The sequence below is a fragment of the Camarhynchus parvulus genome, chromosome 1 (genome assembly GCF_901933205.1).
Source record: "Camarhynchus parvulus chromosome 1, STF_HiC, whole genome shotgun sequence".
Taxonomy (NCBI): Eukaryota; Metazoa; Chordata; class Aves; order Passeriformes; family Thraupidae; genus Camarhynchus; species Camarhynchus parvulus.
This window is the reverse complement of record NC_044571.1, coordinates 39,803,696-40,380,411: the sequence shown is the minus strand read 5'-3', so window position 1 is coordinate 40,380,411 and position 576,716 is coordinate 39,803,696. Positions and strand designations below refer to the sequence as shown.

The window sequence follows — 576,716 nt, the reverse complement described above, 5'->3', positions numbered from 1 at the left end:
TGTAGTGTGGTACATTCAGCTTATCTGCATAGCTCTAGGACTCGTGTGGCAGCATGAATTAATCTGAAATGGAATGGTTTCCAACTTGAAAAGATACCAAAATGCTATTAAGAAGGTTTAGTCAGTTTTAGTCACACAAAAAGAAAAAAAAAAGGAATCAGAATTATTGCATGGGATCTCAGTAGCACATTTCCTCCAAAACAAAGCTGGAGAAAAACATTTTTTTCCCCATCTAGAAAATAAACAGAACAGAAATCCTTAAAAACTGTGTAAACAAGTGTATTACTATATTAGCAATGTTCTTGTAGCAGCAATTGTCTGACAGTATGGGTAAGGCAAGGCTGTTAGGTAGAATGGATACTTATAAAGTATTACTTATTAAGTATACACTGGTATAAAGTATGCCATCTACCTGCAAAAGGTTACCTTGATGTTCTTTCCTGCTTTTCTTCATCACCAACTTTTGCACATACTTATCTCTAGAGTGAAAAGGCACAGGTCTTCTGAAAGGAAATCTTGCCATTTTCTGGTTAAAATGCAATACTGTAATACTATCCTTGTTTTGCAACTAGGTAGGCCTTAGATCTGTCTTCATGCCAAAATAATCCTTAATCAACATATAAAGTGCTGTGAGGGCAGAGTTAGCATTTGGCTGTCTTCACAGTTGGTAGAGAGAAGAAGCCCTTGAACTTTCAGTTACTGAATCCTCTGCATTTACAGCAGTGAGCCAGAACAGATTCGTTTCAGATACAGATAAATCACTCTGGTCTGGCCTCTGGCCAGGTCAAAGCCTGTTCTAAAGCCAAAAAACCCAAAACCACCCTGTATGTCACTATAGATCTATAGAATTTACTATTTTCTCTACATCCCACTATTTCTTCTGTAGTCCCAAAACCCCTCCCAACTGGCTCTTCTGCCTGCAGCCCCAAAAGAGAGGGGCCAATGCAAATACATATCAACACTCCTGCCAGCAGGCTGAGAGAGACCCTGCTTTCCTTGTGAAGGGAGTAGGATGTGCCATCACAGCTTAACACTAGAGTTCTGGTAGAGCAGATCCTCACTCTTTGGACCAGAATACATATTTATCAAATCTTGACAGCTTTTTGGTCAGTAGTGTATCGTTTTACTTCTACAAACCTTGATACTGTTCTGATGTAGCCAAAAGGAACATGCACAGACCTCTGTAGAAATCCAAGACAAAAACAAATCGCCAAAACAAAGGCAACAACAAAACAAAGAAATTAATTTTAAAATGTGGATGAAAAGGAGGCACAGTTAGGTACATTTCAGGACTCCTACTTTGTCATTCTCTTATGCTGTGTGGGTGGGAGATAAAGTGTGTGTGACTCTGAGCATTCCAGTGGTAAAACACACAGGGGTCTGGACAGTTGCTTCCCAGTAAGGGAGCACATAAACCTATTGCAACATAGCTGTGGGGAAGCATCACAAACCATCCACATTCCCTGCAACATCCTGAAAGATCCTGAGGGATCTATTAATCAACAGGAATAGTCTTCAGGGCTTACAATAAACTGTTCATATCATCTGGAAAACAAAGGTAAAAATTTGTTTTACTTGTTAGTGGAAAAATATTTTGCAAATTCTAATAGTTGGATACCTATGCCCTATCTGAACAGAAGTATGGGAGCTTCTGAACAGAGGTATAAACTTGGGGAAAACAAAGCTTATCTGAGAAGAGATGAGGCCCATTAAGAAACCTGCCTAGGGCAATCTGACTGACTCTGTGGAGAAATTTGGCTCTTTATCTGTGGGCTGGGGTATTTCTATCAGAACAACAAACACATCTGACTCAGTGCAAGATTATCAAGATATCCAAAGTATGGAAAAACAGGAGTTAGTGACCTCTCCAGGAAAGTGATGTGGAGGCCCAGGAACCCAAGTCCCACAGAAGGAATTGACTGGGGGGATTCTGATGGTGTCTGTTCAGCTGCAGTGGGAGACAACGAGCCTGAGTCAGTGACACTGTTGTCACCGTGCACAAACTCAGTGAGCCTTCTTAACATACCTTCAATAGGAAGGGCAATTTTAAAAAAAACAGGAGGTAGAGGAGCACTATCCATTAAAGTGAGTGTTGCAACAAGGACAAGGAAAGCAAAATTCAGTGCTCAGGTAAAAAAGGACAGAGCACCTGGGTTAGAACCCATTATCCAGAAAGAATATGGATGTACAACTACAGTAGCAAGGATCTTCAGCACTTTTTCACATCTCAGAGATGGTGTTATTGGAATAGAGAGTGACAAGTGGGGCCTTTCATTAAGTATTTTCCAAGAAAATGGGAGGGTAGTCTGTGCTATAGTGGATCATCATTCTGGTCTCAGTAACTCTAGTGAATAACTAACCTGATGTCTGACAGATAAGGGCTTTAGAATAGACTTTAAAGGTAAGAAATATCAAAAATATGGAAAAGAATGAAAAATATGATTAAAAACCCCACGGGTTTATCAAAGGTGTATTATATGTGGTACCTGTTTTTTTGATGGGATTGATTTTTCAGACAAAGGAGATATATGTATTGATTCTATAAAGCTTATGGTACTTTGTTGCATTGGAAACCATTAGTACAAGCTGGCACTGGGATGGGAAATGCAAGGGAGAAGAGAGCAGATGAACAGAAGAACAGGCTACTGAAAAGAGAGCTCTTGCTTCGAGGGAGGTTATGACCAGAGTTTTTCAAGGTTTCATCTTGGGGCTGATCTTATTAATGTTTGCACCAATAAATTTGATACAAAGTGAGTGTGCTATTGAAATGTGCTAAAGACATTTAGCTACAAGGTTTGAATATCTTGAGTGAAAAAAATAATAATTTTGCAGACTCACATAATTGAAATTAAATTACATGCAAAATCTTGAAAGGCAGGAATAATGTACATCCAGACAATTCACAAGATTTTCTGCTATAAACAAGGGAGACTATGCAAAAGAACAAAGGAAGAAGAGTATTAGTTATCATCTTGATTATGATAGGTTACCAGTCTGATGACGCTGTGAAAAGAGCAAATACAATCCTTAAACATTAGTTTGTCTAGCAGAAATGGAGAAATATTAATACCACTGCATTAGGTAGCAATGAGATATCATCAGTACTGCTGTGTACAGTAGGAGTTACAAGTTCAAGAAAAATAAATGTGAGCTGAAAGAGCGAAAGGCTATTGGGAATGTTATGCCTAAAGAATATATTAAGAATATACAAAAGTGGAGTAAGAATAAGAATATACATAAGAATATACATAAGAATACACATAAGTACATAAGAATATATATAAGTGGAGTAGATAGCACCATGTTTTTCTCTGTCTAAAGAAGACAAAGCTGGGGAATATAATATAATACAGTGTAATACCGTCTGTGCATTAGTAAATAATTGAGTCAGAGAGAGTAGAAAAATAATGTTGCTGCAATAACAGCAACAAATAAAACAACAATAAATGGCCACAATGAAGTGGCAAGGAAAAGCATGAGGATTTTGGAATTCCCTTTGACCTATGCAGTGCAGGTTGTACTAACTTTAGTCTAGTATGCCAGTGGATTGCCTACGTTCTCTGTCATTGTGCTGCTTCTTTTGATTCACAAGCAATCAAATCTGTTCTATCGCACTAGAAAAAGAAAAAAAAGTAGACATCACAAAACCAAGGAAGAACAGCATTAGGGAATGTAGTTCACTAAAATGTCAGTTCTAGGGGATATGAGGACAAATGGATGTGACTGCTGTCTGCTGAGGAGCCAAACAAGTGATGCCTGTGTGTGAGATGGGTGAGTTGACACAGGGTACCAGATCAAGAGATCCTGAGCAGATCTCAGGGGATGTTGAGATTTGATATCACCAGTGATCCAGTACAGCAATAAGCAGACCTCCCCCCCTTAAAAAGCTGTGGACAAGAAACAAATTTCACTGGCTGATGTCACCACAGAGCTTATGAGTGGTCTCTGCTGACAGATGAAAGGCCAGGACAGGCATGGCAAAGCAGGACAAGGAAGGAAAATTCATCTCTCTCATGTTCTCTCATCCATGACAGATGATGCTTTCTGTATATGTGCTGTCTACAGTCTGATAAGTTTAATGCTAAGAAAATATATATATATATATATATATATATATATATATATATATATATAGTTCTTACTTTAAAGCATCAGAAAAAATACTCTTTTATCTTAGCATGTCTGTTGGCTAATCATTATCATCAGATATGAGTAACATTATTCCTGTTAATGTGTTAATAACTAGATACAGGAAGAACTATTTGAATGAATCAAACAAAAGTGGAGGCTGCAGAGGTTTTGTGCAATCACCATGAAAAGGAAGCTGTCTGTCAGCCCTCCTCCTTCCTCATACCGGCATTTCCCTGCATGCCCTCATGAGCACTTTGACATATTGCTTTTTTCCTCTATCCTGTATGTGTAAAGCAGATTCCAAACACTTCCCAGAGGTTTTAACTTCCAGGGCTAAAGAGGGCCGAGAGATATCCAAACTCACTTGGGATCTCACCAGCAGTGACAGCTGCCAGGGAAGGAAACTAAAACTCTGTGACTCCCGGGATCACAGTTTGTTCTGCATCCAAGGCTGTCCTTGAATACCGCTCCTCTTTGGGTCGTATCCCAGGTGTGTTTGCATCTTCCTTTCATTTTTACATGCTACACACAGAATTGGTGCCTAGAGAGGAATCTTTGTGAGCTCTCTAAGAGAGCAAGACCATACTGCTTCCTCCTCTGGAGAGAGGGAAAGTGTGAGTTTGCAGTACAAAGGCAGAGAATAAAAATGGTGGGGGAATTTCTGGATGTTTATAGTGTTTGCCCATCACTAAACAGTTGAAGAAATGGGGAGTTATAAGGTACATGCAGCAGGTGACCTGGGACAAAAGGCAGCCTACAATTTTCACATTTTAGGAAACACACAAAAGGAAAAATATGAAAAGAAGTCAGAATCACAGCAGAAGGAATGATTCCCTGTTGTTTGATAGATTGCATTTGTCAGCTCTTCCCGACACTGGCCTGATTCTGTAGTTTCAGAATTGTTGGGAAAACTCCTACTGACTTCACAAAGCCCAGAGTTTGTGTGGTGCTGAGTACAGTTGAACACTCCCACTCTGATTGCTCATCCCATTTCCATACACTGCAGCTTCCCAGCAGATGATGTTGCTTTTCCCCAGGCTCAATGGGCAGCTTTTGGTGTGCCGAAAACAGCTAATCTGGCAAGTAAGCAAAACACTGAATCCCTGAACATAAACTATGAGAATCAATCAACTGGGGGAAAGTCAAGCTGAGTGGGAGGAAAGGGCAGGAAAAAGCATCTGGAGTGTATTTAAAATGCGAGACACTTTAATGTATATAATCATGGCAAGTTACACACATGGGAAAAATTTTGTGGTGATCTTTGAGGGGATGTTCCCACTTCCATCGCTTGCCCTGTGCCTGTAAGTCATGGAGGCTGCTGCCTTCTCAGAGTTCCCAGGTTTTATATTTCAATTCTATATATACATGTATATGTAGGATGATACTTCCCAGGGGAGAGCATCTAGAGGTGGTGGGAAAGTTTGTGAATTTCGGTGGCCTCAAGAGTTATGCCGGAGTGGGATTGACTCTTGACAGGGTCAACTCAAGCCTCACATAGGCAGCTAAATTATAGAAAGACAGGAAAGAGAGGAAAGCAGGCCCTCCTTGAAACCAGCTGACAAGTAGAGACAGCAGGGAACTCATTCACAGAGCAAGACTCTGGCAATTATACAGGAAAGAACTTCTGTTAGAATTAAAAACACAGAAAAAGAGATAAGATGTCACTTTTGTAGATAATGAACATTAGCACCTGACCATATCCTACTTTTTTCTCCACCCATACTGCACAATGAAGACTCTGGAACATCTCACGGCTTCTTTTTTCTTTCCTTCTGGCAATGCCCAATTTTTTTCTATATACACTAGATTTGAAACCTACACACACACATCCATGTACATTGGCTTTAATTTTGTGTCTGTTCTTCAGTTAATTACATCCAGAGACAAACTGTTATACTGTTTATACACTGTTTCATAGCTCTGGGTTTGTAACTTTTCTGTTTTCAAGCTTACTGCAGCGTGAGCATGTACAAAAATACGGAAGATGGATGGATGTATGTGGGAAGCCACTAGGAAAGCTTGATTGATGTCCCTTGAGGATTTTCATATTCAAAAGTGAACAGATGAGTGCATCCTGCCGTCACGTCGGAGTCATTCAGGATGAATTTGCACCCTAAATTAAACTGCAAAGTGTTAAGACAAGAAAGCAATTTTGGGGTAAAAAGTGTTCTCACTGTATTTTAGAATTCCCTTCATGTTTTCTGTATACCTTGGCTATATAAATACAAAACATATGCACAAAACAATATATATATATATATAAAATATGTGTATATATATGTATGTGTGTAAATATGTATATATGCATATATACAGTGTGAGGTCACGAGCAGCCCAGTGGCAGAGGGGCGTTATCAGACATTCTTTGAACCCTCAGGGCTGACTGTGAAGCCCCTCAGTGTGGCACCTGAGGCCAGGGACATGCTGCTGCATGAGTGACTGCCCAGCATGTGCCTCTGAGACCAGCGGGTGGGAAGGCAGTTAAATAAATTGTGTGGGAGTTTTCCTGGGAGTCTTGCTGGGCAGCTCCGGGGACAAGCCCTGACAAAAAGAACAAAATTGAAAAGTCCGCTGGTGGGGAGAAAAGCTCCCCAGTGTTTTGTATATTTCTGTGGAAGGGTGAGGATGTTGAGACCCAGGAAATCAGGGACAAAATGTGAGCAGGCAGCCAGGCTGAGCCTTTGAAAGGGCTGATCACAGCAGTCACACAGACAATTTCAGCCAAGTGCTGGGTCTGCCATGCCCCACATGGGATGTCCCTCAGGAAGGGTCTCAGGAGCAGGAGATGCCTTCCTCACATTGTTATTACTCTGTCAGCCCAGGGAAACTGGCATCCAGGGCAACTCCTGCAGCCAGTAACAGCCACATCCTTTTGGATCCCAGTCCAAGCCTCTGCTCTCTTCCACCCACAGAAGCAATTTGATACAAATGTGTGTAAATGAAGCATCTATGGATTTGTTTTGGGGATGTGCCAACCTGCTAGGGACTCGGGACTATCATTGTATCTCTCACAGATATCCTCTGGTGGGATGTGGCCAGTAGGGATGTGGGACAGATCGTCTCAGTAGGGTCTGCAGGATGTGGCTTCCTGTCATCATGTCCCTATCAGTATAAATTACTGTCATATCCTCAGGACAGTGTGACAAATCCTTTACACTGGCTGAGTCATCCTGAAGCTCTCCAAGGATTCCAGGTTCATTTTCAGTCTTCAGTATACAACCCGTATTGTAACAGTGTTGTTTAAAAAAAATGTATGGAAGAATTTGCATGTTTGTATAATTAATGACCCACGGGAATTCAACCTTTGAGGGTGCATAATTTTAATATCATTGTGTTTCTGCATTTAGTGAGGTGGCTGTCGCACTGAAGACAATTAAACTGAAGTGTGTGTTCACCCAAGACTGGTAGTCAGCCAGCTGGGCAGGTAATCTCCCGATGCTCCACACTTTCAGGGGAAATCCTTCAGTGCAAAGGGTCTGGCTGCAAAGCCCAGCACTGTCTCAAAATACTTGTGCAACCTCAGCTACTTCAATCAGTCTGGCCCCATTAAAGCATATTTCTACTGCCCAGGCTAATTTAGCTCTCTGTGCACTTCACAATTATATTCCATTCCAAGGTCTAAATCAAGCTTGGGAAATTGGGCCTTGCAGCAAAATGGAAGAAAATTTTGAATCTGAATTTTACATGTGGGAAAATAAAGGTCATCTGTATCAAAAGTCGAGACTGCTGCAGAGTATCCTTATCAAATCACAGGCTATAATTTCTTCTCTGCTTTTAAAAACAGATATGAAATCCTATAGGCAATGAAATATGAGGGGGGACAGTTTAGACAGAGGATAAATAGATATATTTCAGAAGGCAGACTTCTAGGTAAATAGTATGAGATTGCTACTGCCACAATAACAAGAGAAAAGAGATGGAAAAACCAACTTGCCAAACTTTGAGTACCAAAACAAACCAAAAGCAAATTTCTTACTAAAAAGCACAAGATACAATAGTACTTCAGACTAAGACATGCAATGCTTAAGCTTGGGCATGTGACCACATGTTGATGTGTTTGTATATGTAAAGGTCCATGTGGTGTCTTCTCCATCCATAAAACATGAGCCATCTGCTTTATGTCTTGGAAAATAAGAGCAGATTCTCCTCCCCCAATGTCGTGTAGCTGATGGAAGTGGCTTGGGAGGTCTTTTGAATAACAAATAATGTTGATTATGAGCTTGCTGGTTCTAGAATGTGTTAAACACAGGCAATGACAACCTCTGTGATTTCCTGCATGATTTTGCTTGCTTAGCTTCTGCACTCCCTCCATTGTGGATGACTGTGCTACAGTACAAAGCAAGCTCCTGTGGCATACAATAAATGTAGAAAGATGACATCCACTAACAGTCCCCACTCAGACAATGAGATAAAGAAAGAATTAAACCCTGTTTGCAAAAAGAAAGGCACTATTAATAGAAACAGGGTGTATATCAGGACTTGTTTACTTGATGGCTGATAATTTGTGGGGCTCTTGAGTGTGGCAAGCCCCTGCTGGGGCCAAGCAAGCAGCATTCCCAAACCTGAGCACAGTGTGTGCTACTTTCAAAAACAAGCCATGGGTTAAAGTCAGTTCTCCATTCCTAGCAAGCCTAAATCCCCATTCAAACTTCTCTTCCAAGCAAGTCTGGAGCTTCACCATGTTCCTCATACAGAATCTGTGGAGAATTTCCTACTTCCTTTTCCGTTCCTGTGGTAGACAGGAACATCCATCCGTGCAGCTCCTTGGCCATGAGTGTACAGCCAGTAAAACACTCATGCACTTGTCCTGTTTACAAGTATCTTTTTTTTTTTTTTTTTGCCATTCCTTCCTTTTTAATGTTTTCAGCTGCCAGACATTCCTGGTTTTTGGCTACTCATCTGCTTTCCAGGATTACTGCCCGTACTGCTCTACTTCTCAGTGCTGTGGCATCATATCCTGAAGGAAGACTGGTGCAGGCCTGTTTCCCATTTGAGTAATCCTGTTGTTCAAGCAGGAAGGATGATTCCCTTCTGCCATCCCTAAAGGCTCTTTGCTGGTGACAAACCTAGAGTTTTATAGTATTTGTTACAATGATGAATTTTCAAGCAGAGACCATCAACTAATGTAAATCAATATGGCTTTGCTGGCTTCAGAAGAGCAATTCTGATTTACTTCAACCAATGATGCATCTTTTTCTGTCTGCCACCAGAGAACACTTCTCTCAGAAGCAAATTAAATATAGTAGGATTTCAGATGGTTGGGTAGCTCCTTGGACTCCACCTTTTATTTCTCTTCCTATTATTTTTGTCATTATCCTTGCATTCCCCATAAGGTTTTCTGACTGACAATGCAGTTATGATTTAGACTTGGTGAAAACTGTTGTAGCTTTGACACATAACACATACCATATCTTTGACTTCTGCACTTCTATTAGTCAGGCAGAAATATTAGCTTTGGAGCCAGTGTTTTCCAACTGCCTGTCTCTGAGGAGTCTCAAGATAAGACTTCCTCTCCAGTTCCACCCACTGGGAAGTCATTAGCACAGCTCCCTTGCAGACACAAAGTCCCTATAACATGCTGTTCCCAGGCATTCTCTCTCTCTCTCTCTGGCTTGCCTTAGTGTCATAGAAATGTGATTTTTTTTCCATTGGTACTTCATTCTCAACGCGCTTATAGTTTGCTGTGGTTTGCTAGAATAACACATCCTAGTCCTGAACATAATTGGATCCATATCAAGCCTGTGATTTTTTTAGGCTTTCTCAACATTTTACACCATACAGTGCCATCACTTCTCCCATCTGGTGACATGACTCTGAGAAATATCAAAGAGCTGAGAGACCTATTTGTCCTTAAGCTGCTGTTTCCTTTTTTGAACACTGGCAAAAAAAGTCCAGTCAAGTGCCAGGGCTAGTCTATTGTTAATTTTCAATTCAATTAAGCACATAAGAAAAAGGATTTATGCTTGGCAGTTGTTGCCTGAAGGTCCTGGTTAAAATAGCCACCCACAGGAGCCATTCAGGTAAGCAAAGGTCAGAAATTTGGCTGTCTAAAACTTCCCTTGTTTGCCCTCCTCCTCTCTGCCTGCTCTTTATTCCTCCAGCTGTCCCCTGGCTTTTTCTGGTAAATATGTTCCCACAATTCCCATCCTTGGTGGGAGTTTCAGCAGCACCTCCCAGGAAAGTCATCCTCACCCTCTCTGATGTCCTCACTGCAGGGACCAGCTCAGTCTGCATATTTCATCTTAGGTTAAGTATTCAAAAAGGAGCTGGACAGAAAAACTCATCAAGCCTTTGTAAAAGTCTGAGTTGTGTTTACAGCCAGGCTGCAGGCAGTGACCTGCTCCCTGACCCCAAAGGAGCAGGGGACGTGAAGATTTTGGGGGGTTCCAAGTCTGTGTAGACCAGCTTAAAATTAGAGTCCATCCAAATCTCAGCGCTTAAATATGTTATTCACACATACCTACAGCTCTAAATGGATTAATAATTAATTGGCATTAGATAGGCAGTGCCAATCCACAGAAAGCTTTGCAGAGATATTTGTTCTAAAAAAAAATGGTTTTTTAATCCCATAAAAGTTCTCCAGCCTGTAGAAGTGGTTACAAAGAGACTGTCTTTAAGAATGGTGAAGGTCAAGAAAGACCATGAGGCACTGGAGGAATGATTCCCACAGGCAGCCTATACATCTCCTGCAACATCTGACATACACAACTGCCAGCTCAAACCTGGGTCTGCAGGTTAAGGGTTCCTGCTGCATAGCTCATGCTGGCTGCAGGGCACTCTCCCAGTCTCCTCTCTGCAGCAGGACAGGAGTCACTGTGTGCTCTGGGCAAACCCCACTTTTGTGGGAGCTCTGCAGGAATCTCACATCACCATGTGGGAATCCAAGAGGAAAATTTTACCTTGGTAACACTTAAACAGCGAAAAATAACTCTCAAAACAAGCAAACAAACACACCCACAAAAAAACCCAAGAAACTGAGAACAAGAAGGACAAAGGGACTTTAACAAGGAATAAACAATTAATATAACTCTTGATTTAGACAAAGGGGTATAAACTATTTGGAGACCTCTTGTCTCTTCCCTCTGCTGCCAGATGTAAGGCTCACTCAACTACTTTTGTCTCTAACAAGACTTCCCTATCTGGCATGCAGCTGTGGAAATACAGACAATGAATTTACATGAGGAGAGCTCCTAGCAGCAGCTTCCACGCTTCTCTGGCAGACTTGTACAAACTGGATGACATTACCAGCAGCCAGCCACATCCTGCTCCAATAAACACTGTTATTTATTACTGAACTAAAGGGGACCAGCTCAGCAAGGGGTAGGGGACTGAGCACTGCTGGCTAGTGTGTGAAGTCAAATGTGCAGGTTTTACCCAGATCTGAGCAGTGACAATGATAAATTTAAGACAGAAAAAGACATAAAAAAGAGTTCCTCCTTCACTGCAGAAAGCTGCCATTTGGGAAATCCATCTAAAAGCACAGCAACTCTCATCATCCATCTTACACTTGAACTAGCCCTGCAGTTTACTTATGCTCTACGAGCTTTTCCATATTATTCCCCATTTCCTCATAGAGAAACCACCAGGCCTATGCCTGATGTGGAAGTTCAGAAAATGGAGATGGCTGGGAGAAAAGTTTCTCTCATGAGGAAACAGCCTCAGGTTTTGCCAGAGGAGGTTTAGATTGGATATTAAGAAAAACCTTTTCATGGACAGGGTTATAAAGCCCTGAAACTGACTGCCCATGCAAGTGGTGGAGTCATCATCCCTGGAAGTGTTCAAAAAACACTTGTGTGTTGGCCATGGCACTTGAAGCCATGGTTTAATGGTGAACATGGTGCTGGTGTGAGGTTGATGGTCAGACATGAGGAACTTAAGGGTCTTTTCCACCATGACCGATTCTATGACTGCCTGGAACCTGCTAAGGCAGGACAGTCCCCACGTCCTTGCTAATTGGTGTCTGGTGTGAATTTGGAGCAGCCTTTGTCTAGCTGTATGTTATTCACAAGGTTCTTCTTTTTTGCAAGGGAAGGCTTTGAAAATATGCAGTAGCACCATTTTTCCAGTCCTTACCTTCCCTTAGAAATATCATAATCCCTTCCACATTCTCACCCTTGGCTCTACTAGGCCATGTGATATAAGACATTTTTAACTCCATCCCTATGAAATCTCAAGACTGTTGTCCAAAGATTTAGTTCACATCTGCTTTTCTGTGCAGTGGATAGTGATGTGCCTGACAGGCAGTGGTTGCATCACACAAACAAGCTCTCTATAAATATTATATTCAACAGTGGCAGGAGAGAGCATTCAGAGAGGAAGATGTTAGCAAAGAGGTAAGCTGTGACACGTGGCTCTAAACCTTGTCCTGAATTTCAGTTTTCCATGAGTATTAGGAGGGCAAAGTTCAATTCTGAGGCAGGAAAGCAAGTTGAAAATGTAGCTGGCAAAGATGTATTGAGAAACTCATGTGAACCACAGGGCTCCTCAGATCTTGTTTTTAGCTGGGACTCTACTCTCATCACATTCATGCCCCATAGAGCCACATTCCAATAAACCTATCCAACAGAAGCCTTCCCTTCTGACATATCTTTTTTTTTTGCATACCAGCAATATTGCCTAATTATCTCCTGCTCTTTTTCCAAGAAAAAGTCCAAGTGACTTAGCATATATATATGCAGGAACATATATATAAATATATGCAGCCTGAAATGTTCATTTGGAAAGGGAAAGAAAGTCTGCAAAGGGAAGAAGGTTCTGAGGTAGTGCTGTTTGTGTAGGGGAGGTAGTTCAGATGGCCATAAATACCCATGGTCACAGCAAACTATTTGTATCTATTCTTAAAGCAATATATTTTTGTACATTTCTTTGCTACATTTTTTTCCCAGAACTGAGTTTTCTAGCTTCCATATGAGGACGTCAAATGTAATAGTTCCACCAAAGTCAAGAAATGACAGGTACAGATTCTCTCCTATCAGCTAAACCTGTCAGAAGACATTAGATTGTTTTCACATTAATTGTTTGTGACAATTTTGGCCTCATTGTAACTTCCAGGTGTCCAACAACAGCTTTAGTAATTCCTCCAGTAAATTTTAGGAACTGAAGCTAAGCTGACTGGTTCCATCTTTTTCTTTTGAAAATAAGGTACAAAATTTTCCCATTCCTGATTTTCTAGGCCCTCAGTCTTTTTTCAGAAGCTCTTAACTATGCCACCAACAACTCCTGAACTGCTGGTGGTCTGTAAATACAATATGGTGCATTTTATCAGATACCAGCAACTTGACCATCTATCTTATGTGCCCATTCTCTGTCTCCTTGCTGTTATCCCACCTATCTTCAAAAAGGGCAAAAGGAGAACCCAGGAAATTACAGGCAAATGGACCTCATCTCAGTCCCTAGTAAGGTGATAGAACAAGTCATGCTGGAAATCATTTCTAGGCACATGAAGGACAAGGAGGAAATTAGGAGTAGCTAGCATTAATTCATAAAGGCAGGTCACACTTGGAAACTAGACAAACATCTGGAATGAAATGACCATCCTGTAGGTGAGGGAGAATAGCAAATATTTTCTTCCTTGACTTCAGTAAGGCTCTTGGAACTGTCACTGATAACCTCCTCACAGATGAGCTGTTGAAGTGTGGGCTGGGCAATCAACTCTAGGGGGCCCTGCTTGAGCAGCAGCATTGGACCAGATGACCTCAGCCATGCTGTGACTATCTTAATATGTTTTTATTTTAATTCTTGGCAAAGAACTCAAGATTTAAAAATGAGCACCTTGGACTTGGGCTCCTGACAGACAGCACACTTCACAGCACAATCAGCTGGGTCAAAAGATCCTCAAAGTGAGGACACCCAACCATTTTCACCTTTCATATTCTCCTTAGAGTGCTTGTAGTGCTTGATTGCAAGGGAAGAGGACACCCTGCATTGGATGTAGTGGAGCTCATGAAGGAGGTGGCTCTTGTAGGTGAGAGGTTTCTCCTCTACTGCTGATGGTGCTGCAGCCCCTAGAAATTGTTGCCTTTATTTGTCCTTGGATATCTCTACTAACAAAATCTGATGAACCTAAAAGTTCCTCAGCCTAATCTACATCTGGAGGGACGGATGCATTCAGTGCCTTTACTCTTGCACTTTTTTTCCCACCAATTCCATGAGCTCAGGAAGGGAAACTTGCAATAATTGTGTGCCACTAGCTTTATAGGCCTCTTTGCTGCCCTTCTGATTTTCCCCAAGTATTTCCTGCAAAGAATCTGATAAACCATTTATTGCTCATCTCCCAGGAGATTCTCTTAAAATACTCCATCAGTGTTAAGCAGAGTGTCAGATTCTGTTATTGTAACAGTTGTCTCATGACTTGAAAACATTTGCATTATTTAGGAAAGAATCCAGAAATATCAACAAACAAAGCTCATACAGCATATTTTAAAAGCGCGTTAATTGCACAGGCATAAAGCATTCCATTGTACTTGGAAGGCTAAAGGCTAGAGTGCTCCTGGGACTTCTTTCATGCATGCATCTGGACAAGGGTGGGGCATGAATCTGAGGCCGGGCATAAAAATAACCATAACCTACTTCAGCTCTGAAAACCCTAGAAATTTAATGTTTAAACGCAGAAATGCAGGGAGACAGTAATAGTCCAGTCCCGTCCAGTTTGTCTCTTTATCTTCAGGGACACCCAGCAGGTGGAACTGGTGGGTGCAGCTCTCCAGGCTGTGGAGATGCACAGTCTCCTGCTCTCAGATACTCTCATTTGCAGCTGCACGCAGTAGAAACATGGAAACGTTCATCTGTATGCAAAAATGGACCACGATGCAAATACACACAGAAGAGTTCAACACAGACATCTCATTTTAAAAGATGCCTGCTTGGCAACATGGCCATCTTTGAATACAGGCAAGGAGAGGATCCTGATTGGAAGCAGTGCTCAAATGCCCAGCACCAGCCTGTCTCAACCATTTGTTTTATTTCGGTAGCCAGGAGTATAGCCAGGAGCTTCAACAGACAGGAGATCACCAAGTCTTTGCTGAGATATATATTGAAAAGTGATTCTCCAAAAGTAAGAGGATGAGAAATATTATGTGGAGCAGGAGATTCTTGTAAAATTGCAGCCAGCCCCTACCCCTCTAGAAACATTAGAAATTTGCAAGTGCCCTAGTCAGATATTTACTGCAAGAGCTTTTCTCTCTTATTTCTCCTTTCCTGCCTAAATATCCTCAGGCTCTTGAGTGATTGAAACCCACTAAGAAAGACAGATGGCCTTTTGATAATATCTAATGGAATGTGTAATCTGGAATTCCCTCCTATGCTGAACTCTGTGACCCAGAATGAATATGCGCAAATTTCAGAATTCTAGTTGAATAATTAAATGGAAATATAATACAGTAATTGAGCTGTTCCATTGCAAACTTACACTGAGAGAGACTAGTATTGGAGTAAAATTGAGGATTTTACATGGGCAATCAGCTCAGTACAGAATCATACGCAGAGTTACATGAGAAATAGATTCTAATTTTTAAGACAAAACTACATGTAAGGTAGTCTCCTTTCCAAAATAGTTAACTAATTGCATAGATTAGCAGGGTCATTGCTATACTCAAATGCATTATGGTCTATTCTTTCAAATGCAATTAGGAGCATTCAATTTAAGGACCAGTCTAAATGGGCTCATTTTACTCCATTATTTCAATCTAGCTAAGAGTAAATCAGTGAATAAATCAACATTTCACCATTATCTGATTGTTATGGGATTAACAGGAAGCTGATATTACCAAGCAGTTCTTTATAGACTGGCACTCCACTGTAATAAGCCATGTTCTGATTAAGCTCCTGGAGTGCGTCTGCACTATTTCATATTTCTGCATCTTGTTACGTGCTCCTAAAAAGTGACAGTGACTGAAGAGGTTATTGTACATAGCCCAGATAAAGTCTATAATTCTTTGGCTGCTCCACAGAGCATATTTGTTGTTTTCTTCAAGCTCCTCATCAGAGTGTTTCTCCTCGGCATGACAAATCAGGCTTACTGGCTGTGTTTGCAAGCCTTACTAGCCTTTCAGTCCTCAAAATATGGCTAGGAGGAACTAATGACAAGAAAAGCTTATAGCCCCAAACACTGGCTTCCTGAACTAGAAAAATGGTTGCTGTGTCTGCTAGGAATAAAAACGCTTTTCCCTTTAGGTAGATCAGCCCATGGAGGGAGACACGAAACAATTACCAGCAGGTTCCACAGGTGTGAGCATCTGACAGTGTGCTGCAGGCAGGCTCCAACCTGTCACGTACAGTACTGCAAGGATTCAAGTACACTCACCAGAATTTTTATTACCTACTCAGTAATGTCAAAGTGTTTGTCATTTCAGCAAAGAGGCTTCTTGCGCAGGAGTGAATGAAGTTAACAAGATTAGAGGAGCAGAGACTATTATCTGGGTGTCTGTAGAACATTTTGCCCCAGCTTCCTCACAAAAGTTACTGCCCCCCATGAAAGGTGTTTCCATCAGAATGATAGCAAGTTATATAAAAAGGCAAAGGGAAATTTCTAGTGAAACAACACGATGAGCTGCCTAAAATTATTATTATGAGCTGCCTAAAATATCAATAAGACATAATGAACAGCTGTTAACTTGTGCCTGAAGTTTCAGTCAGAGATGGCCACATTTACCCCCGTAAATAGATGAGGAGACCGCTGGAACTTTTTTACAAGATTATTCTGTGCCTGCAATATTAGCAAGGCAAAGGACGAGTGGACTTAAATTTTCTGGATGGAGCAAAATCAGGTGGGTGCAGTAAGTGTAAACCCGTCCAATGTGATGTCAGAAACACCAGTAAATAAAGATCTTTTCATATGTGCATCTCAGAGCAAAAACCTTTGTCACCGAATGTCCCTGAGAACCATGTTAGTGAAAACAACCCCTGCAACCCAGACTGAATTCACATACACAAGAACAGCACTATCTTCAATAGCAGTGCTTCACAAAATAGTCTTCCCATCTTCAACCCCTCCATCTTTACTAGTAAGGACTACCTTCCAAACTAGAAACTACTATTTCTGACTGATATTAAAAGTCATAAATTCAAGTAGAATACTTGTTTTGCAACACATCAGACTCTGTATGATCCACAGAAGTTTGCTGACAGGATTATTCCTAATTTCCACTGAAGTCTTGTTGGATGCAGATGGGCATCACAGCACGGCTCCTGATCCAAACAGAGACCAGTCACCTGGACTGCAGTTTCTGCAGAGCTGGATTCTAGAGTGAGCAGTTGGGCTGGGACCAGGAGACATCTGTGGATTGACAAGGAAAGCTGAATTACGGATCTCTTTCATGTTCAGGAGTGAGACAAGTATCAAGTAGATGAGCTCTCTCTAATGGTGAGCAGATACAGACACAGAGGTAAGATTAGGAGGCCTTGGGAAGTTCAGAAGAAAAAAAACCCAAAGTTCTCATGGGGTTTAGGCATCTTCCAGTCTTACTGATGTCTAGCTCCAGCAGTGTAGGCCAAGTCACAGGCACTCCCAAAGCATGGAGACAATTGTTGGGCTGTGTCCAGAGCTGCCCAGCCTTGCAGATACACTATGTGAAGGCTGATCACAACAGTACCATGAAAGACTTGACAAATAGTGTAGACAGATCCTAGAGGAAGATCTTATCCACATGGGCTGGTCCAAGCCTCAGACAATGTCTGCAAATCCTTCACCTCTGTCTTCCTCAACAAGGTGACTATTTCTTGCAGTTCTTTGCCTCCTGCATTACACTGTGTTGTATCACTTTAGGATGCAGGGACACTGAATTGTCGGCTCTTTATCCAAGTTTCTCTGTTGTACAATGGAGAGAAAATTAAGAGGGCTCTTTCAACAACATAACAAAGTGTTCTAAAAGTGGATACTTTCAGAATAGAAAGTATTTTGAGGAAAAGTTTGCAAATTCTAGTTTAGAAAGCACTTAGAATATTTGTGTTGACAGTAGAAAGATCAATAAGTAGCATTGTATTATAAAATAGAAATTAAATAATAAAAAACCAGCATAAAATCTGAAATAATAGAAATGAGAATATACTGATAGATAAGTATTGCTTTTACAGAGTAGAGTACTAGCTCTCCCAGATCATAACCTAATTCTTGCCTTCTTGAAACAATATAAAGAAATAAATCATAACAGCCTAGAAACAGCTCCTGTCTTTAAAATAGGACAATACTAATTCAGATGTGAAACCTTGCCTATGTTAACAAAAACCAGCAAAAGTAAATGATGCTGTGACTGAAGCATACTGAAGGGGAGATTTGTTGGAGCCAAACTGACCAAGTACACTGCCTTTCCTGCTCTGTTCTGCATAATTAGCCATCTCATTAACTAGACAATTGATTCACTGCTTTATTGATTGATTGTTGCATTCATTCTCTCTTTCTGCTTTTTGTTTTGCTGCCAACTTTATCAGTTTAATTGCACAACTTTCTCCCTAAGTGATTAATTCCCTAAACAACACTCTCATTCAAAGCTGAGCCTGCTTCTCACCCAGTTCCCTGCTCAGCTGAATCCCAAGCCTTCACCTGCCTGATCTTCTTGGTATTTGTGTCAAGTTGTAAAGCCCCTCGGGGTTCAGATGATAGGTTGTGTTTGATGGTTCAGACATTGGGAGATTTGATGTTTATTCTTCATGTGCCTGAAGAAAACTGCCTTGTACATCAACAGTGATCAGTTTTTGGTGTTCTGATAGAGAGCTGGAGCTATGAAAAGTCACTGTAAAGGGTCTGTAAAAAGCCAGTGTTTCTTTGTTTACATGGATGCCTCTTTCAGACAGCACACTTGTCTACATGACAACTGACTGCTATCGTTCTGCCCCAGGTAAAACTGCTTTTCAAATCTCAACTACAGAAGACAGGCAAATCTGCTTATTGCAGGTCTCAGGGAGGATTTGCAACTTTGATCTCCTGACTAGCCTGGCCAGGTGACCTGACTAGCCTGGTCAACTGAAAAGGGCAGCAAAAGCCACTTAAAAGTTAAATCAGGTTCCTTAGAATCATGTCTCTTTCAAGTATTTAACACCTCCATGGAGAGAGGATCCACCACTGCTCTGTGCAGACTGTTTCCATGTTCAACTATCCTTTTTGCAAGATTTTTTCCTCTGTCTCCAGCCAGCATTTCTTCTGGTACAGCTCATTACTGTTTCCTGTTCATGCTTTGCTGGGAAGGTGGGTTTCATCTTCTCCATAGTCCCCCTTCCAGCAGCAGACTGCAGCAATTAGATCCCACTCCTGTACACCACAGGGCCCAGCAATTTGACAACATGACAGAAAAATTAGAAACTGCCAGCTGCTGAAAGCAATGGAAGGAAAAAAATGACTGGATAACTCCAGCCTGGGGCTAAACTAACAAAACAGCCCAAGGTACTGACAGATATCACACATGGGGAAAGGGATGTACTGGGAACTCTTCTTGGATGGATGGATGGATGTCAGGGGATGGCGGGAACAGAGAAGATTCACAGACCTACCAAGGTTACTGGTAAAGACCAGAATTACTAAAATCACCAAACCCAGGGATGGTGGGAAAAGAGCAAACAAGAGTGGGTTGTTTATTTTGGAGGGGGAGAAGGGGAAGGGTAAACCAAATGCTGTGACTGGGACTTTCATAGGCATCCACCAAAGCAGCCTTGTCCAGAGGATGGCAACCACTCTGTTTCTGTGCCTATATCACATCCACAACTTGCCCCTGTCTTCAGGGAGGCCTTGAAGGTTTCTTTGAATTTCAATGAGAGGAAGACGCAGAGGGAAAGGAGCATTGACCAAGCCTCTCCAGCCTACTCCTCTCAAAGTGCAGGACTTTTTCCTTTCCCCTTTGTTATTTGTTACCACCAACACTGAATCCTTTCAGCTGCCCCTAATCCCTTCCACCATCTCTTCAGTCCTTCCGTTTTACTGCAGTGCTTCAATTTTCCACCTATCACCCCACACTTCCCCTCCTCTTTCTAGGTAAATTCAATGACAGCACAAGCTATAACATGTCACCCTTTTCCATTCTCCTGTCTACTACAGTTAATACTCCCTCTTAGCTTCCTTTTTTAAGAAAGTGAGTTTTAGACAGTCACATTATATGTCTACCAGTTTTCTCTAAGACTTCTTGAACCAATTTGGCTTTTCAACTGAATGTGCAGCAGCTGAGTACAACCAAGTTCCTACAGGTTCTGAGAATGCTCACGGCCAGGCAACAAAGGAACCTAACTTAGTGCTCCCACTGGCAGAAAAGCAGACCAAATTCACACATTATTTATCACCTGGCAGCGGCTGGAAACCCAAGCCGCAGGAACACCACTCCTAGCTGGTGACAGCGTTTGCTTGTGCTTACCAAGCAGAAGCACCATAGGAGACATGAGGGACAGCTGGAATATTGCAGAGGGATAGCTTAGACAAAATGGGACACAAATCCATAAGAAGTTCTGCTCAGGGTGATACATGGCTTTTAAATCCATGAGAAGCTGCTCAAAATAAAAATCACATGAAAGATTTCCACTCAGGGTTTGACAAATGACCAACTGTAACCATTTATTTAAAATCAGATTTGTGATTAAAACCAAATTTAAGCTGTTTCAAATTTGTAATAGAGTTTTTTTTAATTGAAAATTAAATCTAAAATAATTTAAACCAGTACCACTTTTAATTAGGTTTTTTGTCTTAATATGAGAAAATAGCTACAGGCAATAGCACATTTTGTAAAATATGCATCCCTTTACCTGGAATACAGGGCCTCTGAGTTTCGTGAAACTGCATTTGGAATTAAACATGTGAATTTATTTATGAAACAGACACTGTTTTACTTTGGAACAACTTTTAGTGGCAAAAACTCATCAAGAATACAGCTTCATTGTAAAGTGCCAAGAAACAAAACCTGCTTACACTGATTTCAACATACCTAATGAATGCAGATCATTTTATTTCAAAAAGGCAGCCAAGATCCAAACCAAGCTGGTGTCCTACACTCACATCTGAACATCCTAAGGAAGGGGTTTCAAAGGTATCTCAGTGATTTCAGGCCCAGCCACAGATACCAGAGTAGCCCCAGCAGTGCTGGCCTTAATTCCTTGGCTTTCTGAAGGGAAGGAGATGCAGCACACTTCTAACTCACCCTTCTTGCAAGCACTTGCCTTGCAGCATTTTGCACAAATGTGCGGCTTTCTAAGGGCAAGAATGTCAGTGAAACCCTGACAGAGGCCCATGCTGTTTCTTTCCTCAGCACAAGTAAACATTGCAAATGGGAGATTTCTGAGAGAAGAGTTATTTCTCTGAAAAATGTGAAATTTTAGGAGGTGTTAGGAAATAAACTGAAAAGGCAGCCACAGGTCTAACACATTCTAAGTTTAAGATGATAGAGTGTGAACATATATAAACATTTCAACTTACAAATGGCTTAATCAGCAGATCACATTTAAACCTTTTACACATCTTTCTTCACCTGTTTCACTTATATTCACACCTTAACCTCTCAGATTCTTCTGAGTTCTCTGCCACCATGTCCCAGCCTACCCTCAGTAAAACACCACACCGTGTCCCTCAGGCTTTCTCTGAGCATGCTGCTTCATCTTTAGCAACCTCAATTTTGGAAATTCAGTAAAATAAACCTTTTGGAAATAAAACATTGAAGATCACATATCTGTAACAGCATCTGTGCAGTGTCTGCGACACTTGCTGTTCATCATCACCTCCTCTGTACACAGGTTTGCCTCTGGATATGTGTTGTGTCCAAAAATATTAACAAAAATATAATTTTCACAAATTGCAAGACACAGGAAGTTCAGCATAAAAATCAATCAGCAAACCCCATGAAAGCCATGATCAAAGCCTGAGATACAACACAACTGATCTTATCTTCTGCGCAGTAATGACTAAGTCTGAGTCTTCCTTTTAGTAGTGCTCGCTGTTATATGAGGAACATTTTCACATCTTAGAGAAGGAACTAAGGTCCAGCCACCTCCGTGTGATTTCCTCCCAGTGGGGATTTGTCAAAATTCCCCCTGTGCAGGAGAAGCACATCCACCCACAGACCTGGCACAGGAGAAAGTTCCCAGCCTAGCAGGTCCCAGCCCTCATGCATCCATGGCCCTCAGCCAGGGCAGTACATAGAAAATAAAAGTGGTTCCCAAGTTTTGGTTGTTAGTAGAAAAAGAAGTAAGTAGCCACTCATTTTAAAGACCTTTCTCTCTTGCTTCTCTATGCCTTTTGTGAAAAACAGATCACCCACTGGACAAGACATTTACAAGCAACCCTTGCTCAGTCTGTGAAACTTTTATAGAAAAACTGAACAAATACATATGTAACTAATCCTTTGTCTTCTATGGGATTTGCTGATTACTGAAACAAGTTGGGGGATAGGGGGTGGGAAGAAAATATAATTTCAGGGCCAAGCAGTTTTATTTGGTACATGTTGTTTTCCAAACAGAGAAAGTATTGTTTCTCTAAAATTAAGGACAGATTGAATGTTGTGTGAGGTCTAAACCAGGATGCATGTTTGATCATTTGAGGTTAGGGAAAAAGAGCAATGGGCTGTCTCTGATTAAGGTGCACCAGGCTTTTTCTTTTTTTCTTTCATTTTTTTATTTTTAATCTCCAGCTCTTCACAAAGCACACTTGTGTTCAAAACGAGATGTTTTCATAAGCAGGCTTTTGTGTACAGCAGAGCTTCAGCTGTATTTCAGAAATTAAGAGTCATCCATCTGAGATTCACTTTAATGACTAATTTCCCTACCATAGAGTTTAAAGTACAAAGAACAGCCACTGACTGGCAGAGCCAAGCTTTCAGTTGCCATGCAACACCCCTGTCGCAGGTTTCCCTTCATCTTCCAGTGCTTTTACTCCGGCTCTGTTCTTCATGGATGAAAGTTACGCAATGCTTTCTAGATACTTAACAGCAGATGTATTAAATTTCTAATCTGATAGAAACCAGACTGCAATTTTCTACTGAAAAAGTCACATCAATGAATTTAATAATGTTTTAAATTATAGTCTTTGATAGCAGAGTATCTAAGTTTTCAAATTTACATTATGTGGATTTTCCTACCATGTGAAACACCGACAACTCCCTTTTGTCTGTGTCTTCTTTTAAGTGCCTGTGGGATTTGGACAATGTTTTGTTGGGAGAAAGGACCCATCCAAAGCTTTGCAAAGCCACACACTAGCTGGTGGCAAACACAGAGCACTTGGGGATGCAGAGATGGCTCCTGTGATGATAACTAGCTGCTAGTCACCCCATCCCCTTTGTGCTGACCAGAGTGGAGACACAGGCTGAAACCTCTCCTTCTGTGTTTCCACTGTAATCAGGGTCAAGGGGTTTTGCCATCAACTTCAATCAGATTTGAAGCAAAGTGGACATAAATGACTAGATATTTTCCAATGAGACTCTGAGTCAGAGTTGTCTATGCTGCTGCCTGTTCAAAGAATATCTTGCTATTTTGCAAAAGAGCAATTTAGTATTATCAGTGGACTGTAACCAAAATTGAGAGCAATCTAGACATATTAATGGAACCATGCATGCATGCAGGGCTCCAGAGTAGCTCTGAATTGGCATAGGCAACCATTTCTAAGCACAACAAGCACCAGCCATCCAGAAAACAGTGCTGTCACATACATAAAGATGATTTTCCTTTCTCTTTCCTACATGGATGAATGCACAAGTTCTCTTGTGGTGTTTCTGAAATCTGCTTTGAAAACGTAAGAGTTTAATTCTATAAATTAGTGGAACAGTTACATAGGCTAAAATCGGTTGTAAATTTTGTCTTTTTGCCATGTTGATGGATATTTATAACTTTTGTTCTGCTGTTTGAGTAATAGAATTATATACTAGTGGGTTTTACAGTAAAATGTATTTTTGAAAATAGACTACTTACAGTATCTAAATTATGTTCAAAAATAGCCTAGAAAGATGCTGCCTGTCTACTTATTTTCTTCAGTTTTTGACTTGAGATTTATAACAAGTATTACCATGTGATGCATTTGTATGGATTCAATGGCTCAATACAAATGTTAGGCTTTGTAAGGCATAAAAAGCTTAATAGGTGAAAGCCTTTTCTAAAGGCAATAGTGCTTTAAAATGGTTGTCATTTTATAAATTGGGCTTTGCTTTTTCTCACTGAAAGCTTCACTCTGCTGCAGAGGAAAGTGCAGATGAGTCAAGAAAACAGGATAATTTTCATTGCATTCAGAGTTTTTGAGTGAAAGAAAATATGTACCCTGGCTCTGAGAAACTTGATGTAAATCTTCTCCTGTGTAGACTTTCATATGAGTCGTTCTGGTTTTCAAGAAGCAGTTTCTCCTCCTTCCCCCTGATGTTTGCTGGTCCAGGCTGGATCAGTCCCACAGGTTTTGATAGGAGCTTCTTGTGCCCATCAGTCTCACATATTTTCCCTGCTTGGCCATAGGTTCCTGCAGAGAAGAAATGCCTGCGGGTCAGAAAAGGGCCCTGTTCATCCCTCACAAGGCTGTACATCCAGCCCTGACTTCACACCTGGCCTTTGCTGGTTAAAAGACAAGGGGACTACTTTCAAAGCAATCCAAATCAAGGTGGCTTTCTTAGCATTTTTTGTCTTCTTTTTTTTTTCCTCACAGCTATTACTGAGGTTTTTTGGTGTCCTTTTTGTCATAGTAAGGATTCTTATCTTAAAAGATAGTGCTCTTTATCCAGGATGCAGGAGAGTTTTTATCTTTGTTGATATGCCATTGATGTCCTGCTTGATTGTTCACTAACTCCATGAATTATGTGACCTTTATGTAAGTTTGGGGAATGGCTTGGTTTGGAAGGCACCTTAGACATCACCTAATTCCAAACCTCCTGCCACGGACAGGGACACCACTTACTAGACCAGGTTGCCCAAAACCCCGTCCAGCCTGGCCTTGAACATTTTCATCAATGGAGCATCCACAATTTCTCTGGGCAATCGGTTCCAGCACCTCACCACGCTCCTAGTAAAGAATTTCTTCTTAATATCTAATTTAAACCTGCCCTCATTCAGTTGAAAGTCAGTCCCTCTTGTTCTGCCACATGCCTTTGTAAAAAGTCCCTCTCCAGCCTTCTCCCAGGTCTCCTTTAGTTACTGAAAAGCTGCTTTAAAGTCTTCTCCAGGATGACAACACAAACTCCCTCAGCCTGTCTGCATAGGAGAGGTGCTCCAGATCCCTGATAGTCTTTGTGACCCTCCTCTTCACTCATTGCAACAGGCCCATTTCTTTCCTGCGTTGGAGACCCCAGTGCTGGATGCAGATGGGGTCTCATGAGAAAGGAGAAGGGAGGCAGAATAGCATCCTCCAACCTGCTGGTCGCACACTGCTTTTCATGCAGCCCAGGAGATGTTTGGCTTTCTGGGCTGCAAGCTCACAATGCCAAGACGTTGAACTTCTCATCAGTCATGAGTTCCAACTCTCTCTCTTCAGAGCTGCTCTTGGTGTGGATTCCCCAGCCTGTGTTTGTGCTTGGGATTGTCCCAGCCCAGGGCCAGGACCTTGCACTTGGCCTTGTGGAACTTCATGAAGTTCCTACAGACCCACCTCCCAATTGTGTAAAGGTCCCTGTGGATGGCATTCCTTACCTCCACTGTGGCAACTGCCCCACACAGCTTGGTGGTGTCAACAAACCTGCACTTGTACAATCAGTGTCCAGCCAATAGAGTCTGTAAGTCTGAACATAAAATTTTCAGAAACCCTGCCTCCAGTTTGGGCTGACAAAACCGAACAGTTAAGTGCATTTGATAAGACAGGCTGATTATTTTACACAGGAGAGACTGTAATACATAGGCTTTTCCTAAGGCTCATTTAATCTGACAAGGATCACTTATCTGCAGATATTTTTTCTTGCTCTGAATAAAACCACTACTTAAAATCTTTGCTTTATATAGTTTCCCAAACTTAGGATTCACTTTTACAACAGCCAGCCTGCTAGGTAGCTCTTATGGCTCTCCATTGCTCTGAGGGTCATACTGGGGATGTTAATCCAACACCTCACAAAACACAGCTTCTCACTTCTGCCATTTCCACCATTTCGTTAGCCTGTGGCCTCCCAGACTTGGGAAACAGAGGGATACCTATGCACAAGCCAAGCCTGCATCCCTCCTTCACAAGAAGAATCAGTGCAGGTGTTTCCATCACAGCATTGACCCCTACCACAGACGTGGTGGATGATCCCCTTCAGGAGCAGGGAGGGGATGCACGCATCACACTCATGTCCTGTTGCAGGTGGGCCCCAGTCTGCCTTGTTCAGGGGTGTCAGCAGAGCCTGAGAGCATTCTGCCAGCCTTGCACAGAGCTACTGGGTTCAGAAGCACGCAGCTGCCAATGTTTGCTGTTTCCAGGATGCTAATCTTGACTTGAGAGCTGGCTGCATTCCAGCAATGCACAACATCTTTCCTTTCTATGTAACAGCAGGATGAACCCTTCAGCTTTTCTGTGTAAAATGTGCCACAGCACACTGTTATGTCTGAGGGAGTTGCCCCACAACACCATGTTCCCCTCAAAGCTGGCAGCAAAACAAAGCAAACCACAGAAGGTCAATATGCCAAAAATAGGTGCACCAACCTGTCAGTCACAGGGTGCTTCCCATTTGTTTGTGATGCCGAAGCTGTGCTACAGCAGGCTGTGTGAGATTTGGGCATCAGCATCTATGTGCCTGCAAACATCCACTGGTTTACATGCCCAAGGACAAATGATTTTGGTGGGCACTGTTGCTCACAGTCATACAACTCCTTCCTCTGTCATACAAATAACACACCATTTTAAAATCCTGTCGTTTAGCCTTCTTTATGCCCCTTCTTTCTCAGGGAACCTTAGCAAGAAATCAAATTTCTTGCTCTCTGCTTAACCTCTACCTAAGACTGGTAAGCAATCATTAAAGTTTATACTGAAAATGCTGAAAAGGAGAATCCTCTAAGTGTCATTTAAAATAATTATGTCAATTTAAACAATTGTAGTAAGAAATCAGTTCACAAATGTCTCTTACAATGGTGAAACAAACATTTAACATTGGTTAATCTCCTATCAATCAGGTGAGAATTGATTCTAAATGGACAGGGAAGTCCATATTTACTGTGAACGAGAAACCAATTACATGAGGAGAATTAAATATGTAGCTCGTGAGACACTAGTGTACGTGATGAAGGACCAAATAGGAAAGATATGAGGGTATAATGAAGAAGAATTTACAATACTTGACAGTACAGAGACATATGCACATTACATGATTTTGTAAAAGAAGATGTATAAACAAGGAAATTATTTTCTTAATTTGCAGTTATGAGAGCAGATGGATAGGTAAAAATATTGTGGACAACTGGTTGGAACACTATCAAAAGTACCCTCAAACCATAGGAGGTTGAAAAATGTATTTCGTTGAAATCTTGTTCAAAGCATCAGTTTTTAATTTTGCTCAAGTTAATAGCAAAAGTTGAGAAGAAACCAAGACTGAAGTGGCTAGAATTCTATTTTTCTAAATATAGAGCAGAGAGATTTCATTTTCTACCTTGGGCACCAAGTTAACACTTCAATTAAGCTGTGGTAATCCTTTTACATAGACTTTTTAAATTTTTGCAGGTGATGCTTTTATATGGACTACCTTAATGATGACACTGTAACCAAGACACAATAAATATTTTAGTAATATATTTAATACAGGCAGTAATAAGCAACAGAATAAAGTTTTACTGTTCTAGAATGGCAAATGGTACAAGAAACCCAGGTCTAAACAGACATTGCTTTTATTTAAGGATAAGCACTTCTCTTTTTCAGTGACTGCCCTTAACTTGTAAACATCAAGTTCGAAAACACCGTACATGTCAGTCAAACTATTGTTTCCATAATTTGCATAAATAAATGTAGCGATCTGGTTTTGAAATTATATATATAGCTTAGCATGAGGGTAACATTTAGAATGATGGCAGCAACCCAACCCACAGCAAAGACAGAAGAGAAACTGGGCATGGGTTGTGGAGTTGCAGCAGAGGGGGTTGGTTTGCATATGCAGTGACATGTCCCTTTTTGCAGAGATGCTACTGTCCACCCTCCCAGCAATGCTGCACTGCACCGTGGAAAACACAGTACCAGGAGTTTCCTGACAAACTGCAGAAATCTCATAAATCCACAAATATGGTTGGGATTTTTTTTCTCCCTAGCATGTGTTTTCTTCTACAGATAAGACATTAAAAATACTCTACATGGAGTATTGCCCCTTAATATTGGGCTAAACTTTCAAAAATTGCTGTACAAGAGATCTTGGCAGCACGTCTTTTGTAGAGAGAGTTTTTGTGGAGATCTTTTGTAGGAGAGCTTTTACCTTGCTCAGTTTAGTCCCTGAAGGTCCTGGTTGCCAGAGACACCTTTAGTAGTGATTTGCCTGTCAAGTTGACTTTATTGCTGTGGGTCCAAATATGAATTGTGCATTGGTGGCCAGACTTTCTCTCTTTACGAATGTTATTTTGAAGAAGGAAGTTACAAAACCTATTTATTATTATTGATTTCTTATTTAAAATGTATCAAAAACAAAGTCTTGGCTATCTCATGTTTTAGACTGGAAAGTCTTTTCCAAAAATAGGATCAGATCCTTCACTGCATTTAATCACAGTGACAGCCAGGCTGTCCTGGTTTGGGTCGTAGATACTGTGTTGGCTTTTTTCACTTGTCTGGTGTCAGAACTGAAAAATTAAAATGCTGCCTGAGGTGTTCAAAATGATGAAGCAGCAAGTGTCTCCTCAGCATCAGCAAGGTCCATTAAAGATTTGCACTGTGAACTTAATGTGAGAAAATGTGCATAGAATCAGAGAATTTTTTAGGTTGAAAAAGACCATAAGATCATAAACCACAAACCCAGCACTGCCAAGTCCACCAATGAAGCATGTCCCTAAGTGACACATCTGCGTGCCATTTAAATACCTTTGGGAACTGGGTCACAACAACTCACTTCCCTGGGCAGCCTATCCCAGTGCTTAACCACCCCTTCCATGAAGGAATTTTTCCTAACAGCCAATCAAAACCTTCCCCGGCACAACTGGAAGCCATTTCTTCTCATCCTATCACTTGTTGCTTATGGGAAGAGGCCAACCCCCACCTCAGCAGAAGCTTGTGCCAGGCAGGAGTGTGAGGGTCTGGGACCCTGCAGGAGCAGCTGCTTGTGGCACTCTTTTCCCATAAATGCACAAAGCCTTGCTGCAGGCGCAGCAGTGGGGACAGCCTTTGGAGGGGCTGAGGCACAGCAAAAAAGCAAAAACACTGCATTGGCACCTTCTGACATAGCAACTGACTCTGCTTATCAGCACAATGTGGGCTTGACTGTTTCTGCCACAGGAGCAGCCAAGGACCCTAATATCCTGGGTATCAAGGCCAGTTTCAGACAAAGACAATTTGAGCCCAACCATTCATCCTGGGCCAGTAATGCATTCTCCATAGGGGTTGTATTCATGCTGACTGTTCCACAAGTGTAACAAAAAGCCAGTGTCTCCTCAGTAAATAGCACAATGGGCAGAAACCACATCAGCCTATTGGTAATGCTGTGTGGTCTAAATGCCAGTAAATTCCTGGATTGTTTTATAGGTGTCAGTCACCTGTAAAAAAGAATTACTCTAAGAGTTTTTAAATGTGCTCAACTTTCTATAACACCACTTGCAAAAAAAAAAAAAGAAACCCAAACTGAATCTCCTAAGGAGGTCAGCTGGTCTAGCCCTCTGCACAGAGATTACTCAGAGGCTTTGCCATCACATTTTGTCTACCTTGGTATCCCCCTGGCCCTTGGTGCATTTGGACCTCCTGGGATTTCTGAGAATTAAATTTGTTTTTATTTGAAAGCATTTCACAAGGATGGGGTGGACATTGGCTTCATAAGAGCTGCTGGTTGGATAATTCTGTGTGCTTATGTCACATCTGCACCAGTATTTATCACTCTCTGAATAGAGGAGGTGAGAAATTGGACAAGGGAGATGGAGTTGTTGGAGTTGTGAGGCCACCTGGATTATTCAAGGACTTGATGGGTAGGGACTGTGAAGTGTGGGTGGTATTTTCCTTGGTAAATAGCTTTTAAGGCCGTAGCAAAGCGCCCATGAATAGAACATTTTTCTAGACTCCCCCGTCCTCCAAGGCCTAGTATATTTAAAAACCCATGTCCCCACTTGCTTAGGGGCTCACAGTGGAAAAATCTTTGAGAATTGCCAGCCCAAACCTAGGGCCAAGAATGCGCCTCTTTACGACTTTGTTTTTTCAGAGGTGTTTTTCCTGTCTGACCGAAAGCAAATTTTTTTCACCCTACTTATAGCCTAAAAATAGCAGACTAAGACATTTAAAAGAAGATGCTCTGATTAGCACTCAGTGGCATGGTCTGATGATAAGCAGCCTCAAGGGTTTCTTTGCAGTGCAATCCAGATTTATCCTTGCTCCCCAAATATGTGTGAAGAATGATAAATTTCCAGCAGCTGCAGGTCTTGTCCACCATGGCCTTACCAGCATGCAAGGAGCAACCAGCCCAGGGCTGCAGCTTCTTTGTGGCCTCCCCATGAGTCACCCTGAGCAGCTCCTGCGTGGCTTCCACTGGCTTTGAGTCGATGCTGTAGGAAGTCAGTCACAGGCTTTTTGGGTTGCAGCAGCGCTCCAAACACTGCCCAGCAGTGATTTAATCTAGCCTTCCAGATGTTTTTGCTGACATCAAATGGGCCAAAATGCCCTCATCTGCAAGTGCACCACTTCAGAAAAATATGGGGGTAAAGGAAGAGAAGAAGAAACAAATGAGTGCACGCTCTTCCAGAATGCCAATCCTCCTTGTCTACACTGCATCCCTGCTAGTCCAGGTGAGCTCAGGAATGTATCTGTCAGGTTTCCAGATGTTTAAGCATGTCTGCTCAGACAAGTTGCTTGATGACAGTGCAAAAACTGTCCCAGTTATCCTATGTCTCCTCTCTGGAAGCAGTTACCCTTGGGCTTTCAGCTTTTGTCACCAGCTGATTGCACTGGGAAAGACATAGGCATTCGCTGACAGAACATTGGCAACAGCTCAAGAAGGGCATGGGCTGAGGTGTTGGTGGGATTTATTAGCACCAATAGGTAATTGGAGTGGGGTCTCACAGGCATTGAAATCAGAACATTAAACTGTTACTGATCCATTCTTGGACTTTGCTCCTCCAAGTCAGAGGCATTGGATCTGCTGATGCACAGCTACTGAGCTGCCATAATTTCAGTCCAGACAAGTTTAGCTGCTTTGATTTTTCCGATTATCTCTCCAGAGTAGTGGTGCTCCCCTACTGGAATTTTCCTTCTTCCTCATACTTCATAATTGGTGATTTCTAAGTTTAAATGCTTTCTTGACAAAATTATTTGGGAAAATCAACCAAAACTGTTGGTTGTCTGTCCTCCGATTCCTAATCTTTTACCAGTTCTTGAGTTATCTAAGTTAAATCAGCTTTAGTACTTCTGCACTTTATGACTATACCAGCCAGATACCCTGACCAACTAGTTCAGGAGCACCCTATCTGAGTAAGAAGCTCAAGACTGAACCGGTTTTTGGAAACAGTGGTTCTCAGAACAAGCTTCTTCCCTTCCCTTTGCAATGAGGTGAAGTAGTGTTTTGCTCCAAATGGCTGAGCAGCCCTCTCAGATTAGGTGCTGTGGTTCATTTATTGCATACTTCTCTTGTGCCTATTTAGTCTTATTTATAACAAATTTAAGAGGCTGCATCACTTTATTTTTAAATTCCCTCCAAAATCTGCAGTACTAATTAGAGGATAGTTATCCCAGCTGGTAACCTTTTATCTTTGCTGGATACTTCCATTTACCAGCAAGGCAAAAAAATAGATTACTGCCGTCACAACCATTACAGCAATCAAATGTTGCAGATTGCCAAACTCAATTCCTCCCCCCTGCCCCCAATAAAAATCTTTTCTTTCAATGGGAGTAAATCTTTCCAAAGCACCTTTTCTTTCTGATGTGAATAAGTGGTTTGAAACAGAAGCATACACATGCCTATGTGACGTCTTTTTTAACATCAGATTTCTGGGCTCCAAGGAAACCAAGCATGCACACAATATGCAGAGTGACAGAGGACAAGAGGGGTGTTTTTATTGCACTATGGTGACACTCTTTTATCTATTCTGGGCTCATGGATACCATTTTGAGATGCCTACTGGTGGCAGTATCTTCACATTGGTCTGGTGTTAGGAAAATCATTAGATTGCTTTCTGAGGTACCTCAGAGGAGGCATCTCCTCCTGTTTGCCACAGGCCATCATAGGAGGAGGTTCAGAGAGGAAAGCAGTGTGGACCTTAGGACTTTAGGAAGAATGGTGAGCACTGCAGCAGTCAGCACCCCCATCTTCAACAAAGAAATTTGTGCTGCTTAAATACTCAGAAAAAAATGAAATTATAAATTCTGTTTCCAAAATACTTCCTGAGCAGGATTTCTGCCATGTCACAGTCCCAGAATCAACAGGCAGAGGGGATCCCAGGGCACAGGGCTCATAGTGCAGATGGTTGGGGGGGGTCCCCTCTTCCCCAGGACCCAGTGGAAGACCCCCCAGAGTCTCATCAGCTGCATTCAGTAAGTGCACTGTGAGTGCATTTTATTTGAGCAAGAACAATACAATGACTGTGTCTGGGCACAGAGTACTACAGTATTCACATCTGAGAAAGCTTTTCTGTTGTTGTGTTGCTCTGTTTTCTGATTAGGGTGGAGAACAATTCTGAGCTCCTTGAAGATGCTTTTGGAGCCAAAGTTGTTTTCCCTGTGGTTCCACCCATATGAAAATGGAGGAGTTTTTAAACCCAGCAATGAACACAGGCAGGTCAGCTGCTCAAAACTCCTCCTGCCAGGAGGCAGCTGCCCAGGCTCCAACAAAAGCCTCCTTGCAACTAACACTTGGAGTGATGGAGAACAGAATGAGAATGTAAAACAGGGGTTTTAAAATGAAGAGCCACACTCGAGCTTGGCCCTACAGTACCCCTGCTAAAGGACAGAAATTCGTTAATGTGCAGTGCATACATCTACCCAGAGGTTACTTTAACCATGAGCTTGAAGGAAAAAGCTGTAGTGGAAATGGAGAGGGAAAAAGGCAACACATCTAGAATATGCAGCATCAGTTTTAAGTACGCCAGGGAAAAGAAAGACAAAAAAGCTCTGTCCAAAAGAGTGAAGGGAAATAAAAAGGGCATTTACAAGTATCAAGCAAAAAATAGACTGCATGAGGATTCTGAAATGCAAATATCAATTTATATATTGGATTTGCTTTCATCCAAAAAAAAAAAGGAGAGAGTCTTAATGTCTTGGCTTAAATTATTTACGATAAGTAAATGAATATAAAAATCATGTACAATCATTCATTCAAAATAATGAATAAAACTATTGATGAAGAGAAGAACAGTCTGATCTAGTCTGATTTCCCATATAACAGTCTGTTTATCCAGGCCATTAGCTTGTGGACTGAGATGTCCAACTCCTAGATGTCTCCCAATGCACATTTGGAAAAAACCCTTTCCCTTTCTTAGGACCTAGTAGCTGGAAGCAGACTAGACAAAGTTTTTTCTACATTTTCTCAAGAAATCCAGTCCAAAGAGTGCTTGCTCTGTGAATCACATTGTTTTCTGAGTCCAAATAACGGTTTGTACAACAGTGCTGGCTCAAAACGTTGGTTCAAAAGCAGGACGGTGTCCCCTAGTCTCAAAAAACTTTCAGAAGCTCCCTGGAACTCTTCCCCATGTTCAAGGAGGATAGCAGGAGCTGGGCGAGAGGACATCTCCCTCTACCACACACTGCTACTTCAGAAATAAACAAACTCATGTAATCCCAAAGAACAACAAATTTCCACAAGGCTCCAGTCCTTTGACACCAATCAATACCAGAATGAACACAGCACTCAGACACTGCTGGTGTGTTGTGCTGTGGTGTTTTTGGCACCTGCATTTCTAACTACCCTTCTCCTTGATTTTAGGTACTTTCACACTAAAAGAGTTTGGAGACTACAATTCTGAAAAGAGGTGCATGCAGATTTACTTCTTTAACATGGTGAGGTACAAAGGACAAACAGTAATTTCAGTAATTTCTTTAACACAGACAGCAGTGCCAGTCTGAGGCTTATTTTTTTTAATTGCTTATTGTAGGAAAAATGTTACTTAATTAGGTATTTCAAAGAAATAGGCAGGCGTTGAGGAAGCCCTCATACTTGTCTGGCACTAGAAGCCAACATTTGTCATCAGCAGCAACCACAAATACAATTTTATAGTGGAGTTTCTTGTGTGCATTAAGTGGATTGTGTTGAATCCCTTGATGACATGCAAAATGACATTAGTCACTATCACTTATATAATGAATCACAAACACATCACTATAGATTCAGCCTCCATGAACACAGACTGTGGCTGTAAAGAACATGTTCTTTCAAATAATGGGACACTGGCTGCTCTGATGGGTGTGATGGGCAAGATAGAGGAGTTTTGCCCTCTATTTTATTATCCTGCCTGTAGAAGAGTTTTACCAAGACAATTAGCAGTCCCCAAGAGCTTCTGCCCTTAAATCCTACTGGAAAAAGTTTTGTTTAAGAGCAGATTGTGCCTGTAACCTGTTACAGGTATCCCCTCTACCTCACAATTGTTCTACTGGTGGCACATGGCACATAGGAAGAAGAGCTGCAAAGAACTGACTCAGAAATGATAGTAATCAAATCATAGAATGGCTTGCTTTGGAAGGGACCTCCATCATCCTCTAGCTTCAGGCCCCCTGCCTGGGCAGAGACACCTTCCACTAGACCAGGTTGGTCATAGCACCAACCAACCTGCCCTTGAACACTTCCAGGAACAGGGCATCCACCGCTTCTCTGGGTAAACTATTTCAGTGTCTCACCACAACCAAACAAAGCAAGCTCTGTTGGCATTGGCATGGGATTTAAGATGCTGGTTTGGAGGGGCTCAGGAGGGCTCTTTCATATCTCTTACTGGCTCACCTGTGTCAGCAACCCTTCATTTCTCTCTGGAGTCCTGCAGGAGTACAGCTATAACTAACTTCCTCACAGCTCCTCAAAAGTTTGGGGTTTAAGAGCTACAGTTTTCATCTTAAAGAGTTCCTGCCCCAGTGTCCCCCACTGACTTTATCCTTGTCTATGAAAAAATTATATAAAATGAAAGAAAATAAAGTTCAGAGAAAGAGGTACATCCACTGTCTGACTACCAGCAGCACAACAGCCTCTGTTTCACAAATACAGGTGAACATAGACAACTCCCACATTCTTCCCAGTGCTCATTACCTTCCTGACTCACCAGAACAACTCAGAAATAATTTAGGGATTCAATAAACTCATTAAGTACTTCTATTCACAATTTAGGATGCTATAATCTGGTCCTGACTATTTGCACAAATTGAATCCTTCTGACTCATGTCATACCTGTTTCTTTCAATCTGGGTCTTCGCTTAGGGGATTTACATCACATTCTAATTGTACATACTTGAATTTTCTTATTCAAGACCAGTTTTTGTTAAAGTACCACAATAACTTTAAAGGTATGATTAATGGCTTGCCCTTTCACATTATTTGGCCAATGTCTCATTCTTTTCTATTTCTAAGACAATTTTAAAGCAGGATGAAAAGTACTTTCATTGCCTTTAGTAAAGCTTTTGCTGCTGTTGCATTTGCACTGTTGTGAACCTTTAGTAGCTCTGTGCAAGGCACTTCCAAGAGAACATGATCTCTACTTTGAAAGGTTCAAACCTAAGGGCAGACAAAGAAATAAACTGAAGTTTAAATGAGGGAGACAAAAATACAGTCAACACACAAAGCAATTTGTTTCTCTGTAGCTCGAGGCTGTTTCTGAAAAGTGTCAGAAAAATTTTCTAACAAAATTTCTTCATATCCAACAAAATTCTCAAACACAGGATGTAGTGTAGTGTAGAGCAGAACTTCAACTGAATAAGAATGAACTTGAACTCATGAGTGTCCTATTTGCTGAGTTTGTACCACTCAGATTGAAATCAGTGGGAGAACTTAAATGAAATGTGCAGGATGCAGTACCCGGGGACTTTAGATAAAGAATCTTCAAGTAGTGAAACTTGAGATTTGAGGTCTTCATGACACAAGTGAACACTCATTACCTTTAGAAAAATGGACCAATGAACTGTCTTGTGATGATGGATAAAAGTATAAGAATTGTATCTAAGGCAGGCAGGAACATGACACCAGCAGGCTGATATGCCCTGAGCTAACAGTACAGACATTGTCCATAACACTTGAAAACCAAAAAGTAAGCAACCTAAATGCATTCCTTCAAGGTTCTTGGGATTTTTAAGTTGCTCTCAAGATTCTGAAGGTTGGAATCAAGAAGAGGACTTATCTGTGATGGATTGTGCAGAGGATGAAGTAGGCATAGGCATGACAGATGCGCCTTAGAAGAACAAGTCAGTCCTGGGGACAGCCACTGCCAGGCCACAGCACAATGGGCCCTCGCATGCTGCTTTCTCAGTCACATTCCAGGCTGTAAATGCCCAGCAAAGAAATCCCCCCAGGAAAAGCAGGCTGCAGGCCACAGGGGCTTTTTCCTTGTCTCTTTCAGCTCTAGGAGGAGGGTGTGCTCCAAAACTGCCCAGAGCCAGGGACCCCTTCTTCTTTTTGCTGTACCCTTTGAGACAGCTCAAGGGTCCATCACATGTCCCCACAACCTTTCCAGCTCTTGGCTGAATGAGACCATTTCATGTTTCCTGGAATCCTGGCCATGCCTCTGTCTCCTCTTCACTATCTACACCGGATCCTTGTGAGGGATATCCCTCTAGATGTGCAGTTCCCAGGGATCCCATATATCCCATATATCTCTGTGGCCTTTCCAGTCCTGAGGAGAGGATTATTTCACGCATCTTGCAGGCTATGCTCCTTTTTAGATACTTGGGTAGGATATTCACCATTTAGCAGTAGTGCATTGTCACCTGGTGTCCAGCTGTTATCTCCAGCAGACCCAAAGCTTTTCCTCTTGGGCTGTTAACCTCTGTTACCTGCTCACTTGAACCTTCACTGCTGAAATCCTGATGATAAGTTAGGCACAGAGCACCCTGTCTTATCTGATTTTATTTCCTCACTCTATTAAAATATAAGCTTATATAATACTTGAGGCTTCAAGAAATAATTTCATGTTTTATTGTGTAATCTTTCTTTTTACATTCTTTTTCATCCTTCTGAATTTGAATTCAGAAGTATAAACTTGGTCTATAAAAAGCCATTCCTGTCATAAGGAACAAACACAGTCCCCATAAAGGAAATAGAAAGTAGGTACTGGATTTATTATTTACTTTTCAGTTAGAATTATTTTTCCCATGCCAAAGAAACAGCAAATTAGTATAAGGGTGGGCTTGCTGGTACAATGAACCCAGAAAGCAAAACCATGTTTTGCTACCAGAACTACATGATGTGTTTTGTCTTTCATCATTTTTCATGCCGAATTTCTCCACTTGCATTCAGGGTAGAAACAAGTTATTCAATGGAGCCTTACTTACATAAGAAGCACATGACAGAGCATTTTAGCAGCTCCTGTAAGGTCGTTAAAAGGGGTGAGTCTCTATATGAGTAAAACAATCTGACTGGAAGACCAAATAGAAAGACAAAGATGAGATTTCAGATGCCTCCTCCTGTGTGTGCTGATAATGTGTTTATTTTTTGAAATGGGGGTTACCAGCAGTGTCAGCTACACATAGACTGAGGGCAAATCAGTTCCAGTATAAGAGATTAGCATACTTTTTCTGAGGTTGGTGTGTTCAACCAAAAATAAAATGAAAAAAGCAACAAGAATTTGAAGTGTGTCATGAATAAATCTTTTGTACTCTCTAGCCCTTAAGCAAATAATTGAAAAGCAACTCTAGTTATGAGTCATGATATTTCTTTAACAATGAGAAGTTATTTTTGATGCCTGCAATGACATTATTTAGTTAGATACTGCAGACTCCTTATCTACATCCTTTTTGTAAAGTTATAGAAATGCACCAAAGGGTGTTTAAATTCCTTTGCAATCCATCCATAAGCCCTCTTAAGGTACACTGCATTAGGTATTCTAACAAAAGGAGTTTTCAGGTGCTGTATCAAGTTGTCAGAGCAGTGCTGCTTTCTATACAGATTTTTAGCTAAGCTGAGAGACTGAAGCTCAGTAAAGCTGAGTGGCTCACTCTTGATTACATTGCACCTTGAAATCCATGGTTCAGCTGGTTTTAATTTTTTTCCCAGCACCAGTCGCAATAATATGAAGGTGCTTTAAGGCAGAACATGGAAACTCTTGATGGCTCTGCACAATATGACTGAAGAAGGATGAAACAGGACTGTACATCTGACCCATGGACAACCCTTGGCAGTTCTGGGTGAGCTGGGTCACAGCAGATTAATAGAGAGGACTCCAAAAGTCTTCACTGTAAACAAGTAGATATTGGAAGAGCTGAAATGTGTTTGGAAAAAATAAGGAAAATCTTGTTTCTGGTGGAAGGCACTTTAATGTTTGTGACATTTCTTATGTTGATCTAAGGCAGATGCCTCTTGCCTATGCTGCCCAGCATTTGGTAGCTGGATAACTCACCAAGCAGTTCACACTGTTTATCAGAGAAAAGAAAACCCCTTTGGTAGAAAAAGGTCCATGCTGGGTTAGAATAAAATAGAATGGAATGGAGTATTTCAGTTGGAAGGGACCTATGATGACCATCTAGTCCAACTGCCTGACCAGGTAAGGGATGAACAAGAGTTAAAGCATGTTGTCAAGGCCTTGTCCAGATGTTTGTTATGGCTGTACCATAACAATCCCAAATCAGCTGTTTGGTTATCACAGTACCTGTGAGTGCCCAAGTAACAGGGACTTCAGAATACCAGCACTTGGTGAAAGCATTTCTGTTGAGAGTTCACATGTCATTGGAGCTTTCAGGATCTTATGATTTTGCTGCTGACAATGTACCCTACTATACAGTAGTCTATTCAGAAATATCCCCAGGATTACATTTGCCTGCAGCTTTACTAATTTTTCTGTGATTGGGAAAGAAAAAAAACTGCATGGTGGTGGTTTTGATCAAGCTAGGTAATAGCAGACAAGAGCTAAAGGCACACAGGCCTGAAGCTCTTGCAATGTGGTGCAGTAGTTATTGCTCAGACGGTCCTTGTGTGCTCTGCCAGGGCAGGATAAGGTTTCTCTTTTTGACTTGTAGGTACTTGTATGCTGCCATCTGTGGGGATGGTGACTGCCTGCAAGACAGGCTGGCCCTGAGCAGAGGTACACACTCACTTAAGACAGAAGAGTGACATGTATGTAAAACCAGATAGAGCCAAGTGCCTGCACAGTATAAGAAGACTTCTATAGTGTCCTGGAAAGCCAGTCTATCTTGCAGCCTCTTGCAGGGAGGTTGGGATGGGATGAGGACCCCCTTATCCAAACTTGCAGCATCCATCACCTCCATCTCCTCTATGCCATTTCCAGGAGTGACCATGGCAAGTCAGTCTGTCTGTTACAGCTCAACTCATTCCCTCTGTTTTCCAGAAAAAATAAAACTGCAGACTAATGTCAGCTCTTTAATTCAGGGGAAATAAGACTCGCATATTGCTATGCAGCCAATAAACTCTGAGTTGACAGTGCTACAGGTTTAGAATTGGGGAGCCACTTACAGCAGAGTGGTGACCTTTCAATATAAAGCTTCATGCACATACTTGTAGGGTCTTTAAAAGAAGGCTTCTTGGTGTCTCTTGTAACTTCTGTAGATGGTAGATCCTCTTTTGAACAGGGAGCAAACTGGCTGTAAAAGGCCCTATCTACATATGGTTTGGGCCACCTTTATTTCATCTTCTATCACCCAGGAGAATGTGCTGATCTATGCCTATTTTGTGATCCTCAGCTACTCCCCTGTCAGCTGCTCTTATCACTTAACTGTAGTGTAATCAGTTGTCACGTAGTTATGTGTTTATGGCATATACATTATACCTCCTTGGAGATAAGAAATGATTACTGACACACACACCTTCATTAACTCACTGACAGAGGAGTAATAGTGACTACAACTGTCAAGGTAAAATGACAGGATATATCAGCATTAGGGCGATCAAACAATGCAGGCAAATACTCTCTATAAACATAAACCTGTTACAGCAGCAGTACTTTATGACTTTTGGCAGCCACAAAGTCATCAATAAGATCCTAAAAGCTCCAGTGGCATGTGAACTCATTCTCAATAGATACATTGTCAGAGCAATTTAATTTGCTTTGTGGTGGTGTCACTCTTTGTTGGAGAAGGACCTTTCTCATCCTCAGAGTTCATTAATGGCAATGTCAAAAACAGTCTTATTGCCATGACAACATTGAAGAAAGTTGAATGGAGGCTACTGGATAGCAGAAAACAGATATGCACGTGGCTGTACTTGGCAGGCATGTTCATACCAAGCAAAATGCTGTTCTTTCCAAAATGTATTAAGGTGCGTTCAATGTGTGCAAGCAGCTTCTGAATCTTTGGAGTGTGTCTTTCTGGGATTATATTTTAACATACACTAATCTCTTAATCATTTTTTTACCAGAAAAATAAGAAAAACTACTCCATGATTTATGCCTTAAAATCTGCTCAGAGTTACCACTTATAGATGAAAGTACCTCCTGGATCTTTTTCATACATCTCATGCTTTCTTTCACAGCAACGATGACCTTATTTATATCATTGGGCAGTGGTTATGGAGGCTCTTTTACTCTGCAGTTTAGTCACACAATCAACATTTCATAGAGTATTAATGGTAAACACAACTCTGGGTTAATGATTTTTACGGTCTAATTATTTTTTCTGCAGCAATGAGATTCCCTTCTATCACTTTGCAATTTTCTCTCTGTGAGACTCAATGGCTGAAAAAGTGGGTAAGCCCAGACATTTGTTGTTCCAGGTTGGAGCAGTAAAACCCAGATACATAGTGAATTATCCAAATTAGAATTGAAATAATTCCAATTAACTGCATTTCCTTTGTCTAAGCCATCGATTTTCCCTTATTCTTGAGTTCCCAGACTCACTTCCCCAGATCATCTGCTGTTATAAATGCCGCTATCGTACTCTCACTTTTCCTTGTGTCAAAGGCAGACAATCTCAATCTTTTAAAACATGGTTTCTGCTGAATATTTTAACACACTCCCAGTCATTCCCATCACCCTGTGCTGAAGCTGACATAGATCTGCTTCATAGATTGTCTCTTGAGGCTTCGAGCATCCAGTCCTGCACTTTGCTCCCCACAGAGTCACGCTGCTGACCACATAAAAGCGCTGCTTTCTTTTTCCATGCCTTCACTATCTATGAACTTGTTTCATTCTTTGGACTGTGGCTATGCACATCTGTCCACCACCAGATCCAAGTCCCCTTCCTAACCTGACACGGGCAGAATGGTGTAAGGTTAATGACTAAATCGTGTTTCCCTTTTCAGTTAATAGTATTTTGGATTTGTTAGACACTGAGCTCCACCTGTCCTTTTGCTCCCTATTGTTCAGTTCTCTGGAGCTCCAAACAACCTTCCTCCCTCATGACAGGATCCAAAAATATTATTCAAGAGATCAGTATTTGAGTACTCTACTCTAAATTTTTTTGCTTTGTTGGAAACAAAGTCATCTGATTCTTCATTTTCTGCTTCTTGGCTTTTGCTCCCAGTCTCTCTCCAAAGAGAGACAAGACATGTTTTTACACCTTCTAAGGAATCTTTTAACTCACCTTTTGAAAATTAAAATTAATTGATGTTCAATTTTTTTATACCGCTTTGCAGTTTTACATTGCATTACTTACATATTCAAAAATTCTAACAGATTAGTGAGACACAATTTGCCATTGCAGAAATTGGTGAATTGCTTTTTTCCATTAATACCTCCCTTTTTAATAACTTTTTCTTAATGTTTCCCCTTTTAGAGGTGTGAGACATGATTACAAAAGCTACTTTATAATTTTCCACAGCAGAAGCCTGAGAGTATTAGGAAAAGAAGAAGCAATTCCAGGCCTGCCTTTGATATGTCAGTGAGATACTATTCTGGTGCTCTTTGCTGGGTTCATCTAATGACTGCATGTTGATTAATCAAACTCTTGGAATATTAAGCTGCAGTGCAACACAATTCTGCTCATTTATCATCTACTCAAAACACATATATTAATTCCTTACACAGGTACAACATAATTTCAACACAAAATGCAACATGAGAAGCAAGAAGAGAAAAGGGAACTGAAGAGACACATCACCATTGAAAGCAGGGTCATGAGAAAGCTCACAGAACGCAAAGATCAGACTGAACATTGCAGATACATTCACATCCACCATCTTCCTTCCTCTACTCATGTTTCATCATTCTTATTTCATCATTCTCTTTACCAAATGAAAGGGAAATAGGTCTGTAAGACACGGCACCTTGTCTTGTTGGAGGCAGACATCCCATTCACACCACCTGTGCTGTGCCATTGTCCTGCAGCACACCTTGGGTCTTGGTCTCTTCAGACTGGAGACCCATCAAGATGTGCCACAGGGGTCTGAACTTAAAACCTTGTCTTAATATGCCCCACAAGTAACTTCTCATCCATGCAAGTCCCGAGGATGATCATCCTTTTCTTCCTGACCTGTTGTTTAAGCACCTGTAAGAGATGTGTGGACCTTGCCAGCCATGGGCATTCATTCCGTGACAATATTCTGCCTTTCAAACTCAGGCGTATGATTTTCACTAAATATTAATCAGCCTGGCTAGTGAGGTCCTGACAACACAATCAATTATTTACCAAGTTTTCAGCCACATTTACTTACTATGGAGACAATGCCAAGTGAGCTGTGCATCAAGAGCATTAGTTCAAGCAGCTCAGGAATCAAGGGCTTGCTCTGTGTGCCTGCAGAGCAGAGCAGGTGAGGGGGCTGTGGCCAAGGGATGTTTCTGCCTGATGAAAAAACTTATCCTGGGCTGCCTCCAAAGCAGCATGGCCCTCAGGTCTCATGAGAGCATCCAGCTCTGGGGCCCCCAACAGGGGAAGGACGTGGATCTGTCAGAATGAGTCCACAGGAGGATCACAAAGATGATCAGATGCCTGGAGAATATCTCCTCTGAAGGCAGCCTGGGAGAGTTGGGGTTGTTCTACCTGGAGAAAAGAAGGCTTCAAGGAGACCTTATAGCACCTTTCAGTGCCTAAGAGAAGCTAACAAGAGAGCTGGAGAGGGACCTTTGAAAGAGCATTAGTGACAGGACAAGGGGGGATGGCTTCAAGCTGAAAGAGGGCAGATTTAGATTAGATATTGGAAAGAAATTCTTTGCTGCGAGGGTGATGAGTTACTGGAACAGGTTGCTCAGAGAAGCTGTAGATGCCCATGGAAGTGTTCAAGGCCAGGCTGGATGGGGCTGTGCCACTTTTATTGCACAACCTTTTTTTTCCCCTGCAAAAGACTATCTTATTTGATAAAGGTAATGCTGTAGATTGATTTTATTTATATTTAATGCATGTCAGGTGGAGATTGTAGGAGTGAATAGAGGACTTGCAAGGGCTCTAAAAGGAGACTGAATGGATTTTTTTTGACAAAGCAAGTTTGAATGATTTTTACACTGTTTCTAATTAAATCCTTGTTTCAGGTTTTCTACTACTTGCTTGCGGTGGTCAGGAAGGTGATTTTTTTCTCTCTTGTTAATGTATACCTTGACTTCTTAATATTTTTCCTCCTCCCTTGAAAGTATGAGACATGACCTAGCTTCAGAAATAGGGTGACAGGCAGAGTATACTGATAGTACCGAAAATCTCTAGATTTATATGTCTTGATTGGCTCAGGCTTGGACATATATACTGGGTTTGCATGATCAGACTCTGGGAGCATGGTGGAGGGGGTGACAGGGGTAGCTTCTACAGGAAGTTGAAGCCAGAAACTTCCCCCATGTCCAGCAGAGCCAGTCCTTGGCAGCTCCAAAGGCAGGCGTGCCACTGGTCAAAGCTGGGCCAGTTAGGAATGGTGTTAATGCTTCTGTGATAACACTCTCAAGAGGAAGGGGAAAAAAGTCATTGTGCAGATGAAATTGTGGCCAGGGAAGAGCAGGGTGAGAGCATGTGAGAGGAACAGCCCTGCAGACACCAAGGTCAGTGCAGAAGGAGGGGCAGGAGGTGCTGCAGGTGCCAGAGCTGGGATTCCCCCGCAGCCCGTGGTGCAACCAGCCCATGGTGAGGCAGCCGCGTCCCTGCAGCCCATGGAGGTCCCTGGGGACACAGAGATCCACCCCCAGCCCATGGAGGACACCCACACCAGGGCAGGTGGGTGCCTGGGAGGAGGCTGTGACCCCGTGGGAGGCCTGTGCTGGGGCAGGGTCCTGCAGACCTGGGGAGAGAGGAGCCCACTCTGGAGCAGGTTTGCTGGCAGGACTTGTGACCCTGTGAAGGGACCCACATGGAGCAGGCTGTGCCTGAAGGACTGCACCCCATGGAAGAGTGACCCATGCTGCAGCAGTTTGTGGAGAACTGATGCTCCTGGGATAGACTCACCCTGGAGAAGTTCACAGAGGACAGTCTTCCATGGGAGCAACCCCTAACCTGAAGCAGGGGAAGGACTCCTCTTCCTGAGCAGTGGGAGAAACAATGCATGATGAACTGACCACATTCCCTGTCTCCCTGCATTGCTGGGGGAGTAGGTAGATCTGGGGAGGAGGGAGGGGTAGAGGTGAAGGTGTTTTTAAGGTTTTATTTTACTTCTCATTATCCTGCTCTTTGTTTGCAATCAGTTCAATTAATATCTCTAATTTGAGTCTCTTTTGTCCCAGTAGGTTTTGGTGAGTGATCTTTCCCAGTCCGTAGCTCAACTCACAGATCCTTTATTATATTTTCTCTCTCCTCTCCAGCTGTAGAGGTGAGTGATTTGTAGAGGAGAGGCTTTGGTGGGTTCCAGGCACTCAGCCAGCTTCAACCCACTATGACAGGTCACCAAACCCAGGGGTAGAAAGGAATTTCCTTCCAAGTTAAAGTGACAGCACCACTGGGAGAGATGGTCACTGCTTTTCTCTGTAGCGCTGACACAGTTCAACCCCCAGCACCCTCTGGTCTTTTATTCCTTACAAATCAGCTCCTGCTCTAACAGGACAGGTCATTGGCTCTAGCTTTAGATCTTTCCTTGCTCTTTTCTGAGACCTTTCTCGTACTTCCAATTTTGTATTAAAGGTAAGGTTTACTTGCAATGGCAAAGAAGATGTTTTATAGCTTTGTGGTATCTCATCTGTGGGATACAAGGATTCTGCAAATCCTTATGGATTAAACATTGATCAGATGAGGGCTTTTGATGTCAGGGCACTACACTGATGATTTAGGCAGTCCTAGTGGTCTGTGCCTGAGATGTCTTGCAGAACAGTGCAGTCATAATCCCCCTGCTTTTGGATGATGAGAATGAGGGGTTCACCATGATAAACACAGAGCAAAAATCACAAAATAAGCTTAGGGCAGATTTTTCCCAAACTATTCAGTGGAATTCTTTCTAAAAGATACATGCCTGTAGAAACTTGTTAAGGAGAACAGTCAGAGATTTCTCACCCCTGAATTAAGAAAAAACAGCTTTGTCATGGACTAAATTTTCTTCCTACAAGGGTACCATTGCAGAGTTACATTTATGTTCATTCATGTCACTGGCAAATGCAGTGGTGATCACTGACTAGTTCCTCATGGCCTCTTGCTGGAATCCTCAGCCTATACAGAGAACCCATTCCATCTAGGAGCAGTGGCTAGCCTTTATGTGGGATCCTTCATGGCATCCTGAATGACACCAGATGTCTGATGAAGCAGTTACACGTTCACATGTCCATAGTCTCCACATTCACACTGGGGTAAGTTATACCCTGTGGGCCTAAGTCCCACCCCTAGGTGCCTGTATTGTGTCCAGCCTTCCTGAAAATCCTTTCCTTAAAATGCACCATGAAAACAACAATTCCCAGCCTGCTCTTTAACTAAATTGGATGTTTCATTGCCCACCAGCTACAGCACAGATGTGATATAAAAAGAAGAAACAAGGTAGTTAATAGGTACTTTGTCCCCCCCCATTTTTCTGGATGTGGAGCACCAGGATATTTCTGTCTCCTTCATCAGCAAGGATCCATATGGATGCACCAGTTGCTTCAAAAATAATTGTCAGCTTTCCCCAGCATTCAGATGGGCCCTATTTCTGGCCCCATGCACGTAGCAAACAGAAGGTGCCATCTAGTGTCTCTGAGCAGTATCCAAAACTGAAAGGAGAAATTGCTCAAATGTACATTTAATGTCTACTTTCTCACTAATTGACACAAAAGTGGTCTTTAAAATGCACAAATGTTTCATTTCAGGGAGTTTTAAGCAAGACAGCACTTGTGGTTTTTTCTCTCCTTTTGACTCTCCACACTGTTTTCATCCAAGGTCTGAGCCCGAACTCAGTTCAAGACTATGGTGTTGAGAAGTTGGATCCACTGGTTCCATTTTATTAAACAAATTGAAGTCATTCTAAGCAATAATGACTAATTTTTTCAACAAGCCAGGGATTGAAATATAGTTCTGCATAATACTCATAAACTTTTGTCCCACCGGACAAAAAGTCCCATTAAAAATGGAAAGCAATTTAGTCATTTGATGTCCCACAAAGAGAAAAGAGACAGTCTCAAAACTAGTAAAGTAGACAGCAGAACTGCATCTATAAAAATACTTAAATCCAGCTTAACTGCTTCTGCAGGTGCCTTTGACAAAAAATCACAGCTGAAAAATCCACTCTGCATCTGACAGCACCTTGTAGGTGTATTTGCAGCCACGTGCCCACCAACACCTCGATGTCCAAGTGGTGTAGGGGGGCTGTGTGTCCTGCTCAGCCCTCACCCCACACAAGCTGATGGGCTACACCCATCCAGTGCCACTCTTGGCCCCAGGACTCCCCAGAGGGGCACAGCGATGCTTCTGTCATGCCACAAGTAAGAATGGGCTGAGACTGTGTTGCTTTTGTTTCCAAGTATCTCAGATAACAGGAAGACAGGGTGCAACCTCCAGACTGGAATTTTCATGACATGAAATTGAGAAGAAGTGCTGCAGATCCTGGGGTATGGCAGGGAGGCATGTGGGAGAGCTCGGCACTGGTAGCCAAAACTTGAGCATGGTGCTGAAAGATGCCACCCAGCAGAAGTGCCCAGATCTGGAATGGGCATGTCCACACTACCAAAAGGTCAGCCTGAACCAATCCTTCTTGTTTTGGAGAAGACTGGTTTCTTGGGAGTGACCTAGGAAGCTGGTATTTGAGAAAGTAAAACCCTCTATCTGTATCAATAAGTGCCCCAGCTAAATCTACTTATAAGGAGCAACTTGAAGCACCTGGAAATTTACTCACAAAATATAATGAAAATTCTGACAGCTATTACCAGCTTTAACTCTGGTTCCTCTACAAGGGACCCTTCCACTTTTTTCAGCAAAACCAGTAGAAAACATTTTATCGCCTCGGTGAAACTCTTTGAGGGTGCAGCCATACATATTAGCTGTCTCTAACTGGCAAGGATCCTGCTACCTGCAAGGCTGAGATGAGGCCACAGAGGATGGGTCTCCCACCTGAACACTCAGGAGCTCATGTTGCTTCTCACTCTTGCAGAGCTTAAGTAAAACAACAACTGCATGAAACAACAATCAAATGAAAACGAAAGAAATCTTTCACAAATGTATTTCTGCCTTTCCTCCTTTCAGGATTAACTCTATTGTAAAATGACTGCCTGCTTTATAATGTTTTTTGCATAGGCTATATTCTTAAAGTAATAAAGCATTTTTCTGTGAGAACAAATGCCATAAATTATTCTGCTTTCTTTCCCCCACAATTGTTAATCTTTTTATTTAAAAGAAAATCTGAAATACTGAATGAGGTTGCATAATAGTTATAACTCTTCTTCCAAAAGTAAATTGTATATAGGGTACTTTATAACACATTTTACTCTGCAAATCTTTTCCTTGATTACTGGGATATCTGTGTATATAAATAGATCCTGCTTGTTTTGCATGCCTGATTCTTTCTACAATGCCACCATCCAGTGCTCATGATGTTTCACTATCACTGAAAGAATTATAAACCCCTAGATATTCAGCTGGCGTATCAGAGAAGGGGTAAAATAAAATAAAGCTTTGGAAGAGAATGTACCAAGAAGCACATTAAATGGAGAGATGAGTTTGCACACTCCTGTGAGTCAAGTTCACTTGCCTTCTTCACGAACCAGAGCAGGACTCCTGTGGGCTTAAAGCATTCAGTTGTCTTCTTTTGGGAAGCAAAGATCATGCATCTTTAAGGTTACCAGAAGGGTCTTTCTATATCTTTGAGCCAAGTCCCCTGAAATCAAAAGAAAAACATGCGCCATATCCTCTGAAACTGATTGTATTCCTGCTCAGAGCTACTCAGATTTGCATTTCATTTGGAAAACTGTCCCTGAATGGTTACAAGCTTTCTTCTAATTTCCCAAATAATTGATGTATAGCCAGAATTCACAGGCTCTTTTTATCATTAATATTCCTTAATGTAAATTATTCTTCTTTCCTTTGCCTTCACAGAGATCAAACATGGAGTCTTAGAATACTAAAGCTGGAAAAAGTCAAGAAATCATGTAAGCCATTTCCATGCCCTGAGGTGGGATCATCACTATACATTCATATCATCCCTGGAACTTACCAGCAACTGAAGGTCTCCAGCACTGGTGAATAAAATACAGATCTAGGCAACCTGCTCCAGACACTACTGGAGATATTTTTAGTTCATGCCTAATCTGCATCTTCCTTTCTTGAAAAATGAGGTTTGTTTTTCTTTGTCCCTTCCACTACTGACATGGAAATCTGCATGGAAAACTTCCTTTGCTTGCAGCTCTTGAAGACTCCTTTTTAATAGAATGAATAATACAAATTAAGTCTCTATTCTCATAAACCACACTTTTGAGACATGTAGCCATTATGGGCTGTTTCCAGCTGGCCTACATAAATACGAGCTGTGCTGTCCAAGAACAGACACAATACCACAACCAAGACCTTACCATGCTGAGAAGTTTGAAGCATTTCAGTCTTTTTCATATATGTATTGATATAAAGTTTATATTTTTGAATCATGGTTCTGTTAGCTCCTGTATCATTTTCTAAAGAGCTGTTATATGGCAATTATTCCTTATCTCACTTGGAAAGTTACTGCAAATTGAACTGCATCCTATTTTCCACCTGATTTCTGAGAAAACAAAACATATGCATTCAGGCAGCTGCTTTATCTGTTTACCTGATACTTTTTCTTATTTCCTTCAATTTTCTTTGAGCTCATTTACCTCCATATCTGATTTAGTTGAAGAGCTGCAAAGGAATTAAGTTCTTTCAAGTTATGTGAAAATCAATGACCGGATAAAGGGAAAAGATGGAAATTACAACTCCTGCAGAGGTTCAGGCTGCACTGTGTGAGCATATATTTTGCCTGGTCTGCCAGCTGATCCCTCAGCCTTGGCTACTTCAGGGCTAGCCTCGTGTCCTGCTGCTCCTTGCCCAGCTCCGAGACAGAGAACATGGTGAAGAACCAGCACCAGTGCAAAGCAGAGGCGAGAAATAAAATGTGATGGTGGGAAATGGGACCTTACAGGTAGGGCAGAGGGGATGAGGGGAAGGCTATGCTCACATAATGTGCAGAACAGATACAGGGATGCCAAATGAACCCACAGTTCCATAGATTGCCTGCTTTTCAGATGGTTTCTCCAATCACCAGCATAGCAGTTTCTCTCGGGTTTCAGTAACTGACAAATAAGCATACCTCACATCCTCACCCAAGACTTCAGTAAAAGGACAGTCAAAACTCACCAAGGACAGGTGGTGCTGAACCCTCGGCTCTGCCCCTTCCCTGCAGGCACTGCAACAAGGATAATACTCTTCAAATACAATTTTTCAAACCAGTTTTGTTCCTATTCTCTCTCAGGCTGTTTTAGCAGATTAAGCAAGCAAAGCTTACTCAGTTTCTTATTATGAAAGATGAGATACTGGTCTCAGCAGTGGTTTCCATTTACCTTCATGGAGTGTGAGCCAGTCAGCTCCCAAGGCCTGTGATGATGATTCTGTGTCATTCCCTTTCACATGAAAAAATAGCAAGAACATGATTTTTAAAGATCTCAAGACAAAAATTATCACTTTAACAGTCTCTCACAATTGATACCACAAGGACAACTGGCAAAACAAACCATTTAATTTAATTATCAAGACATGAAAATATTTTTTTTCCTCTAGGAAATGCTGATTGACCTCTCAAGCTGTTTTCAAAGCAAGACACATTCCTCTAGTGCATTCACAGAACATATTTCGCACCTGTTTTCATAATTTAATATTCTTTCTTCTCCTTATAAAAGAATTCACTCAATGCATTCACTTAAACTCTAGTTTAAAAACAGCAGTTCTTAAAGCAGATACATGAAACTGGGAAGGGCATGTGCTGCTGCTGGCTTCCACTTTAGGATAGCCTTTAGTACTTCTTCCCTTGTGGATAAATTCTTGCCCTTTTGTTAAAATAGAAGTTCCTCTTCCCAAGACTCTAGGATCAGGTTTGGAGGTTTCCACATGCTCCTGTGCCCAAAGCTGAGGTGTTCTGTTATCACGGTACAGAGGGACAGTGGTGTATTGTGGAGCTCAGACCCAAGAAGATGAGCAGAAGAGCTGAAGACCTCCCAAGATCCACCAGGAAACCTTATGAAGGCACATCTTGAATCTGGAAAACACATTATAGCTCTGAAGTATGATAACCTGTGGCATGGAAAATTTTTCACATAGAACCCGCATGCTAAGTCAGATTCTCAAGCCTAGGAAAGGATGCAGAGAACAAGTTTGTCCCCAGGGTTCTGCTGCATGAAGTGGATTTCTAGAGGAGTACTGGTAGCTTCACATTTCTGGAGTGGATTTTCTCCTGTTTTCATCTTACTAATAATTTCGCTCAATGCACAAGAGGCATCCCTACTGACACAATACAGTCAATATTTGTAAAATATTTTCTGGTTTTCTTTCTTGTCTTGTTTCTTATTTCTCATATTCTTTGCATAATTGGAGAAAATTGTGTATTTGGACTCAGAAATTTATCTGGGTTCTTTGTCCTCACTGAAATAGACTGTAATTCATCATCCATGATGTATCATTACTCACTGTAGATAAACACAAAGTCAAGAACAATAAAACTTCATAGGAGGAATACTCTCTGTGAAGCAAAGGCATTTTAAGCACCAAGTAGCTGGCTTTCATATTTTCAACAATCTAAAAATCAAAAACATCACAACTCATCTGTATGTTGAGAAATATTTGTAAACACCAAAGACTTCTTGAGGGATTATAGAGCTCCCTCCTGTTCAGTGAACAGCTTGCCTACTGATATATTAGACAGCCAATGCCTTCAAGCCAAAACTTAAACGTTCTCCTCAACTGCACTGATGTTCCATCTATCTGCATACTCAAATGAGGATTTGGAAATTCTTTTCATTACCTTTTTTGAAGAGCCTATATCTGATTTGAACTTAATCTTCAAAAATTCAGATTAATATAAAGAAACATATGAGAAAAGAAAATATTTTGATTTCAGGTAAGCTATGAATTATTATCCATCCATCTTACTATCCATCCATCTAACATTATGTTTCCCTCTCACCTCATCAACCAAACGCTTCAAGTTAAATCTTCAGCATAAGGTTTTGGGAAAACTAATGGAACATAATTTTAAAAAGTGAGTGTGTTATCTTCAAAGATGTTGATCCTTTAAATGGTACTATTGGTATTTAGTGCCTTGATGAAGTATACACTGGGAACATAAGCTGCATAAAATAGATTACAATCAATGCCTGTGAACTCTGTGACAAAACCACAGCGAGCTGTATACCAAAGAACCTGGACTCTTCTGAGTTCAATAAAAAGAACAGAGGTTTTTACTGAATACCATGCTTCAGTCAACAATGCCACTACAGCCCTCTTCATTTAATTTAATTTACGCTTGATACTATTTTCAATTAACGAAAGGGCATCTTTAAAATTTCAACCACTGTGTTGCAGAATCCTGAATATAAAACTAAACTGTAGCAAGTGGGAATCGGTTAATGCTTTGAAAACATGTAAAGGATGCATAGGCCTTATAAACACTCCAACTTTCCATACCTTCTGTCACAATCACAAATTTAGAGCCGTTCAGACTCAATAGCATGAAGCAATCACACCACTACAAAATGCTTTCCATGAGGACAGGAAAATAGATCCCATCAGTTAAAGGAATATTTATATCACTGCAAATATCCCTTATTACAGCTCATGCAAATATCCCTTATTATGGGTTTTGCAAATACTATCCATTATTAGATTTATGGAAATAAGTGATTTGTTGAAATGAGTTGTGTAGTTTCTCCAGGAAAGAAGAGATACAGAATTGCTGTGTGCATCAGTGGGGCTCAGAGATCCAAAATGCTGAAGGAGAAAAACTTCTTAAATAAACTTTGGTGGAAACAGAAGGGAGGAAGGATGTGTTTGCTAGTGTGGGGAGTTAGGTGGCTCTTGGTCACCAAGGCAGATGAGACCAACACAAGACAGAATTGCTTGCAACTATCCAAGAGTCAGCACTAGTGAAGGTATTCAACTGAGCCAAAATTGTTGGGGAAAACATAGCCACACATAGCTCTTGAGATGTTTTGGTTTGTTTAAGAGAGTAGAAGCAGCAGTTAGAGAAGGTTTTTGCAAATCTTATCCTTACCAGAAGCAGAAAGTGATTGAGAATGTGAGATCGTGTGTGTAAAGGTTAACATTCAGATTCCCTAAGAAGGGAAGAGGCAGAAAACTGTAATTAAACAGGGATTTCAGGGAGATAGACTTCAATAAGCACAGAGAATTTACAGGTAAAATCTCACAGGTCTCACATACAAAGAGATAAAGGGGTCTTGGAAACTTTATCTGGGTAGACAAGTTTTCCCAATGCAAAGGGAGGACAGGAGCTACAATGAGGAATCAGTGTAGCTATCTTATGGTCTTTCCAATTATATCAAATGAGGGAAATAAGTGCACATCCATAGAAACAAGGTTGGATTGATTGGGGGTACACAAAATAATAGCATGAGCAATTAAGGGAAAAATCAGAAATTCCCAGAGGAATTTTTTTAAAAAAGGAGATGCAGGCAGATAAATCCATCTGTAGAGATATCAAGTACCAAGAAGATGATGAAGAAAAATATGGATCTGTTGTTTTATTGAAAAGACAATCTATTGGCAGATGACACCAGGGAAGACCAAGTACCTTTCTATGTTTGTCCTCACACAAAGCAACAAATCAATTAGCTAATGAACCAAGGGGAGTGACAAATCACTGTTCAGAATAGAGAAAAGATGGATTGGAAAGCATTTAAGTAAGAAAAGTGTTTTTATAAATCAGCCAGGCCTCATGAATATTATCCTAGTGGATTACACAACTTGATGTGAGCAATCTTTGAGCACACTTGGAGAACAGACAAGTTGCTGTAAAACTTGAAAGGGAGACTCATCTTTAAAAGGTGACAAAAGCAAGAGTAAACACAAAAGAATAGCTAGTTGTCTTCAGTTCCCCCAAGTCACTGAAACAAACAACCCAGTATCTTTAAGCATGAATAAAACAAGGAAACAAATAACAGTCAATGTGAATTTGTCAAGGACAAACATTAGGTTAAAATAGTTTCCTTATGTGGGTAGAGGAGAAATAGCAGACATCACATAGCTGAACTTGGAAAATGGAATTCTCATAAATGAACTACAGATTAAATTACTGCAGCAGAAGAGCAAAAGCAATGTTTCTGCAGAGCTATCTTAGAAATAGAACTATCTATTACCAACTGATGAAAAAAAGCAGAATCCTATCAAATCTGCAAATTAAAAATAAATACATAAAAGAAGAAAATAAGCTTTTGAACAGGGTTAGAATTCAAAGTAATTACTAAACTGAAGAAACCTTTTCTAAAAGAGCCTATGATTCAGCAAAGAAAAGTACAGAAGTCTACATTTCAGCAGGAATAATGAGTCGCAAGACTGGATCAGACAGCAGGCCTGCTAAGATCTGGCATTTCAGTGGATCATAAGCAGAATAGAAGTCAATGATGTTATGCTATTGACAAAACTTATATATTCTACTGGGTCATAACATTAGAAGTATAACCCATAAAAAAAAATTAACTATTCATCTGGCCTATCCACACTGGCTAGTTCTAAGAAAGTACAGACGGCAGCACTCAGAATGACCAGAGATCTGGAAAACATCACCTATGAGGTAAGAGGTTGTTCAGTCTGGAAAGAAGACAATCTCAACTCAAGAAAATCCCAAACTGGATACCGGGCTGCCTAAAGGGAATACAGGAATCAGTAGGCTGCATCTGTAACAAAGATACAGATTAGATATTAGAAAAAACCTTCAAGCACTGAGGAAACAGAAGGATGGAAGAAGCTGTAGCAGGAATGTGAAAAATCCAGCTTATGAGATATTAAAGACTAGGTTGCATTGCTGCTTGTCAAGGAACATTGCTGATAGGGCAGTTTCTGCTTTTGGCATGGGAATAGACTATAACTTTTTGGAGCCTTTCCCAACCATGTAATTTTATGATTCCATGCTTTCAAGATGATGAAGCTAATCAAACAAGCTAATTAACATGTCTTTACACATCTCAATTCTAGTCTCAGCATTGCATCAGCCTATCTAGGAAAACAGCTCCAGTAGATTTACTTTGCAGCCACTGTCTTAGGGATGGTCTTTAATGACAGCTGACTCTGCAGAACTAGTCTGTGCCAACTCTGTAGGCAAACGGCAAGATTATAGACTCCTGTGTTGAGCCAGAAACCTGGAGCTAAATCCCATCCAGCACATCTTCAGGGCTGTGCAAGTCCCAGTGGCTGGCTTTGGTCCCATGGGATTTGGTCCCCAGACCTGCTCTCTGAGCTGTACCTGACTGCTCAATGAGGATCCAGGCAGATTCTGGCTGCTCCAGCAGCCTGGAGTTCCACTCGAGGACACTCTCTATCTGGGCTATTTTAAAGCCAAACAAACTGCTAGTCACTTTTTTTTTTAATGTGCATTATCGGACAAGTTAAAGTCTCATCCTATTATTGACTGCACACAGTAAATGTGAAAAATGAAGCTAAATCATAAAACCGTGTCCTAAAAAGTCTTAGTTTTCTTTTATACAAAAGCTGCTGAATTACAGGTACAGAAGCCCATTTTGGGTTTTAATTTTTACTGACTCCAGTAGGTGTGCTTTAATTTAGAAGCTGTTTGTATGTAATTTTTAAGCAAGTCAGAGCTGATTTCTAGGAAGGGCAACACAAATTCCCTTCACCATAAAAAAATGTAATTATACTGTGCATGTTTTATTTGCCACTAGGTGGGAGTGGAACATAATCTTCTAGTTAATCTTGAAGCAGTATCAATAGAGAAAGTGAAAGACAAAGCATATTTTCTTGGCTGGTCACTAAAGATCATTCTGTTGAGAGAATGACTTCAGTGATTAACAGATGTCTACAGCTACAATACGTGGGAACACTGAATTTTTATTTTAAACTTCAATAAAGTACTGATAATTAATAAGAAAACCCTTTGACTCCTACTTAGAATGTAAACTTTAAACTTTTTTTTCAGTCAGCATTAAGAGCTAGATTTACATCTTTTTCTGAAACTTACACACCTATCTGATGCATTTCCAAGGAAGTACCTTGAATAATATACTATTGCTCAGTCCTATCACCTACTGCTACTGCTGCATCTCTTGCTAGTATTGAGACCACTGCACATCTATATAAATAGTCTTCACACACATTTCACAATTTGTATACATAAATAGAAATAAAGCTCTTTTTTATCACATAAGGCCCACTTGTGTTTTTTTCATCACATTTATTTGCAATTATTTTTGAAAGCCTCTTTGTTGTAAAGAAAAAAGATGTTTCTTACAATAAAATATCCTGTCCAATAATTCTTCTGCATGTGTCTGTACCTGACTTGAGACAAGTACCCTTTTCTCAAAGCACAATATCTTAGTATCTTATTAGTAATCAGCAATTACATTATTAAACTACAACTGGATCATCAAAGAAAGAATGAACCACAATCACAGTTACAGTCTTTTCTTACTCCTTCACAAAGCTCAACATTAAAAAAATAATAAATTTAAAGATATTTTTACTATTTCTTGGAAAAGTACAAAGTTGAAGTATATGTTAGGAGGAATACACTAGAGGTTTCCTAAATCATGGTGGTGAGGATGGAAAGATTTTCCATCACCCCTGTTGGTGCAAGAGTTTTCTGTGAAGTTAGCAAGGAGCTGGTTCGAATAAACAAGAGGAAGCAACACAGTGAAACTATAGAACACTGCACTAATGATTGCAGTGAAGTAAAAATAAAATTTGTTAATTAATTGACTGATAAATACTCAAATTATAGAAGGATAAATCGGTCATGTTTTGGCTTTGTTTTGTTGGGGTTTTTTATGTTTATCAGTATTAAAAACTATGTCTAAGATGGAAATACCCCTGTAGCATCTATATATGGAACTAGTACAAGATGAATGAGTGTATTTTCCCCTTTAAGAGGATCTCAGTTCTTGCTTGAGCCTTGAAAGTCCAGCCCTGCTTTGGGAACAGCTCTGCAGTGGGATGAAGGAGTCATGGTGCCACTACAGGAAATGTCATCAGTGCTTCCCTTCCAGACTGAGCAAGGTTGATGGCTGCTGGGCAGGACAGGCTGGTATCTCACCACACTTCAACCCTTAGGGACAGCTGCAGGCAGGCAAAAGCATATCTGCCATTCTTCAGGTACAGCTGGCTCTCTCTGGGTCATCGCGGCCAGCTCCTGCCATGTGTCCAGAAACTGCCAAAAAGGTACACAGGGTTAGCTGGGTTTCCATCAGGCATTTTCTTGGTGAATATGCACAAGAGACAAACAGCTGGGGTGTAAGGAGTTACCAGGCATTAGTATGCTCCCCATGCTGATAAGACCCCTGAGGGAGCCTTTGCCAGCCCAGCAGACATCAGGCAGGTGAGGAAGGGTCAGTCCTGCTGCTCCATGCTGTGACCTACCAACTCCTCACTACAGTTCTCCTTTAGGACTGTATGCCTCTCCATGTTGCCCAGGTTTGCCTCGTGAATTACTCTCAACAGTCCCACCTTGGCCTGCAATTGTGCCTTCCTTACGTTCCATGATTTCACTCTCAGCTTGGCCATCCCAGTGGATGCCTGAGCCAGGGCTGCACAGCTGGAACAAACCCAAGCTGGATTCTGGGCATTGGGGTCCTTGGGGAGGGGGCTCAGCACAAGGTAAAAAACAATGCAGTGGTTCCACTACATGCCATCTCCAGGCAGTCCTAACATAAATTTAGCTTCCCTGGGACACTAGTGGGTACTTCTGTGGTCAAAAATAGCAGGGATGATGCACACCCTGCTGCTTGTCCCCTCCCCAGCTGCACATCCATCACAGCCAACCTGTGACAAGGGGATATAAAGCTGTTCCGCCAGCTCCAAGTAAAAAGTGAAGTGTCTTCGTGAGAAAAAAGTTTTTGTTTGTGATAAGAGAAACTTCTCTTTATGAGAAGGAAATTCTTCTGTGACCTTTTCCTCATGTTTTTGCTTCCATGTGGCTGTACAGTTGCACAAAATTTGGTACCACAGAATTGCCCACAGCACAAAGCAGTTTCTTTTGTGACCAGGAGTCTCTAGCTGGATGTCATGGAAACAGTTTGAGCTCTTAAAATGAAGACTTTATTTACATTAGAAAATTGTTTACACTGAGTCCAGGATAGAGTGAAGTGAAGCTGCTAAAATACCTTCTCAGAGCTTTGAGGACATGCAGTTCCCTACATTATGTCCTGACTATTAATAATTTGGAAATAAAAATACATCTAATTTTGATGAAATCAGAAGAAAGGTTTCAAAGCATACGCTCAAGACACACATTGGGTACCCTTGAGAGCCTGTGCTTCAGCAGTCAGTCGACATGACTTGGACCCTTGACCCACAGGCACACTGGGACCTGGCACCTGCCACACCATTTCTCCCCATCCTCTCAAGTGGTGCAAGATTCCCTGCTCGCTTTTCTTCCCCTCTCCCCTCACATTCTTTTTTTCAAGGAAGAACCCAGCATCCCCTCCCCTGCTTGACATTTTAGCCTAATTTTTGTACTTTCTGCTTGCAGCGGCGAGCTAATGGGGAAAGGGACACTTCCATAATTAGCAATTTTTAAGAGTGGGAGTAGATGCTTCTGGGACATTGTGACTTCTGTGCAGCAGAGTTCAAAATTATAATCAGGGTGACTGACAGAGACACGGTGCGCTTGGGGACTGTGGAGGACAGTTAGTAGGACAGAGAATGCAGCGTATGCTGGCACCATCCCAGAGGAAGCTTCTTAACCAAGGATGTGTTTCATTAGGATGGTATCAAAAAGACAGGGCTTGTCAGTGTGGAACAGGAATATACAGAGCCATGAAGAAAAGACTTTTTTCCCAGAGAAGCTTTAAATGCTCAGTTTATTATTTTTTTCCAAGTACAGACCTGTTTCAACACAGATAAGGCTAATTCTCCCCTGACACATTTATATACATACCTTCAACTATATATCCTGATCTAACTTGGAAATCAGTCTTGGTTTGAGCATGCTGTTAGACTAAATGGTCATTCAGAGACTCTTTTCCAGCTGAAATTATTTTGTGATTTGATATTTTAAATAGCTAGAAAGCCAACCACTTTAGCTTTGTAGCCAAAGCTAGCTTTGTACTCTAGCTATTGTCGCCAACCAGTTGGCTTTTAACATTGGTTTTTCACTCGCAGCGCCTCCATACAAATGACAAATGCAATGCCAAGCAGTCAGAAAGCAGCTTCAGGTGTTTCACCATTGCGTCTGACAGCTCAGAGCACTCCCCAGCAGTTATCCTGGCTGGGTCTGTCTAATAGGGCCAAAGGGCAGGATCAGAGGCTGTCATCTCCAAAGGGGTGATGGCTGCCTCCTGTTTGACCTATCTTCCTTTTATAACAGCTGAGAGTAACCTGAACTGCGTTTCAGCTCAGATACTTTCTCTTAGCTGCTTCAAAAGAACAGCAGGCAAAGAGAAGAATCTTACAAAACAGCTAGAACATCGTATTTACCAGGATGATTTTTATGCAGTGAGACATAATTAACTTTAAATACTATTTACAATTTTTGAAATTTACTCAGTTTGGTCAGTACTTCCATTTTTTGCACTCAGAGGAAGTGCCTCTGGTGATTCAACTACTCTCAAAGGAAGAATGCAAAGTATTTTCAATATCCTAATGCCAGCCAACAAAACACTGATATACATTAGTTTGGAAATTATGGGGTGAGGTGCACAATAATTCCCATGAAGAATAAGCAGGAATTCCAATTAAAAGTAAAGTTGCAAAATACATCCAATCAAATTATGCAAATGACAGGGAAATAGAATCATATATTTTACCTGAGATAGAGACTGCTACAGCTAGAGTGACAGAACAATTTTTCACATTTTGAAATAGCCATGGAGAGAAAAGCTTCACAGCTTTATTTAAAAAGTATTCAGGCCAGAGGTGCTCCAGGTGATTAGCTGCTTTGAGACTCTCACAACAATAAGGAGAGGTACAGTATAAGGAGCACCTTAAATTGTAATTTTACCTGTGAAATAAGTGTACACAAGAACTAAGTTAGAATAAGCAGAGCAAACAGATTCACATGTACTTTGTGGACATGTACATTTAATTTTTATCTTACTGAAGACAATTTTACAACACAGCAAAAGGAAACATTCTTTGCAATGAAGTAGAATAATGCAAAACTGAGGGGAAATGGTTGATCTTGAAGGCTCTTAGAAGGACCTGTTAATTTCAACACAAGTTCATATTACCTTTAAAGCACAGATGAGGGCAATCCAACAGTATTCAATTTCAGAGTGGAAAAAAAAAGTGCAACTAATCCTGCAACGAATTCACCTCTCTTGTGACCTCAGTGGGACTCCTGGCCTACAGGTTTAAAAACAGCAAGGAGCACAACACATTAACAGGGTATCAGTTTAGCTTCAGAAAAAACACTAATCACTGTGGTTAGTTGACCTCGTCTGGACACCAGGTGCCCATGTGCTGCTCCATCACTCTCCTCATCACCTGGACAGAGGAGAGGGAATATAACAAAAGGCTCGTGGGTCAAGATAAGGACAGGGAGAGATCACTCACCAATAACTGTCTTGGGCAAAACAGACTTGAGAAAATTTCTTTCATTTATTACCAGGCAAATCAGAGTGGGTGATGAAAAATAAAACTAAATCTCAAAGGTTCTTTGCCCCATGCCTCCCTTTTTTATGGGCTAAACTTCACTCCAAATTTCCTCTACCTTCTCCATGCAGGAGCTCAGAGGGAATGGGGATTGTGGTCAGTTCATCACATGTTGTCTCTGCTGCTCCTTCCTCCTCAGAGGGAGGACTCCTCACACTCCTCCCCTGCTCCAATGTGGGGTCCCTCCCATGCTCCTTCATGGACTTCTCCAACTGAGTCCTTCCCATGGGCTGCAGTTCTGCACCAATTGCTCCAGCATGGGTCCCTTCCATGGTGTGCAATCCTTCAGGAACAGGCTGTTCCAGCCTGGGTGTCCCACAGGGTCACAAGTCCTGGCAGCAAACTTGCTTCAGAGTGGGCTCATCTTTCCATGGGGCCACAGGACCTGCCAGAAGCCTCCTCCAGTGTGAACTTCCCACATGGTGGTCATTCCATGCTTCCATGTGGTGGTCATTTCCTCCTTTGGGCACACACCTGCTCCAGCATGGGATATTCCACGAGCTGTAGGGGCATGTCTGTTCCACTGTGGACTTCCTTGGCTGCAGGAGCACAGCTGCCTCACCATGGTCTTCACAGCAAGCTGCAGGGCGATCTCTGCTCCACTGCCTGGAGCATCTCCTGGCCCTATTCACTCTCCTGTGGGATCTGCCTGCACAGAACAAATTGCAAAGGTAAAGACAACTGCTCATGAATAAGCCTTACTTGCTGTCAGCAAGATCTTTATTTTGGAGAGGTGTTGTTGACACAAGGAGCAGGTTGGTACCTCAGGAAACATCCTCTCAGTTGCTTCTTCTTTCTCACAGAATTTAAGTGCCTCTGGAGATGGCAGTGTTTTTTCCACTAGACAAAAAACATATTTTCATTGCTTAGATGAAGGAAAATATCTTTGTGACTCAAAGCCTATAATTTCATGCAGATATATAGAAAGGGTAAGGACAGATTTGATTTATTAATGGTCTCTCATCCTCTTGTCCTTTACCCAGACATGCAGTAGGCACCAAATTCATTTGCTTCCATGACATGCTTCTTCCCATGACTGACTTCATGGGAAGAAGGGGGAGGAGACTTGTAAAAGGTTCTTAGCATGCAACCACAACTGCTGCATTTCAGTCCACTGAGAATATAGAAGAGCCTGGTTGGCAAGACATCTTTCTTCCTTTCTAGTAAGTTACATCAAAGCCTATTGTCATGCTGGGAAAGTTCTTTAGCATTTAATCTGGTTATTTCAATAGAGTTAACTTTACCAGACCACAAACTGATGTCCAAACAGGCTTCTCTGCAGCATTTCATGCAGAGACAAGCACCAGACATAGGCTCTCCATGCTCTGCATGGAGTCTATGCATTGATTCCTGCAGCACTCCACTTGCAGGATCCACTGACTCCTGCAATCCCTCTGCCAGATTTCTGAAATTGCTAGCACAGAGGCAAAGCTATGTGGCTTCAGTCAACAACTTCTCCAAGTGCCCAGCCAAAGGTTCTGCCAAATCCCTCACACACAGTTTCCCCATCCACCAACTTTTCAAGACCATTGGTAGAATCAGCAAGCAGGGAGGAAAGCAGTCCTCCTTCTCCCAGCTCTCATGCAATGTGACAGAGGATCTAGACCCATCCTATCTAAATGGCATAATTACACTGGAAATCCCATCATCCTAGGCTTTGACAACAGAAAGAAGAGAGGAACATCCTGGAATAATCCCAGAGCCAAGTGAACTGAATTGCCCTTGGGTGGCAGCTACTGCTCTTCTTTAAATAGATAGGAAGCCTGCAGTAACTAAACACCAAAGAGATGCTTTGTGGGGAGATCTGACATGTACAGAAAAGGATTAAAAAGGGAAGAAAACAACACAGGCACTGCAGGATGCAGATATGTGAGGGTTCTTGAATACATTCAGGACAGGGCAGCAAAGCTGGTGAAAGCGTTGGAAGCCATGTCCTGTGAGTAGCTGAGGAGTTTGGGCTTGTCTAGATTGGAGAAAAGGAGGCTAAGGAGTGCTCTTTTCACCTTCCTTTGGAGGGGGAAGGGAGATGCTGATCTATTCTCCCCGAGATCCAGCAATAGGATGTGTGACAATGGTTCAAACCTGTATCAACAAAAGGTTTAGACTGGATATTAGGAAGCACTTCTCTACAGAGAGTGGTCAAACCCTGAAAGAGGCTTCCTAGAGAGGTGGCTGATGGCCCAAGCCTGGCAGTATTTGCAAGACATTTGGACATTCCCTTAACAACATGCTTTAACTTCTGGTCAGCCCTAAAGTGTCAGGTAGTTGGACTAGACAATCATCATAGGTCCCTTCCAACTAAAACTGTTTATTCTTTTTCTACCATGACACCTGCCTGAATTGGCTTTTACTTTGATTTTTCAGATAGCATTTTGATAGTTAAGACAGCTAATTTTCTTTTTGTAAAGAATTGGCCATCTCCAGTTCATTGATAATAAATTTGTATTAGTATAAATGCATGGGTTTAATTACACTGTTTATCTAACCACTGCTTGTTGTCCATTCAGCTGGGAAGAAATAAGAAGTGGTAGCCATATTCTAAAGGTTTTTCAAGCATAATGAAACAGCAAGCAACCCACACAAGCCAGTAAAACCATGACAAATAAAACTATCACAGAATCACTGAATATCAGGTTTGGAAGAGACCTTCAAGATCATCAAGTCCAATCATCAACCATCACCATTAAGGAATGCTGCTGAATAGAGAGATTTATACATTATATTTGGTAAATAAAATTGATACTTCATTTGGCAAATAAAAAGAAATCTAGCAATGCAAATAAAGCAAATCTGGCAGGTGATGTCCATATCCTCACCCCAGGAAATACTTGCCACACCATCAGTTACCCTCACACATATTTCATGCTGTTTAATCTCAAAGCAGCACATTAAATGGCAATAGCTCAATGCAGTTTGTACACATGGCATGGATATGTGCACAGTGTTTTACTCTAGTGATTTCCAGTAATGTAAATTCATTGTTTGTGGTTCATTCTGTATGAGAGAAAAAAAAAAAAAAAAAAACCATAAAAAAATAAACAAACCTCTGGCATTAGAGAATTTGCCTTAAAAAAACTGTCTAAGCTCAAAAGCAGTCTTTCCTGTAAAGAACTTTTTTCGTCAGGGAATCATTAACAGACAAAATTATTTACCTATGTTTGTTCATAATTTAGAAACCAAATTAAGCAACCCCGTATCTGTCTCACTTCTAAAAGACCCTTTTATTGATTATCCCCAAATCTATTTGTGCTGCTTCTCTCTTCTGGGAGGCTCAGTTAAGTGAGGAAGTGAACCTTGCTTAAGCATCCTGAGTATCCACTCAACCCAGTGCTCCTGGGCAATCTTTCACTTCTCCATGAACAATGTCTCTGCTGCGCTGCCTGGCTGACACTTTCTATGATGTGCCAGTGGTCTGATTCAGATGGGGCCATTTGTCTGGTACAAGGCTGCCTCATGGAAGGCTCCTTTTTCCAGAGTCTTGATGTTGCATCTTTCTCCACCTAGCAGTAAAATTGTTCTTTCCCATCATGAAGCCACCCTAACCTGTGCTGGCAGCTCTACCAGGGCGATGTACAGCATTTCCCACAGGTAATAGAACATGGACCCCCTGAAAGTTGGCAAAGGCACTTTCAGGATGATGCAGGATTTCTCCATGTGAGTTACCAAGCCTGAAGGAGGCCAGTTGTCATCAGACCTGCCATGCACTACAAACAAGTGAGTAGACTGCTGACAATCACAGGCACATGAGGAAACTGGTGACATTGCTGGAGGGAAGAGCAAGCCAGCTGTATGGACCCTGAGTGGCTTTGGCATGGAAATAAGTCTTCCACAGCATAAGATCTCTAAAAACAGAGATGAACCGAGCCATAGCATGATGCCTCTCCTATTGCAAATGCTATGAGAGAGGCAGCCCTCAGAGCCTGATTATTTGAATCCAGATGGTTGCTAGTCCCAGAGGCTGTGCACATTTCTTAAAATCAGCTAGCCCTCAAGATAATCACAGCCAAGCATTTCCTTGCCTAAAACATCAAGATGTGCTCTTAGTCAAAGCAACCACACCTTGACTGTCATGTCTGCAAAGCTGCTTCCTGCTATCACACAAATTAGACTGTGGTTTACCTGAGAAATTGAAGTGCTACCTGCCTTGAGACTCTTCTAGTCCTTGATGTAGCAGGAAAATAAGTACCTCTTCACTGCACCCTCACACTTTCCTAGATCTAACCATTGAAAAAGTTTTTGAAACATACAATTTACAAGCAAATGCTTTCATCAGACAACTCGCTCTGCAGCAGGTAAGTCACTTCTGAGACTTGAGGGAACAGTACTCAATATAACTCAGGCAGATCTACTGGTTGCCTGAACAATACTACCTACTATGTAAGATGCTGTTGCCTCAGCATGCTGGTTTCTTCCCTAGCACTGAGGACAGGCAGAGGTCCATTTCACTTCATAATCTGTTTTGGGGAAGGAGCATTTCCTTCTGAGAAAGAACTTTGGGATACCCTCCAGCTGCTATATTCTTTAATTGATAGACAACCAACTAATCATGTTAATATTTTCCCATTAAGATCAAAATTTGCCATATTAGGTCCAGCTTAAAATCTTTTTAACCCGGCACCCTCTCTGGAAATGAAAACACATCCAGACATTTTATTGGAAATCAGAGGGTTGGATGGAACTCTCAAGCTTATATTTTTAGTGGTCCTAATGCCTCCAGTTTAATGTCTCGGATGTTTTGTCATCTTCCATTCACAGATATTCCAGATGGGAATGTGGCAGATGCTTAATATTAGAGGATGATGTGCCCAGGGATAGGACATGTGTCTTACTGCATTAGGAGCAAAGCATGCAGGCAAGAAGGCAGAAGTGAGGACCTGCATACTCACAGACAGAACCCTAATGTAAGTTTTATCCTGCCACTTCCATCACTGAATATTCCCGGGGGTATTTGATTACTATATTTTTATTCTGGATCTTTGTTCATATTTTCCAAAACAGAATTATATCCTCCCAAGGAAACACATTTATTTATGACTGTGGTGCCAAAGGAGACCAAATATAGCAAGAGTTGTGAAGATGGTTCTCTTCCTGTCCCTATTTCCATACAACCTACTTTCCAAGCTAGGCAAGGCTTGCCTAGGAAGACTTCTACAATTATGACACATCCAGGACCTGGCACTTGGGCTATAGCAGACAAAAACAGTGGCTGGCATATGTCCAGCATCCAAATAACAAGCACATAAAACACAGAGATAAAACATCACACATCCACTTTTCCCATAGATTTTCTCTTTATATTGCACTATATACCTAAGGGAAAAATCTAGGGCAGAGTTTTTTGCTGGTCCAGCATGTCATTGATTTCCTTTGAGAATTTTTAAGAACAACAGAATGTGTCTGTCCCTGTATTTTTGAAGTATTTGTATCAGCAAGTTAAAAAAAAAAGTTTAAAAAGTGATCTGAAGAAAACAGAAAACAAGGAAAAACCCTGCAGGAGATTTTTCTACAAATTTATCATGCTCTCCTGCAGACCTTTTTTAATTCAGTTTTCTTACATTAATCTTTTAAAAACCCAACACACATTCATCAATTTTTTTCCCAACCATTTTATTAGACCATTGCCATGGCTAGACTTTAGGACAATAGAAATGCTGTGAGGAAACAAAAAATCAATTAGACCTTATTTACCAAAAACTATCACAACTTAAATACCCTGTCCCACAAAAAGCTTTCATTAGATAAAGATGATCTTCCCTGAAAGATCTTAATTTATCTATACTGAGATTCTGTCAACATCAAGCAAATACTGCTCTGTTAAGGCTAATCAGAGGCGTAGTAATTTCTAAACCTTCTGTTTAGATGGCTGTTACTGTTTGCCAGTATTTATTACCTACAATAGAGCTCACTCGAAAGAGATAAACCATCCATCAATAGGACATGCCCCTTCAGCAGTTGTTTTATCTACTGCTTCAAGTATCATTCTTTTTCATTAACTGTGCCATCAAACATCTGTCTGTCTTTCATCTTTTTACAAAAAAAAACTGCCACAGCAAGCTACCATTGACACATTATTCCTTGCAATGATGATATTGTGGTTTTTTTGGTTTGCATTACACTTTCCATTCTCCCTCACAGAAAGAAGGCAGTATGTTTTACTGTAGGATAGTATGTTTTACTGAACCATACAGAAAAATCCCAGTCCAGCATGCATTTTCAGATATCCAGCCCTTCAACACATTGGTTAAAAAAGAGTAAAATCTTTTTAATATTTACACTTATTTACATATTATATTAAAATATGCAAATGATAGAACCATAAAATGAGGAATACTACTAGAAGCATACTCCTGTTGCTGTAGAAACTGAGCTTGATTTTTTCCTGCTACACCAGTGAGAAGTAATTGAATGGAAATCAAAATCTTGGCAACTCAACATTTTAGGATAATTAAGGCGTAAGGCACAACAAAGAGATATTTGAAATACTTTTGTTTAAAAAATACATTAGAAAATGTTTTCAGGTAGAGCTGGAGGGAGAGAAGCTGTTATAAAGGACAGAAACAACCATTAGAATCACAGAATCAATAAAGGTTTGAAAAGACCTCCAAGATCATCAAGACCAACTTTTGGTTGAATATGACCTTGTCAAGTAACCCATAGCACCAAGTGCCATGTCCAGTTGTTTCTTGAACACTTCTAGGGATGGTAACTCCACCAGGGATGGTAACTTCCAGGGATGGTAACTGGGCAGGCCATTTCAATGCTTGACCACCTTTTCAGCGAAGAAAATCTACCTTCTGTCCAACCTGAACCTCCCCTGGCACAGGCTGAGGCCATATCCTCTTGTTCTGCTTGGGAGAACAGACTGATCCCCACCTGGCTACTCTCTCCTTTCAGGCAGTGGTAGAAAGGGACCAGGTCTCTCCTGAGCCTCTTTTTCTCCAGGCTAAACACTCTCAGCTCCCTCAGCCACTCCTCATAAGATTTCCTCTCAAAACCCTTCCCCAGCTCCATTCCCTTCTCTGGACTCACTCCTCAATGTCCTTCTTATAGTGAGGGGCCCAGAACTGGACACAGAGCTCGAGTTGTGGCCTCACCAGTGCTGATACAGGGGGACAATCACTGCCCTGGTCCTGCTGGCCACAGGAGTTTTGATACAAGCCAGGATGACATTTGCCTTCTTGAGCACACGCTGGCTTGTGTTCAGTGGCTGTTGATCAGCACACCCAGGTCCTTTTCCACCTGGCAGTTTTCCAGCCACTCTGTCCCAGCCTGTAGCACTGTGTGGGGTGGTTGTGACCCAAGTACAGGACCCAGCACTTCACCCTATTGAACTTCACACCTCTGACCTCAGCCCATCGATTTATTCTGCCCAGATCCTTCTGTAGACTCTTCCTACCCTCCCACACATGGGCATTCCTGCCTGACTTGGTGTCATCTGCAAACTCACTGAGGATACACTCCATCTCCTCATCTAGGCCATCAATAAAAACATTAAGCACCTTTACTGGCCCAATACTGAGCCCCAGGGAACTCCACTGGTGACCACTTGCCAAATGGATCTGACTCCATTCACCACCACTCTCCAGGCCTGGCCATCCAGACAGCTCTTAACCCAGCAAAGTGCTCCTGTCCAAGCTGTGGGCTGCCAGCTTTTCCAGGAAAATGCTGTGGGAGACAGTTCCAAAGGTTTTACTATAGTCCAGGTAGGCATTATCCACAACCTTTCCCTCATCCACTAGGTGGGTCACCTGGTCATAAAAGGAGACCAGGTTGGTCAAGCAGGACCTGCCTTTCCTCAACGCATGCTGGCTGGACCTGATCCCGGGTTGTGCTGTGCATGCCATGGGATCACACTTCAGATGATCTGTTCCATAACCTTCCCAGGCACTGAGGTCAGGATGATTGGCCTATAGTTCCCCAGATCCTCCTTCCGATATCTTTTTTATCCAGGCATCACACTGGCCACCCCCCAGTCACCTGGGACAGCCTCAGTTAACCAGGACTGGTGATCAGTGGTTGAGGGTGGCTTGGTGAGCTCTTCCAGCAGCTCCCTCAGTACCCTGGGATGGATCCCATCAGCCCCACGGAGCTGTGAGTGTCTCAGTGGCACAGCAGGCACTCACCGCCTCCTCCTGGACTGCAGGGGCTCTGCTCTGCTCCCTGTCCCTGACTCCCAGCTCAGGGGCTGCCTGTCCTGAGGAAAACCAGTCCTTCTGTTAAAGACTGAGGCAAAGAAGGTATTAAGTACCTCAGGCTTTTCCTCAGCCTTGGTTACAATGTTCGCCTCAGCATCCAATAAAGGATGGAGATTTTCCTTGGCCCAATTAGAATGCATTTCTTCCCCAATACCATACATGGTCTAAAAACGTATTGTTCTAATTTTGATAAAGAATCATAGAATCATAGAATATTAAGGGGTTGAAATGGACTTTAAAGAGCATCTAGCCCCAGCCTCCCCTGCCATGGGCAGGCACACCTCCCACTGGACCAGGCTGCTCAAGGCCTAATCCTGCCTAATTTTGAATACTGCAAGGGTTGGGGCATTCAAAGCCTCCATGGGCAGCCTGTTCCAGCATCTCACCATCCTCGCAGTAAAAAAATTCTTTCTGATATCTGACCTAAATTGCCTCTCTTTCAATTGGCAGCCATTACTCCTTGTCCTATCAGTACAGTTCCTGACAAAGAGTCCCTCTTGGCTTCCCTGCAGGCCCCATTCAGATACTGGAAGGCTGCTATGAGGTCTCCACACAACCTTCTCTTCTACAGGCTGAACAGCCCTGACTTCCTCAGCCTGTCTTCAACAGGGGAGATGTTCCAGCCCTCTTACCCACTTTGTGGCCCTTCTCTGGACTTGCTCCACCAGTCACACGTCCTTCCTGTGTTGGTGGTACTGGAGCAGGATGCAGTGCTCCAGGGGGAGTCTCACAAGAGCACAGCAGAGGGGGAGAATCACTCCTTTGACCCACTGGCCACATTGGTTTTGATGCAGCCCAGGATTTGTGTCTTTCTGGGCTCACACTGCTGGTTTATGCTGAGTTTTTCATCAACCACCAGCCTCAAATCTTTCTCTGCAGGGCTGCTCTCAATCACCTCTCCACCTTATCTTTGGCGTAGAAAAGAATCACAGGCTCCAAACAAATAAATCTGGTGAGAGCATAAAGAACAGAGATACCTGAATTACAGATAGCTTATGTAAGATTTATTTGATGAAAGACAGCTAGAGAAATGTAATGTTAGAAAGCTGGAAGAGACAAAAAGAAAAACAAAGGACTTCCTAGACTTCTAAGATAAGTTTGGTATTCAGGGCAATTAAAACTAAATTAAACTAGATTAAACTGAAACTCTTTGGAGCTCAATATATCTTGCAGACTGTTCTCAGTCTCCATCCCCATTTAAAAAAAATCAAATCTTCTTTTAATTAAACAATTTGACCTTCATTCTTCTTAGGAAACAACTTTCAGTTTCTACAGGATAATGAAAAACAAGTGAGCAGAATCAATGCCACTTTGTACTCTATGTCTGACAGACCCCAGGAGCTACAGTCAAGAATGCAATTTAATAGCTGGAAGATATCACAACTATTTGAGATGAGAGAACTACATAACTTATAAATAAGAAGGTAATTAAAGCATGAGATAAACTCAGCTGGTACCCCAACTACTGTTTAAATTTTACTGAACTCTAAAACCTGGACTAAAACTTGCCATGTCTGTATCAAACACTTTCAGTTTGATTTCAAGCAGAGCTATTAGGCATTCCCAAGAATGGAACTAGAGGACGGTATTTTCATTTTCTCACGTCAAGAAACTTTTACAAGCTTTTCTTTGAGACATGTCTGGTTGAAAGGCCTTGAAATTTGAACAGAAGAATATTTTGATGACATAAAATGTCCCTGGAAAAAGTAACTTTAAGTTAGCACATTCTCAAAATATTGCTCAACCTTCAAAGAAAAAAAATCACAGTTTATACATGCTGAATAGAGAATTGTTGTAAAATTTTCCAAGAACATTTCAGCAAAATGTTGATTAAAGTGAGAATCCTGTGGGCCACTGTTGAGGTGGATTTTTATTCTGCAGGACCACATATGAGCAGGCTTTGGCCAGATTAACCCCTGGAACCAATCTGTAGTACCTGAGAAGTACAGAAAGACAGGTTCAAATACTCACTCCCTAGAAAGCCAGGCCTGAGGGAATACCATGAATTTGGAATGTTCTGTCTTAATCCTATATGCTAGATGTTTTTATTACCTTTTAAAAATTATATTTAAATTTATAAAATTTAAAATTTTTAAAATATTTAAATTTACAAAGCTAAGCACTTAGAATTTGGAAAATACTTATGTTTCCTGTGCAAAGACATATTTTGGAAATCTTTTTCCATTTCTGCAATTACTTACATGTGACCTCATATGATCAGGGAAGTACAAGGAAAATTTTCCAAAAACATAGCCAAAGGGTTTTTTCCCCCTTAATTTAGCCCATTTGTAAAGACATGTAATAATTCATATCACTCTCAACAGTGTAATTTGTGTTTGCAGAATCTATCGTGGTAATTGCTGATTATCGCTTCTAGCTTTTCCTTTTAAATGCATCCTCCCAGACTCCAAATTCTAGGTTAGAGCCTTTCCTGTGATAAGCACATTCAGTTTTCATCAAAGGGGATGGAAATGCCACATGCACAACTTGTAATCTGCACTTGTGCTTGCTACTTTGCTGTGATCACAAGAGGTGATATTTGCATAGCCAGGAGCATCTCCCCGTGCTTGAACAACCCTAAACTACATTGGCGGTTTTGCCACTCTATTCTTTTACCAGGTCAAACCTAATTTTCTACCTGTCTTGTCTCCATATGTCCTTCCTTTTACTTACCAAAGATTATGACTGACTGAATTTAATGTCTTTTTTTTTTCCTATATGGATTATTTAACAGTTCCTTTACAATGAGTCACATTTTCATGCTTTTCTTAGTCTCTTATTAAAACTATCCCTATTAAATTTGCAATTGACCTTTTCCTTAATCTAAAGATCTGAAAGTGTTCTTTCAGAAGGTGTGTTGAAACAGGTTAACAGCAGGTAAGCTGTTATAAAGGTGTCACAAATGAAGGATATTATATGCAACATTTTAGCAAGTGATTTGTGAGTTAAACCATAGAATAAATGAAATTTGACATTCAATTCATGTTTGGGCACATCAGCCTTTGTAATTTGGAAATGCACTTCATTATAATTATGTGCTCCCAGACTCTGCCTCCTTCCAATGGATTTGCCAATTATAAGCCAACTGATATGCCAAATCAATTGACGCTCTGTCTAACGCACAAACAATTGAAAATTTGATTCCTGCTGAAAGGGCTATTTTTCTACCAATATAGCAAAATGAATTGCTGAATTGTTACTATTTGCCCATCTCTTTTCAGCCATACATATGGAAGGAGAAATGAAGTTATGCAACATTAAGGCAGAAGCAGTTCCAGAGGGAGCAGGAATCTTGAATTCTGACAAGGTGAACTAGATATAGCAGTATGGCATTTCCACAGTGGTTTCCATGATTTTACATTATTTCTGAATAATACCTGATGAAATGTCAAACCAGCTGAGAGCAAAGAGGCTTTTACCATCTTAATACAGCAGACAGCTTTCAATTTTGTCAGTAGGAGCAGCAAAATTTTTTGTGAGAGCTCAGCAGGTATTCCACAGCATCTTGTTCATTGCTTCAGAGAAAATATTACTTTATTATCATTCTGTGTGCTCATAAAACATGCTATATAATAAAAAAATGTTATTGAGTCCCTAACAGAAAGTTCTGAAAATGGCTGAGAATCTGTCTATTTCCTCACAGCTTGGCAACATGCTTGGAGCAGAGGGACTTGCCAAAGAAATAAATGCATAACCAGACCTGCCAACATACTCATTCAAAACTACACTCTTTCATACTGAATTCATTTTAATGTTATCAAGTTTTTCCCTTTAGGGATAAAGAACATTTACCATGAATATTATGAGACATTGACAAAAATGCCACTACTATTTATTCCCTGCAGACACCGAATTTGTGAGTGAGGAAATGGTATTTCACCTAATAGCCCACACAGTGGCAATGTACTCATTCTGGAGTAATTCTGTTCATATCTTGGTTTTAAAGGCAATACTCCCTTTCCATCTCAAGAAAAGCATCCTCCATAGACCTGTATCTGAAGCCCTGACACGACCATTCATGCATTTTCCTGCTCCTCTCCAGGCTAGTACAGGGACAGTCAGAAAACTTCTTTAATCTGTTCAAAGCCTATGTTCAGATCGCCTTGTCAGATGGATGCTTTTGACAAACTGCCTTAATAAAAGCAACAATACCACTAAAGCCATCTACAAATCTTCAGTAGTAATTGAATTCTATAACATTGAATTCCATTCTAAGAAAGAAACACTGTGAGTGGTCAATTTTTGTTTGCTGGATTTTTTTGAGTTTTTTCTTTTGGTTTTTGTTTTTGGTTTTTTTTTTGGGGGGGGTGGTTTATTGGTTTTGGTTTGGTTTTGGTTTTTTTTTTTGGTACAAGCTAATTCCCTGTGTCTTTATATTAGTCTCTCAGAGAGCTGTAACATCTCTCCCTACCACTTCTTGCTGTTAATGACTAAAACTGTATTATTTTTTCATAATTTATCAATTTTCTTCAATGAATTCAAACCCCACAGGTTTTGCACTCTTCTCAGCTTTTGTATTATCAATACATCAAATGCAGTTCTACGAACACTAGGTTTTTAAGTGTCAGAAAGTTGCCTCCTAAATTAACAAAATCAGTAATTGTCTGGAACTCAAAGACCTACATCCATGATGCATGTAAACTACTATTTTTTAAGTGCGTGTGCAGCTTTGTGAAGCTTGGCAGGTTGTAGAACTTCGCATTGCTCAGGCTGCTCAGTAATTTATCTGCCTTGTCTTCTGACACAGCAGGCAGAGCCTCAGTGTAGTATTATCTGTAATCCACACAAAAGCCTTGTCTCCTACTTCTTCCACTGTATCACTCTTTGGTAAAATGACCTGAGACAGAGCCCTGTTCAAGAAGTCGCTTATCTCCACAGGTTATCCCAGCCCTTTACACTTCATTATTCTGCACTGTCTAGGGGTGTCTGGCGAAGTTGGGGTGAACTTTTTAAAAGGTATACTTATTCAGAAAATACTCCTAGACAAATACACAAGACCCTCTGCATTCTGCTTCCTGGGACTAACAAAATTTCATGTCAGTTCCTCAGTCTGATGTCCTCCAAGGGATATCTGACTTCAGTGACAAGACCTGGGAGGAGGGAAGTACGAGATGCCTCTTTGCAGCTCTACAGGATGTTCAAAGCTTCTTCACAACAAAAGCTTTTCAAGCCTGCAGTGTGTAGGACCTACAGAATAACCTGCATGTGGAGCTTTCCTGCCTTGTAATTAAGCTTATTAACCATTTTGATGGCTTCAGAAAGTTCCCACCCAAGAATTCTGGATCTCATTAGTGGTTGATGGCTATTCTCCAGACTCCCAGCATGCTCCCCAGTCTAGTAGACCCCACAGCTTGTAACTAGACACTGTTGTATCACCTCCCAGCTCTGCCTTACCAACACAGAAAACCAGTAAGAAGCCACAGGTCAGGGTTTCTTGGAGCAGAATGGAAAGAGCAGCATCTCTCCCAGCACCCTTTATAGTTACAGGCATCCCCTCCCCATGCTTTAGGCACGGGAACTGACCTATGCCCTTTCTGAGCTCCGAGCACACGAAACGGATGAACAGATGGACAATTTGCGCAAACTATAGTCCACTACTGATAGTCATTGCTGACAGCAATGTAATTCTTTGCCTCACCCCACACATTGTCCAGAGCAATTTTCAGACACTGCTTGCTCTTTGCAGAGAGCTTGCTCTGCCAAGATAACTTCAAACAGCCCCCGCTAGAGCATAGCTTCCCACTGACATCAACTTACTCTGTTCTCTTGACTTTTGCTGGAAATCTGCCCTCATGCACTTTCTGACTCATCTCTGGCCTCTGAGGCTACCATGGTTGCACTTTTTTGTGATATGTAGAGTACATGGAATACACATGGACCATCAACAGTCACTTTAAACTTAGGGTAGATCTCCTCATATGACAGAGCTGACCTGTTATTGTGCTTTGCAAATACGTTTGAATTTATTTTGCTGTATCTTCTTTTCTGTGTCTTTCTTTATCATCATCTCGTTCCTTGCTTCTGAATGTTGAAACACAGACATGTCAAACCCTTCACCTGTAAGTCAGCATCAGAAAGTATTTCACAAGAATCTGAGATGCCCTTCTTATTTTGTTTGTCATTTCACACCCCCTAATACTCTGTAAGAAACATTATAGCATTCCTCAGGTATAATAAACAGTTTTGTAGCTCTCCCACTCTTTACAATCCATTTGTATTCAGAGTTGTGAAGTTTGATAAATACTAAACTAAAGCTTCTGTTCTTCGAAGATTTGAATTTTCAATTTCAGTGTCTGTCCAAGCTTCAAAACATCAATAAAATTTCATTGGATAAACTACAGTTCAACACACGTCTTGGGCCTGAAGTGTTTAGAACAGGTCAAGGTAATTCTTCTGATTTCTGCTGTCATACTTTCTCTTGTCTTTTTTGATGTTGTTTTATAAACAGACTGCTGGAATCAGGCAATATTCAGCAATACCAACATTGCTGCTGGCTGCTTGGTGGCTGTATCTATTTGAGCTCTCCTCAGGTGCTTTTTCAAACCCTCTTTAGTGCTTCTTTGGCATAATTTCTGGCTGTTTCCCAAGCTTCAAACTTGTCCCAAGTGAGAACGAGCACCTGAGGTGGCAGACTCTGATCACATTGCATTAGTGACAACTTTGTTTGCTTGGGACTCTGTCCAATATATTAACTGTTTTTTACCTAGGCGAAGTTTTTAATCTGCCTTCCCCAAACTGTCAGGATTTGAAGTGGAACATCATTAATCTGCTGAGTTTACCAGCAGGTTCTTCTGAACCCAGTATAGACGCTCCTTTCTATGCTTTGAATATCAGGGTGAAATGTATTCAAATGTACTCCTAGAGCATTACACTACTAAATTTATTGATCATTACACACACAGGAACAGAAACAGACAGACATACACACATAGAGATACACTCTCACTTGGCTTGCTCTAATGAACTGTATCAGGTCGTTCCTGCCTTCCCTGCCTTCCCTTTCCAAGGGAGCTCTACTGGAATCTCATGTTCATCACCGGTACTCCAAAGATAATTTGACAACTGTTTTTCAGGTCTTAGGCAAATTTCATACACCTCGCTCTTCCTCAAACACAACTAGACAGTTTTTATATAACAACCCACTCCCTGCATCTACAGATGCAAAAACCAGCAGGAGTAAGAAAACAATTTTCCATATCCTGTGGTTTACATTCTCCTCCCAACCCCCATTAGATACTGTATTCTTTAGCTAACAATCCTACTACACATCTATGGTGAAATCACCATTAAGACAAGTCAAGATGAAAGCACATACATTTATTTGTTTATGCATGGGAAGCAGACAGCAATGTTACTGAAGGTCATACAAACCTGTTTACAGGTGATAAAAAGGCAGGAAAGCCATGTCTATTTCAAGAAGACATCCAAAAGGCCCTCCAGAATGTGTAACAAGCTGTACAAACCTAATCCACGTAGCTGAGCTCTGAGGACATTTACAGGAGTGCATTTAACACTAGAAAGTATGCTTGCTTTTATATTTCATCTTCACTTATGGTCCTTCTGAGTTTTCAGTCAGCTTAAAATCATCCTCCAGCCCTGCCCACAATTCTTTCTTGATGCACTCAAGATGGATCCTTCCTTCCTTCCTTCCTTCCTTCCTTCCTTCCTTCCTTCCTTCCTTCCTTCCGCCACTTCCTTCCTTCCTTCCTTCCTTCCTTCCTTCCTTCCTTCCTTCCTTCCTTCCTTCCTTCCGCCACTTCCTTCCTTCCTTCCTTCCTTCCTTCCTTCCTTCCTTCCGCCACTTCCTTCCTTCCGCCACTTCCTTCCTTCCGCCACTTCCTTCCTTCCGCCACTTCCTTCCGCCACTTCCTTCCTTCCTTCCGCCACTTCCTTCCTTCCGCCACTTCCTTCCTTCCGCCACTTCCTTCCGCCACTTCCTTCCTTCCGCCACTTCCTTCCTTCCGCCACTTCCTTCCGCCACTTCCTTCCTTCCGCCACTTCCTTCCGCCACTTCCTTCCTTCCTTCGCATTCCCTGGGCACAGCCAAGGCACACTAGAAGGAGATACTTGATCTGGCAGCTGCACCCCGAACAGCTGGCTGGTGCACCCCGAACAGCTGGCTGAACAGAGCCCTCCACCAATGACCAAGGTAACGCCCAAAGCCTCTCACCATGCATGTCATGAACCTGTGATATTCCCTAAGATCAAAGGGAATATTAATTAAGTTTTATTCAATCTATTAAAACCTCAGTGGGTTGGAGAGATGGGCAGAGAAGAACCTTCTGAAACTCAACGAGAGCAAATGCAAGGTCCTGTGGGAAGAACAACCCACAGGCTGGGGGCTGCTCTGCTGAGGAACAGCTCTGCAAAGAAGGACCTGGCCATGCTGGTGTACAACGAGCTGTCCATGAGCCACCAGCACCCTTGTGGCCAGGAAGGCCAATGGTATCCTAGGGTGCATTAGGAAGAGCAATCCCAGCAAGTCAGGGGAAGTTGTCCTGCCCCTCTGCTCAGCCCTGGTGAGGCCATATGTGGAGTGCTGTGTCCAGTGCTGGGCTCCTCAGTACAAGAGAAATACGGAACTCCTGGAATGGTCCAGCAGAGCAGGATGAGAGGACTGGAGCAACTCTCCTACAAGGAAAGGCTGAGGGAGCTGGGCCTGCTTGGTCTCGAAAAGAGACGCCTGAGAGGGGACCTCATTAATGTCTATCAGTATCTGAAAGGAGGGTGCCACGATGCTGGAGCCAGGCTCAGCTCGGCGGTGCTGAGCAATGAACAGGAGACAACGGGCAGAGACTGACGCACAGGAAGTTCCACCTGAACGTGAGGATGAACTTCTATACTTTACTGTGCGAGTGACTGAGCACCGGAGCAGACTGCCCAGAGAGGCTGTGGAGTATCCGTTCTGGAAATATTCAAGACTTGCCTCCATGCAATCCTGTGCCATGCGCTCTAGGACGCCCCTGCCTGAGCAGAGAGCTCGGACCCGATATCACGGCGGTCCCTGCCAACGTGACCCGTTCTGTGACTCACTGATTCCCTGTGGCAGGACAGCAGCACGACGTCACCGAGCGCCAGGAGGCGACGCCCCGCGATCTCCAGCGCTTTCCGTCCCTCCCCTGCCCGGCCCGGCCCAGCTCCGCGTCCCGGCGCGACCCCTCCCTGCCCGCGCCGCCCGACCGCGGCTCCGGCCAATCCCGCCGGGGCTGCTACAGCCGCCCGCCAATCAGAGCGCTTCGCCGCCCCTGCCTCCCGCCCCCGGCGCGGCGGCGCACCAATGACACGCGAGGAGACAAACCCCCATTGAGGGTCGGTTGAGCCGCCGCTCCCGGCTGCCCGCCTCGCCCCGAGCCGCCGGGACGTCAAAGGGAGGTAGGGCCAATCGGGGGCGAGGCTCCGTGCGCCGCGGCCAATGGGAGCGCGGCTGGCGTTGCGGCCCCGCCCCTCGCTCCCCCGCCGGCGGCGCGGCCGGCGCTCCCCCTTCCTCCCTCTCCTTCCCTCTCGCAGCAATGGCGGCGACGGAGCAGGAGCAGTTCTACGCCCTCCTCGGCAACCTGCTCAGCCCGGACAATGCGGTCCGCAAGCAGGCCGAGGTAACAGGGCCGCCGCGTCAGCAGCCGCCGAGACGGCCTGTCAGACCCGCCGGGCCTCGTCGGAGGGCGGGAGGGAGGGAGGAAGGGAGGGGGGCAGGGAGGCGGCGGGGCCGGCCGAGCCCCACGTGTGAGCAGCGGCACCAGCTGCTGCCCGGGCGGCTCGGGCCTTGCCCCGGCCGGGGCGGCGGGGCCGGGCGGTGGTGACCGTTTTGCCTGGCGGGCGCCGGGCCCGCGCCGGCCCTTGGCCCGTGAGGGCGCGAAGGGTCCCGTTACTCCCCTCGGCGCCCGCCCCGGCGTGTCCGGCGCCGCTCTCGCCCCTCGCCCGCCTCGAGCCCGCCCCGCCCGCGGCCCGTGTGGGACCGTCGCCAGGGGCTGCTTGTCCCCGTTGCCCATGGCTGGTTCCGCCTGAGCCGCCCGGCGTGACGGAGCGCGGCCCCGGCCCCGCTGCGCAGCGGGGTCCCCGGGCCGGTGGCGGCAGCGGCGTGTGTGGGGGCCGGGAGCGGTGCCTCGGGAGCGGAGGCGGCTCCCGAAGGAGGTCAGAGCGGGTGCCTGGCGCGGTGGAAGTGCTGTTGTGTGCGCGCCCGAAGCGGCCCTCGCTGGGGCTCCGTGCCCCCGCCCCTCTGGGCCGGCAGGAGCGGGACCGAGGTCTTTCTCTCTTGCCACACAGGAGTTTGGTTTTTTAACTTTTCGGAGCGGCCCCGTGTGTGTTCAAGTGTTTCGTCAGCTAAGAAGTATTTCACCCAAAAGAAGTGTTTTCAATATGCTGAGTTGCTCTTGTTATCAGCAAAAAGTTTTCAGACATGTTGTTTCAGCTGAAATTCTTTGTGGCGGCTAAGCCACGTTAATTCTTTCTCTCTGTCATGCTTAAGGCTCCATTGTCAAGCCTGGTGGGGAATCTCTCCCGTTGAATTAAATACCAGCGTCTAGGTTTAGCATGAATTCCCGCTGCATGGCTGCATCGGGTCTTTTATCGCTCTCATCACTCCAGCGGTCAGCAGAGTTCAGCGCATTGTTTGGTGAAGAATAAAAAGCATTATTCCTGATGCTGCAGCGAAAATTCCTCAAATATGAATCCAGAGTGAGAAGGAGGCGAGACATACATTTTTAGAAAGCTAGTGAAGTTCAGTATTGATAACTGCACTTTCTAGAGAGTCAGCAAGAATTATTCCCACATTCCTGAACATAGAGCTGCAATGGAAGCCATTCTCTGGCAGCTGAATTTCTTTCTCTTCTCAACTGCCTACATATAACCTAAAAACATTTCTATAAAAAATTGCACTTTTTTGGAATTGTAACAAAGAAAGTTCGTTGTGCACCTGTGTCACAATGCCTGTGAAATAAAACATTGGGTAAGAACTTTAAAGCTTAGATTCTTAAAACTGGTATATTTTGTCAGAAACTTGCTTGAAACTGAGTTGGAGTTCTTTTTAATCTTCATAAGTATGTATTTATTTATTACATATACACTATGGTCAATCAGAATAAGAAACCCTAATTGGCATGATAGAAACCAAGTTTTTCAAGTCTGTTAGTTTCTTATAAAAATACAAGGAGTAGTATAACTTTTTACTCATTTATCTGCACTGAATTTGTCATTAGTTTCTGAATATTTCCAAGGTGTGCTGCAAACTATTTTATGGTTTAGGATCATTCAGAGTGGAAGGGTCCTTAGGTCTGCCATGCTCAAAGCAGTGTCAGCTATCAGGTCAGATCAGGTCACTGGGGGCTTTGTCCTGCTGACTCTTGAAAACCTCTAAGAATGGAGACTGCACAAGCTCTTTGAGTTACTCACTCCTGCTTGACTTGTCCTCATTAGGACAGAGAGATCTGGGCCTTCCAGCCTGAACCTCTTTTTTTCAATTTATGCCTGTTGTCTCTCATTTTTCCACCATGCATGGCTGTGAAGAACCCCACTTAGTCTTCGTGGTGGGTTAATGAACTTCGACCTAGAAACACAAATCTGTCTCTCTACAGTGTAGCTAGACTGACTTAAGTTGTATATTCCTTTAAGTAATTTTTTTTATAAAAGTATTGCATAACTGTTAAAATATTTGCTTCCTAAAATCATACAGAACTCATACTTGGTTTTAAACATTGGCATAGTCCAGTCAGTTTTTCAAAGTGTACTTACTGTTGGAAGGTAATATTGAATACATAAAGGATTCAAATAACTGCAGATAAATTGAATAGCAGATTTTCATTTGTATCTAGTGAAAACCAGTCAGAATGAGAAATGGATAGACAGGGAACTAAGCAGACTAAGCAGGTTATTTCAAATAGAAATTCATTGAAATGAGAATGAGGGGTGTTCAGCTGAAGACTGAAATTAATAGAGATGTAGTCATATCCTGTTTGGGAGGATTGTAGTGAAAGATGTTAAAAAAAAAAGGGTGAGGAAGAAAGCCTGGTAACTCCTAACTTAATAGATGTGTATGAATTTATATGTGTATAGTCTGCTCTTGTGAGACCCTGCTGGAGTACTGTGTCTACCTCTGTGGTCCCTAACACAAGAAGGATATGGGCCTGTTGGAGTGGGTCCAGAGGAGGGTCATAAAGATGGTCAGAGGATCTGAACAGCTCTCCTGTGAAAGGCAGGCTGAGCCAGTTGGAGGTTGTTGAGCCTGGAGAAGACTGGAGGCACCTTAGAGCAGCCTTCAAGTACCTAAAGGAGGCCTGCAAGAAAGGTGGAGAGGAGCTTTTACAAGGGCATGCAGTGATAGGACAAGGGGCAATGGCTTTAAACTTGAGGAGGGCAGGTTTAGATTAGATAAATGGAATAAATTCTTTACTGTGAGGGTGTTGAGGCACTGGACCAGGCTGCCCAGAAAAGCTGTAATGCCCCATTCTTGGAAGTATTTAAGTCTAAGTTGGCAGGGGCTTTGAGTAACCTGGCCTAGTGGAAGGTATCCCTGCCCATGGCAGAGGGTTTGGAACTAGATGGTCTTTAATGTCCCTTCCAGCCCAAAACAGTTTGTGATTATGCGTATGAGCTAGCATGCTCATAACTTAACCTGACTAGTTGGCTGAAATCTGGTTGGTTTCTTTTACCATCCATCCTGGGGTGTTGTCTGTTGACTATAAAAACCTGTCTTCTTACTTGTGTGTCTGTCTTCTAATAGAGAAACTTTTATTTACTTTGTTTTGGTGATTTTATGCTCTTTTTTAAAATGCATTTCTCAGGTTTGGGAGAACATGAGTAGTAAGTGTAGAGGATAGATACTTTCTTGCACTTGTTCTGAAAGTTGGTCATAGTGTGTGAGAAATTTGTACTTCTGTATAAGATAACTGGGGAACTAATTGTAAACTTAAACAATACAGTGAGATGTAACTGGATCCAGCTACATAGTTAGAGTGTAGGCAAGACTGGTAGTAAGATGGGTAGGGCCAGCAAAGTCTCCCACCAGCCCAGAGGGAAGGTTCTGTGTTTGGCCATGTACTCCTTGTGCCCCTTGGCTTTAGCATCCTCTGAATCCAGTTTACAGAATTGACAGAGTTATACCATTGAGCAACTGCTTAGGTTGCTGCCATTTTTAGTGAGTTAAACAACTCAAAATAGAATTTTATGGTTATCAGAATTGACATGAGAGAAGCCAGCTTTTACTGTGCTTCAGTTGTCTGTGAAAGCATAACAAGTCTGTGCTGGGCCTGGGTTTAGGGAACCTTTGTGTCTCTGTGTTAGTTTTTGGATTTGTAGATAATAGTGCAGTATAAATATATGCATTCATGGAAGAGGTTAACCTGAGAAAGATTTTCTATTCTGACCCTAAACCTCGTTTAATTTTGCAGTCTCCATGAAATGATTAGATTAAGTGCAGGGATTCATTGGGGATTCAGAGTCTCATTGACTGTGAGTGTATGTTGGCAACTAGAGAGAATATGAAATGTGGATTCACTTTGTGAAGAAGGCCTACTAGGAAGCAGGTACAGAAAGGGAGGAAGATGATGTCTAATATTAAATGCAAAACTGCTTAATTGACGATAGCAGGTATCCTGTCAGGGTGTGTAAGAGTTTGTTAAGAGTACTGGAAGGAGCTACTGCAGAGTTGGAAATAGGAAGTAGGCAGGCAGAGAACTGATACAAATAAACCTGAGCTTTGCAGAATTGGCTCATTCCTTGAGTTCAGAATGGGATAATGAATGTTGGAAAGGGTGAAGTAATTAATCATCAAGACTGTCAACAAAAAGTAACTCGTAGTTACTAAGTATAGAACTATTTCCAGGTTTGATATATTTAAAAAAAAACATTGTTTCAAAATGTACTCATATACCATGTTTTGGTTAGCAAAAGTTGTTTTGCTGTATTTTCACTCAAGCTTCTAAGTAACAATATACTTTAAAAAGGAGACTTGTATAAAATGCATGCCAGGAGCATGTAAGACAATGTAACTGAACTTGTTAAACTTCTCATTTTGTTTAGAGAGTTTTCCTAAGGAGACTAAATAGCTTCTCTTTCTGAAATTCAGGCAGGAGTTTGAAAATAAGACATTCTTATTCAGAATGTATGGTTGAGACACGTGGCTGCCACATAACATCGTAAAAGTTTTAAAAAGGTTCAAAACCAGAACCGATTCAATTTTTGGACTATACAGTAGTCTGTGATTATTAGCCTGTTGGTCACAGCTCGGTCTCAGGCTTCCAAAGTTCTTAATTCTTTGATATGATAAAAGCCATGATGGATTCCCAGTAGGAGATGTTTGGTGTATGTTGTATTTCTACGAGTTTATGTTCTATTTGTATTTTGTAATTAATCTCCTATGTGGCCATGCATATGTAGATCATTCCAATATAGTAGATCTTTCCAGATAACTAAGATTTTACTCATAATTTTAAAATAGGTCATACATTTTTATTTTGATATGTTTCGTTTCTTTTTTCTGCTACGTTATTTTTTTTTAATTGGGTGGATACTGATGTTGTTTTAAAAGGAGAGTCAATTCATACTAATGCTTAACACATGCTTTCTAATAAATGTTTACAATAAGCTGCATCTCTTTTTGTGCAGGAGACCTACGAGACTATTCCAGGCCCATCAAAGATCACTTACCTCCTGCAGGCAATCAGGAACAATGCTACTCCCGAGGAGGTATGGCTCAATAACCTTGGATTTGTGCAGATTTTCAAGGGGACTTGGAGAAGAGGGGAAGAAATCAGTGCTGATTTTGGGATAAATGAACAAGTTTGGTGTTAACTGAAGCATCTTAATTTACTGCTCATTTGTAGAGGGATCACTCTTCTTTTTGTCTTGATTGTTGCATGTCCATTTCACTAGCTGACACTTTGTGGTGCAGGATATTTAGTTTCAGGAATAGTTTTTTCATAAGCAACTGCTTGAGTCTACATTGTTTTCTGTTGTGTGCTTTGCTCAATGAGTGTTATTTTCCATTAAATGTATAACTAGTAGGTGACTTACTGTCATGTTTGTTTCTTCAAGTTACAGTTGAGAAGTGATTTCTACTTGGAGTCCCATGCCTAAACATACTAAACTTGTGTGTTGCCTGAAACTTAGAGTGCTTCTTAAGTCATCTGGCAGTATTATGGAACGAGTGGAGAGTAGTCTAAATATTATACATTTTTTTTTAATCTGGGCATAAAGGGTGCCTTTTAGTTACTCCTTAGTTTTGTAAGGTTCACAACTTTAGCAATCAGTTAAAGTACTGACTGGTAAAACTATTATTCACTCGGATATGCAAAGCAAAGAACTACTAAACTTTCAAGATATTGCAAATTTTAGAGTCACCTAAACAATTTCTGAACAATATTATAAGAGCATAAGTGTGCTTTTTCTCTATGAATAACAGTCTCTTCTGGCAGACTGTATTCAATTTAGAGTTAGTTGCCATGTGTGCTTTTTAATGCTAAGAATCAGTTTACCCATATTGATGCTTATCGATCTACAATGTTGTGTTCTTCTGACAGACTCCTTCAATATTATACTAGCGACTGGTATCTAGTTTTCCTTTTTGCTCCTTTGAAATGTTTCAAATGATAAACAACTGTAGAGCAGTGTTACTACAAAGTATAAATAAATACTTGTTTCATGTGTTTGCTGATTTTATTCCCTTTACATCAGCTAAGGAAATAGCCCAGTGTAAAACTTAAAGATCTTGCCAATGACTTGGATTCTGACTTGCAAAGTACAAAAAAACCTTTTCACCTATAGAAGTTACTCTTGCCAAAGACATCAAAGGCTAACATGTGTAGAATATCTTGACATTTAACTTTACCAATGGATTACTCAAAGAAAGATTTAAATGTTACTCTTACCCTAAGTAAGCATTAGGTGCTGGACTCAAAAAATCCTGATTAATAAAACCTACAACCTCTTCCCTGTAAATCCAACTACTTAGTAGCCTAATTAGAGCCTAAGTGAAGTAATCCCCATACTCAATCTAAATGCTGCATATAAACACTACATATGCTGGGAAGCATTCTGTGCATATTTAATTGTGGTGCTGGTATCAGCAGGTAGTTTCTGCATGTGTTTTATCGAGATCCAAATGCTGAGCAGAGTATTGCATGTCACCAGTGGATAGAACTTTGGGCCTGGTATGTGTTCTCTGAGCACATTGAATTGGTGGTACTGGTGCCACCAAACACAGGATGCTGGAAGGAGCTTCAGAACTTTAAACATGCCTTGTCCAGGCTATGTGGAAGCTGGGTTCAGATCCCTCTTCATCTTGAAGCCTTTGTATTGCTTTACCTCTTTGCAGGAAAACTAGGATGAAGCAAATACCCCATCCTGTTTGCATGAGTTGGGTGTCTGTGTTGTAGAGAGTACAAGACTTGTAAGACTGTTCAGACAGCAGTTGGGGAAGTCCTGCCTCTGCAGCCCAGTAGTTTTGGCATTTAAATGGACAAACATGGATGCTGATTGTGCTCCCAAGTGCCTCTTGTATTTAACATAGAAAACACCATTAAGCTAGATTTGGAATAACTCTTTTAACTAACTGTGTAACATGTTTTCTCTTAACCAGATGCCTAAACTATGGAAATATTCACCTCTTTCCTCTGCTCTTATTTCATACTTTCCTAATAGCAAAGTAACGCTGTTCACAGAAGTGAGGGAAGCATCTGAGTTAGCAGTTAGAACACTGCTGTGCCGGGTGATGTGCAAGTTTGTACACCTCAGTCTGAGGAGGGGCTTGTCCTTACTTCCTGCACTTGTAGTCTCACTGTTATGAAATTAAGAGTACTCTCTATGCAACTGCATTTTAAAGGGCTGTGCAGAAAGATTATATATATTCACAGTTGATTTATTTTATTTGTAGGACTTAAATATTTTAGACTGTTACTTTGCAGTTTTGATTTACCACATAGATCTTTGAGAGGAGCAGAAGTTCTGCATTTTCCCCTTAATTTGTTTTTTTCTTGGTTAACTCTGGATTGGCAGGTTTTGATTGTTCCTAGTTTACAGATGACTAGTAATATAACAAATGCTCTGTAAAACTGTTTCTGTTGTACTCACAGCCTTCTTGGAGGGCCCTGACCTCTCCCAAATCTCTGCCGCTATTGTCACATGAAGGGAAGCATTTCTCAGTTTGAAGATCGCTGTTGTGGACAGCTCCCTGTTTAGCCTTTGGGAAGGAAGGCAGCCCAAGGATGTACCACAGTTCTGCCTTTGGGTTGTCTGTGGATCTTGGGCACTCTGTGCTTTGAATTCCACATAGGACTAGATCTCTGAATGACAAGTCCATCTTTGAACTATGTGCTAAATGTTCTTTACTTCCATCCCTGCATGTTTTCCTCCTTGAGAACTTGAACAATAAAACAGAAGTAAAATTCAGTGTGACAGTGCTACACAAGATAGTCAGACTTTTTCTTATAAAATATGTAGGGTTATGTGGATGCTTTGAATATCAGTTGAGAGCATGGCATCCCAGATTGCTGTCATAATTCTGCTGCTGTCCTGCTCAGCAAATTGATTTAATTTTCTTCTTATGCTTTATTTCCCTCACTCCTAAAATACTAAAACATTTTTAACACACTATAAATTCTACTAATCAGAAGCAGTATGTTGAAATTTTAGTATTATGACTACTTTTTAATATGACTACTTATATTAATATAACTTTAACACTTTAGTTGTATGTGAGCATCTCAGTAATTTAGACATGCAGAAGACCCAATGCTGGGAAAAAATGTGCTCTCTTTATGCTTCATTGGTAACTGCAATTCCTTCTTTGGGGATGTATGCTTTATATTGTTCCTCTCCTCATTAAAAGCTATTGCTACTAAATTGCAGAATATTAAAATGCTTTATGTTTAAGTACATATTTTGAAATACTTAAACATAAAAGAACCTTTGTGGTGTGTGAAAAATACATATATTCTTTCTTAGAGTAGGGGAAAGAGCCCTGGAAGTGCCATTAATTCAGCCATGTTTGTAATAATTAAATTGACAGTAATAGTTTTCCTATATTAGTAAGTATCTGCTGAGGAAAATATGCCATTTTTATTATTAGAAGTCAGTAACTCATTTGTCATTCCTTAAAGCACTTGAACTTGCTTTGGGGATTTTGGAGATTGTTTTTTTCTTAAGCTAGTAACTATAACCAGGAGATAATTCGTGTAGTGCTGGTCTTGTGTCTTTCTGCATGCCTTACTACTTGTGTTTTTACTTTGCAATCAGGCTGTTTATCAGTCTTGTAATATTTTAAATTCTTCAGAGTTGGAAATTCTTATCCTTGTTTTCATAAAGCATGTATTCACCTCTGTTCCCTGTCTGTCCACCTGTTAGTACTTCATGAAAGAACATAATATAATGCGAGTTCAGTCATTATCAGGTGTCAGGAAATCCTCACTGAAACATGATGCCTTGAGTAAGGGAAGACAACACCAGAGTTTGTGCCCTGTTTAGTCCCACTGAACGTGCTCCCCACTCAAGGCACTTCTATGTAAGTTTACCATCCTAATGAGGAAAAATTTAATCTTTCCCAGTATTGGTGCTCCACAGGATGGGAGAAAGAAAAATATCATTATATTTTGGTACCATGAAAGTTTTTGGACACATTGTTAGGCAGTGGAGGAAGAACATCCTTCTGAACTCACATTCCCCTATGACAGTATTGCTAGAGAATCTTGGCTTTTGATGGGAACTACAGCACAGGTGGGCACTGTGACTGTTCACCTGCTGCCTTCCTTACATGTGCTAGGGAAGAGCTAATCCTACATATGTGGTGCCCTTAGTCCCCACTGGAGATGGTGAGGAGGAGATATGGAATGATAAAGAACTGGGTCCAGTTCTAGTCCTTTCCTTCTGCTGGTACGGAGACACTTTGTGTGCAGTACTCTTTAGCTGTACAGAAGAGAGCTGGGTGGATTATAAAAAGACACAGTGAGTCTGGAGACTGCAGAACATAAGAGTAGTATCTTGGGTGCTGTTTTAGAAATACCTGATATTTACAGGGTGTGTTAGAAGTTGACACTTTGCCGCAGTTTGTGTTTCCCATCTATAGGTTATGTAATAGTAACATTACTGAGAAATCGGAATTGATTACTTTTGCTGCTCATTGGAGAGTTTTGAATTTCAAAGGCTTATAAATGAAACTGTTTGTCATTCATGTGCACATTAAATAAGAATATCTTAGGAAAAAATTGAGTTTGGATTATTTTTTGTGAGAATTTAGCACACCTAAGGTTTTGTTACGTGTGTTAAACTTTAGAAGTTTGGATGGTGATTTTTAATTACTGTGTGTCCTTACACACCAGTTGGTGAACATTCTAGTAAGTTATTCAGAGAGCTTCATGTGTCTTTTTGCCTTTACTGGATGTGTTGCTCTATTAATTTTGAATTATTGTATTTTTTGCTTCTAGTTCTTGTACAATTGTAAATGAACATGGATATAGTAGTGATACTGTTGTAAAATAGGTGTACGCATACAAGATACAAGATTGTAATATGTGATTTTGAGGTTCCTATGCGTAAGGTCAAGTTTAAAGAAAAAAGTTTCATCATAAGCCTGCAAAACACTGAAAGCTTTGTTTTGACCTGGATTTGGGTTTAGTTGTTTGAGAATGTGAAGGAGGGTTTACAGGTTAATTATCTGACAAAATTGCCCCAATAAGTCACTTTTCACCAGAAGAACCTGTCTGGATGATAATGACTTCATTAGGCCATTTAAAATAGAAAGAATTCATGCTTTAAAGATCTTTCAATAGCACAGCTAAGTTCTTAACTTGCCACTTTCTGAGGTTCAGCTATAGAAAAAACCTGAATACCTCAGTACTGTCATTATTTCTTTGAAGGGCTGTAATTGTCAGAAACATGGTTGTAAGGTGATGATTCTTTACTATGGTTTTTTTCACTATCATAATTGTCATCTGTAGCTTGAGAGGTATTCTATTCACCAAAGAAGTCTACACAAGGGAAGTGTCATGTGGGAGCATGATGTGGATGTTCCCTTGTTAGGAGCATGATGATCATGTCAAACACTTTAACACACACACACACTTCTCCCTAACAGGCTCGGCAAATGGCAGCTGTCCTTCTGCGCCGCCTGTTGTCATCTGCATTTGAAGAAGTTTATCCAGCTCTGTCACCTGAGGATCAGACGTCAGTCAAGAGTGAATTGCTACTCTTTATCCAGTTAGAAGGGCAGTCCACTATGAGGAAGAAAATATGTGACATAGTCGCTGAATTGGCCAGGAATTTAATAGGTACTTTATTTATATAAGTTGATACTGTAGTAAAATGTTTATGTATTGATAGTATTTGTATCTCTGCTTAGACTTTTGCACATGATGTGCTAACTAATTCCATGGCTTATAATAGAACCTAATGTTTGTTTACACTATCCTTGACCAGATGAAAATAAGATTCTTAAACTCTGCTTTTTAAATTGCTCAAGTTTAGGTGAGATTGTATAAATCCAGTTTTGTGTAAATTGTCATGAATTATGCTGAGCATTGCATCAGTTTCTTTTTTTGAGTGTTGCCATATAGCAGTAAACAGAGATCACCTTCTGTTATGGAGTGTTTTTAGATTAAACATTTCACAATATTTTACATTGTGACTTAGGCACGTCTTCAGATCAGGGAGTCAGTGATGACTGGTTTTCCTGCCCCACTGATATCTCACCATTCTGAAGTTTGCTTATCCTAAAACTTTGTTGTGTTTAATGTAGATGAAGATGGCAACAACCAGTGGCCAGAAGTTCTGAAATTCTTATTTGACTCTGTCAGCTCTCAGAATGTGGGACTGCGTGAGGCTGCTCTACATATTTTCTGGTAAGCTACATTTTTGTAGGATAGCTTAATCATGTCTGAAAATGAAAGAAAAACTGTCACAATGTAATTAACTAGCAATCATATTTATTTAATTTATTTTCTTGTATTGTGGCTTACTTAACTCAAATGTATACAGTTACAATCTGTAACTTAAACAATTGATAAGTTTGAAATACTAGTTTAACCTTAACTTTTGTCAATTTTTATTAATGTTTTGGTCTTATCCTTAGGAATTTTCCTGGGATTTTTGGGAATCAACAGCAGCACTATTTGGATGTCATTAAGAGAATGCTGGTTCAGTGTATGCAAGATCAGGAACATCCCTCAGTAAGACCTTTATGTTCTTTGGGGATTTTAGTATATTCTGTGCATAGAAACTCAGTGCAGTAGTCTCAAACATAAAGGTTAAACCATAGATTTCAACCAGAGAATTGCATTACCTGAAAATGATGCACATACAGAGTTTTGACTGTGCCTGCTGCAAACCAAAGGCTCAGACCCTTTTGTGGCCCTAAAGCTGAATGGCTGCTCATATCTGCATTGTTTAGGCCCAGATTCTTCCCTAGTTATGCTTGGAGAAACCCAGTTGCAGTGGCCCCAGGCAGATGGCGTTTTAGCCAGCAGCATTGAGGGATCAGAAGCTCCATGTTAAATTCTCTTTCTGGCCTTTGTGTTTAACAGTGTGAGTCTGTCATCTTTCTACATACAGTATCTGTATATAGATGGTACATGGTATGTCTCAAAATTCTGAATATGCAACAACTCCTTGAACTGTTTGTGCATGTTTTGCTCTAATGGTGTGTAAGCAAGCCTTGCTTTTCTGGAAGGCTTCAGATTAATTGATTTGTGCAGAGAATTGTACTTTGAAAATGTTTCTCTTGTTATGGAAAATGCTGGGCAAGGATAGGAAACCCTGCTGTGCTGTATGGGTTCAGTTTGCTGCTCCCCCAAGGATTACTTTTTCTGACCTTTGAAAGTCGACTGAATAACATTTTCTAAAGTACCACAAGTCATGCCTTTAAAGAGGAATGTCTTAAACTCTTAGCTCACACTTCTTGAAAAATGAGACTGACACTTGCATGCACATTTGAAGTTTTGATAGAAGTTGAAAACAATAGGATTTTTCCCTCTTTTCTTTCATTAAATGAAAACCACCAAAACAAAAAGCAAAACTAGGGACTACTTGCCACCTCATATGATAAACTTCTTGTAGACAATGTAGATGCTGAAGGCCTTCATTATCACTTTACCTTAATTTGAAGTAAAATTTAAAATCCCATGTTAAAACTAACAGAGGCATGTGTCAGTACTAGTTTCCCACATTTATTTCTTCAATCATGTCTTTTAGATCAAGACTTTGTCTGCTAGAGCTGCAGCTGCATTTGTGCTTGCTAATGAGCTCAATGCTCCCCTTCTTAAACATTTTGCAGACTTGCTACCTGGAATCTTGCAGGTAAGAAACCAAACAAGTTACTCTTACTCTGCCATTACTGGTATTGACTATATACAAATGTAAGTTATTGGTCTGCGAATCCATGAATTTTTACTGAGACCTGATTTAACTGACCCTTTAGCCAGACAGCAGTTGCCAGCAAGATGAAGTGGAGACTAATAAGGAATTTTGCAAATAGAGGATATTTGATAGGGTTTTAAGGAAAATAGCTCAGTGCTGATCAACTTACACAGTGTTACAGAGATAAATGAGTTAAAATTCTTTGTAAGGTATATAGGTCAAAATCATACAGCTTTTAAATTAACTATGATATTGAAATACAAATATGGGCTACCCTGAGATTTGAAGTAATCTGTAATTGGGGAATTCATGGACTTGTGATATCCTGTATCTCTTCAGTTTAAAGGAAAGCATCGAATTATTCTGAACATAGATGCTCAGACTGAGAGCAAAAGTCTGTAGAAATGATCTTTATTGTCTGATAAATTAGGAAATTGTAAATAAAATGCCATTTTAAGCTTCATGTAATTTCTGAGGCTGGATTAGATCTCTTGGATGGATGAATTTGAGCAGAAGTTGAAGTTCTAGTGTAAGGTTATCTACATTTGCAGAGAAGCCTATTGTAAACTAAACCAGAGACAGAAATGGCTTGACTGAAGGATGAAAAATTCACAGTACACTTCCCTTTCTATATCAAGAAACAGTGGAAGCACTAAGTACCCATGATAATGCAGGAAGTGAACTTCTGGTGATTTTAAATTAGGCTAAATTTACATTAAAGACAGACTTCTCAGTACAGTCAGAACAGCAGGTTCTTGTTGACAGTGTGAGGTGTAAACTGCGTGTGCTTTGTAGCAAGCTGAAGAAAAATTTTGCCAAATCTACTGGCATCTGCAACTGATGAAATTCTGCTTGATCTTAAATGCCAGCTGAGAGGAATTTATCCAAATCATCTGAACTTGAAAATGGGCTGTAGTGTGTATAAGTTTTTTGATATTGAAGTCTTTATTTGGTAGTTAGTCCCTGTACCTGCCTTTGTCAATAACATTTGTTGTTTAAAAGTTGTAACTGCCTGAGAGGACCTTGGCTACACAGTACTACAGTGTAAGTGGGAGTGAGGCAGGGTTTGGGGTGGTCTTGCCATTTGTCTTGATGTGTGGCTCTTAAATAGCGTGTGGGTTTGAGATTTTGGGCTAATAGCCCACTCTGTGTGCTATAACTTTCAATGCTACTCTTACACTATTTAGACACTGGAACAACACACGCACTTGGCTCACATTTCCAAGCTTTCTTTTTTGCTAATACAAAGTGCAGAGCTGTGCTATGAAATCTGTCTTTTTAAATACTTACTGCAAGAAGAACTAGATTTTCAGGCTGTGGTAACACAAGATGGATATGAAGATCCGAGTTTATAAATAGGAATGTGTTAGAATAGTGGTGAGTGACCTTTGGAGACAGTTGGATGCTTTTTTTGTTGCTGTTGAAATTAATTTTGTTGAAACACTGACGCGGTAAAAAAGCTAAAAATAAAATTCTGACTTGGCATATCAGTTCTTTCAGTACAAGATCTATAATGGTTATGCTGGAAGTTGGACTTTCAAAACTGACAGTTGAAACTTTTACCCAAGGCTTTCTGTTGCAAAGGGAGGTAAAAGCAGATAGAACTTCACTGACTTCTTGGACATTGTTTGATACTATAGAAAAGTATTTTTGCCTTTTAGGCCTCACTTTTCACTTTGAGCTGCTTTCTTCAGAAAACCATTCTTTAAAAAACTGTCACAGTTGAAGTTAATATTAAATACAGTTTTGCAGAAAATTCCAGTAAATATTACATTGTCCTTTGAGAGATTCAGAGGGTGTTGTAGCTATTAGACCAAAAGGCTTTAACCGTGACAGATTTTTTTTTTCCGGATTTTTCCCCAACATTTCTGGTGCTAGAAGATGATGCTTCTGTTTTGAAAGTGTGGGTTATATAAGTGCCATTAACAAAAATGTTGAATTATAGACTTAAATATTAAAAATTATTTAGTTTCTCAGTTCAAAAAATGTTTGAACATTAGGAAGACATAAAATACTTTGCTAATGAAAATTCCTTTCAAAATCTCAGAAATGAGTGTAAAGACTTTTTTCTTTGGAGCTTTGTTTCCTTCTGAATTCTAACACCGTTGAGTAACAGTGCTCTGGTTTGGCACTAAAATATCACCCTGATCAGTTAAAAGTAAGTTTTAAATTACTTTTCAGATTGTGGATATGGGTTAGGAAAGATAGTTGCAAAAAGCTTGATTTCTTTCTCTGTTTTCCATGTCTGTGACTGAAAGCTGAAAGGTCTGCTTTAATTTGGTGGCTCTGGAGGGATGTCTGGAAAAAACCTCTTTAATCTTGTGGTTCCTGGTGTTTATAAGCATAAACTATTCAAAACTTTTCTCACGGAACAGGCAAAAGGGAAGTTAGGCTCATTTTCCTTCTTTCAGGCCAAGTTACTTCCTTTTCAATGGATTTTAAAGTTGTCAGAACCCAGTGTTTTTGCATGTTGGAGCCTCTGATGTGTGACCTTAATTCTTTCTGATTGTCTGCACTGTTAGAACTGAACATTGTGAGGCATAACTTAATAGTAGAAAACTTGTAGTTTTTGGATGCTGCATAGTATCCTGTTATGGGTTTATGCACACAGGTCACCATAGCAGGGTCTGACTCTGGGATCCTGCTGAAAGTTGGAGTGAAGGCTTCTGATTAATTGTATTCTGTTAGTTCTCAGGTTACAGCTTGAGCTGGTGCCTCCAGAGAGGGACCCCTACCCCAATTCATGTCTCTCAATTGTACATGTGTTGCTGATGGCCCAGTCCCCAGCCACTTACTTCTGGTTGGTGGTCTCTTGATTTCTCACTGGTTTTTTCACTGTTGCAGGACTGATCTTCTGATGAAGTTACTTCATTCTCTTGGAATTGTCTGCTTGATTCTTATCTTCTTCATTCAGCTTGTATCTGCTGGAATCAGCTAGTTCATTGTTAGAAGCATTAGTTTTAACAAAAAGTTTACTCTGGTCAGTTCTTGTGGCCTCAGGCTTTGGCTGCTTAGCTACTAATACTAAATGAGACTGTTCAGCGAAACAAAAATACAATTAATGAAATTTCTTCTATAACACTGGTCCTCTTCATAATGTTGTTTGTTTTTGTTTAATCTTATCTTCATCTTATCTTTCTATAGGCTCTAAATGATTCCTGCTACCAAAATGATGATTCTGTTCTGAAATCCCTTGTAGAAATTGCAGATTCTGTCCCCAAGTATTTACGACCACATTTAGAAGCTACTTTGCAGCTAACTCTGAAGGTAAAGCTAGGAATGTTTTTTAAGAATCACTTTTTCCACCCCAAAACCTCTGTTCTAACTATTTGCTCTAATCTTTTGGATTGTAGTTGTGTGCAGATGCCAGTCTCAGTAACATGCAGCGTCAGTTGGCACTTGAAGTAATTGTGGCCTTGTCAGAAACTGCTGCTGCTATGCTGAGGAGGCATACAAATATTATTGCACAAGCCAGTAAGTATTTTCCCCATTTTCTTTGTTGAAACAGTCTTCTTTTACAGTATTAAGTTGACTTTGCTGTTGGTCAGTGGCAAAACCATATCTAACTGAGAGTTTGCTGGTGCTCATAACTTAAGAAAACTCAATTCAGTGTTACCTAACGGAATAACCCCCTTCCTATTATGACTCTTCATAAATTAATTTGTGCCTATGCAGCCCCAAAAATTTTGAATAAAAATACAGTGGGCTCTTATTAGATGTTTCCAAGGAAAACTCTACTTGCATGCTTTTCAGCTGGCTTTGGAAAATTTTACTGTAGCAAAAAACCAGCATTTAGTCGTGAAGTTCTACATTTGGAGTTTGTTATGTAGGCCAGTTACATGTGGGGCTGGCAAGTCAAGACTGAAGGAATTCAGGATGCATGTTGAGCATCAGTGGTGAGTTAAAGCTGTGAATTAAAAAATAAGATGCTGGTATAAATACATAATCTAATTAGTCTATTTAACATGCGGATGGTAAAGTCTTTGAAGAGGCACTTTTAAAATCATGCATTATTATTTGAAATGCTAAAAATAAATGTCTTTTGGGCAGCTCCAGCATCAGTGCTGCTTGCACTGGTGTTTCTTTGCCTTTTAAACCTTTTCTTTGACTAGATTAGGGCCCTGGCACAGCAGTGTAGCCTGCTTTTCCCTCCCTGTCAGACTTGTGTTTGTCTAAATTCTTGTTGTTTTCTTAAACTAGCATAAAAGTAACTTTTGCTGTGTGCTCCACTCAAAAATACTACAAATTTTCTGTGTCCTCAGCATGAGGAAAGTTGTATAGATGTCACTAAAATTATGAAACTTTGTTGGAAGATGTTGCAAACTGGATCTGCTTGGCTTAAGTGTTAAAAACATTGATGAGAAGTTTTGTTTGCTAGTAGAATAGTTTTTTAAAGAAGAGGTTCTTTAGAACATATTTTGGAATCTGTAAATTTTCAGAACACTCTGTTTTTACTCCATCCTCTAGCTTGTTGGAATTATTAACACTTGACACTTGATGACCCCACATCATTACATGCTTCTTATTTGTTCAAGAGAGAAGTACCTCTTACCTCTTTAGGATGTATTCCTGTTATTTTGGGTTGCTAGTTGCTGTTTAGGAATGAAACACTTCTATTAAGATAAAGCACCATATGGGAAAGAAATGCTTCTTATTTGCAATTCATCATAAAAGTAGTCTTATTATTAATATACCATTAAGGAGAAAGACATTTATTTTGCAGAACTGGTAAAGCAGTTGTGTTCAGGGCATGATAAAAAGGTAGCAAAAAAGCACTACTTTTGCCTTGGCTTTGTATCTTAGTTTAAAAGGCTTTCTGTTTTCATTCAACTGAGAAGTTGCTAGATCACTTGATACCCATGACTAGAACTGGGACTTGGGCAAAATTGTCATCTTGTGCTGCTGTTACTGAGCACACTGCTGGTTTAGGAGTGTGTGTCCTGTGTGCCAGTTAGCTGCTCAGGAATCCACTTGGATTAAGAATTTCCTTCCTGAGCTCACAGGATTGCAGAGTTTTATTGCTCTGATAAGAAGCAGGCTTAGTGGGCTCAAGCTTAACTTGTTTGTAAAGTCTATATATTAGCAGTAATTAAATTTTGAGGGCTTGTTGGGACAATGTTGAAATTTCTATGCAAGCTCTACATTTTTTAAAAAACTCTTTGTGGAATTACACTTACTAGCAGCCACATTCACGCAAAACATCAAGAAGAAACAAGAAATTGTAGGTTCTAGATATAATAATGGCCAGAGCACGTTGGATGAGTGTGTTCTCAACCTTGTTTGTTAGTAGCAGCAAACACTGACATGACTTTTTGGAGCCACAGAGCATTATGTTAGATTATGTTTGTCTTCCATATTCCACAATCCATGTTTGTCATCTGTGTACTTATGTGTGTCTGTGTCTGAAAATCTTCTGGACTGCAGTAATTTGGTGGTTTTTGAGGTCTAATCAATGTATATAAAACTGACATGTGGGCATCATGCCAGAGGGACCATAGTGTCTGTTATCTTGATAGTACATAAGAGCCCTCTGGAGGTTTTTGTAGCCATAGGATATTTTCTATCTGAAAATACCTACCCACATCAAGCAAATTAATCCATAATTTGATCTTTTTTGATACTTGCTCTACAATGCTCTCAGTGAGCAATATTTTTTTCTGTCATAAGTTGACCAGAGGTTTCTCATCTGTGGTGGTGAGTTTGCTTAGGGTGTTGTCTGTGTATTAGATTACAATTGTGTAGGTGTATTATGAAATTCAGCAGTTGCAGTATACTTGATCAGTTCCAGTAAATCTCATTAGCAACATGAGCAGTTACTAGATGCCTACTAGTTTTTCAGGTAGGTTGCTGTAAAGGGCAGTTACCTGTGGTAGCTGTCTTCAAGATGTGTGGTAGGCTGTGCTAAAAATATTGTTAAAGGTCAAAGGTTGAGTGTTTGACTGAAACCTTTTGTTTCCAGGTCAAAGTGAGACTTTGTTGCATAAATGATACTTAATTCAAACAACTGCTCTGAATGATTGGTGTGTAGTACAGAGTAGAGAAGTGCTTAAGAGCCCCTTACTTTGCTCTGGAAGTGCAAGGTAGACTTTTCACCCCTTGTGCTTCTGAAGGGGCACAGCAGCTGGTAGACTTAGAGCAGACAAACCACTGTGCTTTTTCCTCCTGTGAGAATTGGTAAGAATAGCTGATGCTTATTGCATAGTAGTTTAATGCTGTGATAGAGATTGTGTAATAGTCTCTATAAAGACTTAGAATGAGAAGAATGGACAGTCTGCAGAGGTAGAAGAAGAAAACTGGGGGATTATAATATGCAAGATATGTTCATTCTACAAAAGAAAAATTTTGCATTAGGTGGGAAAAAGGAAATCTCAAGTTCTAAACCCTGGCTTCATTGTAAGAGAAAAGCTTTATGCTAAGCAGCCGCTGTATAAATAGACAACAAATAACAAAATTTATTATGTTAAAACTAAGGGTTCAGTAGTATTCTTTCTTAGTTAATAGTCTCTTTCATTAATAAATGTTCAAAGGATGATGTCAGAGTTTCAGTAAAATTGAGGAAGTATATCAGAGTTCTTAAGGCATATAATACTGTTTTTAACTCTTTCAAGAATATAGCCTTTATTAAGGAATTTGCTTTTTATAATTGTCATGATCTTTGAAAAAAAATTGAGTCTTGGTAAGTTATACACAAGATTTTTTTACTGTCGGTTTGAATGTTCTGGAAATACTTCTGTGGCAATCAGTTCTGGATTATTGGCTGATGCAGTTTGACAGAACTGACCTTCTGCTACTGGAAGAAAAGCTGGTTTTCTTCAAAAATTTTTGAAACAAGAAAACTTGAAATTGATACTTTTTATTTGAGAATCTATTTTGAGAGATCAGACTGAGGTTAAAACTGTTTATTTTCAGTTCCTCAGATGTTAGCAATGATGGTTGACTTGGAAGAAGATGAAGATTGGGCAAATGCAGATGAGCTTGCAGATGATGATTTTGACAGGTAATTATGAAACCAGTTGTTTCAATGTTTTATCAAGGCTGTGGCCAAAGGCACATGTAAAGTGCAGAATGCAAATGCCTGTAGTGCATTACTTTTTCTTTATTCAAATAACTATTGTAATTTTGTTCTTTCAGTCATGAGCAGTTTATTTGTAGGTTACTTAAGCAGTGTTCAGCAAGGAAGTAAATTATTTCAGTTTTCATGTTTGCTGTAATTAGACAAGTTGCATGTCCCCATGTTTGCTGTTTTGTACTGTTGTAGCTTTTTGAAGCCTTCAGCTTTTTTTTTTTCTGTCATTTATATTACTCAGTTCAGAAGTCAGTGCCTCTTAATCCTCTAAATTGAAGGCTAATCCTGAAGTTAGCTGAAGCCATGTTGAAGCATATTGACCTGTTTAATTACCCACAACCAATGTCTTTGTATTTTGCTGTATCTACGCCCTTGAAAATGTGGTGTTTTCAAAAAAAGATGACTTTGGAATGATGCCATCATGCATGGCAGAATTCCTTGTTGGATTTCACCTAGTCCAAAAATACTACAATTTTGCTATTATTTTACATCCCTTGGTATGGCTAGCAATAGCTTATCTTGTTGTGTGTTAGGCAAGAAAGATCTAAAGATGTCCAGTCATTTGGATTTGCTTATTCCTACATGCTTTGTAGCTTGCTCCAACTTTTTACTAAAATAGTGGTTTGCATACAGCATCCTGTTACGTTCACTCTTGTCCAGCTACTGTTAGAGTGAAGTAAAGAAAGCAGAAATAGGTGTAGGAGGTAACTATCTCCACACTTGTATAAAGACATGGATGTTCATTTACCAGTCTAGACACTTCTTTGACATACCTGGTTCATCCAGACTCAGATGTAATTAGTGTTTTGAGACAATTTATCTCAGGACACTTAGAGATCTTCATAGGACAATAGACAATAGAGGAGATGTTCATTTACCCTGAGCTGTAAAGCAACTTCTAATAGATAGCAGGCATGTAAAGACACCTGTAGAACTGATGCATAGGAATTTATGGAATAATCCATTTAATCTTTGCCTTACTTGAAATAATCTTTTTAGTTCTCTTTGATTATGAAATTGAAAGTGAGCTGTCCTTTCTTCTCTCCCTCACATAGTAGACCATACCCTTTTAACCTGTTTCCTGAGTGCTGAAATTTTGCTATACAGGTGTCAGACACCACCACTACATTCAGGTTTGTTAAGTATTTGAATCTTTTCAGTGAATAAAATTTCAAGGGGGAGTAGAATATTGAAGTTCATATCCTTATCAAGCCTTTCAGGATGTGGAAATTTATTCAGATGGCTTGCTTTAAGCAGTTTAGTGAGTATGCTGAATCATGCACTTCAGGCATGTCATTTTCTTTTTATTGTCAGCTGAGTAACTTTGTTCTTCTAAATACAGCTTAGCTGCCTATGGATTTTGTAATGAAAATTTTCCTTTTCTTAGTTAGAAGTCACAAGTAGAGTGAGCACAGATCAGAAAACAAGCTATGCTCAACAGCCTTAGCCTGAAGGAGCTCCTTTGGCCCTCAAAGTAATAGGAGAGCTTGAGGCTTAGACACAAACTACTGCACATGAGCTGGTCTCTGGTGATCCTGTGTGTGAGGGCAGTTTTTCTTTTAGCAGGGTCACTCCTGGTGCTGCTATGTGCTTCCCACCATTGAAGCTCACCTTTGTGGAGAGCTCAGTGGCTGATGTGCATGCTAATGTCTCCTGGTGTTTGAGTCTTTGTAGCTTCCTAAGAGGACTGAAATTTTGTGCAGACCCGGGAACAGGCTAATGATCATTGGGCTTCGCCCTAGTTAGGGTGTGTTCGGATCTGATGAATGGGGATATGAGTCAGCCCACACAAAAGCAGCAGGGAATACTTTAGCATTTCCGGTTTTTTGTTGCTCCAGCTTCATAAAGGAGTGAAATTCTAAAGGAGGAAAAGATTAATCTGACTTCCTCTTTTCTTGGCAAAAGCCTTGCAAAGATTAGAGGGAGATGTGGGGTCATTTTTCTGAGATAAACTGTCTTTATTTCTTAAAACTGAATGTGTGAATTAATGGTGGGAAGAAGGAGCAAGGAGTGGAATTTCAGATGAAAGCTTCTGTTAACTTCAGTGAGTTTGCTCCAGTTTAACCCTGTGTGCCCATGCTCCATTGTCCTGCTGGTGATGTGTCTGTTTATTTGAACATGACCAGTCTGAAGAAGAAACACAATGCTGTCAGTATCTTTTCACAATCACCTTTGTTCACAACATGTGAGTTTCTAGATTATTTGTGGTTTGTAATGAGACTTGGGGATTCAAGCATAATAATTTGAAGACTGTTTCTGGCCCAACTGATTGAAACCGTAAAGAAGGGGGAGATTGATCCCTTTGTGAACCATTACTCAGCTTTTTCATCATCATGGGTGTCCAGGATGGACTGTAATAACCTTGAGTTACCACACTCCCAGCCATATCCAGACTGTAACAGTAGTTATCTGTGTCCTGGAAACTTTCTTGCTTTTTTGTAGAGAATAATTCCATTGGGTGAAACAAATCACTTTGCATAGATAATGTTGGGCTATTCTAACTTCTGTAACTGGCCAAGAGTCACAAATTCCTCACCTGGACTAGATGTTTTCTCGCCAAGTCATTGACAAGAGACCGTGCTACTGAGTACAGCCATCCAAGAAAGGACTCTTGTGTGCCAAAGTTTGAATTCTGCTGGTTCACCTGATTCATAGCAAGTCTGAACTGGTTTATGTTCTTGTGACAAAAAAACGATGGCCAATATTATTGCTTCATTCATTGCAAATTTAGTTTCAGCTTTCTGGGTGTCTGTAACTGCTGTGAAGTTCAGTCTGTACTTTTGGACCTAGTGCTAGTAAGACTCGAGTTTCTTTGGTAGTAGACTTAATCAGTGGCCTGCAGATAACAAATGTTTCAGTGAATAGTAAATAACTATTTTGTGACTGGTGTGTGTGTTTTTAGATGTGGATATGGTTTGTTTACCTAAAGAGGCCCGTGTTTTCAGATGGCAAATTTTGAAGACTAGAACTGCTGGGAAGAGTTCTCTGTTGGACTGCTTGTTTTATTGTAGATCTCAAACCACTGATATTTGTGTAATCAATATTTAGCAATGCAGTGGCTGGTGAGAGTGCACTGGACAGGATGGCATGTGGCCTTGGAGGGAAACTTGTTTTGCCAATGATTAAAGAACATATTATGCAAATGCTTCAAAATCGTAAGTAACTGCATTTTCTTTTATTGTTTTTTAACAGTTCTGTGCTTTCCAGGAACTTCAATACCTCTTAAGTCTTTTTGTTTAGCTACTTGATATGTTATTATACTTTTCCACTTTTGATGTCAGCAGTAAAAACTGTAAATGCTGTGAACTTGAAAGTTTATACTTTCTCTTAGACCGATTTAATAAACTTACATAGAGTGCATTACAACACTTTTTCTGGTACATGGACAGCTGAACAGAGATGTCATAAAATATTTTTTAAACACTGGGAATTACATAAAAATAAGGGAAGAGTTGGGTTTTTTCTATTTCAGAATATTCTCTTTAAAACTCTAAACAGACCCTCACAGTACTTTAAGTTTGTCTAAAGTGCCACCTGTTTTTCTGTAGCTCAGTGTTTTTGCTTCTTCAGAAGCGCTGCATTTAAGTGAAATTTTAATACATTACAATTTGTAGAGGAAAACTTGTTGGTTTTTTCCCCCTGGAATTTGATGGACTGAGGTCATTGGCAGGCTGTCTATTTGGTATGCTGATTTTAATACTTGTTTCATGAGGTCTTTCTATATATTCTTATTGGTTTTGTATGCTTCTTTTCCTCTTGAAATACCTGTAATGTCTGCTCAGCCAATGTAACAAAAAAATACTTTGCATTGCTTTCATGCACTTTTACTTGACCTGTGATTTGAGCCTTTGGAGTAGAAGATAACACAGAAGTTGTGGGTACTGGCCTTCTTGATTTAAAACCCAGTCCAGAAAAAGTTGTTAGCATTTTGGGTATGGAACAGAGGGCTACTCAAGGTAGCACCTGCTGTGTGTGAACACCTACGAAGTCTGCTTGGAATTAAAGTTTTTTCCTGTAAACAAAGTTTTATTAATGAAATGAGCTAGCCTTGATTCAGTGTTGGTAGCTTCTAGGCTAGCAGCTAGCTAATTTTGTAGTACATTCAGAGAAGTGTGGAGCCTAATAATCACTGAAGACCTGACTCATATTAAGGGGAGGTCATGCAATTCATGCCAGATGCTTGTTTTCTTGTGGGTCAGAGCTGTCCATAACCATTACTACTCTTTGGAAAAGAGAAATGCAGATGTTGTTTGGATTGGAAGCTCTCAGTGGTAAGGACGGAGGAAAGATGAAGACACTTAGATTAAAATACTCTCAGAAGTCAAACTTTTCCTTCTCCTATCCTCTCTTTCTTACAATTTTTTATTGAAATAATAATTTAGTGCTTTGGAGTTTTGATTGGGTGGCCAGATGGTCCAAAGAAGATTGTATTTCATTTTGTAGATTCATTAATTTCAAGTTTGGAATACATGCTAACAGTAATGCAGTGGGAGTCATGAGGTGTAGGCTTAACTAGGAACATCTAATGAACTGAAATAGCACAAAATAATCTGCTGCTTTTCTGTTGTGCCTTCTGTCAAGATGATACTTCATTGCATCCTGGTCAGACAGAAGCTTGAGTGTTAGGATTCTGCTGCTCTGAACTGTGATGTTCTTCATAACAGGAATATAATGTGTTATTAGCAATAATGAAATATTGCACTATTTTGGGAGATAAGTTCTGTAACATGCCTTTCTCACAGGTCATTTGGTAAACCTGTTTATTCCTTTGGTTTTCTCTTCTGTAATCCCAATGATTTTTAGCACAGAGAAAGATTTTTGTAAAAAAGAAATAAAAGAAATTGGAGTTTATCACATGTTGCTTAAAAAAAAAAAAAAAAAAAGAAAGAGGGGCATGAAAGATTAGGTTCAACAGTACCCACTACTCTGAGAATAAGCTAATATGACTTGGAGGTGGGGAAAGTTTACATCGTGGAATATTGCTGTTCCTACAGCCTTGAGAAGACTGCTGGAAAGTTTAACAGAAATAATTTATTTGTTTTAAATTCAGATACTGTTTGAGTCATTAGACCTTTTTCTTGAGGAAGGTATGGGCTCTTCTGATGATACTAAAACAGAAAAAAGATGGGGGAGAGAAATAAAAATACTAAAAATACTGTCCTGATGTTTGCCTGGTCAGCTCATTTAATTAAAAATGCAGTTTCCAGGTATTAGTACTATGTATGTACTTGTATCAGCAGTTAAGAATTCTTTTTTCTAGGTCTGGATTTGGCCTGGATTAGACACTCAATTTTTTGTGCATCTCTGGAAGTATGTATGAGGAAAACAGAAAAGTATTTAACAAATCAAGTAGATGCATTAACTTCCCTTCCATCTCCTATTCTTCACTCTGCCTCCTCCTGTGTCCCCTAGCCCCTGCAAAGATAAGGTGATTCATCTTTGTGGTTCTTGGTAGTTCTCAAAATGAGTAACACTTCATTTTTACTCTTCTATAGCTGACTGGAAGTACAGGCATGCTGGCTTGATGGCACTCTCTGCCATTGGAGAAGGTTGCCACCAACAGATGGAGGGAATTTTAAATGAAATAGTTAATTTCGTTTTGCTATTCCTTCAGGATCCTGTGAGTATTGTTCTAGTAGTTATTTCAAAATGTTTTCGTTTCTGAAAATTAAAGATAACTGCTTGTTATGGCTGCTTGTTAACTGTTTGAGGGAAATACTTTTTCAGCATCCCAGAGTAAGATACGCCGCTTGTAACGCTGTTGGACAAATGGCAACTGACTTTGCACCCGGGTTTCAAAAGAAATTTCATGAAAAGGCAAGTAGTAGAGTAGTAGTAGGGGGGAAAAAGTGGTAAAATTATGTCCCCTTCAGAAACTTTGTCTGAAAAAGGAGTATTTCTTTTCCAGGTGATAGGAGCTCTTCTACAAACCATGGAGGATCAAGGCAGCCAGCGTGTTCAAGCCCATGCAGCTGCAGCACTCATAAACTTCACTGAAGATTGTCCCAAGTCACTGCTTATTCCATATTTGGATAATCTAGTGAAGCATCTTCATTCCATTATGGTGATAAAATTGCAAGAGGTATAATACACTGAACAAATTGTTTGATGGAGGGTAACCTTGTCACATAAGCAGAATAAGTATAGCTGAACTAAGACCTCAGAAATGAGCCAGTACACATATCTGCTGCTGCTGGTCTAAACTGACAAGAATTAGCATATGTGCAAAAGCAGATTTTCACATTTGGCATGCTTCTAAGTAAAATGTGTGCTTTTAAAATATAACACTTTATTCTTCTTCTTTCCAAGTTGATACAGAAAGGCACTAAGCTAGTTCTGGAGCAAGTTGTGACTTCAATTGCATCAGTTGCAGATACAGTGGAGGAGAAGTTTGTTCCTTACTATGATTTATTTATGCCCTCCTTAAAACACATTGTTGAAAATGCTGTTCAGAAGGAATTAAGGCTTTTACGAGGAAAGACCATTGAATGCATAAGTCTAATTGGTCTTGCTGTTGGCAAAGAAAAGGTAAGCTTAGATTTTATATAATGGTCTAAATACACTTTTTAATGCCTTTATTTTTTGTGGTATTAGCACTGAATTAATACAAGCACTTGTTAAATATACAGCTGTATTGTTGCAGATTTCTGTGCTTGTCTTTTTTTCCATTTCTGAGGTGATTGTGTTGCTGCTTAGGTTCACAAATTTGCAATAGAATCTTTTTGTAGCTTAAGTAATTCTTGTCACATTGAAAAATGTTGAAAGCAAGAATTTTTTCTTCCTTTGAGTTGATTTTTTTTTTTTTTTTTTTGCTTTAAGAAAAATGACATGGCATCACATTTAGGCACTGTCAGGGGCAAAATGTATGCAGTTCAAAGGGAGCGTAGTTTTGTATGTGGATGCCTCAAAAAGTTTGTGAGCATTTAAGTCTCTGAGAAGTAGCATCTTAATTTGCCTTTAAAAACATACTTGTTTCCTGTATCTAGTTTATGCAGGATGCATCAGATGTTATGCAGCTATTATTAAAGACACAAACAGACTTCAGTGATCTAGAAGATGATGATCCACAGGTATGTTGAAATTGTGTCTTTACAGCTCGTTGGTATTAAAAACATTCCTTGTATACATGATGTTTCTGCCCCTTCTGTGGCCTTTCAGGCTAGTTGTCCAGCCTGTGTTACAAAACTTGACATTGAGATGGCCCTAGAATCTTTCACAGAAGTGTGGTTAGGAAATGAGACTTCCAGGACCTATATTTGCAGAAGAAATTTGAGCTTGCTGTCACTTTCTTATAAATAGATCAACAAGACTTGTTAAGCAGCTGTTCTAATAAGCAGAGAGCTATTTTAACTTGTATATTTGAAAACAAATACTCCTCTAAAAACATAGTACTGCACCCTTTTTTACTTTTTGCTCTATTTTACCATTTTCAGGAATGTGGCTTGGTAGTATTGTTTAAATCTGGGAAATATTTCAGAAAAATATTATTTTTTAGAACAGGCACTTGCAATGTAATCGTGAATCTTATATTGTCACATTTTTACATGTATAGCACCTTTGATTGGAGGTGCTGTCAAGGTTTTGCTAGACTTGGGATGTCTTTTGATGATGCATTTTTATGTGGATTGCATATTGGATTAGTTCTCTTTGAAATAAGCTTTATGGACTGCTGACAAATTCTTTTCAAAAGTCCTATTGTGTAATGCATTTCCTTTATTCCTTCCTTTTAAGTATGCATTAAAATAAAATGTGGGACATGAAAATTCTGCCTTCTCTTTTCTAGATTTCTTACATGATCTCTGCATGGGCCAGAATGTGTAAAATACTTGGAAAGGAATTTCAGCAGTACCTTCCTGTTGTCATGGGACCTTTAATGAAGACTGCATCCATTAAACCTGAAGTTGCTCTTTTAGACAGTAAGCTTAAGATGTTTTGCTTGAAAAGTATACTGAAATAAATTATTTTGTAGCACTTTTAGATTATTTTTCCTTTCTTCTGTATAACAGCACAAGATATGGAGAACATGAGCGATGATGATGGTTGGGAATTTGTAAGCATAGGTGATCAGCAGAGTTTTGGAATTAAAACTGCAGGCCTTGAAGAAAAAGCAACTGCATGCCAAATGCTGGTGAGTAATAAAATGGTTTTGGTGATCTATGTGTTTCTGATCAGTCAAGTCTGGAGCCAAAATCTGTAACCAAAATACTCTTTTTTGTCTCACGTGAAAGAGTGTTTTGGGTGACACTGCTTAGTTTGACTGCAGACACTTAGTTGCATGTGGGTTACTTGATTAAAAATAGTTTGTTTAGTTAGGAGGTTAAAATTTTTTAAATGAACAGATGGTTTTCCTTTGTTAGCAAAACTTAAGGAATTGGATATGTTAAAAAGTAGTTCCTTTTTGCAAATATTGCTGTTTTGGAATTTGGTTTGAAAAATACTTGCATGCCCTAAGAGTTAGAACTGATGCTGCTATCAGGGTTTCTCAAATTACCACAGTTGAGGGGAAGGGAAATGGATTATTACATGTTTTTAAAATAAACTAAAAAAAACCTTGAACTTTTAACAATCTCCCTCTCACCTTTACATAATTGAAAAATATAAGTATCATCCCTTAAAAGAGGCATATCTGTGCTCTATTTTTCAGGTTTGCTATGCAAAAGAGCTAAAAGAAGGATTTGTGGAATACACGGAGCAAGTTGTAAAGCTGATGGTTCCATTGTTGAAATTCTATTTCCATGATGATATCCTATTAACAAATACCACTGTGAAAATGGAAACTTAGAATCAAGATTGTGCTTGCTGTTTTCCTAAATGAATTGAAAGTGTTAGTGTTAAAATAGTCTGTGACTTTATAGCAGAAATGGTTTCAGGGAATGTTCATTTACACACCCTATTTTAGGTAATGTGTTCCTACTTTTCCCCCTAGTTTCTTTTTAAATAAGCAATCAGTAGAAAAAGCGATGTTTGTGTAACAAAGCAGAAGGCAACTTGAACAGCTTTTCTGTCATGGCCTGAAACAGGCTTGAAACCACTTCTACAGAGCAGGCAGTGTAATTTTCCTGTGATTTAATCTATATATAATTAAGAAATCGAGTACATGGATTGTAATGAAATGAGTTTCAGGTAGAAAACCAAGAACTTCATTATGGTGGTGGGATCTTAAATTCTTAGCACTTTGTTGGTGTTGATTGCTGTATTTCCTTAACAATGGCACGTGTCCGAGTGGCAGCTGCAGAGTCCATGCCCCTCCTGCTTGAATGTGCCAGGGTTCGTGGGCCTGAGTACCTCACACAGATGTGGCACTTCATGTGTGATGCTCTCATCAAAGCCATTGGGACAGAGCCAGAGTCTGATGTCCTCTCAGAAATAATGCATTCTTTTGCAAAGGTAACATTCTTACAAGTTTCATGGTGTTACTGTTTGTAGCTTTTTAAAATAAGAAGGGGCATGTTTGGTGTTCCTTTAAATGGCTCGAATAAATGCAAGGTTTCCTCTACAGGAAATTTGTTGTGACTATAAATGTTGTTACAGCTGATGGAAAAAGTTGTTTGGTTTTTTTTTTTTTTGCAAGAATAAAACAGTTACCAATTTTTTTTCATTGTAACCATGAGCAGCCGAAATTATGGGTATGAAATGTAGTGGTACTGTGCCTTACTTGTATAATTTGAGCGTTGAATACAGTATGACTGTTCTTCTAATATTATTCCTGCTAGTGATCCAGAGCATGTATTAATATTCTTTGTGTGCTTAGATTTTATTAAGACTGCTCATGTTAAATTTTAAAGCTGAAAAACTGGTTGTTTTGTTTCACAAGTGCATTGAGGTAATGGGAGATGGATGCCTTAACAATGAACACTTTGAAGAACTTGGAGGAATACTGAAAGAAAAACTAGAAGAGCACTTTAAAAATCAAGAATTAAGACAGGGTAAGTTAACACAAATCCTGTTAACATGGGATGTGGCTGTTCTTTAAAGCAGAATTTCTAATTATTTCTGAACACAAAAAAAATGTTTTGATTTCATTGATTTGTATATTTACATAAAGTAATTGGACTGTGAACCAACAGAATCCATGAGTTGTGTTTGTAAGCTCTGGGAGGATTAAGATGGCATCATTTTCAGCAATACTGTACTTTAATCAGAAGTTAATGAACAGATTTACTTGAAAGACAGTGCACATCTGTGGTGTTACCATTTCCATGGATTTTTTTCATCTGAAGTCTGCAGTTTTCTCAAAGCAATAGTAGTTTATTGTTTCTAAGCACTTTTCTTGTCTTGTCTTTGTGGACAAGTTGGTGTGTTTGTTTCCATTTTATGTGCATTTTTACACATTCTTAAACTGGACTATCCTGTACTTCTTCCTTTTCTGTGAAAGTTTTTTGAAGCTTCTTGAAGCTTCTTAAAAATGGAGAATTCCTGTTGCATCTTCAGCTACTGTTTCCTGTTTTCTAAATTTGTTTCTGCATAATTTTTCCCTTTCACAGGCTTCTTATGCACTTACAGAAAGGCAGTGGTTTAATTTTTTTCTTTTAATTTAGTGAAAAGACAAGATGAAGACTATGATGAGCAAGTTGAAGAGTCATTACAAGATGAAGTAAGTTAGTTTGAAGAATTTTTCTGCTCTACAAGCACCAGGATGGAAATACTGCAAAAATATGCCTTTGACTCATTTAGGGCATAATGCATCCTTAGAATTATTTCTTCATAGAAGAATCTTGTTACCACAGTCCTTCGAAACAGTAAGAAATGGGTCACACTACATTTGTGTATTAGAAAATATGAAAGGTTTCCTTGTCTGATGTGCTGAAGTAAGTTCAAGATATAACTTTTTATTTTCTTCATCTGCTCAAACAATTCTTGGATGGCATTAACACTGATACAGATTTGACAGCAGACCACTTAATTACAGAATAAGCTGAGTTGGAAGGGACCCTCAATGATCATTGACTCCACTCCTGCCTGTCACAGGGCATCCCAAGAGTCACACCATGTGCCTGAGAGCATTGTCCAAATACTTCTTGTGCTCTGTCAAGCTGGTGCTGTGACCACTTATCCGGGGAGCCTGTTCCAGTGCCCAGCCACCCTCAGGGGGAAGAACCTTTTTCTAATACCCAACCACAACCTTTCCTGACGCAACTTAAGGCCATTCCTTTTGGTCCTGTTGCTGGTCACCAAAGAGAAGAAATCTACGCCTGCCCCTCCTCTTGCCCCAGTGAGGAAGTTGTAGACTGCAGTGAGGTCGTCCCTTAGGTCTAGCCTTGCTGACTTGCTTTTTCTTTGAGCCTTGCAAGCTGGGTGGCTCTTAACCTTGGGCCTCTATACCTCTGATCCTAAGACATCTGGTGTGTCATGACAGGAGCCTGTCTCAAAAAGAATAGCCCAAAACCAGAAAAGGACAGCAGGATGAACAGCTGCCATCATGTGTTTGCTTATGAGAGAATACCGAAGTGACTACTTAACTGCTTACACACTAGGGTACCAAAGTGAGTTAATAGTTTAAAGTGGAGGTGATTGTAGAAGAGATACAATAATTTTATTAAATCATTATTAGTATGGAGAGAGAGTAATAATGAATGACTGCTGCTGCTTATAACATGAGACAAAGGATGCTCAGTAAATTTAAGAACTAAGAATTTTTTTTGCTGCACAATGCAGGTGTGAAGCTTGATCACATGAGTTTAACCTGTATGCAGGCTCCAGAAATCATACCCATATGTAAATACTGTCTTAAATAACAGTGTGGTTCTTGACCCCCTTTTTAGGCTTTTTAGAATTAGGCCAGCATTCAAGAGGATATATTTTTGTTGCCTTCAAGACCCTTTTATTTTCTGGGTGTCACTCTGTACTGAGAAAAAATGCAAGCAGGCAGCAGTTTCGGAAAAGCTAAGTCCCTATTCTGCAACAGAGTTGCAAGGCAATTTTAAAAATGTTCTAATGTTTGCTGATTGTTCTGTAAAGTCTGGAGAAAGACTTGCCTGATTACCCTGTGAAAGGAGGTGTGGGATGAGGACATCACTTGCCATATGGACAGAATTAACAAATTAGTAACTTTTGGATATACACCTTTGGTCTCAGAGTATGTTTTATGTAGCCCTTACCTCAAAGCAGCAGAAATATAAGAAGCACAGAAGTCATGAGAGTTCAAACAGTAGTTTCAGATCCAGCCCTCACTTCAGCAGTAACAAAATGACTGATTTGGTCGAGAGCAGAAGGTGTACACCAAGCAAGTGTTACACTCTCTTCCCCAAGCATCTGTTATCAGCTGTTGGTCAGCAGGCAGTACCAGGCTAGGTGGACCTTGTGGTGTGCTGGAGCAGTTCTCTACCTCTTAATGTCATTGTGTGCATGTTCCAGGGTTCCTGCTTGAGCTGTGCCTTGATGATGCAGAAATTGGCTTGCTAGGAAGGGTTTGAATATCCAGTTGGTGGGAGCTGCCTGTTGCACAAGGAGTAGTTACTAGTTTGTCACCAGAAGGTGAGAAAGGTGAAGATCACTAGGGATCAGAAACTAGCTGTACTGTTTTCCCTGCCTGTTAAAGTATAAACTGGTTAAAGGGACCATACTGTAAAACAGAAGTTGCTGTAAAAGAAAGTTAAGAGTTTTCCCAGCGTAAGTGTGTTCAGGGAATAATCCTCACCTGTAGATATAACTTGAATTGATATCTCTGAGGTAAGGCTCTTTATTTGACCAGTTTGATGTATTAACTGGGCAAGGTGAAAAATTTGAACAAGAGGAGGAAATAATATTTGTTATATTTTTGCCGCAGTCTTTTATCACAAAGGCAGTTATCTATTTCCTTTTCCACAAAAGCTTCTTAGGGTATCTGTAAGGTACAGAAGAGGAAAAAGGCCTTTTGCCTTCTGTAAGGGGAACCCATTGAAGCAGCAAATTTGCACAAGACGGTTTTGTCTTGATCTGATTTTTCTGTCCCTGAAACAAACCTGCAAGTCCTAGGCAACTGAGTTCTAGCAATCAACTTACATTTTTAAGAAGGGTGAAAAGGAGCACTCCTGGAACTAGCAGTCAGTCAGTCTCACTGTATGCCCACTACAATCTGAACACATCTCCCTGGCAGCAGTGGAAGACAGGGAGGTGATTAGAGACAGCTGATACAGCTTCCAAAATGCATACCATGCCTGATTAATTTAGTGGGTTCTGTGATGGAGTGACTGTGTTGATGGACTAAGGAGCAACTGATGTCATCTGTCTTGACTTCTGCGAGGCCTTTAAGAGGGTCCCACACAACATCCTTGTCACTAATTTGAGGGGATCTGTATTTGATTAATTCAGCAGATAAGGAATTGACTGAATGGCCATGTTAAAAAAGTTCAATTCAGTGCCTCAGTATCGACATGACAGTAACAAGTGATGTCCCTCAAGATACTGGAACAGGTTCCCTAGAGAAGGATGTGGATGCCCCATTCCTGGGAACAATCAGGGCCAGGTTGGATGGAGCTCTGAGCAACCTGCTCTAGTGGGAAGTGTCCCTGCCTGGTGGGATGTGTCCCTGCACATGGCAGAGGGTTTGGAACTAGATGATTTTTAAGACTCCTTCCAACCCCAACCATTTTGTTTTTCTATCATTCTGCAATTAGACAAAGAATTGAAAATTAGTGAACTTTTAAAAAAAAGTTTTACCAAAAAAGTCATAAATCAACTTTAGTTTAGACACTTAGCACTTCATGTGACTTCCACTCTGTTAAAGATTGTTAATCTTCATGTGAATTGTATCCTTTTCCTTTCAGGATGACAGTGATGTTTATATTTTGACTAAAGTGTCGGATATTTTGCACTCAATATTCAGTAGTTACAAGGAGAAGGTACTGCCATGGTTTGAAAGGTTACTTCCACTAATTGTCAACCTAATTGTAAGTACCTTGTTTTCCTTTAATTTCAATGTAGTTATTTCTCTGATGCATTACTATGCCTTTCATGCTGAAGTCTTAGAGAGCTTGGTAGAGAGAATGTAGCAATTACTCTTTTACAAAATAGGTTTGTTCTAGATCAAGGATGAAGTTGTTACCCTGTGCTTTCTGAGCAGGGTCGCTGCTGTGCTACTTAAAATCTGTGTTGCAAGACTCCGGATCACTGACACACACAACTGTTTTCAGAAATTTAATTTCCTTGAGACTGTCTAGTGTCTCAAAAATGGATTCCAAGAGGAGGGACAAATAAGTGTTGCAGACTCGTGGGGAAAAATTGAGACTGATACATGTAATGGAGTGTGAAACAGAGGTGCAAAGATGAACACCTGGATTTTGTTTTGTTTATGGTGTTGCTGGAAAGATCACTACTGCAAATTACATGGTTTTAGGATTGAATTTAACCCGTGAAGATTTTAACAAAAGTATTAGACCACCGTTCCTGTGACTGTTTCATTGGCTGTACGAGAATTCAGGGTGTCTGAGCTGTTGGCTGTTTGTGCCGCAGTGCCCGCATCGGCCGTGGCCGGACCGGCAGTGGGGGCTGTGCATTTTTGACGATGTGGTGGAGCACTGCAGCCCCTCCTCCTTCAAGTACGCCGAGTACTTCCTGCGGCCCATGCTGGAGGCGGTGTGTGACAGCAGCCCCGAGGTGCGGCAGGCGGCTGCCTACGGAGTGGGAGTGATAGCGCAGTTCGGCGGGGACAGCTACCGGCCCGTCTGCCCAGGTACTGGGGCTGGGGCTGGGGGGACAAATGGAAATGGCTCACCTTTGGGTGTGCAGGGCAAGAGATTGCCACTACTACCTGTGTCATAGACTGGTGATTGAGTGATAAAGTACCTGAGTTCCTCAGGCTTTTATTGTTGTTCTGCTTAGTAGCATTCCTGTTGCAGCACTAACTGCTTAGCAAACTCGATTTACATATTCTTTTTTAAAATATGATCTGGCATGCAAATGTTAATTTCATAAAAACCATCTTTTTGGTACACAGCTGTCTCATAGATGCTTTCTAGTAATATTGATGTGGTTACATATTAATGCAAAAGCCTTTGGATGTCTGGAAAAACTACACAAGAGACATATATTAAGGAATAGCCTGGAATACGACTTGTGTGGCTCTCTACTTTCTGATTGTATAAAAAGGAGCCTGATTTCTGTGAAGAAGTGAAATGAGTATGACAGTACTTATCAGAAACACTTTGTCTGCTGTCTTTCTGAATGTTTCAAATTTCTCTGAAACTTCAAATTCATCTTAAATGTAAAGAAATTATTGTCTGCTCGCACTCTTCTTGCCAGTCACCAAAGTTAATTTTGCGCACTAAGTAGCACCCCTTATGAAAGGTTTTTTCCTTTTTTTTAAAAGAAAATATATAGTCATCTAAGTATATATTTAAAATATGTATTTTGCATGAATATTAATTGAAAGCTGAATTAAGAAAATAAGAATCATCTGATAGGAATTGACACAAGTCTTGCCTACATCAATCAGGGTTGTAATTTTCATTGTTAATATAACTGTTACATGATAACAATCAGGATAAGGTGTCTTTTTAAAAAGAAAAGGAAAAGCAGTGTGGGATGCCTTGCTATGAATCATTAAGAGCATGAAAATTTAGAATTGTCTAGACAGTTCTGATTTTGAAATTTTTTGAGCTTTTTAGCATCTGTTGAAGTCTAATTTCATTTTTCCCTAATTACACTTTATCTTACGCCACTTAAACTTTGTAAAATCTTTGATCCTTCTCTTTCTACTTGGACAAATAATCCTTGATTATGCCCAGACGCCTGACTTCTCCTTAAGTTGAATTTTGGATAAAATAAACTTTCAGCTTTACAGCATACAGTTTATTAGCAGACACCTCAAAAGTATTCTAAATCCCTTTGTGCATACATGAAAGAACTTTGTGATTTATTTTAATGGATGAAGATATGCTGTGATTAGAAACAAATCCATGTCATGAGACATTATCTACCCCACAGGTTTTGGTATATCTCTGAAAAACATCATGTCTGTGGGCTTTTATTTGTAATTTATTTTCTTTACTGGTTGGTATATAGCACTGGCATATTGTTCTTTTGCAAGTTTAAAGAGTATATAAATACTCTTCAGAAAAAACAGAAGTATTGATATAAGCATTTTTGGCAGTCAGTAAAAAAGTCCAAGAATATAGCAAATGTAATGTAAATGTAAATTGTAAATGTCATGTGAGTTACCTGATGAAACAAACATCACGAAAACCAGATTTTGTAAAGGGCAAAGAAATAGGATGGAAGGGAAAACTACAGCAAAACAAGTAACTTTCTCGACAGGGATACAAGGTTACAATTGATGCAACTGGCAAGGTTGCTTCTGTTATATTGGTGGAATAATATGATTAGGTGTTCTCTGTGAAAATTGTATCAATCAACTGCATGGATTTCTTCCTAAATCAAATTAGTGGCCTCAAAACTGGGTGGTGCCAGATGCCAGAGCAGTCCGTCCTTGGAGAAAAGCTTAACATTGTAGAAGATGGGTCTTCCATTGTCAAAAGGCTTTTTTAAGGTTTATCTAACACAGTATCTATGTGAGAATGCATCTGTTTTATTGACAAGATGTAAACTTGTCTGGTAGGCTGTAGGGAGAAAATTATGTTGATTCATTTTGATGCTCTCCTAATTTTACAGTTGCAAGGACACACATACCTACAGAGTCATTCATTAGTATTAGTGAGTGGGATGCAGATGAGATTTAGCTTCAGCAGCCATGAAAACCTGAGGTATAAAATGCAGGCTCAGTTGTCCTGGACATTATAGACCTCTCTGAAACAAACTCTGCTGTGGAGAATAGTCCAGCATCATTATCCTGCATTCAGTATACATAAGCTAGCAGGTCTGATGTTTCTGTAGTTCTCTAATGTTTAACAGCTTTTCCATAGCTGCTTAATTCTTCAAAAATCTAATGCATATAGAAAATGGATTGTGCATTCTTTAACTGCAAAGCTTCTACTTATTCATCAAAATTCAGAAGTGAGAGATCTTACTCTTCCTCAGTAATTAGAGTTATTTTGAAGTGTACAATTCCATAACCTGCTTACTGTGCTGATAGAGAATTTCACAGTTTTAGTATTCTATTTTTAGCAGAAGAACACAAGGACAATTGTTCCTGCTTGCATGTAGTGTGCTTGGAAGCCTGCATGTACACTAGTAGCTAAAAATGTGACATTATTGTTCTATTAGAAGGGTGTGTGTAGTTACCCACATGACTGTTTAAAAAAATATAATTGCTATTAACCTAGGAAGAAAACTGGCATGTTTCTTCCATTGAAAGACATTTCCTTTCCTTGATTTTTATGATCTAAACTATGCCAAGTTGATTCACCAGGTGAGATTACTCCTATGACCTATTCCTAGGGCACCTTGTAGTGGTGAGAGGTGTGTATGTGTACATCCATACATATTTTTATATACAGATGTGTGATGATAATAATAAAGTATAGCTTGATTGTGCAGTTAAACTTTATTCTTGTGTTTTTAACAATTAGAGGCACTTCCATTGCTGGTGAGAGTCATTCAGTCACCAGATGCCAAAGCCAAAGAGAATGTCAATGCAACAGAAAACTGCATTTCAGCAATAGGAAAGATAATGAAGTTCAAGCCTGACTGTATAAATGTTGAAGAAGTCCTTCCACACTGGTTATCATGGCTTCCACTTCATGAAGACAAAGAAGAAGCTGTTCATACTTTCAATTATCTGTGTGACTTACTTGAGAGGTAAGGCAAAGTCTTCACACTAATGCAGAAAGTAAGCCTGTTTGCATGCTCTTTCCTTGCCCTCTTTTTCCAAAACTGAGAAACTATGAGGTTAATCTACATTTGGTTTAGAAAAGATAATTAGAAATGTCAGAACTGAGCCTTCCCTGATGTTATTTCTGCTTTTTTAAACAGTTACTGTTCTTGTCCTAAATAGTGTCTGTATGGCTGGAAAAAAAGTCCTGGCTGCTTTATATATCCATAATGACAAAGGATCTGCAGAAAACTTTTACAGAAAATTTCAGGAAAACTTTTTGGTACTCTGCTTACATGTCAGAACCAGTAACTGATCAGGTCTTTTCTCTTAGAAGCAGCACACATGTTCTTGCAGCCTTCTTTTAAGTAGTTTTGCACCCTTTTGCTTTCCAACAAAGTCTAAAGCAGAGAAATAATATCGAAAAATTCATTGTACAGTGCTATCTCCCTTAATAATTATTTCAGCTATCATTGAAAGCGTCTTATCTCACACTTTATTCTTTGGGTTTGTGCTCCCTCCTGTAGGTAAAATGAAAGAAAAAAAGTAAACAGTTATTCTAGTGTGATGCACTTCATAAATGAGTGAAAAAACATAGCCTCTGAGGTGTTATGTAGTAAGCACATTCTGGCTGGCACTGTATTACATCTTAGGAGAAAAATATAAGGGAAATAACTTAGATTTCTTACAGTCTTTTCTTTTTGTGAATGCCTTGTATCTCTGGGTGCTTTATTAAGGCAGAGTCTCAAAATATCAACTGAGGTCCCTAGACTGATTATAGAGCAGTGAGATACAGATGAGAGACACCATAATAATGCTGCCAGGTGCATGTGAACAGGAACATAGAAATTGAGAATTGCAGTACCAGCTCACTTCTGTACCCGCATGTGTGCAGGTGGCTCAGCCTGGCTACCTGCTTCTCTGGAGCTCTGCCAGTCCTACATTCACAGCCTCTGCATTCCAGCAATGGTAGGTGGCAGGGCTGGAAGTAGATCATGTGTTCCACATAGATTCCTGATTGCTAATACTCCTCCACTCCAGCATTTGGCTGGGAAAGAGGGAGCAGAACTGCCTGCTTGCTGTGTCATGGAGAGTGCTGGCAGAGAGCTGAAGTTACCGGCATTCCTGACGCCAGTAACACAACGTCCTGGGAGGCACAGAGAGAGGAACAAGTCCTTTTAAGCAGGGTATTTCTGTCACACTATTTACAGTTCCATCTGCATGGAACTCAGCCATTCTGTAAAGTTCAGAACTTCTTCCTGATAAAGCTTAGGCTGAGTAAAGAATCAGCTGGTTAAATATTAACAGAAGGGGGAACATGCTGTCAGCAGGCAACAAAGCTGTGCATACTTATTCAGCTGTGTGAAACTTAAACCTAAATAAGCAGCTTCAGAATAAGATCATTCAAAATCACTTCACTTATGTGTAAAGTGTTTACATTATTTTAGGTAAACATTAATTCCTTTGCAATTTATCTTTTGTAACAGCAATAACCCAATTGTCCTGGGTCCCAATAATTCCAACCTTCCCAGAATACTGGGGATAATTGCGGATGGTGAAATCCACGAAGCTATCAAACACGAAGATCCATGCACCAAGCGGCTGGCTAACGTTGTCCGCCAAGTGCAGGTAAATAAATGCTTGCTTAAATAGAAAAGGAGCATTTAGAGTCTGCTTGCAGAAGGAGCTAAACTGTTAAGCCAGTTTTGAGAACCTTATCTCCTTAATGATTCAACCAGTGATCTTGGAAATCCTTCGATGCCCCTTGAATGATTAATGATAAAACTTTGTGACATTTGCACTTGAATAAAATAACTGTAACTAATTTTCATGCAGCGAGATGGTTAATATGTGAGCCAGTATTAGTTTTTGTGGGGTTTTTTTCTGAGTCAGAAATTAGAATCTGGAGAGAAATCTGCATGTCCTTTTATCAGTGAACTGTACTGCAGGATTTGGTCCAAGATGTGGTTCTTGTAAGCATCCTGTGGTGACTTTCTAGTACGGCAGCAGCTTGGGTTCTTTGTTAGAGAACAAGTGCAAACCACAAGTTATTTTACTACTGCCCTTTTCAATCCTGTGCAAATATAGGTGGCTGTTTGATGTTTTCCCTAGCTTGGGGAACTGCTGTAAGGTTCACATCCTTTATGCCATAATGAGTCACTTAATAATGATGGGAATGTCCAGGTACTTAAACAGTGCTTCTCTACAGTGCTGTAAGTGATAGTGTTCATAGTGCAGATCTGCTCCAGGGCCAAATGTTGTTGGGTGGATGTAGTACCAATGAGAGAAAGGTGCCTGGCAAGCATCTCGCTCATAAAAAAGCACGGAGGATTTTATGCAGCTGATCTTCAATTATTGGCTTTCTACCTGACCTGCTTTGGCAAAATTCAGGTTGAAGAATTTTAGGAACACTTGATATTGGAACCGATTCACCTGTATGAGTATGTCAGCCTGAGAGATCCATTCTGTCTGGTAGGAAAAGTTGTTAAAATTCTGAAGGCATAAAGAGAAGGAAATTGAGCAAGTTTCAAAGTGAAACTAGTGTAAGTCACTGCTCTATATTCTGCCTGACAGATACAAATCCTTCCTGTTAGTTCTCAAAGTCTAGGAATTCACCTTTGTATTAGGGTTTACCTAATGCATTTGTTCACTTTACCTCAAATCATCAAGGCTTGTTTTTTTTTAACACTACAGTGGCGCATACATGTATAGATTAGTTGTTTACAACAATGTTTGAGTCTGTCCAGGATTGATAGAAACTTTAATATGAGGTGGCTATGAGATCAGCATTGGCTAAATGATTTACATTTGGACCGAGGAGAAAAACAAAATCTTAAAAGTCATGTCTTTTAAAAAATACAATTTTAGCACAGTGTTACCAATCCTATTTCTCTTCACACATAGCATTTTGACTTTAGTAAAGCTGTAAGACTTTTATACTCTTACTGACTGTAAGAGTCTTATACTATGATTGGAATTTTCAAGGTTGTGGAGTTGCTAACAAGCTCCTGCTTCCCAGATTCCAGGAGACTTTTTTCTTTAATGATCTTAGTAAGCTGTTTCACTGCCAGTGTCTAACATGATCAACATGGTCATTATTGGAATTGCTGAGGTATTGTCAGGCCAGAAATATTTCAGTGTAAAGTATCAATTTAAATATGCATCAGAAATGCTGGAAGAGTGCATTTAATTCTGCAATATTTCATCATACATTAAGAGTCTAAAATGCCTAATGGTATTTAGAACTAAACCCACAAACTTACATTTGAGAGCATTTATTTTTGAAATTTTTTAATCAATTTTTATATTTTTTAAACTTTTTAAATTTTGAGAAAAGGGCATTATAATAGAACTGAATGTAAAATATAAAAATGCAAATTAAACTTTTTTTTAAAAATTACTTAAATTATACAGTTATTGCAAAAGCCAATCTAAAGACCTAAAATCAGTCACCTAGAATTTTTTTCCCTGTCATTATCCTAAAGAAAGCAGGGTGCCAATTGCTTCCAGTTTCTACTGATAAGTGAATACTTTTTCCTCAATCTTGGTTAATATTCAGCACTTTCTGGTGCTGAATTAGAACAGTCCTTACTGATGGTGACTTTAAAAGCTAATGTTTCAGCTGAGGGCTATGGTAGCACAGATGAAGGGTTTACATTTACCCAGAAAGATGCTGTGCAGTTCTCTCTGGGAAGTAATTGACCTTTCCTTTCACTACAGAGCCACTCCCTATGTTGGCAGCAGAATTTTGCACACCCTCATGTAGCACATCATGCTGTAATCCCAGAGCTCACCTTGAAGCTCTGAGTGTGTTACTGCTGCACCAGTGCCCAAAACACTCATGTCGAAGCGGCATGATTCAGCTGTTTTGCCTGAACATTGGTCTTTTAACTTCAGTGCAGAACAATCAAATGGTTTAGGCTGTGGTTGACATGAGTGCCATTTGTTAACCCACACAGTTAACAACACAGTCGTTACAGAGAGTTCCCAGGAGTCCCAAATCTATTACTCTGCTGCTGTTCAGCCTTTTGGAGCATCTCAAGGTGAACCTGTGTAGCACTGTGTATCACTGAAGATTTCAGTCTCTTTGGCATGTAAATTACAGGAATAAGCTGAGTGAATGTTGAGCTTTGTAAACATAGCAAAGTTTAGGATGTGCCTTGGACACTTTCAGCCTGCATAAAGACCACTTCTCATTTTTTTTCTAGACATCCGGAGGACTGTGGACAGAATGCATATCACAGCTCAATGCAGATCAACAGGCAGCCATACAGGAGCTCCTGAACTCTGCTTGAAGGGCCTTAATTATCATCTGCAAGAAAACTAACTCCAAATAAACGTTTACCCTATTGTTTAGGTTTCTTTTGTTTCTTTTCTGAGTAAAACCAGAACTGTAGTGCGTGTAGGCCATTCTTCTGCAACCTCCAGGCAGTGGCAGCAGGAAGAAGCATTCTTTCAGAACGGCGTTTAAATTGGTTTCTATCCCACAACATGAAAGAAGTTTCCTGTAAACCCTACAATAGCACTGAAGAGTATTTTTCTAACGGTATCAGCCATCCATACGATGGTGAAAGGGAAACAAGTTGAATTTTCTCATTAGACATAAGACCTTCAGCAGTAGATGTACGTTATAACAGATAAACGTTTCTCTACATCTAGTGTTAATTGTATGAATTGGAGTGTGAGTCTTTATAGGGTAGAAAGTGTCCTTCTGCCCCACAAGGTAGTAGATGAAAAGATGAAAAACTGAAGACAAACATCGAGCATGAAGACCTCATTGATCGCACTTTCGATTCCCAAAAACAACTTGTACAGTGACTCAATGAGGAAAGCTGTTCAGCTTCCAGCCCTTGAATGTGAAGTCTCTTTGGCATGTCTGACAGTATCTCATTCACTCCTCAATAAATGACATTGAAACACAAGAAGCTTGTGTAGAAGTTCAGTGATGTGTGGTTCTTTTAATTTTCTCTTGTGAAAAGATGAGAATAACAAACTATACAAGTCACGATTTTATATATGAAACTTTGTATATTGTTGCCTAATACAGATTTTATGCTTTTTTGTTTCTTGACTTTTTAACAAATTTTTCACCTGAGTGTGTAGAATGGAAACTTAATGGCATTCCTTGTGTGACAGTAAATACACATATCTTGACTTTAAAATGTTTTTCATGTTCAGATGCAGTTGCATTTCTTAACTTATAAAATGTAGTGTTGTACCAGCTGCAAATGTGCGACGTGATCTGGTAGGCAGCAAAGCTGTTGTAGTAGCCTGTGTTTCATTTAAAGCAATCATGCAGTTGACAGCCTGACCTGAAAGAATCAAAAAACCCTTCTCAGGTCTTTTCTGGTACTTTGAGAGCAATATATCATCTACCAGCAAACATAGGCATAGATTACCTGATTTCTAACAAAGATGAGTGAGGTTTTCCCACTCTGTTACTTCAAAGCTGTTAATATATGCATTGATCTTTAAAAACTTAAGTTCTTACTGAAGTGTTCTTCGAGTAGATCTCAATTGTCTCTTGAAACAGATCTTTTTGCAAAGAGAGTGTAAGTTTTCTTCCTTTATAATAAGAAAAGGTAGAACTTTACATGTAATAAATGCCTCTCATACTAAAGAATAAACTTAGTTTTGCCTTTGAAAGTGTTTGAGAAAAGAAGATAAAGAATGAGGCGTACCAAAACCAGCCCAGAACTATTATACCCAAAGGTTTGTGAGACAAACTGCCTTAACCATAGAACTTGACAATGTAGTTTGTTTAGAGGCAGCTGAAATAGTGCAACAAAGTGCTGTTCCAGTTTTCATTTTGTTCAATATTGGTAATCTCTTATTTACAGAAATTCAAGCATTCATGCATCTGGAAGATGAATGCTAAGGATTGGATACCAGTGCTGTGAGAGAACTAGTAAGTCATGTCAATTATCTCAAGCACTGGTCCTAACAATAACAATTTTGCTATACTCTATCCATCATCTTTCTTCTTTGTGGGGTTTGTTTTTTAGGTATTTGTTATTTCAATTTCCCCTCAGTCTAAAACATGTAAATTTTGCCCTGCAGCAAACTTTTTGTACTTTTTCTCAGATCTTAAAGCTTAGATTTTTTTCCCCTTTCTTTGGACTGTGTGGTGAGAATCGTAGCACATTTGGCATTTCCCAGAAACAGTGTCAGCTTTGGCTCTCTGTAACATAAGCAGCATTTGAATTGCTCTCCTAATGGACCAGCTGTAATCCTCTTGCTTTCCTTTTAGTCAAAGTAACTGAGAACAAATAGAACCAGGAGATGGGGCTGCTCTGTGTGCTAGAGCCAGCACAGAGCATCTTGTGCAGTTGCTTTTACCCTGTTAATCGTTTGATCAAAGCAAAGGGCACTGAGTGAATCACTGTCAGCCTGACAGGTAGGTTGGTTCTGGGTACTGCCTGGAGATCTCTTCTTGCCTGTCCCCACTGAACTTGTCAGGGTTAATCCAAAAGCTTCTGTGGCATTTTCTCAATTTGCTCAAGCTTTAAAAACTATGCTCCCTTTCCATATTTAAAAGCTGTCTGGATCACTTATATTGGCTTTTCTGGTTCCTTAATACGGAATTTTTAAGCAGTCAACTGTTCCTGTTCCTCATTGCACTTAAGTACTGTTGCCCAAAGAAAGTATAGTAGCAGAACAGTAGCTTTAGCTGCAACTATCTATTTTAAAACTAAAGTGACATCTTTATGAAGGAACCAAAGTAATCTTAAACTGTGGTACTGATATGGGAAAGGTAGTTTTGATTCAACCATTTTTCCTGGATATAACTCCAATCTTGCTTTAACAAGCTGCTCAGCTGTTGCATGGGGTTGAGAGATGTACCTAGTGTGGCGTGAAGAGCACTGCAAACAATAGCAGTGTTTCACTGCCTGAACAAAGAGGTACCAAATCCACACTGGACATCCACACAAAAGTGCTCCAAGTTGCACTCAGTAACAAAAGCACAACTAGAGAACACCATGCAGGTGTTCCAGGCCTGAAGTTCCATTTGCCTGTTTAATAAGCATGTGAGAGTAACTAGCATTCATGAGCACTGCTTTAAAAAGTAGCTCACCTCCCTGAAGTGTTGGGTGAGTTTCCATCTAAACCCTCACCCGTTCTTACTGTTCTGAAGGTGAAGCTACTTGCTTTGTGTTTGCAGCTCTAGGTTGGTCATGACAGATAATAATGCAGATGAATGTCAAGTCTCCTTTACCTGGCTTTGTCTACAAGATCCCCCAGAGAATCTGTGCCAAATCTATGTAAGAAAGTGACTTGTAGCCTTCATGCTTACAACATGGGGTTTGTGTACTGCTGAGGTATTCTGTCATTGCTTTTTTCCCTGCAGAGGTTTCAAAGTGTTGCTGAGTGCAAGGGCTGGTATTCCCCAGCATAGAACAGTTGTTGTTATGCCAAATGTTGTCTGTTCTCTACACATCTAGATCTGTCAGTCTCATGTATGAAGTACATGCATGAGAGTAAGACGTGTTGCACAGTTGGAATTTTTGATTAAATAAAGAACTAAGGAAGGTGAATTTCCTATTGACTCTGTGTATGCTTGTCTGTATTGGCTATGCAGCTGCCTCAGGCTCTTGAACTGGAGCTTTGTTTTCCCTTAGTGGTATCTGTAGGGGTGCACACATACACTGAGTCTTCAAAATACAATGAGGGTGTTATTAAAAATAATACAAAAGTCAAGTACTTGCCATGTGTTTGCACAGCTTTGAAATATGTTGTTGGGCAACTTTGTGGAGGAGCCTTATCCTTTGCTATTCAGTCATTTGGTTTGCTTTTCCTTTGCTAACTTAGAAAATGCTACTTCCTTTTATGGGGCTCGATGGTACCTTAAATTTTAAGAAATGTATTTGTTGTCTTCCAAGAAGCAATAAACAGGATCTAAGTGTCTGTCTAGTACAGGTCCTTTCCCCTGTTGGTTATCAGGAAGATGTTTGTGTTGCTTCAAGGAAGAACATCTCTCAGGACAGCGTAACCTCTGTTGAGACTTGGAGGTATGGGCTCAATATTGAATAGAAGTCATGGGATTTGTTCAGGAAAAGGCTTCTACAGCATCTTCTCTGAAGCAAAAGAGAAGTGAGGAATGGAGGCATACTCAGAACATGAAAGCTGTGTTTCCTATCTTCGAATATTAAATGCTAACCTCAGCCACAGTATAGTTATTCCAGTTGAAATCTGAGTTTGTCTCTGGAGTTTTCAACCACTTTTGTGTATCAGAGTATTTGGTTTTCAAAGGTAATATCTTGTTCCTCACACCCACGAGGCCTGAATGTTTGGTCTTTACATTTCACACAAGTTCACAGATTTTGCTCACTGAATTAAATCTGATCTTTTTAGTTACGTGGCAGAGAAGCCACGTCACCTCTCAGCTCTTCTGAGCCTATTTAGGAAGTCAGCGTGGGAGTGGCAGCCTGGGATATCTCCTCCTGATGAGCAAACAAAGGATGCTCAGTGCAATTGCTCACTACCCACGGGGTGATTCCAGACCCACCTTCCTAAACCCAGATCAGCCACCCTTCCAGGTAACCCCCCAGTTTATACACTGGGCATGGCATTCTGTGGTGTGGAATGTCCCTTTGGTTCATTTGGGTCACCTGTCCCAGATATGGTCCCTCCCAGTTTCTTTTGTGTTCCTCCTCATTGGCAGAGCATGAGACAGAGAGGGGGAAACAAGTCCTTGACTTAGGATAAACAAAACCTGGCAAAAACCAAAACATCAGTGTGTTATCAACAGCATTTGCATTCCAAATCCAAAACACAGCACTGTAACAGCTACTGGAAGATATTTATGCTACCCTAGCTGGAACCAGGGCATCCTGCAAGGCTGCAGTTAGTGTGAAATTCATTTCTTTGCTTAGGAGATAAGGAATTGCAGTTTCTGCTCTGGGGAGACAGTTTCAACAACTTCTGCAACAGATCATTTCCTATCATTCTGGTTCAGAGCAGTGATAAACTTTCTGCACATTTTCAGGAAGGAAAGGTAGGACCTAGGAGGTACAAGCCAGTTTAGACTTTCATGATTTTGCTTTATCGTTCCAAAGGCTGCCCATGACTTGAGTTAAGGTGCAGGGAATTTTTGTAGCTGCTAAACCATGAAATCAGAATGTCTTTTGAGTTTAGTATTGTTACCACTGTAGGCTTAAGAATAACTTGTGCTGATGTAACACTAGATGCAGATAGTTAAGTGTAGTGAAATTTTACTTACTTAAGGAGGTTTGTTGGTTTTGTTCAGGGTTTGTTTTGGGCTTTTCTTTTTTTGTTTTGGTTATTTTTTGTGGGTTTGTTTGTTTGTTTGTTTTGTTGTTTGGCTTTTTGAGGGGTTTTTGTATGTTTTTGCCAGCAGAAGAGGTTCAAAGCTACCCTGAGGCACCAGATGAACTGTACTCATTGATGGAATGGAATTTTCTTCCAGAAGAATGGGGAGGGTACATGTCAGCAGAATTTCCTCAAGGGACCACTATCCAGAAATATATAGTGAAATATTCCCAACTTAATGGTGGCTGATGGGAATTACAAGTTTAACTTCAGTCAGTTTTGCTCTGAAGATTGTTACTTGTCTCTCATTTAGCCAACACTATTACCACTGCTTGCTACCTACTGCAGATGGCCAGTGTCTTCTGATGGTGGGCAAGAAGCAAAAAAGAAGTTATTTCTTCAACTTATCATTTCTCTACTATATGTGTGGCTGCTTTTTTTCCTTTGAGGCATCAGAAAGTTTTATTTGAAATATATCTGAAGTACAATTTTTCATGTAATATGTGCTGTTAACAAAATGCTGTTCCTTAATAACTGCACAGAGATAATAACTATCTTGTGTCTGATGGTGATAAGATTTGCTATAAATTAATTAAAAGATTTAATATTCAATTCATATACTGTCTTAAAAAACAATGCTAATCTTTCAACCAAAAAAAACCTTGGAATAAAATTCACATTTGGATTCAGATCAGTGAGAAATAATGTAACACAGGATATTGAATCAGGAAAGCTAACCTTGCCTATATTAGTCGATCTAAACTATGCAACATCACCATTTTTAAATACCTGAGAATAAAATGCCAAGAGAAATGTTTTACTGTGAAGTTTTGTCTGTTTAGAGAGTTGGTATCCCTGGAAAACAAACCAAAAGAAACACCAACCCCTCCCAAACTGCCAGTTTTTGTCAATAGTTAGTGTGAAGTGTGTGGATGCAGTGGTTGTGTTTCAGCAGTTTTGTGCTCCAGCTAAAGCTGCTTCTGGCCAGTAGGTGGAGATGAAAGAAAACAAAGAGAAAGTGAAGTGTTGAATCAGTACAGGTTTAGCCAGGTCTTCTCCCTATCCCTGTTTCTCCCGTTATTAAAGAGTGTGAGTAAAGTATTTGCCCATGGATAAATGCATTCCTGTAAAATGAGACAGCCATAGCAACCTTCTCCTTGCAGCTACAAAGCCAAACTCTGTTTGAAACCTGCCTCCTGTCCTTGTCCTCAGGATAAGGAGGAAATTAGCTTCATTTGGGATGCCTGTCAGTCTCTGGGAGCAAGGAATGGCAGCTCTGTAGATGAGCTCCTCAGGCTCTGTATTAGCATCAACAATGTAGTCTCCTGTCCTTAAAATTAGTAAAAACTTAAAGACATAGCTGGAAGTGGCAGTGTGGTGAAAAAACACATTTCAAGTGCAAAGCTAAAAATGGTTAACTGGTAAAGAAGTTATATAAGATTTTAAGAGAGGATTTTCATCTGCCCTTTTTGCTATTAAAATACTGTATTTATTATCATTGTGGGAAAACAAAAACAAACAAACAAACAAAAGACTTCCACAACCTCAATCTCCAAGCTGTTGGAATTGGACTCTTCTCATCATTCTTATGCCACTCTTATGAACTCTGAGTGGTTGCAGGACAGACAGAAACAGGGAGTAGGTGAATCAGGAACAATTCACTGTTTCTCATAACACAAGACTGCCCAAATAAAGTATGAAATAGGATGTTGAAAACCAACAATGTTTTTTCATGCTCTGCAAATTCTAATGGATGTGTCTGGAAGTAAAAAATAGATTCTTAAAACCAATTATTCAAGGGTGTGTGAATGGTTAATAAGCAAGGTGCTCCTGTGGAAACTACTTGCTCAAGAAGACCATAAATCATTGGCTGTCAGAAGCTGGGAAAGTAAGCTAGGAAAAGATTACCTTTGTCCCATTTGTTGTTTTCTTTCCCTAAAGCTCCACTACTCCATCTTCTGTTAGACACCCAGTTCTCTGATCAGGCTTCACACAGCCCTTTGTACTCATCCTCCTCTACAGCACTCCTCACTTTCCCCTCACTGGTTTTGTTTATACAGATCAAAACTCACTGTCTTTGCACAGGGCTTTGGGAGATATAAATAATTGTCCACCCACCTCATACAGGATCAACTAGAGCAGGAATCACTTTGTATAAAACACATCTCAGTGCTAATATTCATGGAGACACAAAAGTAAGTACAAACATAGTAAAATCTCTATCCTTTATTCTCTGCACCATTTTGAAGGAGATAATGGATTGGTTTTGTGTATTCAAATATGGCAGATCTGAAATGCTAAATATTTGTAGCTCACACGAAGGATCAAAGTGCAGCAGAAAGTAAGGCGTGTGGTGAGACTCTGGCTTTCCCTAGTAGAAGATTAAACCATTTTAATATTTGGGCAGTTTTATGAGAACTGCAGCTCCTTTGTTACTGATCTGCCTCTTTAGGATGAGAGGTGACAGCAGGAAATAGGGATTAAGATTTCCTCTCCAGTGCCAGAGGGAGATATGGCACAGAACAGATGTGTGATATCCAATGTTGTTATCAACTGCAGAGAAAATATGGAGGGAGCAACTTAAACAGGCAGGGCTGAAGCAGTTGGAAATATCAAAGAAAAGATTGCATTTCAGAATTTAAAATCATAAGATAATAGGGAGCTTCTTTTTTATAAAATTAAATTTAGTATGGACTATTATTACAACTCCTGGTGCTTTAATAGAGTTCCTGGGAACTATTCTGGTTAAGCCTGTCTCATTGCAGCGGAGTGAATTCAGTCCAATTCTATATTAAGCTCATGTCCATTTTGAAATCTAGTATTTTTAAAAACTTTTATATTTGTTTTTTCTTTTGGTTCACTTGGAAATACCAAATGGTCACTAGAGATAACTAAGACATTTTTAAAGGACAATTGTTTCTTAAAGATTATTGATAAACTAAAAACGAATGCTTTCTGTATTTCATTGTCAGAGTAAACCATGAATCTCATGTTTAAAATATTTATAGAGTGGAAAACTGCACAATAAACTGGAATCCTATGGGACACCAAAATGCTGAGGGGAATGAGACATACATGGCAAGCAGACCACTGACTGTGAAAACAAAAAATGACACTAGTACCAATGCACGTAAGGGAATTTTTTTTCTCTTAAGTAGGGTGGGAAAATTATCTAATTGGAAATAGTCATAATGAATTTTGACTGATTGTATTAGTTGGAAAAAAACAGGCATGTGAAAAATTCCTACCCTCTGTGTCTCTGACCTGCATCTCAAAAAATGAAGATGCTGTAAACAAAAGCTTTTCTATGTCTGTTTTTAGCATTAGAATCCAGCAAACAGGACAGCACTCATCACTCACACTTAAAAGCTACAGGCAGAGACACAGAACAGGTTAAAGAACATCTTTGACAGTGAAAGACCAGCACTGGGAGGAACATGACCAAGAGTTCTGGACAGCTTTGTCAGCAAGTTGATGGGAGAAAAAGTGTATGCTCAATATACCTGACCTTTCAGGAAAAATTTCCTTCCTGATTTGAGAAGAATCTGTAGCAGAAAATAGACCATGTCATTGTAGATGATTTTTCTCATCAGTAAAATGGAAATGATGCTTCATATTTTTTCATCTAAGTTCTACTTTCTAGAACAGTTGTTTTGCTTACATTCATTGAAATTTTATTTCTGAGAAAAAAATAATAAGCAGGAAAAAATGTTTTTCAAGTCTCTAATAATTTTATTTTATTAAACACAGATTATGCAGATCTTGCTAAGCTTTCTACAGTGAAATGTTATTTCTGTAAATTATTTAATGCTTTTCGCTTTCAGAACAGTAAGTTTCAGAGATGCCTTTTGAAGAAGGAATTTCACTAATTATGTTAAGCACAGATAGAAAATTGATGATCTTGTTTCTCTTCATTCTGTTATGCTTTTCATCTGGGATGCATAAAAATTACCACCCTGAGAAAACTGGGCTTCTGGTCTGACATTTAGGAATGGGCTGATTTTAGAGGCTGCCTTCTGAAACAGTAAATTAATAGACTGAATTGATGTTTGCTTTGACAGGTTTTACAGTTGCTCCCCACAGCCAGATTCAGAGGTTCTAAACACTAAAGCAGGAGAATATGACAATGGAGAAGACAATAACTGAGCCACCTGTTGTAACTACTCGTTGTAAAAATAAAATGTCTGCAAGCCAGCATGAAATCAGAAAGGACCCATGGGAGATCCTGAATGCAACAGAGCACCAGATAAGGCTCCCCCACCACTACTTTGAAGTGGGGATTATCCCAGAGGGATCTATTCAAACACACTGATGTGTTCCAGATGTATTCCCTTGTAGAAGGTCACAGCAAAAATATTGGCAGGAAGTGTTGAGGAGAGAAGAGATTTATTGTTTTCATGGGAATCTTTAAGTCTGATAATGCTAAAAGCCATGTTTAATGTTCTATATTGTTCTCATTTTCATATTTGCAAGGGGACTCATTTCAGCTGTGTTTAGTCATGGTATAAATTCTAAGGGGCTGCAAAAATGGGGTGTTTTTTGTTTAAAACCATACTTTTATCAGTCCAGGTATTTAAAAGGTTCTTCTTCATCATACAGTTAATTGGTTTCAAAATAATTTAATCAATTTAGTTGCACTTTCCTCCTAGAAAAGTGTCACATTTTTTTGTTTCTCTTTTGTTTGTTTCATTGTTTCTTTAAACAGATAAACAGTTTGCTCTGTCCAAAATTACAAAAACAATGGAAGAGAATGAACTATGGTGCTGGGAGTTATACCCTAGGCTCTGAATTCTAAAGACACCTTCCTATTTAAAACAACATATGTAGTTTTCTTCTCCAGAGTAGTATTGAAAGATTAATGTGGCTGCTTTGTATGAAATCTTTTCAGCTCTGCTAATACTTTCCCTTATCACTTCTCTCTCCTCACCATGACAGAGTTTCTGATGGAAATAGAATAGAACTGGTATAGAATATGCATTTTGTCCTGATATTCAGTGTTTATTTTTGCTTCTTTGGGAGAAAAGGTGAAAGCGGATTGTAGGAGAGGAAGCCTGAATAGGAACAGCAAAATGATTTTTTTTAAATTTAAGAAACATCTGCATTTTTCCTTGGCTTTTTTTTTTCTTCAATGTTAGGGTATTTGTTATTTTATAAATTATTATTTTATCGATAATTACAAAACATTATTATTTTTTCATTTAAACTGCAGTAGTTGACAGTTTTGTCCATTAATGAACACTTTGGAAATGTCAGTGTCATTTGAAAACAAACATTTTTTTCTAACTTGGATTTGCAGATACACCAAAAAAGTATAAGCCAATGCATCTGTGTAGTTTTGAGGAGTATAAATTGTTCACGAATTTCAAATGAACTTTCTAGCTCTGAAGCTTCAGGGATGATTCCTCTATGAACTGTTGCACTGTTTATGATCTGAGCACAGATATGCAGCTAAAGTAACACTCATTATCCTGAAACAGGAAAACTGGACCACACAAGGTAAATATGACAACATGTAACTGAGGGGATGTTTTCTGGTATGCAGAGGCTGGGGAGAGGAGCTTGTTACAGCTACTTGACATGCAAAATTCTCTTTATATAAATTCTTAGGGACTTGGGAAACTTGTAAACACCATTAAAAGGCTCTCTCTTAATTCACGATATTATACCCTTTGAGCAAGCAGCAAACAAAATCTGTTAATTAGCTGGCTCTAAGTGTCTGAATGGTTTCTTTTCAATGTTTGAGTATTTCTTTCACATGGAAATCCTGAAATTTGAGCCTAGAAATTCACTCCTGTGCCAACTGGCTAAATACTTGGATTTGTTCACAAAAGCTAAGACATGGTCTACTGCTAGTACTATACACTATCATGAAAACTGTAAAAGACCACTGCCTCTAGCTGTAAGCTGAACATTGCCTTCCAATGTAGAAGCAAGAAAGACACATTGCTTCAACGTTAGTAATCTTAACAGAATAGGCAGGGGTAATCCTAACAACTGATGACTCTAATAATATTTTGAGAAGACATGGACAAGAATATATTGCAAATAAAAGCCTTTGAAATGTAGAGGGAATCCCAAATGCTACAAAATGTGTAATAAAAATGATGGTGGAAGATGGATAGCTCTGTGACATTCTTGCACTGATATTAGCAAAAACTGATGAGTTACACAAGTTAACATAAAGGCATATGAGAGCCTAAAAGTGACCAATCAAATGCCACAGGTTTCCAAGACTGAGCCCCAAACCACATTTATGCAAGAACACACTGATAAATCTAGCAGGGAAGTATCTGCTGAAAATTTTAAGCTCCAGGGAAAATATCTGTGGAATGTTTTATGAAAAAGAATTACTAGACTTCTGAAATACATGGATTTCACTTTGGGCATCATCTTAGCTTCTCAGCTTAATGAAACATAGCAAAACATGAACTCTACACATATTGTAAAGCAGCTCACAAAAGAGGCGCAGATTTTAAGGTCAGAAGGACCACTGAAGAATTCAGTATGACCTTAGTGTAAACCAGACCAAAGGAATTAAGCCAAATACTCGGTGTTTGAGTGCAGTAATTTAGTTAGAAAAGCACCCAGACAGGCAAACAAGTTCCTACATGGGAGGTGAAATGGGAAATTGCAGGTACTCTGCCTTAACTGCCTGCATACACACACACCTTCTAGAGCTTCACAATATACAGGAGAAAGTGTCAATGAAAAAATAACTGCACATCATCCCAGGATATGAGAGCTGTGAAAAAGTGAAGGCTTTCCAGAGATCTGCATTTGTATTCTGTTGTAGCTGCTGCTATTTCTTTCCTAACAAGAAAAGGCAGAAGATGCAGAGACGCAGTCTCTCAAGATGACAGAACCTTTTGAACATACTTCTCTCCTTCCCTTCCTTTTCCTTGGGTTCTCCTTTGTCTGGTAAAGCAGAAACTAATAATGTGAAATCCAGTTCCAGCTCTTCTCTTCCTTGTCAGTGGATGTAGACAAAGCTTGTCTTGTTTTCTTTCAGAAACATGAACTAATTAGAACCATTTTTGTAATTTCAGTGACTTTTCAAAAACAAAAGGCTTTTCTCTCAAATTCTCCTGTTTATTTGATGTACCAACAAATTCCACATCTTATTCAACAGGGAAGAAATGTAACCTACTGTGCTACAGGAAACTAACAGCAGCAGTGAGTGCTTTTCTCAGCTATCACATCAGAAGAGTGCAAGATGCTGCCACTTGCAATTTACAAGACAGAAATACATTTTAGGGAAAGATTGCTGTCTTCTCAGATGTTGCTCCCTAGTTGTCATTGACAGCCTTCAGAAGACCAAAGAATCGAATGGTTAACTACATAAACACATGCAAACTTGCCCATGGCTCCTAGAGAAATGTCCAACGCCTTACCAGCTTTAAGGTACACCATTCAAGGCAGTATTTCACTGCTGCTTTTTGGAGCTTGGTAAGAGATGGTCAATAGCTGCAAGGCAACCTGTTACTTTTGTTCAGTGCCGAGAAATGCCACTCAGACTTGGAAGGCATTGAAGATGACATCATACATTCGAATTAGATTACAAGTCTTTTGTTAGGTGTGAATGAGGCATTAGTGATCTGGAAGTGTAGATAAAAAGCACCAGGAAATTCTGAATGTTAAGTGCTGCCACTCTTGAATAAGAGTTAAAGCTGCTGATAAAGTAAGTCTTTGGGAAAAGGCAATCTTTTTATTATGTCAGTGGTTTTCAGTGGTTTTGATCACAGTTGCTATGGTCAGGCACTTGGATTAGCTGCTCCTCATAGGTCCCTTCCAACGAAAATACTATCTCTTCTTACTCTATTTCTATTCTATTTGCATTCTACATTTTCAGAATGAGATGCTTTTCTTCTGGATCTTCTACAGACCGTACATTTTGCATGGAAGTTTTGTGGGAAATAACATTTTTTTTCAGGTATTGACAGGTAAAGCCTGTCAAATTCCAGCTTTTAACTCAGTGATGGATGCATTTTTGATTAAGGTTTCAGGGTTGACTAGAGAAATTAAGATCTCTTGATCTCAGGAGGTTTGCTGGCACATGCACTGAGGTATTTGTAGTGGGGTTTGTGCACAGAGAGGTAATGCTGTTGATAGCAGAGGAATTTGTCTTTTGGAATTAAGCAAGGCCAAAGCTTGGACAAAAGAATATAGAGATGCATAGAAGTTTTTTTTTTTCCTCTTGTGATTAAAAACTAGATATAGCAGCAAGGTTCCTCAAATAGCCTTTAAATGCTAGTTGCTTAGAAGATTTACTTTGCAAATACATCCGAGTTTAGTGCTCACTCCTGGGTCACTGAGAGAACTTCAAAGACCTGAAGGGTCTTCCCTGCATCACTCATTGCACCACCCGTCCTCTTCCTGGAAAACCATGGGATGAGAGACCGGAGAAGTCTCGAAGGGATGCACGCTGTAACCCTTCAGGCATGCAAATGCAAGGGGGCGATTTAAGAGTTGTTGCATGCAGCCAACTCTGCTGGCCCTAGGTGTGACAGCCTTTTTGCTGGAACTCCAGATCTTCTCTGAGGGAATGCAGTCTCTGAGGAGGCAGCACCCAGCCCTGCCCTCTGCTCTCGGCTCCTTTCTTCCGATGTGCTGAAAACTCTGGCGAGATACAGGACCTGAAGTCCAGATTGCTGCTACTGTTTAAACTTTACTGATCTGTGTTTGTCTAACGAGGACGAAAACAGTTTATGACAAAGTTGTACCCATAAATGTGAATACAGTTCACACACGCCCCGTCCTTTGGTTTCTCTGGCACCTCAGACAAGCACTTGGGACTGAGTGTGGAGGGACGTCTCCCAGCACATGGAGCACGGCTCTGTTCCCTGCTGGCTCCTGAAGCCTTACTCCTAGAGCAGAGGAGCCGGGGTACCCATTAACGCACACACAGCCCCTGAGGCACTGTCCTGGTTCCTCCTGCAGGACCCGCCTACTTTCACAGCCTCACGCCTGTCTGCGAGCAATTCCCTCTCCGAGGAAGGGCGGCAGGGCACGGCCTTCCTGCGGGGTGTCCCGCTGGCCGCCTACGCCCGATGGTCCCCAAAATCCACGGGATGGGACAGGGACCTTCAGGACCTCCCGCTCTCCCTGCCCCGGGGCTGCAGCCAGGTTTAACCCTTCCCGTACACCGCGGCCACCTGGGCGCTGTCCCTCCTGGTGCCCGGGAGGCGGAGGTAGAGGAGAACGGAGATATCTGGAGCCCCCACGGCCCCGCAGCGGCGCAGGGCGGTGGTCGCCGTGCCTCCGCCTCTCTCCGGCTCGGGCTGCCCGGGTACCACGGCCGGGGCGGGCACCCCGCTCGCCGCGCCGCCGGCAGCGCCGATCCGAGCGGCCGCCGCCGCCCGCGAACGCTGGAGGGGGCTCTCGGCCGCCTCCTCCCGCCGGCGGCTCCCCCTCCGGGAGGGGGCAGGGTTAGGGGAGGGAGGTGCAGCCGCGGCAGAGCGGCGGCGAGCGGCGTCCAGTTCCCGCTCCCTCGGTCCGCGGGCGGCAGCAAGACCGGCCCCTCCGCCGCCGCTTGCCTCCCTTCTCCTCCGCGCCGACCCGGGGGGCTCCCCCCGCTGCCACGCCGGACATGGCGAGCCTGCTCCTGCGAGCCCCTCGCTGTCCTCCTCTCCCTGCCGCCGCCGCTCCTGCCGCCGCCTTCTCCTCCTCCTCCCCGCAGAGCTTTTAATGGCTCGGACCTCCGGCGGCCAAGCGCGACTGCCCCTGCACCAGCCGCAGCGAGGAGAGCCGGCGGGAGCCCGCGCCGCCCCAGCCCCGCGCACGGTAAGGGCGGCACGGCAAACAATGGGGCCGGGCGGGAGCGGCGGCGGGTGGTGCCCGCCCCGCCGGGCACCGCGGCTGGGGCTGCGGGGAGAGCGGCGGGACCCGCCCGCGGGGCGGCCGGGGCGGGCGGCAGCCGGCGGCTCCGAGCGCCGCCCCCGGCACCACCGCCCCCTCCCCGGGCGGTGACAGCCCGGCGGACACCCCGCTCGGCCCCGCGTAATCCCATTACCGCGGGTAATCCGCGGGCAGGCTCCGCGCAGAGCGGCGCCCGGACCGCTCGCCCTTCCTCGCGTCCCCCGGCTACCGCGGCCGGGCGCAGTCCGGGCGGCGGCGAGGGCGGCAGTGCAGCCCCGTGCCTTTTGTTTCGCCCCGGGCTGGGAACCGGCCCCCGGTGCCGGCGGCGGGGCGGGAGCCCTGGAGGGACGTGCGGAGCCGGGCGGAGTTGTAGGGGCGGCCCGGGGAAGGGTTTAACCCGGCCAGCAGCCGGCGGGGAGGTGCCGCTCCGGGGGGCGTGCGAGGGCAGCGCCTCCCTCCCGCCTCGGTTCGGGGCGGCCCGGCGGGGATGGGACGGTACGGGCTGCCGCTCGCTCCTGGCCAGGGACACCACCCCGGGTTTCCTGAGTGGCTGCAGCGGCTGCAGCCGCCCGGTTCTCCCTCCCTCCCTCACACGCAGGGGTGCGCAGAGGTGCCTCCAGCCTGGTGCACTCCGCACCTCTGCCATCACCTTGCCCGTGTCCAGGCTGGCGACTTCGCCGGTTCCAAACCGGACGTTGCTTTCTTTTCGTTATGCCCAGCCTCAGAGAGCCGGGAACCGCTGGGCAAAGTTTAGCGTAAACTGCAGTTTATTTCCAGAGCGGGAGCTCATGTGCAGTAGGCCTACTCAGCTTTTATGATACGGCTGCTTTCTCGCGTAAACTCCGTGGAGTTGATTTAAAGTTGCCGGATTTGCTTGGTTGCCGGCATGAAATTACTGCGTAGCGTATCTTTTTCGGTCACAACCTTCTTACTTGGGTTACCTTCAAAGAGATTTGTCCTTCGAAAGTGGAAAGGTGATTGCTGTAAAAGAACAGCATCGATCAGCTGTTCTGTTATTCATATCTCTCAGGTACCTTGACTCCTGCTCCACATTGCTTCCAGTTCACAGCAAGCAGCTGATGTTGGAATCAAGCCAAGAAAAATAAAATTTTGGAGCAAGTCACTTAAGAAAAGCCCCAAAAATTCTCTTTGAATTAAGATACCTCTTTCCTCTACTTTTGTATGTTTATGCGAAAATTGTGATATCTAGCTGATTGGTGGATCTGAGCCTTTTAGAAATGCTCCTGCTTCCCAGGAAAGTCCCAAATCCTCTTAGCTGTGCCTCACGTGTCCTGCCTGCCGGGGTCTGGAAGCTCGGGGCTGGCAGGACAGGACAGGACGGAGCTGTGAGTGCTTACCCTGCTGTGCATATGAAGCGAGCACCGCGCTCTTGGTGAGAGCTGCTCATTTTCCCCCTTTTGCCCTGGCCTTCTCCAGTGTCAGAAGTGCTCAGCAGAGGATAACAACTCTTGTGGCTCAGGAGTGCCGCCAAATGTTTGTGCTTTCCAGTTGAGAGCTTCATTCTCTTAGATATGGTTTTGCTCCAGGATTTGGCAGAGTCTCCTTTCCTTTGCAAATAACAAAGATGAGGGGTTATATGTAATATATTGAATGACGGTGGCTATTTTTGAAAGCTTAGACGTGGCTGTATCGGCCCAAACATGGCGCAAATTCTTCTATCCCTATGGAATTAAGTTCAAATGTAGAACTGCGGATCCCTGTGGAAGGGGTAGTTGGCAGTAGGGTGAGTTTGTCATCATGAGAAGGGGTAGAAAGCTGTATTTCTCAGCTTGGTTTTTTGCACTATCTTGTACAATCAATTAAATTACTGTTTTTCTGCACTCTGTTTTTTGAACAAACCAAACACACTAGGAAAGTAGACAAAATATTCAACAGCCACGTAAAATTTCAAAAAGTCAAAAGCTGGTATGAGATTGAATATGTAGTATCCAAGCTTGACTTTTATTTAATGGCTGGACTTCAAATTGGATTTTTTCCTTTTTTTCCCCCTCAGGTTGACAGAGTTCATTAGTCATTTTGCAATCAATATCTTTAAGCATGCTACTTGTAACTAAACTTTTTGAAATGAAATTGTGAAAGATAAATGACCTGAGTGGAATCACCACTTAAATGTGATGATTTGAAACAGGAAAAAGAAAAACTTGCCCTATGAGATGTATTTCTGCATTAAAATTCAGATGGAGAATTCTGAATTTGTGGAGTTACTCAGTAAATTTTCCCTGCTGATTTTTAGATTAATTAAACTTAGTAAAAAATCCAAACTTCCACTTAAAAAATTCATGTGTGATGATAATTAGCAGCTCTTCTAAAAAGAAAATATATAAAAATTTTGACATTGATGAATACAAAGCTGCCAGTTCTGGCAGCTTTTTAGATAATGTATGCTTTGTGATGGAGCTATGCAAAAGAAATGTTTCTCTGGTTTGAAATATCCTTACATTAAGTCTTTACTTGCTCTTGGGCATGCTTTTCTTAGAGGGACTGACTGCTGTGGAGGAGCCCAAACTGCGATGTGTTAGGGCTTGGAGCTGGGGAAGGTGGCCCACAGCAGCCTGTGGTTTCCCTAGTGTCTGCAGGGACAAGTAGGTTGTTGGACAGAGAAACCCCAGGGCTAAAGAATCAAATGTTCATCACCAGCTGAGCTCGTCCCCTCAGGTTTTACAAGGTAAAAGAGAAGAGTCTTGGCTGTTCCTTGCTTGTTAGTGGCTGTCCTTCCCTCTTTCCCGAGACTGGAATTTGAAGTGCAGGGCAGTGCTCTGACCTTGGCCTCTCCTCTGCTCCATTTGGGGAAAAGCAAATCTGCATCTTGCTGACTGCAGTGGGGATCTGGATCCAGAACTTCCAGAGGATTGACTCAACTCATCTTTTTAAGCTTACATTCATATTTAGGAAGTTTTTTTTGTAACTGTAGGATTGGGTTACAAACCCTGATTATATACATAAATGAAGCTCTTAGTGGATGTTTTCAGCGCTTAAACCTCTGTGTTATTAATCTTGGTTAAATTCTAGTGCTGAATCAGTGTACTAGCATTGTACTTTTCATGCTGCGCTGTTAGCATTCAGGACTAAACTTACTGAGTTTGGTTTCTGGTTTGATTTTATTCCCCCAACTGTTTTTTCATGGTTCTTGTCTGTGCCAGGGCCCTTATTTTATATTGGCTTTTTTAGAAAAGCATGATAAAAATGCTGTTTATTGAATTTGAGTCCACCAACTAGTTCTGCTTTTTCTGTTTCTTCTTTTAGAAATTGGCATGTTTATCTTAAAAGGCCCTTTCCAGATTCAGTTTCTTGACTTTGAAAGGTTGCAGTTTGTTTATTTTCTTTCTTTATATTTTTCCTTTTTTTGTGTACTTTTTCGACTGGCTGAGTAGATGGTGAAGTTTGTAGTTTACAGATGGACCACTGAACTCAGGCTTAAGGGAACGGCTTGTTTTTCTGGTTGTGAAGGCACAGAAGACTAATTAGAGAGGTATAAAAGGTCATCAGGCTCAAGTCAGCTTTGAATTTGTGCAAAATGTCAGTAAATTTAGCCTGCAGAAATGTAGGCAAATCAGAAGTTAGATTAGTCTTTGTGGGTTGTGGGCACTATCTTCTTTGTCATCAGTTGCAGCATGATGAGCTTTCTGACCTTGTCTGTAATGAAGCAGACTTGATTAAATGTTATGAGAAAGGAAAATATGATATGCCTTTTGGGGGACTTGAGAAGCAGCGATGCTCCTTTGCAACTACATTTCTTTTTCCCTTATTCTGGAAATATAAATGGAGGAAATTGTTCCTCATGCTTGGTTGTCAAAAAGGACTTGAAGGAAAAAAGAGAATGGTGTCTCTGTTAGCTGCTACTCAAATAAAATGAAGCTTTGTTGGTGAAGTTCAGGAAGGTGCTAAAGTTCTGTTTTCTGTTGATCTCGTGTGGGAACTGATTTTTGTAGCGTGCCCTTCAGAGTTACACAGTGAAGTCTGTACAACAAAATCTGGTTTTGTGTTACTGTATAATATGGAGAAAAAAAACTTTCTCGAGCCATGAAATCTTGACACTGAGACTTTCAGGAGATTTTTGTACAATACCAGTTTATTACTAGGCATGAGGAAAACTGGGGGATTGGGTTGTACGTGGGATTTTGGTGTACGGCAGGGATGGTGTTTGCAGACACCATTTTCTTTCCCAGGTTATAAACTGGGTGTAGTGGTAAAAGCCCCCTGGAAAGTGGGAGGCTGTGTCTCTGAGATGCTGTTCCCTTACTGGTGCTGCCTTGCCTGTGCTCTGCTCCGGTGCTTACCATTAAAATCAGGTTTTTGGTGTCAGCACTGGAGCTTGCTGACCCATGGCACAAGACTTATCAAATGTGTAGCAATGTTAACAATGACTTCAATCCCCATTTCCTTCCAAATATGCTGTCCTGGGGTGGGGAGAAATTAATGGTTTGGACCTTGCAGGGTGACTGAATTTGCCATAATGGAGGTATGTTAAGAAGCTTTTACACTGCCATTTGACATGTGATCCTGCTGTCTTGTAAGGCTCTCTAAATTGATGTTTCAAGTTCTCTCCCTTGTTAGGGATAACAAAAGTGAAAAGTTGTGCAACAAAAGGAGATGTTCCCCTCCTCCCCTAGGTATAGGTCTCCCCATAGCATCTATTTCTATAACACCAGGTATTGAGGTGTATAATACACAAAATATTACAGAAATTCAGCAGCAGCAGATGTGTCCCATGGCCAGTTTTATCTAAGGAAAAGCTGCGACTTTCTGAGCAGATATACCAGCATCAAGGCATCCTTGTTTGAATCAACTGTGCTTGAGCTCAGGCACTGTGCTTGGTGCACAGAGGGGATACGGCATCACTGCCTCAGGGACCTGGGCTGTCTCGCACAAAACATTGCTGGGGAAGAGCACTGATTTTTGTTGGTCAAAGGGTGACTTACTGGTAAACTGGAAACCCTAGCAGTAACAGGAGGCAGTTGGTATTGCTGGGTGCTTCCTTTTCTGCTCTGGGGCTGCTGCTTCTGCTGGCCACCACTGGCCTGTCTGCATCTTTCATGCCTGATTATTGCAGGCCCAGTAGTTTGATCGATGGTCACTAATAATACTGATGACTGTGTCTCCTTAATCAAGGGCCTTTATTTGCACCACAGACATGGGTCAAGAAAACATTTGTCAGTGTATTCTGACAGCACGAAGGGTCTGTCTGCTCAGTAACCTGAGTGCATTTAACTGGCTCTTTGTACGCCACATTGGGCATTTTTCTGTTGGTTACACTCTTTCAAATAATTTATTTCTGTGCCTGGATTAAGAACCTGAGCTGCAGATGTTATGTGTTCACTCTTTCAACCTCTGAATGTTATTTTTGGATGTGTCCCAGCCTCTGTCTCTCCACTGAACAATACTAAAGGTGTTCTGCAGGGACCTTTGCTAGCCTAGCAATGGAGCACTGGCAGGCTGCTCATTAGTCTTTTATGTCTCTCCTTATCAGCTTTACTGAGAAACTCCCTATCGCTTTGGTTGCGCATGTTAGAATAATTAGGCTTCCTGTTCAGCACGTTTGTGTGGCATTGATTTTGGCCTGAAAGTTCAGGGGAGGGGAAGGATACCATTAAATTATATGAAATAGGATACCATTAAATTATATCTCTTCCATAGTTGCCTTTTTTCATTATGAGTCGAGTTTAAGACATATTGTTGCACAAAGAGAGGCAGAAATCCCAAGCAGACTTTAATGCTACTTAAAAAGGAGGTGGTTTCCCTTGCATTAATAAATAAATGAACATAAATCTTAGATTTCTTAGAGGAAGAGAGGATGTGATGATTTCACTGTTCAGTTGGAAGAGAGCTTCACATAATTTGGAGGCTCTGGGATCACAGCAGGTATCAGACAGACTTGGAGCATTTCCTTGGCCACCCTGGTCTTCCTATGATTATGGGAAGGGAGGATGGGATGTTGTTTGGGGATTAAGTTTTTTTTTTCCTGTCCATCTCTCTCGTATTTCCAATTATTCTGGAGTTTGCTGTTGCTTGTGGCTTACCATCAAAGTGAACTTAATTTGATTTGGTTGTATTTTGTTAATTCTCTACAGTCTTATGATTGCAGTAACAGTGATTACAGCTGAGGAGTCTCTGGCCAGCTAGTTCTCTGTATAATAGCAGTGTCTTTTTCAGATTAAGGAAAAGTAGGATTTGTTTAGTTTGTCGTGCCTAAAGTTATTTTCTCAAACATTCAGGCTAAAAAGGAAGGTAAAATTCTTGTAAAAGTAAGAATCTACAGAAATTATATTGACTGATTTTTTTTTTTTCTCAGGAGATTCCTGTTTTCCAGGAAATGGTTAGCGTTCAGGCTCTTAAAAATACAGAAAATATTAAAGGGAGAAATGGAAAGAGGGCATTCAGTTGCTGTACCTTTTAGAAAATGAAGTGTTGTTGAACTAAATAGTCCCTGTGCATTTTAGAAGTCAAACTTCGTGTGAATCTCTGAGATTAGCCTCCTTAGCTAATATTCATTCTTTTTCAATTTGAAGACCTCAGCTCCTATTTTATCATGGTGGGAATTCCTCCTGAAAATCTGTTTTACACTGTGTTCGTAAGACCTAAAGCCATTGTGTTTGCCCTTAACATATTAAACATTCAATAGTGCTTTTTAAGCAGAGGCATCAATTAGTGCATGTGGGACGATCAACTCTGCGGTTATGCCATTGTAGCCTGTGTTGTTCATTAGCCATTTTGGCTGAATTGATTGGTGTAATATGGAAAATAACATTGTTTAATGTTTTGGTGCAGAGTGCCATTTTCTCCTCCTGTGTCCTTTGAAATGTTGATCATAATTTTCAGTACTATGAAAGAGAAAATATTAGAAACCATTGAAAAAAAACACAAAATGAGCAAAAAGGAAAGTGTATCTACAATGTGAGGTCAATAAATATTAAACTTGAAGCTAGCAGAAAATACCTTCAAAATGTCTCTATAGCAAATAAATAAAAGAAAGTCAAAGCAGATGGTGTGATAGCATTGCAGTGGGGATAAGGGCAAGTGACTCTACCATTTGAATGCAAAAAATGTTTTAAAAGGCATTCTAATTAAGTGCTGCTCACAGCTCTGCTTTTAATAGTAATATTTGAATACTGAGATAGGTCCCAAATGGTACAATTCCAAGGATGTAGGATCCATTTGCCTAAAACATGTGAGTTGGAAGTGAACCTCTAAGAGAAGCACTTCTAAACAGACCTGTGAGAGAGGAGAAGCTTTTGTGGTAACTTTATGGGGCAGGCTTTCCATCTCAATATTTTTTGTCACACTGTTTACAATTAAGGCTTGAACGGTACTGCTGTGCCTTTGTTTCTGGGTGTTCTCTGTACCTCAGTAAACTGGCAGGCAGCTTCAGCCATGCCAGGCAAACAGTGAAGCTTAATTAAAAAGTGAGTAGTGGGTAGAGGAGAGACTCAGATCCCTGCAGCTGCTGCTGGAGGTCACCTGTGTTGCCCGTCAGCTGTCGCTGTGGCATGGGCATGTGTGTGGCTGGGTGGCCACACAGTCCTGCCCGGAGCTAATGCAGCGTCCTGCCATCTAATTAGCAAATTAGTAAATAGGACAGTGTCAGGAGAGGGTCTGGCAGGACAGGGAATGTGTGGTGGAGCCAGCCATGCTGGCTTTTCACCCCACAGTGGCTGAGGGAAGAGCATCACTTGTGTGGAAAGCAGAGCATCACTTGTGTGGCTGTTATTGGCTCTGTCACCACGCATGAGCACTTCTCCATGGTGGCTCTTGGGGGCAGGAAATAAATGTGGCACTAATGAAACCTGTTCAGAAAGTGACATCTTCATCAAAAACCTTGCCCGTGTTGACACCAAGCGCAGCTTCCCACAGTTATCTGGGAATGCTTCCTGGAGCTGTGAAGTAGTGTGACTTTATCTAATGAAGTACCAAAGTGATGATGCAGGAGCCGGATATCTGCATGATTTTTAACTCTAGCTGTCCAGCTTTTTAAATGCAAATCAAGGACTATTTCACGTTCTGAACCAAAAAATTATCCACTGGGCAATGCCCTGGACTCAAGCATTTGTGCCTTAATTTTGTGTGCAGTGTGTGCACACTGAGGCACCAGAGGAATCGCTGGAGCAGTTTCTAGTTGTAATATTGTTTCAAGGATCATTTGAAGCAATGGACAAGCAAATAACACTTGATGGTAGCTCTCTGCTTGAGAAAACCCAACACAGGGAAGCCATTCCTGTCTTCCTGAATGAAGAGAATGTACATGATGGAGGTGAGCTAGGGACTAATAGCAGCATTCTGCAAGTGTATGACTGAAATATTAGGTCATCGTTGTGATGGAGTAGGGTGTGTGTATATTTTTTTACATCTGATGAGAAGAGGGAACTCAGAAGAATTTCTTTTTCCTGGAACCAGGATATGTAACCTTTTCATTTTCTCTGCTTTAAAAAAACCCTAACAACCCAACAGTCTATATATTCAAGAAAATTCAGACATACATCTGAAAGCATTAGAACTGAAGACACTATTGTTCTTAATTGAGTATTTGCTAGGGTTGCTTTGACTTCCTTAAATCTGTTAGTGGAATTTCTTCAGGCAGTACATAAAACTCTTAAATTTTCTTTCAAAGTTCTTTTCCTCAAAAGTGAGAATAATGTTTCAACATGCATGCATTATGTTATTATTTGAAATATTTAAAGGAGAAAATAGATGATATAACGAGAACAGCCAATACAGAGAGAAAGAATAACCTATTAAAAGCTGGAGTAGTTAGCTGTAGAGTTGGTGAGCTGTTTGAGCATGTACCACAATGGATGGATATAAGTAACAGAAGTACCTTTTTTCCCTTCCTGTGTCATGTAAAGAAAATAACAGAGAGCTAGGTATGCCTCTTCATCCTTGTATTTGGATTTTCTGCATGATCAGTGTGATATGAGGATATTTAGAGCTGCGGGGTGAGATAAGTCTGTCCGTCGAGAAATCTCCAAAAATTTAATTCTGGTGTAAACATAATTCAATAGAAAAAATCCTGAGGAAGGATCTGTATTGTACTTTTCTGCCTACTTTTGTCAAAACAAAATGCCTCTTCTAACCTGAACTAAGTTCTTTCCACTTAAAAGCACACCAGGATTTGAACTCATGCTTGGATGTATGCCATGAAGGGAAAATGGTAGCTGTACATCTAAAAAATGTCTACAGAAAAATGTAAAATGTGCCTAGAAGTTTTAAAGCCTTGTATCTGTGGCAGTTTTTGGGCTAATCTTAGAGAAGAAAGAATTTCAGAAAAAAAGGTGATCTGAGAATGGTTCCATCTTGGCAAGGAAAATGGGATTTGGAGACATGGAAGAGAAAATTAATCAGAATAATAGCTCTAGCTCTTACAAGGAGAATGAGTCTAGTAATGAAATTAATATCGGAGAATTAATTATGAAACCAACCAAATTTTATATATGTATATATGTATCTCAGGACCTAAGAAGAAGTTTTAGAATCAGCAGGTTATTCTAGGACTGTTCTGCAGAGGAGTTTCCAGGAATGGAATAAGAATATCTGGTTTTTGTTTTCTCACGGAATATTTGTATCACAGTAAGCAAACCCACTTCACTAGTGTGCAAATGTGTCCTGTTGCGATCAGGTGACAGTTTGGTTCAACTCAGAAGAGTCTGAAATACCTGAGAGCTGGATTGTATTGGATCAGCTGGGTAGAAGTTCCCTTAAGTCTTTTGGCAGTGTCTAACTTTAGTGAAATAAAATATGCTGCAGCAATTTCTGGTTTGTGTGTATATATGTTCACCAGTGAGTGAGTTTATTTTAAGCATTAACTTGCTTGTTTATGGAAAACCCTGGTGTTTTTCACTAGACTTCCAGGTTAAATTTAATTGCAATTTTGTCAGGAGGACAAGCTAGTCTGGTTGCTTTTGAATGAGTTTAAAGAAAGTTTCATAACTCCTTCTTTGGTATTCCTCCAGTAAGGCCTGATCCTTTTTTTATCTACAAAGTTTAAAGCTTGAGGGAACTATAAAGACTCAAATCAATTGGAAGTAATTGCAACTAGATCATCAGCATAGTTTTGTTTAATTTACAGTGTTTATTTAGTGCTCTCCTGTTGAGGAAGTTTAATCAAATTGCTCATGCACTACAGGACTACGGGGAGCAATAGCAACGGCCCAGGTGCGTGTTTTCAGGGCTGTATCTTACTTATATATAAATATAAATAAAAATATGTATATACACACGTATATATATATTTGTGTTTGAGAAACAAAGATTTTTCATACCTGGTGCAGTGGCTGGAGTGTTTCCTCTGTAGCTAATCATGGGGACAACAGGGGTCCCGCTTGGCTGTGTGCTTTCCCAGTGGTGCCAGTCTTGTATTCCATAGATGCTCTTCAGACATCAAGAGAGAGAAGCTCTGCTTTTAATTTGAAGTCGCACAACAACATAGGCAAAAAGAGTACTTTAAATACAGTGAATAAGACTGTGTTAGTAGCATGTCTCTGCTGCTTTGGAATAGCCTTTGCAATAGCCTTTAGAAGCTCTTGGCTCTGTGTTTATTGTTTGTACTTCTTGTTTAATTGTGCTGTGTGCTCATCTGCCCTCCTTGAGGGCTGCAGTGTGCCTGGTGCAATATTTCACTGTGCAGGGCTAGAATCCTTAACCCTCCTGTTTGAGAGTGTCTGTGCTGTGGGACAGCTTCAGGCTGTTTTCTTCAGGGAATAACATGTGATGGGGACAATTGAAAAGCAAAAGTCTTGACCTTTGAACACATGGAATGTCATGGGGGATTATCCTTACCCAGTATGAAATGAGTTCCTGTTAGAGGGGAAAAACATTAACCCATTTCTTTGTGCCAGTTTCTTTTGTCCACCCTTTAGTTCCCCTTCTTCCCCCTCCACGAAATTCCCATATGCATAGGCTGTTAGTGTTTTAGCAGGATTTGTGGGATTTTTTTCAGATTCATTAATAAGGATGAATTTCTTTCAGGGTAAAAGAAAAACCTGATGTCAGCTGAGGTTCTGCGATTCTATTTCTGTATGTCATGTGTGCTGCTGTTGACACACCAGGAAGAACAATTCCTCCGTGTTAGTTTTAATAACAGTTTATTAAAAAAATGCCAACCAAAACAAACCATACTGTTGCTATTGTAAGGCTGATTAGGGAAATGTATTTGAGCACTTGAAATTAATGAATCTGTGGCTTTTCTACTATAAATAGAGGGAGAGGAGTTTGCCATCTGAATAATTCCACTAATGAGGCTTGGATGTTACTGATGCTACTTTTTTCGGGTGTTAAGGATTATTTGGTTTTCTCCAAACTTGGCTATATTGCTTATTTGTTCAGCATTAACTTGTTTTCCTTCTTGAATTCTGTTCATATTTTAATTTCTCAACTCCTCTTTTTTAATGCAGTTACTATCTGTGACAGCATTCCATATTTATCCTTAATATCCATAGTATTCATCGTTTCCATTGATAAGGTAAATGTAGTGGAAGGGCCCACTGTGTATGTTTTTTAAGTTTCAGTAAGCTTACAGCCAAAACTTCTTCTGACACGGAGTCCTGGAACTAGTAAGCAGTTTGTTTATATCTTCAACAAAAGATTGAAAGTGTAAGTATGTAAGTTTTGAGTAATACTCTTTTTCCATTAGTCCTACAGCTTTCTTAACAATAAGGAAGGAATGCACATCCTTGGAGGCTCATCTGGCATTTTGATGGCCCAATAAAACTTCAGGTTTTTTGGCATGAAGCTTTTAAATGTAACAGATCTTGTAAGTGATTGGTATGATTTAGACTCCAAATGGCAAGCCCAGATTTGGAGAGTTATCTTAATGGATGTTTTAAAGGCTTTTTTCCTCCCGTGTGGCTGAATACAGTCAGTTAAAAATGTTCTTCGTGATCATCACAGGATTCAAACTTAATGGTTTTAAAAAGTTCTGTTCTTTGTTGTGTAAGTTCTGCGTATACTTTGTTCTGTATGTATGATAAAAATGCACTGATTTTGAGACAGTTATCAACTATTAAAAGAATATGACTATTAAGGATCTGATTTATTTAGATATTTATTTTATTCAGTAGTTTTTTTTCCATAAAGAGAAATAATCTTTTTTTTCCCCTATGGACTTACAACTCAGTATCTTTTTCTGTCATTTAACATGAGACACTTTGATCAGTAAACATTTACCTTTTACTCTATAATGGACAGTCCCTTACATTCTGAACGGTAATTACCTTTGATATTACATGCTTAATTTTTTTCAGTGATTTGTAGTATGTAGATTCATGATGATTCCATTGCCTGCAGAGCTGTACTTTCAGTGGTTGACAAAAGGACAAGTTTTAGGTAACTACAGGCTGGAGCCAGTGTTAGTAGAATCTTGGCAATGGGCTTTTCTGTATCCATAATCTAGTTCAAGGGTGCTCCCTATAAGGACTCAAGTTTTTGTTCAGGCATCTTTCAGATGTCTGAAATACCACTACTTCCATTAAAAGGAAAAGAAAATTCTACTTCATAGTTCGTGATCTTACTGTTAGGGATCTTCCCTGCTGGTAAACTGATCTGTTCAAACTGCTCTAGTTTCTTCCCGAATCTTTAATCTTCCCACTCGACTTGCAGACCACATCCCTCACATGCTCCCACACTTCATTACTCTGCAGATAGTTTGCTCTCTTGCTGCTCAGCTGTGTCAGTCTCCTCTGTTCCCTGGGAAGCTTTTTCTCTGCCCTGGGTTATCCATTGCTGGAGCAGGGAATTGTTTCCTTTGGGACAGAGTACTTCAGGAGGACTCACAGTGAAGGGGTTTTTCTTCCTGGCAGCTGGCTTTCCAGAAGGATCATGAGTAACCTACTTACTGGACTACTGGAATTAGATCTGTCTGTCTCTCTTCGGAATTTTAATAATTTTTATCTCACTGCTGTCTTCCATGATACAGGAAATATTAAATGCATTTGTTTTCTTCAAGTGTAATTACTCATTATTTTTATGCTGAGCTGAAGCAGTTTGTGATTAATAACCTCAAGGTTCCCTTTTGTTACCATATGCTTAGTCATTTTATCTGTGTTTGTAAGGCATGATGACCTATTTTGGTTAGTATGTCTGGCTTTTCAGCTGCAGGATGATAGCAGAAGCATATCTTGGAATTTCTGGGGTATGCTAGAGACAAAATAGGGGAGTAAAATACCAGAAATGTTAGTGGAGCCTGGATTCTTTTCTGTAAGATGTTAGAGGCCTGTGAGACTATGAAAACTTTAAAGGGTCACCCTTGTTTTTAAAAACTGTCTTTAATAAAGAGTTCATTTATGGACTTTAGATCATTTTAAGACTCTTCAAGCAAGTCTGACTTTACTGCAGGAATTCAGTAAGGTGTCACTGTGCCTTATATACATTAACAGAGGTTCTCTGCTTCCTGGCAGTACTGAGTTACTGAGAGCCACTCATATTTTTTTTCATTAGATGAATGCAACGTTGAAGGCTCCTTACTGAATGAATCCATTAAGAGAGCTGCCTAAAGGGTATCTAATTTTTGCAGAACATGCAAAAAGTCAGAGTCACTTTGCAAGCTGAGGGCTGTGGTAGCATACTATTTATTTCCCTTAAAGCAATATTGCATTTGGCTGCTTTGCTGTTTCTTCATGCTTAGAATTTACTAACTGGGGGAAGACTTTAAAAGAATTGAATACTCATATGCATACTTTTTTTCCCATTACATTGTCTTCCATTAAAAAAAAATCTTATTTTTTTCCTTAACTTACAAGACCTGATGGCTTCATAGGTAGTTGGTTTTTATCCATCTCACCATCTTATGCACTGCAGAGAGATGAGAACAGAGCCATAAGCCTCTTAAGTTGTACACACAGTATTCCCCAGCTGACTGCTAACTAGTCCTAGTAATTGCAAGACTCACACTTCATTGTCAGAAGGATGAAAATGTCAAGTTCATGACTGTATGCCTGCTTTGTCTAGTAGCAACCTTAGTGCTTTTTCTGGAAGTTTTGTTGAAAATTGACTTGGTGAACAAAGAAGTGTAATTCACTTAGAGGCTGAACTAAACCCATGATCTATCAGAGCAAGCCCAGGAGATTATGTGGGTGGTGAAAGTGCAGGGTTTGGCCTTGAACACAGTTGATAATTGAAGGGAAGGAGCAGTTTATCTGCTGTCCATGGGATGCTCTTGTTGGCCTTGCTACATTCCATGTGCTGAGAAAGAGTGTGGCTTTCCTGAGGAGGCCAGAGGTGATCCAGGGAAACCTTTCTGTGAGAAGGGGAGAATTAAGGCTTGTGAGACACCAGCACATGGTGTTCATGTGGCATTTTTCTTTACATTTTGATTTCTTGCCTATATCCTTCATCCCTTACTGCAAAAATGAAGTGTGTTGGTAGTTTTTGGTTACTGTTGTACAGTTACTGAGCAAAAGGAGTTCTAGTTCTGTAATCTCTTAGCAGCAAGTAGAACTTATCAAAATTATTGCAAGGCTAGACAGCAGTCTGGTTTGTATTTAGTGTCTATTTTCATATAGTGAGGTCTTCAGGTCCTTATTGGTGTGAACCTTTTACTCTACATGTGAGCTGCTGTGTGCAGCTTGGCTGCTTGCACACCTTCCAGGGGTTGCTCTCAGCTCCCCTGAAGAGTCAGGCTCAACTGTTCAGTTCAACTTGCAGCTAGTACCAAGTCACTGTTTCCTCTTTGGTACCATTCCATAAGCACTTTGAAAGTTGACATAAGTTGCCTCTGTACAGTCTTCTCTTGATTTCCCAGAAACATCACTTTTTCCAGGCAGAAATACTCCAGGTGGTGTTTCCATGCCTCTCATTAGGTAAATGGGATCTCTTCCAACACCTGCTACTTCTCTGTTTTATTCCTAGATAATCATCTCCATGTTCCAGCATTCTTACAGGCTATTTTTGCAGAGTTGGCAGAAAATTAGGATTATGTGCAAGAAAGCTTGAAGCACAAAAAGAATTTCAGGTGCCTAACTGAAGACATCACATAAATTAGGTATCTCACAAGCTTAATGTCTTTTAGATAATTAAGGAACTTCTTGATATTTCAGTATATTTGAATATTAGTGAATAAAAAATTAATTATGATCCTAAAATCTTAATATCTCTATGTATCAGCAATCATTCTGTTTTAAATAACAGTCTTGTTTGTGGTAGTGTTTTGTGGTTAGTTTTTTATTTTATTTCCTCTGATGCATTTTTAGAATTGACTTTTAAGGCATCTTAGTGATTTAAGTTTAGTTCCTTCCAAGTGCTGTAGTAAAATTGACATTTTGGTATAAAGAAATAAGTTGTTTGCTAATTTCTAAGACAAAATGTTTCAGAGCAGTTCATGTAAGCAAGATGATATAACGCTGAAAAACTGTGTGAATGTTGTTTAACCTACTGGTTGTGGAAAAAGAGATATCGAAGTAAAGGCGAACATCATTAAATTGCAAATGAATCTTTGAGATTTATCAGCTGATGGAAACGGGCTTCTACAGAAAAATGGCAAGAGCAGTTTTAATGTAAAATTTTGTTCCTAATGTGTTTGGTTTTCAGTAATAACTTAAGTCCTCTGTTTACCTTTCTTTCATTTGAACAAAAAAATTTATTTAAAAATACTTTAAAATATAATCTTGTGCTGTCTTTTGGTTTGTTTGGGGGTTTTTGTTTTGTTTTTTGGTGGATTTTTTGTGTGTGTGTGTGAGGTGGGTTTTGTTTTGTTTTGTTTTGTTTTTCTACTTGACCAAGTTTCTTGTTTTGCTAGTAAAGTATGTATTAAATTGTGGAGAGGAGTGGAACACTGCCAAGGTGCAGACTGCAACCTAAGGTTATCTTTCTTAAATTATATGAAGGACACTTGTATAAAAAGTTTGGCTTTTGTGGGATTTTTTTTGTTTGTTTTGGTGGAGTGTTTTTGTTTGGGTTTGGAGTTTTTTTGGTATTACATGTGTTTTACTGCAGAAAAATAACCACTTCTTGCCAAGCAAAACTCATGATTCTACTGCTACTAGTCCTGGTCTAGAAAGTTCAGCATCTTAGGAGATGTGTGATACCCTTCCAGTGTGCATGTTTCTGAGAGATTGTCACCTTACTTTCCCCTGCAGGCTGCCTTGTGCATGGCTGCTTGTGTTTTCAGAAGATACTTGTCCCCTTCACATGGGAACTTGAATTTCCTCTGATTTCACTTCTTGGGGGGAAAATGAAATAAACTGCAAGCAGATTCCCTTCCTAACCACAATTCCTGGAAACGGTATGCTGTTGTGGGCATGTTTATTTTCTACTTTTCTTTCTTGCTGTGATCATCGCAGCATTTTGAGGAATGGAGCAGACAGTTTATTTAAAAACCTGTTATAGCAAAATGTCATTTACATAAGCAACAGTAGATGCCTTCATGCTTCTGAACTCTCTTTTCCTTTGCAGAGACTTGGAAGTTTTTTTGTGAGTCTAATCAAAGGATACCTTGTAATTTTAGAGATACATCTTCAGAAAGGCAAGACTGAAAATTCAAACATTCTCATATACACTTAAAGAAGGGCTCTGCTTGAGCTTTCCCTTTCAGAGTGATCAGAGCTCAGTCCAGTGCTCAGATGCTACTTTTGTTTGTAGTCAAAGGCTGTTTTTCCTTCAGTTCTTAGTGAAGTTGAAGGATAAAGAAATGTTCTTGGTGATGTGATGGGCTTTTGCAGTATTTTTTCATGCCCTTCTTCTCCCTTCAGCCAGCTGCTTCCCTTGTGGTTACATCCAGGCCTTAACTTTACCTTATTGAGACCTTTTTAGTTTTTGTTTGGATATTACTTAATACTTGTTTCCATTTCTTTGTACTGTTTGTTTGAATAATACAACGATCATAAGCTGCTGAAATTGGAAACATGAAAGAAATTTCAGGTGGTGAAAAAAGCCAAGATGGATGAGTATGTCTTAAGAATAGCTTCAAAGGATTTGTAATACATTGGAAATTGTTAAGGCTGATTTCTGATTGTATGTGTTGTATGGAAAGAGAAGAGTTAATGCTGAAAACATAAGAACATGGAACAAGGTAATAGAGGCCTGAGAGGGAAAAGCTGGCATCTTCCTTTGCTAACATAGTTTTCAAATATCTTCTATTTGGAGCAAACAGTTGACCACACTAATGAGGTCTGGTTTTTCCTGAAAGTGTTATGCTTGCCATCAAAGTCCCAGGTGGTGGTGCATGACTGAATAAACATGATTCTGGGTGTGTATAGGAAAGTACAGGTCACACATTTTAATGGCCTATTTCTGTCCTGTTTGACTGGTTGCCTAAAAGTGGCTCCAGAATAAAATTTACCTGTTACTAAATGATCTGGAGCCGTATATTCTGTATTCTGATCTATATCTAGCACTGGTAATGTACAGAGTAGTACCAGGGAAACATTCATTTATGGAGACATGCCTCATTTTGTTTGTTTGAAAACAAAGCTATGCTGCTTTTATTTAAGAAACAGTCTCAGAATTAGTGGTAGTTCAGAGTTATGCAAAGAGAAATGAGGTACCAAGAGCTAGACTAGAGCTGTAGCCCAAACACTTTTGAGGTTTTGCATGATCTCTAGATAGGGCAGAGCGGTGTGGGAACACAGTATCACCAGAAGAGGTGGGGAAGCAGTTGTGTGATGTTTATGCTCTGGATGGAGCTGCACACTGGTGAGTGGCACTGTTTTGAAATCACAGTGGAGAAGTAGGGGTGAGTCACTGAATCAGTCATTTTAGTGCCAGTATTGAAATTTTTGGGATAGTCACTGAATGGAGACGAGTAAGCCCAAGAAGATGATAAAAGAAGCACTAACAGATTTACTGTCATTTGGGAAGTGGTGCTGGTATCTCAATGAAGAGTTGACCTCTTTGCACAGCAACATGAGGCATGTTGGTGGCTGGGCTTTGTTTTTTGACAAGCAGTTCAGATGTATCCCATCTCATGCCTGAGTTATTGTTGGTGTTCTCTTCTGTGCAGGAGCAGAAGTGTGGGCAGCTGTTCTGTTGCAAGCCTGTCATGGGAGCCAGTAGGAACCAGCTGTGGTTTTATGTGTTTCACGTAACCAGGCTGTACAGCTGAGAGTCTGGGCAGAGGATGAAGGGATCTCCAGTCCCCCTGGCTTCAAATGGTTTGTGCAGAACAGGAGAGCCACTACACACTGTAGAGCTTATGGGGCAGCTGAAGTGGCAACCCAGTACAGTGTTGGAACAGACTGGTTGATTTCTTGGGGTTTGAAATTTTTTTTTGAGTTCTTTGTGTCTGCATGCAGAACATGAAAGTGTAAGAGGCAGTGTGTGAGGCACAGCAAGAATGCACAAAGAAGGAGAGAACTGTTGATTAGCCTGCTATCTGAAAAGAGGTTTCACATTGGGAATTTCTGCATGACTGGTTCCTCCTTCCTGAGGGAAGGATTTTCTCTGGGTTTCAGCTCAATCAGTTTTTCCCAAGAGAAATAACATACATACGGTCTAAATATTTTCTAGTTACTTGAGCTAAAAATGGGTGGTGAGACTGAAAAATGCAAATTTACTTCTCTCTGGAAGCTCACTTTCTGCAAGGGAACCAAAGTTTATATACTTTTTTTGTAAAGCACTTTAAGCGTGCTTTTATCAACAGGTGAGAAATGCAACAGAGTAGCTGCTCTGCATGAACTGTAATTGTATTTATAATGTGGTGGTAAGGCTGTGCAAGTGGGTAAATATCTATGAGTGGGTGCATAAATCTGTTAGTGCTTCATAAATCTCATCAAGAGGTCATTTTCTTGACATCTCCCAGATTCATAGTTTGCCTGACAGCCATTTTAGGGAGGAGAGCTACAGGCATGGCTGGGGATGTGAAGGCAGAACAACCTTTAATGCTGTTTTGTAGTGCCTTGAGTTTCTAAATCCCTGCAGAAGCACAGTGGCCTCTTTCTTCTTCCTCCTTTATCTTCCTCATCCCCTTCTGCTACTGACTTCTGGGAAGTGTGCAACTTCTCAAATTACTTTCAAATTCACCAGCACAGGACTGTAATTGAGCTCAGCCACCTGAAATGGGGGACAGAAGCTCCTCTTGCATAACTCACCTCTAATGAGGTTTTCAGTACCAGGCCACAAAACAGAAGTAGGTAAATCTGATTGTTCAATGTAGGCAAAAATTACAGACTTTCTACACCTAACCCAGTCCAGAAACATGTGGCATAGCTGTGTTCATATAAGAGGAACATGTTAAAAGAAGTGCAGCTCTCCAATAGGAAGCAAACCTTTGTCTGACTTGTGGCTTCAGCAGGTGCTGCTTATGCATGTTCCTTCTCAAAAAGGGGCCAGCCAGCAGTGAAATTATTTAGCCTCAATATTTCCAGGCAGAGGTCTGGCTTAGCCCAGCATTTCATCTCTAATAATAGTCAGTAGTAATACTTATGGGGAGAAGTGTTAGTAAAACAGTGATCCCTCCCAACTTTTGGCAGGCTGTAGTTCAAGGACTTTGAGCAAGAAAGTCATGTCTGCTCCTTTGTTTAACAGTCCTTGACAGGCTTTCTTTTGTGAATACATCTAACTATGTATTAATGTATTTTAAATTCTTGCCATCATAACATCCTATGACAATGCCATTAACTGTGATATGGAAAAAGTCCCTCCTTTTCCTCTTGTTTTTAAACCAGGTGCTTGATAAACTTCATGTTATACCGCTTAATTCATTTATTCCAAGACACGATTTCCTGTTTGGTTTCTCCATAATACCATTCATGGTTTTATGTCTGTCATTTTATCCATCTTTCCTCCTAATCTAAATGCACTTTTTTGCTCAGTTCTCCTTAGGTTGAAGTTGTTTCAGACCTCCCATTGTTGTCACTCTTTAAATCTTTTCTTGATCAGCAGAATGCTTCTCTGAAAATTGCTTGGTGCAGCATCTGTAGCTGCAGAGCTACTGTGGTGTTCCTGTCAGGTATCTCTGAGCTGCTCACTCCTGCTGCTCCCTTTGCTCTCCCAGCCAGCACTGAGCTCTTTATCTGTGAGTGTGTCGTTCCTGACTTCAATTAAATTGTGGTGACTCCAGGGTTCCCATTCCCTATATTGGCTGTGACTTTGTGGTGTGTGTGAATAAATACCTGACAAATCTATCTGCAGCTCAACGTAGTGAGTTGGCTTTATAATTTTGCAGCTTGCTCAGTTTTTCACATAAATAATGACTGTATTGAGTAGCACAAATGCAAAACCAGAGCTCTTGTGAAAACTGGCTGTATATTCCTGTGCTGTTTCTTTCAATCTAACCGATTGTTAATTCACATGAAGACCTTCCATTTTATCCCATGACAATTTAATTTCTTTAAAAGCCTGTGGTGAGAGACATTGTCAAAGGTTTGTTAGAGATCCAAGCGTGTTATACATATCATGCATACCACACTTCCCTATATATGTCACAGCAAGTTTGCAAAAGAAGTCATGCCATGATAACATTCCTCTGTCATGTTTATTTGCATACCTGCTGATCTGTTTTACGATTTCTCTCAACTTTCTCAGTGTAGAAGTGAGCCTGTAGCTACCAGCCTGTTGTTCCCTGGAGTTCTTTTATTGAAATTGGCAGTACATCCTCAGCTTTTTATATCTTGTTTTTTGAGTTTGTCTTAGAAGGAAGCTGGGCAGCATGGTTCATAGTTCTGTGGAGGTATGTTCAAGTGCCTTTAAAATTTCTGGGTAAATAGCATCTAAACCTGGTGACCTGCAGTTGGTCCTAAAGTCTGCTCTGATGTTGGTGTGGTTTTGACAGTCTTGTGCCTGTGCCATCTTCTTGCTCCCATACACACCTTGCATTTTCCTGAGTTTTGGGAGAGTGGTGGTCAGTTTGTCTCCATTGTCCCTTGGCCCTGCTCAGTAGGTGAGCAGGCTTTCCTTCTGTGCCCTGAGTGCTTCCCATGTGTGAAACAGGAGCTGAAAAAGGAGGAGGTTGCTGGAAGGCAGCAATATACAGCCATGGGGGGGAGCACCTCTTTCTGCCTCAGTCCTAGTTTATGTCGGCTTGAGCAGGTCCCAAAACCAAGGCAATGATAATATATAGATTGATATGAATTGGCATTTATTGCATTAATTATTTTCATGGACAATGTAGTTGTATGTAATTGTTCACAGTTCTTATCCCTCAGAAAAATCTCCATTGCAATTAAAAAACTTACACAAGTGGGTTTTTTTCAAATTTTTGGATTGATCATAGATTTATTTAGTATACTAATGCAAACTGTTTTGTTTTGGATTGTATTCATAACAGGATTTAAATGCAACTCTTCAAATGTTTAAGACATGCATAGAATTTTGGATCAGAATGAAGGAGAAGATGTTTATTGTTGCGAAGAGTTAATGCATGTTTTGATTTTTAAGCAGTTTACAATTGAATGTTTCATATTAATTCCTGCCATTTGATTTTCAGTATTTGTAACAAAGATCCTCAGTCATGTGCAAGCTCTATTTTTGATGAGGCTCAGACTTAGCTTGCCATGCCTCTAATGGCTTTCTGGCTGTTTTACTGCTTTCTACTTCCTGTAATGAAAGAGGTAGTTCCTTGTTCTAGTCTTAGGGTACTTGAGGTGAGACAGCAGCACTCTTCTCTTTCTCTTTTACTGACTGCATTTCCCCCTTTCTACTGTCTTTGTGTACGTGGTTATTTTTTGTTCTTCAGTTTGTGTGTGTCCCCATGGTTTTCTTTAATTGCTTTTTGCTCTGACTGCAGGATCCTGGCTTCTGTGTGTGTGAGGTTTGTGCAGCAGTTTTTATCTAGATTCTGCCTTTTTCAGTGGCTCCTGAATCAACTTCCCTCCCCTGAATCAATTGAGGTAATGTGGCGTGGTGTTGCTTAGCAATGCTGGAAGCTGATACCGCCTGGGTGATGTGTGTGCTGTAACAGCACTGAGCAGAAGAGACTACCTGTCCTCTGTGGTCTGTGCAGAGAAGAAATCTTGCATTTTCAAATGTTTTCAGCATGCTTACCTTTATGTGTTTGGGTGGAGTTTTTTTCCTTTATGTTGCCGAGTAACAGTTTTAAAGACTTAGAGATGTTCCGCCCCCCCTTCCTTCTGATACATGCAGAAAATTTAGTAGCATGTAGAATCAAAATATAATTGGGGTGTCAGTCTTTAAAGAACTGGGTAGTTAATTAACTGTCTTGAGATAGGTATGTTTTCTGTCTTCCTCCCCCACGTACCAAGCGAAGCTGTTATGAAGGCAGAGCTGAGCTTTGTAGGATGTTTCAATCCTCCAAAGTGGCATAGATTGGCAGCCAATCTGGTGTGCATGGCAGTGGATTAAAAACCAGGATGAATTTAATACCACCAACCACATAAGAATATAGAATGAGCTATTTTGGCAGTAGATATAAAGGTGTTAATGGAAATTATTAGCTCTGAAATATTTCTTTAAAATTGTTGAAATCTCTAATTTTCAGCTGTGGGATTTTTTACTCTCATTTAAATTGCAAAAGAGCAAAGTATTCTCTCTTCCAGCTTTCTTGTTTTGTTGTCTTGTTTTTTTTACAAAGCCAAGGGAGTATACATTTTTTAAAATTTAAACTATCTGTTTGTTTTCTTTTTGTTCATTCTTTTTATTAAGAAGCACTAGAAAAATGACATATATTGGAATCAAATATCTTTGAGGCACATTTTTACCAGGTGGTTGCTCTCATTTTCACACAACACTGAATAGCATGGGCGATAACCCCATGTTTAAGTTGTAAACTAGGGTAACTGTGAAGGTGTTATTTTCCTCTTTTAAATCAATCAGAATACAAACCAAAGTTTTTACCTGCAGTCATGGTTGGAAGACAGAGGGGGGGTATTCTCCATCAGCCTGGCAGGAGTGTGAACCCTGACATCTTTCCTTTCTTTGATGGCAGTTATATTGATTATATCTGAATATCAGGGATAAATCTTGGTGCTTCAGTAAGCACAAGCCCACCATTCTTTTGCAAGAACTCTTTCTTGAAGTTGGAAGGCTTGCAAACTCCTTACAAAGTTCTTACAAATTTTGTGTGCAGTTAGGCAAAGTGATTGGGTAAGCAATTGCAGCCCTCAGGTGCTTGGTACCTTCTGTCTCAGTGCTGCTGCCAGATCGCCTGTTCCTCTGAGCCTTAGCCCCAGCCCTGGACTGCTGATGGGGTGGAAGAAAGGTAATGGTGGGATGGGGACATGGACCTCCATGGCTGGGTCATGGGAGCCCAGCCTGGAGAATGAATCTGGGCACTGAGGGTGCTCTTGATAAGGTCAAAATACACCCGGAAGTCAAGGATGGTGGAGGTGGAGAGGTGCAGTCTGTTTATTTGGGCTATAAAGGATTGCTTATGAGACATGGGATTGTTCAATGGGGTGGTCTCTCTGATCAGCTACTCTTGCCTCTCTTCACCAGTAGTTTTCATAACCAACAAATGCATTTCCAGTAGCCTGATAGTTTATTCATATCTGGTTTAGACCATTTAATCCATAGTATGTACTCATTTATCCTCTCCTGTAAGGAAACAAAACATCGAGCTGGCAAGGGGATTTTATCGCAGGTTCATTGCCATGGTTTCAGACAGCCTTACATAGCCTAAAAATAGATTCAGGAAAGAATATTCTCTTCCCTTCCCTGCCTCCCCCAGCTCTAACTAATTGGAATTTCCTTTTTTTGTTTGTATATTTTTGTTGTTGTGGGTTTACTGACTGACAGGTCAAGCAGATTTGTTTGATGTTTTGTTTTAAAGAGGAAAGTTCATCGTAGTATCTAATACATTGGGGAGTGAGTTCCCTGGTAGTGTGCCAAGGCTATTACCTCCTGCTCCTGTCTCCCACACTTCAGTAGTGCCACTCTGGCAGACTGCAGCTCGTTACAAACGGGTGTAACAGTCCGAGATGTGTGAGGGACCATCCTGGGCATAGCCTGGATAATTATAACCTTGACATTGCCTTGTGCTGAGCAGGGGAAATGCAGAGAGTACATGATGATGTGCCTTTAGCAGCCTGCTCTGCTGCCTGAACAGCATCCTCTTGCAGAGGCCAGCTGGCAGCTTTACTGTGTCTCCTGCAGCCCCACAGCTAGGATGTTGCAGACAGGTTGAGGATCATGGATGTAACTAGCAGGACAAGTTTTAAAATACTGCTTTGTGTACAGCAATGCCTGGGCAGCAGCTGCAAGGAGCTAGGGGAGCCAAACTGAGCGGCCTCTGCTTCCCCTTCTTGGTGTCCTTGCTGAGACAGCACCAGAGCTACACAGCCTTGGCTGGCGTGCCTAGAGCTGGGCACGGCTTCACTACCTCCGGATTGCAGTGTCATTTGTCTTTGAATGTCAGAAAAATGGAGGTGGAACACAGCTTGGCAATTAATATGGTCTCCTCTGATGTGTACTGGCTAAACTATGTTTAGCTTCGGGTTGGGCAGTTGAATTCCTCCCCGCCCATGCCCTGGCTTTCAACAGAGGTGTTGACTGCTTCTGTTAGCAGGAGTCCTAGATGCTTTTAGATCTCTCTCCTCAGACAGGAAGGGCATGGGTTGGAATCACACTGATGCCTTGGATTTCCTGCATTGCTTCCTGTTGAATTGCTGGGCCAGAAGCTAATGGTAGGAGGGAATCTCTACGCAATGTTCCACTCCTGAGGCTCGCAGTGTGCCTACTTATGTTGGAAAGCAAGTAAATAACCCCACAGCAGCCTTATCAACTCGTGTCTTGTAGTGTCAGGTTTTGGAGCAGAGGGGAAGTGTTCTGGGTTGAATCGCAAAGAGGAGAAAACCCCATGTGGTCTATTTGTAGGTACTTTGGTGAGCAAGGTGTTGGTTCTGCTGATCCATTTCTCATCACCATTTTTCTTTGACTGCCCAAGAGAAACTGCAGTAAGTTTATTTGTTTGTATGTGTTGCTGCTGGTACAGGGCTTTTTCTTTCTTCCTGCTGCTGCTTTTGTGGTCAGGGTGCCCTGACCTTCCTCAGTAGGGACTGAATGGAGAAGGACTGATGTGATGTCAGGTTGCAAGTATGTTAGTGAATGGGCTGCAGTGTATTGCTAATTCCTTCTCTTCTTGGTTTATTTACCTGTTGTAATCACTTTCAGACTTTCCTCTGTTTCTGAATTGATCACAGTAGTGAACTTCAAAGAAGTTATGTCTTCTTTGTCCATATGCTGTGTTGGACAGAATTTGTGTATTTAGGAAGAAGGTGGTACCAGATAGATAGGACTGCTTAAGGTACAACTGCTATTCAGAAGAGATGAAACCTTTTGAAGTATTTTGTGTTGCTTGTATGCTGTGCTGCTTTGCATTTGGCAGCTGCAACATGTGCCTATGCTTCCCTGCTCCTCCCTGTGATACTCTGCAGTATTTATATGTCTGATTTGGCACCTGGAGAGCAGAAGAAGAGCAGCCCCCCAGTACAGATGAGCGAAATGTGCCTTCTCAGCCTTCCACAGAGGCAGGAACGTGCCTTGACTTGTTCATCACCAGTACAGGACAGGTGGGTCAAGTTGGCTGTGACTTTGTTCTAAAGAACATCTCTTCCTCTTGGAGTGGAGGTGTTTGCCATCCTGTTGTGGGATGCACACTGGGATTTTCATAAAATACAGGGGTTCATGGTTCTAAGGGGTAGCAACGCATTGTTTTCACATTTGATAATTTTTCTTTCAATGTCCCAACCCAAACTTGAGCTGAAGGAGTTCTTCCAAGTATGAGAGCATGACTACCATCTTATCTCATCCGTTCAGTGATATGCTCCCTGGGGAAGAGTGCAGACTTTTGCATGCAGGCCAGCCCAGATTGCAGAGCCCAGCTGTGTTAGTGACCCTATGAAAAGATAATCCTGTCTGATGCTAGAGGGCAAAATTTTCCATACCTGGTAGATGTTTAAATATTCTTTAGGTGGACCACCCTTCTGCTGTAGTGATTTAAACCCCTGAAAATATTCTATGCATGAATTTACATAAAATAAAACAACCTGCATAATATTATATCAGTGCATGGTAGATGATCATTTCCTTCCCCTCCCATCTATTCAACACTGATGTCATTTTACATCCATTTTTCTTCCCTCCAACACTTCTAGCACTTCCCTGCTCTGCTCACTGGGCACCAGTGTGCTCCATAGGGGAAAGCTTCTGTGTGTGCATGCTCCTGAAGTGTGCTGAGCTTTGCACAAGTACTCACCTCCTCCACTGAAAGATGAAGAGAGTGGGGTGTATGACTGGATAGCTGGAATCAGAGACAGAGGGTGTATATATTTGGAGGAGTCCTCCAGTTGCTGGTGCCTCTATGGGAGTGGAGAAGTTGAGGGTGAGGTGAAAGGAATGCCAAAAGCAAATCCTACACTGTTTATTTTATGAGGTGTAATTTGAAGGCAGATGCTTCACTTGTAGACCTTGTGGGAATTGAAATATTCATATTCAGGAGTTATGAAAATTAGGGATAGTGTTTTCTGGACTCTCAAGGTAATGCCATTTATGTGATTTGCTTTCTTTAAAGTTCACATGAGAAGTCAACCCATCTTAATACTTGGAATATCATGATAGATTAGATGCTGTTTAAAGAACATGATTAATATTGCAAGGCAGAAGTTCATAATGTAAAGATCTAGTTCTCCCATTTTGTGATTTACAACACGTGTAATTATTTTGTTGCATTTTCCCCACCTAGCAATCTTTATGTTATTTGTTGGGTGTGGAGGTAGTTCTCCTACCCCAGGGCACTGTTGTCTATGGCACTGTCTGTGAGAAAGCTCTCATTCTTTGCCTTTTGCGAATGTTGAAAGGGAAGGGTGTCTCAAGATGGTGATGGCCTCCTGCTTTTAAGGAACATGACTCAGTTCTCAACAGAATTCCTTGCATTGTTAGAAGTTATTTAAACACCCAGAAAATTATTAACTCTTCATAAGCTTGAGAAAATTAGCAAGAGCTAATTTTCAGAAACCTTCATGCTCCTGGATGTAGCCTGCAGTCGTGTCTAAAGCAAGCTGTGGGCTGTGAAATACTTGAAGCATAATTTGGCCCTAAGAACCTTGCTTTGTGCATACAGAAGCAGTGGGTTTTCATGCTGTTTGACCTAGATCAGTAAATGGATTTAGACTCCAAACTCCTAGTGGAGCCAATGTCTCCATGTCTCTTGGACACTTGAGTTTTCTGTCTGTAATTCCCCCTATAGGAAGTAAAGATATTGTCATGCCTTCTCCTCAAACAATTATGAAGTTAGAATAAGTATTTTCAAGAGAATAAATCAGCCTTCTCTACAGAAAGCACAGAAAGATACTTGTTAATTCTGTCTTAACAGTAGAGTTCAAGGAGTTAGTAAGCCTTAAGGATAGATCAGGGTGGAAAAAAGAAATCCTGAGTGCTTTCCTGTAACTGTGCTTCCTTGTACAGTGAAATAGGCAGAGTGGTCTTTGGTGGATCCAGGGAGGGAGATTGGTAAAGGTTATGGTGTGCAAGAACAGGAAATGGGTAAGTTGTAGTTTGATGACATGCTTAAATGCAAACAATTCCTGATTCTCATCTCTTCCTTGTGCAATATTCCTTTATTTAAAGAGGAAAATGAGAATCTGTTCTGTTTGAAAATGAAAGCTGCTATAGCAGCTGTAGGGTTTCCACCCTTCAGCGGGGATTTCTGGCACTGGGGTAAGAGATGAGAGCAGCAGTGGCAGCAGACAGTCATGCTCCTCTATGCTGCTCTCACCCTGAGAGGGGGAGACCTCTGAGTGGTTGTGTACATGCAGAGTAGGGCTGTTGACTTTGGTCCCACCTCTGGAAGGAAATCATAGAATCATAGAATATCCTGAGTTGGAAGGGACCCACAAGGGTTCTGAGTCCAACTCGTGGCCCTGCACAGGCCAGCCCCGAGAATCACACCATGTGCCTCCTGAGGATGTTGTCCAAAAGCTTCTTGACCTCTGACAGGCTTGGAATCAATCCGGAGGAATCTGTCAGGAATAAAACCTGATGTCATTGTCCATGCACAAGGAAATAAGCTATTTTCAATCAGATGTGACATACTTTCCCCCCCCCCTTCCCCCATTTGTCTTGCCCTTCCTGACAATCTTTTTGCACTTTTTGGGACACCTCTTCAATTTTGGCTTCTTATTCTCTTATCTTTCACCTGCAGTTTCACCTCCCTTGCAGAGTCATTGTCAGACACCAGACATCTTGCCTGAATGAGTGCCCCTTCCCCATCCTTGTCCAATTTTTTTTTTTTGCATTTAGTCAACTTCTTCCTTTTTCCTGCCTTGTTTTGTGCACTGCCTGAAGATCCCTGGCTCCCTTCCCTGCCTGTTGCGCTTGCTCTCCCTCCTGTTTTGGGCCCTTGTCCCAGTCTGCTCCCTCAGGCCTGGCATTTGTCCCTGCGGCACTCCAGATGCTCTCCTTTCGCTTCCTTGCTGCCCGGGTGCCGGCAGCCAAGCCACGGCCAGCACAGGAAAGATGGGCTCCTCTGCTCCAGGGCCTGGATCTGCTCCAGAGCCTGGACTTGCTCCAGTTGGGCAGCCATGGAAATGAAAGGAGTCTTGGGCTCCTCTGTTCCCAGGCTGGCGCGTGCTGGCCCGCTCTGCGGGCCGTCCTTGGGTTGCCACTGGGAAAGAGAGCGGTGTTGGAACGTGCTCAGCCAGGAAAGGCTCCTGGGAGATCCTGGCTATTGACTCCTTAAAGGTCTTTGCCTGCTGTGAATGCACTGTGTGCTACCCTTGGATATGGGTACAAAAACTGATTTCCGTGTTCAGCAGAATCTAAAGTTACGTGAGACTCAGGAGCCAAGAGGGGAATATGAGGAGCATAGGATGTTCTCCAAGGGAAGGAAGAGCAATCTAATACCCAGCTTGCCTGCTTTGCCCAGCACAGCAGTGTCCTCTGCCGTGCTGCCTTACTGGGAGCCTTGTATTGAGTGAGAAGACCTGTTAAAATCTTCCAGGCAGTATTCATGTTGAATTATTTGAAATGTATTATTTATTATGTGCCTCTTTCTACTTGATCTTGCACTGTCAGCTTCTGCCTCTTTGATATCTGAATTTTAAAAATGGGTCTGAGTCCTACACCTCTCTGTCTTGCTTGGATTGTAAAGGCTGTTTTGGAGTGTTGCTTCCAATGACATTTCAAGGAGGTCAGTGCAGACTGGTGGGCTGCTTTGGCAGTATTTCTGCTAACTCTTCTTGCCAATGCTGCAAGGAAGAGAACAGAACAAGAGAATCGGTGCTTTCCACTCTCCCCTTTAGTAGTAGAAAGTACAGATTCCACAGATAATACTTTTTCACGCCTCCAAGCAGGTGAGTAATTAGTTTTGAGATGTAACAAGAAACCACAGGGATGTAATCTGTACTGAAAGAGGTTTGTTGATAAAGAGACAATGGTGTGGTTGAACAGGAAAGCCCTTCTCTAGGTGCAGCTTCTAAAGCTAGCTCTAATAGTGCTGTGCTTTGGACTGACTTAGGTCAGTTTTCATTGTGAAGTTAGTTACAGTGGGAAAAGAGGTTTGTTCTGCCAATCTCATACATCTGCCTTATGGGAAAACCCACCCTTGTCTGTCTTCATGCAGCATATATAATACTCACATTTTAGCCAAACATAAAATGAGGCTGTACCTGTAGCAACAGTATATCCATGCATCTCACACAGTATCTCTGACAGCTGTTCACAGAATAAACGCAGTGTTATCAATTATCTAAAAACACAAAAGTACCCTATCGTGAAAGATCAGGAGAGCTATCATAGGACAAGGCAGTGTCTGGACTGTGATGCTTAGCACAGTTAGAGTCTTTCACTGATTGAAATATTTGCACAAAGAGAAATTAGTTAGGAACCCAAGGAAGTTTGAGAGTTTTGCAATAATTTTTAAAAGAATCTTTGAATTCTTTTCAAGAATGATATAATGGCATAATAATGGCATAATTTAAAAACACTCTAGGGTAAGTATTATACAATCACGCATCATGACCCATTTTGTCTCCAGCAGGATGCAAGTGAACATATTAAGTTGTTTTCTAAACAACAGTACATAAAGCAATTTTTTTTCTTCATGCTACAAGTATTTCTTGCTGGTACTGTGTCATTATTAAATGTGGTATTTCCTTGGTCAAGAATAATAAAGGCTCATATAAAAAGACTTAATTTAAAAAAACCCAAACAAAACAATCATTGTATATTCAGTTATAACAAGCAGTTTTACAAACTTATAAAAAGTCTCTTTTAGGAACAGACATTTAAATATTTAAAACATCAGGAACTCTTTTCTGGTTTTATAGTGGGTTATATACTGAGTGTAAGACTTTGGCCATAAATACGTTTTTCCTGGTGCACAAGCTATGTAATAATTTTGTGGGAGTCTGATCACAAGCTTTGGGCATAAAGGAAACTAGTCAAGGCCATTATGGCCTCAGTTTAACATGTTTGGATAGGCATCATCTGTGGCTGCCCAGTGCTGAGCGCTGATGTCATTGCCGCTGTGGTTTGGAGCTGCTGGGCCATGGGGGTGCCCAGCTCTGAGTGAGCACAGTGTGTGCCCTGCAGCTCCTGGGCTCCTGCTCCCTACTCGTGCAGCACACCAGCACCAGTGTGGGGGTACTGAAGGGACACCTCTGATGGCTCTCAGCAGGAGAGAGAGCCGGGGCCAGGCACTCTGACCATGGCATTTTGGTCTTCTGGTACGGATCTGTGTGCTCTGCTCGGGGCAGGGAGAAGCTCCTGTGAAGGGCCGCTGAATGCCTGAATTAGTCTCTGATCTCAGCAGTTCTCTGGAGGATCTGGCTTGTATTTAGGCAGTGTGAATACCTCTACTGTATACTCATACTTGGTTCAGAGAAGTAGCATTTCCACTGAGCTGTTTTATTTCTCAAAACCAGGACTGTATCAGATTTTCCCCCAACTGCTAAACAGTAGTATTAATGTAGTGTGTTATTTATTCTTTTGACATGTTTTTATTTCATGGAAAACGTCTACGCTATGCTTGAAGCTGGGTATGAGTTGCTGGATCCCTTTCAGAATTCTGGTAAATCTGGAAGTAAATCAGATTACTTTGTTCTACTATAAGTACATTCGGCTTGGCTTTCACATGAGGTGTTGTATGGGTGAATGAGCCCAGAGCACTCCAGCTGGTGCAACAGCTTTATTTATGCAGAGTGATGGCATGAAAGGGTTTTGGGAAACGCTTTTAATGGCTTCAGGATTGATTTGTGCCACTATTGAACCACCAAACTGCTTAAAGTTCTTACCCACTTCATTTGTGTTTTATAGTGACAAACTGTGGGCTCAGGTCATGACCGGTTAATCAGGAAACTGTGCTGGTTGGAAACACAAGAAGTAGAGGTTTTCTTAGACTGTCCTTATAAGTTCCTAGCATTTACCATGTGGCAATAAAGCTTCCACAGTCTTTCTGTTCATAATGTGAAATAGTTTTTTGCCCACATGGTGATGCTTTTATATCTCAACTGTAAAATGCCTTACGTCTTCATAAAATGATAACATGTACTTTCTCACTTCTACAACACATTTTATCATCAGTGAAGGATTAGCTGGGTGACTTCAGCATGTATTTCATGTACTCTTTACTCTTAATATTTCTTCTCCCATGGATTTTTTTAAAATCACATATTGTTACTTGTACAACTGTGCTGAATTTCATTTTTTCATAGGTTTTAGTGACAGAATTGACAGGTTATGCAAAATAGAAAGGGATGTCAATAAAATCGAGTATGTAAGTATATGATACGTGCTTGCAGCTTCTTCCTGAGCATAATTTCTTATGCAGGCAGTTTTGTCAATGGGTTGAAAAACATCTTAGAAAGCAGGTTGGGAGTTTTACAGTGAGTAAGAAATATCTTCCCCCTGGCCCGAGAGAAAGCAGAAATTTTGTAGAAGAGGTGTGATCTTGCCCAATTGGGAAAGCAAAGTGTCAGGAAGTATTTTCAATGAAAAACAGCGTTGAACTTCATGTATGAGTATGTTATAAACACATACATAGTAGTTAAATGGTGATGCAGTAAATGCAAAGCAAGTGGGAAATATGTAATTCAAATTTTAACTTATCAAATAACAAATTAAGCATTTGTGTGGAAATACCTCCCTCTGGTCTATTAAGGGATTCACGGCTCCACAAGATCCCTGTTTTGCTCAGACTGTGCCTTTGGATGTGAAGGGAAAACATAGTTGGGTGAGAGTCTCTAATTGAGCAATTGGAGCTAATCATCCCCTTGGCTTAGCAGATGAAACACTAATTTTCCTTCCAGGTGTAGCCAGAATTACCTGTTTGTACAGTGCCTTCAAGTTGGCTGATTTAAAACCTGAAATAAAAACTTTAAAATTGGCAGTGTTGGTTTGAATATGATGTTGGCATTCCTGATTCGAGTAAGTGACGTTGATAATGGTGCAGGGGTGCCAGGTTGGGATAGTGAAGAACAAAGTGCAGACAAGTCTCCAGAGGTTGGGAAACAGTCACAATCACACAAAAGAGTAACTTGTATGAAGAGGTTTCTCAGGAGTTCCTTGAGAGGGTAAGTTAGCTTTTGCTCACTTACATATGTACAATGGCTCTGCTTGCTTGTGTGAGATGCAGGGAAGGAGGAAAGTTTTTTGCCTTCAGTAGTTTCAAATGCAACATTGTCCAGAAACATAACACAAAGTGAATCAATATGTCTACTGACTTGTTCAATATCACTGATGGCCATCAAAAGTAATTGCAATGTTGTGGGTTGAAATAAAGTATTTGTAGACCAGATTGGCTTAATTCACAGAGCAGTCTGTATTTGTGCTTAAGGGATGAGGATTTTCACAGAGGCAATTGGGAAAGCATAGATTTATCTATTGCTGCACTTGTTGATAGATCTACTGACAGGTGTGTGGCTGAGGAAGAAGGATAGCACACATCCAATTTGTGCAGGATGGGACTGTTCCTTGCTGACATCTGGCAGAAGAATTGGAATCTGGGACAGCTGCTAGTGCCACAGAATTGCAGACAGTTTTAGGACCTGAATGCAATGAAGATAAATGAGTTCCAATTGGAAGCTGAATGGCCCTAAAGCCAGAAATGAATGTGGGCACTCTGAATGCTCAACTGATAGGCTTGCAAGAGGTGTTTTTTATCCTGTACAATCATAAATGCTCATTATTTTGGACTTTGGGCCACGTTATTGGCATACCGAACAGTTTGAGTTTTTAAAGCTTTGTGTTACTGCTCAGGTGCCTAAATTTGACATTGGTTTCAGGCTTAAGTTAGTTTGGTGTTCACTGAGTGTACTCTATTGCTTTACAAACCTGAGCGCTTATTCTGTCCAGCTGCATAACCATCCCACAGAAACTGGGTCAAGGGATATGAGAGTGTTATTTAGAGATTTTTCAGAGTCTGACCAAGATGGGCAACTTTGTGGGCTCTATTAATTTTCAGTACAAATGATGAATTTTATTCTTTTAGAGATAGCGTTGCATAGCTGAGGGAATTTCTTACTGCTGCAGATTTTAGGAAGTCTGCAGAATGCTGAAGAATCTGTCTAATTTTTGATAGGCAGCCATGGTGTTTTCTTGAGCAGGAAGGTTTTTCAAGGTTAATATTCTGCATCTTTAGGGACAGGAAAAAGATAAAAAAGATAAATCTGTGTTTAGAAATCAAGCCTGGTTAAGGATTTCACCCTCCATCCCCTTTTCCACTGACAGTACAGGGGACTAGACGTGACCTATCTTCTTGACCATACCTCTCCTTGAGCTTTTCTACTTCTCACTTCATGAAGCAACCATCACTTACAGTGTTAACCTTTTCTGTTTTGAGCTAGAAGACAGTCTAATGGTACAGAAAAACTGAATTTTTATTGCCCTCCTTCTCTGTCTGAGTCTTGTGGATGTGAGCAGAAAGGGCAGACAAGAAAATGAACACAAATCCCTTTAGCTGCAAGGTTTCCTTTAGAGTCTGAGTCAGACTTAGTCTGCTGGGTGCAAGCAGAGAAACAGACACCCAGCACCTGTGTCTGTACTACTGCCCTTCAAGCTTGAGCTGTTTTTCTATTAAGAACTTTTCCCATTTCTGTGCTTCTGCAAATGTGCTGGGTTTTATCAAAGAAATTATAAATTGGACTTCACTGATCCTTTTAGGTCCCTTCCAAGACAGGATATTCTGTGATTTACATGAATAATTTAAATTTTTTTAATCATCATATTTGCTTTGTACAGTTGCACTGGAGACTTGCACAAATTAAGCAGGATAATGCTTCTCAGTATAAAAATCTGAACTGTCTGCTTCCCATCATTTCAGGCTGAATTGTATTTTCAGTTTTCCTGGTCCTGTTGCCTTGTTATGCTATCACAATTTTTTAATATGGGTTCAAGATGCTTGATTTCATTTTTATGGTAATTCTGATGTACTAATGGAAAAGCAGCATCACTGACCATTTATGCTGCATGTATAGAATTTTCTCTTACTGAAGGTGTACAAGTCTGCTCTGTGCTTTTGGTAGGGCAATACTCACACCATCCCACTGTGCCTCAGGCTTCCCCACCTTTAAGAGGAGTGTCCTGAGCACTGTGCTTCCTTCTGTTTCATGCTGTGGAAATGTCATAAAGGAAAGCAAAAGAAGTGGAAAGGGCCTAGGTATATGGTACCACTCTCTCTCATAACAGCAGTCTTCAGGCTTTGGGAACCTCTTGCATCAAATTCTGAGCCCTGGTCTGACCTAAAGAGCAGTGTAGGTGGGAGACAGAGTGGCATCTATTCCAACATACTGCTTCTGTTTTCCTCAGTATTTTGTAATTTTTGTAACCCTTTATTCCTGCCCCTATTTTCCCTGCCCCAACCTCAACAAGTGCTTTTTATACTCCCAGCTCCCTTTAGACTAAGTGAGTTTGATACTTTTTTCATCCTGCCAGAGGAAAATATGTGGAAATTTTAATTGGCCAGAACCTTTTCTGATGCTATAAAATGTGCCTGCTTTGAACATGGAGAACTGGGGTGGCTTTATGCTGAACCACATTGTGGCCTTTGTCCAGCTACTGCATAAGTATCTACAGACCTTACATTTTTAATCCAAGCATTTAGTATCTGTATAAAAGGGTTACTAATGTGTGATTGGAACAAAACAACATCTCCTAATCTATCTAATGGCAGTTGTAGAGTTTTTTTGTGTCTTCCAGGTGCTGTAAGCAGAGAAAGCTTTAGTCAGCCCAGTGGCCTGAGAGCAGCTGGCTGGGCTTAGCTCACCCTGGCCTTGGATTTTCCAGCCTGCTGAGAGCTGATTTAATTTGCCAACCCAGCCAAGAACAAAACACTGAATTGTTTTGAGTTAGAGAAGTGCCGTGGTTCAGCCTGAGGAAGGTGAGAGTCAGTGCCCAGCATCAGGCAGGACTGTATGGGTGGGAGCTGGGAAGGAGCAGAAGGGGACAAGACTCCCCCGTGGGCAGCTCTGCTGTGTCAGTAACTTGTCCCCTCACACAGGTGAGGATACAGGTTCATTCTCTGCAGCAGGCTCTCTCCATCTTGCAGGTGCTACAGCACTACTGAGAACGGCACTGACATCCAGTGAACCTGCAGCTGAAACAATAGACTTGATCTTGGCCCTGGGTTTCAACAGCTGTCAGAGCAGGCAGAAACTCTTTTCAGAGTTCAGATGAATTCTCTTTTGTTTGCCACTCTCTGCTTCTGTATTGGTTGTGTGTCTCCACATGTTTTGCTTAGAGCTGCATATGCTAGAATCTGGTGTCTGCTGCTCCTTCTTCTTGATTAATACCTTCCCCAATTTACTGTTGTCTTTCTACTAGAGAGTCTTTGAATTTCTCTCTTGTTTGTCCAGACCTGATCCATCTCTTCATCATGACAGACATTAGGCGTCCTAATCTCCTCAGGTTTGCTCAATGTTTGCTTAATACTCTGTGGTTGTGTTCTGTGACCTTAGTTCACTGTCTCCTAGATCAAAGTGAGATAAAAGTATACAGCTTGACTGATGTGCTCTGTTATTTTAGAGAGGGTAATTTTTAAGGCCTCTTACATAAAAGCATAGTAAAAATATTATGCTGATGTTATGGCAGCAGCATAGTGAGACTAGTGGCATGCAGAAAAAAAAAACTAAATAACTTCCAGTGCAGCATGCTGATGTTTAGGCATATAGGTTAAAAAATGGAAGGTCTTCTTTTAATTTTCCAAGTAACAGATGGTTGTGATCAGGGTAGCCAATAGTTTTTAGATCTTTGCTTCCAAATGAAAGTGTGTGTTTATAACCAAATGGTTAAATATATCTAAAACATTAATTTCTATATTACTAACTTAATAATAATAAAAAATCAGCTGTATATGTGGAATGGTTCTGCTTCTACCTTTCCTCCATGATTTTTTGGCTCCTAAATTTGAGTGGTTTTTATGTGTTTCATAAAGTTTATTGGCCTGTCTGTGTGGGCCACTGTATCATCTAGTCAGAAGAACCTTTATAGAAGGGTTCAGTGTCTGTAATATTTCCTTGCATGGATTGTTTAATGGTATCACTTGAACTGACTCGGTTGATTGCTGTATTTATGATTTAATGGAAAGAACATAGCCAAAAACTTCTGTAGTAACACAGCAGTTGTAGAGGTCCTGTCTGTACTTTTGGTGCTGGCTGGGGTATGTGGTGACTTCAGGAGAGCTCTTACTCAGACCAGAATCTTTGTGCCCTTCTGGACTGAGTGCCTCTGCTACCTTTTTAGATGATCCTGTGTAGTCCACACACAGGAAAAGCAGATTAATTTGCAACAGGGCCCATAGTCTTTCTATTTAGAGCTTGGTGTCTTTTCTTCTGGAATTCCTGTTTCCAGCTGAGGCTTTCTTGTTGGCACTACTTGTCTTATAAAAAGATTTAATTTAGTTATTTTTAAAGAATAAAATAAATATAATTGATTCTTCATAGAGTTTTAGATTGCAATGATAATTGAGGAGAAATTTGCCTCTCTGGTAGTAGTTGGCATGGGCTTGGGTAGGTTTCACTAGTATCTCTCTGACCTTGATGGTCAGGTTAGTGATGAATTGTTGCAAAAGCTTGCCTGCATTTTTTTCTTCTCCTTCACTTGTGCCCATTGAGCTGTTATTTAGAAGTGTGGGATCCATAATTTTTGATTCCCTTCCTTCTCAGCTAACATTTCTTTTAATCCAAGTGCTGTTTTAAATTTTTTTATGCCTAGTGTTTGCTGTGTAAAAAATCTGTGGGAACAGATTAGTCAGGACATGGAAGAGTAGTGTGTAGTAAATAGTGTATCCTGCCAAAGACAGGGCTGTTTTTATTCTATCTTTATGGTGGGAACCGGTGTCGTATTACCTGTCACTGTTCTTTATAGAATCCTGTAGAACTGGTGATGCATTCACAAATTCATAGGCTGTCTTGTGCCTCCTTTTTTTCCCATATAGGCCTCTCAGTAATTGTAACCTCAGAGTTAAAGCCAGGCAGTGACTGGCAGTACTCTTCTTATGCCTCTGTTCAGCTAGAAAGTTACATTTCCATTTGTCCCCATCTGTGTGCTACATGTTTTGGTCGTTGATCACTGTATAAAAGTCATGCAGAATGAAAATGCATTTACCAAGAAAGATAAATGGACAGTAGAAGTGGGTTTCATCAGAAACCCATCTAGAGTGTCAAAAAGCAGGGTGGGAAAAGTGAAATAAAATTCTAGTGTGATGTGTAACACTCAGCAAGTAAAACTAATGGTGCTGGAATTAAAAAAGGAGGTTCAGAGTTGTGCCAATAATGAAGAATTTGCCAGTCGGTGTTGGCTTTTTTCCTGGCCTCCCAGTAGCATGTCCTCACAGTTCTTGGCTCATCAGTGGGATCAGGCCAGGCCCCAGGTCTAGAGCAGCTCTGGTCCCCAGTTTATAATTGGTGTCATCTTGTACCCCTTGGCTTTCCCACTTTGCAGATCCTTACCAAGGTGGCAGCTGCAAAGTGCCAGAGAAGGCTGGGAGGAAAAAGTGCTGATGTAGCCAAGAGGGAGTGATGGTCAGCAAGTGCTGAGTTGTCCCACCTGCTCTTCTTGCCTTCCTACCTTCTCTGGGAATCCTGCCTGGGGACGATAACAGCCTGATTCATAAGTAATTAAAAATTTACATAATTAATTGAAATCTGGGTTCTGTCGTGCTCTGTTTCCAATGTGGTCTTGTTTACTTTTCCAGGAGGAAAGGAATAATTCCCCCTCATGCAGTACCATAGCCTTGTCTATCAGCCTTACCCCACGGAGGTGATTAGGTTGTATATTTTGAAAAGTATAAAATTTGCCTGATTTTCTTGTCTTCATATTAAACATTAAGAAGAAATTGTGATGGCTCTTACTTGTTGTTAATGGTCATACAGTTTACTGCCTGTAAGGATGTATACCATGATGCTTATGTGCTAAACATCTTCTTTATGACTGATATGGTCTTCTTTGCCCTTATTCTTTTGTCAGATATAAGAAACAAGTTTCCCTAAACATGGGTGAAACTGAGCAGAGACCAACAGCAGGATCCCGCTTAGGAGCTCAGGAAAATGCTGGGATCAGTACTTTGGAGCATGGACAGAAACCACCTATGACAACTCCAGGAAAACTTGTCTCTATCAAAATTCAGATGCTGGATGACACACAAGAAACTTTTGACATTCCGGTAAGGATGTGGAGGTTGGGGTGGCCAAAGATTATTTAGGCATTTCTGATAATGCATATTCTCAAACCAGTTCTCTTTCTATTTCAGCTGTAATTCTTTGGCTAATGAATTCATGTTGCAGAGAAAATGGCTGTTGTGTATATCAGCATTAAATAGATCATGGGGCAATACAATAGCATTAAACAGGGAAGTGAACTGTAGATTACAGTTACTAATTCCTTTTCTGTTTGAACAGCTTCAAGAGAAGTTAAAGTCCTTGGTGGTTTTTTTTCTTCAAATATTACATTAGTGGTTTTCTCTACTTTTTGAACAGTTGATGTACTTCCTTGCTGCTATTTTGCTCTTGATCCAGTAAGCTGTAGAAAATCTATACAGATTTTTTGTCTTTCCTCTGGCAAGTCCTTAGGATATTAACTTGAAATCATCAAAGTTTTCAGTAATTTATATCACTTTTACAAGCACTGAGTGCTCTCACAGAAGTTGAGTGCAAAGAAAGCAGCAAAGCAGTGTCATCTAAAGTTTCTCTGTACCCTGTTGAGATTACTCTGGGTTCGTCCTTGCCAGGGAGACAGAGCTGCTATTGCTTTAGTGTGTGGTTGTGATCAGTAGAATCAGTAGAATTAGTTCTGATACCAAGACCAATCCAGTTTCATACAATCTATCTGTTGGTAGCCACTAATGATTTTAACATGCCATACTTACACAATTAACATGAAGTGTGGTTGAACACTGCTGCTGTTATGGAAGTGTACTGGAATGTATATTTTTCAAAGTCTTCAGGCTTCAGCGAATAGGAAAGTAGAAACCTGAGTTCAAATTTCATCCTTTGTTACTTGCATTTTCTGTAGCTATGGTAATTTTCATGCCTTCATTGGCTCAGATTTCTCTTCTGTAAAATGGAGGATCACCAGCAAGATACGGAGGTCTTAGACATACAGTGCCCTAAACTGTTTGTTTAGGGAAAAATGTTACCCCTGTATTAACATGAAGGAATGCTGATTATGAAAATTATAATTTAAAAAAATGTTTATAATGTTTCTATGACCTGCTTATGAGGTTTTGTTTGTCTATTTTCTATGTGTACATGCAGATGCTTTTTGATCTGCTCTCTGCTGCTGTTTGTGATCCAACTGCAGTTATGTGTTCAGTCTCAGATTTTATTCTAGTGGAAGGCAAATTCTCTGGGCAGGCAGGTTATGGGTGAACTGAACTGCCCTCAAGTGAAATGTCCATGTATGTAGCAACTTGTTACACTTTTGTACCTTTCAGAATACCTGTCAAATATCCATAGCAAACAGTCTTTAGGTAAAAGCAGCCTTTAGATAATGGTTGCTGTTCAAAAGTGTAGTTATAGTTTAAACCATCAAACACTAATAAAATTTTGGTGTTCTTTTATGTGATATAAATATCTCTATTATTCCAGAGACAAGTTTGGGGTTTTTTAACCCATCTGTAGATGCTAATTCACTGTAGATGCTCATTCACTGTATTTTGAAAATTGAAAATGGTGTACAGACACTTAACAGAAACCATTTCTAGATTAGGTCCATTTAATTAAATTGTTTAGAAGAAAATAGAAGATTATGTGGATGCAATGCACCCTGTAACTCCAGCTTTGCTTCTGGGAGTTTGAGAAAGCAGTATTTTTTGGTCTTCAATATTAGAAAGTATCAACATTTCATTTGTTTTTAACTTCAGCAACACCTGGAAGACCTGGGCATATAAACAACTTTCTGTTGTGATCACTTCAATATAATTGTTTTCAGAGACTTTTATTTCATAACCATTACTATTCAAGGAAAGCCCAGTTGGTTTGAAAGCCAAATCTTGTGGTAAAATATGCAGAATGCTTAGATAAAAAATCTTTTATAGCAAATCTTTTATAAAGCCTTTTGTCTTTAACCTATGCATAGTCAAATGGAGGAATACATGGTATTTTCAGTCTGCTCTAAAAGATATTAATTGTTTTAGTCCCATCTCACAAAATTGATTAAGTTTTGATACATCTAAACTGAGATGTTTATTCATGTTGGAAACCCCATGTTCCTATTTATAAGCTTCATGTTTTTAGCCAAATTGGTGCAGTATACACAGAAAAGGAAAGTGATACCATTTCAACAAAATATTTTAGGAGCAGCAAGTGTGGCCGTGGGCAGAAGACATTAAACATACATGCCTAAGCACATCTGTGGGTTTGCTTTTCAGGGGAGAATTAAAGACTTTTTGTGTGGTTGAAGATCTGAACTACGCTTCCCAAAACCTGAGCTGCTATGATTATGAAAATAACTTTGCAAATACGATACAAGTATAAACTGAGGAGGATTTGTTTCCTACAATTTCAGGAATTTTGCTGCACAAACCTTTCTGTGTTAGCAAATGAGCCATACTTTGGGTGGTTTTATTGATGCTTGTAGTGTGTCTTGTAGGATGGTATAAAGTTTAATGATGCCAGTTTATTCTTTTCTCATGAAGTCTGCATAAAAACAGAAAGAGATGCTGGTGCTGCTTCCTCCTGAGTTTGGCGGAAGTGTTGAAGTAGTTGGGACTGTCCATCTGTCTGGTCCTGCCTCTGTGCTACTCTTGTTATACCTTCAGCACCATTGTCCCATTAGCTGTAAGACCTTATCTATGTGGTATTTTTATTGGGTGTGTTATTGTTTTGTTTGAACGTTGTCATGGGTTTAGGTTTTTATTGTGTGCTTGTTTATTTTTTCTTGTTTATTGAATTTTGGTTTGGTTTGTTTTTAAATTATATTCCAGGAGACATGATTCAATCTCCTTGCTCTTAAGCAGCCCCTTTTCTCACATTGTATACAGATGACTTGTTACTATGAGTGCCAAATCCATCAGATTTTTATGTCTGTTCTGTATATAACAAAACAGGAGGAAAATATGACCTACTTCCATTACCCCTCAGTGCTGCTGCTCTTTGGGCTGTTTAAAAATAAAGTAACTCCAGTGCCATTTGAGTTTCTAGAGGAATATTATTCTTTAGGTGTTAGTACTTTGATGCCATAAAATCATACCATGTTTGGCTCACTGTATTACTTCTCACAAGAACAAAAATCCAAATGAACAAAAAAGAGAGGAGACATCCACATGCCTATATATGGACCCGTAAATTATGTATTTTTTAACAGGAAAAACCCCCCATACTATGTGGGGAGAGTTTGTATGGGAAACTTCAAAAACAGAAGCCACAATGAAGGCCTTTTCATCAATTGTTGTAAATGGAATATTGTAAAAGAAAGGGATACATAAGAAAAAATCTTCTATGCTGCTTGCTGTTAGCAAACAGTATTTTGTTGAAGAATCTTTCAACATTTCTGTATTCCAAAAAGCTAGTGAAAACTTGAATAGATAATCCTGGATCCTTTTACACACATCCATTTAGCTGGTTGGGTATGCATGCTTGAAGGAGAAGGGGGAAAGGTAGGCATTGCTATTAAAAAAATAAAAAAAGATTACATGACTTTGACTTTGTATTTCCTGCCTCTAACATATAAGGAAAGTATAAAATTCATCAGTTATCTTTTTTGAGCACATTTTTTATCTCTTCAGCTATGAGAAGACAAATTACGTAGAACATGCTTCCCTCTTTTAAGTTATTCAGCATTTTATGACTGAGGCTCTGTTCGTTTAGTTTTTTGTCTGGCACCAACTCTCAGACAAGAACTAGATGTCAGCTGCAGTTGCAGGTGATTAGTGCCTGAAAATCAGGCCATGAGTCAAGAGTTCATGATCATCCAGCACTTGCAGCTGTTGGTCATGATGTTGCATGCAAGTGTGGAATATATTTCTCCTCTGCTTTTTGTTTCTAATTTCCACTTTGGCTGTATTCACTGACAAATTAGTTAGATATGCTAAGTGGGAACTGCAGAGGTCCCACATAAATACAGTGTTCTGTTTCAGCCAGTGTTAGGCTGACTTATGTGATAGAATGAGCAAATACATTTCCTTTCTGCTAGGTAAGAGGATGACAGCTTTAGCTAAAAATAGGAAGGAGGAAGAACATTTTCCACCTGTGTACACACAATGATAATCATATATAGATAAATAGATCTTGGGCATTTTGAAAGGTTGACGCTTCAACCTGAAGACTTGCAGAACCTCACACTGCAAAACAGAGGTTGTGTATTATATAATAGAAAGTGAAGATGTACAGTTCTGTACTGCTTGATTTTCCTCTGCTTTTATTTCTCACCTAAGTTAGTTGAAAGAGAACAGGATTGATTCCATAAAGCCCTAGCAAAACTTAGATTTTCATATATTTGTTTTCATATGATCTCCCCTATAGATTCAAAGCAGTTTAAGTGAAAATGAAATACAGTTTTTAAAGAACAGTAAAAATAGCTGATGATTGCATCTACTTCAGATCCTTCTGGGGGAAAAAAAAACCCTTTCATGTTTAGTGTCTATGCCATTTATATTATATTTACTTTTATAGTTGTTTCATTGCCAGAAGTCATCTGTTTTAAAACTGTTCCTAAGTGCAGAGTCAGTGTAGTTGCTGTCTAGGTAATGCTGAAGACAGGACTGATTCTCTGGTTAGACTGCCAGGATGATTTGATGATTTGGTGACTCAGACCAGGCTTAACCCTGACTGATATGATGCTTGCTGCTGATCATGTCTTGCTCTCGGGGTGAATGAAGCTGATGTGACTGGGATGATACTATTGATGCTAAATAGCGAGTAAGAGCTGTTTCTTTCTTTTTGGTATCAAAGGTGAGATCAAAGTATGTCACAGAAGGTTAGGATTCTTCTTTGGGTTAGGATCTGTTCTCTAATTAAAACCAAACCAAAGTCTTCTTTATTGTGTCTGCAAGAGAATAGTTGCTTCCTTTTTGCGGCTGTCTTTTGGAAGGACCAAAACATGTTTGCCTGTCCGATTACTCAAGTTTATTAAACATCTGGTTTTTGTATTGTGTCAACTTCCTTTCCCTTTGAATATGTTCAAGCTTTGTGAAATATGCAGGATTGGAAAATTTCATCTGCTTTGGGGGATTAACACGGGTTTCTTAAGCAACAGGAGTCCCTTAATAGAAAGCAGGGTAAAGGTGTAATCCTCTGTAAACGTCACTTGTAAACATTTCATTTCAGTTTGCTCTTCTCTTGGAAGAGAAAAGCTTCAGATTACTTGAGAATACAGAATAAAGACCAAATGGTCTTGGATCTACAGCTATTTATCTTCCACTGGAGTTTGGATGTAGTACCTTGGCAGGGAATTTCTCTGCCTCCATCTCAAATTTTTCAGAGAAGGACTTCATAATCCTCTTGGGAGGTCTGTTTCTTAAGGATAATGTTCTGGGCGAGGTTTTTTTTTGTTTGGCTGGTTTTGTTTGTTCATGCAGTCATATGGTGGTGGTTCACATTCCCTTTGTGGGGAAAATGTTGTCTGTTAACTGTGCTCCCACCAGCTTCAAGCCAAAATGTGTGCCAGGAAAAGGTAAATATTAGAAAGTCTCAGTAGTTAATAACAAACATTACATGTGCTTTCTTATAAATTTCCACAAGTACTGTGTTACCTATTAAATTCAAAATTTCAGCCACAGTTTTATAAATGTTTGAATTATTTTTTTTTATATTTGTGGGTAATGATAACTGCCTTATCTAGGTATTTACATCTGTCCTCAATATGCAATTATAACCAGTGAAATAAACAATTTATTAAAAAGAGCATGAGACAGCACGGCAATGCAGAAAAGTAAAATAGTGTTTTCTGCTTTCTTAGCCAGCTTCAACTTCAGTTCAATTATGAATTGCTTTTTTTCCAGCTTAGGAAGTGAACAGCAGGTCAAATGTCAGTTATTCATCAGTCTGAGACTTTCTTTTCTTCTCGTGCCTGAAATTATTTGGCCATTGCTGTCAGACTATTTCCAGTGAATATCAAGCACTTAAATATTCACTAATTGTCACGCCAGCTCTGCTTGGTCTTCTGAAATTGCAAGAAAAGTGATGATTATTTTTTTTCCAACCCTCAAACACAGTTGCATTTTTCTTAGCAGAATATTGTTAGTGGCTACCCAGTAAACTGATTTTTGTTGACAAATGTTTAGAATATCTTTGTTGAAAGACAGGATATTTTAGTGATGCGTGCTAATAATTTATGTGCTTTTCAAAGTGGGAGAGAGAATAATTCGCAAGCAAACTTCTGTAACCCAAGGCAGCAGACTGTTTAAACTGCTGATTTCTTTGTTAAGATTCTGTCGAATGAATAGAATAAGTGGGAATGTAATTTTAAGTGCCAACAAATCCAGTCCATTCTCAGACTAGATTGATGTATTTGAAGATATCTAGGAAATGCATGTAATTTTCTTGGATGAATTAGCCTAACTTGTAATCATGGAAAGCTTCTCAAATATTGCCTTTTCACCTCTCTTGCTGAGCTGACTCACCAAGTCACTCAGCAGTGTGTGAGCCAGCTCAAAGCAGAGGATGGAGCTGGCTCAGGAAGGGCAGCTGTGGATGCAGAGGCATTGTGGGAGTGTTTGTGAACTCTGCTGCCCTGACTGAAGGGCTCCGTGCAATGATGCTGTTAATTTTGGTAGTAGTGTCTGTGCCTGTAAGTTGGTTTGCACTGTGCTGGTGAGACTGGATGGATGATCTGTGTGGGGAGTGTGGGCATCTCCCCAGTTATGGGGCATTTCCTTGGGCCACCTGTTTGGAGATGACAAATGTCCAAGGAACAGTGGGAGCTGTTTGCAATCTCTCCTCTTCAGACTGTACATGTGTGGGTGTCCAGTGGTACACACTCTGATTTTGCTACCTCTGTGTTTTCCTGTTCCAGGGGTGATGGGAGGGATGTTCTGCCTCTGGTCAGAGGCAGGAGGAGAGCTGAACTGCTTGCTGTGTGCATCCTTCCCCTGGGACTGAGGTTCACCTCTTCCATCCTTGAAATTTTTAAAAGCTAGATGTCAGAGCCCCAGCTAATAATTTTCATCCATACTAGGGTGAAAGTATGGTGCATTGAACAGGCTGCTCATCATACCTGTCTCAAATGTGTATTTTAGGAGGAGATTAATTGCTCTCTGGAGGTGCTTGTATATCCCTAATGTTGCTTTTTCTAGCTTTTTCTAGTTCTAATAGTAACAGGAAATCATAAGCTCATTTAGGTCAGAAAAGGCCTTTAAGATCTTTGAGTCCAACTGTATTTATGTAGCATTTAACTATAAAACAGTATCATGCAGTTTAAAAGGAAAAATACTGTGATATATTATTTGTAGATCCAGCGTAGATGTGGGTCCCTCATACCTGAAACGGATCAGCTGGATATCAAGATAAGGAACATCCTTACCACCTGCATGCAGTCAAATGACATGGATATAATGATTGTCATCATCAATAAAACCAAGCAGAATCAGCAGCCAAGTTCTAGTTCAAATTGCTTGGTTTTGTTCACTTGCTTGGTTTTCTCATTTGGTGCCTCTTGTTCCTTCCTTTGTTGGCACTAGCACATGCTCCCTTATATTGCTTATCCTTTTTGTTCTCTCTTCCTCTCTGCAGTTCCTTTGGAACTGCTGGTTCAATTCCTTCCTATTGGTATTCTCCAAAGAAACAGGAGACAACAGTGGAAAGATGCATTAGTCCTGGGTCTATCTCCTGGGTCTTTACCCAGCTCCATTCTGTGGTGATGTCCTTCCTCAGTGCAGTGTCAGGTCTCTCTACTACAAGCCACGTGCAGTGCTGCACTGGGGAGAAAGTGCTCATCACCTGGAAGGGCTGTATCTACAGTCAGAATTAGGGATGCTTTCTGCAATGGCATAGTCACATTCTCATTCATACTCAAACTTTCAGAGTGGGAGGAAGTATCCAATTTTTACTTAAGATAATTTGTGGTTTGAAAGTGAAATTTGACTAGCTTAAAATTATCTAAAGAAACCTTTATAGCTTGGATGCAGTGATTAAAGCAGCGTGTCTTATCTTGGTACAGTATAAAGGCCTCCACCAGTTCCCAGATGTAAAAGCCTTCAGAAACTTATTAATATGCTGCTTACCTGTAGACTTATCTCCACTGCTCCAATGAGCTGCCTCCACCAGGCTGTGATTACAATACACACGCACAATTAAATGTTGTCTTTTGTATGCCAATGTGTAAATCACATAAAACGCGTGGCTGAAAATGTCTGCCAGAGCTTTTGTGTGTATCTGAATCAGGCTACCGTGTTACAATCATTCTTGGATAAACATGTCAATTTTTGAATAAAAAGTGATGCATGAGGCACACATCAAGTGCCAGATAACTCAGCAAATACAAACAGCAGTTGCAGAAGTAGATTACAATATCTCCTTATCCCCATCCCCAAAATGGAGGCTTTGATAGAAATTGCACAAACATAATGCTGCCAGAATATAAATAGCAAATGGTGAATTATGACTTAGTGCCAGTTTGCTTTTTGATGGCCTTTTGGCAGATGCAAATATTCATGCAGAGCACAGCAGCAGGGAGTTTTTCTTCTTATTTCTTTCACTGTTACCTTCTCACCTGGTTTTCTGGTTGAACCTGCAGTAATTGCTTCTTTTTTTTCTTCAGTTTGCCTTGCTTTTATAATTCTGGTCTTGTTCTCATGTCATTATGTTTTCATACAGTTCTTATTGAATTTACAATTATCTCCATTTAGTAGATAGTGCAGTACTATGTATTTGTGTGTAGACGTTGCTTAGCATTCAGGGGCTAGTTCTTCTTGCATAAAGGGGGACCTTTTGCTCTTCAGTGACTCTTCACGTTTCATTGCTTCATTCTCTGGTGCAGATGCTCAGTTTTATTCCCTACTGTCATCTGAGTTTTGTCCTTTCTTGGTAAACATTCACCTTTGTATCCTCTGTGTGGACAGGTCACAGCATAGCTCCTCGTAGAGTTCTCTCTCTGGTCTTTTGCAAGGAGCACATTTGGGCAGAGCAGTAGGTCCTGGGTCTGGAGTGACTGTGATTTAGGGAACACCTTCCTTTCTGCTTGCTGGCAGGGATGAGCAGGATCCTCATCCACTTTCCATTGTCTCCGGTTGAGTGGAGTTACTGGACGTAAGCTGGGTTACATTATATGGTGATGCCATCCAGGAGTCTTTATGTAAGAGTTGCCTTTTGAAATTAATCTCAGATACAACCATACAGTCATTTTGGTGAACAGAATTGAAATAAGAGGGATTTTGCAGAGTTAATTAAGGTAATGCATGTAAACTGATGTAAGAGAGAATGCTTTGTCGAAGCTTTGATATAAAGATACAGGTCAGCAAATACAAAAGGACATTATCAAGTAGTTTTTATTACTGGATTCATACAGAGTAGCTCTGCAATCAGAAGTATATGTAGCTCAGTATTCTTTGCTCTTAGATGTTCCAGAGTAATTCAGAAACACCTCTGCAGTCAATGATAAACGTGGCAAAAGGCAATGGTTTTCATGAAAGCACTTGTATACTCACTCACAGCATGATACAGAGTGGAAGGGACTGTGCAAGTAGTCTGGTCCAGCTCTTGGCTCAAGGCAGGGCCAGCAGTGAGCAGATGGTCCCTAAGAAACATTTAACTGTAAGAATTGAGGACTGATGTGCTCTTTTTTTTCTTTGAGAGCCTTAGTTGGATTTCAGAGTTGCAGGATTTCCAGTTGAAGATCTGACACTTTTAAGCCTGTGACTTGTAGTTCTGAGGGAGAAAGCTTCAGGTTTTCTGTATGGCATATGAGTGTTTGCCATGCAGCCGTATCTGTGGGCTTATAAAAGAAATGAGGCAGTAGTAATTTTATAAATGAGAGATCTTACTTATGTTCTAGAGTTTGTCAGACCCTTCAGCTTTTCTTCATAGATTTTTACTTCATGTCAAAGTATGCCTATGTGTGCTTTGAAAGACTATGGGAGATTCTAAAAATAAAATTCAAGTGAAAAGCAAACGCTTCAAATGGCTGATTGTGTCACAACATACTCAACTCTGTGACTTTGCCAAAATCTCAAGAAGAGCAAGGTAGAAATAGCAAGCTGCAGGAGAGCAGCTTTTGTGAACAGGAGAGACTTTCATAACTGCATCTACTTAAAAAAAGTCAGCAAACTCTTCTGAAGATCTCATGAAAACCTGGATTTGTGCCAACTTTGGAAGAGCTAAGTTTTCAGACTTTTTTGCATGTGAAGCCATTGGATTGCTGTTGTTAGAGAAGTAGAATTAGGAGCAGGTAATCTTTTTGTTTCTCCTAGGTAGGTAGGCTGAGTACAGCCATTGTGACTTCTTTCTGTGTCTGTTCCATGAAAGGAGTAACTTTGAGCAGATATATATGCCTTTGTAACTTTGAACAGGTATGTGTGTATGTATGCCTTTCAGTGGAAAGGTCACTTCTCTACAGAGCATCTCAGATCTTTGCTGCTTATGTTTCATCACAGGGAAGATCATATACACACAACTTAGCCAGGAAAAGTGACAAAAGGTTACTGAGGAAACGGTTCAGCATTTCCTTGGGCTGAGAGAACAAGTCTTTGAGGGTCAGCTAACGCTGTTGTTGCTTGTTTCACTGGAATGATTGATGTCCTGCATAGGTATAGCTGTGAAGTAAATTCCAGGTATGTTTTGGACGTGGTGGGGATTTTTTTGTGTGTATATGTGGGTTTTTTCTGTTTTGGGCTTTTTGTTTGTCTACTTTTGGGGTTTTTTTGTTTTGAAATTTTTATTCTTTTTTTTTTTTATGTTGCATTCAGCTTCTATTTAGGATGCCATGGGGGAAGAAAAAAACCAGAGCTCAAGTCCTCAGCAGTAGTGTTTTACTGAGAGTTAAACTGAAGCCCCTTTTGGATTTACTGATGCTTCCTACCTCCACAGTCTTTCTCTAGCAGAAAGTTCTAGCAGTTTGCTTCTTCTTTTACTTCCTCTAAATGGATGAAAGTAATATTAATCTCAGCTTTGTAAGGTTTGAATTACTCTGTTTAAACTGCATCACAGAAATGGGCCAGTTATTATTATCTGTGATGATTGTGTTTTGGTGATTGACTGACTAGAAGAAGGTCAGGTGAAGAAGGATTTGTTTAGAAAAGGGCAAGTCTGCTTTAGGGACAGATCAAGTGCAGACAAGAAAGTGATGGAAAAAGAGTGGGATAGGTGGGAAAAAGGAGCCTCTGAAGATGCAGAAGTATAAAAAAAACTCAGAGTAGGAGGAAAGCATTGTGCTGGACTTGTACAAATCACTGATTTACCTGAATTCATTTTTTTGGTCTGTACTTAAACACTGGAGGTCTGGTGCTTTTGTGTCTTAAACATCACAGCGTGGCACAGTCACATAAAGGAATAGCACTAGAAATAAACAGTGCAGTCAGATTTGGAAGCAGAACCCTTCACTTGCTCTTCTTTTTAATTGCCACCTATTGATGCTTACATACAGCAGAAAGTTAATGATGCAGCTCTTAAAAATTACTGCAAATTGCAAGTCTGTTACATTAACATGATTAATTTGAACTCAGAGCTGTACCTAAGATTCTGCTAAGGCACAGTTGCATATTCGAGCCATAAAGTTGTATGTGCAGCCATAACATAACTGCCTGCTCCTTTTAATTGTATTTGGCATTATCAATGTTGATGTCAGGAGAATGGTCTTTTAAGAAATACATTGAATCCAAATTACAGTAGTCTAAAATATATTTGAGTGAAGAAAATACCTTCATTAAAAATACCCAAAGTAACCAGCTCAGCACAGGCCATTTCACATATCCCAAGACAGTGGAGAGTTGACTTGCAAAGTGAAACCTAAGTGGTAAATTTAACAGTAAGGTGGTGTAAATCAGCTTATGTCAGTTCCATGGCTTTTAAATATTGCAAGCTGCAGCAGTTTAAAAAGAAACCCAGGCTTCTGAAAATGCAAGTGATCAACAAAAGAGTGATTTGGGGTTGTTTTAATTTTGGAACCCGTTTGTTTGAGAGGCAGTTTAATGTTCTGAGTTCTCAGAATGGAGAAAGATTGGGAGATTTCTTTCCTCACCAGGCACTTCCTGCCACAGCTGCTTGAGTGAGTTAATCTACTTGGCTTCACATCTGTTCATTGCCTCTCTCCACTACCCCCATCTTCACACCAGAGCAGGAGCCCTGTGGCTCTTCTGGCCCCTTTTTCCCATTCCAGGGCTCAACTTCTCATTTCCTAGGCTCCTGCCGTTATTCCAGCGTCTTGCCAGCTGTCAGGGAAGAGCTGCCTAGGATGCTGAGTATTTATTGCTTGCTGTGTGGGTGCTGACCCTTGGGCAGAAGAGGAGGGAGGGTGCAGGGTGGCACCTGCAGGACAGGCTGTCTCTAGAAGGGCTGGCAAATGAGGCAGAGCGAGTAGCTGGAGCAAGTTTTCCAGCATCTGACTGAAATGACCAACAAAGTGATTCCAAATTACTGGAATGGTAGGCTTCCTGCTGCCATGGCAACAGAAGTTCCAGTGCTGACTGAATTTGTTATTCATTAAGAAAACAAGGTAAGAATTGGCAAGTCCTACTTATTCTTCCACGATTTCATTTTCATTTTCTTAATGATACATTGTTTGAGATAGAGTCTTTGAAAGGGAATATTCATGTTTAAAACAAAATTGGAAATCTTTGGTTTTCTTGCACTCTTTTTAAGAGAATGGAAATGTTTTCGCCCTTGATACAAGAAAGCTTTTGTTGAGCCAAACTTGAGCTAAGTATGATGAAAAGACAATAGAACATGTAAGTAGCTTGAAGGTTTTTCAGATTCAACTTTCATCTGGTGAGCCTTTGTCCTGGAGAGAAAATATTTGGCTTAAAGGTTAAGATGAATTAGGTGACTTTTGATTATCCAAAGAATGAAGGCTGTGTTTGTACCCTCATTCCTGTTTCTTTGCATATGGTTCTTTCATCCATTCAGTCTGTGCTAGTCAAGGAGGAGGGCTGTTTGAAGAAGGCACTATAGAGCACTCTGTCTCTCATCCAGCAACAGCTGAATACTTTATGGAAGTATATTAAGTCCTTGACAGGAGAAGGTAGCCAGCTGGCTGCTGCAGCAGGATATTCTTGTTCTCCCTCACAACTGAAAAGGAGGAGTTGGCAGAGTGCCTGCCAGGCTTGCTGGGGAAGAGTAGAGGCACAGACTCTTGCAGTATTTTAACTAGGTGGGCTGTTAACCAAAAAAATAAGAGAAGAAAGCACACAATTCAAGTCTGTCCAGGCCATCAACTGGAAAGTGGTAAAGGGCTGACTCTAATATGTATAATTACCATCCAAGAGCCTCCATGCTTTGGGATAGCTTAAGAATGTGGTTACTTTAAGGTTGGAAGCAAGTGAAGTAACTACAGTGGTGTTTGTTCTGCTTGAAACAGTATGTGGAATGGTGGTGTCTCACTGGTCAGAATAGTGCTGAGACATGTCTACAAATTCTGGAGTCTGGACATAATTTGATTGTCCTTTCTTGTCCTAATAAGCACAGCTCAAGTCAAAATGTCTGTGTGGGTCACCAAAAATATATTGAAAAGAAAGGAATTCACATTAAAATTGGCAAATTCAGGAAAGAGAGAACACAAGAGCAGTGCTTGCCATTTCATTAAGCCAGGTTTTGAAACAACATGAAACACTATCCAGTCAATCATCCATTTCCAAAAAGCAAGCAGGTGAAAGTAGCCTTAAGGCACAACCAATTAGTACAGAAATAGGTGTGTATTTTGGGTGTGGATGACCAAATATGCTGAGGTGCAAGTATTTGAAACAAAACAGGCCTCAGGTCAGTATTTTATAGCCTGTTCTTCCTTGTATGCTTCCTTTAATGAAGTCTCTCAGGAAATGCTGTGTGGATGCTCCATTGACTGATAAGTGGAGCTTCTTTTTTAAGCACTGAAACTGGTGGTTCAGATGTTTTTAGTAATTTAATGATGGAATCCTGACCTCTTATATAGACTCAGAGGACAAATCAGGTCTAGGTTCTGTGTTTGTAAATGCTCTTCAGTGACCTCCACTGTATTTTGGAACAGACCTTTTTCAGTTTTTCCATGATTGCTGAAGATAAAGATATTAGCAGTAACTACTGAGACCTGTGTGGATTTTTGGTGATGAAGTTTTGTGTGCTTAGAAAGTATTTGAAACAAACATCATAGAGGTTCAACATTCAACATGCACTGAGATTATATAGCTCTTTGATTACACAGTCCTACTAACCTTTGATGTCCAAGATCCAGGTCACCATTTATGAAGATAGCTAAATATTCACATGGTCTGGACTGACCTTTCAAAAGGCAGGAAATGCTGCTGTGAATTGCTTTCCCCTAATTTACTTTTGATAGATCTCATGGGTAGAGTTGGAAAAAACACTTGAATGCTGGTATCAGTTTACTCTCCCTTCCCAAACTGGCAAAATTAAAGTAGGCTCTCATTTCTTTGTTCACAGTGAATCATACGTGTTAATATAAAAACAACCTAACACCACACTCTTTTGATCCCAAAATTAACTAGTTACAGCTCCAGTGTAAGATTACAGGTTATTATAATAGATGCTGGCTTTAGTGCTGTCTTATTGTCCACTTCACAAAATTAAGGTTATCTGGCAGTGTTTGATGCAAATAACCAGTCTGCCTTAAACACAGAAGAATTTTACAGAGCTGGGTGAACTGTGTTGTACATTCATCTGAAGTCTGTTTTCCTTAACTTCCATTAGCAGCAATCATAGTCATGCTGGGAGTAATTAAAAATATGGGAACATTTTATATATAAATGTGGATGCATGATGTAGATGTAACTACTAATTGAGATGTTGGATGTAACTCTTCACTTCTTGTCAAGCACAGTGAGTAGTCCTTGCTTGCAGGTTTATTTTGCAGCTTGCAGACCCACTTCAGCTGCTCATAGAGCTCCTCAGGCAAAGGCTGCAAGGAAGGTTGGGAATTTATTGTGCTTTTTCAGTTGTTCAGAGAAGAGGCAATGGATACATCTCAGGTTTCTCTTAGCAAGTTGAAGGAATTTCAGTCCTTGTTTTTAGACTTGAAACTGCTTGAGGCTTCAAAGGCATGTATGTGTGAAAGAGGAAAAGAGGGAAGGAGGAACACGCACCCCTGCTAATCTTATGTTAACGTAAACTGAAGGGTTGAAATCCCAGTTGTAAGAAAGCAGCTGCAGTAGCAGAGGGGCCATTCAAAACACGTGCATTCACTGCTCTCAGAAACTGGTAGTGCATCATAAAGACCTTGGTATCCTGTTCAGCAGGATATATGGATTGCTTATTCAATTTTTTAAAAATCTGTAGCTGTTTTATTATTTTGCTTCCAAGAAGACCAGGGTTTTTTTTAGTAATAAAATTTGATCAGCAATTTGTTACTGAGTAATCTGTGTGTCATCTACAATAAGGAAAACATTTTAAAGAATTTGTCATACGTTGAAGAATCAGATAACTTAAAAAAAATCGCCTCTAGTTTCATTTGGAAGAAGAAAATAGGAAGCTTTAGTTGCTTATTTTTACTTCTGGTCCAAGTGTTGGGGGCACTTAAATGTCTCTCTCTCCTGTTGTTTCTTACTCTGTGTGTTGTCAGACTTTTAATGTCCCCAGCTGAAAAAGGAAATTAACCAGGAATCCCAGTTCGGTCTGTTCCTTTGTACAATGCCACTTTCTCACAACAGGATAGCTACTTGAAGCAGAGCAAGAATGTTCTGCCAGTTTGTCACAAACTCTTGCTTTCCACATGGGAAAAGCTCAAGAGCAGAGAGAAGAATCTTGGCCTTAGTCTGTTTTTTCCCCTTTGCATGGGGGCAGAGGAAGTCCCAGACATGAAGAAACACTTATTACTGAGTGCAGGAGCTAAAACTCTTTATTGTTTCTGAGAGGGAGGTAGCTTTGCTGTAGACTTCTGCAACAAATCTAACTCTGCAAGTTGCATTAAAAGAATACAGTTAATAGGCAAAATAAACCTGAGAATTACCAAAATGTATAATTTTTCTTCTATAGTTAGGTAACCTGTTTTGAATTCTAGATCACTTAGCATAGAATCGTTTGAGTTGAAAGGGATCTTAAAGTCATATGGGTCCAACCCCCATTCCTTGGGAGGACACCTTTCACTAGGCAAGGTTGCTCAAAGCCGCCTCCAACCTGGCCTTGAAAACTTCCGGTGATGGGGTATCCACAATTTCTCTGGGCAACCTGTGTCAGTGCCTCACAACCCTCACAGTAAAGAAGTTCTTCCTAATATAAAATCTAAATCTACTGCCTTTCAGTTTAAAGCCGTTCCCCCTTGTCCTATAACTGCATGCCCTTGTAAAAAGTCCCTCTCCAGCCTTCTCTCAGGCCCTCTTTACTTAGTGGAAGGCTGCTCCAAGGTCTTGTCTTCTCTAGGCTGAACAACCCTGACTCTCAACTGTTTCTCCTCATAGGAGAGATGCTTCAGCTTCTGATCATCTCCTCTGTACTCCCCCTAGTAGGTCCCTGTCCCTTCTCTGCTGGCAACCCCAGATCTGGGGTCTCACAACAGTAGAGTTGAGGGGAAGAATCACCTCCTTCAAATGCCTGTTCATGTTTTTTTTTTTTGAGCAGTAGTTGGATTTTATATCAGCCAAACAGTTTTATTGATACACTGTTTAAAGAGAAAGTGAGAGAGAATGTGTGTATCAGTAAATGACATTATAGTATATTATTAGTATGTGACAGAATCACAGACTGACTGAGATTGGAAGGGACCTGGTGTCATCTGTCCAACCTTCCTTCTCAGGCAAGGCCACCCAGAACAAATTGCCCAGGAACACATCCTGATGGCTTTTGAAAACCTCCAGGGATGGGGGTTCCTCAGCCTCTTTGGGCAGCCTGTGCCACTGCTTGGTCATCCTCACCATCTCTAGGTGGCTGGTGGCTGTACCAGCAGTCACTATGCAGGACCCCACATGAAGCAGAGTACAGTAATCACAAAATAATTGTTTTCTCTAATTTGAGAAATTGTAGTTGTTATAGCAGAGTTCCTTGCCAAGGATGAAGCATTTGCATTTATTTCTAGCAGTTAAAAGATATCTGCAAGCGCTAGTGTAATCCTCTGGGATGAGGCTTCATAAGCTACAAAACCTTTTGATAAATAGATACTAGGCTTGGTTAGGACTCTTTTCCCTAGAGCTATATTAAGCTTGGGTTTATCTCATATGCCATTTGTTTGGGATGCTTTTATTCAATAAACTGTCTCTGATTAATCATAACATTTACTCAGCCCCACTCTGTTTAATGTGCCTTCCTCTCCCCCCAGCTTGCAAGAACACAGAACTTCAGAGGGATGTAAGTGCCCCTTCACTGCAGAAACTCTTTTCCGAGAGTCCAGAATAGCTCAGGTCCAAGACTTTTGTTGCAAACATTCCCAACAAGGGTTTTAGTGAGTCAGAAACGTTGAGTTACTAACTTCATTGATTATTTTTGTCACATTAACCTTGACCTACTAAACCAGGCAGCAGTTGCTGTTTTGAATGCAAGCAGAACCGTAGCTGGCACCAGCAGCTATTGTGCTGTTCTGCATTCTCTGTCATTCTCTGTCTGTAGCCAGATTCTTCTGTTTCACTTTGGTACCTGCTGGCATCTACATACCCAAATTGTTGATTGGCAGGTGCACTGTGGCAGTCAAAAATATTTATGAAATGGAGATGATAGTTAAATGCCTTTACAAGGGAAGAGAACCCCAAATGCAAAGCCAAGGCAAATTATCTGTATAACTTGATACTATCAGCAGCTGTTGGCAAGGTCAGGAAAGTTATTAAAAGTTAAGTGTTTGTAAAGCATCTAGTATCCCTCTACCTGAATAATTTACTGTAAAAAATGTTAAGAAAGTGTAAGTATAATTTTTTTGAGATATCCGCAGAACAGGGTAATAACGAATTCTCAGACTGCTCCTGTAATTTTTTAAAAATATCTTGAAATTTTTATGACTTAAACTCTGATGCATATACTTTTTCTTTGAATTAAAGAAATAGGCAACTCTTTTTCCTTACATTTTATCCACTACTCGCTTTTTTGCAACAGGGCAAAAAAATGTAATCTTTTGGTTTTAAAACATCTCTGCATGGAAATACCCCATAAAGGGGTATTGACCTCCATATGAGACAATATTTGTTCCATTTTTAAGTGAGAGGAAAATACAGCCAAACCCAGGAATCTTTAGCTTTATCATTCTTATTCCAGTGACTGCCAAACCATTGGTTTCCCATCACAGTTCTGGTTTTTAAATATCCATCAGTTACAATTTCATGAATTCTCACTGCTGGCAGTGACACACATGTTTTCATTTACTGCATTACGGGTATTCTCTAGACAACCAGTCTGTTGAAAAGAAATTAATTCCAGCAGTGAACTAAGATACTGAATTCTCAGCAGTTTATGAATTCATGTTTTTACATTGAGGCTATTTATATCTGGATTGAATTGATTTGAATATGTAACCAGGTGGTTGTGGTTATGTCTTCTATTATCCACTGGATTTGAAAAGCCAGCAGAGTGCAACTGCAGAATGGGAAAACTCACTAATTGCAGTTGGTAAATATAGCATTCTGTGGTTGAAATCTCAGCTTGTATTTCTCTCATTTCTGTTCATGACTTCAGGCAGGATTAGCATGAAGGAGTACAATGTACCTTAACTAGAGTATCCTAAGTAAGGCATACTATATATATTTTTTATATCTGACTTATTTTAAATTTTTACTAAAGATGAAAATCTAATAACTTGTTTCTATTTTATCCTGTGGTCCCCATCAATGAAAAGTGGCAAAATATCCAGGCAACATTTTAGACAAGATCTTTTGGAGCAGAGCAGAGACTTTATAGATAACTTGCAAACCCTGTCACTAAGCTGTAGATTCATACTCAGCAGGGTTATGCTTTTTATTTTTGTCTTCTCCAATGAATATTCAAAATTGTTGGATCAAGGAAGAAATGGACTTAGTCCTGAACTGTGTTTTCCATGGAACAAAGAAAGTGAAAACTTTTAGTTGTTAGAGAATAAGCACTTTACCCCGTCAATTTTTTGAACTTGGAACTTCATTGTTCCTTTTAAGAGTAAGCTTGCATAAAATGTGGCTTCTTAATCATCATCTTAATGTCAGTAAAATTGAAAGGATTTTTATCTCCAAAAAATCTTGATTTGTAGTTTGAGAGACTTCTATAGCAAAAACTGGAGAAAGTGACAAACTTTGAAGATTGTAAAGACAAGTACATTTCACTGGCAAATTCTTTAGAATTACATTAAGCCCCAGTTAGGTGTGTCCCTGTGCTGTTGGTCTTGACTGTAATATATGGTCATTCTTGCTGTAACTAAACAGCACAGGGTATATAGTAGTCATTGCTGAAATCTTTGCTTCTCTCTGTCACAGGAAATGGCTGTTTTAGAGGTTGCCTTTGGTAGGACATGGGTGATGCCCTTCCTAAGACTGAGCAGTATCTGATTTTTCCACAAGAAGGGATTTAGGAAGATAGATACCCTGATCTGGTTTTTTCCCCAGAGGTTGCATTGTAACTAGCCTTGCTTCCCTCTCAAATACTTGTACTGTAAATGCACTGCTTATGATGTGTTACTTTTAGTAGCTCTCTATGAACACAGTCTGCCTTTTTCAAGATGCTGTGTCTGGAATCAAAAAGTTTCTGAAATGTTAGAAAACAATTGCAATTTGTTTGAAAGAGGTATGCAGGCTGTGAATCTGAGTACATGCAGGTAGCTCAGTGGTTTTAGTAGTAAGAGTATGCATAGCTAGAGGATTAGAAAACATCTGTTTTAGAAAGTGTTCTGTTGGTTTCTTTTTCACTATGTTGGTTTTACAAATTCTTTTATCTAGTGACTAATGTATGCATGACGAATATTTTTGTAATCCCTTGTGTCTGAGGGGCAGCATCTCTATTGAAATGTGTTTCCCAGATCAATCTCAGTCAAACTATTCTCTTCTATCTTGAGTCAATATACCAAGGACAGGAAAGATCATGCAGTTTTATTTTTTAAGTGGTAAAAAGAGTAGAAGCTGTATGGTTGTTTTGATTTGGAAACACTATGATGACTTTGTAACACTTTTTTTCCTGCTATGCATGGACAGATACATGTTGATAAAGCAATGCAAATGATTTTGAGAATACCAGTCAGGCCCCTTGTAATCTCACTGAAAACACCGACCTATATTTGCTCCAGAGAACATTGTAGTGTACTCTGGTTTTCAGTCCGCAAATTGCTGCATTTGAATGCAATCAGTGTCTTTGTTACTCATTCACCTGCTCCTGTGTCTGTCTTTCTTGGATTAAATAATTTCTACAGGAGGAATTTGGGAATGCTGGCTGTGCTTTCTTACACTTTAGCAAATAACATTTAATATAGAAAGTATGTTGGAGGAAACTTTTTTAATAAGAATTGCTGGTATCTCTGTAGTGAATACCTCTGTATACATTGTGGCAATGCAGAGGAACAGATCTGACACAGAAATTATTTGTTTTGAGGTTTAATTTATTTGTGCTTCAGGGAGCAAGCGAAGCCCAGCAGCTCTGACTTGTGCTGCTGCCAGGTCTCCCTGAGTTTTGTCTCCATGAGGAGCAGCTCCTGGCCCTGCCTGAGGCTCAGCTCCCCTTGGTGGGGAGCACAGGTACAGAAGGTAACTGCCAGGATATGGCCACTCCTTCCATGGAAAATGCTAAATCAAGAACCACAAGCGTCCACCACGGATTTAATACACACACTGTTAACAGCAGCCCTGGAAATTGTGAGATGCTGACAAGCATAGAGGAGTTATTCTTCATATTTTCCTGGCATTGCCCGGAGGGAGGTCTGTAATTGGAAGATCTGCATAAGTTACAGTACATGTAGTGAAACCAAAGCTGAGGCTGGTGCAGGGATGGGGAAAGGTCAGAAAGCTGATTTGGCGATGAAAATTGGACCATTGCAGCACATTGTGTGTCCCTGCATTTCAGCCCCCTTCAGCAGCTCAGCAGTGTTGAATGGCAAGTGCACATCTGGCATGCCCCAGTGGTTCAGAGGGATGGGTGCAAGCAAGGAGCTTCTTACTTGTGTCTAGTCCTTCCTTCCCTCTGCCCCTCACAAAGCTCCAGCTTCTCTCCTGGCTAGAAGAAGAAGAACAGCAGGTTCTGTGAAGTTATACAGTGCCTTTTGTGGTTCTGCAACCATCATCTCTTCCTGCTGTCGTGTTTAATGCAGTGACTTCTCAGAGAGTACATCCAAGAGCTTAAATAAATAAGTTCTCTGCAATTCCAGAAGTTCTCTTTGGTTCTTCTGGTCTCTGCAGGAGTGCCAATAGACTCTTATCTTCCCACTTTATCCACAAGAAAGTGTATGCAGGGCATACTAAAGCACTGCCTGGAAATGCAGTACAATACAGAGCATGCACAGAGTGAAGTTAGATTGTTCAGAGCAGTTTTGGTTTTCTCCCAGCTTACAGAATAAGTATTGGGGGTGAGACAGGGGAAGACTCCCACCATAGGTTGATAGACTTCACGTGTGTATACAGTTCTGTATGTTTAAAAAGCAAGTACAAACATTCTCTAATAGATACCTGTGAAATCTGAATCTATGAGAGCTTCTGTATTCTTGCAGTTTTGTAGCTAACACAGATGCTTTGGGAAGGGAAAACAGTCTGGGGGAAATTGTGTGTTCATGAAACTGAAGAGTGATCCTAAGCAACTCTGTAAAAGGCATCAATTGTTTTCATACCAATTAAGACTGAACAGCCTATTTCTTATTAGCTAAGTCTAATTTTGTTTCTAATCAGGAAACTAAATATCAAAGCAGAAAGGGTTTTTTCTGATTTCTGTTCAGTTGCACTTGCATCACATTTCATTTCAATGCACCTATCTCGGAAACAACACATGAATGGGGCAGTTCTGAATCCTGCAATTGTTGTTGGAGTTGGTCTTTTTTACTGCTACCACTGGGATTTAGAAAAGCTTCTAACTTCTGAAAAATTCTTAACAGATGTACCATCTAGGTAAAAACACCATTCAACGTAGCTTTTTAAGAGAAGTTCTGCTTTTTCCAGTACATTGCCGTGCTGTGTTTCTCTCCCAAAGTTAAAAATCTCACCCTTCTAATGCTGTCATCAGTGTCACTTTTTTCTTCCAAATCAATCAAAACAAGCATCCTTTAAGAAGAAAAATCAATTTAGCCTATTAATTAGCTGAACTCAGTATAGTGCCTGAAGGCCGGAATGTCATTTCCCATAAGATTTGCTTTCAAAACACAAACAAAATTGGAGCACTCACAGGTTGTCATCAGAAAGGGGCTCTTAATACTTCAGAATACACTGGTAATCTTTATCCTACCTGATACAGACCTATTTAAATATTCTGATTAAATGTTGTTGCATTTGTTCTGGTTTTGTTTCTGCCACATGGGAGATAAAGGAACTTTAGTCAGTCAGTGTAGCCGGTGCCTGGGCAAAACATCACTACAGCAAGCTACCAGAAGGTTTTATCTGATAATGGATTACTTTCCTGTGGTATAAGGCTCTTTATTTTCTCATCCCTCAACAAAAGAGATTATAAAATTTAGATTGCAACTCATAAATAACGGAAAGCAAAATGAGAAAAAGTTATTAAATGAAAGTGGGTGTGTAGTAACTGTTGCTATATATTCATGGTTACCAGGGTTCCTGTCTATGAAAGCTGCTTGGAGAGAGTTAATACATCTTAGTGAAAATCTGCTTTACTCTTGTATCTTTTTGTTGACAGTAGTAAAGTGCATTGCAGTGAACATTCAGAGTGATTTGTCTTCTGAACCTCATGGTTGATATGTGCAGTGTGGAGCAAGTTCAGGTATAGAGACAGTAAATTCATCTCAGTGTAACCCTTTATAAGAGCTGAACTGTGCTAACACCAGCCGTGTAATGGGCTTGACAGAGTAGAAGGGTCCTATTCAAACAACAACAACAAACTCAAAAAAAAAAAAAAAAAAAAGAACAAAAAGAGACCTGACAAAACCCCTACTTGATTAAAATGTTTATTTGTCAAGAAACTTTACTTTCCTTCTCACTTTGTTATGAATTTTAGAGCATGTTTAGGACTTCAGTGATTAATTCAGTATAATCTTGAGCAATGAAGCTTAGTTAAGGACTGTATGAAGCTCTTCCTGTGGCCATGCCATCAGTATAGTCTTTTGTCACTTTGTCTTCTCATATTGTTTGCAGGGTTTAGTTCTGTTGTTTGCTCAGATTTATGTCTGTATTGTGCAGTGTTTTTCCAGAAGTTCACCTGGTTTGCACTGCTTAAAATAAGAAAGAAAGAAAGAAAACCTCAAGAGCTGTTTGTCCATTAAGTTTGTATTAACCACCTGAAAAACTTCCCTCTAAGGAAATGCATCTGAATATAATTTAAGCAAAGTTCATGTTCTTGCAGCTGATCTGTTCTTCAGGAGGATACCAGTGGGATTCTCCATAGCCACACAGGGAAGCTGGTGGGATTGGGACTGAAGAATCATTAAAACCATTCAAATATTAAAATCATATGCAGGAGGAAACAAGAAAATAAAAATGGAAACCACAATAGTTACAAAAAATGAAGCTTGTCACTTCTTCAACTTGTATGTTTAAAGAAAGGCAGAAATATTCTCAGGTTTGCCAAACCTAAGAGGTTAAACATGCATTTGGGAAGACTTAAGAATGATGCCAGTAGTTCTTAATGTTCATAAAAATCTTTCTTTTTAAAGTGTTTAAACTTTCTCTGACCTTCCTGGCAATAGATACATGTGACATTTAGAAATTGAAATACTCAACTCGCAGTGCATACAGAATATCCACATGAGGATTCTCCACCTTTTGTCAGGTGCTGTCCCCACCTTGTCAGGGGTCCAAAAAGCGATGGCATCCTTCTGCCTTGTGAAAGGATTTGATGCTGGGCTGACTCTTGTCCTCCCACATGGCTAGTGAGAAGTATTTCAGGTTACTGCTACCAAGTTCAGAATTGTGTCTGCTTTGGAAGTGATTAGCATTGGAAAGCTACCCTGGCTCTGCAGGAACAGTTTACACTGGCACCTGTTAGAAAAGTAGATCACAGTCCTGCTACGTTCTAACAGAGTTGGGGTTTTTTCTTCAGTCCCTTTTGGGGAGAGAGCTACAGCAAAGAAGATAAACTTTTACATAAAAAATAATGCCTGCATGGAGTAATGACCTATGGTGGCGTAAATGAGAAGTTTGTTCCACCTGTTTCTGAAGTTTCCCTCTGTTTTTAAAATGAGACTATTTTAATTCACTTGTTACTCTACTGGGTTTTTAAATATGCACAGTGCTTTTTGTTAAGGGTGTTTGCCTGACCCTGAATTTTTCTCTGAACTTTTTCAACAAAAGTGGTTAATGAAGTCACAGAAATTCTGTTATGAGGTGCTGTGCATCATCATAATCATGTCCTTGTTCATCTCCCTAGTTTGTAACAAATGTAATGCAAATACAGAGGCTTCACTGAATTTTAAATTAATTCATTTTAATATGTTTTCTTCTGGCGTTGGGGTTTTTTTTAGATTGTTCTGAGATACCAGTTCTGAGTTTTGGCTTTGCTATGCCTTTTAATGTTTTTGGTTATATGAGGTTTTTTTTGTTGAATGCTCCTAATGTCACAGAGCTGTACAGCAGAGGGCTGAAATTTCTGTATAGAGGGCTTATGGAGAGAAGGTTTGGCTAAAGGGTTAACTACTGTTTATCTCGACTTCAGCAAAGCTTTTGATACTGTCTCCCTTAACAGTTTACAGATATTGGTGAATTATGAGTCAGGTAAGTAGGTGGGGTAGTGGACTGAAAGGACTGAAACCTGTCTGAGCTGCTGGTGCTTCAAGATCAGCAGCACAACATTCAGCTAGAGGCAACTCACTGTTTCACACTGAGACTCACACTGTAAAAATTCTTCTTAAGGGCTTAGATGGTGGGACAGGATGCACCCTTAGTAAGTCTGCAGCCTGTTCAAAATTAGGAGTGGTGATCAATGCACCAGTGGCTTGTGCTGCCATTTAGATGGACCTTGACAGGCTGGAGAAATGGGCCAGTGGGAACCTCATGAAGTTCAGCAAAGCCCTGCTGCTGGGAGGAATAATCCTGCACACCAGTACAAGCTGGGTCACACTGCCTGGGAAATGGTTTTGCAGAGAGGCCTCGGGGTCCCAGTGAATACCAAGTTGAGCATGAGTCAGTAATACATCTGTGACAAAGAAAAAGCTTTTCCCATTAAGGTGGTCAAACACCAGTCACCCAGAGGGGCTGTGCTGTCTCCATCCTGGGAGGAGATACTCAAAACCCCAAGGAACCTGATCCAACTTTAAAACTGGATCTAGCTTTGATGAGGTGGGAAGAGGGCTGAACCAGATGATCTTCAGAACTCCCATGGAACCTGAGTTATTTTGTAATTCTCTGATTGTAGCACAAATGTTATAAACAGTATTCCTTTCCCTGCAAATAGCCCCGGGGGAAGTTACAGGCAGTGGTCTTTCATGTTTGTTTGCTGTAACACAAACTAAATCAAAACAGATGTTTCTGTGCTTTACAGTTTAATAAAGATTTTCCCACGTGTTGCATGTATTTAGACTAAAAATGTACAGTTTACTCTAGTGTCATCTTCAATGTTATATAGTTTCTTTGCTGCTTTCTGTTGTTTACACTGTACCAAATGCCGTTCCAAGTCACTTTTCCATTTCTCATGGACAGTGTGATTTACTCTTTTCCCCTGTAAATGGTTCTCTTTCGAAGAATTCAGTGTTTCAGTTCTCCAGGACAGTGGCTGGATTTATTGCAGTTCCCTTCCAAAAGGTACAAAGGCATTGCTGAAGGTGTTGCAAACCAAGCTCTCCTCAGTATTTGTTGTGACTTAGCTGTAATGGGGTAGTATAGCATAATTACAAAATTTCTTCTTCACCACTTTTTTCCCTCACCCCTCAGTGAAGCTGAGTTGATCCTGCTTTTACCATCTAACCTGTGAAAACTTATTATAGACCATAAGTTGATGTTCCAGACTTGAGTCTGGAAAAGAAGAGAAAAGGCAAATTTCTTCTCAGGGGAGTCTACTTTTAATACCAAATACAGTTCTTTTCAGTCCCTCATAACATTATTGTTCTCTGAAATCCACTATGTCTTAGTCAATAATGTTAGATATTTGCTTGTGTGCAGTTCTCACTCTTGGTTATCTAGATATTTGAGTAGAGTGAAAGTTCTCTAAAGAAAGATTTTGGGAAATACTACATTTGTTGACTCAGAACCAAACCTGAACTGTTTGTTTTAATCCAAACCACCCCATGTCTAACAAACTTAGTCCATCTAGACCAGGACACTTAATGATACCTTTAATTTGTGCTGGTCAGTTTGAGGGCTGGAGGTAAAGGTCCTAATTTCTTGTTCATCTCCATAGAAGGTTAGGATTATTAACATCACTGGACTTTAAACAATTTGCTTGTTTATTTGTTTTGATGGAAAATAACATTAACATTACTGAGGTGCCTGGAGATTGTAAGGACTTTGTGTAGGTTTGCTCTATTTTATTCTTGTGATTAAAGGAGGGAAAAAAGTTTTGGCATGTGGATTCTAGAAGTACTCTATCTGAAACTTTCCTGCTGGAGAAGATGAAATGCTGATAATTTGAGATCCAGTAGGTGCTAACTTTGCCATGAGACATCACCATGAAGAAGCATCAGTTTGTATAACATGTGTTTGCTGTTCCTCACACTGGGAATCTTAAGTGTTATTTGGAGTTACCCCCTGTCAATAAGAAAACTGGTCCCCAGGTTTGGCAAATATTAATTCAGATTATATTTGCTTCTGAATAGTTTGTTTTATTACAAGTTCAGCCTTGTGCATAACTCTTTGAAGGCTATGGACCAAAATTTGTTACAGGTGAAGCAAATACATTCTAATGTGCTGGACTAAAAGAAATTTTAAAACATTTTGGATATCTGGGCAGCAGGTGATAAAACCCAAGAAAAGATCCACTTTTGCTGGAGGGAATTGAAGTCTAGATGTTTTCTTTACCCACAGTGACAAGCTAATGATCTGTGGAATGGAGAGGAGACATGCTAAACACCCGTGCACAGTCATGTCATTTATGGCGTCCTGCATTCATCTGCACTGATGTCACCCTAGATTGCAACCTATTCTCATTGTGGACCCCGTAAATAAATTAACATTCATCTGTTGCTACATATAAATATTGTTGGAATTTTGACCCTTTGAGAAACCATTTTTTAAAAGATAGTATTTAAGAGCCAACACATTTTAACATTCCAGTTGGTATTTATGTTAATTTGAGCTCAATTTGTTCCCTAAGCATTTGAGATGAGCTATTTTTAGCCTGGTTTCCTGAGGAACTGAAGTTTATAGGATGGCTGTATCTATCCATCTGCCTTCCACTGAGCTTTTTGAAGCCAGTGATCAATTATCTTGATTTGGCAGAGAGAGTGAGGTTTTGATGCTGCTAATCTCTGGCAGGTTTCATTGATAGCCTTGGTTTGTTTGAGGAGAGGCACACAAATACCTGCCCCATCCAAGGGAAAAGGTGTAAGGTAAGCTCACCAGTGGTGTTGTGTGGGATTGGGTGGGAAAACAGCTGGGCTGTGACTCAGTGCTGCTTCTCACTCCTGGGGCAGTGAGAGAACATCAGCCTGAGCTGATGCTGCTGTGGCTGGGGAGGATCTGGAAATATGTAGGTTGTGAAGCATGGGCTGTGGATGATCACAACTGGGAGGATGATACATGGAGACAATAGTCAAGGACCCTGTGTTCCTGTGGTGATGACAGTGTATGAATATGTAGCAAGGGGTCTGTTGGACATCAGTTTTATTGGTGTGAAAACTATTTGCCTTTAACAAGGGAAGCTATTGTATGGACACTGTTCATGTCTCTAGAAGCCTGCAAAAACATAGAGCTTATTTTTCATGTTGGGAGAGGGTTCTTGGGCAAGGCACACAGGCTTTTTTATGGAGAATGTACACCTACAAAACAAATGATCTCAAGGTCCTTTAGAAACAAGTTGGGCTTTGTTTCTCCTTAGCCGCAATATAAATAAAGTTAGGCTTTATTTCTCTTCAGGAATCTGAGAATGGGTGGAGAAATGAGACATGGAATTTTAGTTATGAATGGTAACATGATTGTGGAAATGAGCTCTGGGCTCTCAGACACTATACCTAGAGATGATTTTTGAAAAAAACCAACTTTCTAGCTTTTTCAGTAGCCAAGACTTTTCCAGTAGAGTTTGCTACCAGAGGACAGTCCTTTGGTTTCAGTAATTGAGCTTAAAATACTTACATACTAAAATACAGCAGAGTGTTGGGGATTTTTTTTTCAGGCATTTTACCTTCTTCAGTATTTAAAACCTTTCTTGAGATCAGCATCTCTTTGTTCATCTATATAATCAATAGTCATAATACTTACTAGAGAAAGAGCATTTTCTCTATATGGAAAGAAAAGTTCCATGTGCTCCTACGAAGGGAGAGTTAGCCCCAAGAATCATCATGTGGCCTCTGCAGTTGTGCTCATCATAAAATACAGGATGTGAGTTTTGTTCAGATGCCTGTCAGCTGAGATACTCTGCTTTATAAGCTGTGTTACCAGCAGTCTGTTCATCTTTAAATCTCCAAAAGACTGTCTTGGGCTTTGCACCGCCATTTCACTTCCATTAATATTTTTAAACAAAAAGCAGACACAGGACTGGACTATTGCACTGTATTTGTCTGTCTCCTCCATAAGGCATGTATGCATTTATCTGTCTGCTTGCAGATAAGGTTATACTGAAGCTTCCATGACAGGTGGACACTCTGTGCTTCAAATTGATTTAGTAAGTTTTGGGTTACTTTACAGAAGCCATTTCTCGAGGAACAGAAAGTGTAGATTTTGGATATAACAAACTAGCAGAGCAAGACAAAAGTGTGTTTCAGTTTCTCTTCTTTAAAGCTGATAAGCTGATTATCTCTTCAATTTTCAGAATCCAAATCAAAACCCCTGCTTATAAGCCTTAAGTCAGCTTGTGTATCCATTCTACTTGAAGAAGGGCTGGATAATTTGTAACAGAAACTTAGAGATCACCCAGTAGTCAGCTGGAATGCAGAAAATGAGGTCATGTTTCTCGACCTGCAGTTGATTCTGCATTGGCCTGTTGCATCACTGACATGCATTCATAAAAGGCATTGCATGCACAGGTTTGAGCATTTGATGTTTTTGAATTTCATTTTTTATTACTGTTTATTTCTGCAGTCACACTTGGAATACTTATCCTAGTTGACCTTTATGTATACCCTGTGTAGAGGACACAGATTCTATAAAATACTATCAAATCAATCTGCTGTACAGATCTGTCTGCAGTAAAGATCTGTCATAATTTTGTATTATGGAATGTTATAATTTTTGATGGTGACAGTGTATTAGGAGTTGTGGTTTTGATATGCCAACTCCTAGAGTCAATACTTACTTAGACTTGGGCTGTGCCAGCAAAGCTGTTTCATCAGTAAAGATCAGGATGTAATCCATCCCAGCAATAATGCCCCTTGCTCTTTTTTTTTTTTTCTTTCTTCTTCCTTCCTTCTCCTTTTCCCTTTCCATTTGTCAGGCTGCTGTTTTAGCTGAATCAGTTCCCTGAATCCCTTTGACAGCCAGAGAATTTCTGCCACGTATGTAAAGTTCACAAGGCTAATCTGCAAAGCTGAAACTGAGACTCATTGAGAAGTGGGCTCCAAGAGCTTGAGACATGAGGTCTTGACTGCCTGTGCTCTCACTGCTGGGAGTTTGCACTGCTCTTCTGCCATTGCATAGCCCAACTTGCTGAGTGACCTACCATTGGCAGACAGTTCTGCTTGGAAGGCCTCTCTTGGTTGTCTTCTCCAGGCAAACATCCAGCTGTCCATCAGCTGGGTCTGGAGATTTTTATTGACCTTCCTGGGGGAGCAGCAAGAGCTGAAAGGAGGGAGGTATGGGATTAAGCCAGAAAAGCTTTGGGAGGCTCTGACCCAGAAGAGCATCTGCAACTCCTACCCTGGAATCATCTGGCTGTTTTTCCAGAGGAAAGGAAAGTACTGGACATTGTAGTTTGGGGGGTTTATGCAGGGGATGTTGCAGGGTCAAGCAGTTGGGGTGTCGTGTAGAGCAGCATCCACATGCTATGGTTCCCCCATTCTGCTGTGGTCTGGGTGAAGGGGTGAAGCCAGGCTCTTTGCTTTTGCCTTGTGTCACTTTCAAAACACTTTCCTTACCAACAAGTATTAAAAAAAATCTAAATATTGTATTACTAACAGAATTTCTCCCATCATTTATTTGTGGAAACTCAATTAACTGAAACTTACATTTAAATGCGTATTTGAGAGTTCATAGATCAAATTACTAGTGTACCAACTTGAATTTTTTTTAAGGGAAATTGAATGTGCTGAAAATACTAGCATTTCCTGGACTGTCTGTTGTATATGTTCCATATATAACTTGGAAAAACATTTTTCACTTCTTTTGTCAGATAAATATTACTACAAGAGGATAAATAGTTATCTGCAAATACATTGGCAGTTTCATATAATTATAAATGTGTGTACTGGTTTGAAGGGGCAGAAAGTGATTTTTAAAGGCACGCTAAGATCTGAGAGCTGAGTATTTACTGACAGCAGTAGTGCATTTGCCACAAAGTTTGATGTCATGCTAGCAATGTACATAGGCTGCACACATTAGTACTTTGTGCAAAAGAAAGCATAAACATGAATGAGAAGTAGGAAAGTTTAAAGGTCTTAGCTTGATGTTTCCTTGCTGATTAAGTGTCTAAGCATGCTGTTGTTACTTTGCTTCACAAAGGAGCCTTGTGTGTTTTCACCATAGGATATGTATCAAGTCCCTGTCACTGAATTTCTGTCTGTGTATTTACCTAAACTGTAATTTGTCACAGAATTCATGTTTGAAGGGCACAGCTACTCTCAAAGCTGCAAAATCAGAATCAAATTGCATTTCTTTATCAAACACATCTTCCATATCGCACACCTTTACATTTCCCTCATTCTGGTTTTTGCTGCACAGAAGCTGAAGAGGCATTTAGCACAGTAGTGCAATATAAGCAAGAAAGTTTGAAGCTATCAACAGCCACTACTTAACATTTAATATCTTCATTGGAATCTTTACCCTCCCTGCTAGGCTTTAAAAATTGTTTAGATAATCAAGAGCTTAGCCAACAAAATTAATTGTATTTTTTCCCACTACAATACTTGCTGTTACAGAGGAAGAAGATAAAGAATCAAATATTTATATTATTTTTCTTAGCAGTAGGTAATTTTTTACCATATCAAGAGCTTTGCTTGCTAAGGTAATCGTAGCAAAAATCAGAATTTGATTAAAATCAATCAGAGCATAAAGTAGTTATGCTGAGAGATTGAGAAGATATCTGTGTTCTCTTGGACCCCAAGCTTGGTAGATCATAACTAACTGGCTTTCCTCCGCAGGGTCACATGAGAGGCTGGGTGTTGAAATGGATTGACTGTTGATAGGATTTGCCATAGTGGATCATGTTTTCAACTGTGTGCTTCTCTTCTAGCCTATTACAGGCAGGCAGACTGGGGACAAAGGCTGCATTGAAATATAGGTTAGCTTATATACAGCACAATAGTTAAAATAACCTCTATTTCATGAGAAGTGTAGTCTAAAAGTGTCATTGTTATCTGCAACATGGGTCTATTCAAATTAGAATATGTATTGGGGTGTTTCACAATTATTTTTCAAGTATTCCTGAAAATTAAGAATGGAATCTATGTTTGCATATATGTTGAAGAGATAAATTATAAGAGTTTGAAGCTTATTCTTTTGCATTGGAAAGCAGATGAAGTACATGGAAGGGAGAAAATAATAGCCCAAAGTCTTCTGTTCCTTATTTCTTCCTTCTGGAATGTGAATATAAATTGTTGGTTAGAGCTCTAAAAGCTGACAGAATGCATGCAGAGATTTTCAAATTACTTTTGGATTTGCTTTAAAAAAAATCCAGAACCTGACACTTCAGCAGAGTTTAGAGATGACAGACTTTATTTTTTTCAACTACCTTCCATTATTGGTCAGCTTTGGCTGGTTCAGTAATTGAAATAAATACCATCAGCATGGCAAAGCAAGGTGGAGTTAGCAGAGCAATGGGAGAGCAGGTTGACCTGGTAATGACCTTGATTTTTTTCAACTGCAATGTTATATTCATGCTTACCTGTACTGTCAGCATTTAAGGGACAGAAATCCCTGGGGTGGTGATAAAAATACCATCATTACAAATGACAACAGTTCTGCATGGACTGCTTTTCTGTCCATTCATGCAGGGGCACCACAACCATGTGCTGGATGCAGTTTTTCTGTACCTTATAATTCTTTTGCATTGCCTGTGGGTGTTCAGTCACACAATTCAGATGTGCCTTTTAAGATAGTCAGTAACCCAGAGCAGTTTGATGGTCATCCAGCTGTGTTGTGACTCTTGAGGCTCAGAGCAAGAACTTCAGCTAAAGACAGTGATGCCCGGTAGAAATGGGCATGTCTTGTCAGCTCCCATCGCAGTGTCACCAGAGGCCACAACACCTGGAGGAGCTGCTGAGATACCAGGCTGTGTCCTGGCCATGATCTGGTGAGGCACTCTTGCTAAACTGGGAGATACTGCTAGCTGAAAACAGCATGAGTGATGACAGTGACAGAGAAAAGGCTTTTCTGGCAGCTCATTTAAACATCCAGCACATTTAGAGAATGTACAACAATGTTTTGTGTGCTAGATAAGAAATGGTGCTCTGAGAGGCTAAAACATTTGTGATCTGCTTATATGAGCACCCCAGTCCTTGCAGGACCTAAGAAGATAATTAGATAATAGGCTTCCAGTAGCTGCTTTTGTTGTATCTAGTCACGAAAAGAGAAAGAGGTGGCCTGTAGCATATCAGAAAGTGGCGTAGGAATAAATGGAATGTACAGATACAATCAAAAGGCACAGGTCATCATGGAAAGGACTGCACACAACAACCCTAAGCATTTTGATTACTCAGCATTATATTCTTGGCTCCATGAGATTTACTTTACCAGAGGACATGGTGACAAAACCAAGCAAATTGCTCTCAATCAGGGAAGATCTAAAGACCTGGTTTCTAATGGCATTAGAAGTAATTCCTGACAATGCAAAAGACATCTCTTGTCCTAAATGCTTGTGTTAGTGTGAGTGTTCTTTTGTTTTTTTAGGAGAACCAAATGCTAGTAGTATAGATTTAAAAAAAAAACAGAAAAAGCAATCAGTAGCTCCTTTATGCATCTGCTGCCTTTGTCTGTATATCTGCTTCATTTCTGCATCTCCTACATTTTCTTACAGAACATTTAGCTTTCAGAGATTAGATGAAAAATAAAAAGATATATAAGCACTGTTTGCCATCCTTTTTTTCCCCCAAAACCTTTCAGACTTCTTTAGTTTCATTTTCACAGTTTTGCTTATTACTATCTATTTATTAGCTTTTCTTTCATTCCATTCAAAACTTGTACGCATAATGCAGTCTCTCTGTAGGGCCCTTATTCTGAGTGTATTTAAATCTCTTTTAACTCAGTTCATGGAAAGGGAATCTTTGAATTACATATTTATTGCCATTTTATTCCATTTCCCTTAAATTCTTTATAAATTCTTTGAGTAGCTTTAGGTTTTGACTTCTCTTAAGGCAGTAGGTCCTATCTTGAAAAACTAGGAAGGCGTCCCACTAGTTGGCCTTCATAAACTAACAGCTGGACACTGAAGCACTGTTATGGCAAATGGGAGCATGACTGAGTTGTTTCCCACTGAAGAAAAAGGAATGGCAATGGTGTTGCAAGACAAAGCTGTTTGGGTTATCATGATAACTTTTCTAGCCAGCGGAGTTGGTTGAATAGAATTATCAGCTGCAGACACAGTAAATGAGGCACAAATCATGCTCACTAGGCTGGGTGGTTTCAGGGAGGAGGGTGAAATTTGCAGTGACATTTCTGCATGTAATCGAGCAAAGCTCTGGTCTGTAAAAAAAGGGAAGGTATCTGCTCGTAGGTCCTGCCCCGTGGTGAAAGCATAGAGAAAACTACAATTCTCACAGTCTGTGCGTTATCCCAGATCTCTGACTCTACACATACATTTGCTTCAGATAATTAAAGAAGCAGAAAAAATCATGTGCCTTTTTTCATAGAAATAATTTGTTATTTGAGGTGACTGGTGTCAGTGGGTAGCTACAAAGCATGCCTTTTCCCTGCTGTCTCTAAGAGCTCCCTTTTCAGATCCACAATGCTATTTTGAAGTTTGTGTCTCTGTTAGCTCCCGTCTCATGTCCCTCAGCTCCCTACAGCTGCTGCCAGATCTGACCCTGTTGTCCTTTGGGCAAACTCTTGTTGATGGGCCACATCTTGTCCAGCTTGATCATACAACCTCAGGAAGTCATTCATCCATGTCTGTTTGCCCTGTAAACATTTACTTCACTGTGCTGGGCTGAGCACAGGGGGCAACTTTCATTCTCTGCAGCCTGTCCATTGAAAAATGCTAATTCAGAGTGGTCTGGAACTGCTCACCTGTTATCTTCAGCTCAGATCACACTCTTGATTATTTAGATTCACTTAATGGCTGCTGCCTGAACTGTGTCTTCCTCTGTGCTCAAGGATTCCTCTGGGAGCTTTACTCCATGCAAGTAAGATATACTGCAATCTTTTTAAGAGGCCTGTTTTGTTGTCTGTATTTTGTGTTTTATAGCTCCTCAGGGATTCAACTGCAAGAGTTAAGTATTATGGTAGTGACTTACAGCATCCTGATGTTATGTATAGATCACTTAATTACATTTGAATGCTTGAAGACTAAAGAGATGTTTCCCTTTTGCAAAACTATCAGCCCAAAAGAGGTATTTTCAAATTAAAGTGCCCCCCCCCCAATTAAAATTTTTAAAGTCTATGCCCACTGTTGGGAAAGTATAATTTGTTTCAAATGTTACTGCACATAGTGTAGCCTTTCTCAAGAGCTGTATGAAAAGATGATACTTTGATCTGAAGTTGGATCACTTAGAGAAACATTTTCTGCATGAAATGAGGAATTGTTCTGCATCCTCAAGGGAAACAAGATTTTTTTTCAGTCTCTCTTAATCCAGTACACAAGAAGGAGCATTTATTTCAGTCCAAAAGTATAAGATCTAGTCAGTAGATTACGTGAGTGTTGTTGTTTATCCGCTAAGACTGTAGGGGGAAAATGTGATAGTGAATGCTTGTCAGTGAGATCCTTTTCTCTTGGGGAACTGAGACAGAGCCTAAAGTAAAAATGGCATTTTCTTGTACTTGTGAATTTTAAAAAAATGTCTTCTAAAATGCAAAAGAATTTTAAATAAAACTTGCAACAGCAGGTTGTAGTAGGCAGAAATGTAAGTGTGATGGTGTATTTAAAAAAATATACCCCAAAGCTGAAGAATTCTTTTCTCTCAAGCAGAATAAAAGTAAATTTGCTATTAATATGGACAAAAATTTCACAAGTGCAGCTGAAGCAAAAACTGTCACTGACCTGATTGTAAAGATACAGCAGTGTTTAAAAGTGTTCTAGGCAGGATTAATTCCCACTTAGAAGCAAATTTAAGGTTTAGAGGGGGGTGGTTGGAAGGAGACATACATAAATAATTGCCTCCTGATCTGGAATTTCCGCTTGGTTTCTGGCCAGCTGGAGGACTGGACGTTTTTAGACAGGACAGCAGTTGTTAGTTTTTCTCATCATTAGCAGTCAAGAAGGTTTGCCCTTCGACTTGCAGCTAACTGAGAAAAGGTGTTGAATGGTAAAAAATTGAGCTGTCCTTGAGTATGTTCTGTTTGTGCAGCAAGTCACATCTTTTAAATGCATTATATTAACTTAGTCATTAAAAATAGTTACCTTTGAGGGGAAGGAGGCGTATTTAATCTACATTGTTTCATTGCATATTCCAGACACATTTTACTACACATTTATGTAGTTACAATGTATTTTAGACATTATTATGTAGTATAGTATTGACGTCCCAGATGCACTGCGTGCCCTGACGTGTGGGCATACACATGGTCACATTTGTAGCTCTGTAAAATGACAAGATCAGTGGTGTTAGGGACAGCCCTTGCTGGATCAGGGCCTGCGGAACAGGTTGTCTATTAGCACTGAAATAAGTACAAGGGACTTTGATTAAAAAAAAAACAACATTCAGCTTCACCATTTTTTTGGTGTATGTTGGAGGTGTATGTTGGGCTTGGTTTGTTGTGGGCTACAGGTGCGGCTGCGTTCCACTCGCATGAGCCCAAGTGGCATCTTGAGCTGAGTCTGTGCTGTCAGTGCTGGGAAGGATCTGGTAGCCCTTCCCTCCCTGCCAGGCCTGGCTCCCACACCCTGACTCTCCCAGCAGGGCAGGGAGGCTTCCTTTCTGCCTGGCTGCCAGGGCCCCAGCAGCCCTGGCTGCCCGTGCCCATCTGCAGCACCCCTGCCCCAGCCGTGCCCCTGCAAGGCTGGTCTCCCACAGCCTGGCATGGCCATGGGCCCCCTGAGTTGGGCCCCTGTTGATGAAGGAGCTGTTATCATTTTCCTTCTTTAATGCCTGGTGGGAGTAATAGGAATTGAGGTTGTTTTCTGTTGTCACACAGTACTTTCAGTGCCAGGAGCCCTGCTTCTGCTCCCTTCATTTACTCTGAGTCAATGTCTGACTTTCTCCTGAGCAATTTCTGTTCAATCCTCCCCTTTTGTCTTCAGGAAGAAGTTGTCTTTCTCCTCCACTGCTTGCCTCCCCCACACTCTTTAAGTGAAAACTCATAGGCTGGATTTCCACTGCTAGCAAAACAAAGAGAAGTTTAAGACACTTAATTATTGAAGATGTGCTGCAGTAAGTAAAGGGATTATCAATTGCAGAATTAAATCTTGGAGAGTAAAATCTTGAAGTTCACGTGTGGAAAAATTAATGCTATGAGGGTCTCAAAGCCAATTAAAATAAATCAGTGACTTCAATGAGCACTACTGTCTGCTGCTAATCAAAGCTGTTATTATAGTAAAAACTCTGATCATTAAAAAAGTTCTACGTGGCAAGACACCGTTGCAGACACACATTATTGTATCTGCAATAATCTACTTATTCGTATTCCTCATTTAGTTCTATATTGCTAAAACTCCCTGGATGCTAAGAAAAAATGTGCCACGATACTGTATACTTAAATATTGTGGTGCGACATAACCTAAAACAAGTAATGAACCAGAGGTGCAGTGAGTGACCACCTCATTACAAACCTTTCTGTCTTCCCCATTGTTCAGCCTTTGGGAATAGGAATAATGACCATTTAGGCTGCAAATAATGTGCTTACCCAGTAAATTACCATGAGAAAGGTCCCTCTGTATATATCTGTTTGCTTATGCCTCCCTGCAGGGCATAATGCATGCATAAGATCCTTCATAAGGAACACACACTTCACTGTGCATAAGATTTATGTAGTAAATTTTATCTATGCCTGGAATCCTTTTGTTATTAATGATTATAATTATTAGAGTGTGTGAGCCATAGCTGCCATTCCCACAGGCAGCAGTCCCTCACCCCCATCTTCACATCCTTGCAGTAGAATCATCCCTTTAGCAGCAAACTCAGATTTCCAGGTTTCTTCATCTTCTTCTTTCCATCCCATCTTTACTTTGCCCTATCACCAATCCTAGCTCTGCTCTGTCCACTGCCCACTGTTGACTCTCAGCCCTGACATGGGTGGTGTAATGCATTTTGCCAGTAGTGCATTGCAAACCGTATTTGAAATGGTTTTCCTGGGTTATTTTCCACTTCTACCAGGTCCCAGCTACCAATTTGTAGGATAAGCAGCAATTCTTTTTCAGGTTATACTTGGGGAGTCATTAGTTTTTTGCAAGTTGTTTTCGTGTCGTGTTAGATTTTTTCCAAAGATATATGCTTTTAAAGTGTTGTTTAAACAATTTCTGGTATTCTTCCTTCAAAAGCAAATTCACAGAAAGAAAGTTCTTTAAGTTTTCGGTTTTCTCTTGGTATTGTAAACCTGTGTGTTACAATTTAACTTAGGTACTCCAGACTCCTCTTGATGGTTATGTATCAAATTATTCTGACAATTGGAAAGTGTCAGGGAAGATACATGCCCTTCAAAGCACTTGTGTGTGAGACAAGTACTAAAGAAATGGTTTTCTGACAGCTATGGGAAAGGTCAGGAATGGTGCTGCAGAAGAAGAAAACCGTTGCAGAAGTGTTTAGCCTCTGTATGTAGGAAGTACTGACCATTTTCCCTGTCCTTCAGGCTTCTGATTTGAGTAGAAAAATAAGTAGTACTGTGAAAATCAGAGGGAGAGTGGGTGCTATCTTCGCTGGTGCTCATTTACCCGTTGCATTAAGGCCATACTTGGTATAGATTAAAAAAAAAATGTTGAGTTTTTTGAACATCAGAGGGTGTCAACAGCCAGTATTCTGTGAGCATGGTCAAATCCAGAAATACTCAGTCTTTCTCTTTCCTGAATGTTTGCTGCATGTTTGGAGTGCAGATCTTGAGAGTGAGCCAACCTGGCTCCATAAATCTATTGAGGGGTCCGCTTCTCCCAGACCTTTGTCTCCTGGCCCCTCTAGTGGATGTCTGTGTAGGCAGTGTGTCTTTGCAGTGGGACATGGTGTCCTTTGGTGCAGTGTATTGCAAGACCTGAGAGGTAATTTTAGCTCCAACAATGGCCTTGGTTGGTGCCAATCTGATAAGAGCCATCCTGGTTTGCGGAGATCACAATCTACTTTATGCTTGGTGTGCTGTCAGTCTTTTGCATGTTAAAAATCAAATACTGTTTATATAAAGAAACAAAGTGGAAAAAATAGTTTCATTCCTCTTGAGAACTTGTCAATTTATGTTACTAAATGTCATGTTTTTCCTGCCTGCAATCATTTTTTGCTTCGTGAGCTTGCGGGGGAAGCACTGCACAGCATCTCGTGGAGAGGAAGCTGCTCATTCTCTGCCCTGACCTCAGAGTGTCTCCTGGCAGCCCAGCCTGGGCCTGCTTCCTATGGGTTTTCCCACTGCAGAGCCTTTCCTCTGGAGACCAATCACTCTGGGCCAGTGCAGCTTTTGCCTCAGGGTGCACAAAGTCTGCTCAGTCTCTGCGCAGCACGGGAGGCTTTCAGAAGCTGTTTGCTGAATGACATCAGTGCAGTGGTTTCGCTCTTTTGGTGGGGAGAGCTGAGGATGAGTTCCCTACCACAGAGATGCAGCCTCTGGTGGTCTCGCCACCCACCTCCAGCTGGGTGTTTGGCAGGACGTGCAGCTGCTGAGAGCCAGCTGGCCACACCTCCCACATCGTCTCCAGCCCTGGGTGGAGAAGCACTGGGGGCACAAGGCAGAGGAGAGCAAGAACAGCAATGCAGAAGGTACCTGTGCAGTCAGGGATTGCTGGGTACCCTAGCCGGGCCCTAGGCTGCAGTCTTACTAGACCCAAATTCTCTTAATCCTTCAGCTCATGCTGTATCTGTAAAGCACCATTGCCTATTCATGAGAAGAAAAGCCTTCAAAATCTTATTTGCACACTTAAAGTCACTTCAACCCAGCAGTGTGCAGATGCTCTTGCCTACTCCCCCAGTACTCTGAGGTGTAGCCAGAACTGTTTCTGCTTGTGCTGCAGAAACAGCTGGTGAGGTCTCATGCTTTTGCTTCATCATTTAGTAATTAAAGGCTAATCTTACAGTTGCCTTAAATGGCAGAATGGAAGCTAGCTCTGCCATCTTCAGATTTTTTTAAATTAAATAGATTACAGTGCAGCATGCCTTGAAAATCCCCTTTTCAAATGTCTTCTTTGCTCTTTGCTTAATACATATCCTGTGGTCTTACTACAGGTTGATGCACTCCCAGCTTTAGATCTTTATATAGTACATGAGAATATTTTACCAGTGTGAAGGAATGGCATTGGTGTTACAGGTCTGGTAATTTAGAGTCTCAAATTGCATTCGTGTCAGTAGGAGCACAATATTTCCTTTACGCCCCTAAGGAAGAGGAAATTAAATTGAAAAGTCTTTACATTTCAGATATTGAAAGATGGTAAAAAGGCTACATGAATTGCCTTAAAAAATAAATAATACATCCAGTCCTTTTGCATATAACTGAGCGTAATTATTTAGGTATCCACACCCATTTCTTGTTGGACAAAACCTGCAGGATGAAGCTTTACAGTCCCTTGTTGAAAGTCTGCCACAGCATCAAGGTGTGATGTGATGAAATCAAGGCAAGGAATACGTAACATATTTCTCTTTTCTTGTTTGGGGGGATGTTTGATGCAGTCTATTCACCCCTCCACACCAAGAATAAATTGTCAGCAGTTTCTTAGTCTGCCAGGTATGATTGATCTTGCAGCAGTGTGTGGCGTTTCATTATTTTCTTCAGTATTCTTAAGAAGGTCTGTAGGAGAGGTGGATTTACCATAATGGCAGTTAAGTAGTTTAACTTAATCCTGAATAAACAAAAATATGCTCTCGCCAAGGACCTGGCATCTGGGACTGTCAGCATTTATTACTACAAGGCTCAGAAGAGATAAAATTATCATTAGCCTTCACAGAAAGGCCATGGATATATTTTGAAAGGCATGTACTTCAAAGCACAAACTGGCCTCTCAGAGAAGCTAGTTTAGATACTTAGATGCCTGTAATGGTAATGACACAAGCAAAATGCTCATCTCTTCACTTGATTTGTGCTTCACAGCTCTCATTTTACATGTTTGTGGTCCTTCCCCATGGGCCAGGGCTGAAATAGGTGTGTTTACTATTGCACATATGTGCATTTACAGTTGCGTGATTTTGTACTCAAAGGTTTTATCTACGGCTTCCGCTGAAACGTCTCCATGAGGGAAACTGTATTTGGTAATTAATTGAGGTTTGGTGGGGTCTGGCCATCTGGCAGCATGCTGCTGTGGATAAGCAGGCTGGGGTGCAGTGCCCATGGACTGCCAGGTCCAGGGGACTGTGTTTAGTGTCATTATTAACAGATGCTTGCATGAAATACCAGGGTCTGGGATTATTCAAGCTTTTGGACCATCAGTTGTAAACCTGTATCCATCAAAAGCCCTGAACCCACAACTACACATTTTGTTCATGCAATAAGGTGTTGGGTTTTTACATTGTTCTTGTTAGTGGTTTAAATAGTGAACATCAAACCTAAATTTCATTCCTAAGAAAGGAATTGTAGCAAATGGCACAAGTATTTGAAAGTGGATTTGTAACAAAATAATAGGTTTAAAATTTACTCTAAATATTTCTTCGAGGAGAAGACCCAGCCCACAACAACACTTGGATTTTAGTGAGTGGACTAATACTCCTTGTAAGCTTGGGCTTAAGAGTCATCACTGCACTTCCAGTGAGATGGAAGATGTTTTCTGAAGGAATCTCTCTTCCTCCAACCCATGCAAGCTCCCCCTTTTACAGCAAAGCTAAAACTTTTGGGACTCTGCTAGGAGCATTTGTGCAGAAGGATTGTTATCAGCTGCTGATTGCATCATGCATGCTGAAGCCTGGGTCAAAAAGGCTGCTCTCTGTGTTTTACATAGGAAAGCCAAACACTCAGTGGAGCTTAATGCCATCCCAAAGTCTCATCTCCTATTCATAGCTGTCCTTCCCAAAAAGAAACATGATAGATAGATAGATAGATAGATAGATAGATAGATAGATAGATAGATAGATAGTAATAATATAGTAGAGGATAGTTGGATAAGATATGGATAATGAGATATAATGTAGATGTTAGATAGTAGTGTAGATAGATAGATAGATAGATAGATAGATAGATAGATAGATAGATAGATAGACAGACAGACAGACATCTGAAAGCAATTCTGTCCTTCTGAAAGGCTGGAGAGATGTGTGACACAATCAAATTGCATCTTCACAGCAAAGTTTCCCAGTAATGTATTAGGTGAATGAGTTCTGGAAGGGTCAAGCTATCCACAAGAGGGAAGGATGACTTTCTGGTCAAGCTTGTCATGAACAACTATGCTTGATAGAGTGGAAAGTATTTTTATTACAAAGTCTTCCAAGATTAGGCATTAGGGTTTTTTTGAGAGAGTATCTGTTGCAGGAGTGTGGGTACTGAAAAATGGCTTGAACTCAAAAATGTCTCACTGCATCAGTGGACTTTGGTTCTTGCTTTCCTATTAAATTGAAATTAAAATTTGTTTCTGAATTACCTCTTTCAAAGAATGATCATAGAACAGACATTGAATTGAGCAGATCAGAACAATTTGGATAAAACATTTGGAAACTGTGAAATTTCCTCCCAACATCTGAGAGCTCTCCAGTCTGCATTGCTCCTGTTTTCTTCTTGCTCACAGTTGGCAGTACTTTTTGCCAGGGGTGGTTGAATTAAAGTCAATAGGCTAGATTATGTCCCGAGGACTTGACCCACAGTAACTGTGGCATGTTGCTGAGCAACCTTGCCGGGCTCCCAAGGAATGAGCTGTGCTCAGGGAACCACAATTTAGTCCTTTTTTTTTTTTTTCCAAGGGTTTTAGCAGTTTGTTGCCAGTAAACTTCTACTTAGCTTTGTTCAAGTTCTTGCACAGTTCTAAACCTTAGCTATTCTCCAGCTACCTGTCCTAGGAGAAGCAAATGGGGGCCTGTTCCCTGGCCCCCCACATACTCACATTCCAGCAAGCAGCTACTTAGAGGTCTAGTTCAGAAGCCCACCACATCAAAATGAATCTTGACATTAGTTGTAAAGACAAATTACAGACTGGGTTAATGTTATGATAAAAACCAGACTTTTTTTTTCCATGCCTACCAAGGCAAGCAACTTTTAAGCTTTCCTTTGAGCAAGTTATTTGCATCAAGTTCATATTCTGTGGTTCTTTCTGTTATGAGCTGAAAAGAGCCAGTTCTTTCAAGGCCAGATATACTGCTGAGCTTTGTGAGGGAAATAATTATTTTCAGAACAAAGTGTCTTATTTCAGATCAGTGTGTCTGCAGGGGAAGTGGAGCTACTCCAATTCAGTTTATTTTTCAATAACTCTTCCCATTAACTTCTCCATATCCAGTCCAGCATTTTCAGGAGTTGTACCGCCACCATTTAAATTGGATGCTTATCAGAACAGTTTATAGAGCAAACCATGATTAGAGAATTATGACATAAATTTTCATTGAGACTTACAGTATGTAACAGGTGTTTGTCCACAGGCACAAATCAATATTGTAAAGAGCTTACAGGGACATCTTTCAATTTCCACAAATAATAAGAAAAATTTTTAAGCCTTTCTTATAGAATCATAGAATATCCTGGGTAGGAAGGGACCTAGAAAGATCACTGAGTCCAGGTCCTGGCTCTGCACAAGGAGATGCTTGGAAGAATTGCTAGAGAATTCTGAGAGCTGAGAAACAGTTTGGCAACGGGGCCTTAAATGTTTTAAAATAATCTTGCTGCAAACCCATGGTGCATGCTATTAATGTTCAGAGGGGGAAACAAGCCTCTGTAATATTAATGTTCTTTATGTGAACTCTATCTGTTAGGATCTACAGGTAGTGACTGCTGTGAAGATACTTCTTCCTTCTGTTAATGCACAGAATTTCATGTCTCCTGTCTCTCTGTAAGCTGCATAAACTTGCAAGAGGTATGGTAGCTTGTAAGAGTTTTTTAAATAGCTGTTTTGCTATTGGATATGAAATTTGCACCTGCAAAAGGTGAAATCTGTCCACTGCTGTCTTTCCCCTGAGAAGCAGTTCCAGTAAACTGCTCCAGATGAGACTTAGTAGTCTTGAGGGCCTTCTGTATTTGAATTTTACCTGATAGCACACTTTTTGTAGGTATTAGGTACTGTCACCTGTTGGGAGGGTGCAGAAGGGATCTCAGGAAGAGCCTTTCCCAAAGAAAGTTTTGGAATGTATAAACGGGAAGTCAGGAGGCTTTTTGTTTAGTGATGCTAGCATTGCAAATTATGGCTTAGTCTGCTCTCTTTGCAAAACCTTTTTGTGTTTCTTGAATTCAGTAAAGAGGAAACAAATAGAAAACTGAATGAAATGAAATTACAGAAAAGACACAAAAGGACATTTTAGGCCCTGACACTGGCAAATTTATCTACACAGTAGAGGAAAGGACTGCAGAAGCACTGAGAGCAGAAATGAACTGTAATTAGCCAGCTCCGTTGAGGGAGGACTTGGGGGTTTCCTTCCCCTGCACAAATTGCCTGGAGCTGAGCATGTGGGAGCAGTTGTTCAGTGCTCTGATCTCCCACTGAGGCACCACTGGTTTGGTTCCTTATGAGCTATGGACTGCTGAGAGCCTGTTAAGCAGCTGGCTGTTAATCATTATGGACTCTTACCAGGTCTGGGGTTGGGAACCTGTAAATAATCAAACTGGGGTTACTTGTAGCTGGGTCTGTTTGTTGGTCAGTCATCCCCAGTGTCACACAGAAAATGGGGAGCAGCTGTCCCACATTTCATAGCAAGCTGCTGTCTCAGTCCGTGCATGTCTGCTATACAGTGGTTAAGCAGGGAGACTGGTGAGTGTCTTCTTAAATGGGTGCAGTATTAAATGAGTGTGTGTATAGTGGGAGCAGGGCAAGAAATGACATTCACTGCTCAACTTGAAAATCTGTTTAGTCAGTCCTAACTTAGTTAATCCTAGTACTAGTACACTTCAGCAAAATGCTTGGAAAAAAAGCCCTGTTTGCAGGCTTCCTGCAGGCTCTTTACTGTTGTGTTGCTTCTATACTATGTTCCCATCACCCTTGTAGTCTGTAGAACAAAAAGCCAACATGACATGGTGCTGGATCACAGTTAATAGTCAGATAAGCAAAAACTGCAAGTGTGGTTCTTCCATCGTGACATTTAGTGTGCTCCATGAATCCATCACCAGGAAAATGCCAGGCAGGTCTCAGAAGACTGTACCACATCTGAATTTGGCATTAAGAGAAATGCTGCTGGAGTGTAGTGGTCAGAGAGAAAGCTTGAAGTGGTGTTTGGGTTGGGGTAATAGAGGAAACAACATAATATGAAGCATTCTACTGCACTGAAGGAGAGGCAGTGCTGATGCGCAGGTGAAGTACAAGCAGCACGTGGACCTGTCCTAAACATTATACAGGGATTCCTCAACAGCAGGATCAGAGGTAAAAATGAGGATTTGGGACACCTGTAGAAAGAAGCTGCAATTGGAAGTTACTCCAGCCACCCATCACAATTTTTCCTTATGCTTCTTAGAAACTTGTTCTTGTCACTCTGAAGCAAACCAGACCTTTTCCAACCAGTGTCAGTTTATCAGAAGTTCACAATTACATCCATAAATTTTACTCCATATTTGCTTGGCAGAACTCCTCTGGGTTGTCTGGCTTCTGCAAGCTTAAAATAATTAATCGGTTTCTTGCTTCCAAGACTTCAGTCAAGCTGAGATTCACTGATTTGTGATGCCACCAGATACTGGAGTGTGACTCCATCTGCTCTCCAGGCAGAGGAGACATAAAGGAAAATACTAAGCTAAAAGCTTGGCAGCTGAAGAAATATTGGCAGCTGAAGCTTCTTTGGTGGTATTTCTTCTCATGTCCATTCTTTCATGTATGTAGGTCCTTTCTCTTCTCTGTCAGACTTGGAATATTTCAGAGAAGATAAACTGGAGGAGCAAAATAAGTAAAAGTCGCTGAATTTACACAGTTTGCAGAATGATATAAGGTTTTTTTGGCCATATTGGCTGGAAGCAGATGGTGAGTGTCCCTCTGAAATCTGCTTCTGGCTGTTAGTTTTGGAGACCTTTCTTGATGGCCAGTGTTTGGGGATTTTTTCATCAGAAAATGATTTGGTAAGCTGCTGTCTCCTACTCACAATAGAGTATGCATATCAGCTTGGTGTCTAATCACGCCTTACCACAGATTTGTTGGTATCCTGGCAGTCTCTCCTAAGAGACTGCCCACACAGTTTGTTAACAAAACAAAAAAAACACATAAAGTAGTAGGGATACTTACATCTAAGGGTGAGGGGAAGCAGATGTTTCTCATGAAGCCATTACAAATTTTTCTGATTAAGGTAATTGCTTGACACTACGTTACTGCGAAATTTTAGTTTTGCTTAGCTTTTTCAGCATTTCCAGAGAGATGGGGAGAGGGTTGTGTTTTGTTGGTGTCTCCCCTGTGATTTTGCCACAGAAACATTTTATAAGTTACATGTACTTTTCTTCCACTGTCTGACATGTAGATGTATTAGTTTATCTGTGCAAAAGTCCAAGTTAAAACATCTCTGAAGCAGAAGAGGATTATTCTGCTCTCTTTTTAAAGCTGTGGTGGAGGAGGGTTTCAAGGGCATTGTCACCTTCATCATTTATAAACCTCTCCCCTCTGGAGAAGATAACTTTAGAGGAAGACTTTTACTCTAATAAAATAAAAGATACCACTCTATCTTGTATTGCTTTTTAATGGTTCCTATTAATCTGGTGACATTTTAGGAATTCTGCCTTTTTTGGCTTATTCTTAGCTAATGCATTTCAAACTCAGGCCAGTCTTAATGCAAACTAAACTTATGTGTAGAGTGAGTCCTTACCTTAAACTTCTGAATGAAGTTCAGCTATGAATGACACAGTATGTTTCTCTATTTATATTATTCAGTATGAACATAAATACAGTAATTTAGTTATCTCTATGGTCAATGGTGTGATATTTAAGAATGAATAAAATACAACCTGCTTAATTAATTGCATCCTGTAACTTCAACAACAACAATACATAACGATTGCAGTTTCTCTATAATTCTTATATACAAAAAAGACAAATGGAAGTTTTTATCATTTGTTGTTTGCTAGATTTTGCAGTACAATAGCATGTACATTAGTAGAGGAAGGAGTGGAAAGGCAGGTTTTAATTTCAACTTTCCATGTTGCACCAGGATAACTTAACACCACTTCTAGTTCAGCGTGTGGCCCAGAAGAGACTTCATGTGAACATAAATACAGCAAAAAATCATAGCTGTCCCATACAGGAATGTTCCAAAAGACGCAGTTCACAAAAAAGTCCAAAGTTAGATACTGCTTTACAAGCTCTGTACAATGTGAGATTAAAAATATTACTTGTGTGTGTAGTGACTGGGAAGAGGCAATCTTGTGGCCATGTCTTTATGCACTGGAAAAGTGCAGTCTTAAAACAACTGAGGGGACTTATTCAACCAGCTGAAGTGAAGCAAGCAGAATGTGATTTTCATGATAGTTTGTGTTCGAGCTGAGCAAACTTGCAGAGCTCATTTGAAAACAAATTCCTGAACACTCCTCTAAGCCCCAAAAATTTAGGATGAGCCCCAGCCTTTCTCTCCAGTAAAACCTTTCCTTCTTTACCGAGGTACCTGCAAAATTGACTTTCCTACTCTTTCCCTTTTCACTAAAACAGACATGCTACAACTGAGCAAGATGTGAGTGACTGTAGACACCTCCAGATACAATACAAACCACACTTTTGATTTGGAAGGTAATCAGGTGTTTATGATTTAGGTTAAAAGTAAACTCCTGTTAATTAGGAAGAGAATGAATTTTTAAATGAGTAATGGCCCACGATTAGCATACATCTAGTGTAAGATCTAGCCATAATGTTTAAAGGATTGTTTGCTAATGTGTAAAGTTGTAAAGGAAGAAAAATGTGTACTGTTTTTTACAGTATCATCCTACAATTCCCCCTTTATCTGTTGTACATTTCAGAAGCATTGCCTTTACCTATGAGCTTGTACATTAAACCTTCTGCCCTCAGTGTTACAGATTAGCTACAGCTTGAGACACTGGAAAAACACAGAAGCAAAAGAAACCAGAAAAATCTGCTGTTTTCACTTTACACAGTGAGTTATGATGCATGTAGGATGTCTGTCATTGTTTAATACTTTCTGCATTACTGTAAGCAGAGTCATCTTGACAGGAGCAAGAGCGCGTCTGTGCTGTGTCCCACAGCCGAGTGCAGCCCAGTGAGATGGGGAAACAGCAGCAGCACTGACTGGGACAGCAGTTCCCACTCTGTGTAAAAAGTAGGTGTCCTCCTCACAGAGAGGATCAGCCCACACCTCTGTGGCACATCTCTTCTGGTGCCCTAATTAGCTGGGCTGTCATGTAGGCGTCACACAGACACATCTTTATCTTGAATTGCCAATGACTAAAGTCACTCTTTCCCGGTCGTACAGGAAAAGAAAAAGACAATTTAGCTCCCATGGTAAGTTTGCTTGTTTGACTCCTGCAGGCTCCATAATCCTGAGAGTTAGTGTAGCTCCCACCTACTTAGTTCATGCATTAACTTTCTTTATATTTCATGTGAACAGCCTGCTGTCAGTCTCAAATGCTAGGTGTAGTACTGGCAGTTCAGGCTGAGGAGCTCTTTGCTCTTTTGGTAATGACTTAATTTTGATATTTATGAATTTAGATGTGGTGACTAGTTCCCACAATGATTTTGATTACATGAACTACTCACCTTGGGAATGTGCTTCCCCAAAAAGTTAGCTTTCTGTGCAGTCCTGCTGTATCAAAGTCTTGATCTTTCCTAGGTGCCACTGTGCATGAACAACACTTTTGGTCCTGTTAGGATGGGGAAAGGAAACAGCTGATTGCACAGATAACAAGTTGAGGTGAGGTGATACTAAAAAAATGAAGTCAGTTTGTTTCTCAGAAGGTGGTTCCCTAAACATGTGGATCTAAACAATAAAATTAATATGCCTGCTTGTCCTGGATGTTCCTCCCCCAACGTAGTTAAGTACCTGTAGCTCTCACTGCTTTCACTGACAATTGATTCTGATATTGCTCCAGTTTTATGTGAATTTTGAATTCCAAACTAAGATACTTTCTGAAATTTTGTCTGCGTTTCTTTGATTTTACTGCATCCTTCCCGCTTTGCTTACACCTTCTTTATAGGAGGTATTTCTACAAAACAGGTGACCTTCCTGTGCTGAAAACTGAGATTTTTTTCTCCCAGCACACTATAAAAATTTCCTTTTGTTCTGTGTTTTGTCCCTGCAACAATTCCAATAGAAGATACAGGCACTGCACTTTTGACTTTTACAGTCTTGCAGTAATGCCATTGCTTTGGGGCATGTTGTGAAAAGCTTACCACATCCTTTTTCAGTGCCTGGATCTGCATTCCCACAGCAGAGAGACAGACATTCACTCCAAGTGTAAGCTTTGGTCTGGTGTTTAAATATAGCTCAAATATTCAGAAGGATTTTTCCCTTCTCATGCCCTCCTACCCTCTCTTTTATGGTGTTGCTTTCCAGATGTTCTTGTGAAAAGCAGAGGAGAATCACTGGGATTTTCATGATGGGAGATAAGTTGCGGGGTTTTTTCCATTAGCTCTGCCGGACAACCTGAAGTGTGAGATCTCAGAAAGTTAGATGGGCTGCAAAACTGGGATGAAGGAGAGGAGATAAATATTCCATCGGTAATAGAATTTCTTGGTGTCACTGGCTTTGTAAACTTTTTTTTATTACTCCTGTTTTCCATGCAGCCAATAACCACTGGTGTAAAGGTGAAATCTATAAGAATGAAAGATCTGTAGGCTTTGCATAGGTCATTTCACATTCCAGGTTTGCAATTGTATTTGTATGTATGGCTAAATATAAATGTGAAGGTTTAGTTATGCCAGTCCTGAGACTCTAAGGCATGAATCCAAACCTGAGAGTTCAGTGGCAGGCTGCAAGCATCACGAGTTGTTCTGCTGTCTCTGAGGTCTTGCAGGAAGCAGTGGAATACTAATGATGGAAACAGGACAAATCCCTCCAGAGTCGAAGTGTTCTTCAGTTCCCTTTCCAGCAATTTCACTCTTTGAAAAACTGCACCCTTTCCTTTTGGACATGCCCTGGTTGTCAGAAGAATACTTCTAAGATAATACTCCTCCTATCTGGTTTGTTCCTCCATGCAGTTAGAAGGGATGTAATGATAGTGCTCACCTGCACTATCCTGGCTCCTTTTCTTGCCTCACAGAGTTTTACAGAGACTGAACCGTGCACTGTTAAGTCTTGACTTTTTCTCTGACTGTGTCTGTTTGCTGCTGGGGTCATTGAAGAAATATTCCTGGTGGTATTCCACAACATTAGAATTTGAGTCGATACACAGCACACTCATACATTTTTTTTCTTGCATTTTTGAGGTTAGAAAGATGTGCCAAGCACCTTTCAAAACAGATAAGGCCATGCAAGGCTTCACAGTCTGTTTTTTACCATAGTGACAATAGGTTAGAAATGAAATATTTGCTCAGAAGAGAGGGGAAGGCCCTGACTTACCAGCGTAAATTTTTAGCTTATTAAAAAATTTAGGATATATGCATTTGACTCTCTTTTTGTGTGGATGCTGTGTTAAAAGAGTCATCCAAGAGTCTTAGTCAAAATAAGCACTGTCTACGTGAAGAGGAATGAAAAGAATAAAGCAGAAGTTGAGAGAAATGAGGATGTCAGGTGTTGCAGATGGAATTAATAATGGATCCATGTTGATAATAGCGTACATAATTTATGTTTGACCTGTAAGAGTTTTCAGCACTGAATCTTCACAGTATCTAAAGAGCTTTCAAGATTTCCCTTTATTTCCTCAGGAACTTGCAGTTTGCAGCAGCATGTGGGAAATGTGGAGTAGCTGTTTTTGTGGCTCTTCACTATATGTTCCTGGAACAGCTTTCATGAAAATGAGGATTTCTGCAATGAATTCAGTACTGGCTTTCCTTCTGTCATTTCCAAAGTTTTAAGTATTTTCCAAGTGAAGTGGTAACCTAAGTCAGATGAATGCTTCTTCCTTTGGTTCTGACCCTAAGAGGTTTAGGTTATGTTATGTTATGTTATGTTTTATGTTATGTTATGTTATGTTATGTTATGTTATGTTATGTTATGTTATGTTATGTTATGTTATGTTATGTTATGTTATGTTATGTTATGTTATGTTATGTTATGTTATGTGATGTTATGTTATGTTATATGTGTGCCATTCATTTCCACTGACTCCAAGAGGGAGCAGAGAGTGCATGAGATCTTGCCAATTCTGGCCTTTAAACTGCAAATGAGTGTAGTGCTTTTGATGTTCGACACTCAGGGATACACTTGTTTTTACAGAGTTGCAATTACCTGTTCATTAAAAGTAGTACTATATTGCTGTGAATGAGAGTTAAGCCTTCCTTTCAAACCTCATGCTAAACTTCCCAAAAGCACAGTAACCTGATGTCAACCACCTGCTGATTTTACACCCAACTCATGTGAAAATTGGTGGTTTCAGAAGGGCTCCCCACCTTTTATAAACTGTATTTGACGAAGCAGCTCTGACACCACAGTATATATGCTTGACCTACTTAACAATTCAGATTTCTGACGTTTCATATGGTGGGATTGGTAGATACTAAAAGACTTGGACAGTGATGGTGAAACAGCACCTTCATTCTCTTTGTGTGTGTTCTGGTAAATTTGAATCTCTACTTCCCTCTAGCTGCTGTTCTGTCTCCATGTCCTTATTGCTGTGGGGCCAGCAGAACTAGGTTTTTTTCTCACTTGCATGCTAGGTGCTTCTCCCTGTAGCAGTGTCTCGCCACCTGCTGTGCCTGCTTCTGCCTCAGTCACACAGCTATTGATGTCAAACAGGCATAACTCCCAGCTGCTTTGCTTTGACCACCATGCTGTGCTCTGTCAGCATAGCAGCAGCTGTGCCATTTTGGCCTCTTGATAATTCCATGCTGTAGCTCCTTAACTACACCTCAGAGCATTCAGTTTACCTCAGACTCTAGAATATGGCTTTGCATTGATACATGCTTGGCTGAATATCCATGAAGGTATTTTTGCAGCCCTGAGAAGCCAAGAGTAATCCTAGGCTCTGTAAAATGAGTGTATTAGGTCCGTGCACACAGCATGTAAAGACTCTCAGATGTTCCCAGTGAGGTGAATTCCCATGCACCTCTGAGGGTTTTTGTCAGAGCACTGCCAGAGTGGTTTGCAAGAGTGAGAACTGATCATGCAAACCCTGTTTGGCAGAAAATAACGGTGGTAGTGCAGGTAACCTCACGTAGCTGGTATTTAGGTAATTTCTGCTCTGCTGCATGCTTGCAGCAGAGAACTAAATCTCTTAGTTGTTTTAGGTGGAAGACAGAACTTCCATGGGTTCAGTCACTGGATCAGTTCATACACTTGGTCTGATATATTTTCTGCTAGCTTAACTGCCTAATTTTCTTTCAGTTGCAAATAAAATGTGCAAAGATTATCAAAGAGTCATATGGGGCTGCCTATGTACAAGAGTGAAGTAGGTTATGCCTTAGTAACACTATCAAAGTTGCAGAACAGTAAGCAAGAACATCAGAGTGGTTCAAAATTTATTGTGTAATTTCTAGATTTGTCTGCTGCTAAAAATGGTTCTAAGACCTAATGAAGGCTCCACAGATTAATGAAAATGTGAGCCTATTTGGTACATGGTCATTAGGTGGAATATGATTCATATCACTACCATCCCTTAGTACAGCAGTGGCCTGCTAAGTTTAAAAAATATTGAACAAATTAGTCTGTTAATTTGCACTCTTGGTGGAAGATTTGAGACATGGTATGTAAGTGTATGTATTGTAAGTACCATGTAAATTATCTTTCACCATCTCACATTTGGTCCCTCTGGATTAATGGCAGTGCAGCATAAGGAAATCTGTGCTCTCTCTCTCTTCTGTTATTAAGTGAATGGAGTTTATGAAGTCTGCCCTGCTCTGTACTTGCCTAAAACCTTCCAAACTGGCTTTTCTCTTGCACAGCATCACAGCCATATAGTTACAACTCTGTCCTGGTGCTCAGCCATCAAGTACAACCAATAATCCTTTTAAGTTTGAAAGCATCTTCTCTTTGCCAGTGGGCTGGATGTTTACTTTTGTGGGTACAAGTTTTTGGCCTCCTAGAGAGGTGTGCTTGAGGAAACAGGCACCTGGGGTAGTTTGTGCTGCCAGGTCCTACCCCAGGGAGGAGATACAGGAGCCCAGGTGCCTCCTCTGCTTCAGGCCAAGTGGGGATTGAAGTGAATATGTGAAAATACCTGCTGTTCTAGGGACCGGAAAAGTGTCCCAGACGCTGCCTGGTTTCAGGCATGCCTGCTTTGGTATGCCAACTCCGACCTTGAGAGCAGCGAGAGGAAAGGTTGCTGGGATGTGCCAGGATCCAGCTCCCCAGGAGATCAGGAGCACAAATGAGCCCAGCTCCTTGCATGGCTGGTGGGTGAGTCATGCATTAGAATAGATGGCATTTCAACACTTGCAGCCCTGAGTTTCCTACAGTGATGAGATCCTGGGTTCAGTGGCAGGGCTTCTGTGTCTCTACAGCGAGAAACCCAGGTACATGCCCCTGGTGCATGTGGGCTAAACTGTTAAAACATTACAGTGGGGCTACCATGTTAAAAGGAAAACAGCCTGGCATGGTGGTCTGCAAAAGCACTGTATAACAACAGCTCTTTTTTTTTTTGAGATCTGCGGCTGTGATTTGAGGGAGCGTGCTCTGTGCTGTGCTCATGGGAACTGAGCAAGGCCAGGGTTCCAGCAGTGTTCCCACTCCCCTGCATGCTGGCAGCATGACTGCCCATGGCTGATGCTCAGCCCTGCTTCCCACAGGGGGGAAGCATGGCTGGATCTCCCCTCATCCTCCCCAGTTGTTTGCCTTGGTCTAATTAAAAAAATGAACAACACAACTGTTCTAATTAAAAAAATAACACTTCCTTTTCCTCCTACAGATCATGCCTCAGGATGAAAGTGGGCCATATAAATTCAAACAATGGTTGCTTGCAATTGGTGTGGCTTTTGAGGCTACAAGCCCCTTTGAGCTACTCTTGTCTCCATCATCTGGGTTTTTTTCCTCCTCTTTCCCCTTCATTTATACAGACCAATTACCAGTGCAGTCAGTTCTGTAAATTGGTTGCTGTTCCTATTGATCAGAGAATTGATCAGCCTATAACCTAATTCCTCCATGCTTTTCCTGCCCCTAAGGTCCCATTTGGTTAGCCTGTGCACTCAATGGCTCCGTGGGTGCAGATGACAGCAGCAGGGACAGCTGGGATGAGCTGCTCCTTTCTAGAGGAGGTCAGAGAGGACTTGGGTCTGCTCTGTTTGTGAGATTCAGCCTGGGGAGGACGGTGATGGGTCATGAAACATGTGAGAGATTGATTTTCATCATCATGGAAAGCACATGGGTAACTACATCCAGTGTGGGTCAGATCACATGGGTTCATATCCTTAATGGGCGATTTTTTTGTGTTGACCTCTACTGCTAATTAATATGGAAAAGTAATCTGAGATGGCCCAACATTTTTAGTATTTTACTGGTAATTGATGACGCTGCTCAAAGCAAAAAGTAAATAAACCCTTTATCAGTTTTATTTTATGTTTACCTTGTGCACATAAGTGTTTGCTGAACTGCCCAGAGCTTGTGAGAACAGGAATGGGATGTGGAACACATTCCCCTCATAGCATAACTGCTTCAAATGGTTGTGGTAGAAGAGCTGCACAGCCCTTTGCAAAGGGCCTGACTTTCATCAGAAGGGTTTTTTTCACCTTTTCTTAGCACTTTGTTCCTTAATTTAATATTCCCCACCACTTTAGCTGCTTTTGTTTCTTTTGGAGGGAAGCAAAGACTCTCACCAGCTCTTCACTTTCTGTTTTGAAGTTGTTCCCTCTTCCCCCACTCACCTCCCAGCTCATGGTTTGCAAAGGTTTTTATGTATGAAGTTACTATGGAAACACTTTTTTGATGAGAGGCTCTTGATTTACATATTCAAGAAGTAATTTCTTAAATATACCTTGGTGACGTGGTCTGTAAATTGTGTTTTACACCAAGAGACGTCTTTTTGATCTCTCAGATACTTAGATAAGATCTCTCACCTCTTAGATAAGAACCAAATTTCCATGTTCTTTTTCAGGGCTGTTTTATTTGGTCTTTTCTAGCCTCTACACTAGTAAAGAAAGTTGAGAAGTTGAGATAGAATGCTATTTGATACCTGGAGTTTTGTCTTCCTTTGGCAATATGCAGCTTTGCATGTTTAGAACCCAAGTGCAATGCTGAAAAGGTTGTCCTATGGCAGCTTCAGCAAGCATTTCTTAAAATTCGAAGCTTACATTCATTTAGGCTGCTTCTTAATTTACTTAGCACAATGTGGTGAGTAATTTTGTTCTTCAAAGACCTAAGCACTTCGCAAAGTTCATATAAATCCCAATTTTAAAAAGTATTGTTATTTCTGAGTACAGAAACTTCCTGGGCAGGGAAAGAATTTAAATGATTGTACTGTTTTCCCAGACCAGCAGCCAAAACACCTTCTTAGTTTGTACACAAGGGAGGTTGGATGTAAAAGATGCCAAGGAAGTGATGTGGATGGATTCCCATACCACCTCTGCCAGAAATGTTTTTCGGTTATTACTGCATTGTAAACAATGTTTACCTGTTTACTGTCATTGCTTCATTTGCCTCTTTTCTTTTCCTTCTGCCTGTGTTTCTGCAAGTACCACTGTCCTTTCTCTTTTATCAACTCTTCCACAATCTCTCCTAGAAAAGTTCTGATTTAGGTGAAAAGAGAAATCACAAGCTGTTGGCTGATAGCATAAGGGGAGATTTCATTGATGCACTGTTCTCCTTCCTTTGTCCTTGATGCTAGAGAGGTTTGCATGTGGTGAGCTGTTAAAATAATCTGCTCTACCTTTACACAGTTTGTTTGCATTTGTTGCCACTATTAGCCACAGAAACCTTCTATATTGTTAATGGTATTTATTTGATTTTCGCATAGTACTCAGTTTAAATGTTTATTCAGCTCAAGATAAAGGTGTTTTCAGATTCCTGTTTTGGCTTTTCTCTTCTTTTTGTCTAAATCTGCAGGGGATCAAATCAATGCACTTGAATTTTGGGTTTTGTGCATTTTATCTTTGAACAGACACCTATTTTTCCTGTCTGGATATATCTGGATGACTCAGTGTTTGCTTGATGGGCCATGTAAATTTCTTTTCATGCTGAGAGAAGAGACTTTTTCAAATATGATGATTTTATTCTCTGCTAATAAATTTGCAGTATTATCTTTATCACCTGTAAAATGTTGATATTTGGTCAGCTTCTAGCTTACATATTTGTAGCACTTCTGTTCCAAACTAGGTATCCTTCATGCTAGCCTTTTAGTTTTTATTTTGCAACTTTTTCTACAAAGGTGGACTACATGTCTTGTGAATGCTTATATGTGAATACTTTTTATGTGCATAACAGTAATCACTATGTCTGGAAGCCTTCTCTGTTGTAGAAGGGTTGTAGCCGTTGGGGGTTTTTTGACACTGACAAGCTAATTACTAGCTTCCTGTGGTTTTCTTCACAGGCTTCTGAGCTGGCTAAGTAAGAGATACCAGCTTTCACCAGGGGTCTGCTCTCTGCTAGTGATACGATTCTCCTAAACCCAGGGGAACATGGAGATTTTGCTTCCTACACTGTTGGTGTTTTCAGGCAGCTGATTTTCTGGTGAAGCAGTGAGGCAGTGGAGTCCCTGTGATAAGCATCTCTCTGATGTTTTATCCAGTAGCTGATCTTGCCAGAGTGAATAGACCAAGAAATGGAGCCTGGTCCAGAGCAACTCACTTGAGATGTTTCTGGTGGTGCCAGTGCAGTTGTGTTGAGAAATGAAGGTCATCTTGATCTGGTGATTTCCTGTTACCATTTAAACCATGGTGTACCACTGACACGTATGTGTTTGTGTGGATCCAGATACATATCAGAAGAAACAACAGCCAGAAGGTTTTGATCCCTCTTGTTCTCTGGTTTCTGGAGTCTTGGAAAATCCCCAATTCTCTCCTCAGTGCCTGAAAAATAATGACATGTCCCTTTTTCTCTTTCCATCCCCCAGCTTTTACAGATGGATGATTGTAATTACACATTGACTTACTGATAGCGAAATTTGACACAGATGAGTACAGTTGAAGGGAAGTCACTCAGCCTTTCTCTCTGAGGAGGCATAAGCAGCACTTTGAAGTTGGAGTTTGGAATGGGAATGGGTATTTATTAACAGGAGCGCAGGCTGTGCTCCCCACCCCATGAAGCCGAGGGCTGCAAGATGCCAGATGAGCTGTGGCAGAGCACTGCTAATCACACACTGCCCGGGGTAAGCGTGTATAGATTGCCCTTGTAAATCGCTCTCAGAAATCCTTTTAACGGGATGATGGGCCTTAATTTTGTTTTATGACATTTGTTCTGGCAGGTCAGTAACTGTTTATGGATTTGATGACATTTCTGCTGTCGCAGGTGTCCTAACATAAATGTGTCCATTTGCTTAGTTGTCCTGAGAAGCCACGGGCATTTGGCAGAAGGCACGACCTGCTGGGGTTTCTTTTTTAACTGAATCACTTCCCTTTGTGGTAGTTCTTTCTCAAATGTGAAGGCAATGAGCATCCCAATGGAGAGTAACAAGCCTGGGTGTAAGTGAGGAGAAAATTAATGTTTTAAATATTGTGACAAAAATCAGTGTGTTTCATTGCCTTTACACTAAAATAAGATGTCAAGATTTTTGAAATAGTGGTCATTTTGGAATATTTCCGATTAACTGTTATTTCTGGAGGGGTTTTTCTTTGGGTTTTGTTGTGGTTTTTTGTTTGTTTTGTTTGTGGGGTTTTTTTTGGTTGGTTGCTTTTGGTTTCTCTTTTTTGTATCATTTGCACTTTCTGTAAATGGCAGTCAAACCTTGTATTTCTTATGGAGCACTAACTGTAGACAGCATCACACCATAATCTCCACTTACATTACAGAATGTGGAAGCATATGTCTAGAGTAACTTGCTTGACATAGATCTTCTGTTCCCTTGAGGCCTTTAGATTTGTGAGGAAGGATTTTGATTATTTTTGTCCTGTCAGGAAGTTTTTCCACTTTCACATGCAAGTCATGAACCCTTACATATTAACCCTTTACAATTCTTTTACATGTGCAGCAGTGCAAAATCTTCTGAGTGTACGTTTCTCCCATCAGTTCAATTTCTACCATGGTGGAGAAACAGTCCTGCAAATCTTCTAGAGTACTGAAATTATCTGCTACTCTGGGAGAAAAAGCTTGCATGAGTTCATTTAGAGAAGCTGCATTTCCAGTATGATGGGGTGCTTCAAGCACCAATGTTCTGAGATTTGAAGAGCCTAACAAAGAAAATGGTTGTATACAACTGCTACTACTGATATAAACAGCTTTGCTGCTTTGTTTGGGTTTCCCTCCATCCAAAAACCATGTGTTTGATTGAAACAATCATGTAGTGGCCTTTTATATATGTTACATGGCATGCCAGACTAGAACAATGATCCCAAGTGCCTTTCTGGCAGGAGGTCATTGACCCAGCAGCTCTCTTTGCCTTCCTCTCACAGCTGCTCAGAGCTGTGAAGGGATGGAACTGTGGCAGTACAGACTCTTGCAGTTTTCTCCCTGGGCCTTTTCCACCACCTTGGGACGGGACTGAATCTGCCAAGGTGCTCAGCAGGGATGCTTGCATGAGTTTTATGTGTGATAAGGATGTCCACATGCAGGTCAAACAATAAGCACCTCTCCAGTCATGCCATAAAACTGGGGAGAAGCTGCAGAAACTTGCCTGGCTCGCTGCAAGGAAAGCTCTTTGCCAGACCTGTTGTCCCTGCTCTATTTTCCTGATTGAGAGAGAACTGGTTTTCACAGAGGAACATTTGATATTTTTAATGTCTGTTTCTGAGATGAGTCCAGAGCTAAATAACCATGTTTAAAGTTCTGAATGGATCAATGTCAATCTTGGGCAATTTGATAAATCCTTTTTTAGGTCAGCCCTTCTTGGGGCAACCTGTGCAGAACAGTATTTTAGAACCTGTGGAGGCTTAATAAGCCAACCCTCTCTAGTTGGCCTACTATTTTTTAATAGACCTGACAGTAGACAGCAGATTTTTATTTTTTTTAGCAGGTAGACAGCTCTCATGGCAGAGCTGTGCTTTCCTCTTACTTAGCTAGATAGTGGGTACGTGTTGCAAGGTATCCTTTTGCTGGCATGGTAAGGACATCTGAGGAACAAGGGGTTCTTTGAAATGCAGCTTTATCTCTTAATGTGCTTCTGCCTCTTTTCCAGCCTAAGTACTGCAGAAATTGAGCAGGACTGATGTAGGCAAATGCTGCTAAAAGCATCTAATCACAGCCTCAGTCACTGGAGTACCTACTTGCTGCCCACTGTCCTGCTTCAAAGACTGTGAATTTTCAAGCGCTTGAGCTGGATTTCGTAGACCTGAGTGTCAGAGAAAAAAACATTTGCTGTTAAAGTCGAGGGCACCCTCTTCCTGCCTGGAACAGCCTGAGCTGGTTATGAGCACAGAGCTACTATTGTTCTGCCCTGGGAGATTGTGCTAAAAGCTTTGAAGCAGCGTTTGCATGTAGGTGTCCGTTTTCTAAGCAGTTTTCTTTCTTTCTTTCTTTGTTCAGGAAAAAAAAAAAGGGAACAAAATGAAAGAGAGAACCCTGCCCCCTCACCTCCCAGCCTTTTCTTGGCATGGCTCTTTGACTTGGTAATTGTTGATTTTACAAGGTGTTGTTTATGCTTCCTAGTTTTTCTTTGGCCTGGCTATTAAACTTATGGTCCTTGTTGGATTGAAATCAGAGTATACTCAGTGAGTTAGTGCAGGAACTTTGCCATCACAGATAACAGAGGTGCGTAACATTATATCATGCAGTACCTTCTGTGGAGCATTACAGGTGATAACTGATAAACTATTGTGTATGTCTAGCACCTGCATTTTAAAATTCCTTGGTGAAATCAACAGGCTGCAATAAAAAATGGGCAGGAGTTTAAGGACTGTCATGCACAGCACTGCTGTTGTGTCTCAGCTGCACTGCACAGCTCTTGGGCTGCTTGATCCTGGCCTCTATGAGTGGAGTTCATTTAAGTTTCAGTCTAGTAAGCTGTGACTCTGAAAGGTGTCATCCTGCTCTGCCTCTGCATAAATCTCAGTCAGGTGCTAGAGGACACATCAAAACTGTTTTTAATCTAGAATTTCAGGGCTGCTGTAGGTAATGTAGGATAAGCAATAATCCTCCTCCCTATGTGATTTTTCCAAGTCTGCTGACCTGCACCTGACTTGCATTGTATGGAGAAGAGCAATCATGGATATCTCTAAAACACTGAAGTTCAGCCAGTGTTTGAGAAGGGCTAGGGAAGAAATTCTCTTCTGCTTCACCATGGGATAGTTTCCTGTTCTCTCTTAGCAAAATGCAAGCTCCTACCCAAAGTGGAAGAGAGAGGCATCTATTTACAACTAAGAAAATGAAAGTCAGTGGGAGGGGGAAGGGTGGTATAGGAAAGAGCCTGGTGTGTCATGCTTTATTACTCTTATCCCTTTCAGAAGGCAAATCTAGAGTGAATTAGAGCAAATGTGAAAAGCGTGACCTTTCTTTCTTCAAAGAGCCTGTGGGGAACAGGGGGTGATTGAGCACTGGTGGAGAGAAACTCCCGTGAGCTGGTAATTGTGAGTTATTGGCCATGCAGGACAGGGTACCCCATGGTCTATTCAAGGACATGATTTGCTGTACCCAAAAATCAGAAAATAAATTGTGCAAGTGTAAAAAGCGAGAAAAGTGATTCCCCTTCTGTGGTTTTTTGATATTTTAAAATTATGTTTGGATTGGTCCTTTAGTCTTTCACATGAAACTGTGAAAGCAAGGCCAGTTTATCTTTCTGAATGGATTGTCAGTGTATTGGACAACATGACTCCAGACACTGAAATTTTAGGGAAATCATTCAGGACACATGTTTAAAAGGGTTAAGAATGGGCAATGTGAAACAGGGCTTACTAGAGACATTCCCTGCAGTGATTCCCTGAAATGAGCAGGAAAGACTCGACTTCTTTACTCTGGTACTCCCTTGGATGGTGGATAAATATGAATTACTCCCTGGAGTCAAGCATTGCAGCTATGATGTGAGGAAGACTGACTGTGTTCCTGTTTGTCTGGGTGTAATGTCTTAGGAGAAGCAAGGAGGAGAAAAGTGGAGGAGGTCACTGTCAGGAAAGCTGTGGTGCTCTTGCAGAGGTTATGCTGACTTTCCTTAGAGCCCTCTTGACCTAAGCTGCCATTAGGCCCTTGATTTTAGCACTCCTTCAGGCAGCTGAAGAGGTGTCTGGAGGGATTAGGCAACACTGGATGAGTTGCTGGTGGCTGAGTGGGTGGAACCATAGTGAGCCCAGAAGGATTCACACAGGAGGTTCCATGAGGGCCACAGAAGAGTGTCTCAGGCAGTCAAGGATTGCAGCATCTCATGGCTTCCCTTTACCACATCCTTCTGTTGCCATATTATGGCCTTGCTCAGAAGCTGTGTCTGTTGGCTGGCCTGGTACTGCCTCACCTGAGGCGGGTGTCCCTTCTGCCAAGGAACAAGAGACAGGCTGAGAGGACACGGCCTCAGGTTGCACCAGAGGAGGTTTAGATAGGATATTAGGGAGAATTTCCTTCCCAAAATGGTTGTCAAGCATTGGAACAGACTGCCCAGGATGTGATGGGGTCATCATCTCTGGAGGTATTGAAGAGATGTGTAGATGTGACACTGAGGGACAGAGTTTAATGGTGGACTTGGCAGTGCTGTCTTGGCCTTTGTAATCCTGGAGGAGTTTTCCAAATGAAATGATTCCATGATTCTATGCTTTGGCCCAGGTTTTGCCAAAATGCTTATCAATGTTGCACTTTGCTACCTTCCTCTTGCTCCTCCAGAAGCCCATGTCATCTGTGGCAATGTGCATGGAGTTGCATGGAGGGAGGTGAAAGTCCTGCCTGGCAGCACCTGCTCCATGGGAATAGCCACTGGATTGCCTGCAGGAGCTGCCTTCTGGCTCTTGGCCAGTGGGAGTGGGTCAGGCTTGTGCCTGCTGGGTTGCAGGGAAGGGAGGAGACCTGAGGGGGTCATGCCAGGTGGATCTGCCTGGGCAGCCCTCTTACCCAGAACATGTAGAAAGGAGCAGAAGCTATGGAGAAGCTGTGGAAAAACAGGCAGCAGCCAAATAAAAAGTCATTTGGAAGTGCAGTAAAGAACCTGGAAAGAAAAAATTAGTAATAACAAAAAAAAAATAGTGTTGTAAAACCAGGGGGGAGAAAAGATACAACAAAATTAGGATATACTTTAAAAAAAACTAAGTTATAAGGAGTTTAATGGATTGCAAGAGATTTTTGGGTGGGAAAAGAAATGATAAATAGTTCTACATAACCTAATCTTCCATAACAGGCATAATACTCAACTGAGAAAATAAAATCTGTGAAACCTCATTTTGTGGCTAATAAATACTTTTCTCTGGGATGCTTATTAAGGATGTTGAATTAACAGCATTGAAAATGAGGCCATTTGCCACCTTCAAATGTAATTTTTTTTTCCTCAAATAAATAATTCAGTAACTTCTTATGAGCTTTAGAGAACAAGCACTAGGATGGCAAAGTTAAGTTCTTTATCATCTCTTTTTTGATCTCTGCTAAGTTGCTGTTGTGAGAAGTGTAAATTGTCCTTGAGTTGAAGCTGCTGCGTGCAGCACCTAAGTACAGAGTGCTAATTTAACTGGGACTGCACTGCCTTTGCACCAGCCAGCTGAGGGGAAAGGGCAATTCTTAGGGCACACTTTACCAAAGCAGGATGCAAAGGTTTCAATAGGGGGCAAAAGATCTCGTGCTCTTTCAGAAGAGCTGGAGGTGTTGAGGATGTGTGGAAAATGCTAAGGAAAATCTATTTTGAAAGAATAATGTAGAACCCAGCAGAAAAAAAAAAAGACAGTGGGTGCAAAGCCCTGATGTATGTCTGTGTTCTGCTTGTCCAGAGAGCAAATGTGCCCAGAGAAAAGTTATCTGTAAATAGCCCTGTATGTTCTCTGCTGAAGAGGTGCAACTGGGTTTGGCAGCTGTCCCCCAATGGGCTGATTAAGGGGGGAAAAAGTGGTATTGCTAAGTGGAAAGGGAGGCCAATGGACTGATCAAAGCACAGAGAAGGAAAGTACTTTCACCAAATGTAAGACATTCACTTTCCTTTTTGTCCACTGAGCTTATTTGGGAAAGCCTTGTCAGCTTTGTGTTGTGGAAAGTACACATCTGCATGTTTTGAAAATACTGTCTTTAAATGACACCTTCATTCTTCCATCTGATTTTTATAGTGTAGGTTTCAAAGCAACTTCTTAAATAATCTTAACTGTGTTTAAGCCATAATGAAGGAAGATCTCCTTGTTTTTTCTTTCTAGCCTGCATCATGGAAGATGAAGGAAGGTTGTCTAATGAGCTGTGGTGGGAGAAGGAGACAAGATAGAAAGGGGAAAACAGGGTGTCAGCAGCAAGAGGGGATGTTTGGTAATACACCTCTAAAATAAAGAAATAGTGCATTTTGATGTGTTTTTTCCAAGCAGCTTGGGGGAAAAATTTGCATTTGATGTAACAGAATTATTTTATTCATAAGGGGTAGATTACAAGGAAATAAACTCTGGTGACCTTCCAGAATGTGTTATTTCTTTCTGGATTCAATAGGAAAAAGAGCAGTGACATTCCACTGTTCCTGATGTGCCATTAACAAAATTTATGTTTATTCATGCATTTTTTCAGTTCACTGTTGAAGTACTATGTACTTTAAGAGGAAGAGAAGTCTAGCATAATCCAGGCTCAGAAATGTCCCCAGTTTTCTTAATTTCTCTTTGTGTAATGTGGAATTTTAGCTTCTTTGCACCCTACCTGAGTGATCTTCACACATCTTAGTGAGGTATTAGACAGTAACCATAGTTTTTTTCCTCTTGACAGCTGAGTGAGGAACAAGATGTTTATCTCATTCGTTATGCTTAATTTATCATTAGAAAGATTCATATGATGTTGATAAAGATGAATATGAGATGTTTCCTCTTGTGCCTGATCTGCCCTTGGTGTGGTGAGACACTATGAATCCTTGAAAGGGAAAGTAAAGGGAACCTATAGCTGCTTCCTTATTTCTGAGTACTGCAAAGTTGCTAGTGCACAGTGCACTTTAGAGTTCACTGACCGAAGAGTCATAAAACGTGGTGCTCTGCCATTTTCCCTTCTTTGTAATTGTAGAATAGAGATGACAAAGCTGTTCCAACACAGAATTTTGTTTTGCATCTGTGATACCTTTCTTGATGAATTAATAGCACTGTAAGCAGATACTAAACAGCTTGTGCTTACTGTACTATAGGAAAAGAAGATGCAATTCTCAGATTAATTAGCAGTTTACAGTCCCTACAAGCAGAATATTGATAAAGATTTTCCAGAATTATTTTTTTCTATTTTATTTTATTTCTATTTAATTTTCTTTCTATTTTTTTTCTTTTTTTGTTTGTTATGGTAGAAAAGGGAGGGGCAAGGCCTTGTGAACTCATTTAAGAGGAGGGTCTTCTCAGGAAAGTATGTACTTTTCAGAGAGAGCATGTAATTTTGCAGGAATGTTACAGATTTTCTGTGTTGAATATGGAGTTGGTTTTGCGTGATAAAAATCACGATTCTGTATGTCAGAAGCAATGTTTCAAGTATAGCTGAAGTATTACTGAATGTCTGTAATTATTTCTCTGGGCTCTACAGGCATGTCTCCTAAGAATGATGACCTTCATCATTCAGCTTGAGAGAAACCGTGTCAGAGAGACATATAGTGAGGGAGGGGGGTTGTTTGGCACGCTGGGATTGCAGAAGAGAAGCTGGCCCTGGAAGCAGAGTGTGCTGCTCAGAAAGCAGCTCTTCCAATGAAGGCCTTGCCAAGGAGCCACAGCCCAAATGACAGCCATGTGGAGCAGAGGGGAAATGATAAATTTGCTGATGTGTAAAAAAGCATGTCTTGGAGAACCGCAGGAGTCATGCTGTGAGTATGAGACATAACAGGCCTGTACCCTGCTTATGCTTAAAAGTTTCGATGTAAGAGAAATAGAAATCTTCATTTCTGACAAATGGAAGATAATACACGTTCCCGGAGACTGTTCTTTGCTCTAGAAGATGTGGGGAGTTTAATACATAAAGGTTGTATAACCCTGCATGTCGCCACTGGTCATCTTCAATTCCAAGTACCAGCCTAAGAAGGAAAAGAAGAAACTCTTGTTGTCTTCAGTTAAGTGTGACTGGATGGGGGTTCACCTACCAGCTGGGGTCATCCCACCACGAGGCAGAGAAGGCTAAGCAGAAAGAAATAAGCATAACATTTTTAAAAAGGTAAACTCATTTTAGGAAAGCTTGCTTGTTACAAGTGGCACCCACATCCAGCAAATCTGCTTGGGTGTACCAGAGATGGGCACTGTGCACAGAGCCAGCTGGAATGAGAGCTTGGGTAGGATAGTGGCCACAATCCAACTGTTCCTTGGAGGTCCTGCCACCAGCAAGGGTCTAAGAACACAGCAAACTTCCAGGCGTATTTCAGAAGCTCTTCCTTTTTTGTCTGGGTTTGGTTCTGCCAAGTTGTATCTACCCCAGCCAGTGCTGGGGATCGTCATTTCTGACTCTTTTTTCCTGGTTCCTGACTCTTGGGTTTTTTGCAAAGTTATGATACCACGTGCTCTAAGAGAAGAGCTAGCAGTGAACTGCACACATTAATGCCATTTATTTGCTTTGATAGAGTACACTTGTCAAGTGACAGTTTTTGAGATCTATTTCAGCACAGGAAAAGATTTCACCTTCTGATGTGAATGTCATCCTGCCAAAGGGAAAGGAGTGTTTTCCTCTGACAGATTGTTTCTTCTTGGTTAATCAGCAGGCAGACACTACTTTATTCAGTTTACCTCTGAAGAGGTGACTAGGCAGTTTAATCCTACCCAAAGAGCATTAACATTTCTACAAGTTTGTTGAGGGCAGGAAAATAACATTTTAATTAATACTCTTTTCTGTCCTTCTGAGGAGCAGAAGATTTGTGAAGATTTGCATAGATTTGCGTGAAGGTCTCCCAGGGAAGCTCTTTTTATGGGATGTTGCCTCTGAGCTAGGCAAACCTCCAGGACTTTGGACTAACCTAGGAGCTGGCAGGGCTTATGCCTTCAGAGCTAGGAAGTACAGACAAAGGGAAACCCTCCTGGCTCTGATCTGCAGTACAGAAAAAGTTAATTTTGGTCTCCTGTTCGCGTGTTGCTAAATAAATTGTTGTCGCTACACTCCCTCTGTGTTCAGATTGTGGAAAGGAGTTTTCAACTCTTGCCCTTTTCTGGTTTTAGGGGCAATTCCAGAATGACTGTCAAACCCAAAATCTTCAGTTGTCGTCAGTGTGAGGATATTCAGATGCTGGGCTTCCCCACACAGCACTCCCGGGCATTTGAGAGATGATACAACAAGAAGCTTCAGTCCCTGTTGGGAATTACTAATGCAAGCTTCTCTGTGATTGAGATGACTTTTAATGGAATACAGCAGTGTAGTCAGAGGGAGAGAGAGAGGTTGAAACATGTGAATCTCCGTGGGGATTTTGAACAATATCTCAGTTTGGTTTTGCATGCCTGTCTCAGTATATGCAAATGACAGCTTCAAAATAATTTCATTGTGTGCTCCTCTCTACTGCCAAAACATCTAATGCATCAGTAGATTCTGTGGTCATAAAGCTAAATCCTACATTAGTTTCAGACTATAAGAAGCTGAAATCATTAAGTCCTTCTAGAAAACAATGTTGGATGTAAAGAGAAAAGGATCATATGATAATAATTTTCACTATGTTCTTTGTCTTCAGTGCTCAGTCTTTTGGATGTTTTCTGGTGGGAGGAGGTGGATGTGTGCTTATGTCCGTCCTTTTACGGCAAAGAGCTTGATTCATTGGGATGGAGCAGAAATGATTTTTTAAATAAGTAAGTCCAAAATTGTTGAATAAAAAAGCCAAAAAAATGTTCCCATTGTGAACCTGGGCCTTCAAACATAAGCACATTGTAGAATTAACCTGCAGCCTTGTTCCACGTTCTGATACTGATAGGTGTCATGGGCCAAAAATTAGACCGTCTCAAAACATTATTTTTTGTGCAATGGTTCTGGCAGTAGGCTATTCCTTGTCCAGATTTGTTGCAGACATCTCTTTGTGAAAAACCTTTCTTTAGGTTTTTCCTTCTGAGAATCTGTGGCCTCAGAACCAGACGTAAACAATAGGTTATCTGCTGCTGTGGAATGCAACAGGTCCGTCTGGATTGGCCCAGCTTGGATGTTTATAATCAATGGCCAATCCAGAACTGAGCTCTCTTGGACACAGTCCAAGAGAGCAGCATTTGTTATCATTCTTTGCTTTTCTATTCTGAGGGTAGCTAGCTCCTGAAGAAACCTTTCCTTCTTTTTCTTTATAATATAGTTATAGTATATGTATATATCTTAAAATAATAAATCAAGCCTTCTGATCATGGAGTCAAGGATCTCGTCTCTCACCTCACCTGAAAACCCTTGTGACCACCATCACACAGATTTTAAGCCCTTTCTCAGCAGCATGAAAGTTTTCAGAGAAATACTTGCAATACAGTGAATGTTTCCCTCTTCTAATTTTTGGTAGTGTGCCTAAACTGCTGTGGCTGAAAGCTTCCTAAGACAATCTGCTTAGGGTAGAACATGACCTAGGATCATTTTAAAAACAGCTGAAAACAGTGTTTAATAATGGAAAGTGCCTGACAACCCAACTGTAAATGGCACTATCCACTTCTATGGCATGCGGCATGTTTTTCGTGCACCATCTACTTAAAATAAGTTACCTAAACAATAGCAGGAGCCTTTGGAAGCTTTATATGTTGCATACCTGCCAGTTGTGTCTGTGCTTGCAAGCGTCATTGCATCAAAACTTAATCCAAGCTGAAATGCTAGCACTCTACCTTTTTCCTCTGCCTCCAGTCTCCTTCACTGGTAGTGGCTGCCTAGAGTTGCTGTCTTCAAATTTTTGTTGACAGAGTACTGTAAAGACTAACAAAAATCCTCCTGTTGTTGGACATATCCAGTTGATTTTTCCAATACTGATGGTTCAGCAACAAATGCTACAGCCATACTGCTACCTGTTCTTCTGTTGGAATGCAGCTCTTTCCTTTTGTGTTTCTTACATCAGCAAGGAAGTGGTATTTTACTGGGATTTGAATATCCCTCTCTGTAGCAGACCTGAAGTGTATTCCCTCTCTTAACTGATGGCAACAGAATCCTGTGCTCGGGGGAGGACATTCTTGTAAGGATTTGGGTCCTGCAAGCACTGGGAGTAAACCTGAGGACCTTCATTAGAAGCAGACAGATTTTGATTGAAGAATTTTGGGTTGCAGAGATTTTGCATTACAACGTAATTCCAAGTACGCAGAACTTAGGAGAAAGATGATGAAGTGGAGGAAGTGGTGGTTACCAAAGCAACAGTTTTGTTGGGACTGGTTGCAGGCATAGTGGCCAGTGATGAGTTGAGTTGCTTTTTAAATATGGCTACAACTTTTTTAAATGAGTGGGCATGACTCAGAAAGTCATTGTATGGGTTTAAAAATTCAGAGCACATCAGTGTATTGCTGGATATTAGGTTTGATGAGAAAAATTAATTCACAGCAATGCCTGTGGTGGGTTGAGGAACATTGGCATGCAAATTATTATGATCATTCTTTAGGAAGCAAAGAGGAAATTGCCTCAAGTTGCAGCAGGGGAGGTTTAGATTGGATAATAAGTAAATAGTTTCTCATGGAAAGGGTTAAGAAGCATTGGAACAGGTTGCCCAGGGAAGTGGTAGAGTCACTGTCACTGGAGGTATTTAAAAGACATGTAGATGTGACACTGAGGGATATGGTGTAACGGGGGACTTGGCAGTGCTGTACTAGTGGTTAGACTTGGTGATCTTAGGGAACCTTTCCAAACTATATGATTCTGTGATTATGCAAGTAAAAGGTTAGAGATTTTAACAGGTGGTGCTTAACCATTCTTGATTTCAAAGAAAAGATTAGTTTCTACCTTGTGAAAGCCAATGCTATTTATATTGTTATCTGTTGAAAATAATGCTCTTTCATTAATATTTAAACTGTCTCCATACTCAGAATAATTCAGAACTACTGGACCTTTAAAATATGAATGTGATATACACGAATTACAGACATTAGATGCTGTTGGCATTAATTATAGATTAAGGACTTCTTGAAGATTTTAGCAGATTTTTCTTCTGCTTCTCTTCTGTACTGTAGTTTGTTGTTCAGATTGGGAGGAAGACAGACTGTGTAATTTTCCTCCGATTGTGCATTCAGAAACAATGTTTAAAAAATATGGAAAGAGATTTGAATTCTCATTTTCTGGGCTGCAGACACAACAGGCTAATGCAGCTGTAGAGATGTGCTCAAGTAAGAGAGTTTATGTTATGAAAAAGTTATTTCTGAGTAATTATAAACAAACCCATGGCCCTTGGGACAATATAAAACCATTACTCACGGAACAGTTGTTTTGTTACCACTAAAATATTTAACTTTTTCTTGCTTATTCAAGGTCAGCAGCTGCTTCCAAGGTCCGAAGCAGCAATTCTGTTATAATAGAATATAGCACAGTATGTGAGGGAAGTGGGTGGCTCAGACTGTGTCCTTGTGACCACCTTTCCCTAATGTATGAGCAGCAAATACCAACTAACATGAATTTTAAAAATAGTCTTTATTTTATTTTTTTTTTAAATAATTACCCTCTAAAATACAGAGGGAACCTGGCAGATGAAAATTAATCTATGAATCTTTCTGTTCATGGGTGTGGCACTGTTCACTACTGGTTCTTTGTGGTAACTTTGTGTAACAGATTCTTTGGGAAGCTTTGGCTTCACTTTTCTGGGCATTAGGCACGTGGAGAGGGACAAACAGTCCCATGTGAAATGTTGCCAAGCAAGAGCAGAGTGCTTTAGTTAAGTGTCATTCCTTGTACGATGTAGGGACCCTGAACCCAGCCATCTGAGAGTCAAGAAAGTGCTAGATGCTTATCTGTGTTTCTGTGGCCTCTAGGACAGCAGGCTGAGGGGGCTTGGCTTTGGACTGTGCCTATGAAAATGTTTGCAGTCATGAGCTCACCCCCCTGCTCCAGAGGTCATGGATGCATTTTCTCACTAAACTTGATTTTGATATGAAGTGTACTTGCTGTTGGGATGGAGAAGACCAAAGCCCAGGTCTGTGCTTTGGTGGAATGTATTTGTGAAGGGTTTAGAGGCTGATAATCAGTAAGTCCTGACTCATCTTGCCCATTAATGTAGGTTAGGATAAAGGTCCGAAAATCTGAAGAATTTGGCTATGACTTGACAGACCTGAAAAAAAAGTCAAGTGTAAAACAAGAACTTGTTCTTTTCCTACTGACACACTGAAGTGCTATCTTGTATGTAGCCCATTTTTAAAAGATTTTTCTTTTAAAATGGGCTTTTATCAAACTCTTGTTTGATAAAACTCTTGTTTGATAAAAACCAGTTTATCAAACTCTTGTGATATCTTCCCCAAATTTTCCTTTTGGAGTATATAGGAATGTGTTTCTCTACTTGGTGCCAGCACCTGACCTTCTCTTTTTATTTAGAAAAATATTTTCTTTGGACAGTAATAGGGTGCTTGCTGAACCACTAACATGAGATAGTGCCTTCAAACTCATCAAGTATAATTTGAGTGTAAAGCCTCCAGCATGGCACCTGCCTTGCATGACATTCAAAGCAAATTGAATTGTTTGTCATAAGAGAGAGTGAATGACTTGAAGGTTGGATCTTCCATCAAGGATCTAATCAAATTTTGAAGCATTTGTGCTCTGCAAGGAGTGCAGGGCTTGCTGCTGTTAGTTTAGCATGGGGAATGGCTGGTTTTTATTGTGGTTTTTTTTCCCTCATAGCTGCACTTTGTTCAAGCTGTCAAGGTGGTGGTAAGGTCTTACTGTGTCCTGATGGTATACCCTAGGAAGATATTCCTGCTTGTCTGATGTGGCATGTCAAAGGTGACAGATGGTATAAAGAGACAGGGCAGTCAAAGCTGGAGACGTGTCACGGAAGTGTGAAGGGCTGAGACCAGAGAGCCAGGGCAGCTGTGGAGGTACGGTGAACAGGATAGCATCCACCATTTGTGCTTGGAATTCCTGTCTGCCCACATCTTCAAAAACATGAGAACTGTCAATCATCCTCATTACCTCTAGCAAATAGTTGGGTTTGATCCTGCCTTGAGAAATTGCTCTCAAGAGTCTGCCAGGAATAATAGGAATTAATTTTATAATTGTAACAATTAATTTTAATATTACTGCAGTACATGCATCTCATTTGAGTGCAGATATGCAGAGCCAATGTAAGTAAACATTTGAGAGGTAAGTTGTCTTTTAAAAACAAATGAAGAAGTAAATCTAAGCCTGAGAAATGCAGGAGCTTTTACAATTAGCTGGAGTTTTAGTTAGTAACAGGATCAAGTTCATGGTTTGCCTCACATATCAGCATCATTTTAAAGAGTATTTTTTAAAATTGGTTTACATTTGCTTAGTAATGACCAATCTCTAGAGGAGGAGGAACTATGACTGGCAACGAATCAGGACAAAACCAAGGGGGAAGACCTTAAAACAGCTGAAAAACAGAAAGAATTGTGGCCAGGTCAACTGGCTGGGTGAGAGTTTTGAGCAGCCAGAGGGCTGTGGTCAAAGCTCATAGCTGCTTCCTGCCCTAAAGCACTGACTTTCAAGAGCTCTCATTTGAAAGCTGAATGTTTAAATTAGCCATCTACGCTCTTCCATTTTTAGGCATCATAGTGCTTTTGTGTGCTGAGTTTTGGACTCCTTCACACTTTGCTTCTTTGAATTGTCAACCTAAGCATGCAGAAATCATGAATCAGCCTCCCTCTGTCTCCAGTGGCTTAGAAACCATGAGATTTTAAGAAGTAACAGATGTTATGTTCTTTTTATTTGCCTTCTGGTTTTTGAGCTTGAAGAGTTCATATTTGAAAAGTGTTTCACCTCAAACCCCAGGCTAACAGTTTATTTATTCATTCTTCGAATATAAAACAGATTCTCCCATCAGCCTCAGTAATGGAGGTTTAGAGAAGAAAAATTTTGTGTTCATGAGAAAATCATGAGTTGGCATTGCTTAGTTCCTTTAGGTTGTTTTTGGGAATATAGGATGGGACTTGATTTTCTGGGTTACTGGGAATGGTCCTATTTTATTGCAAGCAGCCGTATTATATAATCCCATCTGAAGTTTGGCTTGACTACATTTATTTAAAGTACATTTCATTTCAGTCTATTTAGTACTTACATTTACCACCCTGTATATTCCCTATGGAAAACTCTTCCAGAACCTAACTAATCAAACAGTTAAAAATGTGTTCTAGTTTCTTGTCTGTATTTACTCATGGCCAGGCTAATACTCACTTGGTATTGTGTTAACATCCTGCTGCAGCTGCTGAGAGTGTGTAAATGAGTTTTATTTCTGCTTTTGCTTGCTTTCCTGACACCTGGCTTTCATTCAGGTGTGGTCAACATCACCTTCATCATTGCAAACTGTGAGAAAATCAGTATAAATCTCCAATTGTTTTAAGCTTATAAACCACCCCCAGTACACCGTGGCCTGTCATAATGTTCAAATGTTGACTCAGTTACATTAGAAGTAGCATAGTCTAGGACAAGATAAGGTTATTCTGCCCCTGGAAATCAGTTTAATCAAAGGTATGCATATGCTTTTGATTAACATTTTATTCTAAAGATTAACTACAATTTAATATGTGGAGTGATTTAATGGCTGTATGAGGAAAGAGTGGGGAAGGTATGCTGCTTACCTCCCACGTGCTGTAGTCTAACCTGGTATCATGTCATTAGTGTAGCTGGTGCTCTATGCAGAGTTGGAGTGGAAATTATATAAAAATTCAGGCAGAATGGGTGTTCTCTGGAGATTATTGTCCCAGGCAATCATTGTAGATTATATTAGCTCACATTTCAGTCTAACTTTGAGAACATACTTTTCAAACTTGAATGCTAAGAATAACAAATTAGGCTGACATGTTGGGACTTCGAGTGACGATTTAAAGGCTGATTACGCTGAAGACCTGCACTTCAGTCGCCTGAAAGGTTTAGTTGGAAATTTGTCCGTGTCCTGGGCTTGTTTGATGTACTTAAAGCAATGTCTGTGAACATATGGGACATTGTGTCAGACCTTTGGTAATTGGGGTTCTGATGGATTAGCTCTGTGGAAGCTTCTATCTTTATCTCAGACTTTCACCTGCGCGTCTCAAATTCTGGGTCAAGGGAGGTGAAAAGTGAGATGCCTGAAAGTGAGAAAAAACCTTTTCCATGGTTATTTGTTCTCTGTTAATAAAGGATCTTTTGATAATCTGGTTCCTAAGGAATCGTGGTTCCTAGTTGACACGGGCTTGAAATGGCAAAATGAAGAAAGATCATGGAATTTAATCACAGGATCATTTAGACTGAAAAGGACACTCAAGATCATCAAGTCTTGATGGCCAGTTTCTGCTTGTGCTACGACTTTCCTGAATTAACTGCACAGGCTTAGGGAGTTGTCTCTTAGGGAGATAATTCATCATTTATATATGCAAGCTAGTGTTTTTTCAGGCCCACCAATCCAGTATGTTTTGACTATACCCAGGTTAATTGCATGGCAGTTCACAGTACCAGATTTTCTGGAACTGATTTGCTGAGTATTTACCAAAAAGACTTGAATCATAATAATAGTGGGAGTTTATTTTGTTTTGCTTTTCTGGATGGTAATCATTATATATATAAACAGCGGTATATGATCAGACATACTGGATTTCAGCTGCATTTGTGGAAGAATACTGATGCCTTTGTCAAAAATACATTATTCAGGATATCTTGGTCTCCTTGGATATATTTTTAATTATTTCTCTTAGATTTTTTTCTGCTTCAAAACATTGCTTCTGTTTTGAATTGCACATAGAGGGTGGTAATAGCCTAGAAATTTTGTTCAAAAAGGCATAAGGTTTTTACTTTTTTGGGCATCAGTCCCTTTGATGAAAGACCCACCACTTTGAAGATCAAGTGGCTAACTAAAGAACATTGAAATATGTTCTAAATATGTTCTTTCTGTGCATGCTTGTTTTTTATTTTATTTTATTCTGTTTGCCTCCCACACAGAGTACAGTTTGTTTGATCTTCAGCTCTTGTTCAGCACAGGATTTCTCTAAAATCCACTTGCACTTCCTCCTCTCCCCTGCACCTTCAGTGAAGGAATACTATTACTTTCACACTTCTGTGATGGGTGTGAGTCACTAGAGTTTGTAAGGAAAGGAGTTTTGGGTCCTGCTGCTGAGGCTTGCCAGCCCTAGTACAGGAAGGTGAGAAGGCAAAATCCACTTACAACCCAGCAGCACCTCAAAAAATTTGTCACCTATGTAAGTCCCTGCACCAGGGATTAGTTAGGAAGTTTATTGCCACTCTTGTGACAGGGTCTGTTTTTGGACTCTGCCTGTTTGTGAGAGGCAAAAAATCAAGGTAACTCAGAACTGACCATTCAGCTAAGCTCAAGTTCTTCCTCAGATCTCCTACTTAGACTTCTGTTCACCTCTTGGGGTATTTACAGTAAGTTTCTTTGGTTTTGTTATTACAGACATTCAGACTTTTGAGTTGAAAGTATCAGTAAACTCAGATTCAACTCAGAGCAGCTGTTGCTTTAGTTGTTTCTCTTTGTTATGGTACTTGGCTAAAAGGTTGGGTTTGTTATTTGTTTGTTTTAACCATGTAAACAAATGTCAAGGGAAAAAAAGAAGATATGCTTACGAGGCTGAGGAAATGTAATATTTGTTATTTCAGTCTTGATATAATCAAAGGTTAATTTTTATTCTGCTGGACATGAACTTTTATCTACAAGTAGACTGCTGTAGAGTGGGAAAGGCTGGCTCTTCTCTTTGTTTCTGCATGACTTTGAAATGTGCCTGTCTGTGTTAGTGTGTGCCTTTCTGTAGCAGCACAGGCTACAGGTAAAACATGTATGTGCACACATCAGAGATGAAGTAGAACAGCCAAATGAGTTTTGGCCCTTCTCCTTGTGAGTGTGTAGGGGAAATTTTCAGAGAGGGCTGCCACCAAGTTCTAGTGGATTTTTGGAACCTCCTCGTTTTGCCTCCCCCCTGCTTGTTCTTACAGACACAAACATGTTTTTCAGTGGTAGTAACTTCTGGGCAGAGTTTTGATGTAAAGGGCTGGTGTCCCTAACGTGGTTGATGCCTTTGTGACCATAACCCATGTGTTTAAAAACTAGCCATATAGTAGCCAGCACAGTCACTGAAAGATTTATTTCTTAAAAAAAACCAAAAAATGAGAAAACTGTGTTGTCATGTTGCTGAGTGTGAAAACCTCCCTGTTTGGTGAAATCAGTACTCACAAATTAATCCAGACATAGGGATGCTCTTGAGGTGAGAGACATTCCAAAGACATTAAGATTTTTGGTTCAAGGTGTGTGATTGTAAAGAACCTAAGTCTATAAGTTCTGGGGTTTTCTAGTAAGTGAAACTTCTCAGAAAAGTATAGCAGAATATTAAGTATGGAAAGGTGAGTCTGAGCATAGAATTTTGGGTGATATTTTCCATCAGTCTTTTTATAGGTGTTTGATGGTTTGAAAATACAATACTTGGTGTTGTAGCAGTGGCTTGGGATTGTGTATGGATAGTAACCATTCTATTCACATAAGAACCATCAGAAATAGTACTATGTACGCTGAGTATGCTATTTGATTGATTGCTCTAACTGCAGGATCAAGTCTTTAGTTCATGACACCTGTTGAAAACTTAGCAAATTATACTTTTCTTTCCAAAGCATCGTTTCTGGTATCCTTGCATATAATTGTGTTATTATGTATTAGAGTGTTATTTATATGAGTATTTAGAAGTTATAGTTATGGTTTTGTTAAAGACCTAGTTTTGGGGGTTTTTGCTTGTTTTTATTTATTTATCTTTTTATGGTGTGTGGACTTCCATAATGCTTGGAGCTGTGATTTATGTGCAGTATTTCAAGCCTATTGTGAATCTTTAGAGGTCCTTCCAACCCTTGTGTAGGATTCTTGCCTTATACTGACTGCACAAAACATCTTAAACGTAATCACAAAAACAGATTTCACAAACCACTTAGCAGCAACATAAAAGGTTAATGTATGTTTTATGCTGGATTTGGAGGCAGTGTTTTGGGTCATTTTGCAAAAAAACTCTGTCTGTTTAATACAGTATACTATTGCTGGAAATTACAGTAACAGTAAGCAGATTTTTGCCTGTGGCAATTGCAGTCATTAAAACAGGGCTATAAATCTCCCCTTGTATAACTGCATGCATGATGTGTGTGCTGTGGGTATTTTTCAGCCTGTTACACTAAGTGGTGAAGGACAAAAAGCATGGCAACATGTATTTTCAGCCTAACTATATAGCTACATAATGGTTTTTAGGAGTTGTATCTTCCCAAATCACTTATTGATCTATCAGTGTGACGGTGCTGCAGTCAGAGACTGAGCGTATTGGTTACTTAACTGTTTTAATTCATAATGCCAGTTCTTCACAAGTAGAAAAGTATGGCTCTTGGACAGACATGCTGTTCCCATTATTTGGCATTTATTTTAAGACCTAAAGCCGCAGCCTGCACATAAAGAGCTTGGTTTACATTTTTCCTGTTTGAGTTTCTTCGTCGTTTTTGAAGACCACTGTAATTTTTGCTAGCAAAATTTTGCCCGTAGGGCCACATGTGCTCTGGAAAACACTATGGGAGGTTCCAGCTGGCTGGCCTTGCAAGCTGCTCAATCCCTGAAGAGCATCTCCATATGTCTGCAGCACTGGGGAGTCACTCAGCACAGGTTCTCAGCACCTTACAGGGAGGTTCTGCTAAGCTGAAATGTGATCCTTATTCAGTAGGCTGCTCTTGGACTTTGAATCTTCTTAAAGCCATCACTTGAAGTCTAAAGTAACATGGAAGTCCTTCTTTTCATAGAATTGTAAAATCATTTAGGTTGGAAAAGTCCTCTTCAAGATCATCAAGTCCAACTGTTAGACCAGCATTATGAAGTCCACCATTAAACCATGTCCTTAAGCGCCACATGTACATGTGGTGGTCTTTTAAAGCCTCTGGGGATGGTGACTCAAGCAATTCCTTGGGCAGACAGTTTCACTGCTTGACAACCCTTTCAATGAAAAAACTTTTTCTCATAGTCAACGACTTGGGCTGTTGTGACCCAAGTGCAGGACCCAGCACTTGGCCTTGTTGAAACCTTCACCACTGATCTCAGCTCATCAATCCAGCCTGTCCAAATTCCTCTGAGGAGTCTTCCTGCCCTCCAGCAGATCAACACTCCTGCCCAGCTTGGTGTCATCTGCAAACTGACTGAGGGTGCCCTGATCTCCTTCTCCAGGATACCAAACAGGGCTGTCCCCAATATTGAGACTTGGGGAACCCCAGTGGTGACCAGCCACCGTCTGGATGTAACTCCATGCAGCGCCACTCTAGGCCCAGCAGTCCTGAGAGATTCTTACCCAGCAAAGAGTGCACCCATCCAAGCCACAAGGCAGTCAATTTCTCCAGAAGAGCACCCCAGCATGCTGTTGAATGGAATTGGTTATTTTTACTTTGAGAAAACTTGGGATTATAAACCAGAATTAGAAGCAAAGTGTGTTGGTCAACACATGTAGAAAAAGGAGGATTTTGCTGTTGCTCATAGCCTGTGCTGTAGCTCAGCTCTGGGGACCTGTCCTTCTTGTAATACATTCTCAATCCTACTGTCTTTATTTCTGCCTTGTCTGGTGTTGTCTTCTTCAGGCTTTTCAAGACCATTATCTTACTTATATTCTCAGCTTTATAAAAATGTCTCTGTCTTCTGTTTCCCAGGAAAGGAAATGCCACATGTATGGTATCTCAGGCATGTGGAAAAGTTGCAAGCAAAAAGTGTGGGACCATAAAATCCTACCTGCAAAAGTTTTAGATAAGAAAAGCTCATATCTCATCTCATCTCATCTCATCTCATCTCATCTCATCTCATCTCATCATAGTTGTCTGAACATCAGATGTACAAGGAGTAAGAAAGGCTCTCCCAGTTGTCCATGGGGTCAGAGTTGTGCCAGTGGGCAAGGCACCCCAAGCGTGTGAGCCATCTCTCTCCAGATGGGATGAATTTCCTATCACAATACCTCTCTCTTGTCCAGCTGTGGAGAGACAAGCTAGATAATAACTTTAGACATAACACATAACTTTCAGACAGCTGAATTTGGGTGCGTTAAATTCCACTGTGGCCACTGGTGCAGCTGTGGGAGTGCTCTGCATGAGGCCACCACTTGCCCCATAGCTCAGCCCTGTTGGAAATACATTGCTTTTAATGCATTCATTGCCTTATTTAAAAGCATATTTAGGCACATTTGGGTACACAAGTGTATTTAGGGACATTTGGGGATGCTGCTGCCAGCAGTTATGAGAAGTGAAGTGGATTTTAATAGTGTCATCTCTTGATCATAATTATCAGGAGTGGAGAAGCGTTGGTTGTGCTTCTGATGAAGTGCAGGTGATGGGGGAAGTTCAAATCCCCACTGCTTTCAGGACGAATGGCTTTTTGTACAATGGCAAATATGTGGTCTGTAGAATTTTTATATTCGTTATTGATGTCAAACAGATCTTGTGATTTCTCAAGCTTTTAAAATTACTTACTCTAATCCTAACCCTAATTATAAATCTCCAGCAAGGGCATATATCCAGATATATTCAGCATCACTCAAAAAGAAATATAAGCCTTTCCTTAAATACTTGATTTAATGTCAGGATATCCTGAAATAGCTGGTGGTGAGAGCTAGCCATTCATAATGGATGTGAACTACATTTTTTTTCCAACTGAGAAATATTTGTCTTTAGTAGTTTACTCATTTGAATTCAGTTTTAGAAGACTATTTAAAATATGCTGATTATGTTCTCTAATATCTTTCATGTAAGCACTTATCTGTTTCCTAAAAGCAAGTAGACAAAATACGTCATGAATGTTAATGATAACAAGAAATAAGCACACCACCATATTAAAGATCATGTTATCTAAGGGGAGAAGCAAAGTAGCAATGAGATGAAGGCCAGCTTCATCTGTTCAGTTTTGCCTGGCCTGAGTGTTTCTCCTAAAGTACCCTTCCTTTTCACTTGACATGAAGGAATTCTAGGGCAACTGGATGCTTAATTGCTGTTAAAATGGATAAATCTCAACTCAAGGCTCTGAGGGTCATGGAGGTATATATATATCCTATTAAATAATGTGTCCTGGTTAGCGTGTAACTGGGAGTGAAGAGCACTCCCAGTGCTGGGAAATCGTGTTTCTTTTTGAGCTAGAAGGAAGTGTGTGGGCTTGGAATGAATGGTTACTGACAGTGATGAGCATAACTCACCTTTTCCTGGCCTTAATTGTTCACGGTCTGCTTATAGTTGTGATATGTTGCATGAAAGGAATTATCTGTGAGGGAATTGCATTCTTCTTGTGGATCGCTTTCTTGTTTTCAGCCCTTTTCCCTCTCCCTGTAGGCAATGGAGAGAAAGTAGAGGCAGCTTGTGGCTGTAGGCACATGCCAGCATATGGGAGCAGTGGGATGTTTGTCTGTCAGCATTTATGCTTTCTTGAACTGCGAGTACTGCTTGTTTCCAGTGCCGAGACGGTGTCCGAGTGTGATGGTCCCATAGGGTGACAGCCACACACTGAACCTGTCCCTAATCTCTGTATCATACTGCCACTTGAGTGAACTGCCTTTTGCTCTTGGAGCAAATTATTCTGTAGCTACTTGCAGCACACACTAATTACTTTTTAAGATTCTATCAGTAGAGGGGATGAGATGTGAGTTGCAATTATGACAGACCTCTACATTTGCTGTTATTTGCATTTCCTCTGCATGATTTTAGACCTGCTATTTTAGTAAAAACATGAAGGCTTTTTATCTTCCTTTGTGTTCTCTAGGTAGCTAGAAGCAGAACTGCAGCACGTTGTTTGGTTAATGAATCCTTGGCTTGCCTGAGACATGATGTCCAACCTCTTCAGCTCCCCCCACTGTGTGGTCTGAAGGTGTCTCCCACTGGGGCTCACTCAGAAGTTGCTGCCTTTGGTTAGCTTGAGCGGACCTGTCAAGGAATATTACTGATCTGGGAAGAATTAGAGAGCCAGAAGGATGCCAGTGACATGTGTCTTCACTTACCTTTCTCATGCTGCAAAGCCCATGCCCTTCTCCTGGCCAAGACCTTGCTTGATGTTTTAGTGTAGACAGGATGCCTCAAGCTGTTTGGTAGCAACAATTAAAGAAATACTTCCAGTCTGAAAAAGCAAAATCTGATAGTATTGTCTGCTTAATGCCACATCAGGGTTAGATCTCTCCCTGGTTTAGTCCCATGGTGTTTTTGTCAAGCATTATTACACATTGTAAATAAAAATTAAGTCCAGTACAAGAAGTATATTAGCAGTAATCATTGGTCAATGTCATTGTGGTCTTCTGCAGACAAAAGTTCTTTCCCTAAGGAGATTTATTCTAAGTCTAAAAGGGTTGTCTTACTTCTCCAAGTAAATTATGATGAAGAAAGATGATTCTTGAAGCTGGTATCAAGACAGTGTTTTGGTGGAGATCACTAAAGTATGTATATATGCTGGCACAGAACTTGAGGGCTGGTGAGAACATTGATAACCTAAACATTTTAAAAATAGGCAGAGATGAAGTATATTTAGTGAGTTTCATACTAGGCATCTTGGTCATAATCAGTTGCAGCACAATCAGGGGGAGAGGATTGTCCTGCTCTGCTCTGCACTGGTGCAGCCTCACCTTGAATCCTGTGTGCAGTGCTGGGCAATGCAAAATGAGAACCATATAAAGCTATTGGAGAATGTCCAGAGGATGGTGAGGGGCTTGGAGAGGAAGCTGTATGAGGAGAAGCTGAGGTCAGTTGGTCCATTCAGCCTGGAGGAGACTGAAGGGAGAGCCCATCACAGTTACAGCTTCCTCATGAGGGGAAGAGAAGGGGCAGGCACTGATCTCTTCTCTGTGGTGACCAGTGACAGGACTGAGGGAATGGCCTGGAGTTGTGTTGGGGGAGGTTTAGGTTGGATATTAGAAAAAGGTTCTGCTCCCAGAGGGTGTTGGGACACTGGAACAGGCTCCCCAGGGCAGTGGTCACAGCACCAGCCTGACAGAGCTCAAGAGGTGTTTGGAAAATGTTCTCATGCACATGGTGTGATTCTTGGGGATGGCCCTGTGCAGGGCCAGGAGATGGACTCCAGTAATCCTTGTGAGTCCCTTCCAACTCAGCATATTCTATGATTGTATGATCCAATTATGTTGTTATGTTGTAAATGAAATGTATTGCTCTCACATAGTCCAGGAATCTCTAAGTTACCTGGGTATTAACATTTAACAAATTACATTTACAAATGTAAATTTAAAATGAGATGTATGCTATCTCTAAAGGCATAAGAACTAGAGTTTCAGCATTAAGAAAAACCCACAAATTAGATAAAATCAAATCCTTTTCCAGCTACACACATTATCCTCAAGGTTAAAGGGATTAAAACTCTTTGTGGAGGAATTCAACTCAGACTGAAAATGTGGTCAGAAAAGTCTCATTGTGGCTGCCTAATGTTTGACTTTGATAGCACATCCCCAAAGACTTCTCTTTGACATACCTTGAACAGAGAATGCTTGTTTCCCACGAAGTCTGTTGTTGCTGATAAAGCTCGTTTATATCTAAGTGGTATCTAATACGGCAGTGCTGGATTCTGGCCTTACGAAAAAAACAGCTGAACGGCTCATTTGCCTTTTTAAACCTGCTGTGCCTAAAGATGTATTTTAGCAATTTTGTCTAAAGCCCAAATCACAGCAACTAATTCTGTACAACACACAGTTTTTAAACAGAGCATGAAAGAAAACATTTTTGCACAGTAGAACAAAATAGAATCTGTAAAAGTTGTGTTTCAGAGGCTGTGTTTATGCACTTATGGTAGTAAGTGGTGAGGCTGTGTTTATGCATTTGTGATAGTAAGTGGTGATGCTTTCCTTTGATATTTGAGGCCTCTATCTGAGTGACACAGAGCAGATCTCCTAGGAATCTCCTTAGCTTGAACTGCTGGTATGGCTGAATGAGCAGTGAAGCAGAAGGGTGTACGTTGTTGTCTCTGAAGTATTTCACATTAACTGCAGGCACAGGCAATTCTGTAAGGTACACACACGCACATCAGGAGTGGTGGGAAATCAGGTGAAAGTTGAATGTTCCACCTTCAACACAGGTAAAAGTAAAATCTTGCTTGCAGTCAGGAGGAAGCTCTGGAGATAAATGAAAGGCTTTTGCCTGGCTCAGACCATATGCTGTTAACAGACACCCTGTACAGCTTAGAAATCCTGCTGGCCTTTCTTCCCTCTTCACCTCCTCCTGCCCCAGAGATATGAGCACAAATCCCTGGTTTGCCACAAATTTATATGCAGATCTCTGCTCTGGCTGTGCTGCTTTGCTGTTTGATGCTGGGTTGAACATGGAGGTCAGTCCCGGCAGGTTTGGATTTTGAAGTGGCTGGAGGTGAAGTCACTGTTTCTGCAGTGCACACAGACACCACTCCACTTGTGCTCCCCCCAGTCATGGCTATGGCTATGTGGTTTTAGCTAACATAACCATTCATCAGACTCCTACAGTCTAGAGGCAGTTCCACCTTCCAGAGACCTGAGGTTGACCCATGGATGGAATTTTTAGGGCATCTGCTGTGTGATGAGACACTGCAAGTTGCAGGCAGGCTACAAAGAAAGAGTGGAAAAGCTCCTGAGGATCTTTCTGAAAACTGTCTAGTTATATTAAAAAGGGAGGTAGTTATTTTTTATCTTTCATTGAAATTGTACCTTGACTACATCATTGAGGTGCCTTTGAAATCCGATGGTAGAAGCAGCCATTATTGTAACTCTTACCATACCAATTCCCCTAACTCCTATGTCCACTCTAGTTTGTGTCCCAAACTAAAGGTAGCACTTTTCAGTGATGCACAAAACAGAGCTTGTATCTTCCCCTTGCAAATACCCTAAGAGTAAAGACAGTTCTCACTTCTTCATGTGCTTTGCATGTTTAAAAGACAGATCAGACTCCAAGTATACTCAGTTTTAAGGTCTTTCAAGGCTGCTTAGAGAAATGTTGAGCACATTTCCTGTACATCCATCAGGTTGGTGACAGGTCTTGTGTAATCAAACAAAAAACTCTTGTGTATTGGGGATTTGACTGGCAAAAAACTACTCTAAAGTTCTACCTTTGAGATACTTAAAGAAGGGATTGCTTTTGAGACTTGTTTTGCCCTTGCAAGTTTTGCTTCCATGAAAATGTGTTGTTGGTATGCATTTTGCTCATTAGGCATGAACTCAGATAATCTCTGTTTCAGTTGCACACATAAATACAAGATTGCTCCATGTCCAGTCTGGAGCAGTTGCAGAATGCTGCAGCCAAGCTTTTCTTTACACAGTCCACATCAGTTTTGGAAGACAGGCTGGTACCAAATGGGTCCTACAGAAACTCTTAATTTAAATTGCATGCAAGGTTGTCTTCCTTACCCTGCCTTGCACTTTGGCTGTCAGGGCACTGCATCCAGCTGGAGCAAAGTCTAGCTGAAGACAAAGATTTAGGGTGTAAAATTATTACATTATAGCTTGGCAACAGCCACAGCCTGAAGGCTTCATCTAGGACTGTCCTTTTTGGAAACTTTTGTATCCAGTTGTTAAAATGTGCTTTTCTGCCTCTGATAAAATAAAAAGTAAAATATGTACAGTCCTGGATGGTGGGAGCTCTTTCTGAGATTAATAGTAGTGTTGAAACGGATGGAAAGGTTTTTCCTGTTGAATTTGGCTTTTCTTTAGATTTCGGATTTAATATTTTCCCTGAACACCTCTTGTTTTTTGTTTGGGTTTGTTGTGAAGTTTTTTCCCAGATCTTGGACTTGCATTTAAATGAAATTATTTTCTTCAAAGGATTTTAGTATAATCATGGTTGAACTAAAATGTATTCAAATTGAAATAATAAATGGCTGCAATCTGATTTTATAGTAACAACTCCCATATTCTTATAACACTTCATAATCTCATGTTTCCAGTCTATATATAAAGGTTCTGGTTTTACATTTGATGGCTTAAGAATTGCCTACTCCTTCATTCTAGCAAAGTGTTTGCTTATGTGTAAAGAAAATGAGGAGAAATGGGCAGGCAAAGAAAACAAACAGAGAAGCAAGCAGTTCTTAATGTTAAAAAAAGAAAATTGAGAAGGTGGTTAAATGATTTTTGCCTTGAAACAGAGAGAGGAGTGGTAAAAGTGGGAGGCAAGGGGTGAGGGGTGTCACAGAGTTTGGGTTTTTATCCCCAATTATGCGCTGGCTGCTACGCTGCTAAATTACACTGAAAGCACTGAATGGTGCCATTATATTCCTTTTCAAAAGTTGTGGGCTATGAAATTCAATCTGAGGTATTTTTAATGAGTGTTCTGAGCCTCAGTTGCAGCTCTTCCCAAGAAACAACGAGCACAGTGTGCCACTAAATAGTGCCAGGGCTGGGGGTTAAACTCATTCAGTTTTTTGCTTGCAGGGAGAGAAAGTAATATCAACATTTATTTGACAAGTATATGCTTGGTTCCAGAGTTCAGCTTTAGTAAAATAGCTTTCCATAAAGAAAACGTTCTGAAATATGAGGTTCTATCAGCTTCACATCAAACTCCCATCTAGTTTCTGAAAACAAATCTTGTGGTGTGCTTTCCAAAGCCAGTGCCCACAGTGCACAAGCTGGGCTTGTTTTGTGGGCATCCTAGTGCTGCAGAATGCTGGCAGGCACATCCCTACGGGCAGAGCCTCGTGGTGGAGGTGCAGCTCATGGCAGATGGAGACATCTGCCCAGTAACACTCTTGGCTGTCAATTAAACATAGATAATTCAGAGGTGATCTTCATTAGAGAGATGCCTGCTGGCCTCCCTGTATCTCCATTAAGGGTTTTGGTGTCATAGCTGGAATGGCTTTGGTGTGACTCCCTCTCTTATTGCCCCTCTGAACTGGACACAGCTTTTCAGCGATGAATTTTGAGCATGCACCTGGTTTTAAAAAAGCCATGTAGCACAAAAGTATTGTTGCCTTCCACCTTTCCTCCATGCTGATTTGCAAAGTTGTGTGTTTCAGATCATGAGGAAGGCACTCTTTAATGCATCTGCCCTGCAACTCACACCAAGATCTTATATTTGTGATGGGCTGGCTCTGGTTTTTGCAAGTTATCACCATGCAAAAAAAAGTGTCAAGGCTCTGAGGCTGGAATACATCATGTGGGTGTTACTCCTCAGAAAGGAGAATAGTTACTTCCAGCAGTGGATGGTTGCCTTGCTAAGGGGATGAACAACAGCCACAAACCACTTTTAGTTTTGCTAGTAAAATTAGGCAGAGATGATTCAGCATTTACAGGAGCTAATGTAGGAAATAAGATGACATATTTTTAGTAAGTTTTCTCATTGTTCTTTTAATGCCTCAGTTTTTTGGTCCACACTGTGCATTTTAATGATGTTCGAGGAAGGTAATTTTAGTAACAGTCATGCTGCCAAGAGTTTCCCACTGGAAGTCTAAGAATTTAATTGTTGGTGTGTGAAATTTTGCAGCCTTAAATAGTTATTTAAAAGACTTGCTCTGCCACTGCTTATTTCCCACAAATGTTTTACACCTATCTCAAGGAAGTTATGGCTGTACTACAAGAAACAAGGTTTGGTTTTTTCCAGGAGGACTACTTAGCTTCTGCAGAGACCTGGAGTTGGGTTTAGGGTTTTTTTGGCATTACTGAGATCAGCATTCACATTTCATGGGAAGCAATGTGTTGTCTCCATCGGGACAATTTCATAGAGAAGTTTTAGGCAGATAAGAATGAAGTTTTCCAGTTGAATTCATAAAAGCAGATGTGATCAGAGCACCACTTTTAAATTGATAAAGTGAATTTTAGTTGCATATGTGTGAAGTGTAGGATCTTGTAAAATCAGTACAGAAAAGTTAATACAGGATCAGTTCTACTTTTTAACTGAGAGTTAGATGCCAGCTAGTTAAAATGCTGTAAACAGAGCCAAAGGAACCAGTGAACCAGGAAACTAATCATGAAGTATTTTGTTAATGCATTTTGTAATAAACAGATGTGTCCTTTGACTACTGCAGCCAAAAGCTGAATATTTTTGGTTTATATGGTTTGTAGCATTTAGCCAGTGAGTTTCAGTTTTTCTTTGGCATTAATGAAAGAGGGATGAATGTGTGAAACAAATTCTGTGAAATTTTGTTGCTACAGTTACCGGAGGAGGAAGTTCTCCAGGCTCCATGAATCTGCTCCTTTCCATCTCTTTTTTCTTTACAAAATGCTCCACTACCTTTGTGGTGGTTGCTGCTGATTCTGCAGTAACAAACATCTTGTCCACTAGAAATTTGAATAATTGAAAGATGGCAAATAAAATCAGTATCAATATCAGTTTGCATTTATAAGAACTGCAAAGAAATCAAATTATTGAAGGATTACACCTGGAGATGATGTTGGTTTGTGATGTGAAAAGCTCAGTTCTGAAGGTGCCCAGCCCATCTCTCCTCTGCTTTTGTGTTCTCTCATGCTTGTTTAAATGGCATATATAATAAATACAGTGTGGGTGGTGTTTGCCTGTTAAGGTGCAAAGCTGCTGTTTATGAGCCAAGTGAAAATAGACCAAGCAGAGGCTCCAGTTCCATAGCTTTACTGTACTGTAATTATGGAGATGTGCAGTTACCTGAGGATTTACTGTAGCTGAGTTTTGTGTTAGTCGGGCTCTGCTGTAAGAGAAAGCTTAACCAAGCACTACTGAAAATAGCCTCGTCATAAAACTTTTCATTAGCTTTGCTAGATAATATTTTTCTTTTTTCTTCCACAGCATTTAACTATTGAAGCGGATAATGTAGTATTTACTGTTCACCTAAATTTTAATGTTGGCTATTTCTACTGAATTTGATTTTTGGGCTTTGAAAGAGAGTTTAAGGTGAAAGAGCAGTCCTTCTGCTTCTGCCTATTTTAGAAAATATTTTGACATAAACCAGTTTGTCATGATTAGAAATCCAAGACCATGGTTGCAATAGCAAATCCGTATTTTAAATATAGAAAACTGCAGTTTTCTTTTGGAGACCATGCTAGAAATTCAAGCAAATGAGAGGGTTATTAAACCCCTTCTCCTTGTAGTCTTTGCCTCACTAATTGTTTACTATGTTGATTTTTGGTTAGCAAAGAAGTTCCTAAAATAGTTGTTGTTGAAGTTTGTCATAGCTGATAGGTGGTGGTGGGGGGAGGAGCTCAACTTTGCAGCTGCATTTTTTAAGGGCAGTAAAACATACCTGAAGTAAAAACTACCATGTGTTAAAATTGTGCTGTTTAAGAAAAGGTGCCACCACCACCAAAACTGACCAAAAGGTAAAAGTGTACATCAGAGAATGTGGAAGGCAGCCAGTGGCATTAAGGGAATACAACTTATGTGGTGAGTGTAAAAGCAGTCCACTAAAATCTTGAAAGAAAAGAACCCTAAATAGTCTCATTGTACACACACAGCAGATGATCAATCTGTTTTTATGGCAGCATAAGAGCCTTATTCTGCTGCTGCTTCTGGCCTCAATCTGCCCTTTGATGGCATGTGCACAGTCTGTGCAAAAGCACGTGGGATACGTGCCAGCAGTGGAGCCCTCAACTACTCAAATGGAAAATATCTTAAAAGGAATGAGGTGCCTTTAGGTTATCATAAAAATCTGCCTCTCCTGCAGCCTCTTTTCAGATGGGATGCATACCTGGTGGCTGCAGGTCCTCTGCTCAGAAGCAGGGGTGGGAGTGTGTGGCTGCTCTGTTCAAAGGTGTCGTCGCTTTGCTGCCCTTCTTTGGCCTGGTATGTAGGAGTGATGAATCACACTTCTTCCAACACTTCTCAACTACCCAGTCTGAGCTGAACAGCCAGGTAAAAAGTAGTAAGCCCAGGTGAAAGAGCTATCTTGGTGGTCTAATGCTATTTTTGTAGTCATCTAATCCTTCCTATAGGATTAGCACCTACGCTTTGAAAGGGAGGAGAGGAGAAGAAGGGCAGAGGGTCTCCAGGTGTCTTGGCAGTATTAGGTCCAGAGCAACAACACTCAGACCAGTGATTTTTGCCTTTAATCCCACCTTTCAGGAAATAGACTTTTGCTAAATATTAATTATGCATTTCATTTTATGCCAGTAAGGAGAACTATTTAAAATATGAAATTTGTCTTCAGATGCTGACAGCATTGTTCTCCTGTGAGTAGTTTTTGAGCCTTCTTTGAAGTATAAATTTCTGACAGTTATTTTAGAATCCTATGCTCAGTCTCATCTGTTAGGTTATTTTTATACTATTTGCTTATCACAAACAGTTCTTGGTTGGTTTTCTTTCATTTCAAAACTGTAGATTTGTACACACTTTTTAACAGTTTCAAATAACTGAGAAAGTTACGCTGTTAAGAGCGTGGGGTTGTTATTTTTAGTAGTGATTACAACTGTGTATGACTTCAGGAATAGTAATGAAGTTACTGAATGAAGTTTTCACAATCATTTCAATGCAGTTGTTAAATTGGAGTATAAAAATAATTTGGCAATCTGGTTTGGCTAATCTGATAAAAGGCTGATCAGTAGAATGGATTTTTTTTAGGTCATTAACCCTGAAAGACCAAATACATTTTAAACCTTGTGCTTAACCTTTGTGCCATAGAGTATATAAGTATTTGTAAAATATTTAGCATGACCAATTTGTCACATTTCATTTTAGACCATTTGAGCACCCAGAATATGATAGGAAGAGGGCATCAGTGGAAGAAACACCTGCCTTTATGTGGTGGCAGGTGTGAATAATGGATGTACCTTTTTCTTTAAGATTAACATAAAGGAATTATTTTCCCTCCTATGAGCAAAAGCAAGTACAAGCAAGTGTAATTAAAACCCAAAACAACCCAAACTTCTTTCTGACCCATTCCAGTTTTGAAGAAGAGAAGGAGAACAGAGTAGTCTTTGTTTCCACATGAAACTATTTCTTACTTCAACCAAAAATCAGACTTACATTTTTCAATGTTCAGAAGAAAGTGTTTATTTTATTTGGTTCTTTTAAGCTGGTATGACTGCTCAGTAATGTAAAAACAAACAAATAAACAAAAACCTTTCAATCAAAGATCTTGTTTAAGCTGGGATAGGAGATTATTTTGCTGAACAGATAAAAAATCGTGAAATCTCTATTTGACCATAAACATATATACTTATTTTTTGGTACATAATTAGTGAAATAATTGCTGAATTAACTGTGGGAGATTGTGTTAATGTGTCCAAACCTGCTTCTTTTAAAGCTCTGGATATCTTGTATCATGGCTATCAGATATAGCCATGTACTTTCTGGGTTTTTTTTAAAAACTAAATGTATTGCAGTCCGTGTCGAAGAAAGGTCTAGACAAGTATGTAGAGGTATATTTTTTTAAAGGATTGGCGTTTGCTAGAACAGGAAAGAATTGTTGAACCCATTAAAATATTCACCATTGGAAGATCGTAAGCAATATACTGGTTTGGATTTTGGTGGGAGTAGAGTGAGGCTGAAGTGAGTAGGACTGAAATAAGGAGAAGACAGCAAAATATTGAATATATAATGTGTAAAGAGGGCTAGTTTTGACTGGGTACCTTCATAGCTTGCAGCTAAATGTGATGATGCACATTATTCATAATTTAGAACTTGACGTTCCCTGAAAATGTAAAGCTACTTTTAAAATGTGATTTCACAGTGCTAAATGAAAGACCGGTTCAAAATGCATTAAGGAATAAGAATGTGTAGCTGGAAGTCAGTGAGCTTCTTTTCACTGTAATAAATTTCTAATATTATTTTGGTGTAAGTAAATACCACATCAAGAGAAAAATAGTAATTCTCTGGCATATCAGTCTGGCTGGGACTCACCTCATCTCAGATGGTTCAAACAGATGTCAGGGCTCCTTGTTGTCAGGGTAAAAGATACACCTGTACTGCTCAGGAGAAGTTCCCTGGCACTGTGCTCAGATGGCTCATTGGGGTGGGAGGAGTTGCTCCCTGGAGCTGCAGTATTTTTTATTGGTTGTACAGGAATCTGTCTGTCAACAGGAACAGGAGCAGGGAACTGCCACCTGCTGCAGGTGCTTCCCAGCTCCTGGGACTGCATGTGACCCTCCCCCGGCTGAATTCCATCAGGGTACCATGCCCTGCTGCTTCCTTTCCCTTGCTGCCTCACAGGGTTGCCTGTGGCAGCAAGTGGTCTGGAGGTATAGTCTTACCACCAGCCTTCATTGCTTCCATGCTTCTGTGTCAGTGACCCCCATGGAGCAGCCTGGTGCTGGCATGGAGCAGGGAAAGCAGCCAGGCTCTGGCAGATGCTGCCATGGGGCTGTGGAACAGAGGCCAGTGAAGCTTGCCTGGAACTTGCTGTCTGAGACATGGCAGCACGGCCATGCTTCATGGTTGGAAAATGCCTTCCAGGTTCTGTGGAAAACTTGTGTTTTCTCCTAGGCCTTGTAACCATGCTGAAGTCAGGCACAACTGTTGACTTCAGATGATGTCATCGGCGTGGTACACTCATTCCTGAATGTTCCCTCTGTCAGCTTGTGTTTACTGTGCCCTGAATGACTCCTGGTTTGCTTCCATACCCAGTGGACTGAGCTTTTAATTTACTGTGTTTAAATTTTTTAGTAGGGATGTCATGGAACTATACTGAATCAAGATCTCTCTGAAACCTTGTGTGTTCCTGCTTTTGTGGATGTTGTACTTCTCCTTCTGGTCCTGCAAGACTGGAGTTTCATCAGGCTCTAAATCTCAGCAGATTTTATACGCACAGCATTTCCTTTGAGGAAACTGTCAGATTTTATTTTGAGATACACTGATCAAAGATAAGATGAGTTCAGAATAATAATATTTACAAATACTAGAGTAAGAAGCATTTGATTTTATTGAGGCATACTCCAGAGAAAATGCCAAATGACATAAATACTGCAAGACTGCTGTTCCATCGTTTAAATGCCTATAAGAAAAAAAACCTTTGTGAAAACACTCAGCAGGTTTTCATCAGAGACTTTTACTCACGGCCTGAGATCAGATAGCCAGGCTCTTCTCAGCTAACCTTGAGTGGTGTGGCTCTCTGCCTTTTTTCCTCTTGGTCAAAAATCTGCACTCAGAGACACTTTTTTTCCAGTGAGGAAAGATTAAGTTTGATCTTTGTCAGACAGAAATCCATCAAGTACTTTAGCTAGAGATATGTACACACTCACTGGCATGTTACTGTTCCTCTGGTTGTGCGGGAGTAGGAAGGCTTCTTGCTGTGAGCATAACTGATAAACACATTCTTCCTCTCTCTAGCAGCTCCAGCCAAACTGTGAAGACCTGAGACTAGTCTGGAAGCAGGAGTATTTACTTCTAAATTATTTGTAGGTGTGTTTTCAGAGCTGTAAATAGTATCATTCTTGCACTCAGCCTAATGTGTTTAATATTCTAGTGTGGCCTCCAATGAGGTGCCCTTAGCAGGAAGCTCTTTCATTGAGATAGTGTGTATGTTTGTGCCTGTGTACAGATGAAGTGGAAGGTGTGGGAAGCTTTCTGTTAGAACTGACATGCAAGGCACAATGGTCAGTGCAGGCTGGGTGGTGAACACTGGGAATGCTTTTGGTTTAATGAAGCTGGAGAACATGAAGTGAGTGTATTCAAATATACTTGCACTTGAGACTTACTTTGGATGCAATTGTGTCAGATCAAAAGTGCTCTATCTATAAAAACAGAGGTCTTTTTTTCCCTTCCTTCATTGCATCCTCTTGGCATTTTACTCTGAATTACTTCAGTTACTGCAAGGTTACAGTGAATGCTTAAAAAAATTAGTACTTTTATCAGTGATTATTCTTTATGGGTTTTTTTGGCAGTATTCATGAGGCTAATGTTTGCTACACCAAATACTAACAAACAGTTAATAGCTTGAGTGGATATTACTTCCTGGTGGCTCACGTCTCTCAGAAGCACTGGGAATATGTTGGGTAAAAACCTGTTCAGCAAGTTTTTGGAGAAGTGAGCTTGGCTCTTCCCTTCAGACTTTCAAAACCAGCCAGCATTAAAGGGTTAAGTCATTGCGTCCTGCATGACCAGGGTGACAGCGCTGCTCTGGTGGCACATACTTCCTAAAAATGTGCTTTCCCTAGAAAAACGTCATCACTTTAATTTCTCTGGTGTAAACCTGACTACTGCTTATGTACTTTACACAGTTCGTATTAGAGAATGTGAGATAAATTACCTCTGGAAAGATGCTTTTCCCACCTAGGGTATTAATCTAGGTGGAAAAAGCCTGTCTTTATTTTTTGGTATCCCATTGAAACAGAGACCAGACTGCATTATGATGCTTTTGGGAGGGGGTGGGATTGAGCAGCTGCCCACTCTCAAGTAGGCTGCTGGTCTGGGCAGTGCCTGGGGATGCCAGGGCCTGGGCTCAAGCTCACCTGCCCACCTGTAATGGTTGTCTTTTCTTCACTTGGTTACTACTGTTTCGTTCTACTCTATTATTTACTGGGCTGAAAGGGAGGGGATCAGTCTATAGGTTGAGTGCAAATCCAGGATGTGATTGTTCTCTTGTAACAGCAGGGTTTGTGCAATTTAATGGGTTATTATTTGTTCTGAAGTGAGTGTAGACCTGTGTTTCAGTGCCTCTTGAGTTAAAATAGGTGCATTTGTCCTAGGAACAAAAATATTTAATTTCAGTGATTGGCCCTTTTATACAGAGATGGGTTTTTGCAGAAGACTTGCTGGTGAACTGTAATTTGTAGTATTTTCTGCAGGTGTGGGTTTAATGGATGGGCTGATGAAAAGAATCCTTACAATCAGCAGAGCAGTGGCTCTGGGAGCTAATATTGGGCTAGAACATCTGGTCTTTATAGAGGGAAGGCTTTCAGTGTGTTTGACTCCCCCAAATTACTTGCCAGCTCTGCCAGGGTAGCACAGACAGGCCTGGAGCAGCCTCAGTGCCTCCCAGCAGGCAGCTTGGGATAAGTACATCTGAAGTCAGAACCCAGGGCTTGAGCCTGTTGCATATCAAGCAGCATCCAGCAAACCCTCAGTCCTTGGAGTTTTGTATGCCAGGTGAACATCCTGGTTTCACTGTGTTGTACACAGATGTACACGCACCACCTGACATCGCTTGAAGGGCTGTGGGATAGAATAAAAATTCACACCAGGAATTAGCCTTGGTAGGCATAAGAAAACTATATCCCAACTCCCCCTCTTCTATTTCACAGTGCTTTTTCCTCAAAAAATAAAAAAACACTAAAGACTGATTCAGAGCTGCCATGCATGAATGATGGATATATTCTTTAGCTTTAAAACTAGTGTAACTATTGTCCACTGCCCTTGGGTATGGTTGTAATATCCACTGGTTTTGTAAACAGTTTTGGCAGTGTTGTTTGCTGAATAATTTCTTAGCATAATAATTTTTCTGCCACTAATTAAAAGCATCTTGGTAACCCTAGGCTTTGTTTTCTTCTTACAGCAAAGAGCTCCAGGGAAAGTTTTGCATGATGCTGTTTGCAACCACCTCAACCTTGTTGAAGGCGATTATTTTGGCCTTGAATTTCCAGATCATAAAAAGATGATGGTATGTAAAAGGATCATTTTCGGCTGGTTTTCATCTGCATGCACACTGTTTTCTCTCCTTCTGCTCCTTACTTGTAAGATATATTTAATCCTCAGTCTTCAAAAGGGAAAGGACTTCTAAAAAAGAATTGTTCTAGCCTAGTGGAGTTGGAGAAATGTTTCTAAAACCTGATTATTCCTGTCAGATTTCATCTGCATTGAAAGTAATGGCTAATTCAGGCACAAGTTGGGAAAGTGTTTTGTTTTTCTAAGTTGCTGTACAGAAGCCAAAGGCTGGACTGTTACAGAGCCTCAGCTCTTGATTTTATAGTCCTGCTTGATTTGGAGTGCAGAAATAAACTTTCTCTGCTGATAGAAAAGTTGCAATGATTGTGACAGAGTTCATGAAAAATATTATGGGGTAAGAAAAGGGATAGATAAAATATTGCAAGGTTACTAAAAAGGAAAGCAAATCCAAGAACACCCCCAAAGATGGATGGGAGCTGTGTGGTACAGGCAGGTGTCCTGGTCCTGACACTCAGGAATCTTAAGATCAGTTCAGGCATTGCACTGCCCATATCATGTACCAGAGAAAGCCATAGGCTGATGACTTCTTAGTCTTTAATGACTTTCTTTTTGAAGTTTGTTTTATTTTAGACTTATCATGTAACCCACTAGCATGGGTGCTAGTTACCTGGATTGGTCTCCTAGTACATTCTGATGTACATTGGATTTCATGCCTGTTCGGTGAATTTTGCACCAGTAGCCTGGATGACCTAAAGGAGATGATTTTGGGCAGTTGATAAAAAACACCGGACATCTGTGTTCTTTCCATCTAGCTAAAATATGCATAAGGAACAATATTTCTTCATGAAATGAACTGTAGGAAGCTCATCTGTCATGCCTTAGTGCAGGCAGAGATATTAGACAATAGACATTAAAACAGAATGCTAGTGTTCTAGGCTAACTATAATTGAACAGGATTCTTTTTTAAATGGATGTCAGTCTTTAGAAGGGATCTACTTCATAGTGTGCTGCTGGAATTACATAAAGCACAGTTCACTGGAAGGGTTAGCATTCTGCCAGATTACCCTTGGCTAATGCTTGAGGTAACTTGAGAGCTTAATGTAGCTTTTCTCAACAGTGCGACTGTGCAGTACCATTGCAGCAGAGGGTCCAGGTAGCTGTGTTAATAATGGCATTCTGGCATTATTGATGTATGTATATAAAACTGAAACAAATCCTAACATCTTCTGTATATACAGTGGCCTTCTAGTTTTCTATAAAATAGAGAAGGTCATTTGATCAACCTTCTCTACTTCACAGGTCATTAAGTTTTAAATAGATGACTGTCTGCATTTTGCTCAGAGACCTGAAGTAAACTAACAGTTTTCAGTCTTGTGAAAACAAAGTGGTTTATTTGCTTGAGGCAGAACACAGGGGAGATTGAGGTGCTGCTGCTGCCTGAGGCCCTCACAGTGGCAGGAATTGACTGGCTGGAAACATGTCCAGACAATCACAGTGGGGGATGCAGGGCTCTGAGGAAGAGGAAGGTGAACAAAACCTCTGAAGCACAGTGCCAGTTTGACCTGAAGGAAAATCCATGCATTGAGCATGGTAACTCAGCTGGCCCCTACTCTTGCAAAGGGAAGTACCGGCCAAATATCTGGGAGCACCAGTCCATGTTCTTGCTGATTGGTTCAGTCTTTGCTTCTGAAAAATGGGGAGCTCCACAAACCTTGCCCATATCTAATCAGCTGTGCCCCAAGAATGGTGAAATTCAGTGGAATTAATGCCTTCAACCACCCGAAAGCAACTCACAGAAACTCTGAAGCAGAAGATTTGATTATGAATTGTTGTTTCAATGTGGAACAGCACTCTGAGAGTCTTATTTACACTTAACTTATTGTTACCAGTTTATATGATTCAATTGAGGTGAATGTTCCCATTGGATTTAAAAATTTCTGAGTTTCATAAAGGCCATAATGTAGAATCAAGCATAGTGCAAGTAAAAAACTCTGCAGTTAATGGTATGTCTGAGAAATAAACCACACATGCATATTTTTAAGTCGTATCATCTGAAGAGAATGAGTTGCTTTTCCAGTATAGAGTGAAATGTAAAAGGAAAAATAAATATTTAGAGCATGTTTGTTTGGATGTAATCGTATGTATGTGAAGTCATATATTAATGATTTGGCTGTGCTTATTTCAACATGCAAGGCTTCAGATCTCACATCTGACATATTGACAGTGGTATATCAAGTTGCCTGGGAGCTGTGTACATTCAAGCATGCCATGCTTGGAGCAGACAAGAGCTGCATGGGAGATGATTGTGGAGGGTCTGAGTGCTCCGCTTCCTGCTGGGACAGGGAGAAAAACGAGGCACTGTCGCCAAGCCTGGGGTTTCACAGAGTTTCATCACATTTGATGTCTGCCTCAATTCTCCAGCTGCTGAAATCTGGTCACCATCATGGAATGCCAGCCTTTGTTTAACAAATAAATAATCTAGCCTTGTAGTTCTGGGGAAAATGAAAAACATTCATCTTAATTAAGTCCTGGCATTAGTTTTCCTTTCCAGTTTATGAAGCAGTCTCAGATTGATGGTGTTTGAGTACAGTGTGGGAGCTGCATGATGCACAAGTTTTGATTGCTTGGGTTTTGGTGACATTGTGGTGGCATTGTCGTTTTGCCCCACCTTTCTCACTACATGCATTTTGCAGTATCCAGCAGTCTGTTCAAGGATGTTATGCCTTGCTTGTAGGATGACTGGGAAAGTAGAGAGAGGAATGGTCCACTTGTGTGCTCATGCTGTACCATAAACCACCTCTGTGGAGAAGAGAGGGGATTTTTGTGTTGGTTTTTTTTTTGGTGGGTCTTTTGTGGGTTTGCTTTGGGTTTTTTTGTGTTTTGTTTGTTTGGTTGGTTTTGGCATCAAGTAAGATACATTATTCTCGTAATCTTGTAAACTGGCTATCTCATATTCAAGGTGTCTTTTCCCCCTCATTAAACTTGGCAAAGTCCCTGACCTTTGTTGCAGATTATGCACATACGAACTTTCTGAAACAAAACAGTTTTAAGTTATTCAAGTGTCAAAGTGTGTCAGGACCTGTTTAACACATTATTAAAAACTGTATTGCTGTTCTTGGATAACCAAGTTATGAAGTTTCTTTAACCTCTGAAACAAAAGAAAAAGACTTTCCTAGACTGAGAAACATAAGAAGAATTGCATTGAGTAACATTAGTGCATGGGAAAGGGCAGGTCTGTGAGGTCTCTGCTAACTGGAATCCCTCATATTAGTAATAATAAAAATGGCACATGGCATTGGAGCAGTTACAGCAGTGATACAGGCCTACTCCTGTCTGGCTTCCCAGGTGATTTTGGGAAATGGATATTTTGAATATGTTTCAGTCTCTGCATAATCTAAAATTACTAAAGGTCAAAGAAGTAAAAATTCTAATACATACTCTTTTTCTAGAGGAAGACTCGGTTAATTTGGTTTTTAATGGCTTTAACCTTTGTGATGGTTGTAAGGTGTTCTTCCACAAGTTCCAGATGTCTTCAAGGGAGGCCCTGGGCAATTTAGTGAGATAACAAAATATAAATCATGGGCATGGGTAGTTACCAGCTGAGGACTATGAGCTGTCTCCAGGCCCTGTGAATCATTTGGCTTTTACCTTCTGCGTGATTGCCCCTTGTCTTTCTGTAACATTTTGCCCCAGCCTTTCTGACTTGAGAGTGCAGTATGGGCTCTCAAAACTGTATTTCCACACACTGCTTTGCTTTTGGAAGCTGAAGGGAAGACGCACACACTGTCCTGTAAAATGGGTTATCAAGTGAACTACATGCAGAAGTTATGCTGTCCCCAGTTAAGAATGCCTGGGCCTGAATTTCCCAGGTTTGTAGAAAAGAGATGTTCCATAGCTCAAAAAGTAAGCTTTCTCTCACCCATGCCTTGTCCTGTGGTCTGCTCACACCTGTGATCTGAGAGGACATTCCTCCTGCAGGTGGTGGGAGGGAGGCTCCTTTACCTCCATGGAGCCCAGCAACAGAGCTCCACATTTATGGCCAGACCTCATCCTGGGATTCTTCTTGGGTCTCCATACCAGTAGGCTGCTGCCATCTCATTTCTCCATTTGTCCGGCGTTCCCAGCCTCAAAGGCAAGCACCAGCTCCATTCACTTCCCTTCCTCAGGATCATTCAGGGTTTGGAACCCAATGACAATATAGGACTGTCTTTTCCTAAACTCCTCATTTCAGTTGTTCTTCCCACAGAATTAATGGCTCCTGTCCACATGTGCTGGGATTGTTGGTGTCTGGGACAAGTTGAGGGGGAGATTTCCTCACTGTTTCCCAGCTCTCTGAATGTCTACAGCTTTGAAAGCTGTGCCCATTCACAGTGCTCTTTCCTGAGCACCTCCCAGAATTTTGGAGAGAAAACCCACCATATATAATTAAGGGAATCATAATGACCACACTGGAATAAATACGTGACTGATAATCTAGGCATTGCCATTAAAAATGCTCCTCTGATAGTTTGTTTGGATATGATAACAGCAACTTCTTTTGTTTTCAGGTGTGGCTCGATCTTTTGAAGCCTGTTATGAAACAGATTAGAAGTAAGTACTTCCTTGTTGACATTTCTTTCCTCAGTCTGAGAGTACTTGAATAAATTGGGAATCTGTCAGTTGCAATCTTTATATTCTCAACCTTCTGCACTAAATGTTACTGGAATTATTTTCTGATTCTGGCCTGTCCTTCAAAGATGTACCTGTGAAGTTATGTCTCATGAGCATGTGAACAGGCTGACCCCACCCCGTGGGAGGCTGGGGTTCAGTCAGTCACTGGGGGAGGTGGTGGAGGGAACAACTTTGTGGAGTAAAAGAGTGCAGTACGAGAAGGACTAAAGGAACATGCCTTGCTGGCTGGTAGTAGCAGGAATCAGAATAGAAGGAAAACAACAGGAAGACTTTATTACTGGGAAGGAGCTGGCAGATGTATTACCACTGTGTGGAGATTGCTGCAGAACCTGGGACGTTTGGAGACCAAGAGGAGGAAAGAGTTGGGATGGGGGAAGCTACAGTGGGTGGTAGGAAAGAACAGGAAATTGTAAATAGCCACCAGCTCTGGAAAGAGTAGAAGTGAACAGGAAAGGTTCTGATTATTTTCTTTCTCTGTCGACTATCAGCCAAGTTCTTAATTTATGGAGCTTTGCCATTGAGATTCAGTTTTTCTAAGTGCTTTTCCGGTCATATTAGTCTGAGTGTATGCTCTGGCAGCTCCCCTCTCACAAGACAGGATGCATTGGTCCTTTTGTCACTGGCCATACTTGTAAGAATGGGAACAGATCTGCTGTTCTTAAAACAGAAATAGTAATTTGCTAGTGGACTTCAAAAGTAGAGTGTATTTTAGCTCCCTCCTGTTCTGAAGCAAAGAAAGTAGATACACATATATTTTATTGGATCAACTGATGGAATTGCTAAAAACATACTTGGTTTTGGCAGAGTAGCCCTTGACCAAGTTACTGTTCTCTTTTATTGTGTGTAAATTTTATTGGGCAGTCTCCAAATATCCTGCATACTAACAAAGGACACGAGATTAGCATGTCTGTATGCACTGCAGGTGATGTGAATCACCCCTTGTACATCATTGTGCATATTTGGCCAGCTTGTTATTGATGTTTGTTAACTTCCTTTACCATTTTCCCTAGGACCGAAGCACGTTGTTGTAAAGTTTGTGGTAAAATTCTTCCCACCCGACCACGCTCAGCTGCAGGAGGAACTGACAAGGTTAGTAGCTGTGTGACTATTTCTTCTTGTTAAATCTCTGATGGACAGAGGGGAGAAAATGGAGTTTGAGATGAGTGGGTGAGGATTGATGACTGCCTCTTACTTTTAGCTTGGTGTTATTTGTCCCAGCCTTGAATGCACCTGAAAAAACAAGCCCTAAGATTCAGCTGCAGTCTGTGCTGAGAGGTTCTGCAAAGTGCAGGAGTCCTTTGCATCCTTGGATATGGAGTCGTGGAAGAGCGTTACTAACCCCAAGAGAAGGCAATTTGGCACCAGGGTTCTCTGTTTGGCATGATCAAGTCATGTATGGGCACCCTGGGGTGCCCCTCTGCCAAGGGATGTGTGTGACTCTGCATCCCCATTTGGAAGAGAGCTGTTTTGTGTGAATTGCTGATTTGCAGCAGCACTGGACCCTGTCTGTATAACCAGCACAAATGCCAAAGTTTTGCAGAGGTGGAAGTGTGACTTTGGAGATGGAGAAATGCAAAGGAGAAGGAATAAAATTAAAAATAAGAATGTAGAGAAAGATACACACACATGCAGACAGAGTACCTTAATGTTTAAATAATTTTCAGTGCATTTCAAAAACTTCATTTAAGCTTTGAATTTCACACTGTATTGGCACAAAAACTCCTAGTTCTCTGTGAGCAAACGTGTATGAGGGACCTGTTAAGGTTCTTTTTTTACTGGCAGGTTCTTAATGTATGGTCAGAAACATTGCTTTGTTGAAATATTTCTTCATTGCAACTTTTCACTCTTTTTCTGGTCTACAATATTATTAGCATTTAATTACATGTTTCCATTCTGATTCAAAATATTCACTATTAGTTTTTATTAAAGTCCTCTTTTGTAGAGAGCTCTGGTGTTCTTATGACTTGCATTATAAAGAACAAGTCTACTTTTGTGATGTTCACTGTTTATCTTTGTAGTGTTTTTATTTTGGCAATAGAGCATTGGAATAGAAAAAAAGAAATTGATATTGCTTGATGGCCTGGAAAGAGAAAAGTAGAAATGTAGGGTAGGAAGAAGGAGTATTTACTTGGCAAAGACTAAAGAATAAAAAAAAGAGTAAAAAGAATAAACGAATGAATGAAAACTTGCCATGTGATACTATTAATGAAACAGGTATTATTAATTTCTGTTTCTGAATAGATACTCTGCATATCTATTTGTTACTATGTGAACTGAAAATTAATTTTTGGTAATCTCTGTCTGTACCTGGAGATGTGTCTCTTAATCCTAATGACTTTTTTTCGTTAGGTTTTAAATATGTATGCTAAGGGACTTGAATAGATATACATAGCAGTGTAGGATGTGAAAGCATATCCATGGGGAACTGCTTCACCACTTGAAGAAGAAGAGATTCTAACATTTTTGTGCTGTGTTCCTCTACCAGGGTGAATTTTGTGTGGGTAGGCAGATGTCTGCAGGTTTCAAAAGGATGTTATGTAGATCTGCTGTATTATTTCAGTATGTACACACAAGTACTTTTCCATACTCCTCAAATCAGCTTGCCCTTTTAATTTAGTGTACCTACATCTTCTCATTCAGAAACTCACTGTTCAAATGAGAGCTTTTGTCTAAATCTATTAAAATCTAGTCTTATTAAAATTATTGCGATCCTAGTATGAGTTCTCCAGAGGAGCTGCAGTCTTTGGAAGGCTTGTTCAGGTGTGTCTCACCACTTCAGGTTTCATACCAGCTGTAGGAAAAATGCCCATTGCTAGCTCTTCTTTTTTTGAGGGAAGAGTTGGATACTGAGTGGAACTAAGCCAATTTCTGTTGAAGCAAGAAGAAATTTAAAGGATGAAATAGTATCTTGGACTTCTGTTGTATCTGCATTTAAGCTGGCAGTGTAGAATTGCCCTGCATGGCTGAAGTGGTTTGGAGGCAGTGTTAGAAAGGGCTGGTACATGGACAGATATTAGGGCCACAAAGGTATCAGGGCTAGCTAGAGTAGTTTGATCAAGATTTTGTGCCTCATTCTCAAATGAGTGCCAAGGTGGAAGTTTAGAGTTCACTTTGTATTCTACAAGAACCAACTGATAACTCTAAATCACTGGTTTATCTGTCATTTCTTCATGGTTAGAAGCAGCTGCATTATCTCTAGCTGAATACTTAATAGCTGTCACGGTTTCTAGCACTGTCATATCTCATTGCTCTGATTCCAAATGGAGGGAGGAAGAGAGAAAAAGAGAGATATCTTGGTTCTTCAAAGCAGCCACCATGTACAGCTCTAATGGCAGTAATATACTATCTGTTGTGTTTTATTTACCCTCTAAACTTAGATAATTCAGATCACTTCTGTAGATTCCAAAGTGTGAAGGGAAGGTGCAAAGCCAGAGTTGGGATACTTTCCCCTCTTTCCCTCCTGCTTTGTGTAACTCTTTGTTCACTTTTGTTTTGCAGGTACCTATTTGCATTGCAAGTGAAGCAGGACCTGGCACAGGGAAGGCTAACATGTAATGATACCAGCACTGCCCTCCTAATCTCACATATAGTACAGTGTAAGTTCTCTTTTTTCTCTTTCCAGACAGATAAAAAGGATGCTTGGTTGGACATGCTTTGCAGGGTTACCTGTTTGTAGCTGCTGTAGGGACAGGTTTAAGCCATATTGACAATTTATTGTAGCTCTATATAATGGCATTCAAATACAGATATTTACTATTTCAAACAAAGAAGAGTTTCTGGTCACTGGATTTGAATTTCCAAAGCATTTGATAGGCTGCCAAAGATCATTTAAATAGTAGACTTTGTGGGCAGTGGCAAACATGTTGAATTTTGCTGAAATCCTGTTTTAATATACTTTGCATCATGTCAGTAGGGTATTCAAATTCCTGGAGATCTGTATGCTGTCTAGAGAATGTAGTAAATAAACATGCTTAGAATGCCTGACTAAATCACAGTCCTAAGAGGAAACTGATAGGGAAGAAAAGAAAATAATAGTTTTTAAGCTTTTTTTTTTAATTGCAAAGGATGCACAATAACACTGTCCAATAGAGTCATACATTAATTTTGTTAAAGAAATCAAAGCTTTTTTTGGCTTCCACATCATTTGAAAGACAGTACATGTTTTCCCTTTCAAGACTTTATGGATACTCATCTTGAGAAAAACATTAGGAAAAACCGCTTAGCAGCAAGTATAACGGTTGTAATAGACATTGTTTTGCGTGGTCCTTGTACATTTCCATATTGGGTACTTGCCCTGTAATGCTATTGTATGGAAAGTGCAGTCAGCAAAGACATTTGGAAACTTTTTGGAGGTGAGCAGATAAATCTCATGATTCTTTGCCATAGTCTGTTAGAGTGTTAGAGCAGTTTCTCATCAATTGCTGTTGGAAAGGCAGGTATTCTATGGTTCTGTTTGCTGTGGTCATCAATGACCAGTGGAACTGAGTAACAGTAAGATGCTGTGAAATTCTGTAGTCCTCATACCATTTTAAAATTGGGTATTTTGACAGCACAGACTTAAAAAATAAAATCCTTGGCTAGTGAGGTTCTTGTCTCTTGTTTTTTCGTGCTACAGTGTCCAACAATACAGCTGTATTTTTTTTTTCTCAGTTAAGCTAATTCTAACTTTCTTTAATCTCAGGCAATAAAAACAATCTTGATCATTTAGGAAAATTGAGTCTCATTTGCTAAGCTGCATCCTAGGAGGCTGAGTTTTCGTACTAAATGTCTGTGCACCAAAGAAAGATGCTGAGGAGCAGACACCCTAATGCATGTGTCTCTCTTCATTTGAGATACTGATTTATGATCATATTTGCTAGAAAACTCTGCTAGAAGTTTGCAGTTGTCCTTTTTATTTGTCCATCTTGTGTCTCCTGAATATTTTTCTGTGAAAATTTTCTCTGGTAAGAGCTGCATCTTACCAGCATGGCTGTCTTTATTTATTTTGTCTCTAGCTTATTTTTCAATAGCAAAAGAAATATTATGTATTTGTCTGCAATAAAAATCAGAGTAAACAGATGATAAGAGTAATGGTATCAAAAAGGAAAAATTGAGAATGCAGGTTAGTTATTGTATGTCTTAGTAATGCTGTGGCAATGAATGGTTTCCATGGGGAATATCTGATTCTGGGAGGCCCATATATTATGTATGTAAGCTTATGTCAATGTTATATACTGTTACTTATCATAAAATCACAATATGACAGCAAATAAGTTTCTGCTAAATTAGCATGTATATTACAGAATTATTTTTTTTAATTTGAAACATTAAATTTAAAGCTACCTTAAAAGCATTGTAAAAAGCGATAGAAGTGAGAGGACACTCTGATACTGCAAAAGATGCACTACAGTGAGTGTGTGAAGTATGAAGATGGACTGACCATGAGCCAGAGTGTGCCCAGGTTACCAAGAAGGCCAATGTCATCCTGGCCTGTATCAAGAACAGTGTGGCCAGCAGGACCAGGGCTGTCATTGTCTGTCCCCCTGTACTCAGCATTGGTGAGGCCACACCTCAAATGCTGTGTCCAGTTTTGTGTCCCTCTGAAAGACATTCAGGTGCTGAAGTGTGTCCAGAGAAGGGCAAGGAAGCCCTGGGGAAGGTTCTGGAGCAAAGGTCTTATTAGGAGTAGCTGAGGTGGTTTAGCCTGGAGAACAGGATGGTTGGGGGCCTTATTGTTCTCTACAATTGCCTGACAGGAGGTTGTAGCCAGGTGGGAGTCACCCTCTTCTCCCAGGTAACAAGTGACAGGACAAGAGGAAATGGCCTCAAGTTGTACCAGGGAAGCTTTAGATTGGATACTTGGAAAAATTTCTTCGTGGAAATAAGAAATGTAAGCATTGGAATTGGCTTCTCCAGGAAGTGGTAGAGTCACCATCCCTGGAGGTATTTAAGAGACGTGTAGATGTGGCACTCAGGGACATGGTTACTGGTAGCACTGGTAGTGCTGGGTTAGCAGTTGGGTTTGATGATCTTAGAGGTCTTTTCCAAATGAAGCAACTCTGTAATTCTGTCATAAGAGGAAAAGAGCTGAAATACAAAGCATTAGATGTATCAGAAGTGCTAATGCACACAGAGTACAGCGTGGTGTGATGCACTTGCCAGGTAAGAGAAAAAACATCAGCAATCTAAATAAGTCTTTGGCTAAATCACATGAAAAGATTTTAAAGAATAGTTACATGTGAGGCTGACAATATTTGCAATATAATTCCCTCTCATTCTCAATGGAGTGCTATTAGAAAGTTATTCAAGGTAGAAAAGGAGAGTAAGTGGTAAATAAAAGCTTGTCGAGTACGAGGTCAGAGAGAACAAATTCAGAAGTAACTTGAAAGCCAGGAAAACAATTTTGATAAAGTATTAGCAGTTGAAAAATGAGAACATTTTAAAAATCACGTAGAGTTGAAGAATTTGTCTTCTGTAGTGTTGACTCTGAAGAAAGCCCTACAGGAGGTGTGTTAAGCTCATCTGTGTACACAGACATAGGGGTTTTGAGCTGCATTTTGAGAGTCCAGGCCCATGTTATCTGAGGTGTTGCAAACTTAGGTGGGCTTACGGCTTCATTAAAGAACAGAAACTTGCCATTTATTTGAGGTAGGATTAAAAACAGACCCTGAAGATTTTTGAGACTGGGATGAGTAAAATTGGAAGCAGAGAGCAGTTTCTGAGGTGGGGACAAATGGGACAATTTTTAAAAGGAAATTCTCAATGGTTGTGTAGTATTTCTACCATTATAAGGAATGATTGAGAGGAGATGGGGTGAATGAGGGGGTGTAAATCAGACAGTGTCAGTTTTGAACTCTTTTCCACCTCTGACCTTCAAGGTAAAAAATGTCACCATGTGTCTGCAGGCAGTTTGGGTCAAAAAAGCTACTGCTCTGTCATTCACAAATGCTTTGGCTCCTCATTTTCAGTGCCTGCACAGGCTATTGCTTCCCCTATCATTTAAGGTACATCTGATCCCACTTTGTCAGAAATGCAGTGTTCTAAATGTGATCTGAAACCTTTCCTTTTTCTGAACAGACTTGGTTTGAGCAGAACTGGATCAAGGGTTCATTTACATGGGTGAAGCAGGTGTATCTGTGCGTGGGTCTGTCATATCCTGGGTCAGCTGTGCAACAACGTGTCTGACTGCATTCTGCATTTAATTTGAGGGCACTGCATTTTAATTTCCCTGGCGTTACCAAGGTAGCAGCCTTTGTTGCAGCGATGTTGCTATTACTCCATCAGGTTTGCAGGCAGAAGCTGCTATGCCTGTTCAGTGAAAAAACTAATAGCAAGATTTTTCAGAGACATTCCAAGAATAGCAGGCAACAAGATAGTAATTTGGCACCCACAGATAGATTGCCTGCCCCTCACCCCCACACCTGCCAAAAAAAAGGAAATTTCACTGAATGGACTGCAAAATGGAAGGTGGGTGTGCCATACTGGTGCACACACAGTGTTGAATAACTGCAGCAGATGGGAGCAGCTTTGAGGAGGAGGGAGACAGAATGTCTCTCAAACTGCTGCAGAATTAGAGGAAGACAAATGTTTCATAATCCCATGAGGTGGATTACAAGCTAGTGTTCAAACAAGCAAACAGAACCATCTTTTTGACTTTCTCTCAAAGGTTACCATGTGGAGCATGGGCCTGGAGAGGAAGCTAGTGCTTGGCTGCTCCATGGAGAGGCACCTGAGCACCATGAGAGAGTGTGAGAGAGATGGATGAGTTCTGCTCAGTTAGTGCTGCCCTCCCTGTTACCCCTGCCCTTATCCCCCACACAAGCCAAGGTAGCATTGATGGCTCCATCTCTTCAGCTGACATCCAACAACTTACTTAGTTGTGGTAGATGGGAGAAGTCCTGGGGTTTCCTCTCACGTATCAAATACTAACACAGAGGAGAAGAGAGTAATGAATGGAAGATAATGTACTGGGATCCTGAATCGTAAAACCATGGCAGGGGTTGCAAGGAACTATGTTTGCTTCTCTGCCCTCCTCCCAGCTGTCAGGGGCTTCTGGATTGACCAGATTATTGAGATGTAATATGGTGCTTTAATAGAGTCCTCTTGAAATTCTCCACAGCTGAGATTGGGGATTTTGATGAAACCATAGATCGTGAACACTTAGCGAAGAACAAGTATATACCTCATCAAGAAGCACTAGAAGACAAAATCATGGAATTTCACCGTAACCACATGTAAGACTTTTTTGGTTTTGTTATTGGCCTTCTTTTCCTGTAGAGTAGTTCTAGTGGTAAGTATATGCTAGATCTGAAGTACAAAAGAGCTTTGGACCTCTGAGTTTCTCAAGGGTTGCTTCTCAAAAACTGTTAAAGCCTATGAACTTTCTGAAGGTTACTCCTGCCTTTTTCCCATCATCATAACAAGATGTTTAAAGCACAGTTGATTCAATATTCATTCAAGCGTGCTGTTATTTTACAGTCTATTTCATACAAAATGCTTTACTGCTGATTTTGTGCGTGCAGGTATGATTGCAAATCACAACTGATCAGTCAGGCACTTCTGACAGTAGTCCTTTGGTTTCAAGGACACTGAATGTTGCCTTTCAACCTTTCCATGCTGTATTTTGAGATAGGTTGAAGAAGGGGTTTAGTGACAGTTTTAGGAAAAGCACGGAGTACTTGCAGAATTATGGGGGAAGAGAATTCAAGATAATGATGCAAATTGGTATCCTAATGTCTGGAGAAAAAACCTGTACTAGCAAGATGGTGAACAGAAGTACCAATAAGGCTTCGAAAAGTATTTTTTTAGCTGTCAAGAACACTTCAAGATGTGAACAGTTTCATTTTTGAGCTAGGTTGAGTAATAGGTGAGTGGTAGTGATTTCTATGGCAGTAATAATCAAAGCTTTGCATAATTTCATCACAATTAATGATGGTGATGCTTATGGCTTCACAACATTTATGGTAAGGTTTTCATGCCTTCTGTTTTACTTCATTTTGATATTATAATCACTTTTACAATGAATAGCATCATTACATGCTTCCATTCATTATTTTTTAGGAATGGCATGTCTTCTAGTGGAAAAAACAAAGGGAGGTAGTAAATTCTGTTTGAGCTAATGGTTTAAAATCTATCTGTATCAGGTGTCTCAGAATTGGAGCAAAAATTTATAAATCAAAATTTATAATAGACTGTAAAATCTGTGTATTCTTTGATATTTGTTTAGAGTAAGTTGTTGTTCTAGCTGATAAAAGTCTGGGGATGTAGAAAAACCAAACAGATATTACACCTCTGACAGTTTTCAGTCTCTTTGATCAAATGTCTCTTTGTTCTCTGGAGGACCTCTTGATCTCTATTAAAAGGTGTGACAAGCTTGTGAGCGTTCTCTGTTTTCTTTCTCAAGGGGACAGACACCAGCAGAGTCTGACTTCCAGCTGTTGGAGATTGCCCGTCGGCTGGAGATGTACGGGATACGCTTGCACCCAGCCAAGGACAGGGAGGGGACAAAAATCAACCTGGCTGTTGCCAACACAGGCATTCTGGTGTTTCAGGTTAGAGCATGATTTTGTACTTCATAAAGTAGAGGGATTTCTGACAGCAGTAAGAATTCAGGAACTCAGCCATGTCTACAAGTATTCAGTTGGGAAAATACAAGAACGTCCAAAATTTTTCTAAGAATTATCTTAAACCTGTTATAGCTGCATTGGGCCCTTTGCTTCCAGGCCTCCTACCTTATGTGGATGCACAGCGTGGAGCTCCATCTGTATCCACAATGTGCTGTTCAAACTGAGCAAACTGAGCTGTGGCTCATGATTTGCAGGTTGGTCATGCTGCCTTCTCCTACATGTAGGGGCAGGTAGGTCTTGCAGGGCTTGTGCACGTTAAATGGGTGAGAAGCAGAGACAAGTAAAACAAGAGACAGCAGGAGTCCATGCAGAAGGATGAAGGCAGTAAATATAAGCTCTCTGTAGTGTTACTACTTCAAAGTTTTTACAGTTTTCTTGACCAGCCTTGGCCATTGTATCTTTGCCGAATCCATGGATCTTACTTCTTTCCTTTAAAGATCCAAACTGCTTTCCTTCTATTTTTTTCCTCTCCTTTCCTACTGCAGTCACTCTAGTACATATTCATGAAGCATCATTAGTAAATTTGTCGAATTCTCATTCTGCAGTTCCTCTTACGTAAATAACAAATTTGGCTTTTACAATTGTGAAGCTACAGGTAGTCAGCTGGTGTCAGCTGCTTTCACTTTAGATACTTACCTGACTCTGTGCTAAAAACAGTAAGTAAGCTGTCCTTTAAAATATCCCTTTTTACAATTGTCAAAAAGACTATTCATTTTAACTGTTCTACTATAATTAAAATACCAGCGTTTTCAGCCTTACAAAATACTTTGAGTCCTTTCATAAAGAAAATAACAGCAACAAACAAGCCCAGAAGTGTCTGACCCAAATACTTCAGGATTTAAAAATACCCAACCAAACAAACAGCCAAAAAAAGGCAGCAAATTAAAAAGATCCCTGATCAACTAAATGAGTTGGTAGTAGAACCCCAAAACTGAAACATGGTTGAAACCATGAGAACACTAGGACATTGTTAGAAATGCATATAACCCAAGCAAATGTATGTTCAGGCCCTTCCCCTGCTCCCCCACAGCATTTTCATCAGCTGAATTAATGAACTGCCAAGCCTTGTAAATTAAGGCTGTCTTCAAGGTGAAAGTGTGTGTCCACAGGGAGCAGCACTGACTTCAGAGTCCCAGCACGCAGCTGAGATCCTGCTGTGGAGTGTAGCTGCAGGTTGATGGCCCAAGGCTTGATTTGACAAGGTCTGAAGTCATGTCTGCTCAGCCTAATGTGTTTGGGACTTTCAAAACAGTTTTGTTTTGTTTTTAAAGTTTCTGAAAAGCTTGGAAATTTTACTGGGTGAAGCTCCAAGACTGGATGCTGAAAAGGAAGTTGGGCTCTGACCTGCTGGAGTCTGCTGGGCAATTGGCATCTGTCAGCAGGCTTAGGGCTTCCTTCAACCACTTCATAGGTCAAGACCTGGGTTCTTATTTTTATTTTGGTTGTGACTGATAGAAATTGAAATATGAGGATCTCGTTAGAATGACCCGAATGAAAATAAAAGTTCGTTCACAAATGGCATAAGCTGTAGTCAGACTTACTTTAAAGTCTGCCATTTATTTAGAAATCAGTGTCGGTGCTGCTGATTATTTTAAGGAGATTAATTATGTGATTCTTAGACAGCTGGTTGACTTAGCAGAGATCATTACACTGTCATTACTCCTACAGCTGTCTGGTGACGGTGCCCAAATCAACGTGGGTTTCTGCTTTTAGCAATCCTGTAGTAGTTCTCTGAAACTTCTGTGCTATGCTCTAGGAATGTTTGTATTGAAGTCTTCATTGGACAACCTGCTTTAGTGAATATTTTAACATAGCATCTCCAATACCTGCTGACATAGATTAAAAGCGAAACTTCTGGAGGGTAGGGGCTAATGATGTAGTGGCTGGGAGTTGGAATATTATAAAGATAATTTCCTTCTTGCTGTTTGCTTATGGTATTGGTTGCTTTTTCCCAGAAAATCATTTTGTGGCTCTTAAGAGACAAATAATTTGTTTAAATTACTTTTGCTTCTGGTGGTCCTTATAAAAGCTCAAAATATACAGTATTTTGTACTTCCAATACAAAACCTGCAGTTGCTTTTTTTTTCCACAGTTAAGCACTATTTAAAGAGATATTTATTTTGCCCTGCAGACGTAAAAAGAGGGATTAAATCTACTTCATCAAAGTGAGGTGACATATGTCTGGATTCCCTGCATTCTCTGTCCCTGGTGGAAATAGAGTGAGGCACCTTTGGAAGGTGATTTAGTCCACAGAAAATCTTTAGTCCTCAGAAAGTCTGCATAGTAGCACAAGATAGCAAAATCTGGTCCACCCTGTCTTGTGCAATGATACTGGGTTGGATATTTCCACAGTAACTAGTCCTGTATTGCAAGAGTTTAACCCTAAGTGCCTGCCTCAGTCATTTCACCAGATGTTTATGGTTTGCATTATCAGAGGATGAGTTATAAGAAATTTCATCATTTCAAGTTAAGTGAACAGATGATTAATTTATGACAAGCTTCTTTAGTGGTTTAGATTTTTCCATTTGGACCTGGAATGATTGAACCCAGCTGGCTTTGTTCTCTGTAGGGTCACACCAAGATCAATGCCTTCAACTGGGCTAAGGTTCGGAAGCTGAGCTTCAAGAGGAAACGTTTTCTTATCAAACTACGGCCTGATGTGAATGTAAGTCCCTGGTAGGAGTTGTTGAACTTGACAAAAAGTTATTTGGCAAATTTCTATTCACAGATCACACGTGTTTTTTATCAGCTCATGAATATTTTAATTGCTTGTGTTCACTGTTGGTATTGTGCACGTAAACCTGGCATCTCAGGTGAGCAGTCCTGGCACAGGACATGTAAATTGAGTCAGTCAGAATAGAATGTCCCAGAGTCATCTTCTGGTTGCAGCTCTGGTACTGTATCATCAATTCTTAAGGTATAGCATATAATCAACTTCTTCTCATTAACATTCAAACCACTGCTTTATCTCTGTCATATTTGCCAATGAAAGGAAGTTTGAGCAATAACTTTGATACTGACAGGCAGACCAGCAATGTCTCAACGTTAGAAGGATAGGTCCTGTTAAGCCTGAAAGCCAGTAAGTTGGGAAGAAGCTTTTGGGGTTTTTTTTCTTTATTCTTTTTTCTTTTTTTTAGCATAGCTCCTAATTTGTCAATGCATTTCTCTAATCTATGTTGCTGCCCAGCTTACATTGCAAATGCTATCCCAATTTTCAGAGTTCATTCCAGGACACCCTGGAATTCCTTATGGCCAGTCGAGATTTTTGCAAGTCTTTCTGGAAGATCTGTGTGGAGCATCATGCCTTTTTCAGGCTTTTTGAGGAACCTAAACCAAAGCCTAAACCTGTTCTTTTTTCTAGAGGTTCTTCATTTAGGTTCAGGTAAGACATGCATTCTTTCCACCTTTGTTGCCTCTCCATTTCAAAATCACATCCATAATGGTCTAGGATTAAACCTGTTATTTTCAGCTCACCTTTTTTACCTTGTAGTTTGCTCCTTTATATTTTCCATTGCATCTTCTCAGCCAGAACCGTGCAAAGAACACTGTAGGGGAAAACCCTGCATTAATTTTGTAGCAGCTGTTGCAAAGTAGCTTTCTGAAGGTAAGATATAAAATATATAGGGTCCAGCTGGTTTTGCACAAGAAGATTCACCTGTGTCCTCAGCAACACTAGCTAGCAATTTTTGGGGATTCTTTGAATCCTCTGCTCCTAGGATGGGGTCTTTGCTATGTATCAGAGTAGAGATTGTTTTATGTCCCTGTGATAAACCCATATTTGTGTAGTTCAGAGCAATGGCTTTATGATCACAAAGGATTTATGTGACATGACCACCTCTGCTAAGACCAGGTATACCTGTGATATTGTTAGACCTGTAGGAAGGCTTTCAAAAGTTGAATTATTGTTTTGGGGTTTTTTTTTCATTACACTGGCAGAAGCATTATTGTAGATATTGCATTGTGTATGCCAGGGGGAAATCCTTTTATTCATACAGTTTATTTTGTTTGTGAAGCTGATACAAGCTGTACAGCCAGAAGCGCTCTTTGCTGAGATGAATGATGCACTCTAGATGCCTTGCATAAGAACACAGTGTATATACAGCCATTCTGACTCTCTTTCCACTTTGTTTGCTGCCTGCAAAGTAAATTAATATGGAAGTACCTATGTTGGTTAAACAAACTATAGCTTGTTAAGTTTTTGCCTGAAGTAAATGGAAAACTGTAGCTACATTCAACTTACCTCAGGATTTGGAAAGCAGGTTTTGGCTACATCCTCCTCTCACTGTGATCTGTGTTACTGCGTTCAATAACCTTTTCCAGTCCCTGAAAGCCTCTAATGAATTGGAAGAATTTGGCTCTCAGTTGAGCATTCTTGAGGTGTGGGTTTCCTGTGCTGTTTTCAGTTTGCTTTGGAGTTTATAGCTTTGTACGATAACCAGTGCTGGGCTTTCTGACTACCTCACACCCTGTAGCAGAAGGATAGAAAGGGATTTCTAGCCTAAATCTCTGCAGAAAAGGTGTGTTTTATAGTAGCAACCGAGGAATGAAGTAGATGTCAGGGGTTTTATCTTGTTTCCAGGGTTTACTAATATCAGATAAGGCTAGTATTTGACTAAAAAGGATTCAATAATATATTAATTCATTAAAGGAAAGCTTAACCCCTGCTTCACTTTCCGTTGTAGTGACTTCCCAGAAATGTAGTACCCTATAGGGCCCACAAAGCTGAACTGAAGCAGTTCTGAAATGGCATCAAAAAGTAGCTCCATAGCAAAAAAAAGAGACAAATAACATGCAAAATGGTAAAACTCTGTGTGTATCTGACCAGGTCCCCTTCTGTATGATCTTAACACGAGTTTCTGCTGATAGTGCCTAATACTTTTCTGTTTGCTGTGACTTAATATGCAAGGCAAATGCAAGGTTATGATGACCAGGTGGTATATTGTATTAAATACTTTAATTCTGGTTTTCTTCCAGTGGTCGGACTCAGAAGCAAGTTCTTGACTATGTTAAGGAAGGAGGGCACAAAAAAGTGCAGTTTGAAAGGTGAGAGGGAACAAATTTATTATCCCAATGTGTTAAGATCCAAGAAAAGTTGTGATTTCCAGTTAGTTAGAGTCTGAGATCTTGGCACTAGTCCAAAGAAAAAAATTCCTTCTCTGCTGGTTTGACTGTTTATCACATGTGTAATATCCTGTGGTCCTGCATGTTTTGGCAAAAGTTTCATAACTTAGAGTTCACTTAAAATTAGTAGTCTTCAATCTGTTTTTCAGCGATGAACATCCTGCTATCACAGGTAACTTTCTCCCAATTTGATTTGCACCCTCTTTGTTGGGATGTGGTCAATGTGTGTGAACAGACATATTCAGCTCAGAGTAAAACTGAACGTAAGAAAAAGTACAGCCAAGCTCAAGGGAGAGGTCTCCAGGGAAACTGAAAGTCTTCTAGCTTGCTAGAGCAGTTCTGTCTGAACTCATCATGCTCATGGTGAGCTGAAAGTAATGGCCAAAATGCCACCAAGACCATGCCAGTAGCTCATTGCTTATGATTCATGCTTACCTAGTAAACCATTTTTGCTTCAGTGCATCTCCCTTTTCTTACAGTGATATGTTTGCAACACACAGCACATTAAAATTTTACAGAAAGGAGGAATGTTAATCTGTTTTGGAGCAAAATTTTATGAAAGCTGTTATTCAAAGGTTTTGTTTTAAAAGCATGTCTCTTGATTCCTGTTTGTAGAAAAAAAAAAACTGAAATAGCTCTTTATGTGATTTTCCTTTTATCTCCAGGAAACACAGCAAGATTCATTCCATCAGGAGTCTGACTGCACAGCCTTCAGAACAGCATACAGAGGTGCCAAAACAAGTCAGTGATGTTGATGAAACCCTGGAAATGAAATCCTTTGAAACATTTCTTGTTAGATTACCCTCCACTGATTGCTGTTTTAAAACCCTAGGAGCATAGTTTTCTGCTTGCTTACCATTTAGCTGGGAGCTAAGGAGCCCTGGGTGTCATAAGCTTTAGGTTCTGCTGAGTGAAACAGCATTGCTTTCAGACAACCAGACAAATATAAATAGTGAGCTTGTCTGAGCTGTACTAATGACCATCTGAAAAATTGCAACCCTCAGTGTTGCTGCCAGGGTCCTTGGTTGTAGCTATTGCATCTGGGGAAAGTGTAATTACTTTTCTTTGCTGAGAGATCTTGGTTGCCTGTTTCAGGGGGTTAGGTTAGTGTTAACCAGGTATTAACAAGGGAAGAGAACAATTATTTCCTCAGAAAAATTGCACCTCTGGCCTTCTAAGCCATTAGCTGTGGCAGATACCATATGTATTTATCTCATGCTGACAGCTGCTGTGTGCTGGGAGTTCACAAGTCCAAAAGCCCAGTCAGTGGTGGTGAGGCTGCAGCAGCTGCAGGTTCCCAGGTCCCAGTAGGGCTGAGCACGTATTCACTATAGGCACCCACATGAATGCACACATACAGTGCATGAACACACAGCCACACATGTAAACACAGAAAACAGCACTCCCACAAGCACAGACCGTGCCAGTGGCCTCGCCCTCTTCCACTCTTTGGCTCTGGTTTCTCCAGTTGCTGGCATCCCAAACACACCAAACATATGGGCTGATGGCTCTCCTGGGACAGCCTTCAGAGGAGGCAGGTCAGGAAGCTTCATTTTCCTGACTTGGTTGTTGTGGTTTCTCCACTTGCCAGTGTTTTCTGTGCTCATCTGTATCTGTGGAGATGAACCTTTGATCACATTACCTTATGTTAGGTAGAGCTAAAAATGTCAGGAGCAAGCTACTAGGTTAATGCATTTAAGAATGCTACCTGAACCTTCGCCTTCTATGCATCGCTTCCTCTTGATATTCACAGGCTCTCTCCTTTCTGCAAGTTTAGGAACTTCAGAGAATTTTGTTGTAGATGGAGCCCATTTCAAATAGCTTGTAGCATTTTAATGTTGCTGAGACAAGCTCAGGTAGATGGAGCGTGGCTGCGGGGCAGATGTCTGCAGAAAAGCCAGCCTATGAACCAGTGGCAGCTATGCTCCAGGGAGTGAATGTAGGGTCCTCAAAAGTCCACACATGACTTTTTAATTGTATCTAAGTAGGTTGTGCAGAATTTGTTTTATGTTTTTATCTTTTCCTCCAGGTTCTCAGAGTAATGTGCACTGGTTGATGTTTTTAGAGTGTTAGTGGCTGCCTTAGAGCCCAGAAACACCTCAAATACCCCTTTTTACATTATCACTGCCCGGTATGCCTTCTTTTCCCTTGTTTAGCCTATGGTTTTTTTCTGTTGTTCCAGATCAGAAACCTCTTTTTTTTTCCAATTTTAATTAAAGTCTTGGGTTACCTCTTTTCTTTCCAAGAGACTCCTGTGTTGCTGCAGATGTGAAATCCTGGTGTGTAATTACATGCAGCCTTTTCCCTCTGGCTCCCATCCCTCCCAAACCTCTCCCCTCCCACCCTCCCTCCCCTTTTGTCCTTCCCATTGTGTCCCCCTTGCCCTCCCTCTATTATCTTTGCAGACTGCTAGAGCCTGTGGAGACAGCAATGATGCTGCAGCAGTGCAGAGCTGCCGGCAAGGGAAGGAGTTGAAATCTTCAACAGAAGACACTGGACAGCACAAGAGCCCTTCCTTGAAGAAGAGTCCAAAGGAAGGCAGAAAGGTGGATGGAGCAGTGGTCTCAGCAGTGGAGGAAGAAGAGGAGCCTGCTAAGGACAGGATGCAGCAGAACAGACCTCAATCACAGCAGCCAAGCACAGGTCCAGCTTCCAGGGCTGCTCATGGCAGCAGCACCTCCATTCCTTTCATTGACTGCAGTGATGTAGATAGCGAGTATGATCTCCTCAGAGGACAAATAACCCGGTCATATTCCCAAACAAATGACAATTATGAGGGTGATTTGACCAGTGGTGCCTATATTCACTACAGAGATGAAAATCGCAATAGAGCTAGATATAGGGACTCCTCAGCTTCTCTAAAGTCTTCCCAGTATGTCTCAGAAGAGTACCTTGATGATAACACAGCTAATCTCTCCTTCTACCCGGGTGGAAGCCCCAGGATGCCAAGGCATAGCTCTCTGGTTGATGAAATGTTCCGAGGGCCGGGAAGCCGTAGCCCGCTGGCCACTCCATTGCCTCCCAGCAGCAAAGAGTCCAGCCCTAACATGAGCCTGAGTAGAACTGGCTCTCAGGGCTATGTCTCAGAAAATGGGCATGACTGCAGGGTGAGGACTGGGGAGGAGGACAGCCATGCTACTAACTGCCATGGCTATTGCAGATATTCTCCAGGTTCTCAACGACCTCGAGCACAGAAAACCCATAATCTCTGCAATAAGTCAGTTACAGATCCATTTATCCTGAGCCAGATATCCTCAACTCCTGGGCAGGAGTATAGATCAGAGAGATACTGCAAAGGAGGTGGGGTGGCTAAGATGTCTTCTCCAGAAGGCAAAATGATGGCCAATGGTATGGCAGCTGGGGCACAGTCAAAGCAGAGCCCAGTGATGCAGTCGCTGCGTGCCAGTGGCATGATGGATCACATGGCTGCCATCCAGATGATGGAGGGCTCCACCAGCAGTGGGACAGAATCCAGTGATTCTGACTCAGAAGTCATTAATCCCTTCACTCACCCCCTGGTGTTTGGGAACCCCGTTGTGCTGAGCTCCTCTCCCATGCCTAGAAATAAGTACTCCTTTGGAAGCCTTCAGCTGGATGAGGAGGTAGAGGAGGATGTGTCTGTTGGCCTCAGTGATGAAGACGGTGTACAGGTCTTCAGCTGCTAGGCACCAGTGTGTATGAGACCAGGAGATACGGTGGTTGCTCAGTGGTGTGGTTGCATCTCCTGGGGCTCATGATGAGTGGCTGGTGAAAATTTCAAGTGCGTGGGCTATTTCAGACATTATTGTTGTACAGGCCAGCCAGAGGGAAAGGATGCTAGAACACAATAATAAGTCTGAGTGATGCTTGACAGTTTGCATCTCCTCTGAAAGGCAGGAAGAGAGGAAGATTATTATTGATTTAGGTACCTCTGTAAGACTTAATAACACTCTCCTCTTCTTTGTGTGAAGTGTTGTTTTAGATACATGTTGTAGCTGCTTTGATATTTGACTAGTTATTTTGACAAAGCAAACAATCAAACCAAGTAGGTACATTGTGCTCTTTTATATGTCTGTTACAATCTTCTTCTCTCCATATAAGGAGAGCAACTTACGAGTGCCTCAACACAGTTAGGAGAAAAAAAAATTAACTTGCAGCCAAATGCAGGCAGCTTGATATTCAAGACCAGGACTTGTTGAAATCTTGAAATATGCTGGAAATTTTTTTCATAGCAAGAATGTGTTTGATCTGCTCTTCTTCATAACTCATTTTATAATCTGATGAACTGAGGGTACAAATCAGGCATGTATAAAATTTCAGTATTGTCTTTTTCTTCAGTGGGTTAAACAGGGTGATTTGGTGATGGAGATTTTGAAACGCCAAACTCTTCCTTGGGCAAGAAGAAGAACAGGATGAAAGATACATTTCAAGTGAAAAAGACTTAGAGCAAAACAGCTCTAATGAAGAGTGATATGAGTATTACTTGCAAGGCAATCCTTTCTATCCTTTATCAGTTAAATATAAAGATATATTGCAAGAATTTTTTAAATTGTTTATGCTTTCAGTGAAATTATTATAGAGACACCTAAGTTCTGTGGTGGATAGTTTGGAGATGGTGGCTGTTACATTTTTTGCTTTGATCACAAAAAACCTTTATCTGTGCAGGATCCAATTACTCTGTCACAGGCTACTTTTTTTAGTACTACCACCTCAGACATTTTTCATCCCCTGACAAGAGAATGATAGGAGTAACTGTGCTCCTGGGTATTCTGTTCTATCCATAGAGTGGATATGGGCAGAAGGACTAAAGAGACTAATTCTGTGTATACTTCCTTTTCACAGGCTAAAAGTATTGAGAATTAAGGTATCCTAATAAAATCTGATGTTAGTTTCTCCAAGTTGAGTAAGAAAATCCAGATGAAAGGTCCTCTGTATGGAAACTGTTCTACAGTTACTAGAGCTGGGAGACAAGATGTGCTCTTTATAATTGGCCTTATTTTTAACTTTTATATATTTTTCTCGTGGAAGAATGAAAATAAATCCCAGAATTTTAACTGATGAACAACATCATTGACTGAACTGCTGGTCACTCTCAGTGATCTGCATCATGCAGTTCATGCATGCAGCAATGATTAATCCATTCACATAAGTACTGAGGAAAAAGTTACAGGACTTTGTAAATTTAGACAATATAAAAATTTTCAAGATTGTTTTTACAGAAATTATAAAATAAGAAGTCTTTTTAATTTTTCTAATGCCTTGGTCTATGCACACTTTAACAAAGTTTAATCTGAGTGAAGGATATTTAAAAATATACCTAGTATATACCTAGTAGTTAGACATGTGTTGTTATATACTGTTTTGAAAGTAAAATATATCTTTGTGTAAATATAAGTATTAACTCTCTCACCTCCTTTAGAGTGTTGGTTTTCTTAGAGATTAGATACCTCATTCTTGGACAGGAATCATTTAAAGCATCTCTTTAGATACTGATATTTTGGGGACAGGGAATACTCTCATTTATTCCTGTAGTTAAAAGTATGAGTCTACAAACAGAGGGATTGATAATTAGGGGAAAGCTTGCTTGTATATGATTCTAAAAGAGGATGGTTTGTGTTTTGGATTTAGAATAGCTGTAAAATAATTGCCTTGAAGTTCACAATATATAAGATAAAATATAAGTAGTTGAAGCTCGCATCAGCAAATAGTGTGAGCATGGGGAAGTGGGTGCATGACTCTCCTTTTGATTTATTTTTTATTGCCTGTGCAGCAAAAGTATCAGTAGGTGTAAAGTGAAGTAGTAGCAGTTGGGACAGATGAATTAATTGCTTCATTAGCCAGTAAAATTAGAGTTCAGGTAATGGATTTTCAACAAAAGGATTTGCAGTCATTTCTGCTACTTTAAAAAGTGAACAGATTTCACATTCACTTTGTATTTAAAGGAATATAAAATTTTATAAGTAGTGTTTGCTATTGTGCAGCCTTTCAGATACTGTTTCCAGGCCTGATTCTTCTCTCATATGCCTACAAAGACATTAAATTTTAAACTTTTTAAGAACAGACCCACTGGGTAGCTGGAGTTAGCCTAGTTGCTAATAAAGTTTCGCAACAGCTTTTCTTTTCCCACTTCAATATTATCCTCAGAAATGCAGTATGAGGAGTTTCTGTCTTCTGGCATTTTTTCAGCTTTGAATGGTGAAGTTGTTGTTTCAACACATGGAATTCTTCCAGTTGAAAGAAGTAAAGTTTATAAATTACATAGGAAATAATTTCATTTAGGGTTAATTACTTCTGCAGCATTCTAATGCCAGTGAAGCTCCATTTAATATCAGCAGACAAGGTTGTAATTAAAGCAGTCTGTGGGCCTAGTTCCTCCACCAGACATGTGGTTCATGTCTGAGCCCTTGCCAAGAATGGTGAAGTGAGAAAGGAGTTTTAAACTTACATTTTTAAATAGGATCAGGCTCCTTAGAGTTCATCTGGGAATTTGTTTCTGTGGGACAATCAAAAGGACCTTGCAGAAAAAGAGCAGAAACATTTAGGGCAAGACTGCAGATGAGATGAGATGGAGGAATTCTTGTCCTGGCTCACAAAGTGCTCATGGCAAGAGGAGCTTGTCAGTTCTAGTTTGGTGTTTATTTATTTATTAATCTGAATACAATTATTAACAAACATTTTTTTAATCTGAATACACTGGACGACAGCAGTGATCTAAGCATACCTTTGTCTCAAGTATAGCAGGTAGTTACAGAGAGAGTAACTACCAGATTCTCCCACCAATTCCAGTAGATTTTGGAATGTGGCTGGTTGTAGTTTTGATTCACCCTTCTAAAATTTTTATTGTCAATAATGAACTTTCAGTCCCAAACTCACCAAGTGCCCAGATATCCTTAGGCAGTTGGTGCAAATGAGGCAGCTGAGTCCCAGTGAGACTGAGCAGCTATGTCCAGTCTGAGCTGTGTAGTCCCCCCATCTCCTGTCTTTCCAGAGGATGTGGAAGAAGCCTCTTGTTGGGTTGATGAATTCAATTGTATCCATGTAGTTGGGTAAATATGGAGACAAGTTGCAAAAGCAGTTAGGGGTTTGTCCATAATAACGTGCAGATCTAGGTAATCTCTGGATAAAAGACCCTCTGATTCATTCTTTGCTATTCCAACTACTTGACCACATCCAGCCATCCTCTACAATGGCAGTGGAAGGGTCATGTCAGACATTTTTAAGGTTTCCTCCTACTCAGCAGCAGCTCAAACTTGTGATGTCCTCTTGGGATCTTCTGGAATTTTTTTTTCATGACTGCCTTTCCTAGAATCTAGTTTTCCTCAGTGACCCAGGATATTAAATCTGTCAATAAATAGATGAAGGAAAGATGGAGAGTGGCAAGTTGTTGTAGGAGCCAAGAACTGCATAGGATATTCCAGGTATGGAGCTTTGGCTAATTGATATCTGAATGGGCTAGACTGCACTTTTTTCAGTTTAAGTCCATATCCCCTAGCAAGCATACTGCTTGTGCATGGCAGAGAGGAGTGTTCTCTGAAGATGATTTACACCAAGTGCTGCCATTTCACCCATGGCTCATAGCCTGCCTAACAGGCACCACCCCACTAACCATTGCAGTGCATGCTGAATACAAATTGTATCAAGAAAAACTGAAGAGAAATTCCTATAAGTAAAAAATGTCAACATGTGATTGAAAGTCTTTAGGTTGGCTGTATTCTCATTTACCTTATGTGAGCTATACAGAGCTAGTTGTAGGCAGATGAGCATAATGAAAGAATTGCATACCAATAGTTTAAAAAATCCTATCAGTCTATTAGTTTTCTTCAGGATTAAAGGGCATGCAAAACTAGAAAGAATTTTCTCCACACAGCAGCATTGGTAATGTTGAATGTAATCAGTAGAACCCAGTAAAGAGTGAAAAAACAATGGTTTATTAATTAGCTCACTAAATGGGGCCGGTATTACTTGACCAGACTGCTTCAGGACCTGTACTTTCTCCCCTGAATATTTGTAGGACAGGTTTTTGTTTGTAGGGAGGCTTTTATTGGTTGAAGCAGCTCTGTTCATTTTGAAGCAAGGGCATTCATGCCAGAAGTTCCTGTTCTGACCTCTCTACCTGTACATGCAAGTACTTGGTGGTGACCAGAGAAAGTCAAATAGAAAATGGGTGAGACAGATCTAAAAGCTATTTATAAGCCCCTTTTTTTCTTCACTAAGAAGCAGATATGATTTAAATTTTGTTGTCTTCAGTCCCACGATAAGCACACAAACGTAGAGTCTCTGTAATCACTAGAAGTTTCTTCTGGGGAGCTCAAGGAAAAGAGAAGAATAAAAGACATTTTAAGCGCACAAAAAATATCTAGCCCTGTTTATTTGCAGTTCCCTTTGGCATAATGTGCTTTCCACTCTTTTTCTGAGAGTTTCAAGTCCCAGTAGTTTTGTAGGGTACTCAGAGAGCAAGGATTATGTTGATCAGTTGAACTGATGAAGCAGACCCAATTTTGAATTTTGGTAAAACCAATGATTCAGATCTCATTGGTATGATCTACATGCAATTAGCATGAACTGTGGTTATTTCTGGAACAGTTCTTTAACAGAAACAAGGATGCCTGACCTATAAATTCTCTCAAATTACGTGTTTGTTTAACTAATCTCATTTGTCTTAATGAGCCATTAGACTGCTGTCAGAGGTGACTTTAGAATGAAATTTTAATTGCTGCAATTCAACTTCTAATGATGAAAAACGAATTAGCAATCCAAGTTTTTCCTGACTTCCACACATGTTTGAGGAAGTTGGGTGTCACAGCCTTGTGCACAGAAATGTGGATCACTGGAGAATCCCTGTCATTCTGCAGCATGCTTGTCACCAGCTGGAAAGAGCAGTGAGTGTGAAGGAAAGAGGTTCTCTGTTCAAGCATGTAAAAAAGTGAAGTGAGCCAACATCCCTTTTAGTCTTCCAATAATGCTTCTCTCTTTCTCTCTCTCTGAATAGTGTAGTTTCTTACAGCAGCTTCTCTATACTTTAGTTCATCTCTTTCCTCTTTATTTAGGGGATCAGTCTTCTTCTCCATAAAAAAATAAGAGAAACCCTAAATATATGAGGGAAATTGAATCTTCTGGAACAATTTTGAATATGTAGGCCTTTCTTTTGTTAGCTGCTGTCAGACACAAGTGGTAGGAGAAGAGTCCTTTTCTCAGAAATCCAGCTGCTTGTTGGTGTCCCCTACTTGGTGGTGGTGGTTGTGGGTCTTCTGATGGTAGGTGGCAGATGTACAGTGTTAACATCATGAGGACCCAAGGCTCACATCACCTGGTGTGTAACTTTTCTCAAATGTGAGTAGCAGTGGACTCTGGTTTCAGTCAAGCTACGTCAGGAAAAATTTTTGCCTGTACTGTCAGGTTCTAGAAAGGAAGGAAATTTAAATCCTAGGAAACTGACATCAGCAAAATCTTTCCTCTTCTGTTTCTCTAGTTTCTATAGTTACTGAAGTATGCCTAGACAAAGGCACATATCTTAGTTACTTATTTGTAAGGGAAATAATTGTTGTGCAACATGTGCATCCTGAGCAAAGGTGTCTTCTGTGTTCCTCCCTATGGTTAGGCTGTGTGGTGCCATTGATATTTTTAAATACAGAATTTCTACTTAAAAATCAAAGGCATCATATGAGCAAAAATCCTAGTTTGGGTGACATGTAGCAGTTTTTACAGAGTGTTTTGTCTTTTGTTCTAATTCTGTGTTCTATAAAGAGCATGTAGAATAAGCTTGGTTTATGTTGTTTGTTATTAAAAGCAGTGAGCACTTTCTTTTAAATGTTATGAGACCTGGAAATCCTTTGTGCCTGGCTGAGCAATGTATTCACAGGCACGTTTTTCACAAGTATGTGTGTAAATAATGGTGGTGTTATTACAGTAAAGGGAGTAAAGACCTTAGGATCATAAATTTGCATGACATAATGATAAATAGTTTGCTCAAGAATGGTTGGAGTTTTAAGATGTAATTTTTGTTGATTTTTTTTTAAGTTTTGGCCCCTGAGAACCATAAAAATCTACAGTTCACATTGGTAAAAATCAAGTCTAAAGGCAGTAATGATACAGCTGTCACAGACTGAGCGTGGAAGGTTGAAGGAAAATGAATGCTTTCTGATTCAAGAGCTTTCAAGCTTGTTAAAATTAGATTAGATGCTTTCTTTAAAATGCTGCAAATCTGGTTTTGAGAAGAGAACAGGCTTTTGCCTTTGGTGGTTTTCAGCAAGATCAGAGGTAGATCTTTCTGTTTAGTTCAGAGAATGTTAGAGCTCATGCCTGTTGCTTTTCCATGAGGCACTTAAAAATATTTGATTAGCTGAATCCTTGTATTTCCCTTTTCCTGCTAAAAAAATCACCTGGGCCCACTAACAAAAGTATATAAGCTTGGCAATGTTCACTTACCCAGCCCTTTCCTGATTTCTGTGTGTGCACACGCATAGATTTTTTTAAAATAAATCTCAATAGTAAAAATTATTTTTTAAGATTGGCAGTGCTGGGGACTTCATTCTCATTTTTGTCATTTGTTTAATACCTTTTAAAAAGAAACATTTTTTGTTTCATTGTATGCACTGTTTTGTCAGCATGTACCTCTCTGGGAGAAAAAGCCTTTTCAATGTTCTGTCTATCCTCAAAGCATGGTATATCTTCTGTTCCTTGCATTGTTTAGAGCACTGTCTCAATGTCCTTTTACTGCAGAAATGCCTATTTTGTATTTGGAGTACCTGATTCCTCCTGTTACAGTGATCCTGCCTCACGGAGCACTCCTCGCCTCAGAATTAATGAAAACCCTCGCTAGGTTGTGACTCTCAGGCTGAGAAACCACACCATGCTGGGGAGCAAAAGAGAAGAGGGGAGCAGGTCTCTTTTCCAGGGCATTTGGGCTTCACTGAGCACAATCAGTGCCCTTCATTTCCTAATGAAGGCTGCACCCAGCAATCCGGGCTATGGGCTCGTAAGCAGGATCACTGCAGTCCTGGGGAGGTGTCTTGGTGGAATGGACAGTAGCTGTGGCATTAGCTTACATGGGGGCTGAAGGTTTCCAATTCTGTTGTGGCACTGTGTTGTGTTGGTTTAAAGGCAAACAAAGGCAAAACTAACGCTAACCCTGGATACGACAGGAAAACCTTCTGTAGGTCGCTCTATTTCTGTCTGGAGAGATCAAGGCTAGACAAAGGGCTGATGCCCAGTGACCTTGCATTCTCCCCAGAGTGTAATGCTCACTCTTTGTTCTTGAGATGGGAGCAGACCCTGATGTAGGCCAACAGCAGTTACTGTCTGATTTCACACTCACCGCTGTCTAATACTGCAGCCCACCAATAAAGCATGGACCTTTACCAGCTGGGGAGGCTGCTGGCTACTAAACCAACACCAAGCTTGATGAGACTATAAGCATGTCAAGCCATTTAACTGTGTATGCATGGAATTAATTTTTTTATTATTATTTTTAGTTTCACCTGTACCTGAAGGCTTTTACTCATTCTAACTGGTATTTTGCTGTAAAACTGTCACTGGTTTAATTGTTCTGTCCAATTGCTGGCTGATGCTTTGTCCTAAATATGAGGAAATTGGTTCATTGAGAAGGTGCACCGTTTTCCCAAATTCTGCTCACTGCCGTGGGCGTGCATTTTGCAGCTGTGACATCAAAGTGAACCTTTCTTCCGCTCAAGCTCCTCTTCAAGCCAGGCAGAGTTAGTGGTTATGTGTGACATTGGATTTCTTCACAAGTTTGTTTTTAATTCCTGTTCCTCCTGAAAATCTTTGGTACTGCATTCAGGGATGTTTGTACATTAATTTACAGCTGTTGTGTAACTACTTTTCAAACTAACAAACTGTATCCACTGCTCCAGCTTGATTCATGTAATGGGGAAGAGAAGTGCAGCTTGATGAACTGGTTCCTCTCAAGCTTTTGTGGAAGTCGGTGGGATTTTTTTTTTTTTACATTGAGGGAGAACAGAGCAGAATCTCTATCCCATAACTCTTCAGCAGCATGACTGTGCCTGGTTCACAGCTGGGGAGAGAAGGGATGGACACCATTATTGAACTGTTCTTCAATCTGAGGTACTTTAGTGATTGGTGAAGTGCATATGAAAACTTCTGCTGCTTCATCTGGTGCTATCTCTCCCCCATGCCACATATCTTCTCTGACCAAAACATTTAGGTGCACATTAGAGCTATGCAACCACTGTAAAGATGGAAAATTAAGCTAGACTATGTGGCCACAGCAGTGGCAGCTCTGTCAGATACTTTCTTATTGAAGAGCCTTCATAAGTGATATGCTCAGCAATGACAAGGATAACGGGGAAGCAACTTGGGTTTCATCTGCCAGACTGGAGTTTAGAAAACACTGATCAGACATTAAAGTTGAGTAAGTGGGATATGGATGTCACAAGCCTCCCCTGACTGCCGAGCAGGCCATGGAGCAGGAGTAAGAGAGAATAAGCCCTGCAACATTCCAGGTATTCAGAAAGGTGCTTTTCTGGCTCTTAATATGTTTTTAATTTCTAATAATAATAATAACAACCTTGAGAACAATAAAACTCTCAAGAGTTGACTTGATGATGACTTAAGCGGTACATGAAGTTTTCCAGCAGAATTTCAGTCACCTTTAATAATGTTTTCTCTCACTTTCCATAATTGAGTCATTATCACTTCTCAGTACTCCACACAAAAGAAGCATTCCCATGGGCATCTTAACACCTCTGTACTCTTCCTCTCTGTTAAAAAAACACTGTGTATGAATGGGAATTGTTCCTTTTGAAGTAGGTGCAGAACACTAAGTGGCCTGAGTTTGTTATTCTGCAGTTTCAGAAGAAAAGGAATGGAGGAGGAGTATCTTCAGGATACACTGAGTCCCATTTGTCTCCCTCACAAAGAGGGGAGCTCCCCTGTGTTGGGGTAGTTTCTAACCAGGGATTTCAAGTCATCTCATGCTGCCTGTGTAGTCAACAAAGAGGCAGCAGGCAGTTCAGGCCACCTATGGTGCGAATTGACCTCTGGGAGAGACTTCCCTCATCATGTGGAAAGTACTGATTTTAACTGGTTTTCCTTTGATATGAGCCATGCTTAGAGCAGTGTCACTCAGGCCAACACTCCATGGGCACCACCCTCAGCCCCTGTGGGTTCTCAGCTGTGTGTGACAGGAGCCAAGAGTATCCAGCGTATAGTGAGTGGGATGGATTGCCTCTGGTGGCCAAGGGCAGAGCCCCCATAGCTTGCCAGCACTCTGTGCCTTCCTACCCCTAAACTGCAGCAAGCAACTGATGTGTATTTTGACAAGGGTGTAGCTATTAAGTATTTGATTCTAGCTGCTGGCTTCTTTTTGTGTAGCACATGGAATACATATGTTGGTTGGGAGAGATTTGAGACATGTGTAAAGCTAGGAAGATAACCCATACTTTCATGTCCTGTGGCCATGTAAAATGCCATTGTCATTTCATAGATGTTTTCCCCCAAGTTAGATTTCAATCTATCTTGAATAGATTTCAATTAAGTTTTGCTTATTTTGTTACCTTCACTACTGCAGAACTTTTCTCTGGTGTCAGTGGAACTAAGAATCACTCCAGGTATTTTGGCATTGATGGTAAAATCTGGCATGCCATGGTAAAGTGCATTCTCATTGTTTGCCAGTGTCATCAACCAGTGTTGGTTTCTCTTCTTAAACCCATACATAGAAAATAATTGAAGCACATGCATAATAATTCCTACCCACTCCTCCAATGATGTAATTTTAGTGTACACTTAAATAATCCTCAGATAAACATTCTTTTGTGCTTTCTCTTGATTTGTGTGTATACAGCTGACTCCATTAAATTTGAAAGATGGCCCAATTCTGAATCTAAATAAAAATCACTTGAAGTGTGAGCAAAGACAATTCCATGTTACCAGCTGCAAACCATTTAGGCCTCCAATGTGCAGTAGCATTTGCTATCTGGCAAATGATATGCTAATAATTGCCTGTCAATCCATGAATCCTTTAGGGTGAATTGTAAGGGATTTCAGTACCTTGTAAATAGGATTGGTCTTCTCCCTTCTGCTTCTATTTATATTCTGCAGTATGTAGTTGATGAGTAGAGCCTGTATGAATGTACTCTTCTGTGGCAGGAGATCAGATGAAACACTTTGTTAATTCCGGTTATTTATTCCTCACCTCTGTGAAAGAGAGAAAGTGGCTTTGCAGCACTGCCATGACCCATCAGCATGACATGTGTCCTGATTGATTGGTGATGGGGGAGGGAAGAACCCCCATTTTCATTTCTTCATGGCTTACTGATTTTTTCACACCAAAACGAACTTGTTTCCCACATTTCCCAGAGCAACATCCAGTGTGTTGATATCTATGGCTGTGTTGGTTGTAATTAGGCCCCAGAATGTACTAATGTAAGGACATTTTGAGGTCCTCTCATAATGCAACCCCTTTCTTACAACTAGTTTCAATTTTCACTTGTTCAGTGTATTGGCAGGTGGGGTCTGACTGAGCTCTTGCTTGTGGTGGTGGTGGTGGTGGTTGGGTTGGGTCACTGCTCCTGCCCACATTGGTATCAAAAGGGAGGATGCAGCATTTCAGCTTGCCGCAGAATAACTTTGAGAATGTCAGTGATGCATTGACATGCAAAGTCTTTTATCAGTTGGGTGTGTACACAGTGCTGTGAGCCACCAGGCACATTTTTTGTGATACTTTCCATGATACTTTTCCCAGGTTAATGTCTTCCAACTGTAAGATAGGGTGTCTTTCTAATTCATTGTCCTTTTGATATTTTGTAGTTTGAAATACTTGAGTTGTACTGATAAAAGTTACAGTACATCAGAGCTTAGTTTTAGGATTATAGATAGGTAGATAGATATGTGAATATATCTATATCTATCTATCACAGATAGGTGCTATTTAACTCCTAGACTACAATGCTGTGAACTTCTCACAGAGGTGCAAATCATTTATTCGCTGTCGTATGACAGGCATAGTGCCAGAATTTCTTTGTTTCCACGTTTGAGGTGATAACACTTTTCTTATGTCTTTTGTAATGTAGTTAAGTACTTTTAACCTTACAACCTTGCTATTAATCTGTTTCACTATTTCTCAATGATGAATTCCATTTCTTTGGAAAATACTGTATACAGTTGTGTGCTAGTGTCAATAAAATTGACATTTGTGTAACAAGCTGTGGCATTTTCTCAAATTAACTGAACATTGATTTAGTGTGAAACTATTGGTAAATCCTTTTTTGCTAGCTGTAATAATACAGACCTTTATTTCAGACAAATACTGCTTTGACTTTGATTTTTAATAGGCTACATAACTGTCATGATTACGTAAACTGATAACTGTGCTGTTTTTTTCTTCTCTTTTCAAAGGAATGATTTACAAACTGAACTGGTTTGGAACTGGAAAACATTCATGTTCTAGCAATAAAGCTTGAGTTCTTCCAGAAAATAAATAGGTTCTACTACTGGCCTAATTATATTTATTTTATATTATATTTAATAGGGTATCTCAGCTGTGTTTTTTTAGCAACAGGAACATTTACCTATCATAATTTAGGGAGGACATAATCACATGATAGTAAATTGTATTTGACCCTAATTATATATGGCAGTGTATGTGTTTTACATTTCATCTTAGACAGCCTGTTGGCTGTGGTAGTCAAGAGCTTGTCACATTTTTTTTTTTGTTGGATTTTAATGTATGACGCCAAAATGGCACAAACTGTAAATGTTCTTCCACATGACAGATTCTTCTTCTAAAGCAGGTTTAGATTGTCAGATGTATGGAGGAGGGGATAACTGGGAGAAGACTGGGCATTTTTGGCAAACTTTCTTTCTGTGCAGTCATTAATCTGGCTGCCTCCCAGAAGACAAAATGCTAATTTCAGTAATTTAATCTAGTGTATATGAATCCATGGAAGTGTAATTAATTGTCTAATTTTTAAATATTTTTAATCCAAAATGAAATGGGACTTTATATCTGTGAAAATCTGAAATTGTCATGCTTTGTGCATTAAAAGTATTGCTTTTCTTATGTAAATGTAATGCTAGCATTTCCATCCCAAACAATCAGAGGAGCATGGAAAGACCTACAAGGTATAATATACATACTCGTGTTGTGTGTAGAAGTTGGGGAGCTAGTAGTTTTCTCCCTTCATATTAGATCTGACTGATCTTAGCAGCAACATTTCTGTAGAAAGTCATCCTTTTTCTCTAGACCTCAACTAGATAAATTTGTACTAACTTGTCCTGTAGTTCCCTATGAAGTACTGATTTGAGTGTTTGAACTTCTACCTTGCTGGAAAGAATGGCACTCCTGGAATGATTACTGTATTATTGTATTTATTCTCTTTCTATAGACTGGATTGCAATGGTGAAATGTTTTATACTAAGTCGATGTTTAGAATCATAGAATGGGTTGGAAGGAACCTTAAAGATCTCCTAGCTCCAACCCCCCTGCCATGAGCAGGAACACCTTTCGCTAGACCAGGTACTTTGGAGCTCCATCCGGGCTGGCCTTGAGCACTGCCAGGGCTGGGACAGCCACAGCTTCCCTGAGCAAGCTGTTCTAGTGCCTCACCCCTCCCACGGTAAAGCACTGCAGCTCAGTCATCTGTGCCTTGATTCCTTCCCTGCAGAGACAGTAATTTCAGCAGTTTTATCAGCTAAAAGACACTTAGCCGGTCCCATGGTGCATCCATGGTGAATGCAAGTGGATGCAGTTCCTCTGGCTTCGAGGCCATTTGGGCTAGTTTGAGGACCCTGATGGCTGTGTCTTGTAGCATAATTTCACATGCTGCAATTTAAGGTTATAACTTCTTGTGGTACTTTCTTGAGAAAGCTTGTCCTAATTGATTTCTCTTTTATCATTTTTCTTAGCAGGTTCTCTGACTGGCAGCCCTCACCTTTCAGAGCTTTCCATCAATTCCCAAGGAGGACCATCAGTGCCAAATATGACTTTATCTCCAAACTTGAGCCCTGATGCCAAGCAGTCATCTCCCTTGGTCAGCCCTTTGCTGAATGACCCGTCATGCATCAGGGCTGATGATGAGGAAGAGGTCAAAAGAAAGGTAGGGTGAATGAAGATGGCCTTGTCTCTCTTCTCTCTGATGTGTTGTGATAAATCTGGGTTGTTCCTGTTGCTCCTGAGGTTCCAAGCAACGTTATTTGGATGGGGTCTCCTATAAATCTGAACTTGCTTTTAAGGAGTGGGGTTTGGTAGTTTGTTGTAACAAAACAGTCAGTTCCATTGTCTTACTGGAGAGAAATTTTCCAGGTGACAGAAAGAAAAGGAGCAGTGTTGAGCCTGTTGTGGGAATATCCAACCCAGGCTCTCCAGTCTGTCTCTGCTGGGGGCACCACTGGGAGCATCTGGTTGTGGGAGTAGAAAATGCTCTCTTTGAGGCACAGCCTGCAGCGATCAGCTGGGAGTGTTTGGCTCAGACCCATCATTGCAGCAAAACCATGAGGAAGCATCACATCCAAAACTGCTGTCTGAAGATGAAGTGTTTGTCTGAGCTGGGCTGTTGTGGGTGCCTGCTGGCTCATCCCTCCTCTGCTGCTGGGTGAGAGGGGCTTCCTCTTGTCCTTCTGTGGCTGTTTTTTTCTCCTCGTCCTGGAGCATCTCAGGAGGGAGAAAGAAACTCTGATGGCTTTGCTGGGAAGTGGGAGTTTGTGTAAGGAAGGTCTCTTTTCCCACTGTGCATAGTTAGCAAGATGTGTGAAGGAAATTTGAGAAGAAGATCCGAGACAGTTAATGGAGCCAGGACTCTGTGTGCCAGTCCAAGACAGAGCAGCCAGTGACTGTGTGCCCCGGCTGATGGTGGTTCCTGGGGGTGCATTCTGACTGTGAAATGCCCTCACAGACTCCCTGGGCAGGGCATTCACAGTGTTTGCACTGCATCATTTGTCTTCAGGGAGGAAACAGAGGAAAAATATCTATGGATGTTTTTTTCTTAATTTTTGCTTCCTGAGCAACACAGAGGAAGATCAGTGGGTTCCTTTGGCTCTTCAGAATTAAGAAATTTTAAATCTGTAGCCTAATCTAAAATCCTTCCCCTCTCCCACTGTTAGGTTATCCAGCCAAGAAAATCTTACAGGTTTGAATTTTTTCAGAAGTATTTTTCCTGTGGATTACCATCCTGATGATGAAACTTTAAATAATCAGACACAAATTTTTGTTGTTTTGTCAAATTTGACACTTGATTTAAATGGCCATTTAGCCAGCAAAGGATTTCTTCATGAATTTCACAACATGTCCTGCTCCAGAAATAAACTGAAAGGAACATCAGCACCCCAAAGCAGTAGAAATCATCTTGGCAGAAAAAGGAGTCTCTCAAAAACCCACAGAAAGTCCTTGTTCTCTTGTGTTTGCAAGGAAGGGTTGCTTTTAGGGCTTCAGGGCTTAGGAACATTCAAGGATGAGTCACAGCATAACCACAAGCAAGGGTCACTGGTTTGTAGCTCTCTTTGTGATTTATTATCTGCAGTTTTTTTCTTCATAAAAGCAGAGGAAAACCTAATGTGCTTGCAATTCACAGAGGTTCCCAACTGAGAAGGCTTACTTCATTGCTAAGGAAGTGGCCACCACGGAGCGAACATACCTGAAGGACCTTGAAGTCATCACATCGGTATGTTTGCTTGAGCCTGACTCACAGAACACATGAAGCTCTGGCCAGGGGTGGAGTTTCATCTGCTCCATTGAACATCCTCGTGCTGCTGTTACATTCTGCGCTGTGGTTACTCTTTGCTGTGCAGGGCAGTTCTCCTCCAGGGAGGAAGTAACACGAGAATCAGAGAGCAGAGGTCTGCTCTGTGGTTAGTAACATGCACTAAGAAACTGTATCAGGTTGAGGAACTTGGGACACACTTCACTTATATTTTCTTGCTCGCATGCTTTGTGGTTATAATTACTAAAAATGCCTGTGGGTTTTCAATGACTTCTCTTAAAACTGAAGTAGCTCCTTAGGGGCACATCTAAATGTTTTCTGCTGTATTAAACGCCCTGCATTTAACATGAAATATTGCCGAGTACCTGTTTGAATGATTCTGATTTTTCAGCAAGTGAAACTGTGTGTTAAATGAGTCATTCATCTGTAGCATCTGATCAGAGTGTGATTGTTAAAATCACCAAGGCAAATAGCTGCCATCTTTGCACACACAGCAACAGTCTCGTTTCTCTTCTGAGAATAATGTTTGCAAGATATCGTCTGAAATAAGCATTTTTTCTGTGAAATGGCACTGGATCCAAACCCCTTCATGGCATTTTGGCCAGCTCCAGACCTCTCAGTTCTTAAATCACCCAGTGAGGTGCATTGCCCATTCCTGTGTTGAGTGTTGTGGTAAGCAGGACATGCTTCAGGGGGGAGTGCTGGGACCAGCTGGGAACCAGGGACACACTTTCTCCTCAGCTGCTTCTCTGTTCCAGGATCGCACGTGACAGATGCAGCTAATAGACCCCAGCTTGGACAGAACCAGTGGTTCATGGTTTTTACAGGCAGCAGGGTAGCTGTGGCCTCACTGCTACTTACCCTTGCTTTTTGGGAAGCCTGCCTGCTGAGAGGAGGCCAGGTTCTCTGTGACAGTTCTGCAGTCAGTGCTGTGGTCTCAACAGCAGATATGCTGTTCTCATCTAGTATTTCACTCGGTGGCAGCTGAAACAAAAAGTTGTAGCTTTTCAGAGCTAAAGCCCATTTTCCACCCCATCCTCTCGTTCTTGTGGTAGTCAAATTTGAATTTGCTGGATCACCAAGAGGGATGGGCCTGATGGTTAGCATGCAGTTGTGTCAACTGTGCTCCACAAATGACTGGCCCAGGAGGCCACTGAAAGTGAACAAGTAGCCAGCATAGTTGGAAAACGAACAACTGCTGTGCATGAATTTTGAGACTTGGTATATAAGCTTCAACTTTAGTTCTGCTTGGTGCTGAGATAAAGCAGGGGAGAGGGAAGCTCGGGAGGGATCTTTTTTTATCCCAGCTCTGGCTCAGCTCCAGCTGATGCTGTGTCAAGCAAGACTGCTCTAACAGTCTTCTGTGCTCCCAGCAGCCTTCTAGGCACTGCTGGAAGCCAACCACAGATAGCTGGAACCCCTCAGGGCAGTAAGGAGTGAGCCGTGTTACCCTGTGGAAGAGAATAGGCATTACTGCCTTGGCAAGCTGCCTAGTCCTATGGTTTTGTGTCACCCATAGTCTGTTAGGGTGGAATAAAAAGAATATGGAGCAAGGCTGAGCAGGAGCCTGTTTCAGTCTTTACAGTGCCTGTCCAGTTTTGTGATAACAGTGTCTTCCACTTGCTCACTTTACAAAGTGATGTCCTCTGTGTGCACACAGCAGCAGGGCCATGGGTGCTCACTGAGCCAACTCCTGCCAAAGGCATTTCAGACAGAACTCAGCAAAAAGAAAATGCAGAGCATGTTTATTTTTTTGCTTTTACTGATTGTTTACAGGTATTGTAATGCTCTTTCTCTTGCACCTGCTGCATTTGCAAATTCAGTTTGTATTGACTGACCAGTTTGGGTTTGGAAAGAATTTTCAAGATTTGATCAGTGATGGCAAAAGGGAAGGGAGTTCCTTTTTCAGCTATGCAGGGTCTGATCTCTGATAAGAGCACCAGTTCAGCACACAGGAATGTCAGGGATAGTCTGGGTTGTATTCCTAGTGCCAGATAAATAAGATCCTTGCTGGCTTAGCTGTTTAGGAGTATTTGGGTTAGGTACATAAAGACAGAAAATGATCATACCTTCTGCATTCCACCCACTGATAATTTTGCTTCTTTTTTCCTTTGTAGTGGTTTCAGAGTGCAGTGAGTAAAGAGGATTGCATGCCTGAAACACTGAAAAATCTAATTTTCTCCAACTTCGAACCTTTGCACAAATTTCACACTGGTTTTCTCAAGGAAATTGAGCAGAGACTTGCTCTGTGGTAAGACTGTTGATTGTTATTTATCTGTATTCTTTCATGCAGTTTAGCATTTTTGCATTCCCTTTTTGCTAACTCCTTGTGATCTACTGTAGGGCTTAATTTGTGCAAGTCACAGATGTTGGTTATTAACAGACAGGGTTTATTGAATCGTGCTTTGTTCATGTTTACTTGACAAACTCTGTTGTTCACATATCTCAGTTACAGACATATGCAAATGAGATCATAATTCTGGATGAAGCTTTCCCTTGCCAAATGTCAGTGTTTCTACATGGCAGCTCCTTTGAAGAACATGCTGCAAGCAAGGCTTATCACTAATAAAGAGGGAGAAGCGAAGGACCAGGTTCTGTTTCTGTCAGAATAGGTACAGGCTGGGAGGATTTCACAGAGCAGCTTCTCATTCTGCAGCATCACAGCTGTGACACTCACAGGGCCTACAGTGCTCTCTGCAAATTGAAAGAGTGTTGGAAGAGGTCACTGGGCTTGAAAATTATCTATTCTTAACATAATACTGACAGTAAAACATGGCATTTTTTACAAAATAGCTATGAAGTGAATAATTCTTCCCTGGCAAGGCTCTTAATTCATTTGACCACTGAAGTCTTAGCAGAGGCAGCAGCATAAGCAGAAGCCTTCTGCTTGCTCTGATTAGACCTGTCTGGGCTAGATTGTCTTGCTCTGTGTAGGCATTTTTTGTAACTTATCTTTGGTTCTAGGAGCTGAGCTTTTCCCTTCTCAGTTAGAAAAGTGACAACGAAAATCACGTGAAAGCAGAGCAGGCAGACCTAATGGGTGTTAATCAGTTTAATTAAGACGGGTGCCTCTTTAACTAATGAATCAAAACAAAAGCCAAAACACAGTCTCAGAGTGTGTGAGTTTAACTCTTGTGATGTACTGAGATCATTTAATGAGGGCACAGCACTTTGCAGACTAGTGCTGTCCAAACCCACCCTGCACAGCTGCAGAATTAGCAGGTGTTTTCTGGGAGGAGGGGAATGTGGTACTGCCTCTTAGAGCTGACATCCTCACCCAGGACTTTGGTTGACTCCTAATATAATTATATATATATATTTGTATATCTTGTATATGGTATTTGTATATATTTGTATATGGTTGACTCCTAATATTTTATGTATATATTTGTATATTTATTTATATATAACTAATATAGTTACTCCTAAGACACATTCTGCACAGCCAGCCTGCCTGTATCACTCTTTTTTTCATTGAGCTGCTACTGGTGCTCATTGCACTGCCCTAAGCAGCATTTATTACAGGTACTCCAAGAAGGCTCTTTCAGATGTTACAAAATACTGGTTGTTTCTTCAACCTTGGTGTGAGACTAACAGTAGCTGGAGTTAATCCCCAACTAGCTGGGGTTAACCTGTGTGGTGAGAAAAGGATGATTTATGCAGTTTAGTAAAGGCCAAGTTCTGCTCTCTGTCAGACCAGTCTGATGTGGCTGGGTGCTGACTCCTGGGCAGATGTTGAAATAGAGATATCCCTTATATCCTTCTGGTGGCATTAGAGGTGGATGCAAACCTCCTGTTCAGGTGTGATGTTTTGCAAAAATTGGATGATGCTGCACTACCAGCCTGCTGTGGAAAGGTGACATTGTGGTACGTGGAGGGAAGGACCAGTTATGTTAAAAGAAAGAAAAAGTGTTTAGGCTTCTAGACTTCCCTTGATTTTACTTTGTTTCTCCTTTTCAGTTAGCTTCTTTTAGAGCTGGGTAAACCTTCTGTTTTTCAGCTTTTCCATAAAGTTTCACAGGGTAGTAAACCTCAATTTAAAGCTTCTAATATCATATTTTAACTGCACTTACCCAGTGATTTCAAGTGCTGATCTGCTACAAAGTTACTTTGCAATCCAAATTTATTCCGAAATATTCTGCTGAGGTAACTTTGTCCCAGCTGGGCACCTCGTTCTGATTTTGTCAGCTCAGCTATTGCACGTCCTTCCACAGTTAGTGTAAAGCCACTGGGATTTCTCTGCTGGCTGCTCTGAGCCACTTGACAGAAGAGCAGTCACGTTCCTGCATTCAGTTTGCAGCCTGGATGCACCTCGTGTAGTACCCCTGCTGTAGACAGTGATGGTGGTTAAAGTTCTGCAAGATTTGAGTGTGTGCCTTGGGAAGGGAGGCAGCCCTGCTGACAGGCATTATTATGGAGGTGTTGATGTTTCTATATAATGCCACAGATGCTGAGACAAGCCACAAGCAATAAACTCTGTCCTATAGAGATTAGTGTTTAATTAAACAGTGAGTGACAAAGTTAAACAGCCCCTCAGCATCCACAAGAAGCTGGTGGCAGTGTGGTAGGGAATTCCTTCAGCAGCATGGTCAAGGTCACTTAGCTCAGTGCCAGATTGGTGCCTCTCTCTTGGGCCCCAGGAGTTTTTAAGGTAGAGAGCTCTGGCTGGGTTCACAGCTCAGGGCAGGTCACTCCCACCTGCCCAGCAAATCAGTCATGGGCCTGGCTGGGCACAGCTGCAGGCAGGTGTGTAGGAATCTGTAAAGTTAGAGAGTTTCAGGTTTGTGAGAAAACAGACAAGCTTCAGTACAGCAGAGTTATGGATATTGCTGATGCATATAAGCTGTAGTGAAGACGTGAAGAATAGAACAATAGAGGAAAATAAACGGTTCCAACACATCCATCTGTAGTCCCGTCCCGTTCGTGCCTGTATATAAACTGCCGGCGCAAGGTGTGGGCAGGATTCAAGCCAGCTCATTTAAATCCAGCTCTTCCATGTGAGCTCTTATATTTCCAGGCAGGTGGATGGGGGCAGGAAGGTCCTGAGACATCAGCTTGCTCTGCGTTTGTCAGAGGGTGAAATGTCCTACAAAAAAAGGGCCTTTGGATGAAAGGGTTGTGGACTTCATCAAGCTGCTGGAAACTCCTAGCTACCAACATGTGCTGTGGGAGCTTGGGAGAGAGAGAGCCTCCTGCAACCAGTCCTCTGTGTTCCCCTAGTGAGTAGGATGCTGGGTTTTATCAACTTAAAGTGCAATTCAGCCTGCTCACTCTACACAGACACAAGTGCAGTTCTCTAAGGTTTGTTTCAAACTTCATGCTGCATGTTGGAAGATTCAACAGGAGGTCATTCCCTGCTCTCTTAGGCCTTGCATCATATTGAAGCTGCTGCTGATGCAAAAGATCTGTGGTGAGAACAAGGCTCTGGGGGATGGTGCATAACAATTGTTAGATGTCTCCATGCCTTTAATTTGTTAAAACATTATAGACTTTTAGTGTTTGGCTGGAGCAAGCTCAGGTTGTGTACATTATTAAAAGCATTTCTGGCTTGCTTGAAGGCTTCTGAAGTGTTTGAATCTGCAATCAGGGGCAGGCTGTTTGCTACAGAACACCTTAAGGGCCAGCATCCTTTTGACCTGGCTATAGGTTCTGGCAGGTCTGATCTGTTTCTTTACACAGTTTGCCCATTTTTCTCTTTAGTGCTGCATTTCCTAAGAGCAGCACGTCCCAGTGTCCAGAGCCTAGTGACAGCTTTTAGTGTGACATAGATTGATACTGACACCAATAGTCAGCTGCAGAATATAGGCAGTCAGTGCATTTTTCTCAGCCAGTTTCTTTCTGGCCATGGAACTGAGAAGGTTCCTGGTGGTTTTCTTGCACAGCATCCTAAGATGAGTGATACCATGGCCTGGGCCATGTTTTCAGCCCTGCCTGTGTTGTTGCAAGGCCAGTAAAGCATTCCATGAATCTCCTCAGTTGCCACAACTGTGCTGAGCTCTGGAGGCTGCCCATGTTCCTGGGAACAAGTGAAACATCCCACTGGAGGCTGTGTGGTTTGAGGAGAGGAAGGAGGACCTTTGGTGGATGCAGGCAGGCATGGTGCTTTGCCCTCTCACACAGGAAGGGAAGAGGAGAGGAGAAAAGCAGGAAGCTGCCTCAGGTAGGAGAGGGAACAGCACACATCAGGCTGTTCAGTGAGCAAGTGCCAGAAGAGCTGCATGCAGCACTTGGGCATCCAGATGCTGGTCCTGGCTGCCAGGACTCCTCAGCAAGGCTTTGGATGCAAGGCCAGGAGCTCCCAAGCCTTTTTGATGGGAGAAAATACGGGAGGCATGTGTCAGTGACTTTAGGCTGGCTCCTGCTTCCCAAGACCAGGGATGTTTTATGGCAGGGAGGAAGAGGTATGGGCAGTGCAGGCAGAGTGTGACATACTTCATCAGCTTCTGAGAGGTTGAATCTGAGAAGTCAGTTAGGAGGAGTTGGGTTCTCCTCCTCCTTTTACCTCAGCTGTTTAATAAGCTATTCATTTGGGCCACAAGCACCATTTTCCATCCAAAATAATTGAGCTCATCTTTCCACACCCCATTAAATGTATTGCAAGTTTCCACACTGATTTCTTTAAATGAAGACAGAAAGTGGCAAATAGAGAACCATAAGTATCCCTCTTTTCTGACCACTGAGCAGCAGAGAGAGCAGTGCTGGGGCAACCCAGGATAGCTGTTTCTGCCCAAGGATGCCCTCATCAGGTAGTACAAATCTGTGTTTTGGGCCGTATCCATGTGCTAGGAAAGAAAAGTGTTATGTACCTCCCAGAAGTGCAGGCAGGCTCCTCTTCTCCCGGGGAAGCTGCTAGTTTGACTTGCAGATCTTTCCGAGGAAAGCTGCTGCTCAGTGTTACCAGATGGGAATGTGTGGCTGTAATTTGCAAGAAAAAGGGCTCTTAATCTTAGCATATGAAAGGAGAAGGCGAAATCAGGGTTTGTGGAAGCAAAATTGAAAACCTCTAATAAAAAAGCACTCAGGGAGGTGTAGGAAGATGAACCAAATGTTGATTTATTAACCATTTTTTGTTTGAGAAGAAACACTTGTGCTGAGGAAGAGCAGCCTGAGAGACAGTTTATATAAACAAGGCAGCAGTCCTTATCTGCCTCCTCAAAGGCTCATGGCTGCTGAGGAGGCACCAGGAGGGCACTTGCACTGTCCTGTGCACAGAAATGAGGTGTGTGCTGCAGTACAAACCTCTGAGTTATGCACTGCAGATTCCTGAGACCAAGACATTGAGAGGGGCTTGGTGCCAGCACACTGGGCTCGGTTTTGAGAGGATAGTTTTCATTGCTGAGGTCACTTTTGGGTATCTCTGGAGATTGGAGCTGTGCTACGCCCAAATTAACTGGAAATGGTGAGAGAAGTAGCACATCCAGGATCTGTTAGTCAGAGTTGGAGCCATGTTGCATCAGTCCCTGTGGCTCACCCAGCAGGATATGCCCAGGGTCAGCTCTGAGGCTGTTCCACAGCAAGGCATGGAATGCTTTTGCATTTACAGCCCATTTTCATGCAGTGTTGTTACTTGCTCAGATCCCTTACCCTTTGAAAGCATTACTGATGCATGTTTGCTGTAGACTGGGTTTCTCCCACAACAGGGGCAGCCATCCCAAAGTCTTTAAATGTATGCATACCCTCCAAAGGCTTGGTGTGACTCTGGGAAGCTCTGATGGCTTCAGCAGTGCGTTGGTTAGGCTCTGAGCAGCGTGTCATGCACCACTCACTGCTGAAAGTCCAGCTGCAGTGCTGGCTGGAACGGGCAGGGCAGTAAGAAGCAGGGCGTGAGCAAGGAAAGGGGTGTTTGCTTTTTTTTGGCTCTTCTTTTCCAATTACAAAACATGCCTCTTACTTAAAAAGCAGTTGTAATGGGGAATGTTTAAGGTTTTTTTTTTAGTATTAGAACTTTAGTTAATAATAAAGTCAGAAAGAACTTCAAAGTGTCTAGGTGCTCAAAGAACCAGCTGTGGTATTCAGGAGGGAGTTCCTGAGCATGTAACACAAGGTCACACATTGTAAATATAATTTGTTACAATTGATTTATTATTATTTTGGCTGCAATTCAAGGGCTGCAATCAAAGACTTCTGTGTTTGCCTCAAAAAAGTCTTTATTAAGGTACCTTTCTCTTCTTTCTTGCCTTTCCACCATCCCGATTGAATACCTTCTGATTGAGGGTATGGGCTGACTTGAGATTTCCTTCTATTATTTTTTCAATTGTATACACTAAAGACATCATGTAATTCGAAAATCTGACAGGGCTGCTTGTGTAATCCCTGTAAGTTCAAGCTGATGGCTGTTTGGAGTAATATATATAAGGTAGTGCCTGAATTTCTTGCCAGGGGTAAGCCAGTCTTCTCTTTTCTTGCTATTGTACACTTGCCTTGCTGTAAAAAGGAAGGGATTACTTGGATAAAAATGGGAAATGATCTTATAATGACCAATAACATCCTCACTTTTTAGCATGATTTTCAGTGGCTTCAGACCTCCCCGACAATGTCAGTGGAGTCAGGGCACATTATGCATGGGGGAAGCTGCTCCTACATCTTCTGTGGAGATGGGCACCATAAATCAGCTCCTGATGAAAAGCTGTGAGACCCTAGGCCCTGAGTTTTTTCCCTTGTCACTGGCAGATAGATACCATGTTCAAACAGTGACCCGTGAAAACAAGGAGTAAGAAGAACAATTTAGCCATTGATGCACAACAAATGAGCAGCTTCTTCCCTCTCAGCAAGCTGAGTGTTGTTATTCAAAACATACACCACAGGGAGAACTCTCCTTTGTGCTCCCGTGCTTTGGGCTGTTGCAGCAGCAAGACATCATCTGATATGTTGTGTGTTTGGGTTTTATTTTTATATTCTGCATATTTGGATGCTCTTTTCTTGGTGTTTCTTGTTTTCTTGGGATTTGCACATTGAGGAGCTGGGGAAGATGGCAGTGTAGCTTGGGGTTTGCTGTGGGGTCCCAGCATGGAGCTGGGGTAGAGTGGAGGTTGGGTTTTGGGGGGCAGATGGGAAGCTCTCATGTTCTCTTGTGCCCAGTTTCAGCTTTCCCTGCCTCTCTGTCCACATCACAGCCTACATGCCTGTGCACCATCTCCAGTGGGAAAATCATCTCCTTTGCAAGGGAAATTCATTTGCCTAGAAATAAATAACTAAAGGAAGAAGAGTGGCTGGAACAAGGAGCAGTATGCAGCCATCACATTTCTGTATTTTGTCCTAAGAAAAGCCAGGGTTTATTTCTTCCAGCAGGATGCATCTGTGTGCAGCACAGGTCATCTCTGTCAGCCTGGGCTGAGGGTTCTGGTAGCATTCAGCTCTTCACTGCTCAGCCAACAGCTGGAGTGAGGCTTCTGCTTCTGGGGCCCCCTTCTCTCTGTCTCTGTCACTCTGCCAAGGTGCAAAGTTTTGAAAACCCTAAAAGTCTGTGGCTAATGCTGGTGAAGGGGGACTGTTCCTGATGTGGTGAGATGCTGTGCAAGCACTCGGTGCTGGTGGTGCTGAAGAGGGTCCAGCAGGTCAGCTTTTAGGAAATAAGGACCTGACTGTTCCATGAACAGCCCCATTAATTATTAGCTGTTGGAAGCACTCACTGGGACTTTGGTAGGCTTGGGCTCAGCCTCCAAGTAGGCAGCTAGTAGATAAGACATTTGCACTGTGTATTCCAGCCAATCTGCATTGTAGCCTTCAGATCAGAAAAGCAGTGTCTATTTAGAAAAAGCAGTCTGTAGTGATGTACTTAATATTTATCTTGGCAGTAAGTAGATAACTCTACATTTCATACTCAAAAAGGTACAAAACTGCTAAAGTCCATTAGATTAAATCAGATGTAGACACATGGAAATGGATCCAGGTAGTGCCAGAGAATGAGAGAATAACAAATACATAAAGCAAGAATTCTTGTAGAGATAATTGCTAAATACCACACCATTGCTGGCAGCAGCACAATTTCATCTGGCTTTGACACTTCTGAGTTTGTGTGTAGATGCCCAACATGAACCATTTGGGAGGGGATGCTGCCTGCTGGGTTGATGGATGCAGGGTGGCTTTCCCTTGCTTCCAGCCAGGGTGGGGCTGCTGCCTGGGATTCCAAATGGTTCTGGTTTTCAATCAGGGGCACTTGGATATGCACCACTAGGAGCAGAGCTTTAGTGGCTGGAAGGTTTTATTTACAACCTGTCAGGAAATCTCAGTGGGGAGAGCTGCTGGATGAGTATGTCATGGGTATGTCATGGGGGAAGGGAGGATTAAGGAAAAGCATAGCGTGGAGATGATTTGACAGACAGAGGCTTCCTGAAGACAGAAATTGTACTTTCAGTTTAGACATTGCTCAGGCATGATTTGACTATGGCAGTGTTTATATGACATAATGGTTTTGCAAAACAGTGATGCTAATTAAGGCTACCCCTGACACAACCCAACTTCCTACCCCAGTGTAACCTTTGGGGTCAGAAAAAAACCATTAAAAATCTTGTTGAGTGCTGGTTTTCCTTGCCTAAATAGCCATGTGAGTATTAACACACTAGGAAAATGCACAATGGGAAATGATTAAAGACAGCCTATGAGACTGGATGATGTTCAAATGAACATGGAGTAATCCCTTGTTTATCAATGGAGTCTCTTGGAAAGGGGAAGGGGACAGTGCTTCTCCCCACACACTCCTAGTGATTTTTCGAAAGCATACCTTTGTTGGAACAAATCTCTTACAGGTTTTTATAGTCATGATTTTTCCTCCTGTGTTTTCAATAAGCACATGTTTGGTTTCACTCAGAGCGTGGTATCCTTGCCTATCTCTCACATGGATTTAGATACAGGAATATCTTTCTTATCAGGAGCAGTGTTACTCCCAAGTGCTGCACTCACCAAAGTGCAGCTGGCTGGGTGGGAGGCAGCACTTTGCATTTGTAATACCATAAGTGAAGTACTGAATGGAAATTCCTGCCAGCATGTGACACTTGTGAGTCAAAGCCAGATGCTGGATGGATTTTTAATATTTTTTTTTGGCCCCACTGACCTGTTCAGAGGAAGAACACCCCCAGGTCCTGTTCTGGGATTCAGCCATTGTATCTGAGCAGAATTAACCTTCTGCTGTAAGGTCACATATTCTCATGGGACTCTGATGCCTTCTTTTTCCCCAAACCATTTCCAGCCTTCTCTGGTGTATTCAAAAATGCTAGCAATTTTCTTTAAAAGTCTAATCCTTCTGTTAAGTGCCTGCCCTCTGTTGTTAGGAGTGAAAGGCAGGCTGGGTGAAGGGTGTGCTGTACCTGGGAATTACATGTCTGTCAGGAAGATTCCTCACAAGCTTCTGAGCAAAGGGGCATGGGGGTCAGGATTTTAAAAGAAATGAGCTATTGAGTTTCAGTGCTTATAAGTGATTATGCAGTTTTATTGGATGACTGAAGTGTGTGGCATTTCTGTTGCTGACAGGGAAGGCCGCTCTAATGCTCACATTAAAGGAGATTACCAAAGAATCGGAGATGTTATGCTGAGGAACATTCAGAGTATGAAGGTAGGAATGATCCTATAACTGCTAAGCTTTGACTCAGATTAACTTCAGCATGCTTTTTATTTTCTTATGATGTTGCCTCTTGTGCTGGTTTTTGCCAATTCTAATCAAGGCTTATGCTATCAAAGTTTCCTTTGATGACGTAGCCAAGCATTTGGTGGATTTCTCTGGGATTTCAGAATTGCAAGCTAATTTTAAATAGTCTAGCCCCTTTCCTCCACTCTTGTAAGAACAGAAGCAGCAAACACAAAAGTTCAGGAATATTTCATTTCCAGTTCTTTTTTCCTTCAAATAAGAAGGCAAAGCATTGGAATTTGTGTGGCTGAAGAGACTGTTCAAATGCTGAGTGTGCCTATTTTTCCATGCAAATATTCATGTTAAGATCTTGCAGGATTAGTGACCATAAGCTGGATATTGATTTGACTTGGGAAAGTTATATTTGTGCACTACAGTGCCAAGTTAGGTGAAAGGTGTTTGAATCATGAGAATAATTGCCTCTGATGCCTTTAAAAGAAGTAAAAATACACGTATGAACCATAAATCTAGGTGTAATGTTCAACAGACTTTGCAAGTGTTCTTAGTCTGGCCAGAGCAGTATTCTCAATGCCCTGTGTTGCTGAGAAAACAGCATGGAGTGCAGGCACAGGAGCCTGTGAAAACTCTACAGGTTTGTACAGTGTGGATGTAAGCTCACCTTACTGTAAGGTATCCGCCCATCCAGATCGGTGTGGGGCAGAACTTGGCATTTCACCTTCAACACGCGGCTCTCCGAGTGATATTGAACTCTCTGATAAATCTTTCCTTGGGGATGGCCACTTGGGCATTCTGCAGTTAGTAAATGGAGCAGCCTTGAGTCCTTGGCTGGAGGAGAGGGCAGTTTAATCATTACAGCTCTCCTGAGATGTTGGCTAAGGCTCGCTTTGTCTTTCAGAAGGACAGAGAGAGATGCGGAGAGCAAAGTGACGCACAAGCGATTACACGGCAGATCAGAAAAAGGGAGCACAGAAAGCTCCAGTTCCCATCCCCAGCACAGCCAGCCTTGTCACCAATAAGGCAGCCTCACTCTCTCTGCAGTGTACTTAGCCAGGAACTGCTTTTTCCCCTCAAGATGTAATTCACATGCAGTGGAAGAAATGTAGAGGGGACTTTTCTGCCTCCGTCTCTGCTCTCAAGAAGGATGCAGCTCTTTACAAACAGATTTTAGAGTACCAGAGAGCTTCAGACAGACTTTGTCTTTGCTCTTGGTATCTTGCAACATTAAATTGTGTCTCCTTTGCTGTCTGCAGGTCCTTCTATGTCGCTAGTTTAAGGGCAGTGTACAGTCCTCACTGTACCTGGCAGCGTGCTTTCACCTTTCCCATTTTTCCTTTCCCATTAAAGGGTTTTACTTAATTTGCTTTGAGATCCACCACCACTGATCAACTGATAGGTAAAGAGACAAAAGCTAGTTTAACTTAAAAGAACTGCACAAAAAACAGAAATAAAGTTAGTAAAAACTGTACTTCTTTATCATGAGACTTGTTAAAAGATCTGAAAACTGACACTACGTGTTTAATTAACATAAGAAAGAAGTTAAGAAAAGTAATTAATGGGCAGTCTCTGTAGCAGCCCAGAGGGTCTGCTGTGTCTTTTCCTGAGTTACAGACTTGTAAAATGAATATGCAGTGTGTGGAGGAAGCAGCTTGGCTCTAGGGAAGGTATGTTTCTGGTAAACATGTCACAAATCACAGGAAAGAGAGAGTTGACTGGAAATGTGTCAAAAAGCACAAACTTTAGATTAAGACAGAATTTCTTCTCAAGTCCTTTGAATTTATGCATTCAGTTTCTTTTTGCTGCTGCTTAGTATTCTACCATTTACTGGAAAACTTCAGCTGGCTGCTCAGAGAGGCTCTGTACATCCTGAAGAACCAGTTCACCTTTTTCAAAACACAGTTAATACCCTGCGTAAATTGTTAAAAAAAATACTGCTGAACTATTTTAAGGGGCAGTTGTGAATACCTGTGATACTGAGACCTAAATGGAATTCCATATTTAATGCAAACCTCATTCATTGCTGGTGTGCAGCTCCCCTGCTGCCAGTGGGATTATTTAGGGGCTGCACTAAGGAGAAGAGGATGTAGTCTAAGGATCTTGTAGAGCTTGTAACATACCCATTTCTGTCAGGCAACACCTCTGGTTTTGTGTTTGCTGAGCTTCCCAAGAGATGTAACTTCTCATTAATAAGAGGAGAGTAGAAGCCAGAAGTCCATTTGCCTGCATCTCTGTTCCCCAAAACCACCTAAGGGAAACTGGGGCATCTAAATCCCTTCATCCTTTTAGAAAATTCCATTCACATTTTTTGGCTGTCTCTGTTGCACCTACTTGCATGATCTGTGTTCGTGTCATCTCCTTGCCTTTGGATTTCCTGACCTAACTGATAAGAGAGTTAGTTTTGTTGAATTATGTGCTTTAGTTTTCCTGGGAATGCAAAGGGGGTGGGAGTGTCTACTTCAAATGAGTAATGCCTTTTCTCCTTGGCAAGTGAATATCAGAACCATTGTGTTGTACAGCAATTTTGTTTGCAAAATCCCCACTGCTGTGCTAGTTGGATGTGTTATTGGATTAGGTATGGGCTGAGTCATGTCTCTCAGTGATTGTTAAGAGCCTCCTCTTTTCTTTCATGCATAAAAGCAACTGACAATTCACCTGCGAAAGCACAGTGAGATTTTAATGGAGCTGGAGAATGGGATCAGGAACTCCCGCAAGCTGGAGACCTTCTGCAGAGATTTTGAGCTACAGAAAGTCTGCTACTTGCCTCTCAATACCTTCCTCCTCAGGCCTTTACACAGGCTTATGCACTACAAGCAGATAATGGAGAGGCTTTGCAAGCACTACCCTCCAAGCCACATGGACTTCAGGGATTCAAGAGGTAAGAAAGAGAAAAGACGTCAGTTCCTGGAGCTGGGGAATGACACCCAAATCCATCAGAGGTCTATGGCTGGAGGAAAGAAAAAAATTTTTTTAAGCCTACATAAAAAGAGGATTGAGTTGCAAAATCCACCACTCAGAGCACCATAAGCAGTAGGATTAACAGAAGGGATGCTCTTCTATACACATTATGCCACAGTCTGGGCAGGTGCTTGGAATAGAATTCTGCTGGGAGGTATTAAACACAGAGAAATGACAGCAGGTTCAGGAAGCCTCTTGAACTGAAAACAGTTGGAAGGTTGGAGAGAACACAGGGAACATACCATATGTGCTTGTGTTGTTCCTAGCTTTCCCTAGAGATCCTCTAATAACACAAAATACTAGCCCAGGTGAACCCTTGGTCTGAACCAGTAGGGATGCTGTTATTATGTCTTTCAGTGTTATTTGTCTTCTTTTCCAAGAATACAGTTTGCTCTGTTATCATTTCTGTGATTTGTTTCAGGAGCTCAAAGCAGCCAGCATGGGTTGGTTTTGGATTTGGGGTTGTTTTTTTTTCAAACATTAAGAAATTGCCCTCCTGTAGCCTGAACTCACTGCCTGCCATTTCTTTCTGATGTTTTGTTCTCCTTCCCCCTTGCACCCGTCCCCCACAGCTGTTGTAAGCTGGGTGTGTTTTAGGATAACTCCATTATCTTTGGTGCATTGGTGCCAATCCATGGAAGAGCTTGGGCAGGGAGCAGTGCTCAGCACAACTGCTCCCAGGCATAACATGTGAGCTGAGCTCCCTCAGATGCTGTGGGATGAGACTCCCAGCAGGCAGTGCACAGAATGCAGAGCTAACCTGGCCTGTGGCAGTAGGAAATGCCACCATGACCTGTGACACTGGGGGCTGTGTGACACTGGGGGCTACACCTGTGTGACACAGGTGCTAGCCCAAATCTCTCTGCTCCCTGGATGATGTCAGAGAAGGCAGTGAGTAGTGCCTGCATGCCTTTCAGCCAAGGCTGGGGCATGAGGATGATACGTCCATTCTTCTCTCCCCAGAGAGTGGAGCAGGCTGATTCCTGCTTCAGTTTTGAAATGGATATGAACATAGGGTTCACAGGTGAAGATAAGACAACATGAGGACAGTGTGACTTAGACACCTCATCAGTCTGGGATCAGTTTCTTACTAAGGTGTTTGCAGACTCTTTTTAAAGGCCAGAGTCTAAAGGAAGTAAAAAAAAAAAAGTGAATTTAATCCCAGAAGAGAGCATAAGTCTCCCACTAGCCGGTGGGTGAACTATGTGCTGAGCAATGATGAAAGAAGATGGAACCACTGTTACTGTTCATGGGACTGTGGTTTTTTAACACAAATGGCTGTAGCTGCTCCTCTGGCACTGCCAGCCCGTGTGTTTGGCCCATTCAGAGCCTGCCCAGCCAGCCAGGTGTGTCAAGGCTGGTGCTCCCACACACGATGGCACAGGGAGTGGGTGGTATCTCTGGAGAGAATGGAGTAGAGCCATGGTGTGACTCAGTGGTGTGCAGCCCTTCAGTTGTTCTCATTGATGGGACTGAGAACAAGCCCCAAGGTGTTTGCCATCTGAAATGATACAGTGGCACTGCCATTTCCTGCTCTTTTCTAATATGGACCTGACCCAGTGGGCTGCAAGCAGGGGGGGTAAATGCATATTTTTTAAGCATAAAGAACATCCCTAGATTGATCAGAGTTGTAGGAATTTAAGTCCTTTATGAGAATCTATTTGTTGTGCTCTGAATTGACCATACTCTTCTTATAAAGTTACTGTGGCTAAAACAGGGCAAACTTTTGGGAAATAGACTTTCTCTTCTTCACAGCACTCCACCCCATCCACTGCTTAAGATGATGCCCAGAGGATGTGTGGGTTTTAGTCTGCCTGGGTAGCTTTATGCTGTAGAGGAGAAGAGTAGCACAAGAGGGTTCATGAGCCGGATACTGCTGAAAAAAAAGCCATATTTCTTCTTGAACATTCTTGTAAATTTTTAATAAGCACTTTATGGATTTGTCCATCTAGCTGCTTTGGCTGAGATTTCTGAAATGGTGGCTCAGCTCCATGGCAATATGATAAAGATGGAGAACTTCCAGAAGCTGCATGAACTGAAGAAAGACTTGATAGGCATGGACAATCTGGTCATCCCCGGAAGGGTGAGTAACAGAGTTGTGATTAAGATTTGATACCATTTCAAATCATTAGGTATGTTTTCAAAACCCGTTTATTAGGGGCACATGTGGAATTGCCTTTCATCATCTGAACCTTTTTATGTCACCAAAAACTCTCAGATGTAAACACAATAATGCCAAATGACATCATTTAACCCCAGCCAGCAGCCAAGACCCACACAGCTGCTTGCTCACTGCCCCAACAGCAGGACCAGGTAGAGAATCAGAAGGGTAAAAGCAATCAAGAGAACTCATGGGTTGAGATAAAGACAGTTTAACAGGGAAAGCAGAAGCCATGCACACAAGCAAAGCAAAACAAGGAATTAATTCACTGCTTGCCAAGGGCAGGCAGGTGTTCAGCCATCCCAGGAGAGCAGGGCAGGTGTAATGGGGACTTGGGAAGACAAACACCATCACCTCAAATGTTTCCCCTTCCTCCTTCTTCCCCCCACTGTATATACTGAGCACGATGTCACATGGTCTGAATATCCCTTTGGTCAGTTTGAGTCACCTGTCCTGGCTGTGACCCCTCCCAAGTTCACGTGCACCTTCAGCTCCCTCACCAGTGCTGGCAGTAGGAAAAACAGAAAAGGCTTTGGCTTTGTGTAAGCCCTGCTCAGCAATAACAAAAACATCTCTTTATTATCAACCCTGTGTTCAGCTACTTGCGCCCAGCACAAATCCAGGATACAGCTCCCTACCAGCCATGGTGAAGAAATTAATTCTACCTTAGCCAAAACCAGCACACCATAGAAAACAGCACCTTTAAAGCAGGAAAAGGCAATCCCCTTTATTACCTTCTATTGACTTTTGAAGTTCTGTCTTTTGTATAGATCTGGACTGTTTTAGGCAATTCCAAACATCTTTTACAACAGAGGCAGTAAAAATGTAGCATTTATCACAGCATTCAGAGCTTGAGCAGTTGCACATTTCTTCATGCTGCCCTTACTTTCTTTTCCCAGCCCTTGATGCTAGAGCTTGACAGATTAAAGGCAAGTAAGGCATTTGTGCTGGAAGAACTTCAGCCCTTTCACCGTGGCTTGCTTTGAAACTCATGGCCCTGGGGTGGAGCAGTCTCTTCAGTCCACATGTAACATTAGGCAATAATTTTTGAGACAGTGTTGCCTTAAGTAAACACTTTAAATTGTGCCATAGGAACACCAACATCTTCTTACTTACCATGCCTGTTTAAAATCAAAGCTCATTTCAGAACAAATGAGCCACAGTGTAATATTTGTAGCCTTTTTTATTTTCTAAGGCACATGTATCTGTGTGTGCAAACTTGAGAGTTGTCCCTTGCTGGAGTAGTTTCCTCCCCACTCCCTTGACTTCTGTGTGTAATATACAAAACAAGAGCTTGCAGCTGAGTTTGATGTGCCATTGGGAAGGCAGTGCTGAGCACAGGTATTTCTGCATTTCTGGCTGTTCCCCACTCCCTCCCTTTACCTTTTTTCTGTCTCCAAGCAGCTGCCACAGCTCATGTTTCTTTCTAGTGATCCACAGACTGTTCACATCCTTGGCAAGTCCCTCGGGACATTTCACAGCCTCTGCATCTCTCTATCACATGAAATTAAATGCTGTCATCGGGTGTTTCTGCTACCCTAGTCTATTTAAAGTCTGAGCAGTCTTCCTGTCCTAGGAAGTTCAAGGAGAAGGCAGATGAGGGGCAGAAGTTGTTTCCCTGCCAAGACAAGAAGCATTGGCCACCACGCTCTGGCACATGCCCAGGCTGTTGCTGCTCCCAGCCCTTTCCTGTTCTTCTGGCTCTGACTCAAGTCCCTGCCCTGGTGCAGGCAGGGCTGGGAGGCAAATGCCACTGTAACCCCATCCTCTTCAGGTACTCCAGAGCAGGATGTCTGCTGCTGAGCTGGTTCCTGTGCTGGACATGAGAACCCCCGTGGCTGGCTGTCCTTGCAGGTGGCAGTGACCTGCATGTCTGCATCCATGCAGTGCCCACCGCTGGCCGTGCTGGTGCCGAGCCTGCAAGGGACTGTTGGGTGCTACCACATGGCCCTAATTATGATTAATACTCCTTGGTGGCCAAGAGCAGCTTCCAGTGGCCTCTCTGGTGCCATGAGCCTACTGTGGCACGGGGATAAGCACCTCTAGCCACTTTCCCACCCTTCAGCCCCCAGGCAGTGCAGGTGGGGGGCTGGACACACCAAAGCAAGCCTAAGGCATTCACGTTGTTTCTCTGAACAGGTTGATCTGAGCCAATTTATTCCCTAAGATACAGGTAGTTAAGTGTTTTATATAGGTTTTTACATCCACAATTATGAGCACAATGACCTTAGAAAGACTGTAATAAATAAATATGAACCTCTTAGCTGAAGCTGGAGGAAGTGACGGAAAAATTGTATTTTCATGGGTTTCAGAGAAATATAAGGGTGAGTTGCTGCACAGTTCATAGTAAGCCCAGGAAATCCAGCATTGTGAAAGTTTCAGATGTTCTACTTTTCCTCTATTTCCATCCCTAAACATTCTTAAACACTGTGGTTTGGGTTAATGTGCTGTATTATATGACATGGATGGTGCTGAGATAGCTCACTCTGCCACAGAAATGTCTTTCTTTGTCTGCTGCTAATGGTGATGTTGAGTCCTGTAGATGGTTTTACACCGCAGTGAATGAGAGCAGTGTGTGCCACATGCACCACAGAAGACTACCAGTGGCTAACCAAGAACACATATATATCATTAGTATTTATGTCATTTGTGCTGTGAAAAATACTCATTAAAAACTGAGGAAAGAGGGAGCTCTCTAAAGGAGTTATTGTCAGGTAAAACCAGTTTCACTTAGCTGAATTTTCTTAATATGAAGGAAAGGAGTTTATCCTAAAGACAGTTACAAACAGGAATTATCCTATAAATTAGATTTCTAACATATTTAATAAAATTAAAAGTCTTGATAACTGTCAGTCAAGTCATTTGTATGACCAAGAAGTCATATTTCTGTTTACATACAAAAAAAAAATCGTAATTTCTGCAGGAGATAAATTTTTGTCTTGTATTTGTTTCTCACAGGAGTTTATTAGGCTGGGCAGTCTTAGTAAGTTGTCTGGAAAAGGTTTACAGCAACGGATGTTTTTTCTGGTAAGCAAGAAGACAATTTTTCTTTGTGCAATGAAATGTAACTCTAGGCATCTACTAGACATAACTGTTAGACTTGAATTTTGAATTACAGTATATATTTTTAAACAGCCTTATTTAAATTAACATAGTACATCACCCATGCAGCTGGTTGTTAAGAACTTACATTGCTGTTCAAATCCAATATTCTCTTTGTAACTGCTTCTTACAAAGAGAAAACTATTTTTGATATGACAGTGTGAATATAATAATAAATAATACCTCCTTGCACCTTGTCTTAAGAAAAGTAGCATCATTACAAAATAAAAAGCGGCACCAGGAGGGATGGTGATCATATTCAGAAAAGAAGGTAAAGAGTGACTCCTGGTGATATGAACAATAATTCACATAATGCTCTCAGAACACATTACAGAACCAAATTTTTCCATAAATCATCCAGTTCAACACAAGTGCCCAGCATGTTGATGGACCTGCCTGTACTTGGAGATGCATTTTGCAAGTTTTGTGCTAGGGAAGTTGTCTCCTCCCACCACTTTGACATTATGGTGATCCCACTGACTCTCTGATCCACGAGAGTCCACTGGATAAAAATGAGAGTCCTCCTGTCTTTTCTTCCCAGCCAGCTGATTTACTCCCAGGCTCCTCATGTTACTGCTGTTGTGCCCTTGGTGCTGAGGCCTTGGGGAGCCCAGCAGGCTGCACAGATTTTTTAGTATACAAAACGCTCAAGAGTCAGTGCAGTGTGGCGGAAGAATGCTTCTTTGGCTTCTTGTGTACTGAATGTGAAGGCAGTGGCTGTAGAAAAGCTTGTGAGTGTGCTAGATTTTACAAGGTGTTTGACATTTAATCTTTTAAATGAGCCAAAGATATAACCTGATAAATCTACCTGAGTAGGATTATCCTCTGCCTTTAAAGGCACTGAAGAGGAAGCCTAAATGAATACGGTGCATATTTTCTTGCATACCAACAGATACTAGATGATGCCTTGATGTTATACCTGTATAAAACATTAGAAAATCTGAGAACTAGACTCTCAAGTCAGTTGCTTTCAGTGTCAAAGAAGTCTTTTATCTGTCTTAAGCACCAGAATCTATTTGGAGGTAAAATCCCAAGTCAGTACTGTGGGAGTCCAAATGCACGTGTAATCATTGGCATAATTAAATCCCCCTCTAGTGGCTGATCCACAAAGTTTCATGAATTGCTGCTGCTGCATTGTGGAGGTCTGTGGCAAGAGCTCTGTTTCACACCACAGAGTGTGATTTTCTTGATGCAACCATCTGGTTTGAGAAAAACACCCTTTGACCCAGGTGGCCCAGTGAAAATATTCTGTTCATTTTATGGCAATAAAATGCAGGCAGTCATTTGACATGCTTTGGACAGCTGTTGTTATCTGCAGGAAGCTCTACAAATTGAGATTTTCAGTCTCTTCACCTTGGTATTTTTAACATAAAATCATCTACCTTAAAAAAGGTCTCCCAGCTTCCTTCTGATTATGGGGAGTAAAAGACAGCCACTCTGTTTACAAGGGCTGAGTTGGACACACCTCTTGGGCAGGTTTACCTATCTTTTCTCTCAAAGCAGGAGAAAATATTGGTGAAGGACACACTTTCCATAGCTTCATAGTGCAGCAGAGTGTGAAATGTATGAAATGTACTGCTGTGTTTCACCGCTGTTGTGGCTTGGTAGTTCTGACCCAGAGGTCACAAAGGGAGCATTAGAAGGCATTGGAAAATATCCAGTGTAAAATCATGGAAACATACCTAAAACTAGCCAGAAAGGAGGGCAGGGAAGATAACAGGTGCTAACACTGTGGAATATTGTGGAAGCCAATATTTTGGATTCATGAATTAGGACTGCCATATAAATACTCAACTTCTAATTTTTTTTTTCACATACATACATGCCAGCCAACACCATGCTAATGATGCTTATCCTTGCTTTTCAGTTTAATGATATCCTGTTGTACACAAGTAGAGGCCTGACAGCATCCAATCAGTTTAAAGTCCATGGGCATCTTCCACTGTATGGCATGACAGTAAGTATTGTGAGAACTTAAGGGATTCATGCTTAAGTGGCCATTTGTGGTCCCATTGAATTGCGTGATGGATTTCTGCTGGGCTGAAAACAGCAGCAAAGGGGAATGTGCTCTAAATCTGTCTTGAGTTCAGTATCCGTTCCTGCAGCCTTCTGCACAGAGGTCATCACATAGCAGAAGTGAGCCCCTCATTTTTTGTGTGTAATACAAAGATTATGTGTAATACAAAGAAAGAATTTCAGCTTTCCATAAAGAGGAAAAGGCATTTTTGAGGGCTGCTTCCTCACAATACAGACTTCTCTGGAGATGGGTTCTTAATTTTTTTCAACCATTAATTTGACCATGATTCTTACAAGTAATTCATCCCCAATCCATTATAGATGCACATAAGACAAGTAAACAGTAGCAACAATCTAATTTCTATTAAAAATACATTTCCTAATGTTTTCAGTTCTAGATCTTAAAGCCAAAGTAGTGGGAATCTGGCAGCAAAATGTTATTTGGAGCTCTTGTTGCAATTCTTCTGGAAAACAGCCATTTCAAGCCAATAGCACCTATTTACCTCTTCGTGTGTTGTTCCAAAAATATTTTTGCTGACTTCAAAAAGATTTCATTCTCTCCATTATTTTCAATTGAATTTCTCACTGTTTGGTATCAATTCTTTGCTGTTCTCCTGAGAATTGAATTAAATTGTCACTACCACAGTAATTGATTTTCTCTAAACACTTGCAAGGTTTCAAGTTTTATCTAGCATTTCAAGGAATCTACTCAGTGGTTGGTGGCCATTTGGCCTGGACTTGCTCTCAGCAGAACTGTGCTATGCTACAATTCCCAGAGCACTCCCAGCATTTAACACATCCTTTTGTACAATAAATCACTCTTCTGATAAAAACACTGCTATTTTCTTGGACACAAAGCAGACAAAGCCATGCTTTTGGTTCAAGACATTATTGCAGAACTTACTGTTTTTCCAGCTTGCAAGGCACTGCTTTTTTCCTCAATAGGTAGCTCAAATTTGTTTGTGAGCATTTCTCCTATTTTCCCCAATGGTAAGAGCTCATTCAGTTCATTGTTTCACCTTAAGAAATATTGTACTTCCTGCAATCTGACTGCTTTTGGCCTTTTACCTCTCAGATGGAGGAAAGTGAGGAGGAATGGGGAGTTCCTCACTGCCTGACACTACGAGGTCAACACCAGTCCATCGTTGTTGCTGCAAGGTAATTCAGTGGAGACAAAGTCCACATGTGAGTTGTATTTCTCTGCACCTGTCACAGTGGGACAGAGAGGCATCATTTTGTTTGTATTTGCTCATAAAACCATCTCCTCAAAAGGTATATTCTTTCCTGAAAGCCACTTGTTAAGAAAAAAGTGGATGGGACACAATAGAGTGGCAATTGTGCAAGCTGGAACCAAAACTAAGTAATCAGGGAGAAAAAAGTAGCATCTTGTGTCTGAATTTATTTATTTCAGTTTAAAGTAAGCTCAGCTTGTGTCTATTTCTTAGAGTTTGCTTTCAGCCCGTATGAAAGTGAATAAAACCTGAATTTTCATTGTTAGTTCCCGCGCTGAAATGGACAAATGGACTGAGGACATCCAGATGGCAATAGACCTGGCAGAGAAAAGCAGTGGCCCTGCCCCAGAGTTACTGGCAAGCAGCCCACCTGACAATAGTAAGTAAATGCCAGAGTAGGTTTTATTCACTTTTGCCAGTATGATTGGTGGCTGCTTCGAAGCAAAGTGGTGAGAAGTGCTGGCCACAAGTCAAACTGGGACACTTGAAGTTGATTTATACGCATATTATATGTATAGATATATTGAGATATGTGCCACTTTAATGTTCTTGTTGATGTTAGCAGAAAGTTTGATTGAATAGAGAAGTGACTTAAGCATAATGATTCCAGGAACTATTTGGGCAGTGCCTGTCCTTGGAAGGTATTAAAAACACCAACAAAGCATGGTAGTTAGCCTTTAATTCTAACACTTGCAGAAACACATAAATTAAATATATAAAATATAATAATCTATTTAAAATCTGCACAAAATTATTTCTAAAATGGTGTTTTAAAATTAGTTCACAATACTGCGGACAGAATTGATTTGTTTAATTTTTCCAATTATATATGTTGTTGCATAGAGGAAGAAAGATGCTTTTTCCCTGCATTTCATAGAGTCTCCTGATGAAACTACTGTAGACCAGGAATCTGAGGACGACCTCAGTGCATCCCGCACCTCACTCGAACGTCAGTCACCCCACCGTGGCAACACTACGGTGCACGTCTGCTGGCACAGAAATACCAGTGTTTCAATGATCGACTTTAGTATTGCTGTGGAGGTATCTGCCTCAGAACCACCTGAACTGCAGCTCCAGGCTTGCTTCTCAATGACAATTTCCTTTTTGCTCCTCCTTAACAAGTGTGCTGTTCCCTTGTCTCCTCCTTCCTGGGGAAGTTCCAGGCACGCTTATTAAAGGGCCTCCCACATTCCCAAATGATGGCATAAACCATCACTCAAGCAGCACAGATCTGCTCCTGTAGTGCACCTCTGTACAATCAGTTAGAGCAGTAATTTTTATAGAAGCAACTGTCAAAAAAAAAAGGTGTTGGCCTTTAGAATGTAAAGCACTTCAAACTGTCTTAATGCTTTCAGTTACAGAGGCATTAAGTCATTGCTCGAGCGGAAAGGATATTGTCTTTAGCTGCTGCAGCCAGACTTTCAATTATGTGTATTACTAACTTACTTTCTTTACCTAGCCATCTTTTCTGGAACCTTGTCTCATTGCTCAGTCTCATCTGCTTTTTCTTTATTTGCATTTTCCACCTCAAAATAAACCCCTTTTTACCACTCTGATCACAGCTAAGCCAATTTGATACACATTCGTTAATTCTGTACTCAACAACCAAGGTGCAGACATTGTCTTTTCAAAGATTGAAATGAAAGACTCCTAGCTCAGTGTAGGTTTTAGGATGAGGTGGTAAGCCTGCTGAGGTGTTCTTCCTTCACCAGAGAGTCCAAGGAGCTCTGTGTACTTTATCACAGCCCTCAGCAAATGGAAATTTATGCTCTATGAAAATGGAAGAAGGAATCTTAAAGCTGAGTGGATCTGCACTCATGTGGCAGCCCTCAAACATTAGTCCACCATTGCTCTAGAGAAGAGATACTGATGCAGAACATAGTGATATAAGGACAAACATATTCACCGTTTGTGTAACTGTCTCTGTTTTTAAACAGGAGGTGAGTTTGCTGCTGAAGTATGACAGAATTATTCCATGCCAAAAAATGCTGACTGTAGAGCCTCATTTCAGTCCCATGTAGGTGGGACTTTCCATTCTTCATACCCTTATATCCTGAAAGGGAGGAATAGTTCAGCACAGGACAAGGTCTCGTATTTTTCCCTAAAGCAGAGGCCTTATTATAAATAGATGTAGAACTTATACCAGTGACTCATTCTAATGATTAAAACACTTAGGCAAATCTAACTAGGTCTGAGATCAGTGTTCATTGTTGCTCATTTTTGTTCCTTCCCTGTGCCTCCAATGAACACAAAGCAGTGAAGACCAAGCCACCCTGGAGCCATGCGTTGTTCTGTGAAAACATCTCCAGCTCCACTGCTGTTCCATGCGTGGCAGGGCCCGCTCGTGCTCACCTCGTCCTGTCGGTGCCTCTCACTTCAGCATTATCGTTTATTTTCTTTGTGTCTCTCCCTCCTTTCTGTCTCTCTCGTGGTAGAAGAGCCTCTCTCTGTCAGTGACTGTTCCTCCCTACCTGCTGGACTGATCAGTGATCAGCGGCCTGTTTCCATTTCATATGTCTGCTGGTACCGAATGCAAAGCCTGTCCTTTTATGATATCCTCCAGAGTAATGAGGTAACAGAAAATTAAGGAGTACACCTGCAACTTAGGGCAAGGAGGCAGTAGTCCAGATATCAGAGAACAGGATGAGTTAAAGGAAAGGCTTTAATGCATATCCAAGGCTGGTGAAAACAGAACTTTTTAAGAATACTTCATTTGTAGTAGCTAGACCAGGAACCCCAGATTTCGACTATTAAGCTTTACAAATTAAATTGTTAGCTTCTGCATTAGATAGAGAGAATGATGTAAACAACTATTGTGATCCAGGCAAGAGCCCTACAGTCAACAAGGAATGGGAAGTCATTGATAATTCACTGAGAACCCCCCTTCATTTGCAAGGAACAATGATGCCTGGCTTTCCATCTTCACTATATGAAGGAGCAGTTGCTTCAACCAGCCATTAAATACATGTACTTGGTTATGGCTGTCTCCTCCTTTATGTCAAACTGTCCAAAATCCAGCTAAAATTAAGGTGAACAGTCCTTGTTTTTGAAATCTTTGAAAAGTACCATGTGAATTCCCTGGGTACAGAGACCTCAGTCTTTATCTGCAATTCTAAAGTATGTCATAATTTTCCTTTACATCACAAACTCATGTCAGACTTTCTGTTTCCATTCTATTTAAATACCATTCTAAAAGAAGACAGTAGGATTAACAAGACTGAGGTTTAGTAACAGATTACCAAAAGCCACCTCAGTTGATAAAATAATTAGTGTAGTAGCTTTGAGTTTTTGGAAGTACCCAGCTGCAAACAAAAAAATATGTAAAGTACTGCTCAGCAGTAGAAAAATGCAGAAGAAAAGTACGTCCAGTCAATTGGAGAATTTTCATTTACAACCAGGCCACATAAAACCAGATGAAGTAAATAATTTTTCTTACAATAACTAAGCTGCAGGCACCTTTCACTGTTTTACTTGACTGCTTTTGATCTGTTTCAGAACCAGCTGTCTGGAAATCTGCTAAGAAAATTCAAAAACAGCAACGGGTGGCAGAAGCTTTGGGTGGTGTTCACCAACTTCTGCATGTTCTTCTATAAATCGCACCAGGTATCCGACTGGGCAAGTGTGAGTGGCTGGAGGTGACAGTGGGGGGTTCTTTTCCAAAGGGGCAGCTGAGAGAAAAGTGGGTATCAGTCAGGGATGCTGTGGGCTGGAGCAGCAGGTGCACTGGACATGGCTGCACACACAGCCTTCACTGCCACTGGCACACAGAGCAGGGCTTGTTCTCACTGCTCCTGGGCCAGTTCTTTCCTGAAGCTTTCAGCAGTCGCAGTACAGATCATTCGTGAAAGCACAGCCGAGCTCACCACTGCTCAGAAGCTGTGGTGCAAGTTCAAACCAGGCTTTTATCACTACAATTAAAAACTTAATAGTAACTTACAAATTCTGTTTACCATGGCTGACACTTAAACCAAACAAGAGAACAACGGTCAATGATTTAACCTACCTGAGCAAACACCCTACTGCAAAACTAGGGGATTTCTGTTTAGAATCTCTTGGACTCCTGAATCTGTTTGAGCAGGGCATAAGCACAAAGTTGCTACGTTATGCTTTGTTATAGAAATCCTTAAAGAAGGAATTGGAGAATATTCCACATGTAAGAGAGATAAAGAAACCGTTTGCCATGCAGTAACTGGACTTCAGCAGTGACCCTGCTGGGTGGCCAGCACAGCTCTAAAGGAGTGGGAGTTTGCAAGCTGAGGATGAACCTGGGTGGTGCCCTGCCAATGGCAAATGATGGAGCACTATGTTCATCACTTTGAAAGTAGTGAAACTCCAAGATATTAGCCAGCTTTCCTCCAAGGAAATGCTGATAGGATCAGCCTGCAGCAGATCCTTATGCAGAGGGTCTGTAATGATGGCCAACTGAAACTACCAGATAATTAATCTTATTGCAATTGTATAAATCTGGTATTTTTCTGCACATGTGTAGAAACACAGTGATCTTTAAATGAGGGTGTATCTGCTTTCCATTTACTTATGTGTTCTCTTTATTTAAGGGCATTTGATCTCACAGCACTTTCCATCATATCTTTTCAGGACAATCATCCTTTAGCCAGTCTTCCTTTATTGGGATATTCACTTACCCTTCCTTCTGAATCTGAAAACATTCACAAAGATTATGTGTTCAAGCTACATTTCAAATCCCATGTGTACTACTTCAGGGCTGAAAGTGAATACACCTTTGAAAGGTAAGTTTGTTTTTGAGGGAAAATTTTTGTTAAATTCCAGGAGCATTCTTCCAAAGGGTAGTAGATACAAAGTTTATTTAATAAGCTGGTTCAGTAATACAGGCAAAGTGGTTCAGCACAACTGGAGAAAGGACCTTTTAAAATTATAAAAGAAATTTTAAACCCAATACTGCTAAAATCAAGTGATTGGTTGTGATGATATGGAAGCAGTAATAGTAATTACTGCAAAACCTGAAATTATCCAGTCAGAATTGATCAGGCTCGCTGTATGGGGAGCTCCATCCCTCAGACTTCAGGAAGCATGTGAACAGATCACAGGACACCTCAGTAGCTCTTCAGAATAGCTTGGCTTCCTTTAGTACAACTGCATGGAAAATCCACACCTGAAACAAAATTCCAATTTTTATAGAAGCAGCTGTTCCTACTACATATTTATGCCACTTCACCATGTAATTTTTACACCTCCCACTGAACTTCAGATACACAGAGAGTCAGGGAAAAGGCACTACTCCTCCTAATTTGTGGTTTGCAATTGTTCATACAGGGAACTAATTTAGCTCTTTTATATGAAGCATGAACATGTCAAAAATCATGATGTCTTCATCAAAGAAAGATGCTCTTAACCTTTAGCCATGTCAGTCCAATACTATAAACAAGGCAAATTGTAGGAAAGTGGTGATAAAATAAAAACACAAAATGCTTTTTATCAGTTCTAGGAAAAAGAAGCAGAAACTGCAGCTAAAGTACATTTTTTTGCTCTCAGATTAAGAATGGTTGGTCTCAATTGCTCATTGCTTGGACCACTCAGAAAAAAAGATATTTGGTGTCTGCAGAGCAAATAAAACCACTATTAACTTCACAAGTTTTGGGACCCATACCTGCTGTTTGGGACCTGCTGTCTGTTCTCTCTAAACCTCCTTACAGTTTTGGAAGTTGCCTTGAGACAGATTTAGGGGTGAAGTAGGAAGATGCTCCCGCAGGCGCTAAAAATCAAACTGTACAACCAGTAGCACAGACTATATCTGTCAAGAAATTCTCCCCTGGGAACTGACCTTCCTTCTGTTTGTGTCTGTCCTCGTGCCTCCTCACAGATGGATGGAAGTGATCCGAAGTGCCACCAGCTCTGCCTCTCGTGCTCGAGCTCTGAGTCACAAAGAGCCTCATGCCTATTGACGGCTGAACAAGCCGCTGTGTTGATTGTCCAGCAGCTGCTGATTTTCTAGAGGACATTTGAAACTCTTTTTCTCCCTCCAAGTTTAGGAAAACTTACACTTTGGTAAAAGAAGAGAATTGAGTATGGTTTTGCAGAAACTTTCACAATTCCTCAGCAAAACTGTTTAAGTTCTCTGAATATACAAACTAGCTTACCATCATCCAGTGGCTGCGGTTCATTTCATGTCTTGTATTTTGTCATTCTGTGCTGTTTTTAGCTTGTGCCAGTATTAAAATATTGTCCTTATTAGAGTGCCAAATGCCAAAAGATGTTTTGTTGCCTCAAAGATTGCACCTAAAAGAACTCCCAGATGACTGAAATCTGAAAACTTTCTCCTCTGAGGCAAACACTATTTTCTTCTCTTTTCATAAAAATATATTATTTTTCTTTACCATGTTAATCTGTAGACTGCTGGGCTTTTAAATGTAGATGGATTTTCACAGTATAGAATATAATTATATATACAGCAAGCAGTCTAACAGGAATGAGATAACTTTCAGATTTCATGCTTTTTTCCCCCAGTCTTTCTACATTTAATCAGCAACGATTTACTAATTTTCTATGTTTAACAAGGAAACAGTTGACAGCTCATTCTCATTTCCCTTTGGGGTCACAAATCCATGTGGTATAAATAAAGTATAGGGTTCTTACCTAACCATTTTTTTGGTGCAAGTTGACCAAATTGTTCATCTGTTGGCTTTGAAAAGTGAGTACTACTTGCAAGATGAAAAATTTTTAAAATAATCCAGTGCAATATTATTTGGGCTGTTAATGTACTGTGAATGGTTATGTAAAAGAAGAAATTAAAGGCTGTGGTGACATTCTGCTGTTTGTTTTACAAACTTGAAAGAAAACCTGTATGCTACAAGAACCGCAGCTATTTGTGATTCATTTGTAGTGTTTTGGTAACTAAATTGCTCTAAGCTGGGGGGTACTACTGAAGCCCCAAGTTTTCATCCTGCTTGCTACACATCCCAAATTGACTTGCAGTTGGAATGTCAGTCTCTCCCTCTCTCCCCTGGGGCTCAGGCAGACAGAGAATGACTCACACAACCTGCAGCAGAATTACCCATTTCGTATGCCTAGCTTCAACATCAGCTGGCACCACATTTTGGACAAGCTGGTGGCGCTGAGAAGATTGGCAGCACTGTATCTGCAAGGCTTAGATGCTTTCCCTTGTGTTCTAAGAAACATTGTCACTAGGGTGAAGTAAAGCTTCCACTGGCAGAAGTTTGCAGGGCTGGTAACACCTATCACCATTACAGGTCTTGGAGGAAGCACGGTGCTAAGCAGAGGGGGCCTGAAGGTCAGTCTGGGAAACGAAGCTGGGGAAGTTCTAGCCCTGCTTTTTCTTCATCCAGCTACTTGCTCTGTTAATGGCTTGTCTGTGTGTGATGTGTAAAATGGCTTCTTACAGCTTTGCTCACAACAAAAGGGAATAAAATACCTCACACCACCACTGTACATATGCCTGTTTCGAGACAGTAAAGTTCTTTCTGTTACCCCCGACATACCTCTGTCCAAGATGAGGATGGGCTCCAAACCCCTTAGGACATGCAGCAGTCCCCATGGCCAAATCCAAGCACACCCTGACAAAGGGAAACTTTCCAGAGCACTTCCTTCAGCTGCAGGGAGACCTTCAGCCCCCTGGGCAGGCAGAGTGCTGCAGTTGCTCTTTGCCTCAGCTAGTGCCCCTGGCTCTCCATACCAGTGCAATAATCACACTGATCCTGGAGCACTGCCTCTGGCTAAGATGGGCTGAAGGACAAACTTGGAAAGTAGGTAGGAAAATCTGAAGCCCATTTTCTCAGCTGCAGGTCCCACTGCCTTGTCCATTCCGAGCCTGTGACCCTGCCGTGTAGTAACATGCAGGAACTCCAGTGCTTCAGGACTGACTAGGAATGCGAGCACTGATCTTCGTAATGAGGAGAAGAGGAAATAGTACAGCACAGGTGAGCAACAACTCAGCTGCAGCCATGCTGGTCTGGGAAAACAATGCTGGAAAAGCAACAGCATTTGATGTTGCTATGAAGTAAAACTCTGCAGACCTGGTCCTGCCAAAAATTTTTATTATTCAGTGGTAAAATAGTACCTTACAAGACATGGCCCTGCCTCTTCCCTTTAGAATTGTTATCCATAACAGTGAAAGGCTTTTTTTAATGTAAATTATATTGAGGGCCATGCCTTTAATTCAGCCAAAACTGAATTTTAATTTAGAACCCTGGGGCTTGTTGGATAGAATGTTCATTAACTGCTGTTTGCTGCAGTAGTTTATTCTGAGCTCTCCAAAGAAATCAAGTAACGCCTTTTCTCATTAAGTTTCACTTTTACACAAGGTGAATTTGGAAAATAAGGCAAAGACCAAAATACAGCGAAATTTGTTGTTAATGGCAGAGACCAAGTTAGGCTGTGGGTGCCCCTCTCAGAATACCCACCTAATCACCATTTTCACCTCTTTGTATTATTTTTCCTATTAAAAAAAGTTTAACACAAGAATTTTTTTTCTTCTCTACTAATGTGATTTTTGTTTTAAAATGGAACCATTTGACCTGCTGTCACCTGTCAGCATTTTTCTAGGTGTCTATTCCCAGGGTTAACCCAAAACTGAAATGATAGGAAGAGAGTAGAATCAATTGTCCTAATACTCTTATCTTGGAAACGGGCAGAGTCTACATGTATGAATAAAACTCAGTGTACTAGAAAGCTCTAATGTACAACCACTTATTTTTAATCCTTCACATCATAGCACTGCCTGTTCAGCCAAGCAGGGCCTGCAGAGAGGGAGGGTCACTGTGTGCCAGGTCAGAAGCTATCACTAAACACATCTCTCTCAGCTGCAGGGAAACCTCAGACAGGGCACTCCAGGAGATTTGCTGCGGGTGCTGTTATTACTCACCATGAAATAGCTGCCAGTTTCCAATAATGGGCAAATAAAAACAAAATAGGGACTTCATTGCCTCAGGAGGTAGCACCACAGGTAAAGGGATCAAAAAAGCCCGGACTCCTGTAGTTTTTTCAACAAGATTAAGCATCTCCACCATTTATCTGCTGTCTAATTTAACCTCTGTTAAGATGTGTTTGATAATATACCTCAAACCTACCTCTTTTCAGAACATTTTATTTGAACAACACTGACACCTTAATGCCTTCGTAAATTCAGCTGAAACCAGACAAAAATGACAGACTGAAAGACAAGTCAGCAGGTAGGGGAAAACATGCTGTGAAGCATGTTTTGCAGAAATCTTGATTAAAGTCTCTGACTAAGGAGGAAGAAAAATTCATTTTAGAGACAAAATCAGGTGTAATAGCCTGCCATTCCATCAGCCAAGAACAAGAAAGAGGATCAAGAAAGACCTGGAAAGCCCAGTCTTGCCCATTCTTTCTTTCTGTACAGGACCAATTACATGGTCTTAGCCCTCAAAAGCACAGATGCCTACCTGCAGACAGATGCACAACTCCAGCTGCTACAGCACAGGGACACTGCCTCAGCCCTGGGGCACAGGAACGCTGGTAGGGGACAAAATAATGGGCGATGTACTACACATACAGTTTTTAGCAGCAGAAAATAGTAATGAAGTACAGCTACAGGAGTGCAGCTGTCACACAGTTTGTCACCAGGTAAAGGTGCAATCCATGTAGTTTGTTGTGAGCACTTAATCGGTTTCACTGGGCTGGCAGGATGGAGGCTACAAGGTGGGTTTTAAATCACTGCCATCTACAAGTGCTACAAATTCTGAGCTGACTGGCATTAAAAATCCAACACTATTTAATAACCTTTCTGCATATCATTACTGACACATGGGCAATAACTGCTCTAGAAGCCCACAGAGCATCTTCTTCAGTGAAGGGACCCTGAATCTCATCTCACTGACCACTCAGGTGGCAACATTTCATGAAACTTTTCCTTCTTTATTTCTAGGTCACGTAGTTTACAAGGAGGTTTACTGTGTTGGTGTAGAGTGACAAAAGTGAAATTTAAATACACGGTTATAAACAGCAGTGTTACAGAAAACAAGACACACACTTTCATGGTCCTCTGTAATCATGCATTAGAGGTGGCAGGAAACCCTTGCATACGATTTGTCCATGGCATGTGCTCAGCATGTGCAGTTCCCAGCATATCTGCACAACACAGTTAAAAATAGGAAGCACATTTGTGCTATACCTTCAGCTCCTCCCCAGCAGCCTACAAAACCGATTTGGAATTGTCCTGATCCTTGCATGACACCTGTGCTTATGAGCACTGTGGATAATCTTCCAGTGGTGACTTTTTTCAAGGCAAAACACATTTCCTTCAAACTCAGGTTACTGTAAAACTCCTACAAACTGGTACCACACAGTTTAAAAAGTAATACAGAACGTGACAGAAAGTAGTGAGAGCTAAAGAAGATACTGGCCAAGTACATTAAAAGCACATTAAGAGGCAGATGATGGGGTGCCAGGCTACAGGAGGATGGGAACTCACACTGAGCCAGCTGCTTTGCAGTGAGGTGCCAACACAGCCAGCCTCACCTTCCCCCTCCACCTGCACCTCTTGCACAGCAGGGGCAGAACACCCCAATTAGAGCATTCCACAAAAATCAGTTTATCTTCTGTTCCCACAAGCTCACACACAATGATGGAGCTGCAAAGGAACCGTGGCATATCATCCTTCAATAAACTGGTCAGCAACTACAAAGTGCAACTACAGGGAAAATTAAGGTAAAAAAATAGATCTGAGAGTTATAAAAAAGCAAGCCTTCAGTTCAAATAACTGATTTTATTGTTTTTAAACAGTGAGTTTATTTACTGCCTAATCATGAAATCCCTGACAAATAAGCAGTTCTACTAATTTAAAGGTTTGCATAAATAGGGATAGCTTGTCATTTAGTATAGTCAAGACTGAATGAAGTACTACCTGCACAGAAAAATATCAGTGCAACATCGCAACACAGACATGTTTTAAGCATGAAAAAACCTCTCAAAAATATCAATACACTTCTTTTCCTCTGAGAAACTGAGGTGGTGCTTCTTTCAAATGAAGCTCCTCTTCTGTTACCAATATAGACCTGATTTTTAAAGCATCAATACTTTTTAATAGCAAATGATTGTACTTCTACATTCAAGATACAGCACGCTTTTTTTTCAGTGAATCTCAGTTTAAGATAGTCTATATTTAAATAATCTGTATATTACATATAAAAATACACATCTCTACCATAAATGAGGTCTTGTCTTCTTCTAAATGCCCAAGCCTTTTGGCCACCTGCCCACACCACAAGTCTTATTCATCTTAAGCTCTGACACATTGATCAAGCAAATTCTGCCACTATCTACTCAGAGAAGTAACTTCCTCAACATACAGTCCTGGAACACAACTAAAATGCAACTCAAAACACATATATGTAACTTTCCAAATGAGTGTTCAAAGAATCTAGCTTAGAATTTAATTCAACTTGCTGATTGATAAATTCTTGACATTCAAGCCAGCAGCATAAGTTTAACTTCCCCACTAAGTCTCAGAGTTCTGTGCGTCTCCAATTAAGCTCACTTTAATTTCCAGTCCTTACACTAACAGATGACTAGGGAACCATCTACACTGATCAATTTACATTTCCAGTGCAAACACACCTGTTGATTTCCTTGTGCGGTCACAGCACAGGGATCTATTGAAGGCTGAATGTTCTCATATTGACACATCAACAGGTAAATTTCCATTGCGCTGCATTCTGATGCCCATTTCACAAAAGCACTGCTAAATTTGTTTCCTCAAAAGTGAGCCTATACATAACACTTAAGAGCACACTAAACAACATAATTAAAATATTAATCAAAGTGGAGTTGTAAAACATTGCTCAAACTTTAGCATTGTTCAATTTATTTTAAACTTCCTAAGCCATAAAGGAAACCCATTACCTCATGAGGCTGGCAAATGAGTAATGCCTGAAAGCATGGCCTCAAGATGAACACACACCCACATTTCTTCCAACTGTTGTTCCAACCTGGGCAGAAGTTTATTAGCTCTGTTAGCAAGACAGTGTCCTCTTACTATTAAATTCTTAAATTAATAAATTAAGGCTATTAATATGCATAGACTAAGGGCTACCACGGTGATAGAAGTCCTGGAAGGAGACCTCGCCAGCTTCCACAATGGTTAGAGTACCTGGGTTTCTTGTACCAAGCTAGGCAGATATGCCTGTATTTTAAATGTTAAGCCTTTCTGTTCCAAAGCTCCCATCCATATATATTTTTTTTAAAAAGTAAATATATAAGTTACTTCGCGGTCATGCAAAGCATAAAGTCATCAAATTCCTCATTAAAAGAAGGCAAAAATGCTCTCTTAGCTACTGGAATAAGAAGAACCTGAATATAGTCTTGGTGAAACCAAGGTAAACCTCAGAGTAATACTGTGGGGGGGGGAGGAAAAATAGCAGCTACCTAATCAACTGTGCATACAACTAATGAACTAGTATTACTGTTTCCAAGATCTGTGACAACTGAATTCAGCTATGTAGAAATCCTCACAGGAATAGTAGAAATTTTAAAATTCAGAATTTCAAGAAGGAACTTTTCTCTGAACAGGCAAGCAGCAGGACCCAGCACACAGCACTTGGGCTGTTTCTCAGTCTCTCTGTCCAACATCTATCCATTCTGGTAGAGATGCACAGATCCAGGCAGCGAGACCAAATACTGAATCTATGGATAATTTTTCTTTTATGCCAAAAGACATTTGTTTTAATGATAAAAATAGGCATGATAAAGAAATACTTGCCACTGTCTCAGAATCTACACCTTAAGGAGATATTTCAGAATAAATAAAGGGAACAAAGATTTCTCTGAGCATTTTAACATGTTCAGGTGAAAAAAAAATACTGTGTCTGAATTTCACAAGCTTCACAAATATCTGTTACTAAAACTGAACTATTTCAGAATTTGCATTGGCACAGCTTGAAACTGAAGATATGAAAGAACTCATTCTCTAGGAAAAACAATAATTTAAATTTAAAGCTTTGAGAGACCAGGTGTATGAAATTTAAAACAACTAGAAGTAGTACCATATACAGAAAGTGATGCTCAGAATATAAGTAAAAAGAAAGAAATGCTAGAGAAGCAGAATAAAATTGTGTCTGTGCTGAGGTACAAATAGAAGGTTCTATAATACAGGATTAACTCTTTCAATGGCAAATACTTCACATACAAAAATCTAACCGAGATTCACTTATCACATAATTCAAACTTTACATGTAATAAAGGCAAGGCAATACTCAGTTATGGCCTGTCAAATGTTTACCCCACTAACATTATCTACAAAAGCACTTTACCATTTTGTACACAGTGATTCCTTATGCACATTGAAAGGCTTTCTTTTAAAAAAGACATTATATACATATCTGTACACAATTCCAACAACCATGCTCCATCTCTCAGTGGAATTCTTAAAGCAAGATACCTGAGGTTTCTCAATATCTTCAATTTCTCTATCACAAACCTAAATATACATTTCAGATTTTACAAAAGGACACCTCCCTGGAATATGTGAATTATTATTTTAAAAAATTATAGCTTTAAGGAGCTGAAAAAGATTGCCTCCATCCAAGAGACTTCATTTTCACTCTTAGAATGTCCTTCCTCCCAAGGACTTTCCAGAGACTGAGAGGCAGAACAGCATTAGGGTGCACGCCTTCAATGCAGACACCATGGGATCTCTGCTGTCTTGGGAAAGCCAGGAAGGAAGAGTATGTCAGTAGGATGAAGAACTTCCTCCAGCTAGGGAATATCTGAAGAGAAAAAGAAATAGTTACTGTTGCAACTTTTAGGAAGGCATTCTACAAGAAGCAGCAATGAAGTGATTCCATTTTATGCTGTTGAAGTTCCGGCCTTTTCCTTACACAATGGGACCCACCACAGCCACCACACCTTAAAGGAAGAGCCATGGAACTGAACAGCCCTGTTAGAGTATCACTGCTTCCTAACAAACAGCAACAAACTGTGCTCAAATGTGTACTGAGCAGCACTTAATGATGGAAGAACATTTAGTGACTCCAACTTCCTTACTCTGCAAGCTTACATCAAATCTTTTCAAAATATTGCTGGGCCGGACAACTCTATCTCTTGATCTAAGCAGATTCTTAAATCATCCAAAGAAATAAGCACACCTTTAAATCACATTAAGTTCCCAGTAAACTTCACCAAACATCCAAAATCAAAACTGGAGGGGGAAGGTAACTGGATTCACACACATTACTGGGCAGCTATTCTGAGGGTCCCAGTTAATTCATTCAGATAAGCTTACAAAATCCAGTTCTAACCAATCATAAGGGGCAGTGAAAATGTAATCAGAAACTTGTTGTTGAAAACCTATCTTCAGTAATTAGCTAGCAAATTGAGAGGGTATTATACTGAATGACCTAAAGATCTAACAGAGCATACTTCTTGCAGCACTCGAACAAGAAGGAATTATTTTTTTCAGAATTTGACTAGCTCCAAAAAACAGCTTTATCCCCAAGGGAAACCTACTAAGCTATGGAATGATTCAAGCTCATTTTTAGTGGGAGTTCTTGCTATTCATTCTTTCACTCCCTTTCTGGAGTCATTATCCCATACTAGCTGGAATACAATCCCTGAAAAATAGAGACAGTTCACCCAGATATGATCCACTGACATTCTCTATGAATAATTCTTTCTCTCCTAGAAAGAGAATGGAGTGCTTGCCTTCCCTGCTCTAAGACACTATGACCAAGAAAAACAATAACAATCCAAGAAAGCAGAACAGAAGGAAAGCAATGCTAAACAGGTATACAAAGGGTTCTGGAATCTTTCTCACAGGACAAAAATTATGAATGTTGCTGTTGTGACAGAACAAGTAAGATCACTTCCAGCATCCCCAAAAATGCCCGTGTCTTGGCACTGTCTCCACATGGCCACTGTCAGCCTCAATTGCAGCATCAAGTCTTTGAGGTTTCCAGTTCCAGGCAGATCCTGTACCAGACTGATAAAAATACAACACTGAAATATTAGCTGATGAAAGACTGGATTCAATTTTGGAACCCCTAATGGAAACAACTGAGATGGAAGCTCCAGCAGGTCTTTCAAGTCTGCCAGGACCAAATGAGACAGGACAGGACATCTGGCATTAGAAGTAACCTTTGGGCTTCATTCTTAACAGCCCACAAAGCAACAAACATGATTGCTTGCAAGTTTCTTGGCACTGGTTTTTACTGAAGGAGAAAGTGCCAGCCTGGAAATCCTGTGCTTCAACCTCAAAGCCATGAATTCCTAAACTTTACCAAGTTGTGGTCAGAGACAGTGTAAGGGAGACACCTGCTCAGGGTGATCTTTTTCCATGTAGCGGTCTATGATTAATCATTGACATGAGTTTTTTCTAGTACCAAGCAATCCAATCTGGCTGCTGTGAGTTTCACAATAGCTGTGGGCTCCCAGATTCAATGTTATATTTATAGCCTCTTCCAGCAGCAATTCTGAAATTTATACCTCTTATCTTTTCTTGTGCAGCATTTAAAGGAACAGAAAATTGATTATTTGTTCCTAATATATTCCTAAGGAAGGCAGTTAGAAAATCTCATTAAATTTGGCCTTTTGAAGACCAAATATTGGGTTTGGAGGTGTCACCCAAAGGCCATAAAGACTGTCTTTAATGAATGAACAAGGAACCACTGACCATGTGAGTGAGGGAAACACAGACCCAACTGAACAGTCAATTTATCCATGTGGGTAAAAGAACCTAAGAGTGACACAGAGTGTTCTCTGCAACACACACCCAGACAGACACCAAGGAAGTGTGTGTCCCTTACATGAACTGCAAAGTGAAAAGCCTGTCCAGTCTCATTTGACACACAATATGCACACCAACAGGATGGACATGCACATGTGCTATCACCTGAAGCAAGAAATTAGAACTGCTGATACAATTAGGTGTTTTTCCAGTAAGCAAACACAACTGCACAAACTGCAGGCACAAGTGGTTTTCTTCTTCATTAGTAACAAAAATGAATTCTTTCAATTCAACATACACCAATATTTATAGAATCAGATTTGCAGTTTTCTGTAAGCCATGCTGCAATAGCTTCATTACCTCTGAAGCCTCTGCACAAGGTGTGACACCATGGTATCTGCAATGCCTGGACAAGCCTCTTCAGCTAAATAAACTGCCTTCCTCAGTTCTTCTATGGAATCTGTGTTACCACCACACACCTCACTCTTCTCTTTCAGCTGAAAGGAAACCAGGAAGAAATATATTAATGAGATATTAATAAATATTTCTATACACAATATAAGGCAGAAGCTTGTTAGGAAGTGACCATCAGTGTTCACAGTGTCAGCATTTGACTTTCATCATACACCCTCACCTACTGAAGACTTTTTTCAAGCAGAAGTTTGTCTTTACAGTACTCATCAGGACGTCATTCATCTTCACACATCTTCAATCTTCACACATCCTTTTCAGCATGCTCACAGTCAAAAATGACAACAAAGTATCCCAAAGAAAAAAAAGCAGTATTTACCCATAGCTGTTTGGTTTCAGGATGTGCTTCCTATACTTTAGTATCCATACTTACACACCTATAGTTTATACATATACACTGCAGTCATTTTATCAACTTTTTAAAATAATTGTATCTTCATAAATTCTTCTCTTATCCTTCATATATTCTTTTTCAAAGTTGTTTTTAAGTATTTGGGGGGAAGAGTATAAAAAATATAAAACTCAGAATGGGAACAAAATATAGTTTTCTACACTGAAATTCAAAAGTGAAATTCTTGATGATCTGGTCCACAACTGTATCTTGGAACAGATCTTGAAATTTATAGTAAGATAAATACATAAAGTAGTGTCAAAAATAGAATGCTGCAACCCAAACATTTACACACCCTTTTCTTGTCATGTTCATTGCTTTAGGCCAGCATGGCTGATGTTACTACCATGCATATCAAGCATTGTTAGGAACAAAATACAGATCTCAGAAGCAGACATACCCAAGGCACAGCTAACATGTAACACAGCAAGTTCAAAATGGGTAGTAGCAACCTTAGGTGTCATTCATTATATTTTTCAATTTTTATTCAGATAAACCTTGGAATTGTTAAGTTTTAAAGCTATAACTTACCTCTGCAAATAAAGGGGATATAATTGTAGACAGGCATTGGGATAGAGGCCTCTTTGGGATATCCTTTTCCTTTAAAGAAAAAAAAAAATCTGACCAATTTTATTTTTGAAAAAAAGCATCCTCATTGTATGCTAATTAAAGACAAAATGTAGTTCCAACATGCTACACTTTATGAAAGCTCTGTTTCCATATATGGAAAATGTTCTACAACATACTATTCCAATGCACTGTGGAAAATAGAGGCTGAATTAAAATTTGAGACTGCAGCACCTCAAATACACGCAAGCTCAAAATTAGAAGGGGAAAAAAAAACACAAACCAAACCCACCAAACTCTCACAATCCTACTGACCATTAACTAAGTCACAGACATGCTGATATTTACTAGGTTTATCCTGTATGACACAATATTTTTCTTGTATTTCTCCAGAATTTTCAGAGTCAGCAAAGCAACAACCTGCTCTGACCACACTGCTTGCAGAAAATACAATGAAGCAGTTCCTAAACATCCCTTATTCTGGGTTGCTTGGGTTTGGATTTTTTTTTTTTTTGGACCCATTCTGTTCTTTGTTATATTTTTAGTCTTTTTCCTTAAAAGACCAAAATACCTTCTCCAAAACTCCAGCCTAGATTTGCACTGTACTGGTTTTAGTTTACTATACAGAATGAGATTTTAAAAATACAATATTGCCTGGTCTTCCTCCAGTGGTTTTATTTCAAACTAGAGAAATATCTTGGTACGTATTTTGTCAACTACAAAAAAGGACACATTAAAAGAATGCCCAAAATTCAAGGCTTACTCAGAAAGTTTTGTGAAAGGCAACTGTAGAAAACACATTTTTAGCAAAAGTACTGGAAGTTTCACAATATAAATGCTTTTAAAGGCGTAAAATAAAATCACCCCACTAAATTATTAAAGCAGAATTATCTCCTTGTATTATGAAGTCAATATTTTGAGCACCTTATTTCTTTGCAACTCCAAAGGCTGGGCTGCTCCATTCTCTAGATTCTTGGGGTCTTTTTCTCTTATTGTAAAGATCCACTCTTCTGAGTCACTCCCACCTGAAGCCTGACCATCTGCTTCACTTCAAGGGAAAGGAAAAAAAATAAATCAATTTTTATTACCTACACCTTACTGCCATTGTTCATTAAATGTACACACTAAATAGAAAAACTCAGTAAAGAAGTAAAGACCAAGATCAGGATTCTATTGTGCAGGCCACTACATATAAAGACAAGTATGAAAATTAAGGTAACTTTTTTTTTGGGGTAAATTAAAAATTTAAACCAAGATACTTCACCAGATTCAAGGAAGTGAAGCATTACAGATTGAAAACATTTTCCCAAGTCATATTAACAAGTTACATGAAGTGTTTTATTGCTATCTGAAAACTGGCTTTAGCAGAGTACCTCAACTCATTAGAAAAAGGGGATAAAATTAGAAAACTAAATTCACTTTTCTTGCCTAGAAAATTAGCTAAGACACTGGAACTGTGATCACTAGAAGGCATGAAGCCATTAATACTGTAAAGAAATAAACAGCTGTAATGTCACCCAAGAAATAACCTGATGCTTGCCATTAGCATGCAGCCTGGAATTGCAGAGAATAGTTGTGTTTTCTTTACTATGAGGTATTAAATCCATTTGTGAATAAGTTGTGGCAATCTCTTCACTTGAACCTCATTTGCACAGTGTTACTTGGCTGTGCAGCTTGAGACCTTCTGGCTGCAGAACAGCTGGCCTCATATCTAGGAAGAACCCTGGACTCTACATAAAAAAGAAGGTAGCACAGAATATGGGCCAGGAGAGATTTTCCTCAGTGACTGTTACTTGTATGAAATTGCTGCCAATACTAAAATTGAGATTGCATTCACTTAGCAAGGCCACTAAGCTGAAAAGCTGCAAATAACTGAATACAGCAATACATGTGCTAAAAATAACTCCTTGGCTTCTAAAGGAGGATATCTTATAGACTCCTCAAACTTACGTATCCGAGTCATCAGAACTGGAGTCGTCATGACTTTGCTCAGACTTCCATCTCTTATGCCTGTCAATGAGGTCAGCCAAGTAAGATGTTTTCTTGGAGTTTCGTAAAATGAACTTGTGTTTTAAAAGTTCTTTTGCGGTAGGTCTCTTAAAAGAAAAAAAGAGAGAGTTGAGGTTTTTTTAACCGTGTTAAAGTGTTGAGTGACTCACTACAAAAACAAATCCAGAGTTTAGTCTTGATACAAATGAGACTTTAAATATATACAGTATCTAAAAATATACCTGTCACTTATGTCATACCATATTAGAGAAGCTGAATGACACTTACTCATGCAATTCACATAAAGCAGTCAAGTTCTCTACTACACACTGACAAACATGAAACTCACAAAGCTTGGGTCCTTGTTTAAGCAGGCCTCGACAAATTCTTTGAGGGATTTACTGAAGTTTCCTTCCAGCGTTGGTGGATTGTTCTTAGGAATGAGGAACAAAACTTTCATTGGATGTAATTCTGAATGAGGTGGCTCTCCTTTTGCAAGTTCTATGGCTGTTATGCCTAATGACCAGATATCTGCCTGTAAGAAAGAATGCTTTTAAGATTAGGTTGGAGAAAGAAAAGAAAAGAAAAGAAAGTGTTGGCTTGCTGCTCTAGGTTAACCAGCAACACACATCTGCTTGCTCACACCGTCCCCTGGTGGAATGGGGGAGGAAGAGAATTTGAAGAGTAACAGGAGAAAACTTCTGGGTTATGAACAGTTTAATAATTGAAATAAAATAACAATAATTATAAATTATAATGGAAAAGAAAATAAAGAGAGAGAACTAACACCCAAGAAAGGCAAGTGATGTAAGTGCAAACAGCTGTTCTCCACCAACAGGAAGATGCTCAGCCAGTCCCAGAGCAGCAGGGACTTCCCCCTGGTTTTATTGCTGAGCATGAGGCTGTATGGTGTGGAATATCCCTCTGGTCAGCTGGGATCAACTGTGCTAGCTGAGTCCTCTCCCAGCTCCTTGTGCACCCCCAGCCTGCTCAGTGGTGGGTGAAAAGCAGGAGAAGCCTTGACTCTGTGCAAGGGCTGGTCAGTAATCAGGAAATCATCCCTGAGTTGTCAACACTTGCAGCACACACTCAAAACACAGCCACATACCAGATAAGAAGAAAATTAATTTTACCCCAGTCACAACCATCACACTTTTAAAGGTAGATTTTTAAACTTTACTGTAAATAACTTAATGTGTAAATTGGTTTTGTTACCATTGTTTTATGCGATTAGCCCCATAGCCCAAGTAAACAGAGTTTCTTGGTTGTCTCCACTCTTCAGTATAAAACAGTTATACTAAGTAGAGTTTAGTTTTTTTTAAATCAATCCTACTACACCAAAAAGCAATGGCAGAGTTGTTATAAACTAGGATTTTATCTACCATATTCAAGTACACTCTGTAAATATGGGGTAAGTCTAAAATATTTACATAAAGTGTTTTAACTTGCACAAGATTTTTCCTCAACATAAATTAGCTAGTACAACCATCAGAAATTTAATACATTAGAATATAACTTCCCTAGAGTTTAACACTGGTTTTATTTATCATTCTTATTCACAGACTAGAGAAATGCAGTCTTGAACAGTAATATTCAGCTTTTTGGTCCAAGTAGCCTCTAAAAGTTTTCACCATCAAAATGTGCTACTCTTTCTAGGGAATGCTGTCTCCCTTGATACAAATCCTATTGCAAATCTGCCTGAAGTAATATGAAATAATGCATTATAATTCTCTTATGTTTTGCTGAAATCACAAACCCAAAAGTCAAGAGAACGGATAATAAACCTGTCAGAAAGGTAAAAGAAAAAATTTTTCACAGAAATGTCTGTTCCAAGGACAAGATACCAATTAAAATATTTATGTTTGGTTTTTTCCTGTTTCTTTTTAAGTGAAAGCAGAACAAAGACTTGTTCTCAGGAAAACAGGAAAGATCTGACATGAGCTGTCTGGTTTTACTCCCAAACAGAGCAGTAGGAATTTTGCTATGCTGTAAACAGATCTATTTCCAGGGACTGGACAGAGCAGAGATTTCATTCATCACTGCTGTCTTTATGATGTACCCCTGTACCCCACCTGTGTCACCCCTGTGGATTCTCATGGTTATCTTTGACAGACTTGCACACATCCATTCCACTATCACAGCCGCAGTGCCTGGCCCAAAACAAGCTCCTCCTTCCTTGTTCAGACAGTATCCTACTGTTAAGAGCTTAGTTACTTAATTTTGCAAGTAAGAATGAAAAAAAAAATCAGAGTCAATTAGCATACCATTGAATTTATGAAATGCCATTTTGTTAGCCCATGTTACAGAACAGTTCCTGAGCACAAAGAATTACATAAGCACATGAGCCCTAAGTTTCATTTATCTTAATAAGAGCATTATCAGCTAAGCTCTCCTCAAGCCTAATTATGAGTAATTTCCCTCTAGCAGGAAAGTTTTTCTTGGTTACAAAAGAAAAATGTCACCTGTGAAGATGAGTCTTCATGTCAACAACTGAGTATTATTATTTCAAATTTATTCAGAATTTCAGTTTCTCAACAGTGAAGTGTTAAAGCCACATAAATGGATACTTTTCCTCTGCCAGACTTTCAGTCACAGGTTTATATTTGTATATACACATGCTCCACATCAGATTTACATGTGTATGAGTACACAAACATCTACCTGCACACACATATATGTATATAAATACTTCCTTTTTTCCTCATGTACTTATAACTGTACTGCTAGTGACCTTCCTCTACAAAAATTAACAAAAAAGTGCAACAAACCATGTCTGGTCTAGTCATGCACACTAGACTCTTTGAAGTACCAGATGGGTTTTGGAAACTCATCATCAAAAATAACTCACCCCATATTCCTCTGGAATCATATCCTCCCCTTTCACAGATACGAAAGGAAGTACCAATTGCACATGTATCCAATTAGGCATTTCTAGGATGGACTTGACTGTGACAGTGAAACCCCAGAACAAGCACAAATAGTTCTCCAAATGGAGAGGGATAAGCATGACCTCAGGATGTGGTGGCACCCCATTCACAAGCTGTAATTTTTAAAGTTTCAAAACTTGAACAGAAATTCTTCTTCCAAGTTCAGATGACAGTCACCAATTCACTGGTAACTACTATTTACTGCAATATTGCCATATGCCTTTCCTCTTCTAATCTAATGAGTAAAATTCAGTCTGGCTTTGAAGTTCTTGTAAGTCAAAGAAACAGGCCATGTGCAAAAGACACTTTCAAATTAAATATCTATTTTTTACAGTACAAGTTTTATAGTAGAAAGAACAAAGAACGAGATATATGAAAAATGAAGCATGTTAAGAAAACATGTTTTCAGATAAGACAGGAAGCAAAAGAAGAAGCAGAAGCATGGCCAAAACCTAGAGCCCTTTCAAGCTTTTATTGGGAATGCCTCATCAAGTATCCAAGACTCTTATGTCCATGTGACATTGCAGAATGAAACAGCCAGAATGGACAATGTAAGAGCTGAATCATACTTTGCCCAAGTGATGGTCATTCCCAGGAGCCGAACCTCAAAAAAAACCCAAAAAACCCCAAACCCAACCAACCAAAACCAAAACAAATTAACTAACTAAAAATCCCCCACAAAAACACACAAAGGGAAAAAACCGCAACCACCATTCAAAAAATGTTTACCCAATTTTAAATTGGGATTTTGGGGTTATTTAAGCTTCTACAGGCTCTACAGTGTTTTGCTTGCTATAGGCTCTTTACAGAAAGATATCAAATAGGGAATTAAGCAATAGTACAGCCTAGACCAGAATCAGCCTTGGCAAATGGAAAGAATCATCCCAACCTGTCCCACTGCATGGAAATACGGCCAATCAACAAATCCCTACAGGAAAATCAGAGGAAATGGGCAAGGAAGATGAGCTCAGGGAAGAACATAAGGAAATACTGGTAATTATAATAAAGAAAGCTGATCTTAACACAAACTGGGCTTGAGGGTGACCTTTGTTTCACACCTACAGCTGCAGCAGTGGGCTGGGCAAAGAGCCTTTCCTGATACATGGGTGTCCTGCTGAGCTAGCCAGGCCATGTGGGGCAGGGAGAAGGCAGGGGCAGCAAAGAGTTGTATATGTACCTCAAACAAACAGAAGCAAAAAAAACAAGTAACCAGCACAACAAACTCTGAAAAAAGCAAGAGGCTTGAGCTGCCTCTAATGGGCATGTTCCTTCCGGGCAAGCAGGGACACACAGTGCCACGCTGGTGAGAATACAGAGAACAGTAATGGAATCACATTTCTATTGTGACCCAACTATGTATTACAATTGATATATTGTGCTTGTCTTGAGATTCCAGTAGGCTGATGTGCCACTCTGCTAGATCAAAATCCTGTATATAGATAAATTTGGCATTTAATATTAACACCTCCCAAATGGCAAATCTGAAAGAATATGGTCAGAGCAGCACATCTTGCCAGAGATGAGTAACAGCCCTTTCAAACAACACTTCCACATCCACCAAATCCATATTCTTCAACTGTGTTGCTGGCTATTTTTTTCTAAAAGCAAGAGGAAGAATATTAACATTTTGAATATATTTGCACTCTTCTACTTTTTCTAAATATCTGCACTCTTCTACTTTTAAAACAGCCAAAAATACTCATCAATAGAGTGGGAAAAAAGGTGATGGAATGCACTCGTGAATACTGTATCATTTTTTGCCATCTGGATTGTCTTAATAAACTAGGAAACTTAAACTTTAGATACAAATTAGGAAATCTTTCCTCACCAACAGCTTTTAGCTGCTAGGTGTCACTGGAACACATCCTCATGTAGACACAGCCAAAGTTATTAGCTGCATTCTGAAGACCAACTTATGCAGTTCAATTTAGAAAAAGGAAGGTCTCATTAGTTATGCCTTGAAGTACCTCACCTTTGAATCATACGCTGATTGCTTTATTACTTCAGGTGCCATCCAAAACGGTGTTCCCACAAAGGTATTCCTCTTTATCTGTGTATCTGTTAGCTGCCCAGCTACTCCAAAATCTGCCAGTTTTACTTCTCCTTGTTCAGACAGCAATACATTAGCAGCTGGAATAAAGAGAAATACCAGAAATTAAGATATTTGACACCATTTGACAATGTAAGGGTGCTCATACAGGTTTGCATGAGTTCTTCTGATATTCTTTCATCACAAATAATAAAACACTTTACCTTTAATATCTCTGTGGATTTTCTTTTCCGAATGCAAGTAATCGAGTCCTTTGAGTATCTCCCTCAATATTGTAGCAATCTGAGTTTCATCAAGAGAGCCAGGCTCTAACTAGGAGATGCAAGAAATGTTTAAGTATGTATAAAAAAAGGACAAACAGAGAACAGAAATAACACTGTGACTACAAAAAGAAAGTACTCCTTCTGTCAGCCCTCAAAACTTCCAATTTTCTAACTTCATAATGTGAGACAAAACAAAATACTCTTTTTTAAAATACATAGTTCTAAACTAAACGGCTTAATGAGCAATAGGCAAAGAAATAATTTATTTTAAATATTATGTAAAATTTGTTAAAGGTGCCATAGAGACAGACCCTCAGGTTATTGCTTTGTGGTCAGGTATGGTGGTCAGATATACTATGCCTTTGAAAAGCATCTGATTGTTAACATTACACTGAACTTGGATGTGCAGCTCCACAGACCCTATGTGGACCCAAATCTCAAAGCCTGAGCAAGAAGCTAAGACATTCAAGGTACTACATCCATCAGTCTATGACTACGTACTGCACTGCACTGGACTTTGAGAAACTCTCTAAAACTCAATTCAAACTGACAGACTGAGAGAACATTAAAATTTTTCAAGTAATACTGGAAATATAAATCTGCTAATTGTTAAAAGATTCCAAGTAATTTTTCTTATGAGAAGAATCAGTAACATTATATGATCCCAAAGTTCTTTACATGTGATATGAAGTCTAAAAGTGAGAATAACAGAGGAAAGGTCACTACCCAGAGAGACAGTAAGGGCATCTTTAACCCTGTCCTTAAACAATAAGGGCATCTCCAGGGAGACTTTCGTGTCCAACAGTTAATATTGGAAATATTTCACTATTCTAGTTTACCCCACAATAGCACTCACTGAATGCAAAATCATAAAGTTGTACCTCTAAAGCTTCATTCTGTGAGAAGGAAAGCATTCCAGATAAGGATTTTCAGATAAAAATAAAAAATAGTACATCCCTCAGAAATCCTCATGCATAGCAACAGAGGTAATATTTCATGTGACAATGCATTTGCTTTATCTTTGCAGCTTTAGTTATAATCTCATTTGTTTTTCCTTAGCTCTGCTAGTACCCACAATATTACCACTACCTGAAACTCACTAAGACATTCTCAAAGCTTTGCTCCAGCCAGGCTGTGAGCATCAGTTTGAGACGTGGTAACATGACACAGCACATCTAATGGGGAAAAACCTCTTATGTCAGCTTCAGCTCACCATAGTGAGGAGGAATTACTGAAAACTGAACAATTCCGAGAAGACTGGCACTTGTACCTGGGTCACAATTTGAACTATACTCCAAGTTTGACCAAAAATGTACATGCAGTTGCATTATATGTACTTTTTCTTGTGAGGCAGGACTTTGAAATCATCCAGTGCATATTCAAGTACAGAAAACACCAAGCTAGAATGACATGTGTGCGCTCTGAACATAGAATTCCAGGATCTCGGTAATCCTTGCCTCGAGTACGAAAATGTGGCAAAGCATGCCAGGTTCTAGTTGAGAACCATAATGTGCATCTTAGAACTAGGAGAACGTGCAGCAGAACACAAATTGAAAATTAATGAAGCACACAAAAGGTGCTTAACAGACACTTACAGGATGATTTCAGTTCTGGGGTGAAATTTCTTCAATAACATTTTAAGATGTGAACAAGTACTTTCAACTATTTCTAGGCAACAAACTTAGAGAATAAACACACAGTCATCACACAAGTGAAATTTGTGAGATTTTAAAAAAAGAAGAAAATATGGTAACATGTGTTTTCATTCTTCTCTTTTATACCTATACAAAGAAAGTAATAGTTAATTTATAAAAGCAAACCCAATTTCTAATTGCTCTTCTGTCTGGAAGAAAAAAGTGATCACAACAATAAATACACATTTTTTTATCATATCTTTATGGGGAACTTCATGAATTTTTACACAGCCACAGAACTCCTAACAGATATGGAAGCTAAAGGTATAAATGGGTTAAAAAATACACAACTGCAAGAAGCCCACATTTAATATCCACTCCTGTTCTGAATGTCACCAGAGGAATCCCTTCACAGTGACCTTGTTCCTTTTGCTCTTTCCTCAAGCATTTATCAGTTATCCTATCTGACAACTGCAAACTCTGCCACAAAGACATTCTGCCTCAGTTTGGATAACAATTTTCACATACTTAAAACATGCATTATTATTTCTATAATAGTGTTTTTAAATCCACAGTGAACATAAGGAGGTGTGTCATATGGGAGGGGGCCTAGGTGCTTTTTAATAGCTGAAGTGAGTGTCAGCATCCAGTTACAGAAAATATGATCTGCACTGACCCCTCTGAATTCCAATTCAAACCTGGCTACTCCATCCCAGGTGCAGAATGAGGCTCTTGCTTCTGTTAAATTTCATACCCTTGATGATTGCACAGCCCTTTGGTCCATCCAGGGCTCCTTGCAAGGCCTCTCTACCCTCCATGGAGTCCAGAGCTTCTTCTGTTTCTTTGAAATATTATTTTTAATACCAGCCTAAACTGTATTGCTGTCTGTTTAGGCTTCAGAAAGACTTCAAACAAGGAACCTTTTGTTTATTTGTTTGGGGAAGGGGGTGGTGAGGAAGATACATTAAAATGTATAAACTTGTATAAGAGTTGTGGCGGCAGAATTAAGAGATGCAAAAAACAATTTTCAGGCACTAGTGCTCTCTGGCTGACTGAAGATTAGCATTCTAAGATGTTTATATCCTGCTTCCAATATTATGTTGCTTAGTTCCCTTCTATTTACACAAATAATCAGTCATGCCTCATGGAAAATAACATTTTTCTGGCATTGACAAATACTTTTATCCTTTCCTGAAAGTGAACATTGCCACAGTCAAGTGATCTATTATAGTTTCCAGAATTATAAGATAGGAAATATAATTATGTGAAGTAAAGTAACAAAAAAACATGCATAATTTACTTACTAGATCAAGGGCAGAGCCTCCACCCAGATATTCCATTATTATCCATAATTTTGTATCCTGTAAAATAAAAAACCAAAAAATGTATTAAGGTTAAAAAAAAACAGAAAGAAATAATAACTTAAATTAATGGGACTTGTCACATTCTTTTTGATGAAGAAATTACCTGTAGTTTTGAAACACCACTAACATTTAGTTGTTCTTCAAAAATATCTCTGGATTATTTACTCAAGAGTGTGTGCATGGAGGAGAATGCATTTTAATTTTAAAATTCCAATTATGGACATTCCAAATATCAAACAGTGTTACATATAACATATTTCCTTTCCTTAGAAAATATTATCTCGATTTTGTTGATCATCTTTATTTGTGCAGATATCTCAAAATATTTTCTTTAGTAAGCTTGACTCCTGTCTAGTTTAAATTGAAATAGGATTTATTCTTCATTTTTCTGCATTGTTTCATTTTCTTGAACAGTTAAGTAGGTTTTCTCCACTAATGCTTACGCATCTGATACATGGTATAGAATCTTTGCACAGTTTTGTTCAAAAAAGAAGAAGCAAAGTAGTAACGAAGATTGTTTAAGATGACTATAACAACTTACTAGCTCCAGCGAGTAAAAGAAAAGCTAACAACAACATCAAGCTGCTATATTCCTAAAGAAAACCTTGGTATATATTACAGGACTGTTTAACACAAGATATACAACGCAGTGTGAAAAGAAGGAGACTGGACCCAATAATTTCTTTCCACTGTTGGCAGCATCTTTTTCCCAAATACACTAAGAGAAGCAGTTAGCCCAGCTTTTTGTTGCAGTACCAGCCCTAAAACACACAACAAAGCAAAGCCACAAATCAACTACATAGGTATTCAAACGAAATTGCTGCACAAAACACACTGCTGGTTTAGTTTTTATGATTATCAAGTTATTTTACACTTTGTTAGTTTCACCTCTACAGTATGTACCAAACTTTCACAAGACCTCTACTATAATAATACAGATATTTCTCAGAGCAAAGAGTGCATAAATAGCAACAATATTCATTTACTTTATCCGACAGAATAAAACTTCATGTAAAAATAATGGCTCACAGCCAGGACATCTGACTCTGAATTCTCATCTGTAAGCATGGATCCAAATTTTTAGAGAACTGGTAAATGTATTGCAGGACATAACTTCATCTAAATCCTCTGAAGGATTAAAATTTTAGCCCTTAGGACTCACTTAAGTCTTCCAGTCATTATTATATTTGTACTTCATTGCATCCACCCCCTCTCTGGGCTCCTGCTGTAGGTAAATGTGCATTTTTCCTACCTCCAGTTACACATACCGTACTATTTTTAGATAAGACCCTGGATTAGGGTTCCTTCTTCATCCACTATTTTTAACACAGAGATTCAGCTAAATTTAGATACCTTTCTTCAAGAATCCACTCATGCTATTTGACAAACACAGTCTTGTTAAAAATATTTCAAGAGAGCCAGAACACGAATTTTAGGAAAAAAGAGTAATTAAAAAATATAATCTAGCTCAGTACTGAGAGACAACATCCTGATAGTGCTTACGTTCTTGCAGACACCACAAATATTCCAAGAACTGTAACCCATCTTGATAGAGTCTCTTGCAGTACTGAAATACTTGTTTTTCTGCTAAAACTTTTACATGTTTTTCCTGTCCCTTCAAGGCTCCAGGTCCTAGCAGTTCCAGAACAAGAACATTACTGAGATGTGTCTTATAGTGAGTCAGCCTAAACTTGATCAAAAGTTTATATTTATATTTTGCTGATAAAATGTGTTTTAAAGCTTTATGAAATTTACAGAGTATTCAAAACTTGCACTTCATTTTAATAGTAACTTAAACACAAACATGCAACTGCATCACTACTTCCTAGTTCACAGGAAATGCCTGGTTGGGAAAGAACAAGGTAAAGGAAGCAAACAGATCCCTTGACCCTTTTCAAGAACAGTGAAGAAAAGAAGGGAAAAAAAAAAAAAAAAAAAAAGGGAAAAACGCTCAAACATCCACAACACCTCACACAGATGTCAACATGAGTTGTGTCTTCCCTTTTCTATTATCTCAAGGATTCAAAGAGGTAACAACTCAAAATAAGATATAGTTTCCCAAAAGAGAAACTCTCTAGAATGCTAGGTACCAAATTCTCAGGCTGAAAACTAGAAATTAGAAGTAGAAAATAACTCACATAAATATTTAAGAACATCATTTTAATTACACAGTTGCACAACTGTATAACACAATTACACTACTACATGTTATATTACTCAGTCTTTTAAAATCATCATTTATCATTTCAATTGTTTTTCTAGATCAACTAGTCTTTGCTCCTGAAACTTTCATCATCAGCTGCCTGAGGCCACATGTCTGAATTTACAATACAAAAGCCATTGATCCACTAAACTCAGTAATTCTACATTTTAAAACAAACGAAGTATGGAAATACAGTTAACAAACACACACACAAAACTGTATCTGTATCCCTGTGTAAAGCTAAGTAATAGCAATCTATTACAATTATGCCATCTTTTTATCTGGATCCTTATATTCAAAGTTATTTTTAATTCTCTATAGTTCTCCCTTGCCTCAGAAATATTACTCAACTTCATCGATGGTTTTGGGTTTTTATTTTCAAAGTTTCCATCATTCATATGAAGTATCTGAACAGATTCATATGTTGTACTCAAATAAATTTAATTACTATAGTAGCAAATCTTACTATCACCTTTCCATAATTCTTTTTGGAATTTTTTTAAGCTTTCTTATATAAAATCTACATCTATTGTAGACAGAAGATGCAAATAAATCCTTTCGATAAGACAGCTGTAATGAATTTCTCAATATGTATTTGATTTTAGAGCCAACAACTATATATACTGACTTTATGTCTGTGGGGGCTTGGATGCTAGCTATCCCTCAAAAGCACTCTGTCACTCCCTTCCTCACCTGGCTATGGGACAGAGAATACAGCAAAAGGCTCATAGGCTGAGGTAAGGACAGGGAGAGAACAATCTCCAGCTGCCCTCATGGGCAAAGCAGAGTAAAAATGGGGACATCAGTTTCATTTCTTACTAGTCAAATCAGAGTAGAATAATGAAAAATAAAACCAAATCTTAAAACCCATTCCCCCTAGCCCCTTCTCCATGGGCTTAAATTTCACTTCCAAATTTCTCCATCTCCTCTCCCCACTGGAAATGGGGATGGGGAATGGGGATCATGCTCAGTTCATCACATGTCTCTGCCACTCCTTCCTCCTCAGAGGGAGGGCTCCTCACACTCCTGCCCTGCTCCCACAGGAGACAGTCCTCCAGGGACTTCTCCAACGTGAGTCCTTCCCACAGCCTGCACTTTTTCATTAATTGCTCCAGTGTGGGTCCTTTCCAGGGTGCAGTCCTTAGGGAACAGCCTGTAGGTCTCCCACAGTATCATAAGTCCTGCCAAACCTGCTCTAGAGTGGGTTCATCTCTCCATAAGGCCAGAAGTCCTGCCAGGAGCCTGCTCCAGAGCGAGCTTCCCACAGGGTCCCAGTCTCATTTAGGCACCTCCACCCGTGTGGGTGGTGTGGGTGTCCCCCATGGGCTGCAGGTGGATCTCTGTGGTCCCACTGAACCTCCATGGGCTGCAGGGGCACAGCTGCCTCACCACGGTCTACACTAGGGGCTGCAGGGGAACCTCAGCTCCAGCATTTGGAGCACCTGCTCCCTGCCCCTTCTCCACCAACCTTGGTGCTTGCTGTTCCTCTCACTTATTCTCACTCCTCTGTCCAGCTGCAGCTGTGCAGGTTTTCTCCTCCCTTCTTAAATCTGTTATCCCAAAGGCCACAGTCACTTAGGGGCTCAGCCTGGGCCAGCAGCACACCCACCCTAGAGCCAGCTGGCACTGGCTCTATGGGACTTGGGGAAAGCTTCCAGCAGCTTCTCACAGAAGCTGCCCCTGTGGCCCCCCAGTACCAAAACCTGGCCATGAAAACCAGAGATAATGCCTTGTAACAACAGCACAAGGCCAGCACAGAGCTACTATCAATTGACTTTGGCATCACCATAGCAACAGGCCTCCTCTCCTTCTTTTCTGAGTATCTCTGGCATGCCTTACATTCCCTAACACCTACTGTCTCTTTCCATTTTAAAGCTGCCCAAATTATTTTTTTGTTTGAACTTCTCACCCTCTTCAGTATACATTCTCCTTTTGCTCTCAAAGAGAACTCTGAAAGCACTATATTTTCTTCCATAGCCTAGATTAGTAATTATATATTACACATAATCACTTACACTCTCAAGAAGATACTACATTTATATACTGACACTAGCAACATTCAGTGCTTCACTTTAAGATCTGAAACAAGAAGAATTTTCTTCTACTAAGCATCAGCCACAACACAGCACTGAATTTTCTTCAAAATACAGTGAAGCCATGGTGAGTCATCCATCCAAATTTAGAGTTATTATTTCTCTATAAAATTAGAAGCAGATTAATGAGGGCACATGGAATATTTCCTTTTTTTTTGCAGCAAGAACAAGGGGTTTTCCTCTGATACTATGAAACTGAAGAAAGACACAGCTAGAAGAAACTTTTTTAAAAGAGTTTCTGTAGATCCTTTCCAAACTATGGTTGCTCTTCTTGAGGTCTGACTTCTGATTTTAACTCTGAAACCACAGAAAACTTTACAATAGCAACTTCAGCTCCGATGAAGTTTCCTTCATCAAGTTACTTCCATACCATGAAAGTACTTGCAAAATAAGTGCAGGTACAGTAGGTAAAGAATTTCTAGTACATAAAAATTGAAGACTGTACACTGGAGAAAAAAGAAGGCCATCCACCAAAAAACTCATATAGAATCTCAAAGGTACATTTTAACTGAAATCTGAGGAAGACAGAAGACCTACAGAAACAAGAAATCAAGATTACCATGTGTCCTGAGTTGGCTATATGATGTTTGTATCCCCAGTCATCTGTTTTGTTAATGCTGGATAATAAGTTTTGCTTGTTTGTAAGTCCTTACAAAGTTAAAAAAAATCTGAATAAACATGGGAGAGGCCTACCTTCAGAGATGCTTTGTATTTCTTTTATGTGAAGAACACACACATTTCTTACACAATGATACTATACAGGAGAGACCAAGCTAAAGCAATCAACTCAAGTATGTACTGATGAAATTGTTTCTAAATCTCCTTTCTTGTGGGAAGGAGAGACTGCAGAGGAAAACCTAACACAGTCACAAAAAAAAAGGACTGGAAGGACCCTGAAGTAAGTGCACTGAATGACCCGTGCAATTTGAAAACTGTAGTAACAACAGTAAGCATATATTTGTTTTTAAGTGAAATAAAATCTCCCCATACCTGTTGTAAGAAAGAGAATTTCCCAACTTGAATTCATTGTGAGAAAAGGCATTTCCCACCTTAAATTTAGGGTACGCAATTAGCAGCAGAACAAAGTATATTTATAAACATGTGTAAAAAGCTTGTTTAGTTATGGACACAAGCCGCGTCCAGACTTCACTTAGAATCTCTATTTGCAAGCATTAAAACACCTATGAACAATCAGAAGCTAGAAATACTATATTTGATTGAAATAATACAACAGATTTGCTAAATTGACATATATACAGAAATTTTACCATCACTGCTTTAGAAGAAAAACCTCAAATACAGAAAAACGAAAGGACACAACTTCAACTGAAAAGAACAGACTAGTACCAAAACTGATATTCACTGCATAGCTTGAGATGTGGTAATTTGTTTAATAAATTTTTCAGTTATGCCAAAGTAATAAGGGCCAGGAAAAGACTCTTATATTTCAGTACTGATATAAATTTAGTATTGATATTTGTAATTCTCCAAGCATAAGAAACCAGATCAAAAGAACCTAGAAATACACAATGTACACAACATGATAACTTCTCTAAATTGCATTCTTGCTGCAAGTAGTTACCATTACATGGAGATTTGTCTTCTGTTAATCTCATATTTAAAAACCCAGAGAAGCCTGACAGGCGCAGTAATCAGAGTTTTTTTAAATACTGATTCTTAAATGCTCAACTTGAAAAACGAGATGCAGACATCATGTATCTCATCTTCCATAACTACTTTAAGCCACTTTTCTAACTGATTCCCTCCATTTTTGAAAGAAAAAAGGATTTTTTTCAGGATCTAATCACTCTCTTGTTTTTAAGTGCATCTGAAGCCCTGCTGTTTGTCAAAGCCACCAGGTGGCAGAATCATGTAATGCCAAAGATGCTTTCACCCACTCCACAAGCACAATAAAAGAAGGGCCTGCCCCAAAACAAGCCATGTAACCCATCAGAGACAGAAACACAAACTACCTGTCTAAAATGAGTCTGAAAACATTTATGGCCCTGACACCCTTCATAACAAGAGGAAGAATGATTAACCAGAGAACTATACCTTAAGGGATACAATAGTTCACATATGTGAATTCTTCAAAGTGCCTTCCTTTCCTCACAGTCATCAAGCACAGCTTCAGGCACCATCTTGTTTCTTCACCCTCTCCTTTCAATCCAAGCCACAACTGTAGCCACTAGATTATTATACATTAAGAACAACACTGGTATTTGAGCTCTTTATTTATTAACACATGTGGACATTGGGAAATTACAAAAAAGATAGAGATCAGGCACAAAAAGTTACGATCTGTATCATGCCATAAATGATGCATTTGGGCAATGACAGGAAATGGCATTTATGTATTTTTGGTTCCTGCTTCCAAAACTTTCATCAACAATAAAGGTCTGAAAACGTGTATCAAGAAACATCAAGACCTCCAAAACACTGTAAATGTCCTTGCCCTGGAGCTCATCCTATCATAACAAATAATACACATACAAGAAAATAATTATTTAGGGCTTTAGAGAGAGGACACCTGTGAGTTGATGCATTGCCATTACATCTGTGAAATTAATCAGGATTTGCAAACTTTCCACTAGCTGACTGTTCTATTTATAGACCCACAGATTATTATTAGAACAGATACCAGCTGCCAAAATTGAGTTCTTCAGGAGTAAGTACAAGATGGCTATTGCTGTTATTCAGCAAATGAACAATTTTGCTAATGAATACAATTCATGGCCTCAATTCTTGTCATTTTTTGACTAGTTTTAAATATCACATATATATATGCACACACACATATTATATATTTTTGACTCAATTTAAATCAAATCAGAACTACACCCAGTGCTGCCATATGTTAACAGCACAGAATGAGTAGCATATCACTATCTGCTTTCACTCCATTCTTTTCAGTACACAATCCATGGAAAGGGACAGAAGGTAAGCAATGCACCCCTGAACTTCAAGCAGTCTATCCAGATGCCAGTCTGATTGCTTAATGCCACAGAATAATTCTTTCAACAGACAGCAAGGATTTGACAAGGGATAGAATCACTGATACCAGAAGTCAGATATTCACATTAAGTTTCTCCAAAATTTGAACATTATAGGTACCCAATTCTGTTAGTTTAAGTAGTAAATAAAGTCCTTTACACTGCAAATGGACAAATCAATCCTATTACTCCAAAACTCCAGTCCTACAGCTGCTAAACAGTTTCAGGAAAGTTTACAATGTTTTCAAAACTTTGTGGAATTGCCTTGGCAGAAACAAAGTCAGGAAAAAAAAATCTTTCTATGCTAATTCACATCATCTTTCTAAGACAGTATAGTTTGTTCTTGAAGGCAATCTCAGTAAGCGCTGTATTTTTTTTTCCATATCTCCATTTTCTGAAAGAACAGAAAATTTTTAGCCTCATTAATAAGGAATAAGAATATCACCATTACTCCAACACTTTCCATGAAGCACAGAGTTTCACAGTGTACCTAATCCTTCATTTGAGCTTTTCTTTGACAACCTAATTGTCTGCTAATGATTTTCTATCTAATTCCTCCTACTACAACAACACAAAATTGTATAGGTTGGTGTGTTATTTGAAAGCTATTTGCTTATGTTATTAGAGATTTCATTAAGTAAAACCAAGCTCTAGTATTTTCTGAAGACACTTTTTTCAAAGCATTTGAAAATCAGATGGTGCAGAAAGACAACCATTGGTTTCAAAGAACAAGAAAAACTATTATTTATGAGGTAACAGCACTACACATACACAGGTATGCCACCAAAGACATCCTCTGGATAAATTGTCCTCTCCCTCCCCATGCTGACACAATTAACAATCCATGCTTTAGAGCAGAGTCTTCAAGTACTGTCCCATTTTCTTAGAAAGGTGAAAAAGTACTGAAACACCAACAGATGCCATGAATTAGTTATCTTTAACCTTGCAAATTCATATACTACCTTGGGATTTTGAGGTGTAAGAGGAGCAAAAGCAGATGGTACGGAATACAGACTAAGATAAACTATTAATCACGGAAGTATGACTAAAAATCTTGCCATTCTGAAGAAGATCATCTGGTACACTACTAAAGAAAACAGTTTAAAACTGTTAACAGTTAAAACTGTTACTAAAGAAAACAGTTAAAATTGATTTTGCTTCCTAATTTTGAGTTCTAATCTCAATTTGAAAGAGCAAGAATGTTGCTTTGAATATCAGCTTCTTCCAGGAAAAACTGACAAGGAGGAGTAACTACATTTACCTTTAAAATATTTTTTAAAGTATTTCATTAATTCCAGAGTCTCCAAACAATATAATACTTCCCATCTATAGCTAGGTCTCTCATTTTACCAGAGGAGATGTCCATCAACAGACACTTTTAGACTAGAAAGCAGTCTAGCAATTCTCAGTCCTATTTCTACTCTTCCTTACTGAATTTCTAGAGAAGCAGGCATAAGACCAAACTTATTTAAAATTATGTTCCCCACCCAAAAAGAAAACAAAACACACACACACACACACACACAAAATAAAAAAAAAAAACAAAAAAAACCCCACCCCAACAAAATAAACACAGCCACCTCCACTTTCACTGACAGTAAAAGGCAGATCAAATGAGGGAAAGAAAAGTTGCCTTCATTTCCACATATGTCAGTGCAGAATTAGGAAGGACATTATTTTCCAGGACAATCTACTTCTTCAGTACCTCAATATATTTGAATATACTAAAGCTTCAATAGTCTGAGCGCCAACTATACTCTCCAAGTCCACACCCTTAGAAAAAAAAATAGTAGCTGTTTAGTAAACATACGGTCATCTTTACTAAAGGAAAAAAAAAAAGAAAAAAAGAAAAAACCCAACACAGCAAAACCCCTAGAAGGTTCTTCCTTATGATTCCAGTAATATTCTTAGTTTTCATATAATAAGAATATACTGGAATATATAATTTTATATATATGTATACATATATAAACACAGAATATACATAATATATATTATATACTGGAATAAGAATGTGAAAAGAAAGATCTAGAGCTGAGTATTCACTCAATTCCCCTGAATTAGCTGGAGAAGGGGTCGATGTCACCCCTGAAAAGTTTGCTTTTACAAAACAATAGATTTTTAAAAGCTACAATTGGCATTTTGATATTTACACTATCAAAGTAAACTTCTATTTATTGTAAATTGCTTTCTTTACTAAATTACTTTTCCACAGGTATTTGGAAGGCTGTGCTTCATGTAGGTAGCATATCTAACAGGAAAAGTCATTCCAAAGGACGTATTTCCCTCAGGGAGAATAAAATGCCACAATTTACTTCCACAGAAACTTTCTGGAATAATGCTCACTAGAAATTTAAGCACACAAAGAATTAGGTGGAAATCATCTGGATATAAAGAGCTAATTCAGAAATCTATTTTAAATATGTGTTTAAAACTGTGTGAAGTAAGTAGCATTTGATTTTGATTTCTTTTTTTTCTTCCTCCAACTTTAACCTTAAGGAAGAAGAATTTAGAAAAGCGCAAGTTTGGACCTCATCCAAAATATGAAAAAAAAAACTAAGGGAATGAGGGGAGCATATGTCTAAGTTATACTCCAGAAATGTAGCATGTCTTTTTCCCTTCCACTGGGGGCACGTTGTTAAGTGAATCGACAGCAATGGACAACTTTGTGAATCTTAAGGGGGCTGCAAGCAGCTGCTGAGGCCCCATAGAGTTCTCAAAAAATTGTTCCCAAAGGAGCCATGAATGATGGCAGTGCTGTAGTAAAGAATATTGCCAGGCTGGGGTGCAGGACTGACAAGTGTTTTGTCTGGGGAGCGTTTCTGAGGCGCTTACCTCCTTTGAAGTCTCTTGGCGTCAGGATGAATGCTAGCTGTCCTGGGGCTGCCATCCCTTTGAGGGGAGGGAGATACAGATGAGCTCAAAGGTTCTCTTCTAAACACAAGTCCTTACTGCAAGCTGGCCAAAAGGTCCCTGCAATCAAAGAAATCATTGTGGTTTTGCATGTGGCGCATTTATGTCCTTTCATCAAGGTTTGTCAGCCATCTAACATGTTCAACCACAAAGGAAGAAATAAAGGCATCTGGTGGGTAGCCAATGCAGAACAGAAACTAGGTAAAGAGAAGAACTGCACGTTCCAGTTTGGACTCTGTGAAGTCCATGAAAAACACAGGTAACATGACACTTCAGACTAAGCAGAATCATCTCAGTATACAGTATTTTATGCATGTATACATGTATAAAAAAAGCTGTTTGCCTTTGGAATCATTCTCCAATCCTCTGAAACTTCTGCCTTCTTCAGATCTCAAGAAAAAATGTCACATTTCAACTCCTAGACACATATACTAGTCAACTCTACTATCTAAGGCAGCAGACACTCTTCAACAATTACCTCTTGCAATCACCACAGCAGTATACAATTAACCTTTAAATGCATCCTTTTTGCCACAAGCTAGTAGTAGGAGAGCTTGCAGAGCCACTTGCTTGCAAAAAAACCCACAACAATGAATGTTCTGTCACAGTGCTGAAAAAAGATTCTTTCTGCAGAGCATTTAGCAGACTTTTGTGTTTGCATGCCAACATGCTAAAGCCACGAGCTACATGTTTTTCCTAAAGTGAGTCATCTCTAACAGTGTCCATATTCACAGCCTCCTTGGCACATTTCCTGGGCACATGCCCTTCCACCATAGAAATGATTCTTTATAGCCCAGCTGTCACTAGCCTAGGCATGTCATATTAAGCACATGATTTCTCAGAGCTGCAAATTAGTGGGCAATCTGGATCTGTAACTTTCTACCAAAATACATTACAGTGGAATCAAACAGACATATATTTATTGAATTGGCTGCAAAACTAGCTCCTAGCTAGTAAATTCAAGAAACTTGCACAACAACAGAAGAACAGCACATATTTCACTTGATAAAGGAATGAGTAACCACTACTTTGGAACATTAAGTGTACACAAACTCATACTCTTCCTCCTCCCACCTGCCTACAGCCACTTTCCTTGCTTCATAACACAGTGGTGGAAGATGGAAAAATCCTGCCTCTTACAGCCACTAGCCTGTTAACTGTTACATTTTTTATTCTTAGTAAGACTGACAAGATTCATCCTTCCCTTCCCGATCTTCCAGGTAGATAAATACTTCATAACCATATCTACCAAGCTACTGCCTTTTGCGGGGGGGGTAAACCTTACTAATAACTGGGGTAAATCTTCTCCCAGGAAGTCCACATACAGAGACACACAAAGACTAATGTGTGTATCTCTTTAAGTGCTAAATTACTTATGTGGTCCTATGATAATCCCAACAGACCATCTACTCACCTCTTATAAACAGTTACCAAGACAAAAATGTAACCCATAATCAAAGCTCCAAATGGAACTGAATTTTACTGATACTGATACAGTTATTGATGAACTGTACAAGGCCCCAAACCAGAAAATTGGAAGCAAAAATGAATCAGGAAATGGGAACCAAAAGTAAATTAGTTCACAGAATTCTTTACCTCAGATAAATTGTATTACATCTAACAAAAGAACCTTGCAGCCAACAAATACTGAGATTAGCAATTTCCCCCATAAAAATCTCACCCTACACCTGTGTATCTTAAACCTTCCTCACTGGAGTAGTTAACATCAATAGGACTCAGTGGGTTTATAATTATTCCCCTCTCTATACCAGAAAAAAACAAAAACATGAGGCAACAAAAACCCCTTCTTCTCCATTGCCCAAAAATTGCTCTAATGCTTACATCTGTTCCTGTTTACCCATTACATCAAATTTAATTCAAAATGGAAGTTACAAATCAGATTTACTTCTTAGCTCAGATATCAATCCATTTATCAGTTTAATCCCTTTTTTACCACTTACTACAACTTCCAACATCTTCTACACCCCATCAACCTATAACCCTCTTTTCCTACCCCTTTTGCATTCACATGCTATTAAATTCCACTACTCCCTTTACAGACCCACATAGGCCAATCCTTCTTCAAAACTCTTACCACTGATGGCATTGTACACATGTATCAACCCTACAACAGCTCAGAATCTTCAAGTCAGATTTCTGTCAAGCTCATCATTCCAGTCCCAACAACACATATTTTTTTCTGGAAATTCCTTAATTATTTTTTAGTTTTTGTCTTTACAAATTTTACCCTGACCTAATTACTGGTAAAAACACCTTATATTCACATAAATAATTTCCATTCTCCCTTCTTCTTTTATGTTTTTATTTTGCTGTTAGAAGTTGTTGCTTCAAGGAACTACTGAAGGAAGCAAAAAAGGTGAAAGCTCAGTGCCTCCAAATGATCATTTTATCCCAACTGTTATGCAACAGCACAGAATTTAACAGTATAAAGAAAGAACCTTAAGAATTTGTTTGAACACACTGGCTACTGAATACAAGAACTGCAATGTTTTAGAACTACTACAGTCCTTAAACCTATTAACTGGGCAACTTCCCTTTTGAAGTTCAGTATTTCTGAGTCTAACCAACTTTCTGAAAGTTCAACATTCAACCATTTAAAAATGCTTACTAACACATTTTGCAACATGCCATAATGTCCCTTAAGTGTAAAGAATGTGACTCCTCTGCTTTTATACCACTATGTGCATACAGAGCACACAGACACTTAGAATAAGTAATTTGACCCAAAAAGCTGCATAAATGCCAAAGTATACTTAAATAAAATAAAGTCAACTGAGCAATACAGACTACCTAACATTCATATTCAAGATGCAACAAAAACACAGTAACTATGTAAAGTAACTGTGTAAAAACCAAAATGTTTTGGAGGTTCATGAGAACATCAGATCAACAGGTTGGCAGCCCAGGACTAATCACATTCTAGATGAAAAGCTTTGTGCCAGGAAGTGTATCTGTGCAAAAAAATGGGGAACCAGCCCAAAAAACTAATGCACCTAAGCCTAAACATAAACACATACACACAGACACACACACACTCTTTTTTAACCTCTACTGCTGGCTGGCTGATGGAAGAGCCTCCATAAACAATATATTGGCAGTGGGCTTGCATAAAACTTTAGACTAATCTGAACCATCAGTGTACAATGCTCGAATCCTTAAGACAAAAGATTTAAAAATATAAATAAAAAAGATGTGATTAGTCCCCTACCCACTCAGTGAGCTGAACTACTTGACTGGAAGTTCCAACAGCCCCTGGGGCCGCTAGCAAGGCACAGTTGGACCTCCCCTTTGCAGCAACAGCAGCAGAAGTTTTACACCTCAATGCCACACTAATACTCTCTTTTTCACTATTTCAGAGGCCTGCAGCAAGAAGTGCGGCAGTTAATGCACAAGTTACAGAAGGACATTTGACACAAGATTACATACGGTTAGAAAGCAATAGTGTGTCATCCTCATCTGTATGGTCAAACTAATTACAGGGCTTCATGTTACAGCTAATCTAGAAGTAAGCCATTACCAAAACCTATGGTACTTTTCTCTCCCCTCACCTCCCAGTTTTTAGGCCACCCAAGTCTACCCTTTTTTTATTTATATTTTTTTTGCACCTGACCCAGCAGTTTCGTAGACAGAAGTCAGAACTGGCTGATCTGTTAGTGTTTGGGGTTTGCTCTTTTCAAGGTTGTTTTTGGTAGGGACAGGAGAAGACATTGAGGAAACTTGTTTCCCAGATGAACCAAGTCATGATGCAGCCAACAGATCCAACACAAGTTACATGGCAGGAACAGGTAAGAAGGATGGGTGGGGAACAAGATACTGCTGCTGCCTATTTCTCATTCCTGTTAGATCTGCCTAAAAGCAGGTACTGAGATGTGAAATTACACACATACCACACAGAGGTCAGCAATCACAGCAGTACAGAGGCACCTGTTCAGGCCACCACAAACATATTACTTCCAATAAATGAAACTTCACATTAAGCTTTCTAAATTTTTATTTAAAGCAACATCAGAATAACATGATACAGTTAAGTACTTACAAAAAATACAAAATATAGTTACTACAGACTCTCAGTTTTCTTTGAGATATACTAGGTGATGCTTCCCAGCCTTGATATACTTGTACAGTAAGAATTACTTAGCCATAAAAGGCTAAAAGTGCAGAACTGATTACACTGATGAACAGCAAGCCAACATTGTTTACTAGGCAGATTTCTCAATAGATGTGAAAAAATAGGGCAGTATGATGCAGATTCCAGAAAGCGCTAAAAATCCTTGCAACGGCTAAAGGAAAATACTGGAATAACAAGTTCCTAAAACTACAATTTGAAACAGTACCTTTGACTAAAGACAATGTAAACTAGGGACTTTTTTATCATTAAGAGCACAGTAAATAGCTACAGGGAAAGACAGTAATAAAGACTATGCACAACAAAGGTTCAGAGTTCAAGGTAACATCTCTGAAATAAGAAGAGACCAAACTATTTTAAATGTGAAAACAGGACTTCACAGCAAAACAACATGACTCTAGAAACAGAGTTTATGGGTTCTTTGGCATCCTTTTGTCTTTGTCTTATTTATGGCTACTAGAGGCTCTATCAATGGAAGTTTCCTACTTGTTCTCTCAATTAGTAGACTGACAAGATCTGAGAGCCTATCAGAACCACTACAGAAACCTTCTTGCTCCCTCCTTCTGAGCAGTCCAGTCAGATGTCACCTCCACATTTACTACAGACAAATGAAGGCAACACTCATTCAACTTCTCTGCAGGCCAGGGCTGCCTAATGAGAACAGAGGGTTACCAGTGCTTCAGAAGAAAAGTAAGCACACCAGAACACGGGTTGGCTCACGAAAGTGGGCCTCATTTTGTTCTCAACATCGCCACAAGAACAGACTTTGCAACCCCAGCCTTCTTCTCATTCCAGCTGCAGGAATTCCTAATGGTGAAGACAATTCCTTCTAGCTTTGGTCAAGAGAACGAAGAAGGCATTTCAGCACTTCAACCCCTCATAAAATGCAATGACGACAACAAGGCTGCAATTGTAGCAGGAAGAATGAAAGATGGTTACAGCTTTTTGCATTTAATCCTGCCTAAATGAGTCCAGAGGACAATGGGGCTAGGGAAGGGTGTGGAGCACAAGTCTCATGAAGATTGCCTGGGGGAGGTGGGGGAGAACAGGAAGCTCAAGGGAGTCCTTATTGCTCTCTATAACCACCTGAAGGGAGGCTGCAGTGAGCTGGGGGCTGGTCTCTTCTCCCAGGTAACAAGCGACAGGATGAGAGGAAACAGCCTGGAGTTGTACCAGGTGGAGAAATTTCTTCACAGAAAAATTTCTTTCACTTTCTGGAAAGGATTGTAAAGTATCTGTAAAACAGAGTACCCAGGGAAGCAGCAGCCACCATCACTGAAAGCGTTCAGAAAATGTGAGCACATGGTTTAATGGTGAACAAAGTGGTCATGGTGCTAAGTTGATGGCTGGGCCTCATCTTGAAAGGTCTTCTCCAACTTTAACAACGTTATGACTCCATGGCTCTAACACCCAAAGTTCAGGGACTGCAGTTGCAAAAGCCAGCTCTGCAAGGGCACAAGCTGCTGCTGTGGGGCTGGGCACAAAGCACAACAATGGATCATCAAGAAACCACTCACACGTTTCACTTCTCCCTGTGCTGAGGTAGCACCCCTGTCACAGGGGATTCCAGAGTCTTAAAGTTAAGCAGCAAAAATCTCTGTTCCATGTCCCACCCCAATAAGCATGATGAAACCTGCCAAAGGCTGCCTGCTATATCAAATGATGACAGAATGCAACAAGTCCATTAACTTCTGGCTGACCCACAGCATACATTTAAGGTCACATCAGCTCAGAGATGCTCATAAATGTTAAAGTAAACCAGTTAAACCTGTAAAGCAAAAGAACACCAACTTTAAACTTATTGAAGTCCCACATAAACACCCACATTCCAAGTGACATTACCTAGAATATTCAACATATCCGCATTAAAGTTCATGAGTCTCCTAACGCATTCAAGCTCAGGCTTCTTTAAATTCAGCAAATACTGACACAAAAAAACCCCCAAAAACCTGCTAGTGGCATAAAACTCACCTCATATAAGCTGTTCCAATATTTAATCTGTCTACCCTTTAAAACAGTACACAAGATTATCAGATGAAATTTGCTTATCTTGACTACTCAGCAAGTACATCTTGTCATATTTTGGCATAACCGGTTAGAAAGCACTAAACTATGAGAAAGGGCTTTCCTATACACACATTGAGTCACTTCCAACCTTCTCTTAAAAAAACAAAACCTAGCCTGAATTTCAGTCATCCTCCTGAATACAGGCTTCCCAAACCTTGAACTGTTCCTGAGAAGCTCTTTACTAACTGCATTGCAGTTTTCCAGCCCACTGTGAACTGGACACGTTATTCTGAGAGGAGCATCATTGATCCTGTGTATACCAAAGCCCTAACCAACACCAGACTTGCTATGGCTCAGCCACAGCACTGTTTACCAACTTCACATTCATCTGATTACCAAAAATAAAACCACAGATTAATTCCAGAATCACCATTTTTCATAAATAATTTTTTGTTCTGGCTGGAGTTCATTTGCCAGAACTCACTGTACTATAGAATTCAGTTAATTAAACTTCATAAAAGCACTTTCTTTTTTTAATTAGGGTAGACTGTGTCACTCATAAAAGTTAACCAGAAGCTATTTTCTGTGTTCTTGCTGTCTGTAGAAACACCAGCTTGACTTTCAGCAGTAGGTATATTACATCCTAGACAGGAACTAGAAAGTCATACTGGTTTTATGTAACAAAAAGCCTAAAAATTATTGGCAGCTATCCTTTTTGAACCTTCTATCACTGCTTCCTATAAACTTTTTAAAAATAATTCTTAAAATACATTCATAAAATGGGAGGCTGTCTGTATTAAATAAAGGGGGAAATATACTATAAGTCTTATTCTTCTTGGGTCAATAAATTTAAACAGTTCAAAAGAGGGTATTCTCTGAAGCTCCAAAGTATGCTAGAAAAATATATTTGGACAATGAAGAAACACAAGCTTAGAGACAGTAATATTTTTTAAAATACATACTACAAAACTAGTTCAATACCAGTTTGATATCATTTGCATCTAGTTACAATGGATGATGAAACTACTTATAAATTATTTGCTCTGGCATTATATACATATGTACAGAAGTCTAAGATGAAGAAATAAAAGAATTTTTAACATATACATACATATAAACACATCAATCTCAGCTTTTGACCATATACACTTATTAACCTAAGTCTGGAGTGTAATGTACATATACATACATGCAAAAAAGTCAAGGGTCTTTAACCTTCAATGTTTGAAATATAAACACAAATTAATTTGCTCATATATTTCTAAATAATAAAACAAGATCAAGAAATACAAAAACATTCTAAGTTATAATAAAGTCATCCTTAAAGTTATTAACAAAACTGAAGAAACATTACCAGAGAGACATCTGAATCTTGAAAATAAAACTGATTTCAAACAATGAGGACAGGAGAAACAACCACAGAACCAAATCTGACTAAGCTCTTGAAAAATTGGTAAAGCAGAATAAGATGCAAAAAGCAGAGCTGACAGGCTTCTAAACTGAAAAAGTTTTAGAGTAAGTAGCACAGCAATACTTCCTAAGAGTTCCAGCTCAGCAAAACTGAGAAGAGACAGTAAATTTCAGCCAAATTGATAAGAAACTTCTAAAAAAATTAACAAAACAAAAATAATCCCTAATCCATTCCAAGGAAGAACATGGATGCTGTTAACCTAAAATCTAAAGAAGTAAAAAGATCCAAAGAAGTTTCATGAATTATTTATATAAGGATCTAGAAAGAACTATTATTTTCTGTCCTTGGAGCATTTAATCAGATCATAGAGGAACAGATGAACCTTTCATTTGGAAGATAGCAAGGACCATTAACACAGGTTTTTAACACACCATGGCAGACAAGGAATGGCGATCCCTGTAGATATCTGCACCCACGTAAACCATGGAACTGCAATTTACTTTAAGAGCAATACTGCAGTTACCCAGTATATCCTACAGACAAAAAACCTTTTTTCCCAATAGAATGGGAACATTAAGACATTGTATTTAAAAATACAACGCCCTTAGAAAAGGACATTTCCATTTCTGTTTTATATAAATATATCCTGATTTCTGACAAAAAGGTCTACCACAAATAAATTTATATTCAGAATGACAACCTAAACTGGTACCACTTCACTATTGCTTTTGCTCTATTTGCATGAAATCTGATTACAGCAACTGCACACAAACCTCCAAAAAGAGATGCACAGAACAAAGTCTAGAAGGAATGCAAGACTTGCTGTATGGGAGCAATAAATTGCTTCTTATTTAAGATTCATTGTGCTAAAGCAGTAATATTTCATATGAACAGATATGGCTTAGTTTTTGGATCTGAAAGAAGAATTTCCTATAAACACACCTTTAAAACATTCAAATAAGATATACAGAGTATTGCAAAGTTAACAAAGCTTTTGGGTATATCACATTATTCTAGGCAGAACTTTAACCAGTGCTTTTAAAAAGTTACTAGAACAAAGAAACTTTCATTAAGTCATTAAATTGTAATAGTTATTTCAACTGTCCTACCATGTATATCATGCAGAAGGCACCAAGAGCTGGACAAGCTCTTCTCACATCATCTCAAGACAGCAAGAGGTCTCAGGCAAGCACACTAGTATTATATGAGCCTTCTAAAATTTCAAGCAACAGGTTCCTGAACACACTGGCATATAAAATCACCTAGCTTAATGGAAGAAGGTGTGAAGTAACACAGAATGAAGAAAAATATAAAGATTTCTCAAAGACAGATGATTTGGTTTACTAAAAAATAAACAAATATTTAAAAACTCAAGCCCAAAACATTCTGCCTACCAATTCCAAAAACAATTTTAATCTGTCTGCCAACGTAATTAATAGAAAATCAAATTAAGAGTTCCCTACAAACAGTAACTCTTTCTATCCAACATCCACCAGAAACATGGTCAACACGCACGAGGCTGCACAGACTAGAGGATGATAATTAGTGAAGTTGCTGGCAATATAAACTGAGATCCTACTGTTTTCCTACTTGCTTACTTCAAAGAAGTTTGTTCTGTGACAAGACATTATTATCTTTCTTGTAATTAGCGCTGAACTATCCAATCACAGAAGAAATAATGTCTCCTAATCACTCAACACATGGAAAATTAATGTGTTGAACATTCGCAGTGATGGATTATCTGCACTGTCAGAAACAAAGCTAAAAGATGGTCAGACCCTTAGAACTACACATGGCAGTGCTGGCTTCCAAATACAACAGAGACCTGCAGCAAATAAACTTAGATTTCTAGCCAAGAATACGAACCAATTCATTTAAATATTAATATAGTCCCTTTTGTGTGTGTGTGTATATATATGTGATGATACAATATCTCTATCTGATAACAAAACCTTACTCTTTTTTTAGAAAGCAAATAGAACTACAAAATGTTTCTTTTGCAAAGATTCTACCACTTATCAGCATCACCTAGTAACCACCACACATTAATTTTTAACAGCATAAAGAAATCAGCTTTTTGTTTTGAAGACCCAAAGTGCTGCCGTACCAAGTGTCTTACAAACAACACACATTCACAAAGCACTGAAGCAATGAGTACATGAGTAGCTTCACATTCTACCAACTGCAGAAAGAGCTGTACTTCACTGGACAAGTAACTGAGTCACACACAGCCACTGTTGGTGCTGTATCTTAGAAAGTTGACACAAGCTGAAAAACTCACAGGCTACTGCACTGAACAGAAGAAGGGATATGGAAGGTATCAGAGGGTCTTCCCCCGCCAACAATAAGCACAAGTATTCCTACTGACCCTTCAACTCAGCCAAATTCATTCAGGGTACAGAGCCCTACAATCTCCTCTCACCTTCCACTAGGAAAAGCAGCCACTGCCACAACACCTTCAAAAAACAACAACATTCACTTAGTTCAAATGTGAACACTGGATTTTCTTTTTCAGCCTCATAGTAATTTACACATTTTTAAAACTAATAAGAGGTTTTCCCATCAGACTTGTTCTTATATTCTATTTCTTATCCTGTAAGAGCTAATACCCCTTGCTGGTTTCTCATGTGGGCACAAATGACGCCAAGGGTAATAGGAACCATCACATTCAGTATCAGGGCTCTGGAGATGAGGGTCTGGAGGCTCAGGTAGTCTTTTCCTTAATTATGCCAGTTTGGGTAAATGATGAGAGCAGAAGTAAATGGATTTACAAAGTAAACTGGCTGCACCACTGGTGCTAGCATCAAGGTTTTGGTTTAGGACTCTGCTGATTGGAAGAGATAGAACACACCTCATGAAATAGGTCACATGAAAGCCTTTGCCAACAGAATGGCCAACTTGGTAAAGTCAGCTTTGAACTAGGAGAAGTGGGAGAAGAGGAAAGGACTGTGTGAAATTCCCTTGCAACCCTACTGAGACACAGACACACTCAAATACCTCTGTCAAGTGCTGGCACACCAATGAATGCACTATAGAGAACAAGGAGCAGGGATTTGAGATCTCTGTGCAGTTACAAGGCTTTGATCTCATTGCAATTATGAAGACATGATGGGACAGCTCACACAGCTGGAATGTCACAGGGAAGGGCTACAACTGTTTAGAGCAAACAGACCAGGAAGGCACAGTGGTGCAGCTGCCATAATTCATTTAACTATCAGTCCTTGACAGTGTAAATTCAAAAGCAGTGGTAGAAGCCATGACGAAAACTTTATCCAATTTACTGCGCTCAATTAACTGCCTTCTGATGCTTCTGAGACCAAACCTACACCTAACACCAAAGCCCAGCTCTGGTAACAAGTTATCAGGTCTAAAAACCATTATGAAATTACTGATAAGATATCCAAGCAAACTGGTTCAGAGCACAGGGAAGAAAGGAAAAACTGTCTCTCTCTTGAGTAACGCATATCCCGGATCCAGAAAAAGTCCTTTTTTCTTTGGAAATTAACTGGCAATCTCAGAGATACAGAGATAAAGCAGGGTCCCCCTTTCAGAACATTCATGTCTTTGCAGATAAATAGAATACTTCCACAAAAGCAAAAGCAGGCTGAATAAAGTATTTTCTGCCTACTTCTAACTTCAAATCCTGCCAAGACAACAATCTCTTATCTAGATTCTCATCTCACTGTCATAAAAGAGCTGTCGAGATGGGAACAAAGTCTGCCCAAGGAATAAAGTGATATCAAAAGCTTCCAGATACTTCCACTACCTTCAAGACGTAATAAATCATTACATCCATCCAATTAAAAACAATAACAAAAAAAAGAAAATCTTTACAAAAGAGCAAACTCTCTGGCATGCCTCAAACTGAATCCTGATAATAATAATATGGCAGTGGGAGGAAAGGGAAACAGATTCACAAGACAGTTCACAGAAACCACTTCCATTATTAGCTTCACTTATGTCTAATATGCAAAATTATTTACTTTCAGATTTTAACTCTTAAATCACTCAGATCAAGGCTGGATTCAGTCTCCTCAGAAGAACAAACTAAGAGCTTCGAATGATCAGGGATCAAACCTTGACAAAAAATTTCAAGCCTCATAAAACACCTGATACTAATTGCTTTTAATGTTTTGGTAATTCAAATGCAGACTAAGGTTGAATTTTCTGAATTTAAATTATCTAATATTAAGAGATTCTAAACATATTAGAGCTCAAGCTCATGTTATTTAAAAGGAGTTTTGTACAGAAATAGCAATAGACGAGTATTTTTTCTTATTAAATTCTGTCACATACTTCACAAAATATAGTAACTCATTCTTTCTTTGGAGTTGAAAGGACAAAACAACATTTTTCTTCAGCCGAGGTTTGACAAACCTCACCAACAAAAACAGGCACAACTGGATAGCCTGGAAAAGAATTACCTGTAAAACCAAATAGCCACCATCTGTGAGTATCTTACCTTCAAATAGGATCCATAATATTTAGTTACATATGGACTGTCACACTGACTCAACACCGTGATTTCTTGTTGGATGTCTTCTATTTCATCTTCTGCTTCTTCTAGGTCAATAATTTTTATAGCAACAACTTTCTGAGTCCGATTGTCAATTCCTTTAAAAACTTCACCAAAAGACCCCTTACCAATCCTCTCCAGTTTCGTAAACAGTTCTTCTGGATCTGCCTTCAGAGTCTGTTAAAAAGAAATATAAAGAGAAAAGTCACTCAATATTTTTAACAAAATATGGTATTTTTAAAGGCAACAAACATTTCAAATTCTGCATTTTCCTATTTATCTAGCTACCTTTTTCTACCTCCATAATTGTCATGTTCCCTCTAAGTCCCTTATATGCACACACAGGTATGTTTATATTTTGCTCTATATAAAGAACAAATTTAACACTGTCCATGTGTCAGGGTTTTATCCTATTTGGCAACTGAAAATGCTGCCATCGCAATTTCTTTTTCTTTGCCAATAAAGATTATCCAGAATGGAAGATCATTACAAAGATTTGGTTTTTATTAAAAGCAAATAAATCAAACAGCATTACCAAAAAAATTAACCTTTGGTCTAACCTTTTCTCTTTAAATTGGTTCCCTCCTGGATCCCAGAATCCCTCTTTTGTATTTTTATCATATTTCATCCTTCCAAGGATTTCATTCACCTTCTTCAGTGCACAGAGCACTATTTCCTTTTGTTTGTGGGACAAACAATCCTCTTCAATTTTCTTCTACTAAGGATCACCTGCATGAACAGCCATGCTTCCTCCCGCTCCTTGATGCCAAGGTTTTCTCAGTCAGTATTTATTTATCTTTTTTCTTTGTCTCTCAGTTGCATAAAGTCATCCACTCCTAAAAAAGCATCCTGTTCCCAGCTTTCTTGATTTGAGCAGCCACATAAAAGCCATGAGTGCTCACCTAAACATGCAAATGTAGGACTAAGGCGGACCACGCTGCCACATTTGCTTTTTCTCCACTATTAAGTATTCAGCTCACTACTGCTTCTCACTTTCAGTGCACAGATGGTAAATTCCACAGTATACCTTCTTAATCTAACAGCATGGAGCCTCACTAGCTAACAAAAAATACAAACATTACAGTTACAGGGGGGTTAGTCTGTATGACCTTTAATGAGCCCTTCCAATCCAAGTTTTTCTATGATTAAACTGGAAAAGTCATAGAGGGAACCATCATAAAATTAATAAAGACAGGACAGGATTACTTAGAATCTTGTCCTTAAGAAACAAAATTAACACTTTAAAAGACTTCAGACATTTGTGTTTTTAAAAGGATGACACTTATGCTAGCTAAGTGAAAATACATAGTTCATACAGAAAAAGGCTTATACAAGAAGAATTCACTAATGCCTAAATAAGCATAAAACCACAGTTTATGCTTAGCCCAACTGTGTAGTAGCACAAACAGGGGAATGAGAACTTCTAGGGTACCATTGAGAAGCACTAAAACAACATTTTCTTTAACAATTAAATTTAGCTTATAAAGCACTTCCTACCTATACTTTTCTGCTCTCACATCTCAAAGTTACATAATTAACCCATAGAGCTGCAAGAGGAAGATAGCCTAGAACACAGTTTCACTAGAGGTATCTAAATTTCACAGCTGAAAGAGGTGTTTTGAGGACCAGGTAGCTGGGACTGACTGAACCCAAAGATAAACCCACTCGGTTCTCAACGCATTTCATCATCATCTGGCACAAACTGGGAGTACACAACAACTTTTAGTACTTTAAAGTCAGCAATAAGACATCACAGCTTGCAAATAATCATTCCAGGAACACATCACTGGTGAGATCAGCCCAAAGCAAAAACACTCTAAGTGTACCTATTGCAAGGCTTCACCAGCCCCAAGAAATTCCCCCTGCTTTACATCTTGGTCCATCCTTTTATGCAAAGTCAGTTTTGGGAAACAAACAGAAGGGGATGGTGTTATATCACGCTTTTGCCATTAAATGAACAGAGCAGAAGATCCACACCCCTTCCACCAAAACCAGCTCGTTCTTCCATTAATTTCAATGTTAAAGAGAACAACATACTATTACACACTATTAAATATTACATACTATGTCTATATATTGTGCTTACTGGTTCTTCTCATGCCTCACAGAATGCTCTGCTCTCAATATTCAAACCAGTCTTCTCTGAGAACTCCTCATGAATAAAAATAACCTTAACACTGGCATCAGATATTTTCCCTTGTGGAAAACAATTATCTGTCTACACTTTCATACATCCTGTGCTGGAATTTGAGATGATGTGCTGTAGAGAGATGTGCACATCTAATCCAACCACACAAGCCTTCTAGTTCCATTCACTAGCCACAGGAATCTGAGCATTACATCATTATAAAGGCATCTGGGTAAACCACAAACCAATCCCAGTTGCAGCTGCCTAAAACATTCCATGTTTCACCTCCTGAGACTAAAAAGCCAGTACTGCTCAGTTGCAGTGCACTGCAGTTGTTCATACAGAGAAAACGCAAGAGCTACCTGCCAGCAGCTTTTTAAAGTTCTGCTGGCTTTATGGATACACCTCCTATTTTCCCTTTAGCAATCTATGACTATCATATATTAACACTCCTTGTTTCACAGCACCACAGTCTTCAGAGATTTTCAGGAACCTCACAGTTTCTTTTTTACAGTGTCAAGCTCTTGGGATTCTGGTGTTAGGCTGACAGTTTTATAAGACAACTATAAAAGAGAATTAACAATTACAGAAAAGTGAGGAAGATAACTTGCTGGAAGACCCAAGAAGAAAGGAACAACTATTCACTTGAATTTTTAGAATCAAAATTTTGCAGCCATTTTGAAATGTTAATTGTTCAATAATAACACAACTTAACGGGATCAAAATCATTATCAATAATAATGTTATTTCAGAAGCTTCCTGTGAAATGACTAATTATTAAACAATCAAAAAAACCCACCCTTCCTTCCCAGTTCACAATTTTTGTAAACTCATTCCTTTGTTCTAAAATGTAACAGTTGTCATTCCTGAATTTTCTTCTGAGCAACAGGAGGTAGCAGTTGTTTCAAAAAACCCAAACAACACACTCTTGCTCTGTAAGAAAGGTCTCAGTTTTCTTCTTGGAACACCACATGTTTGAAGTGAGAGCCTTGAACCACTGGCAACCTGTGTTTTTGCAAGAACTAAGAGTTGGTTTCTTTAATGACCTGCTGTCTTTCAAAAATACAGAGATCAGGCCTCCAGATACATAATGAACTGCTTGAATTTGAAAGTACATGAGTGGCCAATTCCCACCCTTTTTTCCAAGATCACATCTGGAAAGGATTCTTGCCAAATTTGATTTTGCTTGGTTTTGTAAATACTTCCAACAAGGACAAAATAAACAAATAGCTTTATAAATATTCTCTCTACACAACTACAGAGAGAAAATTACTTCCACAGACACTGTCACTATAGTTTTGCTGACTCTATTCTTTCCAAACTTTTACTAAGCATTGAGTTTATTCCTACTAAAATTAAAATAATGGGAACTGATAAAAGAACCTTCATGTAATGGAGCACATCAAATATTGCTAGAAGCCACAGATTAGAACATAATATCTGCTGCAAATGGGTAAAGCTAATCACCTTGATAAAGAACTAGATCTCTACCACTACAACATTTTTTTCAAAGCTTGTCACAGAATACATACAGTGACAAATCAAAAACAAGTTATGGAGAATTCAGATTGAATTATTCCAGAACTTTCAGTTTCCATAGACACTTGAATTACTTTGCTTTTTATTTCAAATAGTTTTTCACACTTCTGTACACAAACTGCAACCATCTTGTCTCACAGTCCAGCTTGTTCAGCCGTGCAGAACAAAGTCCTTTTCACCATAAGCAAAGCCACCATTCATCCAATAATTTGAGTAATCTCTCTGTACTTGTTCCACATTGGATTCATTACTTTTGACCTTAATCAGCCAGAAAAACATACTCCATTTAAAATTAACTCTTCTTAGGACATAAAAACACTGTTGCCTACTTCTACAGAATAAAAATAGTTCAATACATTCTCAGATCCTATTTGTTCAATTTGGTCTCATGGCCCAAACTCAGCTGCAGCCAAAAAAACCAAATCACCTCTTCCTAATGCTCTGTATTTCCAACTAATGAGTTCCCAGACTTTTGCAAAGGCTCTTTGTAATACTCATGACAAGCTGCACTTTATGCTGTTTTGTTCAGTAACTCCAATCCCCAGGGGTGCACAGTTCTTCAGCACTGCCTCTCACATGTAACAAGTGCCTTTAAATCTTGTCTTTTTGAGGCATTGCCTTTTTCTATGCAAAGGTAACTTTTCAGTCCACAATTGCAAAGAACAGTCCTTGAGAAACCAGCAGTGTCACCCACTCTGACACCACCTCTGCAGTATCCTCTTCACAGTCAGGATTACACACATCTTGCAACATATTTATTTTTATGAACCCCCAATTCTCATCCACACTAGCTGTCCCTTAAAGCTCAATAGAAAATGTCCCTGTAATTCAAACTAGTTAGATCCAGCTTTATCCATAACCATTCTAAGAGAAGATACAGCTTTGAGTCTTTCTCCACATCTCACTCCAGTTCATATTTCTAATCTCTTTTTATGAAGTTGTTCCAGTTATTGTAGAAAAGCATTAAAAATATTTCTCTTTAACTTACAAGAATCATAAAGCATCTCCATAATCGAAGTTCTTAAGCTTAACTGTGGAACTGATTGTATTTGCTCATCTCTTGTCTCTTTGCAGCTCGTTTGAAATAGACAATCATCTTTTATACTTTTCATTTCACCAAATCAATTTCCAATTTTTCAGTCCAATTCTCATTCTCTATCAAGACTGAGCCCAAAATATGCTAATCTGAAGAGGTTCAGAGATTTCTGGGGATTGTTTAGCTTGGAAAAGAGAAGCCTGAGCAGCTGGAAATCTTATTGTGTGTGAATACCTGATGGAAAGGAGTAAAAAGAACACAGGGCCAGACTCTTCTCTGTGGGGTCCAGCAGAAGGGCAAGATGCAATGGCCAGAAACTGAGTTATAGAAAACTTCATCTAAACTTCCAAAAGTGAAAGAAAAAAAAAAAAAAAAAAACCAAACAACAAACCACCAAAACAAAACAACCACAAAGCTAAAAACCCAGCCTTTCTTAATATAAGGATAATCCTGCATTAGATTTGGAGATTTGGGCTGCCCAGGCAGGTTGTAGAACCTTTGAGGTATTCAAAACTAGGCTCGATGTTGTCCTGAGCAATCTGGTGACTCTACTTTGAGCAGGAGGTGGATAGATGTGCTCCACAGGTCCCTTACAATCTCAGCTATTCTGTGATTCACTTCCTATCACATGAAAAATTAGTTTTGCTGCTAAATTTACTGCACAGACATCGAATTTCTTCAAAATTGAGATACCATTGCTGCACGTAATTTCTTTATTTTTTATCTTTGTTCAGACCAGAGAACAGAAATCTGCCAGAGAAGTTCACACAGGAAATTTTCCCACGTACCCTGAGAACTTTGAGCCTAAAGCCAGTCAAAGTGATCAGCAGGCACAGTGGATGTCATTCTCCTTCACACGGCTCCCCATTTATAGAAGGCACTGCAAAGGCTTCCCTGGATCACCACTTGCAATCTTTCAAAATCCATTTAATGTCTCTTCACCTCAACACAGACCAGTATTAAGGAGCTCCCCTTTTTACTTTGATCCCCACAAAGGTAGCAGCACAGGGAGCAGCAGAAAAGACACATAAATTTGGGTAAATTGCACAAATTCAAATCAGCCCTCCCACAAACTTGGGGTACCAAAGCAGGGGGCAGGGAATAAAAACACCTAGGAGCCCCAAACAAAAAGCAACCACCAAGACCCCAAAACACCCATATAAGATGGTTTTGCATCAGAGAAAAAACTACCTCCAGGAAGGAGAAGCCTGAAAGTCTGCTACCCAGCATTTCAGCTATCTCAGAAGCTCAGAAGTTCTTGTTTTCAGCAATATATATATCCCATACAGGAATAACTGAAACAACACACGAAATTATTTCTTGCAGTTGGTGTGAAATTGAAATATAAAAGAGGCAGTAAACAGATGATAAATTGTTTGGTTTAATTGTATCAATCCGTACCTGTACTTTCAAAGAGCAGCCAACTAACACAAAAAGACAAAATATAATCAAGTATTTGGATTTATAGTCTGGGACTTTTAGATAAACAATGGGGGAAAAAAATACATTTTTAGAAGGCTTAAAACTGGAACCAAATTTGAACCATCTCTCAGTCTTATTTATCAATAATAAAGTAAAATGAGACAAACTACCATAGCCATCTTACAATTATCATGAACAGCAACAACTGATTTGATTTTATTTTAAGAAGACAAATCAGCAAAACATTGAATGAGAGGTACAAAGACTAGAATGAAAGCATTTATCTGTAATAACTAGGTGTAGAACTAAGATCCAGCTCTTTCACTGAGAATTTGTCAATTATAAAAAGTAACACGTGATTGTTTTCCTTTTTCTTCATACACATTCCATATTTCTCACTTCCCATTTCCAATACTATAATTATTCAATTCAGACACATGCTACCATAAGGAAATTGCTTTTTTCTGGGAGAAATACAATATGCCAAAAATACAGAGAAGTAGCAATAGCAATACTTTTAACTATTGAGAAAAAGGAACAACTGCCATCAGTTCTGCTGTGAATCTTCAATGGGTTGAAACAGGTGAGAGAGGAAGCAAAAATAAAGCTGTAAACCTTACTTCTCAAACACTGAAGGTAAAAACATTTAGCATGAATCACTGTGGCCTACTAATACTCATATTTGTCACACAGTTAACTCTCTTGTTCAGATTTCTACCTAGACTGAAACAGGGTGTAAGCACATTTCCAGCAGGAATAAAAAAGTTGCCTAAAGTTAGCCTATCATAAAAGTATTCCTCAGCCCTTGTATAACTCTCTTACCACTTACTTTCAAGGAAGGTGCACTTATCTTACATTTAGAATACAAAATATTTTATTATTTTGTATTATTTGTATATTATTTGATTATCAGTAACACAAATATGCAAAGCGTGCCTCCAGATTTCTAATTAACCAATACCATTTTCTGGGTGCAATGTGGCCTGCACAAATCAGTCTGAAATTTTCTGGTATTTTTCATTCAGAAAACTGCTTAGAGTACAACCATAAGAGTTTAATACCAAAATGACTGGTTACCTAACTGTAGCGTGTTTCCAGAAAACATATTTAATTGGAATTTTTTCTGAGTCTCTGAGTTTTTAGTGCAATATCACAAAAAACTTTCATAACCTGTAGCTGGCTTCCTCCCTTCCATCCATTACACTTCTAAACTGTAAATTACTGCAATTAAAAATCCCTCCATGCCTTGGGCACACAGTGAAAGCAATACAAAAGTATCAGCAGTATGTACAGTACGGGGGCAAAACACAAAATGTATTTTAGACACCAAGGGAAAGATAGCTAAGGAAAAATGTCCCAAAAACAGTTTTAGAATAATGTCTCTCACTTGTTTACATTTGCTAAAAAGCTAAAACTTCCTTGATGAAAATCACGCTTAGTTAGCTAAGCTACTGATAAAAAGAAAAATAAAAAAGTAGCTCTTTAGGAAAACCCCATCATTACCCCAAACAGCTGAATAAAGAATGCTAATAGAGGCAATTAGAAAGTTACGTTGCATTAATACTAGTTGAGAAAAATAAGGAAAATAGCGAATTTTAGGTTCTACAGCAATCCCATAATTTGAGGGGAGACTCTTCTTGCATCCACGGTATGTGACAGAAAACCCAGATGTCTGTCTCAAGAAGCTGCCAAGCAGAGCAACTGAGAATACAATAAAGTCTCCCGATTCAAGCCTCATCTTTTATCAAGTTACACTGCGGAAGGCTCTTAGTTTTATACTAATATACCACCAGCACAGTCTGACATCTGTGCATACCTGCACATAGAAAATTACCCAGATCAACAAAGAGTTTACAGGTAAAAACAGCTTTGATTATAAAGCTGCATCCACACAAATTATTGCTTTTAGGCACACAGAACACCACTGAATTAAACAGTACTGCGTAAAAGGTGTATCATCACAAAAGCAATAACCAGATCAAAATCAATCACAGTCACAGGATACCAGGTTGGAAGGGATCTCAAGGAAGATCTGGTCCAAACTTTCCCAGCAAAAGCACAGTCTAGGCAAGGTAGCCCAACATCCTGTCCAGGTAAGACTTAAAATTTTGAGTCCAGCATTGGGGAATCCACCATTTCCTCAAGATTATTCCAATGGCTGATTGTCCTAATTGTGAAGAATTTTCCTTCCTCCAATTAGTGTCCAATCAGAATCCTCCCCTGGTGTAATTTGTATCTCTTATCCTTCATCTTTCCATGTGATTCCTAGTAAAAAGGGAGTCTCCACCTTCTCTTCAGACATCTTTTAAACACTGGAACATAGTGATAAGGTCTCCATCCTGGGCCATCCTTTCTCAAGGCTAAACAGATCCAGCTCTCTCAGCCCCCCCCACGTGAAAGGCTTCCCAGTCCTCCAGTTATCTTTGTGGCCCTTCTCTTGACCCACTTCAGCTGTCCACATCTTTTTTTGTATTGAAGGGACCCAGTTATTATAGGATGGATGCAGTACTTTTTTATTATTATTAATTTATATTTGATGCCTTGTTGACTTTGTCCATCAGTGTTTTGTGTATCCTCTATTCCCCTACCCACCCCATGCACAAGAAAGGGAGTACAAGAAGAATTTAAGCAAATTTTGAAAATGCAGCCAAGATACATTTTCTACTTGAGAAACACAAAAGATGCCACTATGTGAAAGCTGACATCAGAGCTTTGCACACCACTCCTAACACAAGGCCCGGTATTTAAATGTGCCTGCTGCCTCAGTAGCCTTTTGTGTCTCTGGGGAACAAAGATGCCAGCTGGCCAAGAGGGTACCTTGCTCACATATGAAACTTGCCACAACACAGGGCCAGTCTGACTGGTCTGTGAGGACACCTGAATAACACAGTTGCCATAAGCTGCATCTATTTACCTATTCTGGAAGGCCACACAATGGAAATAGGTTTTTCTGAATCTCAAACAGCTCCATACATCTATTACATAGCCCTGAAAAAGCCTTTGACTGCAGAGTGAGAAGATGCCCACTTCTTTTTCACCAATTAAAACTCTTCTGTCCTGGTACCCAAGGGCTGAGCTTGTCATACGTCACAGAACCATGACATCTGTATTGAGGATATTTTAAAACTGATTAGCCAAGATCATACTGGTCCAAGGATCTGTCCAGTATTTAAGTGTTGTAAGTTACTGCAAAGTATTTGTCAAACTGTAACATAAACAGTAACAGTGAGCACTAACTCTCAAAAAAAAAAAAAATCAAACTGGGGAAAGCTAATCTCTGACACAGAAGCTGCAAATGGAAAGCAGGAGAAGCTAAGTGGCCTTTCCACAGCGCCTTTGATTTAGCAACACAATATTTTGCAGTCACCAAACACAGAGCTCACACAGGAAGTACTTAAAACAGTTTATTGTAAAAGGAGAATGACTTACAATAAGGAAGACAGTAATACCTATAGTGTGTAACTATGAAAGAACAGCCATGCTGGATCAGAACAAAGGATCCTCTAGGCCAGGACACTTCTCCTACAACAGCAAAAAGTGAACATCTTGTGAACAGTGCAAAAACAGACAAGTAAACAGCAGCATTTCCCAAAACACCCTTCCAGTCTCTGGCAAACTGACACTTTCTGAGCCTGAAATGGTGCCTTTATGCTTAAAAACCTTTTCTGTTCATTTGTCAAGTTCCCACTTAAATTTAGTCAAACTTCTAGCCTTTCTTGAAGCAACACAGCTTGAATGCCAACACTTATTTACATTTTGCATGAAGAACCTGTAGCTCTTGTACTGAAAATACAATGAAGAATGAATAAAAATAACTTACTGCATAAACATTGTTATTGCTACAAAAACAACTGAAAAGGGAGGAAGATAAAAAAAGGAGTTTATCACACAGAAGAGGCTTGTCTTCAAGATGATGGAATTTTAAAAGCACCACAGGAATTTATTACCATAAATTTATAAACACAGTACTTGATTTAAAATACAGCTTCCTTAAAGAAGCTCCAGAAGCTTACCACAGCCTTGAAATGCAGGCCAGTCTGAAAATGAAGGTCATATACACGCTTACTTGGAGCCAGTCTTGCAGGAATCTCACACATTTACAGGCAAACATGCACTCTCCCCAGGCCACTTCCATGAGGCATGAAGAAGCAAGACAACACATCCTCCGTTTAGTCATGATGCAGCTTCACCCTGCACACTCAAACTCATATCTGTACAGAGCCCTTAAAACAGTAACAGCAAAAACTTCAAGTCCAAACTTAAAGTGCACGCACAGAAATTTAAGTCAAAACCCAACTGTGTTTTTTTTCAGGTTACAACATGCCCACTGTACAGCAGACAGCAAATCTCAGGTTTTGACAACCTTCCAGCACCATCCTACATTTCCTCCACAGTTTTTCATTCCTTTGGCTCACTCTCTACCCACTCATTTTTATGCATCACTCTCCAAACATTGATCAGACATCTTGTTTAGGGAGAAATACATGAATCCTTCATTCTTCTGCTCTAGTGACACTACCATGCTCACACCAACAGCATTAACAAAGTGATGTCCCTCCAAGTGATTTTTTGGGGTCAAGAAGTTACTCTGCTCACAAAAGCACAATGGCTGCTCTCTTGTGTGAGTACAGTGAAGAATGTCAGAGAAAGCTGCATAACTTGTCACTGACACTGCTTCCACCGTTTGTGGCAGAAGCTGGTAGGTGGGGAGGAGGGATCACACTACAGAAAAAGAAGAGATAGTCCCGTGATTTAGGCAATTTAATTATAGCCCTAGAACTAAGCTCTATTCCTCTCTTCTACACAACGAAAAAGTCCCAAATCTTTTTCTTATCTAAGCAGATGTCACACATTGTATGTACTTTACTCTTTAAACATTTATTTGGAATTAAAATCAAAGAGACTTGTGGACTGAAAATGGGTCGCTATAAAACTGCTATATATTCTAACAGAATGGAAATGGATACAGACATCTTGAACTAGGCACAGGAAATGAGTGAGCTGCATTCACATTGCTCACAGACTTTATGCCTCTACCTATCGGCAGATCTCTAGTTTGGTGTTCTTGGGGGTTTTTTTTGACTATGAAAGTTCACACTAAAGCAACTCTCATAGTAATAGAATAAAAATCATGAGAAAAATGACACCATTTTGAATAAAATTATTTGAAGTAAAGTCCCAAGTTACATGGACTAATAAGAACTCTGAAGATCCACGCATTTAGTACAGCTAAGAGTACTACAAACCAAATAATAAATCGAGTCAATAAAAAGCACAGATCCTCAGATCATGCAGTGACATAAATCATCAGTACACGCATACTGATGGAATAACCTTCATTCTTTCACTTCCAAGCAGCTACAAATCTGATTTTTAAATGCTAAAGTGTTATAGGTTCTGTCTCAAAGTAAGTAGTTGTCTTATTTCTAATGTGTCTCAAAGGAATAAAAAAAAGCCCAAACAACATCCATAGTCAATCAAGAAACCCTCATTTCTCTGTCTCTGGCAATCAGCAAACTGCTCATATTTGGAAGGTGAACTTGAACTCTCAACAGCAGGACCTACACAGGAATAAATTAATTAGCTCAGAGAGTGGGCCTACGTAGGCTACGGGGCATCCAGTACTATGTATGAGTACATAATTCATGCTTTGCCGAAGCATGTAACATTTTCAATTCAAATCTTCAGATTTTGGAAAGAAAAGAGATTCATGACTTAGAATCCTGACTCACAATAAAACAAACCACGGTAAATCAATACTTAAACCAAATGATGCACACTTTAATCCAGAAGACAAATTTGAGAGAGACTCTTACATGCCATTTATAAGTTGTTCCTTTGGAGGTAAGGGCAAGAAAGTTTGTAATCCGATGTGGGAAATATTAGAATAACAATACACACATACCAATGACCTTAATGTTTTCCTGGCAGCAGTTTCCATTTAAACCAAGAAAAACGAGGTGGGGGAAGAGGCTCAGACTGAGCCAGCTCAGCCAGCATTAGTTTTTTCAAATATATGATTTAGACACAGAACAAGCAAATTCTACCGTACAACAGCAGCTGACCAACTCTCGGGATCAAACACAGGAGCCACACACGATTCCCGAGAGCACCCACCTCAGAGCAGCACCACAGACATGGGCACTGCAGCGTGCGCTGAAGGTCAACATTTCCAGGCCCTGCTTGTACGGACTAGTTGTACGAATGCTTTTGCCCTACGCACCTCAAACGAACGGGGCCGAAAATCGCCCACTGAGCCGCGGCTGCCTTCAGGAATTAAAACATCGAGCAGCAGAACTGCCGGCCGGGGGAGGGGGCCACAGGCTCCGCTCCGCACGCCCGCAGCGACAGAGCGGCTGCCGAGGACGGATGGAGGGAGCAGAGGCAGGCAGCGATCCACGGGCGGAGGGACCTCGCCGGGCACCACGCCAAGCGCTGACAGCACGTTTCGTCTCCATCCCGCTCCTCTGCCCCCAGCCCAGCCCCCGCGGCCGAGCCAGGGCCAAGAGACGCTTTCTCCCCCCAGCCCTGGGAATCCCCCCGTTTACACCCAGCCTGGCCCGAGGAGCGTGTCCGTGCCTGCCCTTGGGGCAGCTGCTCACCTGCATCCCCGGCAGCCCCGCCTGCACGGGGGAGTGAGCCATGGCGGCGGCGGCGAGGGAGGCTGGGAGGCAGCCGGGTCTCCTCAGGCGGCTCCAGGGCACAGAGCTGAGCTCATCTCCACGCTCTCTCACACACAGCACCGCCGTCCTCCTCCTCCTCCTCCTCCTCCTCCTCCTGGCCCTTCCCCCGGACGAGCAGCGCCTGTGCGCCGGCGGTGGGAAAGGGGCCGTCCGAAGCCCGGGCTCTCTAGGCCCCCGTCACGGATGCAAAGGCGGCAGCGGCTTCCTCATCCCTCCTCCTCCTCTTCTTCCTCCTCCTCCTCCGGGCCGTGCCGGCGACACGATGACAAACCTGAGGCGGGAGGAGGTGGCGAAGGAGGAGGGGGCGGAGCGGCAGCGGCGGCCCCGCCTGCCCTGCGCGGTACCTGCCCGCCCGCCGCCATGGGCGCGGCCGGCGCCTCTCATGCCGGTGTCGGGGACGCTCCCGGGGCCTGTCCCGCTGCCCCTCACCCGGAGTCCGAGGGACGCCCCGCGACACCGGCGCTCCGCCGAAGGCTGCGGTGCCAGGAAGCGCTCGGCTTCCTGTCAGAAGCTGCAGAAGCCCCAACCCAAAATGCCAGTCGTGCTTCTCCTGTAGTTCCTAAGCGGGAGCAGAGTGGGTCAGCACTGAGGTCTCTCCCACGCAGAAGTTCTGCGTACATGCAAATCCCTTGAGAACTCGACAATGTTCTGTTCTTTGTTACAACTGGAATTTAGCAGCTCAGTCCCACAACTTCCCATGTGCCGTGGAATGCCCTGAGTCTCTCCTTTTTCTGCCCCGGCACAAAAACCTAGGGAGTTTCAGGAGTGTTAAAGTTTCTGTAACCTGTCAGCCGGTGGGCCTGGGATCCATACGGCAGCGAGGCTCGCTGTCTTTTCAAGTGATTTTTTAAAATAATGTGAGCATCCACTGCAGCATAAGTTGCTTTTCATTAGATAATTCATTAGAGTTTGTACCAATCTCGTAACTGCAGGAAACATTTGAAAATAGAAAATGGTCTTATTGAAAAATGGTTGGAACTTCCATTGAAGTTTTTCCTATAGTTCTGATATTCTTTGTTGTCTTATGTGGGCTGAGTTAATGTTGCACAATCTGACTTTTCTAAAACTTGGAGATACATAAATGTTCCTAAGATGTCTATGTCAAAGTATTATTCAAATAAAATTAGCCAACAGCCTTATGCAGGCAAATAAGTGTGTCCACACACATGCATATTGGTGTTTTACCTGAGAAAATAAACTAAATATACCAGCCCTTGAGTACCATGGAACAGGAAAAGATGATGGCTAGAAACTGAAAATTGAAATCTTGAAATTATTTTTTCAGTTGTTCATGAAGGAGTTGAAAATTTCCTTAATGCTGGGATGGAGTTGAGATTCTGTGGAGTTTGGCTTTAGGAAATATGAACAAGTTTCTACTGTTTACTGGTATGTAATTTTCAAAGAAATGTAAAGTCTTTTCTTTCAAATCAAAAATCAAATAACGGTCATGAGAATCAGTATCAAAACTCTCTATTTAGATTGTTTTCTAAAGCATTTTTGCAATGCTCTTATTTAAAAAATTTAAAAAAAAAGGTGTAATATCTCCATGGTTGCTCCACTATTTGCAGAAAGTTTTTTTATCTTGCTAGGGAGAAAGTCAGTGGGCTACAAGTGAACCTTTTCCTTTGTCTCATGAATATCACTGAGCTGTTGCTACAGCACATAATATTAAAAATCCTCATTGAGAAAATATCAGTTTTACTATCGTTTATGCAGTTTTATTTGGGTTTTTTTAATATATATAGTCATTACGATACAGATTTTATCAGCTGCTTTACTTTTTCTGCGGTTGCACATTCAGTGTGGAGTAAAAAAAAAAAAGGTACACAAGTTTTCTCTTTTGTATTATGAAAGGTATACAACTGGTTTTATATATACTCTGTCCATGAGTATATTCTTTGGGACTTAATTAATTTTCACAAGGAATATATACTTGACTTGATAGATTCTCTAGCTCAAGGCACATAAGGACAAAAAAGTTCCCTTGCTGCTCTGAAGTGACTTCCACCATGTAACCTCCTGGCCTGGGGCCATCATGAGATCTTTCTGTTGTTTGTGTACCATCGTGGATTTATTCCATCTCAAGATTTTGAAGTTCTGCATTATATGTTCAACAAGATTCTGTGCCTGAAAAATTATTTTTTGGGCCATGGAATAAACTTTGTGGGCAGATTTACTTGTCAAATGCAGAAAAATAAAGGAGCAGATTCAAAACTCTTCAGTCACAAACCAGATACCAGTCCAAGTTCTAATGAAGTCAGAACAATGTATTGAAAGGTCTAATATCTTGTTAGCTTCTAAATTTTATACTGTATCTCACATTCTGATACACTTTCAATTTCTCCCAGAACTTGTAGAAAATTTTAAGTAATAGTTTTAAATGTAATTTCAAAATAATGTGTTTGCTGTTCATTTTGTAAATGCTAGTCTTTCCATCTAAATTTCAACTCTATCTCACAGACTAAATAACAGAAGCCTTTCAGATTTTCCTTTCCTTTTCTCAACCTTTTGTGGGTTTTTTTAATCTTTTCTGAGAAGAAAAAAAAAAGATTTTGTGTATTGTCATCCAAAGAAAGGCTAGTCTTGCAGAAATCATTATTAAAGAGAATGATTACATGTTATGCTAGCCAACCATCCCAACACAATGACTGAGACTTCAAAAATAAATACTTCATATTATTAAGACAGTTCCCTGATGTATCTTTTTGAAGCCAGAGGTTCCAAGCATTCAAAGATTCAATTTATTTTATGTATCAACTTCTCAGTAACTGGTTTGCTTTCAATTTAACATGATACTTTGCATATGCAGAGATTTTCTGCCTTGCTGGTTATGTTTAAGCCATAAATTATAACATTTCAGTCTCTAACAGTAAGATAAGTGTTACAAAAGAAAAATATAATTACATAATTGTAAAGGCTGTGACTGTGAACTTCAGCTTATAAATACCTGTGAAGAAAAAATGTTTTCCCTACTGACAAAGACTGAAACTTCTCAAATGAACAATGTAAGGTCATTGGTGTTTTCTAAGATGAAAGGTGTACCAGGAGCCTAGCTCGTTTTAAATTTATAATAATAAAAGTGTCTGTCACTCTTGCCTGTATCACATGATGCACAGCAGCTTTAACGAGGCTCTTCACAAATGGATCTTTAAGAATTTAAGTGTTCCTGGGGCAAGAGGGGAGGTCCTCACACGGATCTCTAACTGAAGATAGAGAGAAAAGACAAAAACCTTTCACAGTGGGGGATGTTACCAGTAGGCTGTCTCAGGACCAACATGGGACCATCTTGCTCAGCATATCCACGAATGAGTTAGGAAATAGACTAAAGAAAATTGACAGTCTCATATTGCCAATCATCATGAGAGAAAAACTAAAACAGAGGCCAAGGAGTTGAAGAAAAATCTCAGTGAGTGACTGCTGAGTGACATGCCAGCAGATGGGGGTTCAGCATTGAAAATGTGCTCCTTCAGCAGCGTAGAAGAATATCAGAATATGAGTGCTGTAAATATCCTCAATGTGGCCCTACAGAAAAGCAGCTTCCTGGGAAAACTTTATAAACATGAAATATCTGATCAGTGAATTAAACCCCAAAGGTATAAGTAACGCTCATTTCTGGGCACTGAGTCATTCTGACTATGCTTCTCTTTTCAGATCAATGTCCAGTCCTTTCAGCTTTCCTTTCTGGGAGATCTGCTCAAACAACAACTTAGTCTCCCAGGAATGAGCCAAGGGACCAGACAAGGATAGGATGCAATTCTATTTTTTAAAAAATATGTGTAGTGATAAAAAGCACATTTCCCTGTAAATAACAAAAAATATCCCTATGTTGTCAGGACTGCCGTTTTCCGGCTTTTGGTTGTGTATGTTCCACAAGATGAGTTTCCAGTGTACTTCCAAACTACACGGCAATGATACAGCTACAAAACATTGGGGTTTTCTCTGTTTCCACCAAAGTTTTAAAATTTCAGCTTTCAATTTCCGTTGGAAAGGGTGACCCTTCTACAAAGTTTGTGATGGAGCCTTTCTTCCTCTCAGAATGCCATGGGTAGCCCTGCAGCTGTGTATTTCTTCCAGCAGAGGAAGCTTGTGTAGTTTCAAAAGCACACAGCTTGCCTTCCACAGCTAGGTTTGGCTGTGTATTTACGTTCTGGTTCAACAAGCCATTTGTCAGAAAATGGTTTTGTCAATTACAGAAATAGAGCTGGAAGTTCAAACAATGGCATTCTACTTTAGGTCTTATGACTGAAGGGGAAATGCTGAAGGGGAAAAATTTGGTTATTAAATTATGTTCCCCCCAAAAAAGCCTTTTTTTCCTATGTTTGTATAAAACATGTCATTTTGTATATATTTCCCTTCCTGCAGTGATGTTATTAATATCATTCATAGAAAATGGCAGGTTTTTGAGATTCATAATAGAAGAAAATTCACTTTCTTGTAGTACTGAGAATCATAATGGATAAGCCAGAATGAGGCAGGAAATGGAAGAAACATCTTGAGTGTTATATTCTGTTTATTAATAATGAGCAGAATATAAGTGCCTGAAAGTATTTTAGTATTCCAGGCAGACAATTAAAATTAGATGGAGACCTAGAGCTTATTAAGAAACATGAGATTGATTTTATTGTCCTATGCCTCTGCCCCTGAAGAGCATCATTGTATTATATCTTGCTTTTTATAAGCCTTTCTCTTAGCCCCTTGTCACACAAACCAAACATATGCAAATGGAAGAAAACATACCTTCTCTATCTTCTTCTCACATTTCACATTTTATAATGGAGACATCAGTTCTTGTCTCAGGTTAATGTCTGTATAGACAGCAGTCTAGCAAACTCTCTGAACTAAATGGATCCATTAAGGGTGACCTTTAATGGTTCTAAACTAAAATAGAGTCAATTTGGATTAGATAGAAGGAAGATGTTTTTTACAAGGAGGGTGATAAAACACTGGAACACGTTGCCCAGAGAGGTGGCAGATGGATGCCACATCCCTGCAAACATTAAAGGTCTGATTGGAGTGGGCTCTGAGCATCCTGGTCTATTAGAAGATGTTCCTGTCCCCAGCAGGGGGGTTGGACTAGATGACTTTTAAAGGTGCCTTCCCAAACGATTCTGTTACCCTGTGCTGAGACACATGCCTTAGACAGTCCATGGCATCACAGATGTGAAATGTTTGCTTGCAGGCTACAGTTGTCCCAGCAGAAAAAGTTGCATTGTATCTCATAGATAGCTGATAAGTAGCAGTCTTAAAACTGACTGCACTACTTCACTATTTTAATTCAAGGATTATCTCATTTTTTACTCTTCATTAATTTCATTATCTACCAGCTGTTACCTGTAAAATCTTGTGTTGACAGAAGTGTATTGTGTTCATCTGTTGAATAAATAAACGCATGGATTCCTGCAAGTACCAGCTGTCACTCTGGGGTGTAGTTACCAAATGAAAATCATCATGATGTGATGAGTTCTTCAGAGTACAGTTTTGTGCCGTGTTTAATCCATTTTAAGTGCAGTCTACTGCCAAAGTGCTGATCCCACTCTTCCTTTCTCCCAGCCCTGGCTTCAGTCCTTGCATTAGCAATCACATGCCCACTTGGTGATTTGGATCAGTTCACTGATCCCACAGGAAATGCATCCACATCCTGCTGAATTAGTCTCCTATGGCAGCAGTCTCTGGGTGTCACACAGCAGGGACACCATGTGGAGGGAGCGAGGGAGGGAGGCCAGCACCTCTCATTCTCTGCTAGCCCACAGTTAGCTCAGATGAGCTAGGAGGTGAAACTCCATCCAGAATGTCCTCTATGGAGTGGGATGGTGGCTCCAGCCCTGTCATACCACAAAAGCCACCTTCTCAGTTTGCAGGAATGAATGCTCCTGCCTGTGGTTTAAGCCCAGAGCTGTGTATTCATAGCAGTCAGCCTTCACAGAGAATGTACAGAAGGAAACAGTGGAGGGATGACTTTGTGGACAATAAACCTCTTTGCTAGGCAATCAGAGACCCTCAGCCTGCAGCCTTCATGGCCCAAAATTTAACACCCAAAAAGGAAAAGCTAGAAATCAGATACCCTCAAAAAAAGTGAGCTTGTTATTTTGGGAAGGTTTTTATTAGGCCATGAGCTATCTTCTAGCACTTGAACCTGCCAACATCCCCCCTAGGTATGTGTGGGGGACAGCTACAGCTTGTAACTGTGCCCCACAAAAATGCAGTTCCTGTGTGTGTACCTTCCTCCTCTGCCCATCATTCCCTTTCCATTTAGCTTTCTAAAAGTAATTACCCAGCAAATTCCTTTTGTGCCCACAATGCTCGGACATGATCCAACCATAATCCACCTCCTCCTGCAGACCTCCTCTCATTCACAAAAATCAGCTGCAACCTCCCACTTGCCCCAGACCTTTGGCAAGATCCCAGAGCCTTGTGCTCCCTTGACATCTGCAGTTGCCAGCTCAATTTTCCTCCTATCTTTTTCATGAGAGCAGGCTTTCTGGGGATTTTGGACTGAGTGTATCTCTTCTGCCAGCTGAGGCAGTGGGTACCTGATGCTTTTATTGCAAACAAGAGCAGATCTTGCTCTTCCACATCAGCACTACTGATCTTCCCTGCACAGAAGCAAATTTACAGGGTGAGCTATGGTAAGCTTCTATTTACACTTTAGTGGAGTAGTAGAGCTGCATAGTCTGCCCATCCCACTGTCTCCTGACAGCAGAAGGATTTCCCTCAGCATTTGCAGGATTTGCAGAAGGCCACAAATCTGCATCTTTTTCTGCTGAAGCTTAAGTGAGAAAAACACATATAAGCCCTTGAAACTACTACCAAGAATTACCATCATGAAGAAATACAGAGATGACTCTTCTAGACATTTTGTGTATAGACTTACTTGGGTTAAATGCACATTTCTGCTACACTCAGTGTGCAGAACTCACCTCGACAGTCCGTTCTTCCTGGATGAGGTTCTAGTTTCTTATCAGAATGCTGCAATTTTGTCAGATATTTACTCTCAGTTCTGCTCATTCTGCATCTTGGACCTGGAATATATCCTGCCCCAAAGTGCACCTTTTTCTCAAACTTTCCAAGGTGCAATTCATGACTTTCCCTACCATTGTCTTGAGAAACTCTTCAATACCAACTCATGGGTACTGAAGACCAACTAGATATAGATAGATAGATCATCTATCTATCTATCTATCTATCTATCTATCTATCTATCTATCTATCTATCTATCCATCCATCCATCCATCTATCTATCTATCTATCTAAGGTGATGTGGTTCTGTCCACTGATATCAGTGCAAAGATTCTCATCAGCTTCACTGGACTCTTGATTTTTGATATTTGTAGGTAGTACAAAAGCTTCTCAGCCCATGGCATATCTTTCTTTTTACATTCATATAGGTTGACACTATTGTCACTGACTAATTTCCATGAGCAGTTTTCTCAAAGAATACAATACAGCCCTATGCTTGCAGTTATTTGTATTTATGAAGGTAAAATAAAAATTTCTAACCTGTTCCTCGCTATAGTTCAAGGTTTTACTGTGTGTCACATGATTCTTCCAGCAGAAACACAAGATCACGTAGTTTTTATGTTCTGAATGTTAACCACAGAAGCACTTTCAAAGATGCATCCCTGTATTTTTATACACATGAAGGGTTTATATTTAATGACTTGAGTGTTCAACCAGCTTCTGTAGAGATTATTTTTAAAGCATTTCAGTTCAGCTTTAAGATTATATTCCAGGCTTCCCAAGACGTCCATGTGAGGATGAGGGTGCAGCATCATTATGGTGTTTAACTGCTCAAAGACTGTCCTTTCCAACAACCACATCTTTCTTCAGCACTGGCATCATTTCATGCTGACTTAATCTGATCTGGAAACCACACCTCTCCCCTACAGAGATCCTAAACTGAAGTTTCCTCTGCTTTCCATGGGAAAGACACAGTGGAGGACAGAGCAGGAAGGAGCAGCCCCAACAATCCTTGCACACAGGTCCTTGGCCCCAATCTGAAGATCTGATTAGAGGCGCCTGAGGAGCTGCCATCCAGTGACTTTCCTAACTCCTCCCATCCCAAACCTTTGTCACTGAGCGTCTCAAATGCCCAAAAAATTATTTAAAGTCCCAAATTATTTCAAGTATGTGATGCCTGGGTAATGTAAATCTCCTCTGGGCAGTCCTGCCTCCCGGAGCTCTCCCATCCAAGTCACAATTCACTGCAAATCCCATCTACTTTGACAACCTCCCCAGGTCCAGTTGCCTGGGGGTCCATCCAGGGGCTGATTGCAATTCTCTCAACCCTTACAGCAGCAGCAGCTATAGCCCCCATAGGCTGTGGATGTTCCTTGTTGTACTCTCAAGGATTATACCCAAAGCTCTTTTCTTAGCATGTCCGAGTGTAACTCTAAAGTTTGCAGGATAGCTCTAAAACCTGCATCTCTACACACTTGACAAATGCCAGGATGAAAAGTGCAGGGCTGAGGAGATGTCTAAAATGGAATGTTGTGCAGGAATGAGCTGCCCTTCCAACAAACTCCCTTAATGGACAGTGTCTAGCTGGCATGGCCTCACCAAGAGCCATCCTGGAGAGCTGGGGCCCCTTTCAAATTCAGTGATTATGGCTTTCTTGTTAATGACAGGGTGCTAAGTAGTTGTACAACAGATTAACAGTCTGGGAAGCCATCCAGGAGGCAGGATTCTGAAATCAGTGCATACTCAGTCTGTCAGAACCAAACACAGCCCAATTCAGCCCAAATTTGTATCCACTTAACACCGAAGTGTCTACACATCCCTCTGTTTAACATGGTGCTGTTTTTTCTAGGGCTGTTTTTTCTGGGGATTTGTCTGCTGTGCCCACAGAAGGCAATATTGCTTTGTCTGACTGACATTTTGCTCAGTTACAAAAAGCACCCTCAACTTTCTTGAGTCTTTGTTTCTTAGGGCAGAGTTTCATGCCTGGGGTTTGAGTCCTGCAGTTAAATTGGATTAAGCACAACATGAAGCTGTAGCCAGTGATTTTATCAACTTTTGGAGTAAGAGTGTTGGGTGCTGCAGCACAATCAGCTTTATTCTTGTTCTTTACTGTTCTTCAATACCAAAGTCTCTTTGTTATAATACCACGTGGTATTTGGGCAATTTTAATAAGTTTTTAAAAGTTTATAAGAGAGGCAATTTCCACCAATACTGTCAGAGACTCTCTCTTGCTAAAATCCACCCAAATACTTTATTTTTCTAAACACACAGCAGCCCTGTGGTCTTCAAAAGCGATACTGATCTGTGTGTCTCATATAATACAATAGTGATCCAGGTATTTTCATAGGGTAATCTGAAGCTTGTGATACCTGCGAGCAAAGAGTTATTAAGTTAATGATGTAGGGGGTGTTCTGGGTGTGCCTCTCCGTCCCCTTCCCTGCCACTGTAGAGTATTTTTCTGCCACCTGGTGGTGGAAATTGAGTTTCTGGTGAGGGACCCCGGGCTACACTTAGGGAAGCTTTGCCTGGGCAAGGGGCCTTAGAATTGGCAAAGAAAGGTTAAATAAAGGTAGGGAAGTGTCGTGTATTTTATATCTAGCAATAATACCTAGAGTCTGTAGTCACAGACGGCGTCTCACTGCAAAAAGCCCAATCTGGAAAAAGCAAATAAATCCTTCCTGTTAAACAAGCTGCCTCAAGGCAGGTGGGAAATGGCTCTGGGCTTCTCTAATTCCTCCTGGTTCTGCCAAGCTGCCTGAGCTGGAAATAGGTGTCACAGAACAGCGTCCTGGGTCTGCCACCTACACAGGGGTGGCAGCAAGTCAGGGAGGGAGCTGAGTTCATCACCTGTGTGCTGTGGGTGCTGGAGCAGCCATCTGCTCTGAGGCTGTAGTGGGGAAATCACGAGTCACACTTGCAATGAATGCATGAAATAAACACCTAAAAATGAAAACCAGCCACCCAAAAGATGCTAAACCCCACCCTGGGTTTCCATAACTCAATCAGGAATGTCTTGGTGAGTGACCATAGCCTGGTCCAAAGCAGAGGGAGGAGATGATCTGTGGCAGTAACACCTTGCTTTGCTACAACAGAGAATATAATGACCATTAGTCTCATATTCCTGCTCCCTGCAGACAGAAGGTGAAGATGTAGAGAATCTGGAGGTTCTCTCTTCCCACCCTTCCCAATTTCCATGCCTAGTTTCTTAAACAAAATCTCCCCCTCCAGTTTCAGCGCTCAGCCAGGCCCTGCGACCCTGGGACATCCACAGCTCTAACTTGAGTACACTTGCGTAGCAGTGTTCTACTCCTACCCTCCCATGTTTGGGATCAGATTTCAGTAAAAATGCATTCACTTAGGTGGTTACAGAACTGGCCTCAGGCAATCTGTTGAACTAAAGTACCAGCCTGAAGGAGCTGAAAAAATTGAATTAACCTTTACTTGAAATATTTCTTTGTACAATAAGACCTTTAGGAAATAGAACTCCCACCAAAGTAGAAAACATTTCCAATTTTCACTGCCAAGGAAGGATGATATGGCTCTGGGAGCATTGATTGATTGATTGATTGATTTTAAGTTTGCAAGGCTTAAATAAAATATTTTTTTTCCCAGCTGGGAAAGGACTTAGAATTTTTTAAAAAGCCCTTTATGGGCTAAGATGGAAAGAAGCTCAGACATGAAGATACATTGCAGTCCTCTGAATCTCACAGGAGGAGGATAAAAACAATTTCACATGAGCAGACAGCTGAAATTTCATCTTAATCTCATGAGAGTTTTATCTGCCACTTAGAGCAGCAGCAGGTCAAATGAGGGATTGCAACAGCAGGTTGAGAATCAGTGATGTCACAGTGCCTCAATATATCATGCTTAGTCCTTGGATAATTTTTATTCATTATTTTATTTAGTTATGCATCCTCCACAATTTTGAATTTTAACCCCCCTCACCCCCAAAATACAGCAATAGCGTTACAGAGACAGAGCCACTTTCACTGCAGATGTTCTCCTTATGAGTGGTTCAGAAGGTCTTATGACCATTTTGGCATTGAAGGGAAAACCAGCTCTTTCATCCCAGCACGTCTGCCAGCAAAAGCAAACCTGTCTGATTAGCATCTGCAATAATTAGGAAGTAGTTGCTGGCTAGCCAGTGTGACACCCATCTGCAAGAAAGGTTTGAAGGAGGATTCCAGCAGCCTGTCAGCCTGACCTCAAGTGCTTAAGGAAGGTTATGGAACAGATTATCTTGAGTGTGATCACATAGCACATGCAGGGGATCAGGCCCAGTCAGCAGAGGTTTAGGAAAGGCAAGTCCTGCTTGACCAACCTGCTTTCCTTCTATGACAAGGTGATCCTCCCAGTGGATGAGGGAAAGGCTGGGGGTGTTGTCTACCTAGAATTCAGTAAAGCTTCTTGTGGTGTTTGTGAGGGTCCCCAGCATGATGTGAGAGATGAGAATTTGACTCCATGTTCTCAGAAGGCTGATTTATTATGATATTATATTAAAAGAAGGCTATAATAAAACTTTACTAAAGAAAGAGAAAGGATCCCTCAGAAAGCTTGACAAGAATGATAAAGAAAAACCTGTGACTCCTCAGAGCCTCGACACAGCTGGACCGTGACTGGTCATTAAATTAGAACAATTCACATGCTGGATAAACAATCTTCAAATCACATTCCAAAGCAGCAAAACAGGGAGAAGCTGAAGCTTCCCAGCTTCCCAGGAGAAGAAATCCTGGTGAAGGGATTTTTTAGAAAATATCATAGTGACAGCCTCTGTCACTGTCTCTCACAGAATTCTGCTGGAAAACCTGTGAGTCCAAGGCTTGGACAGGTGCACTCTTTGCAGGGTAAAAGACTGTCAGGAGTGGCAGTGGATGGAGTCACCTCCAGTGTACAGGGAACAGTCCTGTTTAATGTCTTTATCGATGACCCGGACAAGGAGATCAAATTCTCCCTCAGTCAGTTTGCAGTGGACACCAAGCTGGATGGGAGTCTTGATCTGCTGTAGGGTAGGAAGGCTCTGCAGAAGAGTCTGGACATGGGATCCATGGGGCAGTGGCCAATGGTATGAGGTTCAAAAAGACCAAGTGCCAGGTCCTGTCCTTGGGTCACAAGCACCTGTAGTTCTATAGGCTGGGGGAAAGTGGCTGGAAAATTTGCCAGCAGAAAAGGACCTCGGGGTGCTGGTCAACAGCCAGCTGAACATGAGCCAGCAGTGAGCCCAGGTGGCCAAGAAGACCAGTGGCATCCTGGCTTGTTGCTTATTGCATCAGCAATAGTGTGGCCAGCAGGACCAAAGCAGTGATTGCCCTCCTGAATCAGCACTGGGGAGGCCACAGCTCAAGTCCTGTGCTCACTTCTGGGTCCCACATTACAAGAAGGACATTGAAGTGATGGAGCCAGTCCAGAGAAGGGCAGTGGAACTGGGGAAGGGTCTGGAGCACAAATCCTGTGAGGAGCAGCTGAGGGGGCCTGGGGTGTTTAGCCTGGAGAAAAGGAGGCTCAGGGGAGACCTGGTCCCTCTCTATAACTGCCTGAAAGGAGAGTGTGTAGCCAGGTGGGCATCAGTCTTTTCTCCAGGCAAAGGATGAGAGAAAACAACCTCAGGTTGTGCCAAGGGAGGTTGAGATTGGATGTGAGGAGAAATTCCCTCACTGAAAGAGTAGTTAAGCATTACAATGGGTGCCCTCTCACCAGGGAGGTGGTGGAGTCACCATGCCTGGAAGTATTCAAAAAATGGTTGAATGTGGCACCTCACAATATGGTTCAGTGGGCAGGGTGGTGTTAGATCTAAGATTGGACTTGATGATCATGCAGGTCTTTTCCTACCTTAATGATTCTGTCATTTATGTAAACACACAGCTACTCTCTGACAAACAGAGGTCCTGTTTTGCTCATCTTCCAGTCCTTTCCCTCCTATACAGTCAGAGCAGCTGTTAAACTTCCTGGGATGTGGACTAAAGCCCACCTCTAGGGTTAAGGTGGTTTATGCAGAGCTTTGACTCAGGAGTAAGAATGAGCACGGGAAAGGGATAACATTTAACAGCCACATTAGAAAACCCACTGAATTACAGCTCTCATGTTACCTTTGTGCTGTGCTAAATGACAAAATCCTGTCCTGCAGTGGTGGCTGTAGGAAGAACAGCATTGACTGAATCAGGGGAAAATGGGGCATCTTTGATTTTTCTGAGCCTCTTTCTGGTGGAGGAGGACGATTTTACTTGTTACTTCCCCTTTGCTAATTTGTATCCCTTTCACATTTTAAAGCAAGACCCAGTTGTTCTATTACCACGATGGTCAGCGAATGTTATGCTAAAGTACTACATCAAGCTGTGAAAGAAAGAGGCAAAAGCAAGGTGTAGAGTATGCATAGGTGGCTTGCAATTGCTTCCAGGAAATTTTAAGAAACCCAACAACTTTGTATGGACATTTGTCTGTAACTACGGATAAGTTTTTCCAAAGATTTTGCTGCTAATAAGCCAATTTTTAAGAACAGCAAATGGCAGAGGATGGATTCACGTGGTTCAGAGAATATGACATTGAACTATTTTAAGCCAAGTGTCATTAGGCTGAGCTAAGGGGAATATGGAAAAAACACAGAAGCTTTACAGCATATTTGTAATATTATTAAGCATACAGACATACACATTCCTGTATCTACCTGACCATGGATGAGTGCAGATGAATTGCTAGAGCAGGGTGTCATAATTCACTACTCTTGCATATTGTTAGTTTACAATTATCAGCTGTTAATTTGATTCATTTCGGGGCATTGTCTCTGTAACAGAAAATTATATGCAAAAGAGCCTCTGAGTAAGTCTCATAATCTAGTATAGTATGCTGCTGTCTAAACACTGTCATATTTAGAGGTCAACTGTACCTCTCTAATGCTTAAAACTAAGGAACTGAAAACACTCAATTTCAGCCCAAAGACTGATTCCCCACACACAACTTCTAAACACAGTCACTGCAATGCTGACAGGAACTACCTGGCTAGGCACAGGGATATTTTAACTTTAATTACTTAAATCCCTGTTGAAAATGAGATTAAAATCTTGTCACACACAGCTGTCTCCATTCTACCTTACAGGTAATTTTCACCTCATCAGAAAGGTTTCCTATCTAAATTTATAGAATTATTGGCTTTCTAAACATAAACCACATCCATCATGTTGTAGGCAAGTTAGCGGGTTTGCTAAAGTACTAAGATACAACAGCTTATAGTGTACAAAATTGACACATGACCTATATTCCAAAGGGAAAAATAGGTAGTATTAAAATGATAAACAAACATTTCACCTGGCATGGATAGTGTAGTAGGCAGAAGATGCTTCTCTACTGGATACAGTTAGGAGATAATTTATTTTGCTTAACTTGCACGGCAGAGGAAAAGCTGGCTAGTCTGCCAAAAATAAAGCTGGTATAAAATTCCCTTAACTCCTCAGAGGATGGCAGGGAGCCAACAGTTCCTGTGGCTGTTACAGCAGACCCTCAGTTCCATTGGCTGGGGGACATGCAGTATCACAAATCCACAGGGAAGGCTCTCCCTAGATGACCTGAGAGACCAAGAGGGGATTACTGCCTCTGGGGTAACAGGACTATCTCTAACACAAGCAAAGAGTGCCTTGGACTTGCCTTTTCAAACTCCATTTGAAACTGTCTTCATGGGTGAGGGACTCTATTGTCAGTGCACATGGAGGCCTAGGTGCCAGCAGCTGCAGTGGGAACAGGGGGCACAGGGCCCATGGAGCTGCAGGGTGAGCAGAACACCCATGGCTTGAATATGTGTAGATAAAGGCACCACAGAGGTGGTATTGAGTTTTGTTACCATGCAACTGTAAGCCATGTTCTTAAAACACTTTCCTTATTTTGTTATTATGTAAGTTTTATTGCTCTTGCTTGTTCCAAAGGTCATTTGCTGTTATCATTTTACCTGAGTGGGCACTTCTAATATTAACTAAAGACATAACAGGAGTTAAATGGGTAGTTAACAGGCAGATAAAGCATTATATTACAGTGCACATCCAAGTTCCTGCCACTTGGAACACAGACAACATTTTAATCTGATCACTGCCAGAGCTTTGCTCCCATTATCTATAAGGAAGTACAAAAGAATTCAAGGCACGTGTGACCTGCTGTCTTCAAGTAACAGTGATGCTAGAGAGATCATGCAGAGAGCTTGGCTTCAATTGCTTTCCTTGACAAGTCTTGTTTCCTTCACAATATAAAATTGACATACAGTATAAAAATACATCTTTTCAAAGAGTCCAATAGTTCCAAGTCAAATTTCAATATTATAATGCTATCATATTTAAGCTTGAGGTACATTAAGAGTGCAAATTCTGCTGGAGTTTCTTCAGGATATCACATTCAGTACAAGAGAGAGAGACATATTTTCCTGCTGCTTCCCTAGAGAGGCTGCACTTTAGGTTAAAACAGTTTTGCTTAATGTCTTCCACAAGACATGTAATCCAGAGGTGTTATTACTGATACCCTGGTTCCTCTGACTGCAGGAGAGTGAGTGGGATTTCCATGATTTACAAACACTCCTTGAATACAGCTTTTACAGATGAGAATCAGTTTCAGCTTCCTTTTCATTGCTGTCTTGATCCTTCTTGTCTTCTTCCTTTTCTTCCTTTCTGAACTGGGCTTCAATCTCATTTGGATCAATATAGGTATAAAAAGAAGCCATGATAGCAAAAATAATGCAAACTACCAACAGCAGGGCAGCAAACAGCACATACTCTGCCCACTGCAAAGAAAAAAAAATAACGCAGAATTTATCCACCAATATACATTTGAGTATTACACCATTTTAGTATTTTCAGGAAGGAAACTCAGATTGTGAAACTGAGTAAACATAACAAGTATCATATGGCTTACAGGACTAAGTATTAATTAAGCATATAATGCATATTAAAGCAAGTCAGAATTGAGGCTCTTTCGGCATTTCTGTCTTCACTGAAAAAAATTCTGTGAATGCTGAAAAATTCTGCAGCATCCTTTTCCTGGAAGAACTGGGAATTGAGTGAAAGACTGAGAAGGAAACTCAGCTGCTTCGTTTTGGTCATATCTCTAAACCAGGCTGGCACTGATTCTGCTCACAGCTGACCTAGTGACCACAAATGTGGGCAGGGATCAGAAAAGCCTCTACCTGAAAAGCCTCAACATCTCTGTTTCATGCTCTTTCTGTTTAATTTAGCTTAAACTGGGGACTGCCAGAGCTGTTTGAGAGACAAGCTTTTCCCTCTCTCAGATAGCCATTTTAATTCATTACAGAGCCCCACAAATAAATAGAAAATCCTTTACAACTGCTCTTCACCAGGACAGACATAGTCTTTATGCCCCAAATAATGAGATTTGAAACCAATGAAGCCAGAAGAAGGGATGTGGCAAGGCTGTGGTATGCAGGTAAAGGCTCATTAGCAATTAACAGAACTTTGGTAGGTTTTTTCCATTCATGCAGAATTTCAGCTCAAAAGTTCACAGACTTTCTATACCATGAGAAGAAATTTACTGCAGAGATGCTAGAAACTGCTGCTTGCAAGCAAAGAAGCCTGGCAAGAAGAGTTAAGGATGGCGAGTAATAGGTAAGTAGAAACCTTTCCAGAAAAACAATTTGTTTTATCTGCCATCATTTTACACTAGATTAGAACTGCTTTTTCCCAGTGTAATATAATAGCACACCTACTGCTTGCATGCTTACCTGCTCTTGGATTGCGGATACCCCAGCCACGATAAGGACAATTATGTTACCAACAGCCACAGTCAGCAGCCATCCAGCCTGCAGCACTGACTTCATGTTAGACGGGGCCTGCAGGGACAGACATTTAAGTTTTGGCGGTAGCATTTATTTTCTGATGCATTTACTGCAATCTTTATCTTACAATAAAAACTGTTTCTCCGTGGGGAAGAGAATTTCATGGTTTGCTAGGTTTTGGTGGTGGTTGGGGCTTTTTTTAAATTTATTTTTTGACATTAAAAATTGCTAGAGAGCTAAACAGGCCTGGAGAAGGCTTTGAGGAACAAGAGACCACTAGCGAAGGCTTTGAGGAACAAGAGACCACTAGCACACTAACTGTAACACCTTTTACTTACACACACCACGTAACTAACAGGTGCACAGGTGTAATTTTACATCTCAGAAACACGTGGCACACATGACATGAAGAAATTGAGTGCATCACCTAGCAAATCACACCTTACAACATGTCCATCACTGCAGTTTCTAGATTCACAATGAAGAGAAGAAATACACACAGCTACTGAAGTGGACTCAAGAGACAAAGGAATTAAAAGTGTTTAATTATAACATTAATAAAAGCTAACAAAAAGGCTGTATGGAGTAAACTGGTGGGGAGATGAAGTGCCACTACTTCCTCAGTTTATTTTTGAGAGCTCTCAAAAATAAAGAGTTTGGTTTTATTGCAGCAGTACAGTTGCACTTATTTTCAATACGTATCTACGTGGGAGGAGGAAATTTGAGGACTGGTAGTCAAGTCTTCAAATTATATAACTCAGCACAGCTTCACGGAAAACCCCAAATCCTTGGTTAAACAGGGCCAACTTGCACCAGTCTATACAGTCCTTCTAGGAGCTGTGAGGGACATAGGGGTCAAAGCAGCAGCACAGAACCACCACTTAGAAACAATACATCATGGAAGATCTTAACTTGCACCAAGATTCTTACCTCAGGAAGAAGAATACCTACCTGTGAGTATGAAAACTCCAGCCCAGTGACAGAGAACAGTACTTCTGCACATGTAAGAAGAAAATACTGAGGGATCTGCCAAGCCATATGGACTGTATTTGGTGCAATATCTTCAAAGTGTGTAATGATAAGTTTTTTTTCAACACACTAGAATTAAAAAATAGCATGTTAGGAACAGTAATAATGAGTGTGCACAGTTAAAGCATTCTAAGCAGTTCTATAATCATATAGAAAGTGCAGAGTAAATAACAAATATTGCACATGAAGCATTGCATACATAGTTATGAAGTATAGTTTTTTTTACAGCAGACTTCATGCAAATCTTAGTGTCTAACAGGGCTAAAGGTTTAAGGCCATTAGTGGTGATCATGAATTCTGGCATTATGTTATTATTGCAACCATCATTATTTTTAGAGTTAACAATGGCTTTGTCTCCTGTTTAGGATACCGGAATTCTACCATCTATAGTTAAAGACAAGAGGAAATTAAAGGATTAAAGACAAGAGGAATTATTCTACAAGTGTTTTTTTAATTAAAGGAAAGTATCAACATGGAGAGGAATTCTACATTGTCCATGTAACAAGTGGCAACTCACATCATCAAGTGAAATGGTATAGGCACCACCATATCCAAATTTCTTTGAATCAACTGTGCAAGTGTACTGAGGCATTGAAGCCTTAATGGTATATGACCTGAAAAAGAAAAACCCATACCCCACAGTTCAGACCATAGGTGTAGTCAATTGTGTGCATCACATATTTTAAAAAGCTCTGTGCCCTTTTCCCAAGGACAAGTATGTCTAGGAGATTACATTACAATAAAGGAAAATGCTTACCAGCCTGCATTTGGAATGACGCTGTAATTACTGACAGAAAGAGGCTCCAGTACTCCAAAATCCATGTCACCCATAGTAACATTGACAGGAAAACTGAAATTGTTTATGAACCTTTAAAATGGAAGAGTGATCAAAAGAGTGATTAAATACTACACAAAACACCCAGAAGTCAAAGAATACAGGTTTTACTTTCAATTATATATTTGCAACACAACAAGTATGGAGTCTTCCCATTTAATGCTTTTTTTTAAAAATCAATTAACATTTTGGAAAGAACTCTAAATCTCCTAGAACTGTAGCTAATACAAAAAGCCAGTTAGATCCCCATCAGCCCACTGCCTCAGGAGAACATCAAAAGTGAGTCACTACTACAACCAGTAGGAAATGCATCTGCAAGTGGGACACGCAAAAGAAAAGCAGAGAGCGGAGAGGTAATCTTGGATACCTCATACCCAGGATTAAAAATGAGGTATAGATATGTAATCCATGCCATTTGTTCAATAAAAAAATCTAGGCAATGGAATGAAGCATACACTTCCAACTTTAGCTAAATTATACCCAAGCAGGTGTGTGAGATAACTTAAATGAATCATGACTCAGACATTAGTCCATCCCCTAAAATGTCAAGGGAAGTGTCCAGCAAGATGCAAGTTCCTAAAGTATAGAAAACTTTACTTCAACAAGAAGAGGCTACCCACACACCCAAGATTGAAGATTCACACTACTGTCAAAATTTCAACAACAAAAAAAATCTCTACCTGACGAGACTTTTTCCATCTTCTGGTTTTGATGTGACATTGTCCTCTGTCTAGTGGAAGAGACCATTATCAAAATATGTTGTTGGCATTAGAGAACAGCTTAAACATGCACTATTGCACAGCAGTGGGACTTAACAGAGGCTTCAGAGCAAGACTCCAGACCTTCCTCTTTAGGTTCCTACTAGCACACACATCTACTAGAAAACACTGCATGACCGCACTCCTAAGACTTGGTGAAGGTGTAGTTGTCAAGGTACATAAGAAATTGGTAATTATTTTTCTAAAGGACATCCTGGTGTACTCTCTGCAGCTTACCAGTCTTACTGGTCCAGCAGAGACAAGCAGAGACAGAAAACAAGACAATGGAAAAAATTTATCCAGAGCTTGTCCTCTCAGCCTCACACACTCCACATAGATGGTTGTCAGAACATTGATTTATATCTTAAGATATAAGCAGACTTACCCAAGTAGAACTGATGTTTGTTGGAACCCATTTAAATGCCAAAGTGTAGCGTTGTGTCTCTTGCAGCTCCAAATGCTCAGTTTTATTTAGAGTTGCAGAAATTATGTTTAGTGATTGCAGCTTAGAAGTCTCAAATGTCATGTAGCCGGTCTACAAAGACAAATTGCAATGGATTTCTGTGCAACTGCATATTTATCTGTTGAGGGAATATTACGGGCTCTGGGAGGGTCAGAAGTTTACACATGTTACTGCTGAAGTGCCAGAGATCATGAATGTCCCCTCACTTTCATTTTTCATTTGTTTTCTACATCAAGCATTAATTCCATTTGATCATAATTTTTTCTTAGTTTAATTTGTTACACAAACTTCACAGTTACATGAGCTTCCCACAAGCATTATGGAATAACTGCTCTATTTTCCTATTTCTTGCTCCAGATAAATCAGGCTTACCATAACCACTGAGTAAAATTTTATTCAGCCACAGAGGTAGCACTAGCATAAGATCTGATGCAGTATTTTCCAAAAAAGCAGTAATGCCATGTTTTAAATATTCAAAACACATTTATTCAACATAAAATACTTAAACCATTAATAGACATGTTAGTGCTACACTAAAATAGGCTCTTTGTTTTATAGGATTTTCAAAAACACTTTATAATCCACATCTGGATGATAAAGTATCTGTAATCGGGAATGGAACATTCTATACCTTTCATTTTCAGGTGTGTACCATGGTACATCAATTCCCTGTCAGTATACAGTGTGGGTGCCCTTATCTTCTCCTCACAACTCTGTTCCTATGTGAGGCAAATTTGGAGGAGGTTGGAGTAAGAGCTCTCCTCTTCAAGGGAAACAGAACTGCAGGCTATCAGAGAACACACTTTCTAAGTTCCCTTATCAAAAGCATCCATCAGAGCCACCACATTTTGCTGTCAATAGAACTGAATAGTTCTTTGGCAGCAAAACATGAAACTTATTGTGTGGTGTGGCCACAGAAGAAGCTCCCTGTTCTTCAGGTAAGTCATTCCTCACAGTAATAGCAGCAACTCACCAGAGCTGAATGGACAGACATTTACTGCAGGAAGGGGCTACTTTTAGGAAATGGAGCCTTTTTAACAAGAGTGAAATTTTCAACTAGCTCCAAGTTACTTAAGTTTATTGTCAAAACCAAATAGTAATACTTTAAATATTAGCATAGTTACTATTGCTTCAATCACTGTGTTTTCATTAACAACTCATTCCACAATTAACAAAAGAAAACATTAAAATTATTAGAGTAAAAATGTCCTAGAAAATAATCAATTTTGAACCATTAGTTAAGAATTACTCGGACTTACTCCATTGATTTGTTTCAGCTTAATTATTTTAAATTATTTTTTAATATTCCACATCTGCTCTTACTTACTTCCTCATTAGGTGCTACATCCACACTCTGAAGTCGAGGCTGGAACTGAACTGTTGCAGGAAAAGCACCCAGATTTATTAATTTAATTTGAGTTTGCCCAGCTGCAGGGAAAACTGGATTGCTGTTCTATAGGACAGAAAAAAAAGTAAAATCAGTGCCCTAAGTCACTTGGAAAAATTACTATAATTACTGTAATCTTTATTATTTCATGTTGAGGATGAGCATTTGCCTGCTGCTCTGTGACTGTCTGACAGAGGAGACTGGAATCAGGTTTTGTTACTAGTCTCACAAGTTGCCTTAGGAAAGAATTCTCTCATCCTCAACAGACACCTCTAGACAGCTGCTCAGATTTTGGGATGCAATGGATTACCACCCAGAGGTGTTGCCAACATCTCAGCTACAGGGGAAAGATTCACTGGGCTCAGGCATGGCACCTCCCTGTGGGGCAAGGAAGCTTAGGGGAGACAAATCCTTCCTTCAACAAGTGTCATTGCACCTGCTGTGATGATGCTTCCCAGACTGTCCCACTTCACCTCCAGTCTAAATTCCAGAAGAGGTCAAACATACAAAGCTGCCCTCTGGTGGGCCAAGCAAGTGTCTGGTTTCCAGCTTTTAGTCTCAGTTTAGAGATTGAGGTTGCCTTTAATACATGATTTCTATTAACTGCAATGTGATGTCTTGCAGAATGGTGTTTGTTGCTTGTTAATTTTACTATGCTAACAACAGTATTGCAATCTATTTCCCCTCCCTCTACTTCTATGCTTATATGATTGGATCCAAATTTAGAAGTCATGGTACATTTTCCCCTTAAACGCCCCTTATTTTTCCTGAATTAACAGCTAAATATTAATAGTAAATACTTGCATGTGGCTGAACTTACATCTATTTGCACTTGCACGAGGGCAGCAGCAACAAAAGCCATGGAGCCGAGGAACATCCCCACAGTCATCTTCTTCAGGGGCCTGGCACAACAAAAGACACAAGAGATTTAAGAGAAGTGACAATTCAAAGCTTCAGCTGCTTGTTTTTCCTTTCCACTCTGGGAAACTCAAATGGCCACAACTAGCACATTATCACCACTTGGAGGGCTGATGTTATTACAGAAAGTGTTCTGCTAAGCTGGGAACCTCTCAATTCATAGTTACACTATCAGGAAATACATCTTTCCTGCAGCATCCTAATAACTTGTTACTCTGCATCTGCTGGGCTCAAACATTGACTGACCATGTTTTTTAGGTTCCTGAAAAAAATCTGCTTTTGCAGGAAGAAAAAACCCAATCCAATACAGTTGTTAGCTGTAAAACAAGAAAGAGACAAGGAGATATTCCTTTAAAAACAGGGTGACAGCTTGTCTCCATATTGCTATATTTAAATAAGATCTAACAAAAATGGTCTGAGAAATTTGTCAAATTAGGAGACATCTACTGGCATGCAGTTCAGCTGTAAGGATAGATTTAGAGTATATATGCCATTTGTGGCATCATTTATCCAGTGCAGAATACCCACAAATGAATGACAGTGTTCCCAGCATAGCACACCCTAGATTTTAACAGCTATATGGAAAAACAGCAGTGCACTTTAGCTCTCTGAAAATTATCTGAAGAACTGTATTCTCTTCTGCCTCTCCAAGCGCTCTTGCAACTGCCAGACACTTCATTAACAACATTGAAAAACAATGTGCAATACCCCCAAGGCTGCACCTAGAAGGATTTAGTAAGCCAGACTCCCAGCTGGAGTCTGAAGAGGAAATGTCTTGTGTCTCAGTTGCTTTTTAGCCCAAAGCATGACAAATGCCAAGGATGTATGTTTATTTCTACCACCTATTTTACAAGAGATAGCGGGTAGACATAAGGGATATGGATAACAATCAAGATCACCTCTCCTGCAATCAAAATATTTTGTCCTTAACTGAAAAACATGGTCACTCTTCTCTTGGATTCTGCTCTTATAATCAGTGATGCCTCCATATACCATTTGCAGTATTCTGGGGTTTTTTTATATTTTGTTAAAATATTAAACCATTTTAAATACACTTCTCTTTCATCCTTAGCTGAATGCTTGCCCTTTTCTTACATTAGGGCTGGAAGAGCCAGTTACAGAAACCAATAAAAGGAGCCTCTGTTGAAATCAAATAATTACATCAACTTACGTAAAATTCAGCTTGCATTTCTTGATTAAAGGATAAACCAAAGAATCTGTAACTGGGACCATTATAACAATCAGGATTGGATTCACAATCTGAGGAAGATGAACATGAGAGAAAAATTAAGTATTTTTCAAAGTGCATTTTGTAAGTAAGGGCAATATGTATACAATCTTTCAGAAGTACTTGAAATTGGCAGATAGAAAATTAACATACCTGCATTTGGTCTGGTTGAAGTTGAAAACCCTGGTGAAGAAAAAAAGAAATCATTTTTAACATTGTGACAACAAATAAAACAGGTCTGAAAAGTGTTAATAAAGAAAAAATGAATAAAAAGTAACCTACAAAATCCCCATTCATCGCTGCGGCTTGCAGTGTCCATCTTGACCCCTTAATAAGAGAAGAAAAAATTAGGTGTCACAGTAAATCAATGTTCTAAAGATCCTTTTGAATTGTTTTCATAAGTGAAGTGTTGGAAAAGACATGCAATACAGGAAAAAGTAAAGCTAGCTTGCTATGGGAGCATTCTTAGTCTGCAATGTAAACCTTTGAACAAAGTGAGCCCCATGGCCCATTTCACTTCCTTCACTTGTTTTGTGAAATACAGCAGAAAATAACTTAGAAATCAGCTGGAGAGAGGGCCGGGCCATCCTGTGCAGGGCACTGCTGGGTGCTAGGCACAGGAGCCACCCTGGAGCTGGCCTGAGCCCCAGCAGCCCACATATCCCACTCACCCATCCCTCCTTCCTTCCCAGAGCCAGAGGACAAGCCAGGGCCTGACCTGCCTGGAGTCCTCTGCCCCAGAAACTGCCTGTGGCTGGGACAGGCAGGGCAGACTTCAGGCCTGAGCCCAGGATGGGACAAGAACGCTACTGCTGCATCTGTGACAAGATCCTTCAGTAACCCACAACACAACACTGCCTGAGATATCACCCAGGGAATGAGTACTGAGCTCTGAATTTCATAGCAGGAATTCAGAGCTCCACTTGCAAATACTGTTCACAGGCACTGGACTGAACCAGTAGGCCATGGGGAGTGTGGAGCAAGCTTCCTCCCATCTGACTTGGATAAGGCTTTCAACCCCTGGCTCTCTCTAGCATCTTCCTAAATTCATACTTCAATGCTTCACTATAGCTGATGCTTTTGTGAGTCTTGAGCACCCAGTTCACCAAGTGAACACTTGGCTCACACTCCAGCTTGAAGGTGTAAGGTATTTATAACAAGGTGTGAGTGATTAAGCAAACTGGCACCCAGATCATTTAAAACCTGGTTCTCCAGCTCATTTACACAAGGACCCTACATTTCATCTGACAACTGACAATTGAAGAAACATTAGTGCTAAGAGAGCTTTAAATTACTGTTCCATCCCCTGAGTCCCAGGCTGATACAAGATTTGGAGAGGCCTCAATCACTGAATCTGTCCTGGGTGTACTCAGATAAACCAAGATTGCCCCTGGCTGCAGATCATCTTGTACTGACATGACTCAGTGACTACCCTTTGCAATAAAACCAGGATAAAGAATTTGTTTTTCCACCCTCCCATAGAGACTGACATGGTACAGCTCTAGTTACCAAGTCAAACCATTTCTACTTACCTGTTGGTCAAAAACTGCCCAGAACATGGGGAGCGGGATGTAAAGGAAAAGCACCCTCAACACCATCTTTATCTGAGCAATCAGTTGTTTCTGCAGAAAATAAAAGTTACACAAGAGGAATTGGTTCAAAAAAGGAAGGGAATAAAAAAAAAGAGACAGTTCCAGACTGCTGCTACTCACATGACAGCAACAGGTAAAGACCCATCATGTAATGTTTACCCACACATTCAACTTTGCATGTTGTGGCTATATCTGATGACTTCTGTTAAAACAGTACAAAGTCTGCTCGTGTGTGTTGGAAGGGCTGCTGGTTAAAGGTGACTGATACCAGAAAGACTTGGGCCTCTTTGCAGGTACACTGATGGCAGCATCAGATTCAGCACTTAGTGAAGTGGGCATTTGAGCAATAGGCAACTGAGGAATTTCACATAAGAACAAAGCATACAGGCAAAAGGAAAATAAAGGTGACAGGCTAAGGTTTGTGCTGCCATTGGAGAGGATAGTAGGCAAGGGACATGTTGGGAACTATAAGATACAAGGCTTTGAGAGTCATGATAAGAAATTGTACTGAGTGGAGGGGAAGCAGTTTAAGTGTTTACTCTCTTAAACTGAAATTCCAAAGTGTAATTCTGATGTTTCATACCAAGAAAAGTATTATGGCCCTGTGCATTAACAATGACAGGCAGCATCACTTCCCTTTTCCCCTCTGCAGCCATGAGATATGGAAAATAGAGAAGGAAAGATAATGCTTGCTATTTCCCTAACCAAAAAACTTAAATGTTTGTATTTGTTTGGCAAAGGAAAGTATTTTTTTTTTGTCTCCCTTGAATTTCCCTGGACAGCCTATGATTACACAGAGCACTGAGTCACACAGCTCTACTTTCTCCCACAGGAGCTGAGGAGATAACCTGCAGTGACAGGACAGCACTGAGGTTTGGCCAGGTCAGCTACTGAATGATGGAGAGGCCCAAAACTATCTGCCCAGTGCATGAGGCAATGGATCAGAGCAGACAGAGAGAAGCTGAGGGTCAGCAGATGTCACAGCACAGGAGGCTCCCCCAGTACTTACATCATACTTGTCACTTGCCCAGTCCAGCCAGTGCTCTCTCTTGGGGAACTCCTTGCTGCGATGACGAAACCTGTTTTTGATGGCAAACTGAGGAGAGACAGAATTAAGTTTAATGGCACTACAAATACTTAAAACTACAAACTGGTTTGTCATTACAGATGATGCTCCTGGCTTCTTGTGTTTAGAGGGTGCTAAAAGTGACTCAACTTTGTTACCCGCTCCAGTCATCTAGGGGAATGTTGTTTTTAAGGCCTCACACTGCATAACCAGCAGAGCGTGCGCTTGGGGTCAGGTGGACCAAACAGCTCAGAGCAGTCCCTCTCCATGTGGGCTGCTGTGAGGAGCTGGAAGACCTGCCTTCTTCAGGCTTACTTATGTACAGCAGTAAATAGAGTAGTGTCATACGCACAGGTTTTCAGAGCTGAATTGTAGCAAACCCCATGGAGCTGGGTAAGGCCCCATGGAGAACTGAACAGCAGGAACTGCTGAGACAGCAAAATAAGTTCCTGTCTCTCTGACCCCCGTCCCAAAGCTTATCTCTGTAACCCTATAGGCTATGTTACCTAACCCTTACTATTGGTCAAGTTTGGATTCCCCTTAACCCTATAAAAGGGGCATACTTTACCCCATTCGACACAAGAAGAGCTGTCGTTGGAACCTTCACAGCCTCCCCTGCAATAAACATCGCTGTGGAACTCCAAGGCGCTCCTTCTCCTCTCTCAACCGTCTGCTGCAGCCTCAAGCCAAGGGCTACCTACCTAGCAAGCTAAGAGCTGAGATCCTAAGAGAGCTGATACCACTATAGAGCTGGCAATCACCAAGCTTGCTAAGGGAGTAGCCTGCGGCGTCGGCCTCGACTAGGCTAAATTTTGGGCACCCTGTCTCCCTGAGGACTGGGCTCCTGGGCCATCTTGCACTGCTCAATAATAAGGCCAGAACAGAGGCTTTACTATACTGAATGGCTGTAGGAGAGAAGCTCCTATGACAAGCTCCATTTGTAGGTATGTCTCACACCTTGACATTGAATATACACAAATATGGTCCCAAAGAGCTCCTAAGATTTTCTACATGGAATAGCATTTACGGCCAAGCTGGGCCTTAGGAGCAGCACTCTAAGGAATGGCCAAAGTCACCTACAGAGGTTTGGTTTTGACAGTGCTTACAAGATAGGCAATAGACTGAGCTGTATAAAGATGGCAGATCTGTAGGCATGTGTTGATTTGGCACGGCCTGACTTTTAGCAGTGGGGGTATGCCATAGCTTCCACCATGTCTGACAGAGCCAATCTGTGATGGCTCTGAAGATGGGCATGCTGCTGGCCCAATTTGAGAGGTTGATAATGCCTCTGTGATGACATATTTAAGAAGAAAGAGCAGGACATGTACAGTTTTTTTCCCCAGAAGTGGGGAAGCACCATGTTGGCACCACAGCAATACACCAGCTCAGTGTAGACCCTGCCTAACCACCCCTAACTAACTGCACTGTCAGCAAAAAGGGCAGGGGTGGTGGAGCAGCTTCTCCTTTCCAGAACCCCACATGAAGAGAGACATTAAATTGCCCCAGTGCTGCCATGGCTGCCAGTACACATACAACAGCAGCGGGACCACCCAGCTGACAACAGAAGCATGACAAGCGATTCCCTGAAATGGAACCTAGATAAGATCAACTTCTCTCTGCTGCAGGATCCTGCGACAATCTTTGAATTACTACAGCTTGTTGACAATGGTACCTACAAGCAACAGTTTTTCTTCTAGTCAGAAAAGAGAAGGGAGGACATGAGGCAAAACAACATGGCGGCACCTGGGTCAGTGGAGAAGAAAGATGGGGAGGAAGTGCTTCAAGCACCGGAGCTGAGGTTCCTCTGCAAGCTGTGGTGAGGACTATGGTAAAACAAACTGTCCCCTTGTAATGCATGAAGACCACAATGGATGCAGAGATCCACTTGCAGCCCATGGGTAAAGTGCTTACATGGGAGCAGGTGAATGTTAGAGAAAGCTGTGGTCTAGTGGGAGATCTGAAAAGAGAGAGAGGGCCCCTGCTCCCAGACATAAAAATAGCCCTTGCTTCCAAACTAGAGCAGCCTATCCTTAAAAGACTGCACCCTGTGGATGAGTGACCCATGCCAAAACCATTTTGGGATGACTGTTTGCCTGTGGGAGGGACCCCATGACAAAACAGAAGAAAGACTCCTCTCTCTGAGCAAACAGAAAAAGATCTCAAATGATAAAGTGACCAAGACCCCCATGCTCGTCTTCCTGTGCTGTCAGTGAGAAGGAGGGAGGGGCTGGGGGGGAAAAAGGCGTTTTGAAAGCTTATTTTTGCTTCTCACTGTCCTCTTCTGACTCTGTTGACAGTAAATGTATTTTATGCCTTTAGATTTGAACCTGTTTTGCCCTTGGAGTGTTTTTTTTCCCCAGTCCTTGTCTCAACTCATGAGCCCTTTGATCTTTTTCCCTCTCCTTTGCCCAACCGTAGCAAAAAAAGCTAAGCAAACTACTCTCATGGGTGCCTGGCATTTGGCCAATGTCAAATCACAACAATGGAAAATGAAGAAACTCATACATGACTAAATGTGATCTCAAAGTTGAGGCTCTGCAGAGTTGGGACATGTGATGCTATTCATGTAGATTCCACTCCTTTCCATGTAGGATCACACTGATGTGCAACCCTTAACACCTCTGGATTGTAAATAATATTCTTTTAATAAGTAATAAGTTTGTGCTGATAAGATGCACTTGACTCAATTCAAGGCGGGTTTGTCTCTTTCTGCATAAAGGGCCACAAATGTGGAAGGAACGATTCCCACAAGTTGGAATAAGTTTTTACATAACACTGACACCTTATTTTGTTTCCCATGTGCATAAATCCGCATATAAATCAAGATATGCATAAAACGACACCCTAAATGTGGAGGTGTCAGTACAAAGCCTTCTGTACTAAAGCAAAAACCTTCAGAAACTTTCTGCATATTAAGAGATTTCTGATTTAGGCGCATTTACAGAACAGCTTTAGGAATGGCTGCCAGGGGTTTAGGGAATGTAAGCAGTACTTACTCCAACACATTTGGAAACTTCAAGCATTATATTTCCTTGTGGTTTAACTTTCTTGTACATTCTGCTTCCAATTACAAACACAACTACAATATGCAAACAGAAAAGCAACTCAGGATTAAATTAAAATAGTGGCAAATAATTTGGTATGGAAACTGCAAGTCACAGAGGTAATCAGGGTGGGAATAAGCCTCCCAAGAAGCAATGCAATTGCCAATTCACATGCTATCATACAGTAAGACCAATCAAATGATTACCAGCAGATTGCTTCTATTCAATACGAAAAACTAAATCTGGAAATTCTTACAGGAAGTGCTCAGTGGGAGGTTTGCTCGACTGAGGGATGGTCAAAACGAGGGCATTTAGGACCTTGACTCTGGCCTTGCTGTAGGGGCTCCTTTTCAGGAGCTCACGATGCTGCAGCTCATATCATGCAGGGACACACAAGGCTCTGCCTGAATGCAGGACTGGCCCAGGTGTCCTCTGCTCCCAGGCATGTTGCTCAGCCTCATCATCCCACACACAGGGCAGGACACAGGCAAAGCCCCACAGCTGCCATCCAGCCTGGGCTGGGCTCACGGGCAAGGCGAGGTCACTGGTAGCCAGGTGGGCTCCCAGTCAGGACCAAGAAGGACAAGGACCATGAGGGATCCTCTAGTACTTAATGGCACCCCCAGGTTCTTGGGCAGCAGTAAGGCTTGGGGAGTGACCTGTAGCACAGCTGGTAAAAATGCAGGTATTTGAGAAGTATTGACATATCAAATACAGGATTTTTCCAGTTCAGGGACAATTAGTCACACAGTTTATAATCCTAGACTAGAGACAATATCCAAAACACACATTTTCTGAGAGTTCTCACCCTACATTCAAAGGATCTATTTGTACACACCAGAAATCCAAGAAAAACTGGCAGTAATTCACATAATGTCCAGAATTCAAGGATATATTCATGCCTCAGCCCAGTCCCATCCAACTCTCCTGGCAAATCAGACTCTTCTATGAAAGTGAGTGCATCAGATTAATCCCACCCACCTTCCCACCCCCAAAAAAAAATTAAGTCAAAAATCACAGAAATTATCAGGTGTCAATACCTGGGAATTTCTATCACACTTTCATTATTCTGAGATTGTTATCATCTAATTACCAAGGCAACAGGATAGCAAGACATTCACCTACCCAAGGCAACAGCCATGAGGATAGCAGGAACTCCAAAAGCGAGGGGGTAACATTCCTGTTTGCTATGAATGCCACACTGTGAAGCTGAAGCAAAAATAACATCAAGTAAAAGTCCCAGTCAGCACTGCTAATGCTTTCCATATGGATTCTGTTCTTTGCATTCACTGAAAACTCTCGGGGGAAATCAGTCTACCAACACCCTCAGAGTGGAGGATCAGTATCCAATATACCTCTCATTATTGGAAAGGGGATTTATGTATGACAGAACAGTTCAAGTGGCAAGGGACCTCTGGGCATCATCCAGGCCAAGCACCCTGCTCAACTAGGGCTACCTGGAAGCAATTGTCTAGGACTGTGTCCAGAAGGCTTTTGAGTATTTCCACAGATGGAGACTCCACAACCCCTCTGGGCAGCTTGTGCCAATTGCTGATCACCCTCAGAGTGAAAAAGCATTTCCTGATGTTTAGAGGGAACCTCCTCTATTTCAGCTTGTGCCCATTGCCTCTTGATCTGACAGTGGGTACCACTGAGGAAAGCCGGGTTCTGTCCTCTTCATTTCCCATCAGGTATTTTATACTTGGTTAAAATGCCCCCTTTTTCTTTTATTCTCCAGGCCAAACAGCCTAATGCCTCCCAGGATCTCCTCACAAGAAATTTACATCTAGTTGTACACTGAGACATGAAGAATTACACTAGAAGGGTCAAAAGCATGTCCTTAGTGAGATTACAAAATTTTTGGGCCAATTTCATAAACAAAGATTTTAGTGATGTAAGTGTAGCTTGTTGAAAGAAAATCACAATCACCAGCCCCCTCCCCTCCTTGGCATCAGATTTGACTCTCACTGACTTTAGCAGTACAAAATAAAAGACTAAACAAAATCATTACATTCTTCACCATACTTCTTCTAAGAGGAGAATTAGAGAGTATGGTTTGGAAAAAAATGGTAGCTTACAGATAATTCATGACTTGATTTAGTTGTATAAGTCTTCTGGTCAAACCTTTCCCGGTTGAAACAGGTTATCACTTCCCTCAGCTCAATTTGTCATTTTTTTCCAAGGAATTTTTCACCCTGTATCAGCAAGGAAGTAAACTACACGCTGTGTCTCATGCATCTCTACTTCCTTTTTTGGGAAAGGATAGAATTTGCATTAAGCAAACATCTAAAACTCTTCTACAGAGTCTTTTCCATTCAAGAAATCCAAAGGCCAGAAGTTCAGCCTGGTGCTTTTGGCTTATTCCAGAATTCACATGCTGTTTCCTTGCTTTTGGGAAAAGCAGCCTTCTGAAACTGCTGGCAAGTGCATCCATACAGTACCATCTGTGCAAGCTTGCCACAGAAATTCATATGCATATAGATTAGCAAATTGCTGGGTTTTGTTTAGGATCATGCTATTCTTCACAAGCAACAGAGAACATAACTTTCTTCTTTAACAACATGAAAAATTATTTACTATTTTTCACATGGATTAATATATTTCTACATGCAGAGATGCTTTTGTACTTATCATGGGCACATTTCCAGAGGAGAAGACTCTCTCTTCCCCTTCCTATCCCAGGAAGCAATGCAATTCTTTCTAGTGTGATACTTTACAGGTATTGGAAGATGTGAAACATTTGTACCTTAGTGGAATTAAAACGTGCACTAGGCATACAAGCTGCTAGCTCCAGTGTGTCTTTTCAGATCTAGTACTGCTGACCCTAAAGGCAATGAAGATTTTCAACTGGCTTGTTTTTGAGAGTACCTCATCTCTGAGAAGTTGGGTGGCACACTGAAGACTATTTGCTAGATAACTCCAGTGTGTCAGAGAACAGAACTTTAATTTAAACCAGACTGGACTGCAATCCAACACACCTTTTCTGGTGTTTCACAATTGTCAACAAACATGTGACCTTACCTCTGATAGTTGGAGTGATTAAAGTAGATAAGAGACTTCCAGCATTAATGGATAAATAAAAGAGAGAGAAGAAGGTACTTCTTTGCCTTTCCTACAGTAAAAACAGAAAGATGTTTATAAAGTCTTAGCCACAACCACATTGATGTGCCTAGATCAAACCTCTGTTTTCAAAATTCAAGACAAATAATTAACAAGCTCCTTCTTCAGCTCCTCGGGAAAACCCATGCATCTATCTAAACGTGTACAATATTAGAATACTATAATAGTCAAACATTAGTTAGAGAATCTGTATAACTGAAAATCTGAAAGTCATTGTTACCTGATCTTCTTCAAACTGATCTCCACCAAATGCTGACACACATGGTTTGATCCCACCAGTACCTAAGGCAATAAGGATCAAGCCAACCATGGACAGAGCACTGGAACAAAGGAGAAATGGGGAAAAAAAATTTGTGTTAGTTCTTACAGCATACATAATAGACTTGTTGAAAGACCGTTGAAATTCAAGTAACAAACTTAAGTTGTCTCATCTTTCACCTGCCTGGGATAAAAAATGTGTACAAGGCAACTCACATGTTCACTGCAATAGCATCGGGAGAGCCATCCTGGTTGTGATCTGTCAGGTCATTTATGGAGCCCACAGACAGCACTGTCTGCCCAATGGCATAGACAATGGACAGGGAGAGAATGGTCCTGTTGTCAAGACAGGAATACATTTTCTTAGATATGTTAACACACTAACACAAAGATAATTCCACAGCTAATGCAGACTTCTGCTTACTTTAAAAATTCCTGATAATGAAAAAACCAACAGATACAATGAGTTATGGGCTGAACTTATCAGAAGCTACTATAAAAATCAGGTCACATGCCACAGCCATGGTATTTCTATTGTTTTTATTATTATTATTATTCTATGTAGCCTTTAATTAATTAATGTAGCCTTTAATTAATTAAGGCATGATAACAAATGGATTCTATAGGTACCACTAGGTCACAATATCTTCAGTGGTTGCCTTTTTAATGACCAACTCAAGAATGCTATTTCCATATTTTTTATATGTTGAAGATCAAATGGACTACTCAGCAAAACTAAAATCTACAATTTACACTAATTTAAGTATCATTAAACATTCACTCTGTTATTTTAGATTTCAGTTACAGGAGTGCAAAAAAAAAGAAAAATCAAAAATCTGCTTCAAGCATGGCAATAACCCTGAAATACTGTTGTGAACAACAACTCTATAACACCACCTTCTTCGCTGTAAGTGTACCAACATTTTTACACTCAGATCTGAGTGAGAGCTGCATTGAAGAGTGCAGGCTGCAGGCTTTCAGCCTGACTACCTTGGCCAGGAGGTGTCTGGGATGATAGTACTGCATAATCACCAGCCCTCTCACCCTGGCTTTAGGGTCCAATCCTCTTTTCTGTGAGTAAAAGCATGTTCCATTTTCACTTTGTTGGACCCCGAGTACGTGGCTGAAGTTTAAGTCATGTTCACTTGTTTCCTTAGGTGGGCCTCCATTCAATAGGCACAGACACAGGTCTCCAGGTTGGAGGAAAAGCAGGAGAAACACAATGCAATGATGTGAAATTATTTAGAAACCCAGCTTTCAGGAGTAGTCCCAAACCTAGTGCAAGGCAGTAGAATGAAGGACAATGCTCAAAGACCAAGAACAATCCAACTATTTGACATAGGCAAGAGATCCTCACAGCAAGCTTGGAGCAGCGCCCTGATACAAGAGAGACATTGACCAAGTTCCCCTCACTTTAAAACAAGGTTTATCTGACTTAAAATTGACCTCGCCTGTAGTGTAGTAAAAAAAAAAAATCCATAAAGTGGGGCAAGATGGAGTCTGCTGTTTAGTGGTATTTAATAGACACAGTTTAATAGGGTTTTTTTTTTATAGCACTGCCATAGAGTTACTTTATTTACCTAGCAACCTGGGAAAAAGTCTCCAATTAAAGTTGAACCTGAGCTGATCAGGAATGAAACTTCTGGGTTTTATTTGTGAGGCTTACAAACCCACTGCAAAGACTTACATAATTGGCACTGCATTGATGGCACACAATTAAAAAAATAAGTGGGTTTCTGTACTATTTTCCCCAAGAAATTCACATCCAACAATCTGTGAGCAGGTCCCATCACATTTCTTGACAGACATCGCACCAAGTACATGGACTATGGAAGATTGGAGCCTCTCCTTTAAGGGTGCTTAACAGTGCCTAGGTAATCTCCTCTTCCTCTTGACATCACAGATTTTTTTTTAATTCTTGTTTAAGCCTTCCTCATGACACCTTGCTGCATTTTTGGGTGTTAAAGCCTAATGGCATATCCTAAAGCATGTTTTCTCTTGTTTAAGCCATCCTAACAAGCTCCTGTTAAAGGTTTGGGCCTTTCAGTTGCAGTGCTGGCCTATCCAAATACCAAAGGACAAGAGTCATGCCAAGTTTCATCTTGATAAAACATGAAAAAGCCAAAATAAATTTAAAAAATAAACCACAGCATCTAGACAAGCAAGTGCACAATATATTTAGGCTGCAATCTGTAAGACATCCAGCTAGTTGCAGTGAGTTTGCACTGCTCAGAGCAGCTGCACAGAGCACATGTGGTCTGTGGTCGCAGGCTGTGGTCGCAGCCCTGGGCCCCAAGGGGCTGTCCCTACAGCGGAAGGAGACAGTGCAGCTGACTGCACAGCACATCTCTAATCTCTGGGAGACCTTTGGCAAGTCTACTCACATTCATGGCTCATAACCCTCCATAAAATCTTTACTGTGCTTTTTCTCAGGCAAAGTAAACACTTTTAGTATCAAAACATCAGGAAAGGAGAGGGAGATAAAGCTATTGGAAATAACCTGGTTACATTTCAAAGCACTGCAGTGGTACTATCCTGACCAACCAGCCTGCAGCTAAAGACACCAAAGACATCATTTAGAGAAAGAATTGCTACTCAGTAAGACCCCCTCACTGATCTGTCAATTCTGAAATCACATAGTATTTTAAAACTTATTCTAAAGCCTAGTTAACACCAGACAACACAGTAATGCACTATTTCATTGGCCACTAGCAACACGTAGATAGTCTGTCCTATGTAATTATAATCCCCAGTATCTATTTTCACAGCTTGGTGAATACTCTCCTTAGTTTTGCTTACATTTTGCCCAGGTGAGAGGAAAAACATGCAGCATGCTGGAAAAGCATGTTACCACCCTTAACCAACTAGCAGATCTGGAACATTTGTTAACTCACAGTGCAGTTTCAAGTCTGAGCTGAATCAGTGAAAACCTCAAGCTTTGCTGAAATAAAACAAACTATCCTGGAGCAGTCAACACCAGCTCTGAAGCTGTTGTTCGCAGCTGCAGTTTTAGGTGTTGATTTAAGTAACTGTGGTTTCAGGTGAGCTTTCAAGATCTTTGGCTGCTTTCTGAGGAAGCACTCACTTAAACTTTCCCAGCCAAGAGTCTGCAATGACGGCTCCAAGGATCGGCGTCAAGTAACACAGAGCGACAAACGTGTGGTAGATGGCAGTGGCAAAGTTCTCCTCCCAGTGTAGGAAACGTGTGAAATACAAAGTGAGCACAGCTGTAGGAAGAACAACAAAACAACAGGTTAGAAATCCAAGTCAGGCCTGGGCAATGCTCAGCACGAGGAGACAAGGGACATACCTTTCATGCCATAGTAGGAGAACCGCTCACAGAACTCATTGATGACAATGAAGAAAATGCTCAAAGGGAAGCCAAAGCACAGCACCTGGAGGCAAGAGACAATATGAGCTCAGAGCTGTGCAACCCAGACTAACACTCTTCACTGGAACCCACAGCTCAAGCAAGCTCAACATGGACTCGGTGGGAGTGGGTAGGTACTCAGGGTCTGGAGGCTGCAAAGGCTTCTGTGGGATGACAGTAGTTTACCTGAACCAAGAGTCAGTTGTCACTTTCCTCTCTTGGTCCCCAGAGGTCTGCACACCCCTCATTTTGCAAGAGACCTTTAGCAATGCTAGAAATGACCTACAAGTGTTGCACTACGCACCTTTGAGGTCTCCAGCACCTAACCCTTACAGCAATCTTGACTGGTATCTAAAAATATGCAAAAAGCCAATGTTTTTGGAAAAACAAAAATCAAATCCCAAGGCCAACTAAAAATGCACCAAACCCCTGCAGTAGACCAGTTAGAAGCTTAGGGCTATTTTTAAGTACCTGTAATTAAAACAAATACACACTTAAACTTTTCATTCAGGCAAATCCCTGAGGAAAACTACTTATCCTTAAAAATACTCTGCCTGATGAAGAATCCTTCATTTCGTCAGACCTGATCACAGAACAGATTTTAATCCTAACCTGAATTAACATGGCTTTGGCTGCCAGGTTCACTGAGCCTTCACCTGCTGCAACAGGCTTGTCCATGGTCATCATCATGCAGTTCTTGCCACTGAGACAGTGGTTAAAAGGCATACATCATGTACAAATCTGACATAGTCACTAGAAATCTGCAACTTTAATATCTGATCACCTACTTAGCTTCATGGAGTGGATGAATATATAATTTCTAATAAAATTAGTGGGGAGGCAATTGGAACATAATCCTACATTTTAATCTTTTCATGGGTACCCTGCAAGTAGCAAAGAATCCGATTTTAAAGACATTTCCAGAGGCAAAGCAGTTCTCCATGTTCAAGTTGAATTAAAAAATGGCATTGTTTGGATCGCAAAAGTTTAGGAATTCAACTAACCTTTATTTTGTGTGAAACAGGAAGAAATTAACCTTGCAGATCAAAAGGAAAAAACATACAAGGAAATCATGCCTGACACAAGTAAATTGCAAGCCACTGTCTCCAGCAAAGTCTCAACAAACAACGCAACACTTGGAGACTTGGGTGCTACAACAGGCTTTTTTTGGGAATCCTACAAAAGAAATGAAAATAAGAGAGTGGCAGGAGCATTGTTGCCTGATCTGACTCAGTCGTGTGGATGCCTGAGCAGCGCTGACCTTTGTTGTTTGCAGAATCAAGTACACACTGCATATCCCACCCATGGTTTGATAAGCAGGCTTCACAGCAAGAACCCAATCTCAGCTGAGGGCAAGTGCCAGGTGGGATTCCTCCAGCTTTAGAGAACAAACATTTTGAGCCCTAAATATAAATTTGTCACTCTTGATTTATCACATCCTCCATGGGCTGAAACAGGTGTCTCCAAAGGAAGACAATTCACATATATCCATCAATTAGATAAAATTCATTTGAAGTTGCCCATTTCGATCAGCTGAAGGCAGCAGGAGGTTTGGACAACTACTCCCACCTTGGACACAGGTGCTGCTGGAGGGCTGGAGTTCACCCAGAAGAATGCCTTGTGCCCCCATCCACACAGCATTCCCCTAAGCCATGCAAATGGTCACGGCATGGAGAGTCACACACTGAAGTTTTGGTTCAGCACATGTTAAGTTGGTTACGGAAACCCAGGCTGTGTGACTTGTAATTGGGAATAGCCCAGGTGGAGAGGAGGGAATGTCTGTTCCTGAAGCAGAACAAAGACCTCCCCATGTCTTTTCTTGCCTACAGAGGAAAAGAAAGACAAAGCAGTCCTGGCCCAGGAACTGGTGGGACCCATCTCCACCTGAATTTTACAAGCACTCACTAAAATCCTTTGATCGCTTGGGGTTCTCACAAACCTCTCCAGTGTTTTGCTATCACCCTACACAAGACCTTATTCTTTAGGAGGGTGTTACGTGCTGGTCTGGGAAGGTCACAATGCAGCAAGGCTAGATTTTTGTTTCAAGCCTCCACTGCTTCTGTACCTGGTGGAACTGTCCTGCACTCCCATGCTGGCACAGCAGCCACTGGTGGGTTTTTAGTGGCTGCCCCCAAACTGGAGGGGGTCTGCATGTCATGGCTGGAGCTGAGCATGGACAGGGGCATGCAAGAGAAAGCTTCTGGGTCTTTCCCAGATGACAGACCTTCTGTTTTTCCAAGTTGCTACGGGCAAGAAGAGACTATACAATTAATCCTTTCTAATATATGATGTGTCCTTGTTTTGCACTGTACTGTCCTCTGTTACAGTATTCATGTGCCCATACACACATCTACCAAAACCTTTTCTGTTGTTACCCTCATTGGTCAGGAAGCATCAGATCCACCACTAAAAGGTAACCTGAAGGTTTTATATGTTTTATAATTCCCTCTATAACCTCACCCTGCCCTGGGGATGCCACCACCCTGCTGCAGAGCTTTGACTTTTTCTGCTGAGGAAGAGTCTGTGGAGTAAAACCTTGCAAGATAAGAAATACAAAGGCAGAGCTAGGGCTGCTTAGACACATGTCATCAACAGTTCAAAGATTCAACTCAGCTGCAAGAAGGATGGGCTCCAGGGACCAATCTCCTCCATACCAACATCTGCTCAGTCAGCAAAGCCTCTACAAACATTTTATCAGGGTGGTGAGCAAATTAATGCTTAGCTAGAATTTAATAAGTTACTAGGCTGCTTTTGCACATTTGCCAGTAAGACTTTATTGTATACATTTATTGTATGTTTAGGGTAATTTTTATTTTGGACACTGCTAACATTACCAAATGTAACCCAAAGAGAATCTGTATAGCAACTTATTATGAGGGAAAATAATACTTACTGACTTGCCAGTATTTTTTCCACCTGTAGAAGGAAAAAAGCAAAATACAAGTTAATTGCAACTAATAATTAATATTGCCTTGAAACCAATGCAAGATTCAAAAAAGGTTCAACTCTAAATACACATTGAAATATAAACATAGTACTGATCAGGGTGAGTAAATTTTCAGTTTATTAAAGGGAGACTTTCCTTAGTTATTAGGCAAAACTTCACTCAACAGCCTTTGGTTCTTCAGAGTGTGCATAAACTCCTACACACCCAGGAGAGGCTCAAAAGGACTGAGGAGGCAAAGCATCCCATGGCTGCTCACCACACATCATTCAAGGGGGTGGAAACCAGCCACCCACAGATGATGAGCCCTGTAACAACTCACTCTTGGGGATGTTACCTTAAAGGCAAGTCAAGATTAAAGAATAGACTTGAGATGCCCTGCCAGGGATGGAGGTCAAGTCCTGAAAAGGGACTTACAGAGGACTGAATAGAAAGCCCCAGCTGAGTGATCCACTTTAGCAGGCACTCCCATAACCTGAACCCTTAACCTGGGAAGACCTGAAAGAGCAGAGGGGTCCCACTGAGGGCAGCAAGAGCACACAGCTGCTTGCACCCCTGAAATCACTTCCAGTTGCTCTTGGCAGACCTCCTGCCCCTGGCAGCACGCCAAGTAGAGCCCCGCAGGGTTTCCCCAGCTCAGGAGACAGGCTTGAAGGCTGAGCTTTGACTGTGTCAGATAAAGGCTCTGTGCCCACATAGTGGATGCCAACATTTTACATAAAACCACATAAGCAAGCTCATTATCATTAAGATAAGACCAAGTACAAGATGTGAACTTTGAAATCCTTGCTTGTAAATCAAGTCAGGCCATAATACATCTATAGGGCCATAAGACATCTTATAATACATAAGAAAAGTATGTTTGTGAAAATCATTATTTAGTCCATAGTCCACAACAGATGAAAACAGCTGACAGCAACACTACAGTTTTTGACACAATATTAAATCAAGTAAATCTTCACAAATCACTCAAAGAGATTATTCCAATTCTTTCCTCCACTGCTGTGGACAAGTACCTTTGCAACAGAGACAGTAGTACTATGCAGGTGATTCAAGAATATATTTTCCTAGGGAGCAAGCAACATTCTGAAAGCGCTAACAGACCCAGTTCAGGGCACATGTGGCTAGACAAGTTATTGAAGTTATTGGCAGTGTCCCTTCCACAACCCACCAGAGAAGATACACTGACGGATACCAAGGTGTCAGCAATAGCCCATCTTCATATCAGCTCCTTGGTTATTTCCACTTGTTGGCCTTTCCAGCACATGTGCATCCCACTGCCAGTTTTTTATAACATGCACTGAGAAAAACAGCACGGGCAGCTCACTTCTGTCTCTTAGCTAAGCCTTGGGGAAAAATATTTAGGATCTGGTTCTTGCTTTGGTTTGGGGTTTTTTCCGCTTTCCTGATGGCAAAAGTATCACCTCTGCAAGAAACCTTACCCAGAGGACATCACAGAGGCAATTTTTTTCAGACAACATCGTTTGACTTCAATGTTTAAGAGACACAATTATTTCTAAACATTTTGACTTCACCCCTCTATTCTTGTTTTGCAGCGAGGGTTGGGGAAACTCCAGATAGCATTAAAGCCAACCGTTCAGTGCAGGCACCTAGACTGAGGACTCCACTGTCAGGCAGCTTCAGGGTCTGACCTACAAAGCACAGAGCACCCACCATCTTGCATGATAAATCTGAAGCTTGCTAGTGGCATGTTGGAGCAGTCCCTCTTTGGGGCAACATTCAGCCTCTCTTATTTTTTCCCCACAAAGAATGACCTGCAGAACTGCTCATTTTCATAAAACCAAAATACCAAAGAGCTCCACATTTTTAATTACAAAGCTCGAATCGGTTGTGCACTTTGTATTCCCTTAAGACAGTTAACATTTTTTAAGACATGTAAAGTTAACAACCACTCAGTTCTTGGCTTCAGCACCACATCTAAATAATTATCAGTGTGCCATTCTCTGCATCCCAACCTTGCAGGTCAGGTGGGGCAGCCTTACAGCTCCAGCCCCCTCCCACCACGGTGGTTCCCTCCCTGCAGTCACAGAGATGCAGTGGATGCTGCAGCCCTTGCAGCTCACAGTCCGTGACACGAGCACACTGGGAGCACACTGCCTTGCTCCATGCAGCCATCACAGCAACTCTGGCCAGATGAAATGCTTCCTGTCCGTGGCCACAATAAATCTGTACCCACCCACACTGTCACCTAGGATGTTTCTGCCTCCAGAGCAAGCCTACAGTCCTGACACCTGACCCGGGGCACAGACAAGCCTATTGCCTCTGCTCCCTGGAGCAGCCCTACAGCACCTTCACAAGGATGCTGCTACCAACAGGACATCCCCCTCCAGGAGTTCCTGCTTCACACCTTGCTACTCCAGAAAAACACTCACACAGAAACTATCCAAGCAAATCCATAAAGCAACAAGCCTGATATTAAATGGGCAGACACAGCTGCATTCCATTTCTTTCTCTTCAGAGAACTATCTCCATTTTCCTGGATGTCTGCCCAAGCCAGCAAGACCCCTGGCAGCACCACTGACATGTCCTCCCTGCTCATTACTACGGTTGCTTGCCCCCAGAACACAGATTTGCTTGCTGAAGATGCAATGGCACTTCCTTGGTTCATTTTTTTGGGGGGTGGAGGGAGGGCATTTCAGGTTCCTTCCCTATGTGAGACAAAGTTTCTCCAGCCCAGGAGCTGCTTGCTGTGAGAGACACCCGTGTACTCAGACACTGCAGGACCAACAGACCAACAAAAGGCAATGGAAACATACATCACAAAAAAGTCGGTTTTGTACTTCTATTACTCAGTGTTCCAGTTTAGACAGGACAAAATCTTCAGGATTAATTAGATAGATGGGTTCTGCCCTTATCTGCATCTTCCAACTATTTATCTATGTATTTAAAAACCACTAAGTGAACCCTAGGCAAACACTGTCAATGAAAAGGCATTATATATCATCTGCAAGGAACACCACATTTAACTTGTGCTCAGATCTCAAGCTCCACATACCTTACAAGTGTAGTGTAGGATAAACCTTACCGGCTCAGCTCTCAGAGCTTACAGAGACCGAGGCATCAGCTCTCGGCTCTCACTCGGGTTTCAAGGCAGGATCGTATAAACCAGGATACAGCGTTTGCAGAGGGAGAGCTGCCCCGGAGGGAGAGTAGAGACCCAGGAGTAGCCGGGGACTTCCTCAGACCGACACCGAGCAGCAGAGGCAGCCCTGGGCGGGCGAGACCCTCGGCCACGCTGTCAGCTCGATCACGGCACGATCACCCGGCTCGGAGGGAAGCGGCGGGAGGGATGCTCATCCCGGGCTGGCATCCCTCCCGCGGGCCGGGCACCGCCACCCGCTCCGGGCTGCCCCGTCCCGCACCGCCACACCTACCCATGTCGCCGGCGCGGTCCCGCCGGAGCGCTCGGGGCTGAAAGTCGGCAGGAAGGCAGGGAAAGAGAGAAGGAGGCTGCCGGGGGCGGCCGGGCTTTAAGGGCAGCGGCGGGGCCCCGCCTGGCCCCGGGTGCTGCGGGGCGGCGCCGCGCAGGTGTCGGGGCGGGAGCGGAGCGGGTCGCTGTGGCCGGGAGCCATCCCGGGGCGCACCTGGCCTTGAGCCGCCGCCAGCGGCCCCGGCTGCCCGAGCGCAGCGCTCCGGGAGCCCCGGCGCTCCTTCCCGCCGCCGCTCCCCTCACGGCTGCCAAACGAGGGCTCTCCCCTGTGCTCGGGGCTCGCTTCGCTCTCCGGCCGCCAGCAAGCACCGAGACAGGGCCATCAGCTGAACCGAGCGCCCTGCGCTGCTGCCAGCTCCACCTTGTCCCTTTGATGTCAACGGCGTGAGGGAAAACTTAACAAGCAAGTGGAATACACGCCGTGTGGAGAGCAGCTTTCTGCCTCGTTCCCTCCTCTCGAGCCAAGGAAACACATCTCCTAGACTATTGCTGCTGCCACCGGTTTCTAATGATCTCTGACCTGTGGCTCAGATGCTTCTGAGAAGTTGCCTGCAGAAGATGTGGATGCATCCCTGGAAGTGTTCGAGGCCAAGGCTGGATGGGGCTTTGAGCAACCTGGTCTAGCGGAAGGTGTCCCTGCCCAAAGCACGGCATGGGAACTAGAAGAACTTTAAGTTCTTCCAACCCAAACCATCCTGTGACTCTGTGTTTCTATGACCCACTTCGCCCATCTCTTGGTCAGTCCACAGCAGATGTCTGTCCCGTGTGCCATTTGTGCCACAAGCCATCGGGAAAGCTGGGAGAATGCACATCAATACATCATGATGTACGTTTCATGCACACACCTTACTGAGCCATGTACATGGAATAAATGGATGAGAAGTTTAGCATGAGCAGGAGAGCCAGAGTGTAAGGCTGACCAGAAGAACAGCTAAGGGAAGCTACATGTTACTAAGGCTCGAATGAACTCAGAATGCGGAAACAGTAAAACAGTAACAGACATTATCAAAGAAGAATTTTCTGAAAGAAGAATGAGCTCCTTCTTTGAGGCCTGAAGATACAGTGGTACAGTCTAGTTTATGCAACCAATCCAATAGCATTTTCTATGGCATGCACTTAATAATTACCTGGCTGCTGAACAGGTTCATTTTGTCTTGGGTACAAATCAAACAAGCATTGCAATGCATTGCAATTTGGAATATCTGCAGTCAGCACTTCAGCTGCTAAAGGCTGCTCTGTGATACAGAGCTACAGCTGATCCTGGATTTCTTAAATTGTATCTAGATGGGGGTAATCTACTCAAAGGAGCTCTAACCCCTCAGCAGTTACCTATACCCTTGACTGTAAAAATTAGTGAATAAATTCTTCAGATAAAACATGAGTAGGTGGTTACAGCTATATTTATAGCAAGTTCTCCAGTAAGAAACATAAATCTTGCTGTATAAGCTCCACTGACACAGCTGATGCTAGTCATGTATCACTTCCCAGGGGGATATACATATATGGCCACACAGCACAGGCAGTGTTGCGTTTCTCTATTATGGTTACTCCAGCAAAACAAGCAATCTGTAATGCAGTAAAGAATGCTGCACTGGAAATCTCCAATGGCTCATTCATCTACAGAAATAATTGAGATATTATAACCATTTTCTGTTACATTATGGAATTACAGATGTCATTTCTTTCCTGAATAATGGGAAACATCCCATTCCATGACCAGTGGTGGCAAAAGGTTAGTTCCCAGGCACATCTTATATAGACCCATGCATTTAGTGAAAACAAAGAGTAGGCCTTTGATGCTTCTTCCTAGAAAGCAACATACAACTGGAATTCAGATGTTAAGGAAAAACACAAGTTTCCTCAAAAATTCGGGATAAATGAGCTAGTTTGATCACTCCGACTTTCACTCAGGTTATCTTTCAATGTTTAAGGTCTCTAAATTATTAAATTATTCACCCTGCTGAGTACACACTTTAATTTGTCCCACAGAGAGAGATAAAAAGACACACAATGGTTTCACAGCTATTTCTGAGGTGGATTGGCTTCTGCTGTCCTTTAGTAAGCGGATGCCACAGGGCTGATCACTGTGGAGCTATTTTATGGTTGTACTTGTTGGAGGGACAGTATTTGTTCTCAGAGGATAAAAGTTTCCCCCCTGAGGCTCTCTTTTAAGGAGTACTCAGTGCACAGCAGGGCTGTTAAATACTCAGCAAACAAAAATGCAGAAATGCATTTCTGCTTTTTTCTACAAAACCCTGAAGTCACAGAATCATATTTTCAAGGTGTAGTAGAACACTGTCCTGCTTCTTCCACACAGGATCCTATACTCCACCATCTCATGGTTACCACAATCAAGACTACTCCCAGTTCTCCTAGCTAAAACCTGTCCTTCTTTCTTAGTTCAAGGTCCAGCAGGACAGATCCTTAATGACTCTTCCACCACCCGTGTCCAAAAGTTACCATCAGTGCCCTGCAGGAACCTCCCAGGCTGTGTGTTCCTGCTGTAATGATCCTCCCACAAGAGGGATCGTTCCAAATATTCTCAGTTAAAGGTTGTAGCTTGGTCTGTAAGATTGTTTCCTTGTATCTTCTAGGAAGGAAGAATACAATCATTTCAGAGGGGCTGGTGAGGTGAGTCCATAACATGGAATAATTGATAACAACTATTCATTATTTAAGGATGAACAACCTGAGTTGAGATTGAAGTATTTTAAAGAAAATGAGGGCAAATTGCTATCTGTTCAGATTACATGTTATTTATAAATATTAATAGATGTTTTTGACTCATTTTTTTAGGTTGGAAGAATTGTAATAAAGAATTTGCAGGGGTGTGCAGCTCATCATGGGATAGTCAATATTGCATGGGATGCTGCAAACCGAGTGAGGTTGTACATTCATTCATCCTAAACAAAGGCTAGTGGATCTTGTTCTACAACCACAATCCATTGGGCTTTCATGATGGTAGTAGGCAGACACTAACACTTGTCACTTCCCAGTAACTACCCCTCCCAAGATAATACATCCTTCCAAGAAAAGTTTATTCCTGCTTTCCAGATAGGGAATGTCAGGGGGAAAAGTGATTTTTTTGCTCTGACTTCTCTCATGCACTGTGTCCTGTTTTGCAAGCAGAGCAAATAATAGGTGGGATGGTCTAGAGGAGAAGGGGACTGCTGGGAAGGAGGGCATGAGGGGTCACTGCAGCAGTTCAGGTGCTTTCAAGCAGCAGCAGTCCAGCTACTGGGCACTGTGCAAGCATAGTGACATGGGTTGGTATTTGAGATGCTCACTCAACTTTTGTGCAAGGAGCAACTCTGGCCCTAAAACATATGTACTTGCTTCTTCAGGAGTTTTCTAAACCGGACCAGGGACATGCACAGAAAGAGGTTTCTACCAGCCCAGCCTGCCAGCCCAGCTCAGCAGCATTCAAAGTAATCATCTCCACAAAAAGGAAAAGAGTTCATGTGCTGTGGCCCACAAGGAACTTGACTTTTCTGGCACATCTCTATGTACACACACTGGATGTGGGTGGAGAGTAAAGCAGGGGAACGGGAACTAGAGCACAGACTTGTAGCTAAATAAAGTAAATGAGTGAATTCTATTTATCTGGAGCTGCCAGGCAAAAGCAATGGCAAAAGTCTTTGGCTCATTACCAGTGCCTGTGACAACATGCAGAGTTAACTAATATGGCAGATGTAGACCTAATGAGTTCATGGTAAATAATACATTGTGAAGTCGCTCCTGCCAAGATGTGGGTTTTTTCCTTTTGGTTTTGCCAAAAGCATAACTTGAAGTTGATAACTCTGATTGTTTCCGTTTCATTTACTCTGATAACATTGTTCCCTTGGTAGTGCCAGATTTACCCCTTGTCCAGTTCTTTTTACATCTATCTACATCCAGACAACACCTTTGCTGCTGATTCCTTCCATGGGTTTTCCCCTTGGGGAATCTGAAGGGGATCTTTTGTGCAAAGCCTGGATTTAATAGGGAACCTTGGTTCTGGAAATGTAGGTCTGTATGGAAACCAGCCTTAGGTGACAATTGCAAGGAGGCATTCAAAATCTTCACTTTGGACTTAGAGATGTGACCATTCCTTCCAGCCCTGAAAGGCCTTTGTGGATCCAGCCTTCAGCCTGAGTCTTTGTACCACAGCCACAGCCAAATGTGAGCAGTCATTGTCTTGTGCCTTCGCAATGTGTGAGGCATGAGACAAGGAGAACAGAAACACACACAGTAATCCCAGATTTGATGCTGATTTATGGTCAGGTGTTGTGCAACCCATCTCTGAGGCTGGGAGATTCTCCCTGCCAAGGGAGGGCACTCCCAGCAGGTATGTGGGGTAGACAAATAGGAGTCTTAGCATAAGTATTAAGGGCAGCTGGCAAGGGAAGTAGGGCAGAACAAAAGAGCTCCTGATTTACATACTCCTTTCTACTGCAGATAAACACCTATTTCTACCCTTGAACTATGTGACTGTATTCAAGAAAAAAACCAAAAAAACAAAAACAACAAGTGTATGAGTATTCTTCACCCAAGCTAGGATTCAAGCCTTTCAGCGGGTGGTGAAAGCTTTTTTTTTATTTTGAATTATGTACCTCTGCTTTTCTTCATATTAAATTTGAATTTGCCTGACACACAGCATCAACCTCTCTCACCTAAGGCAGTGCAAGGATGCTGAATGTTGTTCAAAGCACCTTGAAACCATCCAAACATCTCTTCAATAGTCTTTTTTCTTTGTAAAGCTGCATGCCTGTTCTTCTGAAACTTCAGATCTGTGGTATGAGACCTGACATTTTTGAGTGAACTTTTTATCTTCTCATTGCATTGTGTCTGCTGAAGTTTCAGTTCTAGCATGTTTTTAGCCAAATTCTGTTCACCTTTTTTTTATAAGGAGAGCACAAGAGAGTGTCAGCAACATAGCAGCTGCTAGGTAGAGCTGGCTGGATTATCTTGTTAACTTATGTAACCAGCCCTACAACATGAATCATGTTGTTGACTGGACCATGCAAGTACAAGTGTCATCTCTTGACCAATCTGTGTTTTGATTCAAGCAGATGTTAAAAGACTGGAGTTAAACTGACACAATATTTAGGAACTGATGTGAGATTTTTAACTTGTATTTTAAATTGTGAAGATACTTAAGGGATTATTTTTAAGTGATGCACCCAACACACACACACCCACACACCCACATCCACACACCATCCTCAAATAAACTACCTTACAAGACTGGATACTCACATTTTCAAGGGAAAGCATCCTAACATCCTTTGACTTTATATATAATTTTTGGGGTGGGTGAGGCAGCACTGATGTACAAAGCATACCTGACTACAGATGACATCAATGTCCACAGTGGAAATAACATATTTTTATCTGACTTCAGATAACAGGACAACATAATTTAATTTTCTAAAGACAAATTTTCCAGTGTGGAAATTCTGCAGCTAAAGACCAAGAGCTGACACTGTCTACCTGTTAAAGTCCTGTTAGAAGTTTGCAGATGGATTCATTCTTCCTGAAATGGATTTTCATGTTATTTCCACATTCATATTTTCACCACAAGTTACAAAGCTTCCTTTTTTTCACTATCCAGAGCTGTCCTGTGTATTGTTCAGATTTAAATGAAAACTTTCACAGAAGTATCTGACAGCATTTAATGTGCAATTGGATTTTAACAGATTCACTTACCTCGCTGCTCTCTCATTAATTCTCTATAAAGCCAATTTTTGTATTTCATCTTAGAAGTCTTGGTCAGTTTTGTTGCTATTGAAAGATCACAGCATCCAGGGCTCAACTGGAATAATTCACCTGTGCACTGCAGTACCCCTGAGTGCTTCCCTGTCTCTTTACTTTTCTTTGGTCTTTTCCAATAGCACCTCTAACCTTCTCTAAGTAGTCTCCTTATTATTGTTGTGATATTTGTCCAAATTAGCAAAAAGATGCGTGAGGATGTTATTGATCTAGGCAGTTGTATTCTTACTTTCTTTGTTCTCGACACTCCTGAGCAACTGATTCCCAATAAGCAGCACAACACAATCCAATTATTTTGTTCTGTCAGCTTCTAGAAAAGGGAGGTCCTCTTACTTTCTCACACTTAAAAAGCCTAGGATCTGCTGTTACTTAGCAGGAAGTGTAAACAAATACAATAGGTCAACCCATTTTCCTCTTCTGAGAGTGGGAGATTTTAAAAAGAAAGAAAGGAAAAAAAGGAGCCCCAAACCACAACAAGAGACATCCAACCAATGACAGCTTTTTCCTTCTTGCAAAGGCAGCTGGGTAAATGCATTCAATACAAAGGTTACAATATGACAGTATATAAACCACCTGAAATTACATAATATATTTCATAAACTGAAACTGCAGCACATAAATAATCTACTTGTCAGCATAACATGTTGCTGGGACACTTGCTGCTTCCCTCACTATAAAAAAAACTTTTCCAAGGAACAGGAAACTGTCTTCCAAGAGGAATCAGAGAGAGAAGAGAAGCAGCATGTTCACATTGAACAACGCTGTTATGCAGAATTACAGGGCACATACCTAATGACAGGGAAATAGTTTTTTAGGAAATCATTAAGAATTTTACCATGAAGGTTAATACTTTTTCTAAAGATGAAGTGAATTGTGTTCATTTTAGGTATTTCAGCAATTGCATTTTTTCTTTGGGAAGCCAGTTGTAAGGGGCAAAGAGTACCAAACAGGTTTTTCAGCCTCTACCTACAAATAACTTTGTAAATACAGTCAGATTAATCCACTTCTTAGCTGAAAACTTTGGAGTGTGAATTTCAGAGGAAATCCCACAGATACTTGAACATATCCCACAAGAATATTTTCATGTAAGGACAAAAGCAAAGCCTGAGAGCTTACTGACTGCTCCTCAAAATCGCTGGCCATGTTCCTGCTCAGGCTAGACTCGTTGTTGGAATCCACCCAGCCATTTCTTTCTTTTAAGCACATGTTTATTCATATGTGTTGAAACATATTCCCTTTGTCAGAAACGTCTCCTGGAGATACCAACAAACAAATGGCCTTGTAGCACATTCCTCATCAAAAAAGTAGCATCAGCCACACAGAAATTTTAGTTCTGCAATGAAAATGACTGCAGTTCTGGTGCTGAAAGCTATCCTGAAGAGTCAACAGAGACTCACTTTCTGGCAGCTGAGGCTGGAAACATCTATATTCAGATGTTTTAAAGAACCCTAATCCTGGCAGATAGGTTCCTTTCCATCAGTGGGTCTTTTTATCTTTGTTTCTCCCTCCTACTCTCATAAGATTGGAAACCAAATTGCCATCTCTCACTTTCTGCCTAAAATCCTTTTGCTGAGGGGAGGTTGCAATGGGAAGGAGAATAAAGGATATTACATGATTGAGCTCCTGAAGTTTCCACTACTTAGAATCATGGAATCTACCCATCTTTTAAATACCTCCAGGGATGGTGACTCAACCACTTCCCTGGGGAGCCTGCTCCAACATGTTATAGCCCTTTCCGTGAAGAAATTTTTCCTAATATCCAGTCTAAACCTTCCCTGTCACAACTTGAGCCTATTTCCTCCTGTCACCTGTTACCTTGGAAAAGAGACCACCCTCACCTTGCTGTAACCTTCTTTCAGACAGTTGTAGGAAGTGAGAAGGCTTCCCCTGAGCCCCCTTTTCTCCAGGATAAATAATCCTACAACCCTCCTCCACTCCTCAAGAGATATAGGTTTCAGACCTTTGAGCAGCTCTGTTGCCCTTCTCTGGAGGCACTCCAGCACCTCAATATCTTTACTGCAGCAAAAGACACAAAATTGAGCTCAAGGTTCTTCTGGTAAGCATGACTGCTAGGTATGAAGACGGTAATGATCACAAAACCTACCACTATTTTTATAGCAGTTTAAATGTTTAAAGATAATATGCTGCCTAATCAAAGGTTGTATTTTGTATATTAAGCAAGGCTTAATTTTCACTGCTTTCTGAGCTGTCAAAGTTTGCAGAGTGTGTAGTTATTTTTTGACTGTGCAGTTTTATAAATGAACAAGTTTTACACAAAAAGCTGTTATTAGTCAGTCAGTAACAGGCCTAATGGGTTGAAAACAGGGTCCAAAACTCACAGCTTTGCTATTTCTTTCTTTGCTATTGACACACTGACACTTCAGTGAATCATCTAAACTTTTCCATCTGTAAAAACAGAATAGCTATGAATCTTTGCAGATATCAATCAGATTTTCACACTTAAAATTTGTACTCCTTTACCCCAAAAAAGCTATATAATATGATGATAAAATATCAAGTCAATACATGTACCATTCTAAAATTCTTTACAATATCATTCTAAAACATCAAGTCTGCTTATAAGGAGATCATCAGTCAGCACATTGTAAATCTAGTGATCCCACACACATGCTACATGAACAAAAGAATGATTTCAAATTGCTCAACCTAGACAACAGATACACTACATATGCAGGAAACATTTTCTATAACAGAAGCAGTCCCTTCACGGTGCAAAAGCAGAGCAAGATTTCCCTATAATCTATACTAAAGAGCAAAAGAAAAAAAAAGAGGCAAAGGGCATGCAAGCAGAATTAATTGCTCTATTTTTTGTTTGTTTGGAAACTAATGCAGAACAGATTAGCTTGCATGTAGTGCTTTCTTCCATAAACAAGCAATTACATTTGGTCAAAAGCAAAGCTGTTTAAAACACTCCTAGCTAGCTATGGGTAAAAGCTCAGAAAAAAAGCAGCCTAAAATGGATGTTATTATGGAAAATGACAAAAAATGCTTGTTACTGTGGAAAGCCCTTAAGACCCTTGAACATTTTAAAACCAGGCTGAAAAATCATCTTCCAGAGAACAAATGTAGCATCAGCTTTGAAACTGCTTGAACTGGAGGGGCTGAGAACTGATGCTTTGTGTATCAGAAGTTAATCCAGGCTTATCCATCCAAAACTGTCAAAGCTTCAGATGAAGCAAGTACTACAATAGGGCCCACATTTATCTGTTTCAACACTGGAGTTAAAAACTCTTAAGTTCCATATTTAACCTTGTATATTGTTACAAGAAACCAGTGCATTATTAATAGCAGTCTCTAGGGCATTTAAAAATTCTTTTTAACTAACATAGTATTGGTCAGAAATGCTTTCTTAACCAAGTCCTGCTACTGCTGCAGCAAAACCTCTCTTTTGCTTATGGTAAAAAATCAAGTATGTCCAAGCAGAAATGGTTTATCTGCATTCTCTCCATAAGAAACAGAAATACCTTTTTCAATACAGCGTACATACTGAATTGTTTTGTACTTTGAAATTTCCTTTCTGATAAAATCACATTGCTTGTCTATTACCACCTCTCTATACTTATTGGTGTGTCCCAAAAAAAAGCATCCCCAAGTACATTAAGCCTCATATCGAAACAGATAGATTTTATTTGGGTTTTGAGAACATTCTTAAAAGGGGATGAGAAAATATGGTTAAAGAACAAAGTATCATCCTCTTGCTCCCATATCCATTCATTTACAGTTCCTGGAGACAAGAAGCAGTTCCTGCATTCTACTAAAATGACTTCCTATTCTTTCTGTTATCAAATAACCCGAACTTCTAACACTGCCTCTCAGCCATAGGTGGTTTTGTTAATATTCACACTGACCTTTTCCTTCATGGTTCACTTGGTAACAGCTGATGCTGGATATCTGCCTGAGGCTTGAAATACTCCATCCAATAGCCCTCGAGGAGCTCCTCCTTGAGGAGTTCCTCTGAAGGCTAACAAACCTTTCCAGAAAAAAAAAAAGTGTTAGTGTTCAATTGAACTCAGCTGAGATCCCAGAGGTTTTTCATGGGGCAAATATTGCCTACTACAGAAAAAAAATCCCAGTATGTTCAGAAATCTTGTGCAGAGATGGATACTGTCCACGAAGGATCCTCACTAACACTTTTGCTTCATGGGGTTATTAATAAGAAGGAAGGCACATCTTCTGGTGCAAGATGCCCATGGTCAGAATGGACTGAGGTGAGATTTAGGGCACCATTGTAGTACAAGCGCACAGTTCAACATATTTGTGTCTAGCTCACCTTTAACACGATGAGCTGAACCATGCCATTTTAAGATGTTCTGTCTGGTGCTGACCATGGCTATTGTTTGAACATCAATGCTGCTGACATGTGCTTTGAAAGAGCAGCTGAACACAGAGAGGGACTTTGGCTAAATGGCTTATCCACAGGGAAGAAAACTACCTTTTGTTTCCCCCTGGAATGCCCCCGGATCTGAAAAGAATGAAGATGGCCAAAAAAGAGTGTTCAGGACCGGGTCTTGCAGAGGGACTGGTGAGGAGAAAGACCAGCGGACTTTATCTAAAGAAAGCAATGATACAGACAGAACGAAAAATATTTCAGCAGCCAGGCGGCCGAAAGTGAGCTGACTCAAAAGCAGAAAGGTCAGTCCAGGCAGAAGGGACACATTGCACCTGACTTATCTTTTCCCTTCTCATGATTAAATATGTATTTTTCACTCCTGCTGTTATGCAATGCAGTTGTACAGTATGAAACCATTGCCACATCCTCCTAACAGGTGCTGCCACATTTTGTATCGGGGTGAAGCTGGAGTCATATTAATTGTGTTTGAAATTATTTGGGATACAGAGGTGTCATTTAACTTTCACTGTAGTGCATCACAATTTTGGGGTTTTTTTAACAGCAGTTTGACATATCTGGTAACCAGAACAAACAGATGGAACAGAGATGATGAAACACAGCCAATCTATCAAGTAGTGGTTCAGTTCTCCTAGCAAGGAGTTTTTAAAGAATTAAGGTTTCAGTAAGGAAGAAGCCAGGCCTGAGGCAGGTCAGGAAGCAGGATGATGCCTCTTATGATTCTTGTGGGTCTTTTCCAACTCAGAATATTCCATGATAGTAAGATGCTAATACTGCCAATAGATAAATTAAAAATTTATCAATTATTCTTAAATATAGGACCTGAAAAATGGTTCTGATGACAACTGTATATATTAATTGCATGCAATACATAAAAAAGGGAAACAACAATTTAGTGCAGGTTTTGGGCAGGAATTTGTAAACTTCAATGGCAATATAACACATCCTGCTAGGAAATGAGGGAGATCTGTTCACATCTTATCTGTTCACATCTTAATTTACATATAGTGATATAACTAGCTTAGGATAGAGTCAACCTGATATATATTAGTCTTAAATTAAATGAATAAAAATTAATTAAAATATACAAAATAAATGGATTAAGCAAATGGTGTTGAAATAAGTTGAATTTAAATGTTTTCTATCAAATATGTAACTGCTTGACAAATAACTCTGATGTAATGTCATGTGTACTTGCAATTTGGTAGAAGGCGAAAAAAAAAGCCAGAATTAAAGACTTACAAGCTTTGGGAGGACCACACCTCAATAAACAGCTTTTACAATTAAAGAAGACAACAAAGTATACTGCAAATTTTGTCACATACTTATAATTTAAATGTTTGTATAGTTTGCAGTACAGCCCCACTCAGAGCCAGAACAAGAATGGCTACAAGAACTTGCAGCCATTCCTAGGACATGCTATATGAAGTTTGAACAGTTTAAAAATGACAAATCAGGACACAAGACACATCATGGGTGAAATTCAGTTAAGGAGTTCCAGCTTCTAAGAACTTCAGCCCAGGACTTTGTTGCTTTTGACAGGATGAGACAAAATATAACTTTAATGCTGCATGGACCAAATTACATACCTGTGTTGCAGAAGCTGATAAGTACCACCCAAAACAGTTCTTGTTGCTACCTGAAAAGTAGAGGCAGAGAAAAGGAACAAGATTGAAGTTCTAGAATATGCATGCAAGACACTGCTCTCTCAAAGAAGTATCCTAGGAATTTCTTCATTTATAAATTTCAAACCACTTCAAACACTAGAAGTATTAGGATGTAGTTGCCTGGAAACTGCTTCCCCAGTGCTTGTGATACAAGTTTCTGCTGTGATTAATGCCAGGCTGAAATCTAGCTGTTGAACACAAGTCTTGTGGTAAGTATCAACGTGCTGTCCTGAGTTAAAACCCAGTCAAGAAGACCACTTTCTAAAATTATCATGTTACAGACTGCATTCCTCAGTTTTTCCAAAACATTATTATAAAATAGCCATGAAACAGAATAGGTTAACAGTAACTAACATTAGCTTAAGACAGCTAATGATTTCAGGATTTCAAGTTTTGGTTTTAGCACTTAGACCTAAGAGAGACCACTAGCTCTGAACTAGGTTAACCATAACTGAAATAAAATTGTAATTAAACAACACTGCATCAATACCTTTGGTATTCAGCACAGTTGATAGTGCTTAATGTAGTTGTTGACAGGGATTAAGAATCTGATTTGAATTTCTAGTCTGAATTTGCCTTGCTTCAGTATCCAATCTCTATTATGTCTTTCTTAACCAAACTATAAAAGCTTTGCAGCATTCTCTATTCACTTAGAAAAAACTGATTTTGGGTTGTTCACTCCTCAATTTTTTACTTGGTAAGTTGAAGTGATGTTCCCCAGATCTCCTACCACATATTCCTTGAGTATGAATTTTTGTGGCCCTTGTATCAGTTCTTCAGTACAACATTTCAAAACCTCAGCCCTGGTGTTGACCCAATAACAGAGTGGTTTAACAGTGGTTTCACAGGTTCTGTAGGACAAGGTATAAAGCCACCACAACACATTCTGTTTACATCCACTTCCTGCAGTAGTGCTCTTTGCCACAGAATTACATTAGAAGTTTGTTTATGGGAAGCTCCGTGTTCAGAAGATTCCTTAAATCCATTTCATTGGTGCTATTTACCAGGACATAATGTGTATATTTAAGTTCTTTTCCTGTTCCTAGAAGCACGACTTTGTAGGTGATTACACTAGCAATAGACAATAGCATACTATGTTTAGAGGTATGGTGCAATTAAAACAGAAGAGACTGACCTTTGTTTACATGCAATTTAAATAGGCAGGGTTTTGTCACATTTGTTTCTGGAATACCAGTGAAAATGTTGAATAATACCACTATGACACCAATAGGTTTGGGAAATCTTGTAGAAAGACTCTGTCAATGGTCTCTATTTGCCAGGCTGCACTTCAACATTTGGACATAGGTCTGTTATAAAGACCTGTCCATGTCACACTGCTCCGGGAAGCTGAAACAGAGACATTAAGAATGGTTTGAATGAAGTATAAGTGAGAATTATTTACGTGAAAGCACAAGCAGCAGCACAGTTTTAAGGAACAGCATGAATTGATAACTGAGGACATGACTAAGAGCAATCAAACTAGTAAATGCTGAGGAATGTGCTGTTTACACCAAGACCAGGAGGACAGAGCTCTGATAAGGCCATGGTAGGATGACTTGTCAGCAGAGGACCCGAGGTCTAATAGCAGGAGGATGGCAGCAGGGTTCCAGCATAGTGTGTGCCTAGTGCTTCTCATCCCAGGCATGGAAAAAGGCCAAAAAGTTACTGAAATGAGGAAACACACACAGGTAACAACCCTCCCTACGATTTATGGGTGATGAGGTAAGCAAGATTATGTTGGAACATCACCTTGTACTAGTTGATGGATACCTGGGTGGCTCGGGTATTTTTATCTGGTATTTAACCCTGGCAGGCAGCTCAGCCCCACACAGGCACCTGTTCATCCCCCTCCTAATGGGATAGGGGAGAGAACTGGAAGGGTAAAAATGCAATAACTTGTGGGGTTGAGATAAACATAATTTGCCAAATAAAACAACAACAACAACAACAACAACAACAAAAAACAAACCCAAATCACCACCATGCCCACCTTCAAACAAACAGACAGGAAAAAAAAATTTAAAAAGCTAAAAAAAGGCAAGCAAATATAAAAAAGCCCTAAATAAGGAAAGTGTTGCCAAAAGCCTAATTGCTCATCAGTGACAGATGCCCAGCCAACCCCCAAGCAACTGCTGCTCTGGCTGACCTTCCTCCCCACTACAGATTAATTCCTGAGTTCAATGTCATATGGGGTGGGATGTCTCTATGGCCATTTGGGATCAGCTGTCTCACCTATGTCCCCCCCTCCCAACTCCTTGTGCACCCCTAGCCTGCTCCCTGGTGGGCTGAGAGCAGAAAAAGCCTTGACTCTGTGCAAGGGCTGCTCAGCAACAGCTGAAACATCCCTGAGTAATCAACAGTGTATCAGGCACAAATCAAAAACAAAGCCCCATACCAGACACTGTGAAGAAAATTAACTCCATGCCTGCCCAAACCAGCACAATGAACAAGTTTTCCACTGCCAAGGAAGAACCCCAGACACATGGCACTTACTCAAGTGTCATCATTCCTTTTCTCCCATGGGGACCCCCAGCCCGCCTGGAGTAGCTGCTTTGGCATGGGCTTCTTGGTGCTTGTGAGCACATGGGTGTGAAAACACAGCTGGGTGAAATCTATCAGATTCAACATGAGGGACTGAAATGGGTTGTATTTAAAATAAATACCAAGTTCCCTTTCCTTCTGGCCTTGAGTTGAATTTTGTCCCATTAATTTAATCCTGCATTTTTTTCTATAAGCATATTTTACTACTGGCTGTGAGCCATTTTCCCCTGCAGATGTGCAAAGCAAGTTAATCCTCCAGTTCTGAGCCCACATTTTAACAACACAGCTCTTCACCAATACACGGGTGCCTTGTGCTTTACCAGCTGGTGCACTCCTTCAGTTCTGCTTCAGTTCCTGCGTTTTGGAATTATCAGGATCTCCAAAACAGATAACAAGCAATTTTAGTGTAGTGTGTCACCTACCTATTTAAGAAGAAGAAAAAAATCACAGTCACAGAATTTGTCTAGGTACATTCAAATATTTTTTTCAAGGCTTTATTGTCTATTGTGTATGTGTTTTTTTAGTCTCCTAGCACACCGTGATGAGAAAATATTCAGCTGTTTCAAATTATGGATGCAGAATAAGGATCTGACACTGCTGACAATGAAAGAAAAAAGCTTTAAACAATCTAAAAAAAACTCCCTTCAACAGGCTGTTGCTGATGAAGAGAGTTTTTCTTTTCTGTCACAGGCCTTTAAAAAGTCTAAGTAGCGATGTTGACAATTTTTCCATCTCATTACACCAATTGTAAAAAGGGTTGGTTCCCTTAGTGCCTTGTTATTGATTACTATGGGTAACGTGGCTACTAAAGCTTCACTAAAAGAAACAGCTCTGGGCTTGTCCCTCCCCCGGAAACGTTCATGGAGTTCTGAGAGTTATGGAATGAACAATGAATTGAACAGTTTTGCTGAACTAAGGTCCCTTCCTTGCAGTTATCTATGCATCCCTGGGAACTTCTTATCTCTTCCTTTTACAGTCCACACCACTGATAAAAACCCAGGGCACTCACCAGCTCTATCAGAAGTTTCACTTCTATCTTGGTACTAATAATGTTGGCTGGAGCAAAATGGTACAGTCACTTTCTTTTCAGACTTCTTCCAGGCTTCAGAATCCTTTTTTCTTTTCCCAAACATTAAATGCTAACTCAAGTTACTTATTCAGTGGCTACCAACATTTTCTTGTCTCAAGTTTGGTAGCTGTTCTAGGCTAGTAGGCATCTGCTTTCCCTCATACACTTAGGAAAAAATCTGATGTGTGTATTGTAAATCTGTGCGTTTATTGTGTACCTCTGTAAGGTCAGTATTTGCCAGCATATCAGGAAAATCCACGTCCTGCGGAGGGCACCTGCTTCTGGAGCGCTTTCTCAAAGCTCTGTTTCCTCCCCCGATTTTCCAACCCGCCCTAGCTCAGCTGAGGGGAAAGCGGGGCGTGAGTGCGTGAATGTGCCACAGGCTGAGATTGTTTATTGGTGGAGAGAAGCACGACCGTGCTAAAGTTTATTTCGTGTTTAAGACGCGCAGATTTTGAATGTGGGGCTCGCCTGGGCATGAACGGGACACGTCCTCGGAGCGGCCGGGGGGGCTCGGCCCGCGCCATGGCGGAAGGCGGGGGAGCGGCCCCCACGGCCTCTCCTCCGTCTGTGGAAAGGGAGGTCCTAAACCTCAGCAGGCAGAGCGGGCCCGTTCGGAGAGGGGCTCAGCTTCTGCTGTGAGAAGGGCAGAAATTTTGCAGAAATTTTTCCCTGGGTTCTGAGGCAGGGGCCGAACTCCGGCCGAAAGTCACGGGGCACTACCGCGAGCGGGGAGACCGCGTCCCCCGTGAGGGAAGGGGGAGCAGCCGCTCTGAAAGGGGCCGAGCGGCCCCGGCTGTTAGCCCGGTAGCGGCCGGGATATCAGCCACGCAGCGACCCCAGCCCGGAACCGCCACTCCGCCGCCGCTTTTCCCCTGGCCTGGCGAGAGTGGGGCTCGGGATCGCGGCCCGGCCTGCCCGCCGCCCTTGGGCCCGCCCATGCCGCCCAGAGGGGCCGGGAATGTGAGAGCTCTCGGCGGGGACGCGCTCCCCGGGGGTGGCGCCGCTTCTGGTGCAGCGAGGGCAGGGGTAGAGCTGAGTCGAGCCGCTCGGGGGAGCTGAAGGCTCGTTTGTAGGCGGGAACGGCTCCGTGGCGGTTTCCGGAGTAACGAGTTTTGTTTCTGTCCTGGTTTAAGACAAATTTGGGAGAAAGCCTCCAAGGGGGGCCCCTCCAGAAAGCAAACCTACACGGCCCCTCCCCCCAATTGGTTCGGGAAAGATTCCTCGAAGAGAAGTGGAAAGAATCTGTTTATTTAACAGGCACAGCACCCCCCAGCACACAAAATGAACAATACCAGATGGCAACACTCTTTCACCGCTCTGAAAAAGATGACAAATTCAGAAAGTCTCTCTTGGGGGTGGTCGCTCTGTTATCAGTCCCTCCGGTGGTGGGGCAGCTGCTGCGGACACAAGAGGCAAACTCTCGGTGTTTCCCGGGTCCCAGTTCAGAGCAGGTTCGAGTAGTTCCAAAAAATGGAAAGGAAAAACAGTCCAGGGAAAAATTCGGACTGCTTAGCTAAACTAACTAATGATCAGAAGCAAAAAGCAAGAGCAAAGCGACAAGCCAAGAAAAGCCGCACTATGTAGTGCCCCGTCTGCGTGTCCCGCCAGCCATGGGGGAGCAGCTGATAACAAAACCAAAACAAAACATTCGCTCTTCAGGGCCAGTCTTGAAGGCACAGAACATAATATCCAGCATAAGCAGAACACACGAATGGGGATACAAGCATCATAACGTCACCCTAGGACAGTTTCAGACAGAAACCGAACGCGGCGGCGGGAGGGAGCTCGGCGCCTCTCGGGCCGGGTGTGTCCCCACGGCGGGACCGTCCCCGCGCCGTGTCCCCGCGCCGTGTCCCCGCATCTGCGCTGGGAGACGCTGTGTCCGCAGAGAGCGACGGGCAGTGGGCAGTTCTCGTGGGCACTGCAAGGCTCTGCTCGGAGCAGCCTCTCCTGACACACCGCACAGGTCAGTAAACAGAGTCCTGTTATTAATAAACCCCTTAGAAGGGAAACTAAGTCAAGGTACTGTAAGTATTATTTGTGCCACAGGGGTAAGAGAAATGAGACCTTTCTTCCAAACTTTAAAATATGAATTAGGAAAATGCTGAGCGATTTATCAGTTTCTCTGTTTGCCAAATTCTCCCAAGAAGGATCTCTTGGAATTTTGCGAAAGAATAGCAGATAGTTTAAGATGGTTTACTGTATTAAATTCTAAAATACCTTCTCCTGCACTCCTGCAAATAAGGAAAAGCCAAGGACTCTCTGGTATGAAGTGGAAGAATTCTAAAACAGGGAAAAAGAGCCAGCTCACCAAGACCATCCTGCCTGATGAAATAAACAGGGCAGGAGACTTTTTCTCCTTTTAATGCCTTTATTAAAAGCAATCTGCTCAAGGCTGGGAAGCTTGACGGGTCCGCGGCTTCTCTGTCGACGCTCCCAGGGTGACTCGGAGGAGGAAAAATGTGCAGTTTTGTCCACTAAAGGGCAGACCTGGGTGTCCCGTCCTCACGAGAGCAGTGGGCTTAGCCCTGTATTTCCCAACTTTTGAGTTTTCCAGGCTCGGGTCTTGGTTCCAGCTAAGGTCTTTGCAAGGGGCAACAAAGGTCTTCAGCATCTCTGCAGGTTCGGTACTTTGTTCCTCACGTCCAGACATCACTAATCTCTTAATTCTGTATTGGCTCGTTATTTTTGGGGTCTTTTCGGTAAGTTTGGTGGGGTTGCTTCCCATGGCATGCTGGTCTCTAGGCTATTTAGCATTCTCTCTGATGCGCCCCCCGCCACGTCCCCTCCTCTCACCGTCGGGGGAGAAGGACGACTTAGCCCCAGGCAGGGCCATAGCGATACAAAAGGAGAAATTAACGAGAAGGACCGGTGATTAAAATAACAAACAGGTAGAACTTCACCTTGGCAGCAACTGGTTTAACTGGTTCTGCAACCCTTTTTTTTTCAAAAACAATTGGCAGATTTTTTTCTTTATAACACCTGAGAGTTTAAATAACAGCCCAGTTCTATTCAGAAATCAGCTGGCAAAAGCTGGAGAAGGCAGCAGCTAAGAATTGCAGCATCCAGCTAGAAGCCAAGAATTACTGCATCCAACACTTGTATCCAACTCACTGTAAGTTTATTCTGTGACACAATTAATGACCCTTAATTTCCGACTAGCTGCAGAATTATTAACACTGTTGTTGATCTTATGTAAATCAGAGTGACAAAATTAATAAGGATTTGGTTGAAATTTGAAAGCAAACTCAAATTCTACCCCAGGTAACACTCAAAGGAGCTCACTAAACCTTGAATATGCTGTCAGTATTGACTTCATGGTTTCCAAACTGGATAAAAGAAGTATTCATAGTACCTGTAGTTATAGTTGGCATCTGTATGATATGATGGTGTGATTAAATATGGAGTAGAGACTAGACAAAGGAGAGTCTTGTTACTGTCTAAAAAAGGGAGAAATTATGCTGGTTTTTTTTTTTACCTTTTTTCCTCCTCTATATTCACCGTATTCCTTATGCATGTAAGGTATACAGTATAGCTTCTTATTGTAACTTAGTTTCAGCATTTTTCTAGGCGGGAAGAAAAAACAAATTTCAGAATCCCTATGCTACCTTAGGTCTCCCTGGCTACTAAAGTTGAAAACAGCTCTTTGAGACATGTTTTCATAAACAAAGTACAGCAAGTACCAAGGGGGGGTCTCCAGAAAAGGCGCTTTACCCGAGGGGGAATTGCATCACCACTTGTCCTCCTAATTTTCATTCTGATTTTTGTCAATTATACTAATTTCCTAAAACCTATAAAACTGTATTCACCCCTGTGGGAGTGGGATTTTGTGGACATTTTTCCATTTCTCCAACTGCCTCTGGAGGCCTTCAAATAAAGATCCACTTTTACATTACTTCCTCTGCTCATTTTATCTTGAAAGTGTGTTGTTAAATTTCTAGGTTGAAAAAGGCATCAGAACACCAAGCTGGATGGGAGTCTTGATCTGCTGTAGGGTAGGAAGGCTCTGCAGAGGGGTCTGGACAGCAGGGATCCATGGGGCAGTGGCCAATGGTATGAGGTTCAAAAAGACCAAGTGCCAGGTCCTGTCCTTGGGTCACAAGCACCTGTAGTTCTATAGGCTGGGGGAAAGTGGCTGGAAAATTTGCCAGCAGAAAAGGACCTCGGGGTGCTGGTCAACAGCCAGCTGAACATGAGCCAGCAGTGAGCCCAGGTGGCCAAGAAGACCAGTGGCATCCTGGCTTGTTGCTTATTGCATCAGCAATAGTGTGGCCAGCAGGACCAAAGCAGTGATTGCCCTCCTGAATCAGCACTGGGGAGGCCACAGCTCAAGTCCTGTGCTCACTTCTGGGTCCCACATTACAAGAAGGACATTGAAGTGATGGAGCCAGTCCAGAGAAGGGCAGTGGAACTGGGGAAGGGTCTGGAGCACAAATCCTGTGAGGAGCAGCTGAGGGGGCCTGGGGTGTTTAGCCTGGAGAAAAGGAGGCTCAGGGGAGACCTGGTCCCTCTCTACAACTGCCTGAAAGGAGAGTGTGTAGCCAGGTGGGCATCAGTCTGTTCTCCAGGCAAAGGATGAGAGAAAACAACCTCAGGTTGTGCCAAGGGAGGTTGAGATTGGATGTGAGGAGAAATTCCCTCACTGAAAGAGTAGTTAAACAGTAGAATGGGCGTCCTTTCACCAGGGAGGTGGTCGAGTCACCATCCCTGGAAGCATTCAAAAAATGGTTGAATGTGGCACTTCACAATATGGTTCAGTGGGCAGAGCAGTGTTAGATCTAAGGTTGGACTTGATGATCATGCAGGTCTTTTCCTACCTTAATGATTCTGTCATTTATGTAAACACACAGCTACTCCCTGACAAACACAGGTCCTGTTTTGCTCATCTTCCAGTCCTTTCCCTCCTATACAGTCAGAGCAGCTGTTAAACTCCCTGGGATGTGGACTAAAGTCCATCTCTAGGGTTAAGGTGGTTTATACAGAGCTTTGACTCAGGACTAGGAAAAGCTGGCTAGTGCTAGTCTGCCATAAATAAAGCTGGTATAAAATTCCCTTAACTCATCAGAGGATGGTAGGGAGCCAACAGTTCCTGTGGCTGTTACAGCAGACCCTCAGTTCCATTGGCTGGGGGACATGCAGTATCACAAATCCATGGGGAAGGCTCTCCCTAGATGACCTGAGAGACCAAGAGGGGATTACTGCCTCTGGGGTAACAGGACTATCTCTAACACAAGCAAAGAGTGCCTTGGACTTGCCTTTTCAAACTCCATTTGAAACTGTCTTCATGGGTAAGGGACTCTATTGTCAGTGCACATGGAGGCCTAGGTGCCAGCAGCTGCAGTGGGAACAGGGGGCACAGGGCCCATGGAGCTGCAGGGTGAGCAGAACACCCATGGCTTGAATATGTGTAGATAAAGGCACCACAGAGGTGGTATTGAGTTTTGTTACCATGCAACTGTAAGCCATGTTCTTAAAACACTTTCCTTATTTTGTTATTATGTAAGTTTTATTGCTCTTGCTTGTTCCAAAGGTCATTTGCTGTTATCATTTTACCTGAGTGGGCACTTCTAATATTAACTAAAGACATAACAGGAGTTAAATGGGTAGTTAACAGGCAGATAAAGCATTATATTACAGTGCACATCCAAGTTCCTGCCACTTGGAACACAGACAACATTTTAATCTGATCACTGCCAGAGCTTTGCTCCCATTATCTATAAGGAAGTACAAAAGAATTCAAGGCACGTGTGACCTGCTGTCTTCAAGTAACAGTGATGCTAGAGAGATCATGCAGAGAGCTTGGCTTCAATTGCTTTCCTTGACAAGTCTTGTTTCCTTCACAATATAAAATTGACATACAGTATAAAAATACATCTTTTCAAAGGGTCCAATAGTTCCAAGTCAAGTTTCAATATTATAATGCTATAATATTTAAGCTTGAGGTACATTAAGAGTGCAAATTCTGCTGGAGTTTCTTCAGGAGATCACATTCAGTACAAGAGAGAGAGACATATTTTCCTGCTGCTTCCCTAGAGAGGCTGCACTTTAGGTTAAAACAGTTTTGCTTAATGTCTTCCACAAGACATGTAATCCAGAGGTGTTATTACTGATACCCTGGTTCCTCTGACTGCAGGAGAGTGAGTGGGATTTCCATGATTTACAACACTCGTTGAATACAGCTTTTACAGACAAGAATGAGCTTCAGCTTCCTTTTCATTGCTGTCTTGATAATTCTTGTCTTCTTCCTTTTCTTCCTTGCTGAACTGGGCTTCAATCTCATTTGGATCAATATAGGTATAAAAAGAAGCCATGATAGCAAAAATAATGCAAACTACCAACAGCAGGGCAGCAAACAGCACATACTCTGCCCACTGCAAAGAAAAAGACAATCCAGAATTTATCCACCAATATTCATTTGTCAAGAGTATTACACCATTTTAGTATTTTCAGGAAGGAAACTCAGAATGTGAAACTGAGTGAACATAACAAGTATCATATGGCTTACAGGACTAAGTATTAATTAAGCATATAATGCATATTAAAGCAAGTCAGAATTGAGGCTCTTTCGGCATTTCTATCTTCACTGAAAAAACAAAAATTCTGTGAATGCTGAAAAATTCTGCAGCATCCTTTTCCTGGAAGAACTGGGAATTGAGTGAAAGACTGAGAAGGAAACACAGCCCCTTCCTTTTGGCCAGATCTCTAAACCAGGCTGGCACTGATTCTGCTTCCGTTCAAAAATTTTTACAGCTGACCTAGTGACCACAAATGTGGGCAGAGATCAGAAAAGCCTCTACCTGAAAAGCCTCAACATCTCTGTTTCATGCTCTTTCTGATTTAATTTAGCTTAAACTGGGGACTGTCAGAGCTGTTTCAGAGATATTGAGTGACACAGAATGGCACTCAGAAAGCAATTTTAATTCATTACAGAGCACTACTAATAGCTGCTTTTTCCCAGTGTAATATAATAGCACACCTACTGCTTGCATGCTTACCTGCTCTTGGATTGTGGATACCCCAGCCATGATAAGGACAATTATGTTACCAACAGCCACAGTCAGCAGCCATCCAGCCTGCAGCACTGACTTCATGTTAGATGGGGCCTGCAGAGACAGACATTTAAGTTTTGGCGGTAGCATTTATTTTCTGATGCATTTACTGCAATCTTTACCTTACAATAAACACAGTTTCTCTGTGAGGAAGCAGGATTTCAGGGTTTGCTAGGTTTTGGTGGTGGTTGGGGCTTTTTTTAAATTTATTTTTTGACATTAAAAATTGCTAGAGAGCTAAACAGGCCTGGAGAAGGCTTTGAGGAACAAGAGACCACTAGCACACTAACTGTAACACCTTTTACTTACACACACCACGTAACTAACAGGTGCACAGGTGTAATGTTACATCTCAGAAACACGTGGCACACATGACATGAAGAAATTGAGTGCATCACCTAGCAAATCACACCTTACAACATGTCCATCACTGCAGTTTCTAGATTCACAATGAAGAGAAGAAATACACACAGCTACTGAAGTGGACTCAAGAGACAAAGGAATTAAAAGTGTTTAATTATAACATTAATAAAAGCTAACAAAAAGGCTGTATGGAGTAAACTGGTGGGGAGATGAAGTGCCACTACTTCCTCAGTTTATTTTTGAGAGCTCTCAAAAAAAAACAGTTTGGTTTTATTGCAGCAGTACAGTTGCACTTATTTTCAATACATATCTACGTGGGAGGAGGAAATTTGAGGACTGGTAGTCAAGTCTTCAAATGATATAACTCAGCACAGCTTCACGGAAAACCCCAAATCCTTGGTTAAACAGGGCCAACTTGCACCAGTCTATACAGTCCTTCTAGGAGCTGTGAGGGACATAGGGGTCAAAGCAGTAGCACAGAACCACCACTAGAGAAACAATACATCATGGAAGATCTTAACTTGCACCAAGATTCTTACCTCAGGAAGAAGAATACTTACCTGTGAGTATGAAAACTCCAGCCCAGTGACAGAGAACAGTACTTCTGCACATGCAAGAAGAAAATACTGAGGGATCTGCCAAGCCATATGGACTGTATTTGGGGTAAAATAACTTCAAAGTATGTAACTTTAAATATGCTAGCAAAACACTAGAAATTGCAAAAAGCATGTTAGGACAGTAATAATGAGTGTGCACAGTTAAAGCATTCTAAGCAGTTCTATAATCATATAGAAAGTGGAGAGAAAATAACAAATATTGCACATGAAGCATTGCATACGTAGTTATGAAGTATAGTTTTGTTTACAGCAGACTTCATTCAAATCTGTAGTGTCTAACAGGGCTAAAGGTTTAAGGCCATTAGTGGTGATCATGAATTCTTGCATTATGTTATTATTACAACCATCATTATTTTTATAGTTAACAATGTCTTTGTGTCCTTTTAGGATACCAGAATTCTACCATCTATAGTTAAAGACAAGAGGAAATTAAAGGATTAAAGACAAGAGGAATAATTCTACAAGTGTTTTTTTAATTAAAGTATCAACATGGAAAGGAATTCTATCTATATTGTCCATTCAATAACAGTGGCAACTCACATCATCAAGTGAAATGGTATTGGCAACTCCATATTCAAGTATCTCAGAAAAAACTGAACAATAGGTCAGAGCTGTTGAAGCGCTAATGAGAGACGGTCTGAAAAAGAAAAAACCCATACCCCACAGTTCAGACCATAGGTGTAGTCAATTGGGATTCCTGGGGGCAGGCTTTAGCAGTAGGAACTGAAAGCAGGCATTCAGTACCTGCTCCTTGTCTTTTGTCACCAGGGCACCCACCTAACCCAGCAGCTGGCCCATGTTTTCCCTAGCATTCCTTTTCCTACTGATGTACTTGAAGAAGACCTTCTTGTCCTTGATTATATTAGGGTCGTGGTCCTTCTTATCTCATCCCTTCATACTCTGACATTCCCATATTCCTCCCAAGTGGCCTGTGCCTTTTTCCAAATTCCATAAACTTCCTTATATGTTTGAATTTTGCCAGAAGCTCCTTGCTTATCCATGCATTTTTCCTCCCCCCTTTCCTTGATTTCTTATTCAAAGGGATGCACCAGTCTTGAGCTTGGAGGATGTGATGGTCTATAACGGCGGGGTTTTCGGCGTCCGTCTGTCCCTGGCAGCCGTCGGTGTCACGGACAGAGGAGCACAGCTGAGCACAGCCTGTCCAGGTGCCTCAGGCAGGCTGCCAGCCACAGGCAATCTTGGCAAGCAGCTCAGCTCTTTAAGTGAGATCAGCTCTTTGGTGAATTCAGCTCTTTAGTGATTCCAGCTCTTTGCTTGCTGAGTGCCTTGGCAGACGCAGGGATGAGAGAGGAGAAGGGCTGTACGAGGTTCCACAGATGTGTCTTTATTGGCAACCTCTGCGAAGGGTGACAGTGACAGCTGTTCTGCCAAACTGGGTAGAGGCAGGGGTTCACATAGAGTATGTGGGTTTTGGGAAACAGTCCAATAGTAAGGGTCAAGGTGGATATGATCTATGGTCATACAGAGAGATAACGAGGGTGTGAGGTGGAAGAGGGGTTTCTTGGTCCAGCCATCATGACTAGGCATTTCTCATCTTAGGCAACTGACTGCCAGGGAGGCCTTGCAGGCCCTGTGCCTGCTACAATGCTCAATTATAAACTCTTGGACCCTCCTACCTTGCCCGTGGGATTCCTTCAAGTAGCCAAAATTAGCTCTCCTTGAAGTCCAGGGCTGTAATCCTACTTACTGTCCTGCTCCTTCCACAAAGGATTCTATACTCCACCATCTCATGGTCACCATAACCAAGACTACTACCGGCTCTCCTATCCAAAACCTGTCCTTCTTTCTTAGTTCAAGGTCCAGCAGGACAGATCCTTAATGACTCTTCCACCACCCGTGTCCAAAAGTTACCATCAGTCTCTGCAGGAACCTCCCAGGCTGTGTGTTCCTGCTGTAATGATCCTCCCACAGGAGGGATCGTTCCAAATATTCTCAGTTAAAGGTTGTAGCTTGGTCTGTAAGATTGTTTCCTTGCATCTCCTAGGAAGGAAGAATACAATCATTTCAGAGGGGCTGGTGAGGTGAATCCATAACATGGAATAATTGATAACAACTATTCATTATTTAAGGATGAACAACCTGAATTGAGACTGAAGTATTTTAAAGAAAATGAGGGCATATTACTATCTGTTCAGATTACATGTTATTTATAAATATTATTAGATATTTTTGACTAATTTTTTTTAGATTGGAAGAATTGTAATAAGGAAAAAGAATTTGCAGGGGTGTGCAGCTCATCATGGAATAGTCAATATTGCAACATTCATGGAGTTCTGAGAGTTATGGAATGAACAATGAATTGAACAGTTTTGCTGAACTAAGGTCCTTTCCTTGCAGTTTTCTGTACATGCTTGGGAATGTCTTGTTTCTTCCTTTTACAGTCCACACCACTGACAAAAACCCTGATAAAACACTGATAAAAGGGTACTCACCAGCTCTATGAGAAGTTTCACTTCTATCTTGGTACTAATAATGCTGACTGGAAAAAAATTATGCAGTCGCCTTCTTTTCAGACTTCTTCCAGGCTTCAGAATACTCTTCTTTTTCCCCCCAAACATGAAATGTTAACTCAAAGTTACTTATTCAGTGGCTATCAGAATTTTCTGGTATTAAGTCTGATAACTGTTCTAGGCTGGTAGGCATCTGCTTTCCCTCATACACTTGGAAAAAAATCTGATGTGTTACTTCAATTAATTTGAAAACTATATTTGTATAAAGCTGCTTAAATCTTATACCAATTCTTAAAATATTAAATTGAAACAAAACTAATGTAAAAGATTTTTTATTTTGGAAGATGAGTGTGCTTTGAAGGCCTCAGCTGCAGTTCTGCCAACTATGGTCACAATTTTCATGTTCCCCATCTTAATTTGTCACATCAAACTTCCACATTTTTGGGAGTCAGATATCAGAGTGATAAACATGAACAGATTATACAGCACTAGCTACAAAAATCACTATCCCAAGAAGCTCCACTTGCTGTTCAGGTATTTGCTGTCAATGAATCTTACAGGACAGAGAGAGGCACACACACAAAAAAAGATGTTCTAAGGATTCATAGCGAAAGGGTTATTTACCTATTCCCTTCAGCCTCCTTTTTTTGTCTTTCCAGCTAATCCTTCATAGCACAACCAAAACAGCAAAACAGAACCACACAGCTAGAAAGCTCTCAGTGCTTTTTTCATCATTTACAACATGTAGTAATAAAACAAGGTGTAGTATTTACAAGGTATTTTACAATACCGTGTAATATCAATCACACCCTGTTTTTGCAGGAAAAAAAAAAGTGGCAGGTTTTGCATTGAGAGAAGAAATTACAAAACTCCTTCCTAAGCAGAAAATACCAGCAAAAAAAGCCCCAATATCTACTACAGTTAACTTGAAAAGGATATACTGCCTAGTCTCTGGATATAGTTTTAATTGTTTATTTGTGTTGAGACCAAAACGTATTTAGAGTCTAAAAGATTCTAAATAACTCATATATTCACTATAATACTTAAAAAAGGAAAAAAACGCACCATCAAAATATTTTAAAGATATTAAAACGGTCACTTTCAAAATATCATAAAAACAATTGAATTTTTTCATTATCTGCCAAAGCTTTCTTTTTTTCTTCCTGCAGGAAGCTCCAGGACTCCCACTCTGAATACAGTTAAATACAGAATTTTTCTGTTCATGAAAAACCAGCAGTCTTCATAAATTTTAACAGCTAACCTTCATGACAGACAGTGACTCAGGTGTCTCCTTTGTACTGAAGTTTTGTCATAAAGAAATCAAAGATAACAGAAACTGGATATAAGAAAAAACCTTGCCTGCCTTACCACCTAGACTAGGTGCTTTCATTAAGAGCCAGGTCCATCCAAAGACACAGTTTTACTTGAAATAATTATATTCCAACTTAAATACTTATTCTTAATACTTATTTTATTTCTACTTAAATACTATTTAAAACAATATTTATAACATTTTTGTTAAGTTTCATTTACTGCTTACCATGTCCATCCTCAGACCCAACTGCAAAGATCCCCTTTACCTATTACAAGTTGCTGTTGTGTATCAAACTCTGGCAACAGGAAAACAGAGCCCGCTCAGCAATTTGAAAAAAGATTTTTGAAGAGTATGAATTGGAAAGGTCCAGTTTCATTTGTCCCTACACCTCCTCAACTTTACAGTCCTTAAGCCCCCTCATTCCTGTGGCTTGGCTTCCTGCTCCCTGCAGGGCATGACAGACTGGTCAGCACAGAGTGATGCAGTCGAGTGGAGGGGTCTCTGCTTTGGCCAGGGTCTGTTTGTATGTCCCCAGAGCCACAGATCCTTTGGCCAGTGTCTGTTTGTATGTCCACAGATCCACAGACCCTCTCCTCCCCTCGAGGTTCCCAGGCAGGGCTTGGTAGCCAACTGTCAGCCCTGGCAGTGTGCTAAGCTGTGTTTCTGCCATAGCCAGGACATCCTTTTTTATCAAATATTTGATCACCTCAATATCCTGCACTTGTTCTGTGGTGAAGTCCCCGACTGCCAGAGGTGACCATCCTTGTCACCTGCCTGTATTCTCCCACATGCCTTGCTACCCATGACCATACTGCCTCGGGACATACCCCTATGTGATATTCTTGAATTAAACTTAGGAAAAGCTGGAAAAATATACTTGAAACATGCCAGTAGGAATATCTTAGTTACCAAAGGGTATCCAAGATACTGAAGAGTTATTGTAGAAAGGGAGAAAACATCTAACCCACAAGAAAAGAAGGGGAAGGCGCCATTCTTTCTTTCATCCACCAAGTGGTTCTTGGAAAAGGGAAAATGTCTAATTTCATTATCCTCATGAGATGGTTCCCAAAGTGCAGGGAGGGCAACAATGCAGGGCCCAAATACCAGTTTAGGTTCAAGGCCAACTCTTTTATCATAGTTTTCCCAAGCACAACACAACCAAATGACACCCTGCAAATTCAGCCTTTAACAAGCTCTCAAATTTGATGTACAGGAAAAAAAAATAGGGAGCATGGCAGTGATTTAGATAAACTAATACTGTGAACAAGTAAATCAACACTATGACCAACAACTGTCAAACTGATAATAATTATCAGTCCCTTCTATAACACACTGTGGTCAAATCTGTTATCTCAACACTGACACTGGGTGCCAAAACAGGACTGTTGTGATTCAACTTCATCCAGCTGCTCGCTCAATCCTCTGCAGCAGGATAGGGGACATAATCAGAAGGGTAAAAGTGCGAATATTTGTTGGTCCAGATAAAGACAGTTTAATACGTAAAAAAACCAAAACAAAACCAAGAAAAACAAATTATGCAAAAAACCCTCAATTGCTTGCCAGCAGCTAACCAATGCCAGCCACTCCCTGAAGAAGTGCTGCTCTGGCAAACTATTTCTGCAGTTTTTATTGCTGCACATGACACCTATATGGTACAGGACAATCCTGTGCTCAGTTGGGGTCAGCTGTTCTGGCTGTGTCCCCTCCTCCCTCCTTGTGCACCCCTCAGCTCCTTGTGCACCCTCAGCCTGATCACTGGTGGGGTGAGAGGCAGAAAAAGCCTCGACTCTCTGCAAGCACTGCTCAGCAACAGCTGAAACATCCCTGAGTTATCAATGCTGTTTGCAGTACAAATCCAAAACACAGCCCCATACCAGCTGCTGTGAAGAAAATTAATCAAAAACCTGCACAGAGCCCAAGTCTTTATAAATAAATTAACCCACACAGGATAATTAATTTACATGCTACAGAAGTAACAACAGAGAAGGGTACAGGTAGTACAGAAGGAATTATTCAGGAGGAAAATGCCCACATTTATTACTATGTATAAAGCTTAAACAGTAGAGGGTGTGTTCCCTCATAGAAACACATCACAAGAGATTAAGTCTATAGACATGTCATTTATGTGTTAATCATTAATGATTTAAATGATTTAAGCCTGTGTAAACCTACAGCAATGTCAACTACAGTTTGCTGATTTTCATAGGCCAAGGTTCAGCAAAGCAGTTACACATATATTTGGATGTATATGTGCCTCTGTGTGTGCATCTATCTATCTATCTATCTATCTATACACACACATACATACATGCACACACACATACACAGATACATATTAACTTCTGAATACATACTACATTTATAGGTTGCTTGTCAGATGCATCTTAACCCAAGTGAGGTCTCAGTGCAAAAGGGAAACTGTCAGTTCTGCTCCCAAGACAAAGTGGAAAAAGTCAGAAAAAATGAGGCAATTAAAAGAAGCCATCGTGATACACACAATAGCTCTTAATACATGGATACAAAAGTCTTCCTGAGTGGCAAAACAGATTTACAGGATATATTCTATATTCTCCCAATAATGAAACACCTTTTGAGGTAGGTGTTCCTACACCTATTTCCACAGATGAACAGAAGTGTGAAGCATTTAGGGCAGAGGAGAAGAAAATGCCTCTTACAGCATTGTGAGTTCACTGTCTAGAAGTGTATGATTTTTTTTCCTCTTGAGGGAAAGAATTTTAAACAATGAGAAATTTTGTTTCAGAAACATAGAGAAAGCAGAGTATATGCAGCATTTCACTGCCAAGATGAGCTGCTTTAGAAAAAACCTTTGATGACTAATGGCAACATATGTGTTTCACACTGTTGAAAATGACAGCAAACCTTATGTCCTAAATAAAAGATGATTTCTACTGTCATGTGATGAGAAGTTTTGAAGACTTCCTAATATTAACGGTTTTGGTGAATAACAACCTGTAGTTACAGTAACATGGTACTAGAGTCAAATGCAAGGGACTCAAAACTGATGTCTCAACTAATAATTTAATTGCTTTTACTGACAAGGAATATGAAATAAGACCTACAAGTGTCTGCATCTCATACGCAGGATGCAAAAAGGCATTTTTTAAATTCAAGCTTTCATTTTTCCCAAATGTCAGGGTGAATCTAAAACAAAAAAACGCAGCACACAGTGAGAAAAGTAACTACCTTTTTTCTTTTAATATAGATGTAGTACAGAATGTTTAATTACAGCAGGACAGTGCTTCCAGTTAAATAAAATTAAAAACCTTTATTTTCCCCAAATATAAAATTACTAAATTAATGTCTTAAAAGAATAAGAATATGGAAAAAGCTTTAAATTATACCACCATTTACCACAGTAACCATGATTACCAATTACATACTCCATTGCTTTGGCAAAAAGGGTTTTTTTAATAACTGCATATAAACATAACATAGCAAAGACTGTATACATCTTTATATTGCACTTATTTATATACAGGGATATATGAACTGTAAAGTCTGCATATACTTGGAATGAGAAAATTTTCAAAAGAAACTGAAAGCAGAATGGTAAGAGCAGGTATGCATATTAAAAAAATGCTTAGAAATGTAATACATTTATGTACAGACTGTACGGACTGTATTAACAAACAATATGTACATAACAATTTACTACTATTGATATTTTAGTATAACTCAGTGTTCATTAATACAGACCTTTGGTTGTATTTAGTTGTTCAGTAAGATCTAAGCTCACATATCTCCAAAATGCAACAAGGTATAAAATAAAGCACAACAATTTGCCAAATGGTACAAAAACTACTATTGTCAGTTCCATTAAACCCCAAAAACTAGTGTCTCTGTCTAGCCCCAAAATAGTTCTTGTACTTGGAATCTCTATGTGCCATACACAAAAAGAACACCTGAATGTTACATATCTGCAAAATTACATCCCACAACACTTTTTTTGTAATGTGCAATTCATCTTAATAATACTTTCTAATGAAAAACAGAAGCTAACTTCATAATTTTCCAACACGCACTTCTGCAATGACATTGTGAACAATTTTAAATTTTACCAGCAAGATTAAAAAATATGTATGTGTGCCTCCCTTACTCTAAAAGACTATTACCAGTAACTGCTATTTGCTAAGTGTGCTCAGACATTCATATGAACTACGCAGTTTGCATGTGCCCAACATTTAGCTTCAAGGTCATCCTGAGTTTGCACACAAAGAAGCAAGTCCACAAACTTCAAAAGAAACAAACATACTTTCCTTTACAAAACAATCATGCAACTGAAGAAGAACTGGGCATCCCGTGAACTGTTGTGCTTGTCGGAGTTCCACTTATGGCGTTGAAAATGTGCAGCGAGTTGGGCATGACACTGGCCTTTTCTTCCACTGGAGTAATCTTAAAATGAAAGACATGTATTTACCAAAATGTTTCAAAATGTATTATTTATGTATTTATTTTTATGTTTCAAAATGGCACAGGCATGTCTAGAACAGCTAACCAATTTCTTGATGTGCTGCTCATTGACTCAACCTCCCAGTACTTTTTCAACTGCACAAAACTTTTTGGAAATGGTTATTCTTTTCAGCCATCTCCTAGATTGAGGAGAAGTTACTTCTCCAATATCAGTTCTCCTAACTCAGACATTACACTGTCCTCTGCAGAGGGTGCTTGGACAGTTTCTATCATTCCTCCTGTTAACTTTCAAAAGGAGTTTCATAGTGACAACAAGCTAACTTTTTGCCCCTTTTTGGTTTTCCTTTTTTTGACTTAGAGGTATGATTTGAGCATTTCTCACAAAAAGCTATCGAAACACTGCAAAGATTTCATTCTCAACAGCTATAAACAAATTAATGCTAAAATTAGAAATACCATAAAAAAGGAATTATATAAAGATTAGACAAACTAATAGAACAGAAGTAGAGAAAACTAATTACCATCCCATCTGATCATATTGGCAAGCAGCAGAGGAGAAAAAAAAAATCTGTTAAGATTCTTTTATGCATTTTTTAACAAATTTTTTGCAGTTGTTAAGACCTTGTATGGTTACATTACAGCTAATAGTTTATTCAATGATGGAAAGCTCTTTTTCCCAAAACAGCAATAGGCAGATACATAAAGGAGACATTTAAAAAGATTTAAGTGAAGACCTTCATGTTTCTAAGCCTTCAGGGGAATTATCAGTCTAATTGAAAAAAACCCAAAACCCTAAAGCAAAACCACCAACAACATGGCATGTTTTAATTATGTACAACTAATTACATTTGTATAAGAACACAGTAGTAGGCTTATAGAATATATTACTGCAGTCAGTGCTGTACTTTCATATTCTGTTCACAGTATCTTAAGGATATCAGTTGTTTGTCTAAATGTAAACCAAGAGAAGTAGGGGCAATGTGATTTACACCTGAAGTTTCAGGACATGCTTTTTCTTATCACCAATCTTTGGAAACTCACACACATCAGCATTTTTTAAGCATCTACATCTTCCACTGAGTTCAAAGTAGTTTTTCTTCTGTACAAATTTTCATTATATTCTTTTATTTTTTTTTTTTATGCCAGGGAAATGCTAATCTTGCATTTATCATTAAATTCTTTGACCAAAACACTTGCCTCTGCTTTCCAAAGGGGTATTCTGTATTGCTGTCTAATTCTCTCATGTACCTTGTTCATCTCAATCAGCTTTCCAATCCGTTATCCTCCATTCCGAATCCTCCTCTGCTTATCAATAAATCACATTGAAATATAGTCCAACCGTCCCACTGCTGCTAGCTAAGCAAATTCTTTCTCTGTTCCACAAATCTTTCAAAACTGTTTTCTTCTACTACTGTTTTTTATTAAGAAAACATATCCAACCACATAATTCTGGAATAGTATCACTTCCTATAAATTTTGCTTCACAATGTCTTCTATTGATGGTAGTTAAAAGAGTTATGTCATAAGCTCTTCTCTGCGACAGGATATCAAAATAGGTGAAGGAAAATAAAGCCAATGTGCTTCATCACAATTATATAATATCACAGAGCTACTCAGAACACTGTCCTGAGGAACCACATTGGGAAATAATGAAAAGCAAGACAGCATGTGAAGTGAGCTTTAGAGAAGTGGCACATTTTTGAACAGAAAAAAAGTTCCCCTAGAAGTTTTGGGTACCATCTAAGCAAAGGTTGAATAAAGGGAAATCTCTCTTAAGAATCACAAACCACTCTATGTTTCTGGAAAAAGGTTATAAAAGTAACAGTGGATGAAAGAAAACAGGGCTGAAGTGATGAATATGATGAATAAAAATGTCAAGCACACAGGGATCAAGCACTGAACTTCAGCTCTTCCTGTCCTCCTGGAAATAATATCTTTTCCTTTGAACTCATGAGATATTTCTACCATGGGACCCAGATGCAAAGGCTGAGTGGTACATCTCACGCCACAAAAGTTCTGGTTTTCCTTCCCCACATATTTCTAGCTTGTCAGTATTGGACTTCCCTCAAGAAAATGTATTGGAATACCTCTTGAAAGACATTTAACTCTTTGTTGCAAAAGCCACTATTTATATCTCCAAAACTGAAGAAGAAAGGGCTAAACTTGCAGATCATATATATTAATTTCATTACATTTGTTTTATCTTTATTGTAGTCTTCCTTGCCTACAAAAACAGGCTGGGAATACACAAGCAAATAAAAAAATAAAACCAGGCTGTGAAATACACAAGCAAAAAAAAATGAAGGTCCACCATTTAATGACAGGCTTATACTCCCATAGAAATAAAAAAAAGAAACAACCCTTTTGTGTAAAGCATCCCATACATTTCCCCTACTCTTTTCACATTATTGTTACATTCTGAATGATAGTATGCATAATTTAATTTCAGCACATACTTGTTCATGCATTATTTCAGAAAGCTCTTTTGCCATTTCTCTGTAGTTTGCTTTCATTTCTTCTTGATATTCCAGCTGATCTTCTTTTATCAGTCGTTCATTTACACCCAGAGCATGCCCACAGGCTTCAACAAATTGCCTGATTTGGAGAAAATAAGAAAGTCCTCAAACAGAAATCCAAATTATTGATTTAGAATGTCAGCCTAAAGTATGTTATTAATGAATCAAACCCTTTAAAAGTTGAAAGTTTCAAAAAGAATTTTTATGAGTCTTGGGAAAAAGGTCCATTTTTTTTCCCTCTCCCCCATCCCCAAGAAATCCCATACCTAAAAACTTCTTTTAGGAGCTTTACTTTATTGTCTGGATATCTTTTGGTGTTAGTGTCATCTAAGAAAGCTCTTGCATATGCTAATGGACCAGCATTAACCTAAAAAGGACAAGAATTTAAAAATAGTTAGATATCTTACATACTGTCTTAGCAATAACAAGTGCTACAGGCATTTATTCCATTTGATTTTCCTATGAGAATACATTGATTTCAAAAAAGCTGGACTTAGAAAACAAGAAAACTGCTAAAGATGGAGCATTAAAGCAGGAGAGGTCTCTCCAGTGCTATAAACCTGTCCTGGCACAAAGAAACCACTTCAATGATGCGGCCAAGTAACTGCAGATATTGCCAATCTGTCATCTCTGTAATGAAATGAGGGTGGGAAAATGAGCTAACCTCCTACTGTTTGGTCTGTGTATCTATTGAAAACAGATTTCCAAGCTGAGAATTCTGCAAAAATCTGCAGAAGTTTTACTGTGCTCTTAAGGCAGCTACAGCAGAAGTGGTTTCAGTGACTTATGACTCATCCTTATTATTCCTTCATATTATCAACAAGAGTCTCTCCCTTCTCATCCCATAATACTAGCTTACAACTTACTGATTCTGGAACCTTGGTTTGGTTTTTTTTCCCTTTTCTGCTGAATGAGACAGCTGGTCATATCAGATGACTGTGTTAACAGTTCCTTTGTTTCCAATCAATTTGAAATAATAGAGCAGCACATTTGTCACTGCATTTTTTGAAGATCCTTTCCATACTGACTTGTACATGCTACACCTGCTTTTCAGGTACTCATTCTGGTGAATCTGATGGCTTCTTTTTACATTCCACTTCCTGCCTGCCTTAGGCAAAAAGGCATGCACAATGAGGTTTTCTATGGTTATCTTCTTCCTATATGTTATCACTCACTCTTTATCTCCATAGGGTTCGTACAAAAATGTCCTAGACCTACTGTGGGCAGACCTACAGCTAGGCAAAATATGCTAATTTATCTTCAGGTTCATCTATTATCTTCTAGCAGTTTCAGCTTTACACCAAAACCTGGTGGGGCTTGAAATGCAACATATTCCAGAGATGAATCTTAATTCTTTTGTGCAACTGTCTCTGATCAGTTGTTTATATTAAATACTTTTATTTCTTTTCCTATTCATGAAATAACTGCAGACGGTGAGCATATTTCTAATTTAGGACACTCTTGAACGTGCAGAATAGAAACCAATTCTAAAATGCTACTTATATAATTTTTCAAGGACAGAAGCAAATGAAACTGCACGACAAAGCTCTTACCTGAACACTGACACTTCCCTGTAGCTTCAGCTGCAATTTGATCATATCAACTTCAGCTGAAGAGCAAAGCTGCCTAAGCTCTGCAACTTTTTTACTCATTTCATCAATGGCTACTTCAATGGGGTTTAAATCAGTGTGGTGCTGGTACATTACTGGAATGCGCTTTTTCACATATGGAAAGCAATGTATGGCTGTGGACAGAAACAAGTTTAACACAGTCAGGAAAAGATTTTTTAATAACATATGCTTTGAGAGAATCTTATGCTAAAATCTCATTTTTATGTAATCAGCTGCCCAATTTAATAACTTATATAATTAGAAATATTACCAAATGGACGGGGAAGCAAGACACTGAAATGTAAATATGCACAGTGTTACAAGCATTACAGCAAAGAAAGATCACTGTCACTACTGCCACTAATAACCACCAAGAAATAAACAACTGGAACTTCATTTATAGGAGAACTCTGAAAAGAATTGCTTAACATTCACAAATCTCAAAGAAGACAAGAATCAAAAATAGCAAAGCTGTATTTTCTATTTCCTCACAAGTACTGGCTATGGACAGCTATAAAGTCACTTTTTATTACAAAATGACTTTGTTATTATAAAGTCACTTATTTGTTTTCACAACTATATTAATACAGAAACTCATACTTAACAGAGACAAAACACAAAATAGTCTTTTTCTAAGAAAAAGTCCAGATTCAGAATTCTGAAAGCTTAAAGAAAAGGAGATAATAATTTTGAGGATTCCTCACTGAAGAAATCAACCTGAAAGATCTAGCTGTGGCCAAAAATATGAAAAGGATTTTAGCTGATAGCTATAAAGCACTTAGTTAGGTGAAATGAAAAAACCCATACAGAACAAAATTAGACCATTTGAACTAATGGTTCCAGTGAAAGCATTCCATTCCATCAGTACCTGTCAAAATAGTCCTTCGCTTACACTGCTCTTCTACCCCTCCTTGTCTTTTACCACCTTGAGTAAAAGGCATCTCAAACATGAAGCGACGTATGTTATGAGTCCTTTCAAAGTCTGTTTTTCTTTCCTGCAGCTCCTTTTCTTCAAAGTATGGAATTACATGTGTAACTTGAATATATGCATATTTTGAATCTAAATCCTTAGGATTTACCTTAAAAACAGGACCAAAAAAAAATCAATGGCTACATTGTGAATAAAGTGGATCTAATAGTAGTCACACAACTTCCAGAAATTAAATTTGGTCTCATAACCTCTAAATTATTGAAAACATGGGAAATGTTCATGCTTTTACAGGGGTTTCCTGTATTCAGTTTTTAACTATTAGGAAGAAAGACAGCCAGATGCATTACAGCACACTGTGGATTTTTTTGTTTGTTTGATTTTTGGAGGTTTTTAACCACTTGTGATTATGAAACCCAGCCCTTTCATCAAGTCTTCCTCTCCTTTTAAAGTTCAAATATTGAAATGCCCACCATTGCTGCACTTTAAGGCCAAAATGCAAAGACATTTTTGAGTTAAGGATTCAAAAGTATCCTTACCAAGGAACAAAAAGAGCCATGACATTATACTAAGAGGAAATCACCATAAAGTCTAAGGATGAGGAGAAAATCACCATATAGTCTAAGGCTGAGGTGTAGAAAAGAGAAGATCTTCCAAACAATGACTGTGCATGAATGGGCAAGAAATATAGCTGAAGTTAACACAGAATATGATCATAATCCAAATTTGTTCTAAGATACAATTACTGTTTTGAGAGGTAACACTACAGAAATTAAGCTTTTTGGTTGCTCTAAAAGGCATACTTAGTAGGAGATAATATTCCTCTCATGCCTTTCCAACAGCAGAGCTTTCAGATGCAGATGCTTGTGTGCTGAATGAGTAACAGCCAGTGATCCCACAGCATTTCAAGTAAACTAGTGAAAGCAGTATATTACAATCTTTTTAGAGAGAATAAAGATCATACTTTGCCAGAATCCTGAATCATTTTGACATTTTCAGCTCCAAATTTGTCAGAGTAGAGTTTCTGGAGTCTTTGGGAAATTTCTGAAAGAGGTGTAAGTTTAGGCTCTTTATAGATATATTCCTTTCCATCTTCATCCTCAAAGAAACCCTGTAAAAAATAAAGTAATCAAAATCTTGGGGAATAAAACATAAGGGAAATTACTAAGATGGAAATAGTGTGTGTGGTTCAAAGGAAATATAAACATTTAACATTAGTATTCAAGCAAACATAAATAGACAGAAATTAAAATCTAAGTAAAAAGATTTTCTAAGAGAATAAAAAAACAACAGAAAAATGTAATTCTCTACTACAACATGAGCGAAAGATAATGGAAACACAGAGTTTAAATTTTACAAGTTTGTAGCAATTCTATGGTGTGACAAGCCTTTGAGATAAGTTTCCTTCACTTTTACTTAAAAGTGAACTTGCAGCACTGTTTCACTTGCCAAAATTGGTAGTCTTGCCCAACAGAACTATCTGTTTCACAAGTGACTATTTTGGTAGAAGTTTACATAAAAACAATCTGAAATTTTTCCTTAGGTAGTGATAAAAAATTAATTCCACAAGATGAAATATAATTATGCAAAGATCTTAATTTTATGATGTACTATTGGTATTTATTTCTTTATTTCCTTACACACAGTACTGTTTTTAAAACCACACCTAAATGCACAACACATGGGAAGTGAAACAGTTTGTTGGTTTAAAACAACAAGCCATGTTGAGTTCATGTTTGAAACCAGAAAATAAATATTTTTGTCATAAATGAAACAGACAAAATAGAAAAGCACAACATATCATGTATAAACACAGGCTAGATTGACAAAAATACCCACACCAAACTAAGGTGAAATGCAGTAGTTGGTACTGCATTGCTTGCTTTGTAAGCAGTTACTGTAATTACCTCAACATCTGTCTCACTGTCTGTAAACTGGTATTGCTATAAAGTCATAAAAGACAACAGAATACATGTAAAATTATACTGCTCAGAGTATTTTACAATTCTCCATGCTCAGCTGGACAATTAAGCAACTGGGCTATGCATGTAGAGAGTGTTTTACTGGATACTGCGTGATACCATAGGGATACAGAGGCATTCTAGACACGGACCAGAGGATGTGAAGCTGCCCAATACACAGCCAGAACTTTGGTTTGAAGCATGCAATACTGATGCATAGAAAAGAGTGATCTGTTCTCTAAATGGAGCTTGATGTTACTTTTGGACTTGCAATGGCTATTAATGCATACCAATCTAAGAAGCAGCCTTGCAAACCACACCGTAGCACTACAGACATTAAGTCAATGCATTGCTAAAAACTGACATTACAGAAAACTTACCGCTGCCTTAAGGTAGTAAACAAAAGAAGAAAAAAGGGAAAAAGGCAAAAAAATTTACTGAGGAAAATCATAAGAATTTTACTGGAATTGATAAATGTTTTAAAAATCAATTACTGATGGTGTTTCTTTATTTCATACAGAACACATTCCTTGTCCTTTTTATGTCACGGTATCAATACAGATGATGAAAGAGTAAACCTTGTAAAATAAATTCAGGTTTTTCTTACTGCATAGAGCAGGCCAGTGAAAGAAACACTCACTTGTCCAAAGAATGCTACCCTGAAATAAGTCCCCAGAAGCCTCTTGCCTGTATGCATAACTTCAGTAACTTTACTGTATGCTCGATGAAGGGTGTCATATAAGTGAGCAAGCCTCTAAAAGTAAAAGAAAACAATAATGAGGGAGAAGAACAAAGCACAACTTTCCTATCTTAAAATAATAAATTATGTCCTTGTAGCCAGTAACAACTGAAAACATTCTTTTATTGAATGGTAGTATTAGGTTTAGCACGTGTACCAGGATGACAATATGTAAGACTAATTTTCAATTATTTATATTTAAATAAAAAAATTAATTATTTAAAATTAAAACAAACATTTCAACACATTCAAATTTCAGTTACTATTTTAATACTCTTATTATGTGATGTCCAATATGCCATGCAGTTAGACTTGAAAATTCAGGATTTTTTTCTTGATCAAATTTACATTTGATGAATTAAGTACCTCAAAATCTCTCCGTTTTTCATAAATGGGAATTATAAGCTTATATATATCAGCGATGAGTTCATAGCGTTCTGCCTTCCAGAGTCCATCAGCACACTGCTCCAACAATTCCATCAGCACATCCTAGATTTGGATACACATTTGAAAGTGTAAAACAATTCAATACTCATCAAAAGCACAGCAAATAATTATACCAAAATTTTTCCAGGTAAGGGAAATCTTGCCTCAAAACAGAATTATGTACACTTTGTAATTTAAGTTATTGTGGCAATCCAAAAAAGCTAAAAGCAAACAAAACAAGACAGAATGGTCTGAGTGTACACACATACTCCTTGTATTTACAAACAGCATGTTGCTTTTAGATATTCTTGAAACTTCTTTGGACCTTCTACCACTCTTGCATCACAGTGGTGAAGCCAGAAGCTGCAAAAAACTCCTTTCATGCTTAGAAGCTACTCTATTCCACCTCCTCTACCACTTAGTCCTTTGGAAGAGGACTAAGTCAGCTTAAAGACATCATTAAGAAAATAAATTTTTAGCTGCAAGCACAGACTAAAAAATGGTACCCTTATCCATGTTGTGCAACAGACCTTAAAACATTTCCTCCTTTCCCCCAGTCATTATGGGGCTGTACAGACTCCTCAGTATCTCCATTCTCAGCAGCCAAGTGATGACAAGTGACAGACCAGTGTCACTGGTGGACCACAAGGGCTGTCCACCAACACTGGTTTATGACACAAGTCTTAATTCAGACACCAGAGGGCATCCAGATGTAGCAAAGTAAAATTTTGTTTAGAAAAGGAAAAGAACATGAAGAGCACAAATGGGAGAGCTGATAGGAAGGAGCAAAAGAACACAACATTTTTAGAGCCCCATGTCTCAATATTTATCTATTCTCATGGGAATAGTTCTTTTCCATATATGCAATGTGTTTCCCTTGACAGCTGTGAGCACAGCCTCTTGCTCTTCGTGGTGCTTTTCTTGGAAAAGTCTGATTCTGGACTGGACTTTTTCCAGTTTGTTGACACCTGTCTTGACTTTTGGGGGTCAGTGCTGGACACAAGGTTACAGATGGGGCTCCACAAATGCCAGCATAAAAGGGAAAAAAACTCCCTTCCCTCTGCTTCTTGAGTCAATCCTCTCAAACACAACACCGCCTGCATTGGATTTTGTTTCCACAAAGTCACATTGATGCTTCCCATTCAACAGGCACTCCACCAGAACTTCCAGGTCTTTCTGCAGAGCTGCTGCTTGGCCTGTACTGAGATTTTTTTTGCTGATTTTTTTTTTTAAGGTGCAAGGCTTTGCACTTGTCTTTGTACAGCCTTGAGAGGACACTGTGTTCCTGCAAGGCTCCTTTATTTACCCATCTGCAATCCAGGACAATGCCTCTCATGGAATGTCACAGGCAAACATGTTTTGATGAAATGCACACAGTAGCCTTGTTAAAAAGCAAAATCCCAAAGTAAATTTTTGCCTACCTTAGATAACCCTGGCCTCAGACAGAATTCTTTTAAAATGAGAACTAAATCAAGAATCCCAAAATTTCAATTTTTGAAAAATGAGAATTTATGTAGATCTTCAGAAAAATCTCACTTAATTAGGAAGAGGTTTAATAAACCGGAGAATATGAAAGATATTTTGACCCTTTTAGAAACATGAAAGGACTCTCTCTTATCCTCCAATACTTGTAAATGCTCCTTTGGAAATTTAACACTAAAATAACTAGCAATAAGGGAAATCTCAAGTTTTAAGGGAAGAAATTCCACATGGCTTGTTACCATGGATAGGAAAAATTCTCATCAGAGCATCATTTTGCTAAGTAGTAGTAAAATACAATTTGAAAGATGTTTCTGATTTTTGACTTCTGCCCCCAATTGATCTCATTTTTTTTCTCAGACAATACAGTTCTGCTTACTTATGAACACACTGAGGAAACAATTTATGAGCATGTTCCTATTCCTGAAGGAACAGGGCTACCTGTTCTGAAGCACTTCTAAAATGATTTTTATTCTGCTAAAGCCAAACAGTTCTTCCCTATTGTTACTCTTGTTATTATTATTATTTCTCCCCTATTATTACTTTTCCCATGTTTCAGATAACTTTCAGAAGTTATCTGAAAAATAGTAACATTTTTCAATATTTCATCAGTTAGAGTACTACGTGGTTAAGTTTAGAAAGAGTTGCACGCAGGGAAAAATGAAATTTGGCTTGGTTTGATCCTTCTGCAAGCTGTACAGGGTTATATTTTCACTCTTGGCTTACTTCCGTTCCACGGAAATACTGAGAGATGGAAATAAATTTGTGTAGGGTTCAATGACCCAGAAAAATCAGTATATTATTTTTGCAGGGAGTGACTAATGAAAAAAAGAATAAAGACATTCCATTTTTTTAAAAACGTGTAATAATTTAAGTCTGACAAATGGTCTGGCAGGAAAACAGTGACAGAAATTTCCAACAAAACTTTCCATCAGTAGTAGTCCCTAGAATTCCTGATCTTCAGTAACTTAGAGCAGCTTGCATTTCGCTTTGAGTAACATGCTACATTTCATGCTGGATCAGAAGAATCAATGATTTTAAAAAGACAGCACAAAAATTGAAAAAAAGTACAAACCACAAAACAATTTGCACAGTCAAGTAATATTGTCATACAGCTTTACCATACACTAATTAAAACACAAAAGAAAAATATTTTTGTTGTACAATTACACTTACAAACCAGAGGGTTTTCCAACATGACTGCTGCCAATTGTGGTCTGCCCCTCTCTGCCACAACAACACCAGCAAATATATAGTGCAGACATAGCTTTTCATGCAAGATTATTAACATTTTCATATAGGCTGCTGACTAATAAAATTTACTGTAGACCTTGCACAGATGGATCAGCAAACACACAAGGAGTGAAACTTAAGCCAGGAAAACACATGGACACAAGTTTAGTGTCAGTAAAACTACTTTCATTGTTATGGCATATTTGCTTCGGGAAATTGTAAACAGCAGAAAACCAGTGAACACATTTTCATGATTTCTGATGGAGTAATACTCTACATCCAAGTCAGTTTTACAAAACAACAGATTTTGCTAACTCTAATAAGTAACTCACATTAGTGTTCATCCTGTCAACTAGAATAAGCCCCCATTTTGCTTTTATTCCCAAAGTGGTGTTGAGTTGATGTGCTAGCACTATATTTAAAATACATGCATACGGTAAATTCTCTAAATCTAGCACACCTCACAGAATTCTTTTATTTCAGCTTTAGGTACAAATAGCAGATCATAAAACAATTATTGTATCTCTTACATCAGTAATTCTCCAGACTTAAACATAAAATTTGCAAAAATCCCCAATCTTTCCATGCATGTAAATTTTAACATTTTTATGTTTACTTACTTCATTGAAGTGAACATCTTGCATTCCAACATCCTCCATCATCGAAGCCTCTTCATCTATATTTGGTGTGATTACTCTGAAAGCAGTACAGCCTTGCCTAAACATCCCTGTCATTGAAAAAGAAATACAAACAAATTTAATTTTCTGCAGCAGGATAACATTGGGCCATTTTGTGATTCTGGATAAAGCAGAAGCCATGTTTAAATATACCTATCACCAAATAAAGGAATAGATCAGCCTCCCACTGCATGATTAAAATACAAGACCTTACATTACTGTGAATGTACAAATGGGTTTTAAAAAACCCGAAAACGTTAATACCTGGACGCCTACCTATCAAACTAAGTAGTGTCTGAATCTTCCTACTTTATCTTAAATTTGTGTCTAATCTACCCCACCCTAAGTCTAAGGTACTCAAGGTAACTTTTACAGTATTTAATTAAACTGCCATGAAGTTTACTTACTCAACTGGACCTGAGTACAGGAGCAGGACCTGGCACATAGTTTTTTCCAGTCTGAATAATATGAATGACATTAACCATAAAAATATGATCAAGGGATGGCAAAAGATTATTTAAACACAGAAAACCAGGAAAACTAACAAAATACCAATCTAAATTTCTTTATTGAAAAAAAAAACCAAAAATGGAGTATAGAATGTTCCCATGTCTTTTACTCATGCTGTTTAGATATTTTTTATTACATTGGACTGCTGAATTAGGGCAATCAGTAAATATTATGGAAACTTAAAGATTTGCACATATTTATTTTACAACTCATTCCTCCAAAGATTCTTGCTGCTCAGTGAGGAGTTCTGGCCATCAGAGGTTTTATTGAATGATTGCCTCAAATGCAAGAGGCTCTTCTGTTCTTAGAAGTACCACAGGTAGGAGTTTGACCCTCTGTACTACTGAGAGGAAAAAAATTTTGTACTACAGTATACAAAAATATCAGAACACCCAAAGGACTCACAAATAAATAGAGACTACCACTAGTTCTCAGGTATCATCAGGCTTCCAACTGGACACAAAAATTTGTCTAAGCAGCTTATTTCAGATTTGGTCTCAGAGAAGGTTCTGAAATCACTGGGCCAAAGAAATCAGCCTATACACTGCACAAGCATTTGATGAGAAGCACAACAAGAATAGAGATAAGTCATCTTTTAGACTCATGATTTTACTTCATTTGAACTGCCAGGCAAAGGCAAAGCTAAAAAGATGCAAACATGAATTTGCCCACAAATCCAAAACACTATCTCATAATCATAATCAGTTTTAACAGATTCCTGAAATTTTCTTCAAGAGAGCCCTTTTTGTTAATTGAAGTTCTATCTCAAATCCCTGACTGACAACTCTTCTGATCCTGTAGATGAAAGGTAGTTTTCTACCCTATCTCAAGGGTCATCAGAATCCACTTTTACAAACAGCTGCTGGCACAGAATATACCACAACAAGGTGAAACAGCCTGAGCACTATTGTCATTGATTGAATGTCTGAAAATTTGTACAAATTTATTTTGACTACTCTGGCAGTGCCAGGTTTCCCTAGAGGCAGTGAGAGACTGACTGCTTGTAGAACAAGAATATTCACAGATAACTTTGCTTTAGAAGGGATCTGATTTGAGCTATTAGCAGCTCTGGTGAATAATTAAAACTTTTACTTTCCAAAAATTTTACTTTGCCTTTGCCTAAAATGCTGCCCCTTAGATATACAAGTTTACTCTTAAGTATGTGAGTTTGTTACCTGGTTAGGTCAGAATTTTTTTCCCTAGTGAACACTGAAATACCTACAACTTCCTCAAGGAAACAATTGATTTTCCCAAACTCTAATAAAAAATATATTTGAATACATGAAAATAAGGTTTTGAAATCATACCTTTTCGTGTGAGATATTCTGCAACCAGTGCTGCTACATGGACATAGCACATTGCTGCCTAAAACAGAAACAGTAACAATCTTTTAAAATACAATTAAAATGGGAATATTAAAAACAAGATATGTAAGGAGAGCAAGAGTATGAGACAATTTTTTCAGTTTTCCTTTATGTTGCTTTGCAGGAGATATTCTATGACTACTGCAAGAATTCTCCACCTCATTTATGTAAAGCAGTAACTCTGCAAGTGCACTCACTCCTTCTTAACCAGAGCCCTGAGTGGCATGGACAGCAGCTCACAACCTAAGAGTGACCCTGGGTCACAAATCACAAGGTAGGAACATCATGCTGTAATAAAAACAAGTTAATCTCTCTTTTGGGGGGAGGTATTTTAAGTGTTAAGCTATTAATGATTCTACTCAACATTTGGTAGCCCTTCTGCTAATGTGTTTTGTGTGCTTTTTGGCTCCTGACCAAGAAAAATGCAGAAGAAACTGGTGACAGGACATTTCAGAGCAGCAAGAGAGATCTAATCTATGAATGAAATTTGAAAGAATTGGTGCAGTTTGGAAAACAGAAAAAAAAAGAAGAGGGACAGAATAATTTTCAGATATCTGAGATTTTTAATGGATTTGACACTGACCACTTTTCTCCAAAAAAATAAAAAGATTTCACATCCTTGTTTTATTAAAAAGGCTTAGGCTTTCAGCAAAGTAACTATCAGTTGAACAGCTCAAATATGGAGGCTGCACATCCTCAAACAATGGAGGTGAAGGAAAAAGGTAAAAATCTGCCAGAAGTTCTAACTCCTACTTTGTATTGAGTTGAACTTGATGATTTGCAGACCTCTTCATCTAGTTGCACAGTCAAAAATTCCAAGATTTTAACAAAAAAATGAAAAACATAACTGAAAAGGACAAAAAGACCTTGTCTTCTTAGACAGGTGAAGCTGTTCAGTTCAAAAGACAAGCTAATAACAAAGTAATGTGTGTGCCTTCTGTGTTGCTACCATGTAGAAGAGAATTCTAGCACTAAGAACTGAGTTAGGAAGATAGCACCTTCATTTCTTGGAGATCTTTATTTGCTTACATGATGCTCATTTTAACAGATGTTTATGCAATGCAATGATTTCATACAAATTTACTTTCAGATAGAAAAACCTTCTAGAAAGAGACAAAATTAATCTGTATCCAGTTAAAGCGTTAAAGTCTCATTAAGACATATAACAATCCCCAATTCTGCTTTTTGCTAGAACTGAATATTTTAAGAGCACAGTAAAAACAGAAAGCTTCCCTTTTATTCAAACAACACAAGAAATTATTTGTCAGTTTTGAGAACATTAGTAGTTTTTTTAATAAGCAATTTGGAATAAAACTAAGCTAATTCTGTAAAGGCAACTGGAGGAGAATTCAAGGAGTGGCTTTGAGTGTTTAAACAAGTAATAACAAAGATATTTTTAAGCAAAAGGCCTCTCTTCCATGGCTTGCATTGTGCATTCCATTCTTAGTAGTGTGTCAGTTATAGCAGTGAAACATGTTCCTTACATTAATAACCAGAAATTACTTACAGATGTACTTGGGTAGGACAAAAACTTATCAGCTATTGAAACCAATCCAGCAACAATTCAAAAATTGTTAAAAAGATTTATTAAGTTACATGCTAGCAACTACATATAGAACATTCCCTTTCTATAAAGATAAGCTTAACCTTATTACAGAGCTAAAACTAATTTGTTTTTTATTCTCTTACCTCTGAAAGATCTCCATTTTTAACATGGATCCTTGCCATGCTGTCTAACCATGTCTTCCTCAATTCAGGTGTACTTGCATAGGACTTTGCCAAGCTGTACTGGAGGTCTACGAGCATTTCTGGATCATTCTCATGTTCCTTCATCTGAGCCGTAGCCATCAGCACCGTACGAATCCGTTTGGTTAAATCCTTAACATCAGAAGGGAATGTAGTGTGCTAAAACATGCAAAAGTCAGGTTAACTACAGTGTTTTCCTAGTCATTGCACAACAAAGTTATAAAACAATACTGGAAAAGATGCTGTGAAAGAGTCTTCAAGCATCCTTCTACAGTACGGAAATAGAAATAAAAACAAACCTTAATAATTCTGTCGTTATTGGCACAATTGTTGATGATGGAAAGAGACTGCTGAAATCTAGTTCCCCCAATTCCAACCACATCAGCAATTAACTGGCTTACTGAAATAATAACCTTGACAGAAACAAACATCTTGTTAGTGCATATTTCATTAAATACCCTTGAGATGTACCTCTAAGGCAATTACAAAGGAAGTTTTGTTCTTGTTAATTGAAAAATCATTCTCCTAAATAAAATAATGTTTGGGGGTTCTTTTCCAATTACTTGTACAATAACATAGGATAAAGCAGGTTTGTGTAAATTCAAGACACATGACTGACTGCTAGGTGAACTAGCCAGAGGTCATTAAACTGCCAAACTACTGCTCCCAGCTTTGTCAAGACAATTTTCAAATTATTTGCACTATTTTAGACTTCTGTGTGCTTGTTGCTGCATTCTTTTCCTTCTTCAGATGCAACAGGATACACCATTTAACAAACAAAATAACATCTACAAAACAGAATGTTTGCACTGACAAATAAAATTCATTTCCTACAAAACACAGGGTCATCCAACTGTTTCTAAGTCTTTCCTTGTACTGAATATATTTTTATGGCCATCTTCTTACTCTTGGTACCAACCTTACTTGAACCCCAAATAAATTATTTTAAGTCTATCTGACAGGGCTTTGCACACTGGTATGCAACTGTGTATCTACAATATTAAAAAAAAAAAAGGAAATATACTAACTTGCAGATGTGTTCGAACAAAAGACTTCTTCCCTGTGTAGTCAAAATTATTTCTCATCAAAAAGTACAGTAACTGGGAAGCTTCATTGCGAATTGAACTCAGCTTGGAATTACAGTACTTCAGAATTTCATAGCACAGTGCAGAACACATATCAGCTCTACCTTCATAAAATGTAGAAGGAAACTGAAGAAAAAGAAGAAAACAAAGAATTTATTCATTAAAACTAGGGTCAGATCTTGATAAAATAAGCATGTCAAGAGAAACATAAATATATTCATATCCTCAAACTGTGGAAAGAGCAAGAGTTAGAATAGGTCACGACACAAAACAATTTTTACAACTTATCAAAGGACAAGCATTCCACACTGTTGAGATCAGTTCAGTCCTTATTCACCAATTTTATTTTGGGATGTTAGTTCTTATATTCTTATATAGTATATTGTTAACTAAAGAACTGGACAAGTACATGAAGATGAATTTTTTAAAACTTCTTACCTTGAAAATAAGTGCCCTTAAAGCACTGAATACATTTTTCAATGCTGTTTCAGACTGATTCTTTTGAAGGAAGCAGAGGTATACATCAAATACTTTCTTCATCAGTGGATTATGTCCGTGATCAGTCAGTAGCTGATTCTTTAAAACAACAGCAAGGATTTATGAGTTTTGTACAGCAATACATTTATTCTATAAGAACATATACAGATCATCAAAAAGCAAGACATTTAAAAAAATATAACCTCTATGGCATTACCAAGATGTATGATAACACACACACATCTGAATTCTAACTAGGTATTTCTAACACTTCATTAATTTTGCTTATAAAGGAAGTGTTGCCTTCTGAATAGACTTACAGAACATGATTGTTTTTATCAGTTGTTAATTAAATCCATTACTATTAATAGCTTTTTGAGGGGCACACTCAAAGTATTAACAGACTTTGCTTACACTGGCTTTAGCTTTAGCAGCCCACACAGGGGAATTTTCTCATAGCAGGATCTCCTACTACAAGGTGATTCTACAAGGTCCTGCCCCTTCTGCAACTCCCCTGGGTGCACTCCACTCTTCCTTATCATCACTGCAAATATACAGGCATATATAAAGGAGTGGAAGAGGCTGGGTTCAGACTGGACATAAGCAGAACTTTTTCTACAGTGAGGGTGCTGAGGCAAGGGGACAGGTTGCCCTGGGAAGTAGAGGATGCCCAATTCCTTGAAAGGTTTTTTCAAGGCCAAGCTGGATGGGGCTTTGAACAACCTGGCCTAGTGGAAGTTGTCTCTGCTCATGCAGAAGGGTTGAACTAGATGATCTCTGAAAGTCCCTTACTATCCAAACCATATGACTCTGATTTTATGTATTTTAGTGCAGTTTATTGAATAGAAGCTCCTGATTGTCCTGTTTTATTCGTATCTTTGAGACTATTCTGGCATACTCTTGCCTATCTTCTCAATATACAACACAGAGATAACCTTGAAGAATTGTCATTCCAAGCATGATGGGTTGATAATTGAAGGATAATTAGTGTTCATTCCTCTTTAAATCTTCATAGCTAGTTTATTAATTTTCAATTCTGTAAACAGATCTGTGGACAGAACTGGCTCTAAACTCTACTAAATTAATTACCAGGAAAAAAGGAAGCTCATTGTAAATAAGCTCATGTTTTCGTAACTAAAGATAAGACACTAAATTTGAATCTTCAAGCAAGAATCTGGATACACTGCCCCAATTAAAGGAGAAACAAGCTAGAGTTATCATCTCTCCTTTTTATGGCTTCAATTTTAAAGTCTGGAAAACTTCAGAAAAACAGCCAAGAGGGGTAAGTGGTGTGCTATATAAAGATTCCACAGGAGAGCTACAGCAACTGATACAACTAAAAGAAGTCTTATTAGTGTGTTGGACAAATGGAAAAAAAGCTACAGAAGAGGAACACACAAATCACTATTAAGGTGTGCATTACTATAATAAGCAGCCAAGTTCAATATGAAAGTCTGAGAGTACCCAATTATGGTTTTGCCACAGATCTTTCACCTCACATGACCTTTAAAAGCCACTTTTACCACTAATATTAGATAGACACTAAAGCTCCTAGAATTATTTTTAAGTTAGGCTGAGGAAGGAGCTTTTCCCATAGATTACTGCTGGTGTATGATGTGTAGCTAAAGCCAAAGCATTTTGCTGTGAGACATTATCAGTTTTACATGAAAATAATAAAATACAATGCTAGAGAAGCTAAAAATAGCAATGCTATTTAGACTATAAAAATGTAACTTAAAAATAGTTTTTAAAAGTATTTATTCTCAAAGATACTTAGGGGAAAAGTTAACACCAAGTCATGAACAAACCTTAAAAGCCATTGTGAATAATGACAGAGTGTCCAGAATTGTAATGCAAACTTCGGTGGCAACATTTGCTTCAAGTAAAGACTGGTGAAGGACATCTGCATCTGAATGGCCATAGCCTACAGAAATTCCAAATGAAATGTAAGTGCTGGATACGCTCATTTAAATGTTTTTTATTTCCAAAAGACTTGCTGAACTAGGAAGAGATTAACAAGTAAAAAGCCTGACAGAAGTTAGTATTCAATACAGGAAAATAATTCAGATGCATTTAAATAGTTTCAAATATGGTCAGACAATTATTCTAACATAATTTGCAAAGGACTATAAAACATATTAAGGAAGAATTTCAAAAACAGAAGCATTAAACAGCAGTTAAAATGATGTGATATTTCATATATATGTGCATGTAGGCACAAATGTATATATATATATATATATAGATATAAAGCTACACAGTTATATATATATATATATATACACACACACATATATTGGTAAGTACTGCAGTAGGATGAAGTTACAGCTGAAAATATGTTGTTTTAGCAATTTAGTGATGTTACAATGGTCTCAAAGTTAATCACAATTCAACCAGGATAAAAATACAAAATAGTAAGAGTTGAAGGAACACAATCCCATACTTATATGCAGTTTACCACTCCAGAATGAATTCTGCTCTTGTAGCAATACAATGCAATATCTCCATATTTAATAAAAACATTCTATCACTTCTAGCTCCACAGTGAACTTTAATAATTTTTAAAATGTACCCTGCCTCAGCACTGATAATAATGTGTCACTTCTGTTCCCTAATAGTGGTCATGAAGCACCAGATTGACAAACGTGACTGGGCTGCTTTATAAACATGTGGTCTGGGTCATGTTTATATGTCAGATTTACAGACAAATTAGCATCACTAAATCAATGACAAGGATGACAAACTTGTTGAGATCAAGTAAAGAACAGGAGAAATGCCAAACTCTAATGACATCTGGCCACTTCTTTCTGCACGTTCTTGCTTCCCTGGCTGAACTACACACATATGCCCATAACCACCAGTTTCTTTAGATTTATATGTCCTTCCTTTAAGCACAAAACTATACTGGAGTTTCTCAGAGATGAAAGGTATCATACCTTTCAGGTATGATAGGTATTGAAAAGGTATATATCAAAAGGTATTTCAGTTCTATTTCTAGCTTAGGTGTTTAGAAAGGGAGAAAATAAGTTCATAATTTACACTAATAGACAACTATCTTGCCAAAGAATCTTGATTTTAGAAACAAGTAAAGCAACTATTTCCACCAGACACTTCCTTTCTTTATGTATCCTACACAAAATATGTGCAAGATTATTCAAGCTCTGAATGCTATTTTGGATACGTGATAGAGGCAGACTGACAACTAAACAAAACTGTAAGTTAACAACAACAGAACAAAAATATAAAAATCAATTTCATACTTCATGTGGTTTTTACAGCAACATAATTTGATTTGTAAAACCTTGGTCAATACAATGTGTAATATTCTGATATTTATTAACTGTCCATTAAAAAAAACACCTATTATCAGTTTAGACAAAATTATCTGAATAAGACACCTTCCTTCATAATTTCCTTCAGTTGGAAAAGAATGGAAAGTTTCTTTTTACATAAGCATGCATTTCTTAAAGTCTTTCAGCTCTTTGTTTCGTAAAAAATCAGTAAACATTGCCAAGTTCCAAAAGCATGAAATCTCTTTGCACAGGGACATGTTATCTGTTTCTCAGAGTTTTTTTTTTAACCAGTCTTTATCTGCAAAGTATTGTACTGTACCAAATGTGTAGCCACATAGTGTAAAGGCTTTCTTTTGTGTATCAACAACCATGTAGAAATTATGATGATACAGCAGTAGCAGACTGATTGCAAGGGAAAAAATTAATTTCCACATACTTGTCTGTCATTTTAAAAGCAGGCATTTGCATTTTTTAGATTTAAACAGATGTGATAATGTATTTATGAATAGAGAGGTTTTGTGGGATTTTTTTTTCACTTTTACACAAGACAATGTGATAAGTCTTGTGCAATTAGGCTAAATTTTGCTTTATATTACAGAAAAAGAGCTAAAAGATTTTAAGAGACAGTTAGATATGCTTTGAGAAATCAAAGAATGAACACAGTGAAAATACAGTTAACTCAAGTTTTGCTGCACACAACTCTTCAATACCAGTGTTGTATTTTACTGAATTAGTCAACCAGTTTCATTGTTTTTTGAAGCTGAAATTTGAGAAATGGTGCTTCAGAATACTTTACATACAGTATATTGCAATTTAGAAGCAGAATGTTTAAAAAGATAGGCCACAAGCAGATTTAGTTTTCAATACAGCAGTCTATACAAGCTGACTTCAACCTGATTAAATCTTACCATTGTCTACAGAAATTCCAAGAATACTTGATATCTTTCTCACACTGAAAACAGAAAAATCACTTCATTATTGGACGCTTTTTCACTTCCAGACAAACTAAATCATGGGCTCGCAATCTTTGTAGAAATTCTAAGAAACTTATTTCTCCTCGGGGGATGTCAAAACATGGAGATATGGTCAGAATACATATATTTAATTTGAGACTAGTAATTTATAAGACCACGTAGGAGAAAAAAACTGAAGCTTAATAAAATAAGTAGGAAAAAAAAAGTCAATTTAGTAACTGTGCGCAGCACAAGTCTGAGGCATACAAAACTAAACTATTTTAAGATAGATTGTAGTTAACCATGCTCCATGTTATGGCACCACCCAGCAGTGATTGTTCTATCACAAAGCAGAGAACAGACCATGGACTGCTTCCAGCTATTCGTTTGACCTGGAACAGTAAAAGTCATTGGGATGCACTGGTGTGGCTCTGGGACCTGTCTCTGGTGTTGTGGTACTGGCTGAGGATGACAGATGTTATCATGTCATGAGACTTACTGTGGTTAAAAGTGAGAGAGTTATCCAGGCTGCTCAGCTGCTGCAATCTGGCATGCATCATTCCTGTTCTGTTACGGGAAACAGGCAATGTCTGAGATTTTCGATCATGAACTATGGATCCTAACCCCTCCTGGTTCCTGCAAGATGGGTGAAATGGGATAGAAGCAAAAGTTAGACATGTCAAACTGCAGCAAGACAGGAAGTGCTGTTAGTTAAGCACAAGAAGTTTTATAGAAAGAATTATAACGCAACCTATTCACTGTTTTCTTTATAAAACAAAAATAGGTAGCTCAAAAAAAAAGCATCATAGCAAACTCTTTCTTAAAACCTCAGCGCATGAAAGCAAAAGCACACAAGCAGTCACTCTTGAAGTGCTAAATTTACTTCAGAGCTTTCAAAAAATATAGTATTTGCAAACATAAATATTCTGAAAATATTCAGAACCCAAAACTGAATCCTCTATTTTGATTGCAAAAAAAATCAGCAAAAAAAGTTAGGACACACAGCAGTAAAATTAGAAAGCACACATGCAACAGGAGAGCAGGAATTAACTGAGATAGTATGATATACTTCTTACCCAAGCAGGAAGGGAGAAGAGCCATAGACTTTGTTAAATTTGCAGCAATCAAATGAAGAAAACAGAAAAGTGATCTGTGTTAGCAATCAGTACAGGCTAACTTCCTACTGTGTACCACCACCAGAGCTGATGAAAAATGAAAACCAGTGCTTGAACTGCAGAATTCCCTGTTTCCTCTCATTCTCTGTCATTTGTGTATTTTAACAGCACGTGCATTGACTGTGATATACTTCAGTGCAGTGACAATGTGAAAGACATGAAAGTTACATTTACTGGGAAATTCACAACACCAGATGCTTTCCACAGCTCAGCATTTTCAACATTAACATGCAGCACACAGACCAGGTGATCAGTAAACAAAAAAGAAGTGTGGTAGTGTCCTCTACAAAATCATCAAACAAAGTAGTTGGAAGAACTTTTATAAAAAGCTTGAGAATTAGAGACTCCTGTACATCCAGAGTTTGATGTACATTTGAACACAAAGATTACAATCAAAACCTTAAGAAAGCCAGATTTATTTTTGAGGTTTTTATGTTATGTGAACCATTTTTCCCTCAGAAAAATCTCCAAGGAGACAGTCAAGTCTGTAGAAGAAGATTCACATTATCTAAATTAAAACCAAAAAAGGCTAACATTATAGTTAGAATGTATTACCATCCAAAGTCAGCAACAAATTTCTCACTGAGTTCAAGAGGGCCAGTATTTTAACCACATTAGTTTAATCATAACACTACCATGTTAACCACAGCATAAGGCCTAAAGAAGTTGCTATCTTTGGCTCCATTAAAAAACACTTTGTATTTAAAAAAATAATGCAATATATTAAAATAAATTAATACAAGTTTCTGACTCCCACAGATTTTCTTCAGACTCCAAATTTAAAAACAGCAGTGTTGGAATGTTCACTACTCACCTTCAAGTAAAAACACTATATGTATGAAATTTCTGAAGCATTTCAATTTATGCGGTTTTATGGCCAACTGAATAAACAAAACATCATAAAATTTCTTTCCCAAAGACATTATTTCAATGAAACAATGCTGTAAAAGATAGCATTTAAGGGGTGGCTTCTGAAGTCATCATTAAAAAACAGCTCACAGACCATTCTTAAACAAATACCAGACTTCCAGACAGGATACAGATTTGTTAATATGGTAACCAGTTACTTACTTCAAAATCTTGTGCATCATTTCACACTAACTCTTCTACTTGTGCAGTTTATTTGTTACAGAAGTTCAAGGCATATCTTACACAGTGCAGTTATTAACAAACAAGACAGTGACATTTAAATTCCACACAGTACCTGGCTATGTATCGTTTCCCCATGTACTGGAACTGATGTAAGCACACTCTGCAGAGAACACAAGTCAGAGAAGCCACACTTTAAAAAACCTTTTCTAGATTTATGTACACTGGAATTATTTAATAATTATTGTTAACTTTAAACTCTTGCATCATAAAAGTTCTTTACTTCTCCCAGCCTTAAAATTCCTTTCAAGACCGCAAGTCAAGAAAAGGTAAATGTGTCAATTATCTACAAATGGAAAACAAGACAGGGCAACTAACATGGAAGAGGGAAGCAAAGAGATAACCAGACATTGCCTATTTACACCAATTTTGTAAATTGTGTGTAAGTGTTCAAAATAAGGGCAAAACATTTTGTTTCCCTTCACCCCAGCCTAAACTCACTTGGTTACAAATTGTTTTTTTTTTTTTTTGTTGGGTTTTATTTAAGGTCTCCAGATTCCAGGATAATAGTTTCTGAAAGAACTGTTTTCAAAAGGGAATATGCTTTTATAACGAGATGATGACAAAGACAAACTAACAACAGAAAATATTCATTAAAAAAGTAATCCATATTACTGGTAACTGCACAACAGTAATGACTAATTAACTAGAAGTCATATTTTCAAATCAAGAGAAGTAGTGTGAGTGGAGCTGTAATACTGATTTTATTTTACTCTTTTCACACTGTAAACATTTATTCCAATAATACGGAAAACAACACAACATCCTTGTTGATCCAATAAGATATTCTAAAAGTTCTTTTCTAAAGTGTAAAGCCAAAATGAAAGCCAGTTTTCAGGCTCTGTCTTCCATGTGCCAGCTGAGAATGAGAGAAAAGACTGCCTTACTGCTTCTTCAACTCAGCTTCATTTTTTACTGAGACCTTGAGTAGCTCAGCTGTCTCCAACCTGCCAAGGCACAATGGTGTTTGCCTTCCCCAGACTTGTCATTCTGAGCACAAAATAACCTCAACTCCTCCTTCTGAGATCTTCTTGTCTTTTAGACTAGTGGACTCATAGTGGAATGGTAGACTCATCCTGTACCTATTCCCTTAGGGAACAGCAGAGGACACATGAGGAATCCTAGGAGCACAGTTCTGAAGTTATGCAATTCAATCAGTTTTGCTACACAACCATGTATTTGCAATTTAACAGCTGATGTTACAAGACACAGTTTAATGCAGAAGGGTATCAAAACAGTTGGTTCCTCTTCCATGAGCACTGCAATACTCTGAGCATTGTTTGTTGCTCAGGAACCCCCTGAGATCCCTTCTGTATAGTTTGATTCCAGAGACTACCATGGACTTGGACAGACATGCAATTGTGAACATCAAGTTAAGGACTTCTGAACACATCAGCACAATATTATTAAAAAAAAAACCAAAACAACAACCAAAAAAGCATTTACACATGCTTATATCCACACTCAAATTGTTAATAGAACAGCAAAACATACAGCTGCATGACAAGCACAACAAAAACTTACTCTGTAATGGTGAAAAAGTCCATGAGTTCAGATTTTGTAGCCTTGTTCCAATATGTAAACAATGCATCTAGGAAAATGAATAACAATTTAAAAGATAACAATTACTATTTGAAGTTTTCCTTAAAACTGATTATACAAATGTTCATATCAATTCTCCAAATGAGTTTCTGCAATATTATGTTAATTAATACCCCATAATATTCCCATCCAATTTAATATTTTACATAGTAATAATTGTGTAGTCTGTAGTGCCTACAGTCTATAACAGTGTAAGACTTCAGAATATTTCAGTCTGTTAGTTCTATAACCTGCTTCTTTACAGAAGGGTCCCAACATTTTTTTTTAATTAAAATGAATTATTTTTCTTTGATCACAGACAGGGATGATTCCAAGATGTATGATCCTAACAAGTAAGATGTGCCATTCATGCCCGGTTTCTATACCCCTGTAACCTTCTCCAGGATAACACAACTCTTTCAAAAATTCAATGGATCATCTCACAAACATCCCAGGAGAATGACGAAGCACTAACATCCCCATATTACAGAAGTGGAAATATATACAACAATCAAATCATTTGGTTCCTCGTAATACAGCAAGTTCTGCAGAACAGAGCCCAAGACACTTTTACAGAACAATGAATTATTCTTCACCTCTGTTTTCCAAACCAAACTGTACCATTGCACACAAATATTCACTTCCTTAAAAAGTCCTTTAGTTGACCTCACACTTTGAATAAATAATGAGTACTTAATGCTTACAAGGTTTCAGTCAGATTATAATTTGAGTGATTACACATATTTGTAAAATGCAGCACATCAAGGTACCTACACCTATATTCTGCTGATTTTGAGAAGTTATTGAAATAACAGGCATAAATCCAGCAAATGACTTTGAATTTATAAAAAGCAGGAGGAATTACCTACCATCTGACATGCTTCTTAAAATATGAAGGAAACACATGAGCAGGCTTTTGATCTCTGCTTGGTCAAGTTTGTCATATCGAACAACAGAACTCCCTAAAGTGCTGCTCTGCTGGTTCTGAAAAGCAAACAGATGTATTTTGGCTGAAGAGTTCTTAAAATGATAAGAAACTAAATTGTTTTCAATTGCTTTAATAATTCCTGCAGCAGAAAAAGGATCTCAGAATGGAGACAAAAATGTTTCATGTAAAGACAGGTCACTAAAACACACATTACACACACCAAGTATACCAAATTAAGCCTCTTTGCTTTGCTTGTTTTTAATTCCTTCTAGGTATATTTTTTTCCCCTTAGGAGCAAAAGGAAAAGTGACACACCTAGGAGTGATTACTGAACAAGTTAATTATACCTAGGTACTCACATTGTAGAAATCAAGCCTGGCCCTTCTGCTTAGACTGAATACTTGAAAACCAAATGCTACTGTTAGGTGATACATATATGCTCCTTTGCTTTTCAAGGGACTTTCTGCTAAACTGTAGACAGAGGACTGCCTCTACAAAATTTGTTCCATTTAGAGATATAAGAACCTCAAGAAAAACATACATGAAGGGCAATAATATGCATTCTGGAAGACTAACTACTACTAAGTAACTTGCTCTTCCCCTCCCCTCCTCTCCCAACATATAAACAAACAAACCCAAACAAAAGCAAAACCCTCTCCCTGTTTCATTTTTTAATGCAATTCCTACACGTGTGGGAAGTTTATCAGCAACCCACAAGAGCATCATCTGTGCAAAAAGAAAAAAAGCTCTATAATTGGTCTTTCAAAATGTATACCACCAAAGAAAATTGGAAAAATAAAAATTGTAAAAATATATAACTTGAACTTTTGGCAGAGACTTGTAAAAGAAAAATTTCCACACAGTCTAGTGTTACAAAATCCTCAGTCTGAATCTTTTATAGATATACTGCATAAACTTTTGTTTAAAGTATAAATTATGCCCTTTATAGTGCCTAATTCTCACATCCAATATGCCACCTATGCAAATGGAAAATGAACAAGACAACTAATAAGTTTTCTGTAAAGTCAACAGTCTGGTATAATTGATCTGTACAACTCTTACTATAAAAAATTTACAAATATAAGGGTAGCCTCAAGGGAGAAAAGCACTTGGTTTCACAAACAAAGCAAGAAGTGACATTAGAACAACCCTTCCTGGCATACTCCTAACTGAAAGCAGGAGACACACTAACCATGAAGGAACATTTCACAGCAACCATTGACTGCTGAGCCCTTTTTTTTGCATTCTGTTGCATTAAAGAATTCCTGTCCTAAACCAATCTGTGACTCAGATACCAGAGTAAATGTGTGAATCACATACTATGATGAATAGCCAGAAGTTACTGTAATTTAGGAGGAGGTGGGCACCTCTGTGAGCTCAATTATTGCAGATTCTAAAGACCTCAAAAAGACATCAAAAACTGTTTATTTTGAAATATCTCTGGTGAACAAGGAGGTGCTACTCTACAGCTTTTTGGATGCTATAGCAGGCAATCAATGGGTGACAGAGCAGAAACAGAATTGTGTTTCCAAGACTCTAAGAAACTGCCCAGGGCACTAGATAATAATCCCACTAAGACTGTTGAAGATACACACAGATAAAATAGGACTGTAGCTATTTCATTTAGAATCATGTCAATAACCTAAATAAAGTATACACATATTGAAATAGAAACTGATATACTTCCAGTTATTCTGATTCCACAAGCATAATACTACAGATTATTCTGAAAGAAAATTAGAACAAAAACATGGCTCTTCACTATAATGATATCAAGCAATGAGCAACAACTTGGAGATAACATGCACTGAACAACTGATCTACTAGAAAGAAAGTTCAGAAAGCAACAAATAAGAAGCCGGGATTAAGTGTTATTTGGGGAAAATATCAACAGCATGCAAAACATAAATCCACTGTTACCTAAGTTGGCAGACCAGAGCAGAATTTTCAAAGGCTGTTGACTCCTTTGAAAACCCTTTTACTTGGTGAAAACACTACACATTAGTAATTAACAGCACAGCAACTAAGTAATAGATGACAGCATTGCCATTTAGCAACAGCGCATACCAAGGTATTTCTTTATTACCTTGGCCATAACCAAAGAAGAACTTTCAGTTCTATCAAAGACCCCAAGACTCAAACACTTCAGTTATTGAAACTGATTGGATTTTTTATATACTTGAACTAGATCCCATGCATGTACCCTAGGTTTGACATTTGAACATATTTTACAAGGTCAAATTGCATATATTGGGTTTGAGATTCAACTGTTGCAAAGAAGCGGCAAAACTACTGACCACACACTTCACTCAGAAGCTTAACTATACCAAGCACAAAAACCAGATACTTCTTGTAACTGAAGAGAGAAAGTAGTATGCAAAATGTTCTCTGGCAAAGCTGGGATTGTCAGAAGTGAAAAATCCATAGTAACACGGTTTTTCTTTGGAGGGTGACAATTTTCCTCTTCTTCTCCGCCTGGGCGCAAAGCATGAGCAGAGTGCCTTCTGAGAAGCTTCTCTCTCTGCCCCACGAAGGCATGTCAGGGTCAAGGGGAAAAAGTCAACATGTTGCGACTTGCACAACCAGAGCTAAGGAAATGAAATGTGATCAGCATTGACACAAACTCTAGAAAGACAGGACTGAATACCTCATAGCTGCTGCAGTCAAAGCCCCTAATTTGTAACAGCTTTTAAGAAATCGTTTAGAAAAGTCAAACTAAGATAAAAGAAATCACCCAGAGAAAGCACAAAAACTGGTTTTTTCAACGTTTTAAAAATGCCAAGTATACTGAGCATAGGAAGGGATGGAGTGATGATCTCCAGAAAATCAAAGAAGCTGTTCTAACTGGAATTCAATCCTCCGAAGCACAATTCAATACAGTTTATCTAGTGCCTTTCACTAGCAAAGGAAACAACAACTGCTTGCTTTTATCTCTACATTGAAAATCTGTTTGCATTTTTTGTGAAACAACTCTGTAAATGCAATGCAAAAGGAGTTCACAAGATAATTATTTTGCAAAAAATTTATATAAAATACTGTTTTGAAGTTATTCTAGAAAGCCCATTCACAATGGAGATCAGAGAAGTTAACTTCTATGAGACTTAGGATGAAATTTTAGAAATACACTTTTAGGATTTATCTTGGTTTGTTTTTTGTTACCTTGTCAAGAGAATTGCTCTTGTCACTGTGTCTTTCTGGGAGACTGTTTCCTGAGTCTGTGCTTATAAGAGAACCTCTTGAGTCAGCATTCCTCACACTATTAATATTTGGAGTCGATGTGGTGTAGGGGGAAGCTAAAAAAAAATAAAACCACAACCTCAAACAACATAAAGATCTCAAACAATACATACAAGTCACTCCATAGCTCAGTCAGACTTTTAAAATCACCATATATTTTTAAGCAGGCAAATAATTGATTCCATTTACTTATTTTTAATTAAGACAAACTTATTCTAGAATTTCAGCAAAGTATATATGTGTCTTAGGGTGACTGAGCACATACACCCTGACTTATGTACAACTATGTAGATATATGCATAAAAAACGTATGTAGCAATATATATACACTTCCATTAAGAAACATGTCTATCTAATAAAAAAAAACCAAACAAATTTTTCCCATTTTTTTATATCTTAACTATCACCTTTGACAGGGAAAAAAAGCAGCCCTGCTCTAGCAAATAGCTTTAGTTTCATATAAAAGAGCAAACCCCAAAAGATCCCAAAAGACAGATTTCATGTACAGAGTGAAAAAATAAAACAGTTCCTCTTTAATTATTTTATTTTACTTTTTTAAGTGCTTACCAATGCCAGAGATAACACCAAACAGATCTTTAGGGAGGTTGTTATCCAATGTGTTTCCTGATTTTTGTGGTGTTACTAACTGACTTGCAGTTGGCAAACTTGGTGCATCATCCTTTGTGCTCTGTTTGGTAAAGAGAGGAAAATGTGATTATTTTCCGAGATTAAGGACTTAGTGAATATGACATGTCTTCTAGAAAGAGATTTGTTAAGTATTTCTTACTTAAATTTTGATTTCTATTAAATATGCTCAAAATAATGGAGATGTTCATATTTTCATAAGCTTGGGATACCTTAAATCTTAAGATACCTCAGGAAACATTGAAGAAATGAGTATTCAATTGAATTTGAAACACTATAAAACAGATATTTCAAAAAGGCTCACATTAATTTTATTTCAAACACCCAAATATTTATCTTGTTGGAAGAGTTTAGGAGATTTTTTTTCTTAATACTAAATGGAACACAAGATAAGAACAGAAGTAAAATACATGAATAATTAAATCTTAGATTCTGTGTTCAATCATATCAATATATACCCTTCACAAATTATATTTTAATTAATTCTCCTCTAGCTCTCTTGCACTATAGGTCTTTCGAAATCACTCTCCTTTAGGGTTAAGTTCTTCTCTAATTTCTAGAAAATTAACAATCTTTCTGTGGTTCATCTGTTTCAATGCTGGACTGCGCTGAAAAATTGCAGAATTCTGAAGCTTCTGAAGCTCCTTTTTTTGCCAGGAGTATGCAGTACTTCATATACAGCTTACCAATAAATTATGATAAAAACAATTCAGAATACCAAACAGAAATTGTCACTCACATTGCTGGAAGGGTTAACAGGAAATGGAGACACATCTTTCACATTGATCCGCTGAACATTTTCTATGAGCAGACCAAAAAGTGGCAAATACATAGTGGCTATTCTTGCTTGATGGCCCTAAATAGAGTTTAACAGTTCATTAAACAACTACAGTTTTAATTTTTCATCACCAACTAGTTTTAATCTATTCACTCCTAAATTGCAAAAAAAGATTTAAAAAAAGGCATTTAATAAATATTTGCCAAGCTAGAGCTCACATTCATAAATGGCAAAAGCAGTGATCATCACTGTATTTCATTTTAATTTACAAAAGATCAGCAAATTTTATCTACTGTCTGAATAAAATGCAGAAAAACTCCAAAATTAATGTAATTTCAGCTAAGACTAACCAAGTAAATTAATATTATGTTAGCTTATGGAGTTAATGATACCTTTCATTACAATTTTGTTGGCTTCTCCACAGCACTGCTGATGTTATAAAGAGTCAGAAAAACAAAAATCACTCAAAATTTACCACCATGACTTGTAGTTTTCTTATACCCTTTCATAAATAATAGATGATGGAAGGACAGCTTCAAAATATTAAGAGCTAATATTTTATGAAATGAAGATCTTGAAACACACTTGTAAAAATCTGATTACTTTAATCACAGCAGTTAGAGTACACTGTGCTAAAATGCACATCCACACATAATTATATCAAAAGGTGCTTTGTCATTTCATTTGGTAAAAAGATGGAATTTGCAGATTGGTCTCAATACAGTTTTCATTACAGTCTGGGCAGAAATAATTTTGCTGAAAATTAACAAGGGTTTCTTCTATGAAAGAAAAAACTTTCTGTAGGTGTGCACACCTAATCTTTATTATTTTGTACTAGTAGCATAGCAATAGACTTACCCTGGTAGCATATCTATCATCAAAAGAATGCTTTATCATCAAATTCTTGAGCACACTGATGGCAATCTGCCTCACATCTCTGAATTCTTGTAAGGCATTGCCCACCTCCCTTAGAAGCAGTCCAACCAAGAAGTGATTTTTACAGAATTCATCAGTTAATGAATAGTCCAGCTGAAGGTCTGGAAGTAAAATACAAATTTCACATAAGGAATGGTTTTATTTAAATCAATTTACCAATCAACTTAACGCTGAAGTAAAACCCAATACATCAGACACAGCGAAGTCAAACTGCTCCCTCTGTAAAGTACCTTTTGTGTAATAAAAGAATCCAGTTTATTTATGTAGTGAATATATGACATCTTTAGAGAAACTTCAGCTTGAAGGGCTCATTTATTAGAACATATATATGTTTACAATGTCAGCTGAGGAGGGGTAGAGGAGTTTCTCATGTTCTCTGTCATTGCTCAATACAGTGATCAAAAATGAGATGCTAATCTCAAAGCACTTTCGTTTTCCAAAGAACTCTCTCAGTAAGGCAATCCCTTAAGTCAGAGAGAAGCAGATCTGAGACAGCACAGCCATTATACAGACATTCTACAGGCATTCCTGTAACACACTTAAGAGCCAGCCACATCACCTGAGATATCTTTTGCTCAACACAGCAAAACAGAACCAGAAACACTTCTTATAATGCTCTTCTTTCCTGGCTGAACTCCTAGCTCCCAGGGAGCATTTTATACTCTCCTTTATTGTGCAATCAGAAACATTGTCTTCTCTGGTTTTGCTATTTTTTAAGGTTCCCTAAGCCAGCAGCTCATAGTCTCTCTTTTCTATGAAAATAATTATGCAGAGTTATTATCCAAGACACTCCCGAAGGCTGAAAAAGCCAAAGACAGAAAGAAGTTCTAAGCAGCTCTTCAGCTTGTGGTCTCAAATCTTGCTTTATCTTGCTCAGCCTTGAGAAAACTGTTAATTAGTGATATTCAACTTTACTAACTAGCAGAGTCTACTGAATAAATATTTCAGGAAAAATAGCCTATTCTACAAAAATATGTTAGGCAAGTTTACTTGTTCCTTGTAAAAGCACCTTCTTTGCTTCTGTTTAGTGATTTCTGCTGTAGTTCAGTGCCTGGAAGAAATTATTGTGTCTTTACAGCCACAGAAGGAATAGCAAACATATGACTTGTTTTGGCAAAAGACTGGATGTACCAGGAACCCAGCTGGGCTGCACAGAACTTTCATGACTGAGCTCCTACACACACACACAAAAAAAAAAAAAAAAAAGAACTACAAAGTGGAAGAGAGAATGAGCTACAAAAGAGGAATACAGAAGTATTCAGGGAGAGTGCCAGGATACAGCTGAAACTGGTAATGGACATCAATAAAAACAAGAAAAGCTTTTACCACTACATTAGCATAAAACCCCTGAATAAGGAAAACATGGGATATTTGCTTAATGGGGATTGTGATTTAGAAACAGTGGGCTTGGGTAAGGCTGAAGTGGTCTATAGATTTGTAACTTTATCCTTCACTGACATGAGTCCCGGGCCTTAACAGTCCAGAGACTACCTTCAAGAAAGACAATCAGACCAGTGGATAAGGATCAGGTCAGGGATCTCCTGAGAGACCTCCAGCCATGCAAAATCCATGCCATCAGATGAGATGCTGAGAGAGTTAACTGATATTATTGGAAGATTGCTCATTATCACCTTTGTTAAGCCATGGTGAAGTCATTTTTCAGCAAGTGAAGAAGAAGAGTGTGACTGGGAATGGTCAAAATAAATTTTTAAATTTTAAATCATGTTTTAAGACTGAACTGTTGTAAGGGGAGAATAGCAGATGTTGACATGGTCATTGTATCCAAGGTGGGATATTTCAGTCTAGGTGAAGAGACACCCAAATGTGAAAAATAACTATGTGGATCACTCAAAAGGTGGAGGTTAATGGTTTGTACCCTATTTGGAGACAGCTGCAAGAGGAGTTTCCCAAGGACCATCCTATTTAATACTACTTCATCAACAACCTGAAAGGGGAGATGAAATACAGCCTCATGAAGCTTGTGGATGGGTACAGTCCATTTGCTCAAAGGGCAGAGCTGCATTTCAGAAGAATCTAGATTCTACAGAAATGACAATCAAATTCCATAAGGAATAATGCAAAATTCTGCACCTGGGATGGACAAACTTCCTGCAATGACACCAGGTGTGGCAGCACTAGCATTTCTAGAGAAAGGAAGGCCTGACATGATCAAAGCAAAAAATTGGGCTACAGACCTACTCAAGTCCCTTTAAACCTGAATAAATATATGAAAAAACGTTTACTGTCTCTCTTTGGAAAGATTACTCTGCTACCTGAGCACTTCCTTTAAATTTCAATTAAAGGATTGAAATTTTAGACTTGTATTTAACAATTTCAAGCTTTCCATCATCTCACAGACCTGAAGTTACACAGTGCACACATCTAATAATAAAAAGCTGACATACAAGAAATATGCCATACACTACTTTGGAAGAATTTACCTTGGTATCTCTGAACTCTGCCTTTTCCAAATGGCATTGGTAGATTCAATGGTATATAGTGCTCATGATTACAGACAACACGAAGAAATTCAAATTTGAATTCAAAAAGAGCCTGCAAAAAGAAAGTACAAATTAAACAATTGATGAAGTGATTTGAATAACATACTAAAACCAAATTTCTAACACAAAAGGGTGACTCATTTCAGTCTTGCACTATGTTGGATATAGACCTGTCAAAGTTCCACATGTCAGCAGCACAAAATAAATCCAGAATAACTCATACTTAACAACTGGTCCTATTCACTATTCCCGTTGTCCAAAATTTACAACCCTATTATGTATTGATGTAAGAAAAGTTTGGACACACAGCAGAATCTCTTTGGGCATCTGACACATGCTTTCCCCACTCCAGTAAGTGTAGCTTACAATATTCTATCAACTCTTCCAACTTCAGACTTCTTGCACTCACGCTTAAAATTTCTGCTTAGTGTGGCACCCCCACTACTCCTGTGATTCACATACTCTAGTGTGGCAAAATTGCACCTGAAGATGAGAATCAAAATAGGAAACAGTGGTTTGATGGAAAAAAAATGCTGTAGGCACAGAGCAGGGATTTCTAATGTAACAGTGAAAAGACTTAATGCAGGACTTTATCCCCATGCATCAAGAAGAGACAACACTTGAAAATAGCTTGTTTAAAAAACAGAGTACCTTTGGATCTCCTGGGGCAAAGCAGCTGATGTAGTTATTGATCTGCTTGAAAACAAAGCCTCTGTCCATAAAAGTGAAACACCTCTGGGGAGAACAAGTAAAACCAAAATAGAATTGATTTACTACTGTCTCTGCATTCAGTAATTATATTTCTGTATTTAATAAGTTTATTTTTGAAACACATTATTGACATTTCTGTTTGAATATAAAAACCAATAAGACAAGCAAACTAAATAGATGTATACATATATACATTTTATATGAATATCAAATTTTCCCTTAGGAGTGCTGATCATAAATCACATATAAAAAGCAGTTTGAAAAGAATCTTGACAGAAATGAAAATGAAAATGTCATGCCACTTGAAGTTTTATCTGCCATTTCAGTTCTCATCCTTTTTTATCCCTTGTAGGTATTATTGGCTGAAAAATCAAAGACAGTGAAATAACATGCATTCAAACAAAGCACTGCTGAAAACTTTTGCAGGATTTGAAGGCAATCCAGATGATATTTTTAAAGGAAAAAAAGAAAAAGCAAAATACAAATTCATTTCTTAAATTACCAAATTCTGAATGGATGTCATCTCACTTACAGAAGATGTAAATCATACTTTAAAGCATTTTAACATGGACATAAAACTGTGCAGCTTTATATGAGTTGGCTTTCAGATTTCATAACATCCATACAGAAGCAATATTATTGAAAGAATAACCACAGAGTCCAAATCTCTTTGTGTACCTACTTTTATAAAGGCAGCCAGGCTGTGGTTTGCATTTTTTGAGGCCTCTGGATTGTCTCTGTACTTCTGAGTGATGTGTGGCATTAGCATATTAACAACTGTTTCCACTGCATGATGAAAGGAGGCAGAAAATCTCTGGTTTCTCAACAGCTAGAAATTAATTCAGATACAATATTAAATATGGTTTACAACACTAGAATATATCAGAAAATTTACTTTAGATAAGATATAGATAACCTGACAGGGAGAGAGGAAACAGTTTTCAAATTTTCTCATTTTCTAGAGGGAGGGATCATTTGTTTACAAGAAAATATTATAACATGCACTAGCATCTATTAGTGAAATTCAAGCAAGGCAGTCTTTGATGACATAAACCACACGTATAAAAGCTTCTAAGTGTAATGCATTAATATTTTTATATACTGCAATAAACATCACAAACTTAAGAATAAGAGGGAATCTTTTAATCTTTTAATTTCACCCATCTTCCTCTCCAAAGCAGACACCAGCTGCTTCACATATACTAATTACATTATCAGTCTTTCCTGTCTTGGAAAAAAACCCTTTTTTCTGTTCTGCAATTGTCTTGGTAATAACTGCTTTCACCATTGAGCAAATTGTCATCCATGCTTCTTTCTTTCTTTCTCTTACTCCTCAGCAACTTCAAAATCTCAGCTCTTCAGGCATCAGAACCTTACTCTCTGTGTTTTTAAGCTTCCACAATCAGAACTCCTTTCTCTTACTTTTTGGTAGTTTGCCAATTAGCTGAAAAGATTTCCTCTTCATTCATAATTTCTTACTTTCCACTCACCACCAATATTATCCTTATCAATGACTTTGTACACTCTGACAAATATTGGTCAGTAAGTGCTCTTCAGCCTTTTGGCACTGCAGGGTCTCTTTTATTTCTCTACATCTTACAACCTTTACTACAGATTCTGTCTTTTGTGTAAAGAGACTAAATGGCATGTGGTATGAGGCTGATGACATTGACAAAAATTGTTGCAATTGTACAGTCATTATTTCTTTAATTTTTGAAAACTGAAAGCAAAACATCCATGTCCAAGTACTTTTATTTAAATAGTTCTATGAGCTACATTGAATGCAACATTCCTAAACAGAACGAGTCATTGTCAAGGCCCCGCATAAATCAATGATTACATAATTTGCTTCCTTTGTGTTTGAATTGTGGTCCAAAACCTCTAGCTTTAGTTTAAAAAAAAATAAGATATATATTAAGGCTGAAAAAGATCCCTTTATAAATATAAACAGTACTCACTCATGCAAGAAGTAACAAATAAGAACTAAAGATTATGTTGGTGGGTATGCCAATGTTCCTACAACACCCTTGTAGCTCTTCTTTGTTGGACAGTAATTAAACATAATCCTTGCTATAGAAATAATTTTGCTCCACATAGAAATGCATCTTTTTATCAGATATCATAAGCAGGAAACATCTGAGGGTATGTTGCATTTATTACTTTATCTAGTTAGGCAGAAAAAATCTAGCTAAATAATTTATATTTAAGGGACTTGTAAATCAAGAAGCAATGTTCAGGGGTGAGAATACCTGCAAACTGCAGTAAGTTCTTCTCCTCTCCCTTTCACATTACAGAGGAGGTGACAATGAGGCTCCTTGAACTGGGACTCAAACTCTACTCATGATACCACAGAGTATTAAGTGCAGAACTAGAAAGCTTTTTTCCTGATCATTGTACAATTATTTTGTCCCTCATGTACCTCAGACTTCCAGTTATATTCTAAATACACAGTGAAAATAGTGATAACAACATCACAACAACCTATTATGTTACTCAGGTGAAATTATGTTGTATACTTGAAACTTTCAAGAATTGTTTCAATCCAGAAGGAAATACACTAAAAAGTTGTCACCAATGCAAAAAACACTGCTCACAGGCTAAGCTTGTAGAAAAATGCATTTCTGAAGTTTTAGCATTCTCCTTCCAGCGTAGGAAATAACACAAAATTAAATATTGACGCTTCTTACTACAACCAGAAGACTGTAAATTTCATGACTCGCTGTTCTCAAGGTCATTTAATATCCGAGCTACAGTACTGCTCAGGAAAAAGCCCACACTTTTTGGATACTGCTTACATCAAAGGGTTATCTACTGCTCCCAACTTCTTTGTACCACAAGAATTACAAATTCCTAATAGAAAGGCTGGTGATTTACAAAGACTGCTCTACTCTATGGATTCTAAGGGTTTCTATTCGTTTATATGAATGTTGAATCCAGCCCTGTAGTTTTTTCTATCTAATATTTAAACTGATTTCTCCTGCTGCCTCTTTCTCTCCCTTTCTTCCTAATATGCAATAAGAAACATGTGATTGGAGAAAGAAGAAACCATGCAGAATATTCCTTAGAATATTTCTTTGCAAAATTTGACATACCTTCACTTTAGAGTTTTCTATCAAATGTTGAGCCATTGACTTTATCAGAACTTCAAAGAAAAACCATGAATACTGCAGAGGAAAGAAAAATTCAGTAAGATTGCCACATGTGTTCAACAACTATTTCAGTACATTTAGTTCCTGTTCTTCAGTTATGACTAGGTAAGAATATACAGTAAAAAGTACAGTTCAACACATACCTTAAGCAGTTTGTTGCTTGTAAGAAAGTCAGCAGATGGCTTTAAAATTGTTGTCATTGACTTTGTCAGCTCTTCATGTACTGTCTTATATTCAGAAGCAACATAGGGTTCTGCTTTATACGCATACTTGGGGAGGAAAGCCAGAATTAAATACAAAATTATGGCATAATACAAAAGAATTGAAATTAAATAGATGCAACTGAATTTAAATATATTCTTTCTTAGGGAAATGAAAAAAGGAAATATTCAATTTACTTTTACCTACCTTCACATAAGATCTCAGGTAGCTATCCAAACCTTCTTCATGACACTGAGCAACAATATGGATAATAACCCTAAACAGAAGTCACAAAACAAGTAAACCTATGAAGAAATCTGTGATTACAACAGCAAAAATGCTACTCAGTTACAGATTTATGTGATAACCCAGACATCATGTAGATTTTATGAACCACTTAAAATTCTTTACCTTGTCACGTTGACTGCAACTTCCTCTTGAGTTGCTCTGGTGAGAACTCTGAACAACTGGTTTAGAATAGTTGGCAGGAAAGCTATCATCACATGGCCCTCCATAGCATGAAGGCTCTAAAAGAGAGTGGTAATACTGTCACTCCTGTGAATCAACAGCATTTAAATCACAAATTCTAAAACCAAAAAATTTATTGCAAGTCTTTTTCCAAAAATACAAGCTGCTTGCACCATTTGGTGCTTGTTACCAAAAATATGGCATAGAAAGCAGTTGAGGATATTTTCCAATATAAATAATTAGTAAATGTTTTCTAAAGGAAAGCAAATTAGGGATACAAACTAGGTGTTATTAACAGCATTTTAGAAGTACTTATTTGTGCTTCTCCATTGAAATGCACTCTAGGTAATGATTCAGTGAAAAGTCTGTCCATGTGCTCAACAGCACACTGAGACTGATATTGGTACATTTTGGTATTTAATCCACCAATGCAGACATTTAGCAAACAGAAGCCCCACAAAAACATGAAGATTTCTTGCCTGAGCTAAGTGCAATACTAATTACACTAGTTACTGCTAAACAATAAATTAACTACTATGTTAAAATTGAGGATGAACTAAAACCCCTAACTACTTAATGGAAATTGGAGACAGTGAATTATTAATGACAATTTCTTCCTGATATGCCTTTGCATTCCATCACATGCAAAAGATCCTATGGACATAACCACCCCAACAGAAAAGGCAGTGTATGAAGTTTATCCTACAAAATATTATGCCACAAAATTCCCTGGAATTAAAGAGAATTTGACAAAAAGAATGTATTTGCTGAACGTGCACACAGGTAACAAATGTCAAACATTTCCATTTAGTGTTGGGTGTTAGGAAGCTGTCTTGTCTCCGACTGTTTGCCTGCACATCCACACTATTCAGGAGACAAAATGGTCTTTCATCCTATGTGATCTGTGTCACAAAAAAATGAAGTGGAAACCATTGCCTCTATTGATCTAATCCCAAAAGACGAAGATATGATAATGATGACCTTCTAAGCAATATTTCAGAAAAATCAAGAGTTGTAATTCCTTACAATTTCCATACACAGTTCAATTTGATTATTTTGACAAACTAAGTCATTAGTGTTTTGAAATTACCACTCATAAAGCTGACCAATGCTGTCTCATTATTACTTTGTGGTTTCCTCTTACATTGCAATTGTAAATTTATTTAAGGCAGAAAGTATTTTCGTGGGCTTTTTCCACAGCATATTCCATTAACACAAGTCATAGTCACAGAACTAATCCTCACACTGAAAAATGAGACCTATAAAATGTCTGAAGCTCCAAGGCTTTGCAAAAACACAAATGAATTACATAATCTGTTATTCACTGCCATTTTTTACCTTAAGATATTTCACAAGATCAGTTCCTAGTGCACGAGCTCCGGACTCTGTTTTCTGACAGTACTGAAAAAAATTATGCAAGTGCTGGTCCTGTCAAAGACAAAAACCAACAAATTAAAAAATATCTAACATTACAATCTATAATCCATTTAAAATATTTATATGTAAATACGTATCTTTGTCCATAGATTCAATTTTCAAAAATAATAGCTGAAGTCCACTATTCTGAAGATTTATTAAGTCTTATTTTTTTTAAATTAAATTTCAAGTGTTTTTTGAATACCTATTATACAAAATGCCACCTATATTTGCTTCCTACTGACAGAAAATAGCATACTTAATTATCCCAACCAATCATAATATGTTTTTTATGAAAAGGTCTAACAGGACTCATTGCTCTGCAGACATGCCAGGAAACAGCTTTTAGACAACTATGACCTCTAATTGGAAAATTCAGACTGGAATGGATGACAAGAGACCAAAGGCTCATGTTTTGAATAATTGCCATATAAAATCTGTTTTTCACATCTGATGTAAAAGAAAGAGACCATGAGAAAAGCCCAAGAGACAAAGAAGAGATGAGCACACAGAGTTCAAGAATCTTCCCATATATTGTATATACATACTATAAACATATGTAATTCTAAAAATTGTATAATTAAATTTGTTTTATAACTCACCTGTGTATACACAGTTGACACCAGATGAGTGGATATTTTTAGCAATTGTTTGCCTCCATCTACCCATTTAATTTCAGGACCAGAATGCTGCACAAACACATGAGGGGGAAAAGTAAAATAATGTAGTAGTATATTAAAATAAAACAATTAACAGTACTATTAACAACACTTCTTTCAAAAAAAAAAAAAAACAGGTTGAAGAAATGCAGTGTGCAATGAATAAAGTCATAAACAAAGCAAAATTATGCAGGCAATATTTCCAAAAGCATTTATGAAGCTTAAAATGTATTTTACAAGTCCCACAGTATTTTCCTTGGTGGCTAAACAAAATTGATTCTCTGCAAGTCACAAATTTTGTGTTTCCCCTAAAACTCTGCAAAGAAATTTCTGACTAGAGAGAAATATTTACTAGTTTTCTCAGAAAAATAACACAAGGATTTCCATATGTACTCACAAGGTTTAAAACTTAACACATTTCACTGACAGGTAGGGACACTGCCAGTCCTTCCTTCTCATCCCATTTCCAAAGAACTGAGAATGCTGACCCTGATATCCAGTTAGGGAGAGATTTTATTGCTAAATTTACCACTAGTCATACTGGTCCTAACATTCTACCCATGGGCATGAGCAGAGACAAACAGCAGAGGCATAAAGAATACACCTACAACGTGAGAGGATGAAAGATGTGAAGGAGACAATGGTTGGAAAGCTTACAGCAGAGTTTAAAAAAGACCAGCTGGTAGAACAGGAGGAGAGCAGCACATCTTGCTGTTGATTTTAGGTCTCTTCCTCCAAAATTAGTCAATTTTGTCTCTGCATTCAAACTTTGTCAAATTCCCTATCACATTTTCATTTTGTATCCTCCTTGGTATGATTTTTATGACTACAATTATGCAAGCTTTCTGCTTTGAAAAATACAACCATAAATTTTACTTGTGAAGTATAGAGATCACAAAAATCAAGATGTGAGAATAAGACTTGTTCAGGAATAAAGGACTTACTGAAAGGAGACAGCATGAAATGCTAAAAAAAATTTAGTAAAGGACTTCAGATTATTTGCATACCTTCATAAACTCAAAATAATTTTAAATGTTTAAAAATTACTGTAACTTCTAGTTAATTATTGCTGTAGAAAATGAAACATAATCATATCTTAATTTTATCAGCTAAATAACAACAGAAGCATGTATGTAACAACTTTCTGACTTTTACAAGAATTTGACTCAACCTGTCCTGATACATTTTTTTTGTCTCCCACTTCTCTTTGGGTTTTTCTGTATCCTCTAAGTCGAACATCTGACTTTTGCTAAGCATTCCATTTCAACTACAAAAGAAAATAAATTCTATTGGAAAATTACTTAAGTCTTATCAGCAGACTAGGGAATTACAACTAATCTTTCTCTCCACTATGTTTGGGTTCTTTTTTAAGATTAGAGACATTTTCTGTAACATACCTTTCCAATACCCACTTCTTGATAACTAAGGTAGCCCGAGGGAAGATTTGCTGACACTGGGATTTGTTGCTCATTGGTGACCACTCTTCCATCTTTTATCAAAGGAAGCCAAGAATACCCAACTACAGAATATGAAAGGCAAGTAATTTTACATACACCCTTACAACAAAAGTCTTACCAAATGATTCCCACATGTAATTCATAAAATAGAAAATGTTACTCTAAAGGCCAAATGATTTGAACTCAAACAACTACAAAACATTGAAAGCACAAAGTAACTGTCACTGATTTTGAAAAACACTGCACATTCAATGGACACTCTAAACCAAAATTTGAAACATTTAAATTAGAAGAAATATTTTATTAAATCTTTCAGTCAGTCCTATGTAATTAGAAAGCCTTATATAGATCACAAAAATTATGTGTTACCAGATTAGCATACTTGAAAAAAATTCACTAGTAATGACTGAAAGTAAGGCATTAGTGTACAGACCTTGTGTTTCAACAACATCTTTCTTCTTTGTACTCCCTTTGCTTGAATTATCACAGCTGACATGGTAGAATGTGAACAACAAATGGTGCTTTTCATGTAACTGAGTGGGCAGCTCTATTTTAATCTGAAAGGCAAAGAAATCTCTGTAGAAGTTTTCAGCCAGAGCACTGACATGTGTTACTGGTTCTACATTTAAAGAGCAATTTCAGGTTTTATGTTATTTGAAGCTAGACCACAAATCAAACACACAAAACTACAAAAAGCCCCTAGAAATTGATTTAACTGGGAACTTAGCAATCCTCTAATATTTTCTTGTATTTTGAAACTTACATAGTAGCTGACCTGGTAAAGTTTCCTCAGAAAGGCAGCTTACCTCATCATAGAACTCTGGATTTTGATGGTGATGCAGAACAGCAGCAAATGCACTTCTAGTAAATACTGGTCCACCAGGCCTACCATAGATACACTAAGAATACAGAAAAGGAAAAAAAGAATAAAAAGACCCTGTGATCCTTTTTTACTCTCAGCTTAGGATGTCTCATCCAGGATTTGAAATATTTTAACTTGTGTTTAACTTGGTTTCTTTATATGATGTTAAGTCTGCCTGCTGTGCAGTAGAGCTGACACTGTGATCTCCCTTCATGTTTTAACTTACTGGGGAGCAAGTATAAGCTACCTTTGTTTGCAACAAGTTTATTCCTGGAATTTTAGTAAAAAAATATTAAAGACATGAAATGCTCTGAGGACTCTTTAGAATCTCTTTTATCAGAAACAAGCAATCCAGAAGTTACTCTCAAGCCACCATCCCAAACTAGTTCAATTAAAGTACTACTGTTAGTTAGCTAACTGCTCACTATTTACTTCTATCAGCCACAAAAATGAAAAGACTGACCTTCAAAGGCAAAGAATCCTCTTCATCAGAATCCTTGAACTCAACACACACTGCAATATTTCTAGCCTAAAGCAGTAGTTAAAAAACATAAACCCAAGCAATTAATGATAGGGATCATCACAGAAATAAATATGTAAACAATCTTAACTAAACCTGAGAAAAAGAAGGTGGTACAGGTTTCCTCTACTCACCTTTGCAAAAGACTTTTGACTGTCATATTTTAAGTGCTTTGGATAAACATAAAGATGATTGTTGTAGATGGTAAAAGGTTGAGTGCATTTTGGTATACAGGGAACAAACTCCTCTATTTCAAATGCTGTGAGTGTCTTGGTATTGTTTTCAAACTGTTTCATGGGAATGTATGATGAGTTAACGTAATCTGAAAATACATTGGAAAAAAACAAATAAAGAACTGAAGAGGAAAAAGCCTGAATGTCCATTTAACAGTGTTTGTTAATACTTACTTGGAAAATCTGGTGACACATTGTCAATTGTAACATCCAGATTTCCTAAAATAACAGGAAGTTTGGCCATCTTTTCAGGTCTGTAGGAAGGGGAAAAAAAACAACCTCTCAAAGTCAGGCTAAATGCAAATCAGATGCCAGTAAAAAAAAAGATAATAGGAAACAGAGGCAAAAGTAATATCCTGAAATTGGAATATGAGAGGAAAGGTGGTTTCAGGGTGCATGACTGATCTGGTCTTGCTTTTTGCCTAGATACACAGTTTTCTTTTCCTTTAAACTCTCAGGAAAAGAAAAAAAAAAGACATAAGTGTGTCAAAGGTTACAGAAAAGCATGACTTTTTCTTTCTTTAAATTGAAATGAAACACCTTTTCGAAATCAAGTTTTGCCATGTAGTAACTCATGGCAACTATCATTTGCAGCCAAGAGGGAATCTGTAAGTAAGTTTTAAATCTCAGTGGCCAGTGATAAGGGTTTATGGCAGTAAGACAAACCTGGGGGAAGAGAAATCAGCAAGTTTTTATCTCCTCCTTTTTCCAGATTAACAATTCACCTTGCAAAACCCAAGTATAGATGTTATGGTGTAGCTGCTTCAGAAACATGAAGTACAAGTATTTTCCATGCCAAAACCATGCAGAACCCTTTATTAAAGACAATCAGCAGCATGATTTTTTAAAAATTATTGCACAGCAGGTGGAAGCAAAGTTTTCCCAAAAAGCAATCCCATGCTGTGAAGCAAACTTCTTGTTGGAGGTGGGATTCTAATTCCAATACATATGCCTTAGACATTAGAACTCCTTTCCTCCTGTATTTCCTGTGAAATACTGTACATGGTTTCACAAACAGGATGTTGAAATAACCAAAAGCACTCCCTTAACTCACAGAGTAGTGTGGCAGGCTAATTTACTGTCTGTTTCAACTCCAGTAATAGTGTTTATGGCAAGGAATTCTATTATTGTCTGTTGTGATATCACACAATTTTAATTAAACTACATACTTATAATCTCAGTTCTACTACTTAATTTAAAAAAACTTTCTCTACCATCTCAAGTTAAATATAATATTCTCTTAAAAATCAGTACTTAACAACACAAAAAATCTAAAATTCTCAACAACTAAAGCTCCAACAGAGTACCAGTATACTCCACTGCAACATGAAGTTCAACAAAACTTTTAGCCACTTGCTAGAAGTGAGCTAAAATATCTATTGCAAACCTCATGTCCTTATCAGATTTGCTAAGCAAGTAGAAAGAAACTGTAGTACATTTTGTGCTTAGTGATTGTTCAAGCTAATACTCATAAGCCTTGCACACAAACTGATGAAATCTTTAAGAATGCTTGTAAAAAAAAATAAAATAACCAATGTTCTGTTTTTTAGGTATCCTGAGACACACAGATTCCCAAGGAAGGTGGACTGAAGACTTGCTTGAATCCCTTTCCCTGAGAGCCAGCATCCCCTGTCCAAGGTCAGGGAACAGATGATTTCTGCTCATACTTGTTTTCCTTTGAGAAACAGATGAGCGTATTGTGAAAACATAACTCCTAGCACAGAGATACTTCAGGGTATGACAGCATGTTACATGTGGGATTATACTTCAGTCCTGATTACAGCCCCCAAACCATCTAAAAGACAGATCTGTAGCTTGTTTGAAGGCTTTAATTATATTTATACAGATTCTATATTTGATGTGAAAGACATGTATAAATACATACATCAAAATATTAGACGCTCCAGTTCAAGACCATAACAAAATATTGTGTGGGTTAGGAGTGAGGGGTCTTAGGTTGGTTTGTTTCTCTTTTTTCAAGTGGGAAAATCAGACTTACTTCCTGAAATCTGCTAACAATTTCAACATGTCTTCATTTGAGAGTTTATTACTGTCTTGTCTGAAGAGAGCAGAAAATCTTGCATTTTTGTCCAGGGTTCCTGAGGCATCTTTAAATAATGTCCTGAAAGTAAAAATCCTGCTTTTAGCTGAGTTTATGAAAGTGCTGAAATTCATTTCAAGAAATTTTTTTTATTACAATCAGAATATACTGCACCATCCTTCATTAATATTCAATAAGCATTTAATATTTTACTCACTGTAGGTGAGTTTAATATATAAATAGCTCAGTCCAACAAATAAGTGTGAGTCATTTCATCCTTAATAATATTAAAAATATTAACAACTGAAAACAGCTGTCAGTATCTACAGTTTGAATAATAACGTATGTTTGTAACTCTTTTCCTACTACAGACGTTGTTGGAAATCTTGGGTTAATTGAAAACAAAAGAAGAAATCATTTAAATAGCACATTAAGTTTTACAAGAAGGGAGATGCAAAAAACCATCTTAGAGAAAAGTTAGGAAAAAAATACAGATTGACAAGATTTGTCCTCACCTAGCTGCCCAGGCAAAAGGCATTCTATATTGACCTAATCTCTGGCATGCCTGCTTAGCATTCTTCAAAACTTTCTGTGCAACCTACAAGGGACATAAGAAATAGCCATATTTGAAAAGCTACATTTTTCTGAACCATTAGTACTCAAGAAAAAAACCCACAAATTGACACTGATATGAATTAGAAAATCTTCTTTAGAAGACTATAGATTAATCCTAAGTATGTGAAGGGAAAGACAATTGATAATGCCTCTTAACTATTCATTTCAGATTAAGCACAGCCTGCTGATTTCAGCACTTCATGGGTGAAAACAGACCCATCCACATTTCTGATAAGAAATAATTAATTAAGCATGAGAAACATTATTATACGCAGAATACAGACTAAAAGCTAGAGCAAAATTAAAATGTTTTTAAAAATAAAACTCCAACTTCAAAAAAAACCCCAACATTTCCCCTCTCACTTGCTCCCCCACCTATATCCACCATTCACTCTATGTACCAGAACACATTCCTGCAGAACAAGTACTACAATACTCTGCAAGACTTGTACTACAAATACACACAGACTACGGGGAAAAGTTGTATGAAGATCTCATGGACAACCCTGTGTATGGACACCGCAACATTGTTCTCATTAAAAGTTTAAATTCTTGATTTTGTTAACTATTAAATGAACAAAAAACTCCATTATACAGAACCAACAACTACAACAGTCAGAAGCTAGAAACCCACTGGTTTGAGATGTTCAACACTGAGCTGAACCACTTGGGCTTCTCTCTTCCAGAAATCAGTTTTTCCCATGTGTTCATACAGAGCAAAACCAAGTACAGACTAAAAATTCCTGAATATTATCCCTGATCTGTGCTGTTGATATTATAAAGAGTTGATTCTATTAGTGTGTTTGAGAGAACTCTCCATTACCCTTTCCTGTAAAAAAGGGGGAAATAGCACTCGGAAGCATAAAACCTTAGTAAGCAATGATCATTAAATCACTGTATTCAACATTAAAGGGGAGAAAATGTGATTTTTTTTTTCCTTTTGGCTGTAGAATTTGCTGCTTGCATTTTCCCTTTTTCTTGTCCAGACTAGTAATTTTGCAGGGAACTGGAACTCGCTCCCTGCACTGACCCACATAGAGGCCTATATAGCTGGTACTGCTCTAATTTGTTTCAGATTAATGCAGTGTAGTCCCTGAGAACAAGAACAGAAGAGAAATTCAGACTAAGCATCCATTTGTATAAAATTATAAGTGATTGAATGCTAGAAAGCATAAGTTAATAAAACCATGAGCATTCTCATTGTCCACTCCCATCGTACAGGGCAACTACAAGTCCAGAACTCAGCATCAAATGTGGGAACACCTGGGCTTTTTTAACCTCCCCACATGGCTCAGGCCCAAGGACACCAAAATCACCTACACTCAGCTCAGGTTTTATTTTAACTCAGAAACAGTCAACATCAAAACCAGACTCCTAAAATACAAACCTGCTGTTTTCCAACAATAGCTGGAGGGAAAAAAAAAACCTCACACATTCCTGGAAAAACAAATCAGTAGGCTGATCTATATTAAGACCAAGTGAAAAATACATGGTTTTTTACATGCAGCTCAGCCAGCATCAAATTTGTAGGAAAGAACACTGTTGCCCTGCAGAAACTGAAAGTTAACTGTTTCTTCTTAGCTGAAAACAGGCAGAATGTCAACAGTAGCTGACACTGCTTACAAAAACACTTTCCTCTCGTTTGCTGGTCTGGCTATTTAAGCATAACTGTAAATCAAAAACACTGAACCTCTGCTCCTTCACTGACAAACAAGAAGTAGAACCTAACAAAACTTTTTGTAGCTATGTTACGCCATCCTAGATTCCTGGAAACTTAAGATGTTCCAGTAGATAATTTCCAGACATGATTTGGGGTTCTATCAAATCTGCAAAGAATTTTATACATAAAACCAGAAGCTTAAAGATCTCAATGGTTCTGAGAAAGAAAAACCAGCAGGAGTGCAGATAAAGTTACAGTAAACTATTGTCACCAAAAAGTAAGACAACGAAACATCAACTGTGTTACACTGAGTAAGATGCATTAACTAAGAGACACAGTTATGATCTATATTTAACATTTCACTGTTCAATAATTTTCAACTCAACTTTCACACTGAAGTCCAATATTCTTTTGTCAAAACAGTTTACTTTAAGGCATTCTAAAAATTACATTGTCACAATCATAAAAAGTGAAAGAAATATTTCCATTAAAATGTTCTTTTATCTAGAATGTAATAATAGTTACTAGAAATAACTACAACTTACTAAATCAAATTATCCAGTTACATGAATTTACTATAAAACAATTAAGATTTTGATTTATAGTTATTAATTTGAAATCAATCAATCTGGTTTGCCTCAGCATTTTTTTCATGCCAGGAAGAAAACAACATACCTTTGATGAATCTGAACTTTTCATATATGGCTCAGCACAATGTGTAATACTTCCCTGTAACACCTTTTCTATTCTAGCCACAAGGAAAATGTCTGTATGAGGACACGTGACTGAGAATATTCCCTAGAGATAAAACAAGAGATAAATAAAGAAGGAAAATGCACATTTTACATCACATAATAGAAAGCAAATGAAATCATGCATGAAGCTTGCATCCAAAATCCTACTAGTTCTTCAGGTTCCTAGCTCTTACCTGCTTTGGATATTGCAAGACAGTTTCATGAATGTCCTGAATTCTGTGTAAGCTGTCACCACTGCCATTCATCATTTGTTGAGATGCACTGGACAGCATGTGCCTTACTGAGGCATGGTTCAAATCAACGTGGAAATCTGCTGAAATCTTCCTGTTGTTTTTAATATCAAATAGTGACAGTGTGACAAAGAAAGGCTCTACCTAGACATTAAAAAAAATCAAGTGTCACTGCTGGCATCACTGTAAAAATGTGTATGTAAAAAAGATAAGTAATATTTTCATGAACACATATGGCCATCACCCTAGGTATTACTGACAACATGTAAAAGACAAAAAATTTCTCTCTCCACCACCCAACAAAAATATTAGCAGCAAAGTTACTTTATGTAGAATTTAGGCCTTCATTTTGATTTAAAAGAGCAAAAATCCCCATAATATAGATTTTCCAATCACATCAAGGAATCCCTGTCATTAAGGATAGTGCCCACCAAACATTAGGACATTTATTTCCAAATCAACAGAAAGTAATTAGATTAATTATTTACATTTGTTGTTGGTCCTTCTTCATTTTCTGCAACACAGCTTTGCAAATTAAAAGATAAATCATTACACCTTACAAGAATTTTTTTTCCAAATTTCTCTTCAAATGGCTTAACTTCTGGTTCAATACTAGAAAAGTCAAGTTTCTATAAAAAAAGAAAATAAATATTAAGGTAAGTTTGCTTTCATCTCAAAAGGATCAACATAAAATACCCCTGCTTCCTTGTAAGAAGTCTAACCTGTGCATCTGGATCCAAGGCAAAAAGTTTAACTCTGCTTTCAGTTTTCAGCTTGATTTCTGCTTCTCTGGTACTCTGTTCAAAATAAGAAAAAAGGTCTTGATATCACACTATTAAAGTGAGCTTTAATTTCATGCTTTTTTCTGTGATGTTCAAAGCTCCACACATTTTTGATTCATGCATTCATTTCTACCTTGCTGAGCTTTGTACCTCCTGAGTTTACACTGATCAAACATGACTAAGCACAAAGTGAGAGCCTCTTCTCCTAATGCTTTTTTCCAGCCCTAGAAGTACAAAACCTTACATCAGCAACATAGAACCTTCCATTTATATATCTGCCTCCTCAAACAATAACTTCCATAATCCTATTTTATTTAAATAAAAACACACAGACACATAGTATGACTGCAGGTTAAAGCTCAGAGCTATCCTGAGACCATAAGATTGCTGAGGAAACAACAGATCACCTAAATTAAGAAACACCATCATAGCTTGCTTTCTTTTTTCTTTTTGTTGGTTATTTTTTTTTATAACTTTTCTTGAGCTCTACAGCCAAAGAAGTGGTTTTCCTGTGGGCAGCTGGAGAAAACCCAAAAAGTTCCAAAATATGAACCCTTCACATTTAAAAGTTATTTTGCAGAGTTCACTGTACACTGGGATTTGTAGATACCTATCCTTTAACAGTAAATCAAAAGTGAAATGGAACAAAATAGAATGTGAAGACTGATGGTATACATAGGTTATCTTTGTTTGAAAAAGGTGTCATTTAAAGAGCATTCTATGATTTTTAAAGTCACAGGACATGACAAATGAACAGATGCATGTACCAAAATTACCCACACAGGAGAAATGCCATTCTTAAAGTAGCAGCTGGCTAAACAAGGATACAAAATATTACATTACAGGCAGGTGTTTCTTTTTGGATCAGCCTGTATGGGTTAAAAGAAATTACAACCCAAAATGCTCATCACTGGCCATCAGCAGGAAGTGATCTACTGTCTACATCTGCTTTGCTGGAGACTGAAGCAACTTCTACTATGTCTCAAGAGAAAGAAGAAACAAAACAAAACAAAAGAACAATCTCTAAGAGCTCATAACCATACTTTGAGGTTGATAACAGGAATTAAAAAATAGAATTTGGCTTAGAGGATGTATTACAGAAGAGAAAATTCTGAGGTGCTATTTTGAATATAAATGCTCCAATGGTTTTCATTTACTTTACTTTGCTAACTTTACACAAAAAGAAGAAAAGAGGAGAGTTGCTGTGAAAGAGACGACCCAGATACTCAATACCAGCACAGTACTGGCAGAATTAGCTTGTTGAACAACTGGTATAATTGGAAAATAGAGGAAATGTAAAACAGTTTAAGGATGACAAGAAAGTTGTGTGCATGTTCTGCAAAGGCAAAATTTAGTGGCAAGAACAGAGGAGAAAGATTGCCCAGCGATAGAAGCCAGACAGAAACTGCTTCAGCTAAAGCATCTTGAATAGTTTTAGATTCTTTAGTGTTTTGTGCACGAAGACCAGATGATTATATGCATTTCTGACTGACAGAACAGGGGCAGTTGTCAGAACTCAAGAACTGAAAATGCATGAACCTGTTACCTGTTACCATGAACTCTGTCTACAGCACATCAGTGGCTCTGTGATTTTATTGCTTCATCTGTAAAACTGAGACAATATTTTCCCACCTCAAGGTATTCTGGGACCAATAATGGTTAAGGAGGTGCTTGAGCACACTGATCATGACAGTCACAGCTACTTCAGAGGTCTAATTTATTTTAAGATTAATAAATGCAACAAAAACAAACAACCCCAACCAACCACAAAAAAAAGTCTACTACAAAACCCCTTTATTCACTGCTGGTAGTTAAATTACAGATAAATGGAACATGAAATAGGTAGGAAAGACAGATTGAGACAGATGTGTGTGCATCTAAGCACTGAAGTGCAAAGTACCATCTTATTTAGTTTATGTTATGAACTAACCGCTACTGATAGAAAAATGAAGGCTTGGAGATGTATGTACTCACAAGGGTTAAACCCTTCCTCGGAAATCTGTTTTTTCCCCTACTGTCAGGTGCTCTACAATCACCCCTGAAGGAATTTCTCTCTCCTCATAAGGATATGAGGTCAGCTATTGTGAAATTTTCCTCCTAGAACTAACAAAAATAATAGAGCAGCTATAACTCTTCTAAAAGAAAGCCCAATGCCTTGCAAGGCTTCCACTGGGGAAAAAAGAACCAAATCCAAACAACAGCTGAAAAGACAAGGCAAGATAGAATAAAGGACAAAAAGTCCTCCAAACAACACCATTTATATATAACAATCAAGTTAAGACACAAAGAGTAATGAAAATGGGCAGTTTTCCCTGTAATTTTCCTCAGGAAAAAAAGGGCTATGAAAATACATTAGAGGAAAAAAATTATTTTGAAAGGCAGTGTTTAGGAAAGGTGAATTGGAAGGGGAAATTAAAAAAAAAATGAAGGAAAAGAAATGTAAATGGGTCATAACAATGGAATAAATAATAATAATAAAACATGCCCGTGCTTAAAGAGCTGAGCAAAAATAATATTCTAACAAAGAACGAGCTTTAAGAGCTGCATGCTTCTGATCCAAAAATTATGGAAACAGGAAGTGGCAACTGGAGTACAAAAACTATATGCAGCCCTGAAGTAAAGTCCCCTCTGTAAGGAATATGGACCATAAGCATTATAATAACTGACTGGGAAGAAAGAAAAATCTTCCACAGAATAAGAGCATCTAATTTGGATTTATTTCTGCAACAAATTTTCATGGCCTCATGCAAATATGCTATTTGATGCTTACAGCCCTTCCTAGGAATCTTTGATTATATGCACCACAATCCAAATTAACTTCCAATTACAGCTGTAGCTGGAGCTAGATTATCACATAACAGCTTTTTGTGTACATGTGCTAAATTGATTACAAAGCAGTAACAGAAAGAATTAAGTCAGCCAACCAATTTGGGTGCTAAAAGCTTGTTAATGTATTCTGACTGGATCCTTTGATATGTTAGCCACTGTAGTAAATAGAATTTGGTTTGCTTATTCTCAGTTCATAAGCTGCATTACTTTCAGGAGGAGTTACTAGGTCAGACAGATCCTCAGGAAAAAAAGGGAGAGCATTCCAGAGAATGGTCAAGCAAAAAAGTTTCAATTCTCCAGGCTGTACCACACAGAAGAAAGAGTAAGGAAGTCACAGGAAGGAGTTTGGATCCCGCAGCTTCAATAAAAAAGGTCACCAGTTTAAGTTCTTCGGTGAGTTAACAAAAATTTCTCCTTTACAAAATTCACAAAACCAACTGCAACACAGAATTCACGGATTTAACTGAAAGCCTGCAAATGGGCTGAGGAAGAGTTACTATTATTTTCTATTTGGTTCCATTTTATTTCATGCTTGTTTATATCATACTTCACTAAGAAAAAAATGGAAAAGCAAGAACCATGGCAACACAGGAAACATCCATGGACCTGCCAGTTCATTATAAAGACAAACATCTTAAAATACATTCACTTCATCACTGCTATTAAGCTGCCCTGGATTTTTAAGTCTAAAAATAAAACTTGACTTTAGTATAGCTAGATTTCTATAGAAACACTTTAACACTTACCTGAATGCAACAAATCAACACAAAATATAATGAATTAATAAAATAAGACATGCTGAATTTAAACAGCATATTAAGATTTATATAGGAAACTTCAAGATAATATCTCATTTCCTTCCAAAAGCAGAATATAATGAAGCTCAATAATCACACCTCATAAAAGAGCTTCTAAGCTTTCCAAGCACCACAAGCTACAAGCCAATGCCTTACCTTTACTGAAAGTTCATGTGGCTAACTTAGGTTTAATACTTTATATTCCAAGTTGACATTTACAATATATATTACCTTGGCAATTTCAGGATAGTAGTTATCAAAACTACTTGATGAGCTTTCCAGTTTGCTTTGTTCATCATCTGAAATTATAAAACTCATTTTAAAATAAATATAAAAATTCCAATGTGCTCACAAAACTCTATAGCAAAAGAAATTCATCTTTTTTAATCTCCTACCCCCTCAAAAATGACAACCATTAACATAAATAGGTTGTGGACAATTGCATCATTTTGATGCAGTGATTCTTGAAAGATGTAACTAGTTACAAAAATCATTAAAGTAGCAGTTATTTCTAATCTTACCAGAACACATCTTTAATTTTAATTTTAATATCTGCATGAGGCAAGCAGATACTCAGTGCACAAACTTACATTACTCTTTCCACAATGCATTGTAACTTGATTTCAAAACAAGTTCCTTCTGTTCATTAGGTTCCCAGCTCTACTCACCAACAGTTACTGGATTTACAAAGCAGTCATTCAGTTAGCTATAAACATCTTGCAGTGCTAAGGTCAACTAAGGACCACAGACTAAAATGTCTTTCCCAGAGCTAGATGCTTCTCCTTTTCAGATCTGCTTTTTTTGCAAACATCACACTAAATTCTCACAGTCTTTGAAGACTGCGATATGTCTTTTTAAATTCTAATGATCCCTTTTGGTACTTGGAACTATCTGTAAAAAAACAACCTTTAGTAATATCCTCCAGGTTCTTTTGGATATGCATACAGTTGGGTTCACACCAGCTTCCCTCCCCATCCACCCTCAAGAGGAAAAATGAATGATAGGACATCTAGACTATCCTTTGGTCACTGAAATACAGGTGACATACACTGAATTCCTTACAGACACCTGCCTGACCCATTCTTAAAGGGCTCCAACAGAAAGGATTCTACACTCAAGCAGTCTATTTCAATACTTGCAGGAAATATTTGTGGTCAAGGGAATTAAATTTAAATTTAAGCCCCACACTGTAACCACCACTTCTACCTACAGTGACCACAGAACAGATTATTTCATTTTCAGTAGCATTTTACACATTCCAAAACAAGTCCATCCTAAGTTTCTTTTCTTCCTTAAACTGCCTCAGTCCTGATTCTACATTATGGGTTCTACTTTTCTAGGCTTAATCAGTCTCATAATTATTTTGTGGACTTGACTTAACTGGAATCAATACAGAACAGTACTGTTTTAATGCCCAAAAGGTTAAAATGCTCATCAGTTGAAGTGGGCAGTGAAAAGGCCTGTAATTTTTATGACCAAAGAAAACAAAAAAAAAAAAAAATTTAGCCACATGAAAGCGCTTCTTTCCAAAATGCAGGTAAGAAGACATGGTCACATAACATCAGCCTTGCTGGAAACTCTGCTTACCTTCGTGGGACTCGCCATTTCTTTTTTCTTGCATTGCAGCCTCAAAGTTAAGCTGAAGGATTTTGTTCAGAGTGTTTATCCACTCTTCCATTTCAAGTTCACTGTCTGCAGCTAAAAGGAAACTACTCTTGTCTTGCATCTTGAGCTCAAATGCGAAACGTCTGACTTTATTGTTCTATAAGAAAATAAAAGACCTGTGTAGCATTTCACATACTGTCTAACCACTACCAAAGGAAGTTACACATATTTCAGATATTCTATACAAAAATACAGTTTGATATTTTGAAAAAATGTGTCATAATGACACTTTTTGCTCTCTGACATTTGATCTTTTGAAGTTATTCATAGCACTGCAACGAGTGCAAGTAGGAAAGAGAACAGCCTGTATTCCAGTTTCCAGTCATCATTCTGCTTACAATCATTTTATAAAAACCCAAAAGATCCCATTTCCAAATCTTTATGTACTCAGATCACCTAGAAATGAAGCTAACTAAGGTCTACTAAAAAAAAAAAAGAAAACAAAAAGCATGAAACACTATTATATTTGAGTGACAACTGTAACCAACATAACCTCAAATGCCCCGATATTGTTCATCATATAGATATACATAAAGCTGTGAATCAGTTTCTCCTTTTTTCCTCAACCATTTCTGCCATCCTTCTCTGCACAATTTAAACCAGGCTTTCAAATGCTACTTAGCCTGACTCATGTTTCTGGGAATGAATTCAGAAATCTTAAATGAAAATTCTATATTATCATCAATTTAGTTTTACAAATTGATAATGCATTAGATAAACATTAAAATTAACAGAAAGGCAGACTTAATGGTTGGGAGATTTTTGTTTAAGTTAAATTAAATGCCAAATTACATATTAGTTTCACTGTATCTCTGATTCTTCAATTAACAGACTAACTACTAGTTGACAAAACACTCAGCTTTCTACCAAAGCTGAGTTTCTGTCAAGCATACAACAAAAGTGCAGACTTCAGACAGACCTAAGGCAATCTTACCAGTTGAAGTCAGTGCTGAAATAAATGAAAAATCCTGAGAAAAGTAACCTCTATGTTTGACAGTATAAAACCTTGACACAGGCAGTAGATGTCACAGATCTCAGATTTCACAAAACACTGAATTAGAGCAACTATACCTACACATGTGGCTGAATGTGTGAATAGATACACTGCATATATTATGTGCTCCACATCTCTGATCAGAAAAGTCTCAATATAATTTAATATTAAAACAAAAACCCCAACAAAACAAAACCAAATCCGAAAACACCAAACAGAATTCTGGGAATTCCAGCCTCTTTATGTAAGTTTGAGGGAAAAAAGAAATCCACCCAAACCAAAAACCCCAAGCAAATAAACCCCCCTACTGCACAAATTCGGCATTACTCTTGATACAAGTTCTGATGAAGCAGCATATTCTGGTCTAACTTTATGTCTATAAGTGAAGTCAGTATTTTTCTCTCAGGCATCTACTGTCTTTGAAAAAATAAGTAAGCAAATGCACTGAATGAATTCAGACCAGGGGAGTATTATAGCAATGCAGCAGGAACTAATCTCCCCTCACTGAAAAGACTGACTCTGAAACAAGCAGTTTCATTCCAAGAACAAAATCTTGTAAGCATAACTACCTAAGAAAAACCATTTCTATGAATTCCGTGTCAGACTACTTCAAAGTAAGATGCCTGAAGTCTTTACAAATTTTGTCCTTTGTTTTCTTCTGTTAAATGGAAATGCAATTTCTACTGTGTAGATACCACTTTTTTCCCATATGAGTTTTTAAATGCTAATTCAACACCAACAGTAAGAAACAGTAAATCAATAAGGTCAGCCATAAAGGATACAGGACATAATATAAGACAATAAAATGACACGTCTGGAACAGGGATATTTATGGATAATATTTGATAGTTTAAATCAGCATTTAGCTGCTCCCCACCAAAAGTTCAAGTGAAGAAAAGAGTTATTTTCAAACCCCTTTATTCTAGCCACTGAATAACTACTTGGCTTCTTGGAAGTGAGCATTAACTGGTTTTGATTTTGCACACGATGCTAATTCATAACTAGCCTCAAATTTTTACACGCAGGTTTGAAGACCAGGTACCAAGATGATCATTGAGGGTACTGTACAATACAGTACAGCATTAAGAGAGATAGCCAACTATAAATTTTAAAGCATCCAAAGTACAGTTTTACTTAGAGATGACTGTATCAGCTCTACTTGCAGAAGAACAAAAGAAACAGTAATACATTGTTTGTTTTAAAAAGCAAGCTTCTGGCAGAGTCTGAGGAAACTTGAGGTTAATTGGATTGAACGGCCGGAACAGAAAGTATGGAACAGTATGAAAGTATGTGTGAGGAAAAGAGATTTTCAGGTTTTAAATCCCAAAATGAGAGAACAGTTAGAGGTTAGAAGGGGCCTCTGGTCGTCACTTCATCCAACACTCCCTCCTCAAGCACAGACAATTTAGCACAAGATCGTGGTCAGGAAGCTTTTGAACATCTCCAAGGATGGAGACTCCAAACCTCTCTGGGCAACCTGTGCCAGTACTTGGTCACCCCCACAGTGAAAAAGTGTCCCCTGATGTTCAAAGGGATCCTCCAGTGGTTCAGGTTGTGCCCGTTGCCTCCAGCCCTGTCACTGGGCATCCCTGAGCACAGCCTGGCTCTATCCTCTTTGCACCCTCCATGGGTATTTGTATTTATTGACGAGAGAACAGCTGTGTTTAGGAACCACTTTTGTGTTTGTTAGCTTGTTTTAAAAACACAAATTAAATTCACTTCAGTGGAGTTGGCCTGAATTGTATCTCTAAGGCAAAATAATTCCTGTAAAATTATATATATAACTTGCAATATGATAACATTTATTACAGTTATAAGATTTTCATAGAAGTTACCTATTATATGTGTATCCAAAAGAAAATATTACAATATTTGGGTGGAAAAAATCCTCTGTAAAGCTTTTTTATCTCTCTGTGTAAATCTCCAAACAACTTTATGTTACAAAAATATTATTTAAGCAATACATTTTTATTAAACTTTGCCTATTTCTTTATTTATTGTACAAGTTGAAAAAAACCCTAAGACCCATGGGGTTTTTCCAGGTATGCTGTGCCTAACAGAACAGTTACATGCTGTTCTATAAATACATAGCAGAATCACAAAAAAAATGAAAAACAATCTTTTCTTTGGCACTTGCTACTGACAAACATTTTACCAAAGCCCTTAACTTTTCAAAATAAAGAAAAGCACAAAAAAGTAACATTAGAAAGGTCAAACGAAAGCATCTGGAAGGGTGTTTGAATTCAATACAACTCCCGCAACAAAAATCCCACACAAGAAGCTATGAAAAACAATTTACAGCTCATGCAAGCACAAAATCTAACTGAAATAAACTTCAATTTTATGCTGTCCTTTGCCAAGTTTGGGGTTCTTTGTGCATTTGCCTTAGAATTTGGTTTGCTAAGTACTTGACATCAACCAGTAATTTATGTTCTTTTCAGAAAGATTTCAGAAATTCAGTCTCCTGCCCTTTGAAATCTTGTTCACTGCTTTGGCAAGATGCAGCCTGTCTACTTGTTTCTCTGCATAATAGGTACTTATCTACATTCAACAACACTAATCTATATTTTAAATAAAATTTCACTTGCTAATAAATACCAAATTAATTGGCAAACAGGCAGAATAATTATAATTACCTGAACCACTCCCATGCATGAATCTAGAAATATTGATCCTTTAGGTTCTTTTGATATTTTTTCATCTTTGTAGAAATTGAGATTATAGGATCCATCACCAAGCTGGATTAAGTGGAAAAATCTTCTTTTAAATGACTAGTGAAAAGAAAGAAGGGAAGAAGAACAGTGACAACACTAGTATTAATTAGTTTACATTATATACTCAAAAGTGCTATTTACATAGTAGGTAATAGAAAAAAAGTTTTTATTTATAGATAACATAATCAGTATCTGCAGAAAAGAAAACAGAAACCATTAATTTAAAAAAATCAAGTTATGATATCTGCAGCAGGACTGTACTATATCATTTGACTATTTTTGACCTATTCAAAGGTATTTAAAACTGACTCTTATAATATACATAACAGGCATATTAAAAATTACAGTTTTATATCAAATACAAACAAATGAACCCCCATCAATATTACACAGTCCCTCTTCCACTAAAATCACACAAGGGTACAGCTAGGAAAATTTTACTCCTCCCATGTATTAGATTTTTGATGGGGTTTTTTTCTGATTTACATAAAATAAAAGCAAGGTTTCAGATATATGAAGTACATACAAGCTTCCCTCTTTCTTTTAATACAACCTTTTTTAGAACTAAACCACATACCACAAATTGACATCTCCAAGGCCCAGGGATATTGAATATCAGTGCTCAGGTTTCTGTTATATGTAAGGTATTCTTAAACTTACTCTCATTGTCACACTGATTGCACTGTTCATGTTGCCTTTGTACAGCCATCCTTGTTTTGTTATTCCACCCTTCTGAGACCCAAGAGATGCTGCATCCTGGAGATGAAGAAAGGAATACAGGGAAAGGAAGAAAGAAAAGAAGAAAAAAGAAAAGGTAAATGTTTGCATCACAGTCCATGTAGTACTTATCAATAATTTCAGAAGTAATTTTAGAAGTTGGAATAACTATGGTTATAACATAATGATAATAATGTACCATGAGTCCCTGCTGAAATTCTATAGCTTTTCAATTATTTTATTTAAAGACCTGGCATGAGATTGACCTCATCTAACTTTTGCTATGTAATCTGGCCACTTCTACAGGCTTTATCTACAGCCAACAGGATGATCCAGCCTACAGATAGCTACATGTTAGTCAAGACAACTCCCAATGAAAGAGGGGAATGAGCGAACAGTCAAAACTTAAAATATTTGCTTACATTTACCTTGTAACCTTTTCCACAAAGTGTAAGAATTTTCACCAATTTCTATTGCCAAAAAGAACAATGAAAACACATGCTTATCCAAAACTTCAATCAAGATTTCTCAAACCATTTTACTTTACATACAGTACTTCAAACACATTACTTAAAAATTTAGAGAATTAATTCTTGAATTGGGTCTGCCCTTTTACAGATCAGAATCAAAGCTTTGCAGAGAGAACAAGACTGAACTTGGCAGTGATGGTAAGTTCACAAACAGCAGATCCAATGCAAGCATCACACATCACACCCACTGCCTGTACCCCACATCCATCTGCCAGGGGAGGGAACTGAATGACTGCATCAAAAACCTTAGGATGTTACCAACTTCCAAAAAGCAGCCCTCTGCAATCAAAACAGATCAAAAAGACAGATTTATAACTGCCATGGAATAAATATTAAATCATCAGTTCCAAGTAATCTTTTAGAGTACTACGAAGATGATGTTACCATGGTTTCCAGTTGCTGTACCCCATTTTGAAAGAAAACTACTAATGAATTAGACATGTAGGAGGATTTTCATCCATATAAAGGAGAAATACTCCTGGTAATTTTTTTTACTGAAACATTCAGAATTAGCTGAGCATCCAGCTGAAAACAAAATCACAAAACATCCTCGAGTACTTCAAGTATTTTTCTAATTCTTTTTTTCGGCTGTTAAAGAAAACATGCAACAAAACCTGATTAAATAAGGGGAAGAGAGTCATTAGTTCAACAACTGAACATTAAACCAAATCTTGGAATAACATGAATTTGTTTCTGGAACTGAATCAAGGAACATTCTGTAAAATGTTACTAGGTAATTTATTTACAGATTAGTCTGTCTAACTTGCATACTTGTAAGCATATGCACATGTGAACTTCAAAAATCTGTGAACAGAAGGCAAAAGATGCATCAATCTGACCTTTTAAAATTTACTGTCAGCTTGGGACTACTGAAGTTTGGCCCAGTAAGGATGACAGGGTCATCATCAGAGGATCTGATAATGGCCCAAAGGCATAGAACAAAAATACTCAGTAAATTTTCATGTGCCCCAAAGAGTCCCACTGTCCAAGCAACACAGTTATCATTTTTCCATATTTTCAAGTCATTAGCCTCCACTGCTGTACTATTACCTGGATAATTATTTTTCTTGTACAAGAATAAAGATACAGACACAACTTAAAACCCTGGGTTTCCAAATATGACTCTATATGACTCTTCACCTCCCCTGGCATGAGTTATCCCCAAGGAAAGGGTGGGTTTAAATCACTTTTACAAGTGGAAGGCCATGAGTAGATGATGAGTTATTGCCAAAACTTGGCACAAAACAGCCAATGCTTTTCTGTAATTGCACAAATCATGCATAGGATCACCTCACATGACTAAAATTCATTCATTACAAAAATTAAGATTTAGCTCTATTAAGACTCCAGTTGCCAGACTTTGAGCTGCACATTTTCCAACTCTGTTGAGCTGCATGCTGTTTTCTAGCAATAGAACTGAGAGTCATTTCGGCCTCTCTAGTTACAGCATTTCTTCTGTCAGGCAGAATTCCTGCCTACAGAGCCAAAAGCTACTGAATCTTTCCAGCTGACCATCTGTTCATACAAAGGAACCCGGGATCCAGTTGTTAACACACCACTCTCACACTGAAAACATACTTCCTGTTTCCAACTGGTAAGGTAATTTCCTCACTTTTATCATTACTGCTGCACACTGTGCTGCCCTTTTTAAAGTGATCTTTCCCACAAACTTGGCTCCAAAGTTTACTTCAACAGCAACTGTTTCAACAAAAACAATCCTGTATCTTGATCCCATACCAGATTGAAAAATTCCATTTGCAAACATCAACCTGACGGCTTGATAGCCTGAATTAAATTTGAACAGGTAATTTTCTCCTTTTTAGTGATGTGTGGTTAAACTAATACGTATCTGATTCTCCTCCTTTTTAAAATCACTTTTAGCTTTTTGTTTTCTATGATTCTCTTAATAAATCAGCTTTCTTCAAACACAAACAAAAGCGAAACAAAAAGACCAAACAACTTTCAATCTAAGGTTTGCATCTGTGCTTTTTGGCATAGAAAAATATTCATGTCTGAAAGAAACACCTCTGGCATGAAGTCTTCGCTTGATGAAAGAATTTATGGTCCCCCCACTGCATTGTCCCACTAACTTCCCTTTTCCTCCCAGCATGTCCTTTTCTTGTGTTTATTTTCTAAGTTCCTCAAAGAGCAGCAGAGCTCTCCTTCAGTGACTGTACTTCTGAAAGAGATACCCTGTTCCTGCCTGCTCTTACAGGACACAGGCACTCCTCTCTACCTACATTTCCTAATAAAACACATACTTCCTGCTAATGGCCAAATTATAGTTTTTCAGTGTTTAACTAACTCTACCCATAATGTATTTCCTGGTAAAAATTATAGTCAATTATATACCCATTTAAATTTTTAGTGTTTAATTCACTGTTTTCTAATACGCTTCTGTTGTCAGAAATATTATCACAGTAAATAATGCCAAGTCTTTTAAATGTCAGTATAATAGTAATCATAATTATTCCCATCCTACAAATAGGAGGTTTTGGATATAGATACATAAAGTTATTTGTCCAAATATCACAGTGCAGATTAATAGCAGTGCTGGAAAAACATCAGCCTGGGACTCTCTGCTTAGAAATCTATCTACTCAGATAAATTCCCCAAACAACTTCTTCACATTTAATCCTTTCATTTCATATGCAGCAGTTCTGAGTACCAGGAATTTAGAAGCAAAGTAATTGCCAAGAGGTAAAAAAACCACAAAAAAGAAAAAATATTTTATTTTCATTCTTGTTTGAGATGGAAGAGTTCAAGTAACTGTAAGAAAAGGTAACAGTGGCATTTAAAAACATGCTTTGGAACAGGGTGTGGTAAAAAATAAATAAATCACAAAAATAACAGAGGCAGTTGCTGAAAAAAAAAACGTCTTTGGCATTCTAAGTATACTTGAAAATTGCTTGATGCTATACATCTCTCCTTTCCCTAAGTCAACAACACCAGAGAAAAAATCTAGGAGTTTTAGTCAATTTTTAAAGTCTTTGTTTCCATGACAGCTCCTCAAGTCTTATCCTGTGCTCAAATTTGTGATGAATTGATTTTAGCTCACCCTGCATGCTATACTGTCATGCATGCTGAAGTGTCTGTGCTGTTGTTGTGCTGGAACAGATTCACCTATGATTTTATTCAATTCCATGATTAAACTGCAGGAAACACTTCCCTCTGGAAACCTGCCTACATAGACACAGTATAAAACAGATTTTATGACAGCTGAAGGATTATATGTCACCAAGTACTAAAACTTCAATTTTATTATCTGTCAAAACTTTTTCTGGCTCACCTGACAGATCTCCAGAGAACAAGGTTATTTGAAAGGAGACAAGATAAGTAACGCTTTTCCCAATAAGGTGGTTCAAGCTAATCTCTGTTTTCATGTCCTGACATCAACACTTAACCAAATTCACAACCTCTACACACCCAACATTCTTTAATGAAAACAAGAGAAAGTAAGGAATTGTTATTATCTCACCTCATCTTTATCTGCTTCTTCATCCACTTCATATAAATGAACAGGAAGCTTGTCTGGCTTTGTCCCTTTACTACAAAAGAAAAAGCTTCTGAAGTACTAGGAACTTTATTATTAGTTACATATTTTACTGACGCAAAAATTAAGATGTTCTTTTCCTGCTGAAGAGGAAAAAGCACAAGAATGACTAGGTAAAAGCATGTATTTTTCATTAATTCTATTTCTTAGAAAACAATTTTCCTCATTTGTACATCTGGCAGCCATGTCCTTTTTGTTCTGCTTGTTACTGTGCTAAAGTGTAACTGAAGAGAACAGATGCCCTCTCATTCACTGCACTCCTAATATCTTATCAGTAAGAATTCATACCTGCAACCACTGACTCCTTGCAGGACAATGCATCTTTTTAAATTCTTATTGTGGTTTCTGAAAACCTGGTACTGCCCTGTACAAAACCTGTGAGTAGATCAGAATTCTCCAGAGGGCAAGGTAACTATATCTTAGCTGATAGATGCAGGAGAGCAATCAGGGAAGATATAAATCTTCCAGAGTTGGGGTATTCAGGGTATTTAGCTACTCTCAGACATTATGAATTAAGGTTCTAATCTCCATCCTCTTCCTACAAAATTTTGAAAAAGTGGGAAAACATTTCTCTAGCAGATGGTTTAGAAAGTTTGTAACAGATGTCTGCTAGGCTTGTACTTTGAATCATCCTTGTGAAAACCTGCTCCAACCATCTCAGTTAGGTTCCATTCCCCAAGCTCCTAAAGGGAGTTCCAAAAGCTGCCTTTGAAACAATGAAAACAGGACATTACCATTTCAGGTTCATCTAAACATTAGCCTGTTTTAGTTATCATTCTTAAAGTCACATTGTCAATGATACAATGTCTTGTTTTCACTTGCCTGTTAACAAGGCAATGACAGTACCTTCCCAGCAAATGGTTTAACACGATATTACACATTCAAGTTCATCAATTCCATCCAACAAGTCTTTATCATCTCTACTGACCATTAAACATGGATATAGCATATTTCAGTTTAGATATTATACATATTAATATATTTCTCTAATAAATAAGTCTATATTAAATGCAAAATTCCTCCACAATTTCAATTTATCATACCACTAAACAAACTAAATAACATACTTACTTTGGAAGTTGTCGAAACTCTCCTGAGTAATCTTCATATCTATAGTTAACAATATGCCAGTCTGAATTGTAGGTTTTGATGCACTGTTTAAATGAAAACCAAGTATCAATATTAACTGGAAGAGGATTAAAGGCATTCAATAGACACAGCACAAGAAAACCCCTTAAGACATGTCCGTTTATGAACTATTATGGTTACATATCAATCTCTGAAAACTCTGTACACTTCCTTTCTTTTGCAATAGTCTAATGCAATATAGGTTTTTGGAACAAGTTATATGTTTCAATGGAATGTTATGATCCATGCTAGACATGTATTCAATAAAACCAGAAAATGATGAATGCACTCAGCACCTGGATTAACCATCTTCAGTCGTCCAGAAAGTTAAACCAGCATTTTGCTGCAGCTGAAAACATGGCCAAGCCTTTAGAAAAATCAGCTGAAGCTGAAAACATGACTGTGCTGAACTTAGACAGCTCAGCACAGACACCTTATGAAAATAGAATATTCAACTGTGCACAAAGCGATACAGAAAGCCACAACATATTTTCCTGAATTTATACTTCCAGTGCAATTAAATTAATACTTAAATTTAGGCTGTATGCTTGCAGTGGTTGAAAAGCAATTATGTCATTAAGTTCTGATCTAGATCACAGGAAATACCATTTTACTCCACCCATATTGTTACAACATAAAAGTACTGATTTATCTTGGCTTTGAACAAAGTAACATAAAACTGACAAAATCTGTTGACAGAAACCATTCCATACAAAATTTTATGTTACACAATAAACCTACATATACACAAACACAGCATCCAATAAATCGTAAATATTTTCTTTGTATTTCAAAACATGAGTTTAATACTTGCCAAGCAATTGTTTCAGCAGAAACTCATTAAACTCCATGAATTACCTCTAACACTCCTCCCTCCTCTTGTCTATCTTCTTCAAACTTATCTCAGAAATGTTTAGGTTAGGTATTAAGGGTATTTATCAGTGTGGATAAAACACTTTGATGTAAATTCAGCTATGTGGAGCTCCTTCAGTTTTATTAGAGTTACAACAGACATTTTCTTGTTTTATGTGTTAAAATATCAGCTTAAAACATATCAGTAGAAAACACCAAAAAAACCCAAAGAAAAACTATTGAACCTTTAATTCCTTAAAGGCTTCAACAAGACAATGAATGAAGAACAGCCTCACAAAACCAAAGGAATGCCAACCTAAGCAAACAGTTCTGAGAAACTTTAGGGTTGAGGATGTTTTTTCTCCATATAGCATACAAGTTAAACAGTCACAATGAATTTTGGCCTCCACAAGTGTTACAGTTCTGGATACCTCTGTTTCAGCAATCTGTACAAGATTATTAGAAACAAAGTAAGAATGGCTAGTGTGAGAGACTTTATCAGAAAAAACAAGTCACAGTGATTCATTCCAGATTTATTGTAGATCCAATATTATGCATTGAAATCACCCACGTTCATCTGGAAAAGCCAAAAGCATAATGAAGTGGAGGAGAACCATCTGCAAAAGCCAATGACACAAACAAAATAATTAAAATCTATCCTGTAAAACTTCTTTTCCAGCTAGCTACCAATGGAAAAAATACTGGGTTTTAATACTGGGTTTTCCTGGAAATTTTGCCTTAAAATAATTGACAAATGGCAATAAATATTTAGTTCTTTTTCCAGGCCTTATTTTTCTGGGTTTTTTTTTTAATGGCAAATGAAGGAGAAGAAAAACAAGTCAGGTACAATATTGTTATTGCACACAGTCACATGCAACTTCAGTATTACCTCAGTTACAAACAGGCTCTGAGCTTCTTTCTCTGCATTTTCAGGAACTGTTGACCGAATGTATCGACTCTGCCGCTGCAATAATGCTGTCTGATAAACAACAAGAGCAATTAATGAAGCTTGCAATTAAAGGGGAGATGACACACTATGGCCACACTCAGGTACACCACTACAATGAAGAAAAGCTCAGCAGAAAACATCCTATGAATATGATGTTTCAGGATAGCCAATTAGTGAGAATTTGCTTTCATTCAAGCAACATGTTCCTTCTTTCATAATAACAGCAAGATTGTAATCAGTGAGAAACAGATGCAATAGGACAGTTTTTTCCACTACACTGTCAACATGGGGAAGATGATACTAGAAAAAAATAATTCCACCATGACAACGTAACTCAAATATTTTGAAGACAGACATTAAGGTAGTGTTATTACTACACATAAAAACTATTATTCAAGGAAGGTAAGAAAACCACACCAAAATAAAAGAGTAATTCAACTGCAGATCTCAAGTGACAAAAAATAAGCCTAGCACTGTTTAACTGCAGGTTTAGAGAGAAGGTATGGGTCACTGAAGTATATACATACTTCAGCCTACCAAGTCAGAACTTATTCCTATCCTATGCCAGAACTCAGAGAGGCACAGGAAGGTTGCCAGAGAACAGAAATATCTCTGTGACCATGAAATTCTGCTTCTTAGACCTTTGCTGAAGTAAGCCTTGGGATACTTTAGATTTGTAAAGTGAAAAAGATGAAAACTTAACAAAATCTTCTGGACCACAAATGAAAATAACCACACAGCAATAGAACTTGTTTTTGCACTATGTGGAAAGGAATTTCACAGCTTAGGCCATCAAAGGTGAACAAGAAAGTTTACACAGCCAGGACCTGGAAGGGGATTGTGGTCCCTCACCTGTTAGTTACAGGACACATCCAGGAAGGATAAGATAAAAATGTGACAAGAAAAAGCTCCACATGTTATGTTGGAAAAAAAGGGTGCATAAGTACATTAGCTTAACTTATCTCTGTTGAGAGTCTGATCCGTAAGGTGATTGATTATCTTGGTCATTACCAAAGCCTCACTCCAATAACTGGGGAGGGTATTAATCCAGAACATTCAATTACAGTAAAGACTGAAAGGGAAAAAAATCCCATAGTCATGGTCAACTCATTCATCTAGTCTAGTGCACTAGAAGTGACAATGCTGACTTCTTGGGTGGGAGAGGTTGGAAGGTATGAAAAACAAATACCACAAACCTGAAAATATTTCATGGGACCAACAAATCTTGCAAACTACAGTTAGAAAACAAAAACCAAACTGCAAGAAGATACACATTTATATGCTAACAGCTTTTAAAAATGAAGTTTTCTTAATTCTAGAAATATCTTCAAACCATATTAAGCATTTGTTTTCACAAGCTATGGAAATAAAAACTTCTATTAAGAGTAGTAAACTTCCTTAAGACCAGAATTTCTAGATACTATTCTAATGAAACAGTCTGATAAGAAATTATTTATACTTTATATCATGTATAAATATTACATGCAGTATTTACATATATTCCACAAGCATACAGTTATACTGTGCTTTCCTAAAAAAATATTATTTTAAGAAAAATCAAAGACTAAGGCAGCATGTTACCAGGCACTTTTCATGGGAAACCCATTAAATCATCAATCAAATTTTAACACTGTAGCATAATTTGGTAAAATTGAATTTGCTGAACATACTTTTAAAATGATTGTTGCTGTTACCCTGCTAGACAATTATCAATACAACAGCAAGGGCTTTTTTCTTGTTGTTCACACATAATAGGATTTTTATCTAAGTACTGTATCAATATCAGTCACAAAACAGAAGAATCTGACTTGTGAATTTTATTCATATTAGTAATTTTCTTAATGCATCTGTCTCCTTCTCAGCACATCCATCAGCTGCAGTCGTGCATCAAAGAGCCAGGAAATGCAGTGAGTGAGGTACTCTAATTTAGAGAAAACCCCTAAAAATAATTGCTTAAGCAGCAGCACGATATTTTAAAAGCAAGCATGCACATAAATACACATTAAATTCCAAAAGAAAAATTAGGAAAGGAAGGATTGTCTTCTCAACAAACTCCCTTCACAACTACATTGGGTGAACTGTTTTGTAGAAATGAAACTTTTCAACTCTCTGGGTTTAAGTGATCATTTGACTTATGGTAGCCTCAGGAACTATAAAGTGTTTGTCTCATGCTCTCAAAGAAAATTAAAAAACCTTTCAATTAGTCTGCTGTCAAAACTAAGGAAGGCCACTTTTAACACGAGCCAGGACTCACACGCACTTACTTAGGCACACAGTGAACAGACTTTTACTGACACAACTTCCTGAGTGAGTCCCAGGGATTTAGGATATGTTGAGGTCTCAGAATAGAGAACAGCAGCAAGAACATTTCCCCAAGTCACCTGAGGACTCCTCACTACCCAAAACCTGATGGAATGTGGATAGTGAACATGTCTACAAGGAGTGCACACTGCAATGGATGCTCTTTCTGTCCCAAGGTTGTGTTTGCCAGTGAGACCGGTACCATAGAGGCTCATGTTCCAGATGCAGAGACAGAAACTGTTCTAAAAGACTCAGTGGAAAAGATGGCAAGCTGTGAGATCCTGCCCTTAAAATAACCATGTGCCAGAAGTGACTTCACCTTTGCATGGGAAGCGTCAGATCCCTCGTATGGGAAGTGTCAGAACCTGTATTATAATTTCCAAACTAAATCGATTTAGAACAGTTGGCTAAAGACTTAAGCAAAAACACCAAATGGATTTGAAAGGGAAAAGTAATAGAGAAATTACTTTGAACATTTAAAAATTAGTTATTTGAGGAGTTTAATTTGTGCTCTCTAAAATAAGGACATTACTTGGATTTTTTTTGCTTTTCCTCTACTGAAGATGTGCCTTCTCATAGAATGACCTGGATTTAGTTTTACTTCTTCAAAGTTGGCACAATATCTATTTTCAGATGTACTTAACTCGCATTAAATAAAAGCTGAGAGCTTTAAGTGAAAGTGTGTTAAATCCAAATGGCTCAAACCCAGAAATAACAAAGGTGAAATGATGTCTAAGCTAAAGCTGCCTTCAAAATAACACTGTGATAACTTTGCAAAGACAAATTTAACATGGGTAGGAATGCACCCACATTTTATTTGCTACAAGCAAATTTAGCCTGCATTTGCATTATTTGACAGGACAAAGGGGAATGGATTCAAACTGAAAGAAAGCAGTTTAGATGAGATATTAGGATAAAGTTCTTTACTGTGAGGATGGTGAGGTACTATAACAGGCTGCCCAGACAAGCCGTGGATACTCCATCCCTGGAGATGTTCAAGGCCAGGTTGGAAAGCAAGCCTGAGCAAATAAGTGTAGTGGAAGGTGCTCCTGCCTGTGGCATGGGACTAGAACAAGATGATCTTTAAGGTAGCTTCCCACCCAAACCTTTCTATGGTTTTATGATTTCCTTTAAAAATTGAGGTAGTACTCAAAACTTATGTATTTGGAAAGGAAAAAAAAAGGTATTTATCTAAAGGGTGCTTTACTGCCAAGTACACACTAGTACTGCTTTGGGTTAAGGTTCCTTTAAAGAATTTACCCACTGTGCAATTAAGATAAACATCACCAATTTTGCAGTCATTGAGCATACGACTTCAACGTGACTACCACCACCATGAAGGTGGCCTGTTTTAAACTACTGCTATTTAGTTATGAAGCCATTCCATTACTGAGCAAATTACTGAAATTCAGGTGAGATATTTACAACAAGCCATGAAGAGGCACAAGCTTGGATACAAGAGTATCCAATGGATACAGTAATTTACTGTTACAAAGGAGATGGCTGTTTCCACCAAGAGAATAGAAGAGGGAAAGCCTTGAAAAACTGGCAGCATTGTTGTGACTGAGAGTAGCAAGAACATTAATAGAGATGTTCCAACGGGTGGCAGAAAAATGGTTCTATCACCATAATTAACAAACACATTGTATAGGCACCAAAATGAAAAAGAGCACAAAAATGCAGATAAAAATGAACAGACTACAAAGCATGAACAAAATTTAGACACCCCACTTACTAAGAATGAAAGCAAATTCAGTGATGCCAACAGTAAAACATGTCTCCAAACACAACACGTCTGCCCCCATAAATTTGTTGAGAACAGGGTAGGGAGTAACCTGATAAGTGAATTCAGTGCAGAAAACTCAGAGCTTGAGCTTGTGAAAAGCAGCTGAAACAATCTTCAAGTGGTAAATTTAAAAAGACCCAATATATGGAGATGAAGTTGCTGATTAAGAGCTCTTCTGGTAACTACAGAAAAGCAAATCTTGCTATTATTTAGATACAATAGCATGAAGGAAAAAAAACAAACTTGAAAGGAAAAAATTGCAAGACAACTTTTTTGGATTTGAAGCTCTGCACAAAGCAGAACAGAAATCATGTTCTTATGAAAAGTAAATGAACTGCTATCAAACATATACAAAAAGAGAGAAATCAGGTTTCATAACCTTAGCTAACCACATTTGGGATAACAGCAAATGCAGTTAAGTGGAAATCTGGACAGGTTCCTGTAACTAGATAGCTGGCTGAGGAACAATCCTTCAAATTTTATGAGTTTTCCAAGACTGGAGCATTTTCTGAGCATTTTGAGCATCCTTGCTCAAATGTTTCTTTGGTAGTGATTTGAGCTTAGAGCTGCTTCTGACAGCATGTTTAGAGAACAGTCGTACCTGACAGAAAAAGAGTTACTTTCCCCTTTTGTGTTTTTTCCCCCCTCCTCTCACTAGACATTTTTAATGCAAGGAAGAGAAAAAGGGAGGAAGAGAGGAAAGCTATATGTGATCCAAAAAAAGCCAGTTGCTGTGCTTTTTAATTTCTGATATGGACTAAAAATTAATATTGCTGCTCCTTTAATACTAGCTTCTCACCCCTAATAAATTAACTCTCAGTTATCTAACTGCATTACCTGAAAAAATCCAAATCAAGCACAAATATTTCTTTCCTATTTTTCTCTAAATAATCTAAACTGTAACATAAATTCAATGGTGGTATCATCAATGGTGCTTTTTTGAAAACATGCAGCTTCGTCTGTAATCTTCCAAAAATTCCAAAAGTGATATCTAGTACTGCAAGCTAAGTATCTCCCATGCCATTTTAAGTGCTAGTGTTAGGGCCATGCTGAACAAAATAGCCTTACTCTTAATGTCATTATAAATTAACACTGCTGGGCTTCCTTTCCAGGCAAGGGTTTTTACATTGTAATCAATTTAACCTAAGTGTGAGGAAGAACTTTGCAAAGATAAAAACTGAATGCTCTGAAAGGAAATAGCTTGAACAGGTTTCTAGACAATGCTGGGCATTTCCACCTATAAACAGTCCTAAGTGTGTTTACAGATAGTTCTAAATGCCCTGGCTCACTATCTAAAATTTTTCTTGAGGGGGATGAAGCCAGTATCAAATATTTGAGCCATAGCTTCCCACTCATACACTGAGTGACAGCCACAAGTTAAGATAGAGGAATTTAAAAAATACATGTGAAGCTGAATGGCAAACATAGAAAATATGCCTTAATTTATTTTTTTTAAATTATTCAAATGACACTGGCAACTATATAATGACTAGTGATTTCAAATCTGTAAATATGACTATAGAAAACTGAACAGGGTTAAAAGGTCTAACTTTCAAATAAAAATAATAAGCACTTAAGAGTTTTCTGTTCTCTAACATGGAAGTATTTCCTTAATATATTGAATGACAGATTTAAATGTTTTGTGTTGTTGAAAACAAGCTAGATAGATCAAAGTAGTGCAGAAGAGTCATATGTACAACAAAAATATTTGGAGTTAGTTTGTGCCAGCAAGTCTTCGAAGGAAATAGAAGTTTGATAATACAGTTTGATAGCACAAACCTTTCTTCATGTAAATCACATATAAAATAAGACTCTGCCAAAACTGGGGAAACCCAGAAAACTTGTTCCAATATTATACTGATGAGGGATAAATAAATAAATACGAAAAATGACTATATTCCAAAACACTGAGTACTTGAAGGAAATCTTCTGATGTAACACACACTTTAATGCCTGCCTTGATGAAAATCTGACCACAGAATCCAAACAAAGGATGACAAAAGCCATCACGATCTATGACAAAATTCAGTCATTCCTGAAGGATGAGACTGAGCTATGGACTAGCTTCATTCATATAGGCCTGAGGATAAGAATTGCAGGAGGTCACTAGAAACAGCAGTTAAACACTTCAGCCATACCCCCAGACTGCTTAGACAAAATGCCCGAGGATATTCGTGATGGGTTTGTTTCTTTTCCATTGATAACTCAGAGCTGCTCACCGGAATGACCCTGGTAAGTCAACCAGTCAATCAGATAAGGGCACACTTAGCAGAAGTAACCTGGATTCCTCTTGATCTATGACACTGAAGAGGCACGCTGAAGGGGATTTTGGTGGAATAGCCTACTACTTTTTAGTCCCGAAGCCAACACCAGGTGTAGGGTATCATCCTGAGAGATTCCATATTCAAAACTTGTCTCAGTACAACATCCTTTTCAAGAAGTCTTACTCCTATATAAACTTCCATGTGTGGCTGGGAACACATGAAGCCCAAACTCCTCTTTAAATAACTGTAGCTTCAAAAACTAATTTTTTTAGCTTTTTAGCTGAGAGTGGGAAGACTACAAGTAGAATTATTCGTGTCAGAATCAAAGGAAAAGAAGTCCCCAGACTGTATTAAAAAGAGAGTCCAGCTGCAGTCAGGTAAACTCTAATAGGCCAGAGAAATTCATTAAAAATTCAAGATGTAATTTATAAGATTTTAGAGGTCCTTCTGTAGAAATATACCAACTCATCGTCAACTTTCCCCATAGTAAACAAACTTAGCTTCAACTACTTGGTTCAATAAAATTAATTTACAGATTGTTCAGATGTCTGCACTCTTCTCAAACAGACATTTTGATTGCAAGTATGGGCATGAGGACAAGAGACTTTCCTCACTACTTACTCCAGCTTCAGTCTCTAAGATGCTTGGTAGTTATCCTAACAAGATCTACAAGAAGATCTTTTAAAAAGTGTACTGAAATAAACTATTTATTTAGACAAACATCATCATTAAAAAAAATAAGATTATCACAAAACTTGGTTCAGTCTGGCTTAATCAAGTCAGAAACTCTGTTATGTAAGGGGTATTTTACTAGAACACAATTTTGGCTGGGATGATGCAGCTAAGAGTAGCAGACTGCATTTGAACAGGTTCATATCCTTCATTATTAAGAATGGGAAGAAAAAATCAGTTTAAGAATTAAAGAAAGCAGATGCTTTTTTTAAATAGTCATCACATAATTTCCTACATTGGAAAGGGAGGGGAAATACCTACAAGGGGAAATACCTACCATCATTTACTTCAAAAGGCAGTAAAATTGTTGAGTTGCAATAAGTAGATTTTATAATATGATCTTATAAGTAGATCTTATGGTCAGATAAGGAAATTGTGCTATTTCTTCTGTACCCAAAAGAGTTAATCAAGCAGGGTAATGGGACTCACAGCAAAGATTTTGTGCACATTTTTGGAGCTAAAGAGAGTTAAGAAACAGGAAGCTATCACCTCATGACTCCTACTACTAGAAACCTGTGGTAAAAACAGAAATCAACCCCAAACAAACAAAAAAAACCACTCAACAAAAACAGGGTGGATTAAATTACCTGGAAGTCATCATAAGGGAACAGTAGCATCTCACGTAGAGGATCATTCAAAATCTGTGTTTTCCTCTGAACAATGACATTTTCATAGTCTATTGGTTCTATAAGTTTTGGCTTTGCCTACAGGAAAAAAGAAAAAATCAAAATAAATTCAGGTATATTGAGGGACAATTACAATTATTGACTTATTCTAGAGGTTACTCTTTAAAAGATTGGCAAGATTATATTGCATCTACATCAAAAACATACAATATTCAAAATGCAGGCTTTGTCATAATACACCATATGGGGAAGTGCAAGTGGCAATTAGAGACAAGCATGCTGATTGCCTCACAACTATTTCACAAAATCCAGTAAGCCAGAGCTTATTAACATAATCACATATGTATTCTCACTGCAAAAAAATTATAAAAAAATTACTAGTCTCTTATGTTGATTGTTGCCTTTGCTTGATATAGCCCAGAAAGCTCTGATTTGGGTTTAAGAGGAATGAAAACAACCTCAGCTCAAAGACTGAGCTGTGTTTTAATTCAGCAGTAACCTGCAGCAGGGGCAGGCTAATTGACATTCCTCCTTCTTTCTATTTTTTTTCAAAATTCCCATAGGCCATCTACTTCCCTCCTAATTGCACATGTAGCTTTCCTCAGTAACTGTGCATTGATTCCACATTAAAACCCCTTTCTACAAATGAGGCATTACAGCTGCCCCTGCACAATCACACAGAGAAAAACCTTCACCCTGCCAAGCATTCTGTTAAGTGGTCAGATGGCAAAGCAGGTTAGACAGAGCTCTGAACAAGGCAGGACTGCCTTAGAGTGTGCAAACTAATGCAAAAAATAGGGTTATAATCTAGCTTGAACTAAAATTCAGCATCACAGTAACAGACATAAAATTACTTTTTTTTTACAAGCAACAATTACAAGAGACTTTACAAATTATATTTTCTCAAGATCAGTGGTACTAATTTATAGGTAAGGTATATTAAAGATAATTGTAGCAGCAAGACCAGCTTCTGTCATCATTATAGGTAAAATGACAAGATAAACTTTACATATTGCTTTATATAACTCATGATAATAACCTTCCAAATTCTAATTGTCCTACACAGAACAAAGATCTCTATTAGTAACTGCTGGTAATCACTAGTATATTAATAATATTCCTGAGAAACCCTACAGGTGTTTTCTTCATCCAAAAGTGAATCAAATAAATTTGTTTGTCAAGGAATTAGGAAAGCTTTGGTCAGAGAAAGTTACCAAAGTTTTCAGGGTTTGTTCACAGGCTATTTAAAAGCTATCTGAGATTCCCCCATATGTACCACACAGTAGTTCTATTGGTAAGAAAAATGTGGAAACATAACAAAGCGTAACAGCTGAAGAGGCAAAAAAAAGCAAAGTCTGGAAAAATCTACCAAAAATTATGAACAAAATGTGGCTTTGTTAAGAAAAATAGCTAGCATTTACAATCTCACAGGAAGGATTTCCTAGAAGTTCATTAGCTATGTAACAACATACTCAGCACAGACCAATATTTCTAAGAGCCATGATTATTTTGCTGTGTTTGACATCTTTCTGCTCAGATGAGATGGAGAAGGGCTGTTCAGTTCACTCCATATTGCACTCTGACACATTCGGAGAGCTTCTCACCTCAACCCCAGCCTGTCATTCATGTACATGAGTTATCACAAAGCCAAGAACTAATGTCAGTGTCCATCAGAAAAGGCTTAAGTTTATGTCCATGCACCCTTCTGCAGCTTAAATGGTTGGACAATTTAGCTCAGAAAAGCATAAGGCACACACAACCTAAGAAAAGATTCTGTTTTCTCTAATGTACTAATTTACACAAAATATTTTGGTTGCAAGTTTGCATTTGAGTGCTCAGACTGCTGCAGTGAATCCCAAGCTAATGAAATGATGTGCTCCACACTTCCTTAACACCTTGTCCACCCAACTATTTGAAACATTTCCTACATACTACATTTCCTACACACTGCAAAATTACCCCTTCACAAAATTTCAGATTGAGCAGCCCCACTCCAACAGATTGTCATAACCAGCTCTGATTCCAAATAAACTACAGTAACTTCACCTCTTCCAACTCATTCACTAAGGCAATAACTGTCCTTTACAAATTTTCTTCCTTAAGCACAGAGACAGAGATAACAGAATACAAAGAGAATTTCAAAATTTACTGGTCTATAAGTAAAGTACAAGGCAACACATCAGCCAGAAAACAAAACACCCTTTGCTCACCTTTCTCTCACCTTCAGTGTAACAGGTCTCTCTCTACCTATCCAGGCAAGCAAGATGCCCACCTGCCAACCACTGAGCCTGAACTCTTATGGATTACACTCTTTCTTACATTAAAGAAATGTTTAGAGACAACTACAACAATGTGGCCCAGTCACTCCTTCTGGTCAAATTTGCCTTTCCCATGTGACCACTCCTTCTCAAGAGTTTGTCATGAGAAATTATACACAACATGCTGTGGTGACAGGTTGGTTTGAGAGTTGCGCAGGATGACTGACCTTTAGGAGAAACAAAAATAAATACTGCAAATTAAACTGTGCAAAGAGGGACTGTTTGATTTGTGTGGACAGTCTCCGCAGTTAGCTGAGAAGATTTGGCTTCACAATTGCCTTAAAGCAATTAAACACGGGGCTGACACCAGAAGGACCCTTCCCCTCTCTCGTGGCACTTCTCACTCTTGAGACTATGTTCTGTTCTGTCTACAATAACAGAAAAGCATAAACTCACCCCAGATACGTTTTCCAGCCGCTTCAAGGCACCCAAACACCTTTATCTAGTCAATATCAAGAGAGTCTGTAGGTAAGCATGGTGCACTAATAGCCAGTTTTCTCAGTGCCCATGCAGTAGCCTGACACAAGTTTCATCTCTTCTTTTCAGCTGATTACTTGTATGGAATGTCACACCAGTATTTTAATGTTCCATGAAGATCTGTGTTAGGCAGCCTGAAGCATTCACACTAAGGAACCCTTTATCTGGACCTGTTCTGTATGGAATTTGAAACTTCTATTTTAAAAGAATGCTAATTAATACTATTACTTGAAGAGAAATGGTTTCCTGAAGCAGTCTAAGAAATGGAGATGTAACTGGCTCTGTAGTTAACATTTGAAATAGCTCAGACCTTGCCTTCTTATGTTCTTCTCAGTCTTAGGTTTAAATTTCCAGAACTGCAATACCTGTTACTGAGTATTTAGCAGGGCTCCAGATTCCCTGGGACTAAGGGCAAAGTATGAGAAGCATACCTCTCATTTGTTCTCAATTTTGAGCCTAAGGTTTGAGGTTTTCTGTCAAGTTAGATTAATTCTTATTTTTGTCCTACTTGGTTCTCAAACACATTTCAACATCAACCTAAAAACTACACTGAATAACATGGGATGGAGTCTGTAATTTTTACCATTACACAGCAGATATTAAACATCACACACAGAATATGAGAGGAAATTATTCTCTCCCTTATCGCGGCCTTCTCACACAAAGACCAGCAACTGAGCCAGAGCTTTTGTGACAGATTAGGAGGTGATCTGGCTTGAGAGAATTCCTTCCAACCAGGGGCCTTCCAGTCAGATTGCATCTGAAATGCTGCTCAGGTGCTGTGTGACCACTTGTGGCAATCTGGGGAGCTTTTCAAAGGAAAGAATAAACACGTGCTTGGTCAATATTGTCAGAAAGCTCACAAAGCAGGACAGCTACTATCTGAACTAGCAAGTGGATAGATGACAGCCCCAATTCCACAGCCTGGTAGCAAGGGAAAGCTGTCATCTCAAATGAGAAATTGTGGGGGGATAGAAAATAAGAAAATAAAGGTAGTATAGAAAGTAATCTTACCCCTTAAGGAGTTGCAGCTGAGCCAATTATTAAAGATTAGGAGCAGGCCTGACTTTAACAGGCCACAGCTGTAACCAATGAGAAGAAGAGTGCTATAAAACAGTGGGGTGGTTGGTTGAGAGGGGAACGGGAGTCAGTTGGCTACTGTGAGAAGGAAGAGTCAGTGCCTAGAGGAGCTGCCTACGAGAAACAGCAAGGAGGTATGGAACTCTTGCAATATAATGACAACAGGTAATGATTTTGACATGGTGCTGCACATGATCAGCACTCTCATCCACTTCTCCCTGGTGCTGAAGGGCTATGTCCATCCTCCTGTTAATTCTCTTGGGAAGGTGATAGGTGAACACTGGGAGAAAGCTAGTTCTGGCTTTTCTCATTTTACCAGCAAAAGCAGAGGAAAAGGATTACTTTTAAAGAAAATGCAACTAAAATTATTTCATGGGCATACAAACACACACACACACACACTTGTCTAGTACAGCGAATTCAAAACCCAAAAATGCAGCTTTAAAAATCATCCAATTAATTGCAAATGCCTCTCTTTGCCCTGTAGTCACAAAACTGGCTTATCCCAACTATAAAATTAATGAAAAGGAATCGTAAAAGAATATAAGCTTTGCTTACATTTTGTTTGCATGCTGTAAATACAAGATGAAAAGGAAAACTCCTCCTTCATGAGAAGCTTTTAAAGAATCTAAAGCTCACTGAAGCTCAGGTCTTAAATAAAAACTTCTATTTAATCAGTGAGGTACTTGATTTGCAGTAGTATCATTTATGTAAAAATTAATTAAGAATTTGCTTCCTTGGGTTTCTTCTAAATGTTACTCATTTCTTTCTTAGTCATTTGTCAGATTCAAAAGGAAGAGGATGTTTTATCAGTTTGGACCAGATATGAAAAAAGAAAACAATAAACAACACACTGATGCTGGCATTTAGCCAGACATAAAACAGCACAAGGAAGCAGATTCTCTCTCAGGCTCTTCTACACTTTAAAAAAAAAAATTAAAAATCTGGTATTACTTCATGTAATATAAAAGAAAATATGATGGGTAGTTACACAATTGTTAAATATGATTTATGGACCAGCAGACACAGATAAAACTCAGCCCAGTTAAAACTGCAACATCAAGTTTATAGGCACTAAAAGTCAGCCTTTACAATAAGGCTTAACTTTTCCCATTAATCTGCAGCCAAGAACATTTTTATTTCTGTACTCTAGGAAAATGCTAAGAGCATAGGCGTTCATGGTTGGTCCTGAGCCAGTCAATGCTATATTTCTGAAAGATAAAAGAGCAAATTTTCTGCCATACAACTTTGGGGTTTGCCTGAGTATCATAAGCATGGAAACTTATCAGAAATAGGAAATATTTCAAAACAGCAGTCATGACACCCACACAGCAAGCATTTTAATCTGTCAGAATACAGTACGTATATTTGGACAAGCAGTGTCAAAATTCATCAGATAAAATAAATTTTAAGCTAAGAGTTCAGTGATTACCTACGCTACACATTACAGAAAAAAACCCCACAGGACATGTTTTTCTTGCGCACTTGAGACAATTGTTATTGTCCAGTTCTCAGAAAACAAAAGATGGTAAGGCTAAGCACACTGACTATTGTTAGCCTACTGCTACAAAACATGATCTACCTTATAAAAACATGTTTGGCTTATACACCTTCAAATTAACAAGTTCCCATAAGGAGTAAAATGGAGCTACAGGCACTAGCAGGAAGCAGCATATAAATAGATGAATAGGTGTTAAGTATTTCTTCATAGTGGCCTGAGGAAAGCCACTGTGGACATACAGTAGGATTATTTAATACTAGACATGGGTAACAGTTCCGTGTATCTTAGTGTCCCACAATAAACAGAAAATAAATTGCCCAGGTTGAGGTTTTAAAAATTAATTCAAGAGATTATTTGTATCCTAGAGCTTACTTTTAACTATTACATTTTATACTGCTAGCAAGTTTCCAAGCAGAAAGATGACCTCCAAAAGATCCAACTTCCCAGAAACATCATCTGTTTTGATAAGCAATTACTACTTGTAACTATCAAAAAGCAGCTGGACAGCAGGAATACTCATCCAGTAACTTCTATAACAGCTAGCACAACAGCAGCTCATCCCAAGCAGGGTTTTGAGGCACCACCTGGAAAATCTAAATGCTTTTTTCCATGGGCTCTTCTTGCTTGTTAACCTCAAGGGCAAAGTTATGACACAATGTAATTCAAATCACAGGGACACAAAGGAGCACACATACTGACATACTGGCACTGAAAGCAGCAGATGACTCTTTCTGTGAACCCACCCACCTAATCAGGAAAGTTAATTCAGGCACTGCACTCAATCAAATAACATTGTTTCAATAGCACATGGGAGTCTTCCAGTTATAGATACCCAGCTCCCTCAATGCTCCACACAGACTCTCAGTGAACTACATTTAAAAAAATTAAATGAATATGACACACATTGACAAAAAACCTGTTGCTTTCTGACAGCTGATTCTATCTCATCTTTATAAAGAATGCTTAAATTGTGTGCTAGGCAAATCACATCATATTTGCACAAAAGGAATACATCCACACTTGAAAAAATATTTTAGACAATGGTAAATGAGAAGTATTACTAGAGTAAACCAGAAGCCTACTGTTCCATATGCTTTAGAGGATTGCTATCTAATGTAATTCCCAGGTTTTTAACCCAGGAAATAAGAAGTTCTGCTGTTCAGAATTTGTTACAGCAACTAGCAATTTTGTCAGTCTTAGTTACTACCTCACTGCATCCTGCACCAACGACAGGGTACCTACCTTCACTGTGCCAGTAAAAATTTACTGCAACATCACAGCACAATGAAATAAAAATAGACCCAAATGTCAAAGTCAAATGAAACATTACATCTTACTTTTTGCTTTGTGCCTGGCAGCACACTTGCTGCAGGTTACTTACACCACTTCATCTAGCTTTGCCCAATAACTAGACAAAGGGATCTATAATTATGTTATACATACACTTGCATATATATATATATGTAAACAGATTAAGAACAAAATAGTAACTGAAATGATAGAGAAGACATTTTTAATGTGACCTATGCAAAACCTAAATGTCCTTCCCTTTAAATATTGACCTTCATGTTGAATGCATGCACTTCACCCAAAAATGAAAAAATGAGAGCAAACACTGGAGATGTATTATTCCATGAGCATTAAATTAAGTCGTATTTGAAAAATTATAAAGAGGTACTCAATAAATGGTGATAAGTAAACACAGTATAGTGTTATACTTTTTTTTCCTTCTTAAATAAGTACATGTGCCTTGCTGATTAGCTGCAGTACTCCAAGTATCTGCAGAAACACTAATATCCTCTCTGAGTATTCATGGGGGAATAAAAACAATTCTAAATAAAGTTAAACATTCCAAAGGCAGGAAAGCACACAGAAGATTAGCTCATATTGTACTGATGAAAATCTGGACCAGAAATCAGAACACACCCATCCAAAAAATTCCCACATTCTATTAACAACTCTCTGAATAGAACAAAACCAAAAAAAAACAAAACAGCGAGAAGGAAAAGAAAGTTTGTCTTACTAGCACACATGTAAGCTTTCAGTTATAAATAGTAACAATTCCCAAAAAGTTACAGATGAGTATTACTAAATACAAATGGCCAATATGTTTTAGTTCAATTCTTAAATACATAGTGTGAAGCTCAAATAAGAGGGAGGGGAGACACTATAATTTGAAGATCATCCCACTAACTTCAACTACAGGCAGACAAATAGAGAGAGGACCATCAGCAGCAGCAATTAAACATGAAATAATACTAAATGAAGTTGAAGTTTTAGTAAGAACTATCAAAGTATTTCTTTCTACTGATATACAAGTACTAGTTTACCAATTCTCCTTTGAACAGAGTTGGTGGATTCATTGCAGCTCACTTGCTATGTTCTCTTGCTGTACTATTAAAGTTCCAACAGAACTAAGAGTCTAGCAGTGTTTCAGACAAAATAGTTCTTATTTGATTATTTCCCCCACAGACAGAAAATCTCCCTTTTCCCTCACCGGAAGCTATCTTAAAACTTTAAATTCCTAAATAATGTGCACTGAAAGAATTGAAAAATAAGTCCTTTAACAGATAGATGCTTTAACAGAAGTAGTCATTAATTATTTAGATAGTTCTTTGATCATTTAAGTAAAATTTAACTGTTACATACACACTTTAGGAAGTTCAAAGATACATTAATTGGAAGATATGTTGGGCAATTAAAAACCAGAGTTGCTAGAAAGACTTTTAAAGCATATGTAGTTTTCATGCTAGGTTCAAAGAGCTGTATAAATATGCTAGACAGAAGAGACTGAAAAGCAGCTAGTCTGAAAGCCAAATTCCAAAGTCACACTCAAAGAGAACCAAAGATCTGGTAAACTAGAACAGTAAAAATCAATTAAAAAGGCAGACAACACACAGAGAATCAAACTCCAATCTTAAATGCAAATTATTCACAAGTAAGAATGCTGGAACTTCTCATCTGCATCAGATTAAGAAGTTTTTCATTGACAGAAAGGACAGGAATTATTAAAGGGAAAGAGACAGCTTGTTTAAAGAATTCTTACCAGCACAAGCACAGGACTCTCCACTTGCACTTCACAAGGACCTGCATCCTTGCCTTTCTGTGGAGATTCTACAGAAAGCTCTTTCTTAGGATTTCTGTTTGTTCTTGCCTGCATTCTTTCATTGAAAATACAGACAGCAGCAAAACTGTATGTTTTTTGGCATCAAAGTAATCCACATGCCAGTGATTCAGTGAAAACAAAAGCTTTTTCCCTGGCACAAGCAGCACAAAGCACAAACTAGTCTAACTTCTCAGCTGCAGTTTGCTAAATCTGTTATGGTGGGAATGCATGACAGACAAAGGCCAGCCCCTAAACATGCTGTACTCCTCTGGGGAAGGAAAAAAAAAAGGTGGATCCATTTTAACGCCTTAAGGTTATGAGCCAAACACAAAAGAGAATGTACATATCTAACATTACTACGTAAAACAGGCTGAGTCTTTTACAGCATGTATAAAATCAAGCTTTCAATAATTCAAAAATATTTTTAGTGCAAGAATTAGTCACTTATTGACAACTGTGTCTTTTTAGAAGCATGAAACCCTAGGTATTGTTCTTTTAAAATTTTTTTTGCAATAATGTCACTTACTCAGGTGCTATCAACAATCTGCCACTAACCAAGTACATTCACCCTGAACAGATACACTGCTCTTTTTTGGGGGTAGAGTGGGCATGACCTTTTTTATCTTAGTGCTAAATCCATACTAAAAGTTTCACTTAACACCCAATTGCCTTCACAGTAAAAATCTTACATACTCTACAAAGATACCAACTCAAAATAAAATTCAAAAAACTTAACTCTTCCACTACCAGTATCCCTCTGCCTCTTTCCTCTCTTCAGGCAGTCAGCTCACTCCTGTATTGCACATTATTTGCGCTCCTTCCTTACTCCTCAGAACCCTTAAACACTGTAGGTGTCCATGACTGATCAGCATCCAAAAACACAGAGACAATGCAACAAAATCCTCAAACATTTTGAGAGAACACACTTGGGAGAACCCTCTGCAGCCATGAAGACCAGCCAGCCATCACTCGCTGCCTTTGGCCAGTACAAAACCCTGCACGGTGTCAGCCTTGTCTTGTGAACAGCTTGCACAAGTGTCTCTTGGCCTCAGGATATCCAGACTACAACAGTGCTCAGTGGTTGCTCTCTTCCTTCCAGTCTTTTAATTACAACATAAACTCAATCACAGAATTCACAGAATCACAAGGTTGGAAGAGACCTTCAAGATCATCCAGTCCAACCCATATCCCAACACCTCAACTAAACCATGGCACCAAGTGCCACATCCAGTCTGTTTTTAAACACATCCAGGGATGGTGACTCCACCACCTTCCCAGGCAGCTGACAAGTTATGCTCCAACTTTGCTTTTTTAACCCAACCTACTCTCTTACCATAGCACTACTTACAGCCACTGCTCAGCACACACATACAGTGGCAAAATAAGAAGCAGCATTTTTATTGGAATAATTTCTGTGCAATTGCAAAGGAATTTTGTAAGCAACCTAGCTGACATTTTTGGAAGTTTTTAAGGTTTGACTGCTCCAACTTCCCCACACAGTAGTTTTAGCTAAATTCCTCCTGGGGGGAAAAAAAGTGAATGATGATGAGCAGTTTTCTCCAGGTTTTGAGAGGAATATTTTGGTTTTCCCTTTGTTTCTTTTCAACACTAATGAGTTGCAATCTCCAAGTTCACAAACCTCAGTAGCTGTATTTACCAAGCAAAAATACATCTGAGAGAAAATTCAACTCCCCAGAGAAACACATCCTTATTTTAGACTCTGTCTACTAAGGAACCAGACAGCTGTGGAAACTAAGCCACCACCTTAATTCAGCTCTCAGTTCTCTTGGGACAGTTAGTTATCTCAGTTCAATATAACTCACATACTAAATTTAATTTGCCATGAACTTTTATCTATTCTCTAGTAGAAGAGAAAGTCACCTTAAACTGTAGAAAGCAGATGAAGTTGTGGAGAAGCACAACTATCCTACTTTATTGCTAGTATTCTTAAGAAGACACAACTTGAGGCACAGGTTTCTTATTCTTCAGACCCAACATAAGATGTTGATCTCCCTTTCTCTTCCCCTTCTCTCCACTCTCACACTTGTGTAACATACTCCTATTTCAGCCTGCACTCATGAAATTGAGTCTGAACAAGTCTGAAATTGAGTCCACAATGCAACTACATTTCTAAAGGATGGACAGAAAGAAATAATAACATTTATCTATTGTCCAGACAATAATGATTGGTTATGTTTCTGACTTTTTCTCTAGGAAATACAAGTTCAATCCATGTACTTTTTAAGCTGCCTCTCTCATACTGAGAAACCAAACTCCAGAAAACAGTACTTTATAAAGCTTGATTAAGAGTTAAGAAGGAAACCAGCAGTTTAGTCAAATTTACAAAACAGATCTTCCTGTGTATAAAGCAAGGTACACAATAGTTCAAGAACATTTAGTTACACTTTTTATTTTGCACCAGCCCCCTTTGTTTTCAGAGAACGGAAGCACAGAACAGCTTAGACTAAATTACACCATTACTTGAGGATGCAGCTGCCAAACAGGAATTTGTTTCATTGAGATGGTCTGCAATTATACTTAACTGCAACCAGAAATGCACAACCTTATTATGCAAAAGGCATTTGTGAACACTCATACTAATACAGGCTTTAAAATTATATGCATTGCAAGTAGTATTTCTGCTTAATTTAACAATGGATTCTTCTTCTAAATGGTAACATTATGTTACCCTACTCAGGTACTTCTCCTGAATGCATCTAGGTTACTTTAATTCACTATAAATGTGATTTTCTTTCCCTGCTGTTCTTCCTATTCTTCTTCAAATGTGATGAGGGATAAGAAGAAAGCCAACAGGCTAACATTTTTATAACATCAGTTTAAAGATACAGAAGCTATTTTTCCTTATTAATGACTCATGTAATTTCTAGATTGCATTTCACTCACAGATACACCAGTAGAAGAGGTTCTTTCATGTAACAAAAACAGAAGTGTGAGGCAGTACCTCTGGAACTGTGTCCTGCATGAAATAGACCTTAACTGCCAAACTGATGTGTACTTCCAACATTTATTTTCTGTTGAGGACTTAGTGATTACCTCAAGAATTTAATTAATTTAAAAACACTTAGGGGGAAAAACCAACCAAACAAAAAAAACCACAGCAAAAATATCAAAGCAAACCAAACTAACAAAATCCCAAGAAATATTGTTTATCCAGGTATCACACGGTCAAAATATTCAAGCTACTTTAATAAAGTAGTGTATTGAAACAATTTACCAATTCAAAAAGTGAAAGATGAAAACCAGGATTTTAAGACATGATGAAACTTTTATCATCTTGTTACATGACCTGTAGTTTTTACCTCCTTAACTGCAAATTTTTAAAAAGTAACAAAAAAACCCACTCAGTTTGTTACATCAGTCACTTACTTCAATAATGATCAACAGAAAATTCAGGAATATAGTGCACACACAGAAAATGTCACTGTGCAAAAACTGACTGCATTTCCAACATGGCTCTCAAAACTGCAGGAAATTACTAGCTAGAGACCTATCAGCAAAATAACTCACATTATTGTGGAAACAATCCAATTCATCTTTTTACAAACATTGTGGCTTGAAGGACTTCACATGGTACTCTAGCAACTGCAGTTTTCACACCACTTCCAACAGCCAAATATTTGGCTCTCTTCTTGCATCATACAGTCCTAAGGAACAGCCTAAGTAATTACAAAATTACATAGGTAACAAAGTTCTCAGTGATTCATCCAGCCAATCTGCTGTCCAAAAGACAAAAGATTTGATTCCTTCAAATCACTTTTCACTTCAAGAACTTACTTAGCTAATGCACAACATCATATAATAAAAAGTGAGTGATGGTAAGGGAACAGGCAGCATATGAGGACTTCCTTTGAACTTTAATGGAAGAAAATATGACTGCCCAACCTTCGTGTAGGAACAGCCTAAAATCTGAGTGGTTTGGTTTGATGGCCCTTCTTTTGCTTCAAGTCCAACTTAAAGTCTGCATCAAGGTCACTAAACCTACAAGCTATAATTACAGGCACCAAACTTGCCTCTGTAAGCTGTTCTAGGGAAAGAACTGTCCCTAACCTATAGCAGTCAGGGGAAGAGGAGTTAGAACAAGAGAAGAAGGAATAATATTAATGTAGGTTTGAATGTCCTGTATCTGGGAAAACAGAAGGATTTTATATTATTTGCTAAAACCGTACACCTGTTCTCTGCTCTGTAACTATACTCTCTACTTTGTGCCTCTAATTTCCCTGGCAACTCACAGCATCTCTTAAAAAATTATTCAAAAATGAAAAGGATAGGTAACTGGAGGGAGGTTGATGCTTTGTTTTGCTAAAGTTTTGGGGGTTGGATTTCTTTGGTTGGTTGGGTTTTGGTTTGGGCTGGATTTTTAAGGCAATAGCTCATCTGAAAATATGAACCCACCTTAGCAGCGTGACAAGGACCATTAAAAGCCAGTACTTCTTGCTCTCATCTGTATTAGTACAAGATATTCCAGCACTGCCCTCCCACACTTGGCAGCTTGCCCTGCAGCTGCATTCAAGGCTAACATTTCACAAGTCAGTGAAAGATTCAGTGTTGCAGCTATACATATCTCAACGCTGCCAAGTTTCATAAGTGACCAACAGATAAACGCTTCCCTGGAAGAACATATTCACAAGTTCAAGAAAAAGGCTGATAGCAGATGGAATGCAGCAAGCAATTCACCTGGCAATTCCCTGCCACCCATGCTACACTCAGATGAAACAGAAAAAGTCACACAAAACTCTGGAAGACTCCTTCTATGGCAAACACCGCAAATGTGTAATTTGCAGTCCCACCAATAAGGAGAACATTCTCAGATGGAAACAGGGATGAGAAAAGAAAATGTGTAAGACACAGATAGGAGTGTGCTACACATTATGCAACTTTTCATGTTCACTTTCTTTGGCAAAGCAAGAAATAAGTCTATTTCACAACAGGGAGAACAACAACCACTCTTTGCAGAGGTATCTTGAAATCAGTATGAATGATACAATCTTAAATTTTGCATTGCAGGGAAAATTACTCTCAAAACACTATTTTTAGGGAGAGAATTCAGCAGTCTGGAAAGGACAGCAATGCTGAGATACTACACAGAAGAGATCTCAATCATGAGTAAGTTGCATCAATGAAAAAAAGTAACACCAATGTAGAGGTCTGTACTACCACTCAAGAAGCTGGACTAAAAAAGCCTTTCTTTTAGCAGCAGTATAAAGTTAAAGGATTCTTGAAGTGAGCATCTCTATTGGATCCATAGTGATTCTGCACAATGCATTTTTTAAAAGCTTTATTCCACAGAATATTAATTTGGCTAAAGTTGTCAACACAGACATGGCATATCTCATTATACAGTAGCTTAGTTCGGGCACTCCGACGTTGTGACAAATAAAAATCAAAACAAGTGTAAAATCACAGCAGAGCTAAACAAAATATAGATTAACTTTTGTCCATGTCACATATCTGCATATGACTATCTTTGAAGCATCAATTTGTGCTGCAATTAATTTCAAACCGTCTTAGTAGGAATGTTTTTGGGCAAAACCAGACTTCCTTAAGGTCCAAGAGGAAAAAATTAAAGAAAACAAATCAAGCAAATAGGAGATGTCAAGATTAAAACTGCACTTCTGAATTAACAGTGGTTCTGACATATGTCCTTACAGACAGGACATACACCAGCAAACTGACTGTGGGAACAGTAGTGGACTAAAGATGACTTTTTTCCTAACTGGACAGGACCTTACGACTATCAGAAACTAACAGGGCAGAACAGACACACAAAAGTCGATCAAACCCCCAAGTCTGATGATCTCTCAAACAGAAGTAGTTCTGTGCCAAGCAAGCTTGAGGATGGGGGAGGAAGGGGAGGTGTGGGAAGGTGCCTGGAGGTGTTCAAGCCCAGGCTGGACGGGGCTCCAAACAACCTGCTAGTGGAAGATGTCCCTTCCAAACCAAAGGATTCCAGGATTCACTTGAGTTGCATTTAATTTCATTACAGAATAGGGTACCTACATCTATAGATGAGTCAAATGAGCATTCAGGCTGTTCTTAAAGCAAGTGGATAGAAGTATTAATCAAGAAACAGGAGCAGAGATGTGAACTCCTTTCCATATGAAGTCTAGACTCTAGCTCATGAAGTCTAGACTCTAGTCTTAAAAGTCTAGTCTTAAAAGCTTCACATGTGCAGCTTCTCTACCTCAGGAGTCTTCTTCTCGTTCCTTAAATCCATATAAAACTTTACAGGGGGGTTTCAGGAGTTTTTTGTATGGGTTTTTAGGGTGGTTTAGAGGTTTTTTTGGTTGGTTTTGTTCGGGTTTTTTGTTTGTTCGATAGGTTGTGTTGCTCTTTGGAGTTTTTTTAGCTCCACACATTTTGACTTCTTTCAGCACAAGATACCCCTCTGTTATATTCAAAGGGAATGTGTTTTCCATTTGGATGTAAACTGGTGCCATTTTTTTGGGTTGGCTATCGTTCTGTGCTAGTCCAACATATTTTGTCATGGATGAACAATGGATTATGCATGAAGACTTAACCAACTATCCTGATTTTATCCCCAGGGCTGAAGACTTTTTTCCTGAAGATAAAATGCTTAACCTTATCTTCTGCATGCCAGGGCACTGAGTGCTTGCCAGCCTGTTTCTGATAGCCCTCTCATGCATCTTTCAAAGATGTGTATTTGATGTAGGTACACACTTGGTGAATATGTGCTGCAATTTCCCCTGCTGAGAGGGCAGAGGGATATGAGGAGATGGACATTTGAACATTCTTCCCAAAGGAATCTAATGAAAGGTCAAAACAAAAGGAGTCTACAGAAACCATCAGGAGATTAGCCAAAACTACAAGTCAGCACATTAGCCACCAGGTTTTTATTCAGCCAGAGCAGTAAGATGAAAGGAGATAAAAGAAGTGCTCTAATTCAAGTGACCCATGAAAAACCCCATGCCACAGTCAGACGCTGTCCTCATATATATCTGTTTCTTCCTCATTAAGAGGCCTAAGGAAGCCTAATGCTCCCCTTGCTGATGAATAAAAGCCACTGGTAATACAGTTACAAGTTGAAGCAAGTTATGAGAGTGTAACAACATGCTAACTCATGCAAATTGTCTGCACACCATTACAGAACTGCTGCATAAGCTGTTTGAGCATATTAAAATAAAACAACTTCCACTTACTCAGCACAATTACTTCCTCAGAACTCCTTCCTTTTATATATTTCTACTAAACCTTTCTATCTCATACAAACAAGTTGATATTAACTTGCAAATTCAGACAGCAAGAACACACCTTAATGTAAGCTGTTCAGTAAATGAAGGCTTTATAGTTTAAAACACAATACATTAAATTAAGAACAATATTTTTTAAAAATTATACATATATAGTTCATTTTGAAACCAAAATATCTGCAACTTGAGTGTCTCCTGCGGAGTTATTTCCAGAATGAAGCAGCTCACTGCTGTCATTAGTCAATCTTCCCACATGCCCAGACTTTGGTGTATCTCAAAAGATGTCACAGTTTATTAATAAACCAGATGACTCATGAGCAGCACAGGAAAAGCAGTCACCAAAAAACTCAGGAACACCTAATGATGATGCTGCTGTCAAGTCAACTGGTGACACAGACTAAGACAGTGCAGCTACTAAAATGCAGCAGGTTCAGCTTCCAGCCAACACCTAAATCTACCCTATTAAAAGCTGTACACGTGCTATTTCAAAATGCCCTGCATTTCTTTTCAGAAATTGTGTAAGAGCAATTTAAGTAACAGATATTTTCAACACCAGACATAACCAATTTAAAGACTAAAAATTATCAGGCCCCATCTTGCACAAGCTACAGCCATCATACTAACTTAAGTATGTTTACCAAACTACAAGGTTCTAAAGCTTAATGAGAGCAATGCCAGTGCTGGTTAGGCCACAAAAAGCAACTTGAGCAGAAAGCATTTCAAGCACAGGAAAAAAAGGAGTTGTTTTCTGTAATTTTCAGACAAATATGTAAAAAAAAGTGAATGTGCTTCAGCGCAGTCTGTGTCACCTCAGAATTTTCTAGCTCTTCCATAGGTGCTGGTAGCCCACTCACCCCAGCTTCTTCCATCACCAGATACTTCAAGGGGCTTCTTAGCAAGCCTCAAACTTTCAAATTTTGCTAGTTCTGTCATCACCACATCATTTACCCTTGCTCATTTTCCACCTTTATCAACCACCCAAAACAGCTGTTTAGGACCTAACTTGTACACTAACATTTGACTCTGAGATAATGTTTGCCTATACAGTGATAACAAAAAAACCCCAAAACCAAAAAAACAACCAAACCAAAAAAGAATATGAATATAAAAAGAAATAACACGCAATATTGTTCTGAAGATTAATTTTTTTTAAATCATGGGAAAATTGAGAAAAATTAAGTAAACTAAATAAGCATTCAAGCTAGTATTCTGAAACTATATCCTCCAACTTACTACAAAATTAAGCACATTAAATGTTTTCTCAACACTTGCCAAAAAATAATTAAGCCCAAGATGGGCATAATTTGGGGAAAATATAATTTCATTAATTTTGGTGCAAGTTTTAACAGGATCTCAAATTAAATTTCTAATGTTTTATTAAAATAAAGATCCTTATCAATGTGGACCTAAAGACCCTACAAGACTCATGTTTTGGCAATACCGAGTGGTAGGTTAGAAATATGCCTGAAGTTAAGCTATACCATTTTCATTGCAAGTTTGAATGATATGAGATGGACAGAAATAAACTGTACTCCTGAGAACACATTCTCACATGGGCTTCATTTTATTTTTCCGTCAAGCAATCAAAAGAGCAGGTCCTCTTAAGAGAAAACTTTAATTAGATTTAACTAGACTTTAGATTTAACCTCCTGACATCTGAATTAAAGGGTAAATAAGAAAAACATGCTAAATCAACTGTCTCTCCCTCCTTACTTTCTTCTCAGAGGAGGTAATTTTTTCTTCAAGTGGAGCTACTTCCTGAGAGTTTCCTTTTCACTGGAAATTTTCAGGTTTTCAACATCGATTTACAAGAGGATCAATGTGTTGTTAAATGAAAGGAGTCCCTGAAATTCACTGGTGTTTTGACAATAGCTCTGTATCAGGAGATATTTGATCCAAAGGGGCTAAACAGACATGATAGCAGGTACAGCCAAATAGGCTAAGCTAAGACATTGCAGCTCAGATACATTACAGCACAGACAAAGAGGTGAAACCATACACCCACTTGCATCTATTGCAACAATCACCAAAATAAAAAACAACACAAGCAAGTGACACTGCTTTTGGTGTCATTCTTGGTCTTGGCCATGCAGGTTCTCTTCAGAGATGAACCTGAAGCCTCCACCTCTGTGCACAGCTTCTCGACGAGGAGCAACACAATTTGTCCCCCTGAAAGCCACCATTTTGGAAGGGAACAAGCTAGACAAGCTAGCTTTCATAGCAAAGCATACAGACATTATGTAATGAGATAAATGAGTAATTTAAGAGATACAAGTCTTATATACTTCAACAAGTTCCATAAAATCACTTGTCACTGTTGCCAGGACTGCATTTTCTTCCCCCTCCTTCCCATTCTTCAGAGAATTCCACTTCCAATCTTCAGGGCTAAATCTGTAGCAATTGCTCCCCAGCCTCAGACAACACTTAAGAAAGCAATAGCCAATGCCAGCTCTGATTATCAAGAGCATGACCTTCAAACTAAGTCCTGTTTTCTTCTTGTAAAACCCTGACTTTTATTCGTCTGGACTACACTGGTCCATTACAATGAGCAAGAAGCCATTCTGACTCCTTGATTCTTCACACTCCTCCATACTAACATTCAGGTATTTTCCCCTGGAAAATATCTTAATCCACTACTTCCAGTTAAACCAAGCTACCAAAGCCATACAGGAAAATTTAAAAAAATAATGTCATTATTTAAAAGCATCTAGACATTTTGGAGTTGGAAAAAATCCAACCCCCCGAGAGACAGATGTAGAACTTCAGTTGCAAATGGCAGATTAAGCACATCTTGCCAGTATGTATCAATTCTGTAGGACAAAATTAAAGAAAAATGATTGCTGGAACAGGACCACGTGAAACAAAAAAAATATATATACAAAAAAATTTCACTGCATATCCCAAGTTACAGTAAGTCATATTACATTAAAAAAGGAAGCACTTCATTCACTCACCTAACTATATGTAGAATTCCAGGCCAGTAAGGGTGTTAGGTCTTAAATTCAGTGGGTTACCAAAGTAACTGAAAGTACTCATTACACAGAATTTAACAAATTTCTAACAATATTCTGTATGAGGCTAACTTTAAAATGGCTAACAGTGTAAAAAGGCTTCTAATACCCAGAGGAAGCCATTTTATTTGTAATATCAAACTATATTAAGCAAATGCAATGCTATCATGAAGGGTAATATACATACTATAAGTTATTTAAAGCATCTGAAGACAGCTCAGATTATTCTGTGTTTTTTTCCTAGAAGCTTGTGTGTGTATCCACAAATAGAAATATACATGTGTGCATACACATGCATGTGTATGTAGACAGATTCACACACATGTGCAACCACACACCTGTTTTTTCCCTTAAATTTCAGTTCAGCAAAAAAAAAGGACCTGAACAGCACAAAGGCAACAAAAGCTTTATGAAATTTCTAAAGACTTCCCATAGCTGCAGTTGCACAGCATGGTTATGCCAGCAAGATAACAAGCTCAAAATCTGTCCAGCTATTTCAGTGCACCACGCCCCTCTCATCCCAACTACTGAGCCAGTGACAAAGCAATTAGCAAGTAAACTCAAATTGGTTTGAATTAATATTAAAATCCTTAACTAGCCCAATTGTGAAGCAAGTTATGCACATTAGTTAGCTCTAGAAATTCCACCCCCTCAAGCCTAAATGTAATACACCTGACGCACGAACACGTCATGAACCTGGGGGGTACAAAGACCACAGTCTCACTTTAAAGCCTGATTTCTTTTACATCAGGAAACACCTAGAAAGCCTTTCAGAGCAAAGAAGGTTCAGGAAACAGTTATTGCTACCTTTAACCATTTTTTTTCCTTCTAGAATGCTCCTGTATCCCTTTCAGGAAGTTAAACAGAAATAGAACAGTTAAACAATTTCAGAGGAAAAAAAATACACCCAAATCCATAAGAAAAAAATAAACCTTAAATGCTGGGTTACTGTTTCCTCAACAATGCCTTCCTTAGTTTTTTCAAATAACCATCAGTTGTTACTCAGTTCAAGTGCCAAATACATTCCAAGAGTATGTTTAGAAAGATCTAAGAGCAGACAATCTTCTACAACAATTACAGAGTGGAAACTCTTCAGAGCTATCAATAGAAATCAAAATGATACAAGGAATATGAATCTTAAGCTTTAACATTACAGCTGCATGCACACATACATAACATGCCACATACATGCACTAACATCCCACAATATCAGGACAAGATACATATCCATGTCTGTACATAGCAGATGTTAAATAAACATGCTATTCTGGTTTTAGTTTAGCTTTCAATTAGCAGATAAAATTATTAATGAAACAAGTTTTTATTTACCAGGAATGAATGAATCAATATTTCTGAATCTTCATCTGGCAAGCTGAATGCTGTGTATTCAAGGGCATTGTTTTCCCCTTCCTGTTTGCATATATAACCACAGTTTCTCTCAAAAACTGTACGAATGCCTTTAAACAGAATCACACTTGTCGTGCAACCCATTCCCAATCTGTTGAATTTTGCATTTCTAGCAGCCCTGATTGCATTTGCAGAATGTCTTCTTCCGTTGCACGACTCGAGTAATTTTCCAGTGCTTTGCAGAAATGTTTCTTTGTACAATCCTCATTATGTCCCACATTTAGTATGTTCCTCGACTAGAAACCATCAGCTACTGAAATGTAATCCTATTTGCTTAAGCCAAATACTGCCAAAAATCCAGCGGCTGAAGACAAAAAATCAGAGGGCGATGAAAAGCAAAGGACACCACAGCTGTAGAAGACAGGAGGCTTTCAGCATGTGCTGCACTCCACCAGAGAGATGAAAAGATATTCCAAGGGGTTATGGAAAGAGCTCTTGTATTCAGAGATCCTCAGAACATAATCAAAGATGAAAGGAAACTGCAAAGATACTGCTGCAGTTTCTGCTGCCAGCCACAAAGAATCCTCATCTGCTGCAAGAAAGCAGTCTCCCAGAATGCTTAGCACAGAGTTCGTACTGGCAAACACTTCTTTACTTGACCTACATGTGCTTTTTAATGTCTGAAACAAAAAGCTTTAATATAAAACACTGGAAATATGAGGGGGAAATTCTTAAATCACTGCTGCTATGCAAAGAAAACAGCATGCTATATATACTTCTTTCAATCAAGCCTGTACATCAGAGCATGCTATTATCAGTTCAGGCAAACCACAAGGGAGCTGAAGACTGTGTTCACTTTTCCCTTTCTTTCTTACATGCAAAGTGATCTGTCAATTCCCACCTGCCAAAGGCGAATTTACTAGTCCTTGACTGCAAATAATCAATAGTCACAAAAGGAAAAAAAAAAAAAAGAAAGAAAAATACTATCTAGTTCAGATCAACATCTGCCTCTAAAAGAATAATATAGAATGAAATTTAAAATACATACATTTCTTGGTTTTATAGTGACTCACACCTGTACTGACTGAATTTATCACTACAGGACACTAGTTCACATACTGCAACAGTATGTGTTGTACGAGCACATAAATATCTTTAACTGACACTGAGAAGAAATGTTAAATTTTGAAAATTACTTTTAAAGGCAAGCAATTTGCAAAAAATAACTGTCCCAACCCACATCATAAGAATGCTGTATCACCCTGTCAGAGAGTGCTGGTGAGTTTTATATTTCTGCTAAACTGAAAGCACTTATTCACGTAACAAATTGTAAAACTGGATGAAAAAGTGAATTTACAGAAACAATTGTTGCAGTGGGGTTAAAACAAGCTAAATTAAAAGCATGGAGGGAGGGAATAAACAGATTCAAGATATCAGCTACAGATTTGTCCCCATGAAAATTTTCTTCTCAAGGAAATATTTGCAAGCTATAATGATACTTCACAATAAATATTTCAGACTTTATAGCATTTTTCCCTAACATCTGCCTAGCTAATACATGTCAATATGCTTCTCATTACATTTCTAACCTAGATAAAACATAATAACATGCAGACACATCAATAAAAAAACCCCAAAAATCCAACAATACTTGACAGTGATCTAAGTAGTTCCTGTCAGTCCCATATTCAGAAAGGCAGAAGTTAGACCATTTCTCGTACTGGAAGAAATACCAATTGTTTTAAGGCAGTTCTGCTAATAATGAACAGCTTTATCATAGGGGAGAACAAAGAAGGTCATGGTGAAGAATTTGGCATAAATTCTACTATGAAGGACAGAGATACTTCATACATAACCATGAAGCTTGCACAGCAACGTCTCCCTACCTATCCTACCCTCTTTGAAAAGAAGAAGTAGGTCAGTGAGGGAAATGCAGAGGGAAATTCACTAAGGCTGGAAAACGACATCCTTACAAACATGCAAGGGAAAACAGTCATGGGAATTACCACAGAAGGCATTCCCCAAAAATACATTCAAGTTAACTGTTTCTAGTGCAGAAGCCCACTTTGTTCCAATCTGAAATGTAGAATTACAGAGACCTGACAAAGTTCAGGTTACAAACATGGTATCAAAAGTTAAGAGATCATTAAAAGGAAGCACTGATGAGAAGGTTTTCCATGCAATTTCAAAGACCTTATCATAGCAAATGCCTCTAGCAAAAAGAAAAAAAGAAAAAAAAAGAAAAAGTAGCTTACACCTTAAGAGAGTATGAGAAAAACAGGTCAGTTAACAAGACGTTATCATGCACTAGATAGTTCTTCCAAATGTCTAGAAAATTACCTAACTTGTAAAATACTAGCTAGGCTATGGAGAAACAGGAAGACAAAAAAATTTAATTTGAAAAGACAAACACCATAATCAAACTCAGGTTGGAAATGACCCTGGGAGGTGTTCTAATTCAAAACCAATTAAGAGAAAATTTAATTCCAACTATATCTTGAATAAATTTAGCAGCAGGTTTCTACAGTATTTTAAAAACAGCAACAGAAACTGACATGGATCAGCACAATGGTAACACCACCATGAAAAGCATCCTCATCAGTCTAGAACTTCCTCATGAGAGGAAGGGGAGGGGCAGGCACTGATCTCTTTTCTATAGTGACCAGTAACAGGACTGAGGGAATGGCCTGGAGTTGTGTTGGGGGAGGTTTAGGTGGGATGTTAGAAAAAGGTTCTACCCCCAGAGGGTGGTTGGGCCCTGGAGCAGGCTCCCCAGGGCAGTGGTCACAGCACCAGCCTGACAGAGCTCAAGAGGTGTTTGGAAAATTCTCTCAGGCACATGGTGTGATTCTTGGGGATGGTCCAGTGCAAGGCCAGGAGTCAGACTTGATGATCCTTGTGGGTCCCATTCAACTCAGCTTAGATTCTGTGATTCCAAATAGAGCTAGAAAAGGAAATAATTATGGGGACATGTTGGATAGGAAGAAACCACAGGGAGCAGGAGAAATCTGAATAGTATACAAAAAATCTGTCAACAAGCAGACTTTTTATTAATTTGGTGCAAAGTGGAAGTTTCCAGCTTCATTAAGGAGATTCCTTGAATTGTAATCAGCAACCACATTGCACAAGCAGTGACCATCCAGGCAGCAATGTGACACAATGCAATATTATTCACTTCAGTTTCACATCTCAAAGCGAAATGGTGTCATGGCTTAGTAAAGGTATTCCCCAATTTAGTGTCCCCACTGAAACACTCCAAACTACAAGCCCCTCATTGATTGCCCTCTGCTCTTCCACGATGTGGGTGGCTAGAGAAGAGAACTGGAGGCATGAAACATAAACATCATGGGCTGAGATAGGAACAATTTACTGGAAACAGCAATTAAATAAGAAAACACAGTAACAGCAGCAATACCAGTAACAGTGTACAAGAATGAGGTGAATGGTTCACACAATTGCTCACCACACACCCCTGCTAACACCAGAACCACCATCACACTATCCCCACTGCAAGAGATCCCTTCCACTGTCCCCAGAAAATGACATAAGGTAGTAGAGAATAACTTCTGGGAAATAGCCATGCCCCCTCCTGGCTACTGCAAATATTAACCCCCTCCTGGCCAGAACCAGGACAAACGGGAGGCTGGAAAAATTCTTACAAAGGTCTGACAGCACTTTGCCTACTGAAGAGAGCTAAAAGACAGCCCAAGGTAGGTAAAAGTCTTAATCCAATGATAAAAATACCAAAGCAGAACAAATCAATATATTAACAAGCCCGGACTGTACATATGAGCAGCAAACTACTCATTGCAAACTGTCTTTAGTTGAGCCTGGGTTATGGAAAGGTCTTTTTCCATAAGGCAGGGAGTGGAGGGGAGGAATGTAAGGCTACAGGGAGGAGACAACACTAATGCCTGCCTTCTCTTGGTTTATGCAAAAAGGCCTACACCAGAAAGCATGCAGACTTACAAGCTATTTGTGTTAGTATAATTGCAAACATTGCACCCCTAAGCCAAACCACTCATTTATATGGGGAACAACAAGCTCCTCCCTGCTATAGACTATATTCAATCTGCACTGACTGCAACAGGAGGACAAAAAATTATTTAGCTGTGTTAGCTCCAGATTGTTCAGAATCATGTATTTTTGAAAAATGTTCTTTTGGAAAAGTAATAAAGAAGTTCTAGTTTCCTTCCAAAAAACAAAATTGCTTTAAGGGCCAAACCACTCCTCTGATTACAGTAAATTACTAATAATCACTTTGCACTTGGGAAATGGAGGATTTCAAATCAACATGTTAAGCAATCCTTTGCCAACCAAACGAGTTCCAAGAAAGCATAATGACACAGGTACAAATAAATGTGTGTTAGCAATCAGACAGTTCTAAACAATGTTTACAAGTTTCCATTGGACAATGCTTAATGTATACGAAGGTGAGGGAATCAGCCTGGGTTGATATAAAATCTTCAGCTCATCCTATAAAATTCTCAGTATCAAAATGAGAACTTAGAGACTCCTTGACAGAAATTGAACAGTTAAGAGGGTAGAGGTCAAACTAGCGAGATCTTCCATTTGAATGGAAGATCTAGAAAACATGCTTCTACAATGATACTACTACAATGATACTACAAAACATGCTTCTGTCTTCAGAAAAGCCACTACTAAAGGAACACTTCATAAAGACACAGCCCCCTATCTGCAATAGAACATACTTCAGGGAGGATTCAAGCACCTAAGTCCCAGCATAAGAGCCACAAAAACATACTTAACCTCTTGAAACATTAGAAGCAGGCACTTGTATTTTTACCTACAAAGCTGTCCATGACATTTTAAATGCCCAAACTAATGCCATCTTGACATGACTGAACGTCTGGTTCCTCAGAGACCTTAACACATCCCGGCTGAATTCCACTTTTCACAAAACATGACAGCATTTGTAGGTGGAGCACCACCTCTCATCTGGCAGCTGCCTGTACATTGGCTCAGGACACTAGAGATGGGGCCCTAAAGCCTCCTCAGTCCAGAGCTGAAAACCAACATCACTTGGCATTTTTGGAGTGCCTTAACAATCCAATGATCCAATATTTCAAAGGGAACACACTCACTTCTGCCTGGAAAAGCTGTGCTGCAGAAAAGACCTGAAGATCCAATAGCCCTGCAAGAGTTAAAAAATGTATATAGAGCACTTCATACTTAATAGGATTTTTCATAGAGGACCAGAAAGTTCAGATGTTGGTTCCTTTTGCAAATACTGTTTCTGCAATGACTGCTGCATGCTGATTTCATAGAATAGGTTTACCAGGTCGTTCTCTTCAAGAAGGTTTTTTCAGAAAGAAAAAACTATGCTGAAAGTTTCTTTGTGGCCACAACAGTGAGTTTTATTTTGTCTTAAAATTCTTAAGCACTTGATTTGTTAAAACTAGTGCAGAGGATGTGTTTAAATATGGCTTATCCTTAGTTACCCTTATATTTGCTCTCCAAAATGGTAAGGAGAATATGGAAAACTACAAGCTGGTCGGATTCACTCCAATCTCCAGGAAAATTATGATGCAAACCCTCCTGGAAGCAATTTCTTGACGTATAGAGAGTAAGAGATGTATATCAGCTCCAAGCAGACCCCATGGATTTACTCAGGACAAATTATGCCTGACCAGCCTGTTTGTCTTCTGTGATGTGATGGTTGGCTCTGTGGACTAGGAGATAGCACTGGGCACTGAATACTGTTAATGAAAGAATGCTTTGGGCAGTCTCCCATAGCATCCTTGAGCCCAGTTAGCTAGATGCGGTCTGGATGAGTGGATAAGGATGGATGGGGGCATAAGGATGACATCCTGCTGAACAGCAACTTGAACATGCTGAGCAGGCTCCTCAGGACAAGAAAGATTGATATATTGGACTGAGTCTAATGGAGGGCCATCATGGTGTTTCACACATGAGAAAAATCTAAGAGATCTTGCACAGTTCAGCTTTAAGTGAAGGCTAAAAGGAAATCTTATTGCCATTGCAATACCTAATGGGAAGCTAGAGAGAAGAGCCAGACTCTTCTTGAAGATACAGTCACAGAATGAGAGGAAACAGAAACAGAATATTCCATTTGCATAAAAGGATTTATTTACTTTCTTTTTAACCATGAAGACTGACAGCTACTGGGGTTGAAGTATTTCCATCTTTGTGGATATTAAAACCAGGTCATCACAGTCTCTGAGCAACCTGCTCTAACCAGATCTGTTTTGAACAGGGGATTCCTCTAGGTGACTTCTAGAGACCTGCATTTCAGGCAGTGCATTTCCATGATTCTGTGGTGGTACACTGGATAGCCACACACTAACCAGTGAAACAGAAAGACAAAATCTGCAAGACAATTTCATCCTTCAGAAGAAAGCCAGTGTAGTTACTCCAGGAGTAGTCTTGAGAACAGCATGGTTAAATTCCCAGTAATTTTAACTGAGCATCTATGCACTTAGCAAGACCCTAAGAAGAGATTTTCATTCAACAGAAACAAAAAGCTACCATGACATTAGAAATACTGAGTATAGCATCAGGCTGAAGACCAGAGGCAGTTTATCATTCATACAAGATGCCACAAATGTCAAAGATCACATCAAAAGTAAAAGGAAATGCTTATGAAAATTGGAGCAAGATTTAGTCTGTCGTACCTGTACAAGCTATTTTTTGTGTCTATTATGCCTTTTATATATTTAGAGAAGTGAGGAGGCATAGATCAAGAAATGCTATTTCAAATCTTACATACACATATGACCAGAATTACATAGGCACTGATGGAGAGATGCACACAGATTTATAGCCCTGCTAGCTGCAAAATGCCAAGTCTCTTAGCTAATAGTTTTAAGTTTCATATTTGAGAGCTGCAGAAAGTTCAATCTTCTCACAGGTCCATTCTTACATGATTAATACACTTGGATTCACAGATGAGCAATGGAATCTGCCAGTTCTGTGCCTCAAGTTCAACTTAACTCAAATATACCTTGAGGATAGACATATCAAGAACAACCCAAAGAACTTTGGGAAGTTGACCAAGCCAGTCTAAACTGAATAAATGAGCATTTATTGCTAAGCATGAGACACAAAACACCTACCCCTTTTAACTCTGCAAGCCATAACACAGGATTTCTGATATTGAAATATGCTCAGTGGACTCCATCTAGTGGTCACATAACTTTCAGCTTTCCGAACTTAAAGTGATTATTCTGGGATTTTAAGTAGCTGATACAATAACCATAATTATTTCCATCAGAGTGCTACAAACCAAGACAGTAATTACAGGATACTATTTTAGAAACACTGATGAAACCATGATGGAATAAATAATGGTCAACAATACAGCAGACTAGGAAAAAAATTTAAACCCAGTTTTTTATCAAGCTTACTGTATTCAGGTAAAAGCAACAGAAACTTCAGGCTCAGACATCCTTTTTTTGCTTTTAATTTGTCTAAGAAGGTCATTCAGGTTCAGGTCTTTCTCCTTTCCTTTGTTCCGAGCTCTGCCAGGAACAACTTCCCCTACAGGAGATGAATTGCTGCCAAAATATTATGCTGGGTGTATTGTCCCTTGAACTTCATCAGCAAGACTGCATACAGCAGGATTATTTGATTTTTCTTTCCTAATAGGAACCTCATATTTAATGTGAGGAAAAACTTACTGGATCACATTGTATGCTCTGGCTGGGAAGAAATTAATATAACAACCATATTAAGCCATACACAATACCAGGCAAATAACTCCAAAGTGATAACAAGCCTGGCAAGAAAGAATCCCAGGACAATTTCTGAAGGAAACTAGAATAGCATCCTTCAAATAATTATGATGTGTGTCATCTATTCATTAACCTGAATGCTCTTTTTAAACTCACTGACGTTTGAGGACCAACACATTTAAAATCCCTTTTGGACTAGCAAACTGTGAGAGTGTGGCCTTCTTGAACATCCCTTAAAAACAAACATATTACTACAGTTTTCATGTAAACCATCTATCAGATCAGATAACATGACATTGCACTTATAAGTGCCAGTGCAAGTGGGTGCAGATATACCTGGCAGAAAGACACCTGAAATGCCACTTGACAACATCACTGTACTGGGAAAAACGAGACATGGGCTAGGTGAGACCATGTTCTATCTTATTTTCACAAAGCTTCAGTTCTGTATCATTCTGCTGCCGGGTATCCCTTACCAACATGGCTACAAACAAGCCCAGAAAGGCATGAAGTGAAGGGCAAGCAGATTCTCTGTCAGAATCAGCACCCTCGTGAAGGACAGGACTCCTTCTGACACCAAGGATATAAAGACCATTATGCAACACTAAAGAACAGACTGAAATAGTATTGTCAATGTGATCAAACTGGAAAATGGATGACAAGCCTTCCATCACCTTAAAACTCAAGCCTCTTTTCTGTACATTGATACCCACAGCATTTCCATTTGACTTTTGATTTCTTGACAAACCTGTTAAAATGAGAACAAGAACTATCTTACTGACATTCACCTCTCCATGGAAAACACCCAGCTCTTTCTGTGGAGCATCTACCTTCTCATTCATGTATGTTTCAGCACTCCTTCCAGCCTGTGAAGGGCAGCTGTGCGTTGGGTGACCAGTAAGGTAGCAAGATCATATATCTCCATATCAAAACTAAAGCATCCAAAGGCAGTGGGGGCTCTGGATTTGCAGGCTGAATCCAAATTTTATGTCTATAAACTCAGTCACAGTGAATTCCAGGCTCCTGAAATTAACTACTTTACAATTTGGATGTTATAACAAGCGAAATGTATTACATCCTGCACTGAGGTAACCCTAGCTTTAAATACTTTCTCTACTTCAAATTATGCAAGCTTTATCTATTCTGATTTAAATTCTCCCACTCTTTGTTGGGAGAATAATTTTATAGTAGTCAAAATATAAGCTCCTGTCTTATCTCTGAATTCAACAAGCAACTCCTCCCCACCCACAGAGTACCTGAAAGTACTAAAAACAGTTTCATCTATGCCTCAAATTTCCAAACCCAGATCACTGTCTGTCAACGTGCCATTTCTTCTTAAGTCAATAGCTCCACCTGAGTATCAAAAAACACACAGAAGTACACAAAGCAGCAGCTAAGGATTATTTATTTACACTGATGGATCTATATTACAGGCTTCTCTGAACCCTAGCAGCTATGGATCAGCATTACTCCTTCTCAGGTTTGTTGTGACTACATTTGTGTTCATCTCCCTTGGTTTTTTTTTTCATTTTGGGTGGTTTGGCATTGTTTCTCTTGTTTTATTTGGGTTTGGGGAAAAGTTGTGTTTTAAAGCATATTTAGCTAGCTTAGCTAATTTTATGTGAGGTCACTTGATACTTCCACTGCATGAAAAAGAATATGTTTCTTAGCAGAAGAAACTTCAGAAGGGACTATTTAATTTTGACTTGTAAGGACTACACTGTTCATTCTTACCTGAAATTTTTAAACAAGTTTACAAGAGTAAGGTATCATTTTGAAAAGTGACTACTTTTGTAGAGTCAGTGTCCTACATTTTTTATTTTCCAGTATTCTTTCCTAGAATTGTTACTAGAAGAAATTTTCCATGAGTACTATAAATACAGTTAGGAGAAAAAAAGCCAGCCTAAATCACGTTTCCTTGACTTGCTCAGAATTATAAAGTTGGCACTTTCTTTCTGAACTATCGTTACTGAGAATGTTGCACAAAACAAGGTCTGCTTTGCATTTAACCTTTCCACAGAAATACTGTGAATCTGATTTTTTAGGCAATGTGCAGCCTCAGCTGACTTATTTCTTCCTCCTCCCAGTCTCCAGATTGAAAAATGACCCAGAACTTTTATGTTCTGTTTGTTGGTTTGGTTTTTTTTGACACAGTTGCAGGGGTAGAATTACAAATGTTCTAAAGCTACCTGGCATCCTTTTCATCAGCTACTGAGCTGAAGAAAAATTCTAGCTGGTTCTCTAGTGGAATGGGTCTTTCTATTCAGAGAGGGCCCCAACCCAAAACTTGGCCTGGACCCAGAGGTTTAAAACTAGAATTGCAGAAAAAGCCTCCATTAACATTGACATCAACAAGTACTCCAGTCTGAAAGAGCCTGCAATGTGCTTGAGCCATGGATGTACTGGAGAGAGCACAGCAATGGGCCATAAAGATGATTAAGGAACTGGAGCACCCCTCCCATGAGGACAATCAGAGAGCTGGCACTGTTCAGCCTGGAGAAGGCTCAGGGGGATCCCATCAATGTGTATAAATACCTGCAGGGAGGGTGCAAAGAGGACAGAGCCAGGCTCTGCTCAGGGACGCCCAGCGACAGGGCTGGAGACAACAGGCACAACCTGAAACACAGGAGGTACCTCTGAACATCAGGGAACTGTTTGTCACTGTGAGGGTGACCAAGGCACCAGCACAGGTTGCCCAGACAGGTTGTGGAGCCTCCATCCCTGGAGATACTCAAAAGCTGCCTGGACACAGTCTTGGGAACTGGCTCTAAGTGATGCTGCTTGAGGCAGAGAGTTGGACCAAATGAACTCCAAAGGTTCCTTCCAGGCTCAGGCAGCCTGGGACTGTGTGACAGAACCATGACACTCCTTTGCATCCCATCCCTTGGAGAGATCTTACCTGCTGCCTTTTTTTTTTTTTTTTAAATTCTGGATATTCACTACTAAGCCCAAAGTAACACTGCCTAGTCACAGAATGGAATGGGTAGTTTCACCAGCCTGAGGTGCCAGATCCAGACTTTTTAACAAAGGCTTTTGGTTTCTTCTTCCTCATTTTTCCCCTCACCTGAACTGCCAGGAATCTCTGGACCCAGTAGGAGAATGCAGAAGACAGTGCCTGGATTCCCCATTCCTCCTCTTATACCTGATTCATTGGGCACAGATGAGGAGATAAACTGCTGTAACAGATGCAGCTTTACACTAACAGAGAATCCCATCCCTCACTCTTTGCAGTCAGATTAAGACTTTTTATTTTCTTAATGTATCTGCAGCAAAGCTGCTATTTCTCCCAAATGGTGACAATGTCAGTAGAAGACAACACCAACAACAGATGCTGGATTTGTCTGACCAAACCTTTGTGGTTCACAAGAGTTTTCTTCATAAAACCCCATTCAGAGCTTCTGATTACTTTCTGAAGAGCTTCAGACAACCTAGTACACTTTTTTTTCCAAAGCAGAGTCCATTCCACCAATGGAATTCTAGCCCTTGCTTAATACAAGAAATCTAGTCCATAATGTTAAAAAGGTTAGTTTTCAATTGCATTTTTAGTGCCAGAAGAAATCTCTATTTTGAGATAATACATGTTTCATTCTCACAAAAAGAACTTTACTTACAATAAAATAAAATTTAAAAAAGCAAAACCCACAACTTTCTCAAGATACAATAGCTACCATTATCTCATAGATTATTAAATTTAAGAGACCAAAGACATCAGTGCCTCTGGACTAAGACAGAATGCAAGCCACCTTTCACAAATCTATCCATCCATCCATCCATCCATCCATCCATCCATCCATCTTCTAAATTAAGGTCTTGAATAAGCTCCGTGACCAGAATTATTAGAGTATCTTCTTGTCTTTAGAAATAAGTTATTTCAAACATACTTCATTGAGAACAGCATTGTGTCATTCATGGACTACTTCTGCAACTTTTCTGCTTTGCATAATTAATCCTCTCCACGGACACAGACAATCTAAGGAGGGGCAAGGGAAAATGGATTTGTCTTTACTCTTGTAAAATGATGGAGTACCCAAGCCCAATGAAGTACTTGAGACTGTTCAATTTCAAAATAAAAAATAAACACTAGCTAAGGGAAGAAGTTTTACATATGTATTATTTTAATACATATTACTTTTTCATAGTCATTGCATTAATAAGTTCTTCAGCCACCATCAGAAACTTCAGGTCTAAATGAGAGCTCCCTGAACACCAGCACAGAAGATGTTATTGCACCTTTTATCTCCATAAAGAACCAGCGGCATCAAACCACCCCTAACAATTACAAAAATTCTTAAATAAAAGCAATATAGGCTGTACATTTCTCAGGAGGCCACAATCAAGCTGCTTGCCATCTTGAAAACTGAACTCCCCTTGTTTGCTTCAATAATTTATTAATAACCTCTCATTATTTTTAAAGCAGACCATCATGAATTTGTCAGAATCTCCAAGTTACCTCAAAAATACAAATATCTGGCAAAATGGACAAGTTCACAAATTGTTGATCTTGCACACACATTCATATCTCTGATGGTCATCCAATCTCAGGTACACGCTACTCACAAGAGACCCCAATGACCACACAGGCTTAAAAATTACTTGAGCATTCACACCTATGCAACAGAAAAGACAGTTTGCACTAAGGGTCTAGTTTTCAAGCTGAGTGGTTACAGATCCTTTTGAAGCATTTGCACTGAAGCATAATGTAGCATAACCAATGTCTTGAAGTGAGATACATGCTTTTAAGTTTATTGCACAAGATTGTAAAAAAATAATAATCACAGAGTTGTGAAAGTCCCAAGTTTAAATGTAGGTGTAATGAGCTCTACTTCCATTGAGACAGAAACATCTTGATTGAGGATTAAAGGGCATGAGTAGGAGGAAGAGAGGAAAGATAAGGTATACTGTGGTATCCCATATTGAGTAAGATGGAAAACCCAAACCAGCATCAGGTACATCTGACATTTGCTGCATTAGAAACAGCTACTTATATAAAGCACTTATTCTTCTATCTTAAACATAATTATCCTTGTCTAGCAGGAAAGAAAAAATTCCAGAAAATAATAAAGAAAAAAATTGCACCTTAAAAGAATGATCTAATGTTGTTGAAAGTTCTGTTTGTTTCTTTCATCTACCTGTTCACATAGAAACTCAACTGTCCTGTATTTTGTCTCTCAAATTGCCTTCCTGAGCAAGAACTTAAATATTCAAATAAATGTAATGGTATTTCTTAATAGAAACTTTAGTACTGTAGTCCAGTCTCTGAATCTTTTCAAACACAGAAATGTCTATCACACCCAGTGAGTCCCTTTTGCAGTATCAGACTTTCCAGAAATGTGTTCTAACTACTATCTTGTATCCAATCAGAAAAGTTTATATATTCCACTTTGCAGAAATAAAATTAGCACCTTTATTAAAAATATCTTATTCTCTGAGTATTTTTATTTCATTTATAAAAGGTAAGCAGTACATACCATAAACTAAAATAACTTCTTAGAGTCAAGTACTTGGCTTTTTCCCCCGGGTAAAGAAAGTTCAGTAGTTCAGAATGACTGAATTAGAATTATCATTTTTAGCACGTTCCTACAAGATGAAATATGTTATCGTGATGTTCATTGCCAGCAACGATTTTTCCTTTAAAATCTTGAGTGTCAGTTCACATCTCCCTGCTTTCACTTACCCATTCATAACAATTTGCTGCTTCCAAATTCCTTATGTATACAATTTCACATTCCATGTACAGAAAGCTCAAGCTTCATCCATGTTTCCAGCTTTTCTGTACCCATCAGCTCCAAAAGATGCCAGTCCTTCCTCATCCCTTTAGCATTATATACCATTTTTAAATTCCTACTTGGCTAAACGAAGCCATCAACCCTCTTTTCTAGACACACTACAACTGAAATCTGGCACTTAATGAGGATCCAAATACTCTGCTCATCACATACAGAGAAGCTGCTGTGGAGAGAAAGCACACAAGCCCTCTGTGTACACAGCATATGAAAAGATACAGGAATCAGAAAGGAAAATGTCAACACAAAATAAATACTACATAATTCTCCCAGTATTTTTGGGGAAACACTGTATTAAAAACTTGGCAATAATACAGCATAGAGTGCACCTCACCACCTTTTCATATGGAGTTGAGATTTAAAGGAAGCAGAGATCAGGATTGGAAGGACCAAGTTGACATAAGTTTTCCTATAAAGAAAAGAAAGAATACCAACAAATTTGAGATCAAAGACTCAGTAGGAGACCCAAGCATTGCCTTTGTGATATACTGATTTTCTATCATGTCTGAAAAGCTGGATTTCTGGAAGAGTTTTAGAACTCAAGAGCTCCATCAGGTATCTGAACTTAACATATGAAGCCCAAGACTGTCTTAAGATACAGTTCTAGCCTTTAAATAATTAAAACCTATTTTACATATCCAAATCAAAAAGAACTGTATAGAGCAATTTGGGAATCTCTCAGATTTCATCCTATTTCCCATATCGCAAATTTCTTCTGAATAACATTAATTTTGACATGGAGGAAACAACTTTTGCTGCATTATTTGGCATATTTAATAGGTTTCATTATCTGCATATTCGACAAAGGCATTTTATTCACAGTTAGGCTCAAGCAGATCAAATTTCATAGGCCAAACATTATCTTAATTGCTTATTATCCTTAAATGTCAGCTCTAATATAGGTATATTATTATAAATAACCCTAATGTAGAGTAATTTTGTCTCTGAGATGAGTTATCATTAACATACTACTGAACGAGACACTGATCTGTATGCAACATGCTTTGAGTAACTCATCATCACTTAAAGACATCACTTTCAATTATGCATAATGCTAAAACTGCATTGAAAACTGCTCTTGGCAAGATTGCTGGTTTAAGAGACACACTTGTCATCCCCATAATCTTCCCTCTCAGACATAAATGTATTTGGGTGGCCAGAGGCATCAAATTAAGTCACATGACAAGTCTGAAGTCCAAACAACATCAACAATGCACAAGAGGATATTCAGCAAGGATGCTACTGTCAAGCAGAAGATATAAAAACTGAATCCAAATAATCAAGAAATGCATTATGTGCCTTACAACACAGTGAAAAGCTGATTGCCAAATAACAAGATTTCCTTTCAGCCAACCAAACCGTATTTGTTGGTTCAGCAAACTATATCCAACAGAGAGAACGCATGAGATGTCAAATGCTGACAAGACAGCTTGCTTCATTCTGTGATGAAAACTAGCTTGGCAAATCACATCTGCTCCATGTTTTTTACTACACAGTCAAGTTATTTAGTCTGTCAGCTGGCTCAAAGTCTCTGACTTTTAGATTCAACAAAGAGCAACCTGAAAATTTAAGATATACCACCCTATCCTGCTGACATGCTGTTTTCAGTTCTCTTTCATCAATATAATCTCAAGGACATTAATAAAATGGAAAATAATAAGCATATTTTAGTAATGTGATCTAATAAACCTCATTTAAATATGGGCAAAGCTTTTCTTTTCCCTTTTTAATCTAGCCGTACATCGTTGATTGTAAAAATGGAGGGAACTGTTAAACAGTAGCCACAATAGCAACTTATAGAATCTACTCAAGCTCAGAGATATTCGTAGCTCCCATTTATCTGCTACTGCAAGTAATGACTGCATGTTTTGCATCATTGCTCAGTACATTCTGCTGCAGAGATGTACAGTCCAAAACAATAGCTGGTTGTAAAGATCTGGACAGATCATCCACCATGAACTACTAGTTGGAATTAATTCCTTCCTACCTCCAGATTCTACACAGCACCATTAGTCAATGGCCAACAGCAGTTTGTCAGTACTGGAAAACCTCAGCACTTGCTCATGAGCAAGTGATGACAGTAAGATCCCTTTAGTTACCAGTGCTGAACTATGCTTTAAGCAAGACAATTTGTTGACAACTCGGTTGAAAAAATCCTGGGAAAGTGCTATATCAAAGAGCTGTGAGAGGCAGCTTTGGAAGGAAAGTGGGTCTCCTTTACTTTAAAGTCCCACATCTGAGCAGAGCATTCCACAACTACTCTAACACTGGTAAGACTCGTATTTTCACCAGGTCAGCCTAAGAGATTGTTCAGATAACAAAGCCCAGAACCTCCAACAGATAAGAAACAGGTCAACCTGTCAAACTTAGAGATGCAAAATTTTTTTTTAGTCTTCTATAGCAAAAAAAAATACTATCCCATTGAAATTTCTCCTTTAAAAAAGTACTATTTCATTCCAAACATCAATGATCAACAAAAAGAGTTACAGTATATTAACAAGAGGAAGAAAATGTAAATGTAAACTTGCAATTACTAGCTTTTTATTTCATTATTTAAACAGTGTGTGCACAAGAACACTGGAGTGTTCAGTTCAGCGATAAAAAGAACAGCACTGACAGTAACAGAGACATAGCAGCCTGGGTAAAATACAGCTGAAATAGGAAGGTGAACTTCAGCACAAGACTGTATGTGAGGGAGATGGGGATTCAGCTTCATGCATCAAGCTAACATAAAAGGATCAAAAACCTGACATGAATGTTAAGTCACCATGAATGGTAAGTCACCCCTTCTGCCCTCTAAAATGCTGATGAAGACCTTATCCAGGATAAGCTCAAGACAGTACATCACTCTGCACCATCAATTCTTTAATCTCCATAAAATTCTGCAGAACATGCTGTTGTGAAAGCATAAAAATGCCTGAGATATTAGTGCCTATCACCCTATTATGTACTTAATAATTTAATTAATCCAGGTTCACCATTATTATGGTCAACCTGAATTAATTAAAGATGCACATAAATATTTTCCAACTCACTGACACTAGTCATGAGTGACCAAAGGAAAAACCTTCTAAAGGCAGAGGAGGGAATGGCAGGGTTGCAGACTACTGCAAAAAAAAAAACATTTATGTCATGAAAATACCTAAATCTCCTTTGTGCTCCCCCAAAACTAAAAGTATTTTAAAATACATATACTCTTTTTCCACGGTTCCCTGTAAGTACTTGATCCCTGGAGAAGTGTTAGCATATTTGGATGTTCACTCCATGTAAACGTGCTAGCACCTTGTGGAAAGCTGTCAGTATCCAGGAAGACTCTGAACTCTGCATATGTTATAAATTCCATGATGCATAGATGAGTAAAGGGCAATTTAGTTTTAGAGCCACTGTCTTTTAAAAAAAAAGTATTTGTCTTTCAATCACAGCTACAGCATTTGTTACTCGCAAAACACACAGCTCTGACACTGTCCCAAGAAGAGGTTTAAAAAAAGACAAGATCATACTTAGCAAGAGAAAAGAACAAAGGACAGATCAGTTCCCAGTATCAGGAATCCCAGCACCAAAACTTTTTCACTTACACAGAGTTAAATGCTTACTGAAACATTCCCCTTGGAGATAACAAAACCGCAAAGAAAACAAACGCATACCATGAATAAGAGTCCCAGGAGAGAAACCCTGGAAAGTCTTACTGAGGCTGTTTAAGATGTCATCACCTGCTGCCTCAGAACAGCATCTGACAGAATTAAATTCTTAGGGTTGGAGAGGGCTCCTGGAGATCATCTAGTCCAAACCCCCTGCCAAGGCAGGGTCACCTGCAGCAGGTGACACAGGAACACATCCAAGTGGGTTTCAAATGTCTCCAGAGAGGGAAACTCCATGACCTCCCTGGGAAGCCTGTTCCAGTGGTCTGCCACCCTCAATGGAAAGAAGTTCTCCCTCTTCTTGAGGTGGACATTCTTGTGTTTATGACCATTGCTCCTTGTCTTTTAACTGGGCACCACTGAAAACAGTTTGGCACCATTCTCTTGACACCTGCCTTTGAGATGCACAGATGAGATGCCCTCTCAGCCTTCTCTAAACTAAAACACCTGGTTTAGACAACAATTTACACAAATTTACTTTTAGCAGTTTAAATTAATTGAACGCGCCCAACTGTGCACTGGAGAGAGCAGCAACCATGTGCGAGCAGGGTGCAGGACAGCGGGATAAACAACACACCAAAACATTCCTACTGCACTTGGCAGCGCTCATCTTCCATTCCGCACGACACAACGAAAAACTGCATCTTAGTTGTAAAGAGAGCAGGGAGCAGCGAGATGAAAGATGACTTTCGCGCCGCAATTTCGACACACGCGAAAGCGAGCGGGTCCCGTCAGGCCGGGCGCTCCCGCCCGCTCCACAGGTGAAGTTTGCGGTGAGTGGCGGGAGCGCCCGGCCGTGCCCGCCGGGAGCCGCATCCCCCGCGGCCGGCAGCGCCCGCCCCGCCTGCGCCCGCCCCGCACCTCGGCCCGCCGCAGCGGGGATCAGAGCCCGCCCGCCGTGACAGCCCGCCGGGGATCAAAGGGCCCGTCTGCGCCCGGGGGCCGCCGCCGCAGCCCCGCCAGGCCCGGGCCGGAGCCCCGCCTGGGCCGCCACCGCCGCCGCACTCACCAGGAGGACGGAGCCGCGCACCACCTCGGAGACGCTCTGCCGCAGCTCGGCCGCCGTGCCGGGCTTGCTCAGCGCCCGCGTGAACTTCCGAGTCTCCGGAGCCACGAGTGCCATGGCTGCTGCCTCCGCGCTCCCTCCCTCCCTCGGCGCGGGGCCGTCGCAGCCCTCCCGGCGCGGCCGCCGGACGGACGGACGGGCAGCCGGGGCTGGCCGTCGGGGGCGGGCAGGGCGGGCAGGGAGCACAGCTCCGCCGCCGCCGCCGGGAGCCGCGGGCAGCCCCCTCCCTCCCCGCTTCCCTCCCTGCCCCGATTGGCGCGGCCGCCGGCGGGGCGGGGGCGCGGCCTCGCCGTGCCCACCTGTTCCCGCAGCGCCCTTCTGATTGGCCGCCGGGTTACCTGCCCGGCTGCGGCTCCGCGCCCCCCATTGGCCCGGCGCGGAGCCGGGGCTGCGGCGGGGCGGGGCCGGGCCGAGCCGGAAGTTGCCGCCTGCGAGCGGCCCCGCCCCGGCGGGAGCGGCGGTGGCGGCGGCTCCTGTGTGGCGGTGCCTCGGCCGGGGCTGCCTGCCCGCGCTGCTGCTGCT

The 576,716-nt window shown here is 39.8% G+C and overlaps 6 protein-coding genes across 21 annotated transcripts; 2 read left to right on the top strand and 4 right to left on the bottom strand.

Annotated features, from left to right (window-relative positions):
- Positions 1-77,973: 77,973 nt before the first annotated feature.
- On the top strand, positions 77,974-123,148 carry IPO5 (importin 5). The gene is made up of 26 exons (XM_030960113.1): positions 77,974-78,122; positions 83,125-83,205; positions 88,586-88,778; positions 89,246-89,348; positions 89,579-89,675; positions 90,697-90,801; positions 94,006-94,128; positions 94,215-94,335; positions 97,771-97,858; positions 100,976-101,082; positions 103,423-103,547; positions 103,655-103,744; positions 103,836-104,009; positions 104,237-104,455; positions 104,914-104,997; positions 105,711-105,843; positions 105,934-106,055; positions 106,572-106,668; positions 107,142-107,314; positions 107,742-107,853; positions 108,466-108,521; positions 111,673-111,795; positions 112,358-112,577; positions 115,372-115,600; positions 117,101-117,242; positions 119,822-123,148. The coding sequence occupies exons 1-26, from the start codon at positions 78,039-78,041 to the stop codon at positions 119,906-119,908; spliced, it is 3,288 nt and encodes a 1,095-aa protein (XP_030815973.1). The 5' UTR covers positions 77,974-78,038; the 3' UTR covers positions 119,909-123,148.
- An 11,163-nt stretch (positions 123,149-134,311) lies between these two features.
- Positions 134,312-334,338, top strand: FARP1 (FERM, ARH/RhoGEF and pleckstrin domain protein 1). 3 transcript variants are annotated; one of them, XM_030968492.1, is made up of 27 exons: positions 134,312-134,663; positions 173,031-173,226; positions 266,356-266,460; positions 271,013-271,055; positions 272,147-272,225; positions 274,635-274,732; positions 279,235-279,349; positions 280,519-280,666; positions 283,311-283,406; positions 283,960-284,123; positions 285,716-285,784; positions 286,528-286,591; positions 288,268-288,505; positions 302,723-302,913; positions 304,384-304,473; positions 306,630-306,763; positions 315,979-316,060; positions 318,728-318,965; positions 320,998-321,128; positions 324,165-324,233; positions 326,176-326,265; positions 327,400-327,482; positions 327,823-327,935; positions 328,434-328,597; positions 331,052-331,159; positions 332,153-332,304; positions 333,396-334,338. In XM_030968492.1, exons 2-27 carry the CDS (start codon positions 173,056-173,058, stop codon positions 333,475-333,477), a joined length of 3,117 nt encoding a protein of 1,038 aa, XP_030824352.1. In that variant the 5' UTR covers positions 134,312-134,663; positions 173,031-173,055; the 3' UTR covers positions 333,478-334,338. The 3 variants fall into 3 exon arrangements, with proteins under 3 accessions (XP_030824352.1, XP_030824264.1, XP_030824172.1); XM_030968404.1 differs by having other exon boundaries at positions 286,528-286,603; positions 302,726-302,913; XM_030968312.1 differs by having other exon boundaries at positions 286,528-286,603.
- A 2,856-nt stretch (positions 334,339-337,194) lies between these two features.
- Positions 337,195-390,249, bottom strand: STK24 (serine/threonine kinase 24). The gene is made up of 11 exons (XM_030968629.1): positions 389,896-390,249; positions 377,115-377,345; positions 354,826-354,882; positions 351,828-351,936; positions 351,547-351,704; positions 346,997-347,182; positions 346,609-346,754; positions 345,583-345,706; positions 344,623-344,691; positions 343,590-343,726; positions 337,195-341,274 (listed from the first exon to the last, which is right to left on the bottom strand). Exons 1-11 carry the CDS (start codon positions 389,935-389,937, stop codon positions 341,238-341,240), a joined length of 1,296 nt encoding a protein of 431 aa, XP_030824489.1. The 5' UTR covers positions 389,938-390,249; the 3' UTR covers positions 337,195-341,237.
- Positions 390,250-405,494: 15,245 nt separating this feature from the next.
- Positions 405,495-429,400, bottom strand: LOC115902943 (solute carrier family 15 member 1-like). Its single transcript, XM_030946934.1, has 23 exons — positions 429,121-429,400; positions 428,653-428,675; positions 425,700-425,784; positions 425,475-425,616; positions 422,606-422,725; positions 422,352-422,451; positions 422,033-422,123; positions 420,137-420,220; positions 418,964-419,046; positions 415,911-415,997; positions 414,842-414,931; positions 413,592-413,636; positions 413,463-413,492; positions 413,253-413,341; positions 411,984-412,065; positions 411,104-411,229; positions 409,699-409,848; positions 409,236-409,285; positions 408,478-408,588; positions 408,238-408,334; positions 407,643-407,789; positions 406,638-406,745; positions 405,495-405,683 (listed from the first exon to the last, which is right to left on the bottom strand). Exons 1-23 carry the CDS (start codon positions 429,398-429,400, stop codon positions 405,495-405,497), a joined length of 2,409 nt encoding a protein of 802 aa, XP_030802794.1.
- Positions 429,401-453,559: 24,159 nt separating this feature from the next.
- LOC115902939 (solute carrier family 15 member 1-like) lies at positions 453,560-457,335 on the bottom strand. Its single transcript, XM_030946919.1, has 4 exons — positions 457,292-457,335; positions 455,527-455,638; positions 454,550-454,657; positions 453,560-453,925 (listed from the first exon to the last, which is right to left on the bottom strand). The coding sequence occupies exons 1-4, from the start codon at positions 457,333-457,335 to the stop codon at positions 453,737-453,739; spliced, it is 453 nt and encodes a 150-aa protein (XP_030802779.1). The 3' UTR covers positions 453,560-453,736.
- A 4,070-nt stretch (positions 457,336-461,405) lies between these two features.
- DOCK9 (dedicator of cytokinesis 9) lies at positions 461,406-576,379 on the bottom strand. 14 transcript variants are annotated; one of them, XM_030962014.1, is made up of 56 exons: positions 557,975-558,778; positions 537,885-538,001; positions 530,155-530,244; positions 528,357-528,439; positions 527,211-527,280; positions 523,146-523,241; positions 522,408-522,542; positions 518,700-518,874; positions 517,344-517,411; positions 513,427-513,501; positions 513,193-513,333; positions 512,648-512,848; positions 512,395-512,517; positions 509,960-510,042; positions 509,403-509,525; positions 507,578-507,657; positions 507,305-507,492; positions 507,114-507,179; positions 506,595-506,687; positions 506,222-506,345; positions 505,729-505,850; positions 504,275-504,361; positions 503,595-503,684; positions 502,200-502,315; positions 501,996-502,065; positions 501,731-501,856; positions 501,531-501,602; positions 499,121-499,267; positions 498,379-498,462; positions 497,668-497,779; positions 495,149-495,327; positions 494,252-494,368; positions 493,435-493,555; positions 492,790-492,923; positions 489,572-489,686; positions 488,646-488,712; positions 487,177-487,224; positions 485,297-485,433; positions 482,360-482,475; positions 480,513-480,650; positions 480,018-480,200; positions 479,289-479,402; positions 478,933-479,148; positions 477,187-477,244; positions 475,313-475,419; positions 471,921-472,043; positions 471,456-471,569; positions 471,196-471,201; positions 470,762-470,797; positions 469,819-469,965; positions 468,795-469,005; positions 467,870-468,060; positions 466,583-466,683; positions 466,257-466,395; positions 464,322-464,329; positions 461,406-463,782 (listed from the first exon to the last, which is right to left on the bottom strand). In XM_030962014.1, coding segments are annotated over exons 1-56 (6,246 nt in total). In that variant the 5' UTR covers positions 558,137-558,778; the 3' UTR covers positions 461,406-463,781. The 14 variants fall into 14 exon arrangements, with proteins under 14 accessions (XP_030817874.1, XP_030817830.1, XP_030817883.1 ...); XM_030961970.1 differs by lacking the exons at positions 464,322-464,329; positions 557,975-558,778 and adding an exon at positions 576,138-576,379 and having other exon boundaries at positions 461,408-463,782; XM_030962023.1 differs by lacking the exons at positions 464,322-464,329; positions 557,975-558,778 and adding an exon at positions 576,138-576,379 and having other exon boundaries at positions 461,408-463,782; positions 485,297-485,364.
- Between the last annotated feature and the right edge of the window lie 337 nt (positions 576,380-576,716).

Bases quoted from the DNA above. Each gene is read 5' to 3' on its own strand.
- IPO5 (XM_030960113.1), top strand. From the start codon at position 78,039: ATGGCGGCGACGGAGCAGGAGCAGTTCTACGCCCTCCTCGGCAACCTG. The intron at 101,083-103,422 runs GTAAGTAACTGC...ACTCTTCTATAG, and splicing joins TATGCAAATGCTTCAAAATC to CTGACTGGAAGTACAGGCAT. The intron at 106,669-107,141 runs ATATCCTATTAA...TAACAATGGCAC, and splicing joins GAAATTCTATTTCCATGATG to GTGTCCGAGTGGCAGCTGCA.
- DOCK9 (XM_030961942.1), bottom strand. From the start codon at position 558,136: ATGGGTTGCACGACAAGTGTGATTCTGTTTAAAGGCATTCGTACAGTT. The intron at 494,369-495,148 runs GTAAGTCTATTG...AACTCTATTTAG, and splicing joins ATGATAGATATGCTACCAGG to GGCCATCAAGCAAGAATAGC. The intron at 493,556-494,251 runs GTGAGTGACAAT...TTTACCAAACAG, and splicing joins CTGTTAACCCTTCCAGCAAT to AGCACAAAGGATGATGCACC.
- LOC115902939 (XM_030946919.1), bottom strand. From the start codon at position 457,335: ATGAGATGGTGGAGTATAGAATCCTTTGTGGAAGGAGCAGGACA. The intron at 455,639-457,291 runs GTAAGTAGGATT...CATACTTTGAAG, and splicing joins TTTGTGGAAGGAGCAGGACA to TTATTTTACCCCAAATACAG. The intron at 453,926-454,549 runs GTAAGCATGCAA...TTTTCTTTGCAG, and splicing joins TATCCACAATCCAAGAGCAG to TGGGCAGAGTATGTGCTGTT.
- STK24 (XM_030968629.1), bottom strand. From the start codon at position 389,937: ATGGCTCACTCCCCCGTGCAGGCGGGGCTGCCGGGGATGCAG. The intron at 351,937-354,825 runs GTAAGTAAATTA...TGCATCTCCTAG, and splicing joins GAGGCTCTGCCCTTGATCTA to TTAGAGCCTGGCTCTCTTGA. The intron at 343,727-344,622 runs GTAAGTTATAGC...GTTTCCTTTCAG, and splicing joins TATCCCCTTTATTTGCAGAG to CTGAAAGAGAAGAGTGAGGT.
- LOC115902943 (XM_030946934.1), bottom strand. From the start codon at position 429,400: ATGTGGGCACAGAGCCTTTATCTGACACAGTCAAAGCTCAGCCTTCAA. The intron at 419,047-420,136 runs GTAGGTGAATGT...TGCATATTGTAG, and splicing joins CCTCATGGCTGTTGCCTTGG to TTGTGTTTGTAATTGGAAGC. The intron at 407,790-408,237 runs GTGAGTTGCCAC...TTTTAATTCTAG, and splicing joins ATACCATTTCACTTGATGAT to TGTGTTGAAAAAAAACTTAT.
- FARP1 (XM_030968312.1), top strand. From the start codon at position 173,056: ATGGGTGAAACTGAGCAGAGACCAACAGCAGGATCCCGCTTAGGAGCT. The intron at 280,667-283,310 runs GTTAGAGCATGA...TGTTCTCTGTAG, and splicing joins CAGGCATTCTGGTGTTTCAG to GGTCACACCAAGATCAATGC. The intron at 304,474-306,629 runs GTATGTTTGCTT...TTTCCTTTGTAG, and splicing joins ACCTTGAAGTCATCACATCG to TGGTTTCAGAGTGCAGTGAG.